Source organism: Macaca fascicularis, chromosome 12 (assembly GCF_037993035.2).
Source record: "Macaca fascicularis isolate 582-1 chromosome 12, T2T-MFA8v1.1".
Classification (NCBI taxonomy): domain Eukaryota; kingdom Metazoa; phylum Chordata; class Mammalia; order Primates; family Cercopithecidae; genus Macaca; species Macaca fascicularis.
Window position 1 is genome coordinate 126,150,340 of NC_088386.1, and position 486,002 is coordinate 126,636,341.

General features: G+C 41.9%; 5 protein-coding genes, 1 long non-coding RNA gene and 1 other non-coding gene across 92 annotated transcripts in view; 5 read left to right on the top strand and 2 right to left on the bottom strand.

Moving 5' to 3' along the window:
* The window catches only part of SP110 (SP110 nuclear body protein), a 40,806-nt gene extending 31,358 nt beyond the window's left edge, over positions 1-9,448 (bottom strand). For 16 of the 25 annotated variants that reach the window (XM_074010416.1, XM_074010423.1, XM_074010422.1 and 13 more), the window contains exons 1-6: positions 9,348-9,448; positions 6,260-6,407; positions 4,370-4,538; positions 2,193-2,459; positions 1,779-1,862; positions 902-985 (exon numbers count right to left, since the gene is read on the bottom strand). In XM_074010416.1, coding sequence (XP_073866517.1) covers positions 902-985; positions 1,779-1,862; positions 2,193-2,459; positions 4,370-4,538; positions 6,260-6,406 — 751 coding nt within the window. In that variant the 5' untranslated portion in view covers position 6,407; positions 9,348-9,448. The remainder of the gene's footprint in view (positions 1-901; positions 986-1,778; positions 1,863-2,192; positions 2,460-4,369; positions 4,539-6,259; positions 6,408-9,347) is intronic. The other 9 variants (XM_074010432.1, XM_074010430.1, XM_074010431.1 and 6 more) reach the window with 2 other exon arrangements.
* Positions 9,449-14,795: 5,347 nt separating this feature from the next.
* On the top strand, positions 14,796-101,542 carry SP140 (SP140 nuclear body protein). 8 transcript variants are annotated; one of them, XM_065526200.2, is made up of 25 exons: positions 14,796-14,933; positions 26,956-27,133; positions 28,085-28,253; positions 31,243-31,326; positions 33,581-33,661; positions 34,841-34,933; positions 35,718-35,795; positions 37,702-37,851; positions 38,672-38,752; positions 41,047-41,127; positions 53,080-53,166; positions 53,385-53,501; positions 54,133-54,186; positions 65,830-65,895; positions 67,230-67,310; positions 69,927-70,001; positions 72,512-72,616; positions 74,610-74,752; positions 76,238-76,285; positions 79,398-79,439; positions 98,254-98,369; positions 99,072-99,180; positions 99,482-99,559; positions 99,779-99,922; positions 100,917-101,542. In XM_065526200.2, exons 1-25 carry the CDS (start codon positions 14,875-14,877, stop codon positions 101,013-101,015), a joined length of 2,418 nt encoding a protein of 805 aa, XP_065382272.1. In that variant the 5' UTR covers positions 14,796-14,874; the 3' UTR covers positions 101,016-101,542. The 8 variants fall into 8 exon arrangements, 7 of the variants coding, with proteins under 7 accessions (XP_065382272.1, XP_065382273.1, XP_065382275.1 ...); XM_065526201.2 differs by having other exon boundaries at positions 34,841-34,924; XM_065526202.2 differs by lacking the exon at positions 14,796-14,933 and adding an exon at positions 19,140-19,297.
* Positions 101,543-119,240: 17,698 nt separating this feature from the next.
* Positions 119,241-184,546, top strand: SP140L (SP140 nuclear body protein like). 9 transcript variants are annotated; one of them, XR_012421547.1, is made up of 20 exons: positions 119,241-119,349; positions 120,757-120,831; positions 145,932-146,094; positions 147,093-147,261; positions 149,724-149,807; positions 151,591-151,707; positions 152,329-152,382; positions 164,197-164,262; positions 165,922-166,002; positions 169,319-169,393; positions 170,670-170,774; positions 172,842-172,984; positions 174,151-174,198; positions 177,537-177,578; positions 180,922-181,037; positions 181,748-181,856; positions 182,158-182,235; positions 182,455-182,598; positions 182,949-183,204; positions 183,589-184,546. XR_012421547.1 is itself a non-coding variant. In XM_074010438.1 (20 exons), the coding sequence occupies exons 3-20, from the start codon at positions 129,033-129,035 to the stop codon at positions 183,685-183,687; spliced, it is 1,704 nt and encodes a 567-aa protein (XP_073866539.1). In that variant the 5' UTR covers positions 119,241-119,349; positions 120,757-120,831; positions 128,740-129,032; the 3' UTR covers positions 183,688-184,546. The 9 variants fall into 9 exon arrangements, 6 of the variants coding, with proteins under 6 accessions (XP_073866539.1, XP_073866536.1, XP_015288418.3 ...); XR_012421549.1 differs by lacking the exon at positions 120,757-120,831 and adding an exon at positions 128,740-129,043; XM_074010438.1 differs by lacking the exon at positions 182,949-183,204 and adding an exon at positions 128,740-129,043.
* Positions 184,547-197,216: 12,670 nt separating this feature from the next.
* On the top strand, positions 197,217-326,690 carry SP100 (SP100 nuclear antigen). Of its 39 annotated transcripts, none has more exons than XM_015432930.4 (30): positions 197,217-197,344; positions 198,620-198,694; positions 219,928-219,981; positions 224,207-224,369; positions 225,447-225,615; positions 228,076-228,159; positions 230,342-230,404; positions 230,807-230,956; positions 231,420-231,503; positions 242,560-242,685; positions 243,714-243,797; positions 245,333-245,416; positions 247,537-247,590; positions 248,266-248,430; positions 250,241-250,294; positions 250,977-251,060; positions 254,267-254,383; positions 255,338-255,391; positions 275,742-275,786; positions 279,738-279,812; positions 284,416-284,460; positions 285,516-285,620; positions 287,630-287,772; positions 289,314-289,352; positions 292,574-292,612; positions 320,366-320,481; positions 321,974-322,094; positions 322,399-322,470; positions 322,981-323,124; positions 323,931-326,690. In XM_015432930.4, exons 4-30 carry the CDS (start codon positions 224,208-224,210, stop codon positions 324,039-324,041), a joined length of 2,589 nt encoding a protein of 862 aa, XP_015288416.3. In that variant the 5' UTR covers positions 197,217-197,344; positions 198,620-198,694; positions 219,928-219,981; position 224,207; the 3' UTR covers positions 324,042-326,690. The 39 variants fall into 39 exon arrangements, with proteins under 39 accessions (XP_015288416.3, XP_073866562.1, XP_073866564.1 ...); XM_074010461.1 differs by having other exon boundaries at positions 243,714-243,788; positions 248,335-248,430; positions 254,327-254,383; XM_074010463.1 differs by lacking the exon at positions 219,928-219,981 and having other exon boundaries at positions 224,207-225,234.
* On the top strand, positions 299,459-302,221 carry LOC141408233 (uncharacterized). The gene is made up of 2 exons (XR_012421550.1): positions 299,459-300,778; positions 301,105-302,221. It is a non-coding gene; the product is annotated as an uncharacterized lncRNA (long non-coding RNA).
* A 26,595-nt stretch (positions 326,691-353,285) lies between the features above and the next one.
* Positions 353,286-368,234, bottom strand: LOC102116643 (nuclear body protein SP140-like protein). Of its 9 annotated transcripts, none has more exons than XR_010580126.2 (8): positions 367,986-368,230; positions 366,228-366,396; positions 364,965-365,039; positions 361,652-361,792; positions 360,912-360,995; positions 359,889-359,958; positions 358,622-358,744; positions 356,287-356,944 (listed from the first exon to the last, which is right to left on the bottom strand). XR_010580126.2 is itself a non-coding variant. In XM_065526210.2 (7 exons), exons 1-6 carry the CDS (start codon positions 368,139-368,141, stop codon positions 360,917-360,919), a joined length of 699 nt encoding a protein of 232 aa, XP_065382282.1. In that variant the 5' UTR covers positions 368,142-368,233; the 3' UTR covers positions 356,320-356,944; positions 360,912-360,916. The 9 variants fall into 9 exon arrangements, 7 of the variants coding, with proteins under 7 accessions (XP_005574617.2, XP_015288423.3, XP_065382281.1 ...); XR_010580124.2 differs by lacking the exon at positions 356,287-356,944 and adding an exon at positions 361,466-361,544 and having other exon boundaries at positions 367,986-368,234; XM_065526210.2 differs by lacking the exons at positions 358,622-358,744; positions 359,889-359,958 and adding an exon at positions 361,466-361,544 and having other exon boundaries at positions 356,320-356,944; positions 367,986-368,233.
* A 311-nt stretch (positions 368,235-368,545) lies between these two features.
* LOC123568106 (U6 spliceosomal RNA) lies at positions 368,546-368,649 on the top strand. The gene has a single exon (XR_006691334.2). It is a non-coding gene; the product is annotated as a U6 spliceosomal RNA (small nuclear RNA).
* The last annotated feature ends 117,353 nt before the right edge of the window (positions 368,650-486,002 follow it).

Sequence of the window (486,002 nt, forward strand, 5' to 3'; positions counted from 1 at the left end):
TATATATTTCTGTATACAAGGATTGTTTGAAGAAAGCAGGAGCAAGCTTGTGCTTCCTAGCACCTGTTAACAGCAAAGATGTATAAAGCTCTGCTAGCTTTTGCTGCACAAAGAAAGACAGAGGATTTGAAGCCATTACAAATAAAGGCCCATCTCACATAAAGCTGTCACCTTTTTCTTTACACACTGCTATGAGATTGGTCTCAAATGCTGGCCTGCGTAGGAATAGGTGACTGAGGCAGGTAGCAAACGGTCATTAGACCTTTGGAATAATTTATTACCTTTCAAATTATATTAGTAATATCAACTCTTAAACTCCAAATGATATAGAAATGACCAGGGTTGAAAGTGAAGATTCCCCACCATTAGGTTGGGGCTTGGAAGGAGGACCATCCGTGTCTGCTGCACCATCACTATTAGGGCCACACAGTGTTTTTATTCATTTTCTTTCATTGACAGAGCAGTTTTGAGCACTGCTTTATTGAAGAGGCTCAGAAGAGTGGCTCCGGCAAACAGTCCAGCCTGACTCAGTTCCCTGTGCTTTCCCCTGGGGTTCCTGCCACAACCCCTTGTGGCAGGTGAATGTTTCCCTTTCAGGCACTTTGTGGTATTTGGAGTCCAAGCCTACAGGTACTGGTGGGGCTCTGTCCATCATCATCTGTGGCCCTATCCAAGTCTACCTTTTCCAGACTTGCCTCCTTTGCCCTCCCCCAGGGACTCTGTATCCATTCAAGGGTCAGATCTCCTGCCTGTTCAAGCTCCCCAGTGCTGAGTGAACTGGAAGCTGGGCCAAGATTGAGAGGCGGGAGGAGAGCCCCCTCCCTAGAAGATCTGAATGGCCTTTCCTCTAGGTAGACACAGAAACAAAGGCAAGCTTTCAGGTTGACTAAACCAAGATTACCTGGCATAGAGCCCAGCGGAGAGTGGGGCATCTCTTGGGGGTCTTCTTTATCTTTTATTTGGGAGATCAGGTTGTCACTGGCCACTGAACGGAGGAAGAAAAAGTTTCAGATCTCAGGAACAGCAAGCAGGGACCAGAATGAGGAGGAAAAAGAATGCTCTATTCCAACAAGTAAAAATGACAGGGTAACTGAGCAACCAAGGCCTGGGGAAGGATGGGATGGAGTGGGAAAGTAAGCAACCATTCACTCTCAATTAGCCACTTGTTCTTCCATTGCTGTTAGCTTCCTGATTATGTTAACCTTTTTGGATGGTAGGTATTAGAGGAGTAGATGAAATATTATTTGGATCGAAGAGGAACCCTATTCTCAGTACTGGAGAGCTCGGGATCCATGATATCATTTTTGACAATGCCCAATATCATACCATTCTTATATTTAATGTAATTAAACTCCATTATGACAATGGTTTGGGGAGGGCAAGTGATACAATTTTAGAAGCTACATATCAGGTCTAGCAGACCTGTAGACATTTTATCATCTTTTCTAGTAATTTTGTTCATTGCTCTTAGAATCCAAACCACATAAAAATGAAGAATGTTGAAACTTAAAGGCCCCGATAATCAGGTGGGGGTGAGGAATCAGCTAAGGGTCACTAGTGTGAGTGTTACACAGGTTACTTGTCAATTCAGAATGGTGTTTTGGTTGTTGGTTTGTTTTGCATTACTGCATTGGTGAATTGGCCCCTTCTGTTTCTTTTCCTTTGTCACGCCCAGTTCCTTTTCCCATGGTTCCCACCATAGCCTATTGGTTGGCAGATGCATGTTCTCCCTTCACAGCCACCCTGAGCTAAGCTGTATCAGCCCCAGTCGGTATTACCTGGCACAGTGCTAGCGAGGAGGCTGGGCATCTCTTCTGAGTCTTCTTCCTCATTCATTTTGGATGTCAACTCATCATTGGTCACTGAAGGAGGAAAGGAAATTATTACAGATTACAGCGACTGGATGTCAGGGAGGAGGGTGAATGTTAAAAGTGCCTGGAACAGATAGAGCATCAAGGCACAAGGGCAGTGGGTTGGAATGTCGCAGGTGTGGGAAGCAGGTTTTCTAGACTCTAGGTCTTACCCACTCCCCGGCAGTGCTCATAGTCCCTCTTGAAAAGGGTTGTGTATGGGTAGGTGGGTGCAAGAGAAGAACTAGGACAATACAAGTCAAGACGCTGGGATTGGAGGCAACGTGGCACAGGCACCTTAGGCTGAGGATATACGGGTGTTGGATGGGATCTGCTTCTCACCTGGAGTGCTTCTTCCTTCCTGGATGAGTCCAGAGAGAGGCAGGACAGGGTCAGATGGGCTGGGCGACTCACTCAGGATCTCATCGCTTTGCTGCGAGGATGTTCCAGGCTCACTGACTCTTGGCGCACAGGGTGAAGAGCTTGGTTGAGGCGGTTGTGGTGGGGGCAGCGCCAGTGGGGTACGGAGGGAGCTTCCTTCTGCTAGGCCAGTTGGGGCTTCAAGTAGGACTGGTGTGTCTCTGCTCTGCTGTTCATAGGAAGCGCCAACTGGGATTGGTGAAGGGACACACATCAGTACCCTGGAGACTCAGAATTACTTGGGGAAGGGGATTTCTTAATTCATGCCTTCCAATAGGATGGGGCCATGGAGTTATTCATTGTCCCCCAGGTGCAGAGAACTAACTCATTGTCATCATTATCCATTTGTGGCCCATTTCTATTTTATTTATCTGGTTTGGGCATTGAGTGCCACAATAACTGCATCTAAGCCCCGATCTAATACCAAAATGGTTTCACACAGAAAAGTTGAGTTTGGGTTTGTACGCAGGGATTTAATTTTCTTTAATCTTGGTGTCATATGATTTAGTCAATAATGAACATGCTATAGTTTTAAAAGAGGTCTCTGTTTTCATAAATAAACAGATCACACTGCCCCAAAGCAAATAAGAGAAAACAAAAATTCCTCAGCAGGTGTATTAGGACATCTATATTCTGGTTTCTGTTCATTTCTGCAGAGTCAGCTTCTGCGGCTTCTATTGTACCCTGTGATCTGGTCACACCCAGCTTTCTCTCCCATCCACAACACCCCAGACCCTTGGCTTTCCACATGCTATTCCCTTGCACGGCTAGTGCTGGGTTTCTCTTAAGATTCTTCTCCATAATTTATTTCAGAAGTAAAATGGTCTCAACCAGTGAATGGAAAAAGGAAAGGAACTTCACATTTTGGAAAGGGATCCAGAACAGAATCATCAAGTTGAAGATCCTGGAAGATGACTGAAGCTCAGCCAGGTTAGGGGCACATCAGTGTGTGGGTCTCCATGGCTTTCAGGTGTTCTTAGCACAGCCTTTAAAGCCATGCCTCTCCTAATGTTCTCTGTATGCTGCCAGGACAGTGGGCCCTACCTGGAGGTGGACTTGCCCCTTTCACTGTCCCTTTAGCTCAAGAAATCATCTCCCCCTTTAGGTGGAAGCCTTTTGATGGTGAAGTGTCAGAGAGCAAAGGAGGAACTGTCAACAATGGTGATTCCACTAATGAAAATATCACAATCCAATGTGAGCTGGTGGTCCTTTGCTTGTTGTTCTGAGGTAAGTGAACATATGATTTGGCCAGTGTTTTACTTCCAACCTAAAATGACTTTACTGCCTGCTCTCTTTCCCTGGCTGCTTTCTTCCCAGCTCTGCCACGGTTCTTTTTCCTGCTCCTTTATTTATCCAATCTCTTTTCTTTCTCCATGTACTTCATGCTCTATTCTTTCTCAGACCCTCTCTTTCTGCGGCTACATCTGCGGTTCCCTCCCTTTCTCTGTAGCTACTTTTCTTCCCTTCTCTAGCTTTACAATCTGCCTTCCAGCTGTCCCTGTCTGGACTAGTGGTTAAAATCTTGGGCCCTGGTATTGGGAGACCCAAGTAGGACTCTTGCTCTGCTTCTTAACCGACAAGTAATTGTGGGAAAATTACCTCTGGGCTTTAATTTCTCTGTCAGTCAAATGGGGATAAAAATGACTTCAAAGGGTTGTTTTAAAGATGACATGAGATAATCAAACAAAGTGTTTGCGATAATGCACCATAAAAAGATACTTAGTATTATCCATCCTTACTCATTTTTCTTCCTCCCTGACTCTCCTTGTCCTTCCACTAGACGTGATCTCTGTAACTTTGCATTTCTGTCATTTTATGCATTCCCTATAGATTGTCCAGTGTGCCAAATTCTATGATTTTTTCCAAATTCATAGCACACGTAAGAAATGTTTATGTCCTCTAGAAATTCATTTTAGAGAGCTGGAATCAGCTTTAGCAAGGGGCTGCTCCTGAAGCTGTACCAATGAGAGAATATGATCCATTCCTCCCCAGAGAGAAAGTGGGGGATTAATATGCATATTCCACAGGGCTAGAAGTAAACCCCGACTTTTACCATAGCAACTTTTTAAATGCAAAAAGGACTTGAGAAATCTCATTACCACGTTTGAAGCTTCTGTAAATCGTCACCAGATTGGGATATTCATGCAGGTTAATTTGACTGAACAATGTCACCAGAAGAGACAGGTTAAAAGTCCTCTCCAGTTGGGTGAGAATGTTGTGCACCACTCTGGATACAGGGACCAAATTTCTACAGGCTTCCAGAGATTCCTTAAAAAATGGAGTGAAGGTTTTTATAAATGACTATAAAATCGAATGGGAAGTTATACATTTATGATTTTCTAAGTTTTAAGAAAGCTACCTTACTCTTTTAAGAAGAAATTTAACATAAAATATATAGTCATAGTCACATTCTCTAAGGTAGAGCGGTCACAATTTTACCATGCTTATTTTTGAAACTTTACACATATTTGGATGACTATCAACAAAAATAAATAATTTAGCTTTCTTAAAGTAAGTCTATATTCTGAATCCAACTTTCAGGCACATTTGAGACGAGAGAGCAATTTGAAGGAAGGAAAGTGGAGTTAAAGGATGCTACTACATAACTGACTCTTTAATGCTCTGGGCAGGATACTTCAGCAGTGGTTCTAGTGATGGTCACAGAGGCAATTCTGCTGGTTGCTTGTTAGCCTCTGCTCAGTCTCTCTCTGTGTCTTTCAAACTTGAAATGACCCGAATAGATTCCAGCCACAGAGAAGTCTCCCTGAGAATTTTCCTTGCTGAGAGGATGGACAAAAGGAGAAATATGGCAAGAGAGGACTGATTGCAAATACTTATTGAACATCTACTAGGCTCAGTCAGCAAGTCTTTGGGTACACAGCACTGAATAAGACCAACATAGAGCTGCCTATATTTGGGGGGCAGGGTAGGCACCGTCAGGTGGAGAAGATGGGCATTAATAAACACAAATACCCATTTACAATTGAGAGTAGTGTTATGGAGGGAAATCATAGATTGCTATGGAACTGAATAACTAAGAGGTCTTAATGAGATGAGTGGGCCAAGGAGATATCTCTGAGGGGCGATCTCTGGGCTGTGATCTGAAGAGGAAGTTGGGGCCAACCAGACTGAGACTAGGGAAGATTGCTGGCACTTCCCCGAGTCTAGGGCTCAATAAATGCTTTTAAAAACCAAAATTGTATAAAAATAGGTCCACTTTGTCCACATAGCATATCTTCCAGTGCCTGCCTGTCTCACATCAGAATGCACTGTGAGCAATATAAGCTGTTATAAATTGGAATGATGCCTGTAGTGAGTTGAATTGCCTAATTCAACTAATTCACTAATGCCTGTAGTGAGATGCCTGTAGTGAATTGAATGGTGCCCCTCTCAGCCAAGATATAGCCATCCAGAACCTGTGAATGCGAACTTACTTGGAAAAAGTGTCTTTGCAGTTGTAATTTTTGAGATATTTTCATCTTTGATTTGAGATAAAATCATCTTTGATTAGGGTGACCCTAAATCCAAGTGTCCTCAGAAGATTAGGTTGAAGACTCAAAAGAGAGGTGATGTAGAGATGAAAACAGATTAGAGTGATGTGTCTACAAGGCAAGGAACACCAAGGATTTCCAGCAGCCACCAGAAGCTAGGAGATAGGCAGGGATCGGATTCTCCTTAGGGCCTCTAGAAGGAATCAACCCTGTCAACACCTTGATTTTGGACTTCTGGCCTCCACAACTGAGAGAATATATTTCTGTTGTTTTAAGCTACCTAGTTTGTAGTCATTGTTACATCAATGACACCCTAGAAACCAATACAGCCCCTATGACACCCTCTCTCCTAACCGCCCCCACCTTCTGTGATAATGAACACACCCGGGCTGGGCCTTCCAAACTCTGGAAGCCCTGGTGGTTTGTGGTTTGAGATCTTAATAATCAGGCATATTTGGTGGGGGCTGGGCTGCCATGGAAGGGTTCAACATGACTCACCATGTACATTGTCTTAGTGATGATGGAGTTGTCTAGGAGTCCTTCAAAGAAGGGAAATGGCTTGTGTATGGCATAGGCGATCCCCAGCTTCTGGTGCATGAAGTGCTGAAAAAGAGCCTCTTCCATGGCTCTTGTCATGGTGAACATCCTATGGAAAGAGGCATGATAAAAAATAGAAGCAAAGGCCGGGCGCGATGGATCATGCCTGTAATCCCAGCACTTTGGGAGGCTGAGGTGGGCGGATCACCTGAGATCAAGAGATTGAGACCATCCTGGCCAATATGGTGAAGCCTGTCTCTACTAAAAATACAAAAATTAACTGGGAGTGGTGGCGTGGGCCTGTAGTCCCAGCTACTTGGGAGGCTGATGCAGGAGAATCGCTTGAACCCGGGAGGTGGAGGTTGCAGTGAGCCAAGATGGTGCCACTGCACTCTAGCCTGGGTGACAGAGCGAGACTCCATCAAAAAAAAAAAAAAAAAATAGAAGCAAAGACCTTGAGGAATGCGGGGAGCTTCTCTCTGCATTAAATGGGCAGATCTAAAGGTAGGCATTCTGGTCCCAAAGGCATCCTTAGTACCTGCAAAGCAATGTCTGCCTAAAAGGCTCATGGGTATAGGAAACAATGACAATTCCCAGCAACAATGGAGGCTGAGAGTGACTGAAAATATAATGACAGAATCCCAAGGCGCTGCAGGTAAACATAAGGAAGATATTAAAAGTAGCTAATATTTATAGAGTGTTTCCTGTGTGCCAGACTTTGTTCTAAGGGTTTCATATGCAGTAACTTATCTGATCTTCATAAAACCCTTGTGAGATGGCTCCTATGGCTGCACCTGTTTATACTGTTGAGGACACTGAGACATAGAAAGGTTTAATAACTTGCCCCAGGGTTGCACAACTCGAGAGTGTAAGAGCTGGGAGCAAATCCCGATTCCAGGCTTAGAGTCCTAACTATGTGTTCCATGGCCACATTGATCTGGGTTAAACAAGATGACCCGGGCTGTAGCTGAAGCCATTAACTAGCAATGCTCATGCAACAGGGACCACCCTAAAATGGGTAGAGTCCGGCTGGAAACCTGATAATATTTAGAAACTTTAATAAACCACTCCCAATCTTCAACACAAATGGGCCAAGCATAAATAAAAGCATGAGGGCTGAGAAAGGCATACTTAGTAAAAGTGACTTAACTGACATGTTCAGTGCCACCATTTCATGTCTCAGACGTGTGCCTTTTCCCATGACCATGCAGCATTTATTAAAGATTGGCCATTTATGGACCATGAGGAGATATCAATAAGTTCTAATGGGAAGAAAATTTATAAATGACATTCTTGACAAATTGTCAAGAAAAGGAAAAGCACTCACAAAACATTCAATCAACTTGAGGATTTTTAACAAACAGAACAAATGTGGATTCCATTTTTCCAACTTCATTTTGTGTTGAACAGAAAACTAAATTGTAATTAACAACTGTTTCCAGGGATTTAATCCCAGTGGCGGATTAAGCACCATAGTCTCTTTCTCCTCATTCCCCAATGTTTTTAACTTGGCAGAAAAAAGTACTCATGAAAAGAATAATCTGCAATAGCCCTGGAAAACAAGAAAAGATGCCACTGAGAATCTGTGGTCGGGAAGAAGTCTTGGAAGATAGAGAACAGATAGGAGAGAAATCTACTATCCACAATATGCCTAGGGGAAGGAGATAGTGCAAAGATCAGTGCAAAGTCAGAGAAAGTCAGAATAAACATATACTAAGAAGAGGAAGGGGTCTGGGGGGCTCCTTTTAGAACAATTCATTATACAGCAGCGCTCAGCACAGGAAGTCTGGAGCTTCCTCATTCTTCGTCTGTCATGAGTCCCAAAGATGAAAGGGAGGCACAGAGAGGTTTAGTAAGTCACACAAGGTATTCAGTGGCAAAGCAGAGCTTGTCTGACTCTAAAATCCTGTTTCTCTCTATGCAAGACACTATATCTCATATATGACTGCTTAGATTTTTATTACGTAAAGAGATTTTACAAATGAATAAGCAAAGACAAACATCCAACTAGAAAATAAAAAAGCAAAATACATGAACAGAGAGTGATAAAAGAATAAGCCAAATGTGCAATGAATATACGATAAGCATGTTAACTAGCTGGTAGAAAGTATAAATGAAGGCTAGGCATGGTAGCTCATGCCTGTAATCCCAGCATTTTGGGAGGTCGAGGTGGGAGGATCACCTGAGGTCAGGAGTTCGAGACCAGCCTGGCCAACATGGTGAAACCCTGTCTCTACTAAAAATACAAAAATTAGTTGGGCGTGGTGGTGCACACCTATAGTCCCAGCTACTCAGGAGGCTGAGGCAGAAGGTTGAACCCAGGAGGCAGAGGTTGCAGTGATCTGAGATGGTGCCATTGCACTCCAGCCTGGGCAACAGAGCGAGACTCCGTCTCAAAACAACAACAACAACAAACAAACAAAGCGTAAATGAAGACAATTTGATAACATATTTGTCTATCAAATTGGCCAAGATAGAAAATAATAGCAATAATCTCAGACACTGTGAGTGGGAAGGTCAACAGGTCCAAATGTTCTGGAGGCTGATTCAGTAATCAGTGTCCAATGCCCTGAAACATGGGCTCCTTTGAATTTCCACTTCTAATAATTTATTTCAAGGAAATAATCATGAGTGTGTTTAGAGAAAATATATAAAAAGTTCACGATACACTAGAGAGGAAATTAAATGTACTCTCATTTTTTCTTTTCCACCAGCTTCCCAAATACCTCTAGTCATTTACACAACGGATAACAGATGAGCTGCCTATTGCCGGCAGTGTAGGATGAGAACTTAGGTGAGGGTAGAGGGCAAATCTCGGTTCCATTCACAGTAACAGGCTGGACTCTATGGCGAAAAAAAGAGGTGTCAGTGTTCCCTCCATGTGCCCCCTTTTAACAGTCTCCTAATAAGTACCACGTGCTTGAGCTCTGACAGAGCCTCCGAGTTTCAATAGGTGAACTCCACCCTGCAGCTGCTGCCGGAAAGTTAACTGCAGTCGCCTCTGCAGTCGCCAAGGGCGAAGAATAAAGCAGCAAACACAGAAACTCACCTGGACTTTGAGTTTGTCGTTCCTGCCCCTTTCCAGGAGCTGGGCCGGGGATCACTCCTCGAAGATTGGGAGAGTTACAGGGAGATGGTAGCAGGCAAAACAGGAAGTCCGTGCTTTGACAAACGCAGTAAGGGGCCGGGCTTCAGAGAAAAGAAAAGTGAAAGTTTTCGGAGTTTGCCAAGCAGGAAGCTGAAGGCAGGTCAGTGCCTGCAGCCTCTCTCCACCTCCTCATGGGCGCTTGTGAGGCTCCCGGGACGTCTCGGCAGTTGGGGTTTGGGGGAGGGCGTGCTGCCAGTGGGGATCAGCCCAGAGAGAGGCGTATGGGAGGAGGAGGCATAGGGGTCCAGCCCCAGCGGCAGTGGGAACGGGGAACTCAGCGTCCAACTGCTTCCCTACCCACATCTATTTTCCCATGACTTGTCCTCATTCTGTACATTTTAGGTTGATGAAAATGTTCTCAGATTGGATTGTGGTGATGTTTACGTAACTGAATAAATTCAGTGGAATTTATCCAGTGTGTTATCAAACTAACAGCACACACAAAAAAGAGAATGTGCCAGAAATGCCTAGAATTTGTCAGGATAAGATTATTACAAGAAATTGAAATGCAAGGGAACCTGCACATGAACTGGAATTGTGCAGAGGCAGGCAGACCTCCAGGCAGAAAAATGGCTGAGAGCTGGGCAGGTAGTTGGGAGCCTGGAGTCTGAAGCAGAGCTGGGGCCTGCTGATTCCAGAGCAGCAACTCAAGGGCTGGCAGGGACACCCCTTCTCATGCCCCCTTTAAAGATCCCTAATATACATTGACATGTGGGGCCTATGAAAAATCCTTAACTATTGGCCAGGCACAGTGGCTCATGCCTATAATCCCAGCACTTTAGGAGCCCAAGATGGGAGGATTGCTTGAGCCTAGGAGTTTGAGACCAGCCTGGACAACATAGTGAGACCCCATCTCTATAAAAAATAAAAAAATAAAAAATTAACTGAGTGTGGTGGCATGTACCTTGTAGTCCTAGTTACTGAGGAGGCTGAGGCTGGAGGCTTGCTTGAGCCCAGGAGTTCAAGGCCACACAGAGCTATGATTGCACCACTGCACTATAGAAATCGATGTAACTTTGGGCCAGGCATGGTGGCTCACGCCTGTAATCCCAGCACTTTGGGAGGCTGAGGCGGGTGGATCACGAGGTCAGGAGTTTGAGACCATCCTGGCCAACATGGTGAAACCACATCTCTACTAAAAATACAAAAACTAGCTGGATGTGGTGGCGTGAGCCTGTAATCCCAGCTACTTGGGAGGCTGAGGTAGGAGAATCGCTTGAACCCAGGAGGTTGAGGTTGCAGTGAGCTGAGATCACACCACTGCACTCCAGCCTGAGTGACACAGCAAGACTCCATCTCGGGAACAAAGAAAAGAAATCTATGTAAGTTTGATTAAATCAATAATTCTCAAATGTATAGGACCCCCAAGTTCCCCTACCAGGACACCCACAAACTCCTCAGATACAAGATGGCAGACATGGATCTAAAGTTTAAGAAGCTTTGAAACCAAGACTAACTGCACAAGAGCGAGCCCTTCTATGCAGGAACAAACACAGCATATCCCACCCAAGTATGTACAGAATAGCAGACCAGCTTTGCAGGTAATGGCTGTGGGTGAAACAGAGGCATGGAAGACACAGCCAGGAAAAATGCAATGCTGACAGCTGAGGAGAGGGTGCATTGATGCCTCAGCACGCAGTAACATACGGTGCTGTGATGCAGGGGATGGTGGTGGTAAAGGAATTAAGGAATTAAGGTTATTTTATGGAAATGTCACATGTCACTTACCCTCCACATCACCTGGATAGCCCCTTCATGGGCGTCTGAGGAGCCTGGCAGCAAGAACTTCTTCCTTTAGAGCTCTTCAGAGATACACCAGGCAAATGCAAAACAAACAAACAAAAGTAAAACAGGAGTGGGAAAATAAAGTCAATGTCAAATCAGGCAAAAATTGTTACATGAAAAAAGACAGCTGTGAATGAGGATGAAAGATGTTTATTCTAAGCCATATATGCTTGGCTGGGCACAGTGACTCAGGCCTGTAGCTTAGCTAGCACTTTGGGAGCCTGAGGCAGGCAGATCACTTGAGGCCAGGAATTCAAGACCAGCCTTGCCAACATGGCAAAATCCCATCTCTACTAAAAACACAAAAAAATTAGCTGGGCGTGGTAGCACATGCCTGTAATATGAGCTACTCAGGAGGCTGAGGCATGAGAATCACTTGAATTCAGAAGCTGGAGGTTGCAGTGAGCTGAGACTGCACCACAGCAGTCCAGCCTGGGCAACAGAGTCAGACCCCGCCTCAAAAAAAAAACATGCTTGACAATATGGTAATAATGGGAAAACCTCACCTGTTAATTCACATGCTAGTGATTAAGTACTGAGAATCTATTAAAATTATATACAATTCTTTTTAGCTTCAGTTTATTGAGGTATAAAATTTATTCATTGTAATGTACATTTTACCAAATGTAAGTACTACACCAGTCAAGATGCAGACCATTTCTAGGCTGGGAGAGTCGCTTGCGCCTATAATCCCTGCATTTTGGGAGGTCGAGGCAGGAGGATCGCTTGAGCCCAGATGTTTGAGACCAGCCTGGACAACAGAGCAAGTCCTCATCTCTATAAAAATACATTTTTAAAAATTAATTGGGCATGGTGGTACATAGCTGTGGTCCCCGCTACCAGGGAGACAGAAGTGGGAGAATTGCTTGAGCCCGGGAGGTCCAGTCTGGTGAGCAGTGAGAGAGTGAGATCCTGTCTCACAAAAAAAAAAAAAAAAAAGATACACACCATTTCTGTTACCCTAGAAAGTTCCCTGTGTTCTTTGCAGATAATCCCCTCCTTAAGGCCAGCACCAGGCAACCACTGATCTGCTTTCTGTCACCACAGATTAGTTTTGTGTGTATTAAGGTGTTTTTGTTTGTTTTGTTTTGTTTCAATGAAAGCACATGGAATGCACTTTTGGTGTATGACTTTCTTTTCCTCATCATCATGCTTTTGAGATTCATCCCTGCTGTTGTGGGTCAGTAATTTATTCTTCTTTAGCTGGTATGCTGGCCGCCAAGATCTTGCTCATCCTGTCTGATCAGCATGTTGTCACCAGTGTCATCAATCAGTCTGACATTCTTTTTTTTTTTTTTTTTTTTTTTTGAGACACAATCATGCTCTGTCATCAGGCTAGAGTGCTGTGGTGTGATCTTGGCTCACTGCAACCTCTGCCTCCCAGGTTCAAGCGATTCTCTTGCTTCAGCCTCCCGAGTAGCTGGGACTACAGGTGCATGCCACCATATCCGGCTAATTTTTGTATTTTTAGTAGAGATGGGGTTTCACCATGTTGGCCAGGATGGTCTTGATCTCCTGACCTCGTGATCTGCCTGCCTCGGCCTCCCAAAGAGCTGGTATTACAGGCGTGAGCCACCATGCCCAGCCCAATCTGACATTCTATGGGATGTTCAGGTGATCCAGATATCATTCAACTATATTATAACAAAGGGCAAGTGAGTTAATATAACCTGCCTAGACTGCCTACTTTCTTAACTTAGTCCTCTGGCTTTCCCATACATTCTGTGAGCTACCCAATATAGTTCTAAGAAATTGACTTTTTGCCCGAGTTTTAGCCAGAGTCGGTTTGGATTATTTTTACTCCCAAATCCTGACTGATAAAAATGTTGGGTACCAGAGGTTGAATTATAGGCAAGAGATATTCAAGGAAATACGATCAATCTGGGATTGGTTATCTGACATAATTGGACATAAAAACAGTGAATGTCCCCATTAGCATGCAGAGTCAGGAGTTTGGGAGTCATGAGCAAACATGGGTAAGAGAGAGAGATCCAGACATATGCAAGACCTGGTAGGCACAGTGACCCTGCCTACTGAAAAAGGTGTCCTCATCAGTGTTCTGGAGTCTGTCCCGACCACATTGGTCTCTGTTCCTTTGGTAGAAAGAAAGCAGAGGCCGGGCGCGGTGGCTCAAGCCTGTAATCCCAGCACTTTGGGAGGCCGAGACGGGCGGATCACAAGGTTAGGAGATCGAGACCATCCTGGCTAACAGGGTGAAACCCCGTCTCTACCAAAAAATACAAAAAGCTAGCCGGGCGAGGTGGTGGGCGCCTGTAGTCTCAGCTACTCGGGAGGCTGAGGCAGGAGAATGGCATGAACCTGGGAGGCGGAGCTTGCAGTGAGCTGAGATCCGGCCACTGCACTCCAGCCTGGGCAACAGAGTGAGACTCCGTCTCAAAAAAAAAAAAAAAAAAAAAAAAAAAAAAGAAAGCAGAAGTGAGAAAGGGGTAGAAATTTCTTGCACTCTATAATTTGCAAACTTATGTATGCAGATTTCCTTGCATATGTGTAATGAGCCAGAAAAAGTAGCATTCGGGAGCACATCTTTTGGAAAAATACTGCTTTGCCTCTGGCTTTTTAATCCTCACTACTGCTCCGTCACTGGCCCTGGGTTCTACCCATACCCTGGCTCTCATCAGCCCCCTGTCTTTGACCCATTTTTCTGCCTGGATTTCTAGTCCTGTGGTTTTATTTTTTATATTTGCCCTTTGCTTCCATTTATCACTGGACTTTATGCTAATATAGTGTGTTTTTGTAAATTGTTTCAAATCCTTTACAGAATGAGGGCTGGGTATAAATGAAAAATTGTGTGTAAACATAAATGTAATACAGCTACCCTCCTGTATCATATTGTCCTTGAAGGTCTAGATAATCTCAGCTCCAAACCATTTCCCCATCCAATGAGAAGGCTGTCACTTTCCTCAAGATTTCAGTGAGATGCTTGAAGCTCAGTTTTCTCCCAGTCACCCCTGGCTGCAGTTGTGAAGTGCCCACTGTATTTGAGAAAACTTAGAAATGCACCTCACTTTTCTGCCCAACCTCTGCACTTGCATTTGGTTGGAGTTGAGATAGTTGTCTTTTACTTCTGTCTGCTTTCATGGAGTGCTAAGAGCATCTCCCCTACTCTATAATGCATGGTATTTCAGTTCTCTCTGGCCCCATGTCCAGTCACTGGGCCTAACCCATCCAGCCCAGGCTCACTAAGGTGCATGGCCAGCCCTGGAGCCTGACTGAAGATTTCAAATGCCTGGTCTTCACTTGTCCTTCTCAGCCACCTCAGCAAGGGGTAGGGACAAATATGGAGTTTACTTCCTCCTCATGAAGGCATCTTACCTCAAAACAACTTCGACTTGCTTGAGTTGAATGACTTTACAACCCTCTTTCCTTGGCAGGAAAAAGTGACCCCGTCTTCTGTGGCCTCGTGGGGCTGGCTTTGCTCCTCCTCCCTTGACTGAGGGACGTCATGGAGATTGGGTGGAGGGAGGACTGTAGAGTTGGTGCACCTACGTCAGCTGGTTAGGCAATTTCACTTTTCTTTTCCTCTTTGGCTGAGCCCCGAGGGGCAGTTGGCAGCTTTACCTCAGAGCTGCAGGAAGGGAAGGGGCAGTGAAAATCTAATCGGGTGTGATCCTAGGCCAAGCTCATGGCACAGCGGGGCCAGCAGGGGCAGATGGCAAGTGGAGACAGCAATCTCAACTCCAGGTGGGTCATCGTCTCCTTTCCCGTCTGTCCTTCATTTCTGGTAGGGTTCCCATTCATACTTGTTATTTAATGTCTACCCAGCTTCACTCTACACGTATACAATAGAATTAGGTTACAAATAAATAACGAGGCAATCAGATTTTTTAAATTGCAGGGATTGGCTGTTGGATAAACTCAGGGATGCCGTGACTCACATCATCTTCCTATTCTCTTACATCTGCAAATGGCTGGACTGGAGCCATTTGAACATCATGCCCCTTCTGAGGCTTTGCTGTAGGATTGGATAATTCCCCGTGACCTCTGAACCTTCTCATCTTCCCCAGGCCTCCTTTATCCCCACTCCAAAAGACAACTCTGTCTAAAAAAGATCTTTTTAGAAGAATTAAAATCCAAATGCCTGTCTGTTGTCACACCTGCCAGGCTGTGTAGTTGGGGACCAGCTCTGCTCTGAGCCCATCTATGTGGCTTTTAGCCCTAGAGTCAGTTCAGGATCTCTGAATACTTGGTAGGAGGAAGTGAAAGAGATGAGACCCAACAAAAAAGGCAGCAGGTGGAGAGTGAGTACTGCTTTTGCCTTTTTTATTCTTCTGTTCTGGTATGTTTTACATATCTGGTCAGAGAAGCCTGGAAATCATCTTTAAAAAATATAAGACAACGAGACCAGCCTGACCAACATGGAGAAACCCTGTCTCTACTAAAAATACAAAATTATCTGGGTGTGGTGGCACATGCCTGTAATCCCAGCTACTCATGAGGCTGAGGCAGAATAATCGAGTGAACCAGGAAGGCAGGGTGAGCTGAGATCGTGCCATTGCACTCCAGCCTGGGCAAAAAGAGTGAAACTCCATCTCAAAAAACAAAAACAAAAACAAAAAACAAGAACGTCAATACAGTCATTTCTTCTTATCTGTGGATTCTGTATCCATGGATCTAACCAACCATGAATGCAAAATATTTTCTAAAAATTAAAAACATAAATAACAACAATAAAAAGTAATATAAAAGTTTAAAATACAATATAACTATTTGTATAGCATTTACATTGTATTAGGTATTATAAGTCTAGAGATGATTTAAAATATACAGGAGGATGTGCATGGGTTATATGCAAATACTATACCTTTTATATCAGGGACTTGAGCATCCATGGATTTTGATATCCGTGGAGGGTCCTGGAACCGATTCCCCCTGGATACCAAGGGATAACTGTACATTCTTGATAAAAAGGAAAACAATGTATGAAATGTAAAAGTCTATGGAAACTTGTCTAATTGGGACTCTGTGCCAAGGCTACTTGTGGCACTGGTACAGCCCCAAGAAAGCAAAAGCTGTCGGTATCATCAGCAGTAGTGGTGGCCCCAGGCTGGTTTTCAGTGCCCAGTGCCACCACTCCCAGACAGGCATCCCAGTCATCTCTTTCACTTGCTCTCTAGCGAAGGGAAGATGAGCCAGCGGAGCTCAAAGTCCAGGCAGCCCATGGTCACCAAGTAGGAAGAAGATGGCACTGAGAGGTGATGATGGGGTAACGCTAACCTCAAAGAATGAGTCAGGAAGTGTTGCCTCTGCTCCTATTTTTGGAAGAAATTGTGAAAAATGATGTCATTTCTTCTTTAAATATCTGGTAGGATTAGCTAGTGATACCACTTGGGCCTAGTACTTTCTTTTCTGGAGGGCTATTAAGTATTGATTCAAATTTCTTTAATAGATATAGGCCTATTCAGACAACCTATCTCTTGTGCAAGTTTTGGTTAGTTTGCCTCTTAAAGAATTTGTTCATTTCATCTGTGACCAAATCTGTAGGTGTGGAGTCTATAGTTTTCTTTTATTACCTTTTCATTGTCGGCGGAATTCATAGTGATGACCCTTCTTTCATTCTGATCATTTCTGTCTTCTCTATTTTTTTCTTTGTTAGCCTGGCTAGAAGTTTATTAATTAATTCTTTGAAAAGAATCAGCTTTTGGTTTCATTAAGTTTCTCGAATGTTTTCCTGTTTCAATTTCATTAATTTCCACTTTAATTATTATTATTATTTTTTCTGCTTGCATCAGGCTTAAATGGCTCCTTTTTTTCTCTAGTTTCCTCAGATGAAAGCTTGGATTATTGATTTAGATATTTCTCTTCTATTATATGCATTTAATGCTATACATTTCCTTCTAAGTGCTGCTTTTGTTGCATCCCATTCATTTTAAGAAGTTGTTTTCCTTTTCATTTAGTTTAACATATTTTTAAATTATTTTGAGACTTCTTATTTGACCCTAGAACTGTGCTGGTTAATCTGGAAATATTTTGGAATTTTCCAGTTATTTTTCTCTTACTGATTTCTAGTTTATGGTCTGAGAACAAACTTTTATGATTTCTATTCTTTTAAATTTGTAAAGGTATGTTTTATGGCTCAAAATGAGGTACATCTTGGCAAATATTCTGTGTGAGCTTAAAAAGTACATGCATTCTGCTATTGTTAAATGGAGTATCATATAAACGTCAGTTAGATCAAGTCGATTGCTATATCCTTACTGATTTTCTGCTTGTGTGATATGTCAATTAATAAAAAAGAAGTGTTGAAGCCTTCAACAATAGTAGTGAATTTGTCTGTTTCTCTTTATCGTTCTATCAGTTTTTGCCTCATACGTTTTACCATTAGTTTGCTAGTTGCATACACATTAAGGATTGTGTACCTTCTTGAAGAATTGACAATTTTATCATAATGTAATGCCCCTCTTTAATCCCTGATGATTTTCCTTGTTCTGAAGCTGCTTTGTCTGACACTGATATAGCTACTGTAACTTTTCTTTGATTCGTGTTGGCATGGTGTATCTTGTTCCATCCCTTTATCTTTAACCTATCTTTTAAAATATATTTACAATGACTTTCTCATAGACAACATATAGTTGGGTGTTTTGTGTTTTTATGTACTCTGTTGATCTCTTGTCTTTTAATTGGTGTTTTAGACCATTGGCATTAACGCGGTTATTAATGTAGTTAGATTAATATCTACCACATTTGTGAATGTTGTTTTGTACCTATCGTTTTCATCTTTTCTTCCTTTTTCCCTGCCTTTTCTGGTTTAATTGAGCATTTTATGATTCTATTTTCTCTCCTTTCTTAGCATATCATTATACTTCTTTTAAAATGTTTTTAGTGGTTCCCTGAAGTTTGTAATATATATTTACAGTGAATCATGTCCATTTTAATTACACTCTATCACTTAATGAGTAGAGAATACACCAAGCAACTGAACATCCCAAGTTCTGTCCTCCTGTTCTTTTTAACATTGTGAAATGACTGACAATGTTAAAAAGAACAGGAAGGCTTCTAGTCATTCCACTTATTTATGTCCCGTAACCACTCAATATGTTGTTGATATGATTAATTTGAACAAACAGCTTCATTTTAGGTCAAGTTGGAGTAGGAAAAATGAAAACGTTTTATTATATCTGCGTTTATTTCTTCTCTGATGCTCTTTCTTTCTCTATGTAAATCTGAGTTTCTGGCCCATATCATTTTCCCTTTGCATAAAGAAATTCTTTTACCATTTTCACACGGGGTAGGCTTTCTGACCATGAATTCCCTCAGTTCTTGTTTATTTGAGAAAATCTTGATTTCTACTTTACTTGGAAGGTTAATTGCACAGGATGTAGAAGTCCACATAGGCTTTTTTTTTTTTCTTTCATCACTTTAAATATTTCTTTCTACTTTCTTTGCTTGCATGGTTTTTAATGAGAAATCTGATGTAATTTTATCCTTCTTTCGCAGGTAAGGGTTGGTTGGTTTGTTTTTTTTTTCCCCCACCCCCTGGCTTTTTTCAATATTTTCTCTGTCTTTTGTATACTGCAGTTTGAATATAAAACTGTGATTGCCAAACTAGACTCTTCTTGTCCGCTGCCCAGAAAAGCCACACACTGCAAATAGTAGGAGTTGCAGGAGAGAAAGAATTTAATAATCGCAGGGCCAGACAAGCGGGAGATGTTTCTCAAGTCCATCTCCCCAAGAATTCAGAGACTAGGCTTTCTTAAGGATAGTTTGGTAGACAGGGGCTGGGGAACAGGGAAATGCTGATTGCTTAGGTTGGGAATGAAATCACTGGGGGCTGAAGTGATGTTCCTGTGCTGAGTCATTTCCTGGGTGGGGGTCACAGGACCTAGTTACCAATCCTGTGGTATTGGCTGGTCCGTTAGAATGCAAGGTCTGAAAAATACCTCAAACACCAGTCTTAGGCTTTACAATACTGAAGTTATCTATAGGAGCAACTGGAGTGGTTATGACTCTTGTGACCTCCAGCTACATGACTCCTGAACCATAATTCTAATCTTGTAGCCAATTTGTTAGTTTTACAAAAGTGGTTTTGGTCCCAGAGGAAGGAGGGGGTAAGTTTTGGGAAGGGATTGTTATAATCTTTGTTTTAAAGTTAAACTATAAACTAAATGCTTCTCAATGTTAGCTTGGTGTACACCCAGGAGTGAGCAAGGACAGTTTGTGAGGTTAGAAGCAAGATGGGGTCAGTTAATTTAGATTTCTCTCACTGTCATAATTTTTGCAAAGGTGGTTTCAATATGTCTAAATCTAGATCATTGGATATTTATGCCGCTTGCTGTTTGATGAGCTTCCTGAATCTGTGGTTTGTTGTTTGTCATTACTTTTGGAAAATTCTTGGCTATCACTACTTGATTATTTCTTCTGCTCTATTTTCTCTTTCTTCTCCTTCTCATATTCCAGTTACATATTTGTCACACTTTATGAAATTATTCCAGCATTCTTGGATATTGTGTTCTGTTTTGTTTTTCCTCTTTTTTTCTCTTTACATTTCAATTTGAGGAGTTCCTTTTGACATATCTTCAATTCACTGATTCTTTCCTTGGCCATGTCCAGGCTACTGATGAACCCATCAAAGGCATTCTTCATTTCTGTTTCATTGTTTTTTATTTCTAGCATTTCATTTTTCATTATGTCTTTGAGTTGTCATCTTTCTGCCCACTTAACCATCTGTTCGTGCGTATTGTCTGCTTTTTTTAAGAACCCTTAAGATATTAATTAACCATAGTTATTTTAAATTTCTGTCTAAAAACTGGAAAATCCATCATATCTGAGTCCGGTTTTGATGATTACTTTGTCTTTTCACACTGTGTTACTTCTTGCCTTTTGGTATGTCTTATAATTTTTTTTTAAAGTCAGACATGATAAGTCAGGTAACAGGAATGGAGGCAAATAAGCCTTCAATGTGAGGTTTTATATTAATATGAGTAGGAAATGGGCCATATCTAATGTTTATTCTAGCTGTAGGTGGCAGAGGTATCAAATTCCCCTAGCGTTCTTGTTTTTCTTTCCCCCTGCTTTCTCTGGGTTTCTCTGAGAACTCCTTTTTAAATAGTCTGTTTCTTGCAGCTCTTCCAGCTGTAATCTGCTGTTATTATACAGGAACTCTGTTGATGGAATGGTAACATGTCAGAAGGGAAGTGGTCTATAATCTTATGATTATATCTCAATCTTTTAATAGAACTGCACCTTGGACTGTTACTTTCAAAAGAATTTCTCCCTCCACCCTTTTTTAAAAAATTTTTTGAGATGGTGTCTCGCTTTGTTGCCCAGGCTGTAGTGCAGTGGCATGGTCTTGGCTCACTGCAACTTCCGCCTCCTAGGTTCAAGCGATTCTCCTGCCTCTGCCTCCGGAGTAGCAGAGATTACAGGTGCCTGCCACCATGCCCAGCTAATTTTCTTTTGTGTTTTTAGTAGAGATGGGGTTTCACCATGTTGGCCAGGCTGGTCTCAAACTCCTGGCCTTGTGATCTGCCCATCTCAGTCTCCCAAAGCACTGGGATTACAGGCGTGAGTCACCGTGCTCGGCCTCACCCTCCACCCTTTTTAGAAGTGACAGGATGTCCAGAAGAGGCTAGATTTTGGTAGTCACCCTTCCCCTAGAATGGTTAAAGCATTTTCCCTAGAGAGTAGGCCTTTGTTATGGAGAATGCTTTGGTTTTTAAAAAAACTTTTCTTTTCCCTCCTCCTGTCAGAAGGATGAAGAGATTTTTCTTGGGGTTTCTGGAGGTAAAATCCACAAAAGGTTGGGGCCTGCCCTGAAATGATGACCCCCAGGAGTTTCCCACACTCGCTCATGCTGCTCCACACTCAGCCTCTAGCAATTCATCAAACATAACATTGATGTGTTCCTCCCAGCCTATGACTCCAGTGCCTTCTGCCTCAGGTAGTTGATCTTGGACAATTCTCTGGATTTGCCTGTATCTGCAGATTTGGGGGCAGTTTGCCTTGTGACTTCAGTTCTTTGAGAGACAGAAGAAAAGCTGTTAATTCATAGTTTGTTCAGCTGGATTTTAGTTGTTGTTGTGAGAATGGAAGCAATGACTTCCAATGTCCTTGCGTGTTGAAGCTAAAATCAGTGAGTTTAGTGAACTTTTACATTTTTGAAGTTTAGACTCTTTCCTTAAGACAAACTTTCTTTTTGTTTAAAATTTTGGTTTTATTATAGTATTATCTTACAGCCAGAGCATGTAACCTGTTCAATTTCTCTTCATTATTATTTATTGAAATTACTTCAGGGCCAAATACATGGTATGATCTTTTGTGTTTAACACAGTGTTATTAAAAAATCAATTTTGCCAGTTTTTAAAACTTACATTTTATGTATCTTTGTTCTTTTACTTTTATCTACTTGAGAAGCTAAGAATTGGAAGTAAAATGTTTTTTAACAGCCATGAAATATTTTCCCACTGGTAATCTTTAATCTTGCTTTTTAAATGTGAGTATTGAGAATTTTACCTTCTTTCTCATTTGTATTTGCTTAATGAAACTTGACCATCTTTTGACTGTTAACATTTTTAATGTTACTTTATCTCTGTTGTGTCTCTTGTAGTTAGATTCTAGTCTGGCCATTTATAATTTAAGATGGTAACTTAATCTGTTTTAAATATCTTGTTGCTTATGGATTTTTTATTTTTATATTTTATGCCTCTTTATTTTCTATAAGAAAAAGAGCGTGTTTTCTTTCTCATTATTTTGTAAAGTTTATAGCCTCATTTTGACTCTATTCGTTACACTTGGGTTTCTAATTAATTCTTTAATGTATATTTCTCTGAGAGCATCAAATTTATAACTGTATCATTTGAATTTTTATTTGAAATAAGTTATTTAACTCAATTTTTTACTTGTCCTCACTCAATTAAAAAAAACTTTACCAAGTATCGCACCACTGCACTCCAGCCTACGTGACAGAGCGAGATTCCGTCTCAAAACGAAACAACAAAAAAAACTTTAAAATAGAATCTAAAGCTTAAGATTGAAATTGCTATAATTTTATTATATTCAGTATATATCCTGTCTTTTTAGAACAGTCCTTCTCAAATATTTGGATTCAGGATATTTTTGTATTTTTAAAAGTTATCGAGAACCCCGAAGAATTGGCTTTTGTTTATTGGGTTATATCTGTTGCTATTTACCATATTAGAAATTAAAACTTTGAACACTTAAAATATGTATTTATTCATTTAGAAATAATAGTAGTGAATTTATTACCCGTGAATATAAGTGATGTATTTTTACGAAAAATAATAGAACTTTTCAAAATAGAAATAAATTAGCCAGAGGATTAGCATTGCTTTACATTTTTATGCATCTTTTAAATATCAGTAGAAGGCAGCTAGACTCTCCTATCTGCTTCTGCGTTCAATCTGTTGTGACATCACAGGACATTTAGCCTCTGAAAAATTTCATTGTATGTTCATGAAAGAATGAGAAAGAAAAAGGGAAAATAATATGTTATTATGAGAACAGTTTTACCTTGGTGACACCTGAAAGGGTCTTGCACAATCCTAGGGAGTCTCTAAACCCCACTTTGAGAATTACTGTTCTAAGATAATTTATAAATAATTATAAATCAGGATTTTAACTGGTTTTTAGTGATGCTTTCAGTTCCTTTACAACAATACTTTATGGATACTGATTTCTTGATTCTGTTAATTGTAGTACTTCATCAAATAATTTGTCCCACACAGTGTCAGTAAAAATGGAGTAGGGTGCTCTATAGGAACAAACAACTCCCAAATCTCAACGGGTCACCAGGCCTCTGCTCAGAGGACCCTCATCCTGGACTCTGTCTCTGGCTGAGGAGCAGCCACCCCATCTGAAATGACAGTCACTGTGGTAGAGGAACAGAGAGCGTGCCTAACCAGGTGCTGGCTCTGAGCTCTTCTGCTGGAGTGATTCCCATTGCTCCAAAGGAGGTACAATCTTACCTTGGCCCAGAAGAAAAGAACATTGAAAAATGTGTGACCAACACAGAAGGTGCATGAGCAAAATATTTTTTGAGTCCTTGTCTGTCTAAGTATTGATTCTGCCCTCATACACGAATCATTGAACAAGGTATACATCTTTCCATTTTAATTTTTTTGGACCCATTCTCAAGAATTGGATGGGTATACACTGGTTTTTTTTTTTTTTTAGTAGTTTCCTCTTACCTCTAGGCTTATAGGCTCACATCATTATTTTAGACATTTAGCTTTTCAAATTTATCTATTTTTCCCTTTAGGGCTTTTCCCCATTTGTTCTGGGAAATTTTGAATTTCCAAGGTCTCTGTTTTATTTTCTGGTTGTTTCTTTTCTGCATGGAATTTTTGGTACAATATATTCTCTTTTTGTATGATAATATTTGTTGTTTAGAAATTCTCTTTTGTTCCCTGAAACATCCCTATTTCTGCTAGGGTACTTCTTTGCCTTTTGCTTATCTTGGTTTACTCCTTAATGTTGTAGGTTTCCACACATGCTGTGGTCTGTTGTAGTCTGTTCATGCTTACCAGCAAGATGCTGAAAAGCAAACTTGAAACTCCATTTAATGAGATGGGCTTGTAAGTTTGTGGGCTTCACTGAGCAAATACCAAATGCCTGAAGTCCTTCTCTCTGAGTCATTTATATTTTTCTTAAGAAGAAACCTCCACTCTTCTGCCTGATTGTGGGTGTTCTGCGTCGTAGAGCAAACCGTTTTTAATTTTGCCTCTGGAACAATCTCTTGATTTTCATCTCTGCATCTCCTTTTCAGCCACCACTGCATCTCTGGGAGGCTGCAGGACATGCTGGATCCTTTTCTGACCTCAGGAACCATCCTCCCCCTTCAATAGCAATGAGTACCCCTCTGACCGTTTTTTCTCTGTCATATTTAGGTTAAAATTTCTCATCTAATTCCTTTCTCTTCATCATTGTGACTTTAATTCCTTTCCTATCATTTTAGGAGACATTCTAGTGAGAGAGGAGAAAAACAGTTGTCATTAATCAACCATTTTAAACCAGAAGTCTTTTTCTTTTTTAACAGAATTCGGCGGATAAATGGTGCATGTTTGGGGAATGGGAAATCTTAGTGATCCTCTATTCTATCCTGATGCATGTTTGAGGAATGGAAAGTCCCAATGACTCTTTCATTGTGGGATAAAAAAAATTCTGTAAGTCTTCATACCGTTTAAAAATGCAGATAAATATGTTAAGGCCTATTAGCAAGGAGAACAATTTAGCAAGTAAGAATCAGAACTACAAACTTTTGTGAGTAAAAATTAGTTTCCCAGGTCTCCAAGTGTAGACAGATCAGTGTGTCCTAGTTTTGCATATTCACACAAATCTCCATGTTGGACCAGAGAAAGAGTCATTTTCTTGTGACTATTCTTTTTTTTTTTTTTTTTTTTTTTTTTTGAGACGGAGTCTCACTCTGTCGCCCAGGCTGGAGTGCAGTGGCGCGATCTCGGCTCACTGCAAGCTCCGCCTCCTGGGTTCACACCAGTCTCCTGGCTCAGCCTCCCGAGTAGCTGGGATTACAGGCACCCGCCACCACGCCGGGCTAATTTTTTGTATTTTTAGTAGAGATGGGGTTTCACCGTGTTAGCCAGGATGGTCTCCATCTCCTGACCTCATGATCCGCCTGCCTTGGCCTCCCAAAGTGCTGGAATTACAGGCGTGAGCTACGCGCCCGGCCTTATTGTGACTATTCTTAATCAAACCTTACCAGATGAGAGTCTTTGAACCAATTTTGTGATGCAGAATACCACCCTCCCTCTACAGTTACAGATGGAGGAGATACATCTCCTTTATGACTCCTGAGATTTCCTCTCTTTGTTGTTAACTAAGAAGACTTGCAGTTCAGTGTTGAGTTCTGTAATATCTCAGCCAGATTTTTATTTCTTTCTCTGTAAGTTAAAGTTCTCCAGAGAAACAGAACCAGTAGGATGTGTATATAGAGAGAAAGAGATTTGTTATAAGGAATTGGCTCTTGCAGTTACGAAGGCTGACAAGTCCAAAATCTGTAGTGTGGGCCTGCTGGTTGGAGACCCAGGAGAGCTGATGGTGCAGCTCCAGTCTGAATGCAGTCTACTAGAGGATTCTTACTTTCTTGGGGACACTGGTCTTTTGGTTCTATTTAGGCTTTCAATTGGTTGGACAAGCCCCACCCACACGATGGAAGGCAATCTGCCCTACTCCAAATTCACTAATTTAAATGTTAATCTTTTCCAAAAAAACCGTCCAAGTTGGCATATAAAATTAATTACCGCAGCATCATGTCAATTCCTATAAAGATTTTGACATCTTTTAATTGTGTATTTTCCCTAGAGAGTTCAGGTGAAGGTCTCTTTATAATAGTTTGATTGGAACAGGGCGAGCCTTTTTACTTCTATGCACAGGTCCTTTTTTTTTTTTAATTATACTTTAAGTTCTAGGGTACATGTGCACAACATGCAGGTTTATTACATATGTATACATGTGCCATGTTGGTGTGCTGCACCCATTAACTCGTCATTTACATTAGGTATATCTCCTAATGCTAACCCTCCCCCCTCCTCCCACCCTACAACAGGCCCCAGCGTGTGATGTTCCCCTTCCTGTGTCCAAGCGTTCTCATTGCTCAATTCCCACCTATGAGTGAGAACATGCAGTGTTTGGTTTTCTGTCCCTGCAATAGTTTGCTGAGAATGATGGTTTCCAGCTATATCCATGTCCCCACAAAGAACATGAACTCATCCATTTTTATGGCTGCATAGTATTCCATGGTGTATATGTGCCACATTTTCTTAATCCAGTCTGTCATTGATGGACATTTGGGTTGGTTCCAAGTCTTTGCTATTGTGAATAGTGCCGCAATAAACACACATGTACATGTGTCTTTATAGCAGCATGATTTATAATTATTTGGGTATATACCCAGTAATGTGATGGCTGGGTCAAATGGTATTTCTAGTTCTAGATCCTTGAGGAATTGCCACACTGTCTTCCACAATGGTTGAACTAGTTTACAGTCCCACCAACAGTGTAGAAGTGTTCCTGTTTCTCCACATCCTCTCCAGCACCTGTTGTTTCCTGACTTTTTAATGATCGTCATTCTAACTGGTATGAAATGGTATCTCATTGTGGTTTTGATTTGTATTTCTCTGATGGTCAGTGATGATGAGCATTTTTTCATGTGTCTGTTGACTGCATAAATGCCTTATTTTGAGAAGTGTCTGTTCACATCCTTTGCCCACTTTTTGATGGGATTGTTTGCTTTTTTCTTGTAAATTTGTTTGGGTTCTTTGTAGGTTCTGGATATTAGCCCTTTGTCAGATGAGTAGATTGCAAAAATGTTCTCCCATTCTGTAGGTTGCCTGTTCACTCTGATGGTAGTTTCTTTTGCTGTGCAGAAGCTCTTTAGATTAATTAGATCCCATTTGTCAATTTTGGCTTTTGTTGCCATTGCTTTTGGTGTTTTAGACATGAAGTCCTTGCCCATGCCCATGTCCTGAATGGTATTGCTTAGGTTTTCTTCTAGGATTTTTATGGTTTTAGATCTAACATTTAAGTCTTTAATAAGTTCACTGTTTTCATCTTTTCCACCTTGATTTTTCCCAAAATAAATAAATTTCATTCATTCTGATTTCCCCACAAGAAAGCCTATTTTACACATGTTGGCTCTCCATTGGCCATCCTTCATGTCTAAAATCTTCTAGCCACCACAAACCTCTTGGAAACTCAGTATCTATTTCCACGTTGTATCTTTGTTTCTTAGAATGGTCACAGATATACAGAACACAGAGGATCAGAACCTGCAGGAGCAGGTTTGCCCTGAGCCCATTTTCAGGTTCTTCAGAGAACACAAGGTAGAGATTGCAAGTGCAATAACAAGACCATTTCCTTTCCTTATGGGCCTCCGAGACCGCTCCTTCATCTCTGAGCAGATGTATGAAGTAAGTAAGAATTTCCAAATGATGGTAAACCAGGTCCATACTCAATTATGCCAAACTTCAAGATGCAATGAACAGGCTAAAGGGCCTCCTGTGAATGGGGACCTTCATCATCCTGTAGGTTAGGAGGTGACAGGAGAAGCAGGCATCACAGAAAACCTCCCTTCTTCTGTAGTAAATGTTGGGGGAGGGCCACAGTGAGGGAGGTGGGCAGCAGAGAGAATGGGAATGCTGCATGGGTGCAGATCATCCTAGGTGCATGTATGCAATCTACTAATGGTAGCCATAATTAAAGTAAATAAGTGAGCTAGGCAGCGTTTCATTGCAAAGCCTACTTATTGAAACACTTGAAACAGATTTTTTTGAAACTCACAGGGAAGTTGTGTCATGTTATTTTACATTTGGAAGCAGATGCTTGCTACTGTCTCTCCAAATCATTGTTTGATCTTTGGACATTTCTAGAGCCCTAGAATGCAAGTTAATGTTAGCAGTGGATGCCTTTAGGGATACTGAGGACAAGCCTTCTTCTTGTCTTTGTGAATTTTCTGTGCCCTTTGATCAGGAGTCACAGTAGGGGGCTGGTTGATTGGTTTCCTGGAGCTCTGTCAGGCCAGGCCAATCCTAGTAGTGGTTATCATCCACATAACAGAACAGCCTTGTTAAGGCCACTCCTGAAATAACCTGGCCAGGCTCTAAAGCCACACATAACATTCAACTTTGAACCCACATTTATTATTTAAAATAACTCTCTCCTCTTAAGTGTACAACAATGTCAGAGAGTCAGGTTCAAAAAATTAAGACTGTATTTTTATGGTGGAGGACATTTAAGAAGTCATCCAAATATATGCAAAATTCTAGCATTTCACAAGAGAACAGATGTTCTATCTACCACCTAAGAGTCTTTTGGAACCCATAAATCTCTAACTACATAATTCTCCATTTAATATTTTTAAGCATTTTCAAGAAGCTTTTAGAAACCTGGTCCCAGTGACAAGAGTGATGTATTGTGTACTCAGTGAACTGGAGAAGACGTTTGGCTGGTCACATCTGGAAGCATTGTTCAGCAGGATTAACCTGATGGCCTATCCTGATTTAAACGAGATTTATAGAAGCTTCCAAAATGGTAACTATAGCTCTCAACAGCTTTGGGGGATTCAAGCCCATTTCATTCATTAATTCATTCATTCACTCTTCATTCATATTTGACAAATGTTTGACTGAGTGACTATTACATGCCAAGCCCAGGGGGAATATAATGATGAAAAAACACACATGTTCCGTGTCCTTATGGAGTTTACATATAGTGGGAGTGATAGATGTTAACCAAGTAATCCTGCAAATGGTTGCTCAGCCAGGACTTGATTTTGATGCTGTAAAACATAGGGTTGAAGTCTCCATTTTTTTCAAGGAAGACATGAGTGAAGCCTTTTCATAGGAAAGGAGGAAACCTTCTCTGATATTTGCAGATACATTCAAAGATAAAACAATTTTCTTTGTATTAGAAAATTTATCATTCAGTGCAGTCCTGTGTCAACTCGTTTCTCCAAACGAAGACTGGAGAAGTCACGAAGAGAGCCCAGTACATACTGGTACACTGAGGAGGAGCTGCATATGAAAACTCTGAAGACAGAAAAGGGGGTTGGTGGGGGCCTTTCAGAACCATGTGGTTGAATTGCAGAGTGTGGGAGGGAAGGTTTGGGAGCCGATTCTGGAGAAAGAACTTGGAGTGGATTCTGGAGGGCTTGACACCCTGTGCTAGGGAATCTGGAGTTTAGTTTTTGGAAAATAACGAAGCAATAACGGGCATTTAAACAGGGGAAAAGTAAAATAAGTCAGTATGAAGAATGGGATGTGTTGATTTGTGAATACTATACCTTGATTCAAAAAAGAGGTATCTCGTTTTCATATTATGGTACATCCAAGTCAGAGAAAGGTCTAGAGGAAATCAAATACTGTGCATGCCTCCTTTGGTATCCATGAGGGATTGGTTTCAGGAATACCCACCACCCTCAGTCCTGGATGCTCAAGTCCCTTATATGAAATGGCATAGTATTTGTGTATAGCCTATGCACATGCACCAGTATACTTTAAATCATCTCTAGATTACAATACCTAATACAATCTAAATGCTATGTAAATAGTTATTAAATTTGTATTGTTATTTTATTTATTTATTTTTTGAGACGGAGTTCACTCTATCACCCAGGCTGGAGTGCAGTGGCGTGATCTTGGCTACTGCAACCCCCATCTCCTGGGTTCAAGTGATTTTCCTGCCTCAGCCTTCTGAGTAGCTGGGATTACAGTCACCCACCACCACACCTGGCTAATTTTTTTGTATTTTTGGTAGAGACAGGGTTTCACCATGTTGGCAAGGCTGGTCTTGAAACCCTGACCTCAGGTGATCTGCCTGCCTTGGCTTCCCCAAATGCTGGGATTATAGACATGAGCCACCATGCCTGGCCTTTTATTATTTTTAATTTTTTCCCATATTTTCAATCTGAGGTTGGGTGAATCCATGGATCCCAAGCCAACTGTACGTAGGCACAAATTTTGAGTCAATATTTGTATTTTAACCAGGGTGTTCCAGGCTGTGGCAATGAAGGGAATGATGTTACTTCTACTGCCCACATCTCAGGGGCTCTGATTCTCTCTGTGGACTGTGGGGATCCCCCTGGCCCCAGTATCCACATCTCATATGTTAGTATCTGGCACCTTCCAGGTGACAGGCACCTGAGGCTCACCACTGCCCACTGCCTCAGACTATGAGTAGAAATTGGAGAAATGGGCAAAAGTAGAATGAATTGTAAAAAGATTGAAAAAAAAAAAAGAAAAATAAACCTCTGCTTATACTACACAACATCCACAAAACATAATTCAAGTTGGATTACAAATCTACAAGTTAACACTACAAGTATAAAGCTTCTAGAAGAAAACATGAGACTGTGTCTTTGCAAACTGAGAGTAGGCAGTAATTTGCTATAAAGGACACAAAAAAACATGGATCATAAAAGAAAACCTTGGTAAGTTATGTGTCACCAAATTAAAAACTACGCATCCAAAGTCACCATTAAGAAAAGGAAAAAACAAGCCATAGACTGGGAGAAAATATTTCCAATACACATATCTAACAAAGGATTGTACTCACAAAATATGAATAACTCCAATAAATGAATGATAAAAGGACACATCACCAATTCAAAAAATGGACAAACGATTTGAACAGACATTTCAGAACAGGAGATACAAAATGTCCAGCAAGAACATAAAGTGTATGACATTATTAATCATGAGGGAAATGCAAATTAAAGTCATAGTGAGATATCATCCACTCACTAGAATTGCTAAAATTAAAAAGACTGACAATACCAAGAGCAGATGAGAATGTGGAACAATTGGACCGCCCATCCCTTGCTGGTAGGAATGTAAAATGATAGCGAACACTTTGGGAAAGTGCCTGGCAATTTCCTGTAAAGTTAAATCTAACCTATGATCTTGGCCATTTCACTCCTAGGTATTTACATGACAGAAATAAAAATATGTTCATCCAAAGATTTGTATAAGAATGTTTATGGCAGCTTTATTCATAATAACTAAAATCTGGAACCAACCCAAATGCTCATCAACAGGAGAGTAGATAAACTATGACTAATTTATAGAGTATAATACTATTCAGCAATAAAAAGAATGAACTGTTATCACACAGAGCAACATAGATAAATCTCAAAAACATCATATTGAGCAAAATAAGCAAGTTCTAAGAGTACATACTGCATGATCCTATTTATATGAGTACAAGTACAGACAATACAGACAAGTACAGTGCCAGAAAGGAAGGAGCCATTGCTGGTGATAGGAACCAGAACAGTGGTGTCTTAAGCACAAAGCAATTTTCTGGGATGGTGGAAATGTTCTGAATCTTGACTGGGATGTTGGTTTCACAATGATTTACACTTAAGATATGTACATCTCAATTAAAAAAAGGGGAACAAGGCTCTGTTGGACCTCGGGGGCAGGAGATCCTGGGGCTTGGACATCAAATTCAGCTTAAGCACACTGAGGTCTCTCCTCTGGGTGCTGTCTGAGTTTGGTAATTTTCACATTGTTTTCCTCAGTATGCTATGAACACCCACCTCTCCAAATGAATAATGCAAACGAGTTAGAAGACAGACCCAGATTACTACCATATGGTAAACAAGGTAACTATCATTTAACTGATCAATGCCCTTATTAAAGTTTTGCTTCTTTGTCTTCATGGAGGCAAAGCTTGTATTTTCTCTCCTATCTTAGCCCCCTGTTATCTCTCAGTACTCTTCCCCTCACACAGGCATGTACCTGCCCTTATCTGCCAGCAGGTGTGAGAGAACCAATGAAAAAGGAGATCTGATCTCTTGAATAGATGGAGTCTCCATTGGTGGAGAATATAAAAAGAGAAAATGGGAAAGGTAGACAGAGAATAATACATGACAAATTACATGAATGGATTCCATCTTCTAAGGGAACATAAAAATCCTACCCTCCCTACCCTCCCAGGTTGAGATAAGGGGATTATTTTTAATTAATTTCATAGAACTATTAAGAGAAACTCAGAAATAACCTAAGCCATATCAGATTCAGGTGAGAGATGTTCCTTACAGAGTTGGCCAGTTAGGGGTCCCTAGTACTGTGGTCACAGTCCAAGAGGGGAGTTTTTGATATGGAGAGACAGGGGAGCCTGAAAGATAGAATTGCGCAGGGAGACAAAACTGAAATAATGTTGACAGATAGAAGATCAAAGTGAAATGAGAGAAACAGAAATGGAAAGAGAGGAAGTATAAGACACAGCAGAGAAAACGTAAACTGAAACATCTGCCAAGGATCAGAGGTGAAAATGGAGAGAGAAGTATATGGAAAAAGAAAGATGAGAGGAAAATAAATACCAAGAAATGGGGAAAATGAAGAGGTACAGAGGCAACTATGTAGATAAACAGTTAAGAAAAAAAGGGTGTAAAATCACTTGAGAGTGAAAAGTGGATAAAAGGGAGAGAGAAGCAGACTGGGACAGTGTAGGTTTGAGGTAAGAGCACTGGATATCAGCAACTTTACAAGGGTTGGCTCCATGAACCATAAGTTTTCAGATTGAACTCTTCCCACATCAAAGTGGCACTTACATCATACTCAGATTTCAATAGGCCTCTCCCAGAATAGTCTAATGATTCCCAAGCACAAATCTTCGCTCTAAATTATCTTTAGAGTACATTTATTCATGGACCCGAGGACCTTTACTCATGGGTCGGACAGACATCTACACTTGAATTTTTTCAAGAACCTTAAACTTGGTACTTTGAGAACTAAAAGCAACATCTTCATTGCTCAAGTTAGATCTAACTCCTCCACAGCACTCTTTCTCCCAGAGATGGATCACTATTGCCCCATGGTTTTTCAAGTTGGAAACCTAGTCAAGTCATCATGGATGACTCCTCCCTTGCCCTCAAATACATGCCAGTTATGCAGCCAATGTAATCATTTCATCTTCAGGTTGCCCCTGGCCTGTCCATCTTTGCATCCCCAAGACCAGGTCTCTGGTCCAGATCTCCATCACTCTCATGATTCTCAGGGCAACATCCTTTGCTCATCTCCTCCCTCTAATCTTGCTTCCATCAAATGTGTTATTTGCACTTCAACTAGATGGGATATTTTAAAATGCACCTTAGGTTGTATCATTTTCCTACTTACCTCCTTAATACACTAAGGATTAAATAAATGGGTTTTTAAGTAAAATCCAAAGGCATCCACAATGATCCACCTGCTTACTTCTCCAGCTTAATCACCTGCCTCTCGAAGTATTATTTTAAGGTAGAATAAAATTTCCCCCAATAATTTCAATTGTTAAATCTTTCTTTCAAACTGAGCCTTTCCCTATGTTTTCTCTTTGCTACCTTATTTAGAATTGTTTTCCTGTCCCACTATTCTCCATTTATCCTTCTCCAATCCAGCTAAATCCTACTTAGAATATATGATCAAAGGGAGGTCTTTCTTTAGAGGAAGCTAGAAAGGCACAACTGAGAGGCTAAGGATGGGAGAGAAAGAGTGGTATCAGAGAAAGCAAGAGAAAAATTTGCAGGAGCAGAGAAGAGAGAAATGCATCTAGGAAAGAGAGGCTCCAAGAAACATCCGCAGAAAAAAACAGAGGCAGAGATTGAGGAAATGTACAGAAACAGATGGAAAGACATGAGTGAGAAAATGTGAAAGAGAAGAAGGCGTAAGGAAAGGAAGATTCCCCCGCAATGGATGAATTATTCTCAGCCTCTGGTGAAGGTTACTGAAGGACTTAATCCTCAGGTCAGGTTGTTTGGGGAGTGGGGACCTTCCAGTGTATCAGGCTTTCTTAGTTTTCTCATTATTTATTTTCTTGTTTTGATGCCTTCTTGACCGTAAATCAAGACATCTGAGGGATTTCATTCCTTTCTGCAGAGAACAGCAATGCCGATCATGAAATGGGTGATGTAGCAGTGCCTCGGGAAGCCTTGAGCTCCTCACCAAGGTGTGAGCCAGGTAAGGAAGGGGTGACTTGCTCTTCCTGACCTTCAGGGTGTCAGGAGGTGGAATTCAGAGCTGGTGTTCCCTGATGCATTTTACTCTGAGCACATTCCACAGGCAAAAGATCCATTTTGTCCTCAGATCCCATAATTCTGCTAAATGTTCCTAAGTGTATGTTATAGTAGAAATATGCTAGAGAAGGATGATGTCTTTCATGTCTACTAACAATAAAAACTTGATTATACCTACCCACCATTTATTTTCTCTAGAGAATAAAAACTATTGTTGTTTGTTACTATTATTATTTTGTCCCTCACTATAGAAAGCCTTCATAAGAAACATGTTCCATCAGACCAACTACTCAAAAAACTAAATGATAATTTTTGCCAAATATTTTCCATTGTGTTACTATCTTACATAGTTACTGTTCAAAGAATTTTGGCAAACAAGATGTCATTTTGTCACCACAGCTTATGAATTTAGATGGATAAACTTTTGCTTATTTCTATTTTATAGCTAAATAAAGTAGAAGTAGAAGCATAGAAAGGTGTAAGGTCTTTTACCAGGTCAAATTAGTCAAGCAAGAACATGACCCACATTCCAGCTGACTCACTGCAGTGATGGTTGTGTGAGTTTGACAGAAATCAGGGTAGCCAGGGTCATGGATCGGAGTTCACACAGGAGACCCAAGGAGACCTGCAGGTTCTTAGGGGAGTGGGCTAGGGCCTGGTGCAAAGAGACTCTTATTCAACAAAAGCATTTCCATGGCCAGAGCAGGGGAAAGCAAAGAGAAATGGTAAGATTGGAACCTGCCGTGCGGATGCAAGAAATCCAGAAGAAGAGAACCAGAAAGAAAAATGGAGACACAAGTAGGAAAATGTGATGGAGGGCATTGAAGATCAACAGAAAAGAAAAAGAGAGGAAATCCCAGGGAGTCAAGGAGATGGTCAGTGCTTCATGGTGCAGAAGCAAGAGCATGTGGCGACCAAAAAATGAGAAGGAGAAAGGAGGTGGCAGAGAGATGACCAGAAGGAAAACAGGCAGAGCAAGGCTGTGGTGGGGCTCAGGCGAGGTCCTTGGAGCAATGGTGCTTTTTTTGCAAAGAGAAGCTCACTTGAGTGCTGAACACCAGGATTCAGCAGGAACATCCTGAGGTCTGTGCTGTCATCACTGTGCCTTGTTATTTATTTCCAGGTTTCTCTTCAGAGTCTTGTGAGCAATTAGCCCTCCCAAATGCTGATGGAGGAGATGCAGAAGATGCACCCAGTCTACTACCAGGTGGGGGAGGTAATTATGATTTAAATGACCAATTATCTCATTAAATTAGTTGGCCTATCTCTAGGCAAGCAACACTTCCTTCTCTCTCCACCACCACCCCTGTAACACACTTTCGTTCAGCCTGTGGTTGTTTTCCCCAGGTGTGTGGGAGGCAGGAGGTAAAGGACGGCTAAGTCCTTTAGTGGAGGGGCTCCTGGGCAGAGAGCTTAAGTGTACAGAGTAATAAAAATTACTCTGATTAGAGGCACCAAATGGTATTGCCTAAGTGGGCCCAATTTTATCTACATGAATATGGAATCTAAATACTACCAGGATGGGGTTTGAGAAAAGAGAGAGAATTTTAAACTTACTTGCCAAGGATTATTTGGGAATAATGAAATACTGTATACAGAAGAGACAAAGTGGAAGTGACAAAGTTAGAAGAATGAATAGGGATATAATGGGGCAAAGAGGTAACAAACATCATGAAGGAGGAAAGAGACAGAAATGCAAAGAAATGGTGGAAGTCAGGAAGAGGAAGTCAAGTCAAAGAGATCTTGGAGTTGGTTTATGGTGCAGACGCAGCAATGTGTAAAGAAAGGGTTAGAGGGAGAAAAAAGAGAAGAAGAGAGAGGGAGAGAGGGGAAAGGGGCCCGACAAGGTGCTAGAAGAAGTGGAGCCATTCTTGTTTGGTGCAAAGATACCTTTATCCCCAGGGAGCAGTTCTACACCTGAACATTAGAGCTCAGCATGGATCCAGGTAGGTGTCCAGGTCACTGTCAATTGTCTGTCATGTTCCTCTTTCGCTCCGCAGTGTCCTGTGAACTTGCTATACAAACAGATGAAGGAGAATCAGATGAAATGCCCACATTACTGCCTTATGATACGGAAGGTAATTAGGATTTAAATTAAAGCTTTGTTATTCTGTCAACATACAAAAACACCTACTCTTTCATCTCCCTTCCCTTTCCCCCATCTATTCATGTATTCATCCATATATCCATCCATCTATTCATATATTCATCCATCCATCCAGCCAGCCAGCCATCCATTCATCCATGCATCCCTCCCCACATACAGACACAGACAGTCTATGTCCAGCTTCTTCCTGCTTTCCTTGAGAGAGACAAGTAGCAAAAGAAGGATGATCTCAGACTGGTTGGGGCTTTCCTGCATATAGGACATAGGGAAAGAGAGAGGGAAAGGAAAATATAGATTGAATCATTAAATAAAGAGAGATCTGAGTGACTGCCAGTTTTACCTAAATAGTCATGGGATTCAAATATTACCATGTTGGGTAATATTTGGGTAATAATACCACATTGGGTTATAAGGAAGGGGAGATAATTTTCAACTTATTTTCTCAAGGTTATGCCAAGAGCATGGATATAATGAGCATCTTGCAATATAGAAAACTCAGTGAAAAACTGTTGAAATGAGCTTCACAAAGGGAAGAGTCCCTGCCCCTTTGTTAATGGCAAAAGATGAGACCTTTGATGGTATGGGAGAAAAATAAGACAGAATATACAGAAAGACTGAAATTTAAATTAAAATTAAATTGAAATTGAAAAATTAGGAACAGAAAGCTAATTAGAGAGAACAGATATAGGCATGGAAATGAGCACCATGGAAGAAAGGAGGTAAACTTGATTATTAAATAAGGCACAGGACTTAAAAGGTGGAGAAAATATTATGAGAGGAACAGAGAGAAGAAAAATGCTCGAAGACAGAGACAGTGGAGGAGAGGCATAAAAGTTATACACAGAGAAAAAGAGAAAGGAGAATAAGTGAAAAGTTAGCAGAGAGTGAAAACTGCTTGCAAGAGATGGGGAACAATGTGGGACATTGTAGGGATGGAGAGAAGATTCACTAGACAGAAATAATTTCTGGCCCAAGAATGAGACATGTTAGCAGTGAGTTTTCACGAGGGTGTTCCCAAGCTATCAAAATGGCACCTGTAATGTCCTCAGAAGCAGTCAGCCTCTCCCTGAGGCTTTCATGTCTCTCCCATCTATAACTTAATGATTTCAAAACACAGATGTCCAGATTTATCTTCTAAGTTCATTCATCTGAGTACCTGAATACGTTCACGAAGATATTTGAAAGACCTCTTCATTTGGATGTTTTTCAAGAACCTCAATACAAGACACCTCCAAGATTGTACATACCATCTTTCCTGACACAGATCTAACTTCTCTCCCAGTGTTCCCTATCTCAGGATGAAACACTATTACTCCCTTCTTCAAGCAGAAACCTAGGAGCCACTCATGACTCTCCCCACCTCCCTCAACTTAAGCACCCCATCAACATCCAGTAGACTTTTAGTGAGTTCTACATACCTCACCTGTCCATTTCCTTCCACCCCAACACAAAAACTCTGGTAAGATCTCTCTCTTGGACTGGAGCAACAGCCTCTAGACTCACATCTTTCCTCTGATCTTGTACTTCTCACATCCATTCTTTCCAACTCAAACAACTCTTTCAAAAATGGAAGTTGGCTTATCTTACATTTCTACTTTAAATCAATAACTACTTGGGGCCATAAGGATTAAATCTATTTTTTCCCCAGGGCTCCAGCTTCATGTCTGCCTCTCCTGCAATTACTTCAAGGTTTATATACAGATTTTCTAGTCACTGTCATTTTCTGATGACTTTTTCTCATCTGAGCCTTCCTAAAGGCTTAGCCCTGTGCTTGGAAAAGTCATCTTGTTTCACTACAATCTCCATCACGCTCACTAATCTAGTGAAATCATATGGTTATTACAGATACTCTCAGATATGCCTTTTTTGATCCCTAGTTCTAGAAAGCAACAGGATGACAGATGCAGCAAGGACATACAGCACAGCACCAGGGAAGAAAGAGGGAGACGAGGAAGGCAGGAACAGTCCCGGAAAAAGAAACCAAGACAAGGAAAAGTACCAAGAGAGTCCAGCGGCAAGAGACAGAGGTAGAAACACAAGCAGCAGAGACGTGCGTCAAGGGTGAAAATGAGAGTGCCAACAGGGGGTGGGAGAGCAGTTGCACAGGGTTTCTGACAGTCTTTATCAGATGACTGGATTGCACAAGAGCTCCTTTTACCCCCACAAACTCTTAAACATCGGTATGCAAACAGCTAAACGTCTGTCTTACAGACTGGGAAATAAAGCACAGAAATGCAAGCAGGATATTATCGCAAAGGCAAAGTAGAAAAGGAAGAGTGGGCACCAGTGTCCTGGATGTGTCACTGGGTGATGGCTGTGCAAAGCCAGCTGGGGGTTCAGGGCAGGGTCACAGGGTCAGAATAGAAAGAAGCCCAAGGAGTTCTGTAGGTTCCCGGAGGAGTGGACCAGGGACCAATATAAGGCTTTAAGGGGGAAAAAAAATGCTAGTGGGAGGGAAGGGAAACCATGGAAACACAGCATGGAAATAGAGTCTGCCCTTTGGCATAGGATGGATATGGAATAAGAGCTAAAGAAATAACAGAAAAGGGATACAGTATTACTGAAAAAGAAAAAAGACTTAGAAACAGGAAGCAGGAGAAGCCAGTTGGAGAGAAGACCAGACAATCCAAGCGCTGCCCAGCTAGGAGGGAATTGTGTGGAGGCAGAACTGTGAGGAGGACACTGAGAATTAGAGAGAAGGAGAAAGAGGAGATGCAACAAGATGGAGAAAAGGCGGAATAAGACGAGGGTGGCTGTCAGCGTTTGCCCATCTTGGATGGCGTGAACGCACTGAGGTCTCTGTCCACATCACCCTCTGTGGCCTGTCAATTTATTGTTTCTCTGCAGAGACCTTTGATCTAAAAACTCCGCAAATCACTAATGAAGGAGAACCAGAGAAGGGGCCCTGTCTACCAGATGAAGGAGAAGGTAATTCTGATTTAAGTTTTTAAATTTTTCAGTACATCTTCCTTTTCTAGTTAGCATGGAAAAAAAGTTTCCCTTTCTCCCATCCTACCCTTCCCTTCTTCACATTCGCATACATACAGATGGAATTATATCAACTTTCTGTTGTGCCTTTTTGAAAACTGTGAGAGACAAAGGATCAAGGTGAGGTGAGTCCCTGGGTGGAGACCATATCGTTGCATGGAGAATACAGGGAGACAGAATATGCCAGAGTCAGTCTGGGGGCACCAGAGAAGAAACGCCTGGGTGATGATATTAAACACACATTAAACCTAAATATCAGCAGGTTATGGTAATTGAGGCAGGGAGATTGTTTTCAGCCTACTCTCAGAAGTATCAGGAACACAGACATAAGTTTTGTGAATGATTGAATGCTTGCAGTTGAGAAAAGTCATGTGGAAGACCCTTGGGATGGAACTGACAAGCAAAGGATATGCGATTTTATAGCCCCTGCATAAATGGAAGAACTTTTCCAACCTGGGAGAAGAGAACTTTGAGAGTGAGGAAAATATATAAAATTATAGACATTTTACAGGCATCTAAGAGGGCAAGGTAAAACCCAAGGAAACAGACAGAAAAGGAGAAAGTAAAAGACAAAGTAGAAAGCGGATAACCAAGAGAGAAAAGTTAGAGAAAATTGTACAAATGGAGGCAAATACAAATGACAACAATGTTGGAAGGAAGCACAGATTAAACTATGCAGAGAAAGAGACAGATCAAAATAATTAGAGAACCCATAAAGAGTGCAAACTATTGTCGGAGGAAAGGAGCAGGTTGAGGGCCTGTAGAGCTGAAGTCAGAGTCACTAGACAGCAGCAGCTTCCAGCAAACGGCAACTCTGTCAATAGTGAGTTTTCTGATTAAGGTCCCTCTAGGTAGAGAGTGGCACAGAAGCATACTCAGAGGGTAAGAATTCTCTCCCTGCAGACTCATCTGCTCAGGTAGTGGAATGATTGTCAAGTATTTAATAACTGTCTGCCAGGCAGGCCTCCCTTCCAAGCTCCTCCATCCGTGTGCCTGAAGACATTTATCTTGGGACCTTCCTTTTTGCAATGTCTTTCAGGAACTGAACACTTCACAGTGGAAACCAACACCTCCTCTGAACTTAGAAACTCCTCTTTCTCCAGGGTTTGCTTTCTCAGTAAAGGGAGGAATATCCTGTTTGATCTTGTACTCATCAGACTCATTTTTTTCTGCTTTAACACAATTGTTATTCGCAAGATATCAATCAGATCATTTTCTTTTCCCCTTAGATCTTTTCCCCTAGTGATCTTTGTTGCACAGGATTAGATTAGTTATCCTTCCTGTGGATTTCTGTGGCTTCCACCCTTCATGGGGCCCCAGCCCATATCATCTGTCTTGTCTCTACTAATGGCATCAGTTGTTTCAGGAGCTGCTCTTTTATGATCTGATCTTTTATATGTGGGTCCTGGAGCCACACTTCCCCTGTAGTATGTGGTGTTGCCTTGGCCCACTCTGTTCCTGATCCCCTTCCTTATCTGGTTCATTTTCACTGTCCCAGGAATGCCTTTCTTTATACCTAGTTTTAAAAAGGGGGTGACAAGGAAATAAACAAGATAGGGAAAGCCAGTAAAGAGCAGAGTCAGGGGTGCAAGAGAAAAAGACAGGAGCAGAGAAGGGGGGCAGAAACACATGGAAACAAAGAGAAGCACCCGGAGCCACTGGCAGCAGGAAAGCAGGGCGGAGAAAGAGGAAATGTGCGGAGGAAAGGGGGAGGGGGAGAAGGAGAGAGAATTCGGAGTCCAGGCAGGAAGTGAGCTGATGGATGGTTCCCAGCCTTGGTGACAGCAACTGGAGTGTATCCACCTACAGGCCAGGAGGGCCTGGGTGGCGGACAGCCCCACCTAGGAGATACTTCAGCTTCCCACATCTTCACTAAGTTTTCCCTTCATAATTTCTTTTTTTTTTTTTTTTGAGATGGAGTCTTGCTCTGTCGCCCAGGCTGGAGTGCAGTGGCTGGGTCTCAGCTCACTGCAAGCTCCGCCTCCCAGGTTTATGCCATTCTCCTGCCTCAGCCTCCCGAGTAGCTGGGACTACAGGCGCCCGCCACCTCGCCTGGCTAGTTTTTTGTATTTTTTAGTAGAGACGGGGTTTCACCTTGTTAGCCAGGATGGTCTCGATCTCCTGACCTCGTGATCCGCCTGTCTCGGCCTCCCAAAGTGCTGCGATTACAGGCTTGAGCCACCGCGCCCGGCCTCTCTTCATAATTTCTTGAGGGATTTCTTTTCTTTCTGCAGAGGGCAGTGATGACTGTTCGCAAATGTGGGATGGAGAAGAGCCCCAGGAAGCCTCCAGCTCCCTAGCAAGATGTGGGTCAGGTAAGGAAGGGGAGGATTTCTGGCCCTGGGCTGCAGAGTGTCAGGAGGTTGAATTTGGAGCTTGTGTTTCCTGTTGACTTTCCTCTGCGTATACCTCACAGTGAAAGGATCCAATTATATCCTGAGATTTTTCACATTTTCTGTACATGGATCTTTTGGGAAATGCAGGGAGGAATCTTTACACGAAAGTCCATGTTTAACAGAATGGGATTTATTGTTTGAACATATGTATTCAGACAGTCTAGTGGTAGTTGAAATACGCCAAGACAAGGCAATATGTTCCCTCCTTCATATTCTCATACCTTTCAATACTACAGTATTAAAATATTTTACCAAATAAGATCTCCTGATACCCTCACAAAACCTTAAGATGGGGGCAGGCAAACTGCATAATCCTATTTTATAGGTGAAGAAATAAAGGTCAGAAATACAGTAGGAAGAAGCAATGCTCTTTTGTCTTTATTTTTCATAGCTATCAATACTATTATTTGAATTCATATAAAATTTCTATTCTCACTCCCTCTATGGAAATAAAAAAGAGTGTCATTCCTCTGCTGGTAGATACTGTTAATCACTTTTTCACAAACTTGACAAAGCCTTCAGTGTAATGGTATTCTACCATCTAACTGGCAGAATTTAGATCAACTATTTATGAGACTAAATGCTGTTTTTGACCAGTACTCCCCATTTTGTCATTGGATCATGCAGTGTTTTTTCAGAGTACTCTGATAAGTGTTATAATTTTACCCACAAAATCCTCAAGACTTAGATAGGGAAGGTGCTGTTATTGCTGTGTTGAGGAGCCAGAAACACAGAAGTGCATGTGACACGGGTGTTTGATGAGACTCAAGAAAAAAGAAAGAGCAGAGACCAGTGTCCTGGATGACTCCTTACAGGCTTTCAGTTCTATGAGTGGGCATGGGTTGGGGTGGGGTCCCATAGTCTGAGTCCAGTGTGGATGCCCAAAGGGTTTTTAGGAATCCAAGAGACTCTCCCAGGGTTCAATGGAAAGATACTCTTATTTAACAAATAAAGAAAGATTAGGGAGAGATGAGGAAACATTATCAAGAGTTGGAAAATACTTGAATGTAATCTACAATACGAGATAGGAGATATCCAGAAAAATAGGGCCAGAAAAGTGAAACAGGGAGGCAATATGAAAAGCATATGTAGCACATCACTGAAGGAGGAAAAAACAGTAAGGGAGAGGAGATGTTAAGAAGAGAAAGTCCAGAAAGCCAGAAAGAACCACAGATGCCTTCACAGAGTAATAATAAAAAGATATCACTAGTAGAAGGGGCTACCACCTAGGCTGGGTGCGGTGGGTCACCCTGTAATCCCAGCACTTTGGGAGGCCAAGGCAGGTGGATCACTTGAGGTCAGGAGTTCAAGGCCAGCCTGGCCAACATGGCAAAACCCCATCTCTACTAAAAATACAAAAATTAGCTGGGTGTGGTCGAGCACACCTGTAGTCCCAGCTTCTCGGGAGACTGAAACAAGAGAATTGCTTGAACCCAGGATGTGGAGGTTGCAGTCAGCTGAGATCACACCGCTGCACTCCAGTCTGGTGACAGACAAGACTCCATTTCAGAAGAAAAAAAAAAAAACAAGGGGCTACCACTTAATCTCAAACAAAAGGCTGAATTTATTGTTCAATTAAGGGACAGTTGCACTTGTGGGTCAGTTTCTCTGACCAGAGAACGTTTGTGGAAGTGTGGATCTTGGTGACTGGTGGCCTTCAGAAGTGAGATTTGTTAGTGGTTAGCTGACTTTTAGTGAAAGCAGGTCACTGGAGTGTGGCTGTTACTAACTGGCTGACTTTCAGAAGCACGGGGAAGTGAATAGTTGGCTGGCTTTCAGAGGCCTGTGTACTGGCCAGAAGCTGTTGTTGATTAATTGGGATGATTCTGGTTGTTATTGACCATATGGCCAAACAATAATGAGTTTTCATAGAAGTGTAGGGACTTTCAATTATCACACACATATATACCACAGTTTCTTTATCCACTCATTAATTGGTGGGCATTTGGGTTGGCTCCACAATTTTGCAATTGTGAATTGTGCTGCTATAAACATGCGTGTGCAAGTATCTTTTTCGAATAATGACTTCTTTTCCTCTGGGTAGATACCCAGTAGTGGCATTGCTAGATCAAATGGTAGTTCTATTTTTAGTTCTTTAAGGAATCTCCACACTGTTTTCCACAGCAGCTGTACTAGTTTACGTTCCCACCAGCAGTGTAGAAGTGTTCCCTGTTCACTGCATCCATGCCAGCATCTATTGTTTTTTGATTTTTTGATTATGGCCATTCTTACAGGAGTGAGGTGGTATCACATTGTGGTTTTGGTTTGAATTTCCCTGGTCGTTGGTGATGCTGAGCAATTTTTTCATACGTTCGTTGGCCATTTGTATATCTTCTTTTGAGAGCTGTCCATTCATGCCCTTAGCCCACTTTTTGATGGGATTGTTTGTTTTTTTTTCTTACTGATTTGTTTAAGTTCATTGTAGATTCTGGGTATTAGTCTTTTGTCAGATGTATAGATTGTGAAGATTTTCTCCCACTGTGTGGGTTGTCTGTTTACTCCGCTGACTGTTCCTTTTGCCATGCAAAAGCGCTTAGGTTTAATTAAGTCCCAGATATTTATCTTTGTTTTTCTTGCATTTGCTATTGGGTTCTTGGTCATGAAAGCATTGCCTAAGCCAATGGTTAGAAGGGTTTTTCTGATGTTATCTTCTAGAATTTTTATAGTTTCAGGCCTTAGATTTAAGTCCTTGATCCATCTTGAGTTGATTTTTGTATAAGGTGAGAGATGAGGATCCAGTTTCATTCTCCTACATGTGGCTTGCCAATTATCCCAGCACCATTTGTTGAATAGGGTGTCCTTTCCTCACTTTATAGTTTGTTTGCTTTGTCAAAGATCAGTTGACTGTAAGTATTTGGGTTTATTTCTGGGTTCTCTATTCTGTTCCGTTGGCCTATGTATCTATTTTTGTACCAGTACCACACTGTTTTGGTGACTATGACCTTATAGTATAGTTTGAAATCATGTTGTGTGATGCCTCTAGATTTGTTCTTTTTGCTTAATCTTGCTTTGGCTTTGCGTGCTCTTTTTTGGTTCCATGTGAATTTTAGAATTGTTTTTTCTAATTCTGGGAAGAGAATGGTAGTATTTTGATGGGGATTGCATGAATTTGTGATTGCTTTTGGCAGTATGATCATTTTCACAATATTGATTCTACCCATCCATGAAGCATGGGATGTATTTTCATTTGTTCATGTTGTCTATGATTTCCTTCAGCAATGTTTTGTAGTTTTCCTTATAGAGGTATTTTGACTCCCTGGTTTGGTATATTCCTAAGTTTGGTTTTTTGTTTTTTTTTCTTGCAGTTATTGTAAAATGGGTTGAGTTCTTGATTTGATTCTCTGCTTGGTCACTGTGGTTGTATAGAAAAGCTACTGATTTGTGTACATTAATCTTGTATCCAGAAGCTTTGCTGAATTCTTTTATCAGTTCTAGGAGCTTTCTGGGGTAGTCCTTAGGGATTTCAAGGTAAACAGTCACATTGTCAGCAAACGGTGACAGTTTGACTTCCTGTTCACCAATTTGGATGCCCTTTATTTCTTTCTCTTGTCTGATTGCTCTGGCTAGGACTTCTAGTACTATGCTGAAGAGGAGTGGTGAGAGTAGGCTTCCTTGTCTTGTTTCAGTTCTCAGAGGGAATGCTTCAACATTTCCGCATTTAGTATTATGTTGGCTGTGGGTTTGTCATAGGTGGCTTTTATTACATTAAGGTATGTCCCTTGTATGCTGATTTTGTGGAGAGTTTTAATCATAAGGAGATGCTGGATTTTGTTGAATGCTTTTTCTGCATCTATTGAAATGATCATGTGATTTTTGTTTTTAATTCTGTTTATGTGGTGTATCACATTTATTGACTTGCATATGTTAAACCATCCCTGCATCCCCAGTATGAAACCTACTTGATCATGGTGGATTATCTTTTTGATATGTTGTTGGATTCAATTGGCAAGTATTTTGTTAAGGATTTTAGCATCTATGTTCATCAAGGATATCAGCCTGTAGTTTTCTTTTTTGGTTATGTCCTTTACTGGTGTTGGTATTAGGGTGATGCTGGCTGCACAGAATGAATTAGGGAGGGTTCCTTCTTTCTCTATCTTGTGGAATAGTGTCAAAAGGATTGGTACCAATTCTTTGACTGTCTGGTGGAATTCTACTGTGAATTCGTCTGATCCTGGACTTTTTTTTTGTTGGTAATTTTTAAATTACCATTTCAGTCTTGCTGCTTGTTATTGATCTGTGCAGGGTATCTAATTCTTCCTGATTTACACTAGGAGGATTGTGTTTTTCCAGGAATTTATCCATCTCTTCTGTGTTTTCTAGTTTATGTGCATAAAGGTATTCGTAGTAGCCTTGAATGACCTTTTGTATTTCACTGGTGTCAGTTGTAATATTTCCTGTTTCATTTTTTAGTGACGTTGTTTGGGTTTTCTCTCCTTTTGGTTAATTTTGCCAATGGTCTATTAATTTTATTTACCTTTTCAAAGAACCAGCTTTTGTTTCATTTATCTTTTGTATTTTTTTGTTTCAATTTCATTTAGTTCTGCTCTGATCTTGGTTATTTCCTTTCTTCTGTTGGGTATGGGTTTGATTTGTTCTTATTTCTCTAGTTCCTTCAGGTGTGACCTTAGAGTATCAGTTTGTGCTCTTTCGGTCTTTTTGATGTAGGTGTTTAGGGCTATAAACTTTACTCTTAGCACCACCTTTGCTGTATCCCAGAGGTTTTGATTGTCATTCAGTTTGAAGAATTTTTTAATTTCCATCTTGATTTCATTTTTGACCCAATGCTCATTCAGGAGCAGGTTATTTAATTTTCATGTATTTCCATGGTTTTGGAGGTTCCTTTTGGAGTTGATTTCCAGTTTTATTCCACTGTGATCTGAGAGAGTGCTTGATATAATTCCGATTTTGTTAAATTTATTGAGGCTCATTTTATGGCCTATCATATGGTCTATCTTAGAGAAAGTTCCATGTGCTCTTGAATAGAATGTATATTCTGTGACTGTTGGATGAAATATTCTGTCTATATCTGTTAAATCCATTTGTTCCAAGATATAGTTTAAATCCATTGTTTCGTTGTTGACTTCCTGTCTTGATGACCTGTCTAGTGCTGTCAGTGGAGCATTGAAGTTCTCCACTATTATTGTGTTGCTGTCTATCTCATTTCTTAGGTCTATTAGTAATTGTTTTATAAATTTGGGAGCTCCAGTGTTAGGTGCATATATGTTTAGAACTGTGATATTTTCCTGTTGGATAAGGCTTTTTACCATTATACAGTGTCCCTCCATGTCTCTGTTAACTGCTGTTGCCTTAAAGTTTGTTTTGTCTGATATAAGAATAGCTACCCCTGCTTGCTTTTTGTGTCCTTTTGCATGAAATGCCTTTTTCCACCCCTTTACTTTAAGTTTATGTGAGTCTTTATGTGCTAGGTGAGTCTCCTAAAGTCAACAGATGGTTGGTGAGTTCTTATCGGTTCTGTGGTTCTGTATCTTTTAAGTGGAGCATTGAGGCCATTTACATTCAATGTTAGTATTAAAATGTGAGGTACAATTACATTCATTGTGCTTTTTGTTGCCTGTGTACTTTGTTTTTTTTAACTTTTAAATTTGTATTTTATTTTTGTTTTATAGGTCCTGTGTGATTTATGCTTTAAAGAGGTTCTGTTTTGATGTGTTTCTAGGATTTGTTTCAATATTTAGTGCTCCTTTTAGTGGTTCTTGTAGTGGTGGCGTGGTAATGGCAAATTCTCTCAGTATTTGTTTGTCTGAAAAAGACTGTATCTTTCCTTCATACATGATGCTTAGTTTTGCTGGATACAAAAGACTTGTCTGATAATTGTTTATCAGACAAGCTAGAAGGGATTAGGGCCCCAGTCCCTTCTAGCTTGTAGGGTTTCTGCTGAGAAATCTGCTGTTAATATGATAGATTCTCCTTTAGAGGTTACCTGGTGCTTCGGTCTCACAGCTCTTAAGATTCTTTCCTTCGTCTTAAATTTGGTTAACCTGAAGACAATATGCCTCGGCAAAGATCTTTTTGTAATGAATTTCCCTGGTGTTCTATGTGCTTCTTGTATTTGGATGTCTAGGTCTCTAGCAAGGCCAGGGAAGTTTTCTTCAATTATTCCCCAAAATATGTTTTCCAAGCTTTTAGAATTCTCTTCTTCCTCAGGAGCACCGATTATTCTTAGGTATGGTCATTTAACATAATCCCAGACTTCTTGGAGGCTTTGTTCATATCTTCTTATTCTTTTTACTTTGTCTTTGTTGGATTGGGGTAATTCAAAGATCTTGTCTTTGAACTCTGAATTTCTTTCTTCTACTTGTTCAATTCTATTGCTGAGGTTTTCCAGAGTATTTCACATTTCCAAAAGTGTGTCCAAAGTTTCCTGAATTTTTTATGGATTTTCTTTAAGCTATCTATTTCCTGGAATATTTCTCCCTTCACTTCTTGTATCATATTTTGGATTTCCTTGCACTGGGCTTTGCCTTTCTCTGGTCCCTCCCTGATTAGCTTAATAACTAACCTCCTGAATTCTTTTCCGGGTAAATCAGGGATTTCTTCTTGGTTTGGATCCATTGCTGGCGAACTAGTGTGATTTTTTGGGGTGTGTTAAAGAGTCTTGTTTTGTTATCTTACCAGGGTTGGTTTTCTGGTTCCTTCTCATTTGAGTAGGCTCTGTCAGAGGAAGGGCCTAGGACTGAAGGTTGTTGTTCAGATTCTTTTGTCCCACGAGATGTTCCCTTGATGTAGTACTCTCCTCCTTTTTCTGTGGATGTGGCTTCCTGTGAGTCAAATTGCAATGATTGTCGTCTCTTTTCTAGGTCTAGTGACCCAGCGAGCCTACCAGGCTCCTGGTAGGGGTTGTCTGCACAGAGTCCTGTGATGTGAACCATCTATGGGTCTCTCAGCTGTGGATACCAGTGCCTGTTCTGCTGGAGGTGACAGGGGTGCAATGAACTCCATGGGGGTCCTTAGCTTTGGTGGTTTAATGCTCTATTTTTGTGCTCGTTGGCCTACTGCCAGGAGGTGGCGCTTTCCAGAGAACATCAGCTGTGGTTTTATGGGAAGGAATCGGTGGTGGGCAGGCCCTAGAATTCCTAAGATTGTGTGCCCTTTGTCTTCAGCTACCAGGGTGGATAAGGAAGAACCATCAGGTGGGGGAGGGGCTAGCCATGTCTGAGCTAAGACTCTCTTTGGGCAAGTCTTGCTGCAGCTGCTGAGGGGGGTGGGGGTGAGATTCCTGTGTCACTGGAGTTGTGTACCTAGGAGGATTATGGATGCCTCTGCTGAGTCATGCAGGTTGTCCAGGAAATGGGGGAAAGCTGGCAGTCACAGGCCTCACCCAGCTCCCAAGCAAACCAAAGGGCCAGACTCACTCCCACCATGCCCCACCCCAACAGCCCCCAGACCATTTCCAGGCTTGAAAACCTGCCCCAGGCTATCTGCCTCACAGCTGCAAAAGAAAAAAGCTTAGTTCTTCCCCACCTGTGGAGTCTGCATACCAGATTTGCACCCTCACAAGAGGTGCAGGAGGCTTCTCATTCCTGTTCAAATTGTTGCAAAGTTCAGCTAGAGATTTGCTTCTCCCTGTGTAGTTTTAATCCCTACTCCTCTCCTGTTGCATCCCTGTGGTGCCAGACAGGAATGGCCTGCTAGGGGACCCAGCCAGCTCCCAGGGCCTTTCAGCTGCTTCCTCTACCCCTGTATTTCACTCACCTCTTCAGATTGACTCAGCTCCAGGTAAAGTTGGAAACTTCTCCTGCAAACAGACCTTCAGCTTCTCCAGTGGGGGTGTGTGTTTGGGAGAGGAGGGTCTCCTTTTCCCGCTTCTGCAGTTGGGGCTCTCACAGTTTTAGGGAGGGTCTCCTGGGTCCTGCAGTTGCAGTCTGCTTCCTTCAGAGGGTCATGTTGCTCAGGCTGGTCACGAACCATGGCCTATTTTTTATGTACGTATAAAAGAAAAGGATTATGATAAATGAGAAAGGGAGACAGGAGACCTGTCTCCTGATAATGTGATAATAGAGGATTCGGTGTAGGTGATTGATGAAGGAGTATTTTACAATCATGAAGATCTGTTCCATTTGTGTGTTCCATGAGAATGGCCCCAAGATATTTGATGTGGTCAAATGTAGGGAGGCCTGGTATTTCAGAAAAGATTGACCGCCATTGTCTTCAAGACTCAGTTAATCCTGGAAATCCTCTTATCTTTCCTTTAGTCACTGGTCTTGGAAAACTTTGGAGACATTGTAACATTTCTTTATATAATATTATTTCCTCAGCCAATAGATTATGGCTGAGAAAATAGCCTAGTTTTTGTTTTGTTTCATTTTGTTTGTTTTACAGAACTGGAGTTTTTCCTTAGAAGTTTTGTGTCCATTTTTGCCCAACTCAATGAATAGATTAAGAAATATCCAGATCTGGCTGGGCGCGGTGGCTCAAGCCTGTAATCCCAGCACTTTGGGAGGCCGAGACCGGCGGATCACAACGTCAGGAGATCGAGACCATCCTGGCTAACCCGGTGAAACCCCGTCTCTACTAAAAAATACAAAAAACTAGCCGGGCGAGGTGGGGGCGCCTGTAGTCCCAGCTACTCGGGAGGCTGAGGCAGGAGAATGGCGGGAACCCGGGAGGCGGAGCTTGCAGTGAGCTGAGATCCAGCCACAGCACTCCAGCCTGGGCGACAGAGCGAGACTCCGTCTCAAAAAAAAAAAAACAAACAAAAAAAAGAAATATCCAGATCTGTAGAGTATAATAGAGGTGACCTATGTCTCGGATCGGAGAAGATGCATGTCTGAGCTTTGTATCCCTTAGGTTGTATTTAAAACTTGGAAGAGGATTTTCATTGTGTTCGTTTTTCATTGCTGCATGACAAATGACCACAAATGTAGTGGCTTACTACAATACCTGCTTGTTATCTCACAGTCCTGCCAGCAGAAGTGTGGGTGGGCTCAACTCAGTTCCCTGCTTAGAGTCTCCCTAGGCTGAAATTAAGATGTCAGCCCAGCTGAAGTCTTATCTGAAGGCTCTGAGAAAAATCTTGCAATCAAGCTCACCCAGGTTGTTGACATAATCCAGCTCCTCGTGGTTGTTGAACTGAGGTCACTGCTTTGTTACTGATTGTCGGTCACGGACCACTCTCAGCTCCTGGAGCTCCACTCCATCTTCAAGCCAGCAATCTTGTGTGGAATCCTTCTCATTCTTTGAATCTCTGACTTCCGCTTCTGCTGCTGGCTAGAGAAAACTTCCTGCTCTTAAAAGGCTCATATGGTTAGACCAGATCCACTCTGTTAGTCTTTCTTAAGGCCAGCTCTGCCAATTATGGAAGTAATATCTCATGTTCACAGTCCTCAGGATTAGGGAAAGAAATATTTGGGGCCATCTTAGAATTCTGCCTATCATCAAGGAAATTCCTAGAAAATAACTGTCCAGATGAGCCATTGATTTTCCCAAGCAAATAATATTTATCAAATGAGACATTAAACAAAGCTGAACATAAATACATTAAAAATTTTGGCTTTAGGTGCGACTGAAGAGATCGTAGTAATCCGGTTAGGAGGTACAGGGAAGTGAGGTATACCTATTTTGTTTATTGCTTGCAGATCTCAAATCATGCATAGTGTAGGTATACTAATGTTCAGGTCAACTACACATAGATCATGTGTCAGGGAATTTTCCAGGACTTCTAAAATTAGTCCTTCTTCTGAACCTTTAATCTGGTAGTTCCATTTGCAGAATAGATCCCTGCCTATTACATTTATAGAGGTTTTGTTGAAAAGAGTGTTCCTCAGATAATGGTCTGAAAGTAACGGGTTACTGGTTGAGACGTGGGAACATTTGGTGACTTTTTTCTCTTCTTTTATAGATCTACTTGTCAAATGTGTTACTTACTTTGGACATGGCAAAACTTCCCCGTCATAAGCCAGAGTCATTTTAGCGAAAATGTTGCTAGTTATTAAGAAAAGTACAAGAGTTAGAATCATGATGAAAGTATACAGAGGAAGTGAAACTTTTGTCAGGGGGAGATTATGGCTTTGGCAAAGACAATCCCATGGCAAACAGCAAAGAGGCTGCTATGTTTCAGTACAAGCGTGAATGGTGTGTTCCACATGAATGAAGCAGTAACTGAAAAGGGAACATACGATTAATTACATGATTGTAGTTGACTCCAGATTGCATACTAAACAAAATGATTTTCTTTCACAAATTGACAAGACACTAGGTGCCCTCATGAAGGTTTTGATGAGGGACTCAAGAGAAAGTGTGGCCAAACATCTTTGCACCGTTAGGCTACTGTCCAATGGACCCACATCCATTAGTTTTGGGGGCTGGCTTGAATTGAGGACTTAGCAGACCTTGGCCACCATCTGTTTGCTTTGGATCACTATCTTCTAACATTCAGAAAGCACAGGAAAATCAGGAACAAACACACATGAAATAAGACTTTTTTTGGTAGAGTTTTGCTATGTTGCCCAGGATGGTCTGGAATTCCTGAGCTCAAGCAATCTGCCTGTAATATGACCTATTACAGGTGTCAGCCACCATGCCTAGCAGAGATAAGACTTTTTAAAAATAGACAGAAGAGGTCGGGTGCGGTGGCTCACATTTATAATCCCAGCACTTTGGGAGGCCGAGGTGAGTGGATCACCTGAGGTCAGGAGTTCGAGACCAGCCTGGCCAACATGGTGAAACCTCCTCTCTACTAAAAATACAAAAATTAACCAGGTGTGGTAGTGGGCACCTGTAATCCTAGCTACTTTGGGAGGCTGAGACAGGAGAATCACTTGAACCCGGGAGGTGGAGGTTGCAGTGAGCCGAGATTGTACCATTGCACTCCAGCCTTGGCAACAAGAGCAAAATTCTGTCTCAAAAAAAAAAAAAAAAAAAAAAAGACAAAAGAAAGGTAACAGTAGATGAAGTAGTGAATAAATAAGCACATTAACTGAGAAAATGTTTGCTAAGTGGTGTACTTCCAACCCAAAATATCTAATTCTATCTAATTGTATGCCCTGCCCATCTTTAAATAAGATAAATTCAGAACTAAGAGTTCAATGAAACAAGTCAGATGGTTCAAGATGTTTCTGAGAAAGATTCACTTGGCAGTAGGTCAGAAAAATGGCCTGAGATGGACACAGTGGCCTGAGATTCATGCTTGTGGATCCAAGGGCCCCACAGGACACTCCCCAGCAAGAATCTTCAAGATTATCTCGGCAGGAACTCCAATTTTTGAAGGGCTAGGCTAGTACTCATTAACTGAAACTTAAAGCTGATTTATTCCTTGCCAAGCAAGGCATCTGGTGGGAGGAGGCCCTGTGCTTATAAGACACAGTCTTTATAGAAATGGAAACTGCATTTTTATATAGAGTTTTAGGAAGCATATTGTTTAGGGACCCCAGACCTTCAGAAACAGGAGTGTTTATGAGTAATTTAGCATTTGGCCATCAATGCAGGCTTTGTGGAGGGGGCTGTTGCTGATGGCTGGGCTTCAGATATGTAGAACTGCCACTGATGGGCTTGCTTTCAGAAATATGGTTAGTGATATAAGTAGTCAATGGCCAATTGGGATGAGTTTAAATAGTTGCTTTTTACTATTGTCAAAGAACAGTAGTATTTTCTGGAATGATGAGAGTTTTCTTGCTTTATTCTCAGTACTACAAGTACGAAAATAAAAGTAGAAAAAAGGAGGATGAAGTGCATAACATGGGGAGAGCATGGCTCTGTTAAGTGTCAAATGTGATTATTGGAGAAAGTACATTTTTTTCCAGAGAACAGTTCATCTTAGCTCAGAATATCAGTTTGTAGTATGACAGCACTAGAAACTCTTCTCTGGTCACTGTGTCAGGATCCTTGGACAGTAATTTTCTTGTTTCTCATTAGTGTCTGGTGAACTAGAAGATCACCCAATGAATGAAGAAGGAGAATCAGAAGAGCTCGCTTCTAGCCTGCTACATGATGATGTATCAGGTAATTATGACTTAAAAATAGTGAAAACGGAAACAGAGTTCTGATAAAGAGAAAAAGGAGGAGAAAAAAATAGACTTAAAGGAAGAATCAAATATAAGGAGGAGCAGTGAAAGGAGAAGATTTCAGAGGAAAAAGTAAAGAAGGGGAGCAACAAGGGTGCAGAAAAGAGAGTCACTGTGTCAAACTGAAAGTCTTCATGAATCACAATTTTGGCCCAGGAGCAGAGCAATCAGCATATGAAAATGAGAAGTGTTCCTGTGTCATGTGTTTCTCAGAAGAGGTGCCAGGAGGCCCAGAAGTAAAGATGGAAAGTGATCAAGCATGTGGCACAATGGGTAAGGCTGTCTGAGGGCTGTGGGATGGGGGTGGCTCAGTGGGCCCCACAGACCCCCAGTAGGGTGGAGGTAGGTGCTCCAGTCTGTCTAGAATCCTATTCTTTGCATTTGGTTCACTTGAGCCTTTGGGGAACTGCAGGAAGGCAAGAGATCGCTATAAAGTAATATTTAAGAGGATGGACTCTGCTGATTAGACATAGATGATGTCATAAAAGTATACTCTTTGAAATGCAGTTATCTTGTTGATTGCATTAGTATATTAAGTTACACCCAATATTCCATGAAGCCCAGGATACCCCAGTGAACTTCTGCTGGTAGATAATAGTGTTACTTTGCTACAACTTAGAAAGGCCACACTCAAAAGACAACTAATCCTGGTACTTAATTGTCAGGAGGAAAGACAGCAGGTCTACTCTTCTTAGCCCAACACGTATTTTTGATAGAAGACCCAGGGCCCATCCTAGACTCCTAGTTCTCATTTCAGTGGGTTTTTGATTCCTCTGGAAGAAAGAGAAGAATAAGTATCTAAACATCTTTATAAACTCAAGCCTTCTGTAGTATAAATTGTCCTAAAATCTGTAACTTTTATTTATTAATTTCTATTTCCTCACTACAACTTGTTATTTTCTAGATACTGTGGATATTGGAAACAACTCTACTTTGGGAAAACCCAAGAGGAAAAAAAGTAAGACTAAATAAGAATTTACTTGCTTTTAGTGTTACAAATATGTTTTTAATGCCAGAGTTTTATGCCTATATTGCCCTGAGTAGTTCTTGGTAGAAACATGGATGCTAAAGACTATGCTAGTGAGGGCTGAGAAGGAAGTAAATAACATGAGAGAGAAAGTCTATATTGCATTAGAGAAGACCTGGATCATCATGAGCAGACTGTTAGTAAAAATATGGAGGTTAACTGTGTTATTGGTGAGGGCTCAGAAGGACATAAGAAAGATGTGGAAAAGGCCTCCTTATTATATAGTGGCCTGTCCTGTACTCATGTGAAAAGCAGAACTTTCTGGATCTATAGCTAAGGAGATTTCCAAATACAGTAATCATGGTGTGTTGTGGTATCTTTTGCTAATTACAGTAAAATGCAAGAGGGAAGAGCTATATTGAAGGAAGAGCTGCTAAATGAAAAAAGAATGAAGTCTTGATGATTTAGAAAATTCTCAGCCTATCTAGGTCAAAAAACACGATAAAATAAGGAGATTCATTGTCAGGGATGTGTGCTTGGTAGAGACAAGCAAGACTTTTTGCAAGTTCCCTGGGAAGTAGTGAAAGGTCAGATTATTCATTCACATAAAAAGTTATTTGAAGAGATGAGGCATGTGACTCTTGAGTCCCTCAGCCATCTCAGCAGAAATCAAAAATAGATGTGTGTTGCTACAAAAAGAATAAAATACCTAAGAATACAGCTAATTAGGGAGGTGAAAGATCTCTACAAGGAGAACTAAAACCCTGTTCAAAGAAATGAGAGATGACACAAACAAATGGAAAAACATTCCATGTTCATGGACAGGAAGAATCAATATCATTTTAAAATGGCCATACTGCCCAAAGCAATTTATAAATTCAATGCTATTACCATTAAGCTAACATTGACTTTCCTCACATAACTAGAAAATATGATTTTAGAATCCACATGGAGCCAAAAAAGAGCCTGAATAGTGAAGGCAATTCTAAGCAAAAAGAACAAAGCTGGAGACATCATGCTACCCAACTTCAAGCCATACTACAAGGCTACATTAACTGATATGGTTTGGCTGTGTCCCCAGCCAAATCTCATCTTGAATTGTATCTCCCACAATTCCCAAGTGTTGTGGGAGGGACCCAGTGGAAGGTAGTTGAATTAAGGGGGCCAGTTTTTCCTGTGCTATTCTCATAATAGTGAATATGTCTTCATGAGATCTGGTAGTTTTATAAGGGGGAGTTTCCCTGCGTAAGCTCTGTCTCTTTGCCTGCCGTCATCCATGTAAGACGTGACTTGCTCCTTCTTGTCTTCCACCATGATTATGAGGCTTCTCCAGCCACATGGAACTGTAAGTCCATTAAACTCTTTTTCCTGTATAAATTACCCAGTCTTGGGTATGTCTTTATCAACAGTGTGAAAACGGACTAATACAGTAACCAAATCAACATGGTACTGGTACAAGAACAGACACATAGCCCAGTGGAACAGAAGAGAGAACCCATAAATAAGTCCAAACACCTACAACTATCTGATCTTCAACAAACCTGACAAAAACAAGCGATGGCAAAAGGTTTCCGTATTCAGTAAATGGTACTGGGATAATCAGCTAGCTGTATACAGAAAATTGAAACTGGTCCTCTTCCTTACACCATATATAAAAATTATCTCAAGATAGATTAGAGAATTAAATGTAAAACTAAAAACTATAAAAACCCTGGAAGATGACCTAGGCAATACCATTCAGGACATAGGCATGGGCAAAGAGTTCATGACAAAGACTTCAAAAGCAATTGCAATAAAAGCAAAAATTGAAAAATGGGATCTATGGTAGGCCACCAGATTAACACTTTTGAGTGGCATTTTATGTTTAGTCCTTGTCTTGGCCTTATGTGCTCTTAACACAAAATGAAAGATTTTATAGCACTCTCAAAAAAAAAAAAAAAAAAGGAAAAATGGGATCTAATTAAACTAAAGAGTTTCTACACAGCAAAAGAAGCTATCATCAGAGTGAATAGACAACTTACAGACTGGGAGAAAATTTTTGCAAACTATGCCTCTGATGAAGATCTAACATCCAACATCTATAAGGTACTTAAACAAATTTACAAGAAAAACAACCCCATTAAAAAGTGGGCAAAGGACATCAACAGATATTTCTCAAGAGAAGACATACATGCAACCAGCAATCATATGAAAAAAAGCTCAGCATCACTGATCGTTAGAGAAATGCAAATCAAAACTACAGTGAGATACCATCTCACACCAGTCAGAATGATTATTATTAAAAGGTCTAAAAACAACAGATACTGACAAGGTTGTGGAGAAAAAGGAATGCTTATACCCACTGTTGCTGGGGGTGTAAACTAGTTCAACTACTGTGGAAGACAATGTGGCAATTCCTCAAAGACCTAAAGACAGAAATACTATTTGACCCAGCAATCCAATTACTGAGTATATATCCAAAGGAATATAAATCATTCTATTATAAAGACACATGCACATGTATGCTTATTGCAGCACTATTCACAATAGCAAAGACATGTAATCAACCTAAATGTCCAGCAATGACAGACTAGATAAAGAAAATGTGGTTCATATTCACCATGGAATACTGTGCAGCCATAAAAAAAAAGAATAAGATCATGTGCTTTGCAGGGACATGGATAGAGCTGGAGACCATTATCCTTAGCAAACTAATACAGGAACAGAAATCGAACACCACATGTTCTCACTTATAAGTGGTAATGAAATGATGAGAATACATGGACACATAGAGGGGAACAACACACACTGAGGCCTATCAGAAGGTGAAGGGTTGGAAGAGGGAGAGGATCAGGAAAAATAACTAATGGGTATTAGACTTAATACCTGGGTGATGAAATAATCTGTATAACAAACGCCCATGACACATGTTTACCTATGTAACAAACCTGCACATATATCCTTGAACTTAAAGTATAAAAAAAAATAGATGTGTGAATTTCTAGGAAAGATCTGTGGGGAAGCTTCATGTCTGATGGAGGAAATCCCCATGATAAATGCAGGAGATCCGTAAGATTCTTGAGGATTTTGTACCAAGAGAAACAAAGATGTCCATGTCTTATCTCCTAGAACCTATAATCTGTTACTTTACATGGCAAAAGGGACTTTGAAGATGTGATTAAGTTAAGGAGCTTGAGGTAAGATCACATGGGCCCCTAAAGTCAGAGAACATATCCTCCTGTCAAGAGAGGGACGTGTGACTATGGAAGAATGGTCAGAGAGAATAGAGTTGGATGTGGAGATGGATGCAGGGGTCCATCAACTAAGGAATGTGGGCAACCTTCTGAAGTTGGAAAAGGCTCCTCTGTGGCCTCCAGAAAGGAGAAAAGCCCTGCAGACACCTTGATTGATTTTAGCCCTGTGAGGTGCATGTCAGATTTCCAACCCACAGAATTATAAGACCATGAATTTGTGATTTTTTTGGTCGCTAAGTTTATGGTAATTTATTACAGCAACAATACCTTTTGTAAGACCAAAAAACAAACAAACAAAAAAAAATTCACCCTATATGGTTATATTCGATCTTCTAAACAATTTATGTTTTTTCAAATTACTTACACTTTTATGCTGTTTTTTTTCCTGATTTTAAAATACGTATTCCCTATAAGCTTTGCTGTACATATTTCCATTTTTTTCTATGTTTTATTAGCACATTTAGAATTATGTAATATATCTAAATGAATACATTTAAACCATTACATTTCTCTTTAAATCAATATAACATGCAGTAGATATTATAAACATTTAATATCTTGCCAACTTAACTGTAAAAAAAGTTTTATTTCATTCCTATTTTAACTTGCATTGCTTTCATTTTTGGTGCATTCTTCATTTGTTGTTGGCCATTTTTACTTTTTCTTCTATGAGTGCTTGGAACTTATATTTTGCCAGTGTGTTGTCTTTTTTTCTCCATGCTTTAGGACAACAAGAATACTTATATGTGACATATACTGAATGTCACCTATGTGTGTTGTCATATTTGATGTTATTCTTTTAGGTTTCTTTGTGGTACAGGCACATCTCATTTGATTGCACTTCGCTTTATTGTACTTTGAGAATATTGTGAGTTTTACAAATTGAATGTTTGTGACAACCCTGTGTCAAAAAAAAGTCTATTGGTGCCCTTTTTCCAACAACATGTGCTCACTTTGTGTCTCTGTTACACTTTGGTAATTCTCGCAAGATTTCAGACTTTATTATTATTATTATTCCTGTTATGGTAGTATGAAAAGTGACAACAATGATCTTTGATGTTACTATTCTAACTGTCTATGGCACCACACACTGTGTTCGTATAAGATGGCAAACCTAATAAATGTTGTGTGTGTTTCAGCTGCTTCACTGACCAGCTGTTCCCCAGTCTCTCTCCCTCTCTTGGACTTTCCTCTTTCCTGAGACAAAAAAAAAAAATATGGAAATTAAGTCAATTAATAATCCTACAATGGCCTCTAAAGGCTCAAGTTAAAGGAAGAGTCACATGTGTCTCACTTTAAATAAAAAGTTAGAAATGATGAGGCTTAGTTAGGAAGCCATGTCAAAAGCCAAGATAGGCTGAAAACTAGGCCTGTTGCAGCAAATAATTAGCCAAGTTATGAAGTGCTACTCCAGTAAACACATAAATGATAAGAAAGTGGAACAGACTTATTGCTGATATGGAGAAAGTATGAGTGATCTGGATAGAAGATCCAACCAGCTACAACATTCCCTTAAGTGAAACCTTAATCCAGAGTGAGGCCTAAACTCTCTTCTATTCTATAAAGGCTGAAAGATGTGGGAAGCTGCATAAGGAAAGTTTGTGACTAGCTGATGTTGGTTCCTGAGGTTGAAGGAAAGAAGCTGTCTCATAACATTAAAGGGCAAGGCGAAGCAACAGATGCTGATGTAGAAGCTGCAGAAGGTTGTCCAGAAGATCTAGCCAAGATCATAGATGAAGGTGGCTACACTAAACAACAGTTTTACAGTGTAGACTAAACAGCCTTTTATTGGAAGAAGATGCCATCTAGAACTGTCATAACTACAGAGGAGAAGTCAATGCCTGGCTTCAAAGCTCCACGGAACAGTCTGAGTCTCTTGTTAGAGGCTAATGGAGCAGGTGACTTTCACTTGAAGCCAATGCTCATTCACCATTCTGAAAATCCTAGGGCCCTTAAGAATTATTCTAAATCTATTCTGCCTGTGCTGTATAATTGGAATAAAGCCCAGATGACAGCACATCTGTTTACAGCATGGTTTACTGAATATTTTAAACCCACTGTTGAGACATACTCCTCAGAAAAAAAGATTCCTTTCAAAGTGTTACTGTTCATTGACAGTGCACCTAGTCATCCAGGAGCTCTGATGGAGATGTACAGGTGATTAATGTTATTTCCATGCCTGCTAACACAACATCCATTCTGCAGCCCATGGATCGAAGAGTAATTTCAACTAGCAAGTCTTAATATTTAAGAATTACATGTTGTAATGCTATAACTGTCTCTATACATAGCGATTCCTCTGATGAATCTGGGCAAAGTCAATTGGAAACCTTCTGGAAAGGATTCACCATTTTACGTGCCATAAGAACATTAATGATTCATGAGAGGAGGTCAAAATATCAACATTAACAGGAATTTAGAAGAAGTTGATTACAATCCTCATGGATGACTTTGAAGGGCTCAAGACATCAGTGAAGAAGTAATTGCAAATGTGGCAGAAACAGCCAAGAGAACCAGAATTAGAAGTGGAGCCTGAAGATGTGACTGAATTGCTGCAATCTCATGATAAACCTTGAGTGGATGAGGAGTCGCTTCTTATGAATGAGCAAAGAAAGCAGTTTCTTGAGATGGAATTTATACCTGGTGAAGATGCTGTGAACATTGTTGAAATGACAACAAAGGATTTAGAAAATATTAGTTGATAAAGCAGCAGCAGGATTTGAGAGGATCTACTGTGATAAAATGCTAGTAATTTCATTCTTTTGCTTGTGGATATTCAGTTTTCTTAGGACCATTTATTGAAGAGACTATCTTTTCTCCATTATTTATTCTTGGCACCCTTGTCAAGATTAAATGCCCCTTCTTGACATCTGTATTCAGTATAGTGATGTAAGTCCTAGTCAAAGCAAGTAAGCAAGAAAAAAAAAGCCATCCAAATTGGAAAGAAGTTAAATTGTCTCTGTTTGCAGATGACACGATCTTCTATGTAGAAAACACTATAGAGTTCATAAAAAAACTGTTGCAGCTAACAAATGAATTCAGTAAAGTTGCAGGATTCAAAGATCAGTTGTGTTTCTATGCACTAACAATGAACTATCCAAAAAATAAATTAAGAAAACAATCCCATTTACAATAGCCACAAAAAGAATAAAATAGGAACCCATTTAACAAGAGGTGAAATATTTGCACACTGAAAACTATGACATTCATGAAAGAAATTGAAAAATATACAAATAAATGGAAAGATATCTCATGTTCAAGAACTGGAAGAATATTGTTAAAATGTCCGTATTACCCAGAGTGATCTGGAGAGTCAATGAAATCTCTATCAAAATTTAAATGACATTTTTCACAGAAATAGGTAAAAGGAATCCTAAAATTTGTATCGAATCATAAAAGACTCCAAATAGGCAAAGTAATTTTGAAAAAAAAAAAAAAGAAACAAAGCTGGAGGCATCATACTGTCTAATTTTAAACTATGTTGCAAAACAAGAGTAATCAAAACAGTATGGTAGCGGCATAAAAACACACATAAACCAATGCAATAGAATAGGGAACCCAGAAATAAACTCATGCATGTATGTTCAAGTAATCTTTGATAAGGACACCAATAACAGGATTTTCTTTATGTAGATGTTCCACACGTCTACTTTTCTTATCTGCTTTATTGAACTGTAATTTACATAAAACAAATTCATCACCTTAAGGTATAATCAAATTTGTTTTAACAAATGTGTGCAGTTATGTAAATACCTCCACAATCATGACATGTATCATTTCCATCACCCCAAAATCCACTTGTATTCGTCTCTCCATTCTCTAGTTCTTGACAACAGCTGATCTGTTTTTTGCTGGTTTGTTTTTTAAAAGATGGGACCTCACTGTGTGTTCCAGGATGGCCTTAAACTCCTGGGCTCAAGTGATTCTCCTGCCTCAGACTCCCAAATAAGTGACAATACAGGCATATACCACCCCTAAATTAAGGTTTTTTTTGTTTTTTTTTTTTTTGGCAACCTAATGTGTGGTCAATGTTTGTAAATGTTTTCTGCCCCTTGAGAATAATGTACATTTGAACTATTTGTTAGGCTCTGGCTTCACTCCATGTGTCTTTTTTATCAAGCACAACTTTGTTGTTTAAATTCGTGTCCACAGTAATTTAAATTTTATTTGCTCCATCAGATTTGCATACAAATGTGTTAAATTCTCGCACATGGTTGTATATTTGCCAATTCCTCTTTATTTTGTTGCTTTACTTTAAATATTTTGGGGCTATTCATGATTTATAACTTCTTAATGGATGTTTTTCTTTTGTCATTATACAGCATTCTGCTTTATCCCTGTTAATGCTTTTGCCTTAAAATCTCTTTGGCTGAGTACTAACATTGTTACGCAAACTTTTATGGTTTTTTAAAAATATTTTTCACTCACTTTATGTGATGCCCTCTTGTTCAGCTTTCTTTTATGTCTCTTGTAACTGCACTTAACTTTTGTAATTTTGTCTGATAATCCTAGCTTCTTAATAGGTAAATTTAAATTTATTTACATTTATTGAGATTCCAGATGTATATGGACCTATATCTTCTGTGGTATTGTTGACCATACTTTATTTGTGTTTTTCATGTCTCCTTCCAGCTTTCTAATGGATTGGTATAAAACTATATATTCTCCCCTTTCTCCCTGCTGGTTTAGAAATTAAAGATAAAATTTCTGTAATGTTTTAAATTATGCCCCAATCCCAAAAGTTGACAAGGAGCTTATCATGGTTTCGCTACAAACTGAACACCCCATTTCTACCATTTTGGCTATTGTTTAATATTTTATTTTTAACTATAAATTTTGAAACTATTATCATTTTTACAGTTGATATTTACTTAATTAAAAAAATTATTTTGTATTCTCACCATCGTTTTTTTTCTTTGGTTTCACTTTTTGTCTAGCTGAAGTAAATTCTTTGTTTCTTCTAGTGAGTGATCTCTAAGTGGTAAACTCTCTAAGTGTTGGATGTACAACTTTGTCTTTACTTTGATAGAACTTCTTAGCTACATTAAAACTTCTAGGTCAATAATTTATTTCTTCTCAGTATAGTAAAGTGATTACTATATTATTTTCTGGAATCTATGGTGCGGCTAATAAAAATTATTTTCTTATTGTAACTAACTGTAACTTCTTGGTAAATATTCTGTCCTTTCTCTCTAAAAGCTTTTTTTTCCCTAAAATTTAATCATGAAAATTTTAAGCATACAGAAGACTTGGGAGAATTGTATACTAAACATCAATATACTTTCACATAGATTCACAATTAACATTGTATCATTCCTGCTTTATCACTTTTCTATTCATCTATGCATTTCTCTATCCACTCACTAACTGGTGGTCAAGTTTGAAACATTTCAAGGCTGCAGACATTAGCACTCTTCCCCCTCAAATACGTTGGCATGTGTATCATTAACTAGAGTTCAGTATTTATTTAGAATTCTTTTCTTAAGATAAAATTTACAATGAAATGCACGAGTATTAAGTATACCATTTGATGAGTTCTTGTAACTGCCTTTTTCTGCACCATCAAAATTCTTATCAAGATACAGAACATGACCATCACATGGAAAGGTTCCTTATGCCCTGCCTGGTATATCTCACCCACTACCCATCAGGGCAATCACTACTCTTCTTTTTAACTATGATAATTTGGGTTTTTAAAAACTTTATATAAGTAAGGTTTTATAGCATATCCTCTTTAGAGTGGGATTTATTTCACACAGCATGTTTTTGAGATTCATCCATATTGTTGGATGTCTCAGTAGTTTGTTCTTTTTCATTGCTAAGTAGTGTACATTATCTGGATATACCAAATTTTGTTTATAAGTCTATTGATGGACACCTCGAGTTTTTAAAGTTTTTTGCTATTATGAAAACTCTGCTGAGCACATTCTTGTAGGAATCTTCCTGTTTTTTCATATCTCTTGCTTAAATACCTAGGAGCAAAATTGCTGAGATATAGAGTAGACACATCAGTTCTTTCCCCCCAAGACCCATGAAAAGGATGGTGCAGAGCAAGCCCAGGTGGATGCTGCACTCACAGGTGTGTGCTGCAGTAGAAGAATGCTTCACTGAGGAAACCTATGGGCTTATAAGGGGACTGATAGCAAACATACCCAAACCTTACCTCTGAGGGAGACATTATCTTTTTAGCTGGAATTTAAGCAACTCTCCTCTGGGGATATTAAGCAAATCTCCTCTGGGGATCTTAAGCAAATCTCTTCTGGAGGCATCTCCTCCGGAAAATGTCTAAGGAGGGAGATGTTGTCTATTTTATAGTGGTCAGGGATACATTTGCCCTATAATCTGGAGGCTACATGATCTCTAGCTTCCAAGACTGCTTTGCTATTCAAATATCCTTGAAGTGATACTCTGAGGCATGTAGAAATGCCATGGAGAATGGCCTTCCACCAAATTCGCCCCACATTTTTGCTTCTGGCAAATTTCCCCATGAAGACACCACCCGGTCAGTCACTCTGATAGTCGGACCCATGGGTCCACATCCATTCAATTTTTTTCCTACAACATTTAACAAATTTTGACCCAGTGCAGTGGCTCACTCATGTTATCCCAGTACTTTGGGAGGCCAATACAGGAGGATCACTTGAGGTCAGGAGTTCAAAAACCAGCCTGGACAACATAGCGAGACCCCATATCCACACACACACCCGTACCCACACACATTTCATAAACTGTAAACGATTTAGGTCCCTTATGACCTCCTCTAAGGTACAAGCCCTTACATGAGGGAGGCAATTAGTGCCTGGCTTTCATACAAGAAGTACAATCCCCAGGGTACACGTGGGGCTCCCAGAAGGAAAGTGTACACAATTGTTGGGCTTCCTTGAGTGGTATGTACATTAGTAAGGGGGAAGGTGAACAGTGTCTCCTACGTGGTCCCTGGCTGGCTGTAAGCCTTGGAGTTCCCAGTTCTGTTCATCCTTGATTTGTTTGTGTGTGTGGCTAGGGAGAGGGTGGGCATGTTGGAGGGACTGCTTGAGGACAGTCTGTCCAATCTGTCCTATTTGTCCATGACACCAACCAGGTGGCAGCCCCCCTCTAACAAATGACTGAGAATAGTGGTAGGGACAATGTCTAGAGGGTTCAATGTGGGACCTCAGAAGCTGGACCCAGCCCCTGCCGTCTCAAGGCTGGTGCAGAGAGGCTGACTCAGCATTCTCAGAGGTGGGAGCACTGGAGCAGGGTATTTTCCTTCTGGACAAAGGATCCTTGGGTTCTTCTGAAAGACAGATATCACCAATGCTCCTCTTTCTCCCATACCTCTTTAGATGTCTGGATTTTTGCTCTTGCTTCACTGCTGCAAAATCTGCTATACCACTCCAGTGGCTGTACCTTCATCTTTTATCCTAATCATCTCCTTTTCTCACTTAGACTTTCCATCTACAAAATTAGATAGTAGAGGAAAAGCATTTTCATAAAATGTGTCTGGAGTTAAATCTGAATCCCTAGGCTCTTTGAAGGCCATACCCACCAGGCTGGTAGGGGAAAGGATGAGGCATCATCCTTAGGAATGGTCGCAACAGAATCCTGAATCTTCAAGATAGGTCTACAGAACACTTGCAGCCTCTACCACTTCTGTCCTGGTCACTATCCAGGAAGGAGGTGATCCCTTTCTGGGGGCTGCTTCCTTCAGTGAGCCTACTGCCCTCCCACAGTGTGCGGACAGGAGGAGATGAGGGATAGTCAGAAAGGCAGTGCACTGTGGAGTCACTTTTCAGATAAAGGGCACATCAGACTGCAAATGGTCCAGACAGCCAGATTCAGGACACTGATGAGTTTCTGGGGTCACAACAGTATTCCTGGAGTCAGCTGCTCTGCAGCCTGAAGTAGGGCTGACAGTGTGGAGGCACTGCTGAGATTATTTAATGAAATTATATAGGGATTCTGTAATGAGTATGTAATTACATAATGAAAACTCACTACATCAAGTTCAGAATATCTCCCAACTTCCAATATAGAATATTATTTATAACATCATCAGCTTCAAGGAGGATGCCTTCTCATTGCACATTTGCATTTACACAACAAACACTTGAAAAAGGAACATGAAACAACAGTTATCATTCACTCTAAGGTGCCAGCAAGAGTTAATTTTCTATTAAAAATTTTGTTTCAAGGAAGGTCGTCTCCTATAGTCTCTCCCAAGCCCATGGCCCAAGGCTCATGCAGAGGTAAAATATAACTCTGTACTCAACCTCCACACTGCTACACTGATCCTAAAGTATTTTGCCCCATTCCTGCGGACCAAAGTATGAAAAAAAACCTTTACTCTTACTGGCATATAAAACTCAAAGAATTATATTTATACCTCTGCATAATTAACTTTATTCTCTTTGGTTTGAAGGAAAAAAGAGGGGGCATTGCTGGACCAGAGTAAGAAGGAGAATGCAGAAAAACGTCCAACAACATGGTAAGCAGGCAAAGTGAAGTCGTTACAGCTTTTGAGTTTATTAGGGCACTGCCCATTGTATTCTTGAAAGCCTGCAGTTCCCGACGGCCAGGAGAGTTCTGTACCTCCTGTATCAGTTAGGATGTAGACTAACAGGCTGTGACAAAGAGGCCTGAGAATGCAATGGCTTCAACAAAATGGTTTCTCATGCATGTAATAGTCCGGAGGCCCACAGTTAATAAGGAGGTGTTATCATCCTCAGTATGACTTTCTTTCCTAGCTCAAGAAATTTTTATTAATTTGGAAAGACATTCCGAAGAGGACTAAATGAAGAAATCAGGGTGTATGTGTATGTGTACACAATTGTAAAAATATATATATGTATAACCATATTTTATGTGAAATTTATACTTCTGAAGTATATTTTTATGTATCCTGATAGATGCACATGTAATTATTTATCTGTATATATAAAGAGACATTAATATAGAAAAGTGGATGACAGTTCATTCATAAAAATATATGTAGTAGTTACATTTGGTCAATGTAATAGAAGCAATATTTATATTTTTATTTGTGGTTTTCAAATGTATGTGTGTATATTAAAATATTATAAATCTCCAACATTTTTAATGAAAAAGTGTTATTCAAAAAGTAACATATGCAAAAAGAAAAGAGTAGGAGAATATTTTTGCACAGATCATCATCTGGAGATCGCCATCCTCATCTGTGGCTATCTCCAGATGGTGATGTTTCATATCATTTTATTTTCTGAATTTCCTGTAAATACATATGTTCTTTATAATCAGGCCCTGAAATCTTGGAAATTTATTTTAGTCATGGTCTGAGGACTTCCTTTCTTCTAGACGATGAAGGCTAAGTCTCATTTTCTAAATGATTGTCAATTTTGAATCAGTGGATCTAAAATAGTAAGATTTTAGCGTCCTATTGAAAATCGTTAATTTTTACCAATCTTGCCAGTTGATGTGGCTGCCTGGTTGGTGGATGTGACAGCTTTGTTTGGAAAGAAAAAAAAAAGGGGGGGTTGCATGCATTTTAAGAATGGCTGTTTTCAAATTGAAAATTTGTTTGGACTGAATCATTATAACATTTTCATTTAAGTCTGTGTGTATGTAGACAAATTCTAAGAGACTTCAATGTACAATTAAATCCTGTGTGTAACTTAAAAGTCGACAATCTCAAAAGCAGAAAATGCTCTGGACACCTGCTTGAGGTTCCTTGTCTGAAAAAAGGGGATCCAGAATGAAACCCAGGACTCCCTCACTTGCTTTTGGTCCAGCCTGTCAGTTTTTCTGCCCAGTTCTATTAATACATGTTCCCCTGCCTATCCCCAGAAAACAGCAAAGGCAATGGCCAGGTGGTCTCGAATGAAAAGAAGGCGAACGTGAATCTGAAAGGCCTTTCCAAGATTAGGGGTAAGATAAAGTTTGTGCCGCTTTCCCTTTGCCCTACAGGTCAATACATTTTTTTTTTTTTATTATTATACTTTATGTTCTGGGGTACATGTGCACAACGTGCAGGTTTGTTACATATGTGTACATGTGCCATGTTGGTGTGCTGCACCCATTAACTCATCATTTACATTAGGTATATCTCCTAATGCTATCCCTCCCTGCTCCCCCGACCCTGCAATAGACCCCGGTGTGTGATGTTCCCCTTCCTGTGTCCAAGTGATCTCATTGTTCAGTTCCCACCTATGAGTGAGAACACGCGGTGTTTGGTTTTCTGTTCTTGTGATAGTTTGCTGAGAATGATGGTTTTCAGCTGCATCCATGTCCCTGCAAAGGACATGAGCTCATCCTTTTTTTATGGCTGCATAGTATTCCACGGTGTATGTGTGCCACATTTTCTTAATCCAGTCTATCATTGATGGACATTTGGATTGATTCCAAGTCTTTGCTATTGTGAATAGTGCCGCAATAAACATATGTGTGCATGTATCTTTATAGCAGCATGATTTATAATCCTTTGGGTATATACCCAGTAATGGGATGGCTGGGTCAAATGGTATTTCTAGTTCTAGATCCTTGAGGAATTGCCACACTGTGTTCCACAATGATTGAACTAGTTTACAGTCCCACCAACAGTGTAAAAATGTTCCTATTTCTCCATATCCTCTTCAGCATCCACGGGAACAGAAAACCAAACACCGCATGTTCTCACTCATAGGTGGGAATTGAACAATGAGAACACTTGGACACAGGAAGGGGAACATCATGCACTGGAGCCTGTCGTGGGGTAGGGGGAGGGGGGACAGAATAGCATTAGGAGATATACCTAATGTAAACCATAAGTTAATGGGTGCAGCACACCAACATGGCACATGTATACATATGTAACAAACCTGCATGTTGTGCACATGGACCCTAGAACTTAAAGTATAATTAAAAAAAAAAAAGTATTAACGGAGACTTCATGATGAAGGCAAAAAAACAAAAACAAAAACAAAAACAAAAACAATAAAGCACCTTCCCTCCTTCAGCCTGGGCAAGCCTTAGTCTGGAACACATATAGTTGGGGGTGACATGATCTCTTATTCTCTCTTGGCCCTACCCCCACTCCATAGCTGTTGGCTTGGTCCCATCCAGGATTTCGGGAGGTGAGAGAGAGGGGTGAGATCAGAGTGTGGAGGTGTCTTGCCTGACAGGTGCAGCCGTGAAATGACATTACAAGTGGTTGATGCGCAATCACTAGCTCTTTCTTCCATGAGACGCTTTCATCAACTGCCCTGCAAGGGAAGGGGAAGGGTCAGGCATCACAGCTTGACTTATTTTGAAAATAGAGCTTTACTTCTACAACCTGGATGCGAGTGAAAGGCTGAACCTGGCATCATCAGTTCCACTAACTCTTTCTATGGTTGCATACATGGACTAATGCATTGTCCTAGGATGTGGGTGCTCAACTCAACCTACTTGCTTGGGACTTTCTCAATTTTGCCTATGAAACTCTCATATCCAAGCCATAGGCCCACTTTGGGTCTGGTTGCTCCTTTTTACTTTGGTGGCCTAATATGCTCATGATATGCTTAGAATTTATAGTACTTAGGAATGAGTAGGCTGGAAAATATTTCCTCATGGGCCTACATGACCCTGACCAGCACCCCCAGATGGTGGTCATTGGATGGTGGACATTCAACACAAGAAGGAAGGAACATTTTGCTTTCCTGCCTTGGAAAATAAAACACATTTGAACGATAGTAAACCTTGAGATGTCCACCCACAGCCAATTAACATGCACACGGAAGAACCTCGTCGGCCGCAGCGTCTGCCATGTCAATCCTTAATTACCATTTGGAATGAAGGCTGCGGAAGTCTCAATTCTACCCATTCCTCATGGTTAACTTTCTTCTGATTAGTTTCTTAAATCCCAATATTTCTTTTCTCCAAAGCCATGTGGACAAAGCCCTGGTCACATTTACTATTACTTTCAGCACAAAGGTACAAATATCTTCCCTCCATGTGATATGTGCAGCATACATCTCACCTATGGAACTCCTAATAGGGTTTCCCTTAACTCACAGAACTGTCATTCAGTTTTGTCTCTGCTAAGAGAAACCCAAATGCCTTCACTTAATTTTGTAGTTTTGTCTCAATTTTCTCTGAATATTTTAGTCTCTGTAATGACAGTAATCATCATTTTGATCTTGCAAAGATTAAATAAATTAGTGGATGTGTAAGTGTTTAACATGTATTATATGCCATATATATTTCAAATATATATATTTGAAATGAAATATGAAATCAACCTTCAAAATATGGAATGAAGCATTTGTACTTTTGCTTGAGATATATGTGAAATACTGCTTTCAATTAGTCTTTTTCCTAATATAAGAATAGGAAAATGAAATATAAAGTGACCCTAATATTAGCTATCTGATTCTTCATACCTTAAAGGCTAGGGTTTAAATATTTTTATTTATACATTAAACAGGCTTTTGGAAAGTTACATTTAAATGGAATTTTTGAAAAGCTGTAATATGTGTAATACAGATACTCATAAATGACTGTGATTATATTATTCTACTTTCTCAGGGAGAAAGAGAAGCAAACCTAGAACCCACTTCACTCAGAGTGACAGAGCTCCACAGAAAAGAGTCCGATCAAGAGGTAAAAAAGAAAAGAGGAATGTACTTTCAATAACTAAACATCTAATTTCCTGTGCAGTACACTGTACTTTCAGTAATAAACCCATTTCCTTAATTGTTTTATGAAGCTGTACTAACTAGTGAGAAATTTATCCTATTTAGTCATTTTCCAAAATGTATCAAGGAAAGAAGGAAGTAAGTTGGTGATTGATCTACAATCAGACCCCAGGGGCTCAGGCGCCACTAAAGTGCTACTTTCACTGAAATGATAAATTTCAAGGCTGGAGATAGTTCATTGCCATATAAAGGGCACGACCCATATTTATCATTTAGCTGACCTTCCTCTGGCTACACAGAAAGCCACAGGTTGTACACTAAGGGTGAAACAGAGTTGTGATTAGAGATCTGTGTCCTAAGACTTTCTTTTTCTTTGTGTGGGCTTAGGCTGATCACTTGAGTTTCTTTGTCTCAGTTTTCTCATCTGGAAAGCAAGAGTATGAATTAGGCCAACCATCTTTCTTTCTTTTTCTTTTTTTATACTTTAAGTTCTGGGATACCTGTGTAGAATGTACAGGTTTGTTACATATGTATACATGTGTTATGGTGGTTTGCTGCACCCATCAACCCATCATCTACATTAGGTATTTCTCCTTATGCTGTCCTTTCCCTAGCCCCCAACTCCTGAGAGGCCCTGGTGTGTGATGTTCCCCTCCCTGTGTCCATGTGCCCTCATTGTTCAACTCCCACTTATGAGTGAGAGCATATGATGTTTGGTTTTCTGTTCATGTGTTAGTTTGCTGAGAATGATGATTTCCAGCTTCATCCATGTCCCTGTAAAGGACATGAACTCATTCTTCTTTATGACTACATAGTGTTTCATGGTGTATATGTGCCACATTTTCTTTATCCAGTCTATCATTGATGGACATTTGGGTTGGTTCCTAGTCTTTGCTATTGTGAACACTGCTGCAATAAACACACACATGTGTGTGTGTCTTTATAGTAGAATGATTTATAATCCTTTGGGTATAACCAGTAATGGGATTGCTGGGTCAAATGGTATTTCTGGTTCTAGATCCTTGAGGAATCGCCACACTGTCTTCCATAATGGTTGAACTAATTTACGCTCCAACCAACAGTGTTAAAGCGTACCTATTTCTCCATATCCTCTTCAGCATCTGTTGTTTCCTGAGTTTTTAATCATTGCCATTCTAACTGGCTTGAGATGGTATCTCATTGTAGTTTTGATTTGCATTTCTCTAATGACCAGCGATGATGAGCTTTTATTCGTGTTTGTTGGCTGGATAAATGTCTTCTTTTAAGAAGTGTCTGTTCGTATCCTTTGCCCACTTTTTGATGGGGTTGTTTTTTTCTTGTAAATTTGTTTTAAATTTCTTGTAGATTCTGGATATTAGCCCTTTGTCAGAGAGATAGATTGCAAAAATTTTCTTCCATTCTGTAGGTAGGCCAACCATCTTTCTTATTAGTCCATCCCAGTCCTAATAGTCTGCCTTTCTAAAAATTTGTCTCAGGATGAAGGACAGCTCCGCTGTTTATCATGACTTCTGTTGCCCATACATGAGCCCATACATTGCATGAGTGCAATGGTGTGATCTCACCACAGACTCCACCTCCCAGGTTCAAGCAATTCTCCTGACTTAGCCTCCCAAGTAGCTGGGATTACAAGTGGGCACCACCATACCTGGCTAATTTTTGTATTTTTAGTAGAGACAGAGTTTTGCCATGTTGGCCAGGCTGGTCTTGAACTCCTGACATCAAGTGATCCACCTGCCTCGCCCTCCCAAAGTGCTGAGATTATAGGTGTGAGCCACCATGCCTGGCCCTACACCTTTGGTTGGAAGGGAAGGATTCACTGCTCACCCTCCTGGAGTTCCTTTGAAGACCTTACACCCCCTTCTCTGTGAAATCAGGTCTCCAGTCCCCCACCTGCCACCCCATATAATTTTCAGATTATTCTAGAGCTCCCTGAGCTCTTCTCTCAGCTACAAGGAAAGCTGACAGGATGGAGAAATGAACTAAAGCAGAGAACAAAAATAGAAGGCAGACATCATCTCCATTAGGTTATCCTATCATTACCCTGTCCCTGCTTGCCCTGTCAGTGCTCAAATTGGGAGATTGAATATGATCTCTGGCTTCATCTAAGGCTACCTACCTGCAGCAAAGCAGCATAGCTGGAGAGCTCCTGTCAGAACAGTGACAGCAACTGCGTTTCATTGTCATACAAGAATCAGTGGAGCTTACTAGATTAGGAGTTAAACCAGTTTTACTGAAGTCTAAGTTCTCTGCTAAAGTATTCTATTTTGTATGAAATTTGAAAGGTGAAATTGGGGTAGACATTCTGTAATTATGTATCAAAAATGCCACTTGGAAGAAAGACTTTGAAACTCTAGAGGTTTTTGGAATAGAATTTCCTAAGCATCCCTTGTGTCTTTCTAGGAATTACCTCAGTAGGGAGGGAGGGGGGATGTGCCTTTGCAAAGTGAAACAGAATGAAGAAATCCTCTCTTTCAGCTTCAAGAAAGCACAAAGATGAAACTGTGGATTTTAAGGCTCCTTTGCTTCCGGTGACCTGTGGTGGGGTGAAGGGAATTTTACATAAGAAGAAATTGAAACAAGGTGGGTTTCATGGTCTTCTTTAAATTGCAGCTCCTATCTGAACGCATCACAAGTAGTGGGGAATTATCGTGTGAATTACACATCATTCAAGGAGTTTGGCCCCAGTTTGGCTTGAGGGAAGGAGGAAGGGATTTCTAAGATGATGTTTTCAGACTTTAAGAAATCACGCCCATTAGATGCTGACTTGCACATGGAGTGTTCAGGGGTTGCCCAAAGAACCAAAGAGAAGTGCAGGAACGTCAGTTCACAGATGGAAAATGTCACGTATTTTACTTTGAATCAGACAGAAAAATGAAGAGGCCTTCAACCTCAACTTTCATATTCTCTCTCCATTCTGGAGTGCCATCACGAGGGCAGGGTGCTTGGTATAGGAAGATGATCACAGAATTTGGGATCACGAAGCCTGAGTTCCAGCCTTGGCTGTGCCAGGAGTGACTGTTCCATTCTGAATAGAGAAGGGAACCTTTCTGAACCTGAAATTTCTCATCCAAGAGAGGGAACAATAATAAGAAACCTGCCTCATGATGTAGCTGTGAGAATTAATTTACATATTGATGTAAAATATGTAAATTTACATGTTTTTACTGTAAATTATAAAACTTTGCCCAAAAATGTCTATTGCATTGTGACTATTTCTAAACAGCTTTGCTGAGATATAGTTCACATATCATACAACTCACCACTTAGAGTGTACAGATCAACTGTTTTTTTGTATATTCACAGAATTGTACAGCCATCATTATCGTCTAATTTTAGAACAATTTGTTCTAAACAATTAGCAGTCAATGCCCATTCCCACCTAAGCAGCCACTAATCTATTTTCTGCTCTATAAGTTTGCCTATTGTAGGCCTTTCTAGAAATGGAATTCTATAATACATGCCCTTTTCTAACTGCCTTCGTTCACTGATTGTGGTATTTTCAAAGTTCTTCTATAATGAATGTATTAGTACTTCATTTCTTTTATTGACAAATAATATATTTCATTGTATAGATATACCACATTTTGTTTATAAACTCATCATTTGGAACTATATTCACTCTTTGGCTATTATAAATAATGCTGTCCTGAACATTTGTGTAACAAGTTTTGTGTGAACATATTTCAATTATTTGGGGTATATATTCAAGAGAAAAATTACTGCATCATATGGTAATTCTATGTTGAACTCATTGAGGAATCACCAAAGTGTTTTTCACAGTGGCTGCACTATTCTGTATTCCTACTGGCAGTGTGTGAAGGCTCCAGTTTCTCTACATGCTCACCAACTTTGTTATCGTCTGTCTGTCTTTTTTATTACAGTCATCCTATCATCCTAGTGGGTGTGACATGGTGTCTCATTGTGGTTTTGCTTTGTGTTTCCTTAATGGCTAATGGTATTGAGCATGTGACTATCTTTTACATATAAATTAAATTTTTTATTGGATAACATTTCACAATTAGTTTTTTAATATCAGCTACCCACAATTGCAGGGGTGTGAAAATCTCTGTTCACTAATGCCACTAAACTGCATAAAACATGTTATAATTGAGAATGCAGATGTTGCTGGAGTGACCCCTGAGCCACAGGGCACCCATCTGTAGCCACAAGTTGAGGATTCTGCCTCCAACATTGCCCTCACAGCCATCTGGAGACTCAGGCCTGGTCTCTACTTCCAAATTTGAATAGAAAATTGGAATCCTCTGATCTTTCAGAATCACTTGCTTTTCCTTCTGTAAGTGCTTTTGAAATGCTTAAAAGGTTGCTCTTATTGACAACCATCACTTTCTTCATGGATGAAGATCAAAGAAATGTGCACTGCCGCCAGGAAATATCCTTAGAGTGGACTTTCAGGCTGGATTTGAGGCCTCTGAAGTCTGAGAGGGAAGGCCAGACCCTCCTGCTATTGATCTTGATCAGAAATTGGGTGGCTGTAGATCCAGTGTGGTGAGTGGCCACAGTCTGAGTGCTGGGAACAAAGAGGGCTCAGAATCAACTTACCCTGGTCTTACAGGAATCTTGGTGAAGTGTATACAGAGTGAGGATGGAAATTGGTTCACCCCCAGGGAATTTGAAATCAAAGGAGGCCACGCAAGATCAAAGAACTGGAAGCTGAGTGTGCGCTGTGGCGGGTGGCCCCTACGATGGCTGATAGAGGTATTCCAATGACAAGGGGCCAGACCTGTGTCCGTTCTTGTTCCCTAATAATGAGGAGACTGTACTGTTTATTCACCAAATATTTGTTAGGTTATTGCTAAAGCCTTGATGCCAGTGGGTTCTTCCTCTCACTCAGGAGAGAGGGACCCCATATCCGTAACCACACTACAGTGCAACACATCCATGTTGTACCAGGGGCTCCATCAGGATAGGCTCAGCAGCTTGAAGGAGGAAAGGGTCATTCTGACTAGGGTGCATGCAGACAGCTTTGTGCACTGAAAGAAGGAAAGGAGTTGATAGTCAAGCAGTGGAAGAAGACACTTCAGAGAAAGAATGGCATAAAAGCCAGAATGCCATGCAAACCAGAACCATGGCAAAAGTAGCTCTGTGGATTTAGGTAGCACAGATTGTGAGCAATTAGGTATACTATAACAGTTGGGGCAGTTTGTGGAGAGCTTTCATGCCAGGCTAAGGAGTTTAAACCTATAATTGAGATAACAAGGATTCAGTGAAATCTTCTAGGATTGGAAATGATATTTAAAGCAATATTTTATTTTATTTTTAGGAGACAGTCTCACTCTGTTGTCCAAGCAGGAGTGCAGTGGCTCAATCTTGGCTCACTGCAACCTCTGCCTCCCAGGTTCAAGTGATTCTTGTGGCTCAGCCTCTCGAGTATCTGGAACTACAGTCGTGCACCACCATGCCAGGCTAATTTTTATATTTTTAGTAGAGATGGGGTTTTGCCATGTTGGCCAGGCTGATCTCGAATTCCTGGTGTCCAGTGGGAGGTCTCCTCGGCCTCCCAAAGTGCTGAGATTACAGGCGACAGCCACCGCGCCCAGCCGTAAAACAGCATTTTAGACAGCCATGGGGCTTTCCCCCTAGCAAACCTATACTCAATTCAGAATGCTCAGTTCAAGTGTGACCCCTTCCTGAATGTTCATTGACCCGGCCATGGGTCATCACTTCCCAAGGCTCCTGAGCCCTCTATTAAGGCCTTTCTACTAAGGCCTTTCATTCACTGTTTTATATTTATTATTCTGTGAGTGCTTTTTGTCTGTAGACCCCTTTAGGTTTTCCCATCTTCATGTGCCCAAGATTGATCAGAGTTACTGATACCCAGTAGCAGCCAATAAGTGTGTGCTGCTTGGATAGCTGTGGTGTAGGGACTCCAGCTGGAGTGGCACTGGTGGGACTGGAAAAGAGGTGATAGATGGTATGAGATTGTGAAGGAAAACCTCTTAGGACTTAGGAAAGAAGCACAAGAGAAGGGAAAATGGTCCTGAAGATGCTTTTCTGGCTTCTGTTGATTGAAGTCTAGAAGAAGCACAGGTGAAGAGAGGGAGATGGTTTCTCATTAGACACCCTGGGTTTGAGCTGGCAGTGGAACACTCAGATAGAAAGATTTGGGAGGAGGTTGGAAATGCCAGACTCACAAAACAGAAACACAGGCTGACCATATACCTGAATCTTTTTGTCTTTCAGAATGGATTTCTGCCTAATCCTCCAAGAATATATTCCAGGAAAAAAAAGGTGATTATTACATAGCTTTCTACAGCTTCATGTCACGTAACTGATTTAACATGCACAAAATCTTATTTTATGGGGTCTGAAATTGGGTAAATATAATTAAGCTTTCACCTTCATCACTACCCACCTTAAAATACACTTTGCATGTATTCCTTCAGAGTTGCTAATTTTCAATGCTAAATGTATATAAAGCTAGGTCCTCTTTGGATCAATCATTTCATATGAAGATGATAAGGAGCCATCAAAATGGACCTCCTGGATGTGTTTTAGCAATAGATGCAGATGTTTTAAGGGTGCAACTTTCCAAAGTTGGAAAGTCAAGCATGGTCATGGGATACATAAAATATTTCATAATAAGGTGAGAGGATCATCTTCAACTCAAAATTCAGATTTTTTTCATTGAAGTTACTATTTTCTAACTTTAGTGAAATAGGATGGAGCAGATGTTTGCTCACATCCATTTGAGACATACATGAAACCATATATCATTTCATGAAATAGGCAACAAAAAGAATATTTCTTTTCTGATCCTTCACATCCTCTTTCACCTTCCAAAAAAATGTACACACAGACACACAGAATGTCTTCTCAAGATGAAATTATTTCCTGTTACCACAATGGTGCCACCGAGGACAAAGATCTCCAGAGGCGAATGTATTTTATAGGAGGGGCTGACCAGGAAAATCTTTTATGTTGATGCCACCTCTTTGGCTCTACCAGAGGGACTGTGCCGACCTGCTTTTTATCTGTGAAAGTGATTTTTCCCTCTCTTGAAGAACTCAACAAACAAATAGATTAAGTGCAGTGTAGATTCAGGACAAGGTGATATTTTTCCAAGACTGGGTTTGAATGAGAACCTGAGGAGGGGGAAGAGAAAAATATCATCCTTATGCACTTCAGGTAGAAATGCGCATTCAAGACATTCACAGATTTCTAAAACAGCTCACACATAGCTAGCCACTGAGCTTCATATTCCACTGGGAACCTGGGATTCAGGTGTTTATATGATCAGATATACTGGCTGATTTGAATTCTCAGTCACTGAGATATTTCATCCACTGGGTTTCCCAAAGGGAAACTATTATGTACCTATTCAGTGAGTACACTAAACACTAGCATCTCTACCTTTCCCCAGGTGCCAAGAGTAACTCAGCCTGGATGACCCAAATGAGCTGGCAATTTCCAACCAACCGACTCTCCCTCTCTTCTGGGGTGCAACACTTAGCAGCAACAAGCTGCAGTTGCCTCTATATGTTGTGTCTTCTCATGGGGAGAACAGAACGCCCCTTAAGTGGCAGATCCACGATCCATTATGAACTCCATTGGTCCTCTGTGCCTCTCAGAGCTTCTGGCAGGGCCATTTGGCTTTGGGAAATTTCAGTGTCACTACCAGTGCCACATGATGGCATCTTAGCTCATGACAAGGGCCACATAAACCTTTTGGTCCAGCTGAGGTATTGTAAAACCATCTGATACACTCACCCAGAATAATCATTGTATGCTAATGTTTGCTTGAGGGCCTCCAGTAATTTCTAAGTGAAAAAATATTCATTTATTCACCCATTCAACATATGATTATCAAGTACCTATGAAATGCCAATGACCATTACAGAAGATTGAACTCAAAAATTATTTCAGCCAAGCATGATCACTTAAGCCTATAATGCCAGCATTTTGAGAGGCTGAGATGGGAATATCATTTAAGCCCGGGAATTTGAGAAACAACATGAACAACATAGTGAGATACCATCTCTACCAATAAAAGAAAAACAAAAAAATTACCCTGGCATTATGGTGCACACCTGTGGTCCCACCTACACAGGAGACTGAGGTGGGAAGATCACTTGAGCCTGGGAGGTTTTCAAAGATGTAGTGAGCTGTGATTTCATAATAGCACTCCAGCCTAGGTGACAGAGTGAGACTCTGTCTCAAAAAAAAAAGTTTTAAATTTATTGTCAACATGGATGAATTACAACTGGGTTGGGTTGGAGATTCTAGGCCAGTCAGAGAGGCATTCAGTGACAAGGTCACCTCTCAAGTGCTTGTCCTTTGAATCACACTTGTTTATGGCCTCTGGTCCCTGGGCTACAGATAGAAGCTAAAGCTGCCTGTATCCCAGAAGGGAAGGATGCCAAGTCATGCAATGGATATCCAAAAGCCATCTAAATAAATATAGTGGGTTACCTCTGAAAAGTCAGTCAACCTGACATCTTTTTGTGATTTGGATAGAAGGGAGAGCGGGAGACTTTCAGGAAAAAGAGCTACAGCACAGAGGACCTTGGAGGCATTTTATCACCAGGGCTGTGTCCCTAGGGGAGCTGCAAAAAGCAGTGTTCTTCTTCTCTGGGACACTGCATAGCCTCCAGGACTCTGGGCCCTGTGATCCCAGGGGGCTGTGGGGGATAAGTCCTCAGCCTGATTATTATTGCAGCTCTTCTGGGTGGGATGTCACAAAGGCCAAGTTTAGGAAATATGCCTGAGGGCCCCTTGGAGTAAGAGGACAAGTAGTTTCTGTGAATTGGCCTGTGCAAACTAGGTCCAGACTCCCTGCAGGGAATGGGACTTGCACTGGGCTGAACAGTAGTACTTGGGCACTTTTTATTCTCTCAGTAGATATATAGGCCCCAAAAATCAGATATGAGGTAAAGGGAAGGCTGTTTAAAAAAATAAAACTTTAGACAAAATAAAATTTATAGCCTTTATTTGAGCAAAGAGCGATTCATGAATTGGGCAGCACTCAGAACAAGGAGAGGTTCAGAGAGCTCTGCTGCAGCAGCCCAGACAGTGAGGCCAACAAAGGAGTAAGTCAGGAAAACTAAATTTACTGGCTTATCATGGAAAGATGATAATTAGAGGTTAGATGGCAGATTCTAGTTGGTAAAGTCTCTAGTTTCATTTTATTGTTTATATCAGGTTTCAGTTTGCTTACTTAGGAACTTAAACCACTGGAGCCATCCCAGTCTGCAGGTCTTCTTCTCGTCTTCTTCTCTTCCCAATTATTTTTTTACAACTGGTTCCTGAATCCCTTCAAAGATGACTATTTAAATTTAAACAAATGATAGATGGAAACATTACATTCAATATTGTAAATCAATCTTTCTGTTTTTTTCAACAGAGAATACTGAAGTCTCACAACAATACTTCAGTTGACCCTTGTGTAAGTACAAATTCTGAACTATGACCCCCAGAATATTCCACTCCTTTCTCCAGGGATATGTTCTGTGTCATGACTGCTGTTCCCTGAAGCATGTTCAGTCTCAGTTGGAGTATGTTGCTGTGTGTGATGACCAAAGAATGCCAGATGCATCACCCAAGCCAGGTAGATGTGCCTGGGCCTTCGATGTCTCAGTGTGAAAGCACCCTTTCCATCTGTTTCAGTAGAAACCTTCCAATGTCCTTATTTATTTCCCCTGGAAAGTGAGTGTAGGAGGCTGAGCTCTATACCACTGAGGTCTCTTGAGACAGAGCTTGAAGTGGTAATGAGTAGGGCTGGCCTGGTGAGTAAGGGGAAGGAGCAAATGTGAAAGGATAATAGCATTTTCAAGTAAGGGGTGTGGGTGAAAGGGAAAGTCCCCAGAATGTACTCCAAGTTGCAGGTAGAGCTGAAGATGGTCATAAGCATCAGCCAGAAGGAACAGGCCAGGTTGGGCTATTATGTTCAAGGTGTGGATCCTGCCATTAGCCCTGTAAAGGAGTACATACAGGGTGAGGGGTCTTTTACAGAGCTCCTATGGATGGTCTCAGGTAAGCCGTTAGCATGCTGAGCTGGTTAGGACTGAAACCAGCATGACCTAGCAAATCCTGAGGCATTTTAACTCAACTGCTTATCTGGTGCTCAGTACTAAGCAACCCTTCTGATTCCATGGCCCCATCCATTCTCTGCTTGCTATATGACTGCCTGTTTTGGGTTCTGCCAAAATCATGGATGAGTCCCTTCTCTAAATGAAATCATGGTTTGATTCTTTTCATTGCAATGAGATGTCTGTTTTAGGCAGGGTCACCTTCTTGCACAACTCTGGGGGACAGCACTCACATAGAATATCATGCAATAGCACTGACACATGATACTTAACAGAGGAGGGATGCTCAAGTAGTTTTATATGCACTTTACCTCCAAAGCAATCCTCCAACAAGATTTAGGTCTTATCCACACTAATTTTGATGTCTGGCCAACTGAGGGACTTTTCAACAGTTAAAACAGCCCTAGAAGTCAGTGTTTGTGTGGTTGATTTTGGATGGACTAGGCATGGAGGTTTAGGTTTCACATCCCACAGCCAGATATGTGTGGGGAGAAGAGGGAAACAGTTCCAGCAAAGGTATGGTCACTGTTAATAATTTTTCCAAGGCCAGTAACAACATTGACTTGTTATATCCCCATGCCTCCATAACCAGACTTTGCTCAGGTTGAATCTCGTGTTGTCCTGCAGCCTGGAATCACTTGAAGAGCTTTAAAAGAATATTGTTTCCTGGATCCCACTTCTGGGGAAATTCTAATTTAATCATTCTGGACTACGTATGACTTGAACATTAGGATTTTTTTTAAGATCCTCAGATGTACCAATTCTGATATATAGAATTGCCTATTCTGTCACCTAAAGAAGAATATCAGTGCTTGTGCCTCAACCCTGACCCAATGATTCAGAATCTCTGGTGTTCGGTTCAGGACATTAGCATTTTACATACTCTCCTGAGATGGGTCTAATGTACAGCCAGACCAACAACAAAAGAACCAGAGAAATCAAATATCTTCTTGGAAAGATATGGGTTTGGAGAACAAAATGGCAGATAGGAGGCAGGACTAACTTGCATCTCCTACTCGGATGGACAGAACAGCATGTTGAGACTCACATTGTGAACTTTTGCTCCAAGAACCACTGCAGGAATATACCAGCAAAACTGAAGGAAGTCACACACCCTTTAAAAGAAGTGGCTTGCCACTGCAAACTCTGTGAGACAGCCGAAAAACTGTGAGTTCTCAAAGTGTGAGAGGGAAAAAGTCCACCTCTGAACACATATCCTCACTGGGGAACCTGGAAATCCGGATCACGGGAGAAGGATTTCACCTAACCTAGAGCTGAAATGAATTTGGAGAGCCGAGTGAAATGTAAAAGCAGAATAAGCAGCAGGAAGAGGTGCTTTCCCCAAGGACCCCTATAGGCACTTCGGTCCCCAGGGAAGCCATTTCTGACTTTATCTCACAGGAGTCCTTGCGGAGGGCAGCCAGTACAATTTGGGGAGAGCCATGGGGAGAAGGAGGCTTCCAGCTGAACTTTGTGATAATTTTGACCAAGCACAAATTTTCCTGGTCAGAATATGAGGGTGTGAACCTGAAGTACAGATATAAACACAGAAGCCATGGCAGGCAGGGAGGGGTGAGACCTGAAAGCCCTGCTTGCTTTCTCAGTGGGGACACTTGTTGCTGGGGCAAGATCTTAGCTCCAGGCAAAGGAGGCTTGGATATAAATTTGGCTCTCTTGGCTGTTGGGCACCATAGCGGGCATGAGACTGGCCTTGCTGGCTGCCTGGGTGCTGAGTGAAGCCTGTCACTGCCGGCTTCCCTCACTTATCTGGTGAACTGTATGAAGCAGCAGAGGCAGTCATAATCCCCTCTGGAATATAACTCCATTAGCCTGCAAGCCACCCACCTCATCCCCCACAATGGCCACAGCAAGCCCTGTCTGAGAATCTGAGATCAGACACACCTAACCCTGCCCCCAGCTGATGGTCTTTCTCTACCTGCCCCTGTAGCTGAAGACAAAAGACACGGACTCATGGGAGCTCTATGACCTCACCCATCACCTGAGAAACCCGAATACTTATCTAGTGAACCTAGGTCAAGCTTGTATCCCCCTCATATTACTTGCAGCTGATGGTCTCTTGAAAGTGCCACCTCCTGGCTGAAGGCCAGCCAACTCAAGTCATTACAGCCACTCATAACAGAACCACCTTGCTCCAGGAAGGAGAAAACAACAGCTAATTATACTGCCTGTAACATCCTGGGTAACCAGAGGTCCTGAGTCTGTCCAAGTAGCAACTTCACTGCTAGCATAACCAGCCTTTGAGAAAACCAGTGTACTAAACAAAACTACAACCAAGGACTCTTACAGAGTCCACTTCACTCCCCTGCTGCCTCCACTGGAGCAGGTGCTGGTACCCATGATTGGGAGAACTGAAGACAGATCACATCACAGGACCCTTTGCAGATACTCCCTAGTACCAGCCCAGAGCCCAGTAGCTCTTCTGGTTGGCTAGACTCAGAAGAGCAATAACAATAACAATAACAGAAGAGCAATAACAATCACAGCAGTTTGGCACTCAGGAAGCCCCATCCATAGGAGAAGGGGGAGAGCACCAGATCAAGGGATCACCCTGTGGGACAAGAGAATCTGAACAGCAGCACTTTAGTTTCAGATATTTCCTCTAACATAGTCTACCCAAATGAGAAGAAACCAGAAAAACAATTCTGATAATGACAAAACAAGGGTCTATAACATGCCCAAAAGATCATGTTAGCTCACCAACAATGGATCCAAACCAAGAAGAAATCTCTGAATTGCCAGAAAAAGAATTCAGAAGGTCAATTATTAAGCTACTCAAGGAGGCACCAGACAAAGGTGTAAACCAACTTAAAGGAATTAAAATAATAATACAGGATATGGATGAAAAGTCTCCAGAGAAATAGATATTGTAAATAAAAATCAGTCACAACTTCTGGAAGTGAAAGACATACTTAGAGAAATACAAAATACACTGGAAAGTTTCAACAATAGACTAGAACAAGTAGAAGATGAACTACAGGACTCGAAGACAAGGCTCTCAACCCAATCCAACAAAGAAAAAAGAACTTTTGAAAAAATGAACAAAGCCTCCACGAAGTTTAGGATTATGATAAATGACCAAACCTAAGAATAATTGGTGTTCCTCAGCAAGAAATCTAAAAGTTTGGAAAACATATTTGAGGGAATAATCAAATAAAACGTTGCTGGCCTTTCTAGAGATTTAGACATCCAAATACAAGAAGCTCAAAGAACATTTGGAAAATTCATCACAAAAAGATAATCACTCAGGCAAAGAGTCATCAGATTATCTAAAGTCAAGATGAAGGAAAGAATCTATGAGGCAAAAACATCAGCTAAACTACAAAGGAAAACTTATCAGATTAACAGCAGATTTCTCAGCAGAAACCCTACAAACTAGAAGGGATTGGGATCCTATCTTTAGCCTTCTTAAGCAAAATGATTATCAGCCAAGAATTTTTGTATCCAAGAAACTAAGCTTCATAAATGAAGGAAAGCTAAAGTCTTTTTCAGACAAACAAATGCTGACAGAATTCAACACTACTAAGCCAGTACTACAAGAACTGCTAAAAGGAGTTATAAATCTTAAAACAATACATCAAAATATACCAAAATAGAACCCCCTAAAGCATAAATATCACAGGGCCTATTAAAAAATAACACAATGAAAAAAATAAGATATTCAGGCAACAATTAGCATGATGAATAGAATAGTATCTCACATCTCAATACTAATGTTGAATGTAAATGGCCTAAATTCTTCACTTAAAAGATACAGAATGGCAGAATGGATAGGAATTTACCAGGCACATACCTGCTATCTTCAAGAGACTCACCTAACACATAAGGACTCACATAAACTTAAGACAAAGGGGTGAAAAAAGATATTCCACGCAAATGGACACCAAAAGTGAGCAGGAGTAGGTATTCTTACATCATACAAAGCAGACTTTAAAGCAACAACAGTTAAAAAAGACAAAGAGCAACATCATATAATGATAAAATGACTAGTCCAACACGATACTAGCACAATCCTAAATATATATGCACCTAATAGTGGAGTTCCCAAATTTATAAAATAATTACTCACTTTGGGAGGCCAAGGTGGGCAGATCACAAAGTCAGGAGATCAAGACCATCCTGGCTAATGCAGTGAAACCTCACCTCCACTAAAAATACAAAAAAAAAAAAAAAAAATTAGCCAGGCATGGTGGTGGGCACCTGTACTCCCAGCTACTCAAGAAGCTGAGGCAGGAGAATGGTGTGAACCCAGGAGGTGGAGCTTGTACTGAGCCGAGATTGCATCACTGCACTCCAGCCTGGGTGACAGAGCGAGACTCCATCTCAAAAACAAAAACAAAAGCAATTACTGGAATAGGAACAGCTCCAGTCTCCAACTCCCAGCGCAAGCAACACAGAAGACCGGTGATTTCTGCATTTTCAACTGAGGTACTGGGTTCATCTCACTAGGGAGTGCCGGATAATCGGTGCTGGTCAGCTGCTGCAGCCCGACCAGCGAGAGCTAAAGCAGGGCGAGGCATCGCCTCACCTGGGAAGCGCAAGGGGGAAGGGAATCCCTTTTCCTAGCCAGGGGAACTGAGACACACAACACCTGGAAAATCGGGTAACTCCCACCCCAATACTGCACTTTAAGCAAACGGGCACACCAGGAGATTATATCTCACACCTGGCTGGAGGGTCCCACGCCCACGGAGCCTCCCTCATGGCTAGCACAGCAGTCTGTGATCTAACCGCAAGGCAGCAGCGAGGCTGGGGGAGGGGTGCCCACCATTGCTGAGGCTTAAGTAGGTAGACAAAGCCGCTGGGAAGCTCGAACTGGGTGGAACTCACAGCAGCTCAAGGGAACCTGCCTGTCTCTGTAGACTCCACCTCTGGGGACAGGGCACAGTAAACAACAACAAAAGCAGCAGAAACCTCTGCAGACGCAAACGACTCTGTCTGACAGCTTTGAAGAGAGCAGTGGATCTCCCAACACGGAGGTTGAGACCTGAGAAGGGACAGACTGCCTGCTTAAGTGGGTCCCTGACCCCTGAGTAGCCTAACTGGGAGACATCCCCCACTAGGGGCAGTCTGACACCCCACCCCTCACAGGGTGGAGTACACCCCTGAGAGGAAGCTTCCAAAGCAAGAATCAGACAGGTACACTCGCTGTTCAGCAATATTCTATCTTCTGCAGCCTCTGCTGCTGATACCCAGGCAAACAGGGTCTGGAGTGGACCTCAAGCTATCTCCAACAGACCTACAGCTGAGGGTCCTGACTGTTAGAAGGAAAACTATCAAACAGGAAGGACACCTACACCAAAACCCCATCAGTACGTCACCATCATCAAAGACCAGAGGCAGACAAAACCACAAAGATGGGGAAAAAGCAGGGCAGAAAAGCTGGAAATCAAAAAATAAGAGCGCATCTCCCCCTGCAAAGGAGCGCAGCTCATCGCCAACAACGGATCAAAGCTGGACGGAGAATGACTTTGATGATATGAGAGAAGAAGGCTTCAGTCCATCAAACTTCTCAGAGCTAAAGGAGGAATTACGTACCCAACGCAAAGAAACTAAAAATCTTGAAAAAAAAGTGCAAGAATTGATAGCTAGAGTAATTAATGCAGAGAAGGTCATAAACGAAATGACAGAGATGAAAACCATGACACGAGAAATACGTGACAAATGCACAAGCTTCAGTAACCGACTCGATCAACTGGAAGAAAGAGTATCAGCGATTGAGGATCAAATGAATGAAATGAAGCGAGAAGAGAAACCAAAAGAAAAAAGAAGGAAAAGAAATGAACAAAGCCTGCAAGAAGTATGGGATTATGTAAAAAGACCAAATCTACGTCTGATTGGGATGCCTGAAAGTGAGGGGGAAAATGGAACCAAGTTGGAAAACACTCTTCAGGATATCATCCAGGAGAACTTCCCCAACCTAGTAGGGCAGGCCAACATTCAAATCCAGGAAATACAGAGAACGCCACAAAGATACTCCTCGAGAAGAGCAACTCCAAGACACATAATTGCCAGATTCACCAAAGTTGAAATGAAGGAAAAAATCTTAAGGGCAGCCAGAGAGAAAGGTTGGGTTACCCACAAAGGGAAGCCCATCAGACTAACAGCAGATCTCTCGGCAGAAACTCTACAAGCCAGAAGAGAGTGGGGGCCAATATTCAACATTCTTAAAGAAAAGAATTTTAAACTTAGAATTTCATATCCAGCCAAACTAAGTTTCATAAGTGAAGGAGAAATAAAATCCTTTACAGATAAGCAAATGCTTAGAGATTTTGTCACCACCAGGCCTGCCTTACAAGAGACCCTGAAGGAAGCACTAAACATGGAAAGGAACAACTGGTACCAGCCATTGCAAAAACATGCCAAAATGTAAAGACCATCGAGGCTAGGAAGAAACTGCATCAACTAACGAGCAAAATAACCAGTTAATATCATAATGGCAGGATCAAGTTCACACATAACAATATTAACCTTAAATGTAAATGGACTAAATGCTCCAATTAAAAGACACAGACTGGCAAACTGGATAAAGAGTCAAGACCCATCAGTCTGCTGTATTCAGGAGACCCATCTCACATGCAGAGATATACATAGGCTCAAAATAAAGGGATGGAGGAAGATCTACCAAGCAAATGGAGAAAAAAAAAAGCAGGGGTTGCAATCCTAGTCTCTGAGAAAGCAGACTTTAAACCATCAAAGATCAAAAGAGACAAAGAAGGCCATTACATAATGGTAAAGGGATCAATTCAACAGGAAGAGCTAACTATCCTAAATATATATGCACCCAATACAGGAGCACCCAGATTCATAAAGCAAGTCCTTAGAGACTTACAAAGAGACTTAGACTCCCATACAATAATAATGGGAGACTTCAACACTCCACTGTCAACATTAGACAGATCAGCGAGACAGAAAGTTAACAAGGATATCCAGGAATTGAACTCATCTCTGCAGCAAGCGGACCTAATAGACATCTATAGAACTCTCCACCCCAAATCAACAGAATATACATTCTTCTCAGCACCACATCGCACTTATTCCAAAATTGACCACATAATTGGAAGTAAAGCACTCCTCAGCAAATGTACAAGAACAGAAATTATAACAAACTGTCTCTCAGACCACAGTGCAATCAAACTAGAACTCAGGACTAAGAAACTCAATCAAAACCGCTCAACTACATGGAAACTGAACAACCTGCTCCTGAATGACTACTGTGTACATAACGAAATGAAGGCAGAAATAAAGATGTTCTTTGAAACCAATGAGAACAAAGATACAACATACCAGAATCTCTGGGACACATTTAAAGCAGTGTGTAGAGGGAAATTTATAGCACTAAATGCCCACAAGAGAAAGCAGGAAAGATCTAAAATGGACACTCTAACATCACAATTAAAAGAACTAGAGAAGCAAGAGCAAACACATTCGAAAGCTAGCAGAAGGCAAGAAATAACTAAGATCAGAGCAGAACTGAAGGAGATAGAGACACAAAAAACCCTCCAAAAAATCAATGAATCCAGGAGTTGGTTTTTTGAAAAGATCAACAAAATTGACAGACTGCTAGCAAGACTAATAAAGAAGAAAAGAGAGAAGAATCAAATAGACGCAATAAAAAATGATAAAGGGGATATCACCACCAACCCCACAGAAATACAAACTACCATCAGAGAATACTATAAACACCTCTACACAAATAAACTAGAAAATCTAGAAGAAATGGATAATTTCCTGGACACTTACACTCTTCCAAGACTAAACCAGGAAGAAGTTGAATCCCTGAATAGCAGGCTCTGAAATTGAGGCAATAATTAATAGCCTGCCCACAAAAAAAAGTCCAGGACCAGATGGATTCACAGCTGAATTCTACCAGAGGTACAAAGAGGAGCTGGTACCATTCCTTCTGAAACTATTCCAATCAATAGAAAAAGAGAGAATCCTCCCTAACTCATTTTATGAGGCCAACATCATCCTGATACCAAAGCCTGGCAGAGACACAACAAAAAAAGAGAATTTTAGACCAATATCCCTGATGAACATCGATGCAAAAATCCTCAATAAAATACTGGCAAACCGGATTCAGCAGCACATCAAAAAGCTTATCCACCATGATCAAGTGGGCTTCATCCCTGGGATGCAAGGCTGGTTCAACATTCACAAATCAATAAACATAATCCAGTATATAAACAGAACCAAAGACAAGAACCACACGATTATCTCAATAGATGCAGAAAAGGCTTTTGACAAAATTCAACAGCCCTTCATGCTAAAAATGCTCAATAAATTCGGTATTGATGGAATGTACCTCAAAATAATAAGAGCTATTTATGACAAACCCACAGCCAATATCATACTGAATGGGCAAAAACTGGAAAAATTCCCTTTGAAAACTGGCACAAGACAGGGATGCCCTCTCTCACCACTCCTATTCAACATAGTGTTAGAAGTTCTGGCTAGGGCAATCAGGCAAGAGAAAGAAATCAAGGGTATTCAGTTAGGAAAAGAAGAAGTCAAATTGTCCCTCTTTGCAGATGACATGATTGTATATTTAGAAAATCCCATTGTCTCAGCCCAAAATCTCCTTAAGCTGATAGGCAACTTCAGCAAAGTCTCAGGATACAAAATTAATGTGCAAAAATCACAAGCATTCTTATACACCAGTAACAAACAAACAGAGAGCCAAATCATGAATGAACTTCCATTCACAATTGCTTCAAAGAGAATAAGATACCTAGGAATCCAACTTACAAGGGATGTAAAGGACCTCTTCAAGGAGAACTACAAACCACTGCTCCGTGAAATAAAAGAGGACACAAATAAATGGAAGAACATACCATGCTCATGGATAGGAAGAATCAATATCGTGAAAATGGCCATACTGCCCAAGGTTATTTATAGATTCAATGCCATCCCCATCAAGCTACCAATGAGTTTCTTCACAGAATTGGAAAGAACTGCTTTAAAGTTCATATGGAACCAAAAAAGAGCCCACATCTCCAAGACAATCCTAAGTCAAAAGAACAAAGCTGGAGGCATCACGCTACCTGACTTCCAACTATACTACAAAGCTACAGTAACCAAAACAGCATGGTACTGGTACCAAAACAGAGATATAGACCAATGGAACAGAACAGAGTCCTCAGAAATAATACCACACATCTACAGCCATCTGATCTTTGACAAACCTGAGAGAAACAAGAAATGGGGAAAGGATTCCCTATTTAATAAATGGTGCTGGGAAATTGGCTAGCCATAAGTAGAAAGCTGAAACTGGATCCTTTCCTTACTCCTTATACGAAAATTAATTCAAGATGGATTAGAGACTTAAATGTTAGACCTAAAACCATAAAAACCCTAGAAGAAAACCTAGGTAGTACCATTCAGGACGTAGGCATGGGCAAAGACTTCATGTCTAAAACACCAAAAGCAATGGCAGCAAAAGCCAAAATTGACAAATGGGATCTAATTAAACTAAAGAGCTTCTGCACAGCAAAAGAAACTACCATCAGAGTGAACAGGCAACCTACAGAATGGGAGAACATTTTTGCAATCTACTCATCTGACAAAGGGCTAATATCCAGAACCTACAAAGAACTCAAACAAATTTACAAGAAAAAAACACCCCCATCAAAAAGTGGGCAAAGGATATGAACAGACATTTCTCAAAAGAAGACATTCATACAGCCAACAGACACAGGAAAAAATGCTCATCATCACTGGCCATCAGAGAAATGCAAATCAAAACCACAATGAGATACCATCTCACACCAGTTAGAATGGCAATCATTAAAAAGTCAGGAAACAACAGGTGCTGGAGAGGATGTGGAGAAATAGGAACACTTTTACACTGTTGGTATGATTGTAAACTAGTTCAACCATTATGGAAAACAGTATGGCGATTCCTCAAGGATCTAGAACTAGAAGTACCATATGACCCAGCCATCCCATTACTGGGTATATACCCAAAGGATTATAAATCATGCTGCTATAAAGACACATGCACACGTATGTTTATTGCGGCACTATTCACAATAGCAAAGACTTGGAATCAACCCAAATGTCCATCAGTGACAGACTGGATTAAGAAAATGTGGCATATATACACCATGGAATACTATGCAGCCATAAAAAAGGATGAGTTTGTGTCCTTTGTAGGGACATGGATGCAGCTGGAAACCATCATTCTTAGCAAACTATCACAAGAACAGAAAACCAAACACCACATGTTCTCACTCACAGGTGGGAACTGAACAATGAGATCACTTGGACTCGGGAAGGGGAACATCACACACTGGGGCCTATCATGGGGAGGGAGGAGGGGGGAGGGATTGCATTGGGAGTTATACCTGATGTAAATGATGAGTTGATGGGTGCTGACGAGTTGATGGGTGCAGCACACCAACATGGCACAAATATACATATGTAGCAAACCTGCACTTTATGCACATGTACCCTAGAATTTAAAGTATAATAATAATAATAAATAAATAAATAAATAAGTGAAAAAAAAGGAAAAAAAAAAAAACAATTACTATTAGACCTAAGAAGTGAGATAGATGGCAACAGAATGATACTGGGGGACTTCAGTACTCCGCTGACAGCACTAGACAGGTCATCAAGATAGATAGTCAACCAAGAAAGAATGGGCTTAAACTGTACACTAGAACAAGTGAACTTAACAGATATTTACAGAACATTCTACCCAACAACTGCAGAATATACATCCTTTTCATCAGTACGTGGAACATTCTCCAAGATAGACCATATGATAGGCCACATAACAAGTCTCTACAAATTTAAGAAAATTGAAATTATAGCAAGTACTCTCTCAGACCACAGTGGAATAAAATTGGAAATCAGCTCCAAAAGGAACCCTCAAAACCATGCATGTACAAGGAAATTAAATAATCTTCTCCTGAATGATCACTGGGTCCACAATGAAATCAAGATGGAAATGAAAAAATCCTTTGAACTGAACGATAATAGTGACACAACCTATCAAAACCTCCAGGATACAGAAAAAGCAAAGCTAAGAGGAAAGTTCATAGCATTGAATGCCTACATCAAAAAGTCTGAAATAGCACAAATAGACAATCTAAGTTCACACCTGAAGCAACTAGAGAAAGAAGAACAAACCAAACCCAAACCCAGCAGAAGAAAAGACATAACAAAGATCAGAGAAGAACTCAATGAAATTGAAACCAAAAAAAAAATACCAAAGATATATGAAACAAAAAGCTGGTTCTTTGAAAAGATAAACAAAATTGATACACTATTAGAAAGATTAAGAAAAGACTAGAGAAGATCCAAATAAGCCCAATTAGAAACAAAATGGGAGATATTACAACCAATACCACAGAAATACAGAAGATCACTTAAGGCTACTACGAACACCTTTATGTGCACAAACTAGAAAACCTAGAGGAGATGGATAAGTTCCTGGAAATATACCACCCTCCTAGATTAAAGCAGGCAAAAATAGAAACTCTGAAGAGACCAGTAACAAGCAGTGAGATTGAAATGGTAATTAAAAAAATGCCAATACTAGAAAGGCCAGGACGAGATGAATTCACAACTGAATTCTATCAGACCTTCAAAGGAGATTTGATACCAATCCTACTGAAACTATTCCAAAAGATAGAGAAAGAGGGCATCCTCCCTAAATCATTCTATGAAGCCAGTGTCACCCTAATACCAAAACCAGGAAAGGACATAACAAGCAAAGGAAACTACAGAACAATATTCCTGATGAACATAGATGCAAAAATCCTCAACATAATATGACCTAACTGAATCTAGCAGCCTATCAGAAAAGATAATCCACCATGATCAAGTGGGCTTCATACCAGGGATGCAGGGATGGTTTAACATACTCATGTCAGTAAATGTGATACACCACATAATCAGAATTAAAAACAAAAATTGTATGACCATCTCAATAAAGACAGCAAAAGCATTTGACAAAATCCAGCACCCTCTTGTGATTAAAACCCTCCACAAAATTGGTATAGAGGGGACATACCTTAAGGTAATAAAAGCCATCTATGACAAACCCATAGCCAACATAATACTGAAATGGGAAAAGTTGAAAGCATTCCCTCTGAGACCTGGAACAAGACAAGGATGCCCACTTTCACCACTTCTGTTCTACATGATACTGGAAGTCCTAGCCAGAGCAATCAGACAAGAGAAGGAAATAAAGGGCATACAAATCAGTGAAGAGGAAGTCAAACTGTTGCTGGTCGCCAATGTGATCGTATACCTAGAAAACCCTAAGGACTCATCCAAAAACCTCCTACATATGATAAATGAATTCAGTAAAGCATCAGGATACAAAATCAATGTACACAAATCAGTAGCACTGTTCCGCACTAACAGCGACCAAGCTGAGAATCAAATCAAGAATTCAACCCCTTTTACACTAGCTGCAAAAAAATAAAATACTTACGAATATACCTAACCACGGAGATGAAAGACCTCTACAAGGAAAACTACAAAACACTGCTGAAAGAAATCACAGATGACACAAACAAATGGAAACATGTCCTATGCTCATGGATGGGTAGAGTCAATATTGTGAAAATGATCATACTGCCAATAGCAATCTAGAAATTCAATGCAATTCCCATCAAAATACCATGATCATTTTTCACAGAACTAGAAAAAACAATTCTAAAATTCATATAGAACCAAAAAAGAGCTCATGTAGCCAAAGCAAGACTAAGCACAAAGAACAAACCTGGAGGCATCACATTATCTGACTTCAAACTATACTACAAGGCTATAGTCACCAAAACAGCATAGTCTGGATGTGAGAATATACCAGTACACATAGACCAATGGAACAGAAGAGAGAACTGAGAAATAAAGTAAAATATTTACAGCCAGCTAACCTTTGACAAAGCAAACAAAAGCATAAAGAGGGGAAAGGACACCCCATTCAACCAATAGAGCTGGCATAATTCGCAAGCCACATTTAGAAGACTGAAACTGGATCCTCATCTCTCACCTTATACAAAAATCAACTAAAGATGGATCAAAGACTTAAATCTAAGACCTGAAACCATACAAATTCTAGAAAATAACATTGGAAAAACTCTTCTAGACATTGGCTTAGGAAAGCGTTCAGGACCAAAAATGCAAAAGCAAATGCAAGAAAAACAAAGATAAATAGATGAGACTTAATTAAACTAAAAAGCTTCCATACAGAAAAAGAAATAATCAACAGAATAAACAGACAACCCACAGAGTGGGAGAAAATATTTGCAAACTATGCATCCGACGGAGGACTAATATCCAGAATCTACAAGGAACTCAAAGCAGTCAACAAGAAAAAATCAAATAATCCCATCAAAACGTGGGCTAAGGACATGAATAGACAATTCTCAAAAGAAGATAGAGAAATGGCCAAACAACATGAAAAAATGCTCAACATCACTAATGATCAGGGAAATGCAAATCAAACCCGCAATGCAATACCACCTTACTCCTACAAGAATGGCCATAATTAAAAAATCAAAAACAATAGGTGTTGGCATGGATGTAGTGAAAACAGAACACTTTTACACGTCTGGTGGGAATGTAAACTAGTACAGCCACTATGGAAACAGTACAGAGGTTCCTTAAAGAAGTATGAGTAGATCTACCGTTTGATCCAGCAGTCCCACTACTGATGGCAGTGGCGGGCAGTCTGAAGTGGCTGCTGCCATGAAGCTGGCTGCAGTGAGGTGCAGGCACAGGCCATGGGTCCTCCCGTTCAGACACAGAGGCAGGTGATCCCCAGAGCCATTCGCCCTTGGAGCCCACCTCTGGGAGTCGCTGCAATGGGGCTAGGCCCAGCTGCCCATAGGGAGTGGTCAGGCAGGGAGGGGTGAGCAGAGAGAGGCCCCAAGGCGGAGCTGGGCCAGTGGTGGTTTGGCACTTGCACAGGTAGTGTGGAGGTCGGCCCCCAATGCAGAGCAGTGGCCATGCTTCAGGGGCCAGGGTGGGAAGTGGAAGTGGTGCCCACTTCCAGGACCCAGCCAGCAACGCGGCCCCCACACCCACTCTGCCCTCAGTGCCAGGTTCCTGCCCCTCACAGAAGGCTAAACGAAGGGCCGCCAGAGGCTGTGTCCCTAGGATCTGCCCCGAGTTAGAGTGACCGCTGTGACTGGTGCTTTCAGCAGCCAAGACGGGAGGCAATCCGCTCCTGGAGGTTTCCCCCTGGCAGGGTCACGAGCCAGGAGAGGGGGTGCCCCAAGTCGTCCCTGACCCTTGGGCCACAGGAGGAACTTGAGGCAACATCACCCCTGCCCCAGACCCTGGCCTGGGACTGGCAAGGGTGGGAGCCCCCAACCCAGGCTGCAAGGAGGTAGACAGGGCAGCAGGAATGGCTGCAGGAGCAGCAGTGGCGGCAGTGGATCCCCTGTGCCCTGAGGCAGCTCACTGTGTCACGCTCACCCCTCACATGGCCAGCAAGACCTGCTCCCAAGCCCAGAGCCTCTATCACAGCCTGGACCTCTCTCCCCGCTGCGTCCTAGGAACCTGCAAGCACCTGGCCAAAGGTGCAGCCAGGACTCACAGAACTGGCCCCTGAGTGTCAGGTTCCTTTGCGTGAGGTTGGCTGGGCACTGTGCCACCTGCACCTCATCCACAACTGCTGCAGGAGACACAGAGAGGGGGCATGGCTGAGGCTGCCACACTGCAGAGCCAGGGACAAGCAGGAGCCCTGCCTCCCGAATTGGCAGGGCAGGAGCTTGCCAGGCACAACTGCAGGTGCCCAGGTCGCAGCTGTAGGCCTGGGCCTCCCAGTGCTCTTGGGGGCCCAGGAGGCCATCCTCCTTCTGCCATGGCAGGCTAGGGTGTGTCTGCTTCTGCTGCCTGACCTCTCCCTGCTCCCGGCACCCGCTGCAATCTTGGAGCGGGGTTGGGGCTGAGCCCAGGTGTGGTTGCAGCCCAGTCAGGTGTGTACATACTTGGGGCAGAGCTGACACACCAGGCCCCTGCCGCCTGCACCCCTCTGGATTTTGAGTGCTGACAAGCATAGGAGAGAGGCCAAGAATGGGCTGGGGCCAGCTCAGCACTGGCCTGCAAGTGCCCCTTGGGGCAAAGGGCCTGGGCACCATGGGTGGCGGGGGAAGGCAGACAGGCTCCTGGGTGGGAAGGGGCAGGTTCCTGGTGAGGCACCACCTTCAGGCAAGGGAGGGCCTGAAGGCTGGGAACTGGGCTGCCAATCCTGTGGACCAGAGTGGGAACTTGCAATGCCTTTCAAAGGTCTGCTCATGGTCACCTATGGGCCAATCAGCATACACTTCCCTCTGAAGCTCATAAAAGCTCTAGACTCAGTCAGACTTGGAGAGAACATCCTGGACACCCAGCAGCAGAGAGGAGCTTTGCACTTCAGGGACTACCTGCCAGCAGAGAGAAGTCACCTACCCCAGGACCTCCTCCTTTCTGCTGAGGGCTGAACACTCATCAGGAAACCCTGGCTGCAGAAAGAAGCTACCCACAGTGGGTCTCTGAGCTGTTCTACTGCTCAGTAAAGCTCCTCTTCGTCTTGCTCACCCTCCACTTGTCTGTGTCCCTCATTCTTCCTGGTCGCAGGACAAAAGAACTTGGGATCTGCTGAATGGCGAGGCTAAAGAGCTGTAACACAAACAGGGCTGAAACATGCCCCTTTATTACCACGTTGTGGGTGAAGAGGAGAGAAGAGCTGCAGCCATTTGGGGACACCAGACCTGGAAGCTCCCTGAGCCAGGGCTGTGACTCCCTTTTGAAGGCTCTGTGGTTCCTGGCATCTTCAAGCTTCCAGGTGCCACCACATTCCATGGTGCCAGCCATGGAAGCTGCTTGCAGTGTGCCTGGTCCAGACACAGCCTCGCAGAGAGCCAGTGCTCATGCCAGCACCTGGAGTTGTCTGCCCTTATGCAACAGCAGGGCATGTCTGACTGTGTGCAGTGGCTGGCCCCCCTGCTTGCTCACACACCCCTCCCTGCTCCATGCCTGACCTGCCCCATGGCAGGCCCTTGGTAGGTGTGGGATCCAGGCCAGTAGCCTGAACCAAGTGCAGCCTGCCAGGCCAAGTGGGTGGAAGCAGCCCAGTGGGCCCAAGCAAAACTCAGGCAAAGGCGCCACTGGCTACAGAGGTTTCTAGCAAGAAAAAGCAATACCCCAAGGATTCTGTAACACTACTGGGTATCTACCTAGCAGAAAAAAAACTCATTATATGAAAAAGACACTTGCACATGGATGTTTATACACACACACACACACACACACACACACACACCATGGAATACTACTCAGGTATAAAAAGGAATGCAATAATGACATTCACATCAACCTGGATGGAGTAGGAGACCATTATTCTAAGTGAAATAACTCAGGAATGGAAAACCAAACAACGTATGTTCTCACCTATAAGTTGGAGCTAAGCTATGAGGATGCAAAGACATAAGGATGATACAACGGGCCTTGGAGACTGAGAGGGAAGGGTGGAAGGAGGGTGAGGGGTAAAAGACTACACATTGGGTACAGTGTACACTGTTCTTGTGATGAGTGCACCAAAATCTCAAAAACCACCACTAAAAAAATTATCCATGTAACCAAAAACCACCTGTTCCCCCAAAACTATTGAAATAATAGTTTTTTTTTAAAGATTAAGGATTTGACATATTTAAATGTTTGGTACTTCATTCCCACCCTAGGGTTTTGGAGATGGCAGAACACACAACATCTGACACTGGACAGATGAGATTGACAGCAGTTTATGAGTCACATTTACTCAGTAGCCCGGTGGGGGAGGGCAGGCATCCCACACCACACAGGGCCACATGGGGGCTGCGCTCAGGAACAGAGGAAACAGTCAGTGGCTGTGGAGGGTGGGCTGTCCCCTGCTTCCAGAGGGAGAGTGTGATTGGCTGGCTTGAATAATTCCATGGTTGGCAGGGAATTGAAATCAGCTATTCAAAAATAAGCAGAAGGTGCAAGCCGTCCTCTTGATCAGAAGTGTTGGTAGGAAACCTTACCTGCAGGAGCAGAGGCGGGGGAGAACTTGTAGATAGACCATTCTAGGCCCTCCCAGTGTTACCAGATGTCCAGGCTGCACATAATATTGAACTCTAATTTTAGTCCTCACAGCACTTTTCCCTTGAACGACAAAGGGCTCAGTCACAGACCGGTTCTTTGTCATGAATACACATGCATTTGTCTACAATACAGCCTCTACGTATTGGTCTCTATATTTGCTCTATAATTCTGTTGGTTTTTAATGACTGGGATTTGCTCCACAACACATGAATGCAAATACTATCATATTTTAACTTCCCCAAATCAAATTAAATCTGGCTGAAGGTCTCATATATTGAGACTGGTGGGAAATAGAGAATTAGTTGATTTCCCATTCTTTTTATAGAACAAAGCACCAGCTCTTTTATGGGCCCAGGAAATGAGGAGAGGGCCTCCATCTTCAACACTGTATGGTGCTGTTACCACTGTCCTTGGCCATTGGAGATGGCACCTTCGCACCTTACAATTCAGGTTAGCTAAGTCATGGGAGATCATCTGCCAGGCTCCCAGAGCCGAAGAGCTCTGTGCTTCCTGTGGTCCACATGGTCATCTGTACCCACGGTCCTTCCCCCTCAGAGGTCGGCGTAGAGCCCTCCAGGCGCAAAACCTACAGTCTAGGAACCCCTAACTAGGCCCTCTCTTCAACTCATGGGGAACTTATGGCCAAGAATATGGCATGTGATGATATCTCAGAAGCTTATTCTCTCATATGTAATTCTCTGAGTCTCCTTTTCACCAGTTGATTTGTGGTATAGGCAAATGGATTTAACACTTTATTTGAAAACCTGGTTTTATCTGCAGCATAATACAATTATTCAGATTCCTATAAAATCACCATCTTGCTTTGTTGCTAGTCTTTCTGCATTACAAACTCTGGTTTTATAAGGAAAACGTTTTTATTCTGACACATACCCCTGCCTCCTGAACTTCACTGCAGACCAGGATTTGCTCTGAAATCTCCCTGCCATGCTTTTCCTTCATATCCCAGGGAGAAGCATACGCCTGTCCACACAGACTCACACAAGGCAGTGTGTTCTAGATGCCCAGAGGGGTGGCCTTCCTGAATCTTGCAGTTCCCAGTGACGTGGACGCTGTTTTACCTTCTAGATGAGAAACTTGGATGAGTGTGAGGTGTGCCGGGACGGAGGGGAGCTGTTCTGTTGTGACACTTGTTCAAGAGTCTTCCATGAAGACTGTCACATCGCGCCTGTGGAAACTGAGAGGTGAGTGACATGCAGGGGCCTCTCCTTCCTGCTTTAAGGGACCTTCCGCCTGCCATGCGCGCTCTCCAGCAGAGCGCCCACTTGTGTCTAGATGGGGAAGGGGCAGGTTCGTCGGGTACTGGGACCCAGCAGTGTGTTCAGAGAGCAGCGGGAGACGCTGGCAGCAGGAGGTTCATGTTCTCTGTGCTCTCAGGGACCCGCCTCTGATATGCTGAGGCCAGTGCTGGGGACCCTTTGCCTACATACTGGCCTTGTCCTTTCCTTCAAGTTTTGCAGCAGGGTGGGTTGGAGACAAGAAGCACCAGTTGTTTATATTTTGTGCTTATTCATGCAAGACAGGAAGCACAGTCTCATTGGGCTGATGGAGGCCCGAGGTCCCTGGAGCTGAAAGCCCAGTTTCTGAAACTCAGGCCTGGCAGGCAGGGCTGCTTGTGCTCCCAGCAGCTCAGACAGGAAAAGGAGAGTCCACACTCATGGTGACACCACCTTCCGAGAGGATTCCTGCCTGCTGCTACCACTGATGCGAGGGAAAGGCCAATGGCTGGAGATCCCATGTGTGAATCCTGCATACTCTGGGAGGTATTCTCCTCCCTCCCATGGCTGAGGCCATTGGCCATTCCTGAAGGAAGACAGTGGCAGCCACAGGAACGGTGGCCGTTTCCAGGGTCCCTGCCCTCTGCTCACCCATGTCCAATCTCTCAGGACCCCGTGGAGTTGCATCTTCTGCAGGATGAAGGAGTCTTCAGGAAGCCAACAGTGTTGTCAGGAATCTGAGGTCCTGGAGAGGCAGATGTGTCCGCAGGAACAGTTGGTAAGTCAGATGCAAACCCCAAGCCTTCTCCTTTCCCCTCACACGTGAGCACCATGAACAAGCGCAGGGTCAGGGGAATTCACAAAAGGAGCCTGCTCTTCCGAGCCACACTTCAATCGCACTGATAGAACACCCCAATTTGTTTGCACAAAAAATAACTCAGCCATGACATGTCTGTTTCCAAGAGCCACACATGTTAGAGAAACTTGTGGAAGAAGGGTGTGAGTCGTGTGCTCCGTCTCATGCATGTGGGCTCATTCTCTCCAAGCTGCTTTTCATTTACAGCCTCTTTCTTTTGCAGAAATGTGAGTTCCTCCTCTTGAAAGTCTATTGCTGTTCTGAGAGCTCCTTTTTTGCCAAGATTCCATACTATTATTATGTAAGTAAAAACAGCAACCCATGATTACAGGCTGCCATGACATTACCTGACCCTGAAATGGGCCCTCGTGAGATTTGTGATCTTAATCCCACGGGGCAAGAGCACACGCCGTCTTTACAACCTTCACCTTGTTGTATTTCTGCTGGATTTTATGGGAATCCACAGAAAGCAGACATTGAACTATACTGGTAGATTTTCTGTTGTTTTTTTTGTCACCAGATTAGAGGGACGTGTCAAGGCCTGAAGGAGCCCATGTGGTTGGATAAAATCAAGAAAAGGCTGAATGAGCACAGTTACCCCCAAGTGGAGGGGTTTGTACAAGACATGCGCCTCATCTTCCAGAACCACAGGGCCTCTTACAAGGTAGGTGGCTCTTCCTGCTTCCATTTCATTTCTTTCCATCCTTCCCCTCATTTTCTGGTGCCTAGAAAAATTTAGTTTCCCTCATCCTGTAATAAGCTTGCACAAGCAAGGGTTCTGGAAGTGATTGATTGTTTTCAGTTCAGAACTTAAGCTCTTCTTAGCAAAGAAACAGTGAGTCAAAAGGTGTCCCTGCAACCAGAACCCCAGGTCCTTGAGAGCTCCTCCCCTACCTGCCCCAGAGGAGACAGGAGCTCAGAGAGAGCAATTGAGTCCTGCCTGCTGCAGCATATAAAGAGAAGAGAATTTCATCTTAAAGTGATATTGTGCTTCTTATCTGCCCCCAATCCCAGAAATCCCAAACTCCAGATTCCTTTACATGTGAAGAGACCGTATGGTTAACACGGATTAGCAGCAAGGAGTAGAAGTGACAGAGAAAGGAACAGATTAGCAATCTTACCTTATACCCTTCCACTATCTGAATTGTTGAAAGAGCATAGATTACTTTTCTAACCCACTGAAATAAGCAACCAAAGCCAATAAATAAATATCCCAACTGTAGAAATGATTTCACTTTTCCGCCCTGTTAATAAGAAAGGATCATGCTGGTGAGAAACAGAAGTTACTGTTAGTTGCATGAGTTTTCAAGTTTAACCTGGTTAATGTAACTTAGGGTGTTTAAGATAAGAGTTCTACTTAACAATAGTGTATTTCACACTTCAACATTGTTCAGAGAGTAAATTTCAAATGTACTCACTGAAACAAAATGATAACTATTTGAGGTGATGAATATGTTAATTAGTTTGATTTAATTATTCCACATAGCAGTCATAAATCACAACATTACTTTGTACTCCAAAATATATACCATTATAAATTGTGGACTTTTAGTACTTTTTTTTGTTTTAAAGACTAGAGTCCTGATCATTCTCAGTTGAAAGTTGTCTGACGACGCTAATGATGAGAAGCATTGTTTTTGTCTTTATTATTTTTTCAGTACAAGGATTTTGGCCAAATGGGACTTAGACTGGAGGCTGAGTTTGAGAAGAATTTCAAGGAAGTGTTTGCTATTCAGGAAACAAATGGGAACAATTGACTGGATTAGTGGATGCTGAAGGCATTCAGCAAATAACACCCCAAAATATGCCACTGGTTTACCACTTACAAAAAATAAGGTCACTTGGGCACAGCACATGCAGAGAGGGGCTTTTCTCTGAGCCTCCCTCATCTGCCCAAAGACAAATCCTCAAAAGGAAATTCAATCATCATGAATCACAACCCTGAGTATCTCATCAGTCAGGGAAGAGTAAGTGCGATCACAGGGGAGGATACTGGAGTTGACACCATCCCATACAGACTCTCACCTCTCCTCCTGAGGGCTGCTCCAGACAACATTTATTACCTGGAAGACCTTTTATCTGAAAACCAGCCAAGCTTTATTCAGGAGACTCTTCTTCCCTTCACTCTCCCACTTCCGTGGCCACCTCCATGTAGAAGCCCCAAGCCCCCGTTCTTTTTCATAGCTCAGGATGGTGTATGGTGTATGAGACTCTTCTTGGAGTCTCATATTTCGTGAGTCTCCTATGCATAAATATATTATTAAAAAAATTTTCTTCCTGTTAATCTGCTTTTGTCAATTTAATTCATTCGTAGCTCAGCCAAAGAATCTAGCAGGGTAGAGGAAAGCCATCTTTCGCTCCCTTGCAAAGCTGTTGGCATCCTGGCACCATCTCCTCTTCTGGCCAGGTCTTTTCATCCCCAGCTGCTGAGTGGCAGCTGCTAATGCCAGCAGTCCCCAGAATATCACCCTGGGTCAAGTGGAACCAGCTTTGCCTGGAAGTGACACCCCATGGTCTGAGGCCGTCCCCCTTGCCTCAAAGCAGGACCAAGGATGTGGTGTGCGGCTACTCTGTGAGGCTACACAGAGCTTTTGGACACACGATGCTGCTTCCCCTGCTCCTTTCTGAGTGAACGCTCACCATAAATCTCTTGCTTAAGGGACTTCGTCCCAGAATGTGCTTCTGGGGAATGCAACCTAAGGTAATGGCCCCAGGAAGTGAGCTCTGAGGACAGGATTCTGGAGTTGGATCACTGTCTAGCCCAATGGTGCTGGGTGGAATATGGATAGTCCCAGAAGTGCTATCACTGAGCAGTTGTCCAAATTTTCACCTGTAGTAAATTGGATGAGCTACAGGTCAAGAGGTAAAATAGCTGGTATAATTGTCTAGCATTTAAGAAGTGAGGAAAAGTAACTATAGAAGTATGGGTTTTGGTGTCTATTGCTAAGGGTCATTAATGTCCTGAGAAGAGTAAATGACAGGTTTAGATCTAGTCATCACCAGCCTAAAGAGAAGAGACCCTACAGCTGGAAGGCAGACAGCAAGGAAGGCCTATTACAGGCCCTTATTTTACAAAGAGCCAGACTTCAGAGAATACTGAATTCTAAGCTCAGGGTGGTCTCTCATGCCAATGTCAAGGCCTTGAAACTCAGCATGGGGCTATTTAGGTAGATGTACCTGAGAACTTTAACTCCAGATGCCCCCTGAACTCACTGGGCCTACAGAAAAGTCCTCTTGCCCCTTGTTGGAGGAGAGAGCTACCACCCCCACCCAACTCCCGATTTTTCTAGAATGAAGACTATATAGGGACCACTCAGGACGATGCAAGTGAAGAGTCCTGGGTAGGGCGACAAAGTGAAGGGAGCGTTCATCCTCCGAAGGAGCTGTAGGACTGGTCAGCTGCATCAGCAGGAGTGAGAAGATTGTGTCTGGGAGTGGATCCTGGTCCAGGAAGGGCGAAATGTGAAACCAGATAAGTGAGAATTATTGACAAAAGGGCAAGCTTCTCTACCACAGAGTTTAACTAGCCTGGCATGGGCCAAAGGTAACAATTCTGATATACTCCTGGGTGGCTCCCAGAGACTTAGTATAAGCTATGCTATACATTAAATCAAGTGGAAGCAGAGATACCAGGACTACTGTGGCAGAGTCTGGGAAAGGGGGTCCCAAGGATATAGAAGTTGGTGTGCTAGAATGACTCTGTGCTCTACAACTGGAGAATCCATCCATCAGGCGACCGAGTTCCTCCAAAGGGCGACACTACTAAGGTGTCTCAGACACTAACTAAGGTGAGAAGGAATGCACTGCTGAGGGGGCAGCACATCCTTGACAAGCTCAAAGGTGGCTGTCCCCTGCAGGCTGGAATAATGCTAGGGATGTTTTATAGAACTGGATCCCCCAGTAGTGAGCAACATGATAGAATTCCAGAATAACAGAGGCCAAGTGGCGGCATTTAACTGTGAGGACAAGATAAAGTAATTTCCCTAAGGGTCATCAACGTTAGAGTGACAGCTGAGAGGCCTGGCCTGTAGGTATCTATGAAGGCAGACATGCATGGATATGCTCTTCCTACAGGCAAGACAGATGGGCAGCTGACAAGGATATTGCTTTAGATATATTATTTAAAAAATTGAAAATCGATGAGCAGAATGCCGAGGTCGGCTCTCTAAAGGTAAAGTCTAGACCCCTTGCCCAGCTTCCGAACCTCAGCCAGTTCTCAATGGAATCCAGAACCCACTGATAGAAATGAGGGCAGTTTCTCATAAAGAAGAACCTTGTTAATGTGCACAGCACTGATTCCCTCAAGTTTTCACGGGAGGGCTCTATGACCATTTATTCGAGTAACTCACATGTTGGGGAAAGGAAAATACACAGATCTTTCAAGGGATGTTGAGTACAATGTCAGAGTTGATGCTAATCTCTGGGGACCCAAAGCCCTATCATGGCCCCTGTTAGAGTAGAGTACGTGGAGATCAGGTAATGTCCATCTCACAATGGGCCCTCTGGATCCACAGAGCCACCCAGCAATCATTTCCCCAGTTCCTGAATGTATAATCAGGATATGCATTCATGCAAACATCATAATACATAGCAATTGACTGACCTGGTTCCTTAACCTGTGGTTTCCTAAACTATGAAATAACAATGACTGTCTTAGGGAGGACCACGCAGAAGGCTCTGAAACTGAAGTTTCATGGTGAAAAAAGAGTAAGTTAAAAGCAATTATCACATTCTTGGGGAATTATAGAGATTAGTGCCACCTACAAAGATGTGAAGGAGGCAGTTACACCTCCATTTTAATTCAGCAGTCTGCCCTCTGGAAAAGCTAGGTAGTTCATGCTACTAAACAACTACTCTAAACTTAACCAAAGAGTAACCCCAATTACAGTTGTGGTGCCAAATGTGGTATCTTTATTATAACAGGTTAGCACAGCCTTAGTAAGTGATATGAAACTATTAATATGGAAATGACACTTTTAAAGGATCCAGCAGGATGTAGGTTGAGAAGCAATTCACATTCTCAAGGATTGGACAACAGTATATCTTTACAGTCTTGCTCCAGGGCAATGTGAATCCTGCTGTGTGTTACAATATAGCCTTTCTGGACACTCTGCAATACATTACATTGGCCTACCATATTGATGACAGTATGTTCATGGGCCTGATAAGCGAGAAAGGTTGACTATTCTGAATGACTTAGTAAGTCACAAACACTACAGGTGGTGGGAGAGAAACGCTGCAAAGATTCAGAGATATGCCATATAGGTAAGCTTTCAGGGGTTCAGTGGTCTGGAGCATGTCAGTGTATCCCCTCCAAAGCTCCATGCTATTGTAGCTCATATTTCTAGCACTAAGAAACCCACAGCTTGGTGGGCCTCCCCAGGTTAGGAGAATCACCATGGTTGACATTCTGATGAATGTGATTCTAGGCTTTGTAATGTGTGTGTGTTTGGGAGTCAGGGAGTAGGGAGGCAGTGGGTATACCATCTTAATAAATAAAAAATGCTTATCTTTTTTTTCACTTAATAATATACAATGGACATTGTCACATCAATAAATACAACTCTACATCATCATTGCCATACCTTTCATTTTTTCATCCAAACTGAATTGTTATTGGCTAGTTAGTGATTTTTGTCTTGCAAGCAACACTAACTTGTACTGACAGGCAGCATAGGCTAGCAATTAAGAGCACAGACTCTGAATGTAGCCCATGTAGGTAGAAGCTCAGCTCCTGCATGTGTCTACTTGTTGGCAGTGTGTGCTTGGGCAAGCTATTCTTCCTTCCCCTGCACTCTTTCATCTGTAAAATGGAGGTAACTCTCTGGATTATTGTGAAGATTAATAAGTTAATATTTATTATTCACTTAGAAAGTTTCTGGCCTTGCATGCAATACATAAGTAATAAATAAACAAATCTAAGATTAACACAAATACCCTTGTATCAATTCAGGCTCTTTGCCATCAATTGGGTCGAGAGAGACCCAATTTATCTAGGTTAGACAAAAAGTGACTTTGATGATGAAATACACAGTGCCTCACAGAAAGGGCTGGAAGGCAGGGGTACTGAGCTGGCAAATAGCCCTGGAAAAAGGCAGGAATCAGAGTGGTTCCAGGCATTGAGCACCAGGAATGATGCAGCCGTGTCCTTAAGGATGTTAATAATTTTACCAATCTTTTTTTTCTTTTTTAAAACAAACAACTCCTCACGATACTTCACTCAAGAGCCCAACTCCCACCAAACAGATCTGGCTGGCCTGGCCTGCCCCAGCACTGTGTTTAACATCCCCTCACTCTTGCGCCCAGAAGGGAGAGCTCCTTCACCCAAAGGAACCGGGAACTGTTAGGAAAGGGGGATGGAGGAGGCTGAACAGCCAAGAAAATCATAGCTGACCAAGGGAACCCACCTGGGATACTCAAGGCCTGGACCACTGCTGTCTAATGGAGGAATAGGGGCAATTCCAGGCCAGTCAGAGAGGATGCAGAGTTGGGGGCTGCCGAGTTCCTTGGGTCCATGGGACCAGGTAACTGTTTCCCTATTGCCCTGTGCTGCAGAGGCAAAGTCTGAGTTGGTCACTGTTCTAGAAGGAAGGGGGTCTGCCTTACACCACTGGACAACCAAGAACAAGGACAGGGGCTATACTGTCATGGTGTCAATCCAGTACACCCGCATTCAAAGAGACGCTGGATCCTGGGTGGGTTCCTACCCTGGGGGAGTGTGCCATGTCTCTGGGAGCTTCCAGGACCTGGCGCTCTAATTGTCTTGAGCTGGGAGGTCGTGAGCTCTTGGTAATGACCTCTCAGCTGGGATCTACCATGGTGAGTCCTGGGCGTCAGCACACACCCTGCTCTGCTGAGCTGGGAGAAGCACATTCCACCGGGAAGAAGGGTAGATGGCCCTGGGAGGCTTCACAAAACTCTGGAATTGGAGCCCAGGAACTAAAGTTGTCATGACTGTTTCCTATGACACCCAACTCTCACTTATACCCAGTAGGGTGCCATTTATTCCCTAATTAGATGCTCAGGGAAGTCACAGCAGGAAGGTGGCAGAGGGAAGGCCAGGGCCTGCATCCCTTGGAAAGAGGTGGCTGCTTCAGTAAGTTCCTGAAACCAGTGCAGGATTCGATACCATTACTCAATCTCCTTCTGTAACAAAGACAAAAAATACACTTAGTCTCCTCTGCAAGAGCTTATATGTCTCATCTATATAGATGGTCTGTAATTAACTCCAATGAAATTCTAGAATATCCATGCCTTTTCCCAGGGGTGTTATTTGTTTTCTTATTTTGTTTACTGAAATAAGTCAACTACTGTGAGCACAAAAGTACAGAGTATATATAATTCTGAGTTGTGTATCTCATAAGGAATGTGTGCTTCCTGTTGGATGCTATGTTTAGTGGTATCTCTTCTCTTGGGTGGGCAGTGGGCCCGGGGGAGTCTCTCTAGAACTTCTGGTGCCCCCAGGACCAGGCCTGAGTGTGGGAGGGGGTAGGGCTGGGTCATTTCTTAGGAGTGAGAAGCAGGGAGTTCTGCTTCTGATATTTAGGAGAAAACTCCTGAGCATCCAGTCTTCTTGCAGATGACAGCTAGAAACTGGACAGTAGTCGAAAAACAATGGCTTGAGGCCTCTGCAAGGTAAATGAAACTCAGAGAGGCACTTCCTGTTTTTTATTGCCTGTCCCTAAGAGCAGCAACAGTTTTGTGTGGGACAACCAAAGCTTTGATAGAAAGCCTATCTTCTTTGTTGTTGGCCGAGCCATGGGGAAGAGCCCAGAGCAACCAGGCTTTCTGGGGAATGAAGGGAAAATCCCAGAAGGCAAAAAGTCATAGAAAGGAACTCAAATAATGTGTATGAACCTTCCCAAGTCTCTGACTGATGCCTGGAGTAAAATGAAATCAGTCTGAACATAGGATGGAGCTTTGCCCACTGCAGACAAGAACTAGAGTGTAGCTTGAACCTAAACGCAGAAATCACCTGAAAGCTCTTCCTGTTCTGATCCAAGCTAGAGTTGGCAATTAGCTGCCAATGTAGTCACTCTAGATGCAGACTGGACACCGGGTGCTGCAGATCAATGTAGGTAACCAGGTGCCTTCCCACCTTCTGCTATCACTTCTGTTCAGATCCTCTGGGCTGAAATTTTTCATCTGACATGAAACCACCTCTTACTACATTACGTCAATACCGAGATGCTTCTCTCCTGAAATCTTCATTCACATTTTCCACCGACCCTCATGGTGTGTGCGACTGAAAGAGTCTACACCGGTTCATACAAGGACAGCACACTCTAGAGTTGTGTAGTGTGGCCCCACCAATATTAAGCAGGAAACTAGGGTGTGGCCTGTTCAGGGAAGCAGGTGACTCCTCTGCTGAGACATTTGGTTACATATTTAACTGCATCCTGCCAGAGCTGCCAGAAAGGCGGGTAGGACCACTTTCCATCTCCTGTTCACCTCATCCTCCAGAGGGTTCATCCACAGTTGCCTGAGTCTGGGTGGGGAGGAGGATGCAGGACTCCAGCCTTGAGATCTCAGGACCTCGAGTCTTGGCCATATAATGATGTGGCCACCACTTCTGGCTCTCTCTGGTGTCTGTGTTCACTCTTCTGGGTCTCAGAGAATGGGATGTGCCCATGGTTGGTGCACCCTGCATGCCAGTGGACATGTCTGCTCTTAGATGTTTTTGTAACGTCTGTGTCCGTACATGTGGCCCAGAGTGCTGTGCAGGAGCTGGCTGGTGCTTTTTGTTTTGTGCTTATTCAGGAAATACAAGAAATGACTCGTGGGTTCCTGCATGTGCCATTGTCTGAATGATAAATGGTAAATCCTGGCCCCACTTCCTCATGTCCCCAGTGGGGAAGGACCCAATTTCCAACTCTGGATTCTTACAAGCACAACTCAAGAATATCATTATTGTCATCATAGCTGAGCCTGGAATCCAGGCTCTGGGATAAATGTGAGCCCCTCACTTCCATGCCTCCACATTCAATGGACTGAATACCCTCTAGAATTATTCATGAGAGAGGGTGTAATAGGCCATAGATGGTATGTTCAGAGGGGTCTCCAATTCTCTCCAGAAAGGAGAGTGTCACCTACTAGACTGAGTCCACTGGCCATTCTCAACTGGTAGTACCTGCAGAAATGGATCTGTCCGGGAACTTACCCTTTATTCCCCTATACATCAAGAAAATGCATTGGTAGCAGATGAGATGGATGAGTTTTCAACTTCAATGTCGTTGTTTTGGGAACCAGCACAACTGTGTCAGTATGTTGTCCAGAAAGACATTGGACCAGAAGGCCCTGGAGGCCACCTGCTCCCCATAACCTGTTCCACCTGACAGTTTTACAGCCCACCTGGCCCTGACAACCTCACCCCTAGGTGAGACACAAGATTCCCAGCAAAGCATGGTTCCCAGGGCCATTTCATGACCTGGCCAGACCAGGTGGTCCTGTGCTAGTGGGCTGGGAGCCTGTAGGATGCCAGCCTGTTCCCTGGGTACAGCATTTGTACCCATGAGAAATACATGCACCAGTTATGAAAAATGCACAGGGCTGTCCCACCAGCTCCAGAGACCCACTTGGTCCTGGCGAGAACTCATTAGACTTTATTTTTTATTTCTCCTAGACCAGATCTGTTATGACTGACCATCTAAGAAGACCCATCTCATCCTCAAAACAGGATTTTCTCAGCCCTTGCTAGAAAAAGGTGCCCTGAGAGAACTCCCCTAGTGGTCCAGTCAGTTATCTACCCCCTACATTTCCAGGCAGAGCACCTGTAGAAAGGCACACTCCACCCCTTCCCTGCACATCTCTTCCAGACCACGGTTGGCAGATGGGCACTGGTCTTTGCTAGAACTGTACTTCCCGTCTCATAATCACTAAATCTTCATGAAGTTACACTTTCCACCCCACTCTTCCTTTGTTCAGCAACACTGAGGTCCTTGCCAGGGACCCTGTTCTTCATAGGAGCACCCACTTTCCAGCCCAAAGAAATGAAAGCTGCTGCCCACACGGTGCTGGTGAAGGCCATGTGGATGGGCCACCAGGTACTCTCCTTCTCTCACCACACATGCATCACCTGGCAGTCCTAAGATCTAGGATGGTTCAGGGACCATATTTTCCAGCTTACTGTGCTGAAAGTAATAGACACATGGAGGTTTGCAGAAATATTAGGAGTGAGGATTTGTTAAAAGGCTGCATATTTTATTGAAGCCTTTGCTGCCTCCAGCCCCAGCCTCCAGGTTCCCTCTACTCCTGGTGGTTCCCAGCCCAACATTGTTAGTCTGCAGGGACCCTGCAGCTCAGAAGGAGACCTCAGGCCCACCACAGCTCAGAAAACATTCCTCCACCTTTCTGAGGGCAGGTTTGATTCCATAGCCTTAGTTCCACCCTTGTAGGGTGCATCCAACATGGAGCTGCCTGGTTCCAAATATTGGATGACAGCCGATATTTGTGCTAACAGGGACCCACTGGTGAACACAGGAAGATGCCATCAGGAATCTCCAGAATGTGAAAGATGGTGAACCTGCAGAGAATCGTTCTTTTTCAGTCCAGCAGTTGGGGCTCAAAGAGAAGCTAAGACTCAGAGGAGCCCTGTGACAGAGCAAGAACATCACCATCTTAGACAAACACCACAATTTTAAGTTCACCCTAATTAAAAAACCACCTAAATCCAGCCCAAAAACATCAACCTAATGGCTAATGTCAGCATAACCAGAAACATTCCAACCCTAAGATAAGCCAGCCCCCTCCAACCAGAAACATGCCAACCCTGAGATAACCTCCCCTCCTACCAGAGACATTCCAACCCTGTAATAAACTTTCTCTCACATGGAAACATTCCGAGCCTGCCATAAGCTCTCCAATTCCTAAACCCTTAGATACCCTTAGTCTGTAAGAGAAAATGCTCCTGACCAAAATTGACCAGAATCCCCTCTCAAGTTTATTCTCCATAATAAACCTGTCTTTAACTGTTGAGCCACTTTTCATGTTTCTTTCCTCTTTCTTTAACTTTCACATTTGGTGCTGAAACCCTGGATGGGTGTTGGGAGTACAGGCTCTTTTGCAACCCAGGAAGCAATGGGCAGCAGCAGCTTATCCTGAGGTAACTCCTGTATCCTGAGGATCTCTGTCCACCCACCCTGTCTTTTCTCTCATTTTCATTTCTTGAGCAATTTGCATGAGGAGGACAACTAATCTGAAGGTGACTGCAAAGCTTGGGCTGGGGCTACTCCCTGGTGGGCTCTCAAAACCATCAGACCACTTCTGACGCCCACAACAGGTATTTCACTCTCTAACCCTTGTGCCCTCTTCCTCCCTCATCCTCCCCTCTTTCTCTCTCTCTCTGTCTTCCTCACACGGCTCCAGTCTGGGAGGCCCTTGGCTAATTCCAACCAGAACATCCAACATCGGACACTAATCCAGCCAGCTGGTAAAAGCTGCCTTCCTCTGGCTTTCTTGCAGTACCCAGGAAAGTCAGGTCTGCCATCCCAGTCCTCGGAGGACTATGCTAAAATATACCAATTTGGACCCAGAATCTAGAAAAGGTCAAACTTTTCCCCACCTCCAATTTATTTGCCAATTCGTCCCAGATATCTGGAAAAAAAAATTACAAAAATTAAAGGAGTGTCCCTAGACATCTCAGAGGGACCTCCTAAATGCAGCCTTCCATAGCTTTAACAAAGAGACAAGGAACAAAAAATTCAAAAAGACAAGCATCTGCGTTTAAAATACCAAATGCTCACCTCTGCTGTCCTAAAGTCAATTACACAAAAGCCTCCCAATAACCTGAAAGGAAACTCCCCCACCTCTCCAAGAGTCTATTTCATATGTTGCGACCCTGGACACTGGGAAAAGGCTTGTCCTAGCCCCAAGCCCCCCACCAAATCACGCCCAACTTGTGGTCTTTGGGGACACTGGAAAATGGACTGCCCCCAATGGGAACACCTTTCCCATTTGGGTGAGGCTCATAACGAAGTCCCCCAACCATCACAGGAGGAAATTTCTTCACTGTTGGCACTGAGAGCAGAGAACTAAGGGTGCCCAGGATTCTTTGCCCCCATGTCTAGTAAGTCCATGGAACCCAGGGTAGTTGGGATGGTATCTGGTAAAATTATTTCCTTTCTTTTGGATACTGGGGCGAGCCTATTTGTATTAACTGACTATCAAGGCCCATTAAAATGTTCACCTGTTTCTGTTGTTGACATGAGGGGCATACAAGAAACCCCATATAAAACACCACCTCTATACTGCTCATTTTGGGGAGTCACCCTCACTCACTCTTTCTTGGTCATTTCTCATTGTCCCACTCCTTTACTAAGAAGGGACACCCTACACAAACTAGGAGGATTCATTCATTTATCAGCCCTACACCAAAGCCACGCTTATTTGTTATTATGTCAAGAACAGAACCCCTCCTCAGACACTCCATGTCAAACAGACTTAAATCTCAAATTACTCAGTCATGTAAACACCATAGTATGGAATATTGACTCCCCCAGGATAGCTATCCACTGTTATCCAATCCAAATTTCACTAAAAGATCCTATATAGTGGTCCCAAAATATCCCCTCAACCCTAATGGATTATAGGGATGCAAGCCCATCATCTCCTGACTTTGGGCTGCCAACATTTTAATCCCCACCCATTCTCCCCACAATACTCTTATTCTTCTAGTAAAAAAACTCAATGGCTCCCATAGACTGGCTCAGGATTTGCGACAAATTGATTTCTCTATTATTATTGTTTATCCTGTTGTCCCAAACTCCTATACTCTCCTATCATGAATTCTTCCCAACACTAACCATTTCTCTGTATTAGACCTCAAAGATGCCTTTTTTTGCTATCCCTCTACATCCTTTCTCTCAAATCCTTTTTGCTTTCACTTGGACCAATGCTGACACAGGCTACCCCCAACAACTAACCTGGACTGTCCTCCCCTAAGGGTTTAAAGACAGTCCTCACTATTTCCATCAGGTACTTCAGTTAGACCTTTCCCAACTACCTCTACAACCTATCGTTTTGCTTCAATATATAGATAATTTACTCCTTTGCTGCCCCTCTCTAGAACATTGTATTCAACACCCAGCTTTTAAATTTTTTGGCTGAATGCGGGTACCAGATATTCAAAAGGAAGGCCTAATTAACATCTCCAAAAGTTTCACACCTAGGACTGATCATAATTCCAAATACCCAAGAAATTCTGCTGGCATGAAAGCAAGGTGTTCAACAAGTCCCATTTCCTAAAACAAAAAGGGACTTACTTTCTTTCCTTAGGTTAGTGGGATATTTCCAATTATGGAGAGCAAATTTTGTCATTATTGCTAAACCCCTTTATGAACACACAAAAGGAAATTTTGACCAATCTCTCACTCCCACCTCAGACCTTTATCATGCTTTCTCTCACCTAAAATTGCCTTATTATAGGCTCCCAGCTTAGGGCTTCCAAACTCCCTAAGACATTTTCATCTGTATTTACACAGTTCTCAGAATCAGGCCTTTGGGCTATTAGCCCAACCCATGGGAAACTCCCTCCAACCAGTAGCATGTTTTTCAAAAAAACTAAACCTCATTTATAGAAGCTGGCCCCTTTGCTTAAAAATTTTGGCCACAGCATCTCTAATTATCCCTAAGGCACAAAATCTCACATTCTACAAACCCCTTCAGATATTTTCTTCTCACAGTCCATAAGATATGCTCAGCCATAAGGCACTCACCTCCATCTCATCCTCTCGCATGCATGCCCTACATTCAACTCTCTTTCAACTCTCTACCTCTCCATAAATGCTCCCCACCTAACCTGCCACTCTTTTACTTTCGAAACCAATTTTGAACCCCAACCAACACTTGTGGTCTAATCTAATTAAAAGTTCTCACATCATGTTTCACTACCTTACTTCCACTCACATAAGGGGAGCCCCAGATTGGTTTATAGATGGCAGTGCATCAAAAAACCCTCCCCTCCAAGCAGGATATGCCATCTTTGAAAAAAAATATCATAATAACACCCACTCTTTCCTGCCTAGAAAAGTCACAAAGGCTGCCCCCCTGCCTTTGGGCACATCCGCACAACAATCAAAATTAGTTGCCTTAATAAGAGCACTAACCCTAGCAAAAAACACACAAGTTAATATATGCACCAATTCTAAATATGCCTATAACATCATCCATTCCAATACCCAAATTTAGAGTAAGCAGGACAATCTCATAGCTAAGGGTTAATGGAAAACTCATCCATCATCTATTAAAGGCAGCTCTACTTCCAAAAAAGGTTGCAGTTATCCGTTGGAAAAGCCATCAATCAAACAAAAGCTACAATTCTTTAGGAAACCATAAGCTGACTATTGGACAAAACATGCCTCAACCAATCACCCAATTCCCCAATATTTATTTCTCCACATACAACATATTCCCTCCTTTTATCCAGAATACCAAACACAACAACTAATCATGGCAGGGGAACAATTCAAACCCTTATACTAGTTCATACAAAACAAATTAGTCCTGCCTGACTCTGAAAAAACAACTAATCTACGGGACATTCACAACCCCTTCCACACTAGCCATTCCCCTCTACAACATTTCTTAAGTTCCCATACACACCTCATCCCAGATATAAAGGAACAGTTAAAAGCCATTTCCCATCAATGCTCTATTTGCCAAAAAGCTTCACCCAACTCCAACACTAGACCCCCTTCTTTCCCAACCCATCAAGCCAGGGAACACCTTCTAGAACAGGAATGGCAAATTAATTTTACCCATATGCACCAAGTAAAAAAAAAGTTCAATTTCTTTTAGTTCTGGTTAATACCTTTTCAGGATGGGTCAAGGCTTTTCCCACAACTAACAAACGAACTTTTACTATCACCTCCAAATTAAATAACAGAAATCATCCCCAGGTTCAAGGTACTTCTTTCTTTTCAATCTAATAATGGTTCTAAATTCATTTCTCAAATTACTCAAACGCTTGCACAAGCCGTACAAATTACATGAAAGCTAAACATCCCTGTTGACCTCAATCTTCAGGAAAGGTTGAAAAAATGAATGGCATTTTGAAAAACACGCTCACCAGGTACTCACTCCAAACACATAAAGACTGGATTACACTTTTGCCTTTAGCCCTCCTAAAAATTTGAGCGCTCTCATTTAAACCTTTATGCTCAGCCCCTTTAAACTCATGTATGGGAGACCACTCACCCCTTCTGCTCCACCTCAGGGTCAAGCTCCACCTCCACCAACCCCTCTTGTTCCCGCTCTTTTACATACCATCTGCCATTTCATTTAGGCATATGCTGACAATACCTGCCACAACCCATCACCAACTCCTCTAATCCCTTCTTACAGCCAGGAGACTGGGTTATGGTAAAAAAAATCCCAATCCTACCCCCAATTCCCCTCTTACACCTAAATGGAAGGGACTTTACCAGATCATCCTTACCACACCCACAGCAGCAAAACTCCAGGGACTCCCTAACTGGTTTCATCATACTTTTCTCAAGAAAACAGACTTCCCTTCACCACATACCCAAACAACCACATCTAAAACCCCTTCAGCCTTCTCTTGTATTTTCACAGGATCCACTTCCCTTCGCCTCACCCAAGTCCCAGAGGAAAAGGAGGAAAAATCCACATAAGCCACTTATGTCTCTTTCTCTCCCAAATTTTCATTGCTTCCTGAACAACCTTGTTATAGACCTTCAGTGGTATCCTTATGAAGCTCCCATTATACATCCTGACCAGCTCCTTACTGTTCTCTGAGACCTGTGGTTTCAATGACCTTTCCAGGACTTTACTCCTACCCAAATAACCTTTTTTCTCTTTTTGCTTGTTTCTTCCAGTATAAATTCCCTAATCACATGAACCTTACCAATACAACCACTCCTCACTGCTCTCAAACACAAATGCTCTCTAAACCCTACACAATCCCTTTTGCTTCAAGCTAACCCCTCCTTTGCTCCAGAATGCTGATGTGCTTGTCACTGTCTTCCTCAGCTTACACAGCCCTTCCTACACCCCTTCGTGACCTTTTAACAGGAAACATAACTGCAATTTAAAACTCCAAAAAGGAGCTTCCTTTTTAAAAAAAGCTGACACCCCGGTTAGTGACTATCTCACTTCCAGGGCCAATCAGGCCAACAAATTATTTCAAACCTCCTACAACTCCTCACAATGCCTCAAGTCCCAAGGCCCTCCCATTAAAAGGCCCATAACTAAATACACCCCCACTTCTACAACAAGCCTCACTTTGCTTTTTAGCCTCTAAGGGAAATTTCCCTGTAGGATCCTTGACATCTAACCAATGCTACCTCACTATCATTGTTAAATACCCCCCTGACCATCAAACTAACCAGGTTAATTTCCAAGTATCACCTGAATCAAACGGAGCATTTCTGCAACCGGCTCCTTTTATAGCCTCTCCCTCAGCCAATGTCTCTAGCCTAACTTGTGCTGCTCCTAGTGCCCACCTTTTCCCATGGCTCAATATCAATGGTGCAACATCCGATTGCATTAAATGTGTAAAAAATAACTCTTCCTATATCTCTATTATAGTGGGTGTCTCCCTAGCCTCCTCCTTGTCTACCTGGAGTAATGAGCCACAGGAAAAAACAACAACAACAACAACAACAAAACACCCCATCTTTAATTCACTTATTTTCTTTCCATATCTCCACCTGTATTTACAACAAAGGTTTATTCTTTTTGTGTGGCACCAACACATATCTTTGTCTCCCCACCAACTGGACTGGAATCTACACCCTAGTTTATCTTTTTCCTCCACTGGACTAGTTCCTCTTAATCAATCTTTACCCATTCCATCTGTCCAATATATTTAAAAAAAAAAAAAAAAAAAAAAAAGAGGGCCATACAAGTCATTCCTTTAATGGCTGCCTTAAGTATAACTTCTGGGCTTGAACTGCAAACAGGCAGATTGGCCACCTCCTTAACATACTTCAAATCTCTGAATAGAACTACAGAGTTTATTAAAAATATAGCCCAAAGCCTTATAAAAGTCTAAGACCAACTAGACTCCTTGGCTGGAGTAGTCCTCCAAAATAGAAGCAGATTAAATCTTATAGTAGCTAAAAAAGAGGGCCTCTGCCTCTCATTGGGTAAGAAATGTTGCTTCTATCTCAACCAACAGGGCCTAGTAAAAGATGCTGCTGAAAATCTTAAAGAAAGAGCTAAAAAGCTAAGGGAACATTAAAACAATCAAATAGATTCTTGGTTTAGGAACAAAATCATAACGTGGGTCATCTCATTCCTGGGCCCTCTCTTAATAATATGCCTAGAATTAACGTTCTTAACCTGCTTAATTCACCTTTTTCAAAAATTTTTAACTGACAGGATCATGGCCACCTCACAGACAATTACCCAAAAACATCCACAGATGGCATTACTCCTACAGTAAATCCATGACCAAAGAACCCTCCACACCGTGCTCCCCAGCAGGAAGTAGCCAGAAAAAAAAACAGGCGACCCCTCATCCTTTTATAATTACAGGAACTGAATTGACAGAGCAGGAGCATCGCCATTTTGGACAAACACCACCATTTTAAGTTCCCCTGAATTAAAAAATCGCCTAAATCCAGCCCAAAAACATCAGCCTAAAGGCTAATGTCAGTATAACCAGAAACATTTCAGCCCTAAGATAAACCACTCCCCTCCAGCCAAAAACATGCCAACCCTGAGACAACCTCCCCTCCAACCAGAGACATTCCAACCCCACAATAAACCTTCCCGCACCTAGAAATATTCCAAGGCTGCCATAAGCTCTCCCCTTCCTAAACCCTTAAATACCCTCAGTCTGTAAAAGAAAATGCTCCTGACTGAAATCATCCAGAATCCCTTCTCAGGTTTATTCTCCAAAATAAACCTGTCTTTAACTGTTGAGCCACTTTTCATATTTCTTTCCCCTTTCTTTAACTCTTACACCTTGGGGGTAGAGGAAGATGAAGCTCCCTCCCCTCATTCAGGGAGACTAGATTTTGGGGTGGGGGACATTGCCACACTTGTCTGTATGAAACACATTGCATGAAATCTCGTGTCTTCTAATTCACTCCATGCCACCTGCTTTTGCCGTTTGCCCACTATTTTTGAATGCTTTCAACTGCTTAGCATCGAGTCACATCCCTGTGCCCCGCAAGGACCACACCTGCAGGGCCTCAGGGTGCAGGGGGAAGTACAGAAGGCAGGACCACCTTGGGAGTCTAGAAGGAATGAAGCTCACGGGAAGAGGACAGGGATCAGGAGGAGTGAAGGGCAGAGTCCCCCACCTCTGGCAGGGTGAACAGAGGGTGGGCGGTGCCCTGTTGGGGCTCATGAGCTGCCAAATGGCAAAATGATCTTAGAATCTAGTCCTTACATGAGTTCAACTTTATTTAGAAGCAACTATGGTGCTTCTACCACACATTTTGAAGTGTTTGGTGAGCTAGAATCCCGGTAAGAGGAGGATTTTCAGCTTCTGTTTCCACCCAGCCCTAAAGAGGCTGCAGCACTATACAAGGCTGAGAGAGGGGACGCTGGCCTGGCAGGGGCAGAGCCCGGAGGAGCATGGGGTGGCCGCATGGATGGGAACACAGGAAGATGACTGTGTTCATTGCGGTCACTGGCCCCTTGCTCGCTGTGCGTGCTCACGGTGTGTCCGTGGCAGGCCTTGCTGGCTGGGTGGCCTTCGGAAGGAGGCATGAGGTGGCGTCCATGGGCCACCAGGAGCCTGTGGTGCCCATCAGTTACCAGGGGACAGGGATCTGCGCATGTCCAGCTGTGGATACAACAGGGGATCAAACTGAAGGACTCTGCGTGATGATGTGGACTCAGGGGTGGCCCTGGGCCAGTCTGTTTCCTCCTGATGCTGCACAAGGACTGAGGGCTTCCTCGGGGTTTCTCATGAATGGTCCTCACCTTCAGAAGGTCGTTAGAGGGATTTCCTGTGTTATCCAATGCTAACCTTGTCTTTCTGACTCCCTACAATCTTTCACCCATAGCCTCTTCCTCCCCTATCAGGGTACCTCTTCCCATAAGCCCATTTTCCAAGGTTTCACTCCCTTCCAACAGCAGTAATTACATTTCCACCTCCAACAATCCCACTGGCATCAGAATCTAAATGGAAAATCTGGGCAGAGGTAGAATCCCCAGCAGGAGCCACCCTGCCTTTCCAAGTCTACATCATCTGGGTTCCAACCTCCATCCTCCTCCAGCAAGAAGCTTTTGTCCTCTCGAGATTCCAGTGAATTCTCCGAAGTTCAGATGCCTCTTCAGCCCTGGCTGTTCCAAGGTGGCCCCATAGTCAAGATTCCTTAAACCCTTGCACCTAAAAGGTTTGCCTTTCTTATCATGCTGGCTCCAGCCTCTGGTCCCAGGGGTGTGGACAGTTCTCTCTTACCTCTGGCTGATTTCCAGGAAGGCTAAGAACACTCTCCCCAGGTTACAATGCTGAGCATTTTGGTTCTCTCCAGCCCTGGGTCCCAATGTTGAGATCTACCTTAGTCCAGTTCAGGCTCTCCAATGGGCTTGAGAGAAGATTCAAAGTTTCTGGCTTTACCCTCCAACTCTCCAACCCCCACGGCCCCAGCCATCTCAGCAAGGGGAAGGGGCAAACATGGAGTCTCCCCACAGCTCCCATGTAAAACTGTGCCCCCTCTTAGAGGGCAGAGCTCCCAAGGACAATTTTGGTTCATGGACTTTTTTTTTTTTTTGCTGTCTATTGCACAAACAAGTGGACTTCCGGGAGCTGGCCCTGCTCGTTCCCTGGGCCCTCCTTCCCTGGTCCTGCAGGTCTTGCTGCTTGTCAGGCTTCTCCTCCAACCCTCTGCCACATTTCAGAAAAGCTGAGAACCCCTTGGAGTGAAAAAAGGGGGAAAACACAGTGCCTGTAGCCGAGCAGGAGATTAAAAAAATACTTTCACTTCTCTTTTCCCCATTTGGGCAGAAACCTGTGAGGATGAGTCAGTCTGTCGGCCGACTTCCTGTTCTGGGTCTGGGCAGCCACACTGCACGCAGGCTGGGTTGACGGGGGAGCTCATAAGCCAGGCTCTGAGACCCAGGCAGGGCCTAGGTTGGGAAGATGGCAGGTGGGAGCAGCGACCTGAGTACCAGGTGAGTCTTTCTCTCTCTTCCTTCCACCTTTATCTCTGGCAGTATTGGAGCTTTCATGCATTTAGTTCAGTTTCTGTCTAAAGCTTCACTTTAGTTTAGTCCTGCTTTGCAAGAACATAGGTAGGTAGTGTAATATAATGAAATAAAAGAGAACGTAATGAGGAAATCAGATTTTTACAAGTGCAGCAGGACAACTGTTTGTGTGAGTCCAGCTTGCCGTAACACAGATGACTTTTCTTGTTTTGAAACTACTGCTCCACTGGCTGGGACATTCTGAACAGTCGTTTCAGTCATTTGTGACAGAGAGTTATTATTTCCTCATGATCTCTGAACACTTTCACATCCCTCTGCCCTCTCTGCCTTCACATATGTCATGTCAAAGAAGGTAGTTTAGAAAATAGACACTCCAGGGTAAACAGCTGGCTTACTTTTAAACACTGGAAACTGTGGTTTCACCTGTCCTGGCAAGGGGCCTCAGTCAGCTTTGGGGCTATTTCCTTGACTGACTCAGGGTGTGAGTTCTGATACAATTGACCTGGATCTGAAGAAGGAAAAAGAGGAAAAAGGCCCAGGATGACAGAAACTAAATATTTTTTATTTTTACTTCAATTTCCTGTCCCAAGATGGGGGATGCCTCTGACCAGAAAAGACGTGGAAATCCTATCTTTTCTCTAGTAATGAGTTCATAAAAAACATTACTTAATCTTTTTTTGTTTGTTTGTTTAGACAGGGTCTCACTCTGTCACCCAGGCTGGAGTGCAGTGGCATAATCCTGGCTCACTGCAACCCCTGCCTCCTGGGTTCAAGCAATTTTAATCTTTTAAATTTTTTAATGCAAAAGAAATACATTACATTCTTGCTCATAAAATTTCAAACAGTGGAGGAGTATGTAAAGGAAAAAATCTCCTTCACCACTTACCTCACCTTGTAGCTTCCTTTCACAGTCCTGTCGAAGAGTCTTGGGCATAGCTTTTCTTATATTTTTCGATGCATTTATGTGTATGAAGTATGTTTTTGTAAATACATAATTTGTGTTCTTGTTTTGTAACACATGGGATTACATTGCACATGTTATTCTGCATTTTGCATTTTTACTCATTTTAATGGTGGAAATCTTAGAGATCTTTCACCTTAATACATGCAGATCTATCTCATTCTTTTTACACATACTATTCCATAGAATTTACGTAGCATAATTTTTTAACCATTCTCCAATTGAAGGGCATTTATATTGTTTTAAATTGTTTACGTTTGTCAATAAGCTATAATAATGATTATATATTTATTTTTTTTTTTTTGCACGTATACAAGTATCTATCTTGCATCTAAAGCTTAAAAGGTGGAATTGTTGAAGCAAAGGGTGCTGTTGTTTACTTGTTTATAGATCCTGCCAAATTGTCTTTTTAGGAGGCTGAATGGAGTTGTTTCACGAGTAGCAAATGAGATGAACTATCTTCCTGCACACAGCCAAAGTTTGCAAAGGTGATAAAGAATTGCATTTTGTTTTAATTTGTATTTTCCTGGTAATGTGGAAAGCTGAACAGTTTTTCATGTTTCTTGGCCAATTAAATTTCCTCTTCTATCATTTTTTTTGTTTATTTTTTGCCGGTGTGATTCAGTTGAGGTGTTTGTCTTTTTTTCATGATATGGGAGAGTTCACTAAATAGTCTGCAAAGTATAAATATACTTTTCTTCTCCCTTACATTTGTATATGGTGACTTTTATCTTATTAACAGCTTAAAATTTCATGTATAAACATCTTATGACTTAGATTTTATGAGACAGATGCACCCTCATTATATATAGTGATGCGGAGAGTTGCTGAGGCACTCTGTGAGCAATGTCAGCTTTTAAAGTCTTTCTTGTATTAAGGTGGCAGATTCGATTCTGCCTTTGTTCCAGGAAAAGTTCCTTCTCTAAAATCTCTGATATTTTCTTTTTCAATTTTTAGGCAAAATTATTCTTACATTGGGGCAACTTCAGTCTTCACAGCTTTTATATTCCCCCTGGTGCTTTCATCTGTTCAGTTTTTTACTTTGAGTTCATAATAGTTGTCTCAGACTTTTCCTCCATGACAATTATCTAGTGATATGGTTTGGCTCTGTGTCCCCACCAAAATCTCATCTTGAATTGTAATCAGAATTGTAAATTCCAGGTGTTGAGAGAGGGACCTGGTGGGAGGTGATTGGATCATGGGGGCAGTTTCTCCCATGCTGTTCTCATGACAGTGAGTGAATTCTACAAGATCTGATGGTTTTGTAAATGATAGTTTCCCCTGTGCTCTCTCTCTCTTGCCGGCTTGTGAGGAACATACTTGCTTCTCCTTCACCTTCCACCATGATTTTGAGTTTCCTGAGGCCTCCCCAGTCATGTGGAACTGTGTGCCAATTAAACCTCTTTCCTTTATAAATTACCCAGTCTGTGGTATTCCTTTAGAGCAGTGTGAAAAAGGACTAATCCATCTATATTTTAGTATATTTCTTGTTTCTTGTAATTTCCAACTTAAAAAAATTGATTGTGTTTATTTATGAGGAGGGATCTTAATTTGTTTCTATAGCTCTGCAAGCTCCCCTGTATTCCACATTTTGTTAATTTCTCATTCAATCTTCATGGTTTTGCTTTATTTAGGTTTTTGTGCACTGTTAAGAACTTTGGGATATTCTTATTAGCATCTTTGAGATATTCTTCCAGACTGATTCTATCTGATCTTGTGTTCCATGTGCCTGCTGTGGCTTTACAGCGCCTCTGGGCAGGCTTGACCAGAGCAGCTCACCCTAAATATTCCATTTGCTCAGTCATAATCTGGGAGAGTCACTTTTTAATTTTTTTTCAGGGTTCCTATTTTGTCTGAGACCAAATTGTTTTTGTCTGAGCTGCAGTTTGAAGACTCTGTTTTTATTCTTATCAATTTTTCTGATGACACCATTAATTATATTATCCTTTTCCCCACTTACTGTGAACCAAGTGGCCATAGAGGCAGGGTGTGTTTCTGTGTTCTCTTTTCTCTGCCCCTGGCCTGTGAGAGCCTCTCCTTATGCCAGTACCAACCACACTGCCATAGCGATGGAGGCTTCCCAGGAACTCTTGACATCTGACAGGGCAAAATCTCTTCCTCTTCCTCCAAAAGTCTTAAACTTTGGGTTCCCAAATTAGCCTGTCAAAATCTTGGCATTTTGTGTGGAATTGCACTGACTCTATAGATCAGTTCGAAGAGAGCCGGCATATTTACAATATTATGGCTTCCGTTCTCATGAATATGCCTCAAGTATAAGATTAATTTAGAAATATTTTCTATTAAAATATATTTTTTCTCTTTGAATGTTTTGTACTTCTGCTAGATATTTGATATCTTTATGCCATTATTAACTATAGTAGTCCTCCTTTATGCACGGTTTCACTTTCTGAGATTTCAGTTAGTCATAGTCGACCATGGTCCAAAAACATTAAATGGAAAATTCCAGAAATATCCAGAAATAAACAATTCATGAATTTTAAGTTACTTGCTGTTCTGAGTAGTGTGATGAAATCTCATGCTGTCCCTCTCCATCATGCCCAGAATGCAAACTATCCCTTTATCTAGCGTATCCACAATCCACAATGTGGACACCACCAGTCCATGAATCACTGAGTAGCCATCCTGGTAATTGGATCGGCTGTCATGGTATCACAGTGCTTGTGTTCAGAGAACTCTGATTTTAGTCAATAATGGCCCCAAAGCACATGAGGACTGATGCTGGCAATTCAGATATGCCAAAGAGAAGCCGTCAAGTGCTTCCTTTAAGTGAAAATGTGAAATTTCCTGAAAGAAAAAAAAATCACATGCTAAGGTTGCTAATATCTACAGTACAATATTTTGAGAGAGAGAAAGAGACCACATTTACATAAATTTTATTACAGTATATTGTTATAGTTCTACTTTATTATTAAATATTATTTTTAATCTCTTATTGTGCCTCATTTATGTATAGATGGGGGAAAACATAGTATATACAGAGTTTGGTACTATCTGCAGTTTCAGGCATCCACTGGGGATCTTGGAAGCATCCCCTGTGGATAAAAGGGAACGAGGGTACTAAATTCTCTCTTACATATACATTTGTATAGGTGACCCATGTTCTAATCCATGGTTATATTTTTTATTCTTGTTTTAATACTGAACTGTTTTAGTTGCTGTGATTTTCTAGGTAGTGTTCTATAACCTGTCTTGCTGGGATCCAACTGAGAGACACTAAATGAATAGATAAATTTAACAAGAATTTACATTTTTAAAAATTTCCAATGATCCTAGCTAGAAACACAGTATATCTCTCCACTTATTTATAATTTTTTGAACTTCGGTCCTTATTGGGTCACTTTAGTGCTAGGCATTTTAAAATTATATTTGTAATCAGGAACTCGTTTCCCTTTTACATTTTCTAGTTATTTCTTACGGGCACAGGGGAAATCTATTTGTTTTAGTTTGATGACCTTGTGCAAGCAGACTTTCCAAGTGGTCTTCTCCCTCCTATTATTGTCTTGTATTTTCCGGTGAAATAATCACATCTTCAAAATAGCAGCTTTGTCTGCTCTTTTTCAGAATTTATGCCTGTATATTTTTCTTTATCTTACTTTTTTTTCTTTCTTTTTTCCTTAGTATATTAGGCAGGATTGTCAGTTTAATACTGAATGGTAACACAAAAATGAGCATTCTAGTTTTGTTCCAGTGCTCGAGGAACACTTACAATGTTTAACTTGAGACTTTCTGACAGATGCCTTTTATCAAGTTAAGGACATTATCTGCTCTGGTTTACTAAAGTTATTTTTTTTAAATCAAGACCATGTATAGGATATTTATCAAAATGCTTGCCAAAGAATCTTTGAGGCAATCATATCATTTTACTTCTATTAATTTTGATAATTTTTCCAAAGTAAAGCATGCATAAAGAGATTAAAATATCAAACAGTCAACAAGACCTTAAAAAACAGAAGTAGCTCTTTTGGCCATCTTCCCCAGTCTGTGTTCAGTTTCCCAGATGGATTATCTTTAACCTTTTAGCTCTTCCTTCTGTACTTATTTCTGTAGTTTGAAATGACGTGCAGATACAGCTCTTTGTAATTTTTCAAGTTCCAGTCATTAATCTGTTCACATAATAGGACAGAAGATGAAAATTTCTCCCCTAACACTCTTTTTCATTCTCCTGTTCACATAATAAGGCATAAGATGAAGACTTCTCCCCTGACACTCTTTTTCATTCCCCATCCATTCTCGTAATACATCACAGTTTGAGGTTCATCAGTAATCAGTGTTATCATTATGATAGTTATTTAAATGATGTTCATAACCAAGTCATACACTATGTTATGATCACATTTCCTTTCCTGTGCAACATCTTTCCCAAAAATAACTATTGCCCTCTTACATATTTGCTTGGATTTTGTGTGCCTTCTTTATGAATTCTTCCCAGGCACCCTGCAGAATTTTAAAATTCTTCTCAAGACAGTGAGGCACATTGTGTAATTTATCAATTCCATTTTATTTTCTTGGGAGAGCCCTTCTGGAGCCACCCATTCTCCTGATCCAATTAGCTCTGGTTAGTTTCAGCTTCCAAGACTGACCTTCTGAAGCTTGACATCTCTCCTGTGCTGGGTCTTGTTTTATGGATTACACGTATCTTCTTTCTTGCTTTACTATCTCATTTTGGCTTACCACATTATCCAGTAGCCTCCTGACTAAGAGTTCATAGAAGGTATATATCTTAAGATCATTCATATCTGGAAAAAAAATGTATTCTTAAACCTCACAACTGTATGAAAATTTGGTAAGTCTAAAGGTATAGTTTGGAAATTAATTTGGTTAACTGCCTTGCAGTTTTCAGCATTGCTAATAAGAAGTCGGATGCCATTCTGATTTTTTTTTTTTTTTTGACGGAGTCTCACTCTGTTGCCAGCCTGGAGTGCAGTGACACTATCTCAGCTCACTGCAACCTCCACCTCCCAGGTTCAAGTGATTCTCCTGCCTCAGCCTCCCAAGTAGCTGGGACTGTAGGCATCTGCCACCACGTCCGGCTAATTTTTTGTATTTTTAGTAGAGACAGGGTTTCACCGTGTTTGCCAGGAAGGTCTCGATCTCTTGACCTCATGATCCACCCTCCTCGCCCTCTCAAAGTGCTAGGATTACAGACATGAACCACCGCGCCCGACCCCCATTCTGATTCTTGATCCTGTCTTTCTATGTCACCTGTTTTGCCTCTCTGAAACTTTCTGGCTCTTCTCTTTAATCTTTTGATTCTAAATTCTCATGATGGTTTGCCTTGATGTGGCTGTTGTGCTTAGTTCTCCAGGGCCCTTTCAAATGGAGAACAGTTTATTTCAATTCTCATCATTTTGCTTGTGATATTATTTAATTGTTTTCTCCCTTCTGCCTTGTCTCTCTCTTTTATGGTTTGGAATTCCTGTTCGTTGGATATTAGGTTTCCTAGGTTGATCCTCTAGAGACTTCTTGTTTTTTTTCCTTGACAATCTTGTATGTCTTCTTCTTTTGAATCTACCTTCTATGACATTTTCTTAGGACCTTCATTTCTACTAGTGATTTAAAAATTTCTGCCATCATATTTTTAATTTCCGAAAGCCCTTTTAAAAAGTTGTTTCTCATTTATAGCATCTTGTTGTTGTTGTTTCAAGAAATCCAATATTTTCTCTCTACTAATGAGGATGATGATTTTTAGAATTGCATCTGTTTCTTCCAAGTTTCTTTCCCCTGCTCCTGCTCCATTATTTGCTTGTTCTGAAAGAATTCATCAAGTGTCTATTAAGTGTCCATTCACATTTTGGAACGAGACACTAGAAATCTGATTAGAAGCTATGTGTAAGGAATGCCTCTCATTGACTGTGTCCCATTTTGATTTTCATCTCCCAATTTATCTTCTGAAGGAACAGTGCCTCTAATTCCTAACCACTTCCAGAGTTCAAAAGCATACATGGGCTTACTCCTTGTCAGCATTTCCTCAGCAAAGAATCTGGTATTTATTCTTTCACTTTGTGAAATTAGCTGCCATGTATGCACCTATCTTCTGAAATGTTTGGTTATCTCTTATTTGATGTCCTTTTCCTCCCCTGTTCCCTGGTTCTTGTTGCTTTTCTGTCTGTAACTCTCTATTACAGGTGGTTTCACGGGATTTCACAAGGAACAAAGATGAATGCAGGTGTGTTCAACCCGCCAGGCTTAATGAAATACATAGATCAATTCCCTAATGTGATTTGTCCTGGAATTCCTGAGATAACACCTACGGGGTCATGTCACATGATTTTTTCATCCATTCCTGTGTTGGATTTACATTTATTTTATTGTGGGATTTTACCTTATGTGTTTTTAAGCAGCAGTTTTTATTTTATATTTGTCTGACGTTGGTATCGAAACTATAACAGCCTTATGAAATAATTGAGAGTGATTAAATTTATATGTATATATGAATAGTTTGTTTACTACAGACATTACCTGTTCCTTGAAGGATTGCTAAAAATTGTCCATTAAATGGTTTGAAACCTATGTCTGTGTGTAGGTGTGGGGGGAATGTAGTTTAGGGTAGGTCTGTAAGCGTATTATGCATTTCTTCTATTATTTTTAGTTCTTATGCTGACCTTTGAGGCAGTTTTTATCATTTATATTGTCCTAAAACATAACATTTTCCCTAGATTCTCTTATTTATTGGTAGAAAGTTGTGTTGGAACTTCTTTTATAAAGTTTTAATTCTTTCCTTCTCTGAAGACATATCATTTATTAAACTCCTACCATTGTTTATGATTGTCTTTTCCTTTGTTCTTTTGATCAGTCTTTCCATTTTGTTGGTCTTTTCAATGAACCACTTTTTGATTTTATTGATCCATTACTTTTATTTTTTGCTTGAGGTATAATTAAATCTTGCTTAACCTTTTTATATTTTTCTATATATTTTCTTTCCTAATTCTTTACTTCAACTTTGTTGAGGGGATTACCTTGTGTTCTGTTTCTGATACCTGGCTTTAAAACTTAATTTACTTGTCAGTGTTTCTTATTTTCTAATAAATGCATTTTAGGCCACGGATGTTCACCTCTGTGCCACTTTGGAAACATTTGGCTTTTATAATGAATAATGTTTTCATTGGAGTTTATTTCTTAGCCATTTGTTATTTTGATTTTGATTTCCTGGTTAACCTAAGAAGTGTTTGGAAGCAGTTTTTAAAATTTCTCAATGGAGCGAGTTGGGGAAGTCGTCCTCTGTCCTTTGGTTGTTAACTCTGATCCTATCACATTGTGGTTAGAAAATGTGTTTTTTAGAATTTCCATTTGTGAGAGTCTGTTGTTTCTTTTGTGGCCTAGTGCATAGTCAGTTTTGAGGCTTTGCCACATTTGAAAGGCAATATAATGTAATGATTAAGAGTGTATTGACTAATGCCATATGGGAGAGTTAGTAGAGGAGGGGGGAGGATCGATCGACACTAGGATGATTGGAGAGGGGTGATGTGAAGTCCAGCTCTGCCACTGCATAGATATGGAGGTGGGGCAAGCCTTGTTTCTTCCCTACAAAACGATGGTATCAATAATGGTGTTACCAGTGGGCTGATACAGGTTCTTGTCTTCACCCCAGAAAAAAAATTTGAAGGCCAGACCAAACTGAAATTACATAAGATTTATCACAGAGTGAAAGTAAGTGCATACTCAAGAGAGGATTGTGAGTGTGCTCAAAAGAATGAGCTGCACCCAACATTGCCAGGACTCACATACTATACAGATAAGCATAATGAAGGTGTGGAATATTCCATCATAAGGGGAGGGATTTTCTGGGAAATGGGCAGGCAGTTCCCAGAATTGGATTACCACTTTTTTCTTTACTAAATGTGGTTAATCCAGAATTGCCATGGCATCAGATGCATGATGGGATTGGGAGGTTTCCCCATGGAAGTTTTATGGTAATAGGGGCATAATGCAGTCAAGATTATTTTATAATAACCCAGAATGCTCATTATTTTATTCAAATATTTTACTTGATTTAATTTTGGCTTACTGGACTTGTCAACTTCTAACAGAGATGACTTAACTTTTTTTTACTACAATTGGGAGTTTTTCAGTTTTCCTATATCACTGTCAGACTTTCCTTTCAATATTTTAAAGCAATTTTCTTATAGATCATGACTTCTACTACATAGACTGGTAGAATATACCTTTTATCAGTATGAAATAACCTTCTGTGCCATTTGTATTACTTTTCAGTCTAAATTCTATTTGTTTCTGATGTCAGTTTTGCCACAGAGCTCTCTTTTATTTTGCATTTGCCTGGTATGTTGTATTAGTCTGTTCTTGCACTGCTCTACAGAAACACCTGAGACTAGGTAATTTATAAAGAAAAGAGGTTTAATTGGCTCATGGTTTCACAGGCTGTACAGGAAGCATAATGCTGGCATCTGCTTGGCTTCTGGGGAGACCTTGGGAATCTTACAATCATGGCTGGCAGAAGATGAAGGGGGAGCAGACACGTCTTACACGGCAGGAGCAAGAGCAAGATGGGGGGTGCTACACTCTTTTAAACAAGCAGCAAGAATTGCAAGAACTCACTCAGTATCAGGAGAACAGCACCAAGTGGATGGTGCTAAACCATTCATGAGAAACACCTCCATGATCCAATGACCTCCACCAGACCTCACTCCCACATTTGAGATTACAATGCAACATGAGATTTGGGTGAGGACACAGATCCAAACCATATCGTATGTCTTCTAATTCCTTCATTTTTAATCTTATTGAGTTGTTTTATTTTTCATGTGTTGTTTTATTTTTCATGAGTTGTTTTATTTTTCATATTTTTCATATAGCTGAATTCTGTTCATTCAATTTAGGTATCTCTATGTTTTATGAATCACTTTTATTTTATTAGCATTTATTTTTATCACCACTCTGTATATATTCTTGCTATCTTATTTTTTAATGAATATTTATAAGAATTTCTATTTTTTTCTGTCATCTTTCTTGCCTGTCTTTGGATTGATTGCTTTTCCTTTGATCCATATTTTTTCCTCCAATACATCCTTTTTTTTGGTTAAAAGTTAATTTTTAGTGAACAATTAAAAGACTGTTGTTCTATGAATGTCTGGAGTCACTTAGTATCTTTTCCTAAACTAAAAACTGTAACTTGATTTTATTTCCCTCCTCCCTCATCCTATCCCATCCATAAACTTTTTGAGTCCTTGTAGTCTAAAAATATCTTTATTTCACTTTCATACTTGGGTGAGTACTTGGGAAGGTTCAAAATGAGTTTTCATTTAAAAATTTGGCCATTTTTCTTCATTGTATTCTTGCATTCAGCGACCTTTATGAAAATTCCAACTTTAATCAGGTTTTCATTCCTTTGTGGTTAAGCTGCTTTTACTTTCTAAAATCTTTATGATTTATTATTTTGGTACTTGATGTGCTAGATTTTGGTGAAAATATATCTAGGTAAAAGTGTTAAATATTCACTCTCTACACTGACAAGCTTTTTAAAAAAATGCATGTAAGACTGTTTACTTATTTATTTATGGGGGTGTGGAGAATGTACATATTTCAGTTAAAATCGTAACTGAAGCTTAAGAACACATTTGTCACCCTGCAGAAATCATCTAAATGTGTAAATATAATCAATACTTTAGGAACACAGAACATGATATAAATTGCTTGAATGAAAAAATTACCTAAAGTGAAAATATTTAGTTGTGATTACATTTTTCTTTTCTTTTGTTCAATGATACTGAGTTATAGTTGACAAATTGTATAAATTTAAGGTGTACAACATGATGATTTCATATATGTTTATATTGTGAAATAATTACCACAATCAAGTTAGTTAAAATATTCATCTCACAGAGTTACGATTGTGTGTGTGATAATGTTTAAGATCTACTCTCTTAGCAAATTTCAATTGTATATTACATTATTGTTAACTATGGTCCCTATACTACACATTAAAATACCAAGAAATTTTATAACAGAAATTTTGTGCCCTTTGACCAGTATTTCCCCATTCTTCCCAGCCCATGGCAATTGCCATTTGACTGTCTGTTTCTATGATTCTACCTTTTTAGATTTCATAATATATATAATATAAATGTAATATATATATTTATATATATAAAATTTTTAGAGTCTCACTCTATGGCTCAGGCTGGAGTGCAGTGGTGTGATCTTGGCTCACTGCAACCTCCACCTCCTGGATTCAAGTGATTCTCCTGCCTCAGCCTCCTGAGTAGCTGGGATTACAGGCACGGGCCACTACACCCAGCTAATTTTTGTATTTTTAGTAGAGACAGGGTTTCACCGTGTTAGCCAACCTGGTCTCGAGCTCCTGACCTCAAGTGATCCGCCAGTCTTGGCCTCCCAAAGTGCTGGGATTACAGGTGTGAGTCACCATGCCTAGCCTCCATAATCTAAATCTAAGACTAATAGAGTCTTATAAAGTTTCTATGTATAAGATCATGTCATCTGAAAACAGAGACAATTTTACTTCTTCCTTTCTGATGTGGATACCTTTAAATTCTTTTTCTTGCCCCATTAATCTGCCTAGGACTTTCAGTACTGTGTTGAATAGAAATGGCAAGAGTGGTCATTGCTGTCTTGTTCTTCATCTTAGAAAAAAAGCTTTCAGCTTTTTATTATTGACTATGATATTAACCATGGGCTTGTCATACATGGCCTTTATTGTGTTGAGGTATATATCATTTATACCCAATTTGTCAAAGTTTTCTTTATCATGAAATGATGCTGAAGTTTTCAAATGCTTTTTCTGTATTTATTAAAATGTTCATATAATTTTCTTCCTGCATTCTGTTAATGTTGAATATCACATTTATTGATTTACATGTTGCATTATCCTTGCATCTCAGGGATAAATCCCACTTGATCATAGTGAGTGATCATTTTAGTGCATTGTTAAATTTGGTTTGGTTTGGTTGTATTTTGTTGAGAATTTTTGTTTCTATGTATATTAGAGATATTGGCCTGTAAATTTCTTTTCTTATAGTGCCCTAATCTTAGGTATTAAGGCAATGCTCACAAAATGAGTTTGGAAGTGTTCCCTGCTCTTCATTTGTTTTGGAAGAATTTGTATTAATTTATTCTTAAATGTTTGGTAGAGTTCACCAGCATAGCCATCTGGTCCTGGGTTTTTCTTTAGTGGAAAGGTTTTTTTCCTACTTATTCAATCAGTTTACTTATTATTGATCTCTTCAGATTATCTGTTTTTTCATGATTCAGACTTGGTAGGTTTTACTTCTGATTATGTGATCAATTTTTCACTGCTGTGTGGTGATAGGAAGAATGTGTATTCTGTTGTTTTTGAGTGGAGAGTTCTGTAGGTATCTATCAGGTCTACTTGATCCAGAGCTGAATCAGGCCCTGAATATCTTTGTTTATTTTCTGACTCAGTGATGTGTCTAATACTGTCAGTGGGGTGTTGAAGTCTCCCACTATTACTGTGTCAGAGTCTAAGTCTCTTTGTAGGTTTCTAAGAACTTGCATTATGAATCTGGGTGCTCCTGTATTGGGTGCATGTATATTTCAGATAGTTAGCTCTTCTTGTTGAATTGCACCCTTTACCATTATGTAATGTTGTAAGAAAAAACATACCATTGCTGTAAGAAAAGACACTTGATATGATTTTAGTCTTCTTGAATTTGTTAAGACTTCTTTTGTGGCCTAACATATGTACACTTGAGTAGAATGCGTATTCTGCTGCTTTTCAATGAAATGTTCTGTATATATCTTTTAGGTCCACTTGATCTAAAGTCTGGTTCGAGATCAAAATCCCTATGATTTTCTGTCTGATTGATCTGTCATTGTTAAGGGTGAAGTATTAAAGTTCTTTACTATTATTGTATTGCTGTTTCTTTCTCTTTTCAGATTGGTTAGTATTTGCTTTAGCTATTTAGGTGTTCCAATGCTATATGTCAAAATATTTATAAATGTTATATCCTCTTGATGAATGGGCCCCTTTATCCTTATATATTGACCTTCTTTGTCTTATGTGGCCACTTTTTACTTAATGTGTGTTTTGCCTAACATAAAGATAGTTATCACTGCTTTCTTTTGGTCACTTTTTGCATTGAATATCTTTTCCATACCTTCACCTTCAGCCTACATGTATTCTTAAATCTACAATGAATCTCTTACATGCAGAAAATTGTTGGATTTTGTGGGGTTTTCATAATCCATTCAGGCACTCTATTTCTTTTGATTGAAGAATTTAATCCATTTATTGATAGGTAAGAACTTACTATTGCTGTTTTGTTATTTGTGTTCTGGCTGTTTTGTAGTTCTTTTTTTTTTTTTTTTCCTTTCTTTTTTCCTTGTGGCACTCCTTTGTGATTTGATGAATTTTAAAGTGATATGCTTTGACTCCTTTCTCTTAATTTTATTTCTTTACTGCAGGTTTCTCCTTTGTGGTTACTATGAAGCTTACATAAAATATCTTATAGCTATATCATCTGATTTCAAGCTAACAACTTTAACCACATATAAAACTCTACACTTTTGTTTCTCTCCTCCTTCACATTTTAATTGATTAATGTTACAATTTACATATATTTTATATTGGGTATCTAAAACCAAATTACTACAGTTATATTTATTTAAATATGTTTGATTTTTAATTTTTAAGCTAGAATTGAAAGTGATTTATGCACAATCATTACAATATAAGAGATTTCTGATTTTAACTAAATATTTACCTTTACTGGTGAGTTTTTTATATTTATATATTGTTATGTTGTTAACTAATATCATCTCATTGCAGCTTGAAGAACTAGAACTCACTTTAGCATTTCTTGTAAGACAAGTCTACTGATGATGAACTCCTTCAACTTTTGTTTTTTTGGAAAAACCTTTATCACATCTTCATTTAAGATAGACAGATTTACCAAGTATAACACTCTAGGTTGGCAGGTTTTTTTTCTTTCAATATTTTGAATGTGTCACCCTAATCCCTCCTGGGCTGAGAAGAGGAGGTTTCCACTGAAAAATTTACTGTTAGTCTTATGAGGGCTCTGTTTTATGTGATAAGTTATGCTTTCCTTGCTTTCAAAATTATCTCTTTGTCTTTTGATAATTTAATTATAATACTTATTGGTGTAGAATTGTATTGTTAAACCTGTTTGGGGAACTTTAGACCTCATGAACCTAAATGTCTATTTTTCTCCTCAAATTTGGGAAGTTTTTAGTCATTACTTCATGAAATTGACTTTCTGCTCATTTTTCTCTCTCTCTTCTTCTGTAATTTCCATAGTTTGTATGTTGTTTCACTTGATGGTGTCCCATAAATGCAATAGGCTTTTTTCACTCATTTTCATTCTTTGTTCTTTTTGCTCCTCTAAGTAGATAATTTCAAATGAACTCTCTTTCAGTTCACTGATTCTTTCTTCTGCTTAAGTAAGCTGTTGGAATTTTCTGTTAGATTGTTCAGTTCAGTCATTGTATTTTTCAGATCTAGGATTTCTGTGTTTTTTTTGTTGTTAATGGTTCCTATTTTTTATTGGCATTATATTTTGTTTATATATGTTTTCTGATTTTGTTGAGTTGTCCATCTGTGTTTTCTTGTAGTTCACTGAACTTTTTAAAGAGGATTATTCTGAATGTCAGTTAGCTCATAGACTTTCATTTCTTTAGAGTCAGTTATTACAGCTTATTAATTTCTTTTAGGGGTTTTATTTTGGCTGATTTCTTATGATCCTTGTATCCTCACATTAGTGTCTGTACATTTGAGGAAGCACTAACCTCTTCCAGCCTTTATAGGTTTGCTTTGGCATGGAAAGTCCTTTAATAGTATACCCTGGAGTTCTGGACAGGTCAGCTGGTAGCATCCATGAATAGGCACAGTTTGCTTTTGGGATCTCTAGTTGCGCAGGATTATTGCCTGTTCTCTGGTGTTTGCTGGGGACGCTGGCTGGCCTGTATGGTTTGTTGAGTGTTTCGGTTAGACTCTTTTGTTGGGCAGGGCTACTGGCTGGCCTGTGAGATTTAACAAGGCCTCAAGCTACTGTTCAATGGGACCACAGGCTAGGCTCTGTGATTAGACAGGGTTGCAGGCTGTGTTTTGCAGTTGGGTTGAGTCACTGTCTGAGTTCTCCTCCAGAGCAGAACCACTGGTTGTGCTTCAATATCAATCAGTGTTGTTATCAGGTGCCTGGGTTTGGTGGGGCCACAGGCTATGCCCCACAATTAGGTGCTTGCGGCAAGCTGGGCTCTTCTGTCAGATGGGATCATTCTTTGGAATTCCTGGTTAGGCAGAGCTGCAGGCCGCACCCCATAGTTTGGCAGCATCACCGGCTGAGCTGTGTGATTAAGTGGGGCCATAGGATATGCTCTACAATTGGACAGGGTGACTGGCTATACTCCCTGCCTGGAAATGGCTGCAGACCATAGGCTGGGATTTCTGGTTGGCTGGAGCCACAAAGCTGTGCCCCTCAGTTGGGAGGTGTCCTTGGCTTGGTTTACTGTCCATGCCGGTCATTGGCTGGCTGTTGAGGCTGGGCAGGGTTACTATTTGGGCTTCCTGGTTAGCAAGGCTAGAGGCCATACTCTGTAGTTAGGCAGAGTGGCTGGCTTGATTACCTGCCTGGTCAAGGACATATGTTAGGCTTTGAAGCTGGGCAGAATCTCTTTGGGGGTTCCCTGGTCCAACAAGACAGAAAGCTAAACCCTGTAGCTGGCCTGGATTGCTGACTAGGCACCCAAGCCAGTTAGAATTGCTGACTATGCTCCCTGGCCAAATAAGGTCACCAGCTTGCCTCTGCAGTTGGGCAGAGCTGCTAGCTGAGCTCTCTGCTAGGGTGCAGATGGCAGGAACATAGTTACCAGCATGGTGATCCACGCACTGGCCACTGTGAGCCCTGCCCTCACTTCTTCATTTCTAGTCAAACACAGGTGGTCTAGCCACAGTGATTTCGCCTTTGTTTCCCATGAGACAAGACAGAAGTGGGCCTCCTAAGATGTAGCACAGAATGCTACAGGAGCAGGATGTCCTCCACTGGAGAAACTTTGAGCTCAGGAAAACCCTCTTGATGTGGCGCTTTGCCAGCCTTGGGGAGGAGCAACACAGTCAAAGTGAAACTATAAGATTCAATAATTTAACTGCTAAACATCTACCTAGAAATGAAAACATATATCCACACAATGACTTGAATGCAAATATAGTAACATTATAGTAACAGTAATGTTATAGTTAACTTTCACAAAATCTATCTTACACTGTTTCCAAAAGGCCATTTTATAGCAATATGTAAGGGTTCCAGTTTTTCCACATCTCTGCTAAAACTCATTATTGTATGTGTTTATAGCCATTCCAATGAATGCATATTAGTATTTTGGTGTGGTTTGAATTTGCTTTTCTCTAATGACTAATGATACTGAGCATCTCTTCTTGTCTTTATTATCTTCCATGTGTCTTTTGGAGAAATATCTATTCAAATCATTTGCTCATTTTTAAATTGGGTGATCTTCTTGCTGAGTTGTCAGAATTCTTTACATATTTGAATATAAGTAGTTTACTGAAAATACAATTGGCTAATATTTTCTCCCAGACTGTGGCAATTCTTTTCTTTTTCTTAATAGTATACTTGAAGCACAAAATATTTCAGTTTTGTTAAATTTCAGCTTATCAATTTATTCTTTTAAGGATCATGCTTTTGATGTTGTAGCTAACTCTTCATTTAACCAAAAGTCGCAAAGATTTTTGCCTTTATTTTCTTACAAAAGTCTTACCGTTTTTGCTCTTTTAGAAGATTACTACATAATTTGGGGAACCCAGTGAAAAATAAAAATGGGGGGATCCTTGTTCACAAATTATTAAGGATTTCAGAACAGTGAAAGCAGAACGCTAAACGAAGCACAGAGTTGTTTGTGACTGCACAGGATGCATGCTCATGAAGCCAGTCCTGCTCTTACATTTAGATCCATGATCCATTTTGAGTTGATTCATGTATATGATGTGAGGTAAGGGTCTACATTCGTATTTTTGTACATGTAGTATTTGTTGAAAAGACTATCTTTTCCTCATTTAATTGCCTTGGCACTTTTGTTGAAAATCAATTGCCGAAACCACAAGGATTTATTTCTGCACTCTCAGCTCTGTTTCGTTGATCTTTATATATCTTTATGCCAGTGCAATAACTGTCTTGATATGGGTAGCTTTATAATAAGTGTTGAAATAAGAAAGTATAAATCTTCCAACTTTTTTCTTCTTTTCAGATATTGTTTTGGCTATTCTGGGTTCTTGCAATTCCATATAAATTTTAAGATTAGCTTCTCAATTTCTTCAAAAAAGCCATTTGGGATTTTGACAGGAATCACATTGAGTTTATAGGTCAATTTGGAGAGAATTGCCAGGTTAAATATATTGAGTCTTCCAATCCATGAACATGGGTATCTCTATTTATTTAGATTGTTCATTTGTCTAGTAATGTTTTGTCATTTTCAGTATACAAGTCTTGCATTCTGTTTGTTCAGTTCATTCCCACATGTTTTATTATTTTGCCTACCATTAATTTTGAATTTGAGAACTCAATTTTTGACATTTTCTAAGTTTACTAGTTGGTTGTTTTATAGAAACAATATCATTGAATAAGTTTTGGGGGTGTTAAATATACTTACTCTAGGCTGGGCAGGGTGGCGCATGTCTGTAAACCCAGCACTTTGGGAGGCCGAGGTGGGCAGATCACTCGAGGTCAGGAGTTTGAGATCAGCCTGGCCAACATGGCAAAACCCCGTCTCTACTAAAAGTACAAAAATTAGCCAGGAGTGGTAGCACATGCCTGTAATTCCAGCTACTAGGAAGGCTGAGGCAGGAGAATTGCTTGAACCCGCGGGCAGAGGTTGCAGTGAGCTGAGATCAAGCCACTGCACTCCAGCCTGGGGGACAGAGAGAAACTCCATCTCAAACATAAAATAAAATAAATAGACTTACTCTGAAGTCTTATTCTATTTATTTATTATTTCTCTTTTCTCTGATGTTAACCAAAAAAATGGTAAAAAGACAGATCTGAAGGGACCTGGTTAGAACCCTGAAACTGTCCACTAAGCCAGTGTTAACACCTGGGGCGTAATGGTTCTATGCCTTCCCTAACATTTATTCTGAATTTTATATACAAATGAGAGACTTTTTGTTTAATTTATATAAAAATGGGATCATAATATATTAATCTGAACATGATGTTTTCATTGGATAACAAAACCATTACCTTCAACCTAAATTGCTACAATTAAATAGCTATGTAATATTTCAACAGTGTACATTTATGATAATGCACTCAACCATTCAGCCAAATGGACAATTAGGTTATTTTCAGGTTTAGAGATATGTGTTATTGTTGAGTTGTTGTTGTTGTTGTTTTACTACTAAAAACAATGCTTCAATAAATACTTTTGTATTTATGAGCATGTAGTCAACAAATATTTATTAAACACCTTGTATATATCAGGTACTCAAGAAAAATTAATGGACAAAACAGACACCACTGCCCTTATGGCATACGTATTTTTGGGAGAAGAGAGGCAATGAAGAAGATGATAAACAATAAACAAACAAATGTGTAATTTATTTAATATGTTAGAGAGTGATAAGAGCACGGGAAAAATAAATAGAGGCAGATGAGGGGATTGGGAGTATGGGGGCAGGCTGGGGAATTGTGGTTGTGATTTTTGATAGGTTGGTCAAAGCAAGTCTCATTGAGAAGGTGACAGTGAATCAAGGATCAAAAAGAGACAAGGAAATTAGTTCACGGCATAGATGTATGTATCCATGCTAGGCAGAAGAAACAGCCAATATCAGTTCCCTAAGGCTACAGTATGTCTGGTTAGTTAAGAAACAACAAAGAGGTGAGTGTGACCAGACGGAAGTGATCAAGGGGAGAGGAGAGAAGGTTGGATCATTACAGACCCTTTGAACAGTGTAAGGATCTGGGTTTCACTCTTGAAGAAATGAGGAGCATTGAAAGTTCTGAAGTTCTTGTTTCTATAGGATACATGTTGATCTTTTTATTTATATGGGATAGATTCCAAAATTGGATTTGCTGGGTCAGTCTGCAGTATATTTTAAAATTTAGCGGATGTTGCCGAATCTTTTCTGAAAAGGCTGTAGTAATTCGTGCTCACATCAGTCATGAGTGCCTGTTTCTCTGAATCTTCTCCCACATGGCATAGTGTCACTAATGAAATTGTGTTTGCCAATCTAATGAGTGAGAAATGGTTTCTCATTGATGTTTTAGTTTGAACGTATTCATATGTGTATTGGACATTTTAATTTTCTTTTCTTTAAGCTGCCTGTTCAGGTCCATTTTGGAGAGGTTGTTATTTTTTATTAGTAGACTTTAGTCTTTGCCTATTAATGGCAGATATATTAACCCTTTGTCATACATATTGAAAATGTTTTTCTATACTGTCTTTTATATCTGTATTGCTTTTTAAGAATGTTTAAATCTATTAAGAGAAATCTTCCTTTAACTATTCTTGTCTCAAAGTGTTCTTTATTGACTCAGACATTCTGTCATTTCAATATTTAGTTTATTTTATCCAGGTTTTTTTTTCTTTTTTTTTCGAGACGGAGTCTCACTGTCACCCAGCCCAGAGTGCAGCAGTGTGACCTTGGCTCACTGTAACCCCAACCTCACCAGCTGAAGTGATCCTCCTGCCTCAGTCACTCAAGTAGCTAGATCTACAGGTGCACATCACCACATCCAGCTAATTTTTGTATTTTTTGTAGAGACAGCATTTTGACGTTACCCAGGCTTGTCTTGAACTCCTGATCTCAAGGGATCTGCCCACGCCAGCCTCCCAGAGTGCTGGGACTACAGGCATTAACCACCACACCTGGACTTTATTCAGTTTTAATGGGGTTTCTGGTTGCAAATACACCGTACTTACATAATAATTTCAGAAAAATTGATGCTTTAAAATTATTACTTTTTTTCTAATTGGGAGCATTTTATATATCTCCATTTATTTAGATCTTATTTAATTTTCTTCAATAAAATTTTTATAGTTCCTATACTTTTAAGATGTTTATAAATATATATATGTGTATTTGCTATTGAGTCTGAGTATTTTTTTAACTTATGTTGTTCCAAATAAGAACTAGTAAGTTTTATATATCTATTTTTTATTCATACTCGTTGGTGTATTAGTTCGTTCTCATACTGCTGTAAAAAACTACATGAGACTGGGTAATTTAAAAAGAAAAGAGGTTTAATTGACTCACAGTTCCACAACCTTAACAGAAATCATGACTAGGAGGTCTCAGGAAACTTACAATTACGGTAGAGGGTGAAGGGAAGCAGTCACCTCTTCACAAGTCAAAGCAAGAGAGAGGGAGTGAGAGAGAGCAAGGAAGGAAGTGCCACACTTTTAAATAATCAGATCTCGTGAGAACTCACTCACAATCATGAGAACAGTATGGGAGAAATCCACCTGCATGATCCAATCACCTCCCACCAGGTCCCTTTCCAACACACGGGGATTACAATTTGCCATGAGATTTGGGTAGGGACACAGGGTCAAACCATATCATTTGACAAATTAATTTTCTACTTCTCATGAATTTTATTAGGTCTCTCTCTAGTTTTTCTATGTATATAATTATAGAACATATGATACTGTACCCTATTTTAGTATTTATACTAATTGTTTTATTTTCATAGCCTATCATATTAACTAAAGCTTCCAAAATATGCATATGTGTATGTGTGTATATATATATTTGTATACACACATACACACACACACATATATATGTGTGTGTATATGTATAATGGTGGTAATAGTAGACATTCCTATATGGTTTTCTATTTAAATGACTTCACCATTCATGTTTACCATAACATTTGTTGATTTTAGAGAGTTCATGTTATGTTAGTTTTTATTTCATATACAGTTTTTATTTTTAAAAATAGCTGTTAGGACTTACCGAATTCCCTTTTAAAATCATTTGTGAATATACTCAAATACTTCTCCTTTTATTTACTGATGTAAAATTACAGAGAGATTTTCGAATGTTGAACTGTTTTTTCTCTTATTCAGTCTCATTGTCATTACCTTTCTCTTTCTTTCTGTTTCTAAATAGCCTGTAACTACAAGTTTTATTTCATCTTTAACCCAACACAGTGTGTTTTCTTTTGCTTTCTAAAATCTTAAGAAATTTATTTTCCTTATGCAATATGTTTCAATTCTATTGATTGTAACTTATTGAGACTTCTTTTGTGGCCAAGATTATGCTAAATATTGATGATGTGTTCTCTGTTTTTAAGTTACAAGATTAAATAATAACTCATTCTTATTAACTTATCTAGAACCTGTATATTTTGTCCATTTTAGTATATGGAAAGAGTAAAAACTTAGGGGTGAATTGTTTTGCAATGCCCATAAAACATTTGTCCCATTATTTGTTTCTTGAATTTTGAATTGACATTAATGGGAACTGTTCTGCTTTTTGATTTATTTGAAGTTGCATACTATAAATTGCCTATTTTTGATTTCAGCATATTTTGTGTCGCTGCATCTTTAGTTGGATTCTATCTTTGATTCCAATCAGTATCAATCTCATCAATATTGATGATGCTTCCAATATCATTAATATTGCCTTTCAGTATCATTTCTTCAGGTATATTCAGTGTTACAATTTTTCAACCTTTCTTCTGTTTTACCTTTTATAATTCATTGTTTTTCTTGTTTTATCTCTCTAAAAATGCAAACTATGTTTGCTCTTTATTTTTATTTTCAGAGTTTCATAAGTCTTATAAGATCTGATTTCACTCAATCAGTAGTTACCTTCAACTTTTCAAGTTCATTGTTTAATCTGTATTTCTGTAATTGTTACAGTTGACTCTGAAGCCATATTTTTCTACCATATTGTTGTCATACTTGAAACAAATTCCTTAACTCAGTTTTTCTTCACCAACCCTGTTCAACATTTTAAGTTTGTTGATATAATTTGAAGCTTTAATTCAAATAGTTACTATTTGGAATTTCCCCCCATTTCCCATAATATCTGTTTCTCCTGGGGTAACTTTTCTCTCTCTCTTTTTTTTTTTACGCTAGTCTTTCTAATATTGAAGTATTTCCTCAAATGTCTATTGATCTGTGGTTATTTGTTTCTACGTAAGAGGCGGCTTTGGAAATCAATCAATGTGATTCCCCAATTAAAAAATAAAGAAGGAAAATCATATGAATATCTCATTAATGCATTTGATAAAATTTAACATCTGTTCATGATAAAGCTTCCAGCATATTAGGAATAGGAACTCAGCAAATTAGGAATAGATAGGGAGGAAAGTCATATGAATATCTTGGTAGATGCATTTGATAAAATTAGTAGTTCATGATAAAATTCTCAGCAAGTTAGAAATAGTGAGGAATGCAAAGCACAGTGGCTGACAGCTGTGATCCCAACTCTTTGGGAGGCCAAGGTGGGAGGATCACTTGAAGCCAGGAGTTCAAGACCAGCCTAGGCCACAAAGCAAGACCCTCTCTCTACAAAATATAAAAATAAAATAAAAAATTAGCTACTGTTGGTGGAATTGTAAACTAGTTCAACCATTATGGAAAACAGTATGGCGATTCCTCAAGGATCTAGAACTAGAAGTACCATATGACCCAGCCATCCCATTACTGGGTATATACCCAAAGGATTATAAATCATGCTGCTATAAAGACACATGCACACGTATGTTTATTGCGGCACTATTCACAATAGCAAAGACTTGGAATCAACCCAAATGTCCATCAGTGACAGACTGGATTAAGAAAATGTGGCACATATACACCATGTAATACTATGCAGCCATAAGAAAGGATGAGTTTGTGTCCTTTGTAGGGACATGGATGCAGCTGGAAACCATCATTCTCAGCAAACTATCGCAAGAACAGAAAACCAAACACCGCATGTTCTCACTCATAGGTGGGAACTGAACAATGAGATCATTTGGACTCGGGAAGGGGAACATTACACACCGGGACCTATCACGGGGAGAGGGGAGGGGGGAGGGATTGCATTGGGAGTTATGCCTGATGTAAATGACGGGTTGATGGGTGCTGACGAGTTGATGGGTGCAGCACACCAACATGGCACAAGTATACATATGTAACAAACCTGCACGTTATGCACATGTACCCTAGAACTTAAAGTATAATAAAAAAAATTAAAAAAAAATAAAAATTAAATAAAAATTAAAAAAAAAAGGGAGTGGAAAAAAAAATTAGCTGGGCATGGTAACGTCTATAGTCCTAGCTATTCAGGAAGCTGAGGTGGGAGTATGACTTTAGCCCGGGAGTTTGAGGCTGCCATGAGCTATGATTGCGTTACTGCACTCCAGCCTGGGCAACAGAGTAAAACCTTCAAAGAAGGAAGGGTACTGGAGGGGAGCGGAGGGGAGGGGAGCGGCGGGGGAGAGAGAGAGAGAGAGAAAAAGAAAGAAAGAAGAGAAAGAAAAGAAAGAAGGAAAGAAAGAAAGAAAGAAAGAAAGAAAGAAAGAAAGAAAGAAAGAAAGAAAGAAAGAAAGAAAGAGAAAGAAAGAAAGAAAGAAAAAGAGAAAGAAAGAAAGAAAGAAAGAAAGAAAGAAAGAAAGAAAGAAAGAAAGAAAGAAAGAAGAAAGAAAGAAAGAAAGAAAGGAAAGAAGGAAAGAAAGAAAGAAAAAGAAAGAAAGAGAGAGAGAGAAAGAAAGAAAGAGAGAAAGAGAAAGAAAGAGAAAAGAAAGGAAGGGAAAGAAAGGGAAAGAGGTAAAAATATGTATAAAGGCATAACAAACATCACACTTAGTGATACTGCTAGTTGCTTTTTCCCTAAAATTGGAAATAAGACAAGGAAGTTGTCTCTCACTTCTCTGCAACATTGTATTTAAACTCCTGAGTAGTGAAATAAGATCCGAAAAAGGAAATAATTGTTATTTTGGGGAAAGAAACAGTGAATCAGTCTTTTTTTGCTGATGACATTATTTTCTTTAAAATATAAAGGAAATCTATAAATACTTTACTAGAACTAATACATGAATTTAGCAATGCCATAAATACATGGTTAATGTTTCTCAAACCAATTATATTTCCTACAATGGTAATAAGGAATTTGAAAAGCAATATCATTTAAAGTAGTACCAGAGAGAATAAAATAACTAGAAATAAATTTAATGAAAGATGTGCCTGATTTTTAAAATTTATCTAAATAAATGAAGAAATATACGACGCTAACAGATTTCTAGCTCAATATTGTTGTCAGCTCCCCCAAATTTATCTATAGTTTCAAATCAAACCCAAGAAAAATCCAAAAGCTTTTTCTTGTAGAAATTGACAAATTGATTTGAAAAGATATGTGGAAAATCAAAGAATCTAGAAAGTCCAAGACAATCTTTTCTAATTGACTTCAAGACTTTCTTTAAGCCATGGTATTTAACACAAAATCATATCAGCATAAGGGTAGACAAACAGATCAATGGTATGGCATAGAAAGTAGAGATATAAACCCATGCTTATATTGTAAATTGCTTTTTGAATATTTTCATGACCTTGGAGTGGCAAATTCTTCTTAGAGAGTACACTGAAGTCAGTAATTATAAAAGAAAAAATAAAAAATTGGACTTCAAGTTAAAGATTTTTTTCCTATCAAAAGACATAATTAAGAAAATAAAACAGAAGCTACAGACTGGGTGAAAATATTTACAATACATAAATCAGACAAAACACTTCTATCCATAATCTATAAAAAAACTCCTGCCCATCAATAAATAAAATAAAATTCAATAATATAAATGGGTCAAACATTTGAACAGACACTTCACCAAAAAATAAATAAGTTGCCAGTAAACACTTGAAAACGTGCTTGACATAATTTCCTCATTAAAGAAATACAAATTAAAACTAAAATTAGATATCACATCGTACACACTGGAATGGCTAAACCTAGAAAGGCCATCACTGGTAGTCTTAAAAAAAAAACAGTTTGTCAGGTTTTAAAATGGTTAAATGTACTCTTACACAACAATCCAGTAATTCCACTCCCACATATTCACCCAAGAGAAATGAAAACATTTTACTACAAAAAGACTTGCACAAGAACAACAGTTTTATTTATCCTGGTCTCAAACTGGAATCCACTCCAATGTCCATCAACAGAAAAATGAGTAAGCAGATTGTGGTAGATTCACATAATGGAATACCGCTCAACAGTAGACATGAACAAACTAACTGTTCAACACAGCAACACAGATGATAAGCAAAATAAGACAGACACAAAAGCATGTATATGTTTTACCCATTTATATGAAATCCAAGAACAGGCAATATGAACATATGACAGAATAAATGACAGCAATGGTTGCCCCTGAGAGGCTGTCTTGCTGCATTTGGTCAGCATGCAGGGTGACAAGCAGTGTATGCATTGCTCTGTTCATTCTACAAATAACAAATCAGTTTTTAGCTGTGTGTCTCCCTTCACATCACCACTGTTTCTTCAGAATTCTGTAGAGCGCCACGATTGCTTTCTTAACCTCTGGGAGCATCCCCTACCTATTATTGCAACTAGCACTTTTCTGACCACTTTTTGTCTTCGAGATTTTATTTGAAATCTCTTATGTGCTCATTGTCCTCCACCATTCCCTTTGTCATCGTAAATCTAATTCCTTTGTTATTATTTTAATGATCTTTAACCAGAAACGTTTTTTTTTTACAGGAATTCAAACCAATAATGTGACATGATTGTGTCCTGCTTTATGCTGCGTAATGGGAAGTGCCAATAATTCTCTTCTGGTTGGATAAAAAGATCTCCCAAGTTTTCATAACATTTAGGAATACTGAGATGTTGATTAAAACATTATCAGAGCAATAACATGATCAACTAAGAACTAGAATTAGAGACTCAGCTTTAAAATTGCTTTAACAGGAAACAGCAGCAATTTCTGAAATTCAGATGCCTAAAATGATTAACGGTATATAGCAATAGTACAGACAGATTTATATTAACACAAAGCAGAGCCAGATGTTCCAGGAGATATCACTGATATTCTCATGAAATTCTCAATAATATGGTATTATTATCATTATTAAACCACACTGTATTATTTATGAATTAATTTTATGATATATGATGGTATTTCCTTCCTAGCAGCTATAGATTAGGGAGGAACATCTTATTTTTATTTTGCCAAATTTGTTTTCTCTCAGTTGTTGATTAAGATGCATTTGCAAGGTTAGATTTTTATTTACATTCCACTGACTTTCATTTCTCTATGGATGACCTGCTTACTCCATCTAGATTCTGTAGGAATTTAATACTTTTATTTTGAAAAATATTCCAGATATGGTTAGGTGAAGATATATTTACAATGACTTTGTTCAGTTTAGACTGGGCTTTTTCAGTACCCTCTATATTAGTCTTGCATAGACTCCAGGATATCTTCTATTACATCTTTGTTTGTTGCTTCAATTCCCTTTATTCTGGGCTCTACTGAGTACCACCTATTTTATAGGTGTTCGTTCTTTGTAGCTTGTCCTTTATATGTAAGGTCTTACAGTCTCCACAAACATCTCAGAATCTTGACGACCATTTTCACATGGTGTCCTTTTTCCCTAGGATATTCACGGAAGACCAGGATGTAGATGAGGGGCTTCTCTATGACACTATATTCAAGCACTTCAAAAGACATAAGCTGGAGATTTCAAATGCAATAAAAAAGACATTTCCATTCCTTGAGGGCCTCCGCGACCGTGAACTCATCACAGATAAAATGTTTGAAGTAAGTGAAGTTTATTTCACAGCCTGGCAGATATGCTTTCATATTTTACAAGTATTTCTGTAAGTGCTCCTGTAAGGCAGAAAAGAAGAGGAGAAGCAGAGGTCACCAGAGATGGCCCTACTTCCAGCTAAGGAAATGGTGTTCCATGGCACCCTCTGGAGTTGGGGTCAATGGTACTGGAGAAACTGGAATAGAAACAGGTGTTCTCCATAAATGTACAATGTTTTGTAGAATTCATACACTATAACATAAACCAAAATTTAAAAATAATTTTAATGAATTGATTTACTGAAATCATAATTAACAGAGCATTTTATTTCAATTAACATCAATTTAAAATACCTAGATCTGAGAACATTAAAACCCACAGGGAACTGGTGTCTAGAGGGGACAAATTTGGAAGTAGATGCTTGTTATTCTTTCTCCAACACATTCGTTTTCTTTGTCTTTCCTTTATTTGTGCATTTCTGGAGTCTTGGAATATGGGTAAATTCCATCCATAGGCCCTGCTGGAGATACAGAGCAGCGAGTCATCTCCGGCTATGAATGTGCTTCCTCTGTGGCCAAGTTCACAGCAAGGGGAGAATGGTCGCCTGGTTTCCTTGAGCCCTTCAGGCCAAATCAGTCTTGGGGGAAAAGCAGAGGTTGTCCAGTCAACAAAACAGCCACTCATTTATTGCCTGCTACGTCTATCCCAAAAACATATCAGTCAGGTGCTTAAAGAACTTTGAGCCCACTTTTATCCTTCAAAGTTGTTCCTTTTTACATCCAATGTAAATAAGGGTGAGGCGATCAGGTTCAATCAGTGGGTATTTTTAAGGAGATGGAATTTACTTCTTTCATTACTGGCTATACAAATATGTAAAAATTATGAAACTTTACATGCGAAGATACCTGTGAAGAGAAATTGAAATTCAGTAAACATAAAATTTCTTTTTATGGCTCTTCTGTAACTTGAAAGTCTGTATTTGTATTTTTTCCATTCAATATTTTTAAAGGATTCTCAAGATTCTTGTAGAAACCTGGTCCCTGTACAAAGAGTGGTGTACAATGTTCTCAGTGAGCTGGAGAAGACATTTAACCTGCCAGTTTTGGAAGCACTGTTCAGCGAGGTCAACATGCAGGAATACCCCGATTTAATTCACATTCGTAAAAGCTTCAACAATGGTAATTAGGTTTATTATCTACCTTTTGAGTTCCAGGGCCAATTTTTTTCAATAAGCATAAATAGAGCTCCTACCATGTGTGACACATTGTGTTGGGCAGTGGGGATAGAGTAGTTAACAAAATAGACGTGTCATGCATCGTCTTGAAGCCCGTGGTATATGATTATGGTAAAACAGATACCTGGAGGTCTGGTTCACTGGCCACTTAGACTCACAGGACAACCAGAGCCACGCTGGCATCAGATTGACTTAGAAGATAAGAAACACAGAACCCCAACGGGGCAGCATCAGTTGTTTCTTCTCTTTAGTGGGAGTCCTTGCAGTGGCCTACATAGCAGCCCACTAAATTGACTACTACCTGCCTTGAGTGACAGCTTAGCTGTGGGTGCGGGATCCACTTTGGCATAGCACCACATGTCTGTGGGAGTCAATATCTCTTGTAACAACTCCATAGTCATAGCTTTCAGGGTGCCATAGGGACAATCTGAGTTGTAAGAGTTATCAATTGAAGGAAGACCACACTTATTCCTTCCCTACAGGTATTTATAGTTCATGTAGAGTTTCAGGCAACCAGTTATGGGTCATTTCTAAGCCCAGGGTTTGCCCACTAAGACCAGGAAAAGGCTACCTTTATTAAATTTCTAGAATGATGAGCAAGAAAATTAACCCCGGGTCAAGTTTGACTTTACTGAAGGATAAATAGTTTTGTTAACCCTTTACCCACAAGGGTTAAAAGAAACGTTAATCAAATAATCACAAAACTGATTGCTCTGACAGGGACTATTTTTGGTGCTGTATCAAACTGAAGTTTTGATTCTTGACTTTTTTCCTGAGAAGGCATAATTTATACTATTATAATGGTACACAGTAAAGATGCCCTCTATTTTGTTTTACTTGCCTGGCAAAATTTTATTCCCCTCACAGTTTGATCTCAACCCAGTTCTCCAAATGAGAGATAGAGACATCACAAGAAAAATGAGCACATGCCCTGAAGAGGGTGGATGCTATGGGGACTGGAATAAAAGTGTGAAAGCATGTCTGCAAAACAGGACAAACTGGATCTGACTAAATCCAAGAGTGAGAAGCAGTATAGGAGTTGACCTAAGAGAGATCAATTGGAGGAAGATAGTAAATGGTCTGGAATCCAAAGCTAAGGAATTTGAAGTTTATTTACTAGGCAATAAAGAAATACTACAAATTTATAAACAAGGAAAAAAGTTTAGGCAGTTATATATGGTATGGCTTATTGATTTGTATTAATACTAACATTATCTAGATTAAAATAATTGTTGTAACAAGTCATTCAAGTCAAAAAGTGAATAAAAGGAAATCACATATCTGGGCACAAATTTCAAGTCAATGTTATGTTTGTAAGCAGGATGGCCCAGGCTGTGGGGATGAAGGGAATAGTGTTACATTTACTGCCCACATTCACAGGGGCTCTGTTCCTCTCCATGGACTGCAGGGATTCCCTTCCTAACCCCAGTATCCACAACTCATGTGTTAGTGTCTGGCACTCCTTATGCTTGGGTGACCTGCACTGAGGCTCACTGTCCCCTTCCTGGGCCAGCACTGCCCACTGCCCCAGCCAGCACAGCAGTCCACCCACCCTCAGGGAGATACTGCTGACTCTCAAACCCTAAAGTCCACACAAGCTGCCCCTGTGTCCCCTGTTATGTTTATTTGGGAACTGTTCATCCTCCCGGACCCAATTAAGCCAACGTTTTCCTGTTTTCTAGCCTCATCTTTAAAGCTGTTGGAGTTTTCTCTTTTATTTTTTATATATGTATGTTTTTGGAGATAGGATCTCACTCTGCCCAGGTTAGATGGCAGGCTAGTGAGCTATCTCTGCTCGCTACAACCTTGACTTCCTGGACTCAAGTAGTTCTCCCGCTTCAGCCTTCTTAGTAGCTGGGACCACAGGTGCACACAACCACATCAGGCTGATTTTGTTAGTTTTTTTTTTTTTTTCTGACACAAGGTCTTGCTGTGTGGTCTAAGCTGGTCTCAAAATCCTAGGCTTAGGCGATGCTCCTGCATCACCATCCCACAGTTCTATGATTACAAGTGTGAGCCACTTCACCTGGCCAGTTTTCTCTTTTATGATGGAATCTCTCTAGGACCTGAGACTATCCTTCCAGGGAATCCCTCTGTTTCTTCCTTACACTTGATATATGCCTACCCTGCCAAATGACAATTTTGCGGGTAACACAACTCACTGTGTTTCCATTACTTCTTTATCGTTAAATTTTGAGTATCCTCTTTCTGTGTAGGACACATAAAAGCTCATTGTTGAGGTCGTCTCTTCTCTGTCCCAGAAGATGATGGGAGAAGTTTAAGTCATGTGTAACCCTCTGACTTCTGAGTCACCCGAATGCTGGAAATTCCTAAAAGCCAATTTCCAGATGTTGTCCCTGGTTCTCACAGATCTTCAATTGCTTTCTTCTCTCTCCCACTCTTCAGCAATCCAAGACAAATTGTCTTTCCAAGAAAGCGATCGAAAAGAAAGGGAAGAGAGGCCTGACATCCAACTAAGTCTTGAGCAAGGTAAAAATGACAGAATAAAAATTTTCTCATTGCTAAGAGGAAAAGGAGACAAGGGAGGTGAGGGCCCAAGGTTCTGAGGGGAAATTGTGAATCAGGGAAGACGTGGAAGGACCATGGAGAAGTCAAGGAGGGGGTTGTATGAGCTCCTACCCAGATGTCGGGTCTGGAGAAGTGGCCAAAACAAGACATAGTTGGCTCAACAACCATAAAGGAATCAGAGCCAAGTGTGTCAGTAGGCCAGATTTACAGATGCTAACTACCTAGAAGTAACTGTGATTTAGAAATGTCCCTGTAGGAGGTCAGTATGAAGCTGTGAAGTGTTGAGAACCACAGCTCGTGGCCCATGGTCAACATCAAAGAGGAGACCCTTGGGGGAAGAAAAGCTCCTGTTTTATCTGTACTTTCACATTCTCAACACTTTTGACGCCAAACGTGGAAAATCTCCCCACACCAACCATCTCCAATTCCCTGCAGAACTGTGAACCCCATCCTAAAGGGATTTCCAAAGGTCACCTCATTAACATAAACAGGCTTGGTTGAAATGGGGTTGTTATGCATAACAGGAAGTGCGACTGAGTCTCTCTCTGTCACCCAGACTGGAGTGCAGTGGCATCATCTTGGCTCACTCACTGCAGCCTCCGCCACTTCTTACTGTTTTCAAAGAACATTAGTAGTTTCTGGAATGATAAGAGCTTTTTAATTTTTTTCTATTTTACTCAGGACTACAGGTAGAAAAATAAAAGTAGAGAAAAGGATGAGGAGGTACAAAACATGGGGAGAGCGTGACTCTGTTATGTGTGAGGCGTGATTATAGGAGCAGGCATATTTTTTTCCAGAGAGCACTTCATCTTAGCTCAGAATATTAGTGTGCAGCATCACAGCACTGGGAACTCTTCTCTGGTCACTGTCTAGAGGTCACCCAAGGAATGTGTGTGACCTCGAGAAGCTGAAAAGACAAGGAAATAGGTTGTCCTCTCCAGACCCCAGAAAGGAATAAAGGCCTACTAACATAACGGCTTTAGGCAGTGAGACCCATGTCACACTTCTCCCTGACATAACTGAAAGATAATAAAATACAATAATAAAAATAAAATAACTCTTTTGTTTCTCATTAGTTTCTGGTGAACTAGAAGATTACCAAATGACCAAAGAAGGAGAATCAGAAGAGCTTGCTTCTAGCTTGCTATGATGTGATGCACCAAGTAATTATAACTTAAAAATAATAAAAACAGGCCAGGCGTGGTGGCTCAAGCCTGTAATCCCAGCACTTTGGGAGGCCAAGACAGGCGGATCACGAGGTCAGGAGATCGAGACCATCCTGGCTAATACGGTGAAACCCTGTCTCTACTAAAAATACAAAAAATTAGCCGGGCATGGTGGCGGGCGCCTGTAGTCCCAGCTACTCGGGAGGCTGAGGCAGGAGAATGGCGTGAACCCGGGAGGCGGAGCTTGCAGTGAACTAAGATCCGGCCACTGCACTCCAGCCTGGGTGACAGAGCGAGACTCTGTCTCAAAAAAAATAAAATAAAATAAAATAAAATAAAAATAAAATAAAATAAAAATAAAAAAATAATAATAATAACAAAAACAGAAACAGAGTTCTGATAATGAAAAAAAAGACAGAAGAGGGTAAAAAGGGAGACTTGAAGGAAGAGTCAAATATAGGGAGGAGCAGTGAAAGAAGATTTCAGAGGAGAAAGTAGAGAAGTAGGTAGCAACCAGGGTGCAGAAAAGAGGGTTATTGGGGCAAATTAAAAGTTCATAAATTACAATTTCGGCCCAGGAGCAGAGCAACCAGCATCTGAAAATGAGAAGTGCTCCTATGTCATGGGTTTCTCCGAAGAAGTGCCAGAAAGCCCAGAAGCAAAGATGGAAAATGGCCAAGCATGTGGCAAAATGGGTAAGGCTGCCTGAGAGCTGTGGGATGGGGATGGCTCAGGGGGCCCCACAGACCCTGGGAAGGGTGGAGGCAGGTGCTCCAGTCCGCCCAGAATCCTGTTCTCTGCATTTGCTTCACCCAAGCTTTTGGGGAACTACAGGGAGGCAAGAGATCGTTATAAAGTTTTACTTATCAGGATGGGCTCTGTTGATTACATATGGGTGACGTCATAGAACGGTGCTCTTTAAAGTGGCAGTTATCCTGTTTATTGCATTAATATGTTAAGTTACACTCAATATTCCATGGAACCCAAGACAACCCAGTGAACTTCTGCTGGTAGATAATAGTGTCATTTTGCTACACCTTAGAAAGGCCTCACCCAAAAGACAACTAATCCAGGTACTTAATTGTCAGGAGGGAAGACTGCAGATCTACTCTTACCCCAAACCATACTTTTGATAGAAGACCCAGGGCCCATCCTAGACTCATAGTTCTCAGTTTAGTGGTTCCTCTAGAAGAAAGAGAGGAATGACTATCCAAACATCTTTATAAACTCCAGCCTTCTATAGTATGAATTGTCCTAAAATCTGTAACTTTTATTTATTAATTTCTGTTTCCTCACCACCACTTGTTATTTTCTAGATACTGTGGGTATTGGAAACAACTCTACTTTGGAAAAACCCAAGAGGAAGAGAAGTAAGAATAAACAAGAATTTACTTGCTTTCAGTGTTACAAATATGTTTTTAATGCCAGAGTTTTCTTATTGTCATTGTTACTATTTCTGTTATTATTTGCAATACTATAGTAGACACACTGGTGGCCTCCCCAAAAAATGTCCACCTCCTAATCCCTGGACTGTCATCTGCTATCTTACATGGCAAATGGGACTTTACAGATACAATTAAGCTAGGGGCCTTGAAGTGAGGAGATTATCCTAGGTTATGTGGGTGGGTCCAAACTAAACTTGTAGGCTTTAAAGAGTGGAGAACTTTTCCTGGCTATGGAGAAAGGAAAATGTGACTATGGAAGAATCATCAGAAATATGTAATGTTGCAGGCTTTGAAGATGGAAGAGGGAACCAAGGAATGTGGGTGACCTCTAGAAGCTGAAAAAACAAGGGAATAGGTTGTCCTTTCCAGCCCCCAGAAAGGAATGAAGATCTACTGACACCTTGACTTTAGGCAGTAAGACCATGTCACACTTCTCACTGACATAACTGGAAGATAATATATTTGTGTTGTTTTAAACCACTAAATTTGTGGTAATTTGTTACGGCAGCAATTCAGAGTAATATAGATGTTGGTACTTGGCCATGGGGTGTGGCTATCACATATTCCTGAAAGTGCTGGGATGTCTTTGAGATTGGGCAGTGGAAAGAGGTTGGAAGAATTTTAAATAGTGTGATTGGAAAATCCTAGATGAAAAAAAATGGAAGTTAAGTCAATTAATAACCCTACAATGGTCTCTAAGTGCTCACGTTAAAGGAAGAGTCACGTGTACTCACTTTAAATAAAAATCTAGAAATGATGAAGCTTAGTGAGGAAGCTATGTCAAAAGTTGAGATAGACTGAAAATTAGGCCTCTTGCAGCAAATAATTGGCCAAATTATGACTGCAAAGGAAAAGTTCTTGAAGGAAATTAAAAGTGCTACTCCAGTGAACACTTTAATGACAAAGCAGAGCAGTCTTATTGCTAATGTGGAGAAAGTTTGAGTGGTCTGGATAGAAGATCAAATCAGATTCCCTTAAGCCAAAGCCTAATCCAGAGTAAGGTCTTAACTCTCTTCACTTCTCTGAAGGTTGTGAGATATAGGAAGCTTCATAAGAAAAGTTTGAAAGTAACAGAGGTTAGTTCCTGAGGTTGAAGGAGAGAAGCTGTCTCATAACATTAAAGTGCAAGGCGAAGCAGCAAATGGTGATGTAGAAGCTTCAGCAGGTTGTCCAGAAGCTCTAGCTAAGGTCATCGATGGAGTTGGCTACACTAAACCACAGATTTACAGTGTAGACTAAACAGCCTTCCACTGAAAGAAGATTCTATCTAGAACTGTCATAGCTAGAGAGGAGAAGTCAATGCCTGGCTTCAAAGTTTCACGGGACAGGCTGAGTCTCTTGTTAGAGGCTAATGGAGCAGGTGACTTTCACTTCAAGCCAATGCTCATTTACCATTTTGAAAGTCCTTGGGCCCTTAAGAATTATTCTAAGTTTACTCTGCCTGTGCTATATAATTGGAATAAAGCCCAGATGACAGCACATCTGTTTACAGCATGGTTTACTGAATATTTTAAACCCACCGTTGAGACATACTCCTCAGAAAAAAAGATTCCTTTCAAAATATCACTGTTCATTGACAGTGCACATAGCCATCCAGGAGCTCTGATGGAGATGTACAAGGTGATTAATGTTATTTCCATGTCTGCTAACACAACATCCATTCTGCAAGCCTATGAATCAAAGAGTAATTTCAACTAGCAAGTCTTAATATTTAAGAAATACATGTTGTAATGCTATAGCTGTCTCTATACATAGTGATTCCTCTGATGAATCTGGGCAAAGTCGATTGGAAACCTTCTGGAAAGGATTCACCATTTCACATGCGATTAAGAACATTCATGATTCATGAGAGGAGGTCAAAATATCAACATTAGCAGGAATTTGGAAGAAGTTGATTACAACCCTTATTGATGACTTTGATGGGTTTAAGACTTCAGTGGAGGAAGTCACTGTAGATGTAACGGAAATATCAAAAAAACTAGAATTAGAAGTGGAGGCTGCAGTGGCTCACACCTGTAATCCCAGCACTTTGGGAGGCCAAAGCGGGCAGATCACCTGAAGTCAGGAGTTCAAGACCAGCCTGGCCAACATGGTGAAACCCTGTCTCCACTAAAAATACAAAAATTAGCTGGGCGTGGTGACTTGTGCTTGTAGTCCCAGCTAGTCGGGAGGCTGAGGCAGGAGAATTGCTTGAATCTGGGAGGCGGGGGTTACCCTGTGCAGAGATTGCACCACTACACTCCAGCCTGGCGATAGAGTGAGACTCCATCTCAAAAAAAAAAAAAAAAAAAAAAGAAGTGGAGTCTGATGATGTGACTGAATTGTTGTGATCTCATCATAAAACTGAATGGATAGGCCAGGTGCGGTGGCTCAAGCCTGTAATCCCAGCACTTGGGAGGCCGAGGCAGGCGGATCATGAGGTCAGGAGATCGAGACCATCCTGGCTAACACGGTGAAACCCCGTCTCTACTAAAAATACAAAAAATTAGCCGGGCGAGGTGGCGGGCGCCTGTAGTCCCAGCTACTCGGGAGGCTGAGGCAGGAGAATGGCGTGAACCTGGGAGGCGGAGGTTGCAGTGAGCCGAGATCGTGCCACTGCACTCCAGCCTGGGCGACACAGCAAGACTCCGTCTCAAAAAAAAAAAAAAAAAGAAAAGAAAAGAAAAAACTGAGTGGATAAGGAGTTGCTTATTATGGATGAGTAAAGAAAGTGGTTTCTTGAGATGGAATCTGCTCCTGGGAAAGATGCTGTAAACATTGTTGAAATGACAACAGAGGATTTAGAACATATTAGTTGATAAAGCAGCAACAGGTTTTCAGAGAATCTACTGTGCTAAAATGCATCAATAACTTTACATGTTACAGAGAAATGTTTCATGAAGTCCATCAACATAGCAAACTTCATTACTGTCCTATTTTAAGAAATTGTCACATCCACCTCAACTTTTATCAACCACCACCCTGATCAGTCAGCAGCCATCAACACCCAGGCAAGACCCTTTACCAGCAAAGAAATTATGACTCACTGAAGGCTCAAATGATTGTGAGCATTTTTTGAGCTATAAAGTATTTTTAATTAAGGTTTGTCCATTGATTTTTTAAGACATATTGCTATTGCATACTTAATAGACTACAGTAAAGTATAAACATGATTTTCATATGCACTGGGAAACCAAAAAATTGAGTGTCTTGCTTTATTGCAATATTCACTTCATTGCAGTGTTCTGAAACCAAACGTGCAATATTTGTAAGATATACTTATATGTTTTATCCCAAAGACGTTTGAAATTTTTATCTGATCATATCTGTCAGTCTTTTCATTTATGGTTTCCAAGTTTTATGTACAATTTACAAATATATTATCCTCCTCATAATTTGAAAACATTTTTACTTGCTTATAGAATATTTGAAATACTTTTTAATGTTTAAATCTATAACACATATGGAATTCATTTATTGGTGTTTGATGTGAGATGGTGATTAAGAGATATAACCCCAATACCTTTTCCTTCATGATTTGAAATACGATTTTATATATGTTTTCCAGTATACACAGATCTGTGCCTTATCACATTTCTTTATCCATTCATCTATTGATGGAGACTTAGGTTGTTTCTAAGTCTTAACTACTGTGAATTATGCTGCAATGAACACAGGAGTGCAGATATCTCTTTGAGATACTGGTTTCATTTCCTTTGGATACATACCCCAAAGTGAGATTTCTGAATGGTATGTTTTTCTAGTTTTAATTTTTTGAGGAACCTCCATACTCTTTTCCATAATGGCTATACCAATTTACATTCCCACTTACAGCATACAAGGGTTCCTTTTCCCCACACCCTCACCAATACTTGTTATCTCTTGCTGTTTGTTAATAGCTATCCTAATAGGTGTGAGGTGATGTTTCATTATGGTTTTAAGTCACATTTCTCTCATGGATGGTTAGTGATATTGAGTACTTTTTTATAACCCATTGGCTATTTACGTCTTTTTTCCCCATTTTTAAATCAGGTTATGACATGGTTTTGTTTTGTTTTTGCTATTGAGTTATGTGAGTTCCTGATATATTCTGGACAGCAACCCTTATCAAACACATGGTTTGCAAATATTTTCTCCTATTCCATAGGTTGCCTTTTCATTTTTAAAATTATTTCCTTTGCTGTACAAAAGTTTTTCAGTTTGATGTAGTTCCACTTGCTTATTTTTGCTTTTGTTGCCTGTGTTTCTGGTGTCTTATCTAAAAAATAATTGCCCAGACCAATATCGAGGAGCTTTTTCCCTGTTTTCTTCTTTGAATTTTATGGTTCCATGTGTGACATTTAAGCCTTTAATCTATTTGGAGTTAATTGTTGTATATGATGTAAGCCAAATATCTAATTTCATTCTTTTGCTTGTGGATATTCAGTTTTCTTAGCACCATTTATTGAAGAGGCTATCTTTTCTCCATTATTTATTCTTGGCATCCTTGTCAAAATTAAGTGCCCCTTCTTGACATTTGTATTTATCATACTGCTGGAAGTCCTAGTCAAAGCAATTAGGCAAGAAAAAAAAGTCGTCCAAATTGGAAAGAAGTTAAATTGTCTCTGTTTCCAGGTGACATTATCTTCTATGTAGAAAACCCTATAGACTCCACCAAAAAACTGTTGGAACTAATACATGAATTCGGTACAGTTGCAAGATTTAAAGATCAGTTGTGTTTCTACGCACTAACAATGAACTATCCAAAAAAGAAATTAAGAAAACAATCCCATTTACAATAGCAACAAAAAGAATAAAATGGGAACAAATTTAACCAGAGGTGAAATATTTGCACACTGACAACTATGACACTGATGAAAGAAACTGAAAAAGATACAAATAAATGGAAAGACATCTCATGTTCATAAACTGGAAGAATATTGTTAAAACGTCCATACTACCCAAAGTGATCTGGATAGTTGATGAAATCTCTATCAAAATTTCAATGACATTTTTCACAGAAATAGGAAAAAGGAATCCTAAAATTTGTATAGAACCATAAAAGACCCAAATGGTGAAAGTAATCTTGAAAAAAAAGAGCAAAGCTGGAGGCATCACACTGTACTTTAAACTACATTACAAAGCAAGAGTAATCAAAACAGTACTGGCATAAAAACATACATAAACCAATGGAATAGAATGGAGAACCCAGAAATAAACTCATGAATGTATGTTCAAGTAATCTTTGATAAGGGCACCAACAATAGGATTTTCTTTATGTAAATGTGCCACATTTTCATTTTTCTTATCTGCTTTATGGAGCTATATATAAAACAAATTCATCACCTTAAGGTATAACTGAATTTGTTTTAACAAATGTGTGCAGTTATATAAATACCTACACAATCATGACATGTAAAAGTCCACTTGTGTTCTTCTCACCTCTCTCTGATTCTTGACAACAGCTGATCTGTTTTCTGTTCGTTTGTTTTTTATGAAATGAGTCCTCACTACGTTGTCCAGGATGGCCTCAAACTCCTGGGCTCAAGTGATCCTCATGCCTCAGATTCCAGAGTAAGTGGGAATACAGGCATGTACAACCCCTCGACCCAGGTTGTTTTTTTAAAGTGCTGATCTGTTTACATCACTCTAGTTTTGTCTTTTCTGGAGTTTCATATAAATGAATTCATACAGTACTGAATTTACTTACGTTTAGCCCCTTTCACTTAACGTGATGCTTTTGAGATACATCCGTGTTATTCTGTGTATTCATAGTTACTCTATTTTTCATCACTGAGAAGTGTTTCTTTATGTGAATACATTACAGATGGTTTATTCACCTGTTGATAGCCATTGAGGTGTTTCCTGTTTCAGCTATTACAGATAAAGCTGATAGGAACATCTGAACACAAATCTTCGGGTTGGGCATGTTTTATTTTGTGGGGTGAATGCCCAGGAGTGGTGCTCTTGGGTCATATGAACATACATATATGTTCAGTATTTTAAGACTCTGCCAAAATGTTTTTCAAAATGATGATGCCCGCTTGCATTCCCACCAGTAATGCGTGAAACTTATTGCTCCACATACTCACCAATACTTGATAGTGTTAGTAAAACTTTAAATTTTTTATAAAGTTTACATTTACCATTTTTTCCTTTATAATCTGTGATTGTGAGGTCCTATTTAAGGAATCTTTTCCTAACTCAAGAACCTATGTTTTCTTCAAGTTTTATGATGTTAGCACCTACGTTTAGGTCTATACCCATTTTGGGTTAGTTTTTGCTTATAGTTTGAGCTAAAGATTGATTTCTTTTCTTTCTTTGCATATAGATATTTAATCATTCCGGCATAATTTGTTGAAAAGAGTATCCTTTCTGCATTGAATTAGTTACTTTGACATCTTTGTTGAAAGTCAGTTGGCCATATACGTTTAGGTCTATTACTTGACTTTTTTCTGTTCCATTTATCTGTATGTCTATTTTTATGCCAATACACCATCTTGATTACTACAGTTTTACAAATCCTGAAATCAGGTAGTGTAAGGCCTCCAGTTTTGTTTTTCTTTTTCAGAATTGTTTTGACTATTTCAGGCCTGTGGGTTTTGAAGATTCTTCTATCTTGCAGCTCAGCTACTCTCAAGATTACATCATTGTCCAAAGTGCTTGCTAAGCTCCAGCCATAATGTCCATGTTCTAGGCCATCAGAAGGAGAAAGAGTGAAGAGCAAAATTGTCTTCCCTAGAGGCTTATTACTTTTGCAAGAAGTTTTCCCCAGAACTCCTCTCCTCCCACAACAATATTCTGCTCTCATCTTAGTAGTCAGATCTTAAACTGGTGGCCCTGTCAGGTGTAAGGGAGGTTATGAACTATGGTTTTTCTCTGGAAATATTGATGTCTGCAGTCTTTGAGGTATTCTATTAGTAGATCAGGAGTGGAAAGTAGATATCTGAAAAACCATATGAAGAATTAAGTTTGTCAATTATTTAAAATTTGTTGAATGTTCCTTTGCATCCTAATGTGCGGTCATTATTTGTAAATGTTCTATGCCACTTGAGAATAATGTACATTTGAACTATCTGTTGGTTCTGGCTTCACTCCATGCACATCTTTATCAAGCACAACTTTGTTGTTTAAATTTGGGTTCATAGTAATTTATTTCCTCCATCAAATTTGTATAGAAACATGTTAAATTCTCACACATGGTTATATATTTGCCAATTCCTCCTTATTTTGTTCCTTTACTTTAAATATTCTGAGGCTATTAATGACTTTATAACTTCTTAGTGGATTTCTTTATCATTATACAGCATTCTGCTTTATCCTTATTAATGCTTTTGCCTTAAAATCTCTTTTGCCAAGTGCTAATGTTGTTATACAAACTTTTTTGCTTTTTTCATATTTTTCACTCTATGTTAAGCCATCTTGTGCAGCTTTGTTTTATGTCTCTTGTAACAGCTCTTAGCTTTTGCAATTTTATCTGATAATCTTAGCTCTTTAATGATTTTTTATTCGTTTTCATTTATTGTGATTCCAGATATATATGGACCTATATCTTCTGTGGTAGTGTTGACCATTCTTAGTTTGTGTTTTTTGTGTCTCTTTCCTGCTTTCTGATGGATTGATATAACATTCTATATTCTCCCTTTTCTCCCTGCTGGTTTGGAAATTAAAGACAAAACTTCTGTAATCTTATTAATCATGCCCCAATCACCAAAGATGACAAGGATCTTGTAATGGTTTCACTACAAATTTAATACCTTATCTCTACCATTTGCCTATTGTTGTTTAATATTTAATGTTAACTATAAATTTTGAAACTATTATTTTTGCAGTTGATATTTACTTAAATCAATTTTTTAAAATCATTTTACACACTCACCATTGTTCTTTTTCTTTGGTTTCACTTTTTGTCTAGCTGAAGTAAATTATTTATTTTTTCCAGTGAGTGATCTCTAAGTGGTAAATTCTCTAAGTGTTGTATGTACAAATTTGTCTTTTTTTTTTTGATAGAAATTTTTAGCTAGGTTAAAAATTCTGGGTTGATATTTATTTATTCTCAGTATAGTAAAGTAATCACTACATTGTCTTCTGAAATCTATAGTATGGCTAATAAAAAATCATTCTTTTATCGTAACTGTAACTTCTTGTTTAATACCCTGTCCTTCCTCTCTAAAAGCTTTTTACCCCAATATTTAATCATGAAAATTTTAAGCATGCAGAAGACTTGGGAGAATTGTATACTAAACATCAATATACTTTCATATAGATTCACAATTAACATTGTATCATTCCTGCTTTATCACTTTTCTATCTGTATTAGTCCATTTTCACTCTGCTAATAAAGACATACCCAAGACTGGGTAATTTATAAGGAAAAATAAAGGAAGTTTAATGGACTCACAGTTCCATGTGACTGGGGAGGCTTCACAATCATGGCGGAAGGTGAAAGGCACATCTTACATGGCAGCAGACAGAGAGTGAAAACCAAGTGAAAGGGGTTTCCTTTATAAAACCATCAGATCTTGTGAGACTTGTTCACTACCATGAGAACAGTATGGGGGAAATCACCCCCATGATTCAATTATCTCCCACTAGGTCCCACCCACAACACGTGGGAATTATGGGAGCTACAATTCAAGATGAGATCTGGGTGGGGACACAGACAAACCGTATCACTATCCATATATACATTTTTTTTATCCACTCCATAACCCATGGTCAAGTTTGAAACATTTCAAGGTTGCAGTCATCTGCACCCTTCCCCCTCAAATACTTCTGCCTGCATATTATTAACTAAAGTTCTTTTATAAGATAAAATTTACAATGAAATGCACAAGTATGAAAAGTACCATTTGATGAGTTCTTATAACCACATTTTTCTGCACCATCAAAATGTTTACCAAGATACAGAACATGATCATCACCATGGAAAGGTTCCTTATGTCCTTTCTGTTATATCTCTACCCGCTACCCATCAGGGCAATCACTACTCTTTGTTTTACCATGATAACTTAATTTGGGTTTTTAAAAAAACTTTATATAAATAAGGTTTTACAGCATGTTCTCTTTATTGTGAGATTTATTTCACTCAGCATGTTTTTGAGATCCATCTGTATCATTGGATGTATCAGTAATTTGTTCCTTTTCATTGCTAAGCAGTGTCCATTGTCTGAATATACTGAATTTTGTTTATAATTCTCCTGATGATCGTCACCTCGAGTATTTTCGGTTTTTTGCTTTTATAAAAATCCTCCTCAGTACATTCTTGTAGAAGTCTTTCTGTTTTTTCATATCACTTATCTAAATACCTAGGAGTAAAATTGCTGGGATATAGAGTAGATGTATCAGTTCTTTTCCCTCAGGACCCATGAAAAGGATGGTGCAGGTGGATGCTGCACTCACAAGTATGTGCTGCAGTGATGGAATGTTTCACTGAGGAAACCCATGGGGTTTGCTAGCTCAGGGACTGCTAGCAAGCCTGCCCAAACCTTACCTCTGAAGGAGATATTATCTTTTTAGCTGGAATTTAAGCAACTCTCCTCTGGGATATCTCCTCTGGAAAATTTCTAAGGAGGGAGATGTTCTCCACTTTATACTGGTGAGGGAATAAATTTGCCCTATAATCTGGAGGCTACATGATCTCTAGCTTCCAAGGCTGCTTGCTATTCTAACATCCTTGAAGTTATACCCTGACACCATGAGTACAGAAATGCCAATGAGAATAGCTTCTCAACAAATTCTTCCCACATTTTTGCTTCTGGTAATTTTCCTCATGAAGACACTGACCCATCAGCCACTTTAATTAATTTGACCCATGGGTCCAGATACATTTGATTTGCTAAATGTTGTAGGAGCAAATTGCAAATGTAGGTGCACTGGCTCACTCGTGTTATCTCAGCACTTTGGGACACCAAGGCAGAAGGATCACTTGAGGCCAGGAGTCCAAAAACAAGCAAAACAACCAAAAACAAGCCTGAGCAAGATAGTGGAACCCTGTCTCTACACACACACACACACACACACACACACACACACACACACTTCATAAACAGTGAATGTTTTAGGTCTTTAGGTCTCTTATGACCAGCTGACCACCTCTAAGGTACAAGTCACCTTATGTGAGGGAAGCAAGTTAATGCCTGGCTTCCATACAAGAAGCACAGTCCCCAGAGCACACAAGGTGCTCGAAGAAGGGAAGTGTTTACAATTGTTGAGCTTCCCTGAGCAGGATGTACTTTTGTCAGGGGGAAGGGAAACAGTGCCTCCTACGTGACTCCTGGATGACTGTAAGCCTTGGGGATCCCAGTTCTGTTCATTGTGTCCAGTCCTTGATTTGTTTGTGTGTGGGGGGCGGGGAGAGGGTGGGCATGTGGAGGTACTGTTTGAGGACAATCTTTCCAATCTATCCTTTTTGTCCATGACACCAACCAGGTAACAGTCGCCCCCCGACCCACCCCAACAAATGACTGAAAACAGGGGTAGGGACAATGTCTGGAGGATTCTATATTGGACCTCAGAACCTGGGCCCAGCCTCTGCTGTCTCATGACTGGTGCAGAGAGGCTGACTCAGCATTCTCAGAGGCGGGAGCACTGGAGCAGGGGTTTTCCTTCTGGACAAAGGATTCAGGGTAGTTCTGAAAGACAGATATCACCAATGCTCCTGCTTCCTCCCTGCCTCCTGGGGTTGCAGGTGTTCCTGCCTTAGATGTCGGGATTTTTGCTCTTGCTTCACTGCTGCAAAATTCCTCTGTACCATTCAGGTGGCTGCACCTTCATCTTTCTCCCCTAATCATCTCCTTTTCTCACTTAGACCTTCCATCCACAATATCAGATACAAGTAGAGCAAAAGCATTTTCATTAGCTGTGTCTGGAGTGAAATCTGAATCCCCTGGGCACTCAGAAGGCTGTGCCCACCAGGCCTCTAGGGAAAAGAATGAAGCGTCATCCCTAGGAATGGTCACAACAGAATCCTGAATCTTCAAGATAGGTCTACAGAACACTTGCAATACCCCACACTTTTGTCCTGGTCACTGTCCAGGAAGGAGATGATCCCTTTCTGGGGGCTGCTTCCTTCAGTGAACCTCCCATGGTGTGTGGACAGGAGGAGATGAGGGACAGTCAGAAAGTCAGTGCACTGTGGAGTCACTTTTCTGATAAAGGGCACATCAGACTGCAAATGGTCCAGACAGCCAGATTCATGACACTAATGAGTTTCTAGGATCACAATAGCGTTCCTGGAGTCAGTTGTTCTGCAGCCTGAAGGAGGGCTGACAGTGTGGAGGCACTGCTGAGATTATTTAATGAAGTTGTATGGGAATTCTATAATGATTATGTAATTACATAATGAAAACTCACTACATCAGAGTTCACAATATCTCCCAACTTCCAATACAAAATATTATCTATAACATCATCAGCTTCAAGGAGGATGCCTTCTCATTGCACATTTGCATTTACTCAACAAACATTTGAAAAAGGAACATGGAGTAGCAGTTATTATTCACTCTAAGGTGCCAGCAAGAGTTAATTTTCCATTAAAAATTTTGTTTCAAAGGAAGGTCATCTCCTATAGTATCCCAAGCCTATGATCCACAAAGCTCATGCAGAATTAAAATAGAACTCTGTACTCAACTTCCACACTACTACACAGATTATAAAGAATTTTGCCTCATTCCTGTGGACCAAAGTATGAAAAAAAATCTTGTATACTACTAGCACATAAAGCTCAGAGAATTATATTTATACCTCTGCATAATTAAATTTATTCTCTTTTATTTGAAGAAAAAAAGAAGGGGCATTCCTGGACCAGAATAAAAAGCAGAATGCAGAAAAAAATCCAACAACATGGTAAGCAGGCAAAGTGAGGTCGTTACAGCTTTTGAGTTTATTAGGGCACTGCCCACTGTATTCTTGAAAGCCTGCAGTTCTCGAGGGCCAGGAGAGTTCTGTACCTCCTGTATCAGTTAGGATGTAGACTAACAGGCTATGACAAGAGGCCTGAGAATGCAATGGCTTCAACAAAATGGTTTCTCATGCATGTAATAGTCCAGAGGCCCACAGTTAATAGGGAGGTCTTATCATCCTCAGCATGGCTTTTTTTAGTAGCTCAAGAAATTTTTATTAATCTGGAAAAATGTCCTTAAGAGGGCTAAATGAAGAAAACAAGGTGTATGTGTATGTGTGTGCACCTGTAAAATATATATATACATATATATGCAACCATATTTTATGTGAAATTTATACTTGTGAAAGTGTGTTTTTATGTATCTATCAATCCTTACATAGATATGTGTAATTATTTATCTGTGTGTATAAAGAGATATAAAGCTATAGAAAAATCAATGGCAGTTCATTTATAAAGATATAAGCAGTGGTTACATTTAGTCAGTATAATAGAGGTGATGTTTATATTTTTATTTGTGGTATTTAAATGTACCAGTGTGTATTAAAATTTTTAAAATATTCAAACTTCATAATGAAAAAGCGTTCTTTAAAGGTAACAGATGCCAAAAGAAAAACCTAAGGGAATATTTTTGAACAAATCACCATCTGGAGATAGCCATCCTCATCTGTGGCTATCTCCAGATGATGATGTTTTAGACTATTTTATTTTCTGAATTTTCCATAATTATACATATTATTTATTTTAGTCATGGTCTAAGGATTTCCCTCCTCCTAGTCAATGAAGGCTAAGTCTTATTTTCCAAATGATGCTCAGTTTTGAATCAGTGGATCTATATAGTAAGATTTTAGAGTCCTATTGAAAATTGTTCATTTTCACCAATCTATATATCTTCTGTTCTGTTCTTGCCAGTTTAAGTGTCTGCCCGGTTTGTGGATGTACATTTTTGTTTGGAAAGAAAAACAAGTGGTTGCATTTATTTTAAGAATGGGTGTTTTTAGCCGGGCACGGTGGCTCACGCCTGTAATCCCAACACTTTGGGAGGCTGAGGTGGATGGATCACTTGAGGTTGGAGTTTGAGACCAGCCTGGTCAACACGGTGAAACTCCATCTCTACTAAAAATACCAAAATTTGCTGGATGTGGTGGCAGGCACCTGTAATCCCAGCTACTCAGGAGGCTGAGGCATGAGAATCACTTGAACCTGAAAGGCAGAGGTTGCAGTGAGTCAAAATTGTGCCACTGCACTCCAGTCTGGGAGACAGAGAAAGACTGTCTCTAAAAAACAAAACAAACAAACAAACAAAAAACAAGAATGAGTGTTTTCAAATTAAAAAATTATTTGGACTGAGTCATTATAACATTTTCATTTAAGTCTCTGTGTATTATCCTAATAAATTCTAAGAGACTTCAATGTACAATTAAATCCTGTGTGTAATTTAGAAGTCGACACTCCCAAAAGCAGAAGATGCTCTGGACACCTGCTTGAGGTTCCTTGTCTGAGTGTCTGAAGAAACCCAGGACTCCCTCACTTGAGTTTGGTTCAGCCTGACAGCTGTTGTTCTGCTCAGTTCTATTAATACATTTTCCCCTGCCTATCCCCAGATAACAGCAAACCCGGTGGCCAGCTGGTCCCTAATGAAGAGAAGGCAAAAGTGAATCTGCAAGGCCTTTCCAAGATCAGCGGTAAGATAAAGTTTGTACCACTTTTCATTTGCCCTTCAGGTCAATGCAAATGTTGTTGACGTTTTGAGGAGCCTAGAACCTTTATTGTTTACTAGTCAAACTTAGTCAATTTCAGAGCTGTGAAATCTAAAAAAAAAAAAAGCAAACCCATTAGAAGCCAGGGTTGTAAGTTGATTGTATTCATATCATAGATCTTATCTCTCTAGGTTCTAAAGTTGTTTTCCTCTCTGTTTTATCTGATTTTCCTGGAAATTCCTTTGCCTTAAATCATTCGCTAATGAAAAAGGCTAGACCTGGTAAATTGTAAGCAGAATACAGGTTTATTCTCTCACTGCCCTTTCAAGTCCTCTTCCTAGATGAGTTATTTCCTGTCCTGAGCAACCCCTATCACTTTCCTACTCCCTTTTCACAACAATAAGAGTCTCCTTTCAGTAGTTGAGAGTCTTTCTGACCAAGTATTAAAACTCCAATGTCCTCCCCAGTTTAAAGCATTTAAAGCACCTTCCCTCCTGTAGCCTGGGCAAGCCTTAGTCTGGAACACATATAGTTGGGGGTGACATAGTCAGTGTCTTCTCTTATTCTCTCTTGGCCCTATCCCCACTCCATAACTGTTGGCTTGGTCCCATCCAGGACTGGGGAGGTGAGAGAGAGGGGTGAGATCAGAGTGTGGAGGTGTCTTGCCTGACAGGTGCAGCCGTGAAATGACGTTACAAGTGGTTGATGCGCAATCACTAGCTCTTTCTTCCACGAGATGCTTTCATCAACTCTCCTGCAAGGGAAGGGGAGGGGTCAGGCATCACAGCTTGACTTATTTTGAAAGAAATAGAGGTTTACTTCTACAACCTGGATGTGAGTGAAGGGCTGAACCTAGCATCATCAGTTCCACCAACTCTTTCTATGGTCGCATAGGTGGACTGGTGCATTGTCTTAGGATGTGGGTGCTTGAAACTTGGGTGATCAACTCAACCTACTTGCTTGGGACTTTCTTAGTTTTGCCAGTGAAACTCTCATGTCCTGGGCACCCCCTTTGTCCTGGACAGACCGGGACAATTGGTCATTCTACTTGGTACTTACTGGATTGTTCCCAACCGTTGGGACTTGAAGTGAAATTTTGAGAAAGCAGGAGGAAATTGAAAACTCTGTCACACTTCTTTCTAGAGGCTAATTAACACCAACCATAACAATTATTTTAAAATAACTTTAAATTATATTCTGGCCACCATAGTATTTATTAGGGCTTGTGATAGGGTTTCAGTGTTGTTAAATGGGTATTACAGCCATTTAACACAATAATATTTGACACAATAATATTTGAATCCTGCCTTGTTCAGCCACTCGATTCTGAGAGTAAAACACAGTAGTGCTGTATTATGAATTTGCTGTATTTAAGCTCCAGATTGTTCTGTACCAAAAGCTCCATAGACTAGAGTAGACTTCATGGTGTTTCCTTTTTCTCCCTAAAAATATGAGGCCTCAACAAATGTAATGAAAGCTAAATCTGACACACCCACTAGTCCCAGAAAAGATGTAACCAGACAGAAACAGATAGAAAGGAAGAAATAACTCTGTATTAGCTGGACTGTCCAAGGTTGTGGCCAGAGCTCTAGTGCCAAGACTGGCTGGAGTATAGGAGGGAAAAGAGCAGCAAGAGTATAACATCTGGATCTATTCTCACTGTACGGTGAGCGTGGACCCTCAGAGAGGAGGGAGGGATGAAGCAGTGAAGAGGAGAGACCTGGAGATGTCCTGGCCTTCCAGAGTCCCCTTGGCATCTTTCGTGGGAGAAGAGGGGAGGAGAGCTTCTCAGAGAGCCACACCTGTGTGGCTGATGTTCTATTGCCTGGAAACCTCATCTTCCAGAGGCAGGCAGCAAGATGGAGCAAAAAGATTAATATGCCTCATGGAGAACCACATTTCCACCTCTTTAGTAGTTTTTCTTAGCCCTTGGCTGTTACTATAGAAGACTCATACCTCCCTATACAAGTTTATTAAACTCTCCTAAAGCTCTTCTTTGAGCACCTATTATCTTGGTTAAATATTAACAGGATGACAACTTGTAAATATGAAACTTGTTTGATCTTGGGATAAGATGTCTGTAATTATCAGTATTGGTCCCTTGGGCCATTTGGGTCTTAAATGGGTAAAAACCTGATCAGTAAGTGTGTAGTCTAAAGACCAGAAAGTGGAATCATATTACTAAGCCATAGGTCCACTTTGGGTCTGATTGGTCTTTTCCACTTTGCTGGCCTAATATGCTCATAATATGCTTAGAGTTTAGAGTACTTAGGAATAAGTAGGTTGGAAAATATTTCTCCACGGGGTCTACATGACCCTGACCAGCACCCCCAGATGGTGGTCACTGGATGGTGGACATTCAGCACAAGAAGGAAGGAACATTTTGCTTTCCTGCCTTGGAAAATAAAACACATTTGAATGATAGTAAACCTTGAGATGCCCACCCACAGCCAATTAACATGCACACGGGAGAACCTCGTCGGCCGCAGCGTCTGCCATGTCAATCCTTAATTACCATTTGGAATGAAGGCTGTAGAAGTCTCAATTCTACCCATTCCTCATGGTTAACTTTTTTCTGATTAGTTTCTTAGATTCTAATATTTCTTTTTTCCAAAGCCATGTGGACAAAGCCCTGGTCACATTTACTATTACTTTCAGCACAAAGGTACGAATATCTTCCCTCCATGTGATATGTGCAGCATACATCTCACCTATAGAACACCTAATAGGATTTCCCTTAATTCACAGAACTGTCATTCAGTTTTGTCTCTGCTAAGAGAAGCCCAAATGCCTTCACTTAATTTTGTAGTTTTGTCTCAATTTTCTCTGAATATTTTAGTCTCTGTAATGACAGTAATCATCGTTTTGATCTTGCAAAGATTAAATAAATTAGTGGATGTGTAAGTGTTTAACATGTATTATATGCCATATATATTTTTCAAAGATATATATTTGAAATGAAATATGAAAAGAACCTTCAAAATATGAAATGAACCTTCAAAACATGAAATGAACCTTCAAAATATGGAATGAAGTATTTATACTGTTGCTTGACATATATGTGGAATACTGATTTCAATTAGTTTTTTTCCTAATATAAGAATAGGAAAATGAAATATAAAGTAAACCTAATATTAGCTATCTAATTCTTCATACCTTAAAGGCTAAGGTTTAAATCTTTTTATTTATACATTAAACTGGCTTTTGGAAAGTTACATTTAAATGGAATTTTTGAAAAGCAGCAATATGTTTAATACAGTTGCTTGTTTGTGACTGTGATTATATTATTCTATTTTCTCAGGGAGTAAGAGAAGCAAACCTGGAACCTGCTTCACTCAGAGTGACAGAGCTCCACAGAAAAGGGTCCGATCGAGAGGTAAAAAAGAAAAGAGGAATGCACTTTCAATAACTAAACATCTAATTTCCTGTGCTTTATGCTGTATTTTCAGTAATAAACCTATTTCCTTAATTGTTTTATGAAACTGTACTAACTATTGAGAAATGTATCCTATTAAGTCATTTTCCAAAATGTGTCAAGGAAGAAGGAAGTAAGTTGGTGATTGATCTACAATCAGACCCCGGGGGCTCAGGGGCCACTAAAGTGCTACTTCCACTGAAATGATAAATTTCAAGGCTGGAGATAGCCCATTGCTGTATAAAGGGTATAACCCATAAGTGATTTAGCTGACCTTCCTCTGGCTACACAGAATGCCACAGGTTGCACACTAAGGTTGAACCAGAGTTGTGGTTAGAGATCTGTGTCCTAAGGCTTTTTGGCTTTTTTTTTTTTTTTTTTTTCATCTTTGACTGTGTGGTCTTGTGCTGACCACTTGACCTTCTTTGCCTTGGTTTCCTCATCTGGGAAGCTAGAGGGTGAATTAGGCCAACCACCCTTCTTATTAGTCCATCTCAGTCTAAATAGTCTGCCCTTTTCAAAACCAGTCTCAGGACCAAGGGCCGCTCCCCCTGCCCGTCATGGCCTCCACTCCTCTGTTTAGAAGGGCAGGATTCGCTGCTCATCCTCCTGGAGTTTTTCTTTGAAAAACTTTCCCACCTACTTCTGTGGTGTCAGGTTCCCAGTTCCCCACTCCCTGCTCAGTACAATTTTCAGATTATTCTAGAGCTCCCTGAGCTCCTTTCTCAGCTGTGGAGAAAGCTGATAGGAGGGGAAAATGGAGCAAAGCAGAGAATAAAAGCAGAAGGCAGGCGCCATCTCCATTAGGTTATCTCATCATTAGCCTCTCCCTCCTTGACCAGTCAGTGCTCAAATGGGAGACTGATTATGGTCTCCAGCTTCATCTCTGGCTACCTAACTGCAGCAAAACAGCATAGCTGGAGAGCGCCCATCAAACCAATGACAACAACTGTATGTTTCATTGTCATATAAGAATCAGTGGAGCTTACTACATTGGAAGTTAAAACAGTTTTACTGAAGTCTAATTTCTCCAATATTTTGTGTGACATTTGAAAGGTGAAATTGGGGCCCACATTGTGTAGTATTGTATAAAAAATGCCACTTGGAAGAAAGACTTTGAAACTCTAGAGATTTATGCAATAGAATTTCTTAAGTAGCCTTTGTAGGATTTACCTCAGTGGGGAAGGGGGATGTGCCTTTGCAAAGTGAGACACAATGAAGAAATCCTCTCTTTCAGCTTCAAGAAAGCACAAAGATGAAACTGTGGATTTTCAGGCTCCTTTACTTCCGGTGACCTGTGGTGGGGTGAAGGGAATTTTACATAAGGAGAAATTGAAACAAGGTGGGTTTCATGGTCTTCTTTAAATTGCAACTCCTATCTGAAGGCATCACAAGTAGTGGGGAATTATCATGTGAATTACACATCATTCAAGGAGTTTGGCCCCAGTTTGGCTTGAGGGAAGGAGGAAGGGATTTCTAAGATGACATTTTCAGACTTTAAGAAATCACACCCATTAGATGCTCACTCGCACACGGAGTGTCCAGGGGTTGCCCAAAGAACCAAAGAGAAGTGCAGGAACGTCAATTCGCAGATGGAAAATGTCACGTATTTTACTTTGAATCAGACAGAAAAGGGAAGAGGCCCTCAACCTCGACCTTCATATTCTCTCCCCCTTCTGGAGTGCCATCACCGGGGCAGGGTGCTTGGCTTAGGGTGATGATCACAGGCTTTAACATTAGGAAGCCTGAGCTCCAGCCTTGGCTGTGCAGGGGTGACTGTTCCATTCTGAATAGAGAAGGGGACCTTTCTGAATGTGAAAGTTCTCATCTAAGAGAGGGAACAATAATGAAAAACCTGCCTCATGATGTAGCTGTGAGAATTAATTTACATATTAACGTAAAATATTTTGCAATTGAAAATTATAAAACTTTGTCAAAATCATCTATCAGAATGGCCTTCATCTCAGACCTCTCTTAACTTGGCTCTTTGAGCACCAATTAATATAAATGTTTTCATTGGGACTTTTTTTAAACAGCTTAACTGAAATAGAGTTCACATATCATGTAACTCACCACTTAGAATATACCAATCAATGATTTTTTTTTTGTATTTTCACAGGATTGTACAGCCATTATTATCATCTCATTTTAGAACAATTTGTCCTTCACTAAAGGAAACCTCATGTCAATTAGCAGTCAATGCCCATTCCCACCTCGCCCCAATGCCCAGCCCTAAGCAGCTGCTCATCTATTTTCTGCTCTATAGATTTGCTTATTCTAGGCATTTTCTACAAATGGAATCCTATAATACATCTCCTTTTATGACTGGCTGCTTTTAATAAGCATGATGTTTTCAAAGTTCATTCATATTGAATGTATTGGTACTTCATTTCTTTTATTGATAAATCATATATTTCATTGTACAGATATACCACATTTTGTTTATCCATTCATCAACTTGGGTTATTTTCACTCTTTGGCTGTTATAAATAATGCTATTTTGAACATTTGTGTAACAAATTTGGTGTGAACATATTTCGGTTCTTTGAAGTGTATATTCAAGAGAGGAATTGCTGAGTCCAATGGTCATTCTATTCTTAACTTATTGAGGAAACACCAAAGTGTCTTCCACAGTGGCTGCATTATTCTATATTCCCACGAGAAATGTGTGAAGGCTCCCATTTCTCTACACACTCACCAACACTTGTTATTGTCTGTCTTTTTTATTAAGATACTAGTGGGTGTAACGTGGTATCTCACTGTGATTTTGCTTTGCATTTCCCTAATAGCTGATGGGGTTGACTATCTTTTATATATAACTTAAATTTTCTATTAGGTAACATTTCACAATTATTTTTTAATATCAGCTACCCGTGATTGCACAGATGAGAAAATCTCTGTTCAATAATGCCCTAAAACTGAATGAAAAATGTTGTAATAGAAGGTGCACATGTTGCTGGGGTGGCCTCCTGAGCCACAGGGCACTCATCTCAGACTGTACCCCTACCTAAGGATTCTGCCTCCACGTTGCCCCCAGAGCCATCTGCAGACTCAGGCCTGGTCTCTACCCCCAGAATTAAAAAGCAAGTTGGAATCCTCTCATCTTTCAGAATTACTTGCTTTTCATTCTGCAAGTGCTTTTGAAATGCTTAAAAGGTTGCTCTTGTTGACAACCATCACTTTCTTCATGGATGAAGGTCAAAGAAATGTGCACCCCCACCAGGAAATATCCTTAGAGGGGACTTTCAGGCTGGATTTGAGGCCTCTGAAGTCTGAGAGGGAAGGCCAGACCCTCCCGCTATTGATCTTGATCAGAAATTGGGTGGTTCTAGATACAATGTGGTGAGTGGCCACAGTCTGAGCACTGGGAACAAAGAGGGCTCAGGATCAACTTACCCTGGTCTTACAGGAAGCTTCTTGAAGTGTATACAGACTGAGGATGGAAATTGGTTCACCCCCGGAGAATTTGAAACCAAAGGAGGCTACGCAAGATCAAAGAACTGGAAGCTGAGTGTGCGCTGTGGCGGGTGGCCCTTACAAAGGCTGATGAAGGTATTCCAATGACAAGGCGCCAGACCTGTACCCCTTCCTGTTGTTCCCCAATAATGAAGAGACTGTTTATTCACCAAATATTTGTTAGGTTATAGCTAAATCCTTGATGCCAGTGAGTTTATCCTCTCATTCAGGAGAGAGGGACCCCATATCCATAACCACACTACAGTGCAACACATTGATGTTGTACAGGGGCTCCATCAGGATAGATGCAGCAGCTTGGAGGAAGAAAGGGTCATTCTGACTAGGGTGGATGCAGACAATTTTGTGCACTGAGAAAAAGAAGAGAGTTGATAGTCAGGCAGGGCAAGAAGATACTTCAGAGAAAGAATGACCTGAAAACCAGAATGGCATTAAAACAAGAACCATAGTAAAACTATTAACAGGTCTGTGGATTTAGGTAGATAGATTGCATACAATAAGGCACAATTCAGCAACGGAGGTTGTCTGTGGAGCGCTTTAATGCCAGGCTAAGTAATTCAAATCTGTAATTGAGATAACAAGGAATCGGCAAAATCTTCTGAGATTGGAAATGACATTTAACACAGTATTTTAGACAGCAATAGGGTTTTGAAATGTCTTCACTGTTTCCCCTGCTAGCAAACCTATACTCAGTCTGGAATGCTTGGCTCAAATGTTACCCTCTTCCTTAAATATTCACTGACCTAGCCATGGGTCCTCCCTTCCCAGGGTTCCTGAGCCCCCTACTAATGCCCTTTTTTCACTGTTTATATTTATCCTTCTGTGAGTGCTTTTTGTCTGTAGATCTCTTTAGGTTTTCCCATCTCCATGTACCCAAGATTGATCAGAGTGACTGACACCCAGTAGCATGCAATAAGTGGGTGCTCTGGTGTAGGGACTCCAGCTGGGAGTGGCACTGGTGGAACTGGAAAAGAGGTGATAGATGGTATGAGATTATGAATGAAAACCTCTTAGGACTTAGGAAAGAAGCACAAGAGAAGGGAAAATGATCCTGAAAATGATTTTCTGTTGATTGGAGTCTAGAAGCACAGGTGAAGAGAGGGAGATGGTTTCTCATTAGACACCTTGGGTTTGAGCTGGCAGTGGAACACTCAGGTAGAAGTATTTGGGAAGAGGTTGGAAATGCCAGACTCACAAAACAGAAACACAGGCTGACTATGAATCTTGGTCTTTTTATGTTTCAGGAAGGATCTCTACCTAATCCTCCAAAAATACATTACAGGAACCAAAAGGTGATTATTACATAATTTTCTACAGATTCTTGTCACATAACTGATTTAACATGTACATCTTATTCTATGGAGTCTCCAATTGGGTAATTATAATTAAGCTTTCACCTTCTCCACTACCCACGTTTAAATTTTTTTTATATATGCCTTCAGAGTTGCTACTTTGAATACTATGTGTATATAAAGCTAGGTCCTCTTTGGATTAAACTGTATCAGATGGAGATGCTGAGGAGCCATCAAAACAAACCCCCTGAATGTGTTTTAGCAACAGATGCAGATGTTCTAAGAGTGTCAAAGTTGGAAAATCCAACACGGTCATGGAATACATAAAAATATTTCATAATAAGATGAGAATATCATCTCCGACTCAAAATCAGATTTTTTCCATTGATGTTATTGTTTTCTAACTTTTGTGAAATTGATAGAGCCAACGTTTCCTCCCAGTCACTTGAGACGTGTATAAAACCATATATTATTTCATGAAATAGGTAATAAAAAGAATATTTCTTTTCCGATCTTTCACATCCTCTTTCACCTTCCAAAAAAAATGTACACACAGATACACAGAATTCTTTCTCAACGGGAAATTATTTCCCTTCGTCAAGATGGTGCCATTGGGGAGGCAGATCTCCAGAGGCAAATGTATTTTATAGGAGGGGCTGACCAGGAAAACCTTTTATGTTGATGCCACCTCTTTGGCTCTACCAGAAAGACTGTGCAGACCTGCTTTTTATCTGTGAAAGTGATTTTCCCTTCACTTAAAGAACGTGACAAATAAATAGGTTAAGTGCAGTGTAGATTCAGGACAAGGTGATGGTTTTTCCAAGACTGAGTATGAATGAGAACCTGAGGAGAGGGAAGAGAAAAATGTCATCCTTGTGCACTTCAGGTAGAAATGCGCATTCAAGACATTGACAGACTTCTAAAACAGCTCACACATAGCTCGCCACTGGGCTTCATATTCCATTGGGAACCTGAGATCCAGGCCTTTACCTTATCTGATATACTGGCTGATTTGAATTCTCAGCCACTGAGATATTTCATCCACTGGGTTTCCTGAAGGGAAACTATTACATCACCTTTTCAGTGAGTACACTAAAGACCAGCATCTCTACCTTTCCCCAGGTGCCGAGAGTAACTCAGTCTGGATGACCCAAATGAACTGGACATTTCCAACTAACCGACTCTCCCCCTCTTCTGAGGTGCAACACTTAGCAGCAACAAGCTGCAGTTGCCTCTATGTGTTGTGTCTCCTCATGGGGAGAACAGAGGTCCCCTAAGTGGCAGATCCAGGATCCATTACAAACTCCGTGGGTCCTCTGTGCCTCTCAGAGCTTCTCTTGCTGGCAAAGCCATTTGGCTTCTGGAAACTTCAGTGTCACTATCAGTGCCACATGATAGTGTCTCTGCTCAGGCTCATGACAAGGGCCACATAAACCTTTTGGTGGCAGCTGAGGTGTAAAACAATCTGATATACTCACCCAGAATAATTGTTGTATGCTAATGCTTGCTTAAGAGACTCTAGTTTTTTTTTTTTTTTTTTTTTTTTTTTTGGAGACAGAGTTTCACTTTTGTCATTCAGGCTGGAGTGCAGTGGTGCGATCTCAGCTCACTGCACCCTCTGCCTCCGGGGTTCAAGCGATTCTCCTGCCTCAGCCTCCCAAGGAGCTGGGATTACAGGTGCCCACCACCACACCTGGCTAATTATTTGTATTTTTAGTGGAGACAGGGTTTTGCCATGTTGGGCTGATCTTGAACTCTTGAAACAATATTCATTTATTCACCCATTCAACATATACTTATCAAGCACATACTGAATTCCAAAGGCCATTACAAAAGATTGACCTGAAAAATCATTTCAGGCCAGGCATGGTGACTCAAGCCTATAATGCCAGCAATTTGAAAGGCTGAGATGGGAGGATGACTTGAGCTCAGGAATTTAAGACCAACCTGGACACATTGTGAGATACCACCTCTACCAAAAAAAAAAAAAAAATACCCAGGCATTGTGGTGCACACCTGTAGTCATGCAGTAGCTACTTGGGAGGCTGATATGGGAGGATCACTTGAGCCTGGGAGGTCGAGGCTGTAGTAAGCTGTGATTTCATCGTGGCACTCCAGCCTGGGTGACAGAGTGAAACTCTGTCTTAAAAAAAAAGAAAAAAAGGAAAAGATTGTTTCAATTTTATTGTAAACATGGATGAATTACAAATGGGTGGGGTAGGAGATTCTAGGCTAGTCAGAGAGGCAGTCAGTGACAAGGTCACTTCTCAGGTGCTTGTGCTTTGGATCACACTTGTTTATAGCCTCTGTACCCTGGGCTAGAGACAAAAGCTGAGGCCGCCTGTATCCCAGAAGGAAAAGGTGCCAACTCCTGCAATGGATATCCAAAAACAATCTAAATAAATCTAGTGGGTTACCTCTTAAAAGACAGTCAGTCAACCTGACATCTTCTTGTGCTTTGGATAGAAAGGAGAGTGGGAGACGCTCAGGAAGAAGAGCTGCAGCACAGAGGACCTTGGAGGCATTTTATCACCAGGGCATTGTCCCTAGGGGAGCTGCAGAAGGCAGTGTTATTCTTCTCTGGGATACTTGCATGGCCTCCAGGACTCTGGGCCCTGGGGTACTTGGAGGATGTGGGGGATAAGTTCTCAGCCTGATTATTATTGCAGCTCTTCTGGGTGGGATGACACAAAGGCCAAGTTTAGGAAATATGCCTGAGGGCCCCTTGGAGTAAAAGGACAAGTAGAGCTTCTCTGACTTGGCCTGTGCGAACTAGGTCCAGACTCCCTGCAGGGAATGGGATTTGCATTGGGCTAAACAGTAGTACTTGGGGACTTTTTCTTCCCTCAGTAGATATATAGGTCCAAAAAATCAGATATGAGGTAAAGGGAAGACTGTTTAAAAAATAAAATTTTAGACAAAATAAATTTAATAGCATTTATTGGAGCAAAGAGCAATTCATGAATTGGGCAGCACTCAGAACAAGAAGAGGTTCAGAGAACTCTGCTGCAGCAGCCCAGACAGTGAGGCCAACACAGGAATAAGTCAGAGAAACTATATTTAATGGGTTATCACAGAAAGATGCTAATTAGAGGTAGATGGCGGATTCTAGTCGGTAAAGTCTCTAGTTTCATTTTACTGTTTACATCAGGTTTCAGTTTACTTACATAGGAAATTAAAGTACTGGAGTCACCCCAGCCTACTGGCCTTCTCCTCCCAACTATTTTTTTACAACTGGTTCCTGAATCCCTTCAAAGATGACTACTTAAATTTAAGTAAGTGATAGATGGAAACAATGCATTCAGTATCGTAAATCAATCTTTCTGTTTTTTCAACAGAGAATACTGAAGTCTCACAACAATAGCTCAGTGGACCCTTGTGTAAGTACAAATTCTGAGCTATGACCCCCAGAGTATTCCACTCCTTTCTCCAGTGATATGTTCTGTGCCATGACTACTATTCCCTGAAGCATGTTCAGTCTCAGTTGGAGTATGTTGCTGTGTGTGACGAGCAAAGAATACCAGTTGCATCACCCAAGCCAGGTAGATGTGCCTGGGTCTTGGATGTCTCAGTGTGAAAGCACCCTTCCCATGTGTTTCAGTAGAAACCTTCCAATGTTCTTATTTCCTTATTCCCTTGGATAGTGAGTATGGGAGGCTGAGCTCTAGACCACTGAGGTCTCTTGAGACAGAGCTTGAAGTGGTAATGGGTAGGGCTGGCCTGGTGACTAGGGGGAAGGAGTAAAGGTGAGAGGATAACAGAATTCTCAAGTAGGGGGTATGGATGAAAGGGAAAGTCCCAAAAGTGCACTCCAAGGTGCAGGTAGAGCTGAAGATCGTCTTAAGCATCAGGCAGAAGAAACAGAGCATGCCAAGCTCTTATGTTTAAGGTGTGGAGTCTGTCATTAGTCCTGTGAAGGAGTACATACAGGACAAGAGGTCCTTTACAGAGCCCCTATGACCAGTCTCAGGGAAGCCATTAGGCTGATGAGCTGGTTAGGACTGAAACCATCATGACCTAGTAAATCCTGAGGCATTTTAACTCAACTGCTTATCTGGTGCTCAGTACTATGCAAACTTTCTGATCCCATGGGCCCCATCCATTCTCTACTTGCTATATGGCTGCCTGCTTTGGGTTCTACCGAAATCATGGATGAGTTCTTTCTCTAAATGAAATTCTGGTTTGCTCCTTTTCATTGCAGTGAGATGTCAATTTTAGGTAAGGTCACTTTCTCGCAGAACTCCAGGAGGCAGCACTCACATAGAATATCATGCAATAATACTGACACATAATACTTAACTGAGTAGGGATGCTCAAATAGTTTTATACACACCTTACCTCCAAAGCAATCCTCCAACAAGATTTAGTTCTTATCCACACTGATTTTGACGCCCAGCCAACTCAGGGACTCATGAACAGTTAAAACGGTCCTGGAGGTCAGTGCTTGTGTGGCTGATTTTGTATAAGCTTGACATGGAGGTTTATGTCTCACAGCCCACAGCCAGATGTTTGTGGGAAAAAGAGGAAAACAGTTCCAGCAAAGGTATGGTCACCACTATTAATAATTTTTCCAAGGCCAATAACAACATTGACTTATAATATACCCATGCCTCCATAACCAGACTTTGCTCAGGTTGAATCTCAAATTATCCCGCATCCTGGAGTCACCTGAAGTGCTTTAAAAAATATTGTTGCCTGGATTCCACTTCTAGGGAAATTCTAAATTAATCAATCTGGACTATGTATGACTTGAACATTAGAATTTTTTTAAGGTCCCCAGATGATGCTGATACATAGAATTACCTATTCTGTCACCTTAAGAAGAATACCAGTGCCTGCACCTCAGCTCTGACCCAGTGATTCAGAATCCCTGGTGCTGGGTTCAGGACATTAGCATTTTATGTACTCTCCTGAGATGAGTCTAATGTACAGCCAGACTAACAACCAAAGAACCAGAGAAATCAAATCTCTTCTTGAAAAGATATAGATTTGGAGGAAAAAAATGGCAGATCGGAGGCAGGACCAACTTCCACCTCCGACTCAGACAGACAGAAGAGCATGTTGAGACTCACATCGTGAACTTTTGTTACAAGAGCCACCACAGGAACATTCCAGCAAAATAAGGAATTCACAGACCCTTTGAAAGAAGTGGCTTGCCACTGCAAACTCTGTGAGACAGCCAAAACACAGTTCTCAACGTGTGAGAGGGAAAAAGTCCACCTCTGAACATATATCCTCACTGGGGAACCTGAAAATCCAGATCATGGGAGAAGGATTTCACCTAACCTAGAGCTGAAATGAATTTAGAGAGCTGGGCAAAATATAAAAGTAGAAGTAGCAGCAGACAGAGCCCTGTAGGCACTCCACACAGGGCCACATGGGGGCTGCGCTCAGGAACAGTGGAAACAGTCAGTGGCTGTGGAGGGTGGGCTGTCCCCTGCTTCCAGAGGGAGAGTGTGATTGGCTGGTTTGAATAATTCCATGGCTGGCAGGAAAACGAAATCAGCTAATCAAAAATAAGCAGAAGGTGCAAGCCGTCCTCTTGATCAGAAGTGTTGGTAGGAAACCTTATCTGCAGGAGCAGAGCCAGGGGAGAACTTGTAGATAGACCATTCTAGGCCCTCCCAGTGTTACCAGATGTCCAGGCTGCACATAATATTGAACTCTAATTTTAGTCCTCACAGCACTTTTCCCTTGAACGACAAAGGGCTCAGTCACAGACCGGTTCTTTGTCATAAATACACATGCATTTGTCTACAATACAGCCTCTACGTATTGGTCTCTATATTTGTTCTATAAATTCTGTTGGTTTTTAATGACTGGGATTTGCTCCACAACACGTGGATGCAAATACCATCATATTTTAACTTCACTAAATCAAATTAAATCTAGCTAAAGGTCTCATATGTTGAGACTGGTGAGAAATGGAGAATTAGTTGATTTCCCATTCTTTTTATAGAACAAAGCACCAGCTCTTTTATGGGCCCAGGAAATGAGGAGAGGGCCTCCATCTTCAACACTGTATGATGCTGTTACCATGGTCCTTGGTCATTAGAGATGACATCTTTGCACCTTACAATCCAAATTAGCTAAGTCATGGGAGATCTTCTGCCAGGCTCCCCAGAGCCGAAGAGCTCTATGTGCCCCCTGTGACCCACCTGGTCATCTGTACTCATGGTCCTTCCCCCTCAGAGGTCGGTGTAGAGCCCTCCAGGCACAAAACCCACAGCCTAGAAACCCCTAACTAGGCCCTCTCTTCAACTCATGAGGAACTTATGGCCAAGAATATGGCATGTGATGATATCTCAGAAGCTTATTCCGTTATATGTAATTCTCTGGGTCTCCCTTTCATGAGTTGATTTGTAGTATAAGCAAATGGATTTAACACGTTACTTTAAAACCTGGTTTTATCTGCAGCATAATACAATTATTCAGATTCCTATAAGATCATCCTCTTGCTTCGTTGCTCGTCTTTCTGCGTTATAATCTCTGGTTTTATAAGGAAAACGTTTTTATTCTGACACATACCCCTGCCTCCTGAACTTCACTGCAGACCAGGATTTGTTCTGAAATCTCCATGCCATGCTTTTCCTTCATATCCCAGGGAGAAGCATACGCCTGTCCACACAGACTCACACAAGGCAGTGTGTTCTAGATGCCCAGAGGGGTGGCCTTCCTGAATCTTGCGGTTCCCAGTGACGTGGAAACTCTTTTACCTTCTAGATGAGAAACTTGGATGAGTGTGAGGTGTGCCGGGACGGAGGGGAGCTGTTCTGTTGTGACACTTGTTCAAGAGTCTTCCATGAAGACTGTCACATCGCGCCTGTGGAAACTGAGAGGTGAGTGACATGCAGACGCCTCTCCTTCCTGCTTTAAGGGACCTTCCGCCTGCCATGCGCACTCTCCAGCAGAGCGCCCACTTGTGTCTAGATGGGGAAGGGGCAGGTTCGTCAGGTACTGGGACGCAGCAGTGTGTTCAGAGAGCAGCGGGAGATGCTGGCAGCAGGAGGTTCATGTTCTCTGTGCTCTCAAGGACCCGCCTCTGATATGCTGAGGCCAGTGCTGGGGACCTTTTGCCCACATACTGGTTTTGTCCTTTCCTTCAATTTGGCAGGAGAGTCTCCTGTCCCAAGGGATTGAGGAAAAGAAACACCAGTTGTTTGTATTTTGTGCTTATTCATACAAGACAGGAAGCACGGTCTTGGGCTGATGGAGGCCCGAGGTCCCTGGAGCTGAAAGCCCAGTTTCTGAAACTCAGGCCTGGCAGGCAGGGCTGCTTGTGCTCCCAGCAGCTCAGACAGGAAAAGGAGAGTCCACACTCATGGTGACACCACCTTCCTCGGGCTTCCTGCCTGCTGCTACCGCTGATGCGAGGGAAAGGCCAGTGGCTGGAGATCCCTTGTGCAGTTCTAGGACACTCTGGGAGGTGTTCCCCTCCCTCCCATGACTGAGCCCATCAGCCATTCCTGAAGGAAGACAGTGGCAGCCACAGGAATAGTGGCCGTTTCCAGGGTCCCTGCCCTCTGCTCACCCATGTCCAATCTCTCAGGACCCCGTGGAGTTGCATCTTCTGCAGGATGAAGGAGTCTTCAGGAAGCCAACAGTGTTGTCAGGAATCTGAGGTCCTGGAGAGGCAGATGTGTCCGCAGGAACAGTTGGTAAGTCAGATGCAAACCCCAAGCCTTCTCCTTTCCCCTCACACGTGAGCACCATGAACAAGCGCAGGGTCAGGGGAATTCACAAAAGGAGCCTGCTCTTCCGAGCCACACTTCAATCGCACTGATAGAACACCCCAATTTGTTTGCACAAAAAATAACTCAGCCATGACATGTCTGTTTCCAAGAGCCACACATGTTAGAGAAACTTGTGGAAGAAGGGTGTGAGTCGTGTGCTCCGTCTCATGCATGTGGGCTCATTCTCTCCAAGCTGCTTTTCATTTACAGCCTCTTTCTTTTGCAGAAATGTGAGTTCCTCCTCTTGAAAGTCTATTGCTGTTCTGAGAGCTCCTTTTTTGCCAAGATTCCATACTATTATTATGTAAGTAAAAACAGCAACCCATGATTACAGGCTGTCATGACATTACCTGACCCTGAAATGAGCCCTCGTGAGATTTGTGATCTTAATCCCATGGGGCAAGAGCACACGCTGTCGTTACAACCTTCACCTTGTTGTATTTCTACTGGATTTTATGGGAATCCACAGAAGGCAGACATTGAACTATGCTGGTAGCTTTTCCATTGGTATTTTTGTCACCAGATTAGAGAGGCGTGTCAAGGCCTGAAGGAGCCCATGTGGTTGGATAAAATCAAGAAAAGGCTGAATGAGCACAGTTACCCCCAAGTGGAGGGGTTTATACGAGACATGCGCCTCATCTTCCAGAACCACAGGGCCTCTTACAAGGTAGGTGGCTCTTCCTGCTTCCATTTCATTTCTTTCCATCCTTCCCCTCATTTTCTGGTGCCTAGAAAAATTTAGTTTCCCTCATCCTGTAATAAGCTTGCACAAGCAAGGGTTCTGGAAGTGATTGATTGTTTACAGTTCAGAACTTAAGCTCTTCTTAGCAAAGAAACGGTGAGTCAAAAGGTGTCCCTGCAACCAGAACCCCAGGTCCCTGAGAGCTCCTCCCCGACCTGCCCCAGAGGAGACAGGAGCTCAGAGAGAGCAATTGAGTCCTGCCTGCTGCAGCATATAAAGAGAAGAGAATTTCATCTTAAAGTGATATTGTGCTTCTTATCTGCCCCCAATCCCAGAAATCCCAAACTCCAGATTCCTTTGCATGTGAAGAGACCGTATGGTTAACACGGATTTCCAGCAAGGAGTAGAAGTGACCGAGAAAGGAACAGATCAGTGATCTTACCTTATACCCTTCCACTATCTGAATTGTTGAAATTCAGTGGGTTACTTTTCTAACCCACTGAAATAAGCAACCAAAGCCAAAGAAGTAATAATCCCAACTGTGGAAATGATTTCACTTTTCTGCCCTGTTAATAAGAAAGCATCATGCTGGTAAGAAACAGAAGTTACTGTTAGCTGCATTAGTTTTCAAGTTTAACCTGGTTAATGTAACTTAGGGTGTTTAAGATAAGAGTTCTACTTAATAATAGTATATTTCACACTTCAACATTGTTCAGAGAGTAAATATCAAATGTTCTCACCACAAAATGATAGCTCTTTGAGGTGATGGGTATGTTAATTAGTTTGACTTAATTATTCCACATAGCAGTCATAAATCACAACACTACCTTGTACTCCAAAATACATACCATTATAAATTGTCAACTTACAGTTTTTATTTTTTAAAGACAAGAGTCCTGATCATTCTCAGTTGAAAGGTGTCTAATGACACTAATGATAAGGAACATCATTTTTGTCTTTATTATTTTTTTCCAGTATAACGATTTTGGTCAAATGGGACTTAGACTGGAGGCTGAATTTGAGAAGGATTTCAAGGAAGTGTTTGCTATTCAGGAAACAAATGGGAACAGTTGACTGGTTTAGTGGATGCTGAAGGCCTTCAGGAAATGGTACCCCAAAATATGCCACTGCCTTGCCACTGACTTCAAACTGAGAGCACTTGGGAAATAGCACAAGCAGGGAGGGGCTTTTCTCTGAGCCTCCTTCATCTGCCCAAAGACAAATCCTCAAAAGAAATTCGATCATCATGAATCACATCCCCAAGAATCTCACCAACCAGGGAAGAGTAACTGAGATCACAGGGAAGGAGATTGGAGGTGACACCAGCACAGACAGACTCTCACCTCTTCTCCTGAGGTCGGCTCCAGATAACATTTATTACTCACAAGACCTTTCTCCTCTGTTTTTTTTTTTTTGAGACGGAGTCTCACATTGTCACCCGGGATCGGAGTGCAATGGCGCGATCTCGGCTCACTGCAACCTCTGCCTCCCAGGTTCAAGCGATTCTCCTGCCTCAGCCTCCCGAGTAGCTGGGATTACAGGTGCCTGCCACCACACCCAGCTATTATTTGTATTTTTAATGGAGACAGGGTTTCACTATGTTGACCAGGCTGGTCTCAAATTCCTGACCTCATGATCCACCTGCCTCGGCCTCCCAAAGTGCTGGGATGTGACAAGAGTGAGCCACCGCGCCCGGCCACTTGCAAGACCTTTTATCTGAAAACCAGCCAAGCTTTATTCACGACACACTTCTTCCCTTTCCTCTCCCACTTCTGTGGCCAACTCCCTGCAGAACGCCCAAACCCCCGTTCTTTTCGATAAAGATAGCTCATGATGGTGTATGAATGTCAATCATCTGACCCTTCTTGAAGTGTTAAATTTCGTGGGACTCCTGTGCAAACATGTATTATTAAAAATTTTTTCCTCCTGTTAATCTACTTACGTCAATTTAATTCACTTGTAGCTCAGCCAAAGAACCTAGCAGGTTAGAGGGAAGCCATTTTTCACTCCCCTGGAAAGCTGTTGGCATCCTGGCACCATCTCCTCTTCTGGCCAGGTCTTTTCATCCCCAGCTGCTGAGTGGTGGCTGCTAATGTCAGCAGTCCCCAGAGTATTACCCTTGATTGAATGGAATCAGCTTTACCTGGAAGTGACACCCTGTGGCCTGAGGTCGGCCCCCTTGCCTCAAAGCAGGACCAAGGATGTGGTGTGCAGCTACTCTGTGCTCCCAGGAATCAGGCTGGAGATAGTCTCCAGCTGTTGCCACATCCTGGCTCAGCTTTTGCCCACATGATGAGCTTCCCCTGCTCCTTTCTGAGCGAACGCTCACCATCAATCTCTTGCTTAAGGGACTTCATCCCAGAATGTGCTTCTGGGGAATGCAACCTAAGGTAATGGCCCCAGGAAGTGAGCTCTGAGGACAGGATTCTGGAGTTGGATCACTGTCTAGCCCAATGGTGCTGGGTGGAATATGGATAGTCCCAGAAGTGCTATCACTGAGCAGTTGCCCAAATTTTCACCTGTAGTAAATTGGATGAGCTACAGGTCAAGCTATGTACTAAAGTAGCTGGTACAATTGTCTAGCATTTAAGAAGTGAGGAAAAGTAACTATAAGAAGTATGGGTTATTACTAAGTGCCGTTAATGTCTTGAAAAGAGTAAATGACAGGCTTAGATCTATTCATCACAAGCCTAAAGAGAAGAGCTCCTCATACCTGCAGCTGGAAGGCAGACAGCAAGGAAGGTCTGGTACAGGCCCTGATTTTACAAATCGCAAAACTTCAGAGAAGACTGAATTCTAAGCTCCGGGTGGTCTCTTATGCCAAAGTCAAGGCCTTAAAACTCAGTATGGGGCTATCTAGGTAGATGTACATGAGAACTTTGAACTCCAGATGCCCCCTGAACCTCCTGGGTTTGCAGAAAAGTCTTTCTGCCCCTTGTTGGAAGAGAGAGCTACCACCCCCACCCAACTCCCGATTTTTCTAGAATGAAGACTATGTAGAGACTGCTCAGGACAATGCAAGTCCACAGTCATGGGCAAGGTGACAAAGTGAAGAGAGCGCTCATCCTCCGAAGGAGCTGTAGGACTGGCCAGCTGCATCAGCAGGAGCGAGGAGATTGTGTCTGGGAGTGGATCCTGGTCCAGGAAGGGCGAAATGTGAAACCAGATAAGTGAGAATTATTGACAAAAGGGCAAGCTTCTCTACCACAGAGTTTAACTAGCCTGGCATGGGCCAAAGGTAACAATTCTGATATACTCCTGGGTGGCTCCCAGAGACTTAGTATAAGCTATGCTACACATTAAATCAAGTGGAAGCAGAGATACCAGGACTACTGTGGCAGAGTCTGGGAAAGGGGGTCCCAAGGATATAGAAGTTGGTGTGCTAGAATGACTCTGTGCTCTACAACTGGAGAATCCATCCATCAGGCGACCGAGTTCCTCCAAAGGGCGACACTACTAAGGTGTCTCAGACACTAACTAAGGTGAGAAGGAATGCACTGCTGAGGGGGCAGCACATCCTTGACAAGCTCAATGGTGACTGTCCCCTGCAGGCTGGAATAATGCTAGGGATGTTTTATAGAACTGGATCCCCCAGTAGTGAGCAAAATGATAGAATTCCAGAATAACAGAGGCCAAGTGGCAGCATTTAACTGTGAGGACAAGATAAAGTAATTTCCCTAAGGGTCATCAATGTTAGAGTGACAGCTGGGAGGCCTGGCTTGTAGGTGTCTATGAAGGTGGCCAGTAGGACATGCTGTTCCTCTAGGCAAGACACATATTGCTTTAGACACATAATCAAAAGAGATTGAAAGTAAATGAGCAGCAGACTGATGTCAGCTATCTAAAGGTAAAGTCTTAGACCCCTTGCCCAGCTTCCAAACCTCAGCCAGTTCTCAATGGAATCCAGAACTCACTGTTGGAAATGAGGGCAGTTTCTCATAAGGAAGAACCTTGTTAATGTGCACAGCACTGATTTCCTCGAGTTTTCATGGGAGGGCTCTATGGTCATTTGTTCGAGTAACTCACATGCTGGGGAAAGGAAAATACACAGATCTTTCAAGGGATGTTGAGTACAATGTCAGAGTTGATGCTAATCCCTGGGGACCCAAAGCCCTATCGTAGCCCCTGTTAGAGTATGTGGAGGTGAGGTAATGTCCATCTCACAGTGGGCCCTCTGGATCCACAGAGCCACCCAGCAATCATTTCCCCAGTTCCTGAATGTATAATCAGGATATACATTCATACATACATCATAAAATATAGCAATTTCCTGTCCTGGTTCCTTAACCTCTGGTTTCCTAAACTACAAAATAACAATGACTATCTTAGAGAAGGCCAAGCAAAAGCCTCTGAAACTGAAGTTTCATGGTGAAAAAAAGTAAGTCAAAAGCAATTATCACATTCTTGGGGAATGATAGAGATTAGTGCCACCTACAAAGACGTGAGGGAGTCAGGGGTTGTTATCCCAGTTACACCTCCATTTTAATTCAGCAGTCTGCCCTCTGGCATCTCCTGATGGTTCATGCTGCTAAATGACTACTAAAACTTAACTTAACCAAGGAGTAGCCCCAATTACAGTTGCCATGGCCAATGTGATATCTTTATTGTAACAGGTTAGCACAGACTTAGTAAGTGATATGCAACTATTAATATGGAAATGACACTTTTAAAGGATCCAGCAGGATGTAGGTTGAGAAGCAATTCACAATCTCAAGGATTGGACAACAGTGTATCTTTACAGTCTTGCTCCAAGGCAAGGTGAATCCTGCTCTGTGTTACAATATAGCCTTTCTGGACACTGCAATACATTACATTGGCCTACCATATTGATGACAGTATGTTCATGGGCCTGATAAGCGAGAAAGGTTGACTATTCTGAATGACTTAGTAAATCACAAACACTGCAGGTGGTGGGAGAGAAACGCTGCAAAGATTCAGAGATATGCCATATAGGTAAGCTTTCAGGGGTTCAATGGTCTGGAGCATGTCAGAGCATCCCCTTCAAAGCTCCATGCTATTGTAGCTCGTATTTCCAGCACTAAGAAACCCAGAGCTTGGTGGGCCTCCCCAGGTTAGGAGAATCACTATGTTGACATTCTGATGAATGTGATTCTAGGCTTTGTAATGTGTGTGTGTTTGGGAGTCAGGGAGTAGGGAGGCAGTGGGTATACCATCTTAATAAATAAAAAATGCTTATCAATTTTTTTCACTTAATAATATACAATGGACATTGTCACATCAGTAGATACAGCTCTACATCATCATTGCCATACCTTTCATTCATCCTCAAAACTGAACGACAGTTAGCTCTTCAGTTATTTTTGGTCTGGTAAGCATAGTGATTTGTACTGCGAGGCAGCACAGGCTGGCATTCAGGAGCACAGCCTCTGTAAGTGGAAGCCCAGTTCCTGCACTTCTCCACTTGCTGACAGTGTGTCCTTGGGCAAGCTACTCATCCTCCCCTGTACTGTTTCATCTGTAAAATGGAGATACTAGTAGTAAATTGCTCACTGGATTATTGTGAGGATTAATGAATTAATATTTATTATGCACTTAGAAAGTGGCCCTCCATGCAATACATATGTAATAAACAAGCAAACTTAAAAGATTAACATAAACACCCTTGTATCAATTCAGGCTCTTTGCTATCAAGAGAAACCCAATATATACCCAAAAGAATAGAAATCATCCTATGATAAAGATACATGCACGTGTATATTCATTGCAGCACTATTCACAATAGCAAAAACATTCAGTCAACCCAAATGCCCAGCAATAATAGACTGGATAAAGAAAATGTGGTACATATACACCATGGAATACTATACAGTCATATAAAGAAACTAGATCATGTCCTTTGCAGGGGCATGGATGGAGCTCAAAGCCATTATCCTTAGCAAACTAATGCAGGAACAGAAAACCAAGCACCACAGGTTCTCACTTATAAGTGGGAGCTGAACAATGAGAACACATGTTCAGAACACATGGACACAGGGAGGGGAACAACACACTGGGGCCTGTTGTTGGGGGCAGGGGAAGGGAGAGCATCAGGATAAATAGCTAATGCATGCAGGGCTTAATACCTTGGTGATGGGTTGATAGGTGGAGCAAACCACCATGGCATACATTTACCTATGGAACAAACCTGCATGTCCTGCACATGTATCCCAGAGCTTGAAATTAAATTAAATTTAGAAAAAAAAAGAATCCATTGTGAAAGAATCCAATCACAAAAGACCACATAATTTATTATTCCATTTATGTGAAATGTTTAGAATAGGTAAATCCATAGAGACAGAAGGTAGATTAATTGGTGGTTGCCTAATGCTGGGAGGCTGAGGGGAAATGGGTATGTAGTTTCTTTTTACAGTGACAAAAATGTTCTGAAATTGATCGTGGTGATGGTTAAAAAGCCCTGTGAACATACTATATGACTTTGAATTATACTATTTAAATGGGTAAATCATATGGTATGTTAATTGTATCTCAATAAAGCTGTTAAAAAAATAAAAACATTTAAAAAACAGAGACTCAATTTATCTAGGCTACACAAAAGTTACTCCGATGATGAAATACACAGTGCCTCACAGAAAGGGCCAGAAAGCAGGGTTACAGAGTTGGCAAATGGCCCTGGGAAAGGGCAAGAATCAGAGCATTTCCAGGCAATCATGCACCAGGAATGACGCAGCCATCCCCTCAAGGATGTTAAGATTTTACCAATTATTGTTGATTTCTTTAACTCCTCACAATACTTCACTCAAGCTCAGCTCCCCCCAAACAGCATCTGGTTGGCCTGGCCTGCTCAGGGGCCAGCACTGTGATTAAAGTCCCTCACTCCTGCGCCCAGAAGGGAGCCCTCCTTCACCCAAAGGAACAGGGGACTGTTAGGAAAGGGGGATGGAGCAGGCTGGACAGCCAAGGAAATCACAGCTGACTGAAGAAACCCACCTGGGACACTCACAGCCTGGACCACTGCTGTCTAATGGAGGAATAGGGGCAACTCCAGGCCAGTCAGAGAGGCCAAAGAGCTGGGGGCTGCCAAGTTCCTTGGGTCCACGGGAGCAGGTAACTGTTTCCCCATTGCCCTGTGCTGCGGAGGCAAAGACTGAGATGGTCACTGTTCATCTGACATGAAGCTACACTACCCCTTACTACATTACATCAACACCGATATACTTCTCTCCTGAAATATTTATTCACATTTTTCCCTGAACTGCATGGTGTGTGCGACTGAAAGAGTCTACACTGGTTCATACAAGGACAGCACAGTCTTGAGTTGTGTATTGTGTCCCCACCAATATTAAGCAGGAAACGAGGGTGTGGCCTGTTCAAGGAAGGGGGTGACTTCTCTGCTGAGACACTTGGTTACATTTTTAACTGCATCCTGCCAGAGCTGCCAGAAAGGTGGGTAGGACCACTTTCCATCTCCTGTTCACCTCATCCTCCAGAGGGTTCATCCACAGTTGCCTGAGTCTGGGTGGGGAGGAGGATGCAGGACCCCAGCCTTGAGATCTCAGGACCTCGAGTCTTGGCCATATAATGATGTGGCCACCACTTCTGACTCTCTCTGGTGTCTGTGTTCACTCTTCTGGGTCTCAGAGAATGGGATTGTGTCCATGGCTGGTGCACCCTGCATGCCAGTGGACATGTCTGCTCTTAGATGTTTTTGTAACGTCTGTGTCAGTACATGTGGCCCAGAGTGCTGTGCAGGAGCTGGCTGGTGCTTTTTGTTTTGTGCTTATTCAGGAAATACAAGAAATGACTCGTGGGTTCCTGCATGTGCCATTGTCTGAATGACAAATGGTAAATCCTGGCCCCACTTCCTCATGTCCCCAGTGGGGAAGGACCCAATTTCCAATTCTGGATTCTTACAAGCACAACTCAAGAATATCATTATTGTCATCATAGCTGAGCCTGGAATCCAGGCTCTGGGATAAATGTGAGCCCCTCACTTCCATGCCTCCACATTCAATGGGCTGAACACCCTCTAGAATTATTCATGAGAGAGGGTGTAATAGGCCATAGATGGTATGTGCAGAGGGGTCTCCAATTCTCTCTGGAAAGGAGAGTATCACCTACTAGACTGAGTCCACTGGCCATTCTCAACTGGCTAGTAGCTGCAGAAGTGGATCTGTCAGGGAACTTACACTTTATTCTATTCCCTTATACACCAAGAAAATGGATCAGTAGCAGATGAGATGAATGAGTTTCCAACTTCAGTGTCGTTGTTTTGGAAACCAGCACAACTTGTCAGTATGTTGCCCAGAAAGACATTGGACCAGAACACCCTGGAGGCCACCTGCTCCCCGAAGAACTATATTCCACCTGGCAGTTTTACAGCCCACCTACCCTGAGAGCCTTATCCCAAGGTGAGACACGGGATATCCAGCAAAACCTGGTTCCCAGGGCCACTTCATGACCTAGCCAGACCAGGTGGTCCTCTTGTGTTAGTGGGCTGGGGCCCTGTAGAATGTCAACCTGTTCCCTAAGCACAGCATTTGTACCCATGAGAAACATGTGCACCAGCTAGGAGAAATGCACAGGACTGTCCCACCAGCTCTGAAGATGTGTTTGGCCCTGGGGAGAGCTCAGTAGACTTTATTTTGGATTTCCCCTACAGCAGATCTGTTACGACTGACAGTCTAACAAGACCCACCTCATCCTCAAAACAGGGTCTTCTCAGCCCTTGCTAGGCAAGGGTGCCCTGGGAGAGCCCCCCAGTGCTCTAGTCAGCTGTCTCCCACCCACATTCCCATGAGGAGCACCTGTGGAGACGCGGATTCCACCCCCCCACCCCCCCGCACATCTCCGCCAGGCAATGGTTGGCAGATGGGCAGTGGCCTGTGCTAAAACTGTACTTCCTGTCTCATAACCTGTCTCGTAACCACTAAATCTTCATGAAGCTACACTTTCCAACCCTGCCCTTCTTTCATTCTGTTCAGCAATACTGAGGAACCTGCCAGGGACCCTCTTCATAGAGGCACCCACTTGCAAACCGAAAGAAGCAGGTGCTGGTGGAGACCATCTGGAGGGGCCACCATGTATCTCCTTCCCTCGCCACACACGCATCACCTAGCAGTCCTAAGATCTAGGACAGTCTGGGGGCCATTCCATCTCACCATGATGAAAGTAATAGACATATGGAGGTTTGCAGAAATATTAGGAGTGCAGACTTGGTAAAAGGCTGCATTGTTCATTCAAGCCTTTCCTGGCTCCAGCCCTAGCCACCAGGCTCCCTCCACTCCTGGTGGTGTCCAGCCCGGCCTCATTGGCACCCTGAGGCTCACAAAGAGACCCCAGGCCGACCACAGCTCGAAAGACCTTCCTCCTCCTTTCTGAGGGTAGGTCTGACCCTGAAGCCTTAGTTCCATGCTGGTGGAGGCATCCAACGTGGAGCTGCCTGGTTCCATATGTCAGGTGACAGCCTCAAGTGCTAACGGGGACACACTGGTGAACACAGGAAGATGTCACCAGGAATCCCCAGAATGTGAAACACAGTGAGCCTGTAGGGTCGTTCCTCTGCAGTCCAGCAGTTGGGGCTCAAAGTGAAACTAAAGGGAAAGTGAAGCCCCCTTCCCCTCACCCAGGGAGACTGGGTTTTGGGGCATTGCCAAACGTCTCTGCATGAAACGCACTTCTTTGAAGTCTCGTATCTTCTAATTCACTCCACGCCACCCGTTGTTGCCGTTTGCCCACTATTTTTGAATGCTTTCAACTGCTCAGCATCGAGTCACATCAGTGTGCCCCGCAAGGACAGCAGGAGTGTCCTGCAGGGCCTTAGGGTGCGGGGCAGGCTTGAGGGCTTCAGCCTCCAGGGAGGTGCAGAAGGCAGCACCGCTCGTGGCTCCGGAAGGAATGAAACTCTTAGGGAAGAGGACAGGAACCAGGAGGAGCTAAGGGCAGAGTCCCCCGCCCCTCACGGGCTGAACAGAGGGCAGGCGGCGACCCGGTGGTGCTCGTGAGCTGCCAGAGGGCCAAATGATCTCAGAACCCAGTCCTTACATGGGTTCGACTTTATTTAGAAGGAACTACGGCCCTTCTACCACACACTTCGAAGGGTTTGGTGAGCTAGAATCCCGATAAGAGGATTTTCGGTTTCTGTTTCCGCCCAGCCCTAAAGCGGCTGCAGCGCTATGCGCGGCGGGGAGAGGGGGCGCAGGCCCGGCGGGGGCGGAGCCCGGAGCAGCGCGGGGCGGCAGCGGGGACGGGAAGGCGGGAGGCGCACACGCGGAATGGCCGTCACGGACCCCTTGCTCTTTGCGCGTGCTCACGGTGTGTCCGTGGCGGGCCTCGCCGGCTGGGTGGCCTCAGAAAGGAGGCATGAGGTGGCGCCCATGGGCCACCAGGAGCCTGTGCTGTCCGTCAGTTACCAGGGGACAGGGATCTGAGGATGTTCAACAACAGATACGACAGGGGCTCAGCTGAAGGACCCTGCGTGGTGATGCGGACTCAGGGGCGGCCCTGGGCCAGTCTGTTTCTTCCTGGTGCTGCACAAGGACTGAGGGCATCCTCGGGATTTCTCATGAATGGTCCCCACCTTCAGAAGGTGTCCAGAGGGGCTCCTGTGTTGTCCATGCTCCCCTTGTCTTTCTGACTCCCTACAACCCTTCACCCATAGCCTCTTCCTCCCCTGCCAGGGTACCTCTTCCCATTCGCCCATTTTCCAAGGATTCACTCCATTCAACAGCAGTAATCACATTTCCACCTCCAACAATCCCACTGGCATCTTACAGTGTTGCAGGCTCAGGTGTCCAAAGCTCCATCTTTAGGCCAGTCACTGAGGCTCTGCTGAGCAGGGGACCCTGGTGAGTGGGCCGGGGAGGATCAGACCAGCCTGGTCTCACCCAACTTCCTAAAAGTTGAAATATTGCCACCAAATGCCTGCTGAGCCCAGGGGATAATTGCATCACAATCATGCAATTGCAAGGAGCTATGACCCCAGCCTCTAGCCATCTGGGGCACAGATAGAAGAGAACCTGAGAAGAGAGATGCATACCCATGTGCTTGAACCCTTTGAGATATAGGCAAAATGGAGAGACAGATGGGGATCGAAATACCAACTTTATTCCTGATAAAAGCTGGATTGGGGATGTGGCTTAGATATGTGGCAATAAAGGGACCCCCAACACTGAACTCCAGAACTGGGCTTAGTCGCATGGCCTCAGGCTGCTCCAGCCCTCTCCCACACTATGCAGGCCCCTGTCCTTGTGCACTTGAGCTTGGAGGAGCCAATAGAGTCTTGGTCTCTGCAGGCAGGATGACTCCAGGGAGGCCCAGCAAGGAGCAGGCTCACTCCCACTCCCAGTTAGAGAAGAGTCCCCTAGAAGATGGGCAAGGACCGGGCCTTGATTGATTGATGTTCCACCTCCTAGAAGGAGACAGTTCGGCAGGACTGGGTGCTCCCACTAAATATCCCAGGTGCCTGCTCTTCACTTATCACTTCTACGTCCCTTGGAGGGTGGCCAGGTTCTCTATTCTCATGTCGCAGTGGTGCTGTTGCTGCAGCTGCCTCCTGTCCTGAAACTCTCTGGTCCATGATGCCAGTGACCTCATCTCAGGGATAGACTTCTGGTTCCCACACGGGGGTCCCAGGTTCAAGAATCACCCCCACCAGTAGAGGGTCTTGACTGCAAATTGTCCAGGTTCTTGGAGTTTTGAACAAAGAATTGGACAAAGCGCACAGCAAAGCAAGAAAAGAATGAAGCAACAAAAGAACGAAAGCAGGGATTTATTGAAAATGGAAGTACACTCCACAGTGTGGGACCAAGCACGAGCCGTGTTCAGTGGTCTTGGATACAGAATCTTCTCTGGTCCAAATACCCACTAGAGGTTTCCCATTGACCACTTGGTGCTCACCTCATGTAAATGAAGTGGTGGCCTGCAATCAGTCTCATTGGTTGCGGAAAGCAACCAATCAAAGGCTGAAGTGAAGTTATAAAGGTCACACTCCTGTGCAAATCACAGGCTAAAGCGAAGTTACAAAGTTGCACTTCTATGCAAAGGAAGACTTGGAGCAAGTCTTCTCGGTCACTTCTTGTTCTTTGAGGAATGATGAATTAGAATCTAAATGGAAAATCTGGGCAGAGATAGAACCCCCAGTGGGAGCCACCCTGCCCTTCCATGTCTAGATCATCTGGGTTCCAACCTCCATTGGCCTCCAATGAAAAGCTTTTATCTTAACTTTGAAGTAAAGTTACAAAGTTACACCCCTAGGAAAACATCTGATTGGGTGCAAAAGAAACAACTATACATAGGTACTTTCAATTTCCCATTGCCCCACAGAAAAGGTGGAGGTTTGCAAAGGGAGTAGTCTCTGGACCTTTTGTTACTTAGGCATGGAAAGTTAGGGTTTTCCTTTCAATTTAGTTCTATGAAGTTAGCATGAAATGGCCTTAGGTTCCCTGCCTCCAGACCCTATTCTCCTGCCTCAGCCACACCACTGAAGTCTGAACTGAAGCTGCTCTTGGTGAAATGTATGAGGCCCATGACCTGGCTGGGTGCCCTGCCTGTGGTCCTTCCTCAATCACTGCCTCTCCTGCTTTTGAGTTTTCCAGGCTCCAGTAACTGGAACTACTTCTGTGACAGCAGAAACATTCCCTATTGCCTGTGCTCCTTGCAGCCATGGACAATGCCCCAGGAGTTCCATTATTTCCTTCTAAATAATCCAGCAGGATTTTTAGAAGTTCACACGACTTCTTAATTTGGTCCTGTCCCTTTCCCAACCCAGATGTGTCTGACATTGTTTTCTGGATCAAAGAAGCTTTGCTTTCTTCACAGAGGCCTACAGATTCTCCATATACCAGCAGAGCATGGTGCATGCTCATCTGTCTCCAACCTCATCCGATAAGAACGTCTCCTTTCCTGCTGCCAGGAGGTGCCCCAGCATGGGCGTGTCTGCCCGCGAAGTTCAACCCTTAAGGAATCCCCTGCCAACCTGTGGCTCATTGGTCTGGAATTCCAGGTGCTGCTCTTAGCAGCACCTAAGCACATCCAGGGAAAAGCTGGCACCTTTATGTCAGTGCCGCTCAGTGGCCTGGGCCTGCCTGCTGCCCAGAGGCAGCGAGAGGGGAGAATGTGAACCATACCAGAGCATACTGGTGTAGTCCATGCCAGGCTTTCTTGGGGCCAGTGTGCCTCATAGAGACTGGGATCAAAGGACAGCTGTGCCAGACAGAGGCTCAGCTTACCAGCCCTTCAGCCCCATAAAGTTGGGGAGTCATGAGGGGTAGCAAGAGTAAGAGAAAGAGAGAGAGACCTACAGGTGTGCAGTGCCTGATAGAAACAGTGACCTTGCGCACCGGAAAAGCTGTCCTCACCAGTGTCCTGATGCCTGGTCATTCACTCATGGGGAAAAGAAGGGCAGAAGTAGAGTGAGGGTAGAAAACTCCCTCCCCGACATTTTCAAATGTACCTGGACAAGCATCCTTATTCACAGCTGGAAAAAGTTGGATTCAGTAGAATGCCATTTTGAAAACATCGTTCTGAAGCGCTAACCCCTCTCGCCCCTGAATCCTCACTGGCTTCCACCCTCTGCTGACTTTGGGCCTCAGATTCCAGTGCCCCCAGGCTCCCAGCTGCCTCCCTGTCCCTGCCCCATGGTTCTGCGTGGAGTTCTGGTCCCTGGTTGTGTCCTGTGGCCCCATTCTCATGCGCCCTTTGCTTCTGTTTCTTTACCTATGACTTTATACTGATGTAGAGCAAGTCTTCTCGGTCACTTCTTGTTCTTTGAGGAATGATGAATCAGAATCTAAATGGAAAATCTGGGCAGAGATAGAACCCCCAGCAGGAGCCACCCTGCCCTTCCATGTCTAGATCATCTGGGTTCCAACCTCCATCCGCCTCCAATGAAAAGCTTTTGTCTTCTCAAGATTCCAGTTACTTCTCCGAAGTTCTCTTCACCCCTGGCTGTTGCGAGGTGGCCCCATAGTCAAGATTCCTTAAGCCCTTGCACGTAAAATGTTTGCCTTTCTTACCATGCTGGCTCCAGCCTCTGGTCCCAGGGGTGCGGACAGTTCTCTCTTATGTCTGGTTGATTTCCAGGAAGGCTAAGAACACTCTCCCCAGGTTACAATGCCGAGCATTTTGGTTCTCTCCAGCCCTGGGTCCCAATGTTGAGACCTACCTTAGTCCAGTTCAGGCTCTCCGATGGGCCTGAGAGAAGATTTAAAAGTTTCTGGCTTTACCCTCTAACCCTCCAACCTTCCATCCCCCACCCCCAGCCATCTCAGCAAGGGGAAGGGGCAAACATGGAGACTCCCCCCAGCTCCCATGTAAACTATGCCCCCTCTTAGAGGACAGAGCAGCTAAGGACAATTTTGGTTCAAGGAAATTTGTTTGTTGTTCATTGCATAAACAAGTGGACTTCTGGGAGCTGGCCCTGCTTGTCCCCTGGGCCCTCCTTCTCTGGTCCTGCAGGTCTTGCTGCTTGTCAGGCCTCTCCTCCAACCCTCTGCCACATTTCAGAAAAGCTGAGAACCCCTTGGAGTGAAAAAGGAGGAGAAACACAGTGTTCATAGCCAGCAGGAGGTTAAATAAGTACTTTCACTTCTCTTTTCCCCATTTGGGCGGAGCCCTTTCTGAGTCAGTCTGTCGGCCGACTTCCTGCTTAGGGCCTGGGCAGCCACACTGCACACAGGCTGGGCCCACGAAGGGGCTCAGAGGCCAGGCTCTGAGGCCCAGGCAGGGCCTAGGGTGAGAAGATGGCAGATGGTGGCGGCGACCTGAGCACCAGGTAAGTCTTTACCTCTCTTCCTTTAACCTTTATCTGTGGCAGTATTGGAGCTTTCATGCCTTTAGTTCAGTTTGTGCCTAAGGCTTCACTTTAGTTTAATCCTTCTTTGCAAGAACATAGGTATGCGATGTAATATAATGAAATGAAAGAGCATGTAATGGGGAAATCAGATTTTTTTTAAACGGGAGCAGGACAGCTGTTGGTGTTAGTCCAACTTGCCATAACACACGTGACTTTCTTGTTTTGGATCTACTGCTCAGCTGACCAGGACACTCTGAACATAGCAGTCGTTAGTGGCTGGGATTAACTGTTTCCTCATGATCTCTGAACCCTTTCACATCCCTCAGCCTTCCTCTACCTTCACCTATGTCACGTCCAAAAAGGTGGTTTAGAAAATAAGCACTCGAGGGTGAACACCTGGCTTACTTTTAAACATTAGATGCTGTGATCTCACCTGTCCTGGCAAGGGGCATCTGTCGGCTGTTCCCATGACTGGCTCAGGGTCTGAGTTCTTATACCATCAACCTTGATCAAAAGAAGGAAAGGGAAGAAAAAGGCCCAAGGTGACAAAAGGCTAAATATTTTCATTTTTACTTCAATTTCCTGTCCCAAGATGGGGGATACCTCTGACCAGAAGAGAGAAGGAAATCCTATCTTTTCTCTAGTAATGAATTCAGAAATAACATTACTTAATCTTTTAAATTTTTTAATACAAAAGAAATACACTATACATTATTGTTCATTAAATTTAAAACAGTGGAGAAGTATATTAAGGAAAAAGTCATCTTTACTACTCACCCATTCTTGTAGCTTCCCTTCCCAGTCCTGTGAAGAGTCTTGGGCACAGCTTTTCTTATATTTTTCTATGCATTTATGTATCTAATGCATTTTTTGTAAATACATAATTTATGTTCTTGTTTTGTAATAAATTACATTGCATGTGCTAGTCTGCATTTTGCATGTTTACTTATTTTAATAGTGGAAAACTTAAGAGATCTTTTAACCTTAATACATATAGATCTGCCTCATTCTTTTTATACATGCTATTCCATAGAATTGATATATGATAATTATTTAACTATTCTCCAGTTGAAGGACATTTAGGTTGTTTTTAAACTGTTCACATTTACCAATAAGCTATCATAACAATGATTTTTGTCGGGGGGGAGGTTTTACATCTATACAAATATTTATCTTATCTCTAAACCTTAAAAATGGAATTATTGAGGCACAGGGTCCAGTTATTTTCTTGGTCCTGCCAAATTGTCTTTCTAGGAGTCTGAATGAATGTATTTCACCAATAGCGAATGAGACGAACCATCTTCCTGCACACAGCCACGGTTTGCAAAGGTGAATGAAGAGTTACATCTTGTTTTAATTTGTATTTTTCTTACGATGTGGAAAATTGAACAGCTTTTCATCTTTCTTGGCCATTTAAATTCCCTCTTCTATAAATTGCTTATTTTTTGCCAGTATGATTCCATTGAGGTGTTTGTCCTTTTTTTTTTTTTCATGATATGGGAGAATTCACTAAATATTCTGTAAGTATAAATATAGTTTTCTTGTCCATGACCTTTGTATATGGTGACTTTTATCTTATTAAAGCTTAAAATTTAACATATAAGCCTCTTGTGATATAGATTTGTTAAGATAGATGCACCCTTGTTATAAATGAGGTGATGCTGACAACTTCCGTGAGCACTGTCAGTTTTGACAGTTGTTTCTGTGTGAAGGTGGCAGATTCGCTACTACCGTTATTCCAGGAAGAGCTCCTCCTCTAAGATCTCTGAAAATTTTTTTGGATTTTTAAACAGAAATATTCTTACATTGGAGCCACTGTAGCCTTCACAGCTTTTATTTGCCCCTATGCTTTCATCTTTTCAGTTTTTTACTTTGTGTTCATAATAGTTTTCTCGAACTTTTCCTCCATGACAATTACCTTTGAATAGGTTTCTTGTTTCTTGTCAGTTCCAGTTTTTTAAAAATTGAGTGTTTATTTTTGAGGAGGGATCTTAATTTGTTTCTAGACCTCTGCAAGCTCCATAACCTCTTGCCATTCAATCTTCACAGTCTTGCTTTATTTAGGTTTGCCTGTGCTGTTAAGAACTTTGGGATATTCTCCTTATTGTCTCTTAGTTGTTTTTCCAGACTGATTCTGTCTGATCTTGTGTTCCGTGTGCCTGTGGTGGCTTTACAGCTCCTCTAGCCACGCTCAGCCCAGGCATGTCACCCCAAACTTCCCTCTTGCTTAGTCACAATCTGAATGAACTTGTTTTTTTTGTTTTTTTTTTTACATTTCCTGTTTTATCTGAGATCAAATTGGTTTTTGTCTGAGCTACAGTTTGAAGTCTTTGTTTTGATTCTTATCAGTTTTTCTGAGGACACCATGAATTGATGAAATTATCCTTTTCCCTCTTGATTCGCAGTGCTACCCTTTTTGGGAGTATAGAGGTAGGGTATGCTTCTGTGTTCTCTCTTCTCTGTCCTTGGCCTGTGACAGCCCCTCCTTGTGCCAGTACCACGCTGCCACAGTGATGGCAGCTTCCCAGGAACTCTTGACATCTGAGGGAGCAAATCTCTTCCTCTTCCTCCGGAATGTCTTAGACTCCCAAATTCGCCTGTCAAAATCTTGAGATTTTGTGTGGAACTGCACTCAATCTATGAATCAGTTTGAAGAGAACGGACATCTTTATAATATTATGACTTCCATCTCGTGAATATGGTTTATGTATATTATTACTTTAAACATATTTCCTATTAAAATTTGTATGTGTCTCTCTGAAGGTTTTGCCCTTCTGCTAGATTCCTTTGTAGGTATTTGATATTTTTATGCCATTATTAACTAAAGTACTCCTCCCTTATCAACAGTTTTACTTTCTGAAATTTCAGTTACCTGCAGTAAAACTTGGTCCAAAAACATTAAATGCAAAATTCCAGAAAATAATTCATGAGTTTTAAGATACTTCGCATTCCGAGGAGAGTGATGAAATCTCATGCTGTCCCTCTCCATCCTGCCCAGGATGTGAACCATCCATTTATCCAGGGTATCCACAATGTTGACACTACCAGCCCATGAGTCCCTGAGTAGCTGTCTTGGTGATCAGATCGACTGTCCTGGTATAACAGAGCTCGTGTTCAAGGAACCCTTATTTTAGTCAATAATGGCCCCAAAGCACGAGAAGATTGATGCTGGCAATTCAGATATGCCAAAGAGAAGCCGTCAAGTGTTTCCTTTAGGTGAAAATGTGAAATTTCCTGAAAGAAAAAGATAATATGCTGAGGTTGTTAATATCTACAGTATGATATTTTGAGAAAGGAAAAGAAACCACATTTACATAATTTTTAGTATAATACATTGTTATAGTTGATCTACTTTATTATTAGATATTGTTATTAATCTTTTATTGTGCCTTATTTATGTATAGATAGGGTAAAACATAGTATACCCAGAGTTTGGTACTATCTGCAGTTTCAAGCATCCACTGGGGCTCCTGGAAGCATCCCCTGTGGGTACAAGGGAACTAGTGTACTAAATTTTATGTATGAATTTGCATTGGTGACCCATGTTCTGATCCATGGTTCTATTTTTCATTCTTGTTTCAATACTGAAATGTTTTAGTTACTATGATTTTATAGGTAGTGTTCTGTAACCTACCTTATTGGGATTCAATTGAGAGACACTAAATGAACAGATAAATTTAGGAAGAATTTATGTTTTTAAAAAAATCCTGAATGACCCCAGTTGGAAACATAGCATCTCTCTCCATCTATTCATGATTCTTTGAACTTGGGACCCTGTTGAGTCATTTTAGTGCTAGGCATTTTAAAATTGTATTTGTAAATAGGAATTCATTTTCCTGTTACATTTTCTAGTTATTTCTTGTAGGCATAAGGGAAATCTATTGATTTGAGTTCCCAGATCTTGTGCTTAGGAGTCTTACTAAGTGGTCTTCTCCCTCTTAATATTGTCTCGTGTCTTTCTGGAGAAATAATTACATCTTCAAAAATAGTAGAAGCTTTGTCTCCTCTTTTTCAGAATTTATACTTTTACCGTATACTTTTCTTTTTCTATCTTACTTTTTTCTTTCTCTTTTGCCTTAGTGCATTAGCCAGGACTGCCAGTGTAATACTGAATAGTAACAGTAAAACTGAGCATTTTAGCTTTGTTCCTGAGTTCGAGGGGAATACTTACAATGTTTACATTGAGGCTTTCTGATAGACACCTTTTTTCAAGTTAAGGACATTTTCTGCTGGCTCTGGTTTACTAAAAGTTATTTTTTTTAATCAGGCCTGTGTATAGGATATTTATCAAAATGCCTACTAAAGAATCTTTGAGAATTGTATCATTTTTTCTCTTTTAATCTGTTTCGTCCAGAGTAAATTATATTGAAACATTTTATGAATTCAGTTATTAATTTCACCAAAGTAAAACATATATGTAGCCTAAAGTATCAGTCGATAAGGCCTTCACAAACACAACTAGTTCTTTCTGCCATCTTCCCAAATGGATTATCTTTAGCTTTTTGGCTCTTCCTTTTGTATTTACTTCTGTAATTTGAAATGATATGCTGATACAGCTCTTTGTAATTTTTCGAGTTTCAGACATTAAATTGTTCACATAATAGGACAGAAGATGAAGACTTTTTCTGTAACACTCCTTTTCATTCCTTGTCCATTCTCATAATACATCACAGTTGGAGGTTCATCAGTAATCAGTGTTACCATTATGATGACTATTTAAATGTTGTTCACAACCAAGTTATCTAGGTTTTATATATTATAAAATATATAAACTGCATAAAATATATAAATGTATTATATATTTTATAATATATAAATATATATAAATATATAAATCTATTTATAATATATAAATATATAAATCTATAAATGTATTATAATTACATTTCCTTTCCTGTGCAACATCCCCCCAACCCCCGCAAATAACTATTGCCCTCTTATATATATGCTTGGATTTTGTGCATCGTCTCTATGAATTCTTCCCAAGCACTCTGCAGAATTCTAAAATTATTCTCAGTACAGTGAGACACATTGGGTTATTTATCAATTCCATTTTACTTTCTTGGGGAAGCCCTCTGGATAATTCCCTCCTGGAATTATCCATTCTCCTGATTCCATCAGTTCTGGTTAGTTTCAGTTTCCAAGGCTGACCTTCTGAAGCTTGACAGCTCTCCTGTGTTGGGTCTTGTTTTGTGGATTACACGTATACCTCTTTCTTGCTTTACTATCTCATTTTGGTTTACCACATTATCCAGTAGCCTCCTGACTAAGAGCTCATAGAAGATGTATCTCTCTCTCTCTCTCTGTGTGTATATATATATATAATATTTTGTATATTGTATATTTTGTTTTATATATATATATATTTTATATATATATATAGTATATTTTGTTATATATATATATAGAGAGAGAGAGAGAGAGAAAACCTACCTTACTGGGATTTAATTGAGAGACACTATGTATGTGTGTGTGTGTGTGTGTGTGTGTGTGTAAATTGTACATGTCTGGAAAAAATTTTATCCTTAATCCTCACAACTGCATAAATATTTGTTAAGTATAAATGCAGAGTTTGGAAATTAATTTAGTTCACTGTCTTGCAACTTCTGGCATTGCTAATAGGAAGCCTGATGCCATTGTGATTCTTGATCCTGTCTTTCTATGTCACCTATTTTGCCTCTCTGAAACTTTCTGGCTCTTCTCTTTAATCCCTTGATTCTAAAATTTCATGATGGTTTGCCTTAATATGAGTGTTAAATTCATTTGTTGTGCTTTGCTCCTCAGGGCCTTTTCAAATGGACAACTTTATTTCAATTCTGATCATTTTGCTTGTGATATTATTTGATTATTTTTCTCCCTTCTGCTTTATCTCTCTCTTTTATCTTTTGGAATTCCTGTTAGTTGGATGTTAGGTTTCCTAGATTGATCCTCTGGAGACTCCCTGTTTTTTTCTTGAAAATATTGTATGTCTTCTTTTCTTGAATCTACCTTCTATGACATTTTCTGAGGACCTTCATTCCTTCTAGTGATTACAAAATTTCTGCCATTATATCTTTAATTTCCAAAAGCTCTTTTGAAAAGTTGGTTGTCTTTTATAGCATCTTGTTGTTGTTTCAAGAAATCAAAAATTTTCTCTCTAATAATGAGGATGATAATTTTTTAAATTTCATGTTTCTTCCAAGATTGTTTTAAGTTAGTTCCTTCCAGGTTTCCTTCCCAGCTCCTGCTCCATTATTTGCTTGTTCTGAAAGAATTCATCAAGTGTCCATTGGGTAACCATTCACATTTAAGAATCAGACACTAAAAATTTGATTAGGAGCTCTGTGCAAGGAATGCCTCTCATTGACTGTACCTCATTTCGATTTTTCATTTTCCAACTCACCTTCTGAAGGAATGGTGCCACTAATTCCTGACAACTTCCAGAGTTCAAAAGTATACACTGGCTTACTCCTTGTCAGCTTCCCCTAAGCAAGTAATCAGAATTTTTATTCTTTCATTCTGTGAAATTAGCTACCATATATGCACCTATCTTCCAAAATGTTTGGTTATCTCTTATTTGATGCCCTTTCCTGTTCCCTGATCTTTGCTTCTTTTCTACCTCTAACTCTCCCTCATAGGTGGTTTCATGGGATTTCAGAAGGAACACAGATGAATGCAGGTGTGTTCAACCTGCCAGGCTTAACCAAATGCATAGATTCGTTCTCTAATGTGACCTTTCCTGGAATCCCTGAGATAACATCTACATGGTCATGCCATATGACTCTTTCATCCACTCCCGGGTTGGATTTATTTATATTTTATCGTGGGATTTTACCTCATGTGTTTATAAGCAACTTTGTGACCTACAATTTTCATTTCTTATTTTGTATTTGTCTGGGATCGATAGCAGAACTATAGCAGCCTCATGAAATAACTGGGGTGACTGAAATTTTGAATATATATATATATATATGCACATATATGTGTTAGAATGGTTTGTTTAATACAGACATCGTCTGTTCCTTGAAAGATTGCAGAAAATTGTCCATTAAATTATTTTAAACTGATGTCTGTGGAAGTATATTATGCATTTCCAAGCTCTGGAAGTATATTACGCTTTTCTCCTATTATTTTTAGTTCTTATGCTGACCTTTGAGCCAGTTTTGATCATTTATATTGTCCTAAAAAGTAACTATTTTCCTAGATTCTCTCCTTATTGATAGAAAGTTGTATAGGAATTTCTTGTATAAAGTTTTCATCCTTTCCTTCTCTGAAGACGTTTCCTTTTTCCTATTCCTCCCATTGTTTATTATTGTTTTTTCCTTGATTTTTTGATCAATCTTTCCATTTTGTTGGTCTTTTCAATGAACCACCTTTTGGTTTTATTGATCCACTACTCTTATTTTCTGTTTGAGGTTTAATTAAATCTTGCTTTTCTTTATTATATTTTTCTGTATATTTTCTTTCCTAATTCTTTACTTCTCCTTTGTTGAGGGGATTACCTTGTGTTCTGTTTCTAATACATTGGTTTAAAACTTAACTTACTTGTCAGTGTTTCCTATTTTCTAATAAATGCATTTTAGGCCATGAATGTTCACCTCTGTGGCACCTTGGAAATGTTTGGCCTTTATAATATATGGTGTTTTCATTGGAGTTTATTTCTTAGCCATTTGTTATTTTGATTTTGATTTCCTGGTTAACTTAAGAAGTGTTTGGAAGCAGCTTTTAAAATTTCTCAGTGGAATGAGTTGGGGAAGTCGTCCCCTGTCCTTCGGTTGCTCCCTCTGATCCTATCACATTGTGGTTAGAAAATGTGCTCCTTAAGATTTCCATTTGTGAGAGTCTATTGTTGTTTCTCTTGTGGCCTAGTACATAGTCAGTTTTGAGGCTTCACCACATTTGAAAGGCAATATAGTGCAATGATTAAGAGTGTAGTAACTAAAGCCAGATAGTAGAGAGGGTAGGAGCAGGGAGGATCAACACTAGGATGATTGGGGAAGGGTGGTGTGAAGTCCAGCTCTACCACTGCATGCATGTAGAGATGGGGCAAGCCTTGTTTCTTCCCTGTAAAATGACGGTATTAATAATGGTGCTGTCAGCAGGCCTGTACAGGTTCTTGTCTTTGCCCCAGAAAAGAATTTGAAGGCCAGACCAAAATGAAAGTAAAGAAGATTGCAGAGCAAAAGCAAATACACACTCAAGAGAGGAATGCAAGTGTGCTCAAAAGAATGAGCTATGCCCAACCTGGCCAGAGCTCACATGCTATATGGATAAGCATAATGAAAGCATGGAATATTCCATCATAAGGGGAGGGATTGACTGGGTGCAGTGGCTCACACCTGTAATCCCAGTACTTTGGGAGGCCGAGGCAGATGGATCACCTGAGGTCAGGAGTTCAAGACCAGCCTGGCCAACATGGTGAAACCACATTTCTACTGAAAAATACAAAAATTAGCTGGGCATGGTGGCAGGCACCTGTAATCCCAGCTACTCAGGAGTCTGAGGCAGGGAGAATTGCTTGAAAATGGGAGGTGGAGGTTGTAGTGAGCCGAGATCGCACCACTGCACTCCAGGCTGGGCAAGAGAGTGAGACTCCATCTCAAAAAAAAAAGGGGGGGGATTTTCTGGGTAATCGGTGAGCAATTCCCAGTTGGGGTGCCAGCATTTTCTTTAAATATGGTTAATTTGGAACTGCTGTGGTGTCAGGTCCATGATGGGAGTGGGAGGTTTCCCCAGGGAAGTTTTATGGCTGTAGGGGCATAATGCAGCCACATTTGTCATCCTACAGAAATCATCTAAATGTGTAAAGACAATCCAGTGCTTTAGGAACACAGATCATGATATAATTGCTTGAATTAAAAGTCTCCTAAGGTTAAAATATTTAGCTGTGATTACCTTTTTTTTTTTTTTTTTGGTGTTATTGAGGTATAATTGTATACATTGAAGGTGTACAACATAATGATTTCATGTTTATATTGTGAAATGATTGCCACAATCAAGTTAGTTAACATATCCATCATGTCACATAGTTACCATTGTGTGTGTGTGATGAGAACATTTAAGATCTACTCTCTTAGCAAATTTCAAGTATGTAATACATTATTGTTTGTTTGTTTGTTTTTTTGAGATGGAGTCTCGCTCTGTCGCCCAGGCTGGAGTGCAGTGGCGTGATCTCAGCTCACTGCAAGCTCCGCCTCCCCGGGTTCACGCATTCTCCTGCCTCAGCCTCCCGAGTAGCTGGGACTACAGGCACCCGCCACCACGCCCGGCTAGTTTTTTGTATTTTTTTACTAGAGACGGGGTTTCACCATGTTAGCCAGGATGGTCTCGATCTCCTGACCTCGTGATCCGCCTGTCTCGGCCTCCCAAAGTGCTGGGATTACAGGCTTGAGCCACCGTGCCCGGCCGTATTATTGTTAACTATAGTTTCCATACTACACATTAAATTCCCAGAACTTATCCATCTTATAACTGAAAGTCTGTGCCCTTTAACCAACATTTTCCCATTCCTCCCATTTCCCAGCCCTTGGCAACTGCTATTTGACTCTGTTTCTAGTTTCTATGATTCACCTTTTTTAGATTTCTCAATCTGAGTCTAATCTAGCAATGGGCTTGTCATACATGGCCTTTATGGTATATTTCATTTATACCCAATTTGTTAAACTTTTTTTTTTTATATCATGAAAGGATGTTGAAGTTTTCAAATCCTTTTTCTGCATCTATGAAAATGTTCATATGATTTTTGTACTTCATTCTGTTAATGTTGCACAACACCTTTGTTGATTTACATGTTGCATCATCCTTGCATCCCAGGGATAAATCCCACTTGATGGTGATAAGTGATCATTTTAGCGTACTGTTGAATTTGGTTTGGTTTGGTAGTGTTTTGTAGATAATTGTTCCATCTATGTATATCAGGGGGGGAATGGCCTGCAATTTTTTTTTCTTGTAGTGTTCTAATCTGGCTTAGGTATCAAGGTAATGCTCATAAAATGAGTTTGGAAGTGTTCCTTGCTCTTAATGTTTTTTGGAAGAGTTTTAGAAGGATTGGTATTAGTTTCTTCTTAAATGTTTGGTAGAATTCACTAGCATAGCCAACTGGTTTTTCTTTAATGGAAAGTTGTTTACTTTTTCAATCTTTTTACTCATTATTGATCTGTTTAGATTATCTGTTTTTTCAGGATTCAGTTTTGATAGAGTGTGTATTTCTAGGAATTTGTCTATTTCTTCTAGGTTATCCGATTTGTTGATGTATAATTGTTCACAGTAGTCTCATGATTCTTTGTATTATCATGTTATCAGTTGTAATGTTTCCTCTGTCATTTATAAGTTTATTTGAGTCTTGTCTCTTTTTTAACTTGGTTAGTTTAGTGAAAGATTTGCTAATTTTGTTTATCTTTTCAAAGAACCAATTCTGAGTTTTGTTTATCTTTTCTATTGTTTTCCTATTCCCTATTTATTTCTGCTCTAATCTACATTATTTTCTCCCTTCTGCTGCTAACTTTGGGTTTACCTTATCTTTCTTCATCAACTGTAAAGTTAAATGATTTAAGATATTTTTCCTAATGTAGGCATTTATAGCTATAAACTTGCCTCTTAGAACTGCTCTTACTGCATTCCATAGTTTTGCTATGTTGTGTTTTCATTTTTGTTTGCCTCAAGATATTTATAAGTTACCTTTTTGGCTTCTTCTTTGACCTATTGGTTATTCAGGAATGTGTTGTTTAACACCTTACATTATTTATATATTCTGTACAGAAGTTATAAATTCTTCAAATTTCCTCCTATTATGGATTTCTAGTTTCATATTATTGTGGCCAGGAAAGACACTTGATATGATTTCACTTTTGAATTTGTTAAGACTTCTTTTGTGGCCTAACACATGATTTTTTTTTACTGGAGAATGTTTCATGTACACTGAAGCAGAATGTGTATTCTGCTGCTGTTGAATGAAATGTTCTGTATATGTTCATTAGGTCTATTTGATCTAAAGTCTGGTTCAAGATCAATGTTTCCCTATATTTTTCTGTCTGATTGATCTATGATTATTGAGGGTAGAGTATTAAAGTCTCCTACTAACATTGTATTGCTGTTTCTTTCTTTTTTCAGTTCTGTTAGTATTTGCTTTAGTTATTTAGAAATTCCAATGCTGTATGCAAAAATATTTACAGTTGTATCCCTTTGATGAGCTGTCACCTTTATCTTTATATATTGATCTTCTCTATCTCTTGTGGCCATTTTTTACTTAACGTATATTTCATTTGGTATAAATATATTCACCTCTGCTTTCTTTTGGTCACTTTCTGCATGGAATATCTTTTTTCATACCTTCACCTTCAGCCTACTTGTGTTCTTAGGGCTAAAACAAGTCTGTCTGTCTGTCTCTCTCTCTCTCTCTTTTTTTCCTTTGGCAGGGTCTCACTCTGTCACCCAGGTTGGAGTGCAGTGGTGCTCTCTTGGCTCACTGCAAACACTGCCTCCCAGGTTCAAGCGATTCTCCTGCCTCAGCCTCCCAAGTAGGTGGGATTACAGGTACCTGCCACAACACCCAACTAATTTTTATATTTTGGGTAGAGACGGGGTTTCACTATGTTGGCCAGGCTCGTCTTGAGCTCCCTACCTCAAGTGATCATCCGCCTGGGCCTCCCAAAGTGCTGGGATTACATGTGTGAGCCACTGCACCTGGCCTAAAATGAGACTCTAATATGCAGCAGACTGTTTGATCTTGTGGGGTTTTTTTTCAATCCATTCAGTCACTCTATTTCTTTTGATTAGATAATTTAATCCATTTATTGATAGGTAAGAACTTACTATTGCCACTTTGTTAATTGTGTTCTGACGGCTTTGTAGTACCTTTTTTCTTTCTTTTTTTCTCGTTGCCCTCCTTTGTGATTTAATCACTTTTGAAACGATCTACTTTGATTCCTTTCGCTTAATCTTGTTTATCTACTACAGGTTTCTACTTAGTGGTTACTATGAGGCTTACATAAGATATTTTATAGCTATACCATCCTATTTTAAGCCAACAACTTCAATCACATGCAGAACTCTATACTTTTACTTCTCCCCTCCCTCACATTTCAGTCAATTGATGTTACAATTTACATTTTTTTTTTTTTTTTTGAGACGGAGTCTCGCTCTGTCGCCCAGGCTGGAGTGCACTGGCCGGATCTCAGCTCACTGCAAGCTCCGCCTCCCGGGTTTACGCCATTCTCCTGCCTCAGCCTCCCGAGTAGCTGGGACTACAGGCGCCCGCCACCTCGCCCGGCTAAGTTTTTGTATTTTTTTTAGTAGAGACGGGGTTTCACCGTGTCAGCCAGGATGGTCTCGATCTCCTGACCTCGTGATCCGCCCGTCTCGGCCTCCCAAAGTGCTGGGATTACAGGCTTGAGCCACCGCGCCCGGCCTACATATTTTTTTATATTTTGTCTCCAATAACAAATTACTGTATTAGTGCATTCTCACACTGCTTTAAAGAACTACCTGAGGCCAGGTGCAGTGGCTCACGCCTCTAATCCCAGCACTTTGGGAGGCCGAGGTGGGTGGATCACCTGAGGTCAGGAGTTTGAGACCAACATGGTCAACATAATGAAACCCTGTCTCTACTAAAAATACAATAATTAGCCAGGTGTGGTGGCATGTGCCTGTAGTCCCAGCTACTTGGGAGGCTGAGGCAGGAGAATCACTTAAACCCAGGAGGCAGTGAGCCAGGATAGCACCATTGCACTTCAGCCTGGTTGACAGAGCAAAAGCAAGACTCTGCCTAAAAAAAAAAAAAAAAAAAAAAAAAAAAAAAAAAAAAAAAAAAAAATAGAACTACCTGAGACTGTGTAATTTATAAAGAAAAGAGGTTTAGTTGACTCATAGTTCCACAGACTCTACAGGAGGCATGGCTGGGGAGGCCTCAGAAAACTTACAATCATGGTGGAAGGGCGAAGGGGAAGCAAGCACATCTTCACATGGCTGCAGGAGAGAAAGAGAGTGAAGGGAGAAGTGCTACACACTTTTAAACTAGATCTCATAAGAGCTCACGCACTGTCACAAGAACAGCAAGGGGAAAATCCACCCCTATGATCCAATTCCTCCCACCAGGGCCCTCCTCCAACACTGGGGATTGCAATTCAATATGAGATTTGAGTGGTGACATGGAGCCAACTATATTAATTGCTATAGATATAATTATTTTTAATAGTTTGTTTTTTAACTTTTATACCAGAATTGAAAATGACTTATGCACAATCATTATAATATTAGAGATTTCTGATTTTCACTATATATTTACCTTTACTGGTGAAGTTTTGTATATTTATATATTGTTATGTTGTGAATTAGTACCATCTCATTTCAGCTTGAAGAACTCCCTCTAGCACTTCTTCTAAGACAGGTCTAGTGATGTTGGACTCCTTCAGCTTTTGCTTGTTTGGGAAGGTTTTTATCTCGCTTCTGAAGGACAGCTTTACCAGATATAACATTCTTGGTCAGTAGAGTTTCTATTCTTTTAGCATTTTGAATATATCACCCTAATCTCTCCTGGGCTGAGAGGACGTTTCTGCTGAGAAATTCACTGCTAGTCTTATGAGGGCTCTGTTATACATAATGAGTTATACTTTCCTTGCTGCTTTCAAAATATTCTGTCTTTATCTTTTGATAATTTAATTATAATATTTTGATGTCAAATTTTCTTGTTCAATCTGTTTGGACACCTTTGGGCCCAATGAATCTAGATGTTCATTTCTCTCCCCAAATGTGGGACGTTTCCAGCCATTACTTCTCTAAATGTACTTTCTGTTCATTTTCTCTCTCTCTTCTCCTTCAGTAATTCCCATAATTTGCATGTTGTTTTACTTGATGGTGTCCAATAAATCCCATAGGCTTTTTTAAACTCATTTTTATTCTTTGCTATTTTTGCTCCTCTGAGTAAATAATATCAAATGACCTATCTTTGAGTTCATTTAGTCTTTCTTCTGCTTGAATGAGTCAGCTGTTAAAGCTCTCTATTAAATTTTTCCATCCAGTCATTGTATTTTTCAGATCTAGGATTTCTGGCTTTTAAAATATGGTTCCTGCTCCTTTCTGGCATTATAACTTTGTTTATATATTGTTTTCTAATTTTGTTGAGTTGTCTATCAGTGTTTACTTATAGTTCACTGAACTTTTTAAAGAGAATTATTCTGAATTCTTTGTCAGTAAGTTCATAGATCATTATTTCTTTAAAGTCAGTTATTAGAGCATGTTAGTTTATTTTAGTGGTATTATTTTTTCCTGATTCTTTATGATCCTTGCATCCTATCATTGGTGTCTGCACATTTGAGGAAACAATAACCTCTTCCAGTCTTTATAAGTTTGTTTTGGCAGGGAAAGCCCTTCACTAGTCAGTCCAGCCTGGAGTTCTGGACAGGTCAGCTGGTAGCATACATGGACAGGCAGAGCTTTCTGTTGAGATCTCTTGCTGGGCAAGATCATTGCCTGTGCTCTGAGATTGGATAAGGCTACTGCTGGTCTCTATGGTTGTTTGGATGTTTTGACTGGACCCTTTTGCTGGGCAGCAGCTAATGGCCAGGCTCTAAGATGGGACAAGGCCTTAACCTACTGCTAGGTGTGATCACAGGCTGGGCTCTGTGATTAGGCAGAGTTGAAGGCTGTGTTCCACAGTTGGGTGGTGCCACTGTATTAGTTATTCTCCAGAATAGGGCCACTTGCTGTGCTTCAAAGTTTATCAGAGTTGCTACCAGGTGCCCAGGTTCAGTGGGACCACAGAATATGCCCCACCTTTAGGTACTTGCTGCAAGCTGGGCTCATAAGTCAGGTAGCAGAAATTTCTTGAATCCCTGGTCAGGCAAGGCTGCAAGTTGTGCCCGACAGTTCAGAAGTGTCACTGGCTGGGCTGTGTGATCGGGTAGGACCACAGGCTATGTTCTACATTTGGACAGGGTGACTGGTTCTGCTCCCTGCCTGGGCATGGCCACAGGCTGGGATCTCTGGTTGCTTGGGGCCCCAAAGCTGTGCCCACCATTGAGAGAGGTCATTGGCTTGGTTTCCTGCCCATGCAGGTCATTGGCTGGGCTTTGCACCTGGGCAGGGTCTCAATTTGTTAGCAGGGCTAGAGACCATAGCAGGGCTAGAGACCATACTCTGTAGTTAGGCAGGGTGGCTGGCTTGATTTCCTGCCTGGAAAAGGACATATGCTAGGATTTGAGGCTGGGCAGAATCTCTTTGGGGGGTTCCCTGGTCAGGCAAGACAGAAACCTAAACACCTTAGATGGACTGGGCTGCTGGCTAGGCACCCAAGCTAGTTAGAACTGCTGACCATGCTGCCTGGCCAAATAGGGCCACCAGGTTGCCTCTGCAGGTGGACAGAGCTGCTGGCTGAGCTCTCTGATAGGGTGCTGATGTCAGGAGCACAGTACCAGCATGATGATCTATGCATTGGCCACTGTGAGCCCTGCCCTCACTTCTTCATTTCTAATCAAACCCAGGTGGTCCAGTCCCACTGATTGCCCGTTTGTTTCCCATGAGGCAAGACAGAATTGGGCCTCCTAAGAAGCAGCCCAGAATGCCAGGGAAGCTGGGTGTCCTCCTTAGGCTCCCCACTAGAGAAACCTTAGGCTCAGGGAAAACCTCTTTGTGTGGCACTGTGCCAGCCTGGGGGAGGACCCATTCCTCTTACCCTTCTAATGTGGTTTTTCTCAGGTTTTGTGGTCCAAGGGAGGTAGTTCAGCCTCTCTTGGGTTCTGAAATTTTCACAAAGGCATCCTTGTCTATGGATAGTTGCTAATGAGTCTTTCTGGGAGAGAGACTAAAGCCAGAAACCTCCTATTCTGCCATCTTAGTGACATCCCATCCTGGATGTGCCTTTTAAATCTAAGGTTCTAGTTTCAGCTCTGGAAAACTTTTTTTAAATTTGATTTCCCTATTCTCATTCTTTCTATTCTCTTCTGGAATTCCCTTTGGCAGAATGTTGAAACATCTTATGCAAAAGAAAAACCTTCTTTCTTCACATTTTCCATATCTTTCCCCCCAGCTATATTCCAGGAAGAAAAATGTGACTCACTAAGTTACTCTTCAACTGAGTCTATTCTGCACACCCAACTTTATTTTTTAACAGCTTTAATGGGGTATAATTTATATACTGTAAAATTCTCCCATTTTAAGTGTGTATCTCAATGATTTTTAATGGAATTACAGAGTTCTGCAACCGTCATCACAATCCAAGTGTAGAATATTTTCACTACCCTTAAAAGCTTCTTCATGACTATTTGGGATCAATTCCTGCTCCTATTCTCCAGCCCTAGGCAACCACCAATATACTTTCTATCTCTGTAGTTTTCCCTTTCCTGGACATTTCATGTAAATGGATCATATACGGTCTTTTACATCTGGGTTATTTCATTGAATGTAATATTTTTGAAGTTCATCCATGTTTTAGCATGTATTTATATTTCATTCCTTTTTATTGATGAATTGTATTCCTTTATATGGCTCTATCAATGGTATTTTTTTCATTTGCCAGTCAATGGAAATTTGGATTGTTTTTATTTTTTGACTATTATGAATAATGCTGTCTTGAGTATTTGCATACAAGCCTTTGTGTGGATATACATTTTCATTTCTAGGTAGATATTTAGGAGTGAAATTATTGGGTTCTATAGTAGCATTATGTATCACTTTTTAAAAATCTGTCTTACATTGTTTCCAAAAGACCATTTTACAGCAATGTATAAGGTTCCAGTTTTTCCACATCTTTGCTAAAACTTGTTATTTTCTGTCTTTGTAGTCATTCCAGTGGATGTGTTTTGGTATTTTGTTGTGGTTTGATTTTGCTTTTCTCTAATAACTAATGATACTGAACATCTTTTCACATGTTTTTATTTTTCACATGTCTTTTGGAGAAATATCTATTCAAATCATTTGTCCATTTTTAATTGGCTTGTCTTCATATTGAGTTGTCAGAATTCTTTACATATCTGAATACAAGTAGTTTATTAAAAATATGATTGGCTAATGTTTTCTCTCAGACTGTGACTAATCTTTTCTTTCTCTTTATGGTATATTTGAGGCACAAAATATTTAAATTTTGTTAAATTTTAACTTATTTATTCTTTTAAGGATTATACTTTTGTTGTAGCTAATTCTGTGTCTTACCTAAAGTCACAAAGATTTTTGCCTGTGTTTTCTTCCAAAAGTCTTATCATTTTTGCTGTCTTACAAGACTACTGCATAATTTGGGGAACCCAGTGAAAAATGAAAATGGCGGGGGGAATCCTTGTTCAAAAATTATTAAGGATTTCAAAACAGTGAAAGCAGACACTAAACTAAGCACAGAGTCTTTTGTGACTGCACAGGATGCATGTCCATAAAGCCATCCCTGCTTTTACATTTAGATCCATGATCCATTTTGAGTTGATTTATGCATATGGTGTGAGGTAAGGGTCTAATTTCATATTTTTGCATGTGTCTATCCAGTTGTACTAGTACTATTTGATTGAAAAGACTATCTTTTCCTCATTTAATTGCCTTGTCACTTTTGTGGAAAATCAATTGACCAAAAACCTAAGGATTTATTTCAGCATTCTCAGTTCTGTTGTATTGATCTTTATATATATTTATGCCAGTACTGTCTTGATTCATGCAGCTTTATAAGAAGTGTTGAAATCACAAAGTATAAGTCTTCCAACTTTTTTCTTCTTTTTCAAGACTGTTTTGGATATTCTGGGTTCTTTGCAATTCCATGTAAATTTTAGAATCAGCTTCTCAATTCCTGCAAAAGGCCATTTGGGATTTTGATAGGAATCATATTGAGTCTCTAGATCAGTTTGGAGAGAATTGCCATGTTAAACATATTGAGTCTTTCAATCCATGAACATGGGCATCTCTATTTATTTTGATCTTTAATTTCTCTCAGCAACATTTTGCCATTTTCAGCCTACAAGTCTTGCATTCTGTTTGTTCAATTTATTTTTAAATGTTTTATTATTTTGCCTACCTTTATTTTTGAATTTACAAACTCAACTTTTAAATTTCTAAGTTTCCTAGTTGGTTGAATGTTATTCATAACTTATTCAATATTAATATTATTATTATAACTTATAATAAGTTATGGGGTTATTAAATATACTTACTCAAAAGTCTTATTCTGTTTACTCTATTATTTCTATTCTTGGATATTACCTAAAAAATGGTAAAAGAAAGATCTGAAGGGACCTGGTTAGAACTCTGAAACTGCCCACTAAGCCAGTGTTAACACCTGGGGTGTAGTGGTTCCATGTCTTCCCTAACATTTATTCTGCATTTTATATACAAATGAAAGACTTTTTTAATTTATATAAAAATGTGATCATAATATATTGATCTAAACATGATGTTTTCATTGAATAACAAAACTAAGACCATCTATCCAAATTACTAGAATTAAATAGCTATGTAATAGTTCAACAGTGTATATTTACAGTAATGTACTTAACCAGCCAGCTGAATAGACAATTAGGTTGTTTTCAGGTTTAGGAGTATATGTTATTGTTGAGGGATTTTTCCTGGTAAAAACAAATGCTTCAACAAAAATTTTGCATTTATGAGCATCTAGTCAACAAATACTTACGGAACACCTTGTATATATCAGATACTCAAGAAAAATCAGTGGACAAAACAGACAAAACCTCTGCCCTCATGGCATATATATTTTTGAGGAGAAAAGAGACAATAAAGAATATGATAAACAATAAGTAAATAAGTAATTCATTTGGCATATTAGGGAGTAGTGAGGGCATGAGAAAAAGAAATAGAGTCAGATTAGGGGCTTGGGAGTATGGGGGCATGCTAGGGGGATTGTGATTGTGATTTTTAGATAAGTTGGTCAAAGCAGACCTCATTGGGAAGGTGATAGTGAAGCAAGGATCTAAACGAGACAAGGGAGTTAGTTCACTACATAGATATATGTGTCTGTGCTAAGCAGAGAAAATAGCCAGTATCAAGTCCCTAATGGTGGAGAATCTCTGGTGTAGTCAAGAAACAGCAGAGGTGAGTGTGGCCCAACAGACATGAGCAAAAGGAGAGGAGCAAAGGATGTATCATTTCAGACCCTTTGAATAGTGTAAGGATCTGTCTTTCACTCTTGAAGAAATTGGGAGCATTGAAAGTTCTGCAGTTCTTGTTTTTATAAGATGGATGTTGCCTTTTTATTTCTATAGGATAGATTCCAAAAGTGGATCTGCTGGGTCAGTCTGTAGTATATCTTAAAATTTAGTGGATGTTGCCAAATCTTTTCTGAAAAGGCTGTAGTAATTCATGCTCACACCAGGGATGAGTAAGTGTCTGTTTCTCTGAATCTTCTCCCGTGTGACACAGTGTCGCTAATGAAATTCTGTTTGCCAGTCTAATGGGCAAGCAATAGTTTCTCATTGATGTTTTAATTTTTATGTATTCACATCTTTATTAGACATTTTCATTTCCTCATATTTAAGCTGCCTGTTCAGGTCCATTTTGGAGGGGCTATTTGTTGCTTTTTATTAATAGACTATAGTCTTTGCCCATTAATATCAGATATATTAATCCTTTGTTGTATATATTGAAAATGCTTTTCTATACTCTTTTATATCTGTATTGCTTTTAAAAAACATTTTAACCTATTAAGAGAAATCTTCCTTTAACTACTCTCTTCTCAAATTTTTCTTGTCTGACTCAGATATTTGTTCTGTCATTTAAATATTTACATTATTTGATTCAGGTTTTTTTCCAACTTTTATTTAAGTTCGGGGGTACATGTGCAGGATGTGCAGATGTTCTACATAGCCAAAAGTGTGCCATGGTGATTCGCTGTGTGATTCATTCCATCACACAGGTGTTAAGACCAGCATTCACTAGCTCTTCTTCCTGATCCTCTCCCTCCTCCCAGCCCCCGCCCTCCGACAGACCCAAGTGTGTGTTGTTCCTCCTCATGTGTCCATGTGTTCTCGTCATTTAGCTCCCACTTATAAGTGAGGACATGCAGTCAGCACTATTCACAATAGCAAAGACATGGAGTCAACCTAAATGGCCATCAGTGATAGACTAAAGGAAGAAAATATGGTACATATACACTATGAAATACTATGCAGCTATAAAAAAGGAATGAGATCATGTCCTTTGCAGGGACATGGATGGAGTTGCAGGCTATTATCCTTAGCAAACTAATACAGGAATATTTTATCCAGTTTTAATGGGGTTCCGGGTTGCAAGTGCACCATACTTACATAATAATTTCAGAATAATGGATGTTTTAAAATTACTACCTTTTTTGTAATTGGAGGCCTTTCATAATCTCTGTTTATTTAGATCTTATTTAATTTTCTTCAATAAGATTTTTATAGTTTTCTTCATATAGGTCTCATACCTTTCAGATGTTTATAAATATATACATTTGTATTTGCTATTGAGTCTGAATGTTTTTTTCAATGTATGTCATTCCAAATAAAAACTATAAGTTTTATATATCTATTTTCTATTCATACTCTCATATGGTTTGGCTGTGTCCCCACCCAAAATCTCATCTTGAATTGTAATCCCCATAATCTCCAGGTGTCAAGGGAGAGACTAGGTGGAGGTAATTGAATCATGGGGCAATTTCGCCCATTCTATTCTCATGATAATGAGTAAGTTCTCATGAGATCTGATGGTATAAGGGGCTCTTCCGCCTTCACCTGGCACTTCTCCTTCCTGTTGCCTTGTGAAGAAGGTGCCTTGTTTCCCCTTCCCCTTCCACCATGATTGTAAGTTTCTTGCAGCCTATCCAACCACACTGAACTAAGTCAATTAAACCTCTTTCCTTTATAAATTACCCAGTCTCAAGCAGTTCTTTATAGCAGTGTGAAAACAGACTAATATATACTCCTCAGTAAATTTTTTTTCTAGTTCTTATGAATTTTATTAGGTCTCTAGGTTTCCTACATATATAATTATAGAACATATTGTACACTATTTTAGTATTTCTATCAATTATTTTATTTTCATATCCTATTGCATTAACTAAAGCTTCTAAAATATGTATATGTGAACACATATGTATATGTGTATACACACACACATATATATGTAAAAGATGGTGGTAATGGTAGACATCCCCATATTGTTTTCTATTTAAATGACTTCACCATTAATGTTTACTAAAACATTTGCTGATTTTAGAGACTTCATGTTGTGTTCATTTTTATTTCAGAAAGAGTTTTAATTTAAAAAAAAAATAGCTGCTAGGACTTATAAAATTCCCTTTTAAACCCATTCGTGAATATTATAGAGACTTTCTAAAGTTGAACTATTTTTTGTTTCATTCAATCTCATTGTCATTAGTTTTCTCTTTCTTCTTGGTTCTAAATAACCTCTAACTACAAGTTTTATTTCATCTTTGATCCAACACAGTGTGCTTTCTTTTGTTTTCTAAAATCTTAAGTAATTTATTTTCTTTATGAAGTCTGTTTCACCTCTAGTGATCATAACTTTTTGAGACTTCTTTTGTGGCTAAGATTATGCTGAATATTGATATATATTTCAAGGATATTGAGAAATATGTGTTCTCCTGTTTTTGTTGTTGTTGTTGTTGTTGTTGTTTGGGACAGAGTCTCGCTGTGTCACCCAGGCTGGAGTACAGAGACGCGATCTCGGCTCACTGCCTCCTCTGCCTCCCAGGTTCAAGCAATTCTCCTGCCTCAGCCTCCCAAGAAGCTGGGATTACAGGCATGCACCACCACGCCTGGCTAATTTTTGTGTTTTTAGTGAGATGGGGTTTCACTATGTTGGTAAGGCTGGTCTCGAACTCCTGACCTTGTGATACGCCCACCTCAGCCTCCTGAAGTGCTGGGAGTACCAGGATGAGGCACCATGCCTAGCAGTGTTCTCTGTTTTTAAGTCATAAGATTAAATATTAAATCATTCTTATTAATTTATCCAGAGCCTGTATACTTTGTCCATTTTTATGTAAAGAGTCAAAAACCGGAGGTGAATTGTTTTTCAATGTCCATAAAACATTTGTCTCATGACTTGTTTCTTGAATTTTGATTTGACGTTAAATGGGAACAGTCTTGCTTTTTGTTTTATTGACAATTGCATACCATAACTTGCTGATTTTCGATTTTGACATTTTTTGTGTCATTTTGTCCTAGTTGTGTCCTTAGTTGGATTCTCTTCGATTCCAATCAACATTGATATCATCAATATTGATGATTCTTTTTCAATATTATTAATATTGCCTTTCAATATCATTTTTCCTTTGCATTCTGTTTAAATAATTTTTCATACTTTTTCCATTTTATCTTTATTTTATTTCAATAGTTTTTGGGGAGAACAGGTGGTTTTGGTTACATGGATAAATTCATTAGTGGTGATTTCTGAGATTTTGGTGCATCCATCACCCAAGCAGTGTACACTGAACTCAGTGTGTATTCTTTTCTCTCTCACTCCCCTCCCACCCTTTCTTCTGAATCCCCAAAGTCCATTATCTCATTCTTATGCCTTTGCATTCTCATAGCTTAGCTCCCACTGATAAGTGAGAAGATAATGATTCTTGGTTCCATTCCTAAGTTACTTCACTTAGAATAATGGTCTCCAACTCCATCCAGGATGCTGAGAACGCCGTTATTGCATTCCTTTTTATGACTGAGGAGTACTCCATGGTATGTATGTATATATGTGATATATATATATATATATATTTATATATAACATTTTCTTTATCCATTCATTGGTTGGTGGGCATTTAGACTTGTTCCACATTTTCTCAATTGCTAATTGTGCTGCTATAAACATGTGTGTACGAATGTCTTTTTCATATCATGACTTATTTTCCTCTAGGTAGAGACCCAGTAGTGGGATTGCTGGATCAAATGATAGTTCTTTAAGGAATCTTCATACTGTTTTCCATAGCAGTTGCAATAGTTTACATTCCCACCTGCAGTGTAAAGTGTTCCCTTTTCGCCACATCCACACCAACATCCATCATGTTTTTATTTTTTAATTATGTTTTTTCTTGCAGGAGTAAGGTGGTATCGCATTGTGGTTTTGAATTGCATTTCCCTGGTAATTAGTGATGTTGAGAATTTTTTCATGTATTTCTTGGCCATTTGCATATCTTCTTTTGAGAATTGTCTATTCATATCCTTTGCCCATTTTTTGATAAGATTATCTGAATTTTTTTCTTGCTGATTTGTTTAAGTTATTTATAGATTCTGGAATTTTTGCTTAGTCTTACTTTGGCAATGTGGGCCCTTTTTTGATTCTATATGAATTTTAGGGTTCTTTTTCTAGTTCTGAGAATAATGATGGTGATATTTTGATGGGAATTCCATTGAATCTGTAGATTGCTTTTGGGCAGTATGATCATTTTCACAATATTGATTCTACCCATCCATGAGCATGGAATGTGTTTCCATTTGTTTGTGTCATCTGTGATTTCTTTCAGCAGTGTTTTGTAGTTCTCCTCACAGAGATCTTTCACCTCCTTGGTTAGGTATATCCTAAGGTGTTTTGTTTTTTTGTCGTTGATGTTGTTGTTGTTTTGCTTTTTTTTTTTTTTTTTTTTTGCAGCTGTTGTAAAAGGGATTTGATTTTATTTTCAGCTTGATCATTGTTGGTGTATAGCAGTGCTACTGATGATTTTGTATCCTGAAACTTTACTAAATTCATTTATCAGATCTATATCCTAGGATACAATCATATCATTGGTGAACAGTGACAGTTTGACTTCCTTTTTACCGAGTAGGATGCCCTTTATTTCTTTCTTTTGTCTGACTGCTTGGGCTAGGACTTTCTGTTTTATCTTTTACAACTCATTGTTTTCCTTGTTTTATCTCTCTAAAAATGCAAACTATGTCTGCTTTTTATTTTTATTTTCAGTGTTACATAAAGTTTTATAAGGTCTGATTTCACTCAATCAGTAGTTATTTTCAAATCTTTTAGAAAGGAAAGAAGGAAGGAAGGAAAGAAGGAAGCAGGAATATGTATAAAGGTATAGCAAACATCACACTTAATGGTGCTGCTAAGTGCTTCGTCCCTGAAATTGGAAATAAGGCAAGGAAGTCCACTCTCACCACTTCTCTTCAACATTGTATTCAAACTCCTAACCAGTGAAATAAGACCAAAAAAAGAAAATAATTGTTTGGGAAGAAACAGTAAATCAGTCTATTTGTTGATGATATAGATATTTTCTTTAAAATACAAAGGAAATCTATAAATAATTTACTAGAAATAATACATGAATTTAGTAATGCCATAAATTCATGGTTAATACATTTCAAACCAATTATATTTTCATATAACAGTAAAAGAGAAATTTGAAAAGCATTATCATTTAAAGTGACACCGAAACAATAAAATAACTAGGAATAAATTTATTATTTTATAAATTTAATTAAATTTAATTTTTTATTTCAATAGGTTTTTGGAGAAGAATACATTTAATGAAAGATGTACATGACTTCTAAAAACTATGAGCACTGTTGGGTAAAATTAAAGACATCTAAGTAAATCGAGAGATATACAATGTTAACAGATTGGAAGCTCAATATTGTTGTCAGCTTCCTCAAATTGATCTGTAGCTTCAATTTAAATCCAAAAAAAATCCTTAAGTCTTTTCTTGTAGAAATTGACAAATTGATTTGAGAAGATATGTACAAAAGCAAAGAATCTAGAAAATCCAAGACAATCTTTTCTAATTGACTTCAAGACTTTTGTTAAGCCATGATATTTAAGGCAAATTCTTATCAGCATAAGGGTAGACAAATATATCAATGGTATAGCATGGAAAGTACATATATAAACCCATGCTTATATTGTAAATTGTTTTTTGAATATTTTCATGACCTTTGAGTAGGCAAGTATTTCTTAGATAGTACACTAAAGTCATTAATCATAAAAGAAAAAATAACAAATTGGACTTTGTCAAAATTAGATTTCTTCCCATCAAAAGACATGATTAAGAAAATGAAAGAGAAGCTACAGACTGGGTGAAAATATTCACAATATATACATCAGACAAAACACTTCTATCCGTAATATATTTTAAAAACTCCTACCCATCAGTAAGTAAAACTGAATAATGTAAATGAGCCAAAGACTTGAACAGACACTTTACAAAAAAAAAAAAAAAAATTGCCAATTAGCACATGAAAATGTGCTTGACATCATTTTATCATTAAAGAAATACGAATTAAAACTAAAATGAGATATCACATCACACACACTGGAATGGCTAAAACTAGAAAGGCTCTCTCTGTTAGTCTTTGAAAAACAGTTTGGCAGGTTCTAAAATGATTAACAGTACTCTTACACAATGACCCAGCAATTCCACTCCTACATATTTACCCAAGAGAAGTGAAAACATCTTGCCACGAAAAGACTTGTACAAGAGCAGCAATTTTATTTCTAGTAGTCTCAAAATGGAATCAACTCCGATGACCATGAACTGAAAATTGAATAAGCAGATTGTGATAGATTCACACAATAGAATACCACTCAACAACAAAAATGAACAAACTACTGTTCAACACATCAACACAAATGATAAGCAAAAGAAGGCAGACACAAAAGCATATATATCTTTTATTCCATTTGTACGAAATCCAGTAGCAGGCAGTATCAACATATGATGGAAAAAATGACAGCATTGGTTGCCCCTGAGAGGCTACCTGGCTGCATGTGGTCAGCATGTAGGTTGACAGGCAGGGCATACACTGTTCTGTTCATTTCTCAAATAACACATCAGTTTTTGGCTCTGTGTCTCCCTTCAAATCTCCATTGTTTCTTACAAATTCTGTAGGGCACCATGATTCCTAACCTCTGAAAGCATCCATCCCCTACCTACTATTGCAACTAGCACTTTTCTGACCACTTTTTAACTTCAAGATTTTATTTGAAATCTCTTATCTGCTTATTGTTCTCTGCCATTCTTTTTGTCATTGTGAATCTAATTCCTTTGTTATTATTTTAGTGATCTTTAACCAGAAACTTTTTTTTACAGAAATTCAAAACAAAAATGTAACATTATTGTTTCCTGCCTCATGTTAGATACTGGAAAGTGCCAGTAATTCTCTTCTGGTTGGGAAGGAAGGGCTCATAAGTTTTCATAATATTAAGGAATACTGAGACGTTGACTAAAACATTATCAGAGCAATAAAGTAATCAACTAAGAACTAGAATTAGAGATTCAACTTTAAAATTACTTTCACAGGAAACAACAGCAATTTCTGAAATTCAGATGCCTAAAATTGTTCACCATATATAACAATAATACAGATATATTTATATTAACAGAAAGTAGAATCAGACATTCTAGGAGATATCATTGATATTCTCATGAAATTCTCAATAATGTGGTATCATTATTATTAAACTGCATTGTATTATTAATAAATTAATGATATGATACAGGATTATATTTCTTAACAGCTACAGATTAGACAAGGACATCTTATTTTTATCTTTCTCAGGTTTGTTTTCTCTCAGTTGTTAATTAAGATGCATATTCAAGGTTAGATTTTATTTTTATTCCATTGTTTTTCATTTCTCTGTGGATGACCTGCTTATTCCATCTAGATTCTGTAGGAATTTAATTTTTATTTCAAAAATATTTCATATATGGTTAGGTGAAGGTATCTTTACAATGGCTTTGTTCAGTTTAGGCAGAACTTTTTCAGTCCTCTATATTAGTTTTTCACAACCTCCATTTCTTCTATTACATCTTTTTTGTTGCTTAAATTCCATTTATTCTGGCCTCTACTGAGTATCACCTATTTTATATGTGTTCGTTCTTTGTAGCTTGTCCTTTATATGTAAAGTCTTACAATCTCCACAAACATCTCAGAATCTTGACGACCATTTTCACATGGTGTCCTTTTTCCCTAGGATGTTCACAGAAGACCAGGATGTAGATGAGGGACTTCTCTGTGACGCTGTATTCAAGCACTTCAAAAGACATAAGGTGGAGATTTCAAATGCAATAAAAAAGACATTTCCATTCCTTGAGGGCCTCCGTGACCGTGAACTCATCACAAATAAAATGTTTGACGTGAGTAAAGTTTATTATGTCACAATCTGGTAAGCCAGCCCCAAAGTAAGTTATGCTTTGATATCCTAGACCAAAACTTCAGGGTACAACTTGCTAACTGACAGGTTTCCTATGAGTGGGGAACTTTTTCAAGTATTTCTGTAAGTGTTCCTGTAAAGTAGAAAAGGAGGGGAGAAGCAGAGGTCACCGGAGATGGTCCTGCTTCCAGCTGAGGGAATGGTGTTCCATGGTGCCCTCTGGAGTTGGAGTGAATGGTACTGGAGAAACTGGAATAGAAACAGGTGTTCTCCATAAATGTACAGTGTTTTGTAGAATTCATACACTATAACATAAACTAGAACTTAAAAATAATTTTAATGAACTGATTTACTTGAAATAGCAATTGGCACCGCATTTTCTTCCACTTAACATCAATTTAAAATACCTAGATCTGAGAACATTAAAACCCACAGGGAATTGGTGTCCAGAGAGGACAAATTTGGAGGTAAATGCTTGTTATTCTTTCTCCAACACATGTGTTTTCTTTTTCTTTCCTTTTTTTGTGCATTTCTGGAGTCTTGGACTATGGGTAAATTCCACCCATAGGCCCTGTTGGAGATACAGAGCAGCGAGTCATCTCCGGCTATGAATGTGCTTCCTCTGTGGCCAAGTTCACAGCAAGGGGAGAATGGTCGCCTGGTTTCCTTGAGCCCTTCAGGCCAAATCAGTCTTGGGGGAAGAGCAGGGGTTGTCCAGCCAACAAAACAGCCATTCATCAATTGCCTGCTACGTCTATCCCAAAAACATATGGATCAGGCTGTTAAAGGACTTTGAGGCCACTTTTATCCTTCCAAGTTGCCCCTTTTTGCATCTAATGTAAATGAGGGTGAGGCAATCAGGCTCATCAGTGGGTATTTTTAAGGAGAAGGGATTTACTTCTTTCATTACTGGCTATACCAATAAGTAAAAATTATAGAACTTCACATGAAAATACTTATGTAGAGAAATTAGAATACAGTAACCATAGAATTCCTTTCTAGAGCTCTTCTGTAACTTGGAAGTCTGTATTTATATTTTCTCTATTCAATATTTTTTAAGGATTCTCAAGATTCTTGTAGAAACCTGGTCCCTGTACAGAGAGTAGTGTACAATGTTCTCAGTGAACTGGAGAAGATGTTTAGCCTGCCAGTTCTGGAAGCACTGTTCAGCGAGGTCAACCTGCAGGAATACCCCGATTTAATTCACATTTATGAAAGCTTCAAAAATGGTAATTAGATTTATTATCTACCTTTTGATTTCCAGGGTCGATTTTTTTTCAATAAGTGTATACTGAGCTCCTACCATGTGTGACACATTTTGTTGGGCAGTGGGGATAGAGTAGTTAACAAAATAGACATGTCATGAGTCTTCTCAAAGCTCATGGCTTATGGTCATGGTAAAACAAGCACCTGGATGTCGGCTTCACTGGCAACTTGGACTCACAGGACAACCAGAGCAACACTGGCATCAGATTTACTTAGAAGAGCATAGAGTAAGAAACAGAATCCCAACAGGGCAGCTTCTTCTCTTCAGTGGGAGCCCTTGCAGTGGTCTACATAGCAGTCCACCAAATTGACTACTACCTGCCCTGAGTGACAACTTAGCTGTGGGTGCAGGATCCACCTTGGCTCAGCACCACATGCCTATGGGAGTGTATGTCTCTTGTAACAACTCCATATAACAGCTTTCAGGACCCCATATGGGCAAGCTGAGTTACAGGAGCAAACTGAGTTACAAGAGTTATCAATTGAAGGAAGACCACAACTATGGCTTCCCCACAGGTATTTGTTGTCCATACATAGTCCCAGTCAACCAGTCATGGGTCATTTCTAACCTCTGTTTGCCTAGTAACACTGCAAAAAAGGCTATCTTTATTAGGTTTTCAGAATATGAACAAGAAAGTTAACCCTGGGTCAAGTTTGCCTTCAGTGAAGTAGAAGTGGTTTTGCTAACCCTTTATCCACAAGGGATGAAACAAAGATTAATTAAGCAATGACAAAACCAATTACTCTGCCAGGGACTATTTTTGGTGCTATACCAAACTAAAGGTTTCATTCTTGACCTTTTTCCTAAGAATGCGTAATTTATACTGTTAAAATGGTACACATTAAAGACGTCCTACAATTTTTTTACTTGCCTGGAAAACTTTTTATTCCCACACAGTTTGATCTCAATCCAGTTCTCCAAATAAGAGATAGAGACATCACAAGAGAAACTGGCACATGCCCTGAAGAGGGTGGATGCTATGGGAACTGGAATAAAAGTTTGAAAGCATGTCTGCAAAACAGGACAAATTAGATTTGGCTAAATCTGAGAGTGAGAAGCAACATAGGAGCTGACTTAGATCAACTGGAGGAAGATATTGAATGGTCTGGAATTTAAAGCTAAGGAATTTGAAGTTTACTTACTAGGCAATCAAGAAATACTACAGGTTTATGAACAAGGAAAGAAATTTAAGCAGTAGTTGCATATGGCTTATTGATTTGTATCAATACTAACCTTATCTAGATTAATAATAAAATAATTTCTATAGCAAATATTCAAGTCAGAAAAGGAATAAAAGGAAATCAAATACCTGGGCACAAATTTCAAGTCAATGTTTGTAACCAGGATGGTCCAGGCTGTGGGGATGGAAGGGAATGGTGCTATCTTTACTGCCCACATTCTCAGGGGCTCTGTTCCTCTCCATGGACTGCGGGGATCCCCCTTCCTAGCTCCAGTGCCCTCAACTCATGTCTTAGTTTCTGGCGCTCCTGGTGCTTGGGTGACCTGCCCTGAGGATCACTGTCACTGACCTGAGACAGCACCACACACCACCCGTCCAGCACAGCAGCCCACCCACCCTCAGGGAGATGCTGCTGACTCTCGGACCCTGAAGTTCACACAAGCTGCCCCTGTGTCCTCTGTTATGTTTATTTGAGAACTGTTCATCCTCCCTGACCCAATTAAGACAACGTTCTCCTGTTTTCTAGCCTCATCTTTAAAGATATTGAGGTTTTCTCACTTTTTTTCTATTTATGTTTTTTTGAGACAGAGTTTCAATTTGTTGTTGCCCAGGCTGGAGTGTAGTGGCATAATCTCGGCTCACTGCAGCCCCAACTTCCTGGGCTCTAGTGTTCCTCCCATCTCAGCCTCTTGAGTAGCTGGGACCACAGGTGTGCAATACCACATCCAGCTAATTTTGTTTTTTTTTTTTTTTTCAGATATGAGGTCTAGCTATGTGGCCCAGGCTGGTCTCAAAATCCTGGGCTCAAGCAATCCTCCTGCCTTGGCCTCCCAAAGTGTTGTGATTACAGGTGTGAGCCACTGCACCTGGCTGATTATAAAAAAATGGAATCTTTCTAGGACTTGAGACCTTCTCCCCAGGAAATTCCCCAGTTTCTTCCTTACACTTGATATATGCCTACCCTGCCATCTGACAATTTTGAGGGTAACATAGCTCACAATGTTTCCATTACTCCTTTATCCTTAAATCTTGAGTGTCTCCTTTCTGTGTAGGACAATAAAGCCTTCATTGTTGGGGTCTTCTCTTCTCTGTCCCAAGGGATAACAGGAGAACTTTAGGTCATGAGGAAACCTCTGAGCTCTGAGTCACCCAAGGATTGGAAATTCCTAAAAGCATGATTTCCAGACATTGTCCCTGGTCCCTGTAGATCTCTAATTGCGTCTTCTTTCTCCCGCTCTTCAGTAATCCAAGACAAATTGCCTCTCCGAGAAAGTGATGGAGAAGAGAGGGAGGAGAGGCCTGGCATCCAACTAAGTCTTGAACAAGGTAAAAATGACAGAATAAAAACTATCTCTAAGAGAGGTTAGGGATCCAAGGTTCTGAGTGGAGATTGTGAATCAGGGAAGACATACGGAAGGACAATGGAGAAGTCAAGGAGGGGGTTATATGAGCTCCTAACCAGATGCAGGGTTCTGGAGAAGTGGCCATGACAAGACATAGTTGGCTCAATAACCATAAGGGAATCAGAGCCAAGTGTGTCACTAGGCCAGATTTACAGATGCCAGCTACCTAGAAGTAATTGTGATTTAGAAAGTTCCCCGTAGGGGATCTGTGTGAAGTTGTGAAGGGTTAAGAACCACAGCCCATGGTCCATGGTCAACATCAAAAAGGAGACCCTTGGAGAAAGAAAGGCTCCTGTTTTACCTGTACTGTCATATTCACAACACTTCTGACACCAAACATGTCGGTGGTCTCCCCACACCAATCAGTTCTCCAATTCTCTGCAGATACCACCTGATATCTTATAATTTAATTGAATTCTGCCACTAATTGCCCAGACTTGGCACAGACTCCACAGGTTAATAGCTCATTCCCATAAGAATGCCCCCCCACTTCAGATGCCAGTTGCAAGTCTCAGGTTGTGGCCTGTGCTTCCGACCAACTTCCTGTAAATTGGAGGTTCCCACACGCCCTTCATTGGCTTCGATACTTTCCTAGTAGATCACACAGAGTGCATGGAAATGTCTGACATTTATTATAAAGGATACAACTCAAGAACAGCCAAGTGGAAGAAATGCATAGGGCAAAGCGTGGGGAAGGGCACAGAGCTTCTGCCCTCTCTGGGACACGACTCTCCTGGCACTTCCATGTGTTTGCCAACCCAGAAGATTTCTGAACCCAGTCACTTAGGGTTCTTTATGGACATTCCATTATACAGTCTGAATTGATTAAATCATTGCTACCTGATTATTAAGTTAACCTCCATTCCTCCTCTCCCCTCCCTGGAGGTCAAGAGGTGGAGCTGAAAGTTCCAACCGTCTAATCTCACGTTCAGCTCCCCTGGCAACCACCCCCCAATCCTTAGGGGCTTTCCAAAAGTTACCTCATTAACATGAACCCAGATGTGGTCGAAAGGGGCTTGTTATGAATAACAGAAAGTGCTCTTTTCACTTGTCATGACTTAGGATGCTTCAAGGGTTTTGGAAGCTCTGACCAGGAGCAGGGAATGAAGACTGAAATGTATATTTCTTATGATATCACGGGGGCTACTTGGAGGTGGCAGAATAGGGGAAAAATTTAAATGTGAGGATGTTGTTTAAGAGCAGGAACATTCAAAGAGAAAGGCGGTCTTGTAGAGAGACTCAGAAAGGAAGTGGTGCACATGGAAGAGGGTGTAGATACCTAGAGGACGAAGGAAGGGAAATGAAACTGTAAAAAGGGGTAAAAGACAACAAAAATCACCGTGCCATTAACAGCTCACTTTGATTGAACATCTACTCTGTGGCAGTTGGTTTAATGCTCATGACAGCCATTGGAGATTAATATTACTTATATGCCTATTTTGCAGATAAGGTAACTGAAATTCAGAGATACCACAAACGGAGTTTACCTAGGGTCAGATGAACAAGGAAAAACCCAGGTGTTCTACCCCAGAGCCTGCATTCCTAACTCTGTGCTATCCAGGGAATCTAGAAAAAATAAACACAGAAAAATGAGGAAATGTTTGCAGACAAAAAGATCCAGAAAAAAAGAATACCAAGAGCTGCAGGAAGCAGAGGCTACTCAGACACTGAGTCCTCATGGAAAAGCCAGTGAGAAAGCATAAACAGATGTGGAGAGGGAGGGTGTTGCGTAAAAGGGGGTGGGCATGAGGCAACCAGGACTTCGAAGAAACTGAGCTAAGGGCCCCGGGCAGGGTAGCTCTGGGGACAAAGGCAGGATCACTCTGCCATAGTCAGTTACTGGAGTGTATCACAGAGGACACTCAGCAGGGTTGTCTGGTCAAGGCCCCTGTCAGCCAGGGGTGCAGCTGACCCAGTCCCCTACTCTCGAGGCTGGAGTCTGACTTCAATAATTAGGTGGCATCTGCCAGCTCCAGATGGCCTGTGCACTGAGACTTAGAAGGGGTCTTTAACTCCTACATTACAGAGACCAAAAAGGGATTAAAAGAGAATGGCAAGATCCATACCTCAATTTCTGAAATAAACTTCTAATTTCTTCCTGCCAGGAACTGGTGAAAACTCTTTTCAAAGCCTGACTTGGCCCCGTTGGGATTCCCCATCTCATGATGGTTTGTTCCTGTTTACTACTCTTTGAGCCTCTGCTATCCTTGCCCCATTCTGAAACGTGCTGTGGGGTTGCCTCTTTGTGTTAATGATTGCCCAGAATTTTCAGTTTTTACATCTACAGTTTTTCCGTTTCTGGGATTTAAGTAACAAGTCCTTATCTTGCCTAGGAGGGTCTCTTCCTCCCACACCCCTTAAGCACACTTGCTGCTTGTTCCTGCTGCCGCTGAGCCTGGCCGTTTTACCCATGTGCCTGCTTCACCATTTTCTGCCTGCATCTGCTTGAGTCTGGCTGTTGCTTGGTGCCTTGATCTTACGTCCATCAGTGGCCCATGCTGTAGTGGTTGGAAGGGAGTGACGGGCAGCAGGGGGCAAATAAAATATCTGTGAATCAAACCATGGTTTAGGTACAACCCCACCTGAAAATGGACTCTCAGAGCACCCCTGTGAAACAGAAGAGATAAATGCAGACAGAAAAGATACAACCAGTGACAAAAATGATTCGCTAGGAAGCCAACAAACAAATGAACAAAGTGCCCAAAAGACTGAGCCAACAGGTAAGACTGACTGGGTTCACGTGAATGGGGACGAGCCAAGGGGCCCTGGCTGGTGGCAGAGGAAGAGTCTAATGCACAATGCAAGGAGATACCTGTTTAACAAGCAGGGGAAAATCACACAGACACAGAAGGGGCCTGATATACGGATGAGCCTGATACACTGACATACTGATGACAAAGACCTGGAGGAAGAAAGATAGAAGCAAAAAACTGAGAGAGAAAGGGGAAGATTTGCAGAGTCTCACCAAAGAAGAGAGACAGAAACAAGAGGCAAAAGGAGAAAGTAGAGAGAGATTGGCCAGGAATCAATAAAGCACAAACACCTTCATGCAGCAGTATATGCAGACAGGGGTATAGGTAGAAACAGGAGAAGAAAGGAGAAGCAAGGTGAGGTCTAACCAAATGGAAATAGGACAGAGCAAGGCTCCACTAGATTCTCAGCTGTGATCTCATTTATCTCCAGAATCCTGTGAACAAGTCGCTGTCCAAGTGAGTAATGGGGATGCTGGAAGGGAGACGCCCTGCCCATTGCCGTGTGATGAAGAAGGTAATTATTGCTTACCTTGCCTATTTTCTTTCCTTTCTTATTCAGACACTATACGTTTGTTGGTTGGTTGGTTGGTTGTTGTTTTACCATTGTAACCACTTTTTAAAATTAAAAACTGGATGTATTTAGCATTACATGTTGTTTTGAAATATGTACACATTGTGAAAAGGCTAACTAGCTAATTAGCATAAATAATTAGCATAGATAATTACCGTAGGTCTAATTAGCATAAATATCACCTCAGGTACTTATCGTTTTTGTGGTGATAATGCAAAATCTATTCTCTCAGTAATTTTTAAGAATACAATACATTATTAACTATATTAATCGTGTTGTATAATAGATCTCTTAATGTATTTCTCCTATCTAACTGAAATTTTGTATCCCTGGACTAACATCTCCCCAGTCCTCATCCTCATATCCCCAGCCTCTGTTACCACCGTATACTCTCAACTTCTATAAATTCAACTTTATTACACTCTACATATAAGTGAGATGTCATACATGTCTTTCTGTGCCTGTCTTATTTGACATAACGTAATATCCTCCAGGTTCGTGGCTGTTGTTACAAATAACAGGATTTCTTCCTTTTCAAAGGCTAGATAGTATTTCAGTGTATAGATGTATTTCATTGTGTATATATTTTCTTTATCCATTCACCCATTGATAGATACTTAGGTTGTTATAGATACTATATCTTGGCTATAGTGAATACTGCTGCAATGTACATGGGAGTGCAGATCTCTCTTCCATATACAGATGGCCCCTGATTTATGATGGTTAGACTTACGATTTTCAACTTTACAATGGGTTTATTAAAGTATTCAATGCATTTTTGACTTATGATATGTTCAGTGTATGGTAGGTTTATGGAAATGTGGTCCCATCGTAACTCTAGGAGCATCTGTACTGATTTCATATCCCTCGAATATATATTCAGTGGTGGAATTCATGGATTGTATGGGTAGTTCTACTTTTTATTTATTTGAGGACACTCTATATTGTTTTTCTTAGTGATCGTAGCAATTTACATTCCCAGCAACAGTGTACAAAGGTTCCCTTTTCTGCACATCCCCACCAATGTTTGTTATCTTTAGTGTTTTTTATAATAGCCATCCTAACCACTATGTGGTGATGTTCATTGTGGTTTTAATTTGCATTTTCTTGATGATTTCAAAGGCAGGGCATTTTTTCACATATCTGTTAGTCATTTGCTTGTGTTCCCTTAAGAAATGTTTATTCAGGTCCTTTGCCCATTTAAAAATCTGTTTGTTTGTTTTTAATATTGAGTTGTTTGAGCTCCTTAAGTATTTTGGATAATAACCTTTATCAGATACATGGTTTGCAAGTATTTTCTCCCATTCTGTAGGTTGTCTCTTCACTCTGTTGATTGTTTCCTTGCCTATGCAGAAGCTTTTTAGTTTGATGTAATCCCAGTCCTTTTTGCTTTTGTGATTGTGCTTCTGGTGTTATACCCAAAAAATACTTGCTCAGACCAATGTCGTGAAGCTTTTCCTCTGTATTTTCTTCTAGTAGTTTTACAACCTTGGTTATTAAATTTCAGTATTAAGTCCATTTTGAGTTAATTTTTTAATATGGCATGAGATGGGGTCAATTTTAATTCTTCTGCATGTGGATATCCAGTTGTCCCAACACCATTTATTAAAGAGAAAGATGTCCTTTACCCATTGCATATTCTTGGCACCTTTGTTGAAAATCAATTGACCATAAATGCATGGATCCAAACTCTCTATTTTGTTCCATTTTTCTACGTGTCTATTTTATGCAAGCACCATGCTCTTTTGATTAATATAGCTTTGTTGTGTATATTGAATCAGGTAGTGTGATGCTTTCTGCTTTGTTCTTTTTGTTTAAAATTGCTTTGGCTAGTTGGAGTCTTTTGTGCTTCCATACAAATTTTTAAATTGTTTTTCTATGTCAAAAAATGCTATTTGGATTTTATTTATTTATTTATTTATTTTTTTGAGACAGAGTTTTGCTCTTGTTGCCCAGGCTGGAGTGTAATGGCACAGTCTCAACTCACTGCAACCTCCACTTCATGGATTCAAGTGATTATCCTGCCTCAGCCTCCAGAGTAGCTGGGATTACAGGCATACGCCACCATGCCCAGCTAATTTTTTGTATTTAGTAGAGACAAGGTTTCATCATGTTGGTCGGGCTGGTCTTGAACTCCTGACTTCAGGCGATCCTCCCATCTGAAACTCCTAGGTGCTGGGATTACAGGCATGAGCCACTGCACCCGGCCGCCATTGGAATTTTTATAGGGATTGCACTGATTCTTTAGAGGACTTTGAGTAGTCTGGACATTTTAACAATATTAATTCCTCCAATCCATGAACATGGGGTATCTTTTCATTTCTTTGTTCTTCAGTTTCTTTCATCAATGTCTTAGATTTTTCATTGTACACATATTTCACCTCCTTAGTTAAATTTCTTCTTAAGTATTTTGTTGTAGTTATTATAAATTGGATTGTTTTCTTGATATCTTTTTCAGAGTTTATTGTTAGTGCATAGAAATGCAACTGATTTTTGTATGCTGTATTTATATCCTACCACTTTACTGAATTTGTTTATTAGTTCTAGCAGTTTTTTTGGTGGAGTCTTCGGGCGGGATTTTCTATAGATAAGATCGGGTCATCTGCAAATAAGGACAATTTAAAACTTCTTCCTTTCCAATTTGAATGGCTTTTATTTCTTTTGCCTGCCTAATTGTTCTGGCTAGGACTTGCAGTAACATGTTGAATAGCAGTGAGAATGGGCAATCTGTATTAGTCCATTCTCACACTGCTAATAAAGACATACCAAAGACTGGATAATTTATAAAGGAAAGAGGTTTAATTGACTGATAGTTCAGCATGGCTGGAGAGGCCTCAGGATCTTACAATCATGGCAGAAAAGGGGAAGCAAACACGTCCTTCTTTACATGGCAGCAGCAAGGAGAAGTGCAGTGCAAAGAGGGGACAAGTTCCTTATAAAACCATCAGATCTTGTGAGAACTCACTCAAGAACAGCATTGAAGTAACTGCCCCCATGACTCAATTACCTCCCACTAAGTCCTTCCCATGACATGTGGGGGTTACTACAATTCAAGATGAGATTTGGGTGGGGACACAGCCAAACCATATCAGCATTATACTCTTGTTTCTAACCTTAGAGGGAAATCTTTCAGTTTTTTGTCATTAAGTATGATACTAGCTGTGGGCTTGTCATGTATGGCCACTATTGTGCTGAGATACATTCCTTCTGTATCTATTTTGCTGAGAGTTTTTATCATGAAAAAATGTTGAATTTTGTCAAATGCTTTTTCTACATCTATTGAGATGATCATATGGTTTTTGTCCTTCATTCTATTAATGTGGTGTATGACCTTTTTAGATGTGTGTATGTTTAACCATTATTGCATCCCAATGATAAATCTTATTTGATCATGGTGTTTAATGTGCTATTGAATTTGATTTGATAGTATTTTGTTGAGGATTTTTCATATACGTTTATCAAGGATAGTGGCCTATAATTTTCTTTTCTTGTAGTGCTCATGTCTAGCTTTGGTATCAGGGTAATGCTGGTTTCATAAAATGAGTTTGGAAGTAGTCCCTCTTATTCAATTTTTGAGAAGAGTTTGAAAAGGATTGCTATTTGTTCTTTAAATATTTGGTAGAATTCAACAGTGAAAGCATCTGGTCCTGAGCTTTTGTTTGGTGGGTGGTGTTTTATTATGGATTAAATCTTACTCATTATTGGTCTGTTCAGATTTTCCTGTTTCTTTATTATTCAGTCTTGGTAGGCTTTATGTGTTTAGGAATTTATCTATTTCTTCTAGGTTATCCAATTTGTTGGCATTAAATTGTTCATAGTAGGGTCTTATGATTCTTTGTATATATGTGGTATGAGAAAGGTAGTGTCTCCTCTTTCATTTCTGATTTATTCATTTGAATGTTTTCTCTTTTTTCTTAGTCTAGCTAAAGGTTTGTCAATTTTATTTATTTTTTCAAAAAGCCTATGCTTTGTTTTGTTGATCTTATTTTTTTCTAGTTTTAAACTCATTTATTTCTGGTCTGATATTTATTGTTTCCTTCTTTCTGCTAATTTTTGCCTGAGTTCTACTTCTTTGTCTGGTTTCTTGAGGTATAACATTAGGTTGTTTGAGATCTTTCTTCTTTCTTGATGTATTCTTGTGTTTATTGCTATAAACTTCCCCTCTTATAACTGCTTTTGCTGTATCCCAGAAGTTTTGATATGTTATATTTCTATCTTCATTTGCCTCAAGATTTAAAACTTTTTTCTTTTTAATTTCTTCAATGACCCATTGGTTGTTTGGGAGTCCATGTATTTGCAGATTTTTCAAAATTCCTCATTATTGATTTCTAATTTCATATCATTGTGGTCAAAAAATATATCTGATATAATTTCAGCCTTCTTTACTTTGTTAAAACTTGTTTTGTAGCCTAACATATGATATATCCTGTAGAATGTCCCATGTACAATTGAGAAGAGTGGTAGTTTTCTGCTTGTAGATAAAATATTCTATATATGCCTATTAGGTCCCCTTAGTCTAAAGTATAGTTTAAGTTTGATGTGTTCTCATTGATTTTCTCCCTGGACAATCTGTCCATTGCTGAAGGTAGGGTGTTGAAGTCCCCTAGTATTATTGTATTAGTCTCTCTTTCCTTCAGGTCTATTAATATTTGTTTTATATATTTAGTTGCTCAAATATTGGGTGCATATGTTTACAATTGTTATACCATCTTGATAAATTGACTCCTTCGTCATTACATAATGACCTCCTTTTTTTCTTTCTTTTTGTTTCTTTTGTTTTTGTTTTTCTTTTGGAGATAGGTTCTTGCTCTGTCACCCAGGCTGGAGTGCACTAGTGCAATCATGGCTCACTGCAGCCTCAACTTCCTGGGCTCAGGCAATCCCCCCAAGTAGCTGAGATGACAGGCATGTACCACCACATCTGTCTCTTTTTTTTTTTTTTTCTCATTATTTATAGAGACAGGATTGCCCTATGTTGCCCAGGCAGGTCTCAAACTTCCGGGCTCAAGCAATACTTTCACCTCAGCCTCCCAAAGTGCTGGAATTACAGATGTAAGCCATCGTGCCTGGTTTTATCATGACCTTTTTTGCCTTGTTTTATATTATTTGATTCAAACTGTATCTCATCTGATGTAAATATACCTATGCCTTCTTTCTTTCATTTCCATTTGCACAAAATATCTTTTTCTATCTTTTCACTTTAAGTCTATGTGTGTCCTTAAAAGTGAAGTGAGTGTCTTGTAGGCCACGTATACTTGGTTCATGTTTTATAAATTCATTCAGCCACTCTATATCTTTTGATTGGAGAATTTAATCTATTTACATTTAATATAATTACTGATAGGTGAGTACTTTCTTTTTTTTTTTTTTTTTTTTTTGAGTCAGAGTCTCGCTCAGTCACCCCGGCTGGAGTGCAGTGGCACAATCTCGGCTCACTGCAAGCTCTGCCTCCCGGGTTCATGCCATTATCCTGCCTCAGCCTCCCAAGTAGCTGGGACTACAGGTGCCTGCCACCACGCCTGGCTAATGTTTTGCATTTTTAGTAGAGACGAGGTTTCACCATGTTAGCCAGGATGGTCTCGATCTCCTGACCTCGTGATCCACCCACCTCGGCCTCCCAAACATTTTGTTTATTGTTTTCTGCTTGTCAGTAGATTCTTTATTCTTTTCTTTCTCTCTTACTGCCTTCCTTTGTGATTAGGTGATTTTTCTCTAGTGATAACGCTTTGATTCCTCTTTATCTTTTGTGTATTCACTGTAAGTTTTTGCTTTGTGGTTAACATGAAGTTTACACAAAACATCTTATAACAGGCTATTTTAAGCTGATAACAACTTAATTTTGATTACCTACAAAAATTGCACTTTTACTTTACTCCCTCATTTAAAATGTTTGATGTCAGAGTTTACATATTTTTTTTTTTAGTGTATACCTTAACAAATTATTGTAGCTACTTTTTTTTAAAAATTGTCTTTTAACCTTCATACTAGAGGTAGAAGTGATTTACACACCACCATTACAGTATTATTCTATATTTTGACTGTACATTTACTTTACCAGTGAGTTTTATACTTTCTTATATTTTTATATTATTAGTTAACATTTATTTCTTTCAGCTTTAGCATTTCTTGTAAGACAGGTCTGGTGGTGATGAATGTATTCATCTTTTGTTTTCCTAGCAGAGTCTTTACCTCTCCTTTATTTCTGAAAGACAGCTTTGCCAAGAAAAGTATTCTTAGTTGTCAGGTTTTTGGGGGCACTTTGAATATTTCATCTCATTCTCTCCTGATCTATAAGGTTTCTGCTAAAAAGTTCACTGCTACATTTATTAAAACTCCCTCATATGTTAGTTGTTTCTTTTCTTCTATTGCTTTCAGGATTCTCTCTTTGTCCTTGAATCTGAACAGCTTATTATAGTATGTTTTGGTGTAGTCTTGTTTGCATTGAATCTGATTGGAGACCATTGACCTTCTTGTGCCTGGAAATTTATGTCTTTCACCAGATTGGCAAAGTTTTATACTATTATCTCTTTAAATTAACTTTCTACTTTTGTCTTTCTCTTCCCTTTTGTGAATTCCTGTGATTCAAATATTTGCTCTTTTGATGTGTTTCATAAATCCTGTAAACTTTCTTCATGACTTTTCATTCTTTTTTCTTTTTATTCTCTGACTGTATTTCAAATAACCTGTCTTTGAATTCATATTCTTTCTTCTGCATGATCAATTCTGCTGTTGATGCTCTCCGATGCCTTTTTAAATTTCATTCATTGTATTTTTCAGCTCCAGAATTTCTGTTTGATTTTTTAAATAATTTCAATATCTCTGTTAAATTTCTCGTTTTGGTCATTTATTGTCTTCCTGATTTTAGTGAATTGTTTTTCTATATATTCTTAAGGTTTGCTGAGATTACTTAAAACAATTATTTTGAATTTTCTGTGTAAGGCAGTTTGTTGTCTCCATTGCTTTAGGGTCTGCTGTGGGGAGATTATTGTGTTCTTTCGGTCATGTTATTATCTCTTTGGTTTTGATGTTTCTTGTTGCCTTACATTTATGTCTGTGCATTTGAGAAAGTAGGAATTATTTTAGTCTTTGCAGTCTGACTTTGTCTGGGAAAGCCTTTCACCCTATTTAAAGATTCTAGGAAGGCCATCTGGCATGGTGCCAGGGCAGATTTGCTGCTAGAGTCCTCAAGCAGGCTAGTCTGGTGCCTAGGACGACCAATGGGCAGGTCTGTGCTGGGGGGAACCTTGAACCAGAATCTGCAGGGTTCTACAGCACTGGTGCAGGCTTCTTTAGGCACTTCAGTAGGCCTGAAGCCCAGTGCTATTGAAGCCAGCTTGCTGCTGGGATGGGCCTAAAGCCCAGTGCCACTGGGTCCAGTTTGTCACTCAGTCTGGTCTGGATCGTGGGGTCACTGAGGCTGAAATAGAGCTATAGGAGGCTGGAGACTGAGTTTGCAGGGCTGGACTGAATCCTGGGGCTGCAGGATTTAGGTTGGGGTCAGGGTGAGCTTGGAGGTTCCGACCATGGGTACTGGCTAGAGTCTGGGGCTTTGGGAGCCGGATTTTATTGAAGACGGTTCTGTGGTTTGAGTCTAAGGCAAAGTCTTGCACTCACTTCCTTCTCCTTTCCCCAAGCATATGGTATCTCTCTCAGTGCTGTGCTTCCTGGAGTTGGAGAAGGTGACACAGTGAAACTTTTCTTCCTGCCCTTTTCAATGTGCTCCTTCTTATTTCTGTGTTACACCCAGGTGCTGTGATCTTTCATCTGGTTTCCTCAGCTCTTGCAAAGGTGTTTTCATGCATAGGTAGTTGTTCACATCAGTGTTTCTGCAGGGGAAGGAAGGCTGGAGAGTCCTATTCTGCCATCTTCTGCTTCTCCCCAGTTTTCAGAGCAGAGAGTCATATTCTGCTCTGCTTCTCCCCAATTTTCTAATTATATCTTTATTTTTCTATAAGCGCAAAACTTTCCTTTGTTTTCTTATACTAACTGCCTACTCCCACCCAAGACACACAGACTTTGTTCACAGCCTCTGGCTGCTTTTAACAGGTATGAGATGGAAGGGAAAAAGAGAGTAAATCTTTTTAACGGAGGGCCTGTCCCTGGTTAGAGAATGCAAGAAGAAAGAATACGAAAGAGGTTAACTAGGGAATATTAAATAACAAAATACAGTTGACCCCTGGACACTGTGGGGGGTTAAGGGTACCAATGCCCTATACAGTCAAAAATTTGCACATAACTTTTACCTACCCCAAAACTTAACTGCTGTTGACCAGAAGCCTTACTGCTGACATAAACAGATGATAACACATATTTTCCCTATGTATTATGTGCTGTATTCTCACAATGAAGTAAGATCTCCAAAGTAAAATGTTATTAAGAAAATCATAAGGAAGAGAAAATATATTTACTATTCATTAAGTGGCAATAGATAATCATAAAGATCTTCATCCTCATCATTGAGTAGTTTGAGGAGGAGGAAGGAGAGGACGGGCTGGTCTTGCTGTCTCAGGGGTGGCAGAGGTGGAAGAAAATCTGCATACAAGTGGACTCATGTAGTTCAAGCCCCTGTTGTTCAAGGACCAACTGTATATGAGTAAAACAGATTTTAGATAAAGTGACATGGTATCCATACATTGCCATGTTGTGGAGTTGATGAATAGAAATATGTTGCAAGTTACTTTTCAAAAGTTATCATGAAAACATAGAAATTATGCATGATGCTGCTTGTCAGATTTTCAAAGGAAGGAAGCCCAGGTGAAAGACCTTCAGGAAGGAATGGCAAGTGGGGGGACTCTGGTGTGGTAGACAATGGCACTAGAAGAGACCTTTGGTAATGACTGGAATGTTTGAGATGAGGAAGATACAGAAAGACAAAAAGTGATGTAGCGCTCACGCAGATGCAAAAGTGTTTTTGGAGAAAAAAAGTGACATAGAAGAAGCTTGCAGAGGTAACATTAATAATTAAGAAATAAAGGCTGACTCGAAGCAGGTAGGAAATGTAACAGAGATGCAACATTACATAGGGAACAACAGGCCTGGCACGAGGTGAGGCAGGAAAGCCCCCAGGGCACAGCTTGTAAGGAGATCTCACTTGGCATGTGAGACTGAGCTTCCTTAAATTTCAAGGCACCTAAGGCATCACCTTCATCTCACCCTAGTTCTGACTCTAAGAGACAGTAATTTTTTAAAAGTGTAGATAAAAAGAGTACGAATAGAAAAAATATATAGAGGGAAAAAAATACCAAGAAATAGGAAAAATGGAGGGAGGCACAAAGAAAAGTATGCAGAAAATGAGTTTAAGGACAATGAATGAAAAATTGGTAGAGAGTGGATCACGCAAAGAAGGGAAGAGAGAAGACAAATCAAGACATTCTCTGATCTGAGGAGACAAGAACTGGAAAGGAGGCACAGGGTTTGTCCTATTACTATGGGGGACCAGCTGCCTCCTTATCGAAATGGCCCCTGTGACTCCACCTCCACCCCCAGATTATAATAGGCCTCTCCTCAGGCATCACTTCCTCTCCATGGCTCAATCACCATCTAGGATCTGTTGATTTCTAAACATACGTCTCCAGCTCAGACCTGTCCTCTTGACTCCTTTCCCCAGTTGCCTGAAGACCTTTAGTTAAAGACCTGAAGAACATCTCTCTTCAGAAGCTGCATCTGTCATCTATTGCTGTGTAATGAAACAAACCATCCTGAAACTTAGTGGCTTAAAACAATCATCATTTCATTTGCCACTTCTGTCAATCCCAACTTTAAAATATCTCTAACTTGTCCATTTCTCTTCATCTCCAGCACAAACATCCTAATCTAGATCCCTGTCACTCTCACTAAAATTAGAGGAACAGTCTCCTGTCTGGCCCCCAACCTTACTCCTCTCAAGTCTGCACCTCAGCTGAATGGACTTTTCTAAAATAGAAACCAGTTGATATGACTCTCCTGTTTGAAACCCAGTGCCTTCATGTGGCCCTTAGCAGTAGGTCAGCACTGCTTGGAGTGGTGAATTGAAGGATGCCTACCACGCACCTGCACATTCCCCATCACCCTCTTCTCACCCCTTCATGCCACATTCCCACCACACTAAGCTTCCTTTACTTACTGGAATTTGCCAAGCTCTCTTTCTTTCATCTCTGCCTTTATATATGCTTTTGGGAAAACAGTTGGGGGTAATCTTTCAAAGCTGAAAATATACATGCCCTATAACTCAACAATTACATTCCTCAACAGAAACCAACAAAAATGTGTGTTATGTCACCAAAACACATAGAAAAGAATGCTCTGGGCAGCCTTATTCATAGAAGCCAAATGCTTGAAATTGCACAAATGAATAAATAATTCATGGCTTATTTTTATAATGGAATACTATCTAGTAGTGAAAATAATTATTCAAAATGAATACAGATGACTTTCACAAGCATGTTGAGTAAAATATACATATAATTTTGAGGGATTTGGCTTCTTTGGGGAGATCTATATATATTGAGAGAGAGGTGGGGGAGAGAGAAAGAGCGAGAGAAAAGAGATGATTCAATTTATATAAATTACACAGCAAGCAAACTTAATCTCGGTGTTTGAAACCTCAATGATAGTTGGCTTTGAGCAAGTTAGTGGAAACAGTGGGAAGTGTCACTAGGAGGTATCTGGGGTATTGGTAATCTGTTTTTTGATCAAAGTGATTTACTTCCTTTGTGATCATTCAAAACCCACTTTTATTCATCTGTCTTATACTACCATTATAATTTTTATTTTTTTAAAAAAAGCAAAATATTAACCATCAAAGGATGAGAAGAGCAGGTAAAGGGAAAGGTAAAAAACAAAACAGAGCCAAGAGAGGCACAAAGGAAGGGACAGAGTTGAGCAAAAGGAAAAACAGGGAGGTGAGGTGAAGGTCTAGCCCCAGCAGTGAAATTGCAGAGAGGAGGAGTTATTAATGATAGTGAAGGAGGTCCACTGGGGAGACAAATGAAAATTCTTCATTTATTATAATTTGGCCCAGGGGCAGAGCCACACAACCATGGAATCCAAATTAATTCCTGTTCTGTGCGACTGGTGGATATAAAAAAGGAAAAACCATATCGTACTTCAAATGCTGAATGCCGAGCCCAGGCATCTGACATAATAGGTAAGGCTGCCCGGGAGAAGTTGTAACTGTGAGCCACAGGTTACCAGGTAAGGGGCTCGGGGACTTCATCAGGGCCCATCGGGGCAGTGCAGGTACCTGGGATGGAGGCAGGAAGGGAAAGGGGCTGGTACCTGATGCGGTGAGTCTTCAGCTTGACAGAAGAAAGTCCTTGGGAGCTGGGAAAATACCAGAAGACAGAAATGGAGGTAATCAGTAAGAATGTCAAGAGAGGCTATTTCTGAAGTCAGAGAGGGCTGGCTCATGCCTGTAACCCCAGAACTTTGGGAGGCTAAGGCAGGCAGATCACTTGAGTCCAGGAGCTCAAGATCAGCCTGGGCAACATGACGAAACCCCATCTCTACAAAAAATATGAAAATTAGCCAGACAAGATGACAATGTCTGTAGTCCCAGCAACTTAGGAAGCTGAGACAGGAGCATCGTTTGAGCCAGGGACGCGGAAGTTGCAGTAAGCCAAGATTCTGCCACTGCACTCCAGATTGGGCAACAGAGCAAGACTCTGTCTCAAATAAAATAAAAAAGGAAAAAATAAAAAATAAATAAAAATAAAAATAAAGTAAGAGAGGAAGTCATGGGAGAGGAGTTTAAAAAAAAAAAAAAAGATCAGGGAGCCAAGATATTCACAAGAGGAGATGGGGGAAGAAACACAGCAGACAAAGAGAGGTATAAAGAAACACCATCACCAGAAACAGAGGCAAAAGCAGGGGAGATGGCAGAACAAAGAGGAAAGATGAGAAGTAAAATGAGAGTGAAAGAGAAAAGTAGAATGAGGGTTGGGGTAAGAACAGTGTCAGTGGATGGGCACAACTGCCTTCTGTGTGTCGATTTTATCAGCTTTTGGTTAAGAACCTGGAACAAACTGCAGGTGGCATGCATTCCAGGAACACTCCAGGGTCTTGAGTTAACTTAGCTTTCCAGGTCTTCCTAGTGCTCTTATTGTGGAATTTCCTGGTGCGTGGACTCGTTGGTCACACCCTGAGACTCTTAATGGTTTTTGCTCCTTCGTGCAGTCATCAGCAGTGACGACTCTGAAGGATTCACCGATGTTGATGAGCCCCTAGAAGTCTTCATCTCACCAGTGAGAAGTAAGCCTGGTAAGGAAGTTTGGGAGAGCAAGACTTGGGCTGTGGGAATCTGATTTAAGAGCTACTGTTTCCTGATGCATTTTATTCTGAGCTCATTCTGTAAAATGGGTCCATTTTATCCTGGGATCCCATTCTTTGCATTAATTTTACTTGACCTTTTTGGAAAATGCAGAGAGACAAGAAATTGTTAGAAACTTATTTTTGAGAATTAGCCTTCTTCTTGATGGAGTCTATTAATCAATATTCATACCCATACATTGATTATATAGCAGGAATAGGCTAGCAAAGTGATGAGTTTGTTTTTAAAACTAACTAGTTGCTACGTCTATATAATGTTAGATTTATATAGTGACTTTTACAGAGAATAGAAAGCTAAATATTCCTTTATGGGAAGATCTTATTGTCATCTGATCACGAACTTTGAATAGGATCAAAATAGGATGAGAATCCAACTGTCTGGTGTTGGCAAAAATAAACACCTGAGATAAAGTATTCTGAAACCTGAAGTATTGTTTCTGATAGCATTCTTCAGCAAGTCATGGCACATTTAGTGATTTTTCAAAAGACTTTTGCAGATTGTCTTACTTTTAAATTTACGATAACCTTAAAAGGGTAAACAGAATAGAGATTCTCATCCTTGTTTCCTAGAAGAGAGAACACAATTGCATAGATGTTTCAAAGTCATCTCCACAATCTCATGGTAAATTAAAAGAAAGACAAGGCTAGTATCCTGGATTCTGAGTTACTTCCTTTGTGAAATGAAAGACAGAAACATTATTAAAATCTTGTATTATCTCAATCCTATTTGCAGCATGAGTTGTCATAAGATTTATAACTTTTTAGTGTTCAAATTGGTTGATTTGTTTTGCCCTTTACTTTCTAGATCCAGGGGATATTAGAAACATGCCACTTTAGGGAAAATACACTAGGGAAAGACCTAAGAGCAAAGAAGAACCTCATCTTGATGTTATAAAATAACAATGTAGTAATACATTCATTCTAATTGCTCAATGCATCTTTCAAAGTAAAATGTAAATTTGCATTAGTTTTTGGACAGTACGTACTCTAACTTTGATCTTGGTGTAAGCAAACTGCTCTAAAAATTAGTCCCAAAATATGTCTTTGGCTCAAACACAAGAGGAAGTTATTTCTCAGCCTTATAAACAATTCAGGAAGGCACTGTGTTGGTGGGAGATAGAAGAGGCTCACATCTTTATCAGAAGATCTTCAAGGTCTCTCTGCATGAAAAATAGAAGCAGAAACAAAGGAAATGTGGAGTGGCAAGTAGAAGGGATAAGAAGTAAAAGAAGTGTGGGAAAGCAAAGGCCAAGCAAACCAAAATTTCCCTCTGGGGACAAGAATGGAGTATCGCTAACCCACAATGCAGGTAACTTGAAAGGATCGAGACAAGCGTGGCCTGTGTACAGGCGAGGACTTGCACGCATTTTCAAGGTTTTCTAGGTTTTCTTATTAGGGAATTTCCTACTGAATTGATTCCTTGGTCACACACTGAGACCTCTAAAGAATCCCATTCTTTTGTGCAGTGATCAATAATGACAACTCTTTAGAATCAAATGAGGAAAAGGAGGGCCAAGAAGCCACTTGCTCACGACCCCAGACTGTACCAGGTAAGAATATTTTGCAACCCGAGGCTGCAGAATATCCAGAGTACAAATCCAGAACTCTGTTTTCTTGATTAGTTTCATTCCGAGTGGTCTCCTTATTCCTTGATTCTGTAAATTCTAGAATACCACTTTCTACATTTAACCTCTCTTGCCCTGTTGAGAAACAGAAGACATTAGGAAGACATTATAAACTCTGGTTGAACTGGATTGGTTCAATCGACTGACACATTGAAAATGTAGCAAAAATATTCTAGTAAAATAACAGTCTTTTTTAACAACAAACTATCAAGAGTTATTATTTTAAGGGTCGAAATAATGTACTTATTCTCTACTGCTACCCTTTGTATTTGATAGAGCATGATAAGCACAGTCTTCCTTTATTCATTGATAATATTGTCTTAATCACAAACTCCAAAAGTCTTCAAAGAATAATTTGTGCTGCTATTTAATTATTAATGGAAAACCAAAAAAGGGGGGACTTCAGCTACACCCAAACCCAAATTATAGTTCACTCATTGGCTTATACTGTGATTTTTCACAGGGCTTTTGTAAATGAACCTTCATTTCCCCATCACAAAAACCTTAACAGGGAGGTAGGATAACTAGTTTATCCCTGCTTTATATGTGAGAAAATGGGAGCTAGTGGTGTTTAAGAGTCATTTACAATCAGGCACGGTGGCTCACACCTACAGTGCCAGCACTTTGGGAGGCTGAGGCAGGTGGGTTGCTTGAGCTCAGGAGTTTGAGATCAGCCTGGACAACATGGAGAAACTCAATCTCTACCAAAAATATAAAAATTAGCTGGGCATGGGCTGGGTGCGGTGGCTCACTCCTGTAATCCCAGCACTTTGGGAGGCCGAGATGGGCAGATCACGAGATTAGGAGTTCGAGACCATCCTGGCCAATATGGTGAAACCCTGCCTCTACTAAAAATACAAAAATTAGCTGGGCATGGTGGCACTCGCCTGTAGTCCCAGCTACTCAGGAGGCTGAGGCAGAAGAATCACTTGAACCCAGGAGAGGGATGTTGCAGTGAGCCGAGATCATGCCACTGCACTACAACTTGGGTGACAGAGCGAGACTCCATTAAAAAAAAAAAAAAGAAAGCTCGGGAGGCTGAGGTGAGAGAGTCACTGGAGCCTGGGAAATTGAGGCTGCAGTAAGTTACGATTGTGCCACTGCACTCCAGCCTGGGTGACAGAGTGAGACCCTATCTCAAAAAAAAATAATGAAAAAGAACAAGATCATGTATTTTGAGAGAACATAAATGGAGCTGGAGGCTATTATCCTTAGCAAACTAATGCAGGAACGGAAAACCAAATACCACATGTTTTCACTTGTAAGTGGGATCTAAATAATAAGAACTTATGAACACAAAGAAGGAAACAGCAGACACTCGGGTCTACCTGAGGATGGATGGTTGGAGGAGGGAGAGGAGCAGAAAAGATAACTATTGAGTACTGGGCTTAATCCCTGGGTGACGAAATCATCTGTACAACAAACTCCTGTGACACACGTTTACCCATGTGACAAACCTTCACATATATCCCCAAACCTGAAATAAAAGTTGAAAAAATTTAATAAAAAAGAGGCATTTCCAAATAATACACACAGAGGATGACAGGGATTGCTGGGCAGGATCCCAACATTATGACCCTGAACCTCCAGAACTGGATTCACCAGAAGGAGAGAGAGAAAAATGCTCATCAAAATTTCGTTATTGGCGGGGTGTGACGGCTCACGCCTGTAATCCCAGCATTTTGGGAGGCCAAGGCGGGCAGATCACCTGAGGTCAGGAGTTCGAGACCAGTCTGACCAACATGGTGAAACCCCATTTTTACTAAAAATACAAAAATTAGCTGGGCATGGTGGCGCGTGCCTATAATCCTTGCTACTCAGGAGGTTGAGGCAGGAGAATCACTTGAACCCGGGAGGCAGAGGCTGCAGTGTGCCAAGATCACGCCACTGCACTCCAGCCTGGGTGATAGAGCAAGACTCCATCTCCAAAAAAAAAAAAAAAAAAAAACTTTCTTATTAACCCAAGCCCATTTGCTGTGTCAGTTGTCGTAGAATTTATAAGTCTCTTGCATACAAATAACGGGTTTCTCCCTTTTACTTTACAGAGCCCATGGATTCCAGAAAATCATCTATATTCAGAGAAGGGTTTAGGAAAAGAGGTAAAAGAAAATAACAACTCTTCATGGTTATAAATGAACAATATTTTCTACAAAAGAGTCAGTCTAATTCCTTGCTATATCCTTCAAAGTAAAATATAAATTTGCTTTAAATTTCAATGGTTCCTATTTTAACTTTTGTATTAGTTAGGTTGGCTAACTGCTATAACATATGAACCCAAAGAAGTCAATGACTCCAACATAACAAAAGGTTTTTTATTTTTTTTTAGTAGAAGTTTATATTTTTTTCAACTGAATATTTCAAGGATTTTTAGATGGGGGAGAGGTTGGGCTCTGTTTCAAGCAGTTCTTCAAGCAAGCAGGCAAGTAGAAGATCTGCCTTCTTTGATCCTAGACTTCCATGGTTGCCCTGAGAGAGAAGCAAATGTACAAATAAATACAAATCCATATCCAAAAACCACAACAAATCCATAAAGAGACAAGTAAAGAAAGAAAGATAATGTAGTGTAAGAAGACAGAGGGCCAAGACAAAGCAGAGATGCCCACTAGGGCTAAAATTTTCTCAGCCTCAGGCTCAGGTGACAGTGAGGGATAAAATACTAACCTTGAGCTACAAAAATCTGAATCAAAAGGCAGATCATGGAGGTTTGAGGGCACGGACATTCTTGCCCTGAAGTTTCAGAGCATCGCAAATCTTTCCTAGTTTCCTTTTCATAGAATATTCTTCTGGCTTGGTTCCCTTATCATACATTGAGACCTCCAAAGGACATTTGCTCCTTTCTGCAGTGATAGGACAAGACTGCAACTTTTCAGACTCCAGCGAGGAGGAGGCGCTCCCAGAAGTCTTAAGCAGGGCACTGAGAAGCAAGCATGGTGAGAAGGGTAAGAACAGCCCCCTTGACTCCAGGGCTCTGACTTCAGAGCATCTCTTCCCTGGTACACTGTGCTCTAGGCATGCACAACAGCTATCCAGGAGCCAGTTCTCTGCATCTAACTCATCTGGTCATTTTGAAAAATGCAAAGAAAGAAGTGACTCTAAATTCAGACTTAACAAGATGGTTGTGGTTGAGTGGCAGTGCCCTGTTTACTACATACTGCTTGTATTAGTCCTTTTTCATGTTGCTGATAAAGACATACCTGAGACTGGGTAATTTACAAAAGAAAGAGGTTTAATGGACTTACAGTTCCACATGACTGGGGAGGCCTCACAATCATGGCAGAAGGTGAAAGGCACGTCTCACATGGCGGCAGACAAGAGAAGAGAGCTTGTGCAGAGAAACTTCCCCTTATATAATCATTCAGATCTTGTGAGACTTATTCACTATCACGAGAACAGCACAGGAAAGACCTGCCTCCATGATTCAATTACCTGCCACCGGGTCCCTCCCACAACACATGGGAATTCAAGATGAGATTTGGGTGGGGACACAGCCAAACCATATCACTGCCAGACCTATTAACTCCAAAGTATTAGATTTATGGAGTGATTTCTACTTCTGCCCATTCCCTGTTTTATAGAGAAGAGAAAGTACATTAGTCTGTTATTGCTTGATTTTGTCACAAACTTGTTCAAAATTCCAAAGCTTCTGGTCATACTCTCTAGTTATTGACAGAAAGACAGGCTCCTGGTTCTTACCATCAAATTCAATTCATAGCTTTTGACAGATGGCCCCCAAAATGAAATTGGCCAAATAGTGATATTTGAAAATATATTTGCAAATAAGATCTTCTTGCATCTTTACAACAACCTAAAATGTGGGCAAGATAACTATTGTTCCTCCCATTTGACAGATGGGGAAACTCAGGCACACTTAAGGATCTTTTTTCTTTGCACATCATATATGAAAAGTTATGGGAAGAGACAAGACTAACAGCCCAAATTCTTAATAAATATTCATAATCCTCTATAAAACCTTCAAAGCTAGATGTACTTCAAAGTTCAAAAAATGTTTCATTATTTTAGAAAGACAATGTGATTTATATTCTATATACAACAAAATACCCCAGTAGGATCCAGGAAGAATCCCATTCTCAAATATACTAATGTTTATACAGCAAATTATATAAATATTCACACGAAATATGATAAGATTTTACATCGACTCATGGCAACTCAAGTCCAGATTCACTGCCAAATTTGTTAACTGCAAACCTATGAAAACAATATTGGTTATTAAAATATCTTTGAGACCAGGTGTGGTGACTCACGCCTGTAATCCCAACACTTTGGGAGGCTGAGGCAGGTGGATCTTTTGAGCCCAGGAGTTCAAGACCAGCCTGGGCAACATGGCAAACCCCATTTCTACAAAAAAATACCAAAAATTAGCTGGGCATGGTGGTGCACGCCTATAGTCCCAATAACTTGGGAAGCTGAGGTGGAAGGATCATTTGAGCCTGGAAGGTCAAGACTGTAGTGAGCCAAGATTACACCACTGCCCTCCAACTTGGCTGACAGAGTGAGACCCTGTCTCAAATTAAAAAAAAAAAAAAAAGTCACTGATTTTGCAATTACACTAAAGGATTGTGGATCTGTGCTCCATTTCATAGTAATCCCTTTCCCTTAGATGGGAAGAGACAGAAATGATCCTCAGAGAATATTTGTAGTCCAAATTCTGTCAACACTGTAAGCAGCCATAAGACTTATAGATCTTTTAGTTAGATATTATTGATTTGGTTTTCCTTTACTTTCTAGATCCTGTGACTTCTAGAAGTACATCTACTTGGGGAATACCCAACAGGAAGAGACGTAAGAGCAATTAAAAACTCTTGATGTAACAAATGTCTTTCTCTGCTACAAAAGCTACATTCAGTTTTTTTGTTATATCCTTTAAAATAAAAAATTAATTTGTTGGGATTTTAGATGATTTGAATTTTACATTTTCTTTTTTTTTTTTTTTTTGAGACGGAGGCATTTTACATTTTCAACTAGATGAGTTGGGCTAGTATAAAACATAAACCTCAAAATGTTCAAAGGTACAAGCTCAACATAAGTTTATTTTTCACTCACATAAATAGGGTAAAGTAGTTCCTGAGTGGAAGGGGTGCCCACACAGTCATTCAGGGCCCAGCTGATGGAGGCTCTGACATCTTTAAGATGTTGCTTCCATGGTTCCCTTGGATAAGAAACTGAGATGGAAGCAGAAGTATGTGCAAACTAATAATGAAAGGATAAGAAGTTTAAGAAACAACGTCATCCCCAGCCCCAGCCTCAGAGAGGGCTCCTAGAGCAATCTTGACCAACAGGTCAGATGATCAAAGCCAAAGAGTGGCCTAGTAGTAGGAATATTTCTCCCCCTCCTACACAAGCTTCTCTTGTTCAGTTTTTCTTTTAAAGAATTCCCTGCCGACTTCTTTAAAGAATTTTCTTTTAAAAAATTCCCTAAGACTCAGACTAAGACTGTTAAGGAATTTTTTTTTTTTTTCTGCAGGTTTCAGCAGCAGTGACTTTTCAGAGCTGAGTAATGGAGAAGAGCTTCAGGAAACCTGCAGCTCATCCCTAAGACGTGGGTCAGGTAAAGAAGATTAGGATGCCAAGACTTGGCCTGCAGAATGTCAGGAATCTGAATTAAAAGCTGCTGTTTCCAGATACTTTTTATTCTGAGCACCTTGACTGCCTTGTATCCAGTTCATCTGGGAACTCCTTTTTGCATTTTAGAAAATGGAAAGAGGCAGGAAATTATGATAAACTCATGTTTAACAGAATGAGTCTCACTGACTAAATGTATGTAATTATATTTTGCTGTTGTCGAAGAAATAAATAGCAAATTTGTGGATCCTTTTTTTAAAAACCTGCTCTCATTCCTGTTAACACTAAGATCTTAGATTTTTACAGTGATAAATGGGTTGACATCAATGTCGTTTGTAATTGTAAAGCCTCCTACTATGTAATTATAGACAGAAATAAAAACTTCAGATCGAACACTCTCAAACGTTAGTATAGTTTTTGGCAGATGTCCTTCATCATGTAATTGGATTATATTGTGTTATTTCAATGTATTTTGGCAAATAAGATCTTATTTTATCATTACAAAATTTTTAAGACATAGTCAGGCTAACTCTTACTATACCCATTTTGGGGTGAGGAAATAGAAGTACAGAAGTATTAGGGCCAAAAAACTAAAGAAACAATAGAAACTAGCAACCCAGGTGTCTCATGGTGGGTGACTGTTGTATGTAACAGACAGGAGGATAAGAGCTGTGTCATTTAAGCCAAAGTCCAAAGAAGATGCACAAGGAACTCAGAATATTCACAGGAGACTATACCAGTGCCTGATGCCAGAAAGCTTATTTAGCAACAACTGTGAGCGTGTGTGAGCGTGTGTGTGTGTGTGTGTGTGTACACATGCATATATTTGTTACATATAACATGTATACATACATAAACACACACGTGTGTGTGTGTGTATATATATATAGGTTAATAATATAATCTTTATGGGGAAGGAAAAATTAAAATCGCAAAGAGACAGAATAGGAATGGAACCAGCTATATAATATACAAAATACCTAGAAAGATAGAAGCAAAATGGATAAACATAGAAATAAAGGAGAACAGAACATCATTGAATGAAACAGAAAAAGCAACACAGGAGACAAGAAAAATCAAAGGGAGATGAGCTCACCTAATCAAAGAGCTAGCGACAAAAATGTATAGCAGCAGGGCAATGGGCAGAAAAATGAGAAGTAAGGAGGAGAATGAGGTGTGGCTAGATAGAGTAGGGCTATGAGGTGTACTCATTGATGTAGGTGTATTTTTTTGTCAGTTCATCTAAGCTCTGAAAATAGTTCAGCATGACCACATTGAGACAGGTTCCCTGGTTTCCTGGTCACTGTCTATAGTCTATTATTTCCTTGCTTATCTTCATTGTCCTGTGAATTGAAAGCTCCTCCAATGAATACAAAGAGAGTCAGAAGAGATGCAGCCCATTAGCTTGTGATGGAGAAGCCAATTATGATGTTAATTATTAATTACCTTTGTTTTCCTCCTTGCATGGAGGAAAAGCTCTTTTTTCTTTTCCTTACCTCTCCCCCAAAACATATGCCCACACGCATACACACTACACACACAAAGACTTGTGCACAGACTCTGGCTGCTTTCAACAGGTTTGAGGGAACCAAAAGAAAAAGAAGAGCTGGGCTCCTGAATGGAGGGAGGAGACACTGGGTGGATAAAGTAAGGAGAAAGAGTGGAGAAAGGTAGGCAAGAGTCACCAAATGGAAAGATGTAAGAGTCAGCTTCAGGTTTTTCTAAGTGGACAAGGAATTCAAATATTCCAGGTTTTGTGGGGGAAGGGGGATAATTTTCAAGATACTTCTCAGAAATTGTACCAGAAACGTGAAAATAAAATTGGTGATTGATTGACAGCCTTGCAAGTTAGAAAGCTCATAAGGAACAGACAAAGGTAATAGAGATGGCTATGTGGTCAGTGTCCAAACTGCAGGCATTTGGTGATGGAAGTAATAACCTGTGAGATAAAGACGAATATAGATGAAGAAAATGGGGATAAACACAAAGATTGAAATTGCAAAAACAGTCAAGATCAAGATAAGGGCCAGGCGCGGTGGCTCACGCCTGTAATCCCAGCACTTTGGGAGGCCGAGGCGGATGGATCACGAGGTCAGGAGATCGAGACCATCCTGGCTAGCACAGTGAAACCCTATTTCTACTAAAAACACAAAAAATTAACCAGGCATGGTGGTGGGCGCCTGTAGCTACAGGTACTTGGGAGGCTGAGGCAGGAGAATGGCATGAACCTGGGAGATGGGTCTTGCAGTGAACCGAGATTACACCACTGCACTCCAGCCTGGGTGACAGAGTGAGACTCCGTCTCAAAAAAAAATAGATCAAGATAACATTCAGAGAAACAAAGCTAGAAGAGAGAACAGAAGGAGGAGGTGATAGTAGAAAGAAGTTCACCTCAATAATAAAAATAGATCTAGAAATATAAACAGGAAAACAGGTGGAATGAGATACATACAAAGGGTTATAAATGGAGTGGTGTAAAATATTAGGTACTACGAGAAGTATGTAGAGAAAGAATTAAAAGATGAGAGAAAAATAGAGGTGAGAAGGGGGAAGTGTAAAAGGGAGAGAAAAGAATGATGGAGAAATTGTAGGATCTGAAATGACCATGAGATAAAAGCAATTTTAGCACAAGGCATGATTCATAATAGCAGTAAGTTTTCAGAATAAAGTGTCCCCTGGCCCCTCTGACTCACCCAGATTACAAAAGCCCTCACCCAGGCATTTCATCCACTCCTATGATTTCGGTCACCACCCACAACCTCATGATTCCTACATGTGTATCTCCAGCCAGCCCTGTCTTCTAAATTCTTTATCCAAGTGTCAGAAGGCTCCTGTTGGAGGTCCTGAAGGCCTTAGACTTCACCACTTGAATGTTACTCAAGACCTTCAAAGTCAACACCTCCAAAACTGAGCACATCACCTTTTTCCCTAAAAGCAGCCTTTGCTCCTCCAGTGTTCTCCATCACTGAAACAAACTATTAAATGACCCTTTATGTCAAGATGAAATTCTCAGGGTTATTCATGAATAGAAGGGACAAACACAGTGAGAAACCACAAAAGAAAAAGAGATTTCGGAGGTAGAGCCCATCCCTTAATTTAGCTGTGGGGAGTGGGTAGTCACTAATGTTGGGGGAAAGGAGAATCTTGGAGGAGAGTGGGCACAAATAAAAATGTTTACAAATCACAATTTAGGATCAGAGCTACAAGGACCTGAAAATGAGAAGTGTCCCTGTGTCATGTGTTTTCCAAAAGGTGTGCCAAGAAGCCAAGAAGCAAGGACTGAAAATAGTCAAGCATCTGATATGATGGGTAAGGCTACCCTGAGGTCTTGGGATGGAAGTGGCTCAGTGGGTATCACAGACACTGGGTAGGGATGTGGGAAGTGATCAGAGTTGAAGCAAAGCATCAGGCAGTCTCTGGATCACCAGCAGGAAGTGGGCCCACAGGCCTCAAGCTTCAGAATTTCAGAAGTCTGAAATCATAGCCCCCGTTTCTTCCTGCTCTTGACTGTGAGACGACTGTGACAAAGAACAGGTTTAGTGCATGCCAGAATCCTGTTCTCTGCATTTGCTTAACCTGACCCTTTTGGGAACTGCAGGGAGGCAAGAGATCATTATAAAGTCATATTTAACAGAATGGGCTCTCTTGGTTAGGAGGTAAAAGAAAATACACTGGTAAACATAGCAGTATGTCACTATATTAGCGTATCAATAGTAAAGTGTTGAATTTATAAAGTGAGTTCCACCCTTGTTCTTGAAAAAAAAAAAACTCGTTCTTCCACTCACAGGTAATAGTGTCACTGTCATAACTTTGGAAAGCCTAAAAAGACAAATAGTCCTGCTACCTGTCAGAAAAAAAAAAAAACTCAGATACCTACTTTTAATCTAAAAATACATAGTTTTGAAAGATATCTTCTTGTCTGTTATTGATTTATATAGTGATTTGCTATTAACTTTTGCAAATAAGATCATATTTAATATTCATAAAAATTTTAAAGTTGAACAAGATAACTGCTGCTATCCCTGTTTCATAAATGAGGAAATTGGTGCATAAAAGTAATGAAGAGCTGTTTCAAAGTCTCAGAGAACTACAGGAAGACCTTAGACATCAATAAAATGTCTGTTTCCTTTGGAAGGAAGACAGATAAATTATACTCAGAATATTGTTATAAACACAAGCCTTCCATGCCGTGTGAATTGTCATAAGATTTATAAATTTTACTTATAAATTACAGTTCTCTGACCACTACTTGTCACTTTCTAGATACCATGGATGTTGAAAACAATTCTACTTTGGAAAAACACAGTGGGAAAAGAAGTAAGAATAAATAAGAATTTACTTAATTTGTATATTACAAATGAACTATTTTTTAATGCTAAGGTTTATTATCATTATTTTCTTTTTTCACCTTTTATTATAGATTAAAGGGTACATGTGCAGGTTTGTTACATGGGTAAATTGTGTGATGCTGAGGCTTGGGGTCCCAAAAATCCCATCACCCAGACAGTAAGCATAGTACCCAAGAGATGGTTCTTCAGCCCATGCCACCCTCTCCCCTCCCCCATCTAGTGGTCCCCAGTGTCTCTTGTTCCCATCTTCACATTTATGTGTATTCAGTGTTTAGCTCCCACTTATAAGTAAGAACATGCAGTATTTGGTTTTCTGTTATTGCATTAAGTTGCTTAGGATAATGCCTCCAGCTCCATCCATGTTGCTGCAAAGGGCATGATGTTATTCTTTTTTTTTTTCAAATTATACTTTAAGTTCTAGGGTACATGTGCACAACGTGCAGGTTTGTTACATATGTATACATGTGCCATGTTGGTGTGCTGCACCCATTAACTCTATCTCCTAATGCTATCCCTCTCCACTCCCTCCACCCCACAACAGGCCCCAGTGTGTGATGTTCCCCTTCCTGTGTCCATTCTTTTTATGGCTGCATAGTATTTCATGGTGTATATGTGTGCCACATTTTGTTTATCCAGTTCACTGTTGATGGGCAGCTAGATTGGTTCTATGTCTTTGTTGTTGTGAATAACACTATAAGGAACATATGAGTGCATGTATCTTTTTGATAGAACAAATTATTTTCCTTTAGGAATATACCTAAAGGTGGTGGGATTGCTGAGTAGAATGGCATTTCTGTCTGCAGGTCTTTGAGGAGTCTCCACACTGTCTTCCACAGTGGTTGAACTAATTTTACACCCCCACCAACAGTGTATAAGCATTCCTTTTCGTCCACAACCTCACCAGCATCTGTAATTTTCTTGATTTTTTAATAATAGCCACTCTGAGTAGTGTGAAATGGTATCTCACTGTGGCTTTGATTTGCATTTATCTGATGATTAGTGATGTTGGGTATTTTTTCATGTTTGTTGACCACTTGCATGCCTTCTTTTAAGAAGTGTCTGTTCATGTCCTTTGCCCATTTTTTAATTGGATTTTTTTTGTTTTTTGCTTGTTGTTTTGTTTAAGTTCCTTATAGATTTTGGATATCAGATCTTTGTTATATGCACAGTTTGCAAAACTTTTCTCCCATTCTGAAGGCTGTCTGTTTGCTCTTTTGGTAATTTCTTTTGTTGTGCAGAAGCTATTTAGTTTAATTAGGTCCCACTTGTCAATTTTTGTTTTAGTTGCAATTGCTTTTGGAGACTTAGCCATAAATTCTTTGCCAAAGCCTATATCAGGAAGGGTATTTCCTAGGTTTATTCTAGGATTTTCATAGTTTTAGGTCTTATATTTAAATCTTTAATCCATCTTGAGTTAATTTTTGTATAGGATGAGAAGTATGGGTCCAGTTTCATTTTTCTTCATATGTCTAGCCAGTTATTCCAGCATCATTTATTGAATAGACAATCCATTTCCCATTGCTTATTTTTGTTGAAGATCAGATGGTTGTAGGTGAGCAGGTTTGTTTCTGAGTTCTCTGTTCTGTTCCACTGGTCTATGTGTCTGTTTTTGTACCAGTACCATGCTATTTTGATTTCTGTAGCCTTATAGTATAGTTAGAAGTCAAGCAATGTGATGCCTCTAGCTTTGTTCTTTTTGCTTACAATTGCTTTGTCTATTCAGGCTCTTTTATGGTTCCAACTGAGTTTTAGAATAGATTTTTCTAATTCTGTAAGAGTGACACTTTTATTTTGATAAGGATGGTGTTGAATCTGTAAATTGATTTAAACAGTATAGTCATTCAAACTATATTGATTCTTCCAATCCATGAGCATGGAAAAATTTTCTATTTATTTGTGTCATCTCTGATTTATTTCAGCAGTGTTTTGTAGTTCTTCTTGTAGACATCTTTCACCTCCTTGGCTGGATGAATTCCTAGGGATCTCATTTTCTTTGTGGCTGTCGTAAATGGGACTGTGTTCTTCATTTGATTCTCAGCTAGAACGTTTTTAGTGTATAAAGATGCCACTGATTTTTATGCATTGATTTTATATTCTGAAACTTTACTAAATTTGTTTGTCAGTTCCAGGAGCATTTTTTCTACACCTTTCATAAGATAAAACCTGAATGCCTTTTAAGGTAGCAATTTATTTTTTTTTTTAATGCTCATGTTGCTTTTTATTCTGTCTTCATCTTGCTTTTTATTCTGATTTTAAAATAGACGTTCTTGTGAACATTGGTGTCTATCTTTCCAGAATTTTACTATGCATGTATTAACAGATTTTGGAATATAGTTTTATTTATTTAAATGAGTAATTCTGTACATACTTGTCCTTTCTTGCTTTTTAAACTAATATACCTGGACAATAAAAACATATTTAATTGAAATATAAAAAGTCTTATGTCAGGACTGCTTTAATGAGCATGGTTTTCATTTTTAGTGTGGTCAGGAATTTTTCATTTATTATTGATGATTTCTGTTTCTTCTTCGTAGAACTCTTTGTCAGAGAATGCTCTCAGTGTTTGTGTGTGTGTGTGTGTGTGTGTGTGTGTGTGTGTGTGTGTGTGTGTGTTTGAGATGGAGTCTTGCACTGTTGCTCGGGCTGGAGTGGAGTGCTGCGATCTCGGCTCACTGCAAGCTCCACCTCCTGGGTTCACGCCATTCTCCTGTCTCAGCCTCCAAAGTAGCTGGGACTACAGGTGCCCACCACCATGCCCGGCTAATTTTTTGTATTTTTAGTAGAGTAGAGGTTTCACCGTGTTAGCCAGGATAGTCTCGATCTCCTGACCTTGTGATCCACCCGCCTCAGCCTCCCAAAGTGCTGGGATTACAGACGTGAACCACTGCGCCCGGCCCTCTCAGTGTTTCATGTCATGGTGTTTTTCTTATTATTTTGAATGAATATAGAAATCTTATATGTTACATATATTAAATCTTGGTCATATGCATTGCCAGTATTTTGTCCATTTATTGTTTTTCTTTTAGATTTGTTAAGGGAATCTTTTGTCCTAGAGTAGTTTTAAATTTTTATGTAGTCAAATTTGTCAGCCTTTTTCTAACTGGTTCTTGGGTTCCATATCTTATTTACAACTATTTCTTCCTCAATATTTTAAAAATATTGTTCTATATTTGATTCTAGAAGTTTGATACAACTGATCATTTTTAATGTTTACATATATAATCTACATGGGAATTGCCTTTCTGTGTAACTGAGGTGGGAATTTTAAAAATATTCTCCACATAATGCAAGGTGATTTGAATCACCACTGTGATTACACACACAGTGCCTTTACCTGCCTGTATTCTGTGTTCTTCTTTTGTAATTGAAGGGACTACAGAAGAGAAAGAAGAGCTCAGAGGTAGAACCATCCTGATGCCTCATTGGGGGTGAATTTTAGAATGAGCTCAAGAAGATCTCTCCCAACTCCTTCCCAAATCCACTGAAAGCTCTGATTAGAAATACGTTGAACTGGCTAGGCATAGTGGCTTACGCCTGTAATCCCAGTTTCTCAGGAGGCTGAGGCAGGAGGATCGCTTGAACCTGGGAGGCAGAGGTTGCAGTGAGCCGAGACTGCACCACTGCACCCCAGCTTGGGTGACAGAACAAGACCCTGTCTCAAAAAAAAAAAAAAAAAAGCATTGAAGGTTAATTCGGGAAGAACAGAGACTTTTACTCTTTTATTCATGTCTTATGTAATGTTCTTCCACTAAAAAAATTTTTTATACAATTCTGGCATTTTAAAAAAGTTTTATACATTGTATAAATTTATGTATTACTATGAATATCTTTTTTTCTATTACATAATAACTGGAGTGAATTTAAATGAGACAAGATTCTCAAAATCTTTATTTAAAAGGAAACCTGTAGTCAATTTATTACCTACTTGCATATGAGAGAATCAGAATGCCACTGAGTTAATATAAAATTTTACAAGCATTTATACAGTTTAGGGATCCAGATACCACTTAAAATATTATAGCCAGGCCCAAAAATTATCAAATAAAACAATCAATCAGAATTACAGGTTTCTTTGGAAATTGGTTTCATGAGAAGTGGCAATAATTTTCTATTTTGTGGGATTATTACAAGACCTCTTCAAATAGCTCTCCTAAGGACAAGTTTATGTTAACATAGAACAGAACAAATCAGTAACGGTTATGAAAAGACACACTTCCATATTTTGCAAGAGAGTAAGACTGATCTTCTTTTGAAATTTCTCAATTTAACACTTTGTCAAATCAGATTCTTTATGTTAGTGTTGTGGTGCAGAATGTTCTCTCTCCTTCCACAACTATGGGTCGAGGGGCCTTTCCTTTCATCTCCTTCAGCAATTTCTTTTGTTAGTAATGAAGTCTTACATGTTTAAAATCTAGTCTGTGGAATTCATTAGTTAGCCTTATAAGAAATGTAAGCCCATGGAGCTCAATGTTACTGGGAAAAATAGAGGTGCCTGAAATGAATTTCACCTAAAAACAGTGAAATAGGATGCATAGAGACTTTTTTTGTTGTTTTTTTGTTTGAGATGGAGTCCAGCTCTGTTACCCAGGCCAGAGTGCAGAGGCGCAACCTCGGCTCACTGCAACCCCTGCCTCCTGGGTTCAAGCAATTCTCCCATCTCAGCCTCCTGAGTAGCTACGATTACAGGTGGATGTCCATCACCATCCCCGGCTAATTTTTGTATTTTTAGTAGAGATGTGGTTTCACCATATTGGTTAGGCTGTTCTCGAACTCCTGACCTCAGGCGATCCACCCACTTTGACTTTCCAAAGTGCTGGGATTACAGGCGTGAGCCACCGTGCCCGGTCTAGGATGCATATAGATTTTTCAACTACAGCTCTCCTATTCTCCATTCTGAATGAGCTCCAGATCCCATATCGTTTTATTTTAAGATTTCCTTTCATCTTGTCTTCACCTAAATATATAAAGTGAAGTCAGTTCAGTATTTAGGTGAGGATGCTGATGGTGTCTTTCTTTTAACACTGCATCTTGTATAATATTTTACAGGCATTGCTACTGTTTATAGGCTAATTATTATTCCCAGCATCATTAAAATACTTTCTGCATTTTATTTTCTTTTATCTCAAAATACGGATGGCCTTTCTTTATACCACTTCCATTTACCAGACCTCATCCTATGGATCTCATCACGCTTTCCTTTTTACTGTTCTACTTATCTATTTCACACTCCGAACCCTCCCACAACCTTTCTTTCCTTGTAAATTAGACCACAGCTGTACTAAAGACTCAGTCTTCCTTCAGGGTGCATGTTTTGGGTTAGGACGTACAAATGGGCTTCAAAACTGTCCATCACTATTGGAGTAAAATAGGAAATCCAGTGAAATGGAAGAAACAGCCAGATTTAAAGGGATCCCCCAACCAAGAGTGTGGAAGGTTTCAGCACAGACGCCAAGATTTTGAGAGATTTTGGCCAAGCCCATGCTCACGGTGAAGACGGTGGAATGTCTTTGGTTGGAGAGGAAGTGACCATAGCTCAGTCTATAGGACATGGCAAGACAATTCACAGTGACCCCCAGTTCCACAGGATAAGGCAGTGTGCTCAGAGCCTGCAATAGTCTTTCTAGAGCATGATTTGGGCATCTTGACCAATGAAGGACAGGATTCATGGCTTACTCTCTGACCTTTTGTCAGACCTCTCCTCAAATGCTGACTTATGAGAAGTCCTTCCTGGTTCTTCTACATAAAATTACACATCCTCCTCCCACACACACTTCTAGCCCCATTCACCACTCCCTGAAGTCCTTATTCTGGTTTACTTTTCCACAAAACACTCTACCACCTTCTGTGTGTGTTTCTTCATTGCTGTCTCCCCACTAGACTGTAAGCTCTACGCCAGCAAGGACTTTGTTTCATTCACAACTGTATCCTCACCATCTAGGATAGTGGGTCGCTTCACAGTAAGTGCCCAATTCATAGTTATTGGATGAGTAATTTGCATGAATAAATTAATTCTAACAGCTTGTGAAAATTTAATCCAAATATATGATTGTACAAAATATGTACTTAGAGCAAGCAAAGAAAAAATATTAAAAATAAAATGATGGGTAAAGAAATGTTGAGAAACTATAAATTAGAAGATCAGGGATTTTCACTGCTTGCTTTTTGTCATAGGTAATCACATAGTAATCAATATTGTCAGCTAATTCAGGTTCTCTGTGGATCTCATTTATGGGGGCCAGACTGCTTTTAGACTACATGCTCTCAGTAGGCAGCTGGGCTTCTCCCTAGGAGGACTATACAGATTGGCCAAGGGTGAATGTCCTGCTGGCTTCACAGGTGAGGCAGGGGGTAGACAGCAGGTGTAGAGAGCAATGGTGAAAGGGGAGGCAAATCTCCTGCTAGGAGCCTCAGGCCTCAGGCCTGAAAAGATCTGTTCCCAAAGAGCTGGTTCCTCCAGTCAAAGAGATCGAGCTGGTGTGGCTTGTCTGAGAATGGCCTGCAGTGATTGCCTGCTCATGGCCTTTCCGACTGGGAGTTGTTGGCTGCCCTTTGCCTCCTAACACCTGGCAGGTATTGGCATGACCGTGATCAGGTGAGTGAACTGGGAGAAGGTGGTCTCCTTTGGGCCATGTGGATGGATGCATTCTCTTCTCTTGTCTTCTAGAAGACCCCAATCTCCTACTGGTTAAGAGCTCCTTGCTGGTGATGTTGGTGGTAGTGTGGATAGTGGTAGTATTATTGGTGGTATTGGTGCTGGTGGTGGTGGTGGTGGTGGTGGAGGTGGTAGCGGTGGTGGTGGTGGTGGTAGTGGCCCCTTCGTGGTTTCCTCATGTCTACAAATTGGAGTGCCCCAAGGATTGGACCTGAGTGCTTTCCTTGTCTCTATACTCTCTCCCTAGGAATTGCATCCAGTCCTGTTCTTTGAATTTTATCAGTATGTGAATGACTACCAACTATATTTCTCTTCTTTTCTCTCTCCTCAACTGCCAAGTCATAAATTCAACTTCATACTCCAAACTTCTACTTGAAGTCTAACAGGTGTCTTAAATCGGATGTGTCAAACACATTTCTTGATTCTCATTCCCAAACTTGTCATCCTCATCAGTAATCCTCATCTCAGTAAATGGCACTATATTTACTAAGTTTGAGCCAAAAATGTAGAAGATGTGCTTGATTTCCCCCTATCCTAACCCCTCGCACTCTCTCCATCATCAAGTTCCAAGACTATATATCAGATTTGTCCATTCTTTATCTCCCCTGCCACTGCCCCGGCCCAAGCCCTATTGTCTTGCATGTGGAATACCGCAGAGTCCTCCTAACTGGTCTCTCAGCTTTCATTCTTGCCCACTAGAATCTATTCTCCATTCAACAGCTGGCCACCCAACTCCTATACCCTTTCAGTGGTTTCCAGTTTAACCTAGAAAACTTTCCAGTTGAACCTAGAAAAAAAAAGTAAACTTCTTGCCATGCCTATGAAGCATTACACAGGCTGTCCCGATCAGCTCTTAAATCTCATCCTTTATGATTCCCCCATCACTTGCTACTCTGGCCTTCCTTGAATAAACCAAGTAGTGTTCAGCCTCAGAACCCCTGCACTTCATATTGACTCTACGTAAGATGCTTTTACCTGGTAGGAATGGTTTCTTCTTATTCATGTTTCAGTTCAAGTGTCTCCTCCATGGAGAGGCCTTACCTGATCTCCATTTCTTAAAAACTCCCCCAGCTTCTTTGATATCACCTTTTGAACTGTCTTTTCACTTGATTGTAAGTTTTTGATGTACAGAATATTTTATCCTTGTGTAATTGGTCTGTATTATCATTTATAATTATGTTTTCTAATCTTGTTTAAGAAATCTTGGCCTAATCTCAGGTTACCAAGATATTTTCATACTTTTCTTACTTCATTGAACATCTTGACCAATAAAGTCAGATCCAGTGAATAAATACTCTCACTTCCATTCCTAAGATGGGCAGCCTGAGGACCATTCATTATAGTTCTTCAGAGAGTCCCCAGTAAGAGTGAGGCTCAGTTGACCACACTGGTGACCAGCCCAATTGGCTTCCCTTCTCACCCTTTCCCTCTTCCTAGTTCCTCACTCCTAATCCTTGTGATTACTTCAAAAATAAACCTACTGAAAACAAAACCCTATCTCAAGATTTGCTTTTGGGAATATTAGGTGGAGACATTCTTATTTCTTTTCTCATTTGGATATTTAATTCTTTTGGAATTGTTTTTTTTTAGTGTGGCATAATGTAAGGGTCTGATTTTTTCCAACATGGATAACCAATTGTCCTAGCTTCTCCACTGATGTGTAATGTCACACATAGCATGTCACACATAGCATGCATCAAGCTGCCATTTACATATACAAATATATATGTAAATGACAGCTTGATGCTAGAAAGCCCAGAAACATATATACATATATATATGTATCCATTGCCCTATCTATTCTGCATCAATATATATCACACTCTACTAAGTACTATAATTTTATAACATATTAATATCAGGTAGGATAAGTTCTCTCAACATTTTTCTCTTTCAAAATTGTCTTGGCTATTATAGCCATTTTATCATTCTTATAACTTTTAATATCATTTTGTCAACCCTTGAAAACCCTGTTGTATTTTTATTGAAATTGCATAGAATAAATGTGGAGAGAACTGACGTCTCTAAAATATAAACCATTTCTATTCACGAACATAGAGATATCTCACTATTTGTTCTTTCCTTTTTTGACCCTTTATTCATTTATTCAGCAAATCCTTATTTCCAATGCTGCTCGATAGGGATAAAGAAGTGAGAAAAATCTCATCAAGCTTACATTCAACTTAGGGTATACAGACAATACACAAATAAGTGCATAATATTTCAGATAGTGACAATGTTATAAAGAAAAATAAAGAATAATGGAGTTGTAGAGTGACAGAAATGTGCCACTTTATGTAGGGTGTTCAAGGAGAGCCTTGCTAACAAGCTGCATGTAACTGAAAATCTAAATGCAATGAGGGACTAAGCCATGGAGCTGAGGCAGAGAAAACCTCAGTTGCAAAGGCCTGAGAGAGAACTATACATGGTCCTTTAGGGAATGGCAAGGAGGCCACTGGCTGGAGAGGTAGAGAGGGGTTGGGTGGAAAGTGGTTTCTCAGAGGTATATAGAACTTATAGGCCATGGCAAAGACTTTGAATTCTTAAGTAAGAGGAGACATCAGAGAGTTTTGAGCTGGGGAATATAATCTGAATTATGTTTTGAGGACATGCTCTGGATTCTACATGGATAATAGACTTTAGGAGGGCAAGAATGGGACAGGAGTAAGGAGGCTGTTGCAATGATCTCAGAAGGGTGACGGTGAGTTGGACTAAGTTGGTAGCAGTGGAAGCATTCAAAAGTGGGTAGATTCTGAAAATACAGATATGTGTGTGTATGTATTCATATACACATATACAGTCAATTCTCATTATTCCTGGTAGTTCTATTCTATAAAGTCACCATGAACACAGACTTAGCAAATATTGGACCATTGCTTCTAGTAGAAATACAGAATAAGGTTTTTGGAAGCCTCTACTCATATTTTCATCAACTGATCAATACATAACCTTGTTTTATATATGTTTCTGTATAAAGACACCTTATGTAATATCACATTGATTCATTACTATTGAAGTCATATCCAATAGCACTATAACTCATGCCTGAACAAAGTTTATCTAACACATGTACTTTCTCTCCGGCGTCACAGCCTTCTTGTACTTAGGAACACTAGACAACTCTTCAGCATTACACTTGGGTGTCACTTAATATCGTGAAATTACCAACAAAAAGCACAAAAACACACACAAAAAAGTGGCACTAAATAGATCACAAACGGACTCTTGTTTACAGTGTGAAAGCTGAAACAAGAAGGCAAAGCATCACCTTGTTTGACCTCAGCTAAGAGCATGCATAGGTGACTCAAATAATTTGCCACACTGCATGTCTGCCAATGACCAGGGAAGTGCCATGAGTATTGATTTGAGGGTTCACATAAATATGAACTAATAGACAAATTTGCAGATATGGAATCTGTGAATAATGAAGATTGTGTGTCAATTAGCTTTACTCCACTTTTTAAAAATCGATTGGTGGGATTGTGTTAAATTTATAAATAGACATAGGGAGAACTCCCGTCTTTATGATGCTGGACTGCCTCTCCAAGAACACGCCATGATCATCCATTTGTTCAGGAGTCCTCTGGGCCTTCAGTGGAGCTTTTATATTTATTTCCTGCATGTGGGTGGGTGATGCAGACTTTCTTTATGTTTCTGAGCTTTGGTGGCAGTGTGCTTTCGCTGCTATTATAAATTAGGTCTTCCCTTGCATTATATCTTTTAACTGGTTTTTACTCCCATATAGGAAAGCTACTCATTTGTATATCTTAATTTTGAAACTTACTAACTTTTCCTACTATGATAGTATATTTTTAATTGCTTCTCTTGGGTTTTCCAGGTATATAATCATATAATCTGCTTTACTTTTTTGTACTTGTTCTAACTTTTCTGAGGCAGATGTTTAATTCAACTGGTGTCTTTTTTTTCCCCACAGGTTCATTATTTAAGGCTATTTATTGGTTTGGTTTGGTTGTTTTTAGAGATAGAGATCCTGGTCTGTCACTCAGGCTGGAGTGCAGTGGTGTAATCATAGCTCACTACAGCCTTGAACTCCTCAGCTTAAGTGATCTTCCCACTTCAACCTCCCAAGTAGCTGGGTTACAGGCACGTGGCATCAGGTCTCACTATTTTATTTTATTTTATTTTATTTTATTTTATTTTATTTTATTTTAGAGATGGGGTATCACTATGTTGCCTAGGCTAGTCTTGAACTCCTGGCCTCAAATGATACACCCATCTTAGCCTCCCAAGTAGCTGGAGGACAGGCATGAGCTAGCATGCCCAGCTAAGACTTTTCCCCTCCCTTTGGGCACTGTATTAACAATCTTCCATAGCTTCTCATAGGTAATGTTTTTTATTATTGTTATTTGCTAAATAGCCTGCAATTTGGATTTGTATTTCCTCTTTGACACAGTTATTTAAGAGAGAGTGGGGAAAATGTGTATACTCTATTTTCTGGCTATGGAGTTCAACATGTATCAATCATATTGATCCTGTTAAACAAATCACTTGGGTCTTCCATCCTTTTCTGTTTTCTACACTGATCTCTTATGGGCTAAAAGAAGCAAAAATAAAGTCTTCTATCAATAGTGTGTTTCTACCCATTTCTTATTGCATCTCCTATAATTTCTACTTTCTTAAAACTTTTTGGTCTGAATTACATGGTCCCTGATTTCTTTTGCTGATGTATACTGAATATATGTTTGCCTATATATTTATTTTCAATGTTTTATATGTTTTTAAATGAGTCTTTCATGCATGATAAAATCTTGGTTTTTAATTTGTAGTTAAATGTCTCAAAATTTCTTTTTTAAATAAGTGAGTTAACCCCATTTACTTTTATTGATAGAACCAAGGTGTTTGATTTTGTTTTAGTCACATTGGTTTATATTATATATTCTAGGGATTTGGATTTTTTTTAAGTCAACACTCTGCATTCTGTCTTCTATGCATTTTATGTGCATGTGTGTACTTCCGATACTAAGGAATATTTGCACTTTTCTTCTAGTGGTTACAACTAACTAGTGGCTACCTAGCTGAGACTATCTGTATTAGTCTATTCTCACACTGTTATAAAGAACTACCTGAGACTGGGTAATTTATTTTAATAAAGAGATTTAATTGACTCACAGTTCCACACGGCTGGGAGGCCTCAGGAAACTTAGAATCACAGCAGAAGGTGAAGGGGAAGCAAGCACATCTTACCATGGCAACCCAGGAGAGAGGGTGAGCTAAAGGGAAGTGCCACAGGTTTTTTTTTGTTTGTTGGTTGGTTGTTTTTGTTTTGTTTTGTTTTGTTTTTTGAGACAGAGTCTCGCTCTGTCACAGGCTGGAGTGCAGTGGCGCTATCGCGGCTCACTGCAAGCTCTGCCTCCCGGGTTCACGCCATTCTCCTGCCTCAGCTTCCCGAGTAGCTGGGACTACAGGCGTGCACCACCATGCCCGGCTCATTTTTTGTAGTTTTAGTAGAGACAAGGTTTCTCCGTGTTAGCCAAGATGATCTTGATCTCCTGACCTCGTGATCCGCCCACTCAGCCTCCCAAAGTGCTGGGATTACAGGCGTTTTTGTTTGTTTGTTTGTTTGTTTTTTAAGTTCTGGGGTACATGTGTGGAATGTGCAGGTTTGTTACATAGGTATACATGTGTCATGGCGGTTTGCTGTACTTATTGACCGGTCCTCTAAGTTCGCTCCCCTCACCTCCCACCCCACAACAGGCCCCAGTGTGTTCCTCTCCCTGTGTCCATGTGTTCTCATTGTTCAACTCCCACTTGTGAGTGCGAACATACAGTGTTTGGTTTTCTGTTCCTGGTCAGTTTGCTAAGGATGATTGCTTCCAGCTTCATCCATGTCCCTGCAAAGCACATGATCTCATTCCTTTTTATGGCTGCATAGTATTCCATGGTGTATATGTACCACATTTTCTTTATCCAGTCTATCATTGATGGGCATCTGGTTTGGATCCATGGCTATGCTATTGCAAATAGTGCTGCAATAAACATACGTGTGCATGTCTTTATAGTAGGATGATTTATATTCCTTTGGGTATATACCCAGTAATGGGATTGCTAGGTCAAATGGTATTTCTGGTTCCAGATCCTTGAGGAATCGCCATACTGTCTTCCACAATGGTTGAACTAATTTACATTCCCACCAACAGTGTAAAAGTGTTCTTATTTATTCACAACCTCACCAGCAGCTGTTGTTTCTTGACTTTTTAATAATTACCATTCTTACTGGTGTGAGATGGCAACTCATTGTGGTTTTGATTTGCATTTCTCTAATTTTAGGTTCAGTGGTGTTGAGCATATTTTCATATGTTTGTTGGCCACATAAATGTCTTCTTTTGAGAAATGTCTTTTCATATCCTTTGCCCACTTTTTCATGGCGGTGTTTGTTTTTTTCTTGTAAATTTGTTTAAGCTCCTTGAAAATTCTAGATATTAGACCTTTGTCAGATGGATAGATTGCAAAAATTTTCTTACATTCTGTAGACTGCCTGTTCATTCTGATGATCGTTTCTTTTGCTGTGCAGAAGCTCTTTAGTTTAATTATATCCCATTTGTCAATTGTGGTTTTTGTTGCAATTGCTTTGGGCGTTTTCGTCCTGAAGACTTTGCCCATGCCTGTATCCTCAATGTTTTGCCTATGTTTTCTTCTAGGGTTTTTATGGCTTTGGGTTATACATTTTAAGTCTTTAATCCATCCTGAGTTAATTTTTGTATAAGGCTTAAGGAAAGGGTCCAGTTTCAGTTTTCTACATATGGCTAGCCAGTTTTCCCAGCACCATTTATCAAATAGGAGATCCCTTCCCCATTACTTGTCTTTGTCAGGTTTGTCAAAGATCAGATGATTATAGATGTGTAGTGTTATTTCTGAGGTCTCTGTTCTGTTCCATTGGTCTATGTGTCTGTTTTGGTACCAGTACCTTGGTGTTTTGGTTACTGTAGCCCTGTAGTATAATTTGAAGTCAGCTAGGGTGATGCCTCCAGCTTTGTTTTTTTTGCTTAGGATTGTCTTGGCTGTACGGGGTCTTCCTTGATTCCATATGAAATTCAAAGTAGACTTTTCTAATTCTGTGAAGAATGTCAATGGTAGTTTGATGGGAATGGCATTTAATCTATAAATTACTTTGGGCAGTATGGTCATTTTCATTATATTGATTCTTCCTATCCATGAGGTTGGAATGTTTTTTCGTTTGTTTGTGTCCTCTTTTATTTCCTTGAGCAGTGGTTTGTAGTTCTCCTTGAAGAGGTCCTTCACATCCTTTGTTAGCTATATTCCTAGGTATTTTATTCTTTTTGTAGTGATTGTGAATGGGAGTTCATTCATGATTTGGCTCTCTGCTTGCCTATTGATGGCGTAAAGGAATGCTTGTGATTTTTGCACGTTGATTTTGTATCCTGAGATTTTGCTGACATTCCTTATCAGTTTAAGGAATTTTGAGGCTCAGATGATGGGGTTTTCTGAATATAAAGTCATGTCATCTGCAAGTATAGACAATCTGACTTCCTCTCTCCCTATTTGAATACTCTTTATTTCTTTCTCTTGCCAGAACTTCCAATACTATGTTGAATGGGAGTGGTGAGAGGAGGGCATCCTTGTCCTGGGCCGGTTTTCAAAGGGAATGCTTCCAGCTTTTGCCCATTCAGTATGATATTGGCTGTGGGTTTGTCATAAATAGCTCTTTTTATTTGGAGGTATGTCTCATCAATACCTAGTGTATTGAGAGTTTTTTGGTTTGTTTGTTTGGGTTTTTGTTGTTGTTGTTTGAGACGGAGTCTCACTCTGTTGCCCAGACTGGAGTGCAGTCGCATGATCTCAGCTCACTGCAGTCTCCACCTCCCGGGTTCACACCATTCTCCCACCTCAGCCTCCCAAGTAGCTGGGACTACAGGCACCCGCCACCACGCCTGGCTCATTTTTTGTATTTTTAGTAGAGACAGTGTTTCACCATGTTAGCCAGGATGGTCTCAATCTCCTGACCTCATGATCTACCTGCCTTGGCCTCCCAAAGTGCTGGGATTACAGGTGTGAGCCACCACGCCTGGCCAAGGGTTTTTAACAGGAAGGGATGTTGAATTTTTTCAAAGACCTTTTCTGCATCTATTGAGATAATCATGTGGTTTTTGTCTTTGGTTCTGTTTATGTGATGGATTGCATTTATTGATCTACATATGTTGAACCAGCCTTGCATCCCAGGGATGAAGCCGACTTGATCATGATGGATAAGTTTTTTAATGTGCTGCTGGATTCAGTTTGACAGTATTTTATTGAGAATTCTTGCATCAATGTTCATCAGGGATATTGGATGGAAGTTTCCTTTTTTTATTGTGTCTCTGCCAGGTTTTGGTATCAGGATGATGCTGGCTTCATAAAATGAGTTAGGGAGGAGTCACTCATTTTCAATTGTTTGGAATAGTTTCAGAAGGAAAGGTACCAGCTACTCTTTGTACCTCTGGTAGAATTCAGCTGTGAATCAGTCTGGTCCTGGGCTTTATTTGGTTGGTGGACTGTTAATTACTGCCTCAATTTCAGAACTTGTTATTGGTCTATTCAGGGATTCAATTTCTTCCTGGTTTAGTCTTGGGAGGGTGTATGTTTCCAGGAATTTATCCGTTTCTTCTAGATTTTCTAGTTTGTGTAGAGGTGTTTGTAGTATTCTCTGATGGTAGTTTGTACTTCTGTGAGGTCAGTGGTGATATCCCCTTTATCATTTTTTATTGTGTCTATTTGATTCTTCTCTCTTTTCTTCTTTATTAGCCTATCTAGCAGTCTATCTATTTTGGGAATTTTTTCAAATAACCAGCTCCTGGTTTTTTGGATTACTTTGCTCTTGTCTCTCTGGCTCTTTTAATTGTGATATTAGGGTATTGATTTTAGATCTTTCTAGCTTTCCGATGTGGGCATTTAGTGCTATAAATTTCCCTCTTAATATTGCTTTAGCTGTGTCCCAGAGATTTTGGCACACTGTCTTTTTGTTCTCATTAGTTTCAAAGAACTTCCTGATTTCTGCCTTAATTTCTTTATTTACTCAGGAGTCATTGAGGAGCAGGTTGTTCAATTTCCATGTAATTGAGTGGTTTTGAGTGAGTTTCTTAGTCCTGAGTTCTAATTTGATTGTGCTGTGGTCTGAGAAACTGTCTGTTACAATTTCAGTTCTTTGCACTTGCTGAGGAGTGTTTTACTTCCAATTATGTGGTCGATTTTAGAATAAGTACCATGTGACACTGAAAAGAATATATATTCTGTTGATTTAGGGTGGAGAGTTCTGTAGATGTCTATTAGGTTCACTTGATCCACAACTGAGTTCAAATCCTGAATATCCTTAATTTTCTGTCTCATTGATCTGTCTAATATTGACAGTGGGGTGTTACAGTCTCCCACTATTATTATGTGGGAGTCTAAGGACTTGTTTTATGAATCTGGGTGCTCCCGTATTGGGTGCATATATATTTAGAATAGTTAGCTCTTCTTGTTGAATTTTTCCCTTTACCATTATGTAATGCCCTTCTTTGTCTTTTTTGATCTTTGTTGGTTTAAAGTCTGTTTTGTCAGAGACTAAGATTGCAACATCTGCTTTTTTTTTTTTTCTTTCTATTTGCTTGGTAAATTTTCCTCCATTCCCTTATTTTGAGCCTCTGCATGTCTTTGCAGGTGAGATGGGTCTCCTGAATACAGCACACCAATGGGTCTTGACTCTTTATCCAATTTGCCAGTCTGTGTCTTTTAATTGGGGCATTTAGCCCATTTACATTTAAGGTTAGTATTGTTATGCATGAATTTGATCTTGTCATCAAGATGCTATCTGGTTATTTTGCACACTAGTTGATGCAGATTTTTCATAGTGTCATTGGTCTTTATATTTTAGTGTGTTTTGCAGCAGCTGGTACTGGCTTTTTCTTTATTTATTTAGCACATCTTTCAGGAACTCTTGCAAGGCAGGCCTAGTAGTAACAAAATCCCTCAGCATTTGCTTGTCTGAAAAGGATTTTATTTCTCCTTCACTTATGGAGCTTAGTTTGGCTGGATATGAAATTCTGTATTGAAAATTCTTTTCTTTAAGAATAATGAATATTGGCACCCCATCTCTTCTGGCTTGTAGAGTTTCTGTTGAGAGGTCTACTGTTTAGTCTGATGGGCTTCCCTTTGTAGGTGACCTGGCCTTTCTCTCTGGTCTTTCCTTCATTTGGACCTTGGAGAATCTGATGATCATGTGTCTTGGAATTGACCTTCTCGTGGAGTATCTAGGTGGTGTTCTCTGTATTTCCTGAATTTGCATGTTGGCCTGCCTTGCTAGGTTGGGGAAGTTCTCCTAGATAATATCCTGAAGTATGTTTTCCAGCTTGTTTCCATTTTTCCCATCTCTTTCAGGTACTCCAATCAATCGTAGGTTTGGTCTTTTTATAAAGTCCCATATTTCTTGGAGGCTTTATTCAATGAAGCACAATGACTGTCCCTTGGTGTAGGAGGTGTGCTTTGCTGGGGGGAAACCAAGTTGTCTGGGCTGCCTGGATTCCTCAGAACTACCAGGAGGAAACGCTAAGTCTGCTGGTTCATGGAGACTGTGGCCTTTTCTCTATGGGCTCAGGCCCAAGGAGATATGGGTTCTGCTTGAGCCTCTGGCTGGAGTTATTGGAGTTCCTGCAGGGAAGCCCCATCCAGTGAGGAAGGATGAGTCAGGGTCAGGCCTGAAGAGGCACTCTGGCTGCAGTAGGCCACAGCCAGCGTGTTGGGCTTTGGGGGACACATCTTGGGACCAAGCCGTCCAGTCTCCCTTGCTCCAGCTGAGGAAAAGCATGGCCTGGAGCTGTGGAGATGGATGCCACCCTTCCCCTGCCAAGGGAACTTAGCGTTTTAGGCAGTTGTGAGTTTCAGTGCTGGCTGCGAAGTGCCACATTTTTAAACCACCAGATCTTGTGAGAACTCACTATCATAAGATCAGCAAGGGGAAAATCTGCCCCTGTGATCCAATCACCTTCCACCAGGCCCCTCCCCCAACACATGGGGATTACAATTCGACATGAGGTTTGGAGACACAGAGCCAGACCATATCATTATACTTTCAGCCTTCCTTGCAGTTCACTGTGACCACGTCATTAGGTTCTAGCCAACGGCATATGAGCAGAAGATATGTGAGCCACCTCTGAGTCTTTCCCTTGAAATAAATGAATGGGTAAGCAGCCCACACTCATTTCGTATTTTCTCAGTGGTTAGGAGCGTATACTTCCAATTTAAAGAAGGTTTGCATTTTGTTCTAGTGATTACTTTTAGGATTACCTTTATATGATTCCTTTGGTGCTCTATTTTAGACAGTACCCTTTAGTTTCCCACCCAGAAGATTTATAAAATCAGCCTGTGTGCCATTCCATTGTCCAGTCTTTTTCCTCTCCCACCCAATTTTAGGCCATGACATCACCATGTTTACCTTTCAGCCATTAACCTTGCATTACATCAACACAATACCTTTGGACTCCTACCTTTAAAATAAACAAAGAACTTGCTCTACAGCCTATTTTTGCTTTCTCCTCCCTGTTTTTTGTTTGTTTGTTTGTTTGTTTTGTTTTGTTTTGTTTGAGACAGGGTCTCACTCTGTCACCCATGCTAGAGGGCAGTGGTGCAATATTAGCTGCAACCTCTAACTCCTGGGCTCCAGTGATCCTCTTACCTCAGCCTCCTGAGTAGTTAGGACTGCAGGTATGCACCACCATAGCTTGCTAATGCTTTCAAATTTTTTGTAGAGACGAGGTCTTGCTAGGTTGCCCAAGCTGGTCTCAAACTTCTGGCTTCAAGTGATCTTTCCACCTATGCTTCCCAAAGTGCTGGGATTACAGGCATGAGCCACTGCACCTAACCCTTCTCCTCATATTTTTTGTTATTATACTATTTCTATATTGTCAGAGCATATGCACTTCATATTCTCATCTGTCACCCTACTGCCCACTTTTATTTTGATCCTTTTGCCAGAATTTTCAGCTCTACCTTAGTTTGCTGAAGTAATGAGGACTCAGAAACTACATTCCAAGAATTTTTCTGTTCAAATTTGTTTGTGTTATTTATACCTGAAAAATAGTTTGCTCATTCTTTATTTCTAGAAATATCTTACAGGTTTTTCTCCACTTTCCTGTGGCATTAAATGTTGCTGTGGAAAATTTTGTGGCCAATAAGTCTCCCTTGAAAATAACTTTTTGCCTACACTGCCCATTCAATTATTTCTTTATCTTTAAAGTCCAATAAATGTGTTGAAAATATATCTCAGTGTTGGCTATTTTGGGTCAATTTCTCTGACAGGGTGAAGAGATAGGTACTTTTGATGTAAACATTTCAATTTACATTATAATTGCACAAACTTTTTTCATTAAGTATTTCTTCTATTATTTTGATTTTCTGCTTTGGGAACTCCAATAATTTGTTCACTTACATTGATTATTTTCTCTCTAATTTTTATTTTATGTTATTTTATTTTTGAAAGAGTGTCTCACTCTGTCACCCGGGCTGGAGTGCAGTGGAGTCATCTCAGATCACTGCAACCTCTGCCTCCCAGGTTCAAGTGATTCTCCTGCCTCAGCCTTCCGAGTAGCTGGGACTACAGGCATGTGCTGCCATGCCAGCTAATTTTTTTATTTGTAGGAGAGACGGGGTTTCGCCATGTTGGCCAGGCTGGTCTCAAACTCCTGAGCTCAGGTGATCCACCTGCCTCAGCCTCCCAAAGTGCTAAGATTACAGGGGTGAGCCACTGCACCCAGCTTGATTTCTAATTTGTTTAATCATTCTTAAAATTTCTTGTTTCCTTTTCCTATTTCTGTAATATATGTCCTTCACTTTAATTTCTGAAATGCCTCATCTCCTTTATTTTTCTTCTAAATTTATCTTCATTTCTCTGATTTTTTTTCTACTTATTTCTTAAGTTCTGGCTATTATAAACACAATTACAGCCTTAGCTATTCAAAGCATGCCTCTGAATTCCATGAAGTGTACTTCACTGGTAATTTCTTTCTTTTTTTATTTTATTTATTTATTTATTTATTGAGACTGAGTCTTACTCTAACGCCTAGACTGAAGTGCAGTGGCACAATCACAGTTCACTGCAATCTCCTCCTTCCAGGTTCAAGCAATTGTCCTGCCTCAGCCTCCCAAGTAGCTGGGGCTACAGGTGCATGACACCACTCCAGGCTAATTTTTGTATTTTTAGTAGAGGTAGGATTTTGCCATGTTGGTCAGGCTGGTCTCAAACTCCTGGCCTACAAGTGATCCACCCACCTTGGCCTCCCAAAGTGCTGGGATTCCAGGCACAAGCCACTGTGCCCGGCCATCACTGGTGATTTCTTAGACCTACTATTGTTTGACCCTCCTGGTACTCTTCTGCTGCTCCTGTCACCTCCTGCTTGATTTCAGCTACTTTAAAATCTTTCTTTATTGTGAATGATAAGACCACATATGGATATGTACAAGCATAGTGTAAATGACTAACACTGTGTGAAAACAGGTTGCTTTGTGGTTATTGGTTTCTCTGTGACAACAACCAAGATGGGATGTTGGTAGCCGAGGACTTAGCCCCACAAAAGTGGAAGGAAAACAAAATTAAATACTTGGAAACTATTGACATAAAAAGTGTGCAAATCTTTGTTTACAGTTATAGAGGATTATTTTCTTTCTTTTCTGTGTGCAGGAAAAAAGAGAAAACATATACTTAAAGTAAATGGTCTCCAAAGAGGTAAGAAGAAATGTGGGAATTTACTCCTTTGAACTCACTGTGGTCCTGTTCTTCCTGCCAGACGCCATCCTTGCTGCAGCCTCAAAATCTCCTATGGGCCGTGGTAGCTTCAGACCCAATGGATTATTTAGAGTACCAGCTAAGTCATTGTAACAAACAGATCCCAAAATACAGTGGCTTAAAACAAATAATCTAAGAGCCCAGAAGTGGTAGGCAGTCTGCCTTCCTTGACATGGGGTTTCCAACAGTGGGTCCACAAGAGCTGATCTGGTTGACATTGTCTCCCAACCAGTGGGAAAGAAAAAAAAAAACTGACAAAAGAACCAGCCATTTGTTTATTTTAATAGAAAGACTCAGAAGTCTTCTGCCAACATCCCATTGGCCAAAACTTGGTTACATGGCCAGAGCTAGCTGCAAAGTGAGGCTGAGAAATGTAACGCTGGCCAGGCAGTCTTTGGTTCAGCTGTAAGTCTATTCTTATGGAAGAAGGAATGATTATGGGTGACAAATAGCAATATGCCTACTTGCCCTTCATGTTTGCCTCCAAAGTCACTGATTCCCTTAAATAAAGAGGAAAACTCAGACTCTCCATTGATTCAGATCCAGCCTTTTTGTCACCTGAGACTCTTTGGCAAGCACAGGAGCCGGAAGCTGAGAGGCATTACAGAGCTATGTGGGCAGAGACATGCCAGTCCTGATTAGGAAATGAGGCAACAGGAGGAAGTGTTAGAGAGGTGTGTTGTAACTAATACAGTCCGGGACAGAACATGAAGAAATAGACAGAGATAACTTGAATCAATTACATGGAAGCCAGAGTACTGGTGCCACATCAGATTGAAGCCTGAGAAACACGGGGTTATTTTATTTATTTATTTATTTTCTTTTTTGAGATGGAGTCTTCCTCTGTCACCCAGGCTGGAGTACAGTGCTACAATCTCAGCTCACTGCAACCTCCGCCTCCCAGGTTCAAGCAGTTCTCCTGCCTCAGCCTCCCAAGTAGCTGGGATTACAGGCTAATTTTTGTATTTTTAGTAAAGACAGGGTTTTGCCATGTTGGCCAGACTGGTCTTGAACTCCTGATCTCAGGTGATCCACCTGCCTCGGCCTCCCAAAATGCTGGGATTACAGGCAGTGAACCAAACTCAATCAGAGCATATGCCACACTGGGCACTTGAAGATAAAAAAGATGTGACACTCCATTCTCTTCATCAGATCTTGTGGATTTTATGTTTATTGCATTCCTCCTTTTCTTCCTCTTCTTTGTCTCTCCTTTATTTCCTTTCCTCTCCCATTCTACTTATGTTTCTCTTGCATACCTTATTTAATTTTTTTGTTTTACATCTTGTAAAATATTTCTGGCAAGTTGATATGGCACTGTAGAGATGGCAGCACTTTTTCCTCTAGAGCTAAAGCATATTTGGATATATTTTTTCCCATGATTTCTAATTATTTCTGTCACTCATACACATATATACATATGTTTATATATGATATAACTATTTTCAAATATAACTTTAAATATAACTCTACTATAAGTAAGTATATACATGTAATATTTCCAGCATCTCTGTCATTTTTATTTCTATACCTATCTGTCATCTTGGTTATATTCTAGCTTGTACTTACCCAGGTCTGAGATGTTTCTTCCTTCATGTTTTTACTGGTTTCTATGGAAGCCTCCCTACCTTAACTATTTTATTAAAATACTTGGATTTGTTAAGTCTAAGCAGAAATCACATTTATTCCTTCTACTTACTTTTCAAACCTGTTCTCTCAAATAGTTATTTTCTTGCCCATGAATGAAGTCTTAGGTAAGCCCTAGAACTATGCTAGTCCCTTTTAGCAGTAATATCTCATTTAATATTTAAAAGCCTGAGCTGATATAATATTAAAACTGGAAACCATGTGGTAGGGAAGCTGGGTGAAGTCAGCATTTCCTTTCATCCACACTTCCTCTCCACCTCCACTGAGTGTCTATTGCTTTCAACTAATTTGGGTCTAGGAGGAGGGGGAGAAAGAAGTGGACAGGAGCAGGAATGGCCCTCATACTATATAGCTTGGTGCAAAAGTAATTGTGGGTTTTGCCTTAAAAAAAAAAAAAGGAATAGCAAAAACTGCAATTACTTTTGCACCAACCTTACAGATTTTTGTGTCTCCGAGATATTGGTGGATGCATGAGCCATATTCATTTGTGAGTTCTTCAGAGACACTCAACTTAGAGAGAACCTCTCAACTGAAGTTCCCCTAATTCAGGAACTTCAACTGGCCGCTTACCAATTCCCTCAGTCTCCCAGCTCTGGGAGGTCCACACGACACTCCTGCTGGGGTCAACTCATCCACCCAAGTGATTCTCCCAGACAGAATATCTCTCAAGAAGAACTAAGTGAGCTCCTCCTTTCCCCAGGGAGACCTATAGGAATTATGACTCTTCAGACCCTCTCGACATTCTAGGATTGAGTCTATAAATGTCTCTGCCTTCCTCAAACTCCTGAAGGTGAAGATCAGTTACCTTGAAGTTGTAGTCTTCTCAGTTGCCTTAAGGAGGCAGAAGCAAGTTACTCAACTTCTATAGCAAGAACATGGTGTTAACTGTTAGCACTTGGGTAGGAAATCCAAGAATTGCCACACTACTTCCTGTGGGGTATTTGAGCAAGACAATTTGCATAGAATAATTACAAAGGAAGTCCCAAGAGCTCCATAGTATTAGCAGATCTTAAGCTCCAAATCTCCTTGTAAGTAGAACTCAAGTAAACTGAACTAAACTACTTGTACACCTCTAATTTGTTTGTCCTCAATGGACTTTGATGACAGGCGACTACAACAGGACCAAAGACATAGAGGGACAGGAAAAGAGTCTTTGTTTGTCTAAGATATCTATGGCTGGACAAGTTCAAATTGTGGCCAGGTCATAGAAAGAAAGAAAGGAAAGAAAAATACAGGGAGACAGCATGGGAAGGGAAAGAGGGAGGGAGGGAAGGATGAAGGGAAGGAGAGGAGGGGAGGGTGAGGAGGAGAGGAGAGGAGAGGAGAGGAGAGGAGAGGAGAGGAGAGGAGAGGAGAGGAGAGGAGAGGAGAGGAGAGGAGAGGAACTTTATGGCCTTGCCTGAGAGATCAGCACCTTTAAACATGGCACTCATGAGGTGCTCCTGCACATACCTCACTGTCTTTCTACCTACCCCCATCACCTCCTGAATCTAACAGCATACTCGCGAGATAGGGTTTCAATCAACCCTTTGTTAGTCCTAACCACGAGGCTTTCTGGGATTTGAATCTCTATACAAATTCCCCTTGGGCAATAGTCTCTTGGTTAGTTCCTTAGATCCTAATTTTTTGGCCAAACCTATGTGAATAAGGTCTTTGGTCATTTTCACTGTATTTTCAGCCTCAACGCCTTCACTGAGGGCTAAGATGGTGGCTGGTGTCTCACCATCAAAATGAGTGGGACAATCCAAATTCTTGCGTTGCTGCCATTGATTTCCTCACAACCAGAGGAAATCTGCAGTGCTTCACTTCATTTTGCAATATCTGTATGCTGAAGTTTCTTCATTGGTAATAAGAGGAGTAAAAGTCTCTATCTCATAAATGAATTAGTAGATGTACATATCTTGTGTTCATGTCTAGCACATAATAAGCACTCAAGTCTTAGCCCTCATCATTGTTATTATTCTTACAGTATTCTTTGGGATGTAAATGAAACTGTCTTAAGTTCTTTTTAAAATTAATGTAGGGGGACAAATGAATTTGGATTAATGTCACGGTAAGGAAAAGAAAATCTAGGATGAACCCAGGTTAACCACCAAAGGCTTGGTCATTGCAAGGCTATGTGTTACGTATTTTTCTTTGTGTGTTAAGCTCTGGAAAAGTTATAGCTGAAGAAAATTTTTGAAAGCACTATTATATATAATGTGAGTTTTTTACACCATCCGTATTTATATTTTCCTATTTTCTCAGGGAGAAAGAAACACAGACATAGAAAACACTTAACTCGGAATAACAAAGTCCCAAAGGAAAGACGGCAACCAAGAGGTAAAAAAAAATAATACATTTTAAATAAATAATGCGTAAATGTTCATGCTCTTAGTAAAAACATTTTTTCCTAATTGCTTTATGTCGCTGTACTTACTGTTGAGAAATATATCAGATTTAGTCAAGTTCCAAGATATGTCAGGGAGAAAAAGATGATAACACCACAAACAAGTAGCTAGGTGATGAATCTGCAACCTGACCCCAGGGCCCAGGAGCTGCCTGCAGTGCTTCCTCTGCTGAACTGATAACTTTCAAGGCCAGAAATAGTTGTTGGCATAGAAACAAAAACAAAACAGACAAAACCCGTGTAATTCGAAAGTGATGTAGCTGTCCCTCCTCTTGCTTATCACCATGTGGTAATTGCGTGGACTTGGGTCTGCCCCAAGTAAATTACAGTTTACTTACCTGTAAAGTGAAATTAGGTCAGTTAGGCTAGACTGGCTGCCCTCCAAGGCCCATCCCAGCTTCCCATGTGGCTTCTCATTCCGTGAATCTCCTACAGGACTCAGTAAAAACCATAGACAGCCCCCTCTACTGCATCATCAGCACAGAGCCCTCGTAGACTGTGCCTCTTCCCCAGTGTCACTGACTGGAAGGGTTGGAACAGCAGCTCAGCATCCTCAAGTTCATTTTAAGACCTTTACACCTGTTTCTACTAAGTCAGCTCTTCAGTCCCCACCTCTACCACATAGAGGCTCTGAAATGCAAAGCATCCTCCCTGTGCAATTTGCAGATGATTCTGGAACTCTGCTGAGCTGCTCCTTCAGCCAGGAGAAAGGTGCATGAAGGAGGAGGCAAACAGAGAAGACAGACACCATCTCCTGCCAGACTGCCTGTTGTTATCCTGCTCAAATTTACAGACAAATTTGTCATCTAAAAGAGTTTTGACACCTAAAACTCTTTCTCTGGCCACATAACTTCATATAGACTCTCTCTATATACATATATACATATATATGTGTGTGTGTGATATATATATATATATCTCCTTTGGCTATGAATTCCCCCACTAGAATGGCAGAAGCAGTGTATGCAACTGCCTCTCCATAGTTGGTGGTGGCCAACCTGCTTGGGAATTAAGACACTGGATGGTCCTTCTAGAAGATACACAATCCACTGCTGTTCCCTCAGTGAGAGTATCTCTTAAAAACACCCAGTCCAGCTCCCATCCACGAGGTCTGCAGCAGACCATGGGGATCGTGCTTCTTCATTATTTCCCTGCTGGCTCCCAGCTCAGCCCTCTGGCACCCTTGACCCAACTAGCCATGACCTTCACCTTTGCGCTTCTCAGCAGTGAGTCTGAGAGTCTCTCATTCCCTGACATTCCCAGGGACAGAGGTCCATCTCCTGCTTAGACGTCTTTAAACCTTCTCATTTGGCTTGAGAGAAGGTGTCTGACAATTCTCTCCAGAGAAATGTGGCCTCTCTCATAAGGCCTGAAGGTGGGAAAGGCTGATGCTGGCAGAACCAGGCTCCCAATCCCCTACCATGTTCTTTGCAGACAGACTGGCATCTTGCCTTAGAATATAGAAGTACTGGGCTCCTATTGTGGCATTCTTGGATGTTGAGGCTTCTGCTAATACTCTGAGATAACCAAAGAATCACCTAAACATGGTGATATACTCTTTTGCCAAAAATGATTAGTCCCTGTTGTGAAAAAAATATATATTTTAAAATAGCCTTTAATTTTTTCTGACCATATTATTATTTTACATGGTTAATGTAGAATTAAAACTGATAGACCCAAGAACAATTAAATCCTACTGTGTCCAGGCATTTGACTGCCTGGATATACAATTGTAGTGAGGTGCTGGAGCCAGCGAACACACAAAGAACCACTGGAAAGCACAGTTCTGCAGCACTTTATTACACATGATCTCCTCCTCAGCCCAGATGTCTCCATACCAAGAGCGGGGAAGCAGTGCAATTAGCTTCTGGTGTTTTGCCCTGAAGTTGTTTGCCCTCAATAGGTTTTGATTGAAAGGAAATCCCTGCAGTCCAAGGAGGATTTAAACAGAGATAAACTGAGAGCAAGAGAATATATATTGACCAATAATGGCTAGGGCTGAACAGACCCAGATTATGGCCAGAGCTGGATCTCCAGTTTGACCACTTTATGGGAAAGAAGAAAGCAGACAGAGAACAAGTGTCTTTTGATGGAACTGTGGGGAGAAGGGAGAGTTGGGGGAAGGAGGAGAGAAGAGTTAGAAGTGGCCAGTTTTCCTGGGTGCACCTGCAACTTGATCATCATGAGTGACAGGAGAGTCCCACACAGAGCCACCCCTGTGTGGATGACATTTTACTGTGGCAACCGCATCAACTACCACACTTGGCACAATCATGGTCTTTGAAACTGATCGATCTAGAGCAAATTTTTCTGAGAGACAAACAAGGAGTGGTAAGAAAGCTTCATCTACTTCCTTGAGGTCTCCATGTTTCCACATTTTACATGTTTCTTTTAAACCTTTAGTTCAGGCTGGGTGTGGTGGCTCACACCTGTAATCCCAGCACTCTGGGAGGCTGAGGCAGGTGGATTGCTTGAGCCCTGGATTTAAGACCAGCCTGGGCAACATGGTAAAACCCCATCTCTACTAAAAATACAAAAATTAGCTGGGTGTGGTGGCGCACACCTATAATCCCAGCTACTCAGGAGGTTCAGGAAGGAAAATCACTTGAACCCGGGAGGTGGAGGTTGCAGTGAGCCGAGATCTGTGCCACTGCACTCCAGCCTGAGGAACAGAGCAAGAGGGCAAGACTCGGTCTCAAAAAAAAAGTAGGGGGGGCACTTTTAGTTCAATAGCCAAATTTATAATTCTTTTATGCAGGTTTAGTAATCTCTCCTCTCCATGTGTCTCTGTAATATTTTAATAAACTTCCTAAGGGCAACATCTTGTGCGGTAGAGCGTGCTTTCTCTCAGGATATGATTCCTCTTGGCATGTGAATTATCAGTAAATGTCTGATGGTACCATTTTTATCTTGATGAAGTTTAAAAAAAAAAAAACAAAAAACAAAAAAACAAAAAACCTCTAAGTAATTGTTATGTCAGAGGCCCAGAAAATACAGTATCATCAATCCCAAGGTTTCTTTATGCTAGATTGAAGGAAAGATGCCTTTCCAACCTAATCTGGTCATAATTTGCTCAAAGGAAGAAGCATGCATGATTAAGTATCTGGAGGAGGTTTTCTCCCGGGTCTTGCAGGACCCAAATCAGCACCCTATGATACCAGCCATGGGCACAGAATAATGGGCACAGACCTTTAGAAAGAAAGAGCATCCACTCTGCATGCCTGACTTCAGCAAACACGTTAGAACGATGCAGATCTAAACATACATCTGGAATGACTGGCTCTTGGTTTGGACACATCAATCAACACATAGATACATGCTTCCAAGGTTTGTTTCTTTTTTGAGATGGAGTCTCGCTGTGCCGCCCGGGCTGGAGTACAGTGGCGTGATCTCGGCTCACTGCAATCTCTGCCTCCCGGGTTCAAGCAATTCTCCTGCCTCAGCCTCCCGAGTAGCTGGGATTATAGGCACACACCACCATGCCCAGCTACTTTTTTTTTTTTTTTAATTTTTAGTAGAGACAGTTTCGCCAGGCTGGTCTTGAACTCCTGACCTCAGCCTCAGAACTCAGCCTCAGAACTCCACCCACCTCAGCCTCTCAAAGTGTTGGGATTACAGGCGTGAGCCACCGCACCTGGCCCCAAGATATCTTTTAAGTCAATCCTGTGTGCTATCCTTAACAATACAACTCTTAGGCCTTGTGCCTTAATTTCTACAAATTCCTCTTGAATAGCCTTCATTGGGTTAGTTTTTAAGTCCTTGGTCATTTTCCTCACCATTTTCAGTACAAAACCTTCCAAGTTTACATATCTGACTGGTAGAGTCTACCATGAGGTCTGTCTTGAGACCTTATGTTGCTACTTTTTATCTCTAACTCTTTCCCAAAGAAAATTGTCAACACTTTAATTTATATATTTATCTCTGAGCATCAGTTTCCTCATCTGTAAAGTGAGGATAGTACTAGCGCCTATTTAATAGATTCTGTTGTAAAGATGAAGTCGGTTAATAGAGGCAAAGATCTAAGGATAGCTCCTGGCCTACAACAAGCACTGAATACATGTTCAACTTCTTTCTTGCTCTCCCCCTGTTGCTTGGGAAGCAGGTAAAATACTGTTTCAAATTTATTTGGAATGATTTGGAGATATTAATAGAGAAATATAGGATGCATCTCAGTTAAGCATCATGGTTGTAATCAAGTCTAGATCAGAGGTCAGCAAGCTATGACCTACAGGGCAAATCTATCCGGCTGACCGTAAATAAAGTTGTACTGGAACACAGCCACAGTCGCATCCTTTGATGCACTGATGACACAACTACAGAACTGAGTAGTCACAACAGAGGTTATGAACTGAAAAACCTTAACTACTTATTATCCGTCCCTTTACAAAAAAAGTTCCCAACTCCTGATCTAGGCATTTAATGTTTTTCTTTAAGTTCTAGACAGGATCCTGAAAAGTTGCATTTGAATGGTGGTTTTGTAAAACACTACTATTTGCAATGCAAAGAAATATTTATGTTGTGTTTCAACTTTCTCAGGAAGAAAAACCAACAATAGACCTTTGAAAAGAAGAAGAAAAAGAGGTAAAAAGAAATGATCAATATGTTTTTCATAATTAAACATTTAATATTTAATATTCTGTACTGTGAGCAATAAGTCAGTTTTCTTAATTTGCATATGGAGCTAGTACTGGAGACTTAACGTTGACCAGAAGTTCATTTTAATACCCTCAATACCTGCTTCAGTGGAACCAGATCCCCAGTGCCCCAGTCATGTGCTCATGCAGGGTTCCCCGAGCAATGTGCACTTTCTTTTTTATTGATTGCTTGATTAATACATAATAGATAAAAATACTTGGGGGTATGCATGATAATTTGATACTTTCATATAATCAAATCAGAGTTATTGGGATATCCATCACTTTAAATATTTACCTTTTTTGATGCCAGGAACATTCAGATTATTCTCTTTTAGCTATTTTGAGATGTATAATCAATTCATGTTAATTATAATCACCCTATTGATCTATTGAAAACACCAGGCTTTATTTCTTCTATCTAACGGTAGATTTGAACCCTTCATCAATCTCTCTTTATCCCTCCTCTCTCAATGTGCAGTTTCTTCTAGAACCCTCTACACCAAGCTTCCCTTTTAGCAGCAGAGAAAGCTCAAGTGAAAGGGAAGTGAAGCACAGCAGGTGCCCCATTAGGTGCCGCTCTGCCATCCTGCCCTCTATCCCCTCCGTCAATGCCTGGAATAGGGGAGATGAGACTAAAATTTGAGGGTTTTTTTTTTTAACATAACGTCAAAGCAATAATATGAGTAGAAATCTCCCTTCAAAACATCAGGAGGAAAATCATTGTGTGATAGGTGGATATGACCAACCAGGTTGAAAGTTAAGATCCTACCACATGCCAGGCTGTTGTGTAGTATTTTAGAGGGTGGAGTGGAGGACAACAGTATCTACAGCTATCTAATGTGCCATGAAAGAAAGACTTTGAAATGTAACTGAATCATGGGGGAAATCCTTCCAATACATTTTAAATTATAAAAGAAAGCTCTCAAGACAGGTGGGGAGGAACAACGCACAGTTGTAAAATAAGATGGAATGGAAAAAAAAAAAAATGCTTCCTTGCAGGTCCAAGAATTCCCAGAGATAAAAATATTAATTTTAAACAACCTGCACTTCCTGTGACCTGTGGTGACGTGAAGGGCACTCTATATAAGGAGCGATTCAAACAAGGTGAGTGTACTGGTCCCTCTACGATTTTCAGCAGGAAAATATCCACACAGATAGCATACTGTTTAGTAGTAGACACCTGCTTTGAGGGTCTGCAAAACCAGCCTCAGGCTTGATGATTCGCTAGGAGCTTTCCTAGGACTTGGGACATCATCATATTTACAACTAGGGTTTATGAGTGAAGCATGCAAAACATACCCTAGGGAAAAGGCACTTGGGGTGAAGTTCAGAGACAACCAAAAGCAAGCTTCCAGGAGTCCTCTCCCCGTGGAGTCATGCAGGATTCATTTAATTATTGCAGCAACAAACTGTGACAACACATGTAAAATGTTGTCTACCAGGGAAACCAGCCTGAGTTTAGGAGTCCAGGGTTTTTACCAGTCACATAGGCGCCCTCTGCCTAGCACATACCAAAATTCCAGATTCCCAGAAGGAAAGTGGGTGTTCAGCATAAACCTATCATTTGTGCAAACAGTTTAGGCACAGTGAGCCCTCTTCTTCGTTTACGTTTATAGATAAATGCAATTTATTTACATATGTCTGAAAATAATACATTAGGATAGGTGGTTCCCGGATTACACAACATTCCAACAAGATCTCTTTGGATAGGCTATCTCAAATTTATTCTTGTAAGAGAATATAAATAAATTGCATTTGTTTATAACCATAAATAAGAGGGATTTATCTTTAAAGGGCTTTATCTTTATGGATAAACAATATGTCTATCCATATTGTTTATTACAAACAGTTTAGCCCACAGTGAGTTCTGCAAATGATAGAACTCTCCTAAAATCCAAATTCCTAAATGCCAGTGGCCAACCTTGCATATAGACAATGGGCAACCTTGCATATAGGCCCTCTAAGGAAAGTCTCAGGCCCACTCTGTTAACTCTGTTTTGCACAACGATGACATTTTCACACTTTTAAAATTCATAAAACATTAGCCTATGAGGCCATCTCCCCTTTCCCCTATGTGAAAGGCCCACAAGACATCCAACTAGCACCCACTACAAGGGCAAGCACCTTAATACTTGGGTGGAAAATGTACACATCTGAGAATCTCAGCACTAACTTTCACAGCCCCATTCCCATAACATCTGTACAGCCTGCTGCTAAATGGTAAGATCACAAGGTTTAGAATCAGAAGACCTGCATTCAAGTTTCAGCTATACCAAGAGTGTCTGATTCATGTACAGCCAGGTGCTCAGTCTCTCTAACCTTGAACTTCCTTCTCTACAAAATCAGAACGATAATATAACTTGCCTCACTGTATTATTATGAGAAAAAATAAAATAACAGACATAAAATACTTTGCAAGTTACAATTGTTAAATTACAGAACTAATGTTCATCTGTCATGACTGACATCTCCCCCACGACATAGTTCTTTGAGCACGAACAAATATAAATGTTGGCCCCATGACTATGTTGCATAAGGGTAATTTAACTTCTCCCACTATATAACATTTCCATAATTACTTTTAATACAAAATAGCCATGAGTTCAAAATGTGAAACATAATTGTCATTTGCTGGTTGAACAACATGGTACAAGACAAGGCAGACGTGGCTGTAGTAACAGCTTCCCCAGGGCCACCTGGGGACCCAAGAGCATGGCAGAGGGCTTTGTGCCTTCATCCACCTCTGAAATTCAGGCTGACTCTGTATCAGGTCTCAGAGGAGAGAGGAGAAGGAATTCTGCTCATTCTTTAGGGCCATCCTTTGCACCCACCTCTGACCTTTGGAGTATAGCAAAATACGTTGAAAAGGTAAATGTTGGTAGTAATATTTCTTCTCATTGCATGAAGGGCAAAGAAATGTACACACACGAAAGAGAGTCCCCTTCATCTCTGTTCCTTCAGGCTGGGTATGACACCCCTGATGTCTGACAGGAAAATTCAGACTCTACTGCTACGATCCTGAGCCCAAGTGGGAGACTCCAGACCCCAGCATGGCGGGGGCCAAGTTCGGGTGTTTTCACAGTTGGGGAGCTCACCTTGCCTTGGTCTTACAGGAATCTCAAAGAAGTGTATACAGAGTGAGGATGGAAGGTGGTTCACTCCCAGGGAATTCGAAATTGAAGGAGGCCGCGAAGCATCCAAAAACTGGAAGCTAAGTATACGCTGCGGTGGATACACCCTGAAGTTCCTGATGGAGGTATTCTAGTGACAAATGGCTGAAATCAAGGATTTAGCTGTCACGCTTCACTAACACCAAGCTTTAGCAGAATTTCTCAGTGTCCAGAAATTCATCATGACTTCCTCTTCCAAGGTCTCAATGCATACGTTATTACTAACATTCTCACCTGAACATTACGTTGGCTGGCTTATATTACAGCGTAATCCTCTAAGTACTTTATTTCTTACCCTTTTGAAGGTTGGGCAGTAAATTGTGGCCTTGACTCTGCCACTGATAAACTGTGGAATTTGGTCACATGAAAGTAACTTAAGTTGGAGTAGAGGTCTTAAATGCGGGGGGGAGGTAAATGTTAAATACACACACACACATATATTTAACATATATATTTAACATATATACATATATATATGTAGTTCCTGGATGACAAAACATTTCAACAAGATTTCTTTGGATAGGCCACCTCAAACTTATTCTTATAAGAGAATAGAAATAAATTGCATTTCAAAGTAACATTGCTTCTCATATCAACCCCTTGATGTTACAAAGCAGCGACAGGGTCTTTGCTGCAGATCAACGTGTGTCTTTCAACTCCAAATACAGTGCTTTCTGTTGCACACCCACAGACAGTCCTTCCTCATGCCACTCTGACAATTAAAAAAAAGATCTGCCAGGCACAGTGGCATATGTCTGTAGTCCCACTTACTCAGAAGACAGAGCCAGGAGGATCACTTGAGCCCAGGGGTTCTGGGCTGTAGTGTACTATGCCAGTCAGGTGTCCATGCTAAGTTCAGCATCAACATAGGGGATCACCAGAGTGCCTGAGGAGGTGTGAAACAGTCCAGGTTGGAAACAGAGCAGGTCAATACTTCCCTGCTGATCAGTAGTAGGATTGTGGCTGTGAGTAGGCACTGCACTGCACTCCAGCCTGAGCAACATAGTAAGACCCCATCTCTAAAAATAAATAAATAAATAACACACAAAGTAAAAGATCTTTGCTCAGCAAATACTTATTGAACCACATCTAAAGCTATGGAGGGTATACAAAGTGTGAGCCCCTTCCCAGAAGGAAGGCTGTGCTTTCATAATTACAGGCCTGGACAGGGTGTCAGTGTTCTCACAAGAGACACCTGCAGGAAGAGGTACAATCGTTCGGAGAAGAGAAAGTCATTTCTGGTTTTGAGGTTGAGGACCATTTTGTGGAACTCTTGCACTGAGGTAGGCCTAAAAAGACAAACAACTAGCAAAAATGTAGAATGGGGCATTCTACGTACAGAGAAAGGACAGCACGCAAATCTGTTCCACAGTGTGTCAAGAAATTGGGAGTAATGAGGTGGCTGCATTCTCTGGACTCATTGTAGAAGTCATGAGGCCAGAGCAAGGCATTGAAATGCTTCCTTTAATCCCTGGAGAATCATGAAAAGTAATTTCCATGAAAACACCTTGAATTTGAGTTAATAGTGGGATATCCAGGTAGGAGTATTTGGAAGGCAGTCAGAAACACTAAGCTCACAAAATAAAAGCAAGAACCCATCAAATCATTCCTCTCTTTTCTTTTTTAGAAAGAATTTCTGCCAGAACCAACAAGCACAAGAAAAAAGGTGATGATCAAGTGACCTTCTGCCAATGTCTCGTCTATTATGTTGTTGATTTTCTATCTCTGTCGCCTTGCAATCTTTAAATTGACCCATCATTGTAAATTTTGATTTTATAATACGATGCTTTTACAGTTGCTGCTTTCAAACATTATTCAATGTATAAGTCCAGGGCTCATTTGAGCATCAAAACATTTGAGATAGAGGTAGAAGCAATCCTCAGAAATAGATTAAGAGACAGAACTGAACTGTATGTGTTTTTTAGTAAAGGAGCTAAATGCCATACTTTTTCTTTTTTTTTAAGAGAGAGAGTCTCGTTCTGTCACCCAGGCTGGAGTGCAGTGGTGCGATCTAGGCTCACTGCAACCTTCACCTCCCTGGTTCCAGCAATTCTTGTGCCTCAGCCTCCCCAGTAGCTGGGACTACAGGCATGTGGCATGACGCCCGGCTATTTTTTTGTATTTTTAGTAGAAATGGGGTTCCACCATGTTGGCCAGGCTTGTCTCAAACTCCTGACCTCATGTGATTTGCCCTCCTCAGCCTCCCAAAGTGCTGGGATTACAGGTATGAGCCACCATGCCCAGCGCCATACTTTCTTTAAATATAAAGATAAGGCTGGCATTGGAAGAATAAGCATGAGTTTGAAATGCACAAAACAATGTGCCTTTGCAACCTCAACATAAACGCTGGTTGTTTTTCACTGGTTTTTCTGGATTCCATATTTTAGAAATAAATATGAAGCAAAAGTTCCCCTAGAAACATCCCATGGTCACTACACATGATCTAATGGAAAATTCCCCCTAAAATGTATATATAGCCATATGTCACCCACGGAAGCAAACAACAAAAAACATTCTCTTCTTTTCTTTTATCTTTTACTTCCACCACACACACACACAAACACACACACACACGCACACACACACACACGCGCACACACACACACACAAACACACACACACGCACACACACACGCACACACACACACACAAACACACACACACACGCACACACACACACAAACACATACACACAAACACACACACACACACACACACACACACACACACACGCAGTTCTTCAGGTGAAAATTTCTGAGTGGGAGGCAGAGTGCCCTGTGAGGCTGCTGACCTGGAAAATCTTTTCCTTTGTGGAGACGCCCTTTGGCCCCAGCAAAGGGGCTGCGCAGACCTCACTTCCATCTGTGAAGGTGAATTCTCCCTCCATGGAGGTAGTATGTGCAGTTCACAGACCAGTGGTCTTCATGCTATGTGTATTGTAAGGAAAAATGATGAGATCACTGATGCCTTCCATGGCCTCTCCAAGGCTGGGTATAAGAGAGAACCTGGCGAAGGAAGGAGATGGAAGAACTTCAATTTTCATAAGCTCTGACATGAGTGACCTTGGATATTTCTGCCATACCAGGAAGTCACAATCTTTACAAAGCTGGCTCCTGGGGCCACCTGCTCCACTGGCTTTATGACTAGAGACTCGGTGACTAGGCTCTGTATCCACTGGGTTTTCTGGAGAAAGAGACATTATTTGATATAATTATTAAAACCAAACATGTCTGCCAGCTGCCAGACAGTCAAGGCTGATGCAATCTGGGCTAATCCATTGAGTTGGCCATCTCCCATGCCTTCATCACAGGCACCCTCTCTCCATTCCCTGAGGGCCCGCAGCTCTAGAGGTGCAATTGCCTCAGTTCTCAGAGGGTCCCCCCAGAGGGTCTATCTTCCTTCCTCTCTCCTTTGTTTCTAACACTTGTGTCACTCTCAGCACCGCGTGGTAAGTGCTACTGTTGCCAGCTTTCCTGCTGATAAGTTTTTTGTTCATCCTGCTGGCGATAGGTGAGATACTCCAGGATAATAAGATGTAAAAGTCCAAGCTAATCATTTACTGGCTGTGGAAGAGGGAGAAACCTCTTGTCCCAAGTGACAATTGTGTTCATTTGTTCATGCACTTATGTATCCATTCAACAAACAACTGTGGAACCACTGCCAAGCTCCAGGTGATAGGCCTTGACCAATGAAATAATGCAAAACAAAGGAGGCCAAAAGGATGAACCTGAAGGATTCTGTCAACTTCATTGTCTTACCTGCGTGAATAACTAATGGGATGGAGTGGGAGATTCTAGGCCACTAAGATACTATACTTTACCTTAGCCAAAAGGCCTAGATTGCTTCTGGCAGGTGGTAATATGGCCACCTCTTCTATCATTGTGCCTTTGATCACACTGAGTGGTTTGTCTAAGGCCTCTCTGCCCTGAGCTACAGGTAAAAGCTGAAGCAGGCATTGTTTCATCCCACAGATACCCTAGGTCAAAGCAAGCTCTCAAGATTCAGGAGAAAGTGGAGAGGTGCTTACCTTCAGGAGAAGAGCTACAGTACTGGGGATCTTGGAGGCATTTTGTCTTCAAAGATGTGTTCCTGGAGAGCCGCAGAAAGGGGGGAAGTTCTTCCTGGGACACCTGCATGGCGTCCAGGACTCTGGGCCCTGTGGTCACTGGAAGCTGTGGAGGAAGAGTCAGCCGATTCCCTTTGCAGCCTCTCTGGATGGAATGACACTTCCTTTTTTTCTTTTTTTCTTTCTTTTTTTTTTTTTTTTTAACAGAGTCTAGCTCTGTCACCAGACTAGAGTGCAGTGGTGCAATCTCAGCTCACTGCAACTTCTGCCTCCTGGATTCAAGCGATTCTCCTCTCGATTCTCCTCCCTCAGCCTCCCAAGTAGCTGGGACTACTGGCGTGCACCACCACACCCAGCTAATTTTTGTATTTTTAGTAGAGACGGGGTTTCACCATGTTGGCCAGGATGGACTTGATCTCTTGACCTTGTGATCTGCCCTCCTCAGCCTCCCAAAATGCTGGGATTACAGGCGTGAGCCACTGCACCTGGACCCTTCCAAATGTAGACACACATGCCTACAGGCCCCTTGAAGTAGGAGGACCAACAGAGTTGCTCCAGCTCAGTCGCCCTGAATGGCTTCACGAAGGCCTGCCTGGGGTGTGAGAGCCAGGAGACTGCACTTGCATTGGGCCAAACTGTCACTGACACATAATTTAGTGCTTTTTTATTCTTCAGTTAGATGTGCAGGCCCATGAAAGCAGACATGAAACAAAAGAAGGGCTGTGGCATGAATCTCTTAAAAATAAAGAAGTCTGTTCGAATGGGGGGTTAATGAAAAATCACACTCAATATTATACCAATCTTTCTGTTTTTTTCAACAGAGAATACTGGAGTCTCACAATACCTTAGTTGACCCTTGTGTAAGTATAAATTTCCAACTATGACCCCAAAATAGGTCAAGTCTTTCTCCAGGCACACTATGTCATGACTGCCTTTCCCCGAATCATGCTCAGTCTCAGTTGGAGTATGTTGCTGTGTGTGATGAGCAGATGCAAGCCAGGTACCTGGGTCTGGGATTGGGTATCTCAGTGCAAAAGCATCCTTTTTTTTTCAGTAGAAATCTTCAAATTTCCTCATTTCCCTTAGAAAGTGAGTACGGGAGACTGAGCTCTAGATCACCGAGATCTCCAGAGACAAGAACTTGAAGTAGTAATGGGCAGGGCTGGCCTGCTGATTAGGGAGAAGGATCAAATGTCAGAAAATAAAAGCATTTTCAAGTAGGTGGCATGAATGGACAGGAAAATCCCGAATATCCATTCCAAGGTGCAGACAGAGCTCACTCAGCCAGAAGGAACAGGCTGAGCCAAGCTGGCGAGTTCGAGGTGTGGACTCTGTCATTAGTTCTGCAGAGGAACACACACAGGAAAAGTGAGTCTCTTATGAAGCCCCTATTGCCCGTCTTGAGGGAGGTTTAGGCTCAGTGTGCTGAGCTGGTTAGGACAAAAACCATCACCACTTGGCAAATGATGAGGCATGCTTACTCTCATTTCTTGACTGGTGCTCAGTGATGTACAAACTTGATTCCACAGGCTCCATTATCAACCAAAATCAAGGCTGTTTAGGAATAAATAAATTCCTTTGAGACAAGATCTTGCTGTGTCACCCAGGCTGGAATGCAGTGACACAATCACAGCTCACCGCAGCCTCAACCTGCTGGGCTTAAGTGATCCTCCCACCTCAGCTTCCCAAATAGCCAGGACTACAGGTGCATGCCACCACGTCGGCTAATTTTTTAAATTTGTTGTAGAGCCAGGGTCTCACTATGTTGCCCAGGCTTGTCTTTTTTAAATTTGTTGTAGAGCCAGGGTCTCACTATGTTGCCCTGGCTGCCCAGGCAGCCCAGGCTGCCCTGAGCTCAAGTGAACCTCCCAGCTCCCAACCCAAGTGATCCTCTCAGCCTCCCAAAGTGCTAGGATTACAGGCATGAGCCACAGTGCTGGCCAGGAAAAAATAATTTGGTAATGATTTATTGAAAGCCAAATGTGAGGAGTGGCTCAATAAAACACACCAACAAAGTTGGGAGTGTTTGGAGTTTTTTACAAATTGAAACACCTTTTTTTTTTTTTTTTTAGATGGAGTCTCGCTCCATTGCCCAGGCTGGAGTCCAGTGGCACAATCTTGGCTCACTGCAACCTCCACCTGCTGGGTTCAGGCAATCCTCCTGCCTCAGCCTCCCAAGTAGCTGGGACTACAGGTGTGAGCCACCATGCCTGGCTAATTTTCTATATTTTTAGTAGAGACAGCATTTCACCATGCTGGCCAGGCTGGTCTTGAACTCCTGACCTCGTGATCTACCTACCTCAGACTCCCAAAGTGCTGGCATTACAGGCATGAGCCACCACACCAGTCACAAGTTGAAATGCTTTTATAGCAGAGGTCCCCAAACTTTTTGGTGCCAGGGACCAATTTCGTGGAAGACAGTTTTTCCACGGACCAGGATGGGGTTGGGGACAAGGTGATTTGAGGATGTTTCAAGCACATTAAATTTATCCTGCCCTTTATTTCTATTATTATCACATTGTAATAGATAATGAAATAATGAAATAATTATACAACTCACCATCAAGTAGAATCAGTGGGAACCCTGAGCTTGTTTTTCTGCAACTAAACGTTCCCATCTAGGGGCGATGGGAGACAGGGACAGATCATCAGGCATTAGATTCTCAAAAGAAGCACACAACCTAGATCCCTTGCATGTGGAGTTTATGATAGGGTTTGTGCTCCTATGAGAATTTAATGCTGCTGCTGATCTGACAGGAGGCGGAGCTCAGGCAGCAATGCGAGCAATGGGGAGCTGCTGTAAATACAGATGAAGCATCACTCACTCACCCACCACTAACCTTCTGCTGCGTGGCCCATTTCCTTAAAGGCCATGGATTGGTACGAGTCCTTACCCCAGGAGCTGGAAACCCCTGTTTTGTAGAAGAGGTTAGGAGAAGGGAGAGGGACTCCTCACACCAGAGCTTTCCTTTCTCATTGAAGGGTACAATACAGAAGTTACAATTATTGGATATAGATCGCAACATACAGGCTTAAATGTCTCCGTGTAAGACCATCAGTAAAACTCTAAGATTCAGAAATAAGTCAGTGTCCTTTTCAGCGTCACTGGGTTATGCATTAATCACTGTGTCAACAGTTTGAGAGACTCATGACAAGATTCAGGGACAAGATTTCACCATGAATCACAAGACCTTCCTAAGGTGGGCTAATTGGAAAGCCTGTTTACTTTTAAACTAAACTGCCAAATGTGACCTGTAGATTATCACATTCCCCTTTTGATTAAAAAAAAAAATCTTCCCATGGAAGCACTGCTGATCAATCTGCTAGGTTAGGGGGATAGATGTTCTTCATTCCTTGTCAATGGGAAGGCTTATTCCAGGGAGTCATGTCCCTCGGTGGGGGAAAAAAACCTTGTTACTGCAGCCAGGCCAGTTTGCTGACAACATGAGGTAGGTCATAACACAAGGCTACATGCTATTCTCCCGAATGATAAATCATCTCACTGGGAAATCAGTATTTTGGCCTTAGCCGTTGATCTAAAGCAAGCAGAAATGCAAATCATGAGTGACTTAATAGCCAAGAAAATAAACTATGTTTATTATTGGGTTGGCACAAAAAAAGAAGTTGCAGTTTTTACCACCAGAAGTAATGGTGAAAACCGCAATTACTTTTTTGCACCAACCTAATATTATAATCACAACAACTTGAAAACCGCAATAGAATAAAGAAATTAGTCCTAAGAGTAACCAAATGAACAAGTCATCAACTTATAGTTGCTGTTGCTTGCTGAATCATCTCTAGTCTTCAGAATTTCATAATTTTACTTTTCTTGGAAGAAGTAAAACAATGAGAGATTCATAGCATCAGTAATTTGAATAGTAGAAATATAATGCACACAAAAATTAAAATAAAAAAGAGAATTTGTATACTAGAGTGGGGGGGAAAAAACCCTATTCCATTAGGGAGCCAACTAAGAAAGAAAATTAAATCCAGGTTCTGCTTTAGAGACTTACTATAGCCAGGAAATAATTAAGTCCAAATTGCAAGTAAATAGTAATTTTTGAAACTCAAAAACAATGGTCCGGACTAGAATCTAGCAACAACTACGCTATAATTTTCTTCTGAAAGATAATTTTTCTCTCTTCAATCTCCCTTTTCTGCCAAAGAAAAATCATAGGTCAATTTTATTTGCAATATAAGTTTTAGCCTTGTTGTGTTTGACCTGATTATTTATGTAAAAGGCAGCAGGAATAGTGATTGTCCATATAGGCTCCTTTTTTTATTAGACATTTTAGATTAGACTTTTTTTTTTTTTTTTGAGATGGAGTCGTGCTCCATCACCCAGGCTAGAGTGCAGTGGCACAATCTTTGCTCACTGCAAGCTCCGTGTCCTGGGTTCACGCCATTCTCCTGCCTCAGCCTCCCGAGTAACTGGGACTACAGGCGCCGCCACCACTCCCAGCTAATTTTTTTTGTAGTTTTAGTAGAGACGGGGTTTCACCGTGTTAGCCAGGATGGTCTCATTCTCCTGACCTCATGATCCACCCGCCTCAGCCTCCCAAAGTGCTAGGATTACAGGTGTGAGTCACCGCGCCCAGCCTAGATTAAACTTTTAAAAGCTTCTTCAGGATAGAAAGCCAAGTCAAGGATTTATCATCAGATCGTGCCTCTACTACTTGTAATAATTGGGTAAATTCCTCCTTTCTTGAAGTCCTCCAAATACCTCAAAGTTTCTGGGCCTGTCAGGAAGGGACATTACTTAACACGAGGTCAAAACACCTACAAGGGATTGCAGTACATTGAGCTCCATAGAGACAGTGCTGGGGCAAGTGAGAGCTGGACAGGCACTGGGCGACTCTGTACCTTGCTGAGGAAAAATAACTAAACATGGGCAAAGGAGATCCTAAGAAGCTGAGAGGCGAAATGTCATCATATGCATTTTTTGTGCAAACTTGTCAGGAGGAGCATGAGAAGAAGAACCCAGATGCTTCCGTCGACTTCTCAGAATTTGTTAAGAAGTGCTCAGAGATGTGGAAGACCATTTTTGCTAAAAAGAGAGGAAAATTTGAAGATATGGCAAAGGCAGACAAGGCCCGTTATGAAAGAGAAATGAAAACCTGTATCCCTCCTAAAGGGGAGAAAAAAAAGTTCAAGGATCCCAGTGCACCCAGGCGTCCTCCTTTGGCCTTTTTCGTGTTCTGCTCTAAGAATCGCCCAAAAATCAAAGGAGAACATCCTGGCCTGTCCATTGATGATGTTGTGAAGAAACTAGCAGAGATGTGGAATAACACTGCTGTAGCTGACAAGCAGTTTTATAAAAAGGTGGCTGCGAAGCTGAAGGAAAAATACAAAAAGGATATTGCTGCATATCGAGCTAAAGGAAAGCCTAATTCAGCAAAAAACGGAGTTGTCAAGGCTGAGAAAAGCAAGAAAAAGAAGGAAGAGGAAGAAGATGAAGATGAAGAAGAAGATGATGATGAATAAGTTGGTTCTAGCGCAATTTTTTTCTTATCTACAAAGCATTTAAGCCACCTGTACACAACTCACTCCCTTTAAAGAAAAAAACTTAAATGCAAGACTGTGTAACATTTGTTTTTAAACTGCACGCTGTCTTTTTTTGTATAGTTAACCACTACCGAATGTGTCTTTAGAGAGCCCTGTCCTGGTGGTATTTTCAATAGCCGCTAACCTTGCCTGATACAGTATGGGGGCTGTAAATTGGCATGGAAATTTAAAGCAGATTCTTGTTAGTGCACAGCACAAATTAGTTTTATATGAGGGTGGTAGTTTTTTCATCTTCAGTTGTCTCTGATGCAGCTTATATAAAATAATTGCTGTTCTGTTAACTGAATACCACGCTGTAATTGCAAAAAAAAAAAAAAAAAAAAAAACAAAAAACCGTTGCAGCTGTTTTGTTGACATTCTGAATGCTTCTAAGTAAATAAAATTTTTTTAAAAACTCTATGAGGGAACTGTGTAGACAAGGTATCAGGTCGGTCTTCTTCCATGTCTATTGGTTCTACAAAGCCAATCTCAATCCCTCAAAACAATGGTGTCATACTTGAAAATACGACACCCTAGTCAAAGCCTTGGTAAAATAATCAGTGTTTCCAATCTGTCCTGTTACAAAAGAAACAGATTATTATTGAATTTGTGCAAATAACCATTGCCATAAGAATGTTTTCTTGAGTACTCAAAAACGTAGTAAAGACAATAAGGAATTATCTTAATAAAAATAAGTTTTGGGCCAGGCGCGGTGGCTAACACCTGTAATCCCAGCACTGTGGGAGGCCAAGGCAGGCGGATCACCTGAAGTCAGAAATTTGAGACTAGTCTGGTCAACATGGTGAAACTCTCTCTACTAAAAATACACAAAAAATTAACCAGGCATGGTGGCATGTGCCCGTAGTCTCAGATACTCGGGAGGATGAAGCAGGAGAATCGCTTGAGCCCAGAAGGCAGAGGTTACAGTGAGCCAGGACTGCACCACTGTACTCTAGCCTGGGCAACAGAGTGAGACTCCATCTCAAAAAAAAAAAAAAAAGTTTTAAAAAGAAAGAGATTTTAGAATTAAAAATCAGTATCTCTTTTAATTTTATTGAAAGCAAAGCAATATTTTAAGCAAATCTTGTTCTAACATAGGGGACCAAATTTTTTGTTTTTTATCAGTGTAGTTTTAATATCAAATCTCAATCTTTAGAAAGACTTATAATTTCCTTTTCATTGTAGCTAACTTGATCATATACAAAATTTATTTCATAGGGTTTCTTTTCACAAACCTTATTATGACTTAGACTGTTTATGAAATGCTTGGACTTTTTGCTTTTGTCTGTACTTTCTTAAATAACTAGACATTTTACTTTAGAACAAAATATTTACCATACAAGACTTTTTTCTCATGTAAAATTATTCTCTTTTAACCTATCTTACCAAAAATATTCATAAATTTTTTCATTTTTCTCTCTCCTTCTTACTGGTTCCTTTCTATATTGCTCATTACTTTAAAACAACCTTAAATAACCCCTGAATTAAACACAATTACTTTTTCTCAGAAAGAACATATTTTTATGCCTTCTTATAATTTTCTGTCATTAAAAACACATCTTACTTTTTTGACACATTTTAAATGTAGAATTATATATATTAATTAGAATGCTTAAACTTTCAGTAACTTTAAATTTTATTGAAAACCTAGGAAACAAGAAATCTTGAATTGTCTGTCACATGACAGTATCTTACAAATGAGAACTCTTTTATAATTTTTAGAAACATTTTCTCTTAACAAAAACATTTTTTATCTTAATTGGAATTGACCTAGATGTTTAATAAGCATCTATTTTTGAGTTTTATTTAGCAAAACTTTAAGATTTTAAATTACATTAAAAGTTTATATATGTTTATCCCATTTACATTTACTTTATTTTTAACAGTTTACCTAGATTACTTATGAAAACTGATATATTAGACAAAGCTAGTCATCATTTCAAGTTATTTTCCTGTCAACCAATTTTATAGCCTGTGAATATCAGATGTTCACTTAAGAAAGAACCTTAAAGTTAAATATATGAGTATTTTGCTGATAACTCAGAAGATAGTCGTTTTTATTAAAGCAAAAATATTTAATCAGTCATACTTATCAAAAGATTTATTCAAGTCATGTGAACTTAGATATTTGGGACTACTAATTCCTGAGCATTAATGTATTTATAAGTCAATCTGGTACTACATAGAGATTTTATACCTCTGCTTTTAAAATTCTGGTCATGAATCAGGTAAATTTCACTAGTTTAAAAGGAGGGTTGAATTAAATTGTGCCTTTCAAAATGGTACAAGTTAAAGTTATCTGTCCTGCATGACCGAAGCCCTTACTGAGTGTAGCAAATTTGTATCTTAAAGCACAGAGAAAGAATTTAATCCTTCCATAAGGCTAATGAAGTTTTACATCTCCAAGGGACTGTGAAGTCCAGCAGGGCATTTAAAGGGTATTATCTGATATCGGATAAAGGGTTTAATTGGGTTTACTTCCACTTTAATGGGGGTGGTTGAATACGTTTTACCAATGTCAGCAGGAGATTGGGAGCATAAATGATCCAGCAAAACTTGCAATAACTCATCAGTGTCATTCGTCAGTCTTGGGTCAGAAAAAAATGTTGGTGATAATTGTGATCATTTTGTTTCATTTTCATTCTTTAGTTGTTCTGTTTGCTCCTTCTGTTCCAAATGTAAATACGTTTTCCCCCTTTTGAGAGAAGGAAATGTGTGTATTGTGACATTGCAAAAATCTCTACCTAAGAGACAGATGGGAGCCAAGAGGACAAGTAGAAAGGAATAAATTCATTTAAGGAAGAATATGAAGGCACAGGGATAGAAGGAGGAGAAGCAATTGGAATGAAAGGGAGAAAGCTTTTGAAGTCTTTTTCAAATCAGAAATAGTGTGAGATAGCCTTTTGCTTATCTCTTCAATGAAGGCCATTTTTTTCCCCCAGGATTTCTTTTAGGAGCATCTCACTGCTATTGGAAGTCAGTCAATTTGGTTCTAAAACCAGCTTTTTCCAATTGTGCATGGCAATACATCAGCTTAGGCATTTTCAAAAGATCCCCATTTTGGCCAGTGCTGCTTATGACCATCCTGGGTTACATGGGTCCACTTATCTAAGTACTTGCAAGAAGAAGGACCCTAAGTGTTGCATATCAAATCAGCTGGTGCTGTTTCCCATCTTGGTTGTTTTGAATGAAACAAGTAATATAGTGGATCAAGTGTGGTGGTTTTGAATTTTTGTTCCCCAAAATTTCACTCAATAGGCTGAAAAGATTCTCTTACATGTCTCTGATTCCAGAGTCACCTCCAGAGAAATTTCAGGGTATTCATGGGCAAGAGATAATCAGTTTTTATGGAGCCTGCCAGCTGAGCAAAAAGTTAACAGTGTGGGGATTTTCCTATGAGACTGCTCCATGTTGTGGGGGTATGCCCTGACACCTCTGCTGTTTTGGGTTTCCTAAAAACCACTTGGTTGTAGACAGAGAAGGTTTCTTTTTTTTTTTTTTTTTTTTTTTTTTTTTTGAGACGGAGTCTTGCTCTGTGCCCCAGGCTGGAGTGCAGTGGCGCGATCTCGGCTCACTGCAAGCTCCGCCCCCCCGGGTTCACGCCATTCTCCTGCCTCAGCCTCCCGAGTAGCTGGGACTACAGGCGCCTGCCACCTCGCCCGGCTAATTTTCTTGTATTTTTAGTAGAGACGGGGTTTCACCGTGTTAGCCAGGATGGTCTCGATCTCCTGACCTCGTGATCCGCCCGTCTCGGCCTCCCAAAGTGCTAGGATTACAGGCTTGAGCCACCGCGCCCGGCCCAGAGAAGGTTTCTTAACTTCAGAGCAAGAGTGCCCTCCCTCATGCACTCAAAAAGGAGAAAGCTAAGGAAAGGTTGTCCCATTCAAAACCTTGAGAGAAACAATTCACAGAGCTCCTATTTTATGCTACCCTAGGATTCAACAAAAACTCCTGTCTAGTCAAGGAGAAAACCAGCTTCAAAAAACCAGAACTTTCACCATGATGAGAAGTTCATTTATTTTGGGAGGAACTCGTCTGCAACACCCAGCCAGGGCATCCAAGTTCAGGAACACAATGTGTTATGTGTTCATTATCAGTACCTGCACAAAGGTTGGAAGCCACTCTATGTGGTCCAGGGAGGTCACTCCAAAATTCTGCCAACTACACTAGAATGTTGACCAAAATTAAGCCTGTTGAGAAAGGAAGAATTTGAAAATGGTTTATTGAAAGCCAAATGTGAGGATCAATCCAAGAAAACACACCAACAAAGTTGAGAGTGTTCCAGAGTCTGTTACAAGTTGGAATGATTTTATAGGTAGAGTCAGGAGAAGGAAGAGGGACTCCTCACACCAGAATCGTCCTTTCTCATTGAAGGATACAATAGAGAGGTTACAATCGTTGGATACAGATTGTAACATACAGGCTCAAATGTCTTCATGCAAGACAATCAGTAAAATTTTATGATTCCGAAATAAGTCAGCACCCTTTTCAGGGTCAGTGGGGTATGCATTAATCAGTGTGTCAACAACTTGAGGATCTCATCATGAGATTCAGGAACAGGATTTCACCATGAATCACAAGACCTTCCCAAGGTAGGTTCATTTGGAAGCCTGTTTACTTTTAAATTAAACTGTCAAAAGTGGCCTGTAGGTTTTCACTATCCTTTCTCTGCTTGCCATGTGGATGCAGAGAAAAGGGGGTCAGCCATACTTGAAACTTAACCAATTGTCCTATAGAACTGATGTTTATAGTTTCTTTTGAATAAACGTGAAACTTGACCCCCCCGTTTTGAAACCTCAGAAAGTTTCATTTGTCTTATCTGAGGTCCTTTCTCAGGAAACCAACCATCAGGCCTCTCAAACTGTATCAAGGAACTGAAATACACCAGGTCACCACATCTGGACAATGCAACCCAGATAACTCACCCCCAACGGCTGCCTAACTGACTACCTGCTTCTTGTTGACATACTCCTCTTCTTTACCCCTAATTTCTGCTTTGCTGCATGTAGTTATATTTCTTCCCTATAAACCCCTAATTTTAGTCAGTTACAGAGATGGATATGAGACTGATCTCCCATCTCCTCAGCTGCAGCACCTGATTAAAGCCTTCTTCCTTGGCAATACTTGTTGTCTCAGTGATTGGCTTTCTGTGCAGTGAGCAGCTGGACCTGGATCAGGGTGTTTCAACAACAGATTTTGGTTTCCTGACAGTAAACATGTTGTTTGTGGCTTGGCTGCCATGGGCCACAAGTCTCAGAGGCCCTCCTAAGCAGCTGCCCACCCAGTTTTGACTGGAGGTGAGTTTTGGATTCTCTCTGGCCCTGCTGCTATGTGCCCAAACCACATTCCTGATTGCCTAGGAAGAATAGCCTTTGAAATTCTACATCTGCCTCTGGATAGATGAGTGTCCTTTGTGGGCCCAGACAGCAATATCTGCTCTTCTCTACTGGGGAACATTTTAAAGGAATTTCCATTTGCAGGTTGAAAAATCCCAAATGACTGAGAAAGGGAAGCATCCTGACTGTTTTGATATGGACTTTCTTGATGGCTTGTTTGTAATTGTGTGTGTGTTCCAGCAACTGAGTGTTCATTGCAGGTACCAGAGAGTGGGATTGGCTCCTTTGATTTGGGAAATTCCAAAGGAATTTCTGTTTGCAGCTTGAAAAAGCCCAATCAATGCAGAGAGGAAAACACCCTGACTACTTTAGTTGGGACAGTCTTGGGGCTTGTTTGTTGTGGCAGCAGATGGATCATTGTGTTTTGGTGATTGTGTGTGTGTCAATATAGTCATGGTAAATTAGATTTTGATAAACTGATATTCTTTCATAATACTGTTTTCCCCAATATTCTTCGGAATCTGGAGTTTATTCCTAAATGAGAAAGTGGGATGGAGTTCCATGTAACCAGGCTTTTAAGCTGCTATTCTAAGCAGAGTTGGTCCTGCTTAGTGTGTGATGTTCTCCTTTAGTGCTTTTTGGCCCCAGTGTCCTATTTTTTTTTTTTTTTTGAAACAGAGTCTCACATTGTCACCCAGGCTGGAGTGCAGTGGTATGATCTCAGCTAACTGAAACCTCTGCCTCCCAGGATCGAGCTATTCTCCCTCCTCAGCCTCCTGAGTAGCTGGGACTACAGGCACACACCACCACGCCCAGCTAACTTTTGTATTTTTTTTTTGAGGTGGAGTCTCGCTCTGTCACCCAGGCTGGAGTGCAGTGGCACCATCTCGGCTCACTGCAAGCTCCGCCTCCCGGGTTCACGCCATTCTCCTGCTTCAGCCTACTGAGTAGCTGGGACTACAGGCGCCTGCCACCACTCCCGGTTAATTTTTTGTATTTTTTTTTTTTTTAGTAGAGATGGAGTTTCACCATGTTAGCCACGATGGTCTCGATCTCTTGACCTCGTGATCTGCCCACCTCAGCCTCCCAAAGTGCTGGGATTACAAGCATGAGCCACTGGCACCCAGCCCCAGTGTTCTACTTTTTTAAAAAAATTTTTTTTACTTTATTTTTTTGAGACAGTCTCACCCTGTTGCCCAGGTTGGAGAGCAGTGGTGCCATTTCGGCTCACTGCAACCTCCACCTCCTGGGTTCAAGGGAGTCTCCTGCCTCAGCCTCCCAAGTAGCTGGGATTACAGGCACCCGCCACCATGCCCAGCTAATTTTTGTATTTTTAGCAGAGACAGAGTTTCATCATGTTGCCCAAGCTGGTCTCAAACTCCCAACTTCAAATGATCCACCTGCCTCAGCCTCCCAAAATGCTGGCCCCAGTGTTTCTTTGGAGTCTGGGGAGATTTGGACTTTAAAAATCAAACTGCCATGAAAACCGCTTCACCCAAAATTTTGGTTCACAGCTTTCACTGGATAACCTATCAGGGCAAAGTTTAGCTATGTGAACATGCTTGTAGACTGGTGAGTTTGTATTGCTATCTCACGGCTATAATTCTGAAGTAAAAGCAACTAGATCTTTGTTTGTGTGTATACATGTTTAGATGTGTTTATGTATATGTACCTTTGTTATGTTATATGTTATGCCAGCAAATTGGCTTATTGAAAAAAAGTGCTGGCCAGACATGGTGACTCACGCCTATAATCCCAGCACTTCGGAAGGCCAAGGCAGGTGGATCACTTGAGTTTAGACATTCGAGACCAGCCTGGGCAACATGGTGAAACTCAATCTCTATTAAATAAATAAATAAATAAATAAATAAATAAATAAACAAACACAAAAGAATATTCATTAATTAAGTTCAAAGTTTTTTTCAAGTTCATATGACTTAAGAAAATCTTTAATAAACAATCTGGCTTTACAATTATTGGTAAAATAGGCCAGATGTGGTTGCTCACACCTGTTATCCCAGCACTTTGGGAGGCCAAGGCAGGCGGATCACCTGAGGTCAGAAGTTTGAGACCAGCCTGGCCAACATGGAGAAAGCTTGTCTCTATTAAAAATTTAAAAATCAGCTACGCATGGTGGCAGGTGCCTGTAATCCCAGCTACTCGGGAGGCTGAGTCAGGAGAATCACTTGAATCTGGGCGGTGGAGGTTGCAGTGAGCTGAGATCATGCCATTGCAATGTAGCCTGAGTGACATGAGTGAGACTCCACCTCAAAAAATAATTATTAGTAAAATAAAAATAGAAATGTCTTCAGAATTGTCAGCATATATTTCTGTCTGGGTTTATGTTTGTCTCTGCTAGATATTTTGAGGTGACAGAGTTTGGCACAGAAGGTTATAAAACTATAAACCAGTGGGTATGGTCACTCATGCCTGTAATCCCAACACTTTGACAGGCCGAGGCGTGTGGATCACCTGAGGTCAGGATTTTGAGACCAGCCTGACCAACATGGTGAAACCCTGTCTCTACTAAAAATACCAAAAAAGAAAATTAGCTGGGCATGGTGGCAGGTGCCTATAATCCCAGCAACTCAGGAGGCTGGGGCAGGAGAATCACTTGAACCTGGGGGGCAGAGGTTGCAGTTAGCAAAGATCACACCATTACACTTCAGCCTGGGCAACAAGAGTGAGATTCCATCTCAAAAAAAAAAAAGTATAAACCCAGCCAAAACAAAATGATCTTTCTTTTAATAAGCAAGACTAATTTAATGTTGTTGATTTAATGAAAACAGTTGAATCTTCTGAGTTATTGGTGAAAATACCCATGTAGTTAAAGTTCTTACTTAGGTGAACGTTTGATATTCACAGGTTATAAAATGGTTAACAAGGAAATGATGCATAAATAATCTCAGAAACTACTAAAAATAAATAAAATATAAATGGGTAAGTGCTATAGATAAAGTTTTTGTGTAATTTAAAATCTTAAAGTCATTTTGGATGCTCATTGGATGTCTGGTAATTTCCAATTAAAAAAAGGTTATGATATGGGGAAACATGTTTCTAAAAATTATGGAATGTTTCTCATCTATAAAATGCTAGTATCTGATAGACAACTCAGGATTTCTTGCTTCCTAGGTTTTCACTAAAATTTAACATTACTAAAATAGTTAATATGTAATTCTCTATACGAAATGTGCCAAAGAACATGTGTTTTTATTGAGAAAAAGAATAATTTTGTCTAATTCAGAGGTTATCTGAAGGTTACTTCAAATTATGGGCTTGAAAAGATTATTTATGAAACAAGGTAAAAAGGAACCAGTAAGTAGAGGAGAGAGATGTAAAGAGAGTTATGGATATCAAGATGTAATTTGGGTAAGGAAGGTTACAAAGAAAAGATAATAATTTTGTATGAAAAAGGATCTTGTATGTTAAATTTTTGTCCTAAAGTAAAATGACTTGTTATTTTTTTAAAAGAAAGAAAAAGAAAATTTAGGACAAAACAGACAGTTCAAGCACATCATAGATGGTCTGTGTAAGCCATAGGTAGTTTTTTTCCATTTCTCTGTGTGTCTGTCTTCATGATCATACAGAAAAAAACAGTAAGTTGAAAAAGTTTACATAATAAAATATTATTTAAAACCTGATAGAAAATTGGAGAAACTTGACTAATTAACATTGCTCATAGTTAAAGCTCTTAGTCTTGATGAAAGTGAATTAGTAAATTAAGAAGTGTTGTGAAGAAATACATTGGCACTCCAAGATGGCCAAATAGGAACAGCTCTGGTCTGGAGCTCCCAGCAAGATTGAAGCAGAAGATGGGTAATTCCTGCATTTCCAACTGAGGTACCTGGTTCATCTTATTGGGACTGGTTGAACACTGGGTGCAGACCACAGAGGGTGAGCTGAAGCAGGGTGGGGTGTCCCCTCACCCGGGAAGCACAAGGGGTTGGGGGATTTCCCTTTCCTAGCCAAGGGAAGCCGTGACAGACTATCAGTCTGGTTAACGGTATACTGGAGAAACGGCACACTCCTGACCAAATACAGTGTTTTTCCCAAAGTCTTAGCAACTGGCAGACCAGGAGATACACTCCCATGCCTGACTTGGCAGGACCCATGCCCACAGAGCCTTGTTCAGTGCTTGCGCAGCAGTCTGAGATCAACCTGCGATGCTGCAGATTGGAGGGGGGAGGGGCGTCCACCATTGCTGAGGCTTGAGCAGCTCACAATGTAAACAAAGGCATGGAAGCACGAACTTGGCGGAGCCCACCGCAGCTCAGCAAGGCCTACTGCCTCTATACATTCCACCTCTGGGGGCAGGGCATAGTAGAACAAAAGGCAGCAGACAGCTTCTGCAGACTTAAACATCCCTGTCTGTCAACCCTGAAGAGAGCAGTGGTTCCCTCAGCAAGACATTCAAGCTCTGAGAATGGAGCATCCTCAAGCAGGTCCCTGACCCCCGTGTAGCCTGACTGGGAAACACCTCCCAGTAGGGGCTCACAGACACCTCAAACAGGCGGGTGCCCTTCTGGGATGAATCTTCCAGAGGAAGGATCAGGCAGTAATATTTGCTGTTCTGCAGCCTCTGCTGGTGATACCCAGGCAAACAGCATCTGGAGTGGACCTCCAGCAAACTCCAACAGACCTGCATCTGAAGGGTCTGATTGTTAGAAGGAAAACTAACAAACAGAAAAAAAATAGCAACAACAGCAAAAAGGGCATCCACACCAAAACCCCATCTGTAGGTCACCAACATCAAAGACCAAAGGTAGATAAAACCACAAAGATGGGGAGAAACCAGAGCAGAAAAGCTGAAAATTCCAAAAAATAGAGTGCCTCTTCTCCTCCAAAGGATTGCAGCTCCTTGCCAGCAAGGAAACAAAACTGGAAGGAGAATGAGTTTGATGAGTTGACAAAAGTAGGCTTCAGAAGGTCAGTAATAACAAACTTCTCCAAGCTAAAGGAGCATGTTCTAACCCAATGCAAGGAAGCTAAAAACTTTGAAAAAAGGTTAGATGAATGGCTAACTAGAATAAATTGAATAAACAGTGTAGAGAAGACATTAAATGACCTGATGGAGCTGTAAACCATGGCATGAGAACTTCATGACGCATGCACAACCTTCAATAGCTGATTCAATCAAGTGGAAGAAAGGATATCAGTGATTGAAGATCAAATTAATGAAATAAAACAAGAAGACAAGATTAAAGAAAAAATAATGAAAAGAAACGAACAAAGCCTCCAAGAAATATGGGACTATGTGAAAAGACCAAACCTACATTTGATTAGTGTACCTAAAAGTGATGGGGAGAATGGAACCAAGTTAGAAAACACTCTTCGGGATATTATCTAGGAGAACTTCCCTAACCTAGCAAGAAAGGCCAACATTCAAATTCAGGAAATACAGAGAACACCACAAAAATACTCATCGAGAAGAGCAACTACAAGACACATAATTGTCAGATTGACCAAGGTTCAAATGAAGGAAAAAATGTTAAGGGCAGCCAGAGAGAAAAGTCGAGTTACCCACAAAGGGAAGCCCATGAGACAAACAGCAGATCTCGCAGCAGAAACCCTACAAGCCAGAAGACAGTGGGGGCCAATATTCAACATTCTTAAAGAAAAAAATTTTCAACCCAGAATCTCATATCCAGCCAAACTAAGCTTCAAAGGGAAGGAGAAATAAAATCCTTTACAGACAAGCAAATGCTTAGAGATTTTGTCACCACCAGGCCTGCCTTACAGGAGCTCCTGAAGGAAGCACTAAACATGGAAAGGAACAACTGGTACCAGCTACTGCAAAAACATGCCAATGGTAAAGTCCATTGACGCTATGAAGAAACTGCATCAATTAACAGGCAAAATAACTAGCTAACATCATAATGACAGCATCAAATTCAAACATAACAATATTAACCTTAAATGTGAATGGGCTAAATGTCCCAATTAAAAGACACAGACTGGCAAATTGGATAAAGAGTCAAGACCCATCAGTGTGCTGTATGCAGGAGACCCATCTCACATGCAAAGTCATACATAGGCTCAAAATAAAGGGATGGAGGAAGATCTACCAAGCAAGTGGAAAGCAAAAAAAAAAAAAAAAAAAAAAAAAAAAAAAAAAAAAGCAGGGGTTGCAATCTTAGTCTCTGATAAAACAGGCTTTAAACCAACAAAGACCAAGAGAGACAAAGAAGGCCACTATATAATGGTAAAGGGATCAATGCAACAAGAAGAGCTAGCTATCCTAAATATATGCACACAATACAGGAGCACCCAGATTCATAAAGCAAGTCCTTAGAGACATACAAAGAGACTGAGACTCCCACACAATAATAATGGGAGACTTTAATATCACACTGTCAATATTAGACAAATCAACAAGACAGAAGGTTAACAAGGATATCCAGGAATTGAACTCAGCTCTGCGCCAAGTGAACCTAATAGACATCTACAGAACTCTACACCCCAAATCAACAGAATATGCATTCTTCTCAGCACCACATCGCACTTATTCTAAAAATGACCACATAATTTGTAGTAAAACGCTCCTCAGCAAATGTAAAAGAACAGAAATCGCAACAAACTGTCTCTCACACCACAGTGCAATTAAATTAGAACTCAGTATTAATAAACTACTCAAAACTGCACAACTACATGGAAACTGAACCACCTGCTCTTGACTACTGGGTAAATAATGAAATGGAGGCAGAAATAAAGATATTCTTTGAAACTAATGAGAACAAAGATACAACATACCAGAATCATACAACATACCAGAATCTCTGGGACACTTTTTTTTTTTTTTTTTTTTTTGAGACAGAGTGTTGCTCTGTCGCCCAGGCTGGAGTGCAGTGGTGCGATCTTGGCTCACTACAAGCTCCACCTCCCGAGTTCACGCCATTCTCCTGCCTCAGCCTCCCAGGTAGCTGGGACTACAGGTGCTGCCACCACGCCCGGCTAATTTTTTGTATTTTTGGTAGAGACGGGGTTTCACTGTGTTAGCCAGGATGGTCTTGATCTCCTGACCTCGTGATCCACCCGCCTCAGCCTCCCAAAGTGCTGGGATTACAGGCGTGAGCCACCGCGCCCGGCCTAGGACACATTTAAAGCAGTGTGTAGAGGGAAATCTGTAGACCTAAATGCCCACAAGAGAAAGGAGGAAAGATCTAAAATCAACACCCTAACATCACAATTAAAAGAACTAGAGAAGCATGAGCAAAGAAATTCAAAAGCTAGCAGAAAGCAAGAAATAACTAAAATCAGAGCAGAACTGAAGGAGATAGAGACACACACAAAAAAAAATCAAAAAAGCAATGAATCCTGGAGCTTGTTTTTTGAAAAGATCAACAAATTAGATAGACCACTAGCAAGACTAGTAAAGAAGAAAAGAAAGAAGAATCAAACAGATGCAATAAAAAATGATAAAGGGGATATCACCACCAACCCCACAGAAATACAAACTACCATCGGAGAATACTATAAATGCCTCTATGCAAATAAACTAGAAAATCTAGAAGAAACGGATAAATTCCTGTACACATACACCCTCCCAAGACCAAACCAGGAAAAAGTTGAATCTCTGAATAGACCAATAACAGGTTCTGAAATTGAGGCAATAATTAATAGCCTGCCAACCCAAAAAATCCAGAACTAGATGGATTCACAGCTGAATTCTACCAGAAGTACAAAGACAACCTGGTACCATTCTTTCTGAAACTATTTCAATCAATAGAAAAAGAGGGAATCCTCCCTAACTCATTTTATGAGGCTACCATCATTCTTATACCAAAGCCTGGTAGAGACACAACCAAAAAAAAAAAAAAGAATTTTAGGCCAATATCCCTGATGAACATCGATGCGAAATCTTCAGTAAAATACTGGCAAAATGAATCCAGCAACACATCAAAAAGCTTATCCACCAAGATCAAGTCAGCTTCATCCCTGGGATTCAAGGCTGGTTCAACATACACAAATCAATAAATGTAATCCATCACATAAACAGAACCAAAGGCAAAAACCACATGATTATCTCAATAGATGCAGAAAAGGCCTTTGACAATATTCAACAGCCTTTCATGCCAAAAACTCTCAATAAACTAGGTATTGATGGAACATATCTCAAAAATAATAAGAGCTGTTTATGACAAACCCACAGCCAATATCATGCTGAATGGTCAAAAACTGGAAGCATTCCCTTTGAAAACTGGCACAAGACAAGGATGCCCTCTGTCACCACTCCTCTTCAACATAGTGTTGGAAGTTCTGGCCAGGGCAATCATGCAAGGGAAAGAAATAAAAGGCATTCATTTAGGAAAAGAGGAAGTCAAATTGTCTCTGTTTGGAGATGACATGATTGTATATTTAGAAAATCCCATTGTCTCAGCCCAAAATCTCCTTAAGTTGATGAGCAAATTCAGCAAAGTCTCAGGATATAAAATCAATGTGCAAAAATCACAAGCATTCCTATACACCAATAACAGACAAACAGAGAGACAAATCATGAGTGAACTCCCATTCACAATTACTACAAAAAGAATAAAATACCTAGGAATCCAACTTGCAAGGGATGTGAAGGACCTCTTCAAGGAGAACTACAAACCACTGCTCAACAAAGTAAAAGAGGACACAAACAAAAGGAAGAACATTCCATGCTCATGGATAGGAAGAATCAATATCGCGAAAATGCCCATACTGCCCAAGCTAATTTAGAGATTCAATGCTATCCCCATCAAGCTACCAATGACTTTCTTCACAGAATTGGAAAAAACTACTTTAAAGTTCATATGGAACCAGAAAAGAGCCCACATAGCCACGACAATCCTAAGCAAAAAGAACAAAGCTAGAGGCATCATGCTACTTGACTTCAAACTATACTACAAGACTATAGTAACCAAAACAGCATGGTACTGGTACCAAAACAGACATCTAGACCAATGGAACAGAACAGAGGCCTCAGAAATAACATCACACATCTACAACCATCTGATCTTTGACAAACCTGACAAAAACAAGAAAGGGGGGAAAGGATTCCCTATTTAATAAATGTTGCTGGGAAAACTGGCTAACCATATGTAGAAAGCTGAAACTGGATCCCTTCCCTACTCCTTATATAAAAATTAATTCAAGATGGATTAGAGACTTAAATATTAGACCTAACACCATAAAAACCCTAGAAGAAAACCTAGGCAATATCATTCAGTGCATAGGCATGGGCAAAGACTTCATGACTAAAACACCAAAAGCAATTGCAACAAAAGCCGAAATAGACAAATGGGATCTAATTAAACTAAAGAGTTTCTGCAGAGTAAAAGAAACTATCATCAGAGTGAACACGCAACCTACGTAATGAAGAAAATCTTTGCAATCTACCCATCTGACAAAGGGCTAATATCAAGAATCCACAAAGAACTTAAGCAAATTTACAAGAAAAAAACAACCCCATCAAAAAGTGGGCAAAGGATATGAACAGACACTTCTTAAAAGAAGACATTTATGCAGGCAACAAACATGAAAAAATGCTCCTCACCACTAGTCATCAGAAAAATGCAAATGAAAACCACAATGAGATACCATCTCACACCAGTTAGGATGGCAATCATTAAAAAGTCAGGAAACAACAGATGTTGGAGAGGATGGGGAGAAATAGGAACACTTTTACACTGTTGGCAGGAGTGTAAATTAGTTCAACCATTGTGGAAGACAGTGTGGCAATTCCTCAAGGATCTAGGACTAGAAATACCATTTGACCTAGCGATCCCATTACTGGGTATATACCCAACAGATTATAAATCATGCTACTATAAAGACACATGCACACATATGTTTATTGTGGCACTATTCACAATAGCAAAGACTGGAACCAACCCAAATGTCCATCAGTGATAGACTGGATTAAGAAAATGTGGCACATATACACCATGGAATACTATGCAGCCATAAAAAAGGATGAGTTCATGTCCTTTGCAGGGACACAGATGAAGCTGAAAACCATCATTCTAAACAAACTATCACAAGGATAGAAAACCAAACACCACATGTTCTCACTCATAGGTGAGAGTTGAACACATGCACTGCAAGAACACATGGACACAGGGCAGGGAACATCACACACCAGGGGCTGTAGGGGGATGGGAGACTGGGGAAGGGATAGCATTAGGAGAAATACCTAACATAAATGACGAGTTGATGAGTCAGCAAACCAACATGGCACATGTATACCTATGTAACAAACGTGCACATTGTGTACATGTACCCTAAAACTTAAAGTATATTAAAAAAAGAAAAAAGAAAAATAAATAAATTTTTTAAAAAGAAATACATTCGCAGTTTGGCAGTTCTTTTTTCAATATAATTAAGCATGAAGTCAGATGTAGTGTGGAGCCAAATATCACATACATGCTTGCATTGCTTCACATTCTATTGGCTATTCTGCATAGATGGTACTAGCACTAAAGTACTTGCTAGTTACATACCTAAAGTGAGTTTCTCAATTGTACAAAACATATAGTACATGTGGTGGACCTAAGGACATTTAATTGTATATCAGGAACAAAATATTCATCATATGTTTTTAGGCTCTGAGTAATACTATAGCCTCCAAGGTAAACTGAGTAGAAGAAAAATTGGAGGTTGGTTTCCTATTTATTTGTTTTTGCTCCTAATTTTCATGTATTTTCTGTTTGTTCTCCTTTGGATTTTACTTATATATACATATATAAATTTTTGTTTTTTAGTTTCTAATGGAAGGCTTTTATTTGGTTCTATGAATAGTCATTTTGTTTCCTATACATTTCCAACAATTCATTATTTTCTCTATTTATCCAAACTTCCCAATCTACCTTTGTCAAGCCTCCAAAAATTAATAGAGGACACCAACCATTTAAAATTTGATGGTTTTGCTTACTTCTAATGATCTAGAGGGCTATAAGAGCTTTAAGGTTCCTAGCAAAATAAATAAATAAATAAATAAAAGACATATAAGTTCTGAAAAGTAATAGCACATTTTTTATTTTGTTATTTGAAAAGTAGGTGAGAACAGAAATGTTTAAATGGTGTTTATTTCCAAGGTAATTTAATTCAATCAATAATTTGACTTGGTTTCAGATCTTTTCCTTTAATGAGGAAAAACTGTGATACAGATACAAAGTGTTAATGTTCACAAAATATTGGCCTATCCTTAAGGAAATTATACTAATTGGGATTTCTCTCAAATTACTTTAGTTATCTTTACCATTATTAAAATTAAGTGACATTCACTTGGATTAAGTAGTAACAAAAAAAAAAGATGTGAGACTAGTGAGTTTTGATCCCAAGCCTTCTATCACTGTTGAGTCTTTCATGTGTGTACTTGAAAACAAAATATCCACAAGTGTTTCACTGGTTTGAAGAGTGTAGTGGTGAATGTTACCTAATCAGTTGTCAGTACCGTAACTGATAAGAAAGTTACCTAATTAGTTGTCAGTACTATATTACCAGTCATGGAAATGTATGCTAGTGCTCTTTTATTTTTACTTTTACTTATTTTTTTTTTTTTTTTTTTTTGAGATGGAGTCTCGCTCTTTCACTCAGGCTGGAGTGCAGTGGCGCGATCTTGGCTTACTGCAACCTCTGCCTCCTGGGTTCAAGCAATTCTCCTGCCTCACCCACCCGAGTAGCTGGAATTATAGGCACCCACCACCACACCCAGCTCTTTTTTGTATTTTTAGTAGAGAGGAGGTTTCATCATGTTGGCCAGGCTGATATCGAACAACTAACCTCATGTGATCCACCTGCCTCGGCCTCCCAAAGTGCTGGGATTACAGGTGTGAGCCACCGTGTCCGGCCCTGAAGCTCTTTTAAAATAGCTGAAAAGAAATTACTGTGTATGTGCTTAATCTCACTTTGCCCCTGTTTTGTCGCATAGTATCTAAATAAAAGGATATTATTTATCCTCATGCTAAATTTCCAAAACTGATATTTACATTTACCATGTTTTAATGATGGAGAGAAAAGTTAATTGTCTTACTTTGATAAGTTTAAAATAGGACCTATCCCATTTTTTATGCTTTTAGTCACAGTTCTGTCACCAGAATGCTAGCAATTAGATACATGCAAGGAGTAACCTAAATACTTTAATACAATGGTTTGAAGTGCTATAGGCAGTAATAACTACTGGACACTAAATCACAGTGTTTGTGACATGTCACAGAGAACGATAGGACTTCCTGCAGCATAAATGTCCTCTTAACTAATCCTCGTGCTGTTAAGTTACAGCGCTTTGACTTCTGGGTCTAAAACAGGCACCTACTTCTGCTGTATCTTAAACATTACCCTAGTTAAAGCCTCATCTTCAGACCTAGGAGAAAATGACAGTCAAAATGAACTGCTTTCATGAGACACTGGGCCAGAAATTAAAACTATTCAGTCCGTCTAGGCCAAGGGACTGTCGTGGAAGACGTGGACATGTGAGACTTGAGGTTTTTCTATAAATTAAATGTTAATATCAAAAGCGCACTGATACGAGGCCGGTGTCTAGGACCATGTGTCAGAACAATAGCATTTTCTTGGAGCATTAATCTGATCTTTAATAGAAAATTGTAAAATGTTTCTGGAGATCTTATGTTAGGATCAAACTGATTAAAATTAAAATTGTTTATAAGGTTTTAAAAATGACTTTTAATATTAATAATACACGATGCAAAGGTGAAATTTGGTTTTCTCTTTTGAACAAAATTTTCATGTGAGAGATAATGAAAGATTTTTATTTACCTTTTGAATAACTAAAGGGTGAAAACAAGAGGAAAGAGACATTTAGTTGGCCTCATGCTGTCTTTATTAGGTTTCATTGTTTGGGAAACTGAGTCTACTCTCTATAAAAGGGTAAAGGTTTTGTTTCATCTTCTTGGCTAAATCAATGACTACTTTACAGTGACCTGTGGATCCTATTTTGTAATATCAAATGTCTTAAAACTTCGATATTTGACAGACTTTCCAAGAGTAAAAATTTCAAGTTCTAAATTCAGTCTTTTTGACCTCAAACTAACTTTTTTGCATCTTAGTTTCCCTGAAGTTCAAGAGAGACATATTAGACTTATTGGCTTATTTGTTACATTAGGATTATGCAGAAAGCATTGTCACATCTGAGGTGGTGTTTAACTTCTTTGGGTTTATGTTTATATAGATGTGTTGCTAATATATGTTCCAGGATTGTATGAGATTCCTAAAATTCTTTCATGTTTTAATATATGTCATCAGTAATAATTATGCTTATTATGTTGAATTGTTATATGTCACAGAAATAATCAAATTTCCTCGTCAACTGTGTCTTTAACTATGGCTTGCTTAAGACTTTTGACATCTACAATTATTATTTTACACTGATTCTTCTCAAAAAGTAACTTATAATCAGCTACAGTCCATGGTTTGCTTCTTTGGGGGAGTTCATGAAAAGGACTCTTTAATGAAGGTTTCTGATGACTTTGGAGGTTGTTCTATTAGATTAGAGAGAGAAAACGTCCAAGAAACTAATTGAAAAACTGATATGTTCATAAAGTTTACTAACCTAATATGAAGCAGAGCAGGAGTTAGTTGCATACACTGAACAAATGGAGGCCAGAAATAATTTCTTATGGATTTTTTTTGTTTGAAACATTGCTGCCTTTAACAATTGAGAAGAGCATTACTCTTGAAAACTAAATTTGAGGCATATTTCTCTCCGTGCCTAATTTCTCCAGAATTCATAAGCTAATTGTGAATATTATTAATTCATGGCAATGTGTTTGCATATGTTTAATAAGAATCTGTTTTCTGCTGGGCGCGTTGGCTCACGCTTGTAATCCTAGCACTTTGGGAGGCCAAGGCAGGTAGATCACTTGAGGTTAGGAGTTTGAGACCAGCCTGCCAACATGGTGAAACCCCGTCTCTACTAAAAATACAAAAATTAGCCAGGAATGGTGGTGCATGCCTGTAGTCCCAGCTACTCGGGAGGCTGAGGCAGGAGGATCACTTGAACCTGGGAGGTAGAGTTTGCAGTGAGCCGAGATTACGCCACTGCACTCCAGCCTGGGTGACAGAGCAAGACTCTATCTCAAAAAAAAAAAGAATATGTTTTCTTTTATAATAAAACACAGTTAGAAGAACTGGTCATTTTCCCAGGGCTTTGACTGAAACGGCCTTGTGAGAGGTTCCAGCAAAGCCAGTTTAAGATAGCCTATATGGACAATGGTTCTTGCTGCACTTTGTGTGGGTAAACAAGCCAAGTATATGGGACTGAAGCTTATTTGGCAGGTAGGTTGGTCCTGCTGTGATTTGTCTTTAGTGAAAGCGGGAGACTGGAGAGAAAAAGAGTGTATTTCAGAAGAAACCTATAGTATTCAGTTAACTTTTGATTTCTGGGTGGCTATGTGGGTCACCCATGGTATGGAGCTACCCACAACACTCCTCATTAGCATAAAGCGGCCAGAAAGATTGATGACCAGGTTCCCCATGACTGAGGAATTGATAAACAGAAAAGGGGCACTGAAATGAACCCAATTGTCCCGTAAATCTGATTTTTACAGTTTATTTTGAATAAACATAGAAATTGACCCTCTCAGTCTTGAAACTTGAGAGAGTTGCATTTGTCTTATCTGAGTTCTTTCTCAGGAAACCAACCATCAGACCTCCCACGTAATATCAAGGGACTGAAACTCACCAGATCACTGTATTTGGACAATGAGATGCCAGACTCCTCACCCCTTATGACTGCCTAACCAACTATCTGCTTCCTGTTAACCGACTCCTCCTCCTTACCACTCCCTAATTCCTGCTTCCCTGCATGTAGATACATTTCTGCTATATAAACCCCTAACTTTAGTGAGTCAGGGAGACAGATATCAGACTGATCTCTTATCTCCTTGGCTGCAGTACCCAATTAAAGCCTTCTTCCTTGGCAATACTCATTGTCTCAGTGATTGGCTTTCTGTGTGGCAAGCAGCAGGACCTAGACTGAAGCCCTGGTATTTCAGTAACAAAATCATGGGTGACTTCCCTGTCTAAACAAAGTCACATTTTGATTCCTTTCATTGCAATGAGATGAGCATTTTAGGCAGGATCAGCCTTCTGCAAAACTGCAAGGAGCATGTTTCACTATAAGAATGCCATGTAAGCTGGGCACAGTGACTCATGCCTGTAATCCTAGCACTTTGGGAGGCTGAGGCAAAAGGATCACTTGAACCCAGGAGTTTGAGACCAGCCTGGGCAACATGGCAAAACCCCACCTCCACAAAAAAATACCAAAAATTAGCCAGGCATGGTGGCACACACCTGTAGTCCCCGCTACTCCAGGGGCTGAGGTGGGAGGATCACTTGAGTCCAGGAGGTTGAGGCTGCTGTGAGCTGTGATCGCACCACTGCACTCCAACCTAGGTGACAGAGTGAGACCCTGTCTCAAAACAAAAATGCCATGCAGCTAGACTGGTACAAGACGCTAATTGAGAGGGGATAGAAAAGAGGTTGCCATGCCCTCTGTTTTCTTAGCCAATGCACTTCCCTAGCAAGATCTAGATCGATCCACACTGTTTCCACTTCTCTGCTGGAGATGAGAACCTTCAGTAGTCAAACAGCTCTCATCTCTGGGGTCTGCACAACTTGTTTGATGACTAAGGGAGACCCATAAGGCCATTTCTTACAGCCCACAGCCAAGCCCTCTGTGAAAAGGAAAAGGCAACTCTTCCAGCAAGGAAGTCCTCATCCCTTTTCAAAAACTTTCCTAGGCAAACTTGTAGGCTATTAATGACTCTAGTTATGACCTCCCAGCCCTTACTGAGGAGAAACCACTTTGTAATGTGGGTTTTCAACCTTGGCTGCACATTGCAATCACCTGGGGATCCTGCCCCCACCACCCACAAAGATTCCGATGTTATTGGTCTGAGATGCTGCCTGAGAATTGGTGTTTCCAAAGCTCCTCTAGTGTTTTGTGTTTTTCCAGCACAAGCAAAGTTGTGAGTCACTGTAGTGCAATGCAGTTCAGTCACAATTGCCATAATTGCGTAGGCTCCATCAGAACCACCTGAAGGACTTGGTAGACCACAGCTGGCTGGGACCTACCCCTAGGCTTCTGATTCAGTGAGTGAGAGGCAGCGCCCCAGGTTGTACATCTCTAACAAGTTCCAGGCGCTGCTGCTGCTGGTCCAGAGACCACTGCATTAGAGGCCAGAGTTCTCAACTATTGACTGCACATTAGAACCATCTGGACAACATTTAAGACGTACTGATGCCTATACCCCAACCCAGACTAACTGAATCAAAATCTCTGGTAATGGGGCTCCAGAGATGGTTTTTTAATCCTCCCAGGGGATTCTACTGTAGAGCAAGTTAAGAACCACTTCTAAACAAAAGAAAAAAATTCTTACTAAAAAGATTAAAGAGACATACACCAAGTTTGCAGGCTTCCTAGACAATGGAACTTCAAACATAGGATTTGCCTGTGGTATTTATTCTTTCCTGGGGCCCACTTGCAGTGTACTTGATAGGATGATGGATCAGAAACCTTGACCCAGCAGCCTAAAAATAGTGGTCAGCATCGATAAATCTCATCTATTACAACAAAAAGGAAAAACAGTTACAAGGCCCCACTCCAGGGGAAGCTCAGATACCCCCCTGCCCCCACGTGGAGATGTGCCCAAGAAGTGGCTCCTAATAGGCCACTCAAGTTCTGCCATTGAAGGAGAATACGTGGGCAAGATACATCTTGCAGCCTAGAATTTTTTTTCGTATATGTGACTTTAGTCTTTTCTTTGTGTAGTGACTTTGTAGATGAAGAGAAATTACAACACCTTACATGCGAAGTTGACTAAGTCATGGGGGCTCTTCCTCCAGGTTCCCAGAGCAAAAAGCAAAAAGCCCTGTACTCTCTGGTGCCCACCTGATCATCTTGCCCATGGTTTTTCTATCCCAGAGGTACTGCTATAGGCCCAGAGCCCTCCAGACAGAGAACTGCCATCCAGGAACTCCTCCCCAAGCCCTTTCTTCAACTCATTCTTGCTATGGCAAGAGTGTGGGTTGAAGTGATATCTCGGAAGTTTACTCCATTGTATTAAATTCCCAGTAAATCACCCTTTGACAAGTCAGTTTAAAGGATACAATGTAGACAGCTAGAAAAGACTCTATTTCTGGGCCAGGTTTTGCCAGCTGTTTAAAAAATTGCTCAAATCATCTCTAATGCATCCTACTTTTGTCACTAGTCATCATGTCAGAATCTCTGCTTTCTTCTTTTTTTTTTTTTTTTTTTTGAGACGGAGTCTCGCTCTGTCGCCCAGGCTGGAGTGCAGTGGCGCGATCTCGGCTCACTGCAAGCTCCGCCTCCCGGGTTCACGCCATTCTCCTGCCTCAGCCTCCCGAGTAGCTGGGACTACAGGCGCCCACAACCGCGCCCGGCTAATTTTTTGTATTTTTTTTTTAGTAGAGACGGGGTTTCACCGTGGTCTCGATCTCCTGACCTTGTGATCCGCCCACCTCGGCCTCCCAAAGTGCTGGGATTACAGGCGTGAGCCACCGCGCCCGGCAGAATCTCTGCTTTCATAAAGAAAACTTTTCTGGCCTGACACATAGCCACTATCTACTGAACTTTGCTGCAGGCCAAAATGTCTTCTGAGATCTCCACTCAGCGATCCTTAATATTTTGTGGAGAGAAATTTACAAGTGTGCCCTTGATACATAAAAAGGTCACAAATTCTAGGGTCCCACTGATCCCAGTGATGTCTACATCATCTCCCCTTCTAGCCGGAAAACTCAAACATATGTGGAGTGTGCAACAAATGGGGACAGCTGTTCTGCTGCGACACTTGTCCAAGATCCTTTCATGAGCACTGCCACATCCCGCCCGTGGAAGCTAACAAGTGAGTAAGATGTGTCCCCTTCCCTGAGCCCTTCCTTCTTGTGGTACAGCTCCTCCTGCCACTCATGAGTACTCTGCAGTTTCTGTACCTGGTTATGTGTTTCTTAATGCATAAGGGGCAGGCTCCTTAGTATCAGGATCCACAAGTATTATCCAGAGCTGTTGAACAGTGCTGGCAGCAGCAGATTAATGGGAAGCAAAAACTCTTTAAGTGGTTATTGAGTGCAATAGAAAGAGGTGTCAACCTCTGCCTCCCCTACTTGGCTCCGAGACCCATGCTCTCTGATGGGGTGATGCCATCATACACTGCCTGCTGGTTTAAAGCATATACCACCTGCTGTGGGACCATCACACAGCTGGTAAAGCCAGTGCTGCAGCCGTCTATGAAGCCAACTGACTCTGGGTCACAGGTCACATGTCGAGACCTGTGAATTCTGCAACTGTGAGTCCCTGGCTCACTTCCTTTGCTAAAACATGTGCCTTTGGACAGAGGTGATGGTATGCAGGATACCATGGAGACTGATAAGGTGCTCTGTGAGTGGTGTGTGGACAGAATTGTTAAGGCTGAGAGGATGATCTCTACCAGGAATGTGTCTGACTCTATGAGGGCAGAGCATTGCCCTTCCATAATGGAGAAAGCTAATGTGACCCACCTGCTCCCAGAGTGTCATCTCAGGGGATCAGCATAAACCTCTGCTTTTGACCAGTTGGGCAATCTGCAGAGGCAGAAGAAAAATCAGCTTTTCGGTTGAGCCCATGTATAGCCCCCATCCCTGCACCAGAGTTGCAAAGTACTCTTAGAGGAGCACTTTGTAACAGGCTCCTTGAGCAAGCACTACATGGCCAAGGAGATGCTGGCATCACTAGGATGGTTCATTGTGCTTGCCTGATTATCAACAGCCTCCTAGCACAGATGGCCTAGTAGAGAAGGTTGGAGAATGAATCTAGGAGCAAATGGAAGATGTCTGACACTGTGTCCAGAGATTTCCTTTTCAAGAAGTTTCTGCAGCACAGATTCGAGGTGTAAGATATGGCAGGGCCGAGGGAGAGGATGCCTATAGCCTGTGTTCTGTGCTTACTCAGCAAAGTCGAGAAACAAGAGCTTGTTTTCTGATTTTTCTATGACCTGATTGACTCACAGAGGCCCAACACTTTGTGCTTAGGGTACTCATTTCCAATAACCGTGGCAAATAGTGCTCATTATCAAGTTCCCAGTGGCTCAGATGAGAACCCTAAGTTTTGAGGTGAATGAGACTCCGTCACTCACAGGGCACTTCACCCAATAGATGATCACCCCTGCTATTGCTATTGGTGGAAGGGCATGCCTTTGGCTATTGAGTCCTAATGGGGCTCTAGTGCAGAGGCCTCCAAGAGAGAAGTTAGATACAAGGTGGAAACCACCAGGCATTCTTGAGCACAGGACTTGAACAACTGTAAGAATGGCGGCTGATTCACAGAACCTGCCATTGTTCACTTTATGCCCCATCTCTCAGGAACCCGTGGAGTTGCATCTTCTGCAGGATAAAGGCTATTCAGGAAAGATGTCCAGAAAGCCAACCATGGCATCAGGAATCTGAAGTCCTGATGAGGCAGATGCTGCCCGAGGAGAAGTTGGTGAGTAAAAATGTGAACCTGAAGCCTCCTCCTTTCTGTTCACCTAGGCAGGAGAAGCACAGTCTTACAAAAAGCTTAAGAAATGGAGCCCAAAAGCAAACTGCTGGCCCATGGTGTGCTTTTCTCCATGACCTAACACTACAATTCATATTCCAAAGAAAATTCCTAGTCCAAAGAAACTCCCCATGCCATGTTTGCTTCAAAGAGTCCACAGGTTTGGGAGTTGTGTGTTCTCTTTGGGCATGCATATGAGCTCTTTCTCTCTAAACTGCATTTAACTTGAAATGTCCTCCGTCTTTTGCAGAAATGTGAATTCCTCCTCTTGAAGGTCTACTGTGATCCAAAAAGCCCCTTTTTTGCCTCAGAACCATATTATGTAAGTAACAGCCAAAAAAAAAATGCTTATACTGGCATTTGTCAAATCTGTGATCTGAATCCCATGGTACAAGGTGCCATTCTATTTGCCTTGTTGATGAGTTTTTAGTTTAGGCTACTATAAAAATTTATCATAGATTCGGTGGCTTAAACAGCAGAAATGTTTTTCTCACAGTCCTGGAAGCTGCATGTCCAAGATCAAGGTGTCAGCAGGGTCGGGTTCTGGAGAGGGGCTATCTTCTAGGTTGCAGAGACAACACAGGGTTGCTCCCTGTGTTCTTAAGTGGCAGAAAGAGGAGAGAACTCTCCAGAGTCTTTTTTATAAGAGTCCTAATCCTATGTGTGAGGGCTCCACCCTTCTTACCTCATGACCTCCCAAAAGCCCCACCTCCTAGTACCTTCACAGGGGGGTTAGGATTTTGACCTAACAAACCCCACAAACCTTTATTCCACAATAGTGGGAGTCTATGGCACCAGGCTGATAGCCTCACTTTGGTCTTTTTCTCAACAGAACAAAGAGAGGTCTCAGGGCCCACAGAAGCCCATGTGGTTAAACAAAGTCAAGAGAAACCTGAATGAGCAGGCATACTCCCGAGTAGAAGGGTTTGTGCAGGACATGCGTCTCATCTTTCATAACCACAAGGAATTTTACAGGGTGAGTGGCTCTCCCTACTTTCTTTTCTTTTTCAATTACATCACTTTAAAGTCACTTCCCCTCTCATCTTTTCATATCAGGTAAATGTTACAATCACCCTTATCATATGACAAGCCCATACAAGTACAAATCGTGGAAGTATCCTAAAAACCCTGTGGTGCATGTGGGGAAAATAACAACGAACTGGAAGGTGCCCTTGCATACATGGTCCTATAACCTCAGAGTTGACTCATTTCTAGATGGTTTATTTTCACCCATAGAGAACAGTAGGCTGCAGACTCATTTGTTTCTACTAGAAATAGAAGTGCACTTTAAAGGCATTTAAAGTGTTTCTCTTCTCTGGAGGAATATACCAAATCAAAGGTCTCAAATGTCAAAATATTGGATTTCTTTACATCTGAATTTCCTGGCACCATTTCAGAAATTAACAAGGATTATGTCAAGGGGTGAGAGTGAAGGGAAAAGGAAGACATTATTAAATGGCCTTAAACATTTCTGCACTATATTAACATTGCTAAAAAAATGCTGTGCATAAAAATCATACAAGTAGAATTTTTAAAACTTAAATTAAACCATAAGCTTTTGATCAGGAATTAGATTTCAGTGTAGTAATATTTCGACTTCTCTGCCTTCCAGATAAAGATAAATAATTAAATTGTCAGGGAACATAAGCAATTCTTAACTAGATTAATTCTCATTTAACATTTGGGATAACCTAAAACAAAGCCCTGGATTATCTGCAATACTGGGTGTCTCCGCTCATTGAATAATCGTTGCTATTAATGTTTTTTTCTTTGCTTTTTCAGGAAGATAAATTCATTACACTGGGAATTCAAGTAGAGGACAACTTTGAGAAGAATTTCAGAAACATTTTTGCAATTCAGGAAACAAGCAAGAACATTATAATGTTCATTTAGCCCATTCTTATTTCTTCCCTTCAGATCCTCTGGCAGCTAGGTACACAGTGTGCATGTGGTCCCACTAATCTCTGACTGCTCCTGTGGAAACTCCACATCACAATTCTCCAAAATTTTTCATTAACATTTTACAACTGTCACTCCTTCATGTTAAAAATTCTCAATAAGCTAGGTATTGAAGGAACATATCCCAAAATAATAAGAGCCATTTACAACAAATCCACAGCCAACGTTATACTAAATGTGCAAAAGATAGAAGCATTCCCCTTGAAAACAAGCACAAGACAAGGATTCCCTCTCTCACCACTCCTATTCAACAAAGGATTGGAAGTCCTAGTCAGAGCAGTCAAGAAGCAGAAAAAAGTAAAGGGTATCTAAATAGGCATGAGGAAGTCAAACTATTCCTGTTTGCAGACAACATTGATTCCATATCTAGAAAACCCCGTAGTCTCAGCCCAAAAGCTCCTTCCACTGATAAACAACTTCAGAGAAGTTTCAGAATACAAAATCAGTATACAAAAATTAGTAGCATTCCTATACACCAACAATAGCCAAGCCAAGAGCCAAGTCAGGAAGGCAATCCCATTCACAATTGCCACAAAAAGAATAAAATACCTAGGAATACAGCTAACCAGGGAGGTGAAAGATCTCTACAATAAGAATTACAAAACACTGCTCAAAGAAATCAGAGACGACACAAACAAATGGAAAAACATCTCACATTCATGGGTAGAAAGAATCAATATCATTAAAATGACCATACTGCCCAAAGCAGTTTACAGGTTCAGTGTTATTCCTATCAAACCACCAATGACATTCTTCACAGAACTAGAAAAAAACTATTTTAAAATTCATACAGAACGGAAGAAGAGCCCAAATAGCCAAGGCAATCCTAAGGAAAAAGAACAAAGCTGAAGGCATCACGTTACCCAACTTCAAACTATAGTACAGGGCTTCAGTAACCAAAAGAGCATGGTACTGGTACCAAGAGAAAAGGCACATAGACCAATGCAACAGAACGAAGAACACAGAATAAGACTGCATGCCTATGACCATCTGATCTTTGACAAAGTTGACAAAAACAAGCAATGGGAAAAAGACTACCTATTCTATAAATTGTGCTGGGATAACTGGTTAGCCATATGTAGAAGATTGAAGCTAGACCCCTTCCTTACGCCATATACAAAAATCAACTCAAGATCAATTAAAGACTTAAATGTAAAATTGAAAACTATGAAAACCCTGGAAGACAACCTAGGCAATACCATCCTGGACATAGGAACAGGCAAAGATTTCATGACAAAGACAAAAGCAACCGCAACAAAAGCAAAATTTGACAAATGAGATCTAATTAAACTTAAGAGATTCTGCACAGCAAAGGAAACAATCAACAGAGTAAACAGACAACCTACAAAATGGGAGAAAATATTTGTAAACTATGCATCTGACAAAGGTCTAATATCCAGCTTCTATAGGGAACTTAAACAAATTTACAAGAGAAAAAGAAACAACCCCATTAAAAAATGGACAAAGGACGTGAAAGACACTTTTTTTTTTTTAAGATGGAGTTTCACTCTTGTTGCCCAGGCCAGAGTGCGGTGGTATGATCTTGGCTCACTGCAACCTCTGCCTCCCAGGTTCAAGCGATTCTCCTGCCTCAGCCTCCCGAGTGGCTGGGATTACAGGCATGCAAACCCGATTAATTTTGTATTTTAGTAGAAACAGGGTTCCTCCACATTGGTCAGGCTGGTCTCGAACTCCTGAACTGAGGTGATCCACCCGCCTCAGCCTCCCAAAGTGCTGGGATTATAGGCATGAGCCACCATGCCCAGACGAAAAGACACTTTCCAAAAGAAGACATACATGCGGCCAACAAGCATATTTTAAAAGCTCAATATCACTGATCATTAAAGAAATGCAAATTAAAACTACAATGAGACACCATCTCACACCAGTCAAAATGGTTCTTGCTAAAAAGTCAGTAACAGCTAGTAAGGTTGTGGAGAAAAGGGAACATTTATACACTGTTGGTGGGAGTGTAAATTAGTTCAACCATTATGGAAAGCAGTGTGGCAATTCCTCAAAGTACTAAAAGCAGAACTGCCATTCCACCCAGCAATCCCATTACTGGGTACATACCCAAAGGAATATAAATCATCTACCATAAAAACACATGCATGTAAATGTTCATTGCAGCACTATTCACAATAGCAAAGATATGGAATCAACCTAAGTGCCCATCAATATCAGACTGGATAAAGAAAATATGGTATGTATACACCATGGAATAGTATGCAGCCATAAGAAAGAATGAGATCATATCACAGGAACATGGATAGAGCTGGAAGTTATTATCCTTAGCAAACTAATACAGGAACAGAAAATCAAATACCACGTGTTCTCACTTAAAAGTGGGAGCTAAATGATGAGAACTCATGAACGCAATGAAGGGAACAACAGACACTAGGGTCTACTTGAGGGTGGAAGATGAGAAGAGGGAGAGGAGTGGAAAAAATACCTATTGGTGATGAAGTAATCTGTACAACAAACCCCTTTGACAAGAGTTTCCCTATATAACAAACCTTCACATGTATCCTTGAACCTAAAAGTTTTTTTAATTGTAAATAAATGGATCATTAATAAAAAAAATTTAATAATGAACTTTTCTTATCAAGTTCTCTTATTGAATAATTTGGAATGAAACTTATCATTGATAACATAAAGTCTTTCTATAAAGGATCATATTATATATTCCCAATTATTCAGTTTCATACTTTTTGTTGTTACTGTGAAAGTAATCTTTTCCCATTGAATTTTATTACTGATTATTGCCTATTACAGAAAGCTACTGTTATTTATGTATAATTATGTCACTGATTACCATACTGAATATTAGATAGCATCATTTTCACCTTTTACCCAGTGGCATCAGGAAGCCTGTGGTGGCTCCATAGCATCTCCAACTTTCAATTCATGGAATCGTAATTGGTTTAGGGGTTGGAAGCATTCCTCAGTTGAGCACTAAAACCTCTGACAATTCTTGGTTATGTTGGAAAATGATTCTGCCAGGGCACCCTGGTGTATTTGCATGTGTAAAGGAGGAAAAAGTAATTTTTCTGCTACCCTTCTAAGTTTCCCCTACCCCGATCCTCTGGGGCCCCTGTAACAAAAGACAGATCAACAAGAGAAAAACAGAAGTTTATTAGCATATATAGAGAGATATATATGTATATACACATATCTCTCTATATATATATACACATACATATGTATATACATCCAACTCTGGTTATGGGAGACAGAGTACCATATACAGGTAGCTAGTTCCAAGCATATACTACATCCTTTCAGGAAGTGCTCCAACCTCAGAAATGACTGTTTGGGACCATAGTTATCTATATGTGTGTATATATATGTGTGTATATATGAGAGATACTCAGAGAGATGAATAACTCTCCAAGAGGTGGCTGAGACTTCAAACTTAAATACCATCTCCAGCTAAAGACAAAGAAAGAAGAGTATGGGAAAACCAGTTACAGGGATGACCAGGAAGCGCATGGTAAACAAGAGTAAAGTTTGCTATGCAGATCTGAGGTGTCTTCTCCATTGATAAGAGTCCCTTGTGATTTAGAATCATCCTTCTCTTCCTGGGACAGAGAGGGAGATATCCTTATGAATGGAGATTTCCTTTGTAAATGTAAAGTTCCCTAACAAAGGAGTAACTTCTACTGTGTTTTTAGAGCTTCTCCTATGTCTCCTATTTCTCAAAATAATCCTTATGCCAAAGAGGCACATTCTAGGGTGGCATATTCTGGCCTCCCATACAGGTCTCCACATAGACCCCAGAGGCGGGGCTTAACTGCAGCTGATCTGATCTAAGTCTTGACAGAATACTTGTGGTCTTTCCAGAACATTTGCACAAGGAAGGTATGAGAGGAGCTGCTTGAAGGCCATTCCCCACTCTCCTGCTCATCTTTTGGAGGCTACCATGACATTCATCATTTCCTAAGTTCTGATGAGGTCTGAGGCTTTCTGTTTCACCACCACTAAGGTACAACTGCAGGCCGTAAAACTGCTAGCCACAACGTGAATGTGGGCCATCACTCACGTTGTATTAGATGTCATTCAGCCCCTTTTCTTTCAGTGCTATCCTGGGGAACAAAGGACATGGAGAGCTAGCACTTTTGCTCTTTTTGTTTTTGTTGCCTGTGTAAGTGATAGACTATCTGAATCTAAAATGTGTCAACTTGTTTTTACCATCCAGATCTATTAGCCTTGCTAGACAGTTTCCCAGATTCAATAGATTCTGGTTATGGGAGACAGAGTACCATATACGGGTAGCTGGTTCCAAGCCTACACTGCATCCTTTCAGGAAGTGCTCCAACCTCAGAAATTACTGTTTGGGACCACAGTTATCTAGAGTAACTGAATAAATTTCATCATAGACCAAGAAAAATATTTTATCCTTGAAGTTCTCTCTTAGCAGATTCTATTTCCAGTCCTTTGGCTCCTAAGTTAAATTTTTCATTTAGATTTAGGGTTTAAATTTTGGCCTTTTTTTTCTTTCTAATTCCTTTTAATTTACTTTGTTGGATTGGGGAGATTCAGTAGTGTGGCTTCATTCTTTCACCATTACCTAAGATTGGTCCTTTTCCAAACTACCGTTTTTATTTGTGGCGTAGAGAGTATGCACCAAATATCACAAGCACTCCCACATACAGTCAAAAATCCACAGATAACTTTTGACTCTCCAAAAACTTAACTACTAATGGCCTGCTGCTGACCAGAAGCCTTACCAATAACATAAACCATCAATTGACACATATTTTGTAAGATATATATACATATAATACAAATATTGTATATTGTCTTCTTACAATAAAGTAAGCTAGAGAAAAGAAAATGTTACTAAGAAAATATAAGGAAAAGAAAAGTACATTCATAGTACTATACTATATTTATCAATACAGTAAGTATACATCATCTATTGACAAGATGGTCTGTCTGAAACGGCAGGCAATTGCAGCTGCAGACCTCAATCTACGGTACATATCAAGCAATTCAGCTTTTTCTTGTAATGTCATGACTTTTCTCTGCTTTTTGAGACAGTTTCCAGCATCACTAGTGGTATTTTGTATGGATCCCCTGGTATCATTCAAGGAGCTATAGTAAACATGATGAAAAATATGTGAGAACCCTGGAAAATCACTTTTTACTGCAATATGCTATTTACTAGAGAGATGAACTGCAGAGAAGATTAGTGTCACAGCATTTGAAGAGAGTACTCACAATATTTGAGCTCACAGCAATAGCAACAGAAGGTAGCTATAAAATTAACTGTAGTACATACAAATTATTACAGTAGTACAGTATGTACTACAGTTAATTTTATGCAGTTATTTAATACTGTATCTTTACATTTGTTTACATATCTCTTCACTGCAAATGGTGCCATGTATAGTCTGTATGTGTCTGTGTGTGTAAGTTCAGATAAATTTAACTTTTTATAACAGTTTGTATATATTTTGTGGAAGTAAATGATAAAATAGGCTAGGATGTACATGTATTTTACAGATTCAGGACACAGTTAACTTCTTAATTTTGAACTTCTTAATTTTGTTGATATTTGTAGGTTTTGTGGTTTGTCTGTGAGTCTTTTCAAATTGTTACATATCTCAAAAAAAATTTCCAATACATTTACTGAAAAATATTTGCATGTAAGTGAATCTGCACAGTTCAAATCTGTGTTGTTCAAGGATCAACTGTGTGTGTATATTTATTATATATATATATCCTATTGTTTTATTTATTATATATAATATATATTTATTATATATTATATATATTATTATGTATTATATATAGCCTATATTTATTTCATATATATATAGCCTATTGTTTCTAGGCTACAAACCTACATAGCATATCACTGTACTAAATATTATAGGCAATTATAACACAATGATAAGTATTTTGTATCTAAACATAGAAAACATACAGTAAAAGTATGGTATTATAATCCTATGGGGCCACCTTTATATATGTGGTCCATCATTGACTGTATTAGTATGTATTCACGCTGCTATAAATAAATACCCGAGACTGGGTAATTTATAAATATAAGAAGTTTAATTGACTCACAGTTCTGCATGGCTGGGAGGCCTCAGGAAACCTACAATCATGAGAGAAGGTGAAGAAGAAGCAAGTACCTTCTTCACTAGGTGGCAGGAAAAGAGAGAAGTGCAAAGAGGAAACTTTCAAACACTTTTAAAACCATCAGTTCTTATGAGAACTCCCTCACTTTAAACATGAGAACAGCATGAGGGAAACCACCCCATGATTCAATCGTCCCTCACCAGCACCCTCCCTTGACGCCTGGGGATTTCAATTCCAGGTGAGATTTGGGTGGGGACACAGAGTCAAACCATATCATTGACCAAAATATCTTTATACAGTGCATGATTATATAGAGAGAAAGAGACTAGGGACAGTTTTATTATGGAAATTGACTCGTGCATATATTAATGGAGCCAAGAAGAGCCACCATCTGCCAATCATGAGCTGGAGAACCAAGAAAGCTGATGGTCCAAGTCCAAAGGACTGAGAACCAGGTACCCACTGGTGTAAATCAAAATTTGAAGGCCTAAGAACCAGTAGCTCCAAAGTCCAAGGGCAGGCAAAGAAGGATGTCCAAGCTCAAGAAGAGAGAGACAATTCACTCTTCCTCTGCCTTTTTGTTCCATTTGGGCCTTCAGTTGATTGGATGATGCCTGCCTACATTGGTGAGGGCAGATCTTCTTTACTCATTCTACTGATTCAAAAGCTATCTCTTTCAGAAACACCCCCGACAGACACACCCGGAAATAATGTTTACCAGCTATCTGGGCATCCCTTAGCCCAGTCAAGTTGATACATAAAATTAACCATCACAACCACAAAGGAAAATTGAAATTATTCATCCAGTTTTTATATCTAAGCTAGTTCACAAACTCATAGCCCATTCACTGAAAGACTCTGCATGCCACAACAAGTATGTACAACAGATAACACCCAATCCTTTCCCAAAGGGGCCTGCAACCTCTTAGTAGAGTAGCAGTGTACTTGTGAAAAGGTAATACCAGCCAATTTGAGGATGGTTGAACACGGGGTCTGTGCTAACACTAATATAAAGAGATGTAAATCACCTCCATAATCATCACAATAGATTCTTATGGAGGCCAGATGAGAAATAGAGAACTAGCCTAAGTCAGTCTCATGGTGGGTCCCTTGGCTTCATAGACAGACCTTGCAATTTTTTTCTCTAGTCCCTGTGTACATAATTTGAATGACTGCACTTAGGAACTAGCAGAACCCTCATTGGTTCACTAGCCTGTGACATAATATTCATTGTAGTAGGAAAAGCAAAGTGGAGACCCTTGAAATTGCCATCCCCCAAGCAAAAATAATGCAATTGCCGGGATTAGCACTCTCAAAAACCTAAAAAATATTAACTGGCCTCCGTAATATCCCCATTCAATTCACCTGTATGTCCTCTGTTAAAAACAAAACAAAACAAAACAAAACAAAACAAACAGATGGGTCACACAGATGACAGGGAACATTTAACCCTATAATAGCCCAGTTGCAACTGGTGTGCCAAATATGATAGTATTACTAGAACACAACAACATACGTTTTGGCACTTGGTTTCCAGCTACTGATATGCAAAAATATTTCTTTCAATCCCTATTAGTAAAGAGTTTACTTTTACATTGAAAAGACAGGAATACATATTCATATCCCCAGGGCTATGTTAACTGTTGTTTTCTGCTACAATCTATTCCTCAAGGACCTTGTTCTCAGAGACATTCCATAGAACCCATAGAACATCGTACTTTCCACTGTACGGGTCTGGTGTGCAGATAAGGACAAGTGACTTCACCTTGTCTTGTGGGGATCTACGGCAACAGCTAATATGCCATGATGTTCCTAGAAGTGAGATAGGTAGGCAGCCATAAAGAGTATTTCTTCACCAATATAACTAGAAAAAAATCAAGAGCTGGACAACTTGATAAATGAATGAGCTGGCCAAGTACACGTATTCAACAGGTTACAGGAGGCTCTATGAACATTCCTGAAGGGAGATCACACACATGCATGCAGGTTAAATAAATACATATGTTACATATGGCCCATGTTCACTTTGGGGTGGAGACAACATTAAAATGCAGTAAAATTAGGCTCCCTATGTCAAAAGGTGAAACACAACATAAAGGTGCTATGTGCACAGCCTCCACAACCTTGCCAGAACCAGTCTGTGGACAGAGGTCATTTATCAGGAAGGAATGATTTGTAAGTTGGTCAACTGTCATGTTGAAATCTTGTAAAGGGAAAGGAGTCTGGCAACAGTGTCAGGCCATGGGTTGAAACCACCAGAGAGGTCTTCCATTCTTCGTTTTCCCGGGCTAGTTTCTGTTTATCTCTCAGGGAATAAGAATCTGGTGAAAAGCAGGGACAACAACAGTTCTCTTGCCCTACCCCTTCAGGTTTGTGAAAGGAAAATAAATCTTGGGACCCCGAACTCATAAAGCCAAAGGGAAAAGTTAAGCTGAGAACTGGGTCTTGCAACCTGCCTCCTCTTTTGATTCCTAAATAAAATGGCTACAAGATGAAAAGCTACACGCCTCCCCCATATTTTTTCTCACAAGGAAATTCCTAGTGAGCTTCAACAACTTTACCCTAAGGTGTCTCTGTTAAAGTTTCACCATGGCAGGCCAGGCGTGGTGGCTCATGCCTATAGCTTGAGACCAGTCTGGCCAACATGGTGAAACCCTGTCTCTACTAAAAATACAAAAATTAGTCGGGCGTGGTGGTGGGTGCCTGTAATCCCAGCTATTCGAGAGGCTGAGGCAGGAGAATAGCTTGAACCCAGAAGGGAGAGGTTCATTGAGATCGTACCACTGTACTCTAGCCTGGGTGACAGAGCAAGACTCTGTCTAAAAAAAAAAAAAAAAAAAAAAAAAAAAAAAAAAAAATTTCACCATGGCAATGTAAATTGATAGCTTATCCTTACAGGTGCAGTCACCTCGCTGCCCACCAGATACAAATGCATATCTGATTGTTTTCCTGTCCCCTTTTGTCTGTCATCTTATGTAAAAAATGCAGATTCACTGAGCCAGAAAAAGGCATGAATTTTTTCCTACCCTCTCTTACGTGGAAACTGTGTACTTCTCAATATCCCGTCCTTTCCCCTTTAAATTTGGAGCCCTCAAAATCATCTTAGGAGAAAGGCATAGACCTGTCTCCCAGGCACTCATCCTTAACTTTGGCAAGTCAATCTCCTAAAATGATTGAAACTTGTCTCATCATTTTTCTCGATTGGCAGGGTGTTGGAGTGATAGAGTTAGATTTTAGTTACAAAAGTGCTTTGGAAAATCACTTATAATAAGCCAATATCATGCTAGAGGATATCTTTCAACAGCTATACTTTGAATTTTTGAGTGGCTGATTGAAAGATTGTCTTTCTAGCAGTAACTAAATAGTGAACCTTTTTGTCTAGAAAGGCTCCTTCAAGTTTCTGATTAATAAAAAATGTAGCTATCTGTATTCTATAGAACATTGTAGATAGCAGATGGTAGAAATCATTACATACCCAGCTTGGGCAACATGTCAAAACCCCGTCTATACTAAAAATACAAAGAATTATCTGGGCATGGTGGTGCTTGCTTGTAGTCCCCATTAGTTGGCAGTCTGAGGCAGGTGAATCTCTTGAGCCCAGGAGGCAGAGGTTCCAGAGACCTGTGATCACGCCACTGCACTCCAGCCTGGGCAACAGAGTGAGATCTCATCTCAAAAATTTAAAAATTAAAAAAAAATTATTATATACATTCAATTTATAGGCAGAGAGAATATGTTTTGCTTCATCTTTTCTCAAGAAGATAAATACATGACCACATATATTCAGTCCGTAAAGCCCATCTATGAAGTGAAAACTTCACATTTCTTGTCTCCCTGCATTTTAAAAGTGAAGGTAAAGAAAATGTAGCAAATAGAATCCCAAGTTAAAGTGACTCCATTGCAAGAACAGTATCTCTGGGTATAAACTGATAATCCACAGCTGATGGTTTGCAGTCCGAACTTCCTACCTTGTCTAATTATTGGCACTGAGCTTGAGGTTTTCGGGGGCTCTTCCCTTTTTAATGGAATCTGAAGGGAATCCCTTCTTATCACTGCACAAAAGAATGAAGCTTCTTAGTAGTCTCGGCATGTGATAATGGAGTAAGCCAGAAAGAAATCCGTGAAGAACTAACAAATACCTGGGAAGCTTACCAGGTCATCCTGGTCTGCCCTTTGAATTCATCCAGCCTTAATGGTGTTCCAGTTACTATTACCAGAAATTAAAAGCAATTCATCCACATGGAGCATCTTCACTTACTCTGGCTCCCCCTCTTACACCTTACTCTTGTTCCTGTGTTCCCTTCCCACTTGTCCTTACATGTTTATTATACATCTGCCTCTGTTTCACCATGAAGACTTTGGAAGCCACATGTCAGGAAAGCAGGACTCCCATCAGCCAGAATCCCTAAATGGCTTCATGACTCAAAGACCCCTGACAATCAGAAACCACCTTATCCTGATAACGTGAGCAAGAAATAATCCGCTTCTTGTGTTTGAGCCAATAAACGTTTTGGGACCTATTTCTGACAGCAGTTATCCTACTTGACATCCAAAAAAAATGTGTATTGGAAGAGGATGCCATACAAAAACCTGAAATACTGGCCATTGGCCTCATGATTCAGTAACAGACAGTGAAAGTAGAGAAAATGTAGAAAATAGAATCCAAAGTTGAAGCAAATCCATATCAGAGGAAACATATCAGAGGCTGAAAAGATTATGCAGCAGCAAATCAGGAAGGGAAGGGGAAAATGTGGTGAAAATTGCAAGCTGCTCACCAAAACCCAGTTTCCCCTCTTTTCCCAGAACGCATAGCTGAACTTGTTTTAAGGCTTCTTTGCAGTGAGGTAGGACCATTTGCCTCGGTTCTAGCCAAAGAACTATGCACAAAAGTGATGCGCTTCCTATATTTCTTTCACAAATTCAATGCCAAACCCCAGGTGACCTCGGGAGCCAGGAGATGAGAATGCCAAAACCTCTATCAACCTAGGTCCCCACCTAGGTCCCCAACTGACTGTGCGTGAAAAAACCACCCAGTATTCTGCCTCCAAGATTTTTTTTTTTTTTTTTTGAGACAGGGTCTAGCTGTGTTGTCCAGGCTGGGGTACAGTGGTGCGATCACAGCTCACTGCAACTTCCACCTCCTGGGCTCAAGTGATCCTCTCGCCTCAGTTTCCCATGTAGCTGGGACTATAGGCGCACACCACCATGCCCAGCTAATTTTTGTATTTTTTAAAAAGATGGGGTTTCACCATGTTGCCCAGGATGGTCTCAAGTTCCTGAATTCAAGCAACTAGCCTGCCTTGGCCTCCCAAAGTGCTGGGATTTCAGGCATGAGTCATCACACCTGGCCTGTAACCTTCTTAGACTTTTTATATAAGTGAGGCATAAAGTTCTACAAGTTTGAGCCACAGTGGGAAGGAGATTATTTGTTAAAGCAGATAGCTTCCTCTAACTAATTTAAAAATCCTATATATATTATATAGAATTTAAGTAGGAAGATAAAACATGGGTCATGTATAGTTTAAATACTTTTCAATTGGGAAAAATAAAGAAAATAATTAGAATGAACTTGTTGTAAACCACTAGTAACATCATGAGTTTATAATTGCTTACATTTTTTCCAAATATGTCCTCCCATAGAAGATATGTTTCAACTATTCATAGAATCTAGAAATACTAGAGGAAATAAAAAGGCAAAAATATATTAAGTAAAAAAGAGCAATACATTTTATAACAATTTGTACTTTGAAGGGTATTCAGATCCTAATGGCATTTTGATTACCATTTTCGGTCTTATCTAGCCATTTCTCTATTTAAGAATTGAGTTCTGGGTGTCCAGGATTTTAATCCTGGCTCATTGTTTAAATCTCATTGAGACTTCAAAAAAATAGACTTAAACAGTAACATGCCATGATTTCCTCACTTATAAAACAGAGAGATTGCTGGGTACAGTGGTTCACACCTAATCCCAGCATTTTGGAAGGCTGAGGCAGGTTTGCTTGAGCCCAGGAGTTCAAGACTATCCTGGGCAACATAGTGAGACCCACAACTCTATTAAAAAAAAAAAAATTTTTTTTTAATTAGCCAGGCATGGTGGTGTGTACCTACAGTCCCATCTATTCGGGAGGCTGAGGTGGGAGGATAGCTTGAACCTGGGAGGTCAAGACTGCAGTGAGCTGTGATCATGCCACTGGACTCCAGCCTGGGCAACAGAGTAAGATCCTATCTCAAAAAAAAGAAAGGAAAAGAAAGGAAAAGAAAGGAAAGGAAAGGAAAGGAAAGGAAAGGAAAGGAAAGGAAAGGAAAGGAAAGGAAAGGAAAGGAAAGGAATGGAAAGGAATGGAAAGGAAAGGAAAGGAAAAGGAAAGGAAAGGCAGAGACAACAAATTTCCTGCTTAATTCTTCTGAATGTATTTTTAAAATACCTTAATTGTTTGTAAAATTACTCTGTAAAATTATTACATTAGCCAATGACATCCTGGAGGAAATTTTTCAAAGCTACTGTTTGGGTTAGAAATCGTTTAATATGTAGCTTTTGTTTCTGGCACTAATTAGATAATGCAGAAATTGTCTCGTTTCTTTGTTGTTGTTTATTGTTTATTGTTTTGTTTTTGTTTTTGTTTTTTTTTTTGAGACAGAGTCACACTCTGTTGCCCAGGCTGAAGTGCAATGATGCAGTCATGACTCACTGCAGCCTTGACCTCCCAGGCTCAAGCGATTCTCCCACCTCAGCCTCCCTAGTAGCTGCAACTACAGGCATATGCCACCACACCCAGCTAAATTTTTATTTTTGTTGTCGTAGAGACAGAGTCTTTCTTTATTGCCTAGACTGGTCCTGAATTCCTGGGCTGAGCAATACTGTTGCCTCTGCCTCCCAAAGTGTTGGGATTATAGGCATGAGCCACTGTGCCCGGCCCCAGTTGTCTTTTGAGGCTTTTTCCACATTTGCACCCAAAGGACATTATCAACCAGTAGAATTCTTAGCTTTCTGTGCTGTATAAAAGACATGGCACAAACAGATGTAGAAATCACACCATAAAGTCAAAACTTCAGTATTAAGAGGCATGACTATGTGTCATTTATACAACAGCACATCAAAAAGCTTATCTACCACAATCAAGTAGGCTTCATCCCCAAGATGCAAGGCTGGTTCAATATATGCAAATCAATAAGCATAATTCATCACATAAATAAATCTAAAGACAAAAACAACATGATTATCTCAATACACACAGAAAAGGCCCTGAATAAAATTTGACATCCCTTCATGTTTAAAACTCTCAATAAACTAAGCATTGAAGGAACATATCTCAAAATAATAAGAGCTATTTATGACAAATCTACAGCCAATATCAAACTGAATTGGCAAAACTAGAAGTATTCCCCTTGAAGACTGGCACAAGACAAAGATGCCCTCTCTCACTACTCCTATTCAACATAGTGTTGGAAGTTCTAGCCAGGGCGATCAGGCAAGAGAAAGAAAGAAAGGGTATTCAAATGAAGAGAGGAAGTCAAATTGTCTTTGTTTGCAGATGACATAATCCTATGTCTAGAAAACCCCATCGTCTCAGCCCAAAAGCTTCTTAAGCTGATAAGCAACTTCAGCAAATTATCAGGATACAAAATCAATGTGCAAAAGTCACAAGCATTCCTATACACAAACAACAGGCAAGCAGAGAACCAAATCATGAATGAACTCCCATTCACAATTGCTACAAAAAGAATAAAATACCTAGGAATTCAGCTAATAAGGCAAGTGAAGGACCTCTTCAAGGAGAACTGCAAACCACTGCTCAAGGAAATTAGAGAGGACACAAACAAATGGAAAAACATTTCACACTCATGGATAGGAAGAATCAATATTGTGAAAATAGCTACTGCCCAAAGTAATTTATAGATTCAATACTATCCCGATTAAACTACTGTGGACATTCTTCACAAAATTAGAAGAAAGTATTTTACAATTCATATGGAACCAAAAAAAAGAGCTCATAGAGCCAAAACAATCCTAAGCAAAAAGAACAAAGTTGGAGGCCTTACACTACCAAACTTCAAAATATACTACAAGGCTATAGTAACCAAAACAGCAACGTACTGACACAAAAACAGACACATAGACCAATGGATCAGAATAGAGAACTCAGGAAAAAGGCCTCACATCTACAACCATCTGATCTTCAACACACCTGACAAAAACAAGCAATAGGGAAAGGATTTCCTATTTAATACATTGTGCTGGGAGAACTGGCTAGCCATATGCAGATAATTGAAACTGGATCCCTTCCTTATAACTTACAAAAATTAACTCAAGATAGATTAAAGACTTAAATGTAAAACTCAAAACTATAAAAACCCTGGAAGAAAATCTAGGCCTTACCACTCAGGACATAGGCACAGGCAAAGATTTCTTGACAAAATCACCAAAAACAATTGCAACCAAAGCAAAAATTGACATTTTCACAATTAAACTAAAGAGCTTCTGCACAGCAAAAGAAACTATCACCAGAGCCAACAGGCAACCTACAGAGTGGGAGAAAATTTTTGCAATCTATCTATCTGACAAAGGTCTAATGTCCAGAATCTACAAGAAATTTAAACAGATTTACAAAAAAAAAGAAATCAACTCCATTAAAAAGTGGCCAAAGGACATGAACAGACACTTCTCAAAAGACATTCAGGTGGCCAACAAACATGAAAAAAAAGCTCAACATCACTGATCATAAGAGAAATGTAAATCAAAACCACAGAGAGATGCCATCTCATGCCAATCAGAATGGCGATTATTAAAAAGTCAACAAACAACAGATGCTGGCAAGGTTGCAGAGAAATAGGAATGCTTTTACAAGGTTGGTGGAAATGTAAATTAGTTCAACCATTGTGGAAGATGGTGTGGTGATTCCTCAAAGATCTAGAACCAGAAATACCATTTGACCCAGCAATCTCATTACTGGGTATATACCCGAAGGAATATAAATCATTCTATTACAAAGACACATGCACATGTATGTTCATTGCAGCACTATTCACAATAGCAAAGACATGGAATCAACCCAAATGCCCATCAATGATAGACTGGACAAAGAAAATGTGGTATGTATACACCATGGAATACTATGCAGCCATAAAAAGGAATGCGATCATGTCCTCCACAGAAACAGGCATGGAGCTGGAAGCCATTACCCACAGCAAATTAATGGAAGAACAGAAAACCAAACACCACATGTTCTCACTTATAAGTCGGAGCTGAACAGTGAGATCACATGGACACAGGGAGGGGAACACCACACACTGGGACCTGTTGGGAGTGGACTGAGGGGAAGGAGAGCATTAGGAAAAATAGCCAATGCATGCTGGGCTTAAGACCTAGGTTATGGGTTGATAGGTGCAGCAAACCACCATGGCACACGTTTACCTGTGTAACAAACCTGCACATCCTACACATGTACCCGGAACTTAAAATGAAAATGAAAAAGTCTCATAATTTTGCTAGCATATTTAAAATAAAACATAAATATATGAATATACATACTCAATCAAAGCTTCCATTTGTTAAACATGGAGTTTATAATTATGCAGAGAATAGATTCGGTGAGTTGTTTGGATTCCTTTTATGCGGATGCACTGAGAAAGTTCAGACTCCTAATTACAATCTTTTTCTTCTTTACCTGGCCAAATTCTTGGTGAGGAATTTTGTTTCTTGACCCTATTCTTTATTATTATTTCCTAAAGGATAACAGCTGCTGATCATAGGAGAAAGGAATAGAATTCTTTCAGGGTTTTGGTGATAACCAACTCAGAAGAAAATGCCATATTACAAAAAGGAAGAAAAAAAAGAAACCTAGGAAAGACCTGGAAAAGTTCTGGGCTGGAATATACCCACCAACAAGCCAAATTAGTCTGCTTTTTGATTCATCTGAGGGATGACCAGAGAGGCTGGGAAAAACTTAACCCACAATAGGCAACCTTGCATTGTCTTGAAATACTCTTCTTACACTTTGTTCCCTTCTGATGTCCTACCCTTTCAAATTGTTCTACACGTTTCCTCTTCATCTGCTCTTTTCCTCATACATGGAAGCCTTGGAAACCATGTGCTAAAGGCACTAGAGCCTCCACCAACCACGGTCCTCAAACAGGTGGAATAGAGCCTTGCCCATCCACCCCATCCTCTATTAACAGGGAACCCCCTTGTTTACAAAAAATGTAAAACAAGCCTCAATTTTGCTTGAGCTGTTACATAGCTTTTGGTCTATTTAACAGCTATTATCCTATAACATTGAATATAGAAGTTATAATGAAAACTGGTACTGGTGATGAGAATGTCGTAGCCCATGCTTGTAATTCCAGCTGACCCAGGAGGATTGCTTGAGTCCAGGAGTTCAAGGCTGCAGTGAGCTAGGATGGCACCATTGTACTTCAACCTGGGTGACAAAGCAAAACCCTGCCTCTAAATAAATAAATAAATAAATAAATAAATAAATAAATAAATAGAAACTAGTACTGGAAGTGAGGTGTTGCCATAATAAAAACTTAAAATATGTTCCATTGGCTTAGTGATCAGCAATTTGACATCAGAGCATGGAAAATGGTTTCCTTTTTTAGGCAGCGGAAAACATGATAGATTTCTTGCATGATACTTCACAAAAGGTAAATTTTTTTTTTAATGCCTCTAAGTCCTGTAGCTATAGGAAAAAGAATTGGAAAACAGTATCAACAGAGTCTGTTGGTTACTACTCACTGGGTTTGAAGGCTTATTACAGTTAAGAGATCAGTTCCAGCAATAATTGGCTCGTTTGAAAACAAAAGTGAATGGGACTCGAGAGAGTATAGAGAAGTGGGTTCTCGAAGAGTTGGAGAAGCCAAAAGATTCTGAACTCTGAAGAGTAAGAGATGAGACTGAAAGAGGCTTTAAGCAAAAAAAAGCTAGTTAGGGTTTCTTGATTAAACAGAGGAATTGAGCACTGAGGTAAATTTCAAAGTAAGCAAAGTCTTGACACTTAATCCCCTGGCATCAGATAGCCTCAAGGGAGTACCATTCAACTAAGAGAGAAATCTGGTTTGGGAGGGAAAAGTTAAGAAATAAATCAGGCTTACGGATTAAGTTTAGAAAAGAACTCTAGATGTTGTTATAAATATGTGGAATTCATGGATAAGAAATCAGTGAAAAGCCATCCAAGCTTTAATAAAATCACTGAAAGAACCATAAACCTGAACATAAAGTACTTTTCAAGGACTGTTCAAGGCTTAATAAAACGTTTAGGCATCCAAACTGAAACATGCAGAAAAAAAGCTGTGAGTATATACAGTGCTATAGAAGGGTGTGTTCCCCAGTGGATACTTCAGAGGTGGCCAAGAAGGAAATTAAAAGAGAAAATGAAAAAAAAAAAAAAAAAGAGGACAGGGTCAGGAGAATTATTTCAAGAGAGCAGAATCAAAGTCAAGAAATTTCCAATTTCCTCCACTGCTAGAGGAGAGGGACCCCTTTAATCACAGCCCAATAGATTTAGAAAATAGACCATTGGCCACTGTATATCTCTCATTTTTCCATTTCCTAGATAGTAGTTGTATTGGGGTTACTCTGTCACTGATCAAACACTGTATATTGGAAGTGGGGTAAGGGAAGACAACCTTATTAAAAAGTCACCAAAACATAAAGAACATCATCCAGACCTGATAGGAAGAACTGTACTTCACACAAAGTAAGTGGATATTGGCCTGTGTGCAGTAATTATGTGGGAGTTTGTGTTATCACCTGTAAGGGAGGGTCAGGAAGAAAGAGGGAGAGGAGGTTCTATATGTGGGAAGATGGGAAGAAGGGTGACACTTGAGGACAAGATAGAAAGCGTATAGGAGAGACAGTTAGCTGCTTACTCAAACCGTGTTTTCATCTTCTTCCAGGGCACACAGTTAAACTATATTTTCCAGGAATTCTTGCAGGTAGGAGCGGCCTATGACTAAGTTCTAGATAAAGGAACATCTGAGGATGACATGTGCCTAGTTCCAAGGCTGACCCATAAAAACTTCTTACATGTACTGCCCCACAGTCTTTCCTCTGCCATGAACTGGATGGCAGTCTCCAAGTAAAGACACCCTTGGAAGCCATGAGTGTCAAAATCTCCATCAGTCTGAGACCATGTATAATTACATGGAAGAGAGCCCTCAATAACCCAACAACCCTCCCAACTTGTAACTCATTAGACTGTTTTAAAAGAAATAAACTTAAATTTTGTTTGAAAATTTTATATATACTGGGGTCTATTTGTTGGAGTAGATAGCCTAATCTAACTACTACAAAGCAAGTTAAGTATTATTATTATATGAATCTTCCAAAACCAAAAGGAATTATTTTCTATTTGTAACATATGCAGCACAACAATTAGAATAATTCCTTTGTAAAGAAAAATATTTTTATATGAGTATTAAGAGTTTTATTGGCTTTTCTCTTTTCCAAGTGGCTTTTCCCAAAGTAGATTTACTTCTAATATCTGTAAGATTTATAAAATGGCAGGAGAAATCTCAAATAGGAGTGTGTAAAGCCCTTATGTTGTCTAGAAAATTATAAGAGCATTAATGTTTATTAGGCATTGATAAACCAAAAATGACTATAATAATGTAATTTTAATTTAATCCAATAAAGAAGAAGAATAAAACGAACATAAAACAGGTAAGACAAACAGAAAACAAGTAGGAAGATGGTAGATTTAAACCTAAATATATCAGTAGCTACACTGAAAGTAAATGAAACAACTTCTCCAATTAAAAGGCAAACATAGGCCAGGCGCAGTGGCTCACACCTGTAATCCCAACACTTTGGGAGGCTGAGGCAGGTGTATCACAAGGTCAGGAGTTCGAGACCAGCCCAGCCAACATGGTGAGACCCCATCTCTACTAAAAATACAAAAAAAATTAGCTAGGCATGGTGGCATGTGCCTGTAGTCCCAGCTACTCAGGAGGCCGAGGCATGAGAATTGCTTGAACCCAGGAGGTGGAGGTTGCAGTGAGCCGAGATCATGCCATTGCACTCCAGCCTGGATGACAGAGCAAGACTCCGTCTCAAAAACAAACAAACAAACAAACAAAAAGGCAAACATTGTCATACTGGATTAAAGAAAACCTATAGGCTGCTTACAAGAGACATGATTAAATATATGAAGATACATAAACTAAAAATAAAAAGATGGAATAAGATATAACATGCAAACACTAAGTTGTCTCAAAAAAATATAAAGCTGGTGAATGGTATCAGAACATATCACCCCAAAATATGCCACTTTGCCATGTTGATTATTTTGAGCTAAAGGCAACTGAGAAACAGCAGGTGCAGAAAGGGGTATCTTCCTTACACCTTTATGCCTAAGAAAGGTGCCATCCCTTGCCAGGAATAGAACATTCTTATCACCAGACTCAAGGAGTGGAAGTCATGATGAATCTGTACAAACAAACCCCACTGAAATAACCCTTATCTCCCATTAGTTTTCTCCATATATTTCTTAGTCGCTTTCCCATAATTTACCACTCTTAGCCCAAATCCCTTTTTCCTTTGTATTGCTACATCTCCACAAGTTATTGCTCATTGTTAAAATAGTATATAAGCCCCCAGTCAATTCATTTCTTTGGGGTTTTTATTTCCTGCTATGAGGTTTCCTTTGCCATGTAAAAATATTAACATTAAATAAAATGTCTGTGCCTTTTCTCCTGTTAATCTGTCTTTTGTCAGTTTAATGTATAGGTCCCAGGCATTAAACCTAAGAGAGTAAAGAAAAAAAATTTTTTCTACACCGGTGTAGACTTTTAAGCAAAAAAATCATTAGGGATAAAGACGGACATTACATAACGATAGGAGATTCAACACACACAAAAGATAATTCTACATTTATTGATACCTAACAGAAAAATCACAAAATATATGAAGCAATGACTGACAAGATTGAAAGGAGAAATAGACAAATCCACTACCAAAGTAGAAGCTTGTAACTCACCTCAGTCGCTGATGGCACAAGCAAAAAATCAGTAAGGATGTAGAAAATCTGAACCATGTGATTAACAAACTTGACTTAATTGACATAGATAAAGCAATGTACCCAACAACTTCAAATGTGCATTCTTTTTAAGTACACATGGAACATATAAAAATGACAAATGTTGGGACACATAGTAAGTCTCAAATTTCAAAACACTAAAATTGTGCCAAGTACATTCTCTGACAATACGAAACAAAGCTAAAGATCAATAACAAAAAGAAAATTCCCCATGTAAATGGAAATTAACAAATAAACTAATAAACACCTCATAGATCAAAGAAAAAAATATAATTGAATTCAGAAAACAATTCCTGAATAATAAAAATATGACATATCAAAACTTATGAGATTCACCAAAAGCAAAACTTAAGAAAGAAAAATTATAGCCTTAAATGCATTTGTTAGAAAAGAAGATCCATCCCTACAAAGTCTGCGGAAAAAAAAAAAAAAGAAAAGCTAAAAATCAACGATCTGAGCATCCAAAGGTAGAGATATGAAAAAAGTTAAGAAAGAAACTGATTAGAAAACAAGCATTCAAGAAAGGGGCTCAACAAAGTGAAAGTCTAAAGTTAGCTCTTTGAAATAGCTATAAAATTAATAAGCTCCTAATAAGACTAGACTTTTCTTAAGGCAAGGGTCACAAGAACAAATATTGGGGGAAAAAAGAATATGTCAATACATATTCTAAAGACATTAAAATATCTCAGGATAATATGATCAACTGTATGCCAAACAATCGGAAAGTTTAAATTAAAAACACAATTTACAATATCGGCAAATGCAAAAATAGAAACTTTTTCTATTTTTTCTACAATTGTTCTGTAACTATTAAAAAATTGAATGTATCATTTAAAACCTCTCTTCAATAAATTTTTCAGGCCAGATGGCTTAAGTGATGTATTTACCAAGCATTTAAGGAAGATAATACACCAAACTTTATCAACTACTTCCATAGAATAGAAACAGAAGAAATAACTACTGATTGTTTTGTGAGACCAGTATAATCATGATTCCAAACTCTGAGGAGGGCAAAACAAGAACCTAATGATTTCAAATAAGAATCTCTTTCATGAATATGGTTGTAGAACTCCCCAAAATTAAAAATAAAGCCAGTTATATATTAAAAAGTATAATTCTTATAACAAAGCTAGGTTTATTTCAGAAATGCAAGATTGGTTTAGCATTCAAAAATCAATCAGTGGGCCGGGCGCCGTGGCTTACATCTGTAATCCCACCACTTTGGGAGGCTAAGGTGGGCCGATCACTTGAGGTCAGGAGTTCGAGACCAGCCTGGCCAACATGGTGAAACTCCATCTCTACTAAAAATACAAAACTTAGCCAGGTGTGGTGGCGTGCACCTGTAGTCCCAGCTACTCAGGAGGCTGAGGTAAGAGGATCACCCGAGCCCAGGAGACGGAGGTTACAATCAACCTAGATCATGCCACTGCACTTCAGCCTGGGCAACAGAACAAGACCTTGTCAAACAAAGAAACAAACAAATAAATAAATAAATAAATGTAATAAAATGCATTAACAGATTACAGGAGAAGAGCCATTTGATCATGTTCATAGGTCCAGAAAAACATTCAATAAAAATCAAGATGGGCACGATGGCTCACACCTGCACTCCCAGCATTTTGGGAGGCAGAGGCAGGTGGATCACTTGAATCCAGGAGTTTGAGACCAGCCTGGGCAACATGACGAAACCCCATCTCTACAAAAAATACAAAGAAAAAATTAGCTGGGATTGGTGGCACACACCTGTGGTTCCTGCTACTCAGGAGGCTGAGGCAGGAGGATCACCTGGGCCTGGGAGGCAGAGGTTGTAGTGAGCCATGATGGTGTCACTGCACTCCAGCCTGGGTGACAGAGTGAGACCCTGTCTGGAAAAAAAAAAAAAAAAAAAAAGGCAATATCCATTCATGATTCTTTTAAGAAAAACTTAGCAAACTAGGAATTGAAGGACACTTCCCTAATTTAATAGAGGGTATCCATAAAATACTTACAGCATGGCTGGGCATGGTGTCTCACACCTGTAATCCCAGCACTTTGGGAAGCTGAGGCGGGCAGATCACGAGGTCAGGAGTCTGAGACCAGCCTGACCAACATGGTGAAACCCCATCTCTACTAAAAATACAAAAATTAGCCAGGCATGGTGGCACCTGTAATCCCAGCTACTCAGGAGGTTGAGGCAGGAGAATCACTTGAACTCGGGAGGTGGAGTTTGCAGTGAGCTGAGATCGCACCACTGCACGCCAGCCTGGGTGACAGAGCGAAACTCTGTCTCAAAAAGAAAAAAAAAAATACCCACAGCATACTTCACACTCAATGATGGAAAGTTGAAAGCTTTCTGATGATGATGAGACCAAGACACAGTGTCCTATTACCCCTTTTATTCAGCATCGTACTGGAGGTCTTTGCTGGTGCAGAAACTCAAAGAAAAGAAATATATGGTAAAGGACCAAAAACAAACATATGAAACTTATTTTTCACAGATGGTGAAATTGAATACACTGAAAATACAAAAGAACCTATCAGTAAATCACTAAAATTAATAAATAGTTTGGCAGGTTTTCTAGATCTGTGTCAAGTTACCAAAATGAAATGCATTTTACAAACCAAGAACAGTTACTACACAAAGTGTTGAAATATATATTTTCCATACTACTGAAAAGAACATATGAAAACAAATCTAATAAATGATGTGTAAATATATATACAGAAAGTTCTAGAACATTGTTGAGAAAAATTAAAGAAGACCTGAGTAAATGGAAGGATATATTATGTTCAGGGACTGGAAAATGAATATTGTCCATTCTCCTCAAAATGATCTATAGAAACAACACATATTGTTTCCATTTGGAACATCAACAGCATTTTTGTGGAAATTGACCAGTTGATTCTAACATGTAATATGGGAATGCAAAGAACTGGAAGTAACCCAGACAATTTGAAAAAGGTGAACAAAACTAAAGGACTTCACTACAAAATATCAAGATTTAAAAATAAAGCTACTCTAATTAAATGGTATTGTCTCAAAGATAGAAAATAAGTCAGTGGAAAGAAAAGACTCATGCATATTTGGACAGTTGATTTACTACAAAGGTGACAGGGCAAAACTGTGTGGCAAAGACAGTACTCAGTTACTTGGATACCTACATCTAATAAATCTTGAGGAAAAAGAAATCCAGACCCTCTAATCCACACCAAGCAATTACTGATGGATTTTAGATAAATATGTAAAAAATAAACCAATAGCATTTTGAGAAGATAATCTAAAATAATATCTTCATAACCTCTGGGTGGGTAGGAAAAGTGGTTTTTTTTTGTTTTTGTTGTTGTTGTTGTTGATGTTGTTTGTGAGATGAAGTCTCTGCTGTTGCCCAGGATGGATTGCAGTGGTACGATCTCGGCTCACTGCAGCCTCTGCCTCCTGGGTTCAAGCAATTCTCATGCCTCAGCCTCCCGGGTAGCTGGGATTACAGGTGTGCATCTCCACGCCCAGCTAATTTTTTTGTATTTTGAGTAGGGACGGGGTTTTGCCATGTTGGCCGGACTGGTCTTGAACTCCTGACCTCAGGTGATCCGCCCACCTCAGCCTCCCAAAGTGTTGGGATTGCAGGTGTGAGCCACTGCACCTGGCCAGATTTCTTAAACAGAATGCAAAAAGTACTTAACCATAAAGGAAATAATTTATATACGGGACTACACTAAAAGAAAAAAATGTCCTTAAAAAATACCATTAAGACCATGAAAATGCAAATCGAAGAGTAGACAAAGATTTTTTGAAGCCTATTTATCCAAACAAAGGCTCATATTCAGAGTATCTAAAGGACCCTTATACTTCAATATGAGAAACGCAGTCAACCCCAAAAGTAAAGATACTTGAATAGGCACTTCACAAAAGTGGATATTCCCAAGGTCAGTCTAAACACATGAAAGTGCTCTATCTCATTAGCAATTAGGGAAATGCAAATTCAAATCACAATGAAATATCACTACACACCTAAATTGACTAAAAAAAATTGCCAACACCAAATGTTGGCAAGGATATGAAAAAATTGCAACTTCTATAAACTGATAGTGGTAGTGTCAGTAGTTGGTGCAATCACACTGGAAAACTGGCATACTCTTTTAAAGTCAGACATGTATATACTCAATAATTCAGCAGTTTCACTCAGGCATACATAGTCAACAGGAAGGCAGGCATGTTTGCAAATATTCATAACAACACTATTCATAATACCTCAGCACTGAAATTAATCCAAAAGTCTATCAACAGTAGAATGGGTAAAAACACTGTGGTACATTTTAATATATAAGTGGAATTTATAAAAAGTAATCTCTATGTCTGACTTCTTTCACTTGAACTTAACATTTGTGAGATTCATCCACATTGTTGCAGGCTTCTGTTGTTGAGAATCAGGATAGTGTTTTTGTCTTTGGAAAGGAGGGGGAGTCTGGTGGTTGGGAGGGGTCACCAAGTGGTTTCTGGGGTGATCAGTTTCTATCTTGATTTCTATAGTGGTAGCATGGGTATGTTCATTGTGTGATAATTATTCTGTAGGCTTATGGTTTGTACCTTTTCTGTAAGTATGTTATACTTCAATAAAAAATGTGTTTTTTAAAAGGCAAAACAAATTTTTAAATTATTAAAATTATTATATGACATGTATAAAAACTATTATATCTGTCTGAAAGTGATTCATCTAAAACATTTCTTTCTGTAAATTCTAGGTAGTAATTTCAGCTGTCTTTCGAGGTCTTTTCAAGGTTGTGACTAAATGACAATAGAAATCATTCTGTTAACATGAGTTTGAAGTTATTGATTGTTTATCATTATTTCCTCCAAACACCTAGTACTATGGTTTGACTGTGTTCCCCAAAGTTCATGTGTTGGAAACTTAACCCCAATGCAACAGCACTGAGAACTGGGATCTCTAAGAAGTAACTAGGTCGTGAGGCTCTGTTTTTAATGAGTGGATTAATTCTGTTATCCTGGGAGTAGGTTAGTTATTTTGAGAGTGGGTTCCTAATAGCACAGTTTCTGCTTACGTCCCCTTTCTCTTTCACATTCTCTTCCCCTTCCGCCTTCCACCACAGAATGACATAGCAAGAAGACCCTCACCAGATGCCAGCACCTTGATATTGGACTTCCTGGCCTCCAGAATTAAGAAATAAATTTCTTTTCTTTACAAATTACCTAGTCTCAGGTATTCTTTTATAGCAGCAGGAAAAAAAAAAAAAAAAAACTGAGATACCCGGATAAAATGAATTACAATCAGAGTAAATTTAATCAGGAAACAGTAATTCTAATTTCAAGCCCTGTTTGTGGACATTTGGCATCTTCCTTGCCTGGACCACTTCTTGGTGCTGAGCTAGAGGTTTCCTATTACTCTATTAGTCACTTGCAGAGTAACCCCTACTAAACTCTAAACAGAGAAATAAAACCCCTCGGAGGTTTTAAGTGGTGCCCAAGGAGCCAACACAAAAGGAAATCACGTAACAAGACTAGGGACACCTGGGAAGCTCCAGGAGCTCAGGAGTAGGACCAGGCCCACCTGACACCACTCTGGTGTGACTCTCAGACGCATCTCACCAGCAGAGGTTAATGTGGCAGCAGCACTATTGCGAGAGACAGAGAAAACTTTACCTACCACGGGCAGTTCCGCTTTGTCATCCTGCTTGCCATGTTCCTACACCTCACTGCCATTCTGCTACTTACCCTTCCTACTTGTCTCTACACACCTCTTCTGACTCTTATTCTTTTTCTCTCCCTGGATCATCTTGGAAGATAAGTGTTAAAATGTCAAAAATGCCAGAGCCTCCAGCATCCTAGGTGTCTAAATGACTATGGGGGTCACAGACCCCTAACCTCTCTCCCAATGCCCCCCACAACTCCACTTATGACCTGGAACACTGTAGATTGTCCACAAAGCAAGAATTAATTCCTATTTATTTTAGCAATTACAAAAGTTCAGGGTCTATTTAATATAACATAGCATACCCTAACAAAAAAGATTAATCTGGACTGTTTAGAATTTTTTGTTTTACTTGTGAATGATTTCACAATCATATTTAATGTTTCATAGAAATTTTTTTAAGTTCATTTGTATACCAAGAATTCTGATTTGGACATACTTCTTTTCCTAACATGCATTTTCAGAGATTTCTCCCCAATAGCCAGGTAATTACAAAGCAATGAGAGGAAAACAGAAACAAGATCATGTGATGGTCATTTCTCTCTGTGTATCTCTACCTTTCAAAGGAAAATGACAGCTATAAAAATGAATCCTAGCAATCAAAGCTGGTAATTCCAGCTCTTCCTTTAATTTCCTATTTGGCATTGTAAAAAGAGGAGGGAAAAGTCACCTTAAGCATCTGTGGGCTTTGGTTTTGTCATGTATAAAACAGGGCAATCAGTAATTCATTCTGCTTACATTTCATGATTGTTGTAAAGTTACAGAGTTTTTTGCAAAACGCTTTGATAAACCACCATGTGTTCAATGACAAATGAAAAGTAAAATGAGAAAATATAAAGTAAAAATCTGCCCTGCTATTCATGAGACTGGATTAATAGATACAAAGTCAGCTGCAAAGTTAACAGGAAACAATACTTCTCCTAAGAACTTGCTGTAGCTAAGCTGGACACGGTAGCTCTTGCCTGTAATCCCAGCACTTTGGGAGGCCGAGGCAGGCGGAGCATGAGGTCAGGAGTTCAAGACCAACCTGGCCAACATGGTGAAACCCCGTCTTTACTAAAAATACAAAAATTAGCTGGGCATCGTGGCATATGCCTGTAATCCCAGCTACTCAGGAGGCTGAGGCAGGAGAATTGCTTGAACCAGGACTCGGGAGGCAGAGGTTGCAGTGAGCCAAGATGGCACCACTGCACTCCAGCCTGGGCTACAGAGCGAGACTCCATCTAAAAAAAAACAAAAAAAAAAAGAACTTGCTTCAGCTATATAAAGTCACAACCCCCCACTGTGGGGATTTCAGAAAATAAAACACTGTGCGGCAAAGAAAAAAAAATCATAACAATCCTCCTTTTTATTTTTTTTATCAAATATGCTTACCCAGAATCCTCTTTTATGAATGAACACTTTCTTACTCTTTAAGGAAACTTGCTGTCAAAAATCACACACATTTCTTCTGCTTCTATTTCTTGCCTGGGGCAATGTTTGAAGATGGATCCCTGAATGGGTATGGGGATCTCTCCTCCTCCCTCTTTGCCTCCAGTCCCACTCAACCTCCCTTAACCCAGAATAGAACCTGTTTGAATGGTTTTCATATGTAACAAATAGACTTCTAGTGTTTAAGACATTCTACAGCTCTTAAAACTAGATGGTAAAGGCCAGGGGCAGTGGCTCAGGCCTATAATCCCAACACTTTGGGAGGCTAAGGTGGGAGGATACCTCGAGCCCAGAAGTTTGAGACTAGCCTGGGCAGCATAGCAAGACCCCATATCTACAAAAATTTGAAAAATTAGCTGGGTGTTGTGGCGTGCACCTTCGGTCCCAGCTATGTAGGAGGCTGAGATGGGAGGATCACTTGAGCCCAGAAGGTCAAGACTGCAGTGAGCCATGTTCACTCTACAGCACTCCAGACTGGGTGACAGAGAAGACCTTGTCTCAAAACAAAAACAAAAACAAAAATACATGGTGGGAACTCCCATTTAAAAAATGCTTTTTTTACTTATCAAAAATGTAGCAAACAATTAAAATGAGTCTTTTGTAAGAAAAATATGTACATTTTTACATTGACGTACCTTATTTGACATCATACCTAGTATTTATTTCCAAATTAATTTTGTTCATAAAATCCATGGAAGAGAAACAGTTGCTGGTTAATAAAGTCATAAATCAGCTGGCCACGGTGGCTCACACCTGTAATCCCCGCACTTTGGGAGGCCGAGGTGGGTGGATCACCTGAGGTGAGGAGTTCAAAACCAGCCTGGCCAACATGGTGAAACCCCATCTCTACTAAAAATACAAAAATTAGCCAGGTGTGGTGGCAGGCAGCTGTAATCCCAGCTGCTCGGGAGGCTGAGACAGGAGAATCGCTTGAACCCAGGAGGCGGAGGTTGCAAGGAGCCAAGATCGCACCACTACACTCCAGCCTGGGCAACAAGAGTGAAACTCCATCTAAAAAAAATAAAAAATAATAGTAAATAAAAAATAAAGTTATAAATCCTGTAACAATTAACACTGCAAACATGTTTGATTACTATTTTCCTCTGTTCTTTCTAAAGAAAACAGTTATCCGCTGAATTGAGATTCAGGCCTATCTGTTTCTGGTACTAGCTCTGTCCTCAATTCTCCATGTGACTTTGTAAAAGATCTTTAAACACTTATGTGCTTACGTTTCCGCATCTATAAAACAAGGATAATGACAAGTTACTCTGCCTACCCGTTATGAGTGTTGTAAAGATACAAAAAGATGTTATTTCCAAAATTGTTTTGAAAAAAGTTTGTAGATAAGCCAATGGCATGCTGAACACCTATCAGAAAGACTATTATTTGGGTATTTCAGGTCTTTTCAATTTTTTGATGATAATATTATATATCAAGCAATCAAAAATTACTTTTTTGTGATCTTTAGATGATGAGGGTTGTTTGGGGTGGAAATCAATACATAAAAGAAGTGCCTCAATATGAATAGGTATGTGTTTTTTTCTGACACCAAATGTGTGGCATCTTTTCCAACAACAAACGTATTCTTCCAAAACCAATCAGTTCTTTAACTTCTCTGAAACCAACTGAGTATCCAACAATTCAATTTAATTATTTATTTTAGCAATTACAAATGTTCAGGGTCTATTTAATGTAACACAGCCTACCCAAATCTCTGAAAGTTGGGATCAATGCCAACTCTGGCACTAGCCAGAGCTGGCATTGACCCCACAGGCTAAGATGTCAGTCCCACAAGACTGCCCTACTGTAGATAACAGCCATGAATGGGGTGACCAGGCCACCCACATTTCTGTGGAGAAGACTACAACTTTGGGGGTTCACAGGACTTCCCTCAGGTTGGGTAATTCCTTAGAATGATTCACAGAACTCAGAAAGTATTCTACTTATGATTAGTTTTATTATAAAGAACACAACTGAGGGATGACTGGCTTTGTTGAGTGAGCGTGTGGAGGCGTTCTGGTGGCTGGTTGTGATTGGCAATTTGCAGCATCCTCATATCCATTCACAGGTCAAAATGAAAATCTTCATGACGACCTTGATCAGCAAGACAATCACCCTGGAGGTGGAGCCCAGGGACACCATGAAAAATGTGAAGGCCAAGATCCAGGATAAAGAAGGCATCCCCAGCCTCCTGAGTAGCTGGGATTACAGGCGTGCACCACCACAGCTGGCTAATTTTTGTATTTTGTTTTTGGTAGAGATGGGGTTTCACCATGTTGGCTAGGCTGGCCTCAAACTCCTGACTTCAAGTGATCCACATTAATTCTTCACTCGTGCATTCGCAGTGCCCAATGATGGCACTACTCTGCACTATAGCCATTTGCCCCAACTTAAGTTTGGAAATTACCAGTTTCAGTAAACAGTTAAACCTGCTCAAAATGTTAATAAAGGTTTTGTTGCATGGAAAAAAATAAAACCTCAGGAAGAACCAAATATAGGGCAAGGTGGGGAAGGAGGGACAGAGCTTTCATGACCTCTCCAGGTGAGCCTCAACCCTACCTCCCAACACATAAATGCATTCACCAATTCAGAAGCTCCCTGAACCCTGTCGTTCAGGGGTTTTTATCAAGGTTTCATTATGTTGGCAAGATTGATTAAGTCACTTGCCACTGGCAATTGACCTCAATCTTCTGCCCTTCTCTTCTCCCCAGACGTCAAGGTTTGGGGTTGAAAATTCTAATCTTCCAGTCACGTGGTTGGTACTTATAAAACACCCATCATTTTGGAATTTCCAAGAGTTTAGGGACTTTGTGCCAGGAACTGGGGACAAAGATCAACTATGTATTTTTTAAAGTATACCACAGTAGGGCTGATCACGTGTGTATTAGTCTGTTCTCGCATTGCTATAAAGGACTACCTGAGACTGGGTAATTTATGAAGAAAAGAGGTCTAATTGACTCACAGTTCCACAGGCTCTAAAGGAGGCACAGCCAAGAAGCCTCAGGAAACTTACAATCATGGAAGATGGCAAAAGGAAAGCAAGTACATTTTACCATGGTGAAGCAGGAGAGAAAGAGTGAAGGGGGAAGTGCTACACACTTTTGAAAAACCAAATCTCATGAGAACTCACTCATTATCAAGAGAACACCAAGGGGGATGTCCTCCCCCATGATCCAATCACCTTCCTCCAAGCATCTCCTCCAGCGCGGGGGATTACAATTCAATATGAGATTTGGGCAGGGACACAAATCCAAACCACATGATTCCTCCCCTGGCCCCTCCCAAATCTCATGTCCTTCTCACATTGCAAAATAAAATTATCCCTTCTCAACAGTCAACAGACCCCCCGTCTTAACTCATTTCAGCATTAACACAAAAGTCCATAATCAAAAGTCTCATGAGACAAGGTAAGATCCTTCAACCTATGAACCTGTAAAATCAAAAACAAGTTAGTCGTTTTCAAGATACAATGGGGGTACACACATTGGGTAAATGCACCCATTCCACATGGGAGAAATTGGTGAAAACAAGGGACTATGACCCCGTGCAAGTCTGAAACCCAGCAGGAAAGTCATTCAATCTCAAACCTATAATTTCCTTTGACTCTATATCTCACATCCAGGCCACACTGATACAAGGGGTAGGCTCCTAAGGCCTTGGACATCTCCACCCCTGTGGCTCTGCAGAGTACAACACCCTCAGCTGCTTTCATAGGCTGATGTTGGGTGCCTGTGGTTTCTCCATGTGCACGGTGCAAACTGTCAGTGGATCTACCATTCTGGGGTCTGGAGGATGGTGGCCTTCTTCTCACAGCTCCACTAGGCAGTGCTCCAGTGGGAAATCTTTGTGGGGGCTCCAACCCCATATTCCCCTCTGCACTGCCCTAGCAGAGGTTCTACATAATGGCTTTGCCCCCTGAAGCAGACTTCTGCCTGGACATCCAGATTTTCCATACATCCTCTGAGATCTAGGTGAAGGCACCCAAGGCTCAACTTTTGCACTCTGTATACCCGCAGGCTTAATATCACATGGAAGCTGCCAAGGCTTGGGGCTTGTACCCCCTGAAGCAACGCCCTGAACAGTACCTTGGCCCATTTTAGCCACAGCTGGAACTGTGCAGTGGCAATGCAGGATGCCATGTCCCAAGGCTGTAAAGAGCAGTGGGGCCCTGGACTTGGCCCACAGAACCATTCTTCCCTCTTGGGCCTCTAGGCCTGTGATGGGAGGGGCTGCCGCAAAGGTCTCTGAAATGCCTTCAAGGCATTTTCCCTATTATCTCAGCTATCAACATTTGGCTCCTCTTTACTTACGCAAATTTCTGCAGCCAACTTGAAATCCTCTGCAGAAAATGGGTTTTTATTTTCTACCACGTGGTCAGGCTGCAAAATTTCCGAACTTTTATGGTCTGCTTTCCTTTTAAATATAAGTTCCCATTTCAGATCATCTTTTTGCTCACACATATGGCCATATGCTGTTAGAAGCAGCCAGGTCACATGTTGAATGCTTTGCTGCTTAGAAATTTCTTCCGCCAGATGCCTTAAATCACCTCTCTCAAGTTCAAAGTTCCACGGATTCCTAGAATAGGGGCACAATGCCACCAGTCTCTTTGGTAAAGCATAGCAAGAGTGACCTTTACTCCATTTCCTAATAAGTTCCTCATCTCCGTCTGAGACCACTTCAGTCTGGACTTCACTGTCCATATCACAATCAGCATTTTGGTCACAACAATTTAACAAGTCTCTAGCATGTTCCAAACTTTCCCTCATCTTCCTGTCTTCTTTTAAGCTCTCCAAACTGTTCCAACCTCTGCCCATTACCCAGTTCCAAAGCTGCTTCCACATTTTCAGGTATCTTTATAGCAATGCCCCTCTCCCAGTACCAATTTTCTGTATTAGTCTGTTCTCGCATTGCTATAAAGAACTACCTGAGACTAGGTAATTTATGAAGAAAAGAGGTTTGATTAACTCATAGTTCCATAGGCTATACAGGAAGCATGGCCGGGGAGGCCTCTGGGAATTTACAATCATGGCAGAAGGTGAAGGGGAAGCAGGCACATCTTCACATGATGGAGCAGGAGACAGGGTGTGAAGGGGGAAGTGCCACACACTTTTAAACAACCAGATTTCATGAGCACTCACTCACCATCACAAGAACAGCAAGAGGGGAGTCAACCACCATGAGTCAATCACCTCCCACCAGGCCCCTCCTCCAACCCTGGGGATTACAATTCCACATGAGACCTGAGTGGGGACACAAATTCAAACCAGATTAATGTGAAAGGGAAAAACAACAAAATATCCTGGCTTCTTTCTAACCTAATGTCAATACCAGAGCACCCATAGTCAATGAAGATTGCCTCCCCCATTTCCCAAAGTGCCAGGTGAGGTGAGAGCAGAAAAAGAGATAACTGGATCTACAGAGTGTACTCCAGTTGAAACGCATCAGGAAGCAGATGCTCTGAATTCAGACGTCTGAGGTCCTGGAGCCCCGCACAAATGGTCCTTGTCCTTCTCACCAGGCCTGGGCATTGATGCTGAGCTGGAGGCTTCCAGGGTCTCTTCGCCCTCACAGGAATCAGAGTCTTCACTGCTGATCACTGCACGAAGGAACAAAATCCCTTAGGGTCTCAGTGTGGGACCCAGGAGCCAACACAGCAGGAAACACACAATTAGGGACACCAGGAAAGACCCGGGAGCTTGTGTGACTTGCAGGTAGGAATGTCCCTACCCAGCACAGTTACAGTGCTCCTGCGGAATGCTGAGACGCAGGGTCCTGGTGCTCCAGTCACTGAAACTAGACCCTGAGGCTGGGGACAAATGGCCACAGTGGCCAGCTTTGAGTGTCTTGCTCTCCATTTCCTTACCCCCTCTCTCTCCTTCCCCTTCCCATTGTCTCTGTCCATTTCTCCACTCCTGCTTCTTTCTTGCAGCTTCTCCCTCTTTGTTTCTCAATCTGTTTGTCCTCACTCTGGCATTTTCTGTTTCTGCCTCTTTTACTTCCTTGCACCTCTATCACTCTCCCCTGGCTTTCTTGCTCTACATACCTACCCTCCACGTCTCCTCTGAGCCACTTCTCCCACTCCCAGGTCTCTCTGTACTTTTCCATTTCCCCACTGACTTTCCTCTGTCATGCAGAAGCTCCCTGAACTAAGCACCAGAATCCACGTCTCCCAGCATTCATCCGAGCTCCCTGGGCCACCATGTGGGACTCTGACCACACACCCAGCCTGTCACCTCTGCTGTGACTCACACAGTGTCACCACATCAACCTTACTGATTATTATACCCTCCACCAGCCTTACAGATTATTTCAGGGGCTTGGTTACACGCCTTCCTTGCCATCTGGATGTCTTCCAGGAGCACAAAACTAGGTTGCACCCAATTTTGGGATCTAGATAGCTTTGCCCCTAGAACAAATAGTGATCTTTGAAGAATTTCTATCTTTTTCCCTCAAAAAAGCCTTATGGTACCCCTCTTCCTCTCTCTCTCCCCAGTTGACTTCAGAGGATCACTCTAGCACTAAATTTCACCTTCTTCCATACTGCCTCACTGCAGATACATTTCTTACTTTCTGTTTTTCTCTCTGTGTTTATCTTTTTACCTTGAACTCTATTTTGTTTTTCTCTTTTCCCTTTACCTGTCATTCTTATTTACTAACTGATAAATGTCTTGGCTGAATTTTGTGTTCTTCACTTAATTAACTTAATCATTAATAAAGACCTTAAGGGCCAGGCACGGTGGCTCACGCCTGTAATCCCAGCACTTTGGAAGGCCGAGGCAGGTGGATCATGAAGTCAGGAGATCGAGACCATCCTGGCTAACAGGGTGAAACCCCGTCTCTAGTAAAAATACAACAAATTAGCCAGGCATGGTGGTGGGCACCTGTAGTCCCAGCTACTTGGGAGGCTGAGGCAGGAGAATGGCGTGAACCTGGGAGGCGGAGCTTGCAGTGAGCCGAGATCGCGCCACTGCACTCCAGCCTGGGCGACAGGGTGAGACTCCCTCTCAAAAAAATAAAAATAAATATAAATAAATAAATAAATAAATAAAGACCTTAAGTTCTTAACTTAATTCTTATACTTATTTCCACAAAAGTAGCTTATTACATGTACATGTACATATAAATATAATTCTTAGGCTAGGTGCGGTAGTGCACACCTGTTATCCCAGCACTTTGGGAGGCCAAGGCAGGCAGATCACCCACGGTAGGGAGTTTGAGACCAGCCTGGCCAACGTGGCAAAACTCCATCTCTACTAAAAATACAAAAACTTACCAGGTGTGGGGGTGCATGCCTGTAATCTCAGCTACTCAGGAGGCTGAGGCAGTAGAATTGCTTGAGCCCAGGAGGCAGAGGTTGCAGTAAGCTGAGATCGCACCACTGCCTTCGCCCTCCAGCCTGGATGACAGAGCAAGACTCCGTCTCAAAAACAAATAAATATAAATAAATAAATACATACAATTCTTAGAACTATTTTTGTGATGCTTTCCATACAAATACATCAGTGATGTCATAGTTTGCCAAAATATGTGTCTAGTTTTTAGGGCACAAAAATACGAATACTTTCATTTCCTGACAATATGAAGTATGCTCTTTATTATGTGCCAGACACTGTCATGCTAGGTTCGAAGGACACAGTGAGAACAAGCAGCTGTGGTCCAGAGAGAGCACGTGCTAAGCACACGATCACAACAAGGCAGGAGTTTTATCTCACAGCAAGCAAGAAGTGCTCTGGAACAGACAGGCCAGTCCAGGAAACAGGAAGAGGCTTATGGGAATAAATATCATGTGAGCAGGAGGTAGCCAGATTAGGGAGGAGATGAGAAGGATAGAGGCCAAGAAAACAGACCCTGATAGAAGACAGAGCATGGGCAAAGTAATTTGAATAACTATAAGAAGCCAACGTGACTTCTTGGAGTGAGAGAATAGAGGCTGGAGAAATAGGAAGGGTCCTCATTGCCCAGCTTTGAAAGTCTAGTAAAGAGATCAACTTCAACGCAGGTGTCATGCCAGTCATTGAAGGTTAGGTAGGAAGACAGCACAAACACACCCGAACTTTGGTATGATGTGGCAGCTGAAGTTCATGAGAGAGTTATCAGAGATCTCATTAGCATCACAGCATTAGGGATAGAGAAAAATGATCAGGTGGCAAATGTTACCAGGTACAGTGCACGGGGCTGGATGGCTGATAGGGCATGGGGGTTGAGGGAGGGAAGAACTCAGGAGGATTCCTTTCTGGTTTTTTTTGTTGTTATTGTTGTTTTTGAGACAGAGTTTAGCTCTTATTGCCCAGGCTGGAGTTCAATGGCTCTATCTCGCCTTACCGCAACCTCTGCCTCCCATGTTCAAGCAATTCTCCTGCCTCAGCCGCCCAAGTAGCTGGGATTACAGGCATGCACCACCATGCCCAGCTAGTTTTTGTATTTTTAGTAGAGACAGGGTTTCTCCATGTTGGTCAGGCTGGTCTCGAACTCACAACCTCAGGTGATCCGCCCACCTCGGCCTCCCAAAGTGCTGGGATTACAGGCGTGAGCCACTGTACCTGGCAAGATTCCTGAATTTCTTGCTTGAGAAAACTTGACAGTAATGGCCACTTTACCAAAAAGGGAGTTCTGGAAGAGGAGGAGGAAGGGGAAAAGGAGGAGGATGTGGTTTCATGGAAGAATGTGTCTCCTCTCTCACTGCCTCACTGATCTCCACCAATTTCTTATTTGCTCTTTACATTCACTCTCTTCCTGGCTTCTTCGTGCCTCTCCCCCGCTTTCTCTGTTCCTGGTATTTACATTGACCTCATGTTTCTCTCTCCATATGATTTTTCTCACTGTCCCTCATTTGAGTTTTCAGTTTATCTCTCCTCTGCCATGTCTCTCACTTCCTCCCCTCTGTCTCTGTGTTTCCGGGGCTTCCCTTGATCCTCTGTCTGCCTCGACCCCTCCAAGCATTTTCTTCCTATGTCTTGTTCTTGTCTCAAAAAGTCATGTCCCTTCATTCCTTTTTTGGCTTTAACTCTACCCCCAGGGCCTTTTCCCTCACCCTCCCCATTCTGAAGGTTGTCTCCAATGACCTTTCTTCCTTGCAAATCTGATGGTCGCACACCTTGTTTGCCTGATCTTGTGGCAACTTCCAGCAAGCAGGACAAAATTATTTCCTTGTCAATCCTCCACCAACCTAGGAAAGCTTAGACATCATGTCCACTTAGGTAAAACTGGGCTCACTCCTAAAACTTGCTATTCTGTGGCCCAATCGTCCACCTCTTCCATATTCACGCTCCTCAGCTTCTCCACCCAGGACGCCATGCTCCAGGGAGGCGTTCAGCTCTCCTTTCTCTCCTGCCTGGAAGACTTAGGGCGCATACTCTAGGGGTCCTGCCAGTGAGTGCCTCTCACAGTGTTGCAGCCTAGGCACATCACATGCCTCATCCTGCTTGCTTCCCTCACAAATTTGAAAGTGGCTGGAGGTTGGGCTCCTGTCAGAGAGGGAGGTGGGAAGAAAAGCCCTTCCTCCCTCCACACCCTGAGCTAATCAGGTAATTGGTCACTTAAAAGGCAGGATTCAATTGCAGTACCTTGTCTACCATGTGGCCGTCCACTGGGCATCTCTTCTGACCCTCTCTCCTTTTTTATTTGGAGATCCTTGAGTTCCCTGGTTTCTGAAGAGAGAATATAAAATGAGAGACCAGATCCAGTGGCCGGGAAAAGGACTGAGATATGACCACACTGAGCACTGCAGTTGGGAGCGGAAGTGAACTGCTCCTAGGGAGGTGATGCCCCTCTCCGAGGACCCCTGCTGTCCAGCCAAGTCCTGCTCTACCTCTTCCCATCTTGTCAGACCTTGTTCTCTCTCTCCTACTCAGCCTCCCACCAGGATCCAGTCCCCAGGCTTCTGCCCTAGGAAGGCATCTCTGCATCGTGGACTTAGCCAGCTTCTCTCTTGTCTCCCAGTGCATCTGTCTCTCTCCTCCCCAGCAATGCTGCAGGAGGACGCATTCCTCATTCTCCGTTTTCCTTTCCCAACTCTCTTCTTCTACATCTCTTCCAAGCTACATATCAGGCCCCAGTCCTGTTCTCTCTGTCTCTCCGTGTCTTTTTCTGCGTTCCTCACTTCAACTAGAAGACATACCTTTCCGTTACGTCAATGTCTACCTGCAGTGGACACTGGTCTATCCTTCTACTGTCATTCAGGACTCCTTGGGGTCTCCCTGTAGATAATGATCATTTGACACAGCACTGCCTTCCCCCTTCTGTGTGTGCTACAGACATCTACCACTAGTCACCCATGCAAACACCTGGCCGTCATCAGCCTTACCTACTTGGGTGCTTGTGTTTGCTTGCTGTCTTCCAAGAGCATCACCTGGGCCAAGGATAGAATGTTCTGGCTTTATATATGTTGACTTCACATCCCGGACAGGCTCAGAGGTTTCTGTTCTGGTTCCAGAATGGATGACCCCTAGATGACATTATGATTTCATAAATATGGCACTGTGATGTCATAAATCAAAACCTAAAGTTTTTATTTAAATGCATTAATAAATTAATCAAATATCCTTTTTATCATGTATCCCAATTATCAGTGACATCAGAATGACCTTCCACAGCTCTGAGAGTTCTCTAATATTTCTTCTATGTCATTCATATCAGAAAAAGTGATCATGAAATGCTGAACAAAGAAATAAAATTTGTTATGGACATTACGGTCTAAGGATGAGGGATATTAGGAAAAATAGAAAAAAGAAGAAGACCAAGAATCTAGAAACAGAGGCTAGTTATAGCACAAAAGTACTAAAGGGTTTTTGAAAAGGCCCATCTGGTATCTGAAAGGTAGCTCCTAGCTGCATGCCCCAGGGATGATGGATGAGGGTTTGTATGGGAGGCACAGTGGTGCCGTGGTCCTATGTGAAAGACCCAACAGGGAAGATAGTCTGTCCCACAGAAGGAACATGCCCATCATTTCCCTCCAGCCACCACAGCACGGGCCATCACTGGATGTAAGCTCAAAGTACCAAGGCAGCAGCCAGATTCAAGCAGATGCAGGCAGAAAAACAGTGAAGCAGACACATGGGTAAAATGAGCAGGCTCAGCACCAGCAGGAACCAGCAGCGAGTGTGCTTAAGGGGTGTAGGAGGAAGAAGTCCTCCCAGGCAACCTGGAGGATAAGGACTTGTTATTGAAATCCTGAACTTGGAGACAATGTAGATGCAAACACTAAAAATTCGGGACAATCATAAACAGAGGCAACCCTCTCTTCCCTTACCCCCAGCACATTCCAGAATGGGGCAAGAACAGCAGAGGATCACAGCACAATCAAGAGGAACAGACCAACAGGAGATGAGGAATCTAATCGTGACCAGGTCGGGCTTTGAAAAGGGTCTTCACAGCCAGGTGCAGTGGCTCACACCTGTAATCCCAGCACTTTGGGAGGCTGAGGCAGGAGGATCACTTGAGCCCAGGAGTTCAGACCAGCCTGGGCAATATAGTGAGACCCTATCTCTACAAACAATTAAAAATTAGCTGGGCGTGGTGGTACCTGCCTATGGTGTCAGCTACTGGGAGACTGAGATGAGAGGATCGCTTCAGGCCAGGAATTCAAGGCTGCAGTGAGTTATGACTGTGCTGCTGCACTCCAGCCTGGGCAACAGAGGGAGGCTCTGCCTTTAAAAAATAGAGAGAGAGACAGTTTCACCATCTGGAGCTGGCCGCCTGATCCTTTTTTTTTTTTTTTTTTTTTTGAGACAGAATCTCACTCTGTCACCCAGGGTGGAGTGAAGTGGCGCAATCTCAGCTCACTGCAACGTCCACCTCCTGGGTTCAAGCAATTCTCATGCCTCAGCCTCCCAAGTAGCTGGGACTTCAGGCATGTGCCACCATGCCTGGCTAATTTTTTTTTTTTTTTTTTTTTTTTTGTAGAGATGGGTTTTCGCCATGTCAGCCAGGCTAGTCTCGAACTCCTGGCCTCAAGCGATCTGCCCACCTCAGCCTCCCAAAGTGCTAGGATTATAGGCGTAAGCCACTGTGCCCAGCCCCACCTGATTCTCGAAGTCAGACTCCAGCCCTGAGAGTGGGGGACTGGGTCACTGCACCCTTGGCTGAGAGGGTCTTGGCCAGACAACCCCGCTGAGTATCCTCCATGAGACATTCTGGTAACTGGCGATGGCAGAGTGAACCTGCCTTTGTCCCCACAGCTACCCTGCCCAGGGCCCTTAGCTCATTTCCTGCGAAGTCCTGGTTGCCTCATGCCCACCTCCTTTTACACCACACCCTCCCTCTCCACATCTGTTCATGCTTTCTCATTGGCCTTTCCATGAGGACTCAGAGTTTGGGTCACCTCCACTCCCTCCAGCTCTTTGTATTCTTTTTTCCCTGGACCTTTTTTTCTGCATGTGTTTCCCCACTTTTGTTTCATGTTTCTGTCTTTTCCATTAGATTCCCTGGGTAACAGGAAGAACGTAACTTCTGTCACAGTAGCAGAAAGACAGAAACAGCCCATCATTAACTGATGAATGAATAAACAAAATGCAGTAGAGACATGATGGAATATTACTCAGCCATCAAAAGGACTTGAGATAATAATTCATGTTACCACGTGGAAAAAACCTGGAAACATCATATTAAGTGAAGGAAGCCCAGACACAGAAGGCCACATATTGTGTGATTCCATTTACATGAACTGTCTGGAATAGGCAAATTTGTAGAGGCGGAAAGTAGATTACTGATTGCCGGAGATTAGGGGCAGAGGGAAATTAGATGATTGGTTAATGGGCATAGGGTTTCCATTTGGGATGATTAAACCATTTTGAAACTACAGACAGGTGATGGTTGTACAACATTGTGAATATACTAAATGTCACTGAATTCCACACTTTAAAATGGTTAACATCTGAATTTTACCTCCTTCCCTCCCAAAAAATAACAAAGGCTCTGGGTTCATCTTTTCTCACCTGATCTAGGCAACCCCATACATTGTCCCTCTGGGTTTCGGTTTCCTAATCTGCAAAATGGGCACATAAATAATACTACTCTCCAAAGGCATCCATGAACACTAAACCCAGAGCTGCCACAGAGCAGGCATTCAATCACAGTGAGCTGTTCATAACACGGTTATTTTTATTGTTGACCTTCAACGTCTTTCAATTCCCCTCCTTCTTCCTCTCTCTCTCAAAATACCCTCATCCTCTTCTCAGCACATGCATCACTTCCTCTCTGTGTCTTTCTGTGTGACTGCCTTTCTCTTTGAATATTCCTGCTGCTGAACAACATGCCCCCGTTTAAATCGGCCCCTTCTTCTGGCATCACCAAGAGTATCTTCTTTGACGTTGGTGGCCATAGGCACATCCTTCTTAGCCCTTCAGGGTTCTCACTGAAAGTCTCCTATAAACTAGTCATTCACACTCAGATCCTCACTCTACCCTCCAGGTTATTGGGGAGAAAGTCTGTTTTTGCCACCTCTTGAGAGTGCTCTTGGATTCCAACTGGAGTCAGGTCACTTTGGAATCAACACAAAGTGACCCTCAACCAGCTCTGCCACCATCCCCAGCAGTGTAGTCTTCCCTCAGACCTCAGTTTCCTGTCTCCTCTTCTTCTTAGTAGACCAGAAAACAAAGTTTTCATCCAGACATTATTACCTTGTTTACAGCTTGGCTGAAAGCTGGGCATTTTGGGTGTCTTTTTTCCGTCCCTTTTCTGGGAAAAGGGGAGCGCTGAACAAAGAAAAGAATTAATTAGAGTCTGCAAGCAAGTGACCAGGAACCCCAACTCGTGACCACATGAATACAGCACCCGTGTGTTCTTACAATTCAGTGGGAAACTCCTAGGCCTTCAGTCACTCTGAATCTCAGTGACTTGTGACTTGGTGTTGCTTATTTCTTCCTCTAAGGCAGCCACGAAAGAAAATAACACAACACATAACCACTGAAATCCTATAGGTGATGAGCCTCTCAGGTTTTAAGGATGACGGAGCAGTAGAAAAATTGTAAACCATAATTAATCATCCAACAAGATGATCAGAGAGGAGCGAAAGCGTATCTCATACAAATTCCGTAAGTGGAATGTCTCGTGACCTGTGCAAATCTTCCGGAAGAAACAAAGGGGTTTCCTGAGGAGAAGAGCTAAGATCCTAGAGAGATGCCTGTAGGTAAGAGAAGCCCAACAGCCTTAAATGTGGGGCTAGAAAACAGCAGAGTTTTGGCTAAATTGGGTCTGGAAAGATGAGTGGTTCCCAAAGAGAGGACATGGTGGAGGAACTAGACAGAGTTCCTCAGGGGTGACCCAGACCCAAGGAACAAAGGGAGGACTCTGTGAAGGCTACAAGCAGGGAGCAAATATTGCCACACTGGGAAATGTCCTGAAACGCCTGGACCAAGGACCCCGGAGTCTGCCAACAAAGGGAGGCCAGGGCATAGGTTAGTTATATTCACACCGCCTATCACAGGGACATGTAAGCATTTCTTTATTTTTTTTGTTATTTATTTATTTATTTATTTATTTATTTATTTATTTATTAGACAGAGTCTCACTCTTTGTTGCCCAGGCTGGAGTGCAATGGCGTGATCTCAGCTCACTGCAAACTCCACCTTCCAGGTTCAAGCAATTCTCCTGTCTCAGCCTCCTGAGTAACTGGGATTTATACAGGCATGTGCCACCACACCTGGCTAATTTTGTATTTTTAGTAGAGATGGGGTTTCTCCATGTTGGTCAGGCTGGTCTCGAACTCCTGACCTCAGGTGATCCACCTGCCTCGGCCTCCCAAAATGCTGGGATTACAGGCGTGAGCCACCGCCGCGGCCGCATGTGAGCATTTCATGAATACTTGTTCAATGAATGACTGACCAAATGAAAGAAAGAAAAGCAGACCTAGACCCCAAAACACAGGAGAAAGAATTGATTACCCTTTTTGAAGCTTTTATGAATCTCAATTAAATCAGGATACTCCTTCAAGTTAACCCTGCTGAACAGGACTGACAGAACTGAACAATCAAACACCTTCTCCAGGTGGCAGAGAACGTGGTACACAACTCTCTGTACAGGAATCAAGTTTATACAAGCTTCTTGAGAATCCTGTTAAAAAAGTCAATGGAAAAAGTAAACAAAATAATAGCTTTAAAGTTAAACAAAGATCGACAATGTAATTGCATAGAATACTTCCATTGTTCTCAGTGTAGGTTACTATTTTTCATGTAATATTCTAGAACTTCTTAAATATTTGATCCACTGTGTTAGAAAAACAAGTCAACCCTTCCTCTTGACTTTTGAGTTTTCATCCTGCCCAGGATGCCTTGGGAATAAATCTTACGGTGATTTTGTTGACTACACAGTAATCACTGCCCCCACACTCCCCACCTTCCCGCTATGGTATGAGAAGTCCTGAACAGGCTCCGGGAGACAGGGAGATGGTTCTTCCCTTGCCAAGAAGAACACAACAGGAAGAGCAAAATCGCACACTGAAGACATGGCTTCCTTCTCTGTACCTCCAGGGCACTGTTCAAAATACCTGAATTCCAAGGCTCCAGAACTACCCAACAAAATTTAAACACTTTAGACGAGACAACAGCAAGGCAGAAATTTGTTTGATAACAATTATAATGGCACAAAATCTCTGGGGGTTTCATCTGACACACGTAGACATGACAAAGAAATACTGCTTCCATTGTCTTAGTTATCTTAATTTTGTTTTATTCTTGTATGTTGCATAAATCACTACATATTTGCAGAGCATATCAGTTTCACTCCATCCATGTCACCATTACCGTCCACTCCCACCCCAATACTTGCTATAAAAGAACAGGGCAGCCGGGCACAGTGGCTTACGCCTGTAATCCCAGCACTTTGGGAGGCCAAGGTGGGTGGATCACTTGAGGTCAGGAGTTCGAGACCAGCCTAATCAATATGGTGAAACCCCGTCTCTACTGAAAATACAAAAATTAGCCAGGCATGGTGGTGGGCGCCTGTAGTCCCAGCTACTCGGGAGGCTGAGACAGGAGAATTGCTTAAACCCAGGAGGTGGAGGCTGCAGAGAGCTGAGATTGTGCCACTGCACTCCAGCCTGGGTGACAGAGCAACACGCCATCTCAAAAAAAAAAAGGCGGGGGGGCTTCAGTTAGAAATAGAGTGCCTTGTCCAGGAAAGGTGGCTCACACCTGTAATCTCAACACTTTGGGAGGCTGAGTTAGGAGGTTCACTTGAGGCCAGGAGTTCGAGACCAGCCTGAGTAACACAGCAAGACCCCATCTCTACCAAAAAAAAAAAAAATTAGCCAGGTGTGGTGGCATGCACCTGTAATCTCCCAGCTACCCAGCAGGCTGAAGCAAGAGGTTTGCTTGTGCCCAGGAGATCTAGGCTGCAGTGAGCCATAATTTTGCTACTTTACTCCATCCTGGGCCACAGAGTGAGATGCTGTCTCTAAACAAAACAAAACAAAAAGAAAAGAAAACAAAAGAAAAAGAAATAGAAATGTCTTTAATGACATCTGTTTACCCCATTACCTTCTACCTTATACAATAATTAACCAGCAGAAAAGGGCCTTCCCACAAAAGGCATAAAAGGCCTTTCAGGCAGTTAGCAATATACTAAACTTTGAATCCAGGATGCCAAATATAAATGAATGTGGGGGCCAGACCACAGTGGGTGATGGAATAAACTTCACTTACAGCATACATCTTTTCAGTGATAAAAGAATTGTCTCTGAGGCTTTCAAGAAAAGGAAATAGCTTTGTTATTGCATTTGCTATCTCCACCTTATTTTCCTTGAAGTGATTGACAAAGATCTCACAGGAAATCTCCTTCTTCTGGACTGCTGCAAACATCCTAAGGAAAAAAAGTACAATGAGAAAATAAACATCAAGATTTCAAGATGCCTTTCCCAGCCAAAACATTCCAGACCCAGATGACTTCACTTGCAAGTTCTTCAAAACATACATTTAAGATAGAATATAACCAATCTTACACAAACTCTTCCAGTGAATAAAGAAAAAAGGAACACACTCTAACTCACTAGAGAAGGATAGCATAATTCTGATACACAACCTGACAAAGACATTACAAAAATGAAAAGCACAGGTTACTATCTCCCATGGACAGAGATGGGAAAACAGCAACAAAACATTAGCAAGTCAAATCCAGCAATAGTTAAAAAGAATAATACATCATGACTAAGTGGGACTTATTCCAGGAATGCAAGAATTTTTTAACATTTAAAAATCAGGAAATGGTGCTTCCTTCGGCAGCACATACACTAAAATCAGAATAATACAGAGACTAGCATGGCCCCTGCACTAGGATGACACACAAATTTGTAAAACATACCATTAAAAAAAATCAGGAGGCCGGGCACTGTGGCTCACGCCTATAATCCCAGCACTTTGGGAGGCTGAGGCGGGCAGATGACGAGGTCAGGAGTTCGAGACCAGCCTGGCCAATATGATGAAACCCCATCTCTACTAAAAATACAAAAATTAGCCGGGCATGGCATGGTGGTATATACCTGTAATCCCAGCTACTCAGGAGGCTGAGGCAGGAGAATCACTTGAACCTGCGAGGCAGAGGTTGTGGTGAGCCAAGATTGTGCCATTGCACTCCAGCCTGGGCAACAGAGCAAGACTCTGTCTCAAAAAAAAAAAAAAAAAAAAAAAATCAGGAACTAAATATCACCAGATTGACAAAATAAAGGGAAAAAAATGATAATTTCAATAGATCCAGAAAAAGTGAAAATATAATAAAATATCTGTTCATGATTTTTAACTCACAGAAAACTAAGAATAGAAAGTAACTTTTTTAATATAATGAAGTATATAAACAAACAAAACCCTATGACTAACACTATACTTAAATGTGAAATACTAAATACTTTCCCACTCAATTTGAGAACCAGACAAAAATGTCTACTGTCACCATTTCCATTTAACACTTACTAGAAATCCTAGACAATGCAATAAGGTGAGAAAAAGAAATAAAAAGAATAAACCCAAAAGGGAGGAAATATAACTACCATATTTTGCAGATGACTATATACTTGGAAAATCTAAAGGAATGAATAAACTATTAGAATTAATTAGTAATTTCAGTAAAGTATCTGGATTCAAGGTTAATATGCAAAAATAAATTGTGTTTTTGTATACTAGCAAATTACAAGTTTAAATAACAATAGAAAAACAATATCCTTTTCAGAAGCATCAAAACCACTAACAATAAAGGTAAATCTAACAAAAGATGTTCAAGAACACTACACTGAAAATCATAGAACTTTTGCTGAGAGAAATTAAAGAAAGCCAAAATAAATGGAAAGGTATATCTGTGGATTGAAGACTAAATATTAATATGTAAATTCTCCCCAACTGATTCACAGATTCAATATAATTTTAATAAAATTCAAGTGGAATTGTTTGTGGAAACAGACAAACTGATTTTAAAATATAAATGAAAATGCAAAAGACCAAAAGAGTCTTGAAAAAGAATCACAATGTTTTAACTTCATATAAAGTTACAGTAACTAAGACAACATGATATGGGCATAAAGACAAGCATATAAATCAACAGAGACTACAAGAAAGAGAAACACACACGTAAGGTCACCAAATTTACAACAAAGACACTGCCACATTTCAGCCGGGAAAAGGATGGTCTCTTCATGAAATGGTGTTGAAGCAATTGAACACCCTACCTCATACCATGCACAAAACTTTATTTCAAATGAATCATAGACCTAAACGTGAAAGATAAAATAGTAAAGCTTCTAGAGCAGGTAGTATAATATCTTCTTGGCTCAAGGTAGGCAAAGATTTCTCGCAAAAGATCCCAAAACACTAACTATGAACGAAACCACTGACAAATTAGACTTACTTAAAATTAAGAACTTTTGTTCATCAAAAGACACTATTAAGAGAGTGAAAAAAAGCCACAGAATATGTGAAGATACTCACAACACATATCTAACAGAAGACTTCTATGTAGACCATGTAGAAAGAATGTCTAGTAATTAGAAGAACACAAAAATCCCCAATTTTTTTAAAAAATGGGCAAAATAACAGGCATTTCATAACAAAATACTCGAATGACCAATAAACATATCAAAAAGTGCTCAAAAGCATTGTTTTTCAGGGAAAAGCAAAGTAAAAGCTCAATGAGATACCACTATGCCAAGATATCACTATCTATTCACCAAAATGACTAAGATTAAAAAAAAAAAAAAAAAAAAAACAGAACAAAACAAAAAAAAAACCTAGCATCAAATGTTGAGAGGAATATGCTGTTTGAAACACTCATACATTGCTAGTGGAGTGAAAATTAGTACACCCACGTTGGAAAACTGGCAGTGTCTACTAAAGCCACCCTATGACCAGGCAATTACACTCCCAGGTCTATACCAAGAAAAACAAAGCAAAACCAATAAAAGAAACGTCAGGGTTCAAATGTCTTTGTCTCACCTAGGTAACATTTGCAAAAGGGTAAGTTACGATAGGTAGCATTCCATCACCAGCTATCACTTGCCACTTTTTACCTGATTTCTCAGAGTTTAGTTTCTTCTACTTTACAATATGCAGTTGGTTTTATGACCCAGTTCAAAGAAGTTTTGGAATAAAACTGAGTACAAGTAAATACATATAAAAACCCACATGGAGAAAGATGACAAAGGAAGGGAGAAAAAGACGCATATCTTCTGTTCACCTGCTGCCTTCCTGTTCCTGCTACTTTCTAGGCTGCAGTGCCCCATGGGGGCTGATGCACCATCTGCCAGCATCTATGCACTTTCAGGCCCAATTTGGGCTTTCCAACATGGCTCCCAGGGACCAGAACAAAAAGTCTGAACTGTCTCACCCAGAAAGTAGAAAAGGGAAGTGGAAGTATTAATATTTATGAATGCCTCTGTATTTGTGAAAACCAGGCCACAGATACTTGGAGTTTCTCAACTCTTGTGAAAATACGGTAGCAGGGAATTAAGAAGGACTTACAGAATCATGTCTGGAGGACCAGAAGAGGGTGCAGCCCAAGGAGGAGGAACATGAGGCCAACTCTGAGGAGTCCATGGAAGTCAGGGAACCATGTGTTTATGCAAAGGAAAGAGGGCGGAAAAGTCTATTTGACCAAAGTTGACTGAAGTTATTTCTAGGTGAAGTAACATAGTTATGTTAGAGAGAAATAAACCTCTATGTTTGCCTCCTCCCCTTGCAGACATGGCCATGGGGGGAAAAAAAAAAACAAAACGGAAAGACAGAAAGAAACTTCCAAGCCTCTCTCAGGCCTATGAGTTGGCAGGGCACACTGTGACCTTGACTGGACAAGTTAGACCCCAAGCATTTGGATATAGGTTGGAGGAAGCTGAAATGCTCTACATCATAAAGTTGGGGGAATGCCCTTAGAGTTTCTAAAAAACAGCCTGGGAGGAAAAAGAGAAACCTCTGGACCACTGGGGCCAGAGGCAGGAGTCAAGTTGATAAAATAGCCAACCTTTTAAAGAGAGTACAGATATGAGGCTTTAAAAAAAATACCCCCGGAATTTGACACTCCTCCCATTGAGAGGTGGAGTCTATGTCCCCTTTCCTTTAATCTGGGATCTGTGACTGCTTGACCAACAGAATGTTTGAATATGGCAGAAGCAATGCTATGCTGATTTTAGGACCAGGCCTTAAACCACAGGAGGGCCCCAGCCAGCCGGCCATATAGTGCGCCATATTGGTAGTTGATGCTGCAGCCCTGGTCAAGCTGCCAGGAGATACCCATCTAGAGCAGACACACACCATCTCCACTGAGCTCTGCCCAAACTGCAGGTGTATCACAAAATAAAATAAGACTTATTGTTTTAAATCACTGCTGTAGGGTAGTTTTTTATTTCACAGTAGTATAACTAGAACAGATTTTGAAGTAGGATGCAGTTATAACAAAAACATAAAACATGGGGCATTTGGCTGTGGGACAGAGCAGTGGATGGAAACCTAAAGGTGTTCCAGAAGACGTCAGTGCAGTGTATGGGAAAGCGGAAGAAACACTAGTGCAATCTGGAGGAAGGAGACCCTTGTTATGTAGTGGTAAAAGTTCTGTGAAACTCTCACCGGCAGTCATGGGGAAGTAGAAAATGTACCCAGCAAAATCAATGACCTAGAGAGGTCCAGGCAGTGGAGCTCAGAAAGGTTTCTCATGGGGTGGGCCAAGGGGATGAGAACCAAGATTATCTAGGTCTTAAGGGGTGAGACGAAGATCCAGCTACATTTTTGTGTGTACACAGTGATTTTTTTTACTCATACTCTGATATTATTCAACAAAGATTTGAAGTATTTTTTAAAATACTTTTGAAAATGTATCAGTACAAAGTTAAAGATAAATTGGAGCAAAGAGAGAATGAAAGTGGGACATGAACTAAAACCAGGGACCAGAACTCTGAGCAGAACTGTGGAGCAGAGACAGGGAGGCAGCTGGGAACCCCAGGGATGCTGGAATCCAGGGTTTGAGGTGAGCAGAGCCCAAAAGTGGGGGAGGATTCAGGGGCCCCAGGGGGACCGTGCTCCAGAACGATGCTTTCCAAAGCATGTTCCACTGAATCTGACTTCTGACTGTTTTTTGGTTTGTTTTTTGGTTTTGTTTTGTTTTGTTTTTGAGATGGAGTCTCGCTCTGTTGCCCAGGCTGGAGTGCAGTGGCATGATCTCGGCTCACTGCAACCTCCACCTCCCTGGTTCAAGCAATTCCCCTGCCTAAGTCTCCTAAGTAGCTAGGATTACAGGCACCCGCCACCACGCCCGCTAATTTTTTTATATTTTTAGTAGAGATGGGGTTTCACCATGTTGGCCAGACTGGTTTCGAACTCCTGACCTCAGGCAATCTGCCCACCTCAGCCTCCCAAAGTGCTGGGATTACAGGTGTGAGCCACTGCACCCAGCTGACTGTTTAAGAAGAATCTCAGGACATAAGGGTTCTGTGCCCAAGTAATAAAAAATGTGGGTCAACGAGGCTTCTGTCCTTCTTCTCCTGCACCCCCCACCCTGGTTTGCATTTCTCTCCACACAAATTGGGCATACATCCTAGCACCCCAATGGAGGACATCTTCACCGGTGGACAGGCACACGCAGGTCCTGCACATGCGTGGGTCTCTCCCTCTCTCTCCCTTCTCCCTCCCTCTCCCTCTCCCTCCTTCCCCCACCCTCTCGCTCTGGCTCTGACTTGTCACTTGTGTGTCACACGTTTCACTGAGGCAGGATGTGCTCCCTCTGAGCAGAGCCATCTCTCCAGAGTGCTGCTCTCTTTTGCCCCCAACCATTATGGGGCAAGTTAACCTGAGCAAGAGAGTGGCCCAAATGTGCTGACTTCTCTGACTCCCTTGGCAAGAACAAAGCACTTTGGTGTTCCTCGGATGGTTGTTGGGAGGATTAGAACTATTGTGGTTCAGAAATAACCCTTTGATTCTATACCCCATGCCCTAGTCAATAGAAAGACCTGCATTGCAATGTCGTACCCTAGCTGCTAATAACACACCATAACTGAGTTCCCATCTCCCAGTCTTTTTTTTGTTTTTTTTTTTTGAGACCAAGGTCTCACTCCGTCACCCTGGCTGGAGTACACTGGCATGATCTCAGCTCACTGCAACCTCTGCCTTCTGGGTTTAAACAATTCTTCTGCCTCAGCCCCTGAGTAGCTGGGACTACCGGCGCGTGCCACCAGCCCAGCTAAGTTTTGTATTTTTAGTAGAGATGGGGTTTCGTCATGTTGGCGGCTGGTCTCAAACTCCTAACCTCGGGTGATCCATCCACCTTGGCCTCCCAAAGTGCTGAGATTACAGGCAGGAGCCACCGCACCTGGCCTTCCTGGAGTCTTTAAAAAAAAAATCATTCCAGGCCAGGCACAGCACTTTGGGAGGCTGAGGTGGGTGGATCACTTGAGGTCAGGAATTCAAGACCAGCCTGGCCAACATGGTGAAACCCTGTCTCTACTAAAAATACAAAAATTAGCCAGGTGCAGGGGTGCGCACCTGTAATCCCAGCTACTTGGGAGGCTGAGGGAGGAGAATCGCTTGAACCCAAGAGGCGGAGGTTGCAGTGAGCTGAGTTTGCACCACACTATACTCCAGCCTAAGCGACAGAGTAGGACTCCATCTCAAATAAATAAATAAAATAACTCCTTTAAATTTAATTCAGCTTAAGTTTTTCTTTTAACAGACCAAGTGTCTCAGTGTTTGTGCAACCCAACTGACTCCAACAGTGTGATCAGGAGACCTCACCTTGAGAAACATTCTTCCTTTGACCTTTGGGCTATTAGAACCAGGAACTGTTAGATACTTCAAAGCTAACAGTCTCAACTTCTGTTTGTCTTTCTTTTTTTGTTTGTTTTGTTTTTGTTTTGAGACAGAGTCTCACTCTGTCACCCAGGCTGGAGTGCAGTGGCAGGATCTCGGCTCACTGCAACCTCCGCCTCCCGGGTTCACACCATTCTCCTGCCTCAGCCTTCCAAACAGCTGAGCTACAGGCACCCGCCACCATGCCCGGCTTTTTTTTTTTTTTTTTTTTTTTTTTTTTTTTTTTTTTTGTATTTTTAGTAGAGACGAGGTTTCACTGCGTTAGCCAGGATGGTCTGGATCTCCTGACCTCGTGATCTGCCCGCCTCAGTCTCCCAAAGTGCTGGGATTAAGGCATGAGCCACCACGCCCAGCCTGTTTGTCTTTCTTTTCTTTGGAATTCCATCCAGGTGAACCTTGGCAGGCCTCCTGTAGGTGCAGTTTATCTCAATCCCCATCTTCCCTCCTCTTCCGCTGAAATCATATCTCCCCACTGAAGGAGGCCTCACCGTGGTAGTGAGTTGCAAGGAACTTTTCCTTATTTCAGACCCAACTGTGTAGTGGACTTCTTACTGGGAAGATTGAAAGGAGCGAGGATCTTGGCCAGGCCTGGTGGTGCATGCCTGTAATCCCAGCTACTAGGAAGGGTAAGGCAGGAGAATTGCTTGAATCCAGGAGGTGGAGGGTGCAGTGAGCTGAGATTACGCAACTCCACACCACCCTGGACAGAGTGAGACTTCGTCTCAAAAAAAAAGGAATCAGAGACCGGGTATGGTGGCTCACGCCTGTAAGTCCAGCACTTTGGGAGGCCAAGATGGGCGGATCACCTGAGGTCGAGTTCAAGACCAGCCTGGCCAACATAGCAAAACCCTGTCTCTACTAAAAATATAAAAATTTGGCTGGGTGCGATAGCTCATTCCTATAATCCCAGCACTTTGGGAGGCCAAGGCAGATCACGAGGTCAGGAGTTCGAGACCAGCCTGGCCAGCACGGTGAAACCCCGTCTCTACTAAAAATACAAAAATTAGCCAAGCATGGTGATGCATGCCTGTAATCCCAGCTACTCAGGAGGCTGAGGCAGGAGAATCACTGGAACCCAGGAGGCGGAGGTTGCAGGGAGCCGAGATTGTGCCACTGTATTCCAGCCTGGGAGACAGAGTAAGACTCCATCTCAAAAAAAAAAAAAAAAAAATTAGCCAGGTGTGGTGGCACAGACCTACAGTCCCAGCTACTTGGGAGGCTAAGGCAGGAGAATCGCTTGAACCCGGGAGGTGGAGGTTACAGTCAGCCAAGATCGTGCCATTATACTCCAGCCTGGGCGACAAGAGCAAGACTCCATCTCAAAATAAAAGGAATGAGGATCTCTACACTGGGGAACATATCAGTTTCTTGGTTAAGATTCAGAATAAACACAAACCTAAGTGGTAAGGTGATTAAAGAACCTATGTCAGAGCATTTGGCTTAAAGAGAGAGGACACTCTGGTTGGCTCTGCAAATCCCCTCTGCCTCAGATGACTCCCCCAAACCAGTTGTGTTCATGTCTCTGCCTCTCTGGTCACTGGCTCATGGATGGTCAGGACTAAGCCAGTTTGCACCGATGACATGCAAGGACAGTTTTCCTGGAGCTTCTGTGCAAAACCAGCCAGCCTTCCTCACCCTGTGGCTCTAAACAAGGCCTCGTCTCCCAGCTGCTGCCAGCAGTCATCTTATGGCCATGAGAGGAACCACCAACCTCAGGGTGAACATATTCTCTTTATTGAGGCCAATTTGAGTCAAGATATTTGTTAACTTGTAGATCCTAACTTTAAAAATCTTCAGAATTTATTATGTGAACAGAAGAGGTTTGGGAAGAAATAAAAAGAAACAGGAAAAAATTGGATCCGTTTAAGAACCAGGCTTGGGAAGAAGAAAAATTGTCTGTTTGTAAATGACATGATCTTACATATAGAAAGCCCTAAAGACACCACCAAAAACCTGTTAGAACTAATAAACGAATTTCATAAAATTGCAGGATACAAAATCAACATTAAAAAGTGCATTATCGGGGGCAGGACAAGACAGCCAACTAGGTGCAGCCGGGAAACATTTCTCCCACTGAGAGAAACCAGTCTACCAAGTAAACCATCACACCTTGGATTGATCTTCTGAGAGAAAATACTGAAACTGGATAGAGAGGCAACGCAGACATTGAGGCTGAAGATGGAGGAAGCTGGGAAGCCTGCACGGGATTGTCGAGTGCTAGGACCAGATCCTAGTCCTGAACAGGACCTAAGGGAGGAACTGTGAGGCACCATTCTCCTGTCGCAGGCCCCTGGGATCCCAGCTACAGGAGAACCCAGCGACCCCCACAGACACTTGAAATGGCAGAGGGAATGTCTGAAGAGCAGGCAGAGGCAGAGTTGGAACCTCTGTGGAGTCCAGGTTTTGCTCGTGGGGCAGCTGCAGTGATACACAACCATAGGCACCTATCCCCCGAGGCTCTCGGTCTTGCTCTGAATGACTGTAGCCCCTGAGGACCGCCAGCCTGGGAGAGAGCAGGGCCTTTTCCGCAGGACCGAGGTGCATCTGATCTACATGCCGCTCTGTACACCAGCCCCTCCCAGGGCCCCTGCCTCACTGCTCCCGCCAAGAGTATGGTCTCCACTGCCCTGTCTGAAGGTTTGGCTGGTGGCCTGGGAGCAGTTCAGCCCCCAGCACAGCCAGTGCTCAACCTAGAGGGACTAGAGAACAAAGCCACGGTCCTAGTCCCAATTGCCCAGGGTTTGTGTACACTGCTCAGGGGTATTGAGCTGGGATCTGTAGCCTGAGCTCAAGCAGTAGAGGAGCCCCCACTCTCAGACACTGAGAAGAGGAAGGCACGGGCTCATGCGCTGGTGCAGGAGCTTGGCATGTATCCCTCACAAGACCCATCCAGGTAGGGTGTAGGTCAGCTGCAGCCTCTGCCCAAGGGAGCCCCATGGCCCAGAACACCTAATAGCCCAATGATCCGGGCACAAAAGGCTAAGGGTAAAACTAGCTGGTCAGGCCTACCCCAGGGGCAGACAGTGGTGGGTGATCCAGTTGGGGGAGAATGAGCTACATGGTCCACAACAGTCTGCTGGGTAAAAAACCCCAGGCCACAGGTACCAACCAGCTGCCCACCCACAGCACCACCACCCTGCCCAGGGAATCCTCCACCCTGACCCAGTGCACCAACAGATGACCCACAGACATACCCTACAACCCATCCTGATTCTGCCAAGCACAGAGAACCAACAGGTCCCCAGGAAGTTTCCAGGTCTCCCGGTGACCTAACCTTTAGCTTGGACCGCCCCTAAGGGGGAAGTACAGCCCTCCTGGGCCTTGGAGCCAAGGCCCAGAAATAAACTTGGCCAAGGCCCAGGAATAAACTTGGTGAGAGAACCATTTCTCATCCCCCCAACTCCCCTTCCCCAGAGCACTGCAGCAAACACACTGAAATACAACAAAAAAAAGCACATAGCTGAGTAAGACCTGTCTGCTGGTCCTTACTCTTAAACACCATTGACTGGATCACAGCCTGAATTACACCACCACACAAAAATAAATTCCTTCAACACACATCGCCTGTGAAACACAAGACAGAAAATTAGCCACAACTAAGAAACGAGTACAGAGCTTTGGCCCCATGGAGGCACCCAGAAACAAAGTCCATCAACTGCACACAACATACACCACACTCAAACCCTCATGGGAAAAATAGAATATCTAAACAAAAAGCCCTATCCAGATGACAGCACCTTCAAAAAGATAAAGAAACACCAGCCTTCTCCAATGAGAAAGAATCAGCACAAGAACTCTGGCAATTCATAAAGTCAGAGTATTTCCTTGCCTCCAGAGGTTTGCACTAGCTCCCTAGCAATGGATTGAAATGTCTGAAATAACAGATATAGAGTTCAGAATCTGGATGGCAAAGAAGTTTAACAAGATTCAAGAGAAAGTTGAAACCCAATCCACGTAAGCCAGTAAAACAATCCAAGAATTGAAAAGTAACAGTCATTTTAAGAAAGAACGAAACTGAACTTGTAGAATTGAAAATTTTCCTACAGAAATTTCAAAATACAATTGGAAGCATTAACAATAGACTACACCAAGCTGAGGAAGGAATTTCAGAGTTTGAAGACTGACCCTTTGAATCAACACAGTCAGACAAAATAAAGAAAAAAAATTTTTTTTGAATGAACAAAACTTCTGAGAAATGTGGGATTATATAAAGAGACCAAACCTATAACTCATAGGCATTCCTCAGAGAGAAGAGAGAGTAAGCTACCTGGAAAACATATTTGAGTGTACTGTTCATGAGAAGTTCTCCAGTCTCACTAGAGAGGTCAATATGCAAATTCAAGAAATTCAGAGAACACCTGCAAGATATTATACAAGACAACCATACCCAAGACACATAGTCGTCAGACTTTCCAAGGTCAATGCAAAAATGAACACCTTCAAGGCAGCTAGAGGGAAGGGTCATGAACAAAGGGAACCCCATCAGTCTAACAGCAGGCTTCTCAGCAGAAACCTTCCGAGCACCTATTTTCAGCATTCTTTTTTTTTTTTTTTTTTTTTTTTGAGACGGAGTCTCGCTCTGTCACCCAGGCTGGAGTGCAGTGGCCGGATCTCAGCTCACTGCAAGCTCCGCCTCCCGGGTTTACGCCATTCTCCGGCCTCAGCCTCCCGAGTAGCTGGGACTATAGGCGCCCGCCACCTCGCCTGGCTAGTTTTTTGTATTTCTTAATAGAGACGGGGTTTCACCGTGTTAACCAGGATGGTCTCGATCTCCTGACCTCGTGATCCGCCCATCTCGGCCTCCCAAAGTGCTGGGATTACAGGCTTGAGCCACCGCGCCCGGCCCAGCATTCTTAAAGAAAAGAAATTCCAACCAAGAATGTCATATCCCATCAAACTAAACTTCATAAGCAAAGGAGAAATAAAATCCTTTGCAGACAAGCAAATGCAAAGGGAATTCATTACCAGTAGACTAAGCTTACAAAAGATCCTTAAGGGAGTTTTAACCACGGAAATGAAAGAACAATACCTCCTACTACAAAAACACCCTTGCATACTTAGCCCACAGGCCTTGTAAAGCAACTACACAATCAAGACTATAAAGCAACCAGCTAACAACATCATGACAGGAACAAAATCTCACATATCAATATTAACCTTGGATGTAAACAGTCTAAATGTCCCTCCTTAAAAGTCACAGAGTGGGCCAGGCATGGTGGCTCACACCTGTAATCCCGGTACTTTGGGAGGCCAAGACAGGCAGATCTCCTGAGGTTAGGAGTTCGAGACCAGCCTGGTCAATATGGCAAAACCTTGTCTCTACTAAAAATACAAAAATTAGCCAGGCATGGTGGTGTGTGCCTGTAATCCCAGCTACTTAGGAGGCTGAAGCAGGAGAATCACTTGAACCCGGGAGGCAGAGGTTGCAGTGAGCCAAGATCGCACCACTGCACTCCAGCCTGGGCGACAAGAGTGAAACTCTGTCTCAAAAAAAAAAAAAAAAAAAAGGAAAGAAAGAAGTCACAGAGTGGCAATTTGGATTAAAAAAAAAAAGACCCAACTGTCTGCTGTTTCCATGAGACCCCTATTACGTGCAACAACAGCCATGGGCTCCAAGTAAAGGGATGGAGAAAGATCTATCACGCAAACAGAAAACAAAAAAGCAAGGGTTGCTATCACATATCAGACAAAACAGACTTTAAAGCAACAAAGTAAAAAAGAACAAAGAAGGGCATTACATAATGATAAAGGGTTCAATTCAACAACAAGACTTAATTGTCCTAAATATACATGCACCCAACATTGGAGCACCAGGATTCACAAAACAAGTACTTCTAGCCTACAAAAAGATGTAGACAGTCACACAATAACAGTGAGGTACTTAAACACCCCACTGACAACTTTATACAGATCATCAAGACAGAAAACTAACAAAGAAATTCTAGACTTAAATTTGACACTTTACCAATTGGACCTAACAGACTTCTACAGAATACACTACCCAGCAACCACAGAGTATACATTCTTCTAATCTGCACAGGGAACATACTCTAAGATTAACCATGGCTGGGCGCAGTGGCTCATGCCTGTAATCCCAGCACTTTGGGAGGCCAAGGCAGGTGAATCACAAGGTCAGGAGTTCAAGACCAGCCTGGCCAACATAGTAAAACCCCATCTCTACTAAAAATACAAAAATTAGCCGGGCATGGCCACACACGCCTGTAGTCCCAGCTACTCAGGAGGCTGAGGCAGGAGAATCGCTTGAACCCGGGAGGTAGAGGTTGCAGTGAGCCAAGATTGTGCCACTGCACTCCAGCTTGGACAACAGAGTGAGACTTCGTCTCAAACAAACAAACAAAAAAAAAGATTAACCACGTTTGGCCATAAAGTCAGTCTCAATAAATTCAAAAAAATTAAAATCATACCAAGCAGACTCTCAGATCACAGTGGAACAAAAATATACATCAATACCAAGAAGATATCTCAAAACCACACAATTACATAGCAAGTAAACAACTTGCTTTTGAATGACTTTGAGTAAACAACAAAACTAAGGCAGAAATCAAAAAAGTATTTGAAATTAATCAAAACAGAGACACAACATACCAAAATCTTTGGAATACAGCAAAAGCAGCATTAAGAAGAAGGTTCATTATGCTAAACACCTACATTAAGAATTTAAAAAGAGCTCACATTAACAATTTCACATTGCACCTAGAGGAACTAGAAAAACAAGAACGAAACCCCAAAGCTGGAGGAAGAAAAGAAATAACTAAAATCAGGGCAAAATCAAACAAAATTGAGATCCAAAAATGCATACAAAGGATTGATGAAACAAAAAATTGGTTCTTTGAAAGGATACACAAGATACATAGACTGCTAGCTAGATTAACAAAGAAAAACAGAAGATTCAAATAAGCACAATCAGAAATGACAACAATAACATTACGCGCCTGTGGTCCCAGCTACTAGGAAGCTGAAGCAGGAGGATGGCTGGAGCCCGGGAAGTTGAGGCTGCAGTGAGCTGAGATTGTGCCACTGCACAGCAGCCTGGGTGAAGAGCAAGACACTGTCTCAAATAAATAAATATATTTTTAAAATAATAATAATCCCATTAAAGAGTGGGTAAAGGACATGAACAGACACTTCTCAAAAAAAGACATACAAGCAGCCAACAAACATATGAAAAAATGTTCATCATCCCTAATCATCAGAGAAATGCAAATTAAAACCACAATTAGATACTATCTCACACCAGTCAGAATGGCTATTACACAAAAAAGAAAAATAAGAGATGTCAGCCAGGGCTACAGAGAAAAGAGAAGGCTTACACACTGTTCTTGGGAATGTTAATTACTTCAGCCACTCTGGAAAGTGGTTTGAAGACTTCTCAAAAAGCTAAAAACAGAATTAACATTCAACCCAGAAATCCCATTACTGCGTACATACCCAGAGGAAAATAAATCATTCTACCAAAAAGACACATGCACCCATGTGTTCACTGCAGCACTATTTACAATAGCAAAGCCATGGAATCAACCCAGGTGCCCATCAGTGATGGAGTGGATAAAGAAACTGTAGTATGCATACACCATGGAATACTACACAGCAATAAAAAAATGATTCTCCACATGGCGCAGCTGGAGGTCATTATCCTAAGCAAACTAATGCAGACACAGAAAACCAAATGCTACATATTCTCACTTATAAGTAGGAGCTAAACATTGGATACACATGGACATAAAGATGGGAACAGTAGACACTGGGGACTAAAGAGAGGGGAGGGAGGAGGGCCAGGGTTAAAAAAACCACCTATTGGATACTAAGCTCACTACCTAGATGACAGGTACGATCATACTGCAAACTTCAGCATCACACAACAGACCTTTGAAACAAATGTGCACATCTATACCTCCCCCCCGAATCTAAAATAAAATTTGAAAAAGAAAAAATAAAATAAAAAATTAGTTGCATTTCTATAATATATACTAACAACAAACTGCTTGAAAATGAAATTAAGAAAACATTCCCATTTAAACTGGCATCAAAAAGAATAAACTTAAGAATAAGTTTAACCAAGGAGGTAAAAGATCTGTACAATAAGAACCATAAAACACGGATGAAAGAAATTGTAGAAGATACAAATAGAATAATTAATACCATTAAAATGCTCATACTATACAAAGTGATGTGCAGATTCAGGCAATCCCTATGAAAATTCAATGATGTATTTCACAGAAATTTTTTTTAAATCCTGAAATTTGTGTGGAGCCAAAAAAGACCCCAAATAGCTTGGGCAATCTTGAGAAAGAAGAATAAAGATAGAGGCATCATACATCCTGATCTCAAAGTATATTACAAAGATACAGTAATTAAAACAGTATAGTACTTGTATTAAAAATAGACACATAGGCCAAGCATGGTGGCTCATACAAAGTATATTACAAAGATACAGTAATTAAAACAGTATAGTACTTGTATTAAAAATAGACACATAGGCCAGGCATGGTGGCTTATGCCTATAATCCCAGCACTTTGGAAGGCTGAGGCAGGTGGATCACCTGAGGTCAGAAGTTTGAGACCAGCCTGGCCAACATGATGAAACCCCATCTCTACTAAAAGTACAAAAATTAGCTGAGCATGGTGATGGGCACCTGTAATCCTAGCTACTTGGAAGGCTGAGACATGAGAATCACTTGAACCCGAGAGGCAGAGGTCGCAGTGAGCCAAGATTACACCATTGCACTCCACCCTGGACAACAGAGTGAGACTCTGTCTCAAATAAATAAATAAATAAATAAAAACAGGCACATAGACCAATTGAACCCAATAGAAAGTTCAGAAATACACCCATATATACATGGTCAACTAGCCTTCAGCAAAGGCACCAAGAATACACAATGAGAAAATGATAGTATCTTCAATAAATCATGTTGGAAAAATGAAATATCCAAATGCAAAAGAATGAAACTGGATCTTTACCTTACACAATACACAGAAATTAACTCAAAATAGATTAAAGAGTTAAATGTAAGACCTAAAACTGTAAACTTCTAGAAGAAGAGAGGAGAAAAGCTCCATGTCATTGGTCTTGGCAAAGGTTTTTTTTAGTATGACACCAAAAGCACAGGCAGCAAAAGCAAAAATAGACAAGGGGAATTACCGCAAACTAAAACACTTCTGAGCAGTCAAGGAAAAAACAAAATGAAAAAGCAACCTATGGAATGGAGAAAATATTTGCAAACCATGTATCTGATAAGTGTTTTTTTTTTCTTTAGTTTTAATATCTTTTTTAAAATATATTTATTTTAATTTTTGTGAGTACATAGTAGGGGTATTTATGGCATATGATAAGGATTAAATATCTAAAATATATATGGAATTCATGCAACTCAATAGCAAAAAATATATATAACCCAATTGAAAAATGGGCAAAGGACCTGAATAGACATTTTTCCAAAAAAGATATACAAATGGTTAAAGTGTATATGAAAAGGTACTCAACATCACTAATCAGGGAAATGCTAATCAAAACCACAATGAGACATCATCTCACACCTGTTAGATGGCTACCACCAAAAGGCCAAAAGATAACAAGTGTTGGCAAGGATGTAAAGAAAACACTTAAATGTTGTTGGTGGGAATGTAAATTGGTGCAGCCATTCTGAAAAACAGTGTGAAGGTTCCTCAAAAAATTAAAAATACAGGCCGGGCATGGTGGCTCACTTTGGGAGGCCAAGGCAGGCAGACTAAATGAGAAATTGATAATGATAAATAATTGATATATTAACGATGAAATAACTACTATGTATACTTTGCTACAATAAATAATAATGATAATGGGAGGGGACTCATGTTATTTGAATGTGGAGCTTCGTGTTAATTCGTCCAACTAACCTATCACGTGCTGCTCTCTGGAGCGTGGGGACAGACGATAGCGCTGAGCATAACTGGGAACAGAAAAATAAATTGGCAGGGGTGGGGGGACTCAGCTTAGTTGAGAGTGAGATTTTGTAGAGAATGAACATGACCAATATCAGAAGTTTCTCAGAGCCACAGTTGAGCTGCTTTTTCTGCTGGTTTCAGGTGACTGCAAAACAGCCGCACAGGTGTGGGCCTGAAACCCGCGTAATGGAGCTTTCCCCTCCTCCCTGGATTCAGCCACACCCAGGGTGAATGACATTTGGCTGCAAAACTTAATAGTTTGGGGAGTTTGGGGGTTTTTGTTTTTTGTTTTTTGTTTTGAGATCGAGTCTCGCTCTGTCTCCCAGGCTGGAGTGTCGTGATGTGATCTTGGCTCACTGCAACCTCTACCTCCCGGGTTCAAACGATTCTCCTGCCTCAGCCTTCCCAGTAGCTGGGATTACAGGCCCCGCCAGCAAGTCCAGCTAATTTTTGTATTTTAGGAGAGATGAGGGTTTCACCATGTTGGCCGTCTCAAACTCCTAACTTCAAGTGAGCCTCCTGACTCAGCCTCTCAAAGTGCTGGGATTACAGGTGTGAGCCACCGCACCTGTCCAATTTAATGGTTTAAGAGAAAATGAGGCCAGGCACAGTGGCTCACACCTGTAATCCCAGCACTTTGGGAGGCCAAGGCTGGTGGATCACTTGAGGTCAGGAGTTCGAGACCAGCCTGACCAACATGGTGAAACCCCATCACTTCTAAAAATACAAAAATTAGCCAGGCGTGGTGGTGCACACCTGTAATCCCAGCTACTCGGGCAGCTGAAGCAGGAAAATCGCTTGAACCCAGGAGGCGGAGGTTGCAGTGAGCCAAGATCATGCCACTGCACTCCAGCCTGGGTGACAAGAGCAAAACTCCATCTCAAAAAAAAAAAAAAAAAAGAGAAAGCAAAACAAAAGTGAGGAAATCAAGGGGAGGGAAATCACTGCCCCAGCTCGGGGTTCTTGCCCGGAGGAAGGAGCTGCGCTGTCACAGTCCGTTTCAGGCACCCTCCAGGAAACCTCCAACCCCCAGCTGCAGTGCCTGCATGACAAAAGGTCAAGTTCAAGGGCCTGGCTTCCCCTCCGTTCTCCCCCACCCCCAACCCCCAGCAACACAGGAAGCAGGGTTCACTCTTCTTGCACCAGTGCACTTACAGGAAGTCAGCTGCTGTCACAAGTGCAGCCTCCTGAGAGCCCGGGCCCTTTCCCAGAACCCCACCCATACCTGGTGGGGCCGATGTCCAGCTAGGGTGCTGCACTAAAGCCCTACACAGAACTGAAGCATTAACGTGCTTTTAACCCAGTTGGGGAAAAGCCACTGCCCTGAGCCCCTTGAAAGAACTGAGGAAATGCCACCCCAAAATATGCCGCTTTGGTGTGCTGATCACTTCGAGCTGAAGACACTTGAGAAACATCAAAGGCAGAGAGATGTTTTCCCTGAACTCCCCCTATCTGCCTAAAGACAGATCCCCAATCCCCTCCCAGGGAGTTTTGGGGAAATGAAAATCAAAACCACAGTGACGTACCATCTCACACCTGTTAGACAGCTAGCATCAAAAGGTGAAAGGTAAGAGGTGTTGGCAAGGATGTAGAGAAAATACGTATGTGTTGTTGGTGGGAATGTAAATTGGTGCTGCCATTCTGTAAAACAGTGTGAAGTTTCCTCAAAAAATTAAAAATAGGGCCTAGGTGGGGGTGGCTGGCAAAATGGCCAAATAGGAACGGTTCCAGTCTGCAGCTCCCAGCAAGATCAACGCAGAAGGCAGGTAATTTCTGCATTTCCAACTGAGGTACCTGGCTCACCTCACTGGGACTGGTTAGACAGTGGGTGCAGCCCACAGAGGGTGAGCCAAAACAGGGTGGGGTGTCGCCTCAACTGGGAAGCCCAAGAGGTCAGGAAACTCCCTCCCCTAGCCAAGGGAAGCCATGAGGGACTGTGCCATGAGAAACAGTGCACTCCAGCCCAGATACTACACTTTTCCCACGGTCTTTGCAACCCACAGACCAGGAGATTCCCTCAGGTGCCTACACCACAAGGACCCTGGGTTTCAAGCACAAAACTGGGCAGCCATTTGGGCAGACACCAAGCTAGCTGCAGGAGTTTTCTTTCCATAACCCAGTGGCGCCTGGAGCAGCAGTGAGACAGAACCATTCACTCCTCCAGAAAGGGGGCTGAAGCCGGGGAGCCACGTGGTCTAGCTCAGCAGATCCCACCCCCACAGAGCCCAGCAAGCTAAGACAGACTGGCTTGAAATTCTTGCTGGCAGCACAGCAGTCTGAAGTTGACCTGGGACACTCAAGCTTGGTGGGGGGAGGGGTGTCCACCATGACTAAGGCTTGAGTAGGTGGATTTTCCCTCACAGTGTAAACAAAGCCACTGGGAAGTTCAGAATAGGTGGAGCCCTCCACAGCTCAGCAAAACCACTGTAGCCAGACTGCCTCTCTAGAGTCCTCCTCTCTGGGCAGGGCATCTCTGAAAGAAAGGCAGCAGCCCCAGTCAGAGGCTTATAGATAAAACTCCCACCTCCCTGGGATAGACACCTGGGGGAAGGGGCGGTTGTGGGTGCAGCTTCAGCAGATTTAAATATTCCTGCCTGCTGGCTCTGAAGAAACCAGCAGATCTCCCAGAACAGCACTCAAGCTCTGCTGAGGGACAGACAGTCTCCTCTAGTGAGTCCCTGACCCCTGTGCCTCCTGACTGGGAGATATCCCCCAGCAGGGGTCGACAGACACCTCATACAGGAGAGCTCTGGCTAGCAATTGGCAGGTGCCTCTCTGGGACGAAGCTTCCAGAGGAAGGAGCAGGCAGCAATCTTTGCTGTTCTGCAGCCTCTGCTGGTGATACCCAGGCAATCAGGGTCTGGAGTGGACCTCTAGCAAATTCCAGCAGACCTGCAGAAGAGGGACCTGACTGTTAGAAGGAAACTAACAAACAGAAACCAATAGCATCAACATCAACACAAAGGACAACCACACAGAAACCCCATGGAAAGGTCACCAACATCAAAGACCAAAGCTAGATAAATCCACAAAGATGAGGAAAAACCAGAGCAAAAAGGCTGAAAATTCCAAAAACCAGAATGCCTCTTCTCCTCCAAAGGATCACAACTCCTTACCAGCAAAGGCACAAAACTAGACAAAGAAGGAGTATGACAGATTGACAGAAGTAGGCTTCAGAAAGTGGGTAATAACAAACTCCTCCAAGCTAAAGGAGCATGTTCTAACCCAATGCAAGGAAGCTAAAAACCTTGAAAAAAGGTTAGAGGAATTGCTAACTAGAATAACCAGTTTAGAGAAGAATAAAAATGACCTGATGGAGCTGAAAAACACAGCACAAGAAGCATACACAAGTATCAATAGCCAAATCGATCAAGTGGAAGAGAGGATATCAGAGATTGAAGATCAAATTAATGAAACAAAGCGTGAAGACAAGATTAGAGAAAAAAGAATGAAAAGAAATATGGGACTATGTGAAAAGACCAAATCTACGTTTGATTAGTGTACCTGAAAGTGACAGGGAAAATGGAACCCAGTTGGAAAACACTCTTCAAGATATTATCCAGGAGAACTTCCCCCAACCTAGCAAAACAGGCTAATATTCAAACTCAGGAAATACAGAGAACACCACAAAAATACTCCTCAAGAAGAGCAACCCCAAGACACATAATCGTCAAATTCACCAAGGTTGAAATAAAGGAAAAAATGTTAAGGTCAGTCAGAAAGAAAGGTCAGGTTACCCACAAAGAGAAGCCCATCAGACTAACAGCAGATCTCTCTGCAGAAACCCAACAAGCCAGAATAGAGTGGGGGGCATTATTCAACATTCTTAAAGAAAAGAATTTTCAACCCAGAATCTCATATCCAGCCAAGCTAAGCTTCATAAGTGAAGGAGAAATAAAATCCTTTACAGACAAGCAAATGCTGAGAGATTTTGTCACCACCAGGCCAGCCTTACAAGAGCTCCTGAAGGAAGCACTAAATATGGAGAGAAAAAACCGGTACCAGCCACTGCAAAAACATATCAAATTGTAAAGACCATCGACACTATGAAGAAACTACATCAACTAATGGGCAAAATAACCAACTAGCATCATAATGAAAGAATCAAATTCACACATAACAATATTAACCTTAAATGTAGATGGACTAAATGCCCCAATTAAAAGACACAGATGGGCAAATTGGATAGAGAGTCAAGACCCATTGGTGTGCTGTGTTCAGGAGACCCATCTCATGTGCAGAGACACACATAGGCTCTAAATAAAGGGATGAAGGAATATTTACTAAGCAAATGGAAAGCAAAAAAAAAAAAAAAAACACAGCAGGGGTTGTAATCCTAGTCTCTGATAAAACAAACTTTAAACCAACAAAGATCAAAAAAGACAAAGAAGGGCATTGCACAATGGTAAAGGCATCAATGCAACAAAAAGAGCTAGCTATCCTAAATATATATGCACCCAAAACAGGAGCACCCAAAATCATAAAGCAAGTTCTCACAGACCTACAAAGAGACTTAGACTCCCACACAATGACAGTGGGAGATTTTAACACCCCACTGTCAATATTAGACAGATCAACAAGACAGAAAATTAACAAGGATATTCAGGACTTGAACACAGCTCTGGACCAAGCAGAACTAATAGACATCTACAGAACTCTCCACCTGTAAATCAACAGAATATACATTCTTCTCAGCACCACATCACACTTATTCTAAAATTGACCACATAATTGGAAGTAAAACACTCCTCAGCAACTGCAAAAAAAATGGAAATAATAACAAACAGTCTCTCAGACCACAGTGGAATCAAATTAGAACTCAGGATTAAGAAACTCACTGAAAACCACACAATGGCATGGAAACTGAACAACCTGCTCCTGAATGACTACTGGGTAAATAACGATATTAAGGCAGAAATAAATGTTATTTCAAACCAATGAGAAAAAAGACAGAAGGCACCAGAATCTCTGGGACACAGCTAAAGCAGTATTTAGAGGGAAATATATAGCATTAAATGCCCATAGGAGAAAGCAGGAAAGATCTAAAATTGACACCCGAACATCACAGTTAAAAGAACTAAAGAAGAAAGAGCAAACAAATTCAAAAGCTGGCAGAAGACGAGATATAACTAAGATCACAGCAGAACTGAAAGAGAGAGAGACACGAAGAATCCTTCAAAAAATCAGTGAATCCAGGAGCTGATTTTTTTAAAAGATCAACAAACAGATAGACCACAAGCCAGATAATAAAGAAGAAAACAGAGAAGAATCAAATAGAAACAATAAAAAACGATAAAGGGAATATAACCACTGATCCCACAGAAATACAAACTACCGTCAGAGAATACTCTAAACACCTCTACACAAATGAAATAGAAAATCGAAAAGAAATGGATAAATTCCTAGACACATACACTCTCCTAGGACTAAACCAGGAGGAAGTCGAATCCCTGAATAGAGCAATAATAAGTTCTGAAATTGAGGCAGTAATTAATAGCCTACCAACCAAGAAAGCCCAGGACCAGATGTATTCATAGCCAAATTCTACCAGAGGTACAAAGAGGAGCTGGTACCATTCTTTCTGAAACTATTCCAAACAATAGAAAAAGAGGGACTCCTCCCCAACTCATTTTATGAGGGCAGCATCATCCTGACACCAAAACCTGGCAGAGACACAACAAAAAAAAAAGGAAATTTCAGGCCAATATCCCTGGTGAACATTGATGCAAAAATCCTCAATAAAATACTGGCAAACCGAATCCAGCAGCACATCAGAAAGCTTATCCACCACACTCAAGTTGGCTTCATCTCTGGGATGCAAGGCTGGTTCAATACACAAATTAATAAACATAATCCATCACATAAACAGAACCAATGACAAAAACCACATGACTATCTCAATAGATTCAGAAAAGGCCTTCGATAAAATTTAACACCGCTTCATGCTAAAAATTGTCAATAAAATAGGTATTGATGGGACATATTTCAAAACAATGAGAGTATTTATGACAAACCCACAGCCAATATCATACTGAATGGGCAAAAGCTGGAAGCATTCCCTTTGAAAACCAACCTAAGACAAGGATGCCCTCTCTCACCACTCCTATTCAACATAGTATTGGAAGTTCTGGCCATGGCAATCAGACAAGAGAAACAAATAGAGGGTACTCAGCTAGGCACGGTGGCTCACACCTGTAATCCCAGCACTTTGGGAGGCCAAGGCAGGCGGATCACCTGAGGTTGGGAGTTTGAGACCAGCCTGACCAACATGAAGAAACCCCGTCTCTACTAAAAAAAAAATACAAAATTAGCCAGGCATGTTGGTGCATGCCTGTAATCCCAGCTACTCAGGAGGCTGAGGCAGGAGAATCACTTGAACCCAGGAGTTGGAGGTTGCAGTGAGCCGAGATCATGCCATTGCACTCCAGCCTGGGCAACAAGAGTGAAACTCCATCTCAAAAAAAAAAAAAAGAAAGAAAGTGTATTCTAATAAAGAGGGGAAGTCAAATTTTCTGTTTGCAGATGACATGACTGTATATTTAGAAAACCCCATTGTCTCAGCCCAAAATCTCCTTAAGCTGATAAGCAACTTCAGCAAAGTTTCAGGATACAAAACCAATGTGCAAAAATCACAAACATTCCTGTACACCAATAATAGACAAACAGCGAGCCAAATCATGAGTGAATTCCCATTTGCAATTGCTACAAAAAGAATAAAATACCTAGGAATCCAATTTACAAGGGATGTGAAGGACCTCTTCAAGGAGAACTACAAACCACTGCTCAACAAAATAAGAGAAGACACAAACAAATGGAAGAACTTCCATGCTCATGGATAGGAAGAATCAGTATCATAAAAATGGCCATACTGCCCAAAGTAATTTATAGATTCAATGCTATCCCCATCCAACTACCATTGACTTTCTTCACAGAATTAGAAAAAGCTACTTTAAATCTTATGTGGAACCATAAAAGAGCCCATATAGCCAAGACAATCCTAAGCAAAAAGAACGAAGCTGGAGGCATCACGCTACCTGACTTCAAACAATACTACAAGGCTATAGTAACCAAAACAGCAAGGTACTGGTACCAAAACAGATATATAGACCAATGCAACAGAACAGAGGCCTCAGAAATAACACCACACACCTACAACCATCTGATCTTTGACAAACCTGACAAAAGCAAGCAATGGGGAAAGGATTCTCTATTTAATAAATGATGTTGGGAAAACTGGCTAGCCATATGCAGAAAATTGAAATTGGACCCCTTCCTTACACCTTAAAAAAAAATTAACTCAACACAGATTAAAGATTTAAATGTAAGACCTAAAACCATAAAAACCCTAGAAGAAAACATAGGCAATACCATTCAGGACATAGGCATGGGCAAAGACTTCATGACTAAAACACCAAAAGCAATGGCAACAAAAGCCAAAATTGATGAATGGGATCTAATTAAACTAAAGAGCTTCTGCACAGCAAAAGAAACTACCACCAGAGTGAACAGGCAACCTACAGAATGGGAGAAGAATTTTGCAATCTACTCATCTGACAAAGGGCTAATATCCAAAATCTACAAAGAATGTAAACAAATTTACAAGAAAAAAACAACCTCATCAAAAAGTGGTCAAAGGATATGAACAGACACTTCTCAAAAGGAGACATTTATGCAGCCAACAGACATATGAAAAAAGGCTCATCATTACTGGTCATCAGAGAAATGCAAATCAAAACCACAATGAGATACTATCTCACGTCAGTTAGAATGGTGATCATTAAAAAGTCAGAAAACAACAGATGCTGGAGAGAATGTAGAGAAATAGGAACGCTTTTACACTGTTGGTGGGACTGTAAATTAGTTTAGCCATTATGGAAGACAGTGTGGCGATTCCTCAAGGATACAGAACCAGAAATACCATTTGACTCAGCCATTACTGGGTCATACCACTACTGGGTATGTACCCAAAGATTATAAATCATTCTACTAAAAAGACGCATGCACCTTTGGGAGGCCAAGGCGGGTGGATCACCTGAGGTCAGGAGTTCAAGGCCAGCCTGGACAACATGGTAAAACCCCATCTCTACTAAAAATATAAAAAATTAGCTGGGCATGGTGGTGGATCCCTGTAATCCTAGCTACTCAGGAGGCTGAGGCAGAATTGCTTGAACCCAGGAGGCAGAGGTTGCAATGAGCTGAGATCGTGCCACTGCACTCCAGCCTGGGCAACAAAAGTGAAACTTTGTCTCAAAAAAAAAAAAGACACATGCACATGTATGTTTATTGCAGCACTATTCACAAGAGCAAAGACTTGGAACCAATCCAAATGCTCATCAATGATAGACCGGATAATGAAAATGTGGCACATATACACCATGGAATACTATGCAGTTATAAAAAAGGATGCGTTCATGTTCTTTGCAGGGACATGAATGAAGCTGGAAACCATCATTCTCAACAAACTAACACAGGAACAGAAAACCAAACACTACATGTTCTCACTCATAAGTGGGAGATGTACAATGAGAACATATGGACACAGGGAGGGGAACATCACACACCAAGGCCTGTTAGGGGCTGGGGGCTGGGGGAGGAATAGCATTAGGAGAAATACCTAATGTCGATGATGGGTTGATGGCTGCAGCAAACCACCATGGCACGTGTATACCTATGTAACAAACCTGCATGTTCTGCACATGTATCCCAGAACTTCCCAGTCAACAACCTGACATCAGGAATCCTTCTGGAACCTGCTTCTGACTTCTACAGGTGTCAGTTCTGATCAGTAGGAGCACACAGAATGAAAGGCAGGGCTCTCCTGCAAAGGTTGTTTTTTTATTCTGATTTTAGCAAGTAAAACTCTACTTGAAATTTGCGTTTGACCACGGGTTCTCTCCCCTAAAATTCCCATACTCATCCCAACCTGATGCCGCTGTTCAGATTCTCCAGAAAGTCTACACTGCCCTCTCGTGGCAGAATGTTGCTATTGCATAGTCTCCTTTCAAAGCATCCTGTAACGTTTCTTCGTGTAAGTCAAGCTGTTGTCCATCCCGGAAAAATAGAACTCTTCTCAACCTTCTAAACGAAGATCACAAAATCAAGGTCACAGTGCTATTATTACTTCTAAATGAAGGTGGAATAACATAAAGAATAGGTGCACGAGATGGTTTTGATATGTGGCAGTTCATGTGCCCACAAATGGGATTATGGCCCACATAGAGAACACTTAATTCAAATTGTGACGTGGATACTGTGCCTTCGATGCTCTTCCATCCCCTTTATGATCTTTCCATCCTCCTAGGTCCCTGGGGACCTAGGAGTCTCCAGGAACAATGTATTTCTGCCCACCCTAGATTTCTCTCTAGGCTAGAATGCTCTGAAGCGCGGCCTCCAGAGCAACTCTAAGGTCACACAGCAGTGATGCAGGGGACACTGAAGTTGCAGAGAAGTAAAGTGGCACCTAGATACCCAACTGTACAGCCTCCACTGGAGCACAGGGTCTGTCAGCTTCCGTGGCCTGCTCTGTAGACTCTCACATTGTGAGGGCTTTCTTTCAGTGGAGTCTCAGAGGCGGCCTGAGCAGAGAAGAAAACACTGGGTTATGGAGTGAGCTTAACTACGGCAGACAGTTGTCTTTTTGAGGGGAGATGAGAAGTGGGTTGTTGTAAGTGGATGCCATCTCGGGGAGGGGATTCATCCCCACGGCGTGAATTAATGCCATCTGATCGTTGCTCTGGAGGTGGTGGATGTGGAAATGGATCTCAGACAGAGCTGGCTTTGACAGGGCCCCTTGTCAGTGGGAGCTCCCTCTGGCAGACACAGAATCAAACACCTCAAACACTTGGGAGGGGTCCCATATACAGAACAAGATGTGTCTTCTCAGACTGACAGCCATGGCTGAGATGGCCTCACAGCTCCGGCCCCAGGAAATATCTAGCCATAGCGTCTGCCAGGGGCAGCTAAGCGTTCGCAGCAAGTACAACAGCACCTGGAGTTGCCCGTTTCCCTGTTTTATGGGAAGAGAAGCAGCCGCCATAAACAAGAGAACTTCATGCCACAAATCCTGAAAGTTAAAAATCACAAGCGACAAAGAAATCTTAACATCTTCCCAGCACCAACACAGAATCGTTCATAAATCCGACATGTTTACTAGATGAAGACTGTGACCTCTTTCAAATGTCTGTGGTCACTACTCTTTTCATTTGGCCTTTTTGAAGAATGTTGACTGTGGACCACATTGCTTCACCGTCCCACCGCTGCTAAGTGTCACACGGCGTCATCTTCCCTCCCTGCCTGCCGTGAGGCCCTTCCTGCCCAGCTGCCTCACAGCAATTCATAGAAGGATTAGTAGGTTATATTTATAATTTTCAAAAACTTTAGAAACATGCAAATGTAAAATGAACATGTCAATGGTTTGATTCAAATCTTTCATTAACAAGGGAAGCCGAAATACGCTAAAACTGGTTCAAAGGAGAACTTGAAGAATTGAGATTTACATTGTCAGTTCAGTGAAAGGAATGCTGAAATGAATTTGCTAATCTATGCAAAACTGGTTAATATACTACTAGGCAATAAACTATATAAATCATCTTTTCTACAAGACAGTAAATAATTATATCTCTCCAATGCAAAATGCATTTTCATTGCTATAGGCTAGAATCATTTACAAAACTTTCAGATAAGAATCTTTATATTATTATTCCTTTTCTGCAAGTTAACCTCTACCTCTTAGAGTTGTAAAATACCCTGGCTAATAAAAAGTTAATCAAGATTACATAGCAACCACTGCATTGAAGGAATACTCAGTCATTTATTTTATTTTATTTTATTTTGAGATGGAGTCTCACTCTGTCACCCAGGCTGGAGTGTAGTGGCACAATCTCGGCTCACTGCAACCTCCGTCTTCTGGGTTCAAGCAATTTTCCTGCCTCAGCCTCCCGAGTAGCTGGAATTACAAGTGCCCACCATCACACCCGGCTGATCTTTGTATTTTTGGTAGAGACAGGGTTTCACCATGTTGGCCAGGCTGGTCTCGAACTCCTAACCTCAGGTGATCCACCCGCCTCGGCCTCCCAAAGTGCTGGGATTACAGGAGTGAGACACCGCGCCCAGCCTCTCAGTCATCGCTTAATTGTTCTTGAAAATGTATAAAGTATGTGGATTTGATGTGTTAAGGAAAACTGGGCCATTGGTCTCCAGCCTTCTCCTTTCTGAAAATGTGGTTTATGTAAATGCCAAAACTCCTTTATAAATTCTGAGCCCATCAGTAAGTTTTCCCCCTGTAACACTGGGTTTTGCCCAGGTGCATTTCTGCCAGCTGGGAGGCAGCCTGAAGTCCTGGCAAGCCAGGCTGGCATTCGAGAGAGTTCAGTGTAATTGCAACGCAGAAGAGTTCCTGAACCTGGCCTTCCTGGAGACACGTCAGGGAGGCCCTGGGAGCAAACTTTTTCTACACTGGACCAGATGGTAACTATTTTAGACTTTGCAGGCCGTAAAGTCTCTGTAGCAACTACTCAACTCTGCCACTGTAGCACAAAAGCAGCCTTAGAGCACAGATGAACAAATGGGCATGGCTGTGTTCCAATAAAACTTTATTTACAAAACAGGCCATGGGCTGGATTTGGCACATGGGTCACAATTTGTCTACCTCTGGTAGGGAGAATACAGGAGCTTTCATTCATTCACACAGTTAATATTAGCTGTGATTCTAAGTGAGCCATCCCTAAACCGATCCCATCCCTGCCCTTACTGAGGTCCTGGTATGGTGGAACACATAGTTTAAATAAGGAATTTTAATAAAATGTAATGGCAGAGATGGCAAGTCGGACAAACCTAGTCCAATGAGAAAACACCACTTAAGTTGAAACATAAATACGTATTAAGACGCTGAATTTGAGGTTCTTGTGACATATCCAAGTAGCAACGTTATTGGACAGGTGTTTGTAATACGTCTACAGCTCAGAAAGCCAGCCTGGGCCGGATGCGGTGGCTCACGCCTATAATTCCAGCACTTTGGGAGGGCAAGGCGGGCAGATCACCTGAGGTAGGGAGTTTGAGACCGGCCTGACCAAAATGGAGAAACTCAGTTTCTATTAAAAATACAAAATTAGCCGGGTGTGGTGGCGCACACCTGTAATCCCAGCGACTCTGGAGGCTGAGGCAGGAGAATTGCTTGAACCTAGGAGGCGGAGGTTGCAGTGAGCCGAGATCATGCCATTGCACTCCAGCCTGGGCAACAGAGAGAGACTCCGTCTCAAAAAAAAAAAGAAAGAAAGCCAGCCTGGGCTGCAGATCAGATCTGGAAGCCACCGAAGCCTCGGGGGTGGCTGACGTTGCCTGGGAGGGTGAGTGGGTAAGAGGAGCTGTGTGAGTGACTAGACCCTGTGCTTCTCAAACTTGAGCGTGCAGCTCACTCACCTGCAGGGCTTCTCAAAACACAGACTGTGGGGCCTCGCCCTCGAAGGCTCAGATTCAGTACATCTGGTTCGAGGCCAAAGAATTTGCATTTCATTCAAGTTCCCAAAGAAGAAGGTACATCTGGAGTTTAGTCAAGTTTTGAGAAAAGGGCTTTTCATTACAAGCAGAGCGTAACCAGGAAAGACGGCTCCTTGCACCCACCAGAGGAATAAAAACATCTTTTAAGAAAAGTCCAAGATTCTGACATTTTGGTTGCAAGGTGAAGAAATAAGCTCCAACTTAAAAAAATCATCATCATCATGAGATACATCCATTTCACTGACATTAGTCATCTTAGACTATCTAATGCAGAGCAATAAATTCTTTCCATGATGTTGGACATCTCTTGGACCTCCCTGTAAATAATTTTTTTTTCTTCTTGAGATGGAGTTTCACTCTGTTGCCTAGGCTGGAGTGCGGTGGCGAGATCTCAACTCACTGCAACCTCCCTCTCCCGGGTTCAAGCAATTCTCTTGCCTCAGCCTCCCGAGTAACTGGGATTGCAAGCGCCAGTCACCACGTCTGGCTAATTGTTTTTGGAATTTTTAGTAGAGATGGGGTTTCACCACGTTGGCCAGGCTGGTCTCGAACTCCTGACCTCAGGTGATCTGCCTGCCTCGGCCTCCCAAAGTGCTGGGATTACAGGAGTGAGGCACCACGCCCCGCCCCTGTAAATAATTTTTAAAGAGGCAACCTCAATGGGCACTGATCAGAGAAACAGAAGTCACTAGAGCACGAGCTATCTGAAGGTGGCAATCCTCCATTCACTGGGCAACGCTAGCCCCTGACTTAATTTCATTACAATGAAGGTGAATGTGGCTCTGGTCACTGTTGCTCCAACCCAGAAAATATTCTGGCTGCAATGAGCCCTGGAAGAGACAGATCTCAAAATTTACTGAGGTTAGAACCAAAGCACCTCGGAGTCAGGCAGCCATCGGTCGGATTTCTAAAAATGTCATTTACTTTGAGTGGCCTAGGGCACATTACTTCATTTGTGTGTGTGTGTGGTTTGTGTGGTTTTTGTTTTTTTTGTTGTTGTTGTTGTTGTTGTTGTTTTGAAATGGAGTCTTGCTCAGTTGCCCAGGCTAGAGTACAACGGTGCTACCTCAGCTCACTGCAACCTCTGCCTCCTGGGTTCAAGTGATTCTGTTGCCTCAGCCTCCCAAGTAACTGGGATTACAGGCCCCTACGACCATGCCTGGCTAATTTTTGTATTTTTAGTAGAGACTGGGTATCTCAAACTCCTGACCTCAGGTGATCCACCCGCCTTGGCCTCCCAAAGTGCTGGGATTACAGATATGAGTCACCACACCTGGCCTAGGGCACGTTACTTTCTACGTGCTTATTTCCTTATATGAGAATATAAATAACTATAACGTGTTTTGAAAGATACATTTTAAAAAGTATGTGAAAAGAACAGAATTCTTGGCCTGTGGTAAGTACTCTATAAACGTTAACTATTTTTGCCAGTATTTCCATTTTCACTGTTGTTTGGAGAAGAAATGAAAAGTTGAAGAGAGTGTTTAATCAGTTCATAAAGTTGCCAAGGGACTTTAACAGCTCATGAGAGGAAAATGCTAAAACAGAAAATCTCCCAGCCTTAGGGAAGAAGCTTAAGGGAGTTACACAGGAAGTTTAATGGGCTTTATATTTGTGTGTAATAAACACACATCATAAGAAAGGAATGCCCGTGGCCAGGCATGGTGGCTCACGCCTGTAATCCCAGCACTTTGGGAGACAGAGGCGGGTAGATCACCTGAGGTCAGGAGTTCAAGACCAGCCTGGTTAATATGGTGAAATCTGTCTCTACTAAAAATACAAAAATTAGCTGGGCATGGTGGCACACGTCTGTAATCCCATGTACTAAGGAGGCTGAGGCAGGAGAATCACTTGAGCCCGATGGCAGAGGTTGCAGTGAGCCAAGATCGTGCCACTGCACTCCAGCCTGGGTGACAGAGGGAGATACTGTCTGGAAAAAAAAGAAAAAGAAAAAAAATCATTTCATTTCCAAGCTTACAAATAACTGGCAACAAATCTTTTTGCAGAAATCACTAGAACAAAGTACTCTCCATCACAGCTGAGAAAGGATTTGATTTCACTTGGAACAGCTGCAGGCGGAGAGACTGAAATGTTCCTGCCATTGATAACTGAGTTATGGAGTTCGCAGCTACACAGGGCAGGGCAGCATCTCTGTAGGACACCTGGAACCCAATGGGCTGAACTGGGACAGAATGAAAGAGAAATCCAGGTGGGACCAGAGAAGTAACTATTCCAAAGCCCTGCTCAGGCGAGTTTTGACTCAAGAAGAATCAGAAATCAGAAATTCATCTTGGAACTTCCTATAGCTACTAATTTTCTGTTGTCCTTTTTGTTTTTTGTTTTTTGTTTTTTGTTTTGTTTGTTTGTTTTTTGAGACAGAGTCTCACTCTGTCACCCAGGCTGAAGTGCGTGATCTCAGCTCACAGCAACCTCTGCCTCCCAGGTTCAAACGATCCTCCCACCTCAGCCTCCTGAGTAGCTGGGACTACAGGCACCTGCCACCATGCCCAGATAATTTTTGTATTTTTAGTAGAGACAAGGTTTCATCGTGTTGGCCAGGATGGTCTTGAACTCCTGACCTCAAGTGATCTACCCACCTCAGCCTCCCAAAGTGCTGGGATTACAGACATGAGCCACTGCACCCGGCCCTGTTACCTTTCTAAACTCTTAAGTTAGAAAACTTTCCAGGTAATGGCTAAGACAGGCATATTGACAGAGACACCATCAAACACTTGCAGGCCAAACTGTGAAGTCATTTCAATATGACACCCAGTGACTGCTTTTGCATCTGTCATTCTCAACCCATTTACACTCTTTCTTCTTATAAGAGGAGATTTTTTGGCTGGGTGCAGTGGCTCACACCTGCCATCCCAGCACTTTAGGAGGCCAAGGCAGTCAGATTGCTTGACACCAGCCCGGGCAACATGGTGAAACCCCATCTCTACAAAAAATACAAAAATTAGCTTGGCATGGTGATTCACATGTGTAGTCCCAGTCACTTGGGAGGTTGAGGTGGGAGGATTGCTTGAGGCTGGGAGGCAAGTTTCAGTGAGCTGTGATCATGCCACTGCACTCCAGTCTGATCAAAAGAGTGAAGCCTGGAAGAAAGAGAAAGAGGGAAGGAACAGAGAGAGGGAGAGAAAGAGAGAGAGAGAGAAAGAGAAGGGAGGGAGGAAGGGAGGGAGAAGGGAAGAAGGGAGGGAGAGAGGGAGGGAGGGAAGGAAGGAAGGAAGGAAGGAAGGAAGGAAGGAAGGAAGGAAGGAAGGAAGGAAGGAAGGAAGGGAAAGGAAGGAAGGAATTCACTGAAGACTTTTTGTCATCTAAGCTGTGTAAAATTACTGAGGAATAGTGAGGAGAGGAAAACCGGGAAAGCAGCCCTGCTGACAATTTTAACCTTACCCAGGAGAAAACGAAAAATTGCAGGGTTTCTCCTACGCACTGCGATGCTAGAAGATACTGAGTAGAGATGCACTTTAGGGTGAAGGGACATATTAAAGGGGTTTTGGTTATGGAAAGATAGGTATCCACACTTAGTCTAGTGGGCCTGAAGAGAGATGAACTGGAGGAAACATTTCATTTCATATGAGGCAGCTGGTGGAGAAGTAAAAGAAGGAACCCAGCCAGCCAGCTGGCACTCTATCCAGAAACAACTGGGAAGATGCTCCCTGGCTCAGGACCCAACAGAACTCCCCTCCACTGCCTCGAACCTTCAGCATAAGTTTAGTATATGCAGCATTGTGGGCAGTTTTCAACAAGGCAGTGTGGGAGACAGGCAGAACTTCCCAGGGGAGGAAAAGATAAAGGACTAAGGAGCAACAGGGAAAATATAAACCTTCCAAGAATATCCAGGGACCTACCGTTAGTGGAATAATGGTTCAAGTTAATGATTATTCATTCACCCTTTAATTCAACCAATATTAACTGAGCACCACCTACATGCTATGGACAGTCCAGCCAGTGTGCACCAGTGCAGGAAAACCAATTGTGCACGTTCCTTTCCAACTCCACGTTTAGTGATGTCATGTTGGCAGTTTGAAATCAACCATGGTAGGAATATTGACACCATAGTAATTGGCAAATGTTACAAATCAGGACATTTTTCCCCTCAGAGAGTTGGTTTGCCACTAACCACAGGCCAGTCACTGTTTTGGACAGTGAGAAAAGAGCAATGAGCAAAACAGACAAGGTGATAACCTTAGGAGAGCATATGTTCTAGAAGGGAAAGATCAAAGAATTGATTGATTGATTCACAAGCTATTTTCAAATGGTGAATAGGGCTAGGAAGACAATAAAAAGGGGTGACTAATAGTCTGCAGAGGTTGGGAAGATCTCTTTAACGAGGTAACACATGGCTGGATGCAGTGCTCACACCTGTAATCCCAGCACTTGGGGAGGCCAGGGTGGGAGGATCACTTCAGTCCAGGAATGTGAGACCAGCCTGGGTAACATAGCGAGACCCCATCTCTATAAAAAAAAATTTTTTCAATTAGCCAGGCATGGTAGTTTGCACCTGTAGTTCCAGTTACTCAGGAGGCTAAGGTAAGAGGATCGCTTAAGCCCAGGAATGCAAGGCTGCAGTGAGCTATGATTGTGCCACTGCACTCCAGCCTGAGTGACAGAGTGAGGATGGATAGATAGATAGATAGATAGATAGATAGATAGATAGATAGATAGATAGATAGATAGATAGATAGTAAGTATAGGTGCAGTGGCTCACACCTGTAATCCCAGCACTTTGGGAGGCCAAGGCGGGCGGATCACCTGAAATCAGAAGTTCAAGACAAGCCTGGCCAACATGGTAAAACCCTGTCTCTACTAAAAATACAAAAAACATTAGCTGGGCATGGTGGCACACACCTGTAATCCCAGCTACTTGGGAGGCTTAGGCAGGAGAATAGTTTGAACCTGGGAGGCAGAGGTTGCAGTGAGCCAGAACTGCGCCACTGCACTCTACCCTGGACAACAGAGCGAGACTCCATCTCAATAAATAGATAAATAAGAGAGGTAAGCAACACTTGAGCAGTGAAATGAATTTTTAAAAGAAAATCATTCCAGCAGTTTGCGGTCATCTGTAGAGCAGGCAGCTCTGTGTGGCAGGCTATTATAGTCTCCCATCCTAAAAACACCTTCTGGCAGGGTGAGGTGGCTCACGCCTATAATCCCAGCACCTTGGGAGGCCGAGGCAGGCAGATCAAGAAGTCAAGAGATCGAGACCATCCTGGCCAACATGGTGAAACTTCGTCTTTACTAAAAATAAAAAAATTAGCTGGGCGTGGTGGCACGTGCCTGTAGTCCCAGCTACTTGGGAGGCTGAAGCAGGAGAATCGCTTGAACCCAGGAGGCTGAGCTTGCAGTGAGCCGAGATGGTGCCACTGCAGTCCAGCTTGGTGACAGAGCAAGACTCCGTCTCAAAAAAAAAAAAACCACACAAAACAAAACAAAACCTTCCCCTGCTCCTTTGCCCTCTCTAGCCCCTCCCCCTTTTCTCTCCTTGCCTTTATAGCCAGCTGCTCCCAAGAGAGCAAGAGAGGTCTCTGTTTATTTCCTCCAATTCTTCTTCTCCTTGCTTGCTCCCACCACTCACCAATACCACTCTTGTCAAGGTCATGAGCAAACTTCATACTGCTGAGTCCCATGGTTGGCTTTCATCCTTTATCTGACTGAAGCTCTTGGCAGCATTTGACAGACCCAGTCACTCCCTCCTCCTCACATATTGTTTGCATTTGGCTTCCAGGATGTCACCCCTCCTGAATTCCTCCCATCTCACCAGCTGGACTTTTTTTTTCTTCAGTCTCTTTTGCTGGTTCTTCTCTAAACCCCAGACCTCTAAATGCGGAGGTGTCCCGGCCTCACTTCTTGGACCTCTTCCCTTTCCTGACTATACTTCTTTTTCAGGGACCTCATCCAGTCTCACAGCTGTAGGTTCCAGCTCCATGCTGATGAGTCTCAAACCCACGCCAGCTAGCCAGACCGCTCACCTGAACACCCACTGCTTACTTCACATCTCCACCTGGAGCTAGAGTGATCCTTTAAACTGTGATTTATACCTCATCACTCCTTTGCTTAAAATCCTCCAATGGCAATACAGTGAGGCAAAGATAGTCTTTTTAACAAATGGTGCTGGAACAACAGTATATCCATGATATAGTTTGGCTCTGTGTCCCCCCCCAAATCTCACCTTGAATTGTAATAATCCCCATGTGTCAAGGGTGGGAGCAGGTGGAGGTAATCAAATGATGGGGAAGGTTTCCTCCATGCTGTTCTCCTGATAGTGAGTGAGTCTCACAAGATCTGATGGTTTTAGAAGCCTCTGGCATTTCCCCTGCTGGCACTCACTCCATCCTGCTGCCCCGTGAAGAAAGTGCCTGCTTCTCCTTTGCCTTCCACCATGATTATAAGTTTCCTGAGGCTTCCCCAGCAATGAGAAACTGTGAGTCAATTAAACCTCTTTCCTTTATAAATTACCCAGTCTCAGGTATTTCCTCATAGCAGTGTGAGAACAGAATAATACAATCCACTTATAAAAAATGAATCCAGACACAGATCTTATAGCCTTCACAAAAATTAGCTCGAAATAGATCACAACCCTAAGTGGAAAAATGGAACACTATAAAACTTCTGCCTATGATTTAGGCGTTTGCCCCTTCCAAAATTCCTGTTGAAACTGAATCCCCAATGTGGCATGATTAGGGCCTTTAAGAGGTGATAGGGTCATGAGGGTTCTGCTCTCATGAATGAATTAACCCATTTATGGATTAATGGATTAAAGGGTTAATGGATGAATGGATTACTATGAGAATGAGACTAGTGGCTTTAAAAGGAGCGGAGAGACTTGATCTAGCACACTCAGGCCCCTCACTTTGTGATGCTCTGCACCACCTTGGGACTGTATGGAGAGTCCCACAGCAAGAAGGCCCTCACCAGATGCAGCCCTTCACCATGGACTTCTCAGCCTCCATAACTATAAGACATTCCTTTCCTTTATAAATTACCCAGTTTTAGTTATCCAGTTAAGAGCAATAGAAAGTGAACTAAGACACTCCTAGAAGATAACATAAGAGAAAATCTAGATAGCCTAGAGTTTGGCAATGATTTTTTTAGATATATCACAAAAGGCACAATTCATAAAAGAAATAATTGATAAGCTGGATTTCACAAAAATTAAAAGTTTCTGCTCTGTGAAAAACACCGTCAACAGAATAAAAACAGAAGCCACAGACTGGGAGAAAATATTTGCAAAAGACAGATCTGATAAAGGACTGTTATCCAAAATTTTTATTTTATTTTATTTCATTTTATTTTATTTTATTTTGAGATGGAGTTTTGCTCTTTTTGCCCAGGCTGGAGTGCAATGGCGCAATCTTGGCTCACTGCAACTTCCGCCTCCTGGGCTTAAATAATTCTTGTGCCTCAGCCTCCCAAGTAGCTGGGACTACAGGTACGTGCCACCAAACCTGGCTAATGTTTTTGTATTTTTAGTAGAGATGAAGTTTCACCATGTTGGCCAGGCTGGTCTCGAACTCATGACCTCAGGCGATCCACCTGCCTCGGCCTATCAAAGTCCCGGGATTACAGGTGTGAGCCACTGCCCCAGGCTCAAAATTTATATAGTTTATATAGAACTTTACATAGAACTCTGAATACTCAGCCAACAATAAGAAAACAATCCAATTGAAAAATGAGCCAAAGGCCTTAGCAGACACCTCACCAAAGAAGAGTTGGCAAATAAGTATACAAAAAGGCGCTCACATCATATATCATCAGGAAAATGCATATTAAAACCATGAGACACCTTTATACAGCTGTTAGAATGACCCAAATCCAGAACACTGACATTGCCCAATGCAGGCTAGAGTGTGGAGCAACAGGAACTCTCATTCATTACTGGTGGAAATGCAAAATAGTACTATCGCCTTGGAAGACAGTTTGCTGGTTTCTAAACATACTAAACATACTCTTTTACACAAAACTAAACTTACTCTTTTTTTTTTTTTTTTTTGAGGCGGAGTCTCGCTCTGTCGCCCGGGCTGGAGTGCAGTGGCGCGATCTCGGCTCACTGCAAGCTCCGCCTCCCGGGTTCCCGCCATTCTCCTGGCTCAGCCTCCCAAGTAGCTGGGACTACAGGCGCCGCCACCACGCCCGGCTAATTTTTTTGTATTTTTAGTGGAGACGGGGTTTCATTGTGTTAGCCAGGATGGTCTCGATCTCCTGACCTCGTGATCCGCCCGTCTCGGCCTCCCAAAGTGCTGGGATTACAGGCTTGAGCCACCGCGTCCGGCCTAAACTTACTCTTAACATAAAATCTAGCAATCATTCTCCCTGGTATTTACCCGAAGGAGTTGAAGACTTACGTCCACACAAAAGTCTGCACGCCAATATTTATAGCAGCTTTATTCATAACTGCCAAAACTTGGAAGCAAACAAGAGGTCCTTCAGTAGGTAAATGGATAAAGAAACTGGTACATCCAGACACTGGAATACTATTCAGAGCTTAAAAACAAACTTCCAAGCCACGAAAAGACATGGAGGAAGCTTAAATGTCTATTACTAAGTGAAGGAAGCCAATCTGAAAAGGCCACATACTGCAAGATTCCAACTATAGGACATTCTGAAAAAGGCAACACTATGGAGACAGTAAAAAGATCAACAGTGGCCGGGCACGGTGGCTCACACCTGTAATCCCAGCACTTTGAGAGGCCGAGGCAGGTGGATCACGTGAGGTCAGGAGTTTAAGACCAGCCTGGCCAACATGGTGAAATCCCGTCTCTACTAAAAATACAAAAATTAGCTGGGGTGGTGCGGGATGCCTGTAATCCCAGTTACTCAGGAGGCTGAGGGAGGAGAGTTGCTTGAACTCAGGAGGCGGAGGTTGCAGCGAGCCGAGATCGTGCCACTCTGCTCTGGCCTGGGCAATAAAGCGCGACTCAGTCTCAAAAAACAAACAAACAAACAAAAAGATCAATGGTTACCAAAGTTTAGAGGGGAGAGAGAGATAAATAGGTGGGGCCCAGAGGATTTGTAGGGCAGTGAAACTAGTCTATATGATACTATAGTAGTGGATACATGTCATTGTACATTTGTCTAAGCCCATAAAATGTACACCAAGAGTAAACTCTAATGTTAAACTATGGACTCTAGGTGATTATGAATGTCATTGTAGGTTCGTCACTTCTCACAAATATACCCTCCAGCGGAGGATATTGACAGTGGGGGAGGTCGTACATGTGTGAGGTCATGGGGTATATGAAATATCTGTGTACCTTCTGCTTAATTTTTCTGTGAACCTAAGACTGCTCTAAAGTTTATTTGGCCCAGTGTGGCTCATGACTGTAATCCCAGCACCTGGGGAGGCTGAGTCAGGTGGATCACTTGAGGTCAGGAGTTCAAGACCAGGCTGGCGAACATCATGAAACCCTGTCTCTATTAGAAATACAAAAGTTAGCTGGTTGTGGTGGCATGTGCCTGTAATCCCAGCTACTAGGGAGTCTGAAGCATGAGAATCATTTGAACCAAGGAGGCGGAGGTTACAGCTAGCAGAGATCGCACCACTGCACTCCAGTCTGGGAGTCGGAGTGAGACTCTGTCTTAAATAAATTAATTAATAAAATTTTAAAATAAAAAGTAAAGTCTATTAAGGCATTTAAAAAAAAATCCTCGAACAGCTCCCATCTTGCTTAAAGTAAACACCAAAGTCATTAAAATTATCTACAAGGCCCCCTCCCTGTACTTCTGTGACCCACCCTGGATTCATTAGAAGACCTGCTTCATTGTAAGAGCTTTAGGAGGAGTGGGAGACTGAGGCTGACCTAGTTCAGTTTCCTTGCTCCCCAGACAGGCCCGAGCAAGGGCTTGGGAGCCAGGCACTTATGTGAGAGACAAATTCAGGACCCACATATGATGGGAGTAGGAGGAGAAAAGCCATCAGACAGCCCATTTGTGAAGGGTGGACATGTGGGTTTCTTCCCACCAGGAACCCTCTGGGTAAGCATCTAGAACCCACCCGTGGTGGGGGGTGCAGGGGGTGCAGGCTGCTGGGCCTCTTTGTGCTCTCTCCCATCCTCCCCTGTTTCGGGTTGTTCTGGGGGCCATAACTGTGGGGAGCTTCTCTTTCTCCAGCTTGCAGTCCTGCAAGCCCCCATGGCATCTGAGAAATCTCCCAGGCTCAGAAGGCTTGAGCCCAGGCACTTGGAGAGGATGTTGCCGGATGCTGGAGGCCTCCACAGACTCTGGTGGGGAACTGCCCAGGGTCCAGGCCAGGGGGAGGGCCTATCCAAGTCCCACCCACCTCTGATGGCTGGAGGCTCCAGGTATCACCAAAGATTTGAAAACTTGACTGTGTCTACAGCCATTTTACCCTGACAGAGTGAACAGTACTGCATATATTTAATAGTCTTAAGGATAAATATAGAGAGAGGTTAAAAGCATAAAAAAATCCATGAGAATGCTAAACATTAGATTCAGAAATACTGTTGCCACTGAAAGAAGCGGCAGATGTGGTCTAGGAAGCCTCAGCTGTATTAGTAATTATTTTTTGTTTTTTTGAGATGGAGTTTTGCTCTGTCGCCCAGGCTGAAGTACAAGGGCGCGATCTCTGCTCACTGTAATCTCCGCCTCCTGGGCTCGAGCAATTCTCCTGTCTCAGTTTCCCAAGTAGCTGGGACCACAGGCACACACCATGATGCCTGGCTAATTTTTGTACTTTAAGTAGAGATGGGATTTCACCATATTGGTCAGGCTGGTCTCGAACTCCTGACCTCAGGTGATCCACCCGCCTCAGCCTCCCAAAGTGCTGGGATTACAGGCATGAGCCATAGCGCTCAGCCATTAATGTTTATTTTTTAAGTGGATGTTCATTATATTTTTCTCTGTACATTTTTATATATTTGATTTATTACTTTTTTTATTATTATTATTTGAGACAGAGTCTCACTCTGCCACCCACGTTGAGTGCAATAGCACAATCATTGCTCACTGCAGCCGTGACCTCCTGAGCTCAAGCAATCCTCCCACCTCAGCCTTTCAAGTAGCTGGGACTACAGGCACATGACACCACACTCAGCAAATTTTTTTTTTTTTTTTGAGATGAAGTCTTGCTCTGTTGCCCAGCCTGAAGTGTAGTGGCACGATCTCGGTTCACTGCAACCTCCACCTCCCAGGTTCAAGTGATTCTCCTGCCTCAGGCTCCTGAGTAGCAGGGACTACAGTTATGTGCCACCATGCCCAGCTGTTTTTTTTGTATTTTTAGTAGGGATGGGGTTTCACCATGTTGGCCAGGCTGGTCTTGAACTCCTGACCTCAGGTGATCCACCCGCCTCAGTCTCCTAAAGTGCTAGGATTACAGACATGAGCCACCAGGCATGGCCAGTTAATTTTTTAATTTTGGGTAGAGATGGGGTCTTGCTATGTTGCCCAGGCTGGTCTTGAACCCCTGGCCTCAAGCAATCTTCCTACCTCGGTCTCCCAAAGTGCTGGGATTACAAGTGTGAGCTATTGCACCCAGCCTATATAATTATTTTTAAACAAATATTTAAATTATTCAGAAAATTTTTGAAAAGGAAGAAAAATGGGAGGATTAGACTTGCTATATATAAAAAAGCACATTATAAAGCACAAGTAATTAAAAGTTTGTCATCACAGCAAAAATAGACCAATCTATGAAGTAAAACAGAAAGTCCAGAAATAGCCCCCAAGTGCCTATGGGATAAAGAATAAAAGGAAGGTATCATTTTAAATTAGTAGGGTGGGATACATGACTCAATAAATGGTCTCAGGGATACTAGCTTTCATTCTTACCCCCAGGATAAATTTAAGATAGATTTTTTTAATGTAATGCAAAAATTAAGTCATAAAAGAGGAAAACATATGAATTTAGTTACACTCTTGGCAGAGAAGGCCTTTGTAGCATGATATATTCAGACACCATAAAAGGAAAATTTTGTTTAATTTTTGTCTGAATAAAAACTTTAGACTTCTTCAAGAAAAGACAAACCCGGAGAAAGTATTTACAGATGTATGGCTACTTTACTTAAATCCAATAAAGTCTTAATAATCGACAATATAAGAGATAACCCAAATGGAAAAAAAATGGGTAATGGAATGAATAGTTGATAGGAAACAATAAAAACAGCCATTAAGCATGAAAAAAAATACATAACTTTAGTAATTAAAGAAATACAGGCGACTATAGTTAATAATTTATCATATATTTCAAGATAACAGGCTGGGTGTAGTGACTCATGCCTATAATCCCAGCACTTTGGGAGGCTGAGGCAGGTGGATCACTGAGGTGGATCACCTGGGTTGGGAGTTCGAGACCAGTCTGGCAAACATGGTGAAACCCTGTCTCTACAAAATATACAAAAATTAGCTGGGGGGTGGTGGCAGGTCCCTGTAATCCCAGCTACTTGGGAGGCTGAAGCGGGAGAATTGCTTGAACCTTGGAGGCAGAGGTTGGAGTAAGCCGAGATGATGCCACTGCCCTCCAGCCTGGGTGACAGAGCAAGACTGTGTCTCAAAAAAAAAAACAGCTTAGAAGAGATTTGGAACGTTCCCAACACTAAGAAATGGTAAGTGTTTGAGGGGGTTGGTATGCTATGTACCGTCATTAGATCATTACACATTGTATGCATGTGTGATGCATGTAAACATGGTGGGCCAGGCACAGTGGTGCACCTGTATTCCCAGCTGCTCTGAGGGCTGAAAAGTCACCTGAGACTAGGAGTTTGAATCCAGCCTGAGCACCATGGCAAGTTTTAAAACTTTTTTTTTTTTTTCTGAAATGGAGTTTTGCTCTTGTTGCCCAGGCTGGAGTGCAATGGCACAACCTAGGCTCACTGCAATGTCCACCTCCAGGTTCAAGGGATTCTCCTGCCTCAGTCTCCCAAGTAGCTGGGATTACATGTGCCCGCCACCACGCCTGGCTAATTTTTTGTATTTTTATTAGTGACGGGGTTTCACCATTTTGATCAGGCTGATCTTGAACTCCTGACTTCAGGTGATCCACCTACATCGGACTCCCAAAGTGCTGAGATTACAGCATGAGTGAGCCACCGCACTCAGCCATTTTAAAACTTTTAAAACCAAAACAGGCCAGGTGCAGTGGCTCACTCCTATAATCCCAGCACTTTGGGAGGCCGAGGCGGGTGGATCACCTGAGGTCAGGAGTTCGAGACCAGCCTGGCTAACATGTTGAAGCCCCATCTCTACTGAAAACACAAAAATTAGCCAGGTATGGCGGCGGGTGCCTGTAATTCCAGCTACTCAGGAGGCTGAGGCAGGAGAATCACTTGAACCCAGGAGGCAGAGGTTGCAGTGAGCCAAGATCGCGCCGTTGCACTCCAACCTGGGCGACAAGAGTGAAACTCCTTCTCAAAAATAAAAAATAATAAAAATAAGACAAAATATCACATGTACTCCATAAACATGTACAATGTTTATGTGTCAGTTTTTTAAAAGAAATGCAAATGAAAACAACTAGATACCGTTTTTATTAAATCAGGTTAGCAACATTTAAATACTTGATTGGTGAGGCTATGGGAAAGGAGGCTGTGGGGAAGGAGGCTGTGGGGAAGGAGGCAGTGGGAGGCATAAACAAGGCAAACTCTTTAGAGAGTACCTTTGCAATAGCCATGAAAATGTAAGAACGTATCCTTCGATTCACCAATTCCAGTTCTTCAGGGTGTGCTCACAAGAGCCTGCAGAGAGGTTGTATACAAATGACCACACATCAATGATTGTGATAGCAAAAATAGAAAGAGCCAACTGCCTGTCAATAAGATAATAGGTGATGCTATGCAGCATTATAAAAAATAGGGTGGGACAGGCACAGTGGCTCACACCTATAATCCCAGCACTTTGGGAGGCCGAGGCAGGTGGGTCACCTGAGGTCAGGAGTTCAAGACCAGCCTGACCAACATGGTGAAACCCCATTTCCACCAAAAATATAAAATTAGCCAGGCATGGTAGCTAATGCCTGTAATCCCAGCTACTCAGGAGACTGAGGCAGGAGAATTGCTTGAACCCGGGAGGCAGAGATTGAGGTGAGCTGAGATCATACCGTTGCACTCCAGCCTGGGCAACAAGAGCGAAACTCCATCTCAAAAAAAAAAAAAAAAAAAGAATGGGTGGGTCTCTATGTGTGGGTATGGAAATTGTCCTAATGTAATTTATTACTTAATATATTAGTCTGGTGCAAAAGTAAGCATAATTAAATATGAGTACTTTATTTAATATATTTAATATATTATTAAATAATGAAAGCAAAATACACAGCAGTGCCATTGCATAGTCTAATTTGTGGTTTAAGAGTTCACATGTTCTAAAATACACATAACCACTGTGAAAACGCATTTGCTCTTTTGAACTTTTGCAATTCTTATTTTTTAACCACACAAGTGTTACATTTTTATTTTTAAAAAGCTAGTTTTTTAATGAGAAAAAATGATGTAACAGATATAAAATGACTGACTTGGAACAATATTATTATGTGAAAAAAGTTGGGTTTCAAAACAGCATGTATATGATAATCACATTTCTTTCTTTATACATCTGTAATTATTTCCATATATATTTTTGTGCATTGCAAATTGAAAGAATTTAGCCAAAATGTTCATTGTGGAAATCCCCAGCTGTCATTATTTTTCCATCTGCTTCTTTGAACTTTGTGTTGTTCTGTAACAGTTTCTCAGCCTCAGCACTATTGGCATTTAGGACCAAATACTTTTTTTGTCCCGGGGACTGTCCTGTATCTTGTAGGATGTTTTGCAACATCTCTGGCCTCTACCTACTAGATGCCAGTAGCACCCCAACCTGTGACAAATAACATGTTTCCAGACTGTGACATGTTGCTTCTGGGATACAAAATCACACCCCCCACAACCACTTGATCTACAAGAAACATGATTTGTTTATATAATTTAAAAATTTGTTTATGTAATAAAAAAATAATACATTGGATAGAAATACAGATCAGCCCACCTCGGCCTCTCAAAGTGCTGGGATTACAGATGTCAGCCACTGCGCCCAGTGGTATTTTGTATATCAAAACATAGAAAATTACAGTAAAAATAGGCTATAAAAATAAAAATTGGGCTGGGCATGGTGGCTCACCCCTGTAATCCCAGCACTTTGGGAGGCTGAGGCGGGCAGATCACGAGGTCAAGAGATCACGACCATCCTGGTCAACATGGTGAAACCCTGTCTCTACTAAAAATACAAAAATTAGCCAGGCGTGGTGGTGCACACCTGTAGTCCCAGCTACTTGGGAGGCTGAAGCAGGAGAATCGCTTGAACCCGGGAGGCAGAGGTTGCAGTGAGCCGAGATAGCACCACTGCCCTACAGGTTAGGAGACAGAGTGAGACTCCATCTCAAAAAAAAAAAAAAAAAGAAAAGAAAACAGGTATACAAAATACCATTGTGCTACAATTGCCTGCAGTATTCAATACAGTAACATGCTGTCCAGGTTCGTAGCCTGGGAGCGGTAGGCTATACCATGTAGCCTAGGTGCGCTAGGTACACCATCTAGATTGTGTAAGTACAACCTATGATGTTCACACATTGATGAAATCTCCTGATGCGTTTCTCAGAATATATCCGTTGTTAGGTGATGCATGACCGTACTTTGTTATGGCAGCCCCAGGAAACTAATGCGGTTGTCTACTCAGCATCCATTACCCTCTTCCTAACGACACCCAAATTTTCGTTTGTATATTTGTCCCTTCTGCATACAGGAAACCATAGAGATGGCTTAGCCAATCAGCATGTTTTATTTTCTCCTCCATAAGTCATTGGTTTGGAGGTGGACACATCTTTAACTGGGGCAATCAGAGTGACTCTCAACACTCTCCCTTAGAATAGAGGCACAGAGGGCTCCTCGAGAAGGATGTGAACCACTAGGCATGAACCAGAAAGCATAAGGCTTGGATTACATCTGGTAACAGCCATCTTCAGATGCAGCCAACAGGGTGGGCAACAGAGCAGAGAGACTTAAAGGCCCTGGGTCATGGGAGATGTCTTAAAACCACGAGATCAGTCTGCCCTGGAACAATGAACGTCTTACAGTTAATTAAAGGCTTTACAGTTTAAACCAGTTTAACTGAGATTTGGCGTTCCTGCAACCCAAAGCTTCCCAGCTGACAAGCTGGCAACACAGGGCAGATTGTACCACCTCAAGCCAAGTGAGGGGCTTTAAAAGAATCTGTTGGAGGCTGGCTGCAGTGGCTGGTGCCTGTAATCCCAGCACTTTGGGAGGCCGAGGCGGGTGGATCACCTGAGGTCAGGAGTTTGAGACCAGCCTAACCAACATGATGAAACACCATCTCTACTAAAAATACAAAATCAGTCGCGTATGGTGGCACACATCTGTAATCCCAGCTACTTAGGAGGCTGAGACAGGAGAATCGCTTGAACCCAAGAGGTGGAGGTTGCAGTGGGCCAAGATCACACCATTGCACTCCAGCCTGGGCTACAGAGTGAGACTCCATCTCAAAAGACAAAAATAAATAAATAAATTACAAACTAAGGAGTCCCTTGGAGAGATAGACATGAAGGACTCGGGGCTGAAGCCACACCCAAAGAGTCTAAAGCCTGGAGGCCATGGCTGGAACTCACCCTGCTTGGCAAATACAGGAAGAGACATGACGGTGGTGGGAAGGGCCTGCACCAGAGCCTGGTGGGACAAGGATGGATGTGCATCTCCCGGAGGCCAGAGATGGGCTCGCTGAAGGGAGCTGGGCCGGGTCTCCTTGAGAGAGACTCTGCCCAGGAGAACCTGCTGCAAGTAAAGCAGGCGAATGAATCAGAAAGCAGGAGCCTTGCATTGGTGACCAATTGGGCAGCAGGAGTCATCCAGTTCCCTGGATTTCCCGCTTAAAATTATAACACAGCAGGTCAACCAAAGCCCTTCCTGCTCCTCACCTCTCTTCCCCTGCCCACTCTAGTTCTGCAGAGACCAAAAGGACAGGTGGTGAAGGAGGCCAGAGGTTGAGAGTCAGAAAAGCGATCAGACCACTCCCCACGGTTCCCGGACTAAGACAGGCCCCAGCTGAAGCAGGATAGAGGGCGTTAGTAGGATAAAATATTGAATATTAGAAGAGATAAGACTTTTTTATTATTAAAAGGAGTCTTTTCTTATAACTAAAAGGTCCTGGAAAAACTATGGGCCATCCCCAGATTTTAACCAGGTCTAGTGAGCACTGTTGTGCCCACATCCCGGGCATTCAACCTATGCAGGAAGGCCTTGTATTGCCAATACCCGAGCGTCTGCCTGAGGGCTTTTATCCGGCCAGGGAGGGTGCTCAACCCTCGAGCAAGGCAAACAGGAAGTGCTGGAGGGGTCAAGTGCCTGGAAGTAGTCTTCAACCAAGGAGGGACAGGAAGTCATGGGCTAAGTACCACAGCTTCCTGCCCCCCAGTCGGGATAATGCTGTGACCTCTGGCCTGAAGACTCACTCTTTAATGGCCCATTCCCTTTCCTATCTCACTTCCTCACTATTTATACCCAGTTCATGCCTCAGGGTCTGTTTCCAGGGACACCCAAACCAAGACAGCAGAAATAGACAAGATGATGTCAAACAGCAAGTTTGAGTGGGCAGGAGGGCGGGGGTGGGCGTGGGATGTTTCCTGTCACTTGTCTATCCAATAAACCCATCACTTAATTATTTTACTGATAATCAAGTTTCCTGCCTAAAACTTGGGGACAAGAGGTAGTGGGAGATTTTCATTCTCTTCCGCATGTTCACCACATCTTGAAACTGAAGCTGAAGAGAGTTAGATACTCATCACATGGCTCTTCTGACTTCTTCCTGCCTCTTGAACTTTCCGTTTCCTCCCGTGGTGCCCTTAAGAGTGGGGCGAAGTGCATACAGGGCTCGAGCTCACATGATGTGAGCTTATAGAGCTGGGGTACTTTGGCTGATCTACGTCAGGGTAGCTAGTTTCCAACAGCCCAAGGGCCTTACCTTGTTTTTTCCTTTTTTAAAAACTAAAGTGTAATTTACCTACAGTAAAAATCAGTCCTTTTTTTTTTTTTTTTTTTTTTTTTTTGAGACAGGGTCTCACTCTGTCGCCCAGGCCAAAGTGCAGTGACACCATACTGGCTCACTGCAGCTTTGACCTCCCTGGGCTCAGATGATCCTCCCACCTCAGGCTCCCGAGTAGCTGGGACCACAGGAGCTCACCACCACACTCAGCTAATTTTTCTATTTTTAGCAAAGACAGGGTTTCACCATGATTGCAAGACTCAAAAAAAAAAAAAAATTGTTTCTGGCTGGCACAGTGGTGCACACCTGTTATCTCAGCTATTCAAGAGGCTGAGGCAGGAAGATTGCTTGAGGCCAAGAGTTCAAGACTGCAGTGTTCTATGATTGTGCCTGTAAATAGCTATTATACTCCAGCCTGGGCAATATAGCAAGACCCTGTCTCTAAAATTTAAAAGAAAAATTGGCCAGGTGCAGTGGCTCACTCCTATAATCCCAGCACTTTTGGAGGCCGAGGCAGGCAGATCACTTGAGATCAGGAATTCGAGACCAGCCTGGCTAACATGGTGAAACCCCATCTCTACTAAAGATATGAAAATTAGCCAGGTGTGGTGGCAGGTGTCTATAATCCCAGCTACTCAGGAGGCTGAGGCACAGGTATGAGAATCGCTTGAACCCGGGAGGAAAGGGTTGCAGTGAGATGAGATCGTGCCACTGCACTCCAGCCTGGGTGACAGGGCGAGACTCTCTCAAAAAAAAAAAAAGGGGGGGGAAATTTTTTTTTTTTTGAGATGGAGTCTTGCTCTGTTGTCCAGGCTGGAGTACAGTGGCACGATCTCAGCTCACTGCAACCTCCAACTTCCGGGTTCAAGCGATTCTCTTTTCTCAGCATCCCAAGTAGCTGGGATTACAGGCATGCGCCACCACACCTGGCTTATTTTTGTACTTTTAGTAGATACGAGGTTTCCCCATGTTGGCCAGGCTGGTCTCAAACTTCCTACCTCAGGCGATCCACCCACCTCGCCTCCCAAAGTGCTGGGATTATAGGCGTGAGCCATTGCACCCAGCTGAGAAAAATTATTTCTACTGGTTTGTTTCCAGTTTGTAAAAATCCCATTGATTCTTGCATATAGACTTTGTATCCAGCAACTTTTGCAGCTGAGTCTTAACTCCCAGAATAAAGGGTGGGACATTCCTGATTCGGTTCATGCCTAAGAAAGCTCAGTGACAGGCAGATTCTGAAAGTGATGTTTCAGACTAGAAAACAATGGAGTGTCTGTGTTTTCAAGGATCTGTGGGCTTTCCCCCAAAGCTTTCTATTGCCTCTCTCCACTCCTGAGTCACTTACCAGGCTCCCAGTGCATCATGGGCAACTGGGAATCCAGGAAATGGAACTTTAAGTTAGAGCCAGACTAGCTGGGGGAAGGGCAGGCATGAGGAGAAGGAGCGGTGGTTCAGCTTCTGTGAGTCCACGGAGGCCAGAAGTCCATCCTCCAGCTTCCTATCTTCCCCCCTACATTTTCTCATGCTTATTCTCATTTCTCATTACAAAACGGATGTGAGGTGATGCACAAAACTGCCTACAATTTGGAAAGACAAAATTAGTATAGAAGCCTGAAAAACACAGGAAGATCCCTTCTCTACAAAAATATTTTTTTAAAAAATTAGCCAGACATGGTAGCACACGACGACTGGAACCCCAGCTATCTGGAGGCTGAGGTGAGAGGATCGCTTGAGCTCAGGAGTTCGGGGCTGCAATGAGCCATGATCATGCCACTGCACTCCAGCTTGGGGAACAGAATGAGACCCTGTAAAAAAATTAATATATAAGGAAATTGAAGGGAAAATGGGGACACAGACATAAACTGAAATCAGGCTTGGGTGAGCAAAACTATGGACGGAAAACACACCAGAGTCTAGAGGTTTGGAGAAGCCAGGGTCAAAGGCAATGCCAGGGCCAGAAGCAGACCCAAGGCTGTGCCTCACACCTTAGGGAGTCGAAATTTATTCTGACCACTGTCATCTCTTCTCTAGATGACTGCATTCACTCCTCTCTGTTCACCCGGCTTGTAGCTCCGCTTCCTCCGCACAATCTACTGTCAAACTAGCAGGCAGAGAAATCTTTCAAAAACACAAATCAACTCCAGAATGGGAGAAAATATCTGCCATCCACGTGTGATTAAGGGTCTAGCCTAGGCTGGGTACGGTGGGTCATGCCTGTAATCCCTGTCACACGCATCCTTGTAAAGAGACCACCAAACAGGCTTTGTGTGAGCAATAAAGCTTTTTAATCACCTGGGTGCAGGTGGGCTGAGTCCAAAGAGTCAGCGAAGGGAGATAGGGGTGGGGCAGTTTTATAGGATTTGGGTGGGTAGTGGAAAATTACAGTCAAAGGGATTTTTCTCTTGCAGGCAGGGGCGGGGGTCACAAGGTGCTCAGTGGGGGAGCTTCTGTGCCAGAAGGAATTTCACAAGGTTAATCCATCAGTTAAGGTAGGGCAGGAACAAATCACAATGGTGCAATGTCATCAGTTAAGGCAGGAACCGGCCATTTTCACTTCTTTTGAGATTCTTCAGTTGCTTCAGGCCATCTGGATGTATACATGCAGGTCACAGGAGATATGATGGCTTAGCTTGGGCTCAGAGGCCTGACATTCCTGTCTTCTTATATTAATAAGAAAAACAAAACAAGATAGTGTTGAAGTGTTGGGGCAGTGACAATCCCAGCACTTTGGGAGGCCAAGGTGAGTGGATCACCTTGTTGGAGGCATCTGAATCAGAGCGACTCCATCTTGATTAGAAGCTGTGTAAAATAAGGCTGAAACCTACGGGGCTGAATCCCCAGATGGTTAGGACTTCTAAGTCACTGGATGAGATAGGACGTCAGCACAAAATACAGGTCATAAAGACCTTGCTGATAAAACAGGTTGCAGTAAAGAAGCCGGCTAAAACCCACCAAAACCAAGAGGACCAAGAGAGTGACCTCTGGTGGTCCTCACTGCTACACTCCCACCAGCGCCATGACAGTTTACAGACGCCATGGCAATGTCAGGAAGTTACCCTATATGGTCTAAAAGGGGAGGCATGAATAACCCACCCTTTGTTTAGCATATAATCAAGAAATAACCATAAAAATAAGCAACCAGCAGCCCTTGGGGCTGCTCTGCCTATGGAGTAGCCATACTTTTATTTCTTTACTTTCCTGATAAACTTGCTTTCACTTTACTTTATGGATTCGCTCTGAATTCTTTCTTACACAGGATCCAAGAACTCTCTCTTGGGGTCTGAATCCTGACCCCTTTCCAGTAACATCCTGAGGTTGGGAGTTCGAGACCAGCCTGGCCAACACAGTGAAACCTCATCGCTACTAAAATACAAAAAATTAGCCAGGCATGGTGGCGTGTGCCTGTAGTCCCAGCTACTCAGCAGGCTGAGGCACAAGAATCGCTTGAACCCAGGAAGTGGAGGTTGCAGTGAGCTGAGATCGGGAAACTGCACTCCAGCCTGGGTGACATACTGAGACTGTCTCAAAAAAAAAAGAAGAGGGAGGGGGTCTAGCATCCAGAATATTTAAAGAACTACTACAACTCAATAAAAGAAACAAGTAACCCAATTTTAAAATGCGCAAAAGACTTGAATAGACATTTCTCCAAAGAAGTCATAAAAATGGCCAACAAGCACGTGGGAAGACGCTCAACATCATTAGTCATTAGGGAAATGCAAATAAAAACCACACCTGCTAGGATAACTATACTCAAAGACACAATAATGCGTATTGGTGTGATTGTGGAGAAATTGGAACCTTCATATTTTGATGGTAGGAGCTTAAATTGGTGCAGCTACTTTGGAAAACAGTTTGGCAATTCTTCAAAAGGTTCACAGAGTTACCATGTGACCCCCAAAATTCTATCCAAGGTAACTGGAATACTATGAAGCAATTAAAATGAAAGACTTGGCCGGGTGGGGTGGCTCACGTCTGTAATCCCAGCACTTTGGGAGGCCAAGGCAAGTGGATCACGAGGTCAGGAATTCAAGATCAGCCTGGCCAAGATGGTGAAACCTCGTCTCTACTAAAAATACAAAAAGAAAAAAAAATAGCTGGTCATGGTGGTGGGTGCCTGTAATCCCAGCTGCTCAGGAGGCTGAGTCAGGAGAATCTCTTGAACCCAGGAGGCAGAAGTTGCAGTGAGCTAAGATCGCACCACTGCACTCTAGCCTGGTTGACAGAGCAAGACTCCATCTCAAAAAACAAAATGAAAGATTCCTACAATGTGTGACAACTTGGATAAAATCTCATTCACCTACTGTTGAGTGAAAGAAGCGAGGAGAAATGAGTAGGAATTGTATGATTCCATGATATGAAAGTCAAAAATAGACAAAGCTAATTTTTTGACCTATGACAAGAGTATAGAAAGGAACCAGAAATCCTTGGCCTTGGAGATGGCAAGAATTAGGGCCCCAGTCACCACCTGGGCTCTGGAATTTTCTTAGCTTTTTGTCTCAGCTTCTGTTTAGAAGTTAGCTTCAGTCTCTCCAAATGTCTTTTTCTTGCTTGCTTGCTTGCTTGCTTGCTTGCTTTTTTTTTTTGAGACAGAGTCTTCCTCTGTTCCCCAGGCTGGAGTGCAGTGGTACAATCTTGGCTCACTGCAGCTTCCCCCTTCCAGGTTCAAGCAATTCTTCTGCTTCAGCCACCTGAGTAGCTGGGATTACAGGTGTGTGCCACCATGCCCAGCTAATTCCAAATGTCTTTTTCTACAATCCATGGCCCGTAGCAGACTCTGGACACACATATTTCCAGTCCCCTCATTTGGAACAAGACCTCTTTTCATTTACTTCCCATTCAAAAATTGCTAAGGAAGGCTTCTAACTAGCCAGAGATTATACTGACCCCTGGCTTATCTGGCCAACAATAGAATAGGCCGCTCCCATGAGGCCCCTGTGGTTGGAGTTGGAGGTGGGCAGAGGTCTCCTAAAGAAGGCCTCTCCAATGGCATATGCTGTTTCCAAAAGATGGATAGGTGCTAGGCAGACAAGCTCATAGATATCCACACCATTCAGATCCAGCTTTCTTGGAATTCACTCAACTGATGCCTTCTTCCTTCCCAGACCGAGGATTCATGCCCCTGTCCTCTCCTAGGTTGGTCCACTCACACAAAATCTTACAAGCAGCTGGAGAAACACCATCAGGAAGCCAGGCTTGGTGGCTCACCCCTGTAATCCCAGCACTTTGGGAGGCCGAGGCAGGTGGATAACCCGAGGTCAGGAGTTTGAGACCGGCCTGGCCAACGTGATGAAACCCCATCTCTACTAAAAATACAAAAAATTAGCTGGGTGTGGTGGCGCGTGCCTGTACATCCAGCTACTCAGGAGGCTGAGGCAGAAGAATCACTTGAAAGCGGGAAGCAGAGGTTGCAGTGAGCTGAGATCGCACCACTGCACTCCAGCCTGGGCAACAAGCAAATCTCTGTCTCAACAAAAAAGGAAACACCATCAAGTGTATCCAGGGTACACCGTGGTTTCTTCTCATTGCTGGTACTACTTCCTCCTCCAGGTGCCCAGTGGCATTTTCAAGCTTCAACTAATCCACAAGCTGATCCATAACTATACTTGCCTTGTTAATTCCGCAATGCCTACTCAATTTTTTGTTTTGTTTTATTTTGTTTTGCTTTGCTTTGTTTTGTTTGAGAAGGGGTCTTACTCTGTCACCCAGGCTGGAGTGCAGTGGTGCAATCTTGACCAACTGCAACCCCACCTCCTAGGCTCGAGTGATTCTCCCATCTCAGCCTCCTGAGTTGCTGGGACCACAAGCGTGCACCACCATGCTTGGCTAATTTTTTTATTTTTTTGTAGAGACGGGGTCTCACCATGTGGCCCAGGCTGGTCCTCTGAGCTCTGGCGATCTACCCACCTTGGCCTCCCAAAGTGCTGGGATTGTAGGCATGAGCCACAGTGCCTGTCCCCTACTAAATTTTAAATATGTACCTTTGACCCAGTATTTCTGTTTCTAGAAATATATCCTATACCCACAAACATTATCGCAAGTATACAAATGTATATTCAAGGATATCCATTGCAGTATTGTTTATATAAAGGATTATAGAAATTGGGAGGGGATAAGTAGAATTTCAAATACCGATTAATAAGGAACTCATTAAATAAATATGTCTTAACAGACACAATGGAACATTTTATAACTGTTAAAAGAATGAGAGCCAAGGCTGGGTGAGGTGACTCAAGCCTGCAATACCAGCACTTTAGGAGGCCGAGGTGGGCAGATCACCAGGTCAGGAGATCGAGACGATCCTTGCTAACATGGTGAAACCCCGTCTCTACTAAAAATATAAAAAATTAGCCGGGCGTGGTGGCACACTCCTGTAATCCCAGCTGCTCAGGAGGCTGAGGCAGGAGAATCACTTGAACTCGGGAGATAGAGGTTGCAGTAAGCCGAGATCGTGCCGTTGCACTCCAGCCTGGGCAACAGTGTGAGACTGTCTAAAAAAAAAAAGAAAAAAAAAAAAGAATGAGATCCTAATACTAAAAAAAGTTCAAGATATGTTAAGTCAAAAAGCAAGTTGCAAAACAATATCTATGGTAACATGATAATAAGGATGATGATAATAATAATATCTATGTTAGCAGATGCATATAAAAAAATCCGAGCAATAGACACAAATTATTAACAATAGTTAATAGGTGCTGGAAAAAGAGGTCGAGTGGGGAGATTTAGGAGAGACTTTCATATTTCTTTAGGATTTAAAGCATAAAATAATGGTCTGTTTTTTAAGAAAGGAATTTGAACGTTGGGGACAGTGTGACAGATGTTGTTTGATTGCCTTCCAGACAGATGTCTTGTGTCCACAAGGTTGTTTAAGAATTCAGACTTATCTCCTTGTTCACTGACCCATAACACAACAGACTAAATGTTTGACATGGGAAAATTCTCAGGGACAAAAGAGCTTATTCAAGCAGACCTAACAGCTATGCGCTATCTCATAATCAGCAGAGAGACAGACGTGGTGCCTGTGCTGGGGGTGGGGACAGGCGGAGGAGAGGCTGCAGAGGGCTTACGGGGAACAGCAGCTCTTGTGGCCCAGGCTTTGCTGCAATTGATGCAGCAGTGGCCTGAACGGTGGAGATTCTGGGTGCGAGGGCACAAGGAGGAGAGTCAGGAAGACGGGGAAGCCTATGTGATTCAGAGTACTTCAAATCACGAGCAGACACAATTAACAGAGAAAATGCAGAGGGCAAGATGCACGCATCTTGAAGCAGGTGACAGGGGAATCATGCTCTTGAAATGAGGGCCTGTTTTAGGGAGATCAGCCTAAAACATGCATCCTGAGTTTTTCTTTCTTTGCTTTTTAAAAAGTTTATTTTTTTTCTTGTGGCAAAATACACAGAACATAAAATGTACCGTCTTAACAATTTTTGAGTGTAATGTTCAGTGGGTGTGAATTACGTTCATCTTGTTGTGCAACTGTGACCAGCGGAGGGTGTCCAAGTTCTTGGTGTCTTGAACAAAGAATTGGACAAAACGCTCAAACAAAGCAAGGAAAGAATAAAGCAACAAAAGCAGAGATTTATTGAAAATGAAAGCACACTCCACAGGGTGGGAGCGCCCCCAGCATAGAGGCTCAAGAGCCCCGTTACAGAATTTTCTGGGGCTTAAGTACTCTCTAGAGGTTTCCACTGGTTACTTGGTGTACGCCCTATTTCCTTTCATAGCTGAAGTGTTTCCATTTGATTTCGTTCTAGGAAATCAGCAAGAATCGGCCTTATGTTCCCTGCCTCCAGACCCTCTTCTCCTGCCTCACACCCATCACCACCATCCATCTCCAGAACTCTTTTCATCCTGTAAAACTGAAACTCTGCATCCATTAAATAGTAACTCTTCATTCTCCCCCTCCCCTAGCCCCGGCACCACCACTGTACTTCCTGTCTCTATGATTTTGACTACTCTATGTACCCCCATAAGTGGAATCATAAGGTATTTGTCTTTTTGTGACTGGCTTGTTTCACTTAGCATAATGTCCTCAAGGCTCATCCTTGTTGCAGCATCTGTCAAAAGTTTTTTCCTTTTTAAGGCTGAATAATATTCTATTGTATGGAGAGACTACATTTTGCTTCTCCATTCATCCATCGGGGACACTTGGATAGCTTCCATGCTTTAGCTATTGAGAATAGTGCTGCTGTGAACATGGGTGTACAGGTATCTCTTTGAATCCTTGCTTCAGTTCTTTTGGGTGTATACCCAGAAGCCATCCTGGGCTTTTTTGATACGGGGCAGGTTATTTCTGAATAAGATGGCAGTAGTAATAATCCCTGACTTGCAAGCTGCCTTCTACTTTTCCAAGGATGTTCCCATCAAATCCTTCCCTCATTTGATTTTCACAACCTGCAAGGGAGGCAAGGCAACTGGCATCCATATGGACATGGAAACCAAGGGCCGGGTTCCTGGTGTTGGGCTCCCCCACCCCTCAGGATGTGGCATTCCCTTCCAGGTCCCACCTGAGCACACAGGTCGCCGCATGCCCATTTCTGTCTATCTCAGTATCAACTCTGGCTAGCCTTCTACCATTTATTTTATTGTTATTGCAGCGAACATTTTTTGTATTGTTAGATATGAGTTGTAAATTTCTTTTCAAAGAATTAATATGTCAGTATGTTCAATTCTTTGCCTTCTACTTTTAAAATTCCTCACAAAACAACCTTTTTCGATTACTTACTCCACCCTAACTCATTCTGATCACCTGCTCCACCCCAACTCTTTCCAATTACCTGCTACCTGTTCTGCCCTGACTCCTGCCAAAGCACTCACCCCGTCGTTCTCTTTAAGTTAGCCAATCAGAATTAGTTGAGCCCATGCGGTCTAACCCTAGCCAATACGGGAAGGACACAGCAGCAGGGGCCACGTGCCTCAGGGATAAGAACCCCTTCCCCTCCCTTGTCCAAATGTGCGCTCACCATTGTTCCATCTGTAAGGGTGCACCCTTTTACATAGAAGTAACTTGCCTCGCTGAGAATTGAAAAGAAAATTTTATATTCGAATGCTATTCCTTTTGCAGCACCGAAACTTTATACATAACAGTATCATAGACTCTTTCTGGAGGGAGGTGAGAAAGAGCTCTTTCCAGGTCCTTATATGTATAAATAGGCATGTCCACCAGCCCTGCTTTCTTCAAGGCGACTAGATGGGAGGGGCACTGGTTTCCCAGAATCAATTTTAATTCCATTAAAGTAGATCAGAAAATCGCTTATGCATTTCATCAGGAATGTTGATTATTTTTTCCCAGAAGGAAGTTGTTAATTGCATCACACACAGAAAGTTTTGTCCCAGACCAGTCTGGGGACAATTTTTCTTTTTCTTTTTTTTCGAGACAATCTCACTCTCTGTCGCCCAGGCAGGAGTGCAGTGGCACAACCTCAGCCCACTGCAACCTCTGCCTCCCAGGTTCAAGCTATTCTCCTGCCTCAGCCTCCCGAGTAGCTGGGATTACAGGCGCCTGCCACCATGCCTGGCTAATTTTTGTATTCTTAGTAGAGACAGGGTTTCACCATGTTGATCAGACTGGTCTCGAACTCCTGAACTCAAGTGATCCGCCTGCCTCAGCCTCCCAAAGTGCTGGGATTACAGGCGTGAGCCACAGCGCCCAGCCCAATTTTTCTTTTACAGATTGTTAGTGTACATAAAAGCCACCCTAGGTGCTTATTGAAAATGCCGATGTGTTCATAAAGGAGGGCGAAGTGGTTGCCTCCTCCATATCTCAGGTTTCACAGGTGACTCCGCTCCTCAAAGGTGACCCCTTCCCAGAACCACCTGCTCCGCGGAGGTCACTGGTCACTTGGCTGCTGGTCACACCAGGACCAAAGTCTTAGGGTATATGCAGCTGCCTTCCCCAGAGCCTCCGCAAAGGCAAGGGGGTGGGAAATAGTTCAAACCTGGGATAGAATGACCCTGCCTTCCTTCCCCAGACGAGCACTCCAACTTGGGTGTAGCCAACATCATTGAAATCTTGGGAAGACAGACAGGTCACAACCCATCCACGGTGGCAAAATAGATGTTCCTTTTCTTACTGAGCCTTACAGCCATTCTGCCAGCCTCCCACACAGTTGCTCCACTCCTTGGTGGGTGCCACGAGCCCTGCCCCCAACCACCTAAACATCCTCCCCACTTTATCATGATGAGCAGACACCTACAAAAGCCACCTGCCTTGCTTCCCACCCCAGCCTGAACCTCGGAGGCCTTTCTGCGTATTCAAAGCTAGGAGAAGGTGCCCTTCCTGCCCTCCCCACCTATGAGGCAGGAGGTGGAGCTGGGGACTTGACTGCCTGTCACTGTTACCAGGTTCTTGGCGTTTTGAACAATGAATTGGACAAAACGCACCAAAAAAGCAAGGAAAAAATAAAACAACAAAAGCAGAGATTTATTGAAAATGAAAGCACACTCCACAGGGTGGGAGCGGCCAGAGCCAGTGGCCTTAAGGCCCAGTCACAGAATTTTCTGGGGTTTAAATACCCTCTAGAGATTTCCATTGGTTACGGTGTAAATGAAGAGGATGAAGTAAAGTTACAAAGTCATTTGTACACCCTTTGTGAATGAAGAAGATACTTCCTGTCATCACCGAAGTGTTTCCAGGTTCCCTGCCTCCAGGCCCTATTCTCCTGCCTCATCACCACCTCCTACTCACGGCTCTTTTTTTTCAGGTAGGATGTTGAGGTTCAGGATTGGCAAAGAAAATGGGCTCTTTGATATGAATGAAGCTGTCAAAGGCGTTTGAACCATAGCAACTCCATCTTGATTAGGAGCTGGCTAAAATGAGGCTGAGACCTACTGGCCTGCATTCCAAGATGGTAAGGCATTCTAGGTCACAGGATGAGATAGGAGGTCAGCTCGAAATACAGGTCATCATAAAAACCTTGCTGATAAAACAGGTTGCAGTAAAGAAACCGGCTAAAGCTCACCAAAACCAAGATGGCCATGAGAATGACCTCTGGTCGTCCTCACTGCTACACTCCCACCAGCTCCATGACAGTTTACAAATGCCATGCCAACGTCAGGAAGTTATCCTATATGGTCTAAAAGGGGAGGCATAAATAATCCACTCCTTGTTTAGTATATCTTCAAGAAATAACCATAAAAATGGGCAACCAGCCGTCCTCAGAGCTGCTCTGTCTATGGAGTAGCCATTTTTTTAATCCTTTACTTTTTTTTCTTTTTTTTTTCTCAGAGGGAGTCTCATTCTGTTGCCCAAACTGGAGTGCAATGATGCAATCTCAGCTCACTACAACCTCCGTCTCCTGAGTTCAAGCAATTCTCCCGCCTCAGCCTCCCAAGTAGCTAGGATTACAGGCGCCTGCCACCTCGCCCGGCTAATTTTTGTATTTTTAGTAGAGAGGGGATTTCACCGTGTTGACCAGGCTGGTCTCGAACTCCTGATCTTAGGTGATCCGCCCTCCATGGCCTCCCAAAGTGATGGGATTACAACCATGAGCCACCGAACTTGGCCCTTTACTTTCTTAATAAACTGGCTTTCATTTTATGGACTCACGCTGAATTCTTTCTTGCATGAGATTCAAGAACCCTCTCTTAGGGTCTGGATCGGGGCCCCTTTCCTGGAATAAAGCCACCCGACCCTGCTCCCAGAGCTTGTCCCCTTTTTCCTGCGGCAAATGCGGCTCAGCAAAGGCCGCGGGACGACGCCAACTGCGACACAAAGAAGGAGCCCAGGCCAGCAAGACTTGAACATGCCTGGACTCCTCGCAGGGATCCCCCAATGTGGACTCTGCTACAAAAGTGAGGAAAAGGAAAACGGAATAAATTGAGTGTAAAGTGGACTGTGGGGCCAGGGGTGTCGGAAGTGGTGGATTCACTGGAACTGACTGTGGGATTCCACCATGACAGAAATGGGGCCTTAGATAGAGACTGAGGTGTGGAATAATTAAGATCTTTTTTGATTCAAACTCGAATCTGTAGCTCAGAAATAGAACTTGCTGCTACCCGTGCATTCAGCACCCAATATAATTCAGGAACTGTGCTGGGCACTGAGGATTAAATGTTTGAAAATGTGTTCTAAGGAGTGTAGGGTCCTGTGTGGGAGGCAGCCATGGGCAACCCCATACATGCCGCCTGGTGTTCACCCTTGAGGGCCACCCAGAATGGGAGAGTTGAGGAGGCATCCAGAGCCGGCGACCTTTGAGCTGCAGAATCCTGTGTTATTCCTGTAAGCCAGCAAACACTTTTTCTTTTTTTTTTAACATTTTTATTTAACATTTAAAAACCTAGATATAAGAAAGTGGGCCAGGCGTGATGGCTCATGCCTGTGATCCCAACATTTTGGGAGGCTGAGGCGGGTGGATCACCTGAGGTCAGGAGTTCGAGACCAGCCTGGCCGAAATGGTGAAACCCCATCTCTACTAAAAATGCAAAAAATTAGCTGGGCATGATGGTGGGCTCCCATAATCCCAGCTACTCTGGAGGCTGAGGCAGGAGAATCACTTGAACCTGGGAGGCGGAGGTTGCAGTGAGCAGAGGGAGTGAAAAAAAAAAAACCTAGATATAAGGCAGTGACATCAACATTGAAAATAAAATTCAGGATGAGTAGGCATCCGGGGTATAAAAAGTTTGGGGTAGGAAGGAGTTCCAGGCAGGGGGCGCGGGCTCACAGGTGTGGGGTTTCAAGGACTGAGTAGGAGGCAACAACCTGTCCGCAGGAGGAGGGGGCCTTGCTGGCCCGGCCCAGGAAGTTGGGTTTTATCTTGAAGGTAATTGATAGCCATTAAGAGAAACAAGCCTGTGAGACCTGCATTTCTAAAAGGCTCTTGTGTAGCTCAGTGGGAGTGGCCTGGAGGGGATTCCTAGAAGGAGCCAGCCAGTAACCGGGGCTAAGGCAGTAACTGGTGGGAGCGGGTGAGGGCCCGGGCAGGAGGGAAGATGTGGGAGCATCGGAGTGGACCTGTGGCTGGGGGGACGCGCACATGGGTGGGTGGGGGCAGGAGGGGCGACATGGGAGCATCAGAGTGGACCAGTGGTCAGGGGGATGCACACCTGGGTCACGAAGGTGGTGAGGAGATGAATAACCAATACGGTTATTAATAACTGGTTACCTCCAGGTAAGGAACAGGTTTTGAGGCATGGACATCATTTGAATCAGGTTCCTCCTTCCCTGGATTGGGGCTGGGGTGGAGTTTCCTCACCTGGGATCTGGAGCATTCTCCAAAGTGCCTCAGGGCTGCCCAAAAATAACCGAAAGGACACCCAGGACCCCCTCCTGGACAGCGAAGGCATCTCTCCAGAGGCCTCAGCAGAGCCCCCTTGTTTTGGGGAGCCCGTCGTCCCCGGCCCTCTCCTGGTACCACAGAACAGCACTCACTTCTCTAATTGTCCCCTGGTAGAAACGGCCCGGAGAACGTGAAGGAACAAGGCATCCTAATCCACTGTGTGGCGTGGCAGAATCCATGACAAGCCACACAGGTGTAGGGCTGTCGCGCTGTCATGCAGGGTCCCAGCGCTGAAGGACTAGGCAGTGAGGGGGCAGGGAAAGTCAGAAAGGGCACCCAGGGTACAGGGCACAGTGCTCAGTTTGCTGTGGCTGCCTGAGTAGTGATAATCACAGCTACAACTGCAGGTGCGCTCAGTACCAGGCCCCGCGCACCGTCTCAGAGCATCTCATTTTATGCTTATAGCAAAGGAGGTACAAATTTCAACCCCTAATTACCATTAGCTGTCATCATTTTTATTGTGGCTCTGCCTGCCGAGCCCTTGCTCTCCCCACCCCCAAGTCAGTGGCCCACTGAGCCCTCAGAGCCTGGCTCCACAGCCCTAGACCACCAGGATGGCCTCTCCTCCTGATGCTCCCATGAGTCTTTGCTGCTCTGAGAAATGCGGGTTTTTCTTCTGTGTTGAGTTGAACACGGGGCTCTGCCTTTCTCTCCCAAGGTACCCCGCACATGTCAGGGTCCCTATGGGTGGCTGGAAGGAACTGCTTCATGAAGGGAAGAAACCAGCCCTTCAGTGATATGGGGCTCCCCTGGTCCCTGGAGGAACAGTAGCCTCTGTCTGCGTCCTAAATTGGGGCAGCAGGCCTGGCACGGTGGCTCAAGCTTGTAATCCTAGCACTTTGAAACACCTACGCAGGCGGATTGCCTGAGCTCAGGAGTTCGAGACCAGCCTTGGCAACATGGTAAAACCCCGTCTTTACTAAAATACAAAAAATTCGCCAGGTGTGGTGGTGTGCACCTGTAGTACCAGTTACTCGGGAGGCTGAGGCAGGAGAATTGCTTGAACCCAGGAGGCGGAGGTTGCAGTAAGCTGAGATCACACCACTGCACTCCAGCCTGGGCGACAGAGCAAGACTCTGTCTCCAAAAAAATAAAAATAACAATTAAAAGATAAAATAAACAAAGTAGATAAACTGGGGCAGCAGTCCCCTTAGTGGTCATGTGTCCTCACGTCTCCACCACAGCCTTGTAGTGACAGGATGGTTAGATGTCCTGCAGAGATCCTGTCCTGGACATGCTCCCTCCTCCAGCCACCAGCCCCCACAGGGTACAGTGCTCATCACAGCCTGGGGTGGAGGCATCAGCAATGCCCTCTTCAAGCTCTTCCCAAAGAAAGTGCCCCATTCGCCTGCCTCTGGCCCTGCCTGGCCTGCACCTGAGCCACCAGCTTCCTCCCAGGCCTCCGGTGATCCCGGAGCAGGAGTAGGAGCAGGCAGGGCCTATACCTTCATTCTGCCTGAGTCCAGGCAGGCTCGGCTATGCCTTCAGGCCCCTCGACCACAATCATGGTGACCACATCCCAGGACAGTCCCTGCTTTGATAACCTGCCTCACTATCTAGTGCCCTCTTAGCTCCACTCTGCCCAGCCTGGTGTGTCCTCCACATCTTCAACCTCAGCAGCCTTCCCGGGGCTGCCCATGCCCACCTGCTCCCTGGTTTCCAGTCTCTCTTCTACCACTCTCCTCCATCCCTCCAGTCAGGAATGCACCAGTGCTCCCCTTCCAGACCCCACTGTTGCCCCCATGCCACCTGCCTGTCCAGCTTTTCTCCAAGCACCCGAGATGGTCTCAGTGCCTCCTACCCCCCACCTAGTGAGTCAATTTCAGTACCTGGACCCTCTAATTCTGCCCTGTGGAGTCTAAGTATGTGCTGCCCACTCGCCAGAAGAAACAGAAAGTACCTTCTCAGAATATGCCAGGCTTTAATTTCTAGAACTGTGGAGTCATTCAGAAAATGAGAAGCAGAGTGTTGGGCATCTGATAAGTGAAGATAAGGGGTCAGAGGGATTACAGGTCATGGGGCAGGGAGGGGTGGAAGGGAAGACAGTTAGACTGATTTTTCTAAAGAATAGCCTAGATACCAGCCCTTACGTAGGATCAGCTGTGGTTAGGAGGCGAGAGCCTTACCGGAACCTGCAGGAACAGCCCCTCCCTGGCGGCCCTCCTCCGTCACTCTGTGCCAAGCCCAGCCCCTGTGGCTGCAGCTTGAGAAGCCTCTGATGTGCGCCCAGAGGCGTTTTCCCTGGCACAGTGGCTGGCGGACACCTGGAACAGGGGCCCTGCAGCTTCCCCAGACTCAAGCAGACAGTCGTGGCCTTGTGCAGCGTCGACATGCCCTCTGGCTTCTCACCAAGGCCCCCAGTCCACCTGCCTCTGTGTCTGGTCCACTGACATACCACTGCCCTCGTTCTATGCCAAGCACCTTCCAGTGTGCCACCCAGGGACCAGTGGCAGGAGGCAGGCTCCTAACAGACATGGATTGGGCTCCCGGGCACACTTACTCTACTTCTACACCCCCCACCCTGCACATAAGGAGGGCACGTCAGACCCAGAGGATGGCACCCCCGAGACTCAGAGGCCACAGGGAAGGGCCTGCGCTGGCTCACCTCCACCTCGATGCTGACTCACAGAGCTCCAGGAATGTGGACCAGTAGGGAAGGAAGAGGTTCTCAGATAGACTCTGCAAACAGAGCTCACATGACCCCCCTGGAACTCTCTCGTCCCTGCACTGTCCCTGACAAGGAAAGGACAAGGCCTTGGGCCAGTCTTCTGCAGGAGGTGTCCTGGACAGGCAGTTCCCAACTGGTGTGCACAGGCTGTGGCTTCAGATTTGTCTCTGGGCTGTGCTTGTTCCTCTAGGAAGGGCCCCAGCAATTCCAGCCCCAGGGAAATTTTCTCTCCCTCCTCTGGTGTGGATCAGCCAGGGCATTTCACAACCAGCTACCAATGACAAAGAACTGGTAACAGGACCACCTCCCGTGCCCTGGTCTGGGTGTCCCTGTGAAACTGGATGAAACGAACACCAGGTGGCCGGGGTCAAACCCCAAGTTAAACAGAAGGGGAGAATCTCAGCTCCCAGGCAGAGACAATGGGTGGGGGAGGGAGAGCGGGCAGGCGGTTACAGACCACGTGGGACAAGAGTTCAGATCTTTGTGGTACTTGTTGGCAGTTTCCGTCTTCTTACCCCCAAGCTTCCTTCCTGATTCTCTGCCCAGCACAAGGGGATTGGGGAACATGTCCAGCCAACTACAGTCAAAGGCAGCACAGGGCAGGGTATACGGTCAGTGCCAGTTAATGGTTAAGACAGCCAGCATATCGGGCATTGCAGTGAGCCGAGATTGCGCCACTGTACTCCAGCCTGGGCAACAGAATAAGACTCCGTCTCAAAAACAAAACAGCCAGCATAGGAGTCAGACAGGATCCCAGCTCCACAGTTGAACTCTCTAAGCCTCGGTTTCCTCATCTATAAAATGGTGATAACATTCATGACCATCTCACAGGGATGCTAAGATAATTAAATGAGAAACCCCACAGAATGCACTTAGGACAGGGCCTGGCACATAGTAGGACCTCTAAAAATACTAGCCATACTATCAACTTGACTGGGAATGGTAGTTGAAGAACCAGTGGGCTCCACACAATCTCATATCAGAGAATCTGACTCTCCAGGCAGGCCTGAGAGTCAGTGCATGATGACTAAATCCTTCAAGGCACACAGGGGAAATATGTCCTGTCCAGGGCTGTCTTACTTCTCTTCCCCACCCCTGTTGGCCTCAGTATCTGAAATTGCACCATCGAGATGAGTTCCTTTGGGTAGTGCCAGGCAGCGACTCAGATCCTAGGGTTCTGAATAGAGACATAGGGGCACTGCTGTACTGGGGCATGGAGGGCTATAGCATAGGCTGGCTTAGGGGTATGGTTTGGGCACCCCAGTTCCCCACAGGCCTGAGTGCCCACAGAGCTCAGATGTAGAAGGGGCCTGGCAGATCAGGCAACCAAAGCTCCTTTCCCTAACCCCACAAGGTCCAGAACCCCAAGATCTAGCCTTTCTTCCTTTCCCCAGCCCCCTCATCATCACTTCCTGGCACTCAGCTCCTGCATCTGAGAAATGAGTATCATACCAGCGTTGTGGTTAGGCTCAAATGAGCAACCCATGCAAAACGCTCTGAACTGAGCTAGACATAGGTGTGGTATTAGTTTGACAGGGCTGCCATTACCTAGGACCACAGACTGGGTGCCTTAAACAACAGAAGTATACTTCCTCACGATTCTGGAGGCTGGAAGTCTGAAATCCAAGTGTTGACAGGGTTGACTTCTTCTAAGAGCTCTCTCATTGGCTTGTAGACAGCCATCTTCTCCCTCGGTCTTCACATGGTCGGCCCTGTGTTTGTGTCCTAATTTCTTCTTCTTCTTCTTCTTCTTTTTTTTTTTTTTTTTTTTTTTTGAGATGGAGTCTCACTCTGTTGCCCAGGCTGGAGTGCAGTGGCACAATCTCAGCTCACTGCAACCTCTGCCTCCCGGGTTCAAGCAATTCTTCCGCCTCAGCCTCCCAAGTAGCTGGGCCTACAGGCACGCACCACCACGCCCAGCTAATTTTTGTATTTTTAGTAGAGACAGGGTTTCACCATGTTGGCCAGGATGGTCTCAATCTTCTGACCTTGTGATCTGTTCACCTCAGCCTCTCAAAGTGCCGAGATGACAGGCATGAGCCACCACACCCGGCCAATCTCTTCTTATAAAGACATCAGTCATATTGAATCAGAGTCCATCCTAACGACCTCATTTTAACTTAATTATCTCTTTAAGACCTATCTCCAAATACAGTCACATTGTGAGGTACTGGGGCTAGGACTTCAACATAAGACTTTTAGGGGATACCCTAATGTCCCTAATGTCACCAAATAGTGGTGGCAGAAAGAAGGTATTTGTTGCACTGAACTAAATAGCAGTGTTTCCTGAGCCCCTAATAGTTGGTGCTCAGGAAACATCACTATTTAATTCAGTGAGGCAATTACCTTCTTTCTGCCAGTATTATTCTAGGCCCTTGGAATACATTATGAGCAAAGCAGCCCAATTCTTTGTCCCTGTGGCGTTTACATTTTGGGGGTAGAGGGAGGGGCAACAGACATCATATGTGAGACGTAACTAAAACCTAAGTTATGTAGTGTGCTAAAAGGTGGTATGTTCTATAAAAATAAATAGATAAATACATAAATAATAAATAACAGAGTAGAGTAAGGGGAATCTGGAGCCAGAGCCAGCATTTGAATAGGGTAGTCAGAGCAGGCCTCATCGAGGCAACATTTGGCAAAGCCTTCAAGGAGATGCTCTATGGCCTTTTATGGTTCTTCCTAGGGAATTGCATCAGAATTATTGGGCTTTGACCTCCCATTTCCCTGCCCACCTCCACCCACGCTGATGTTAGAGAAGAGACAGTGCCTCTGAGACACAAGATCTGACACTGACATTTGACTCTGCTCTTTATTAGCGGTGCCATGCTGCGCAAGTTGCTCAACCTCTCTGAGCCTGTGCCCCACATACTGCACTCCTCTGGGCCATCACCTCTGTGCAGTGGGGTCAGGGTAGAGGCATGGCCTGAGGTCAGCCACCCCTAGGCTGGGCTGCCCTAGGCTAGCTGGGGTGGGTGCTGGGCTTTCAGAAGTAGCTACCAGATTTTGCATGAGATGACCTGGGTATCAATTAGGACAGTGTTCAGCTGCACGTAACTGAAAACTAGAGTAACAGGGATTTTTGTTTGTTTGTTTGCTTGTTTTTTGTCTCATACAGAAAAGGAAGTTTAGAGTTGGCAGTCAAGGGCTGGTGCCATTGCTTAGGGGTCAGCGAACATCAGGACTCCTCCTGTTCTCCTCCACCACACTTAGCAGCTGGCTTTTCCCTCATGTTTGAATATGGCTGCTGCGCCTCCAGGCGTCCAAACTGTCTTTCAAAAAGTTAGGAGAAACCGATGAAGTCAAAGATCAAAGGGAAAGCCTAAAGAGCATGCCAGGTGAATCAGTTTCTTTTTAAATATCCACCCACCAGTTGGGCGTGGTGGCTTATGCCTGTAATCCCAGGACTTTGGGAGACCAAGGCGGGTGGATCATCTGATGTCAGGAGTTCGAGACCAACCTGACCAATGTGGTCAAACCCCATCTCTACTAAAAAGAGAAAAAATTAGCCGAGTGTTGTGGCGGGGGCCTGTAATCCCAGCTTCTCAGGAGGCAGAGGCAGGAGAATCGCTTGAACTCAGGAGGCAGAGATTGCAGTAAGCTGAGATCATGCCATTGCACTCCAGTCTGAGCAATAAGAGCAAAACTCCATCTCAAAAAATAAAAAATAAAAATAAAAAATAAATATCCACCCGCTGAGTCCCTCTCTTATTCCACTGGGCAGAACTGGATCACCATGGCCACCACTACATACAAAGGATCTGAGGAAGTAGTTGAGCTGGACACCTTGCCGCCCCTCAAAGGCAGGATACTGTTAGTAAGGAAGAAGGGGAAGCTAGATACTGGGTAGGTGCCCAGGATATGCTCTCAGCTGAGCTCAAGTGCAGTGAGGGTGGGCGGTGTATCACAGCCCTGGCTCAGAGCCACCCCCAGGATGGAGGAGAGCCCCGAGTTGAGAGGGGCAGAGCCTGGGCTGCAGGTCTCGGAGTCTGCATAGTATGGGCAGTCTAGTGGCGGGAAGATTTCTCCCTCCCCCTCCACTCATGCACCAGCATCCACGCAGCCTCCACTTTCACAGGCTGAGGTGCTGTCTTATTTCTCTCACCCTCTGCCATACTGCCCCTTGGATCTCCCTGACATTGTGCTGCTTTCTCAGGGCTTGGCTTGAGCACAGTGCAGATGGGGTGAGGATGGGGTCCACTCCTCATCACTGCTTCTCAGGGGTTCCCCCTCCACTCTTCAAAAGAGGGGATGGGAAGCGGGGTGTGGGGCTGTGTGCTAAGGAAGCCTCTCCTTCCAGCTTCCACTGTCCGCCCCCCACCTCAGGATCATAAGTGGGGGGCTCTGAGGGCCCCTCATTCCAGAGCCCATGGGCTAAAGCAAGTAAAAGTGAGTGAGGATTAAAGCAAAAGGCAAACGTGAGGACACAGAGCCTGGCCTCCCTGTCGCAGCAACCTGGTGAGGATGAACTCAGAGACCAGCTCTAGTGGTGGAAAGTCAAGGAAAGACTGCCAGAAGATGAATGCCAAAAACCTAGGGCTCCTCCTCTTCCTCCCCATATCCAAGCCCTCGTCCTCCTTAGACGTACATCTAGAGTCTGACCGCTCCTCCCACCCCCACAGCCACCGCCCTGGTCCATCCTACGTTCCGACTCACATAGATCATGGCATCTCTGTCCTTCCTGCACGTCCAGCCGCCCCATCCACCCTCATCACACAGCCAGACCAGCCCTCTGGTGTTTCCCAAATCTCCACGATGGCTCACAGGGTCCCATGGATTCCTGTGGACTCCCAGGATCACTTCAGCCACAGGGAAGCGTGCTCCTGACTCGGGGCCTTTTCATTTCCGGTACCTTCTGCCTCGGAGGCCCTTCCCCCTGGAGCCCTGGGCTCTGACTCCCTCACCTTTCAGACTTTCACTAGCACCTTCCAGAGCCTTCCTCTGGCCTGCCTGTGTTCACGACAGCAGCTCCCCACCCTGCTGCATAGCCTAACATGCTGGTCAGCTTTCTTTCCTCCACACCACGTGTTGCCACCAGACACAAGCGCCACAAGCTCCCGGAGGGAGGGACCAGGTCTATAGTCTTCCATATCCACAGTCCCTCACGTATTCCCTCAGTGCTTGCTGAGTAAGTGAGTGAATGAATGAATGAATGAGTGAACCACAAGAATATTATTTGACCTCAAGAAGACCGCAGGAACTGGCAGGGGGACCATGATCTTCCCGAATGCTCTGCATGAGATGACTTGGCAGATCCCGCCGACTTGCCTTTTTAAAACCACCCTGGAGGCCGGGCGCGGTGGCTCACGCCTATAATCCCAGCACTTTGGGAGGCCGAGGTGGGCTGATCACTTGAGGTCAGGAGTTCAAAACCAGCCTGGCCAACATGGTGAAACCCCATCTCTACTAAAAATAGAGAGGAAAAAAAAATTAGCCTGCATGGTGGCAGGTGCCTATAATCCCAGCTACTTGGGAGGCTGAGGAAGGAGAATTGCTTGAACCCTGAAGGCAGAGGTTGCAGTGAGCCAAGATTGTACCACTGCACTCCAGCCTGGGTGACAGAATGAGACTCCATCTCAAAAAACAAAACAGAACAAAACAACCCACCCTAGAAACAGAGAGAGAATCAGAGCGAAAGCTTCCAGTTCAAACGTAGGTTAAGAATGAGGTTTGCGGAGCCAGCGGGCATCGAGTACTGACCAAGAAGACCCAGGAGGGCCCACAGGGAGCTGCAGTGTGGGGGCGGCAGTGTGACCTTGTTGAAACTAGCCCCTCCAGTGGCCCAAGGCTGGGGGAGATTTGGCTCTGCTACTTTCCAGCACTGTGAGCTTGAGAGCCTTACCTGCTCCAAGCTTCAGTTTCCTTACTTGTATAATGGGGATAAATTACACACTTTTTTTTTTTTGGAGATGGAGACTCACTCTGTTGCCCAGGCTGGAGTGCAGTGGCACTATCTTGGCACTATCTGCAACCTCCGGCTCCCGGGTTCAAGCAATTCCCCCGCCTCAGCCTCGCCAGTAGCTAGGATTACAGACACGCGCCACCACGCACAGCTCATTTTTGTACTTTTGGTAGAGACAGGGTTTCACCATGTTGGCCAGGCTGGTTTCGAACTCCTGACCTCAAGTGATCCGCCCACCCTCGGCCTCCCAAAGTTCTGGAATCACAGGTGTGAGCCACCGCGCCCAGCCCTAACACACTTTCTTTATTGCTCTTGAATCAACCGAATTCCAAGGCCAACATCATTTGGAAACGTTGACCTAGATTTCCTTTTCCATCTCCACTGGGACCTCCCCTTTCACCCACCAGAACCCAGGAGGCTTTGATGCCTTGAACACACAGAAGGGCTCCTAATCTTTTGTACATCAAGGTCGCCCCGGCTTCTTTGCTGCCCAAGCTCACTGGTGTGGTTTCCTAATGTCCCTGACAGTTTGGGAGATCTCTGCCAAGGCTGGACACCTGGTACCAGCCCAGGTGCCCCACCTGTCTCCCACCCCCAGGTCTCTGGTCACCGCCTGGATACTGTGAGTACTGGAGAACTTGCTACTTGAGGACACCAACACTCTTTCCCCTGAGGGCTGGGGCATATGCTCTCCAGACCCACCTTTCTCCTTCCCTCTCAGGACCCCTGGAGTGATCTCATCAACATCTGGCTTAACTCATCAGGAGATTTTCTGCAGGCAAGAAGGCAAACGCCTCTGGAGCCAGGCAGGCCAGGTGAATGTATGACCAAACTGCAGGGCATGGTAGGGGCGTGTACTGGTTTCCTAGGGTGCCGTAACGAAGTACACACAAACTGGATGGCTTAGAACCATGGAACTGTGTTGACTGACAGGTCTGGAAGCCAGAAGCCTGAAATCAAGGTGTTGGCAGCACCATGCTCCCTCCAAAGGCACCAGGAAGGATCCATTCCAGGGCTCTCCCTGAGTTTCTGGGGGTTGTTGGCCGTTTTTGGCGTTCCTTGGCTTGGAGACACGTCACCCAGTCTCTGCCTTCAGCACGTGGTGTCCTCCCTGTGAATGTCTGTGTTCCCATTTCCCCTTTTTCGAGGACAGAAGTCAGATTAGGGGCCCACCCTACTCCAGTATGACCTCATCTTAACTAATTACATCTGCCATGACCCTCTTTCCAAATAAGGTCACGTTCTGAGATACTGGCAGTTAGAACTTCAACATGCATATTTGAAGAGGGTACAATTTAGCCCCTAAGAGGGCTGATGAGCCCTGGAGGGTGAGCAAGTCCACTCCAGTTCACTGTTGTCCTGCAGGGCCCTGGGAGCCCGTCCAGGGTTTGCTGGGACAAGGTACTTTCTGTGCCCAAACTGGGTGAGTCCCAGGAAACCAGCATGGTTAGTCACCTCAAATGGGGCCCTGTCTTCTTGTGTTTCAAGAGAAGTCAGAAATTCTGACTTCATGTGAAATCTCCCAAATTTTGAATGGGCATCTAATTCAACAAATTCTAAAATCCTATGCGGCCCCATCTGAGGGTGTCTAGCCTGTGAGTGGCCAGTGGTCACCCATTGCCTAGCATGGCAGGGCAAATGGTAAGACTCCGAAAACCGCAAATAACAGCAACTGTGGCCGTGAGCTCAGGCCGGGCAAGTTGTTCTGGGGCCCTGCATCAGCCCCGTCTCTTAGGAAGCCTTCCTGGGCCCTACTACCTATGCTCAGCAATGCTTCTGGCTCCAGAAGCTTCCAGCACTGTTTCAGATAGGGGGGCTTCTTGCCCAGAGGTGACATTTGCAAACTGTCTTGGAGTTGGTGACCCAGAAGGAGGGACCCCAGACTAGAGGAAGATGAAAAGGCAGTGAGTACCAGACAGTGCCTTCCGGGGAGAAGAAACAAGTCATGAACATCTGATGTAGGGACGGGACAGACACCACGTAGGAAAGGCCGCCCTGCTGCCCAGCTCCCACCACTGCCAGCACCACCAGGCTGGCCATCTCTTTCCCACCTCCCCCACCACCATGCACACGGCGCCATGCACCGCTGCTCCTCACCCACTCAGACCAGCTCCAGCACCTTCAGAGGTGAGATTAGCTTCTCAAGCAACGTCTAAGTCTTGATCATAGCACCCGCTCTGCGGTTTTGCTGATGGTGACTAATGGAGGGAATTTCAGGCTAGGTCAGAAAGGAAGGTGGAACAGGGTAAAGTGGGTGAGGATGAGGCTTTCTGGTTGCTCCTCCCAAGTGCCCAGGAAGTTGCCCATCCAAGCCTCTCTCCCCTGGTGGAGCTTGCCCTGCTGCGTCTCTGGTTTGCTGGCCTGGGCAGTGCCACACTGCCAGGCTTTGTAGATCTGGAAGGAGAAAGAGCAAGCCAAAGAGGAAGTGGCATCAAGAAGAAGATGGGAAGGAAGAGCAGTCTCCCCCTTCCCTCTTGCCAGGCCTGCAGAATTGGGGAACCCATACAGGAGACCACATCCCTGCTGGGAGCTGCACCCCCTGCCCGGCCTGGCCCCAGGTGCCCTGATCTGCCTGCCATGACCTGGGCAAAGCACGCTGTTCCTGCACATACTCGGACTTTCTGAAACCCGAGGAGGCGAGGGGGGTAAGGGGGAGTCCCACACAGCCCAGGCCCAGCTGGTCAGACTAATTTTAAGTTTTTCTCAGCCTGACTGAGGCCTGCTAATCTCCACCATGCCAGAGAATGCACTCATGATGCCCCCTCGTCCCCCAAAAAAAGCTCCTTTTTCTGTCCAATTTCAATTTCTGTTTTACCTGCCCCAGGCCCACCCATCCTGGGAAATCTGCCCTGACCAGCACCTCACAAAAAGAGCTCTCCCTTTCTCAGCATGTGGGGTAACTGTGGTTGGAAACCACAGTACAGCCCTGTGTCCCCAACCCTGGCACAGTGCTTAGCTCTAAATAAGTTCTTGGTAAGTGTGGGTGGAATAAATGAATGAGCATTTTATTACACAGTGACAGCATGCTGCACGGAGGTTATGTCTAAAGTTAGCAAATAAGGTTAAAAGAGTTCAGAGTTTAAATCACCCTTGAAACTCCATCAGGAAAACAGCTTATTGGGATTGACATTAGGTCTCCTCAATAAGTCCAGTACTAATATATTTCCTGTTGTTGAGGAGAGGGACCTGGACCTCTGGCCCAGCTCCCCAGCCCTTGGTCCAACACACGCCCTTGCTCAGGAATTCCCGAGGTTTATGGGACATGCCTGCAAAACAACATACATCTAGGAATCTTAGAAGTAAGAGCCTTCCCATCCCCCACCAGCCCTCTCCAGGGACTCTGCCTCTGTTGTCATGACAACCAGGACAGAGTCTAGTGGAGCCTCGGAAAGTCCGACAGGCTGAGAATGAAGTCAACCAGAAGCAGAGAGGGGACCCTAGGCAGAGAGTGGAAATCAGAGGCCTTTGGTGAACAGCCAGAATGACCAAGCTTTTGAAGAACCCTGAAGGATGCCAATAACAAGAAAAAGGGGAAACTCATCAGCTCCAGGCATAAAATGGGACGTGCCCCAGGCTAGAGCCTGAAAAGGCCAGCAGTGAAGGGGGTCTTTCTCCTCTTACCTCATTTTCCTCCCTATGTTTCAATGAGTTTTTCCTATTGCTTTATTTGAGAATTTCCAAACATATAGAAAATATGGAACCAATAGTACAACAAACACACACGAGCCCTTCATCTATTTCAGCGACTGTTTAGATTTTGCCTTGTTGTCTGTCTACCTGTATTTGAAACATTTGAAAGTGAGTTACATGAATCATGACACATCAGCCCCAAATATTTCAGCTGCATCTGGTAAGAATTGTCCATTCTCCTACATAACCACAAAACCAAGTTTAAGGGTACTTGAATTAAGAAAATAAATAAATATAAGGGCTTTTTTGTTTTTGTTTTTTAAATAAACTAGCTTGGCGTAACTAGAAAAATAAAGGAGGATCAGGGATTCCAGAGAAAAATTATACCAGACCAAGCTTAGATTTGTTCTGATAAACTTCTAAATTGGGTTCTCAGGTCGGGCGTGGTGGCTCATGCCTGTAATTCCAACACTTTGGGAGGCTGAGGTGGGTGGATCACCTGAGGTCACGAGTTTGAAACCAGCCTGACCAACATGGTGAAGCCCTGTCTCTATTAAAAATACAAAATTGGCTGGGCGTGGTGGTGCATGACTGTAATCCCCGCTACTCGGGAGGCTGACGCAGGAGAATCGCTTGAACCCAGGAGGCAGAGGTTGCAGCGAGCTGAGATGGCACCATTGCACACCAGCCTGGGCAACAAGATCAAAACTCCATCTCAAAAGAAAAGAAAGAGAAAGAAAGAAAGAGAGAGAGAAAGGAAGGAAGGAAGGAAGGAGGAAAGAAAGAAAGAAAGAAAGAAAAAGAAAGAAAGAAAGAAAGAAAGAAAGAAAGAAAGAAAGAAAGAAAGAAAGAAAGAAAGAGAAAGAAAGAAAGAAAGAAAGAAAGAAAGAAAGAAAGAAAGAAAGAAAGAAAGAAAGAAAGAAAGAAAGAAAGAAAGAAAGAAAGAAAGAAAGGGAGAGAGAGAGAGAGAGGGAGAAAGAAAGAAAGAAGAAAGAAAGAAAATCTAAATTGGGTTCTCATTACAGAAAAACAAGTGAGCGTTCAGCTCTGCCAAACATCTATGCAGGAAGTCTCTAGATGCATATTTAACAGCAAGTCTCCAAATCATATATTTATACTTCCTAAATGATGTTTTGAGAAATTGGAGCTGTTCTATATTTATGCTTATCACATAATAAGTGCTTAATAAGTTCAAATGCAAACTTTGCCTTTGGGGCAGTAGAAAGTCTTCAAATCCCACCATCTGAGCCTACATGGGTGATATGGTTTGGTTTTGTGTCCCCACACAAATCTCATCTTGAATTGTAATTCCCATGTATTGAGGGAGGGATCTGTGATTGGATCAAGGGAGCAGTTTCCCCCATACTGTTCTCATGATAGTGAGCTCTTACGAGATCTGATAGTTTTATACACGTTTGGAAGTTCCTCCTTCCTTCATTCTTTTCTCTCCTGCAGCCTTGTGAAGGTGCCTGTTTCCGCTTCTGCCATGATTGTAAGTTTCCTGAGGCCTCCCCAGCTATGCAGAACTGTAAGTCATAAATTAAACTTCCTTTATTTATAAATTGCCCAGTCTCCAGTCTCAGGTAGTATATTTGTGGCAGCGTGAACACTAATACAATGGGGCTGGCTCAAACTGAATCTGCCCTGACTCTGCCTCACAGAAATGACCTTTAGCTAACCACAAGATGATCTCTCTGATCCCATCAAACACCTGCCCTAGCTGTTCTGAGAAGACCTCCTTAGCCACCCAAGTCCTCCCAGCTTTCCTTATGTAACTCTCTAGTTCATTTATGACCACAATCACAAGTTAGCTCTTAATTTGTCCTCTATTTTTCCCTGTGGATTAGTCTTATTTCCCTAATACTAGCCTAAGACTGTCTTCCTCTCCACTGTGGCTCAGAACTTGCAGCCAGAGTTTCTTGGTTGACTCCAGCCCACTAAAGATTGGGCAGAAATGCCAGTCCCTGGTGTGCCACGAACTGAGCTAAGCACCTTCCAAACAAGGTCTCATTTAATCTTCACAAAACTCTATTGTATGAGTACTAGTATAGCCCCTAATTTAGAGATGAGGAAATTAAGGCTCTCAGACATTAACAGAAGTCATACAACCACTAAGTAGCAGAGGTGATTAGTAGTGACCTGAGCTGGTCTCTCAGTAGACAAGTCCCAGATTTTTAACCTGGGTTAAAAATGGCAAGGCACTAAGATGCCAGACTGTAGGGCGAGGGCCCTTTGTGGTTTTCCATACAACTGGGCGGGTAGGGGCCAGGGAGAAGATGCTTCAGTCTCCCATGCATGGAGCAGGTTACATTGCATGCCTAGGGTTCTATTTCAGGCACGAACTTTGTATCCTCCTATGGACCCCCGCAGGTTTTTTTGAGACAGGGTCTCCCCCTGGTGCCCAGGCAAGACTTAAGACTTCAGTGGCATCATCATGGCTCTCTGCAGCCCCAACCTTACTGGTACAATCAATCCTCCTACCTCAGCCTCCCAAGTAGCTGGGATTACTGGCACACGCCACCAAGCCTGGATGATTTTTGTATTTTTTGTAGAGATGGGGTTTCGCCATGTTGCCCAGGCTGATCTCTAACTCCTGAGTTCAAGCTATCCTCCCAACCCCACCTCCCAAAGTGTTGGGATTACAGGCGTGAGCCACAGTGCTTGGCCGAGAGTCTATTTTCTGTTCTAGCCTTCTCCTTGGATTTCACACAACAGGTGCTCCATAAATACTCAATGAATCCAGGCAGGTATGAAGAAATGTAATTTATTTCTCCTTTATCCATCCCCCTGAGCAAATGTCCAGATGGCGGAGTCCAAGGGAATGCTGACCCATCCATTTGTATCCCATTGACCTTCCTGCTGCTGACCCGGGAGCAACTGCGTGGAGTGGGTGCGTGCTCTCGGTTGCTCAGGTTGTATCCTGAGATCCTGGCATGGTCTTCCGGGGGAATATTTTTTCCACTGCAGATGACCAGAGGAAGATACCCCACATTCTTCCATAATACAGAGGACAGCTGTGTGGGTTACAGGGGAGGCCAGAAATGAAGCAGGGATGGTGGAACTCGAGACAAAGAAGAAACAAAGGGCTGCCCTTAACAGATGCCTTCACTGTTTGACCGGTTCATTATCCAGAACATATGAAGGAAGGAATAAAGAGCGGATCTCAGTTCTTTTCCTCAAACAGCCAAAGAAAACCTTTTGTTGTTGATGTTGTTTTGAGCGAGAACTTTGTACTCATACATGAAGAATAGATGAGTAGAAAAGTGTGCAGTGAGTTTGAAAAACATTATTGAGATCTTCAACTTCCACCTTAGCCTGGGTTCCATAGGCTTGGGGAAATTTTAGGATTTGTTACAGACGTTAAATTAAGAAAAAGAAATCTAGGTACAATTCAGCTTCTATAGGAAAGAAAAAATAAACAACAACAAAAAACAAAAATAAAAACAAACAAACAAAAAAGCCTTGCAGGCCAGGCTATTGCCTTGAAAACAAAAGATAATTAAAGATTACTTGGGGCTAGGTACAGTGGCTCACACCTGTAATCACAGCACTTTGGGAGGCCGAGGAGGGGTGGATCACCTGAGGTTGTAAGCTCGAGACCAGCCTGACCAACATGGAGAAACCCCATCTCTACTCAAAATACAAAATTAGCTGGGTGGTGGCACATGCCTGTAATCCAGAGGCAGGAGAAACGCTTGAACCCAGGAAGCAAAGGTTGCAGTGAGCCGAGATCGTGCCATTGCACTCCAGCCTGGACAACAAGAGTGAAACTCCATCACAAAAAATAAAATATAATAAGGTTTACTTTATCCAAACCCCCCTCCCAAGTAAGTTTTTCAACAAAATGTGTTCTCCTTGTCCTGCGGGGAAGTTGGAGAAGAGCTGGCCCCTCCAGCCCTGAAAATAGTGAGTAGCCAAGACAGAGAGAGGAGGCAGGGGAAGGAAAGCAATGCCAGGTATGTCAGAGTCAGAGAGACAGAATATAAACAAGGTGGAGTGTAGTGGGAACCCCTTCTCCTCCTCACCCCAGCCCACCCTACTCTCTGCTCAGGCCTCTGGGAGAAGGTTGCTGAGAGGCTGCCTGCACCTGCCTGGGATGCAGCCTCATCAGCGTGTCTTGGTTAGGCAGGACGCTGCCCACAACTGAGCTCTGCTAAGTCACGCTTAGACCTTTGGCAGCATGAGTGAGACTTTGGAGGAGCTGCAAGTCCAAATGGGAAGCATCCAGAGGGGTCCATCGTAGCAGGACAGTTAGGGTGTAAGCAAACTGCTAAGGTTGGAACCAAGCACAAGCTCTAGGCAGACCTCAGAGGGGTCTTCAGCCCCAGTGGGAGCTGGGGTGGAGTGAGCCGTGGGGCAACCCTGCCAAAGCATCACCAGGGACACAGAATGGACCCCGAGGGTACAACAGCCACAGAGTTCAACGTCACCTTGCTGTACCCTTGCTCTGCAGAGCTGGCTCTGGGGAAGAGTGGCACTTTAGCATAGGGACCAAGAAGCGTCCCAGAACAAAGCAAGCCAGATCATGGCCCCAGGCCTTTTAACCTTCGGCATCATAAGAATATCTCGATTCACTGAAACTGTTGCAGATGAGGACTGACGGCAGGAAGGGCCTCAGAGGAAAACTCCTTGTGAGGACTCCTTCTTGTGACAGGACTCAGAGCCGAGGCCCAATACCAGGGCTTAGAAGGTGGGGCTTAGCCTGTGGATGGGCCCAGCTTCCCCAGGCAGTGGCCTTCAGACACCACAGCTGAACACGAAAATGTAAACTAAGCATTCATGCCTCAGGAAACCAAGGGAGGGGCTCCTCTGCCATCTACACTAAAAGTAGAGCAGCCAGGGCCTCATCCCAACAGAGGACAAGAAACTTCTTCCACACAGGGCACTTCCCAACACCAACTCCGTGTGGCAGGGGAGGAGCAGAGGCAGCCAAAACCAGGAGCTGGATTGAGGCTTCCATCCGTTTCCTGTCCCCCTGGCGTCTGGAATGCTGTGCCATCCAAGATACTTGTCACCAAGTCCTGGGCCCAGTTGTCCCTCTGTTAACCAAGATCCTAGGCCAAGTGCCACCTGAGTTCTGTGGTCCAGGGTGACTGGCTGCAGAGAGGCTTGGCTGTTCAACTACAGGAAGAGGCTCCCATATACACGCCCTCCTCCTGATCCTATGCTAAGCCCCAACACAGGGTTGGGAACCTGTGTGTCACCCAGCCTTAACCACCCAAAGAGGGGATGCCTGTATCTCGGGATCTCCTTTCACTCCGTTAGTGTCTATCCACCTGGGTCCCTTTCCCCCAGTTAATCATGGCTGCGTTCATATCATGAAGCCTTCTGCTCTGAGGACAGCCAGCCAGGACCAGACATACACGCAGCAGGCTGTTCCCTCCTTCTATGCCTTTGTTTGTGTGGCCTTCTTTCCTCTGCCCACCTGGATTCAGCTGGTTGAGGCTCAGAGATGCAGTTTAGGCACATTGGCTGCAGAAAGCTGTTTCTGAATCCTCAGCGTGGGATAAGCTTCTCTATCACCCTGCGAAGACCTTGCTCCTAGTATTGCATTCATTCATTCAACAAATACTTAAGTGCCTACTCTGTACCTGTCCTAGGCACTAGGGATGCCACCATGAATAAAAGAGATGAAAGAAAAAAAAAAAACCTGCCCTTATGCGACATAGATCCTACAGTATGTGGGACGGGACTGGATAATACATGAAATAAACAAGTAGGCTACATGGCATGTCAGATTCAAAATTTTGTGACAACAAAGAAAGCAGCAAAGGGGGTGAGGCACGTGGGATGGTGGGGAGGTCACGTATATGTGTGCCTCTCTCACAGGTCTGCATGTTCCTTCAGAACAAGCATGGAATTGTGTTTCTCTCTGGGCCCCCATGCCTAGCCAGGCACCCTGCTGAGTAGTCTTCTTCACTATTGCTGCCACATACTTGACCACTTGCCCTTTACAGCCCAGCGATCCCTTGGCTGTCTGCACCTATTTCTCCCCAGAGCACCCAACAGGTCACCAAGGAGGGAGGGTCCAAGAAGGGCAAGGCAGGGCTTGGATAGGCTCCCAGGACTAAGCAAGCAACACCTACCAGCTCAGGCCTTCTTGAAATTAATTCTGGGGGTCAAGCCAATATCATTTGTAGAGCCATGAGCCCTAAGGAAGAACACTTCAGACAACAAATCAACGAATGCAGCATTCTAATTTTCAACAAACGTGTGAATTGCAACATAGCATGAATGACAGAGGCACTGGAAGACAGTGCTGCCCTGATGGTTTCATAGGAACTACCGTTTACTCAGGGAGGCTGGCTCTGGGCATGAGGAATAGGGCTCAGCTTTAGTGCTGCTTTATAGAAGCGTACTGGGTTTATTTTTATTTTATTTTATTTTCTCGCTCTGTCACCTGGGCTGAAGTACAGTGGCATGATCTCACCTCGCTGCAACCTCTGTCTCCCAGGTTCAAGCAATTCTCCTGCCTGACTCAGCCTCCCAAGTAGCTGGGATTACAGGCACGTACCACCACACCTGGCTAATTCTTGTATTTTTAGTAGAGACGGGTTTTACCATGTTGGCCAGGCTGGTCTCGAACTCCTGACTTCAGGTGATCCACCTGCCTCAGCCTCCCAGAGTGCTGGGATTACAGACATGAGCCACCACACCCAGCCTATTTTTAAATCAGTTATACTGGAGGTGGGTATGCTCTCCTCCTTCTTGGCTCAGCTTAGATAGGCAACCCTATGTCCCAGAAGATCCCTCTACTGTGCCCACACCCCATCTGCCTGTGGATTAGCCCTGATTCAAAGTGGGCCAGTCACTTTCTTCTTGGGATGTGGAAGTGAGTGTAGTTTGAGAGGCGAAGCTGCTGATGCTTGAAATCCAGCTTGTGGGTGGTGCAGTTAAGAGGTGATGTGGAGTGGAGTCAGCACCACATGCAGGGCCAAGCTCCCCAGCTGCCAAGAGGAGACTGGGGCAAATGCAGGGAGGGAGAGGCTATGATGCTGCAGGCCAAGAGGCAGAAAGAGAGAGAGAGAGAGGGAAGCGAGAGAGAGAGAGTTGGAAGAGAGAAAGAGAGGCTGGGACTGGCCAGAATGTGTCCTGCTTGTGACTGTCTTAGAGGTGCCTTGTCCTTATAACAACGCTTCCTTCTTGTAACTTGAGCTAATTTTATGGATTTCTTTTTTTTCTTTCTTTTTCTTTCTTTTTTTTTTTTTTTTTTTCAGATGGAGTTTTTTTCTGTTGCTCAGGCTGGAATGCTGTGGTGCAATCTTGGCTCACTGCAACCTCTGCCTCCCGGGTTCAGGTGATTCTCCTACCTCAGCCTCCAAGTAGCTGGGATTACAGGCACCCACCACCGCCCCAGGCTAATTTTTGTATTTTTACAAAATACAAAATGGTTTTACCATGTTGCCCAGGCTGGTCTCGAATTCCCGACCTCAGATGATCCACAAGCCTTGGCCTCCCGGAGTGCTGGGATTACAAGTGTGAGCCACCACGCCTGGCCACATTTTTAATCTCACAGATTCTGTGGGTCAGAAAACCACACATGGCCTAGGTGGTCCTCAGTTTCAGGGCCTCTCACCAGACTGGAATCAAAGTGTTGGCCAGGTGCAGTGGCTCATGCCTATAATCCCAGCACTTTGAGAGGCTGAGTGGCATGTGGACAACAGAGTGAGACTCTGTTTCAAAAACAACAACAACAAAAACAACAACAACAAAAAACACAAGGTGTCGTTGGGGTTGTGGTCTCATCAGAAGTTTCAGCTGGGGAAGCAGCTACTTCTAGCCTCACTCACAACGTTGTTGGCAGGGCTGTTAGGCTGAGGCTGCCCTCAACTTCTTATTACATGGGCCGCTACAGCTCTCTTCATCAGAGCAAGTGTGTGAGCAGAGCCAGAGAGAGCGCAACAAGATAGAAGTCACAATCTTTTATAACCTGCTCTTAGAATTGTTATCTCATCACCATTGCTGTATTCTATTAATTAAAGCGATTAGCTAGGTTTAGTCCACAAACAAAGGGAAGGAATTTCACAAGGACATGAATACCAGGAGAGGAGAACTACTGGGGGCCATGTCAGAAGCTGCTGGCCACACCCCTGAACTAGAAAAACCACAAGATTACATGAAAAAGACATTTAAGGAAGGCCCTACCACAGATGGAAACTAGCCTTGTCCACAATTCCAAGAAGATCCTTTAAGTTCTAAAGTAATCTGGTTTTGTTTTTCTTTCTGTTTTTGTTTTCAGAGAGAGTCTTGCTCTGCTACCCAGGCTGCAGTGCAGTGGTGCAATTGCAGCTCACTGCAGTCTCAATCTCCTGGGCTCAAAGGACCCTCCCTCCTCAGCCTCCTGAGTAGCTGGGACTACAGGCGTGCACCACCATGCCTGTGACCCATAAAGTCCTTAAGTCAGTGCAACTTACTCAATTATGTTGGTGTGTCACTAATTCTTTCCCTGCAATTCCAGCAATAAAATTCCCAGGAGAGGCTGGGGAGTGAGAAACACACACCAAAGAGTAGGTAGAGACAATGACAGAGACAAATGGTGCTTATGATTGAAGAAGAAGGGAGGGAAGGTGGTAGGGAGGGGGAAAGGGGGAAAAAACAAGAAGGTCTAAGGAAACATATTACTTCTTGACAGCAAATACACCAAAAGCTACTATTTCTTTTTTTTTTTTTTTTTTAGATGGAGTTTTGCTCTGTCACCCCAGGCTGGAGTGCAATCACACGATCTTGGCTCACTGCAACCTCCACCTCCTGGGTTCAAGCTATTCTCCTGCCTTGGCCTCCCAAGTAGCTGGGATTACAGGTGCCTGCTACCACACTTGGCTATTTTTTGTAGTTTTTAGTAGAGACGGGGTTTCACCATGTTGGCCAGGCTGGTCTCTAAGTCCTGACCTCAGATGATCTGCCCACCTCAGCCTCCCAAAGTGCTGGGATTACAGGCATGAGCCACCGCGCCCGGCCAAAAGCTACCATTTCCAATACAGATATAACCCTAATTGACCTGGGACTTAAACTGCAAGAGAAACAGTTCAGCACGTGATGTGTTAGGCAAAGTATCAACCCTCAGCCCAAAGTGTTAAGGGGATTATAAGCAGGTATGTTGGCCTGAGGAAGATCCATTCAACAGGTATTTTAAAGCATCTACCATGTGCCTGACATGATGCTGGGAATATACAGTGAAAAATTACTTCATTCACAAATATTTATTGAGCATCTGCTATGTCATATAAATTGTTCTGGGCTCTTGGGGAGTACATCTAAGAAAAACACAGACCTAAGTAAGCAGAACTTACCTTAGAGCAATACCAACAGATGGCATACAAAGATTAGTTGTTACTTTGTAAAGTGTCCTTATGCTGTCCCACTGGAACCTCAATAGGCAGAAGGTTCCAGTATTGTCATCATTTGGGATATGAATAAACCTAGAACACAGAGATCAGCACAGGCCCCAGAGCTCAGAGAGAGTCAGAGGCTCATGGACCTCTTCTTTATTTTCTTCTACAAGTGGTTCTCAAATTCAAGTGTTTGCTATAATATCCTAGGGTTCTTGTAAAAATGCAGAGTGCTGGGCCTGGCTCCCAGAGATTCTGACCCAGTATTTCAGGGATAGGCCTGGGAATCTATACTTTTAATATCACCCGACAGCAGAAGGTCCTCAGAGCTTCCTTTGAGAACACGCTGTGAGCCCATCTCCCAACCAAGAGATTTTTGTCAAAGCTCCCAAGAAGGAGTAGGTTCGACTGCACAGTGAGTGCTCAGTTCCTCATGTGAAATGTACAAATTCAGTTCGACTTGATCAATATTCATTTGTTCAGTTGAACAAAAATAAAGAGCTTGGGAGGTGGCGGGTGGGGTGTCGACAGAGATGTCTACATGGAGGAATATAAACTCAGAATGCCGGGAAGTTGTCTTCAAATATCTTAAGATGGTGAGTAGCTCAGTTTAACTCAAACACCTTTATTAAACGCATCAACTAGGATGCTTTTGGTTGTGAGCAATAGAAAACCCTACGTCACTGGCTGAACAACCAGAAGCTGCATCATGTCACCACAAGGAGGAGTCCAGAGGGGTATAGACCCTGTGCCCCAGGCACTGTGCTGGGTAGGGGCTTGGGGTACCCAGACATGGTCCCTATGCCCAAGGACAGTCTTAGAGGGAAACATGAACAGATGCCTTGGAGTCAATGTGCTGTGATACGTGCTGTGATGCAGGTGTTGCCCAGAAGAGGGGCACCCGGCTCTGCCTGAGGACAACAGGCAGGTGAAGCTTCCTGGCAGAGGTGATACCTGTGCTGGGCACTGAGGATGAGTAAGAATGAGGCAGAGAAGAAAGGAGTGGAAGGGGGTTTCAGGCTGTATGCCTCACAATTCAGAGGGATGAGGCATCGTGGCGTGGCGTGGGAAGTCCCGTGCCTCTGGAGTGAGTAGACTGGATATCAGACTGAAGAATGAGCAGAAGCCAGGACCCAAGGGCACATAAGTCATCCTGAGGAACTTGAACTTGGTAGTCCACCACATGGCGGTGTTCATGGGGCAGCTAGAGATGCAAGTCACAGTTTGCAGAGCAATTTTTTGAACCTTAGAAGCCAGATAAGGGCTTAGAGTGTTGGCAGCATAGAGGTGATAGAAATTCTAACACAGATGAGAAATGACAGGCACAGTGTGAGACAGAGGAGAGCACTAAGCTGAGCGTGGGAGCCTAGGAGCAAGACTCAGGTCTCAAGACCCTGCGTCCCCACCAAGCAGTCTCAGAAGAATTGCTCGACACGTGGGAAGAGCTCCAGGCGAGAGGCTGTCTTGGAAATCAAGGAAGTGGAAAGTTTCCAGGAGGAGAATGTGGTTGCCATTTCAAATGCAACAAAGAGGCCCAGAAAGATAAGGACTGAAATGTATCCAGTGGGTTTGATAATCTGGAAGTCACTGGAGACTTTGGTAAACAGTTAGTGGCATGGTAGGGACAGAACCAGGGTACTGTCGTAGGGAATGATAGAGCAACAAGGGCTGGGATTACCCAATGAAGATGGTTCTTATAATAAGCTCAGGGCAAAAGGAAAGGAAAGAGCGAGTGGCAAGAGGAGAGTATAGGATCAAACAAAAGTGTTTTCTGGGTGGGGAGAATTTGAGCATGTTTGTACATTGAGGGTCAGAAGGAGATAGGAGTGAATGGAGCAAGTTGTGAGCAAATTGGAGCAAGAGGGACAAAAGTGAGGCACTGTGAGGGACTGGACCTGACCATGAGGAGGAATACCTCGTCCTCAGAGACAATGGAGGGTGGGTGGGTGGGTGCGACACACTGGAAAGGCAGGATGGTGGGAGCCATACAGTGTTCAGTCAGGATGAACACCGGAAAGAAGTATTAGTGAGAGCTTTCTGCAGATCCTGACCCTTTGCAAAGGGAGTGCACATTAACTTTACAATTCGCAAAGAATAGCACCCTCTTATAATCACCCCAGGGATAAGGAAAGATCACAGTGTGAGTCACAAAATGAGCTGCCTGGGTGGGCACAGTGGCTCTCACCTGTAATCCCAGCACTTTGGGAGGCTGAGGCGGGTGTATCACCTGAGGTCAGGAGTTCGAAACCAGCCTGGCCAACATGGTGAAACCCTGTCTCTACTAAAAATACAAAAATTAGCTGGGCATGGTGGTGGGTGCCTGTAATTCCAGCTACTTGGGAGGCTGAGACAGGAGAATCGCTTGAATGCAGGAGGTGGAGGTTGGAGTGAGCCGAGATCACACCATTGCACTCCAACAATGTGAAACTCTGTCAAAAGAAAAAAAAAGAAAAGAAGAGAAAAGAAGGAAGGAAGGAAGGAAGGAAGGAAGGAAGGAAGGAAGGAAGGAAGGAAGGAAGGAAGGGAGGGAAATGAGCTGCTTGTATCAGATATTTCAGGTGTGGAGTAGCTCTAGGTGATGACAAGGTCCAGGATTTGAACGTGGTATGGGGCTGAAATGGAGCAGAGGTGAGGGTCACTGGGATTAAGGAGATCAGAGAAATCATGCAAGTCTAGGTTCTTCGATAGGTGTGTCAGACAGGAATGCAATTTTTTTGCAAGCAACAGCAACATCGCTGCAGTGGCTTAAATGAGTAGGGCATATACAGGATAAGAAGTCTAGAGGCAGGCAGATGTTGGTGATGGTTCAATAGCCTTTTGAGGACAAGGTGGCCTCTGATAGCCATTTCCTCATGGTTGAAAGATGGCTGTCCCTGCTCCAGCCATCGCATCTACAGTCAAGGAAGGAAGAAGGAGAAAAGGATGTACCAGCTGTGTATCTCCCCTATTAACAGGAAAGCAAATTCTTTTCTGGAAAGCATTCCCCCTCTCCAGCAGATTCCCACTGGGCCTTCTTGAGAGAACCGCGTCCCTTGGCCTTCTCTTGGCTGCAAGAGAGCCGAGAGAACTGGGAACAGGACTGCCATGGTAGATGGAGTCAGCACCTTCTGCTGGGCACACCGCTGCATGGAACTAAATCAGGGTCCTCGTGTGAAGGCAGAAATGGGGCTGGATATTGATTAGGCCAACGTGAGATCTGCTGCGATGCATCCTCTATGTGTGTGTGGTGAACACTCTTGTCCTGCTCTAGAGGGTTGATATTCGGGCCAATGAAGGATGGAAATAGTTGTTAGGTCCAGCTGAGGGCGGGACTGGGAAGAGGAGTGATGGGAAGGTGGTCAGAGGCCAGAGCTGAGTCCCTGGACACCAGTCTGTGTTTGTGCTAAGAGGCGAGCTCTCCACAGGGTCTTGAGCAGCTGTGAAACAGGCAGAGCTATCCGCGGGGAGATGGAAGAGGCAGGCTTGGCCAAACTAAGGGGCAGGTGCAGACCACAGTCACAGTTTGGGAGGCAGCAAGTGCCTGCCCAGCCTCCAGCACCCCCTTCGGGCCTCTGTGCACCTCGGAAATGTGAACTGGGCAACCCGGGCTGCCGCATTCACAGGCGTAAAGTGTGGGACCCTTTGAGAAGGGGACTCAGGTCAGACTGGCCCTCCAGAACCCTCAAAGGTACTGCCCCCAAGTCTCTTCCTTATACCCTGTGGTCCTCACCACGGTCCTCTCGTTTGATCCCAGTCCTCTTGCCCAGCTATCCCCTGGCTCCTCCCACAGCATTCGGGTTCCATCCCCAGCAATGCTGGGTAAGAGCTTCCCAGGACTCCCGTCCCCTCCCCAGGGCCCTCTATTATGAGCAGAACCAGACAGGGCAACACAGGGGCAGATCATGAGCTACACAGAGCTCAGGTGGCTGCTGGCTGGTTGTGAGGGGGTAAGAAAGGAGGAGGGCAAAGCTGACTCCCCACGCTAAGCCTAGGTGGCCCATCTAGCAGCCTATAGCTGTGCAGCAGGACTTAGGCTGCAGTGATGGTTCAATAGCATTTTGAGGACAAGGTGGCCTCTGTTAGCCTTTTCCTCATGGTTGAAAGATGGCATCCCAGTGTGTGGCCTGGACACCAGGTTTTGTCTCAGATGAGCCAGAAGGTAGAGAAGCCCCTCAGGCTGCACTCTCCCATCTCTTTGCCCTTCGTCCACTCCATCAAGCATGTCCGGCACCCTCAGGGCCTTTGCTCATGCCATCAGTCTGCCTGGAACGCTGCTCCCCACCCTGCTCTCCAAGTTGACTCCCACTCTTCCTTTGCACCACAGCTTAGACATAATTTCTCTGAAGACGCCTTTCTTGACCTTTTGCCTGGTTCTTTCTTTCCCTGTTTTCCTTCCTAGGAATATGTGATTCTGTATTAGTTCAGATCGTTACCACCAGTCACTGAGTCAAACCTGCAATCCCAGTGAGCAAGCACAACAGAGCTCATTTCTCCTGACTTCCACATGGCTCCGGGAGGCCTCCTTCACTTGTTATGCTGGCCACCTGGCAATACACCACACCCAATGTCACCAATGCAGAGCATCAGAAGGAAGCATACCAGCACTTAAATTGCATCCTTGGAGGTGACACAAATCACACCCACTCAAGGTCCTTGCCAGAATTGATCACATGCCCCAAACTAAACTGTAAAAGGGACTGGGAAATAGTGGGGTGTACGTGGAATAATTAGGTATTTTTAAGAGATGGGGTCTCGGTGCATTTCCCTGGTTGGTCTCAAACTCCTGGGTTCAAGCAATCCTCCCGCCTGAGCCTCCTGAGTAGCTGGAATGACAGGTGTTTGCCACCATGCCCAGCTCATGGAATATTTAGGAAGCTCTACTTGTCTCTGCCACAGCTTTTTGTAAAAGCCTCTTATCACAGTTGTCACTTTACATTTATTTATGAGCTTCTTGGATGGTGTCTGTCTCTCTCCCGAGGGTTGTGAGCTCCAGTGAGGACAGGAATTACGTGTGTTGGCTCACGGTTCCCCCTCAGGGCCTAGCTGACTACCTGTGTGTCACCGGTGTCCCGGAAATATCGAGTGAATCACTAAATAAATCAACTGCATAAGTGGGCAGTGGGCTTAGCAATTGGGAGTTCACTTCAGGCCACAAAGAGCATCATTTCAGAGGGAAACAAAGCTTCAAAGTCTAAGGAGTGAAATCGAGTTAGGGATCAGAGGGGCAGCTAATTTTGACAGAGAAAAGCAAGAAGATCTGATGAGGAGAGGCATGGAGGGACTTTCCCATAGACCCAGTTCCCTAAATCAGCTTTTATTAAGCCACTCATTGCTACCGTGGCTGTCCCTGGGTGCCTCAGACACAAAGAGCTGTGGGGGAAAAGGGGAAGGTTTCGCAGCCATCACCAGCTCCCACTGCTTCCCCTGTGACCCTACCACTGAAAAATAATGCAGCAACAGCAGAATGGACAGTTTCTATAATTAGGCTCCGTGAAGAGGGGAAGCCGTCTCAAAAAGCCTGTTGTTTTAGCTCTGGTAGAAGTCTGGGTAGTTTAAAGGGCAGAACGTGTTTTCCAGACAGATGGCTTAACATAGGTTCCTGACAAAAGGCAGGCAGGAAAGAAGAAACCACTCGGGAAAAGAAAAGCCTTCGAACCTCTGGAGAGGCAGTGAGCGGTCTAAGATCTCAGGTTCTTAGCTCTGTGGTTCTGGCCACATTACCCAGCTTCTCTAAGCTCCAGCTTCCTCACCTGTAAAATTCCTCTTCATCAGTTCTAAGACACACCTCTTTTCTTAACATTTTAACATCGCCGAAATTAGGATGCAATTAGCGATCAATGGCAGGTTACAATATAGTTGGTAGGGGTTTTCTCTTAATATGGCATAAAATAATGGCAAGTATTACAATCAAGGTATCTTAGATTTGATGAAATACAGCATTTCCCTTTTGTTTTAGGATCAGAAATAAGATAGGTGAACTGGTGCCAGATAATACATAGAATTTGTACATAGCAGATTCACAGAAAAATCACAATTTTAACCTTATTACTTCAAGATATAAAAAACAATCTTCAGGCTGGGCGCCGTGGCTCACGCCTGTAATCCCAGTACTTTGGGAGGCTGAAGCGGGCAGATCACCTGAGGTTGGGGGTTCAAGACCAGCCTAGCCAACATGGCGAAAACCCATCTCTACTAAAAATACAAAAATTAGCTGGGCATGGTAGCGCATGCCTATAATCCCAGGTATTCAGGAGGCTGAGGCAGGAGAACCTCTTGAACCTGGGAGGCAGAGGTTGCAGTGAGCCGAGATTGTGCCACTGCACTCCAGCCTGGGTGACAGAGCGAGACTGTCTCAAAAAAAAAAACAAACTTCAGTCTTTGTGGGATATGTAGCATGAACAAGGTTAGAAATGTAATGTGCTGCATCAGGACTAAAGTTAATACAACTATATTGTATTAGAGATTTCTGTTAAGTTAGTAGATTTCAGCTGCTCTTGTCACCAAAAAAGAAAGTGACTGTGTGAGATGATGGCTATGTTAGTCTGCTTTGCTATGGTAACCACTTTACTATCTATATGTATCCCATAACATTTGTTATAAACCTCAAATACACATGATAAAATTTTTTTTAAAGAAAAGTCTTTGCGACATTATCCTTAGCTGACTAACACAGGAACGGAAAACCAAATACTGCACGTCCTCACTTGTAAGTGGGAGCTAAATGATAAGAACACATGAACACATAGAGGACAGCAACACACACTGGGGCCTTTTGGAGGGTGGAGGATAGGAGGAGGGAGAGGATCAAGAAAAACAACTAATGGGTACTAGGCTTCATACCTGGGTGATGAAATAATGTATACAACAAACCCCCACGACACAAGTGTACCTATGTAACAAACCTGCCCGTGCAACCCTGAACTTCAAATAAAAGTTTAAAAAATAAAAATAGGCTGGCTGTGGCGGCTCATGCCTGTGAACGTAGCACTTTGGGAGACTGAGGCAGGTGGATCATTTGAAGTCAGGAGTTTGAGACCAGCTCCACTAAAATAACAAAAATTAGCTGAGTTTGGTGGTGTGTGCCTATAATCCCAGCTACTCAAGAGGCTGAGGCAGAAGAATTGCTTAAACTAGAGGGGTGGAGGTTGCAGTGAGCTGAGATCGTGCCACTGCACTCCAGCCTGGGTGAAAGAGTGAAACTCCGTCTCAAAAACAAATAAAAATAAATAAATAAAAGTATCTGTGAGATGTTTGGTTTCTGCCCTCAGATTCTACACAACTGTCATTACAGGATTAGGATGTGCCCTTGTAAGACTTGGACAAAGTACACTGACTTTGCAGGTGGGACTGGGGTAAAGGCTAGATGATGGAAAAGAGAGAGAGAAGACATAGAAAGAGAGAGAGAGAGAACACAGAGAGCGAGAGAGAGGAAAGAGAGACGGAGAGAACACAGACGTTAGCAGGAGAATAAATTAACAGGTGAAATATGAATCCACCACCTCGTTGGAACTTTACAGTGGTGACTGAAATCTAAGAGACACTGGTTCCAAGCCTGAGAAAAGGGTAAAGTGATCCAGCCTCACAGATGACTCAGCCAGGAGCAAAGAGGACATTCAGAAGACATAAATATTCCTTAGCCTCAGAGAAGCAGAGACCTGAAAGAATTGATAAATCAGGAATCTTGACTATTGTAAACTTGGAAGTTGTACATGTAAAATGTTTTCTTTTTCCATTGGAAAGATAGAGACTGTCGCTTGGTGCAAACCTCTCTCCTGATTTTTAAAGAAAGAAAGGAATACTGTTAGGTAGGTGGGGGATCTGGAAAGAATGCCTAGATTTATCTTGGGGCTTAGAATCCAGCCTCTTCCCCTCTTACATTCCTCTTCCCCACCTCCACCACAGGTGATTGGTTCCATTTTAATTGCACCCATTTGAATTTCACAAAACGTGTTAAAATTTTGTTAGGGCATGAATATCTGGGTATGTGTACTTGAGTTTAATATTTGAAGGCTTAATTTGCTTTTTGAAATGCTTGTTATAAAAGTATTTTGTTACTTAATGAAGTGAAGTAATTTTTAAAAGTAAAATCAAGGTCCAATCTGTATTGATCTGCAGAAGTTCTGCTGTATATCAAATGTTTATGGTTTTGCAGGTCCCAATTACAAGAATCAGAAGGGCATCAAAAACAAAAAGATAAAAAATGTTATGCAGAGATAGTGTAAGTAGTGACTCAGGGTATTCATTATTTTATGGGAAAGGAATTATTAATAAATTAATTCAGGGGTAGAATGGCCAATTTTATGTCACTTTTATGACAAACTAAATCAAATGTGCAAATGCTCAGTTTTGTATGTATTCAGCATATGCTTGTTTATGTGTGGCCAATTCTGCTAAGTATAAAGTCCCAAGAGAGTTTTATTCAGCAAATACAAATAATACAAAAATGCACAACTAATTTTTTGGTCCCAAGATAGTCTGGCAAATAGCCACATGTTTATAAATATTTTTTGTGACATAATTTGGCCTACGATGTAATCAAGATGTCTTTAGAGATAATATTTGTTAAAGTAGTCAGTGATAGAACTTAGCCCATTTATGCCTAGTGTTCCATTATTGGAAAGCTAAGTATGTGGGAGTTATTTGTATCCTACTGCTCAAGGTCATTGCCAAGGTCTGATTGCAAAAATTTAAAAAAATTGCAACCTCAGGCAAAAATGGGTGAATCTGAAATGCCAGTTACAAACTGGGCTGTTTCCACCCCGGCCTCCACCCTCCAAACTTTGCATGTTCCACTGACCTGGGCGGGTGGCAGGTGAGGTGTCAGGCTGCTGGCACCTCTTCGAGGGCGGAACACTGCCCTGACCATGGGCATCCACCCCAATAAAAGCAATTCTGACATTAAAATAATAAAAAATAAATAAAAAGAAAATTAAGGAAATTGGGCTGTGGGGGTTTTTGTTCGTTTGTTTGTTTTGACGGAGTCCCCCTCTGTTGCCCAGGCTGGAGTGCCATGGTGGGATCTTGGCTCACTGCAGCCTATGCCTCCCAGGTAGCTGGTTCAACCACTTGAACCTGGGAGGTTCAAGTGATTGTCCTGCCTCAGCCTCCCATGTAGCTGGGATTACAGGTGCCCGCCATCATGCCTCGCTAATTTTTTTAGATTTAGTAGAGACAGGTTTCTCCATGTTGGCCAGGCTGGTCTCGAACTCCTGACTTCAAGTGATCCGCCCACTTCAGCCTCCCAAAGTGCTGGGATTATAGGTGTGAGCCACTGCACCCAGCCTGGGCTGTTTTAATGTAATTTTAATTTCTTTTCTTTGTTTTTGTTTTTTTGTTTTTTGAAACAGAGTCTTGCTCTGTCACCCAGGCTGGAGTGCAGTGGCACGATCTTGGTTCACTGCAATCCCCGCCTCCCAGGTTCCAGCAATTCTCCTGCCTCGGCCTCCCAAGAAGATGGGATTAGAGGCATGTGCCACTGTGCCCGATTAATTTTTGAATTTTTAGTAGAGACGAGGTTTCACCATGTTGGCCAGGTTGGTCTCAAACTCCTGGCCTCAAGTGATCCGCCTGCCTTGGCCTCCCAAAGCACTAGAATCACAGGCATGAGCCACCACACCTGGCCTGTTTCAGTATAAATTTAATTAGAAACATTCCATGGTGATAGGGTTAATTTGCTTGGTAATTTTAACCAGGGGCATGCAAATGATTATTGAATTCATTAGGATTTTATGTCATTAGAGGTATCTCATCCACCAATAATGTAGCCTTGTGCTTTGGGGTGTGGGGTGGTTTGTGGTATAACCACTGTAAAACAGGCCTGGGCCACTGAACGCAAATAGTCAACTCAGATATGCAGACTACAGACACATTTAATACATGTTACATTGTTGGTACTTTACACATTGTGAAAGTAATGTTTGTCTCTTTTAATCTGTCATTTGTTTGTTCCATAGTCAGTCTCTATCCTTGGACTGAGTCCAGAAATGGCCAGAAATGTATTTTAATGATCCTGGAGGAGGCTAGTAGCACGTGCTGTGGGTGTGGAATTGGTATGACCCGATGCACCAGGGTCTGCAGAAGCTGCACCAAGATTGTGACTGTCCACAGAGATCTTCAGCCTGAAAGAAATCAAGTTTCAGTTTGATGAATCTGATCTGGGCCATCTCCAACACACTTTATGTACCTTATGTACTGTGACGTACTGTTCCTCAGACACTGTGGCAATCTTCTGCATCGGTCCTAAAATAGCTGGAGATATCGCAGCTCCTTCTGGGGGCCCTGCTGGCAAATGGAGGCCAGTTGCCACACCCATCAGCTGCATTGTAGCTGCACCGGTCCAGGCATGGTCTGGGTGACACCGGTCCAGGCATGGTCTGGGTGACACCGGTCCAGGCATGGTCTGGGTGACCATGCCTGGACCAGAAAGAGCCCATCTTCTGCATCACTCCAGGAGCAGCTGAACAATTCCCTCTGGAAGCAGTGGGACTAAACCAAGTCGTTGGCAGCTTCCCCGCGCTCTCTTCCACCACTGCAGAATCTTGAGAAGGCTGGCTTCCAGCCACGGCTGCTGCTTGAGGGTATGGGTCTGGTGCCTCCATCCCATTTCCTGCATGGCCCTGACCCCTGGATCCTTCTTATTCGAGAAGGTGAGCCAGTGGACACGCTGGCAGAGGTCACTGGTCGTCCTTCACTGGGGGGTCAGGCGTGTCTGTATTGATGTTGGTCCCACCTGGCAGACTCAGCCCCCTTTTCTTTTTTTTTTTTTTAATCAGTAGATGAACAGGGCAGAAGACGCCAGGTTAATAGGGCTCTGCCTCTTCTTGACTTCCTGACCAGCCCAGCCAGCAGGCACTGCCTGGGGCTCCCCCACATCTACACATCATACCCACTCACACACACCCACACATTCACCTATGTGCACCTCCCCCCAACACACATACTCACCAGTCAAATGGGCAAATCACACAAGGGAACCACAGCACATTCCTCTGCTTAATAGATGCTCCTTTCCTATTCCCCTCCCAACCATCAAGAATGACATCATCCACCAGGAATCCAAACTCAACCCTCTGCCCTAAGACCTAGGGCAGAAAGAGTCTGGTTACCTGTGGAACTGCGAGTTACTGTAATGCTTGTCACATCAGATTACAGGATGTCAGGGAGTCTTCTGAACTCAGGGACACACCAGTATGGACAGACAGCACAGATGAGTCCCTGCTTCTAGGGTGCCCCTTTGGTGCCAAGAGCATACCCACAGAGGTCCTCGACTGCTCCTTGTAACCCTTGCTGGACACCCCACTGCTCCTGGCCCCTCTAACTGGAAGCCTTTGGTTTCATCCTCCCTTAGGTAGTTGGACACGGAGCTTCATCCAGCTTCTTGCAACCAACACTATCCTAGGTAGGTGTCCTTCATCCAGATTATACCAGAAGCACAGCTAAATGGTTATGTTCCTCTCTCGAAGTGCAGGTCTTCCATCCAGAACAATCTGGAAGATACTCACTATGGGAGTTAGCTGGTATTTGATCACACTCACCAGGGACGGGTGTCTTCGTAAAGAAGGAGAACAGGGAACTCACGTTAAAACAGGACTGCCCAGAATCAGGCAGGGGCCAGCAAGACAAGAGAAGTCCGGAAGAGGAACTAGGATCCGCCTGTGTTTCATATCCATGCAAATCCCATGTGAATACTTTTAGTCATCCAACATGCACCCCTACTTTTTCTTGCCAAGGCCCAGATCTTGTCTTGGTGGCCCTAATCACAGTCATCACTAGCGACCTTCACTCACTTCTGATCATTTTCAACTCACAGAGCCAACTCAGAGGAGCTGGTGTCCTGACTCATGGTTTTTTCCTGGACCCTGTCTTTAGCATACAGGGGGACTAGTGCCTCACCCATCCTTTGCCCAATATACATATTCAAAATACATGAGGTTGGGGCTGGGTGCAGTGGCTCATGCCTATAATCCCAGCACTTTGGGAAGTCGAGGTGGGCAGATCATTTAAGGCCAGGAGTTCGAGACCAGCCTGGCCAACAGGGTGAAACCCCATCTCTACTAAAAATACAAAAGAGTAGCCAGATGTGGTGGCACACACTTATAGTCCCAGCTAGCTACTCAGGAGGCTGAGGCACAAGAATCACTTGAACCCGGGAGGCGGAGGTTGTAGTGAGCTGAGATCATACCACTGCACTCCAGCCTGGACGACGGAGAGAAACTGTCTTGAAAACAAACAAACAAACAAACAAACAAACAAACAAAAAACAACAAAATATGTGAGGTTGACTTGGCGAGGTATCTGCAGTCAAGTAGCAAACCTTTATAATGCCAGGAAGAATCACACTTCTGTAGTCACCATAAATACTCAACAATGTACTTTTCCATCATGGCCTTGTCAACGGGCCTCCTCAAAATAGAAGGAATATACTTTGGACCCCAAAGTGAGCAAAAAATTCCCAGGAAACCAAGGACCTGCTCTCTTTTGCCCTCTTCCAAGCCTACCCTAACCCAGCTCACCCATGCCTGCTGACTTGGGAACCTCTCAGCCATGCATATGGGGCCATGATATTGCTAGAGGACTTTTATTCTTCTGCTTATTTTTCAAAGACCAGTCCTGTTCAAAGTCAACCCCCAGAACATGAATTACATAAAAATAGGCTTTAAGGCTTAGAAAGATGAAACTTGGCATCAGAGGTCCCTGAGGGATGGCCACTGCAGCTTGACACCACTTTGAGCCAGGAAAACTTAGTCTTGGCCACTTAGAGTAGGCACTTAACTTTGAACGACTGGAGTTTTCAAACAACCAGGTTCTAGGCAACCACTTGGTTAAAACCTTGTTACACAAGCCCAAATAACAGGAGTCAGCCACGCAACCTTACTTGAAAAAGATCCTCCATCCTGAAACAGTTATCGCTGGGCTCTCTTAAAACCCACCAGCATAACAAGATACCAGCTGCAAGTCAATGCCTACCACAGCAGTTCCTAGACAAGGTCCCACATCCATTCTGTAGGGATTCCAAAAGTGCAGAGAAGGGGGCGGGGGGCTAGCTCTGCCATTTTGACCCCTCCAGCATGTTCCTTGGGGAAAAAGTCAGAACATGGGTGTGTATTCTTGACATCAATGTAGAGGGACCCAGATGTCATGACATCAATGTAGAGGGACCCAGATGTCAGGTCTTCTGGCAAGACATGCTCAGGTCAAGGTCAGGCCTAGGAAGACAATGAAGGCTCATTTACTCATTTCTGATGCCAGAGCCTCTGAAAAACTGGACTCTGTAATACTCTTGGTCCCTTGAAATGCTGGTGTTACGGATGACATAAACAAGAAAATTCACTCTGTTTCTTGTACCAGCGCCCCACTTCCAGCCATTATAGCCCTGTTCATCAAGGTTGAGTCCTAACTCCACGGATTACCCACTGGCCACAGTTTGCATCCCAATTCTGGAGACACAGTATGAAGCCTAATGTATGTCAATCCATCTCTCTATCCCCCATCTTTGTTAAAAGTGTGGCCGGACGCAGTGGTTCACACATGTAATCCCAGCACTTTGGTATGCCGAGGTGGGCAGATCACTTGAGGTCAGAAGTTTGAGACCAGTCTGGCCAACACGGTAAAGCCCTGCCTCTACAAAAATGCAAAAATTAACCCTATGTGGTGGCAGGCACCTGCAGTCCCAGCTACTTGGGAGACTGAGGCAGGAAAACAGGAGAATCACGTGAACCCGGGGGGCAGAGGTTGCAGTGAACTGAGATTGAACGACTGCACTCCAGCCTGGGCAACAGAGTGAGACTTCACCTCAAAAAAAAAAAAAAAAAAAACAATAAAAACAGTAGGTGGGCCAGTCCTCAGAGGCATCCTACCATTGCTATACACAAGACTGATTTTCAGCTGGAATCCATTGTATTTAGTTGGTGCCTGTATAGTTATACTTACTGAATAATTTTAACATCACCCCTGGCTACATGCCATACAGCCAGCATAACTCATTCTCCTATCTTGCTTCTAATGAGTTTTTCTACTTTGTTATTCTTTTTTTTTTTGAGACAGAGTCTCACTCTGTCACCCAGGCTGGAGTGCAGTAGCATGGTCTTGGCTCACTGCAACCTCCACTTCCCAAGTTCAAGCAATTTCCATGCCTCAGCCTCCAAGTAACTGGGATTACAGGCATGCACCACCACGCCTGGCTAATTTTTGTATTTTCAGTAGAGATGGGGTTTCACCATGTTGCCCAGACTGGTCTTGAACTCCTGGCCTCAAGTGCTCCACCTGCCTCGGCCTCCCACAGTGCTGGGATTACAGGTGTGAGCTACTGTGCCCGGCTTACTTTGTTATTCTTTACATGGCCCAGAACACGCTTTGTGCAGTAAGTACAGATTCTCAAGCACCATGAATTGCCTCCTCAGTACAGGCACTAGGCAAGGCCTGGGAACACCACAGAGAATACTCAAAGTCCCTAGGAATTCTCAGGGGCTCCCTGGTTATCACTAGCCCTGGGGACCTCACCACCACCATGCTTGCTTTATCAAGCTGAAGCAGGTATCCGGCACATCAGAAGAAAATCAACTATGGACCGTGGAGCCTCAGGCAGCAAAAGAGATGATTACAGAATGGAGACATCATCTGGGTCTCCTCATCCTTCTTGTCACATGCCCTTGCTGAAATCAGGAAGTCCACCTTTCAATTCCTGTGAAGTTGCAGAAATGGCAAGTCCTGTCGCTTGCTGCCTTCAAACACCCCAACTACACACTCAACCCGGTGGAGCCATCCCTGCCTGCCCTGCTCCCCCACCAAAAGGGGGAATGAGATGAGGGCAGATTGGTTAAAAATGTGCACACCTTTTATTTTTTTGGCCTCCCTTCTCCCCAGATTGTAGGACTTCCCCTTGGAAGTTTTTTTTTTTTCAGACAGAGTTTCGCTCTTGTTGCCCAGGCTGGAGTGCAAGGGCATGATCTCGGCTCACTGCAACCTCCGCCTCCCAGATTCAAGTGATTCTCCTGCCTCAGCCTCGCAAGTAGCTGAGATTACAGGTGTGCGCCACCACGCTGGGCTAATTTTGTATTTTTAGTAGCGACCGGGTTTCACCATGTTGGTGAGGCTGGTCTCAAATTTCTGACCTCAGGTGATCCACCTGTCTCGATCTCCCAAAAGTGCTGGGATTACAGGCATGAGCCACCACGCCCAGCCTCCCCTTGGCACTTTTAACTTCCAGGCTTACCCTTGGCCTTCATACTGGTCACTGAGCCAGTTCCAAGACCTGAGTGGCACCTGCTCCAGTCCAGCTCTGCCTTGGCCTGGCTTCTGCCCAGTGCCTGTCCAGGGTGGGACCTAAGCTTCCTGGATATTATTTCCTCCTTCTGATAAAGGCATACCTGGGTGTGTTTACCACTGTGGCAGTTCAGAAGCATCTCAGACCAATTCCTTTCTCTTTCACTCAAGACAGAATGTGGGAGTTCCCCTCCACAACTGCACCACTGCCTAAGGTGTCTAGGGCCACACTTCCTTCTCTGAACTTGCTCATAACTGAGATGTTGAAAGGGTGGCTGTCCACAGGGGTAAGCCACAGGAGGACTGCAAAGAGGCTCAGTACAGATGCTTGTCACTCCAGCAGGACAGTTAGGGGCAATGTGCTGGCTGCCCTTATGGGAGTTCGTCGCTGGCACTGTGACAAACGAAATTCACTTGATGATTAAGGAGATGGTTTTATTCAAGCTAGTGCCACAAGAAGAATGCTCATTAATGAGGAACCTCTCAAAGAAAAGGAAGGGGGCCTGGGGTTTTACAGAGGAAGGTAAAAGAGGGAGGCATCGGCCAGGCGCGGTGGCTCACATCTGTAATCCCAACACTTTGGGAGGCTGAGGCGGGTGAATCGCCTAAGGTCAGGAGTTCGCCTAAGGTCAGTTTCACCTGGCCAACATGGTGAAATCTCGTCTCTACTAAAATAGAAAAAAATTTAGCTGGGCATGGTGGTGCATGCCTATAATCCCAGCTACTGGGGAGGCTGAGGCAGGAGAATCACTTGAACCCAGGAGGCAGAGTTTGCAGTGAGCTGCGATCATGCCACTGCACTCCAGCCTGCATGACAGAGCAAGACTCCATCTCAAAAAAAAAAAAAAAAAAAGAGAGAGAGGGAGGCATCCTGGAGTCTATGGGAGTCACAAGGCAGGATGAAGACCGGTCTTTTGGAAGAAATTGTAAGGGCAGTGTGGCCTTTTGTGGTCATCTGGTTTGCCATTTCTGAAACACGAAAAGGTAGAGACATTTCTTAATCACCACTGCTGAGTTAGCACACGGCTCAGATAAAGTTCAATACTGGCCGGGCATGGTGCCTCACGCCTGTAATCCCAGCACTTTGGGAGGCCAAGGCGGGCACATCACTTGAGGTCAAGAGTTCAAAGACCAGCCTGGCCAACATGGTGAAATCCCATCTCTACTAAAAAAAATACGAAAATTAGCCAGGTGTGGTGGCATGTGCCTGTAATCCCAGCTACTCAGGAGGCTGAAGCAGGAGAATCACTTGAACCCGTGAGGCAGAGGCTGCAGTGAGCTACGATCGTAAGATTGTGCCAGTGTACTCCAGCCTGGGCAGCAGGGTGAGATTCTGTCTCAAAAAAAAAAAAAGTTCAGTGTTGTCAGTCCCAGCTCTTGTTCAAGATGAATATTCCTCATCACTGAAGAATTCAGACTGAAGAATGCAGGCACCGCCTGAGTGGGGTGAAGCGGGGCCCTCTTGCATTCTTGTTGGTGCTGTTCCTGTGAAACCAGTTCAACCATCTGTTAAGAGGTGAGTTGTTTTAGGGTCCAGGAGAACAGGCATCTTTTTTTTTTTTCGTTATTATGCTTTAAGTTCTATGGTACATGTGCACAATGTGCAGGTTTGTTACATAGGTATACATGTGCCATGTTGGTTTGCTGCACTCATCAACTCGTCATTTATATTAGGTATTTCTCCTAATGCTATCCCTCCCCCAGCTCCCCTCCCCACAGACATCTTAAAAGAGGGATGTCTAAGCATGGTGAAATCCTGTCTCCACTAAAACTACAAAAATTAGCCAGGTGTGGTGGTGGGCGGCTGTAGTCCCAGCTACTCAGGAGGCTGAGGCAGGAGAATTGTTTGAACCCAGGAGGCAGAGGCTACAGTGGGCTGAGATCATGCCACTGTACTCCAGCCTGGGTGACAGAGCAAGACTCCATCTCAAAAAATAATAATAAAAATTAAAAATACATGTATATATATATATATGGATTTCTAAAATAATGAAAAAATAATATAAAAGTTATATTAAAGTAAAAGCCAGTAGTTGAATCTGAGAATTAGTTGGGTCAGTGAACTCCAAGAGGTCAGCAGAAGAAAATCTTCCAGCACCAGTTTTTGAATTTCTTAAAGCTGTCAATGTTCTTGTGATATTGTCCACAATCTTGGCACCTGTCATACCAGGGCATACAGGCAGCAGCTTGTCCAGGGAGAATTCTTGCCTGTGCATGGCATGCTGAGGGGCTGAGTCTTTCAAGGTTTATACCAAATTACTAAGCCTCAGCTTGTAGAACTCCTTCAGATTCTGGGAGAAAAGGCCAGCTGCAAGGCAACCCACAGTCCTGAAAGGGATTTGGGCAGTCAGGTATAAATTCTTGGTGATGCCAATTCAGGCTTGAGGAAGAAAAAATGGTGAAAGTTAGTTTGGTGGACTGTAGTCAGATATTGAAGAAAACTGGAGAAATTGAAAACTTGGTAAGGACTGACAATTTGGGCAAGGCAACAGGATCTAATCAAATTTAAAGGTAGGTTCCCAAACTGGTTTTTCTATGAGGAGTAGGGGAAGGCAGCCAATTAAATCTCATCAGACAAGACAGAGTTTGCATAGTCATCAGCTACCTGCAGTGTGTAAAGAGGTCCAAGAAGACTCAAAGGCAATGCACAGGGCCGGAGTCTGATAACCGGAAGGGTGTGCTATATATTGAAACATAAAATTTCTCATTTTAGACACCTGTCTTTTGACAAAGATAATCTCAAAGAAATATTTTTCCTCATCACAAAATAAGGCTGGCCTTATTAGATTTCGTCTCACTATTTACACAGGAGCAGCAAGAATGGTAATTTAACAGATAGGCCTCCTTAAACTTGCTTTGCTGGAAGCTTTAATAAGTTATCTCAGATTGGACGTTTGAAAGCCTCTTGAAACTAGGAAGCCACACCAAGAACTTGACATCCAAATTACTTCTGGTACCTATAAATCTGAGCAACTTCCTCTCTTCTCAAGGACCCCTCAATATCCTACTGTTCACAGGCTTGCAAGGAAGTGACCGTCCTAACTTACCTGTAAGGCTGACAACTCCATAAGCCAGAGGGCTAGCAAGCATTGGCTCCATAAAGTCAACCCTAGTTACTTTAACATGCCAGGCAATTTCTGATTAAATGAACATTGTTCGCAAACACGATATTTCAGGCAAAGTTTTGGGGGCATAATCAATGTTTCCAATTATGTCCTGTTAATAAGGAAGGCAGATTCTCATTGAACCTACGCAAATAATCATATTGCCATAAAATTAGGGGGAGCGGGGAGGGATAGCATTAGGAGATATACCTAATGTAAATGACGAACAGCACACCAACATGGCACATTTATACATATGTAACAAATCTGCATGTTGAGCTCATGTACCCTAGAACTTAAAGTATAATAATAATAATAATAATAAAGAATACTCAATGCGAGTTTCTGAATTTTGGAGAGGTCAGGGAGGGAGAATAAGATATTTAAAAATGGTTTGTTTGGCCGGGCGCGGTGGCTCACGCCTGTAATCCCAGCACTTTGGGAGGCCGAGGCGGGCGGATCACAAGGTCAGGAGATCGAGACCACGGTGAAACCCCGTCTCTACTAAACATACAAAAAATTAGCCGGGCGCGGTGGTGGGCGCCTGTAGTCCCAGCTACTCAGGAGGCTGAGGCAGGAGAATGGCGTAAATCCAGGAGGCGGAGCTTGCAGTGAGCCGAGATCGCGCCACTGCACTCCAGCCTGGGCGACAGAGCGAGACTCCGTCTCAAAAAAAAAAAAAAAAAAATGGTTTGTTTCTGGTTACCAAAGTCTACCAAACTGTTATGAGTCATGGAGAGCTTAAGAGAAAAGAGAATGGGGTTCCTTACATATGCAGAACATAGAACATTAAAACCACATCGAGCCGGGCGCGGTGGCTCACGCCTGTAATCCCAGCACTTTGGGAGGCCGAGGCGGGCGGATCACAAGGTCAGGAGATCGAGACCACGGTGAAACCCCGTCTCTACTAAAAACTACAAAAAACTAGCCGGGCGTGGTAACGGGCGCCTGTAGTCCCAGCTACTCGGGAGGCTGAGGCAGGAGAATGGCGTGAACCCGGGAGGCGGAGCTTGCAGTGAGCCGAGATCGCGCCACTGCACTCCAGCCTGGGCTACAGAGCGAGACTCCCTCTCAAAAAAAAAAAAAAAAAACCACGTCGAAAACATTGCAAACAAAACCCACCATCATTCCTTATCAGTTCATTTAGTCTTAGGTAATACATTCTTGTTCCACTGGATTTTGAGTTAGTCATCTCATGAACTAACCAGCGTCTCAACTAGAATTCTAGAAATCCTGACTCAGTCTGCTCGTGTGGTCTCAAAGCTGTTTGAATGATGCCGCCAGAAGCTTGCACTTAAAGTCCCTTGCATAGCCCTTTACTACATGTCTCTGACAGTCCTTGTTTGTTGAAGATGAAGCACTGTGGTCTGTAGCTGATTACAAGAGCTTTCAGGGAAGCTTCAGAGTAAAATAAAAAACCCTATCCGTAGATGACAAAATAAAATGGCTGTGCTTAGGCTGGGCGCGGTGGCTCACGCCTGGAATCCCAACACTTTGGGAGGCTGAGGAGGGCGGATCACAAGATCAGGAGTTCGAGACCAGTCTGGCCAACATGGTGAAACCCCATCTCTACTGAAAATACAAAAAGTAGCCGGGCGTGATGGCGCAGACCTATAATCCCAGCTACTAAGAAAGCTGAGGCAGAATTGCTTGCACTGAGGAGGCAGAGGTTGCAGTGAGCGGAGATAACGCCACTGCACTCCAGCCTAGGCGACAGAGTGAGACTCCGTCTCAAAATTAATTAATTAATTAATTAATTTAATTAAATAATAAAATAAAATAAAATAAAATGGCTGTGCTTAACTTTTGACAATTTTCAGAAGCGAAAGATCTGCTGGGAGTTTATAACAAGAATAGTAAAACTGACAGGGATGTTGTTTGTTTCTGTGGCATGCAAACCAAAATAATAAAGTCAATCTAAAAACTGTTTTGGATGAAATATTTACGAACATAGGCTGGGCACGGTGGCTCACACCTGTAATCCCAGCACTTTGGGAGGCCGAGGTGGACAGATCACAAGGTCAGGAGATGGAGACCATCCTGGCTAACACGGTCAAACCCCATCTCTACTAAAAATACAAAAATTAGCCGGCGTGGTGGCTTGTGCCTGTAGTCCCCGCTGCTGGGGAGGCTGAGACAGCAGAATGGTGTGAACCTGGGAGGCAGAGCTTGCAGTGAGCCGAGATTGCACCACTGCATTCCAGCCTGGGCGACAGAGTGAGATTCCATCAAAAAAAAAAAAAAAAAAAATGGAAAAACAAAAGAAAAATGTTTATGAACATAATGAGTAACCCTATTTCCAAAGAAAAGTGAATGCTATCTCCAATTTGTAAAAACAGAGGAACATAATCTTTACCAAGAAAAAAATCTTTAGTTGTAACATATAATAATACCAACATACTATACCACTAATATACTAAACATACTGTTAGAATATACTAAGAATATATAAAGAACATGAAATGAAGAGATTCTGTAAATATGGAATAGGTCCTAAACATCTGCATACTAATAAAACTTCACAGGTAGGTGATGTGAGTCCCCAGTTGAAAACCCCTGGCAGGGCCGGGCACAGTGGTTCATGCTTCTAATCCCAACACTTTGGGAGGCCAAGGTGGGCAGATCACTTGAGGCCAGGAGTTCGAGACCAGCCTGGCCAACATGGTGAAACCCCATCTCTACTAAAAATGTGAAAATTAGCCAGGCACAGTGGTGCACGCCTGTAATCCCAGCTACTCAGGAGGCTGAGGCACAAGAATCGCTTGAACCCAGGAGGTGGAGGTTGCAGTGCGCTGAGGTTGCACCACTGTACTCCAGTCTGGGTGACAGAGTGAGACTCTGTCTGGAAGGAAGGAAGGAAGGAAGGAAAGGAAAGGAAAGGAAAGAAAGGAAGGGAAGGAAGGAAGGAAGGAAGGAAGGAAGGAAGGAAGGAAGGAAGGAAGGAAGGAAGGAAGGGAAAAAAAGAAAACTGCTGGTATAGGAGATGCTATATTCAAATTAAACAAGTTATGGCGCTGGGTGCAGTGTCTCACGCCTGTAATCCCAGCACTTTGGGAGTCTGAGGTGGGAGGACTGCTTGAGTCCAGGAGTTCAGGATCAGACTGGGCAACATAGTAAATCCCTGTCTCTACAAAAAATACAAAAATTAGCTGGGCGTGGTGGTGCTCACCTATAGTTCCAGCTACTTGGGAGGCTGAGGTAGGAGGATTGCTCGAACCCGGGAAGCAGAGGTTGCAGTGAGCTGAGATCAAGCCACTACACTCCAGGCTGGGTGACAGAGCAAGACCCTGTCTCAAAAATGTAAAAATAAATAAAAATTTTAAAAAACAACAAATTACAGAAGTTATGATTGAGTTATCACCTTAAGAGCTAGCTGAAATTATGACTGATAACGATATTCTGTGGTTGTCTAACAGCAGATAAAGCAGCACCGAGAAACATATCATGGACAATAAAGGCATTGATGGATCTCTAGGAATTTTCCACATAGCATACAATTCCTGAAATATCTGTATTTAATAACAGTTTGCAATACAAATTTAACCTGGACAAGACTAAGTATTTCTTCTGATTTGAGGACTCTTTCCATGCAACTCATCAATAATATATCAAATAAACCTAATTATTTCTAGCACTTCTCTTTTTACAAGGAGAAAAAAAAATCATTTGTGGTCTTTTTCTCTGGGAAATCTCAAAGATAGTTTTGGGTGTAGAAGATACTATTTAGGATTAATTTAGGGAAGGGAAAATATTAAAAGTTATCAGGAGACTTGAACACCTCATTGAGGTAGGATCATGAGCTACTGTGAAACAATTCTTGACTACTTAAAGTGACAACAAAAATTTTTAAAAATAAACATGGGAGGTAGCATGATTATAAAGAATCTTACTTTTTCCTAAGTGAGAAAACTTGCTCTCTTAAATAATCAAGGACACCAGACTGACTAACATGGTGCAACCCCGTCTCTATTAAAAATACAGTATTAGCCAGGTGTGGTGGTGCATGCCTGTAACCCCAGCTACTTGGGAGGCCGAGGCAGAATTGCTTGAACCCGGGAGGTGGAGGTTGCAGTGAGCTGAGACCATGCCACTGCACTCCAGCCTGGGTGACAGAGCAAGACTCTGTCTCAAAAAAATAATAATAATAAAAAAACAAGGACATCCTAAAGTCAACATAAACCAGAGAAGGTTCTTCTGGTAAAACACAGAATCTTTGTTCCCTAGGCAAACTACACAGAAAGTGAAGAATACTCTTTCACAGTCTTGTATTCATTTCCTTTTGCTGTGCCAATACGTTACCACACACTTAAGGGGTTAAAATAACACACATTATTGTCTTATAGTTCTGGAGATCAGAAGTCCCAAATCAGTCTCACTGGACTAAAAGTTAAGGTGTCAGCAAAACTGGTTCCTTCTGGAGTCCTTAGGAAGAGAACTCATTTCCTTGCCTTTTTCAGCTTCTAGGGCTCCTTTCATTCCGGGCTCAGGGCCCCTCCTCTATCTCAAAGCCAGCAGCAGAGGGTCTTCCGATCTCTTTCCCACCACGTCCCTTTCCACATCACCTGTTCCTCATTCTGACTCTCCTGCCTCCTCCTTATAAGCACTGTTCTGATTACACTGAGCCCACCAGAGGACCCTGGATACTTTCCCCACCTCAAAGATCTTAATCACATCTGCAAAGGTCCCTTTACCACCTGAGGTCACATATTCACAGGTTCCAGGGGTTAGGATGTGGACATCTTGGGGGTGGAGGAGGGGCATTGTTCAGTCTACCACATACTCTTAATAAGGACAGACCAATACTTTTCTCATTTTAACAGAGAAAAATTCTAGTTTTGTATCAGTATATTTGATAGTAAAGCTCTTTTAAAAAATCTTATAAATAAGTCCATCAAATCTTAGTAAGCTTTGACCATGACAAAACTCTTTTCTAGAACCTTCTGTAGCTTTCCGATGTAGGTGTTTATAGCTATAAACTTTCCTCTTAGTACTGCTGTATCCCTTAAGTTTTTATGTTGTGTTTCCATTTTCATTCGTTTCAATAAATTTTTCACTTTCCTTCTGAATTGCTTCATTGACCCACTGGTCACTCAGTAGCATATTGTTTAATTTTCATGTATTTGTATAGTTTCCAAAATTCCTATTATTAATGATTTCTAGTTTTATTTCATTATGGTCAGAGAAGGTAACTTGATATTATTTCCATTTTTTTCTTTTTTTTTTTTTTTTGAGATAGAGTCTTGCTCTGTCACCCAGGCTGGAGTGCAGTGGCACAATCTCAGCCCACTGCAACCTCCACCTCCCAGGTTCAAGTGATTCTCCTGCCTCAGCTTCCCTTGTAGTTGGGACTACAGGCATGCATCACCACGCCCAGCTAATTTTTGTATTTTTAGTAGAGGCAGGTTTTCACCATGTTGACCAGGCTGGTCTTGAACTCCTGATCTCAAGTGATCTGCCTGCCTCAGCCTCCCAAAGTGCTGGAATTACAGGCATGAGTCACCACGCCCGGCCTCCTTCAGCACTTTAAATATGTCATTCCACTCTCTCCTGGCCTGTAAAGAAGACTTGAAAGTCGGCTGCCAGGCATATTGGAGCTCCATTGTATATTATTTGTCTTCTTTCTGTTGGTGCTTTTGGGATCGTTTCTTTATCCTTGACCTTTGGGAGTTTTATTATTAAATGTTTTGAGGTAGTCTTATTCGGGTTAAATCTGCTTGGTGTTCCATAACCATCTTGTACTGGAATATTGATATCTTTCTCTACATTTGAGAAGTTCTCTGTTATTATCCTTTTCAATAAACCTTCCATTTTTAACTGTCTCTCTACCTCCTCTTTAAGGCCAATAACTCTTAAATTTGTCCTTTGTCGTTATTTTCTAGATCCTGTAGGCATCCTTCATTTTTTTTTTTTTTTTTTTGAGATGGAGTTTTTGCTCTTGTTGCCCAGGCTGGAGTGCAGTGGTGTGATCTCGGTTCATTGCAACTTCTGTCTCCCGGGTTCAAGCGATTCTCCAGCCTCAGCCTCCCAAGTAGCTGGGATTACAGGCATGCGCCACCACGCCTAATTTTTTTTTTTTTTTTTTTTTTTTTTGGTATTTTTAGTAGAAACGGGGTTTGTCCATGTTGGTCAGGCTGATCTCGAATTCCTGACCTCAGGTGATCCGCCCACCTCAGCCTCCCAAAGTGCTGGGTTTACAGGCGTGACCCACTGCATCCAGCCAGCATGCTTCATTCTTTTTAATTCTTTCTCTTTTGTCTCCTCTGACTATTTTCAATTCACCTATCTTCAAGCTCACTAATTGTTTCTTCTGCTTGATCAATTCTGCTAGTAGGAGACTCTGATGTATTCTTCAGCATGTCAATTGTGTTTTTCAATTCCAGAATTTCTGCTTGATTCTTTTTGATGATTGCAATCTCTTTGTTAAATTTATCTGATAGTACTCTGAATTCCTTCTCTGTGTTATCTTGAATTTTATTGAGTTTCCTCAAAATAACTATTTTGAATTGTCTGTCTGAAAGTTCCCATATCTCTGTCTCTCCAAGACTGGTCCCTGGTGTCTTATTTAGTTCGTTTGATGAGATGTTTTCCTGGATGGTCTTGATGTTTATTGATATTTTCTGGTTTCTGGGCATTGAAGAGTTAGATATTTATTGTAGTCTTTGCAGTCTGGGTTTGTTTGTACCCATCCTTTTTGGGAAAATTTCCAGGTATTTGAAGGGACTTGGGTGTTGCAATCTAAGTTTTTGGTCACTGTTACCGTGTCTGTATCAGGGGCACCCCAAACCCAGCAATGCTGCAACTCATGTAGGCTCATAGAGGTACCACCTTGGTGGTCTTGGATAGATCTGGAAGAATTATCTGAATTACTAGGCAGAGAATCTTGTTCTCTTCCTTTTCTTTTCTTTTCTTTTTTTTTTTTTTTTGAGACGGAGTCTCGCTGTGTCTCCCAGGCTGGAGTGCAGTGGCGTGATCTCGGCTCACTGCAAGCTCCGCCTCCCGGGTTCACGCCATTCTCCCGCCTCAGCCTCCCAAGTAGCTGAGACTACAGGCGCCTGCCACCACGCCCGGCTAGTTTTTTGTATTTTTAGTAGAGACGGGGTTTCACCATGTTAGCCAGGATAGTCTCGATCTCCTGACCTCGTGATCCACCCGCCTCGGCCTCCCAAAGTGCTGGGATTACAGGCTTGAGCCACCGCGCCCGGCCATTCTCTTCCTTTTCTTTCTCCCTTTCTTTCTTTCTCCTTTTTTTTTTTTCCAGATGGAGTCTTACTCTGTTGCCCAGGCTGGAGTGCAGTGGGGTGATCTTGGCTCACCACAACCTCCACCTCCTGGGTTCAAGCGATTCTCAGGCCTCAGCCTCCCAAGTAGCTGGGATTACAAGCATGAGCCACCAGGCCAGGCTAATTTTTGTATGTTTTGTAGAGACGGGGTTTTGCTATGTTGCCCAGGCTGGTCTTGAACTCCTGGGCTCAAGTGATCCTCTCTCCTCAGACTCCCAAAGTGCTGGGATCACAGGTGTGAGCCACTGTGCTGGGCCCCTTTACTTTCTTTCAAACAGAGCCTCTTTCTCTCTCTGCTTGGAACTGGGAGAGGGATGACACAAAGCACCACTGTGGCCACCACCTCTGGCACTGTGCTGGGTCAGACCTGAAGCCTGCACAGCACTGGGTCATGCCCAAGACTCACAGTAACCATTGCCTGGCTACCACCTATGTTCCCTCAAGGCCCTAGGGTTCTACAATCATCAGGTGGTAAAACAGCCAGGCACATGTCCTTCCCTTGAGGACAGCGAGATCCCCCTGGTCCCAAAGAGGTCCAGAGAGGCCATCCAGGAGGCAGGGCCTGAAGTAGGAAACCTTAGGAGTCTATCTGATGCTCTATTCCACCGTGGCCCACGGTAAGTACTGCCTGGCCACTGCCAATGTTCATTCAAGGCCCAAGGGCTCTTCAATAAGCTTAGTGTGAATGCTGCCAGGCTTAGGACTCATATTTCAGGGCAGTGGACTCCCCTCCAGTCGAGGGTAGGTCCAGAAATGCCATCCAAGAACCATGGCCTGGAATCAGGGACCCTAAGAGCCTGTTTGATGCTCTACTACCCTGAGGCTGAGCTAACACCTAAGTTGCCAAAGTCCCCTTTACTCTTCCCTCTCCTTTCCTCAAGCAGATGGTTCTCTCCCCATAGCCACCACAGCTGGAAATGCAAAATCTCACAATCACTGTTCTCTCCCTCATCCAAGAGCACAGATTCTCTCTGTGCCCCATGGTTGCTGCCAGGGGATGGGAGATAGGGGATATCAGCAATTCAAAACTGTCTTTCCTACCCTCTTCAGTGTCTCTTTCAGTGATATGACGTTAAAACCAGGTGCTATGACCGATCTCTCGCTTGATTTTTGGTTCTCAGGAAGGTGCTTTTTTGTGGGGATAGTTGCTCAATTTGGTGTTTCTGCAGGGAGGACGATCACTGGAAGCTTCCTTTTTTTTTTTTTTTTTTTTTTTTTTTGAGATGAAGTCTTGCTTTGTCTTCAGGCTGGAGTGCAGTGATGCGATCTCAGCTCACTGCAACATCTGTCTCCGGAGTTCAAGTGATTCTCCTGCCTCAGCTTCCTGAGTAGCTGGGACCACAGGTGCCCACCACGCCCAACTAGTTTTTGCATTTTTCATAGAGACAGGGCTTCACTATGTTGGCCTGGATGGTCTCTATCTTCTGACCTCATGATCCGCCCATCTCGGTCTCCCAAAGTGCTGGGATTACAGGCATGAGCCACCGCGCCTGGCCTGGTTTTCTTTTTTTTCTTTCTTTATTTTTTTTAGACGGAGTTTCCCTCTTGTTGCCCAGGCTGGAGTGCAATGGCGTGATCTCAGCTCACTGCAATCTCTGGCTCCTGGATTCAAGTGAATCTCCTGCCTCAGCATCCCAAGTAGCTGGGATTACAGGCACATGCCACCACACACGGCTAATTTTGTATTTTTAGTAGAGACGGGGTTTCACCATGTTGATCAGGCTGGTCTCAAACTCCTGACCTCAGGTGATCCACCTGCCTCAGCCTCCCAAAGTGCTGGGATTGCAGGCGTGAGCCACTGTGCCTGGCAAAGCCTGGTTTTCATCCTTGACTTCTTTTTTTTTTCTTTGAGAAGGAGTCTCACTCTGTTGTCCAGGCTGGAGTGCAATGGTGCGATCTTGGCTCACTGCAACCTCTGCCTCCCGGGTTCAACCGATTCTCCTGCCTCAGCCTCCCAAGTAGCTGGGATGACAGGCGCACGCCACCACACCCAGCAAATTTTTGTATTTTTAGTAGAGACGGGGTTTCACCATGTTGATTGGCCATGTTGGTCTCGAACTCCTGACCTCACATCCTAGACTTCTACATCTATCAGAACACCAAGTACTTACCTCCTAAATATTTTTTTTTTTTTTTTTTTTTTTTTTGAGACGGAGTCTCGCTCTGCCACCCAGGCTGGAGTGCAGTGGCCGGATCTCAGCTCACTGCAAGCTCCGCCTCCCGGGTTCACGCCATTCTCCTGCCTCAGCCTCCCAAGTAGCTGGGACTACAGGCGCCCGCCACCTCGCCCGGCTAGTTTTTTGTATTTTTTAGTAGAGACGGGGTTTCACCGTGTCAGCCAGGATGGTCTCGATCTCCTGACCTCGTGATCTGCCCGTCTCGGCCTCCCAAAGTGCTGGGATTACAGGCTTGAGCCACCGCGCCCAGCCCTAAATATTTTTTTTTCTAATGGATTCCCTTTTACCTATGCCCATTGTTGCAATCCTAGCTCAAGCCCTCATTACTCCTTCCCAGAATGAGAACAGCTCCCTGCTGGTCTCACAGCCTTCAATCTGGCCTTCCTCTCAGTCACAGCATACACCAGGATCAGAGTGGTGTTTCCAAATCTATAGTACACATTTGAGTGTGTCACTCAATGGCTTAAAGTTTCAATGCCCACCTACCTAACCCGCTCCCACTATCTTCATGTTGAAACCCAATCTCCTTAATATGGATGATATGGCTCTTCAAGACTGGCCCTTTGCTTATTGCTCCAACTTTATCGGTGCCAATTCCCTTCCTCAAACTCTAAGCTCTATATAATTAACTACTCATATGAAGTTCCCTAAGTTCACCATGCTTTTGGTGTTATTTGCATGATTTTCCTTGAACATTTACCCCCATCTTCACTTGTCTAAATCTTATTCATGTTTCCTATCTCACTCTTTTGTAGTTGCTTATTTTCTTGTGCGTCTTTCCTGGATTATAAGCTCACTGAGAGCAAGGACCACATATTGTTCAATGTCTCATTCTCACTGTTTGTGCTCAGTAATTATTTACTCTCAATAAGTATTTGTTGAATAAACAACGTTTCATTGAGATTTACAGCAGGTTTGGTGAGTCTGAGGGTGTGGGTAGGGCAGGACAATGGGAAGAGGAAGAGATAACTACAGTTCATGCTTCGAAGGTAGAGTCCTTCTGGCGCAGTATCCAGGGTGGGGCTAAACAAGTGGTTTTTGAAGTGGAGTGGAAGTGAAGGTCACTGGGCCAGAGAATACAAGGGAACTATGACCCCATAGATGGCATGAGTGGCACTTGTGTTGCCCAGGAGAAGTCAGGTCAGGCACCAGGTGGGGTGGGGAGGGAAGCTGTGAGTCAGCCTCCAAAGTCCTTTCATAGATGATCTGATCAAGGCAGGGAGGTGCCTTCATCCTACCTCCAAGCTGCAGGGGGAGAGGAAGGGAAATGAAAGTGATGGAAGGTTCACAGAGAGCCAGCACTGACTCAAGGAGAATCATGGCACTGCCTTATAACCCTGAGATCTGTGGGCCCTCATTAGAGAACGAAGGGCCTCTGTTCAAAAGGGTTTCATGATGAACACGTGGGAGAATTCTCTAGAAAGTGGTTGTGCCTACAGAGAAGTATTTTAATAGAAAGGTCTTCCCAATAGAAGGGTTTAGAAGATGTCTCCCAGTGTACATTCAAGTGGCCAAATGACATGATTCCTTCCAGTTTGGTTTCGGAGTTTGTTACAAACCCGTGTATCAGAAATGTCTACTGTGTTGCTGCTACAATTCTCAGCTGTTTCTCCCAGTTAAGGCATTAATGTGGAATCTGACTGTGACCCTTAAAGCAAAGCAATTAAAAGCCTGTATATGGGATTATCCATCCCCGTGCACTTTTTTTCCTGTGGGAAATTGGGTCCACACTTGTTTTTGTGGAGTGTCAGGACAGTAAAAGCCTCTCTTGGGGCCTACAATTACAAAGAATTCTCATCTTAAAAATTAAAAAAATGTCCTAATTAACAAAGTTTCAAAATTCGACATCACTTACAGTCTCATGTGTGAGGGCTGGTCACCTTCCTTCCACCCTTTCTCAGTTAGCAAAGAGAAACCGAGGGACATCAGCAAACTTGCACCTCCTCACTTCCAGGGCGGTAAGATGTTTCCTCAGCTGATTTCTCTCTGAGTCCAGCCCCACAGCCCCTGTGGGCCTCCTTCTCAGTGAGAACGGCTGGTTTTTCTAACAGCGTCCAATATGCTTGAGATAAACTGTGCTTGGTTGGGATGGACTTTAAACATGCTGACAATTTCCTTATATTTCATAATTTGTAGTTAGGTTTTCCATCTATCTGCCTATCTAGGTTCATGAGCAAGGTTAGTCTAGTTTTCTATTTTTGTGTGTGTTGCATTTATTGAGGTTTTGGTATCATGCCAATAATCAGAATAACGTCAGTATCTGGCAGGGTGCAGTGGCTCACTCCCGTAATCCCAGCACTTTGGGAGGCCGAGGCTGGTGGATCACCTGAGGTCAGGTGTTCGAGATCAGCCTGGCCAACATGGTGAAACCCCATCGCTACTAAAGATACAAAAATTAGCCTGGCGTGGTGGCAGGTGCCTGTAATTCCAGCTACCTGGGAGGCTGAAGGAGGAGAATCGCTTGAACCCGAGAGGCGGAGGTTGCAGTGAGCTGAGATCGCACCACTGTACTCCAGCTTGGGTGACAGAGAGAGACTCCATTTCAAACAAACAAACAAAAAAATCAGTATCTTCCTCCACTCCTCCCCATCTCAGCTTGTTAAAAATGCAGAATTAGGCCGGGCGTGGTGGCTCACGCCTGTAATCCCAGCACTTTGGGAGGCCGAGGTGGGCGGATCACAAGGTCAGGAGATCGAGACCATGGTGAAACCCCGTCTCTACTAAAAATAGAAAAAATTAGCCGGGCGCAGGGGCGGGCGCCTGTAGTCCCAGCTACTCGGGAGGCTGAGGCAGGAGAATGGCGTGAACCCGGGAGGCGGAGCTTGCAGTGAGCCGAGATTGCGCCACTGCACTCCAGCCTGGGCGACAGAGCGAGACTCTGTCTCAAAAAAAAAAAAAAAAAAAAAAAAAAAAAATGCAGAATCAGGGGTCCACTCCAGACCACTAAAACCACTATCTACATTTCTGCAAGATCCCCTGGAGATGCACATTATAAATTCACATAGTTCGAGAAGTTGCCCCAGGCCTTATCATTCCTGAAAACCACTCCTTCCATAATCTCAGGAGCAAGCGACCTGGCTCTCCAACCAGCACGTTCTTCTTTCCAGCTCACTCCCTTACTGTGCTGATTCCAACCATCCACTGATCCTGCCACTTCTCCATGGGCATCTCTCCTCCCACCGCCCACAACCCCTCCTCACTACCTCCTGGACAGGCGTGGATTCAACAGTCCACCATAATTATTACTTCCTTATGGTACCTTCACCTTCCTTTCCCCTGTCTCCCTCCATGGAATTATCTAGCAAAAACAACTCTGGTGGAATCGAATTCCCCACCTTCCCAGCAAAATGTGGCTGCTGGAAAACATGGAAGAACCCTGCCAACTGGTCCTTTACACCTGCTCCTTTCCCCTGGAACTTCCAACACCTCCTCCCTCTCTGCACTGAGAGAATGAATGACTTCTTCCTGTTTCCCTGAGGAAATCGAAGCCCTCGGAAGGGACTATCCACAAGTTCCAGGAACCTCGTCTACCTGGCTCCCTGCCTCTGCCCACATTCTGCCTGCCCTCCTGGTACCGTGACCTCACCTGCCTTGCTCCTATTCAAGGCCAGACCTTCCAGTGCACTCTGCATCTTTCCCTTCTCACTCACTCAGGGACAGCTCTCCAGAAAACACCCCCCAACCCTCATCATCCCATTTTCCCTCACAACTGAATCATTCCCACCAGCATTTAAGAAACAAAACTTCATGAAAATGTTCTCTACACCAATGGTCTCTCTTTCTAGAGCCCCCATTCTTTCTAGGGACTCCCCTCCCCTCCCCTCCCCTCCTGCTTTTGAGATGGAGTTTCACTCTTGTTGCCCAGGCTGGAGTGCAATGGCGCAATCTTGACTCACTGCAACCTCCATCTCCCGGATTCAAGTGATTCTCCTGCCTCAGCTTCCCAAGTAGCTGGGATGACAGGCATGCGCCACCACGCATGGCTAATTTTGTATTTTTAGTGGAGACAGGGTTTCTCCATGTTGGTCAGACTGGTCTCAAACTCCTGACCTCAGGTGATCTGCCCACCTCAGCCTCCCAAAGTGCTGGGATTACAGGCATTAGCCACTGTGCCTGGCGATTTTTTTTTTTAACTTTTTTTAAAGAGTTCAAGCAATTCTCCTGCCTCAGCCTCCCGAGTAGCTGGGATTACAGGTGCACACCACCATGCCTGGCTAATTTTGTATTTTTTAGTAGAGACGGGGTTTCTCCATTGGTCAGACTGGCCTTGAACTCCCGACCTCAGGTGATCTGCCCGCCTCAGCTTCTCAAAGTGCTGGGATTACAGGCATAAACCACCGTGCCTGGGTTTTTTTTTTTTTTTTTTTTCAGACAGAGTTTCGCTCTTGTTGCCCAGGCTGGAGTGCAATGGCACAATCTCGGCTCACTGCAACCTCCACCTCCCAGGTTCAAGTGATTCTCCTGCCTCAGCCTCCCAAGTAGCTGGGATTACAGGCATGCACTACCACACCTGGCTAATTTTTTTATTTAGCAGAGACGGGGTTTCTCTATGTTGGTCAGGCTGGTCTCAAACTCCTGACCTCAGGTGATCCACCCATCTCGGCCTCCCAAAGTGTTGGGAATACAGGCGTGAGCCACCGTGCCTGACTAGTCTCATTCTTTCTAAAGACTACTCCAATCAGGCCTTGCCGCTTACCTCGCCACCAAAACAGCTCTTAACCAAGGAGTGGCCTCTGAGTGGCCTTGGTGGAGCTGAGATCAATGACCAATAGTAACCTTACTTAACTATAAGCCACATTTGGCAGCAGAGATCCAGCCTCCCCACTGAAAGGTGTCCCTTATCTCCCAGAAGATGATTTTTTTTTTTACTCATTTCCTTTCTCTTTCTCTTCTCTTCTCTTTTCTTTCTTTCTCCCCCTCCTTTTCTCTTTCTTTTTTTCTTTTTCTTTTCCTTCCTTCCTTCTCTTTCTCTCTTTCCGTTTTTTTTTTTTTTAAACATAGTCTTGCTGTGTCACCCAGGCTGGAGTGCAGTGGTATGAACTCAGCTCACTGAAACCTCCACCTCCCAGGTTCAAGCGGTTCTCCTGCCTCACCTTCCTGAATAACTGGGATTACAGCCGTGCAACACCATGCCCCACTAATTTTTGTATTTTTAGTAGAGATGGGGTTTCACGTTGGCCAGACTAGTCTTGACCTCCTGGCCTCAAGTGATCCGCCTGCCTCCGCTTCTCAAGGTGCCGGGATTATAGGCCTGAGCCACCATGCCTGGCCATATTTTCCTGGATCTCTTCCTACCACACTGGCTCCTCCCCCTCAGGAACTGGTTCCTTATCATTCCATGACCTGTCATTGTTGGGGGACTGGGCTTAGTACTAACACTCACATCCTAAAGGATCTCACTGAGTCCAGAGGTTTTGCCTACTCTGAGAACTACCTAAATTCTGTCTCTGGTAGAGACTTCTCCCCTGAACTTTTTTTTTTAAGCCGAGTCTCGCTCTGTCACCCAGGCTGGAGTGCAGTGGCGCGATCTCAGCTCACTGCAACCTCTGCCTCCCAGGTTCAAGCAATTCTCCTGCCTCAGTCTCTGGAGTAGCTCGGACCACAGACGCAAGCCGCAGCACCCGGCTAATTTTTGTATTTTTATTAGAGATGGTACAGACGAGGTTTCACCATGTTGGTCAGGCTGGTCTCCAACTCCCAACCTCGTGATCCGCCCGCCTTGGCCTCCCAAAGTGCTAGGATTACAGGTGTGAGCCACCGCGCCCGGCCTTCTCCTCTGAACTCTTAAGTCCAACTTCCAACTTGGATGTCCAACAGGCAGCTCAAACTTTATATGTCCCTAAATAAATTCCCAAGTTCCTCCCTTCACATCTGTTTCTGCTTAAATTTTCACCATATCACCAAATTGTATTTTCCAGTTGCTTGAGAAAAAAAAAATTAGAAGTCAGGAAAATCCTTTTAGCTTTACCCTTTATTTATTTATTTATTTACTTGAGTCAGGGTCTCACTCTGTGGCCCAGGCTGGAGTGACAGGGGCACAGTCACAGCTCACTGTAGCCTCGCCTCTCCAGGCTTAAGTGATCCTCCCTCCTCAACCTCTGGAGTAGCTGGGACCACAGGCATATGCCACCACGCCTGGCTAATTTTTTTTTTTCTAGAAACAGGAGTCTATGTTGCCCAGACTGGTCTTCAACTCCTTGCCTCAAGTAATCCTTCCGCCTCTGTCTCCCAAAGTGTTGGCATTACAGGTATGAGCCACCTTTTATTATTATTCTTATTATTGAGGCTGAGTACCACTCTATTGCCCAGTCTGGAGTGCAGTGGCACGATCTTGGCTCACTGCAATTGCCCCTCACTGCAACCTTTGCCTCCCTTCGCCCCTGGGGTTCAAGCGATTCTCCTGTCTCAGCCTCCCACGTAGCTGGGATTACAGGTGCCAGCCACCACGTCTGGCTAATTTTTGTGTTTTTTAATAGAGACAGGGTTTCACCATGTTGAGCATGCTGATCTCTAACTCCTGACCTCAAATGATCCTCCCACCTCGGCCTCCCAAAGTGTTGGGATTACGGGCGTGAGCCACCTTTTAAATGTGTCTAGAGGTGACCATTTTACTCTTCTACTGCCACCACCCTGGACCGAGCTTTTTTTTTTTTTTTTTTGAGAGGTAGTCTCGCTCTGTCACCCAGGCTGGAGTGCAGTGGCGCAATCTCGGCTCACTGCAAGCTCCGCCTCCTGGGTTCACGCTATTCTCCTGCCTCAGCCTCCTGAGTATCTGGGACTACAGACACCCGCCACCACGCCCAGCTAATGTTTTTTTTTTTATTTTAGTAGAGACAGGGTTTCACCGTGTTAGCCAGGATGGTCTCGATCTCCTGACCTCATGATCCGCCCGTCTCGGCCTCCCAAAGTGCTGGGATTACAGGCGTGAACCACCGCGCCCAGCCGGGAGTCTCCTTCTATCACTCAAGCTGGAGTGCAGTGGCACGATCTTGGCTCACTGCAACCTCCGCTTCCCGGGTTCAAGCACTTCTCCAGCCTCACCCTCCCAAGTAGCTAGGGTTATTTTTGTATTTTTAGTGGAGACGAGTTTCACCATACTGGCCAGGCTGGTCTCGAACTCCTGACCTCAGGTGATCCACCCACCTTGGCCTTCCAAAGCGCTGGGATTGCTGAACCGAGCCTTATCTTTTGGCTGGCTGATTTCAGCAGCCTTCTCACCGGTCCCCCTGCTAAAAGGGTTTTCAGTCTGGTCCTCATACCACAACCACAGGGATCCTTCTGAAATGTCAGTCCATGTCCTTTCTTTGCTCAAAACCCTTCAAATTGCTTCCCATCTCCTTGAGAGTAAAAACAGGAAGTCCTAACTTTGGTTGGTAGGACCGCACTCCTTCCTTATCTCCTGTCCTCTCTGGGGCCTGGAGCCAGCACATTCTGGCCTCAGGCCTTGGTCCTGCTATTCCCTCTGCCTTTCCATGCAGAAAGCTCGCAGGCGCTCTCTCTCCAGGAAGCTGCTCCCTGAAGGAGCGCTGTAAATAACAATACCCTGCTTTCTCTCCCCTCCTCACCCAGTGGTGTTTTTTAACTGTCCAGTATTTTTTTGCTTCCTTTTTGGAGACAGTCTCGCTGCAATGGCGCGGTCTCGACTCACTGCAACCTTCGCCTCTCGGGTTCAAGCGATTCTCCTGCCTCAGCCTCCCAAGTACCTGGGATTACAGACACCCGCCACCACGTCCGGCTAATTTTTTTTTTTTTTGTACTTTTAGTAGAGACAGAGTTTCACCGTGTTGCCCAGGCTGGTCTTGAACTCCTGACCTCGTGATCCGCCCACCTCGGCCTCTCAAAGTGCTGGGATTACAGGCGTGAACCACCGCGCCTGGCCTAACTGTCCAGTATTATACATACCTGTAGGTTTATTAGTCAATTATTTGTCAACTGTTTGCGCTAGGAGCAGGGACTGTTTCGCTCACTGCCCCACCCCCTGGCGTACAGGAGGCGCTAAAAAAAATAGTTCATTAAACATTAAAAACTAGTTCATTACACATTAAAAATAAACGAAAATACACACATATGGCATTTGTATGTGCCGGGCTCCATTGTCAGAGCTTTGCAATGCACTGTCCCGTTCATCCTCAGAAGCCCGTGGCTGGTACCACTATATTATTATATACTTCTTTTTTTTCTAACGTGTGAGGAAATCCAGGCACAAGGATGTGAAACAGCCCATAGATAGCAAATGGTGGAGCAGGATGTAAATCCAGGTTGCTGATTTAAATAGGAATGTTCCCATTAATCTGGAACGTTCCGGCACTTTCTATGCTGTGTGCCCCTGGAAGCTAAAATGAAGTGATCTGCTCCTCGCAAGCAAGAAAG

Bases quoted from the DNA above. Each gene is read 5' to 3' on its own strand.
- SP140 (XM_065526200.2), top strand. From the start codon at position 14,875: ATGGCACAGCGGGGCCAGCAGGGGCAGATGGCAAGTGGAGACAGCAAT. The intron at 28,254-31,242 runs GTAACTATAGCT...TGTTTTCCTCAG, and splicing joins TTATAGAAGCTTCCAAAATG to TATGCTATGAACACCCACCT. The intron at 35,796-37,701 runs GTAATTAGGATT...TTTGATCCCTAG, and splicing joins ACTGCCTTATGATACGGAAG to TTCTAGAAAGCAACAGGATG.
- SP140L (XM_015432932.3), top strand. From the start codon at position 119,318: ATGGCAGGTGGGAGCAGCGACCTGAGTACCAG. The intron at 146,095-147,092 runs GTAAGTGAAGTT...ATATTTTTAAAG, and splicing joins TCACAGATAAAATGTTTGAA to GATTCTCAAGATTCTTGTAG. The intron at 166,003-169,318 runs GTAAGATAAAGT...CTATTTTCTCAG, and splicing joins AGGCCTTTCCAAGATCAGCG to GGAGTAAGAGAAGCAAACCT.
- SP100 (XM_015432927.4), top strand. From the start codon at position 197,313: ATGGCAGATGGTGGCGGCGACCTGAGCACCAG. The intron at 231,504-242,559 runs GTAATTATTGCT...AATTTGGCCCAG, and splicing joins ATTGCCGTGTGATGAAGAAG to GGGCAGAGCCACACAACCAT. The intron at 275,787-279,737 runs GTAAGAAGAAAT...CTATTTTCTCAG, and splicing joins AGTAAATGGTCTCCAAAGAG to GGAGAAAGAAACACAGACAT.
- LOC102116643 (XM_005574560.5), bottom strand. From the start codon at position 368,141: ATGTTTGCAGCAGTCCAGAAGAAGGAGATTTCCTGTGAGATCTTTGTC. The intron at 361,793-364,964 runs GTAATAATGTCT...AATGTCATCTAG, and splicing joins TCAGCCAAGCTGTAAACAAG to GGGTCATCCATTCTGGAACC. The intron at 360,996-361,651 runs GTAAGGCTGATG...TTCTCTCTTCAG, and splicing joins AAACACAAGCACCCAAGTAG to AAACCAGGGAACTCAAGGAT.